Below are 503,590 nucleotides of genomic sequence, written 5' to 3' on the forward strand. Positions count from 1 at the left end.
AGTCCATAAAACAAATTGCAATACATGCAAACACTGAAATAATAAGTTCACATTTATTGTGTCTGTACCACATGCTAGACACTGTTCTAAATGACTTTCATTCATCTACTCTTACCATCATAGTATGAGATAGCTGAAATTATGATCCTTATTTTATAATAAAATATGTATAAGGTAGATCCATATGTACAGATATAGCCTTCTTGCATTTTTAAGTGCTTGGCTGCAGGGCCTCTGAAGTAAGGCTAGGGTAGGATTGGGGGAGTGTAGGTGACAAAAATCACATTTTTATTAGCATGAGGGTAGAGGGAGAAGGAAGAGGATAAAAGGAATCAAGTACAAGTTGGTAGAAGGAGACTAGACTTTGGGTAGTGAACACACAATAGATTATACAGATGTTGTATTACAAAGTTGTATACCTGAAATATATGTTATTAACCAATGCTTCCCCCAATAAATTTAATATAATTAATTAACATGAACTGATATCTGAAAGTAGAAAATAAATTATAAAAAGGGAACCTTGCAGGGAGGGGTTTTATGGTTTGTATTTTTGGTTTTTGCTTTATAGGTTTCAGGTCTCTGTCTAGAAAACTTTTCTTCTTCTTCCTACCTTCTTCACTAGACAACTCTGACTCATCTTTAGGGTCTCAGCTCAAAAGTCACTTCCTCAGCAAGATCTTTTCTGGCTACTTCCTAAACTGAATTAGACTCCCTGTTATTCTCACGGCACTCATTTTTTACCAGAGAGCTGATCATAATTTGCAATTGTGTACTTGTTTATTAGCCTAGTGTCTGCCTGCTTTCTGAGACTGTAAGCTCCAGAAAGGTGGGAACCACATCTATCCTGTTGGCCCCTCTACCATCAGTGCTCAAAGCCTAGTATCTAGTAGGCAGGCCCTGTATAAATGTGTGTTAAGTGACTAAATCAATGAAGACAGTCATCTTAACTCAGAGGCCTGTATCTTACAATTTTTCTCCTGCCTTCTTTATATCTGCTCTTGTCTAAGAATAGAGAAACTTCCAAAGCTGTGATTGGAATTTTTTGTTGTTAATCCTCACCCAAGGATATTTTTTCCATTGATTTTTAGAGATAGTGGAAGGGAGGCAGGGAGAGAGAGAAACATCCATGTGGGAGAGACACATGGATTGGTTGCCCCTGGCACGCACACCAATCAAGGCCAAGGGATAGAACCTTCAACCCAGGTACATGCCCTTGACCGGGAATCAAACCCTCAACCCTTCGGTGCACTAGCTGTTGCTCTAACACCTGATTGACACCAGCCAGGGCCTGGAATTTTATAACCTTTTTCCAAAAACAACTTTACTTCTTTTTTTAAAAAATTTATCTTTATTGTTGAATGCACTACGGGTGTCCCATTTTTCCCCCCAATTGACCCCTTCCACCTCACTCGCACCCCCTCCCCAGGCCTTCACCCCGTTATTGTCTGTGTGGATGGGTTATGCATATATGTATATAACCTCTTTGGTTAATCTCTTCCCACCCTCCACCCCCTTCCCTCGTCCCTCTGAAATATGATTGTCTGTTGCATGCATCAATATCTCTGGATCTATTTAGTTTGTCAGGTTCTTTTGTTCATTAGCTTCTTCTTAAAGAAGACCCTTCAACATTTCATGTAGTACTGGTCTGGTGGTGATGAACTCCTTTAGCTTTGCCTTATCTGTGAAGCTCTTTATCTGACCTTCAGTTCTAAATGATAGCTGTGCTGGGTAGAGTAATCTTGGTTGTAGGTTCTTGCTTTTCATCACTTTGGATATTTCTTGCCACTCCCTTCTGGCCTGCAAGGTTTCTGCTGAGAAATCAGCTGACAGTCATATGGGTGCTCCCTTGTAGGTAACTAACTGCATTTCTCTTGCTACTTTTAAGATTCTCTCTTTGTCTTTAACCTTTGGCATTTTAATTATGATGTGTCTTGGTGTAGGTCTCTTTGGGTTCCTCTTGTTTGGGACTCTCTGTGCTTCCTGGACTTGTAAGTCTATTTCTTTCCCCAGGTAGGGGAAGTTTTCTGTCATTATTTTTTCAAATAGGTTTTCAATTCCTTGGTCTCTTTCTGCCTCTTCTGGCACCCCAATAGTACGAATGTTGGGCCTCTTGAAGTTGTCCCAAGAGACTCCTTACACTGTCTTCATATTTCTGGACTCTTTTCTTTTTGCTGTTTTGACTGGGTGTTTTTTGCTTCCTCATGTTCCAAATTGCTGATATGATTCTCAGCGTCCTCTACTCTGCTGTTGATTCTTCATTTCAGTTCATGTAGCCTTCATTTCTGATAGGTATTTTATTATGCCTATCACTTGTTTTCGTAATAGTCTTACCAATCTCCTTGAGCATCATTATAACCATAATTCTGAACTCTGTATCTGTTAGCTTGCTTGGTTCTATTTCATTTAGTTCCTTTTTTGGATATTTCTTCTGTTCTTTCCTTTGCGGCATGTTTCTTTGCCTCCACATTTTGGCTGCTCCCAGGTGTTTGTTTCTGTGTGTTAGGTAGAGCTGCTATGTCTCCTGGAATTTGTAGAGTGGCTTTGTGTAGTAGATGTCCTGTAGGGTCCAGTGGCTCAGCCTACCCAGTTACCTGAGCTGGGCCTTCTAGGTGCTCCCCTGTGTGGGTTGTGTGCACTAGCCTGTTATAGTTGAGCCTTGGTTGCTGTTGGCGTCACTGGGAGGAATTGACGCCCAGGCCAATTGGCTGCGAGGACCAGCTGCAACTACAGCCAAAGAGCTGCTGTGCTGGAGACACCCCTATGGAGCAGGATTTACTTCAGTGGAGCTTTGGTGTTCACCAAGTACGCCCCTTGAGTGTGTCACTCGTGGATGTGGTAGGGTTGTAATCCAGCATGATCGAGTCTGAGCACCAGGTGCACTGTCTCTGGGGCCTCCCAGGAGGTGCAAAGTCAGCTTCTGCCAGTGCCTTGCCCAGGGCGACCTAGCATGAGCTACACAGCAAACCGTAGTTGGCTGCTACTTGTGCTGGGCTTGAGGTGTCCAGGAGAGGCCAAGCTATGAACCAATGCAGGCTGCCACTAGTGCCAGGCCTGGGGCCACTTATCAAGCCCTAGGGGCATGCTGCTGCTTGTTTGAGAGATTTTAGGGAAGTTCTAAGCATGAGGCTAGAGAGGCCACTTGCATAGAAAAGTCACTGGAAATGGCTTGGATGGGCCTTCAAGTAGGGAGGGGCGGGGTCTCCAGGATCATGGGGCGGGGCCAAAGGTGAGAGTCAGCTGCCGGAGATTCAAATATGGCGCCTGCCTGCCAGCTGTGTGGGGGGAGGGCTCGCCAAAGGAGCAATGGCCTCTGTTAGCTCTTCTGTCTGGGAGAAAGCTGCCCCTGCACCTCTCGCCCCAATTTCAGGCAGGTTAGTTCCTCCCCAAATGTCCCAAGTTCCTTTCAAGCTGCTGCCCGGCGCTGGGGCTCAGAGGGAGCGCGTCTGAGTGAGTCCGTGTGCGGGCCCTTTAAGAGGAGCTGCCTGGGGCTCCCGCAGCCTCTGTGCTCCTCAGCAACAGTTCTCACTGGTTTTTACAGCCCGAAGTTGTGGAGATTTCTCTTCTCATCCCTGGAACCCTGGTCTAGGGGGCCTGATGTGGGGCTGGGACCCCTCACTCCTCTGGGAAACCTCCACCACCAAGATGTCCCTCCCGGGTTTAAACCGCATCATGGGGTGTGGGCCTGCGGCCGAGTCTCCAGGATTCAGCCGCAATCCGTCCGCATCTCCGCCCCTCCTACCCGTCTGGGTGCTTCTTCAATTCCCTGGTTATAGAACTTCTGTTCAGCTAGATTTCAGGAGGCTCTGAGTGATGGTTGTTCTGTATTTTACTTGTAATTTTGATGTGGTTGTGGGAGGCGGCAGGTACAGCTGTTACCTACGCCACCATCTTGTTTCTCCCCTCTAGTCTCACAACTTCTAAAATCCAAAGCTCCTCTCAAAACATTGCTCCTAAATATCTACTGCCTCTGAAAGAGACTTGTGTTGTGTTATAGCATGCTTTGGCTATAAAAAAATCCAAAAAAGTTCTTACTGTCATTTTTCCCAAAAGACAAACAGATACAGAGTAAAGAAGTCATACTGCTAATCAATGTTTTAGAATTATTTTCTTGTTTACATATAGACCACATCTGTAATCACTAGGATGGCTGAAGGTGAGCTCTGTAAGGAAGGTGAAAAATCTTACTTGGTGTAGATTAAATTTTGCCCCATTACCCAATACTATAGGGACTGGTCCTTACCATAGTTATCGTCTGCTTTTTTTTTTTTTTTTTAATTAAAATGTGATCTGCCTCTTTTCTCACATAATTTTCTCATCTAGCCGACCTCCTTACCACTCCCATATCACAGGTTAATTACTATACTGTGTTACTTTTATACCTGATAGTTGTGTCTAGAGTTTACCCAACACTCTGAATTATAATTATTTGCTTCCTTGTTAGTCTCTCCCATTAGATCATGAGCTCTTTGAGGGCAGGGACCATGTCTTATTCATTACTTTCTTCAGAACCAACACAATATACAGTACACAGTAGGAGGTGCTCAATCAGTGATGAAAGAATGGGTTTGTCCTTTTCTAGCATCGACAAAGTCCAGTTCTTACCAAAGAATACCAAACAGGTTTGGTTACCTTGGATACTTAACTAGTTGTGAGAAACATTCAATGTAAGAGAGAGGTACCATCTAAATTACATTTTATTGCTTTCATTCACTTTGACTTGTGTGTGTTAAGGGGGAGGCCAGAGCCGACAGAACCTTATTTGAGCCAGTTTCCGTTTCCTCCCTTATAAAAGCTTTTGCTAAAGTTGCCAATGAGAAGCAGAAGTGACAGATTTGAGTTCCATCTTTTATTTCCCCAGTCTGACAACAGATAAAACCTGAAGGGCAAAAAGCAGAGGGAGAGACGAAGGGCTCAAGCCCACTGGGAAGGAGGAAGGGAGGAAGTTTGCTACAAATGCTAGTGGTCTGTGTCAAGTCCTGGTCAGAAGAGAGCTCTAGGTTTCAGAATTTGCCTCTTCCGGCCCCACTGTCCTTCAAGATGTCAGGAGAATGCCTCTGGGCTGGGCCTAATAGTGAGGCTCACCTTCCAGTTTCCCACACTGCCTCTGGCCATTTTTCTGCCTCCACAAAAGACACAAAATTAAACGTTTCAAAAGAATCACCATCACTTGGAATGGATGAGAGGAACAAATATGCACTTGTCCCTTCCCCCATATTTGCTGCCTAAGGCCTTTTTTTTTTTTTTTAATATATCTTTATTGATTTCAGAGAGAGGAAAGGAGACGGAGACAGAGAGACAGAAACTTCAATGATGAGAGAGTCATTGATTGAGCCTGCAACCCGCGCATGTGCCCTGACCAGGAATCAAACAACTGATCGCCTGGATTCCAGGTCGATCGATGCTCAACCGCTGAGCCATGCCCGGCTGGGCCTAAGGCCATTCTTAATTCACCTTCTCTACTGCAAGCCTCCTAGCTCTCCCAGGTCCTTTCCACCTGCCTCTGCCTTTTCATTGGGTGGTGGACCTCTGAGTAGTTGGGAGGAGGTGAGTCACAATCAAATCATGGCCCCAAACCAAATCTCTCAGCACTTAGTGAAGAAACAAACTTTAAAAATTATTTGAAAAGAAGAAAAAAAAATTATTTGAAAGAGGGTGGTGGGTGGAGGTGGAAGAGGGCATAGAGGGAATAAATGGTAATGGAAAAAATAAATCCTTAAAAATTTTATTTGAAAAAAATTTTTGGTTCTTCTTTGATGTAAAGATTGGGTATAATCATAGAATCCCAAGATAGTATGAGACTCAAATACCCCCTCATCTTATCAAAGCAAGCAGTCAATCACACTCCAGTTAAAAGTGCAAGGCTCTGTCTGCTTTTCCTGCCCTACATATCAGAAGGCATAAAACAAAAGATACATTTGCTTAAAAAATATATTGTGGGGTTTTTACTCATCCCCTTATTAGAAAGGAAGTCTGTAGCTAAGATTATTTCTTTCCCTCCTCCAATGTACACAGTGAGAAGTTTTCAGGCTATACTTTAATCACATCCAAAGAACTAAATATAGTTCTTGTTATTAGAAGTCTGCAGCATATCCAACCACCTGTTAAGCAACTAGCCACACACCTCCAATCAGCCTTCTCTCTCCAATGTCACCCCTCTGTGCAGCCAGAGAGGGGAGGGGCTCTACTCCAAACTGCCTTCTCATTCCAGCTTTTCATTTTATTTAATCAACATTTATTAATGCAAGTGCCAGGCAGAATGCCAGGCACTGGGGATCTAAAGATGAATAAGACCAGGTCCTTGACCTGAAGGAACTTACAACCTAATAGAGTGTATAGTAAACAATTTAACCTTTTGTTTTGATTTGGGTTTTTTTTTGTTTTTGTTTTGTTTTGTTTTGTTTTTTTTAAATATTGATTTCAGAGAGAGGAAAGGAGAGGGAGAGAGAGATAGAAACATCAATGATGAGAGAGTCATTGATCGAGCCCACAACCCGGGCATGTGCCCTGACCGGGAATCGAACCCTGATCACCTGGATCCTAAGTTGATGCTCAACCGATGAGCCACGCCCAGCCGGGCTGATTTGGTTTTTTTAATTGATTTTTTTTTTTTTAACCTTGCCCAAAGAAATGTTGGCCTTTGCCCTTGGCTCCTGGAAAGTAACCTCTATAATGGTTACATTAGAATGACTAGCCTAATAGTAGTGTTTTTGTTTACCTAGGGGTCTTTGGCCTCGCAAGAAGTCCAACAATGTGATTGGAGGGGAAGGGGACTTTGGATCACATGTTATCAGCTTGACCCCTGGAGGGGCTATAGATTAGGTCCACGATAAGGCCCCAATAAAAATGTTGACACCAAGGCTCAAGTGAGAGTTCCAGTACTCTGTATTGTCACACATAGTAACCAAGAAAGTGTAATGCTGTCCATGACTCCACTGGGAGAGGACAACTGGAAAATTCACATTTGTAACTTTCCTGGATTCTGCCCCATTTCTTCCCTTGCCTGTTTCCTTTCACTGTGATAAACTGTAACCGTGAGTATAATGGCTTTCAGTGAGTTCTATGAATCCTTCTGGTGAATTATCACACTTAAGGGTGGTCTTGGGGGTTATCCCTAATTTTCAATTAGTGTCAGAGTGAGGGTGGTCTTGTGGATCATCCCTAACTTTGGTTAATAGATATGTAGTAACATGGAGAGGGCACAAAGATGAGAATGGCTAATTCTGCCTGCAGAAGTAAAGGTTCAAATAGGTATCTGTTGGCCCTGGCTGGTGTGGCTCAGTTGGTTGGATGTCATCCATGCACTGAAAGGTTGCCGGTTCAATTCCCGGTTGGGGCATATGCTCGGGTTGCAGGCTTGATCCTCAATAGGGGGTGTGCGGGAGATGGCGAACCAATGTTTCCTTCTCACATCACCAATGTTTCTCTCCCTCTCCCTTCCTCTTTCTCTAAGAATCAATAAAAAATATTTTTTAAAAAAGTTATCTGTTGCCCGGCCTAGTGTGGCTCAGCGGTTGAGCATTGACCTAGGATCCAGGAGATGCTGGTTCGATTCCCGGCCCTGGCACATGCCCTAGTTGCGGGCTCAATCCCCAGTCGGGGGTGTGCAGGAGGCAGCAGATCAATGACTCTCTCTCATCACTGATGTTTCTGTCTTTCCCTCTCTTTTCCTCTCTCTGAAATCAATAAAAATATATATATTAGGGGAAAAAAAGTTATCTGTTGAATGGATTTTTTCGAAGTTGAGTAGGTATATTCACCAGGTGAATGCAATCAGAATATGGAGGGTTGGTTTATGGGAGGGTTGCCGGAGCCCGCCGGCAGAGTCGAACGGTCCTGAGGAAGGGGTGAGGATGGAGAAAAGACAGACACAAAAAAGATGGGATCAGGAGGACTGCAGCTCGTAACTGCAGCAGCCCCGAGTTTATTTTCTCAGCTCAATATATACAGGCACTGTTGATTGTGCTGAATAGCACCCTGCCCCGCATTTCTTCCTCTTGCCCGATACAAAGTAATTCCTCCAAGGCCCTAGGAATGCTTTTTCACAGTAAAGACCCTGCCTCCTGCAGGAGCTCAGACCTTGGTAACTATCTTTATCTCAGCTTCTAATGGGAACTTTTGGGGAGGATTGAGTCCTTGGCTTGGTATGTGGCTTAACTATCCCTTAACCCTCTCAGGCCGGGGGCCAGCTTCCTAATTAGCCTTTCTAGAATTTATGGCCGCAAGCTAAATTAGTATTGCTTTGGTGCCTCAAGGACTGGGTCAGGGAGCAGGAGAGCACATCTGCAGCTCACCCAGGCAGCTCCTCTGTGCCTGGGGCCACAGCGGCTCCCCACAGAGGGTGGAGTGTATGAAACAGATGTGTATGAGAACAATAAAGCAGCATCACTGGACAGGAGGCAGCAAAGGAGACAAGGTAATTTATGAGGCCAGACAGATACACTAAGGCCAGGTCACAAGGAAGTTTCCTAGCCAAGATGACTAATTGCTATTAGCAAGGACAGGATCCCAGAAAGAGCATGACTTGAAGGAGAAAGATAATGAGTTCAATTTGGGACATACTAAGTTTGAGGTGACTGGGAGATGACTGGGAGATGACTGGTAAGTAGTTAGACATATATACATGGCTAACAAAAAGAGAAGCATCAGCATGTACACTGCAGGTAAAGTCAGGTAAGAGAAAGCCTGGGAAATGTCCCTTAAATTTGGAAAACAGGAGACCACTGGTCCCTTGATGAGAGCACTTGAAGTGGTATGAACACAAATCAGATTTTGGTTGAGACATAAGTGAGAAGTTAACTAGTAGAGAAATAGTGGAGATTAACTGTTACTAGAGAGCCCCTGAGTGAGAGGGGGTTAGTTATCCTCTCCTCAGAGGAATTCAGACAAGTGACAGCAGTGTTGAAGCAAAGCAAGCAAATTTATTAAGGAAGCAAAGCAAGTGAATTTATTAAAATATGTGGCAGCCCTGGCTGGTGTTGCTGTTGATTGGATGTCATCCTGTGCACCAAAAGATTGCCAATTCAATTCCTAGTCAGGGCACATGCCCAGGTTGTGGACTTGATTCCTAGTGGGGGGGGCATACAGGAGGCAGCAGATCGATGTTTTGCTAATTTATATTTCTCCCCCCCTACCCCGCCCGCCTAAAAATCAATAAAGATGCCCTAGCTGATTTGGCTCAGTGGTTAGAGCATCAGCCCTTGGATTGCAGGGTCCCAGGTTTGATTTCAGCCAAGGGCGTGTACCTGGGTTGCAGGGTCAATCCCAGTGGGTGCGTGTGGGAGGCAGCCAATCAATGTGTCTCTCACATTGTTCCTCTCTCTCCCTCTCTCTTCTCTCTCTCCCCTTTCCACACTCTCTGAAAAGTAATGGTAAAAGTATCCTCTGGTGAGGATTAAAAATAATAAATAATCAATTAAAATATTTAAGAAAAAATACATGTGGCATAAAGCACAAGTGGGCAACTCAGTTAGTCTGAGCCTACCACCTGGTGAGGGCTCCAGGAGTTTTATATCCTCCCCCCTATAAGTTTCAAAGTCCCCTTCTACATAGTTGTGGCTTATCTCAGAATGTTTATACATGTATCTGGTCATCTTGTTTGGCAAGTCCTAGGATGGCTGACTTCTTTGTATAGTGGGTGACATAAACTCCCTCCTACCCATTTTGTTGTTGTTGTTATAATCCTGTTTATGTGAAATGTCCAGAATAGGCAAATCCATAAAGACAGAAAGTAGGTCAGGACTAAGAGGAGGGGGTTGGAGAGGAAGGGACAGGGGGGTAGGGTGTGACTGCTAAAGTGTACAGGTACATCTTTTTGGGGTGGTGAAAATGTTCTGGAATTAGTGGCAATGGTTGCAAAACTTTGTGTATATACTCAAAACTATTTAATTGTACACTTTAAGAGGGTAAATGCTATCTCGCAAAAAAGTTTATTTTTTTATTTTTTTAAATATATCTTTATTGATTTCAGAGAGAGGAAAGGAGAGGGAGAGAGAGAGATAGAAACATCAATGATGAGAGAGCCATTGATGGGCTGCAGCCCACAACCCAGGCATGTGCCCTGATTGGGAATTGAACCCTGACCGCCTGGATCCTAGGTAGACGCTCAACCGCTGAGCCACGCCCAGCTGGGCGCACAAAAAATTTTAAATGCCAAAGATAAAGAACAATGCTTTCCTGACAAAATGTTGGAATTTCTTTATTATTACTTATTAAGCACCAGCTTAATACTGCAGAAAATTTCAAATCACCCTTTGACAACTCATTCTCCCCCTGCCACAATTCTTGATAATGAACTTTTCAAGTAAAGACACGTTCTCTTCTTTCTTCTTTATAAAACTTTATGAATTAAAGGCAAAGAACTGTGTACATTTTGCTGTAAAATGCTACCCATGGCTGTGAAGACAGTGTCTACCCAGCTCTCTTTACTGTCCAGGTCCTGAAAGACTTTTGTTCATGAACTGTCTCTTCACAAAGCAAGTTCACTTGCTGGGTTTATCATTCTGAGGGTCAAAAACTTTCTCAAAAAGTCTCAGGCCAGTTTCTTGCCTCAGCTGCTGTAAATAGGCCCTCATCACCTCATTTTCCTGTCTGTGTGCAGGTTTGGCATAAATTGGGTTAAGTGGAAAATCAGGCTCTCTGAGTGGGGAAGTTAGTGATTCCCAGTGTATACATTTCTTTCTCACCTTGGCTTTTGGAATTGCACTTTTGGAGTTTCCTTTAGACACTCAGAAATGTAGAATTATGTATATCAAGTTTCTAGCAGCTTCATTCTTTTTTTGTTTTTATTTTTGTTTAAAATATTACAGATGTCCCTTTTTCTCCCCAATGACCCGTTCCACCCCGTCCCACCCTCCTCCCCAGTCCCTCACCACACCATTGTCCATGTTCTTGGGTTGTGCATATATGCATATAAATTATTTTGTTAATCTCCCCCCTCCACCTACCCACCCTCCTCCATCCCTCTGACATTCGTCAGTCCGATCCATGCTTCCATGTCATTGAACCTATTCTGTTCATCAGTTTATTAAGTTCTTTAGATTCCACGTATAAATGAGATCATGTGTTTGTCTTTCTCTGCCTGGCTTATTTCGCTTAGCATAACATTCTCCAGGTCCGTCCATACTGTCCCAAAGAGTTCGAGATCCTTCTTTACAGCTACCAGCTTCATTCTTAATTTCATAGATTTTGAAGAAGACATTTGGCCTTGAAATAATAGATGGCTTCATCCACAATATCTGTATCTTTTGTCTTCTAGGGATGGATCCTTTGAACTGACTTCTGATGGGCAACAGTGCCATTTTTCCGAGGAGTTTGGTGTCAGGGTCCATGAGAGAAGAGTAGTAAGCCTGCATCTTGATGGCTCCCAAGTTTCAACCCAATGAGGAGCATAAACTCCCTTTTTTCTTCCCTTCCCCTCCTCATGCTCTAGCAGCTGTCTTTCTAAGCAACACCATCCAAATGCTTTTGGGGTTTTGTTGTTTGTCCCCCAGACTTTATCTGTCCTTGGGTTTAGCTAGCACAAATGGCACTAATTGGATCTTTGTTTTCTATTTTCCCAGGCCAGGGTGATTTAAGCTAAGGAGGGTATAAACCATTTGCTCTCATGTCCTTGGTTGGGGAAGATAAGCTCTTGCAAGTCACAAGCTGGCTGCAAGCTGCTTAAAGTGTTTGGCCTTGTTTAATATTCTTGTCTCAGTTTCCCCATTCCACTTGTCCAGGAATTTTCCTAGCTTCTTACTATCCTGCTAAACCATTGCCAAATACAAGTAGATTTGACACCAACTCTTCCATGCAGGCATAAGAACCCAGCATGGCTTTTCGGAGCTAACATTAAAATAACCAAGACTACTTATTTTGCCTGGTCTTTTCTAGGTACTTAGGTTCCAGTGGCACTTGAGATGAAATAGGTGATCTCAACTAGTAGTCCCTTGCTAACTCATGCCAAGCTGGTCTTCCAGTCAAGGCAAGCAGGGCAGGGCCACACTGGGCAGTGGTATCAGGATTCTTTGGTTGCAAGCTCAGAAATTAGCTCTGCTACTTTAAACAAGATAGAATTTACTAGATGTTCACAGGTTTCATAGCAAGAAATACCCCCTTCCCCTCCATTGGGCAAAATGAATGAATGAATTACTGATCACTCCTTTCATTCCTCTGCTCAAGACACAAATTCTTGGTGAGAAGCATGTGATTGGCCCAAATTAGTCTTGAGCCTAATGCTTGGCTAAGGGAGATATTTCCCCAAATTACAGTCCAACCCATACTATATTACCTGGGGAAGAGATAATTCCACAAAAAAACACACCTGTGAGCTATTCATAAGGATGGCCAGAAAACTAATATCCAATCACAGTAACCTATAACAAAACCATCTTGCAACAGGTGGCATTTCACAAATAAATATGAGCAGGACATACATTCTATTCAGTAATTGATAATACTGGCTCCTCAGTTAAAAACAAAAGTGGCAGTCCTCTGAGATAAACCCTGCCAGCTACCATTCAACAGTATCAAGTTGCATATGGTGATACATTCGGCTGATATGTTCTTTGACTCTTGCATTTGTCCTCAAGAGAGTGTCCTTTGGGGAAATAGTCCTTCCAGACCTGATTATTTCTGGGCACAGTCCAGCCAAGTCTCACTGATACTAGCATGTGCTGCTCCTGAAATGTCACAGCTGACTGCCAAGAATACAGACTACAGCATTCAGAAGGTGATCAAACAAGACACGAAACATCTAGGCAGCCAAAAACATGATTCTTGGCAAGAGGAACACGAGGCTCCTATTGCAGAATTGACCCTACTGGAATTCAGGAAAGAGCTTATTGCTGTAGACATGCTGAAATCTGCAGCCAGCAGGAACATCACTGGGTGTGGGGGAGGAGGATTCTTCTCAGATTTGATGGTCTGCTTGAATGGCTCTCTAAGAGCCCAGCAGAAAGGCCAGGTCCACTGGTGTGCTGAATCTGTGGCATCAGGCTCTGCTCAACCACAAGTCCTGCTAGGATTTGTTCCCAGAATTAATCAACACAAAGGAAAAAATTGCATCTGACGTGCTCACACATCTGACCTGGATCCCTCTGAAATTTTGTCCACAGGATGCTTAGTGCTGCTGGAGTGGAATAGTAAATTCTTCTGTCCAGTAAATCCTAGAAAGGTGAAAAGCAGTGTGGGGAGATTACAGCCATGGGAAATGAGACACATTTCCTGAACACAGAGCAGACACCATCTTCCTTCCATTCCCACAGCTGCCAAAGAGCTCTAGTTCACAAATCTGAATGGATCTTGCTTGTTCAAAGCTCTTTATTGGCTCCAAAACTTCTGCATAATACAATCAGGTCCATCTCTCTCTAGCTTCCTCCCCCACCAATCCTACATTATGCTTCAGCCATGCTGAACCGACTTCAGGTCCAGAGTAAGTCCTGCTCTGCCCTGCAGGGTACAACTGTGTACCCTCCTGCCTCTGTGAAGAACTCCTAACCTCCCTGTCCGCAGAGCACATTTCTGTCCCTCCTCTGAGCCTCTGCCCAGCTCTGACCTTCTCTGTGAAACCTTCCTCTACTTTTCCAGCCCCCGAGGCTCTATGGGCCTTTCTGCACTACAGCAGTGATTTCACCATCTTGACTCACTCTATATGCAGGTGTATTTATTTTCTCACTGGTCCTATCTATCTACATAACCTACTCTATATCACAGAGGCCTAGCACAAGGCTTATCTTCTGGAAGGTGCTCAAATGTTTGTTGAAGTAGCAAATTAACACTATGTGCATTTTATCTCTGGCAATGTCTAAACCAAAGAAAATCACATTTGTCTTCTCAGAAGAGGGAAGAAATGAGCTTAGGCGGCTCCTCAGCGGGTGGGGGTGGTGGCCATAGCGGTTCCTCCTGGCCCTGTTAATGTCAGGGCCAGGCCCGGGGAGGATGGCACTCTAGAGCCTGGCCTCACCGGGATAGGGGCAGGAGGGGATGGGGTGGGGATCGGCTATGTCGGAGGTGACCTGGAGTCTGCTGCAGCGCTGGGATGCCAGTTTTAGAAGAGGTGCCGACTTCGACTCCTGGGGCCAGCTGGTGGACGCGATAGACGAGTATCAGATATTAGCAAGACATCTACAAAAAGAGGCCCAAGCTCAACACAATAATTCTGAATTCACAGAAGAATAAGAAAACCATAGGCAAAATTGCAACATGCTTGTAATTATGAAGTGCAGCTTTACAGTCCACACAGTCCCAATCCTAAAGAATATTCTTACCTATAGTAAAGAATTCCCGTTTGACGTTCAGCTTGTCCCCTTAAGAAGAATTTTAGAACCTGGCGAAGAAGAGAATTTAGAATTTGACAAAGATGAACAAGAAGGTGGTGCGGAGCAGGTTCTCCTGATTCCTTTCCTGCTAGAGTGCCCGGTACTTTATTACCAAGGTTGCCGTCAGAACCAGGAATGACGTCACTCACCATCAGAATTGAGAAAATCAGCCTGAAGGATGCTGGGCAGTGCATTGATCCCTACATCACAGTTAGTGTGAAGCATCTGAATGGCATAGATTTAACTCCTGTGCAAGACACTGCTGTGGCTTCAAGAAAAGAAGATATGTATGTTCATTTTAATGTGGACATTGAGTTCCAGAAGCATGTTGAAAAATTAACCAAAGGTGCAGCTATCTTCTTTGAATTTGAACACTACAAGCCCCCAAGAAGATTTACCAGTACCAAGTGTTTCACTTTCATGGAGATGGATGAAATCAAACCTGGGCCCATTGTAAGAGCTATAGCTATACAAGAAATCCACTGACTTTAAAGGAAATTGCAATTACTGTCCAAGAAACTACTTTATCTCCATCTACATCAAACTTTGCACAAGGAATGACCCTGACATGAGTAACCTGGAACTTCTGTAAATGTTACCGCTCACTAGAAACCATCGTAGCTCTGTGTAGAATACTCACCCTTCAACAGGCAGGAAGCCAGCCGTACCCGTGCCAGTGGGCCGGAGGGAGTCCATTGTGAAACTCTGGCACAGAACAGAATTCCATGTCCAGCACGTCACTGACATGTGAGACTCCTTCAGATACAGGTTTATTGTAGGTTTTGAAACATGTTTTTACTTTTCTATCGATTGTGCAATGAATAGTGTCTTTTCTAATTTACCACTACTGCCCTGCTTCCTGGAACACTTGTCGTGGGTAGGACGTGCTCATCTTCAAACTTCTTACAGCAATAAGAATGTACTAGAGTTTACACGTCTGTTCACTTCTGCTCCACTATGCTCTTTTGGTTTTTTAAGTTAATATCAAACTTTGGGCCAATGTGGGTAGGATCATATGAAACTGCTTTGGAGGGTTTGGACCAGTTGTGCTGTCCAAGAAGGAAATTTCTAGGCTGCTCCTCTGAAATGGCCTAAGTTCACCCCCATCTCCTCCTTTTCCTGCCTAGAGTGTGCCTTTGCCAGATCAGTACCTATATGGGAGTGTTCCCAGGTTGTAGCTGTGATTTTTCCAGAATGACCAGATTGTTCTGAATGGGAGTATGTTGTTAGTCATGTTATTCTTCCGGTAGTGATGTCGTGATTCTAGGGTTAGTGCAGAACCATCCAGAATAATTACAATATTTAGATGGGTTAGTAATGTCTCTTAAATCATGTAACCTAAAAATAATTTGAGTCCGATGCCAACATGATATGGCAGGAATACTGCTGTTTTTCTGAAAACTGATTGTGAAACCTGAAAATCTGCATCCTTCTTCTTACAACAACGAGTATGCAAAATTTGGAGATACTTTTATTTTTTACAAAGGTAGATAGGATTGCCATTTATTTCTATTTAGATATATCAACATTCACCCATATGGAAATACGCAGGTCATTTGCTTGTTATAATTTGACTATTTACATTACTTTTGACTTAATGGGGCATAAAACTTTCATGGTACAGGTGAGGGGGCTGTTGATACACAGAACGTTAAGATCCGGCGTGGGCTCTCTGCGGGTTAGACGTGCAGTCCACATATTTGATATCACTTTCAGTGACCAGTGCTAGCATGAGGGGAATGCAGGGCCAGCACTTGGCCTACTTTTTAACTAGTGTAATAACTCGTCATACTGTTCAATGTTTGCTTCTTAAAATAACCACAATTAAGTTGTCCTGCCCTTGCACTTCATGAGACCTAGTCTTTCAGCTGTCTGTTAGGTCATTCTGTTTACTGAGATGGGTGTCAGAAACTTTATGAGCCTAAATTCTCAACCAGATCTAGTCTTGTCTCTTGTCTTGATTAGATTAATTCGGAAACAGTGCAGTCCACAGTAGCTGGATGGGATGAGGAATTGCCTTAAATAACTGTTGTTCACTCAACTCTTACTTAGACTGTGAGTTGTCAGCCCCCCAGACTGTAAGCTCCTCAAGGGGCGAGAACCATGTTTTCTTATGTCATGTAAACTCTGAGGTGCTTGGTAGCACTCTACCCTGCGGAGCACTCACTACCTTTTGTTTGATGTCGCAGGCAAAACCTAAAAAAATTATCCCTCAAAAACCTAATATTAAAATGTAGCAAAACTGAAAAAAAAAAAAAAAAAAAGAAGAGGGAAGATATTCAAATACTAGGAACTGCAGTTCCTGGTAAGACCTTTTAGAAAATGATGTTAGCAACAGTAGCAACTGGAGAGTGAAATGGGCCAAGACTTGAACAGTCATGATTTAGGTAGCCAGCTTTGGGGGGTGGTTGGAGCTGAGGAAGCTTCAGGATTGTCTTAACATTTAAGAATCACAAGTTCTTGGCTTTTAAACCATGAAAGCAACCTTAATGAATGATACGTTTACATGGGTACCTGGGGAAAGATATACCTGTACACCTGTTAATAAAAAGTCCCTTAAAAAAAAAGAAAGAAAAAAGAATCACAAGTTTTTTTTTTAAGAATCACATATATTTACATTGTGGATCCAGGATACACTTTTTATAGGAGTTAAGCTGTTTCCAGCTAGAGTGGCTTTGGAAAGTCCACTCTAAAATGAAGTCACCTGTTGTCACTGTTTTCCTCCCCAACCTTCATTCTGGGACCAAGTCCCTTCCTGTGACTACCAAAGGAGGCTGCCTTCTTTAGTTTTCCATGAGGCTTCCAGGCTGGTCCGGGCTGTAGGGATTGCTTTTCAGCTTAGGGGTAGACAGGTGCTCCAGCTCATAGTGCCCGTTGTCAAAGGCCTTGTGTTTGAGTTTCTCTTTCATGCCCTCCTTCTGGCTCCTCTTGTGCTCAATAATCTGCTGGAGCTGGTGCCCAGCATACTCTGGCTTGGTGGTCAGCGGGCCCCCAGCTGGCACAGCCACACCAAGAATATCTGACACCATGTATGGGCGCAGCCAGCCCACCAGAGGAGTACTTCCAGGGCTGTAGTGGGTCTGCCTGTGGTAGAAGAGAAGTCCATCCACCTATAAGAAGGGAGATCAAGGATCAAAATTACTTCTGGGGCCACAGGTTTTCAGGAGAGCCTATACAAACAGGGTAGCTCTAGTGGTCCAAATCCTTTTTCTGGATCACTGGCCGAGGAAAGAGTTCTCATTTCTCACACATGCAATTTTTCTAAGTGAAGAAATGGCCTATAAAACTAAATTTTAGAAAATAAAAATGTAAATAGCACTTTCCTGTTTACAGGGTGCTTGCCTACCCACTACTTCACCCTCTTACCCACCACGAGGGTATTTTCAAGATGGGGCTGGTTCAAAGTTCTGGGGGCTTCCCTAAAGACACACAGTGAGTATGAAACAGAAATTCGACTTGAACCCAGGTCTTCTCTCCCCAAATCCCATACACTTCTACCATCCAGAAGTCTCACAGTGGGGTATATGTTCTGCACAAGGAACAAAGCAGGGGAATTAGACATGCCCCTATGAGATGCTGGACTGCTGAGCACAGGGAAAACTGACTATCAAGAAGCCAAGCTCACCAAGCCATTGGTGGCTGCCTAACCCTCCCCCTAAATTGTTGCAAGGTATGTTCTAGGAAACTCAGTTTTCCTCAATGAAAAGACATAGGAAAGTCCCAAATTTTCTTTCCTGGCAGTCAGTGACTCATCTCTAAAAAGCATTTACTATAACTTTACTTACAGTATAAGGGCTATAAATAGTGTTCTTACCACCTTCATTTTTCTTTAAAAAAAAAAAGTCTATATTGATTCCAGAGAGAGGAAAGGAGAGGGAGAGAGAGATAGAAACATCAATGATGAGAGAGTCATTGATCAGTTGCCTCCTGTATGCCCCATACTGGAGATCAACCCCGAAACACGGGCACTGGGAATTGAACCTCTATCTCCTGGATCATAGGTTGATGTTCAACCACTGAGCCATGCTGGCTGGCCACCACCTTCTTAACTGACTCCCAGTAATGAAGGCAACAGCCTTTGCCATTTTCTCATGTGGGACGCTATTATCCTTTCTGCAAAATTATATCTAGTTCAAACAAAGACTTGTGGGTAACTAGGCAGAATTTTAAAGGGTATGATGGGCAAAGGAAAGTTTGCTTGTTGAGCCTGGAGAGGATAACTGCAGGATTTAAGGATGACAAAACACTGCCCAAGACCGAGGAGCTGCTGGAGCTGTGAGACTTTCAACACTAAGACTGGGAAAGTCCAGGAAACAAACTGGAACGAGTTGGTCACCTGCCCTATTTCACTGCTCAGCAAGCACCAACATACTCAGGGATTGTTTGCTCTTCCCAGGAAGGAAGGATTAGGAGTTCACACCCCTGTGGTCTGTTAGTCACAGAAGCCCCTTTACTTTATAACCAGCCATGGCAGTCACACAAAGGGCCTGATTCTCAAGCTTACAGCAGGAAGGGACAAAGAACGATATAGGAATGAAAGCCTCACCCTGATCTGGGCCTCAGTTTCTCCATCTGTAAAATGGGGGAGTTAGATGAGCTGTCCTTTCTGGGCCCTCCCAGCTCTGGCATTTTGACTTATGTAGTACGGTGGAGCTGAGGCTCTGAAGGACAGTGAGTACATCCCTTCCCAGCAATCAGCTTTCAGCCCTTTTCTTTTTAAAAAAATTGATTTTAGAGAGCAGGGAGGGAGGAAGGTAGGGAGAGGGGGAGAGAGACAGGAAGAGAGAGAAAAACATCGATAGGTTGCCTCTGGCACACGCCCTGAACAGGAATTGAACCCGCCACCTTTTGGTGTACAGGACGACATTCCAACCAACCAACTGAGCCACACTGGCCAGGGCTCAGCCCTTTTCTGATGCTTTAACACAGCAAAGTCAGAACATATCTTAACCAAGTTCTCCTGTGTCCTGCAATCACATCAGAACAATAAAGACAATGGTTTTGTTACCTCAAAAGGGAAATCCATAGATAGCACCTTACACAGGCTCTCAGGGGTACAAGGAAAATTCTTTAGCCCCACAAATTTAAACTAAAATATAAATTAGAAAAAAGAATTAGTACATATTACAAATAATATTGTCCCAGTAATCAAAGAAGAAAAGTTTTCAGTCTCTTCTTTCCCAACCATCTCCCCTCCACCTACCTGCTAAATTACTAGGTCGGTGATTCTCAACCTAGCTTTATACAAGAGAATCATTTGGCGAACTCTTAAAAATTACTGATGCCCAGGCCCCACCCTGAGATTCTGACTGAAATGATCTGGGAGAGGCCCAGGCATTGATTTTAACATGTAGTCAGGATTGAGAACCTGTGCTAGGTTTAGGGATTGTCTGTTATCCTCCCAGTCCTCTGACAATTGCCTTTAATGAAGGACTAGTTAAACTTCTTTCACACCAGCAAAGGATTTTTAGACTGAAGCAGTGTAACAAAGTGCTTTGACTCCCAGCTCTGCCAATCATTTCATCTCTATATGCCTCCATTCTCCCATCTGTAAAATAGGATAATAAAAGTATCTACTTCATAGAGTTGTTGTGTGGATTCAATGAGATAATACATGTAGAACACTTAGAACAGCTCCCATGTTCCCTTTTCTCAAAGCACATTTTTCCAGGACCTTATTGATAACATCACTGGAAGTACTGACCCCGTTTATTGTCCTATAACTGTTACCCAATTGCCTTTAAAAATATTGTAAGCAATCCAGTCAACCACCAATCTGCAGGGATTAACTAATAAAATGTCCTCAAAATAGCTGTCATATATTTAATCATTGAATGGATAAGAAACACACTAGGACTATCATCCTGTACTGTGGGATCTTGGGGAAGGCAGTCCCCTCTCTGAGCCTATATCTCATCTGTAAAATGAGGGAACTGACTAGATGAGGTCACTCAGCCCAGATATAAGAGCAGAGATTATGAAAATGTTCATGAACCATGATTATCAACATCACTGGGGGAACTTAGAAATGCAAATTCTCAGGCTTTACCTTAGACCTACTGAATCAGAAATTCTGGGGCGGAAGCCTAGGAGTCTGTTTTACCAGGCCTCCCATTGCTGCTGATGCATGCTACAATTTGTTAAACATGGTACTAGAATTCTAAATACCTTATTAATAAAAGCAGTTATTAGCATTTTACACCAACCACTATTTATTGAGAGCCTACCATAAGTACCATGCTAGGAAGACGTGCATATTTTTATCATTTGGTTCTTAGAACAGCCCTGTAAAATATGTATTAATCCTATTATTCAGATGAAGAAACTAAGGCCAAGTGATATTTTTAACTTATCCTAGTAATTGTTAAAGCCAAAACTGGAATTCAGATCTGGATAACTGTTAAGTCTGTAATCTTCCCATTATGCTGTACTGTCTCAAAAATAATAATTTCATTCATAATGATTATATTTAATAGACCAAACTAAACCAACCCAAACCAATCCACGTAAAGAATCCTGCAACCCTAACCCCAGGTCTTACGGGATTGAGCTTGGTGTTCTCTCCCAGTCCTTCTTCTTCTGGTAACTTTGAATGCATCCAGTAGAATCGGAAATCAGTCTGTCACAGTGAAGGAAAAGAGAAAGATAAAATACAGCTCATCTCAAACTATAATAGGAACAAAAAGCCCCATTCTAAATAGCCACCTGATTTATGAAGACCTAAGCCCTTCTATCATTACCCTCATTTCCCTTAAATTACTGCCATTACTGTCAGGAAGAATTTATAAAATCTTTGAAGATCTTATTACTTTTGTAATAGCCTCTTATGCTTTCATTCTTTCTTGTCAGATGCATTTGGAGGAGCTTTCAGACACCTGAGTTATTTTTATTTTTATATTTTTAAAATATATCTTTATTGATTTCAGAGAGAGTAAAGGAGAGGGAGAGAGAGAGATAGAAACATCAATGATGAGAGAGTCATTGATCGAGCCCGCAACCCGGGCATGTGCCCTGACCAGAAATCGAACCCCGATCGCCTGGATCCCAGATCCACGCTCAATCGCTGAGCCACTCCCGGCTGGGCAGACACTTGAGCTTTTAAAGGTGCTGCTTTCTGGCCTGCAGCTTTCTAGGCAGGAACCCTTCGGGCAGGGGCCTTCTTGCCTACAATAGTCACTTTTTTTAAAAAAAAAGAATAGTTTACTGATTTTTAGAGAGACAGGGAGAGAAACATTGATGTGAGAAGCGCAACATCAATCGGCTGCCTCCTGCACGCCCCACCAGGGATGGAGCCTGCAACCCGGGCATGTGCCCTGACTGGAAATAGAAGCGGCAACCTTTACCAGCAGCTGAGGACACCCAACCAACTGAGCAATGCCAGCCAGTGCCAGTTATCACGTTTTTATTTTATTTTCTGTGTTCACTTGGCCAAGTGACATGTCTCTGAGCCTCAGACCTCTCACGTGTAAAATGGAGATAATGGTAATACATCTCACCAGCCAGTGCCAGTGAAACTTTTGCAGAAGCTGCTGTAGCTGCACCTTTAGCAGCAGGTGCTTTTTCAGGAGCTTACAGGAGAGCTGCCTTTTTCTTTTTCTAATCCTCACCTGAGAATATTTTTCCCATTGATTTTTAGAGTGGAAGGGAGGCAGGGGAAAGACAAAGACAAAGAGAGAGAAAGTGAGACATCGATTGGCTCCCTCCTGCATGCACCCCAAAGGAAATGTAGGCCACCCAGCCAACCTCCATGAAGAGCCTGAACACCATGTTGGTGGGGTTCAGCAAGGAAGAAGACCTGAAGATTTTTTTTTAAATATATATCTTTATTGATTTCAGAGAGGAAGGGAGAGGAAGAGAGATAGAAACATCAATGAGAGGCATTGATATGCTGCCTCCTGCATGCCCCCGACTGGAGATCGAGCCTGCAACCAGGCATGTGCCATGACTGGGAATCGAATTGAGATCTCCTGGATCATAGGTTGATGCTCAACCACTGAGCTATGCCGGCCAGGCAGATGATTTTTTTTTTTAATCCAGTATTATTATTAATAGCAGTAGACCCAATATTTATTATGGAAGAACTACTATGTGTCCAGCTCCAAGCTAAGAACTTTACAAACATAATCTTATTAATGCTCAACCATCCTGTGAGATGTATTACCATTATCTCCATTTTACACGTGAGAGGTCTGAGGCTCAGAGACATGTCACTTGGCCAAGTGAACACAAAAAATAATAAGGGACTGCCTGGCTGGTGTGGCTTGGTGGTTGAGCATCAATCCATGAACCAGGAGGTGACGTTTCCATTCCCAGTCAGGGCACATGCCAGAGTCACGAGCTTGATCCTCAGTAGGGGGTGGGCAGGAGGCAGCCGATGGATGATTCTCTCCTTTATCACTGATGTCTCTTTCTCTCTCTCCCCCTCTCCCTTCCTCTCTCTTAAATCAATAAAAACATATTTAAAAAAAAATACAAAGGGACCAGGGCTCTACAACTCCAAATCACATTAGGTCAACCTTGTTTTATTTTAATCCTAAGGATTAGGAACTATTATATAGTTATAACTTCCCATAAACTACTTGATTCTCTGAATCACTGATATGTACCTTACTGTACTTATGTCGTTTTCTTGCCCTACTTTAGCTTTCGGAAATTAAAAAACAACAACAGTCTTTTCTTTATAAGAACATAGGTGGTTTTAGTTACCAAATTCATGTATTGTAAATGCATGTTAGAAAATATCCTTAAACAGAATTACAGGAAAATATGTTCTAGACTGAATTTATGACTACTGAATTTTAGGTTTGGCTCTGCACTGGAGCAAGGTACTTAATATCTGTGGCTCTCAAATTCCGTATCTGTAAGATTAGAAATAAAAGTACTTACCTTATAGGGATGTTGTAAGGAATTCAATGACATAATGCTCAAAATTGCCTAGCAATGCACATCATGGAGAATACTGCTAAAATGAGGAGCATGTTAAGAGTTTCAAAGTACCACCACTGAGCAGATAAAGAAACCTAGCTTTGAGGAATGACTATGAAAAGAAACAGTCTATGGTGATAACTCATGATTCTCACACTTGGCCTGCATGAGGATCACCTGCAGGTTTGTTAAAACATAAACCAACCCCATAGTTTCTAATTCAGTAGGTCTGAGAACTTGCATTTCTTTACTTTTTATTCAACTAGAGTTGAAACTCCATATTATTTTATCTTAGTTTTGGTGTAGAGCATAGTGTATAGACATTTATATAAATTACAAAGTGATCCCCTTGATGTCTAGTACCCACCTGACACCATACGTAGTTATTACAAAATTATTGACTATATTCCCTCTGCTATACTTTCCATCCCTGTGACTATTTTGTAATGACCAATTTGTACTTCTTAATCCCTTCACGTTTTTAAGCCAGTCCCATAGCTCCCTTCAATCTGGCAACCATCACTTTGTTCTCTGTATCTGCGTCTGTTTCTGTGCTCTTTGATAACTTATATTGTTCTTTAGATTCCACATGTAAATGAAACCATATATTATTTATCTTTCCCTATCTGACTTATTTCACTTAGCATGTTACTTCCCAGGTCAATCCACGTTGTCACAAATACTAAGAATTCATTCTTTTTCATGACCAAGTAATATTGCCTAGTACATGTCTCACATCTTCTTTATCCAATACTCTACTTGGGTTGCTTGGTATCTTGGCTATTGTAAGTAGGAGTGTATATATCTTTTAGAATTAGTATTTTGGAGTTCTACCAATAAATACCCAGAGACAGAACTGCTGTATAATAAAATAGGTCTAGTTTAAATTATCTGAGTAATCTCCATGCTGTTTTCTATAGAGGCTGCATCAATTTGCAATACAACAAAAAGTTCACAAGTGTGCCTTTTTCCTCCACATCCTTATCAACACTTGTTGTTTGCTGATTTATTGATGATAGCCATTCTGACAGGCATGTGGTTATATCATTGTGGTTTTAATTAGCATTTCCCTGATGATTAATAACATTGAGCATCTTTTAATATTTCTACTGGTCGTCCACATGCTCTCTTTCTTTTCCTTTTAATGTATCTTTACTTTGAAAGTATTACAGATGTCCCCTTTTTTCCCCCACCAATCCTCTCCATCCTGCATCACCCCCCTTCCAGGCTTTCACCACACTATTGTTATGTGTCCACGGGTTATGCATATATGCATGAAAGTTCTTAGGTTAATCTCTACCCACCTTCTCCCTCCCCTCCCCTTCTCTCTGAGAGTCCTCAGTCTGTCCCATGCTTCTATGTCTCTAGATCTATTTTATTCATTGGTTTGTTTTGCTCATTAGGGATCCACATATGAGTGAAATCATGTAATACTTGTCCTTCTCTGACTGGCTTATTTCACTTAGCATAATACTCTTCAAGTACCTCCATGCTGTCTCAAAGGATAAGATATCCTTCTTTTTTACAGCTGCATCATATTCCATGGTGAAGATGTACCACAGCTTTTTTATCCACTCATCTACTGATGGGCACTTGGGCTGTTTCCAGAGCTTAGCTATTGTAAATTGTGCTGCTATGAATATAGGGGTGCATAAATTCTTTCTAGTGTTTCGGGTTTCTTAGGATCTAGTCCTAGAAGTGGGAATACTAGGTCAAATGGCAGTTCCATTTTTAATTTTTTGAGGAAACTCCATACTGTTTTCCATAATAGCTGTATACCAGCATTCCCACCAGCAGTGTATCTGAGAAGATACTTGATATGATTTAAATCTTCTTGACTTGTAGAGACTTGATTTGTGTCCTAACATGTAGTTTACATTCGAGAATGTTCCATGTGCACTTAAGAATATATATTCTGCAGCTCTGGGGTTAAAAGTTCTGTAAATGTCCATTAAGTCCATCTGATCTAGCATCATTTAGAGTTACTGTTTCCTTGTTGATTTTTTGTCTGGAAGTTCTCTCCAGTGAAGTCAGTGCAGTGTTAAAGCCCTCCATTATGACTGTATTGCTGTTGATCTCTCCCTTAAAGTCCTCCAGAAGTGTTTGAGGTTTTTTTTTCAGGCAGTGTGAGTCTTTTGTTCTGAGGTGGGTCTCTTGTAGATAGCACATATTTGGATCAGGTTTTCTTATCCATTCAGCTACCCTATGTCTGCTTGGAGCATTTGAAGCATTTACATTGAAGGTTATTATTAATAGGTACTTATCTATTGCGATGTTAATTCTTTATGCCTATGTTCTCTCTATTTCTACTTCTTATTACAGCAGTGCCTTTACTATTTTTTCAATGCTGATTTGGAGGTAAGAAACTCACTCCCTTTAGCCTTTTTTTGTCTGGGAAGCTCTTTATTTCACCATCTATTCTGAATGATAGGCCTGCTGGATAGAGTAGTCTTGGTTTCAGATCCTTGCTTTTCATTACCTTGAATACTTCATGCCATTCCTTTCTGGCCTGTAGAGTTTCTGATGAGAAGTCAGCTGACAGCCTTATGTGAGCTCCTTGTAGGTAAAAGATTACTTTTCTCTTGCTGCCTTTAAGAGTCTCTTTTTGTCTTGAATTCTTAGCATTTTAATTTGTGTCTGGGTGTGGGCCTCTTTGGGTTCTTTTTGCTTGGGAGTCTGTGCCTCCTGAACTTGTATGACTTTTTCCTTGGCCAGGTTAGGGAAGTTTTCTGCCATTATTTCTTCAAACAGGTTTTCTACCCCTTGGATACTTTCTTCCCCTTTGGGTATTCCCATGTGAATATTGTTACATTTCATGTTGTCCCACAGACCCCTTAGACTGTTCTCCTGTTAATTGTTTTTCTTTTTGGTTCTCTGATTGAATGATTTTTTCTATCCTGTGTTCTAATTCTCTGATTCGATCCTCAGCATCCACTAATCTGCTGTTTATTCCTTCCAAAGTATTCTTTATTTCTGCTAGGCCATTCTAAATTTCCTTCATAGTTTCCATCTTTCCTCAGCATCCTTACAAACAGTATTCTGAACTCTATTATCTGATAAACTGCTTATCTCTATTTCATTTAGCTCTTGTTTTGGAGACTTCTCTTGTTCTTTCATTTGGGGCTTGTTATTTTGTCTCCCCATTTGGGCTCCCTGTTTGGGTTTGTATCTATATATTAGGACTCCCAAGCATTTGGAGGGACTCTGGTGCAGGACCAATGTCAGATACTGTTTGTGACTGGCCCTGAGTACCCTTTTTGGAGCTATCATCACTCGACATCTTGTGGCTCCCTCTGCAGGGGTTAAGTGGGTTTGGAAAGGACCAAAGTCTGCTTTTCCAAGCCCTAGGTCCAGAAGCAAATCAGGCAAACTCAAAGCACCCAGAAGCTGATTGTTTTTCAGTCTCTTAACGAACCTCAGGCTGTAGAAACTCCACATGCTGGGGGTGAGGGCTTTTACAACAGGGTGGTGCAATTGCTTCCCCTGCAGGCAAAAGCTGCCTGGGTGGTGATGGTAAACATATGCCTGAGAAATATGTCCTCTGCACTATGAAGGAATTACTCAGTACAGGAATCCAGGTGGCTGCGACCCAAGGTCTGTCTCCATAGTCAACAACCCTGGATTCTCCTCACATAGCTTGATTTCACTCTGCCCTTTCTCTGCTGGAGCCCAAGGTGAGCAGCTGCACATGAAATTTTGTGTGTTGGCCCTTTAAGAGGGTGCCTGAATTTCTAGCCATCTCTTCCTGGCAGACAGAAACCCTGCTGCTTTCACAAGATGTTATGTGAACACCTTTTTCAGTTCTGGTATCTTGGTTGGGGAACCCAGCTTGTGGTTTAGACCTCAGAATTCTCAGTGGGAATCCCCCACAGCTGAGATATCCCTCTGGACTTTCAGCTCCTGTCTGTGGGAGCCTGGCCAACTCTCTTGAGCCTCTACACTTCCTACCAGTCCCTATGACTTTATGTCTGCTTTATGTCCTTGGTTATGAGGGTGCTCTCCAGCTAGTCTTCAGTTGATTATTCAGGATGACTTCTCTTTATTTTAGTTGTAATTCCAGTTTGGTCCTGGGAGAATGTCAGTGTAGCTTCCACTTAATCCTCTGCCATCTTGGAATCCCATATGTCCTCTTTGAAGATATGTCTATTTAGGTCCTCTCCCCATTTTTTAATTGGTTGTTTGACTTTTGGTGTTAAGGTGTATGAGTTCTTTATAAATTTGGGATATTAACCCCTTAATTGGATGTATCACGGGTGAATACATTCTCTCATTCAGTAGGTTGTCCTTTTGTTTTGTTGATGGTTTCCTTTGCTGTGCAAAAACTGTTTAGTTTGATGTAGTTGCATTTGTTTATTTTTTCTTGTTTACCTTGCCCAAGGAGATACATCAGGAAAAATATTACTACGAGCAATGTCAGAGTGTTTACTGCCTATGTTTCCTTTTAGGAGTTTTATGGTTTTTGGGTCTTGCATTTAAGTTCTTAATCCATTTTGAGTTTATTCTTGTCTATGCTTTAAGTGGTATAGTTTCATTTTTTTGCACATATCTGTCCAGTTTACCCAGTACCATTTAGTGAATACAGTGTGTCTTTATCCCATTTGATATTCTTGCCTCCTTTATCATAAATTAACTGACTATACAAGTTAGGTTTACTTCTGGGCTTTCTATTCTGTTCCATTGATCTATGAGTCTGTTTTTCTGCCAGTACCATGGCATTTTGATTACTATAACCTTGTAGTATAGTTTCTTATCAGGTAGCATGATACTTCCAACTCTGTTATTCCTTCTCAAGAATGCTGTGGCTATTTGTGGCCTTTTGTGGTTCCACATAAATTTAAAATTATTGCCCAGCCAGCATGACCTATGATCCAGGAGATCACTGTTCGATTCCCAGTCAGGGCACATGCCCAGGTTGCAGTCTTGATCCCTAGTAAGGGGAATGCAGGAGGCAGCCAATCAATGACTCATCATTGATGTTTCTCTCCCTCTCCCTTCCTCTCTCTGAAATCAATACATATTTAAATAAATAAATAAATAAGTAAATAAATAATAAATAAATAAATACATTTAGAATTATTTGCTCTACTTCTGTAAAAAGCGCCACTGTCATTTTGATACGGATTGCACAGAACCTATTGATTGCTTTAGACAGTATAGACATTTTAACGATGTTAATTCTTCCTATCCATAAGCACAGTATATGCTTCATTTGTACCTTCTTCAATTTATTTCTTCTATAGATTTTTGTTGGAATCATTAGAGTTCTCTCTATAGTAGCATGCCATCTACAAATAGTGAATTTACTTCATTTTTAAAATAAATTTTTGTCCTGTCCGGTGGGGCTGTTGGATATTGTCCTGTGCACTGAAAGGTTGCAGGCTCAATCCCTGGTAGGGGGTGCCCAGGAGGCAGCAGATCAATGTCTCACTCTCACATCAATGTTTCTCTCTCCCTTTCCCTCCCTCTCTAAAAACCAAAAAAAAATTTTTTTTTAAATTGTATTTCTCAACTATAGTTGACATACAATATTATATTAGTTTCAGATGGACCACAGTGATTATCTATATAACTTATGAAGTGGTCACCCTGATATGTTTAGTATCCATCCGATACCAGTTATTTCAATATTATCAACTAGATTCCTTATGTTGTACTCCACATCCCTGTGACTATTTTGTGCCAGTTTTTACTTCTTAATCCCCCAAATATTAATGCTTCATGAATTTGCATGTCATCCTTGCTCACAGGCCATGCTAATCTCTGTATCATTTCATTTTAGCACATGTGCTGCTGAAGTAAGCAACTGTACGTCTTTTCTATAAAGTTTAAAAATTTTTCAAATTGATTTTTGAGAGGGACAGAGAGAGAGAAACATAGACTTATGCATTAATTGGTTGATTCTTGTATGTGACCTTACCAGGGACCAAACCCACAACCTTGGTGTATCTAGACCGTACTCCAACAGACCTACCCGGCAGGTGCAAAAGCTTTACTTCTCCTTTTCCAATTTGCATACCTTTTATTTCATTTTCTTGTCTGATTGCTGGGGCTAGGAGCTCCAGTATTACGTTGAATAAAAGTGGTACAAATAGACATCTTTGTATTGTTCCTAATCTTAAAGAAAACACTTAGAGCTTTTCCCCATTGGGTATAATGTTAGTTGTGGGTTTGTCATACATGGCCTGTATTGTGTTGAGGTATGTTCCTTCTATTCCCACTTTGCTGAGACTTTTTATCATAAAAGGCTGCTGAATTTTGTCAAATGTCTTTTCTTTTTATTTACTGATTGCTTTTATAGAGAGAGTAAGGGAGAAAGACACAGATTGTCATTCCACTTATTTATGCATTCACTGATTGAATTCTTGTATATCCCCTAACCAGAGATTGAATCTGCAACATTGGGGTATCAGGCCAATACAAATTAACTGAGCTACCCAGCCAGGGCTCAAATGCTTTTCTTGCATCTACTAATATGATCGTATTTTTATCCTTCATTTTGTTTATGTGGTTATGTCTTGTTAATTGATTTGGAGATATTGAACCAACTTTGTTTCCTAGGAATAAAGCCCACTTGGTCATTAAAAATTCACTTGTGTGACATCCAGTCCAGAGCTTATGTCTGTTGAGAGATTTTGATTACTGATTCGATTTCAGTTGGTAGTAATTGGTCTGTTCAGATATTGTTTTTTCTTGATTAAGTCTTAGGAGATTGTATGTTTCTAGAACTTTATTCATTTCTTCTAGATTGGCTAATTTGTTGGAATAGAATTGTTTGTATATTTTCTTTTTTTTTAAATGTTTTGTTAATCAATTTTAGAGAGGAAAGGAGAAGGAAACAGAGAGAGAAACACTGATGAGAGAGACATCAGATGCCTCCTGCATGCCCTCCTACTGGGATTGAACCCAAAACTCAGGCATGTGTCCTGACTGGAGATCAAACAAGGGGCCTCTTGGTGCATGGGTCAATGCTCAACCACTGAGCCACACCAGCCAGGCTGTAGTTTCTTATAATCCTTTGTATTTCCATGGTGTCAGTTGTCACTTCTCTTTCATTTGATTTTATTTGGGTCCTTTCTTTTATTTATCTTTTTATCCTCACCCAGGGACATGTTATTTTTGATATAAGGGATGGGGAGAAACATCAAGCTTAGAGAAACATCGATCGGTTGCCTCCCTTACACTCCCTGAGACTGAACCTGCAACCTAGGTATGTCCCCTGACAGGGAATCAAACCTGTAACCTTTTGGTATATGGGATGATGCTCCAACCAACTGAGCCAGGGCTCTCCTACTGTTGATAAGCCTGGTTAAAGGATTATCCATCTTTTTTATCTTTTCAAAGAACCAGCCTTTGGATTTCCTTTTTTTTTTTTTTAAGACTTTTTTATTTCCACTTTCATCTTTATTAACTTCCGTCTACTCAATTTGGGCTGTTTGTTGTTTTTTCTAGCTTCTTTAATTGCAAAGTTAGATTGTCTGAGATTTTTCTTGTTTCCTGAGGTATGCTATATTGCAATGAACTTCTTGTTAGGACTGCTTTCACTGTGTCTCACTTTGGTTTGTTGTGTTTTCATTTTTCTCAAGATATCTTTTGATTTTTTCCTTGAGCTTACTGCTAACACATTCACTGTTTAGTTACATGTTATTTAGCCTCTGTGTGTGTCTGTGTTTTTGCTTTTTTCTTGTAAGACATTTGTAATTTCATACCATTGTGGTCGGAAAAGATGCTTGGTATGATTTCAATCTTCTTAAATTCAATAAGACCTGTTTTCTGGCCTAATGAATGTGCACTTAAAAAGAATGTATATTCTGCTGCTTTAGGTGAAATGCTTTAAAAATATCAATTAAATCCATCTAGTATGAAGTGTCACTGTTTCCTTGTTAATTTTCTTTTTCGGAAAATCAATCTATAGATTGCTTTGGATAAAGATGGATTGTTAAAGTCCCCTACTATGATTATAATTCTGTAGATCTCTCCCTTTATGTCTCTCCATATTTGCTTTATATTATAAAGCAGCATAGGTGCTTCTATATTGGGTGCATAAATGTTTACAAGGATTGTATCTTGTTGGTTTATCATTATAAAATGTCCTTCTTTGTATCTTATTACAGCGTTTGTTTTAAAATCTATTTTGTCTTGATGTAATTATTGCTACCTCAGCTTTTTTTTTTTTTTTTGCATTTACAAAAAAATATCTTTTTCCATTCCTTTACTTTCATTGTGTCTTTCAATCTGAAATAGGTCTCTTGTAGACAGCATATGTATTGGATTATTTTATTGTCCACTCATATACCTTATGTCTTTCTTTTTAAATCTTCACCTGAGGATATTTTTTCCATTGCTATTCAGACAGTGGAAGGGAGAGAAAGACAGAGAGAGAAGCATTGATGTGAGAGAGACACATCGATTAGTTGCTTCTCACACGTGCCCTGACTGCGGCTGGGGATCGAGCCTGCAACCCAGGTGTGTGCCCCTGGCTGGAATAAAACCCAGGACCCTTCAGTCTGCAGGCTGACGCTTTACAGGCTGGAGCTCCCTTGTAGGTAACTGCTTTTCTCTTGCTGATTTTAATATTCGTTGTCTTTAACCTTTGCCATTTTAAGTATAACGTGTCTTGGTGTTGGCTTCTTTGGGTTCATCTTGTTTGGGACTCTCTGCGCCTCCTGGACTTGTACGTTTATTTACTTCACCAGCTGAGGGAAGTTTTCGGTCATTATTTCTTCGAATAGGTTTGCAATCCCTTGCTCTCTCTCTCCTCCTTCCGATACTCCTATGATGCGAACATTATTCTTGATATTGTCCCAAAGACAGTATCATTTTTTAAAATGAAGATTTTAAAACAATTCTCATTTTTAAAATTCTATTTTCTTTTTGATATTCCAATTGGGTGTTTTCTGCTACCTTGTCTTCCAATCATTGATTCGATCCTCGGCTTCACCTATCTGCTACTGATTCCTTGTAGTGTATTCTTCATTTCAGTTATTGCATTCCTTATTTCTGACTGGTTCTTTTTTTTTGATTTCTATGTCCTTTTTTATGCTTACTATCTCTTTACTGATGTTCTAAGTTCCTTGATCATCCTTATATCCAGTGTTTTGAACTGTTATCTGGTAGACTGCTTACCTCCATTTTGTTTACTTGTCTCTCACTTTTCTCCTGTTCTTCCATTTGGAACATGATTCTTTGTCTCCTCATTTGGCTGTCTGTTTTTTTTTAAATCCTCACTCATGGATATTTTTTCCATTGGTTTTCAGAGAGAGTGGTGCAGGGGAGAGAGAGAGAGACAGACAGAGAGACAGAGAAAAACATCGATGTGAGAAAGACACATCAATTGGTTGCCTCTCGCATGCTCCCTGACCAGGGCTGGGGATCAAGCCTGCAGCTGTGGTACATGCCCTTGGCTGAATCGAACCTGGGACCCTGCAGTCCACAGGCCGACACTCTAACCCCTGACCCAAACTGGCTAGGGGTGTTTGTCTATGTATTAAATAGATCTGCTACATCTCTCATTCTTGGCAGAATGGCCTTATGTAGTAGGTGTCCCTGGCACCCAGTGGCTCAGTCTCCCTGATCACTTGAGGTGGGTGCTAGAGGAGTATCCTCTGTGTGCGTTGTGTGTGCCCTCCTTTTTTAATTGAGCCTTGATTGCTGTTGGCATGTCAGAGGGTAGGGTTAACCCTCAAGCTCACTGCCTGCGAGTACTGGCCATGACCACAGTGTACAACCTGCTGTGTAGGGGCTAACCCCCCAGAGTAGGATTCTACCGAGCAGGGTCTGGTGTGTGCCAAGACCATCCTTTGGGTGTGCTTCTTGTAGACCTAATTAGGTGATGCTATGTTGTCGTCTGAAGCCATCCACAAAGTGTGTTGGTTCTAGGGCCTCTTGGGAGGGCTTACTGTTCAGGACAAGTTCAGCCTCTGCCTGTGACCAACCCAGTGCTACCGGTAGCACCTACAAAGTCATCCACAGTTGCTAACTACCTGTGGTGTGCCTGGAGACACATGGAAGAGGCCACACTGTGAGGCCATTGCTGCTACCAGTACCAAGCCTAGGGCCACTCAGCTAAAGACTCTGGGCATCCAGAGGCCTAAGGTCTACTTCTGCCTGCTGGCTGATGGCAAGGGTCAGCTGCTGAGTTTCCAGTGGGCCCTGGCCAGTGTGACTCAGTGGTTAGAGTGCAGGCCGTGAACCGAAGGGTCGCACGTTAGATTTCCAGTCAAGGGCACATACCTTAGTTACAGGTTCGATCCCTGACCTTGGTCAGGGCTCAGGCAGGAGGCAAACAATCCATGTGTCTCTCTCACATCAATGTTTCTCTCTCTCTCTCCCCTCTCTCCCCCCCTCCCTCCCTTCCACTTTCTTTAAAAAATCAATGAAAAGCCTGGCCGGGTGTGGCTCAGCAGTTGAGCATCGACCTAGGACCCAGGAGACAGGGGTTCGATTCCCAGTCAGGACACATGCCCAGGTTGCAGGCTAGGCAGCCAATCAATGACTCTCTCATCATTGATGTTTCTATCTCTCTCTCTCTCTCCCCCTCCTTTCCTCTCTCTGAAATCAATAAAGATATATTTAAAAAAAAAATCAATGAAAAAAATATCCTCACATGAGGATTAACAAAACTAAAGAAAGAAAAAAAAGAGAGTCTCAAGTAGTACACCAGTTAGGTGAGGCAGGGTCTCAGGGAGTTACCAGGGTAGTGCAAGTGGTGTTCAGGTTAATGCAGATTCAAATTTTGTGTCAGTGCTGAGCCTGGAACCAGTCAGCAAAAGGAAGAGGGTACACTGATGCCAGCCACCACACACCTGGGGCCAGCAGACTTTTCAGGTTTTTAAAAAAAATATGGAATGCTTCATGAATTTGCATGTCATCCTTGCACAGGGTCCATGCTAATCTTCTCTGTATCATTCCAATTTTAGTGTATGTGGTGCTGAAGCAAGTTGGAGAGTTTTTAAAGAAAGGCTGAAGCCTGGGCCAAGACCAGCTGCCTGTTACTGGAAAAGCCTCTGGCAGTAGGAGAACTGGGTCAGGCAGGGTCCAGGGAGTCATCAGGGTAGAGTGAGTGGAGGTTACCAAGTTAATGCTGATTCAGATTTGGCCCTGTGGGATACGCACTCAATACAGGTACAATGCAGCTGTCTCTTCAGCCCTCACCCTGAAGTCACACAACAAAGTTTCTCCCCGTATGTCTCTGGCACCCCCCTGAGCCGCTGTCACTTCACTAGTGCCCAGGGTGAGTGCTTGAAAACAAGGGTCTGTGTATGGTCCCTTTAAGAGGACACCTGGGACCCTGACTGAGTTGGCTCAGTTGGGTGGAGCATCATCCTGTACACCAGAAGGTGGTGGGTTGGATTCTCAGTCTGGGTACATACCCAGGTTGTGGGTTCAATCCCCAGTCAGGGATTAAATGTGGGAGGCAACAGATCAATATTTCTTCCTTACATTCAGTATTTCTCTCTTACATCGATGTTTCTCTCTCCCTCCCTCTCTGAGATCAATTTTAAAAAGAGAATAAAAGAGGACATCCGGGTTTCCAGCAGCCTACAATCTCATTCAATGGACTGGACAGAATCCTCACTGATTTGTACAGCCAGATGTTATATGGACTCCCCTTCTTGGCACTGGTACCTAGGGCTGGTGTGACCAGTGTGGAGCTGCGACCCCTCATTCTTAAGGGGGGTAGCTGAGATATGTCTCCCAATTCACGGCTGTGGAGCCAGCCTTTTTTAGTCTCTGCCCCTCTTAACAGTATGAGGCTGGGACCCCTCACTTATCAACTTATCAGAGGTGGCCTCCATAGCTGAGATATCCCTCCCAATTCTCAACTGCCACATGTGGGTATAGGACTAGCCTGCTTTGCATCTTTGCACTCCTACCAGTCTCAAGGTAGCTGCTTCTTTATATCCTTAGTTATAGGACTTCGATTCAGCTCATTTTCTGTTGGTTCTCCAGGTTGACTATTCTATAATTTAGTTGCAATTTTGGTGTGGTCATGGGAGGAGGCAAGCACAGCGTTTACCTACTTCACCATCTTGAAGGTAACTCCTGAGAATTTGCATTTCTAACATTGAGCACCATTATGATGAACTTCTGAAAAGAAGTATAAAAAATCACAACTATAAAAGTGGAACAATGCTGGTGGCATACTGGGAACAAAAATAGAACCTGAGGGGCTAATCTCACCTCACCATGATGACTACTATAATCACTTATCAGAATCACCAATCTGAGCCCTGACTAGTGTGGCACAGTAGGTTGGGCGTTGTCCTGTGCACCAAAATGTTGCTAGTTTGATTCCTGGTTCAATTCCTAGTCAGGGCACATGCCCGGGTTGCAGGCTCGATCCCTGGTAGGGAGTGTGCAGGAGGCAGCCAATTGGTGTTTCACTCTCCCATCAATGTTTCTTCTCTCTCTTTCCCTTTCCCTTCTTCTCTAATAATCAAATTTTAAAAAGTCTTAAAAAAAAAAAAAAAAAGAAGTACCAAGCTGAGAAAAATACTGGGGGAAACAGAAACTTGAGGGGAGAATACTGGGGCCTCTCCTCACCTGGAAAATCTCCTTCTAGTTATTCCCCTCAGAAATTTGAGGCTTTGTGTTATAGCAAGGAGGCCCTGCCATTTTCAGGGTCAGGATGTGGTTTGTGAAGGAGTGCAGGTGGCAAAAGTCCACTGAACGATGTCTTACATTTCACCTTCTCTTTCTTGCTCAAAGGCATCCCCTTCACCCACAATCTTCTCTGACATTAATCCTCCCACACTCTGAGGGCAGGGGGCAGCTGCAGGTTCTACAAAGTCTCAGCCTACCCGTCTGTCCTGTTTCTCTCTTCCCCCCGCTCAAGAGTTTGCTATACTGTGCTCTCTTCAGCATCATATATGCTAAAACTGGAACGATACAGAGATTAGCATGGCCCCTATGCAAGGATGACATGCAAGTTTGTGAAGCATTCCATATTTAAAAAATAATAATATTCCACACTTCCCTTAGTTCCTCCTACTTTAAAAACACACACACAAAAAAACCCACTAATTTAAACACACTCAAAGATACAAGGAACAGAGAAAACAGAAGACACAAGGGGATTATTGTTCCTTACCTGACAGTCATAAAAAGGGTGTCCCCGCCAGCACATCACATCCAGAATGTAGTAGGTCTGCTTTGCCTCACTGTAAATGCAGTCCAAAATGGTGTAGTCTAGGACACAATGCAGAAAGTTGGTACAGGGTGCCCCTCCAATCAGGGTTCCATCCAACACAATCTAGGAAGCCCATCTTAGGGCTTGGGAACTGAGTCCCAAAATCCCTGGTACTTGCAGCAAGCACCAGCACTGAGGTATGAGAATTCAGTGAGGAAAGCATTCTTCATGAAGCAGCTAAAGGGGTAAACTGAGGTAGGTCAAGGCAACCCTTAAGCCAAGTGGAAATTCTGAACTTTTAGATAAATTGGGACATTTACCTACCTCAGAGAAGCTCAAGTTTGAAAGCAAGTAATCATCCATTTTAGTTTACAACTACTTTTTTTTTTTTTTTTTTAATATATCTTTATTGATTTCAGAGAGAGGAAAGGAGAGGGAGAGAGAGATAGAAACATCAATCATTGATCGGCTGCCTCCTGCACTCCCCTGACTGGAGATGGAGCCCGCAACCCGGGCATGTGCCCTGACCAGGAATCGAACCCCCATCTCCTGGATCCTAGGTTGATGCTCAACCGCTGAGCATGGCTACAACTACTTTTTGAGTTCCTATCATGGGCACTGTGTTCTGCGGGAAACATTAACAGTAAGTAGTCCCTGCCTTTAAAAATGTTACAATCTGCCCTGGCCAGCACTGCTCTGTGGTTAGAGCATCAGCCTGCCCACCAGAGGGTTGCAGGTTCAATCCCCAGCCCAGGTCTGGATGCATGTGGGCAGCAAACAATCAATGTGTCTCTCTCACATCAATTTTTCTCTCTCTCTCCCCCCCAACCCCTCCCTTCCATTCTCTCTAAAAAAAGAAAAAAATCATTGGAGAAAATATCCTTGGGTGAGGATTAACAAAAATAAATAAGTACAGGAAAGTTACAATACAGTTAAGGAGATAAAATGATCACAGAGGAGCCCTGGCCAGTTTTGCTCAGTGGTTAGAGCATCGGGTCTTGGGTTCCATTCCTGGCCAAGGGCAGGTACCTCGGTTGCAGGTTCGATCCCAGCTCTTGAAGGTGGGGCACATGCAGGAGTCAACCAATTGATGTGTCTCTCTCACATCGATGTCTGTCTGTCTGTCTCTCCCTCTCTCCTTTCCTCCCTCCCTCCCCTTCCTCTCTCTCTAAAAATAAAATCAATGGAAAAAAATATTCTCAAGTGAGGATTAACAAACAAAACAAAACAAACCCCACGTGATCACAAGGAAAAGAACCAAGAGCTGAACTATATAGTACAAACTAAGAATAGGAATCCCAGGAAAAAAGGGATTGGAGCAGCATAAAATGCTTCCTAGAAGACATGTGATATGAAGAGTTTTCTGGGATAAGAGAATTAAAACAGGGCAGAGGGGAGGTGGGAGGGCATTCCAGATTACTGACATGGCTTGAGAAAAGGCTCAGAGGCAGAATAAATTTGGTACATGAGGAAAGCAAGATGGCAAGCCAGCTGGACAGAGCTAAAGGTGGATATGGAGAGTAGGGGAAAGATACAAGGACAGGTGGCTATTCTAAAAACCAATAGAGAAGTGTGGGCTCAGTACTGAGGACATGAGGAGCCACCAAGGGAGCCTGAGCAGGCAGACAATAGCAGGGTTCAGCCCAGCTCTGCCACTTCGTCACTGAATTACCATGGGCAAGTTATTTAACCTCCAAGATCTTAATATCCCTAGCTAGGCTCAGGTGCGAGAGAGAAGCTAAGGTTAGGATAACGATAAAGGAGAAAAGGGAATTTGGCAGGGAAGTCCCAGCAGCATCTTACTGTACATTACACTAGGCATTCTGAGGGAACTTTCTCCAACAAACTGCAGCTGTCACCATGTAATGGCAGTTCATGGGAAAACATGTTGATTTAAATTCAAGGATTTTTTGCCCAGCAGGCCTCATTGGGCTGCGTCTACTCTGCAGCTGCAGAGGGCTGACAATGAAGGAGATGGCCTGAATTCAGTGGGCAGGACGCTGTCTGTGCACTTTTAAAGGTATGCTTTCAAAGTGGATCTTTAAAACAACTGACCAAGAAATATATACTACCTTTTACTGATTATAAAACTTAATAATTATAAACTTAAAAAACAGACAGTTTTATGTAGGTACCTTTTGCTGTTGTTGAGTTTTGCCTATTGCCCCCTGGCAGAAGCGAGGAAAACCTGTTGACACAGTAACCACTCTTGGTGTAGGCACTGGTAGAACCCTGTTTGGAAAGAAATGTACCATTCTCATTAGGCATCAGCTCTCCTCACCCTCTTGCCTCCACATTCTGCAGGGGTATCATCAGCCCAAAGATGGCTCTCAAAACATCTTCCTACAGGAAAGTGTTTCAATCCCCATGCCAGGCATAGCTGCTGCGGCACAAAAGGAATATGAAGTGCAAAGAATCCCTCTTGCTACAGACAAGGCTTGGTGTCATAAGAAGAGGGGGCAGCTACTCACCCTAGAGGCCACAATAAGTGCTCTTTTTCCAACAGGGCACACGACCACAATCCATTCCTGCCCCAAATCTGAAGGGACGTCAATTAACCACTCAGAAAGCATCAACTGGGAACACAAAATATGGTGTTAAATATCAATAGGGGTGTCCTGCTCCACTGTTTACAATGACAAAGAATCCACGTACTGTATTATATCTATAATGAAAACACAAGTTAAAGAATGAGGGGAGAAAACACTGACAGTGGGACCTCCACCCCACTTACTCTTAGCAGTCAACTTGTCTCCTGCTCAACTGATGGGATGGAGGCCACTCACCATGAACTTCAATTTCTCTCCTCACCTTCATTACCTGTATTCACACCCATTCTGACTACCTCACCCCCCGTACCTGGGTGATGGGACCCTCTTCCTTTCCTTACTTTGTCTACCCACCTACCATTACCATAATTATTATGTTCCAGGGGCTATACCTTAGAGAGAAATAAGGACCCTGAAATTGAGATGCTCTTAAACTAGGTCATTCTTTCCCAGACTGGTGACACAAATACTATACTAAAGGATGTTAGGAAATCTACCCCAAGAAAGGGGGGCGTTGTGGGAAAATGAATTTGAAAAGGTCAACTCTTCCTCTCATCACTCATAGTCCATCACATCTATACAGACTTAGGTCTATCAATTAATCCTTGCCACTGAATCTTTCCTCTCTCCTTCCCCTTAGCCCACAAAACACTTAACCCCTAATTTACATAAACAAAACAAAAATGAAAACCTTGTATCACTTTACATTTGTTAAGCTACTCTACTTTCTCCTTTTTTTCAAACTACTTCATATGGTTGCTTCCTTCCCACCTACTGACACCCTCAGTCCAAATATGCTACCCCACAGTCCTGCTAAAGGCCATCAGTGACCTCTATGTTACCAAGTGACTCTTCCCTTATTTCATCCTCCCGCTTTCACTCCCTGTTCAATGCTGCCAATCACATCCTCCTCCTTGATACATGTTCCCTTGTCCCTGTGACACAGTGGTACTGTTTTTCCCTTCAAATATTCCTTCACATACTCCCCCAAAACATGTAAATAATCTTTAGAAGTCTGTTTTAGGTCCTCCTTTTCTTTTCTCTTAGACACTGCCCCCTTGGGGGTGGATCTCATCTACTTCTGTAGCTTTGTCATTCAAAGAGGATGCCTCCCAACTGCCTTCTTTTTCATGTCCAGATTTCCTTCCTTTCCTCCAGGCATATATTTCAAGCTGGCCATTTGATATTTGTTTGTCCTCTCTGTACCTTAAGCTCAGTATATACAAAATGGAATTCACTGCCTTCTGTTGCCCAAGTACTTCCCAACCCTGAAACACGCACCCTTCCCCTTCTGCATTCTGTAATCCTGTTAACTGCATCATCACTATCTCTGCTACTGAATCTTAAACCCAAGGCATAATCAACATTCCCTTAAAAGAGTAGTAATATGACACTAAAAAGACAAGTGACAAAACAAAAAATAGGTAAATTAGACTACACAAAATTCAAAACTTCTGTGCTGCCAACAATACCATCAAGAAAGTGAAAAGAACCTAGTGGTATGACTTCAAGACAGAATGTGCCCTGTGCAGAGAGAAAGAAGTTCCCTTCCCAGAAGCTGGTCTACCTACATATTAGAAGTTAATCTCACTTTCTTACAGCAAAAAACATATTCTAGTTATTCCAGGAGTACAGGGGTTATTTCTGACCCATGGCTACCTTCCCCACAGCATAGCCTCCTGTAACACAGGCCCTTCAGTGCTGCTTGTTGAACAGAACTAAATTATACTGTCATAGGGGATGTTACCTGTGCTGTATTTGGGGCAGAGAAGAAAGATGGGAGTGTGTGCACCCCGGAACCATATTCTAAAGGTGGAAGAAGATTCTGAAGTGACAAGATACTTAGGTTATGGAAAGAAGTATACAACAGAAAGGTAGGACCCCCACTAGGACCCATACCTTGCCTTCTGGAATACCTGGACTGCCTAGAGCACTGGACAGTCTCCATGCCTGCTTCCCCTATGGTGCCACAAGCCACATTGGTTTTCTCTCTGGAATCAACAGGGCACTTAGCTAAATTTGTTACAATGACCTGTGATTTCATGCCTTCAGCCCCACATAGGCCAACTGGGTGGCATGGCATGGCTGCGCAGGCTCCTTATATTCAAGGGCAGCTATACTTCCCATCTTCTACCAACTGAATGTGAAGATTCAAGACTGACATCTTAGTCCTCTGCTTGGGGAAGACTAGACTACCAGTCTGGGAGGTGTGGTGGGGTAGTGCTGGGCTGAAGAGGTCTGATTCAGAATAGCTATGCAATGACTATTAAAGAAGTGACAAGTACATGGAGACTACTAGTACATCAGTAGTGAGCATGGGGTAATGGTTCCCAAACCCACTATTCAGTATCCAGCAGTGATCCCTGGTTAGCAAACGGCACTGTAAGCCATCTCTTCATCTGTAAACTTTCTGAACATCAGCATTTTCTTTGTAGTTCTCATTCCTTTTTTCTGCCTCCTCCTCCTCCTCTTTATGGCAACATATATTCCAGTGGGGTTTGAATGTATACTAAAGGGAATGGGACTAGCTGGGCCTAATCTCTGGCATACTCACTTGATTAGCATAGCGCTTTGGTAACTTCTTGCCAGTGTCAATGTCCATTTCTTCATCTTTCTTATCTTCTTCTTCCTCACTCTCCATCCCTGTCCAGTCATCTTCAGCCAGTCTTCTGGCATGATTCACATAATCCAGCCGCTTGCTGGAGAAAGAAAAGGCATAGAGACAGGTCTTTATGTCTTGTAGGAAGACACCCTACAATGTGACAGATGGATTCAATTCAAAGACTCCAAATTCAGAAGCACTTGGGGATTCTGATGGGAGTAAGAGATGACAGAATTTCCTCTATAAGGCTGAACTAGTGACCACCTCCTCACAAATCCTAAATAGGAAACCCACTCTGAACAAATATAGCCTTCCTCAGAGTTTCCTAAGACTGAGAAAAGTAAAATATTTAAAGGAATTTTCAAGGTTCACCAGCTAGAAAGGCTGACCTTACTCCCACCTCTACCCCAGGTGAGAGCTAAGACTTCTCTGCCTGGCAGGTATCTAGTCCAAAGGTCCCCAGGGACTGAAGAGAAGAATCACTTAGATGCAGTGAAAATATAAAACAAGGACAGCTTCTGGGGCTTTTCGCTTTAAACAGTTTTCTGAGGAGCAGCCAGGCCTTTCTCCAGCCCTAGTCTAATACTCAAAAACAAGTCAAGGGCATGTAACTCAGTTGCAGGCTTGATCCCCGGCCCAGGTCAGGCTTGTGCGGGAGGCAACAAATCAATGTGTCTCTCTTACATGGATGTTTCTCTCTCTGTCTCTCTCCTGCCCTTCCACTCTCTCTAAAAAAAGAAAAATATCCTCGGGTGAGGATTAATGAAACAAAAATCCCCAATCACTTAGTTTACAATTTAGTATCTTTTACTTCTTTGTTTCCCTTTATCTTTACCTTCCTCTTTTTAAAAAACTACATATCGTAGAAAGTTTGGGAAATGAGAAGGAAGAAAAATTACCTTTGGAACCTAATTGTCCCAAAGTGATTTACAGAGCAGCCCCAGCCTAATTGCTCAGTTGGTTAGAATGTCACCAAGTTGGTTAGACACAACAAGATTGCAGGTTTGATTCTCGGTCAGGGCACATACAAGAATCAAATAAGAGATCAAACCCTGAGGCAGTGATACCAACTCAGGTGGTTTCTTCTCAAACACATGTGTTCATGCACATGAAGGTGCATAGGAGAGAGAGCATATGCAAGCACAATGGTCTTTTACTTCAAGAATAAGGAAGAAACCCTAGCTGGTTTGGCTCAGTGGTTGGAGTGTCAGCCCATGGACTGAAGGGTCCCGGATTCGAATCCAGCCAAGGGCATATACCTTGGTTGTAGGCTCTATCCTCGGTCGAGCATCTGTGGGAGGCAACCAATTGATGTGTCTCTCACATCAACATTTCTCTCTGTCTCTCTCTCCCCCCGCCACCCCCCACCATGCTCTCTGAAAAGCAATGGAAAAATATCCTTGTATGAGAATTAAAAAAAAAAAAAAAGAATAAGGAAGAACTAGTGTACCTGTACATGTGCCAAAGGATGCATTTCTGTGGTTATTTCCAGAGCACTGTTTTAAGCACAAGAGAAGGAAACTACTCAGATACCAATCAGTAGGGGACTGCTTATATCATGAACTGTCCATTCAATGGAATACCTGGCACTTTATGAACTGATACAGAATCTCTACAAAAAACCAGTTAACTAAATGTGCAGAACAGTGTACTTACTGTATTCTGTTGAAGAAAGAAAAAAAAAGTCAACTGCCCATGTGGCTCAGCGGTTGAGCATCAACTGACCTATGATCCAGGAGATCACGGTTTGTGGTTCGATTCCTGGTCAAGGCACATACCTAGGTTGCAGACTCGATCCCCAGTGGGACATGCAGGAGGCAGCCCATCAATGACTCTCTCATCATTGATGTTTCTTTCTCTCTCCCTGAAATCAATAAAGATATATTTAAGAAGAAAAAAAAGGTCGCCCTGGCCAGCTGGCTCTGTTGGTTGGAGCATCACCATACACCAAAAGGTTATGGGTTTGACTCCCAGTCAGGGCACATACCTAGGTTAAGGGTTCAATCTCTGGTCAGGGCAGGTTTGGGAGGCAACCGGTTGATGTTTCTCCTCACATCAAAATGTCTCTCTCTCTTCATCTCTCTAAAATCAATAAAATACATAACCTCAGGTGATCACATAACCTCAGGTGATCACACACTTCCTCATATTGCATAGAATATCTTTGGAAGGATACACAAGAAACTATTAATATGAGAGAGGAAGTGAATGGGGAGGGGACAGAATTAGGAGGAAGACTTTTCACCAATTATTTTGCAATAGGTAATATATTCATTACATGTACGTGATCTGAGAAGGTAATCTGCAAGCAACCCAGAGGCCACTGGGAACCATATCTGCTAAATACACACAGTGATGCAGCACTGGGCAAAATGTAGATGGTACAGAAACTGTGTAGCAGTTAATAGCTCCTCTTGATTTTCAATTCCTTAATTTATTACCCAGAAGAGGTCCATGTTGCACTGAGAATAAAAGGACAGGCCCTGCCTTCAGAATAGCCCAGGCTCAAACATTCCTATCCTGCTCTCTTTCCCTTTGTGCTCATCTTGGCATTGAGAATTAGGTGTAAGGAAGGCATTTCCTCAGGTCCTCAGTGGAATTATTTGTCTGGAACTCCCAAGGGCTCCACAGAAACATTTGGGCTGCAGGCAGACAGGAAGACCACACCAATGCCAGGATTCAGAGTGTAAGAGAAGTTACAAAGGGAATATGGGGAGTGGAAATCTGGGCGTGACTTTCACAAGTCCATAAATTACAAACCTCAGTACTGCTGCCAGGAAAAAAAGAAAAATTTAACCAAATAACTGAACTTTTACTTTCAAACTTCCTCATCTTTTCCTAAGCTCTGGATGTAGAGGATGTTTACCTCTGTCAGGATTTATTCCTCCCAACCTCCTCAGCAAGATGATCAACCTGCAAAGGGTCTACTTTGAAGGGGGTTCTGTAGAGGCAAGCCTAGAGGTTCCTGAACAGTACACGATGCCCAGTCTAGAGAAAAAAACAGGGAGTAAAAGCATCCCTTACAATTTCTGCCGTTCCAGTAACTGCTGGCGTCGCTCACTCTGCTCCAAAGAACTGTACTTGGACTTGTACTGGGACAGGCGGGGGTGTGGGGCAGCTGTGCTATTCAGATCTTGAGACACAGAAAAGCTAGTAGCCAGGGCTTGACTCAGCTCTTCCATTTTCCCTACAAAGGAAAACATAAGAAAATGGTTGATTCATTTCATATTACCTCCTGTATACAGGCAGTTATAATATGATGACTACATTCCTAAAAAACCTTACTTAATCCAAAATCATAATGGTTTCCATGGGAAAAATGAGTTAAATGGTAAATGAGTTACAGGTGAGCAATTATTTCCTGCAGATATTTCAATAATGATCCTTCTGATAGCTCGGAGTGTATAGATATAAACTTAAACATTAGTCACTAAGCAATTTTACCTTGCGACTGAATCTAACCTTTGTTCTTTGTCATCCATTACCAGGGATCCTGTCATTAATTTCTTCTTACTATCACAGATAACCAATGATGTGATCAAGTACCTAATTTTTCCCTCAATAGTTCTAAATAGTCATTAACTTTCTGATGCAAATTTTACCCAATTGGTTGTTTAATTCTCTAATAAATGCCAACTCACATTAAGAAAATTTAGCTCCAGGAGAAATACTGGTTCTGGGGCCCTAGAGGAAGGGAAAAGAAGCCAAAAACCCAAACCTGGCAGTTATTTTCTCATTTTATACTTTGTTTTGTTTGGGGTGGGCATAAGAAAGTTTTCAGAACTACCTGTTTAGGACTCACTTGAAAAATGATTGCTAAGAAAAAGCAAAAGCAAAAAAAAAAAAAAAAAAAAAAAGCTAGAATGTGAAAGGCTATCTACCAGCTAATACCATGTGTTTTAGAAATGTGAGGGACTGCCCTAGCCTGTTTGGCTCAGTGGTTGGAGTGTTGGCCCAAGGAGTGAAGGGTCCTGGGTTTGATTCCAGCCAAGGGCATGTACATTATTTGCAGGTTCCAGCCCCAGCCCAGTTCAGGGCGCATGCGGGAGGCAACCAATTGATATGTCTCTCTCACATCAATGTTTCTCTCTCTCCCTTCCACTCTCTGAAAAGCAATGGAAAAAATATCCTCGGGTGAGGATCTGAAAAAAAAAGAATGAGCCCGGCCGGCCATGGCTCAGTGGTTGAGCGTGGGCCTCGGATCCAGATCACAGTCCGATTCCCAGTCAGGGGAGTGCAGGAGGCAGCCAATCAATGACTCTCTTATCATTGATGTTTCTATCTCTCTCTCTCTCCCTCTCCTTTCCTCTCTCTGAAATCAATAAAAAAATATTAAAAAAAGAAAAAAAAAAAAGAAAGTAGAAAGAGATGAATTCATACTTCACTCGCCTGTGAATAAAGGCATGAGGTGGCACAGGAGCTTATTCAAGAGTTAAAGGTGTGCCTAAGAAGGTAAGAAAACAGAAACATTCGAGAGAAATCTGACTCACACAGCTGGACTGGCCTAACCCTTTAGTTCTAGTGGCCACCACAGTGCTTAAAGTGCTTAAAGTTCACCTCAGGCCAGATGCCACTGCTCTGAGCACCAAAACCAATAGGTTCATTCCAGAGCCTCTGTAATTAAAAATACAACTTTATGGGCCTGTACTTGGCAATGAGCTACTTTCCATTGCATAGTTGAAGTCAGATTTTTTTTTCTTAATTTACAGCATTAATTTTAATTTGAAAGGAACTATAAAAAATTGTGGTTAAAAACTCATGATGTAAAATTTACCATTTTAACCATTTATAAGTGTATACAGTTCAGTAGTGTTAAGTACATTCACATTGTTGTACAAACAATTTCCAGACCTCTTTTCATCTTGCAAAATGTAGCCTCTATACCATTAAACAGGAATGGAACTCATTTTTACTTAAGATTAACATATTACCACTGTTGACTTGAGGCTTGTCTTAACACTTGTGGTGGCCATTTGTGGTTGAGGCTAGGTGAGATTACTTGGAATCCATAACGGTGTGCTATTTTCTGCACTTTTGTATAAGTCTGAACACTTCCATGATAAAATTTGTGGGTTTCTGCTATTCTGAGAAGCACAAAAATTCTTAATTGCAGCTTTGGATACTGGGGAGGCTCGCTGTACTGTTCTTGGCTGGCTTCTGCTCTTTGGACCCATTTCTCCAACGGTGCAGTCTTAAGTGGTTCTCACCTTAGCCCGGTGGTCTCATGGTCCAGCTGCGTCTGCCTCCTACTAACTCCCAAATTTCCAACTCATTCAGGACCCTACCCCGCGTTCCAGTGCCCCTTGCGTCTCCAGCCTCCCCATCCTCGTCCTCATCCTCCGAGACCCAAGCCATGCATCCCAGGCCCGACGGGGTCGAGGCCTTCTGGGCATCTCTTACCGAGCTTCTATCCGTCCCAGGCGACCGTTCTCCCCGCCACAACCACACACAGCCCTTCCCTAGTCAACTGGCGGTTAAGTCTTGCAAAATCCCTCCCTCCCCCACAAGTCCCTGAGGGTCTGGGCTGCACCACCGGGACAGGAGGACCGGAAGCGCGCCAACAGGGATAGCCTGGCTGGCCCCGCCCCTGCAGGGGAGGCCTCCGGGGACCCGGGAGGCGGAGACGGTCACGGGAAGAAGGTACAGGCACTGAGGGGCAGCTGAAGCCAGCGAGGCGAAGTCTCGGACCCAAGACTCACCCGGCCGCGGTAACACTTCCACGCGGCGCTGCCGCCGCCACGGGCCAGCCAATCAGTTGCCCCAGGATAGCCGGCCCGCCCCGCGGCCCCCACCGGCCGGCCCACTCGCCCTACTTGCGGTTTCCGGCCCTCCAGCCGCAGCGCTGTCTCCGCACGACGCTACTTCCGCTCCCAGCTGTTGGCGTTTTTCCGGTCAGCTCCGGCTACTCCTTGAGGTGATCGGGCCTGGCAGTGCCTTCGCCCGGAGCACAAGGTCCTGGGCTCCTCGCCCCCAAGTGAAGGGCCCCGACCTGTTCCTCGGCGTTCTGGGCCCTCCTGCCTTGGGTTGCGCTTCGCCCCGCTCAGAGCGCTCACGGCACTCCCATAGCCCGCCCCTCTCCGTGCTCGGTCGCTGAATGGCTCCCGGCTCCGCTCACACCCACTCTCGGTTTACGGCGCTACGCCGGAACTGGACTTCATTACATCATCTTTGCTCCGTTTGGGAGGCTCTTTTTCCTACTCGGTGGTGGACTCGGCAAAAGCGGGGACGGCTGGTGAGTGGTTTAAGTAGTAAGCATCAGGTACAAAGCACTCAGTAGACGTCTCTGAAGAATGACTGCCTTCAGGGGGTAGGGGAAGCACCCCAGATAGGAGAGCTAATCAAGCTGCAGTTCCGTGTGGGTCCAGGAACCAAGCGGTCACGGTTTGATTCCGGGACACTGCACCTGCCCAGGTTGCAGGCTCATCCCTAGTGGGGGTGTGCAGGAGGCAGCCCATCAATCATGTTCCTCTCTCATCGATATTTCTCTCTATCCCTCTCCCTTCCTTTCTTACTAAAAAATAAAACATTAAAAAATTAGGAATACCATTTATTGAATGCTTATATTGATCAGACACTGCCTCATAATTTAATCTGCAAAAAACAGGTAGAAACTGAAGCTTAGAGACGTTAAGTAACTTTCCTGTCACAACTTTTGAGCCAAATATTTGAATTTGCTGAATATTTAACCAAGAAATTAAATATTACTATCCTACAGAAAGGAAATATACAAAGTTGGCACATTTTGAGTCCAAGGTATGCACAAAAAAAGGGAGTTCTATGGAAAGTAACCTCACAGGGTGATCTGATAATAAATTCCTAACTGGGCAGGTCATTGTGGGTAGTTACGCCCCAGGCATATAACTTCTTTAGTGAAAGGTTTTAAACCAACCCTGTCCATTGTTCTTATGCATCTAGGTTAACACCCCTTTGAAATGACAGAAGTCATATCCCTTAAAGGGGGGGTGTTCCCTAAAGACATAATCTTATTAACTATCCTATAATCCAATCCCAGCCTTGTTCTCCAATCTTCCTTACATCCCCTTCTTAATTTCAAATGCATAAAAGAAGATCCAAACTGTTATTTTCAGTAGCAGTTGAGATCTTTCTCCCTGCATACGTGACCAGTTGGGCTAGAATAAACTCTTGCCCTAGCAGGTTTGCTCAGTGGTTAGAGCAGCGGCCTGTGGACTGCAGGGTCTCTGTTTGATTCAGGTCAAGGGTACATACCTTGGTTGCAGACTTGATCCCAGGCCCCAGTCCAGGGGTGTGTAGGAGGCAACCAATCGATGCCTCTCTCACATCGATGTTTCTCTCTCTCTCCCCCTTCCGCTTTCTTAAAAGCAATGGAAAAAATATCCTCAGGTGAGGATTAAAAAATTTAAAAAATAAACTCATAAAAATTCTCTGCAGGTTTGTATATTTCATACGTGGACAGGTATGGCAACAAAAGCACAAGCAACAGAATTAAAAATAAAGTGAGCTTCATGAAATTAAAGACTCTTTTACACCAAAGTACATTATCAAGAGTTAATACACAGAGAATAGAAGAAAATATTTGCAAATCAAATATCTAATAAAGGACTAATATCCAGGATATATAAAGGACTACAACTCAATAACAAAAAACAGTATAACAAAATGGGCACAGGACTTGAACAGATATTTACCCTAAGATGTACAAATGGCCAATAGCACTGAAAAGATGTTCAACATCACTAATCATTAGGGAAATGCAAACCAAAATCACAATAAGATACCACTTCACACCATTAGGATGGCTATTATTTTAAAAAAATAACATGTTGGTGAGGATGTGCAGAAATTGGAACGCTCATGCATTATTGGTGGAAATATAAAACAGTTCAGCCACTATAGAAAACAGTATGGTGGTTCCTCAAAAAATTAAACATAAAATTACCATATGATCCAGCAATATCACTTCTGAGTATACAGTTATGGATGAAAAAGGGGTTCTGTAATAACACTGACAAGTCTGTTAAGGGAAAGTAACCTCACAGAGTGATCTGATCACAAATTTCTAACTGGATAGGTAAGAAAGAGTAGGTAGTCACATTTCCAATCGCATTCTCGGGAGTGTTTGAGATCTTTTGGCTCAAATAAACTCTTGTAAAAATTCTCTATAGATTTGGAGGTTTCCTGTGTTAACACACTAAGTCCTCACTTAATTTATACAATAGGTTATAAACAATGCAGGGTTTAGGGACACCGAAGCCCACTCCATTTCACCCCCACTTCCTGTAAGCCTCCAAACCGAGAATCAAAATATTTTTTCACCCTGGCTGGTAGCTCAGTTGACTAGAGCATCATCCCAATGCACCAGGGTTGCAGGTTTGATCCCTGATCAGGATGTTATGGGAAAGAGGACCTGTCTCTTAGCGGGTCTCCCTAGAGCCGACCCATAGTGTGTGGGTTCTTGACTTCATGCAGGAAAAATTTCACAACCGTAGTCCAAGTGAATTTTATTTTATTTTTTTAAGAATTCTATTGATTTTTTAGAGAGAGAAGAAGGAGAGAGAGAAATATTGATATAAGAACAAAACATTGATAGGCAGACTCCTGCACGCCCAGACCAGAAATGGAACTGGCAACCCACTGGTGCATTGGACAATGCCTAACCAACTGAGCCACACCAGCCAGGGCACAGTCTAATAAATAAACATTAGAGGATGTATATTTATTTATTTATTTAAATATATCTTTATTGATTTCAGAGAAAGGAAGGGAGAGGGAGAGAGAAACCTCGATGATGAGAGTCATTAATTGGCTGCCCCTCTCCCCCGTACACCCCCTACAGGGCAGCCCAAAACCTGGGCATGTGCCAGATCAGGAATCAAACTGAGATCTGGATCGTAGGTGGATGCTCAACTGCTGAGCCATGCCAACCAGGCTAGAGTACATTTATTAAAGCTGGGTATAGTGAAACACGGGTCTAGGATAAGAAGAGAGGGACTAGGTGGGAAAATGAGCCTAGGCTGGGCTGTATTGCCTCACTAAGAAGTCACAGTAAAGAGGATCTTGGGGATAAGTTCTGAGGTTTAGCCAGGGATGAACTGCAGCTGCCCATTGCTGCTCTGGTTGCAAGCCTTGTGGGGTCCCTTAGAATTTAGGAGATGCATGCCTGTGCAATAAAAGGGGGGGGGGCACAGTAGTGCTCCTGGGAGGAAGATCACACTCTGGGACCTCCATTTTAGGGGTTTTAAAGGCTGGGCATTTAGGGAAGGCCTTAGAGTAGAATCTCAATAGAATATTCATCAGTTTTATGCTGATTTGCCAAAATGAAATTTATTCCCTTAACTTCACCTGTCCTTGGTGTGGTTGACAAATGGCATTAATTGGATTTCTGCTGTCTTATCTGCCTGAGTAGGGTGATTTAAGCTACTTACCCTCTGGTTGGGGAGGAAAAGTGCAAACTATTTACTTTTTTTTTTTTTTAATAAAATATATCTTTGTTGATTTCAGAGAGAGGAAAGAAGAGCGAGAGGGAGAAATAGAAATATCAACGATGAGAGAGTCATTGATCGAGCCCGCAACCCAGGCATGTGCCCTGACCGGGAATCGGACCCCAATTGCCTGGATCCTCGGTTGATATTCAACCACTGAGCCACGCCCCGCTGGGCCTATTTACTCTTAAGTGTCTTTGGTTTAGGGAAGATAAGATTTACTAGATGGCTGCAAACTGCTTTAAACAAGCAGTTTAAAAATGTAGTTTAACTATTTGTCTCAGTTTCCTTATTCCATTTGCCAAGGAATTTTCCTAGCTTCTTACTATTCTCTCATTGACACATACAAGAATCAACCAGTGAATGCATGAACAAGTTGATGTTTTTCTCTCTCTCTAAAATCAATAAATAAAAACAAAAATAAGTATTTTTAAACCCACAGTTGGTTGAATCCTGGATGTGAAACCCAGGAATATGAAGGGCCAATTATATATATATATGTTTTTTAGAGAGATAGCTAGAAACAAAGATGAGAGAGAAACATCAATTGGCTGCCTCCTGCAAGCCCCCTCCTGGGGAGGGGGCCTGAATCCCCTGGCATGTCCTGACCAGAAATTAAACCCATGACCTCTTAGTACATGGGTCAATGCTCGACCACTGAGCCACACCAGCCAGGGCTGAAGCAGTTATTAAGCACCCACTATATGTAAGACCTCATCCTGGGGCACATGGTGATGTTAAAAGACAAAATTAACTGAGTAAATTTGAAGATCTAATGGGTTTTGCTTTAGTAAATAATAAAAACCAGTGGCATTCCATCTAGCACTAGAAGGGCACTCCTGGGGGTTGTACAAAATGGAAGGCTTTTTTTATAGGAAGAAGATGGGGCAAGGGAGCTATCAGCAAAAGAAAAAAAAAAGGACTTTTTGTGGCCAGGGGTTTTTTCTTGTTTCCTCTATATGTGTTTTTGTTAATCTTCACCTAAGGGTATTTTTCCCCTTGATTTTTAGAGAGAGTGGAAGGGAGGGAGAGAGGGACAGAGGGAGAGAGAGAAAAAAAAACATTGACGTGAAAGGGACGCATCAACTGGTTGCCTCCCAAACGCAGGGATGGAGCCTGCAACCAGGTACATGCCCTTGACTGGGAAATAAAGCCATGACCCTATGGTATGCATGATGATGCTCTAATCACTGAGCACACGGGCTAGGACGTGTGTGTGTGTGTGTGTGTGTGTGTGTGTGTGTGTGTGTGTGTGTGTTTAATCATGCAGGTTGCATTTTCTTTCTATGGGGCATGGAGAGGGCCCATGTGACAGATCACCTTAATAGTGCTTGACCAGATTGGTTGATTAAAATTTAATTTCTGGGAGAGGTTGAAACTGCAATTAGATCAGTTATTAAATCTAGGTTTGTTATCTTGGGCTTTTAGCACAAGTGACACCATTTTGGGCCTGTGGTTTTCTCTTTACCAGTGGGGACATAGCTTGGTTCCCATCTTCCCTGAGACACCCTCTTGGGTAATCATACTCATGTCAGGCACCTTGAGAGTAATATTAAAATAACATGCAAATTAATTGTTGCTGGAGGTTGAGACAAATACAGTCTAGCCAAGTTGTCATAGTTATCCTAGCTAAGGCATCCTAGACCAATCAGCCTACCCTCAGATTTAAGAAACCTCAGTCAAGGTCAACAGAGCTAATAATCCAACACATTTAATCACAAAATCTGAAGTGAGCCCAGTAAAAACCTGATGTGCCCAGCCGACTTACAAACTCATGAGCTAAATATGTGCTTACTGTTTTAGCCCTGAGTTTTAGGATCGATTTTTTATACACCATTATTGATGCAATAGATAACTGAAACAGAAATTATAAGACCAGAGGTACATATGACTGAGTAGGTATGGAGCTGGGCATTGCCAAAGGCTCTAACCTAATTCCTGTGGAGATAAGAATGTCCAAACTTGCAGAGAAAAAATTTTTTAAACATTTTTAGAGAGGAAGGGAGAGGGAGAGAAAGAAAAACATCGATGTGAGAGTGGAACACCAATTGGTCACCTCTTGCATGCCCCTCACTGGGGATTGAGCCCCCAACCCAGACATGTGCCCTGACTGGGAATCAAACCAGCAACCCTTCAGTGCATAGGATGACACCCAACCAACTAAGCCACACCAACCAGGGCAGGTAATTTTTATAAGAGTTTGAGGGTAGCTTCCAATCAAATGGCAAAGTAGTTAAACACAGTACTGGCATCCTCCTAGGACCACATCAAAATTACAACTGACTATACAACCACCATCATTCAGAATCACCTGAAATCTAGCTGAACAGAAGTCCTATAACTAAGGATATATAGAAGAATCCATGTTGAGACTGGTAGGAGTATCAAAGACACGTAATAGGCTGGTCCCACAGGCATGCGTGACAGTTAAAAATCAGGAGTGAGTTGTCCTAGCCCCACACCAAGCCCCCCAGCCCAGGGTTCTAGTGCAGAGAAAAGAACTCTCCATAACTTCTGGCTATGAAAACCAGAGGAAATTATATGGCTGAGTGAGACAGAGAGCTGCTAGAGTCCTAGGCATTACTCTTAAAGGACCCACACATGGACTTGGACTCACTTGATCTGAGCTCCAGTGCTGAGGTGGCAGCTCAAAAGGTGCCAAGGACATATGGGAGGAACTGAATTATCTAGCTTCAGGGTGAGGGCTGGAGGGGCAACTTTCTCCCAGACTGAAGTGCTGGCAGAGGCCATTGTTCTTATGCTGAGCACCCCACCCTGCCCCGCAGGCACAGCCAGAGGCCATATCTGAGTCTCAATCAACCTGGCTAACACTGTTCACCCAACCCTGGTGATTCCCTGAAACCTGACTACAACCAATTTTCAGGCCCACCCAGCAGCAGTCAGCGGTTTTCCCACACTAATGGCTTGTCTTGGGCATGCTGTAGACTTTCCTAAAATCTCTCAAAGGTTAAAAAACCCAAAACAAGCAGCATCTGGCCTCAGTGTTACTTCATAGCTCTTGCTAAGTGGCCCCAGGCCTGGCACAATTGGCAGTTGGCCTTGGTTCACAGCTTGTCCTCTCTCAGGGAACTCCAAGCCCAGCATAAGTAGCAGCCATCTACAAATCTCTTTGTAGCTGATGTCAGGTGACCCCCCAGCAGGGAAGAGTTGGCAGTTGACCTTGGCCTGCACCTCCTGAGAGGTCCCAGAGGCAGTTAACCCAGTGGCTAACTTAGAACACACCGGAGCACCGTGCAACCATCTCCATGAGTGATACTCAAGGGGTGCCCTTAGTATATAAGAGATGTGCTAAAGTGGCTCTGAGCTCCACAGCTCTGAGAGCCAGCTGCATCCTTTCCCCTGCTGGATGTTTAAGGAGGACCACTTGCTGGAACACAGATGCCTGGAATCCGCGAAGACACAAGCAAAATATCTCGACCGGGTGCCAGTGATTGTGGAAAAAGTCTCAAGCTCTCAGATTGTTGACACTGGCAAATGGAAGTATCTGGTTCCATCTGACATCACTGTGGCTCAGTTCATGTGGATCATCAGGAAAAGAATCCAGCTTCCTTCTGAAAAGGCAGTCTTCCTGTTTGTGGATAAGACAGTCCCACAGTCCAGCCTAACTATGGGACAACTTTCCAAGAAGGAAAAAGATGACGATGGATTCTTGTATGTGGCCTATAGTGGAGAGAACACATTTGGCTTCTGAGGGCCAGTGCTTGGCTAGGTGCACTGTACCTGCTTGTGTATCTTATAAATAGTAGGCCGTTTTCAGTTATTATACCAGAATCTCTTCACATAGACCTATTGGTGCATTTGTAACTGGATTGATTTCTTAATATACTGGAAGATTTTGTTTCCTTAGACTAGTACATTATACAGTTAAAAAAAAAAAAAAGAGAGAACCACTAAAGTGAGTTCTGGACCTGCTAAAGTGAGTTCTGCTCCAAGGGGTCCTCCAGCAGATCCTCCTCTGTGCTCAGAGCCAGTCCTTTGCAGCCCACCCTCCTTCCAATTGACCTGCCAACAGCAATCAAAGGCTCAGCTACAACAGGAGGGTGCACATAGTCCACACCTAGGAGAGGGGGCGCAGCTGGAGTGCCCAGCTCAGGTGACTAGGGTAGCTGTGCCACTGGGCCCTACAGAACACACTACATAAGGTCACCCTACTAAGACTGAGAGACATAACAGCTCTATCTAATGCAAAGAAACAAACACAGAGAGGCAGCCATAATGAGGAGACAAAGAAACATGGCCCAAATGAAAGAACAGGAGAAATCTCTAGGAAAATAACTAAACAAAATGGAGACAAGCAATCTACCAGATGCAGAGATCAAAACATTGGTTATAAAGATTCTCAAGAAACTTAGTGAGAACTTCAATGGCATAAAAAAGGGGCATAGAAATCATAAAAAGGAAGAACACAAGCCCAGACAGTGTGGCTCAGTGACTGAGCATCAACCTATGATCCAGGAGATCTCAGTTCAATTCCCCATCAGGGCACATACCGGGGTTGTGGGCTTGATTCCCAGTGGGGGGCGTGCAGGAGGCAGCCAATCAAAGACTCTCTCATCATTGATGTTTCTGTCTCTCTCTCTCCCTCTCCCTTCCCTTCTCTGAAATCAGTAAAGACATATTAATAAAAATAAAAATAAAATAAGGATAGTTTAAGGGACCTATCAAATGTAACAAAATTTGCATCACGGGGATACCAGAAAGAGAAGCAAGAGATCAAAGAACTGAGAACCTATTTGAAGAAATAATGTATGAAAACTTCCCTAATCTGGCAAAGGAAATAGACGTACAAGTTCAGGAAGTGCAGAGTCCCAGACAAAATGATCTCAAAAAGGCCTATACCAAGACATACCATAATTAAAGTGGCAAAGTTTAAAGACAAAGAGAGAATCTTAAAAGCAGCAAGAGAAAAGCAGTTAGTTACCTACAGGGAAGCTCCCATAAGACTGTCAGCTGATTTCTCAACAGTTTTTGCTGGCCAGAAGAGATTAGCATGAAACATTCAGTGATGAAAAGCATGGACCTACAACCAATACTACTGTACCCGGAAAGGCTATCATTTAAAATTGAGAGATAAAGAGCTTCCCAGACAAGAAAGAGCTGCCCAGCCGGCATGACTCAGCAGTTGAGCATCAACCTATGATCCAGGAGATCGCAGTTCAATCCCCCGTCAGGGCACACGCCCTGGTTACCGGATGGATCCCCAGCAGGGGACAGCCAATCAATGACTCTCTCATCACTGAGGTTTCTATCTCTCTCTCCCTTTCCCTCCTTTTTCTGAAAGCAATAAAACATATTAAGAAAAAAAAAAGAAAGAAAAAGCTAAAATAGTTCATCACTGCCAAACCAATATTACAAAAAAATGTTAAAGGGTCTTCTTTAAGAAAAGAAAAAAGAATAAATAATATAAATAATAAAATGGCAATAAATACATGTCTATCAACAATTACTTTAAATGTAAATAATGCATTAAAAGACATAGGGGCCCGGCCGGGCGTGGCTCAGTGGTTAAGCGTCGACCTAGGATCCAGGTGATCAGGGTTCGATTCCCGGTCAGGGCACATGCCCGGGTTGCGGGCTGCAGCCGATCAATGACTCTCTCATCATTGATGTTTCTATCTCTCTCTCTCCCTCTCCCTTCCTCTCTCTGAAATCAATAAAGATATATTTAAAAAAAAAAAAAAGAATTGAAGTTTAAAAAAAAAGACGACATAGGGTGTTGTTGGGGGAGGGGTGGGTTGAGGTCCAAGAAGATATAGATAGGAAGGATAAATGATGATGGGGGAAAAAAAAAGAAAAAAAAAAGATGTAGGTGGCTGAATGCATAAAACAAGCCCCTTACATATGCTGCCTACAAGAGACTCAATTCATATGAAAAGACACACACAGACTGAAAGTAAAGGGATGGTAAAAGGTATTTCATGAAAATAGACATGGGGAAATAAGCTGGGGTAGCATGACTTATACCAGACAAAAAAGACTTCAAAACAAAGGCTATAATAACAAGAGACAGGGAAGAAACCATCAACTCCACTTCTGGGTTTTTATCAAAAGAAACCCAAAACACTAAATTGAAAAAACATGCATCCATATATTTGTGCCATAGCATTGGTTCCAATAGCCAGGATATGGAAGCAACCTGTGTATTAATAGATGAATGGATAAAGAAGTGGTACACATATACAATGGGATATGATGCAGCCACAAAAAGTAATAAAATCTTGCCATGTGCAACAATATAGATAGACCTAGTGGGAATTATGCTAAGTGAAATAAGTCAGACAGAGAAAAACATATACCATATGATTTCCCTTATATGTGGAATCTAAAAAAAACAAAATAAATGAACAAACAAAACAGAAACAGACTCTTAATATAGAGAACATTTTGAAAGTTGCCAGAGAGGTGGGAGTTGGAGGATGGATGAAAAAGGAAAGAAATTAAGAAGTACAAGTTGAGCACTAGGTGGTTTTTCTCAGTGGTTAGAGTATCGGCTCACAGACTGAAGGGTCCCAAGTTCGATTCCAGCCAAGGGCACATACCTCGGTTGGGAGCTCAGTCCTCGGCCCTGGTGGGGTCTCATGCAGGAGACAATTGGTCCATGTGTCTCTCTCACATCTCTCTCTCTCTCTCTCTCTCCCTCTCTCTCTCTCTCTCTCTCTCTCTCTCTCTCTCTCTCTCTCTCTCTCTCTCTCTCTCTCTCTCTCCCCCTTCCACTCTTTCTGAAAAGCAATGGAAAAAATATCCTTAGGTGAAAATTAAAAAAAACATATATATATAAATTGATAGTTACAGTCCTCAGCTCGGCAGCACATTTACTAAGGTTGGAACGATACAGAGAAGATTAGCATGGGGCAACCCTTTTTGGGACCCCGTGCGCAGGCTGAGAGCTTTGCTTTCTTTACACAATAAACCTTTATAGTCTTTCGCTTAAAAAAAAAAAAAAGATTAGCATCACCCCTGTGCAAGGATGACACCCAAATTCATGAAGCATTAAAAAAAAAAAATTGATAGTTACAAAATAGTCACGGGGATGTAAAGTACAGCATAGGGAATATAGTCAATAATATTGTTAAAACTATGTATGGTGTAATATTGTCAAAACAGGTAGGTATTAGATTTATTAGGGTAATCACTTAATAAGTTATATAAATACCTAATCATGGGGTTGTACACCTGAAGCTAATATGTCAACTATAATTGAGAAATAAATTATTTTTTAGAAAAAGAGTGTATTTGAGCCAAAATTGAGACATATGCTGGGGCAATAAGATCTCAAATGCTCCAGCCCTGGCTGCATAGCTCAGTTGATTAGAGCATCATCCTGATACCCCAAGGTTTCAGGTTCGATCCTCATTCAGGAATCAACCAATGCCTGCATGAATGGGTGGTGCAATGAACTGATGTTTGTGTGGGTTTTTTCTCTCTCTCCCCCTTCCTCTCTCTCTAAAAATCAATCAAAAATTTAAAAAAAATCTCAAAAGCTCTAGAGAAGGACAATTTTGCAGTTTCTTTCATGCATTTGAGATTAAGGCGGGACCATAAGGAAGATTAGTGGGAAAAAGCAAGGTGGGGATAGGATTACCTAATAGTTAACAAGATTATGTGTTCTCTCTTCAGTAGTCATGCCTGGAAGAGTATTCTGTTATTTCAAAAGTGTGTTAACCTAGATGCACAAAAACAATGGACTGGGCTGGCTTAAAAATCTTTCACATAGCCCGGCCAGGCATGGCTCAGCAGTTGAGCATCGATCGAGGATCCAGGTGATTGGGGTTTGATTCCCGGTCAGGGTACATGCCTGGGTTGCAGGCTTGATCCCCAGTTGGGGGTGTGCAGGAGGCAGCCGATCAATGACTCTCTCACCATTGATGTTTCTCTCTCTCTCTCTCCCTCCCCTTTCTTCTCTTTGAAATCAATAAAGATATATTTTAAAAAATCTTTCTCATAGGCCTGAGGTATGACTAACCACCAGGACCTGCCCAGTTAGGAGTTAATGATTTATTATAGCACCCCTTTTTCATCTTAGTAAATCTGAAGATCTAATTGGCTTTACTAAGAGATTCATGAATATGGCAGCATCCCATCTAGCAACTGGAAAGGCACTGGAGAGGTTGTACACATGGTAAGTTTTTTGTTTTTGTTTTTTAAATATGTCTTTATTGACTTTAGAGAGAGGAAGGGAGAGGGAGAGAGAGAGAAGCATCAATGATAAGATGGGAATCGAGCCTGTAGCCTGGGCATGTGCCCTGACCGGGAATCGAACTGCGATCTGCTGGATCCTAGGTTGGCGCTCAACCGCTGAGCCACGCCCGGCCGGGCCATGGAAAGTTTTTATAGGCAGAAGAGTGGGGCAAAGGAGCTATTAACAAAAGAAAGGATAAATTTTTTTTTAAGATGCATCTTTTTTTATGTATATGTCTTTTTTGATTTCAGAGAGAGGAAGGGAGAGGGAGAGAGAGAGATAGAAACAATGATAAGAGAAAGTCGTTGATCAGCTGCCTCCTCCATGCCCCTGACTGGGGATCAAGCCCACACCCCAGGCATGTGCCCTGAGTGGGAACTGAACAGAGATCTCCTGGATCCTATGTTGACACTCAATTGCTGAGCCATGCACAGCAGGGCAAAAGGATAATTTTTAGACCAGGACATCTTTTGTAGCAAGGCAATGGTAAGGGTTTTTATCATGTAGATTGCCTTTTCTTTCTATGGGGGTTGGAGGATAAAGAGGGCCACATGTAACAGATGACCTAATTTGTGTTGACCAGAAAATTCCAGACTGGTTGATTAAGATTATATTTCTGGGAGACATTGAAAGAACAATTAAGTCAGGTAGTAAATCTAAGTTTGGTAAGGTTTCTACTTATAAATTATGTGTTATTACTAAACAACTAGATAAGAGAATTTTAGTCTTTTTTTGTTATTTTTTTTACTAGAACTTTCATCTGAAGAAGAGTATGTGTTACAGATATGGATATTTCCCCTCACTTAAATAAAAAAAAAGTAAATTAGAAAAAAAGTATATAGGTTTAGTACCATGGGCTTTAGCACAAGGGACACCATATTTTGGGCCTGCAGTTTTCTCTTTAACACTATAGGCTGAGGTGAGGCCTGAGCTCTTCCCCTTCTGCTGGCTACTCCTCTGGCTTGCTTAGCCCCAAATGCTCAGCTGCTGGTAACTACTATGGTCACAGAGATTTTTACCTATACATAGCTCACATGAAAAATCCTTTGGAGGTCAAGGAGGGAAGCAGCAGGCCTCAGGCAGGCTCACTTTCATCCACAAGGCTCCCAGGTCTGTTTGGTTCTGTAATTTTGATTCTCCAAATCCAGCCAGAGTCGCTTGGACTTCACTAGACAATGAATCCATTAGGTTATATATGCTCATTAAAGGGCTTCCTAATTATCAGTGTGGGCACCTTCACTTTTGCTGAGCATGTGCTATGTCTTGAACAAAAGACAGAGGGAGGGAGAGAGACATCCTTGTCACCTGCCTCAGAACTCACCTCCTCCTCAGTATTAGGTGATGTTCCCAGAGGCTGGCAAGTGGTTTATCAAGGAGATGCCCTTCAGGAAAAACCTCCAAAGGGAAGAGGAAGCAGAAGAGGGAAGAGGGAAGAACAGAGCTAGGGTGTGGCCTCCCATAAGGTCTGGGCTCTGCTTGACCCAAGGGGACTCTGTATCCTGAAGCTGAGGAGCTCAGCCTTTTGTTCCTTGAACCAAGCAGTCATTGGCTGTGGTGAGTAGTGGTAGTGATGGGGATAACCTCTCAGGTGAAGAGGCTCAAATCAGCAGAGGCAATTTCTCAGAGAAGGGAAACAGCCAACACTCACAGCACCTGGTGGATGGATACCCTGGCTAGTAAAAAGTATTTGGGTAGGGTGCCAAGAGCATCAAATAGTCTCTAAAACAGATTGCAAATCCAATTACTTCTCTCCAGCACTACTGCCACCACCCTAATCAATGTCATTTTTTCATACTCAAAAGCCTCTCACCACCCCCTACACATCTATGCAGTCAGGTCCACCTCTAGTACAGTCTTTACAGAACAGCCAATGTGGTCCTCAAAACTTATTAGTCTTATTCAGTCACTCTCACGTTACTGGAAAGGGTACCTGGCCCTGAGTATGTATGCCTAGGGCCGGGTGGTAGTGTGTGGGTTTTTGATTTCATGCAGGAAAAGTTTCACAACATGAGTCCAGGTGAATTTTAGGGGACCTTTATTAAAGCAGGGAACAATGAAACAAAAGGCTGGGGAAATGAGCCTAAGCTGGTCTGCTTTGGCTCACTAAGAAGTCAGAGAAAAGGGGGCCTTGGGGACAGGTTCAGGGGGTTTGCCTGGGACAAACTGCTGCTGCCTATTGCTGCCCTGGTTTAGGAAAGATAGGATTTACTAGATGACTGCCCACTTCTATTTAACTGTCTCGGTTTCCCTATTCCACTTGTCCTGGCTTACTGGCCTGTCTCATTCCTCCCTCAGAGACTTCCATCCCTAAAATCTTTTAGGGGTGATGAAGGAGGATGGTCTGTCTTCAGTAATTGATTCCTGCTGACAAGGGCTATGGTCTCTACCTACATTGGGTAAGAAAGTCTCTCTGTGCCTGACCTCAGAGGGACAAGGGAATGGGATCAGAGATTGGAACAGAAAGACTATTGGTGAATTCATCCAAAGTGATACGCTGAAATCCCCAAAGCATCATCATCTTGATATAAAATTGTATCATTCCAGAAGCAGAAGTTGGTAGATTGCTTTTTTTCCATTGCTTTTTCTCTCTCAGAGACTGGGAGAGAGGGAGAGAAACATCCATGTGAGAGAGACACATCGACTGGTTGGACTGGTTGCCTTCCGCATGCGCCCCACCCAGGGCTGGGGATCAAGCCTGCAACCAAGGTATGGCACGTGGCGGGAGTCAAACCTGGGACCCTTTAGTCTGTAGGCCATCACTCTAATCACTGAGCCAAACAGGCTATGGCCAGATGGGCTTCTAAAGTGAGAACTATATTGTGTAAATAGGTATTTAATAAGGAGTATGCTTATGAAAACAGAAGAAAAAACAAAGGCTATGATCACAGCAAATTATAAATTAGTTTCTGAGTCTGTAAGACTGTCAGTCGACAAGGCGTAGTTTATTTTGCTGGAATAAAAGCCAGCAGTGGCAATCTGACAGATCCTCTTTATCTGCAGTTTAAATATCTCTGGTGATGTCATCAGATGCTCAGGTAAATTCTGTATGGTTGACACAGCATCAGTAGTTCTCAATAACTCCAAGTCAAAGGATTGGAGAAAAATAAAACATTAGCTTGGAGGGTTGAAGACTACCAGAAGAATTCAGGAACCAGTTCAGTTCACAGGTAAAAACAAAACTTTGAAGACGGCTAACTGTGCTAGAGTCCAATATCTATAATTGGACCTTGTGATTTCCACTGAAACACATTTTTTCTCCCTAAAATTACAGTCACTTTCATTAAAGAGACTATTAAGTCCTGTTTTAATTTGGCCCGATTATTTGCAGAAACACAACAAGAATAATGATTATATAGGCTTTTTCAAATCTGCTTTCCTGGAATTTCTCTCACAAAGAATCTTCGGATTGAGCTTTAGACAGCCCCTCAGGGCACAGAAGTCACACAGGAGACTTAATCAGAAAGCCCATTTGAGAGAGAGAAAGCTAGTTTGACCTGTGGACCTGTTTACCCAGTGCCGAGGATGGCCTTACCAATGACCAGGACATTAGCCAGATGCCCTAGGAATAAACTTAGCCTGCTCAGATAGGGGACTCAACTCCTTGCCAGTCAAACAAGCAGGAGAGAAAGGGTCCCTTTGGACGTCGGGATAATTGGGTCCTGACTCACCCAGGGGACAATCCTGTGGGCAGGTGACTGTGTCCAGAGGACAGGTTTACCTTCCATGTCAGCATTGATGAGATGCGTTTTAACAAAAGATTTAGTTCGCAGCTGACAGGTAGGTTTCCCCCACATCGACAAGGGTAAGAGTGAAGTATAGCACTTATAGCACTCTCCCATCTTCTACCCTTACAATCGCTACTTTGAAGATAAGCAGGAGCAACAAAATTTGGTAGAAACAATGACCTGTTCCCCTCCCCTGGCTCTTTGTAAACTTTGTAAAAGGTTTCCACCCGTAAAAATTCCAGGGAATAGTTAACCAAGAAGGTTAGTTAACGCTTATCTTAGTTTCTGTCTGCTGCTTCGCTAGTCCCCCACCTGCCCCCCTTAGCCAAATAGAATGTAGTTTTTGCCTTTATATTCTCCCTGTGAAGACTGTTTGGGGCCGTGAGTTTATTTAGGACAGGAGTCTGCTCGCAGTCACCGGCTAATAAATTTCCAAATGGTCAATTTGGTCTCTGTGTGAATTGATCTCTCGAAGGTCAGGTACAACAAGTGAAACAACTCCAAGTTCTAGAGTCATCAAATAATGTCACCAGAGACATATCAAGTTGGGGAAGCGGGGGCTAGAGCTTGACTAGGGTTTTTTCTTTACAAACTTAAAACTTTCACAAACCTTTTTACCCATTTTGAAATAACCATCATTAAAATAGCTCTGCTTCAATCTTGTAAAAATGTATCTCTATAGCTTATGCCTTCTGCTATTAAAACCACACAATTTCTTCCCAACTTAATTTGAAATTTTAACTCTTAGAAACCTTAGTTTCCAATGAGAACCAAAAAAGTAAACAACCAGCATTCCTTAGATTGACTTTTATTAATACATTTTATTTTATTTATTTATTTTTAAACATATCTTTATTGATTTCAGAGAAAGGAAAGAGGAGGGACAGAGAGAGATAGAAACATTAATGATGAGAGAGTCTTTGGTCAAGCCCGCAACTGGGCATGTGCCCTGACCAGGAATTGAACCCCGATCGCCTGGATCCTAGGTTGCCGCTCGACCGCTGAGCCACACCCGCCAGGGCTATTAATACATTATAAACACACTCTCTTTCAAGAAACACACCTTCAACAAAGCACAAGACATTCATCGACAGGTTCAAATCCACTTTACAGACTTTCAGCAATAAAGTCAAAAGCAGGCGAACCCAAGACTTGTCCAGCAATCAATGTTTCAGTATTTCACATTATTTCAAAATATCTATATATTCAATAGTTTTAATTAAAATTCACTAACTTAAGCCCTAGCTGGTTTGCTCAGTGGTTAGAGTGTTGGCCCGGCCCATGGACTTGAGTCCCAGGTTTGATTCCAGCCAAAGGGCACATACCTTGGTTGCAGGATTGATCCCCTGCCCTGGTGGGGGACTGTGTGGGAGGCAATCAACCGATGTTTCTCTTTCTCTCTCCCTTCTACTCTCTCTAAAAAGCAATAAAAAAAAAATCCTTGAGTGATGATTTAAAAAAAAAAAATCACTAATTTAAGGAATGGCTGAAATAAGTTAGATTGTTCTGCTCAGATGACTAGAGTTTTTCCCTTTTTGATAAGAATCACCTTCCAAAAATTTGTACATTATTTATTTATTTAAATATATCTTTATTGACTTCATAGAAAGGAAAGGAGAGGGATAGAGAGATAGAAACATCAATGATGAGAGTCATTGATCAGCTGCCTCCTGCACACCCCCGACGGGATTGAGCCCGCAACCCGGGCATGTGCCCTGACTGGGAATCGAACCCCGATCCCCTGGATCCTGGGTCCATGCTTAACCGCTGAGCTACGCCTGGCCGGGCCAAAAATTTTCGTTTTAAAAAATGGCCCAGACAAGAGTTCTTGGTAAAGACCAGATATTTGCATTTCAAAGGTCCTGGGACTTTGGTTTCATAAAGCCAATTATCTTTAGGCTGCCAGAGCTGAATAGGGGAGGTTTGGGAAAAGGTAAAAGGATTTGGTGGGCTTGAATTGCTTCTGGAGCCACACCTCTGGCCCTGTGAGGACTTAATTTGTGAAACAAGGGCAGTTTTTAATGTCACAATAATTGGTTTCTCGCCCAAATGTTGGCAAAGAACTGACTAATTTATTCATCCATTTTTGGAATGTTTTTTCTATTTGGGCACTTTTTTCTAGTTTATAGGCAGCACATAGCTTAGGTGGCCAGAGAGTCATAAAGGCTTGGATATATGAGACCTCTGTCCATTTCCCTTGGGAATGGTAAAACAGGTCTAGCTGCAAGATAGTATTAAAATTAATGGTGCCTCTGCCCACCTGGGCATGGCTCATTGGTTGAGCATTGACCTAGGGTCCAGGAGATCTCAGTTCGATTCCCGGTTAGAGCACAAGTCCGGGGTTGCGGGCTCGATCCCCAGTCCAGGGAGTGCAGGAGGCAGCTGATCAATGACTCTCTCATCATTGATGTTTCTCTCTCTCTCTCTCCCTCTCCCTTCCTCTCTCTGAAGTCAACAAAGATATATTTTAAACAAAGAAATAAATAAAATAAAATAAATGGTGCCTCCCTGGCCAGTTTGGCTCAGTGGTTAGAGCGTCAGCCTGAGAACTGAAGGGTCCTGGGTTCGATTCCAGCCAAGGGCACGTATCTCATTTGCAGGCTCAATCCCCAGCCCTGATCAGGGCTTGTGAGGAAGGCAACCAGTTGATATGTCTCTCTCACATGGATGTTTCTCTCCCTGAAAAGAGCAATAGAAAAAATATCCTCAGGTGAGGATTAATAATAAATAATAAAATTAATGGTGCCATTGGCTGGCTAAATTTCTCCACTCCCCACTTTATATTTGTTAGGTGGGCCAGGTACAGAAACTAGAATACAGAAACTCACCAGGGCAGGAAGCCCCAGATGCCTAGCAAGGGGCAAACCTGGGAAAACAAGAACTTTGTCCCCAGGGTAACCTATCCTCCCCTAGCATATGAGGTTTAGACCCCTGAGCATTCCTCCCTAAAGATAACATCTAGGCCTCACTTGTATTTCAGCTCCAGGCCCAGATAAGCAGCAAAACCAGACAAGTGGTGCCCAGTGACTGACTCAGGACTAGATAATGACCCCCTGCCCTGGCACAAACCAATCAGTGGAGACCAGGACCCTGAAAGAGCACACCTGGAAAGCTGATGAATATTCTATTGAGACACTGTGGAGAACTTCCCTCAGATTCCTGCCTGCAAGAAACAGATCAATATGGTCAGGACAAAGGACCCAGAGCGACCTCCATCCCTCTGAGAATGCAAAAGGAGAGCAATGGGCAGCAGCTTGTCCTGGGATTACCCCTGGGCTGTATGCAAGGCCCCCTTCTCTCTCTTGGATTTCTCAGTGAGCCAAAGCAGCCCAGCCTAGGTTCTTTCATTGCTTTTTCTATGCTTTCTTTTTTATTCCTCACCTGAGGCTATTTTTTCCATTGCTTTTTTTCAGAGTGGAAGGGGGAGAGAAACATCAGTGTCAATTGGTTGCCTCCCTCACAGGCTGACCTGAGCTGGGGATGGAGCTTGCAACCCAAGCACATGCCCTTGGCTGGAATTAAACCAGGGACTCCTGTCTGTGGGATGATACCCTAACCACTGAGCAAAACTGGCTAGGGCTCTGTGCTTTCTTGTTTCACTGTCCCAAGTATATTTTTGCTGCCATCATGGACCCAATACCCTTTGGCTCAGTGCTGTGTAGCCCTTCCCTTTGGATATCCCCATCCCCTTTTAATAAATTTAATTAGTCTTTATTCACCCATTCGAGATGGCTATTTAGCCTGCCTGCACACCATCTGAACCTTTCACTAACCACAGAGCCAAACTGGCTAGGCCCTTGCTAGTAATTTTAAGGTCATTATACAGCAGCTTTGGAAAGCTACTCTATGCTAGGATAGACTGTATAACAGTATTTTCATAACTTAGTTCTGTAATGTCTTTAACTTATAAGGAATTTACATAGTTTGCATTTGAATGACTTCAATATACTTTACTTCCTTTTCTATTTGGCCCAAAGAAGCACTAATAGGTCTTGAATATTGTCGCTGTGTTTTAGAAACCTGAAGTCAGTAAGACGAAACACATCAAGAATTAGAAGCAAGTAACTTGTGTGGAAGCAATGCAAAAAAGAAAACACTGGGTGGTTTGGCTACAGCATGATTAGTGCAGGGTGCATTAATTCTGATTTACAAAAATCTGAATTGTAACAAATTTTTTGATGTGCTATTTCAATTTTTAGTAGTAAATAAATGTGTGTATAAGGCATCTTATTAAAACTTGAGGCATATTTGAGCCCTTTAAAAAATAAAAACCCTGACACATCCTAAGTGTCAGCTGTGCTAATGCTGACTTTCTTAAATGGAGTATGATTCCAACTCCACCACTTACTGGCTGTGCAATTTGCGGTAATTTGACCCATTTCTGCCTCAGTTACATGACTTGAAAAGTAGAAAATACAGTAACTGGATTCCCTACTTCATAGGGGTATTGGATTAAATGGTTAAGATATGTAATGTGCTTAAAACCATGCTTGGCATATAGTAAAGCATTTGCTATTGTGATCCCCAGTGCCTTCTTCCCTTCATTTATCTTCAACGAGTGGTGCCTCACACCTGGGGAAGTCTTGGTATTCTATTATTGTCCTGGTAGAAGTCTTGTGTAAAACCAGGTGTCTCTCTACTCTAACTTCCAATTCACTCCCATTCCTAAGAACATCTATGTCTTCAGGAACCTCCTTGGCCACTTCTAACTTCTAGATGGCCAAGCTACCCATGTTAATTTCCTTAGGCAAACATCTCAGCCCTCTAATATAGCATTTCCTGGGGCTGGAATATCAACAGGAAAGAGCTCTGCATACACACTCCTTCTGAGGAAGGGTTTGGTAAAGCCCTATACAACACCCTGCAATCTTCACGTTATCACTGTTGCAGGACTCACCTAGAGGCAGGCAGCTGCTGATCCCTGACCCTGTTTCTTTTCTTTGGGTTCCTGAGCCGAGACCTACACATATGACCCTATGTGAGAAAACCAGACAGGCAAAAATTTGCACTTAGCAGTTGGACCATTTATTGGCATTAAAAAAGCATTCTTTTAAACTAGGGGCGGGATCCTGAACACTAAAGTCTCACCTCATTTTATGAAAACTTAAGACCAAACTTTCCATGGTTGTACACAGCTTAATCACCAACAGGAGCAAGAATTCGAGTTAGGTGGAGGGTGGGAATGGGCGCTAAGTTCTTGCTTTCACACTACAATGTTAAAAGTACAAGAATCTAACAATTCCCAGAGCAGCACAAAACCGCTTCCCATTGTTTCAAGGCAGCCATTTAATTATCTATAGTCCAAGGGCTAAGTCAATTTCGTGGAAAGGCTGTGAGCCTGGTCTGCACCTGAGGAGTCAAGTTCTTAAGAACCGACGACTGCCTGACACACTCTTGGGGAAAAGAGCCTTTACAGAATCTCCAGTATCAAGTCTCAGCTTCCCAATCTATGAAATGCAGCACTGGCGAAGGCGGCAGGGAGGAGCTGGGGAGGAAAGACAGCTACGCTTCCAGATCGAAGTCATCTCGCTCCTCGTTGTAATCCAGCACGTGCCGTTTGATCTTGGACGAGTCAACCCAGGTGACAAAGTCCTCCATGCTGCGTGTGACAAGGAAGGCGGGGTCGGTGACGACGTCGGGGCCCACGCGCACGTGCCCCTGCTCCACGAAGGCCACGGCGGCCTGGAGGTGCTGCGCCATGCGCAGTTTAAGGAGCACAGTGGGCAGGCGGCGGCGGCAGAAGGACGAGGCCGTGACGAAGTCGCAGAGTTCGAGAGAACTACGCGTGGGCACAAGGCCCAGGGCATACAGCTTGTCCAGCAGAGCGGAGGAGGCGCGCACGCGAAACGGGTCGCGCTCCGGCAGGTCGCGCAGGCGCCGCGCCAGCTCGCGCACAGAACGGCTCAACTGGTTGTAGCGCGTGTAGTCCTCGCGCCGCTGCAACCGATAACGCCGCAACACGCGCAGTTCGTGCAGGTTTTGGTCAGTGACCTCCCAGTTCAGAAAGTCTACCTGTTTCAACAGCTTCTGCTCGTGGAACTTAAGCTTCCGCACCATGATGGCGGGTGCCAGCTCTCTAGGACCCAAGGCTGAGTGAGTTCCGGGTTCTTTGCGACTTCCGCCTCCGCGCGCAAAGACCTGGCCGCCCTAGGGCAACTGGGCCAATGAAAGAGAGGCTCATGGCCACGCCCCTGGTTCCCACTGGTCAGAATGGGGCCACGCCCCCAAGTGTATGTAGCTTTTCTTCTCTTCCCCTCACGCGAGAGCCGAGTGCCCGGGGCTGGTGGGTGGGAGGGCGGGGCTGGAGGGGGAGGGCGGGGCTGGAGGGGGAGGGCGGGGCTGGAGGGGGAGGGCGGGGCTGGTGGAGGTTGGGCGGGGCTGGTGGAGGTTGGGCGGGGCTGTGTTAAATTGCCGGGAACTAGTCCTCTGGTATCGTAATCGTTTCCTCGCTTTAGAGTCTGCGTTTTCGTGACTCCCAGGATAGTCTCCCCTACAAGAGCTAAAGAGGTGAGTTGCGAGGAAGAGGGAAGACGGTGCTTGTGTGGTTGGGTTTACTAGTGCTAACTGACCGTTGGGTTCATTCCACTTTGTAGGGGGCCTTCCGGAGTCGGCCGACCCGTGGGCTGACCTGGTAGTCCCCACGGATCTCCAGAGCCAGGTTCTTCACTGGGCGGGCGGAAAGGTTTTTCCCTGCTAAATGGGGCTGGGCTGCAGGGAACCTCTGAAATACAGATTCTCCGGCCGCTTCCTGTACGCACAGAATCGGGATCTACACGGGAGCCGCCTGGTAATCTGCACTGTTGACAGGAATGCCACTGGATTCATAAAACCAAACAAGTTTGAGAAATTTGGATTGTACGTACAAGCGCCGAACCATCAGTGTGGACGCAAATGAATTTGCTTGACAGGGTGGATATCTGGTCACCTAGTATTTTTTAGAAATTTTAAATCTCACCCCAAGATATTTTTTCCATTGCTTTTCAGAGTGGAAAGGAGAGAGAGAGAGAGAGAGAGAGAGAGAGAGAGAGAGAGAGAGAGAGAGAGAGAGAAACATCTCTCACATCCTTTGGTTGCCTCAGGCACCCGCCCCAACTGGGGCTGGGGATGGAGCCTGCAGGAGGTAAGTGCCCTTAGCCAGAATCCAACCGGAGACCATACATTGCGCTGGCCAATGTTCTAACCACTAAGCAAACCGGCTAAGTTGGTCACCTAGTATTGAGTTAACAAAGTTAACCCTGTTTCAGCTAGTTATATCTGTAAGTTGTATCTGAGTGTAACCTGCAGGACTAACCTCTACATTTGCCCAAGCCTTGAAGCCACCTAGCTTCTTCCCTGATCATTTTGATGTGTGTTTTTTTGTTTGTTTTGTTTTGGTGTACCCTTTTCATTGTCTTTTAAGGTATAATACTTGATACATGAAAAATAATGTTATACATGTCACAAGTTATAAAGTACAATGAATACTTATAAACCCAACAGCCAGTTTAAGAAAATGTCACCCAGATCATTTCATCTACCTACTCTCCCAACAGAGGTAAAGGTATCTAGTCTCCTGAATCTTTAGTTTAAAAAACAGAAAAACAGTTTTATCATTATACATGCATTGCTATATATGCATCCTTCTTATATAAAGTGTAGTCTGCGGACCAGCAAGGGAGGTCATTGAAAATGCAGAATTTTATGCTGCATTCCTGACCTACAGAATCAGAATCTGCATTTAACAAGATCCCCAGGTAATTTGTACATACACCAACAGTTGAGAAGTGTTGCTTGGAAGAAATCACACCATATGGAGTTTATTATATGTAGCTGTAGTTTTTTGTGTTTTTTTTACTGCTACATAAGATTCCATTGTTTGGCTCTATCCAACTTGTTAATCTTTTTTCTGTTTGACAGTTTTGTTTTTTTTTGTGTTTTTTTTTTTTTAAATATATCTTTATTGATTTCAGAGAGAGGAAAGGAGAGGGAGAGGGAGAGAGAGAGAAACATCAATGATGAGAGAGTCATTGATCAGCTGCAGCCCGCAACGTGGGCATGTGCCCTGACCCGGAATCGAACCCCGATCGCCTGGATCCTAGGTCAATGCTCAACCGCTGAGCCACGCCTGGCCGGGCTGTTGGATATTTTTGGAGGGACTATTTTTTAGCAGTGCTGCAAGTAACATTCTTATATGTCTTCTGTTGCACATATGCAATAACTTCTAGTATGCATCTTGGAGCAGAATTGCTGAGTTTTAAAGTATGTGCATGTTCAACCTTACTAGATATTGCCAAATTGTTTTATTTTTTGTTACTTATTTTATTATTTGTTTATTTTGACTATGGGGGTATGTTTATTAAAGCTGGGGACAGTAAAACAAGGAAGGGCTTAGCATAGACAAGGGAACAGGAGAGTCTAGGCTGTCCTTCCTTAGTTCATTGGGAAGTCAGAAAAGGGGGCCTTAGATTCAGCTTCAGGGGGTTAGCCTGGGATGAGCTGCCCCTGGGGACCCTTAGAATTTAGGAGATGAGTGCCTATAGGGGAAGAAGTGAGGGAAGGAGAGGGGGAAGGAATGGCAGGGGCATGCTCCCCATAGGGAGAGCACACCTATATTGCCAAATTGTTTAACAAAAGGGTTGCACCAACTTATAGTCCTTTGGTAATGCATGGGAGCTCCCTTTGCTCTTTATTCTCGATTGTTAGTTTTTAAATTTTTTTGCCAGTTTGGGGAGTGTGTTGATAGTATTTCATTGTGATTTAAATTTTTCACTTCCCTGATGAATAATGGTTTCATATGTGTTTCCTCCTTTTGGAAATGCCTCTTCAAGTCTTACATTTTTCTTTTTTCTTTTCTTAAAAATATATCTTTTTTTTTTTTTTTTAATATATCTTTATTGATTTCAGAGAGAGGAAGGGAGAGGGAGAGAAACATCAGTGACGAGAGAGTCATTGATTGGCTGCCTCCTGCACGCCCCCTGCTGGGGATCGAGCCCAAAACCCAGGCATGTGCCCTGACCAGGAATCGAACCCCGATCGCCTGGGTCCTAGGTCAACGCTCAACCGCTGAGCCACGCCCGGCCGGGCTTAAAAATATATCTTTATTGATTTCGGAGAGAGGAAGGGAGAGAGAGAGATAGAAACATCAATGATGAGAAAATCATTGATCGGCTGCCTCCTGCACACCTCCTACTGGGGATCGAGCCTGCAACCTGGGCATATGCCCTGACTGGGAATTGAACCACCATCTCCTGCTCAACTACTAAGCCACTCCAGCTGGGCATGTTATATATTTTTCTATTGGATTCTGTGGTAAGTAGAATAATGACCCCCCCAAAGATGTCCACCCAGAACCTGTGAATATGTTACCTTATGTGACAAAGGGGATTTTGCAGACATGACTAAATTAACAATCTTAAAATGGTGAGATTATCCTGGGTTATCTGGGTGGGTCCCCTGTAATCACAAGGGTCCTTATTAGTGAAAGGAGGCAGAAGAGCCAGAAGAGATACTATAATGGAAGCAGAAGTCTAAGTGATGTGATTACTGGCTTTGAAGATGAAAGGGCCAGGAGCAGAGGAATATGGTCAGCCTCTAGTAAGCCCAAAAAAGCAAGAAAATAGATTTTTCTCTAGAGCCTCCGGAAAAAACACTGCTCTCATGACACCTTGATTTAAGCCCTGTGAGACCCAGTTTGGATTTTTGATCTCCAGTACTGTAAGATAATAAATTTTTGTTGTTTTAAGTCACTAAGTTTGTGCTAATTTGTTACAACAGCTGCAATAAAAAAAAAAAAACTCATATAGATTGCTTGCTTTTTTTCTAATTGATTTGAAGGTGTTCTTTATATATTCTGGATATTAATTCTTAACCAGTTATATATGGTACAAATATCTTCTCCCAGTTTGCACTTTATCTCCTCTTTTTATATTTCCCTAGCCTCATTCCCTTCCACCTCTTGCTCAGTATGTCTGCAGCAGGACTCTTGGCTAACTTCCTTCTCCCCAAACATGATAAATAAGTAAATTATATATGTCAGCAGGTGGTGTTATGAAACAAAACTTAGCAGGATTTAGGAGGGCTTGGGATGAGGATGGGCTGTAATTTTAAATAGGGCATATCAGGGTAAGTCTTATTGGAGTGATATTTTATAGGAGTTTAGCCTTGTATATATCTTGGGGAACAGCATTTCAGGAAGAGGAAACAGTCAGTGCAAATACCTTAAGACAGGAATGTGCCTGGCATGTCAGAGGAGTAATAGCCGTTTTGGCTGGAGCAGAGTGCTCTAGGCAGGGAGGAAAGGGGACTCAGATAAAGAAGCTTTTTGGCCCTTGTAAGAATTTTTTATGCCGAGTGAGATAAGGACACTGCAGGGTTTTGAGCAGAGGACTGACATTTAACTTAAAAGGATCACCCTGATGCTGTGTTGAGAACAGACTATCTGGAGGCAGAGGTGGAACCAGAGACCATTAGGAAACTGTTGCAGTGATCCAGGTGAGAAAGATAGTGGCTAGGACCAGCAGAGCAGCAGTGAGATGCTGATGAGAGGAGTCCCGGGATAATGAGGAGAGTCAAGGATGGCCCCAGTTTTTGGCCTGAGCAACTAGAAAAAAGTACTGATCACTTGAGATAAGGAAGGATGCCAAGTAGAACAGGTTTGGGGGATAAGATCAGAAATTCAATCTTGGCCATGCTGGGTTGGAGATGTCCACTAGAGATTGAAGGGTAGAAGTCAAGGAGAAAGATATGTGAATTTGGAGTTTTAGAGAAAGGGCTGGACTGGAGATAAAAAAATTTTTTTGGTGTTATTGAAGATGGATGGTGTTTGAAGCCATGAGTCTGGGTGAGACAAAGGAATGAACATGGATAGAAAAGACAAGAGGACCACAATACTGTAGTCACTCTAGTGTTAATTATTGGAAAGAAGAGGATGAATCGGTGGAGTAGAAGGAAACCAGGAGAATATGGTCTCCTTAAGGCAAGTGAAGAAAGTATGCAAGGGGAAGGAATGACCAACTGGGTCAAATGCTACTGATAGGTTGAGTAATAACCATTAAGTCACTGATGACCTTGATTAGTTTCAGTGGAGTGTGAAGGTGAAAGACTGACTAGAGAGGTTTAAAAAGAGAAAGGGTTTAATTGTAGGCAACTGGTGTAGATGCTGTTTTGATGAGTTTTGCTGCAAAGGAAAGCAGAGAAATGGGGCAGTAGCCTGTGGGGAAAGAGGAGTCAAGAATCTATTTTTTAATAAAGATGTGGGCTGCCCGGCCTGCGTGGCTCAGTGGTTGAGCATCGATGGTCAGGGTTCAATTCCCGGTCAGGGCACATGTCGGGGTTGTGGGCTTAATCCCCAGTAGGAGGCAGCCAATCAATGACTCATCATTGATGTTTCTCTCCCTCTCCCTTCCTCTCTCTGAAATCAATAAAAATATATTTAAAAGATGTGGGCTGATTTTCCCCTCAATATCCACAAATTGTTGATTGCCAACAATTGTTCCTGTCTGTTCTACCGCCACAGAATCCCAGATTTACTTCTCTACAGCCCATTACCCCTGCCCTGTCTTAGGCCCTCATCATCTCCTGCGTGCATTACTGTAGTAATGTCCAGTGTGTCTGCCACGCTGCCACTGACCAGGTCAGCCTGGAAACCACTGGCGAGGGTTCTCCCTTGCGGACTCCTTTCCTAAAGGAAAAAAGTTGAATGCCTGGATGGGGAAATGGATGCTGTTTCCTGTGCAGGATTCAGGGTCTCAGCAGGAGAGAACATACTCCACTTAAAATAATGTGAAGAGAACTTAATAAAGGAACTTTTCCCAAAGGAATGGGCAGAGTATAGGGAAACCACAAAGGTTAGTGGTTTCCTGAGATGTGTGACCAGAGGCTCTGTAACTCCTAGGCTTGAAAAGAGTCCATGGTAGGAAGGAAATGGAAGATACAAGTTCTGGAAACGTCTGGGAGGCTGAAGAGTGAGTTTTCTCTAAACCTGGAAATAAGGGTGGCTCCTGAAAGTTAGAAAAACCCACTCAGAACAAATATGAGAGTAAATCAAAGATGGTTGGTCTGTAAATGTGTGACTGAAGTGTTTGGGAATCAGGCCATCAGGGTGGTGGCTGGGGACCCATCAAGGGGCTGGGGCTGGACTAGGACCCTAGTTGTGTGAGCAGAAGTACCAATTGCATTAAATGAGCTAATAAAGGTAAAATGTTTACAACAGTGTCTTTAAGGAAGTAGTTGCTATTGTTAAAACCAGCTTGGAGAGAGGCTTTGTGAACAGAAGAGAGATCACAGAAAAGAGGCATCCCAAAGCAGCTGGAAGAAGCATGTATTTAGGCTCTGGTTCATAGAGATACTAGGCTAAACTGTTCCTTAGAATCAAGGCCTCCCATGTAGAGGGGGATAGGATTTCAAGGTTACTTGGTTAAGAGACTTGCCATACCATCCCCTTTTCCAATTCTGGGGGTTCCAGATTCACTGTGCTAACCTTCTGGTAACTGGGCTTCCCAAGGAGCAACCCAAACTGCTTTATTCTATATATGCAAAAATTCAGGTTTGCCTGACAGTTCTGTTTCTCTGCAAATTAATACTTGGGCTTTTGGGGTTTGTACAAAAGCCTTTTTTGGGTCAAATACCAACCCTGTACGGGGAATTGGATCTACTCACTGCACCAATGAATTTGAGTTTTGGACTTAGAGGCCTGAAAATCACCCTGAAAACAGCCAAAGGTGTCCATCTTTAGCAGTACTGCCTTCTGCCAGTTAATCTGCATCAAGTGGGAAGAGTGAGAATGAGAGGGAAGTAAATCCTAGCTTGAGGGGTAGGCATGGCTCCAGGGAATACCCAGGAAAGGGAGTAGGAGCTGAAACCTTTGCCTCACACCTCCTCCAGGAAGCCTTCCTTGATCCTTGTTCCATACAGGCTGGGATCTGTGCCCTCCCAAGCACATTTCATGGTACTGGTCTTATTGGGCAAGGAGCATCTGCCTACTTGTCCAGACACATCTGAGCCCCTGGAAGGTAAGGACAATGTCTTATTCATCTTTGTAGCCCAAGGACCTGGTACCGAATAATTACTTAGTTAATGTTTCCTTGAGTGCATGATTGAGTGAATGAGACAGAGACAGAATGGATGAACTGACAAGAGGGTCAACTGTACACCTTCCAGAGCAGGAGACTGGAATGCCTTGTGCTGGAGGCACAGTGCCTGGCAGTCAGTGCCCAAAGTGGGCTGACCAAGGGTCAAATGCTCCTTACCTCTTCCTGGAAGCCTACCCCAGACCACCCCTCTCTCCTCGGTGCCGCTGCCGCCAAAGACTGAACACCCGGTTCCCACCGCTGCACAAAGCAACACGGAACCCGGTGGTGTCTGGCCTTGTTTTTGTCGCTACAAGGTGTAGGGGCTTGTCTTTTTCCATGAAGGAAGTTTCCCAAGGCAGGGGTGCTCCTGGCTCTGCCTGGCTAAGGTACTAGAGCCCGCAGCGGCCAGTGTCCCAGGCGGCTCAGGCTTCTTCTAGGAGGGCGCTGCTGGCTCTGGGGGCCCCTCCAGAGAACAGTCCCCGGCTGCACCCAGCCCAGTCCCGCTGGGGCAGGGGTGGCGGGAGTATCTGCGGTTCTCCAAGCCCCCTTCCTCAATCTCCTTCCTCGGTCTCGGCTCTCGCGCCTTCCTTGCAGCCCCTCTCTTTGCAAACTTTTGGAGTTTTCCTCCACTGGCGTCACGGAAAAGGCAGGAGGGTGACCGGGGCCTAGGAGACAAGAAGGCAGCGGCGGCTGGCCAGGGAGAGCGCGGCGCTCAAGGCTCTCCGGGCGAGAGGTGCCTCCCCTCGAAGTCAGACCATCCCTGGAGGCTCAAGGTTCCAGGGGCGTCCCCTTTCTCAAGCAGCCCAGTCTCGGCGGCGGAGCTATCCAGGGGCTGGCGGGCCGGGAGGGCGGAGTCGGCGTTGGAGCCCCGGGCAGCGCGGAAGTGCAGGCCGTAGAGTTTGCCTGCTTTCCCTCCCTCCCCCGCGCTGTTCCCTCCTTCCCCCTGACGGACGCCACCTCCCGGAATAGCTTTCTTTTTTTTTGAGCTGGCTTCTTGCTGACGGGGTGTGGAGGGGCTGCGAGTGCTGGAGGAGGCGGGCTGGAAGCACGGAGGCCGGTCGGGCGCCATCTGCTCGCTGGAGCTCACTCTGCAAACTCCTGTTGAGCGTGTGCGTGCAGGTGGGGCGGGGGTCTGTACGCTGGCGCGGGGCGGCTTACCTTTGGATTGGGTTCTCGGACGCAATCGGGTCAGCTTCAGGCTCAGAAACTGCTGAGGAATTAGGCAAACAAAAGAGGCCACTCAGCTATTGGCCAGAAGTCGCTGAGAGCCAATTCGCTCCCTTCCCTCCTTGGGGTGGGGGCTGGCCACTTGGGTGGGGAGCGGGCTGCCGAACCGAGTTGGTGGCCCCCTGGACGGCACGGGTCGGAGAGTTGGTGGCCTGTTGTGTAAGCCTCAGTACGTGTTTTCCCGGCCTGACTGGTTGGGAAGCTGGACACATCCACTCTTGGACTCGATTCAGAAGGCTGCTGCTTTTTTCCTTGCTCCTTTTGGATTTTCTGGATTTTTGAAAACCCAGTGGCCCAGGAGGAAGGAGGAAGGAGCAGATCTGCTGAGGAATGTGAGAGAGGCTTCCTAGGCCTGAGGAACCAGAAGGAGCTGGGAGCCAGAGCTGCCAGGGTTCTGGAATGGTGGTTTCTGAGTGATACTCTTTTGTTTTAGAACCTTGTTCCAGTGGAAAGTGGAATTCTTGCCTTCTCAGATCTGATTTCTCTGAGTCACTTGACTTTTCTCCTGAGAGTGGGAGGAGGGAGAGACTCCCCTTCAGGGGCTGCCAAAGGTAGGGAAAAGACTATGGATATGAGGCCCCCCTGCCCCCAGACACGTGCGGGGAGTTGTGATAGAGAAATTTTGGGGCCATGGGCACAGCTTTGAAGAGAGGGCTGGACAGCATCTCTGGGTGCTGAGACTTGCCCTAGGGGCTGAGAAACTGAGCTGCTGGGTCAGGCCTTTGTTTGCTAGTACGGTGTTGGACATCCCAGTCCTGGGCAGGACCCTCTCCTCTTTCTCTACCACTGGCCCAGCCATGGCACTGAAAGGCCGAGCCCTCTATGACTTCCACAGTGAGAACAAGGAGGAAATCAACATCCAGCAGGGTGAGAACTTGATCATCTTCAGCGAGACCTCGCTGGATGGTTGGCTGCAGGGCCAGAACAGCCGCGGTGAGACAGGGCTCTTCCCCGCCTCTTATGTGGAGATCATCGGCTCTGGTACCAGCTTCAACCATGCTGACTACTCCAGCAGCCCTGCGGGCTCTCCAGGCACCCAGGTGAGCTTGTACAACAGCCCCAGTGTGCCCAATCCTGGGAGTGGTGGGGGCAGTGGCTTCCTCTCAAACCACGGCAGCTTCGAGGATGATGATGATGATGACTGGGATGACTGGGACGATGGATGCACAGTGGTAGAGGAGCCACGGGCTGGTGGGCTGGGCACCAATGGGCACCCCCCACTCAACCTCTCCTACCCTGGTGCCTACCCCAGCCAGCACATGGCCTTCCGACCCAAGCCACCCCTGGAGCGGCAGGACAGCCTGGCATCTGCCAAGCGAGGCAGTGTGGTGGGGCGCAACCTCAACCGTTTCTCGTGCTTTGTGCGCTCTGGAGTGGAAGCCTTCATCCTGGGTGATGTGCCCATGATGGCCAAGATCGCTGAGACATACTCCATTGAAATGGGCCCTCGTGGCCCTCAGTGGAAGGCCAACCCCCACCCATTTGCCTGCTCTGTGGAAGACCCCACTAAACAGACCAAATTCAAGGGCATCAAAAGCTACATCTCCTACAAGCTCACACCCACCCATGCTGGCTCCCCTGTCTACCGACGCTACAAGCACTTTGACTGGCTCTATAACCGACTGCTTCACAAATTCACTGTCATCTCTGTGCCCCACCTGCCAGAGAAGCAGGCCACAGGACGCTTCGAGGAGGATTTTATTGAGAAGCGGAAGCGGCGGCTCATCCTCTGGATGGACCACATGACCAGCCACCCCGTGTTGTCCCAGTATGAGGGCTTCCAGCATTTCCTCAGCTGCCTGGATGACAAGCAGTGGAAGATGGGCAAACGCCGGGCAGAGAAGGATGAGATGGTTGGTGCCAGCTTCCTCCTCACCTTCCAGATCCCCACAGAGCACCAGGACCTGCAGGATGTGGAGGACCGTGTGGACACTTTCAAGGCCTTCAGCAAGAAGATGGACGACAGCGTCCTGCAGCTCAGCACTGTAGCATTGGAGCTGGTGCGCAAGCATGTGGGGGGCTTCCGCAAAGAATTCCAGAAGCTGGGCAATGCCTTCCAAGCCATCAGTCATGCCTTCCAGATGGACCCCCCCTTTAGCTCTGAGGCTCTCAACAGTGCCATTTCTCACACGGGCCGTACTTATGAAGCTGTTGGTGAGATGTTTGCTGAGCAGCCCAAGAATGACCTCTTCCAGATGCTCGACACACTGTCTCTCTACCAGGGTTTGCTCTCCAACTTCCCCGACATCATCCACCTACAGAAAGGTAAGAGCCAGTGCAGCACCTAGGGAGACCCTCACTGAGTCTGCACTCTCCCGGACTTGGGGATGTTAGCATGGCCTGCACTGAATGGAATAGCTCATCTAGTCTTTCTGTCTCTGTCTTATTCATTCAGCAAGCGTGTTGAGCACCTACTAAGTGGCAGCTGCTATCCTAGGTGTAGGGATATTATTGTGAATAGGTCTGGTCCCTGTCCTCATGGAGCTCACTGTTTACCTTCTTGTTTTTTCCTTTCTTCAATCATTTCACCCCCCGTTTCTGTCTCATTCTCTCATTTACACATTATACACTGAGCCCTTCAAGGTATCAGACTGGGTTCTGGGAACACAGAGATGACCAGGACCTAGGCCTTGCCCTTGAGGAGCCCCTACGGATACAGACTCAAATAACCAGACTCAGATAACAAGCACAGTGTGTCCCATCTTCCCACTGCCTCAGAAGCTCACCATCCTTCAGACCCTGTTCTCACCACTGCATATCCTATCTGTGAGCTCCCAATCTGTGTAGGGGAGGGTTGTTGTCTCCATTCTGCAGATATAGAAGGTAGTATCCACAGAAGAGTGGTTGCACAGGGAGTCCATGGCCCAGCTGGGACTGTCTCTTCCTCCTGTGCCTCCCCAAGCACACATCTATGTTGATCACCTTTGAAACCTGGCTGTTTTTATTTCTCACAGCCCCTCCTCCGGGAGGAACGAGAGATGGGCCCATCTCTGCCCAGCCAGCGTGGCTCAGCAGTTGAGCATTGACCTGTGATCTAAGAGATCTCTGTTTGATTCCTGGTCAGGGCACATGCCTGGGTTGTGGGCTCAATCGCTAGTGGGGGCTGCAGGAGGCAGCTAATAATCACTCTCCCATCATTGATGTTTCTCTCCCTCAAAAAAAAAAAAAAAAAAAAAAGAAGATGGGTCCCTCTGTTACTGTAATTGACTCATCTCTGGTCACCCAGGAGTACCTGGGCTGGGCTGGGGAGGAACCAGAGGTCCAGGGGCACATGGCCCATCTAACTACCCCTTCCCAAGCTGGCTTGTCTTCTTGCCTGAGCAGTGAGTCCTGACCTGACCTATCGGGGTGACTGAATCCTGGGGACATCAGGCAGGGCGGATATCAAGAGAGAGGTGTGGTCCTCCCTGGGGCTGCTTGGTAACTCAGGAAGAACGTCTATAGGGCGTGGGGCTGGCTCCTTGGCCCTTAGGCCCTGAGGTAAGGCCTGGCTTGGTTGGGAGTTATCTTCTGGGTGGGGTCAGGAGTCAGGCCTCTGGATTGAGCCTGGGGGTCAACAAATGCCATCCTCCCCCCTACCTCAGTACCCTGGAGAGTCAGAGGTAAACAAGCCCCCCCCCCCCCCCCCCCCCCCCCCGCTCTCCTTACCAGGAGGTTGACTTCTAGAGCTTCTCTAGCTCCCAGCTTCCTTTTTCCCTTCACTTTCTCTTTTCTGTTCTCTGTGCTTTTCTCTCACCTCCCCATTTCTCTCCTCCTTCCCTCTTCTTTCAGCTTTAGGAGACATGAGGCCTGAGTTCTAGTCTTAGCTTTCCCCCCAATTTGCTCTGTGTCCCTGGAAAGTGCCTTCCTGTCTCTTGGGCCTTAGTTTCTGATCTATAAAAAAGGGAGGGTGGACTCAGTGAGCTCTTAGGCCTTCAAGGTGGGGGAGGGAGACTTATGGGGAGGGTCTGGTTGAGGACAGAGTGATGCCCGAGATCTAGCTCTGAGCTCCCAAACAGGGATAGGGCAGGGGAGGTGGCCTGGCTGGCTACTGGCCCTGGTTTGGAATGGAGCCACACCCACTGCTGCTTTAGGGCCTGGGAAATCTGGTTTAACCAGTTCTTTGTATGGGTGTTTCTACTGGGCAGCAGTGTGGGCAGTGGTGGGAGGGGGAAGCAGGAGCACAGTGATTAAATAGCTGTGCCCCCCACCCCTCCAATGCAGTGGCTGGGGACTTTCACCCAGGGCAGAGCTAGGGCAGGAAGGCAGCTCCATACCCAGGGCTCCCTGGCTTGCGCTGAAGTAGAAGGGAATGAAGCCAGACTAACCTTTCTGACCCTGGGGCAGGGAAACAGAGCTGAGAGAGGTCATTTCTGATTTTCCACTTGAGGTATTTCTTTTTTTTTGAGGTATTTCTAAGTTCGAGGGGCCAACAGTTCTCTGGGGTGATGTATTCAAGCTTAGGCAGAGGCCAACCCACCTTACCTCACCTGGAGGATCCTCTCCCCAATAAGCAAAGCCCATTGGGGCTTATTCTTCCTCCTTCTGGACTCTACTGCCATTCCTAGGCCTGTGTTCCAATGAGTTAGGGAGGGGGCTTGGAATCCAGCTGACACAGAATTGGGCAGGCTTCGGGGGCCCATAGCCTGTTGGAAGGAGGAGGGGTTCCATGTTTGCCCTGCAGTAGAGCCTTTTCTCAGAAGAAGGAGCAGGAAAATTGCGTCCCCCAGGGTTCTGTCCAGCTTGTCTGGACATCTGAAAGATGATGAGCCTGTGGGAGGGGCCATGGAAGGAAGGAAGTGGGAGGCCTAGACGGAATCAGGACACCAGGATTTAGACAGATATTGTCTCTGAGGTGATCTTGAGAGAGTTTTCTCCCCTCAGTGTTTACTTTAGTAAAATGGGAGATGGAGTCTGGTTGGTACTGAAATGAGGATCACTAGCCTGTCTGCCCACTAGCCCAGCCTCTGGACCTCAGTCCAAACCAGGGCAGTCTTGGGGGGAGTTAAGAGGGCCCTAATAATAGTTACCCAGGGACAACAAGGGGAAACAGTGACTGCCCTTACCTGAGAGCCAGGGCTCTGTCCTAAGACTCATCACACCCAAGCCAGGGAGGTTGGTCTGGTCCCCTCTATTTTACAGATGAGGTGCAGTGGGATGGTCAGCAGAGCAGGAATTGGAGCCCAAGTGTGTCTGACTTCATTGCCCAGGCAGTGTCCACTGTGCCTGACAGATGGGGGAAGGAGGGATGGCTGCTTGTCCTAGATGAGTTAGGAGGGGAAGGAAAAAGGAAGGAGGCTTGATGTTCTAGTGCTAACTTAGCTGCAATCCCTGATGTGCTAGAGGCAGGCTCAGGACCACAGAGCATGCACAGAGGGGCTCCTAGATTGGCCAAGGCCAACTGGTCTTTGCAGGCCAGGCACCTGCCTGGGGAACAGGTGGGTCCTCTGTTCTGGGCCTTCTCTCTACCACCCCTCCTAGGCTTCCATAAACAAAGAGAATCATTGCCATGAGCCACCACTAGCTGGTTCTTGCTGTGACTAAAAAGCAGTTTGCACACAATTGCACATAGTATCTTTAACTCTTACTTGGTCAGGTGTGGTCCTAAGTACTTTATACATATTAGTTCAATCAAACCTCAACTACAGTAGAGGGTAGATACTCTTCTTATCCTATTTTACAGATGTGGAAAATAAAGCTATGAGCAATTGTCAGCAGCATTGTATCTAGTCCAACCTGCCCCCTTTGATGTGAGGAGACCTGCAGACCAGGCAAGGGCAGTGGCTTGCTGGAGGTGACACAGTTGGGACCAGGACTCAGACCTCCTGTCCCCAACCTGGGGCAGATGGTAACAACCTCCAAGAAGTGGGGATAAGACTGATTAAGGATTATGCCTGGGACCATGGAGCTCTGAAACCACAACCCTCCTTTCCCTATTCCTAGGATCCAGCCTGCAGGACAATTACCAAGGCAGGAGGCTTCCCTGGGTCTTCAGCTCTCAGGTTGAGTCCAGAGTGGAATGTAGGGGGAATGCTGGACAGGCCTGAGCCCTGACTCCCTGCTGGTCTCTGGGCACTTCAGTATTAGCTGGTCCAGGCCCCAGATCTGAGTCATAGAGTGGACAGGTGACGGAGAACAGGGTGGGGCCTCTAGCTCCTTCTTGCCCCTGTGGCCTTTGTCCCCCATCCCTGGCTCCTTGCCTGTCTCTTTGTTTTTGGATACCTAGCAATTGCAATAGATTCATTTCTATTATTTGGGCCTCACTCTCATCAACAAAAGGGGCCTTTTCTTTCTCCAAGGCTAATGGGCAAGAAGAGCCCTCTTGAGTAGTTGGGATAGAACAGGAATGTGGCAGAAGGAGTGAGTGGGCTGGGAGCTGGTGATTTCAGAGTTCTTTTGAGTGCTGTGTGAGTAGCCCTGGAGACTGTCCAAGCTTGAGTCTGTGTGCCCCAAATGCCAGTATTAGCCAATAAGCTATGCATTTGTTTACTTATATGGGTGCTAAAGGGCCCCAGAGTTATTTCCAGGATATGGAGCCCTGGGCCTGGCATATAGTAAATGCTCAATAAATGTATATTGAATGCATCAAACAATTTGAGGGTAAAAAGAATACATTTTGAAGGCCCTTGAGAAGCTTCCTTAAAAAAGAAATGGGAAGTATGGATAATAAGCCTGTTATTTGTGTGTAGTGGATCCTTTTGAAGTACTCAGGAGTGTGCTTTCCTCGATGCCAACCCTTCCCATCTCCTTATTCTTCTTTGTACAGTGGATTCCCTACAGCTCTGTAGGAGTGAGTGCCAGGTACTGGCAAACTGCCTCCCCCACTCAGCAACTGCCCCTGCTGGCTTCAATGCAGAATTAGTCAAGTACCTATTAATTCAGAACTGGAATCCATTCACCAAATTTTTTGTTGATTCATTCAGATTCTTCCAAATTGAGTCACCTGCCAGGTTCATCTCCTGCCCTCCATCTGTCATCTGGTTATTACAATCGCCTCCTCTGGTCCCCTGGGAGCTAGAGTGAGGAGGGGCCAGGGTCTGTCTGTGGGGGAGACACACACAAAAGAAAACTCCAGGTGGCCTTTGAGGCTCTTGTTTTAGAATCAACAGTGTGATGGGGGTGGGAAGCATTGTTCCTGGGAGCACTGAGGGAGGCTCCTGGTGTACCTGATAGGAGGCATTGAATTATGCATAGGGTTCTAGGGGACAGAGAGGCGAAGTTAGGAAAGAGCAGAGTGAGTCTGATGAACATGAAGTCAGTGTGGAATGGGTGCAGTGACCAGCTCTCAGAGAGCCTCATGAATGAATGGGTGTGGATCTTGATCTGAAGACAGAAGGGAGCCAGGGAAAGCTTGGAACTCTGGGAGCCCAGCTTGGCTGCTCTTCAGGTGCTATGGAGAACCTCTCAGAGGCTGGGACTGAGGTGGGAGGCCCTTGGGGGCCTGTTGTAGTTGTCCAGTGAGGAACAGGTTGAATCAGCTCACTGGACATGTATCAGGATCTGCTGTCGGCTAGGCTTTGTTCTGTGTGCTAGAAATATTGAACTCACAGCCCATAGGGAGACAGTCAGAGAAACTGCAGGGTGGTAAGAGCTGTGGGAGAGGGAAACCCAGGGTACCTGAGAGCATTGGGAGGCACCTAATGCAGTGGGGGGTGCAGAGGAAGCTTTCTGGAGGAGGTAATGTCTGAGCTGAATTAGGATATCCTGGCTCTGGAATGTAGCTAGCAGAACTGTGACTGCTTGGGCGTGGGTTGCTCATGGTGCCATAGGTTTGGAGGGAAAATGGTGTATCTGGTTTAGGTGAGGGTTGGGGACATGCTGGTGGAGGACCCAGTACCTCGACCAGGGGTCTGGAGTTCCACAAGCAAGGCCTGAGTCGAGCTGATGAGGGTACTCTCTGCCCTTGAGGGTACTACTGGAGGGTTTAGGGAACAAACTGGGGAAACCAGAGCCCTAACCTCCCTTGTCTTCTGCTCTGCCTATGCCAGGCGCTTTTGCCAAGGTCAAGGAGAGCCAACGCATGAGTGATGAGGGCCGCATGGCTCAGGATGAAGCAGATGGCATTCGCAGGCGCTGCCGTGTGGTGGGCTTCGCCCTGCAGGCTGAAATGAACCACTTCCACCAGCGCCGTGAACTCGACTTCAAGCACATGATGCAGAGCTACCTGCGCCAGCAGATCCTCTTCTACCAGCGGGTAGGCCAGCAGCTGGAGAAGACGCTGCGCATGTACGACAACCTCTGACCTTGAGTACCTGGCCCCACCCCACCTTTGGCCTGGTCACTGCAGTATACTCTGGTTTATAGACCTCCTGCACCAGCAGTAGCTGGGGGTGGGCTCTGGAACAGTCATGGGTACGCCTGGGGAAGTCCACCCCTTAAGAGGTGGGGCACAGCAGGGACGAGAATGAGACCAGGAATCCTGCCGGCTGAGGCCTGGGCCACAGGTCGGGCAGTCACTTGAGGCCAGGCCAGAGTCTTAGCCAACTGTAGAGCCTCTAGCGCTTGTGCACCTGGCCACCGCCCCCTCATTCTCTCAGCAGATACTGGGGCCTTCTGGGGCCCTGGGTCAGATGCTGAATACCCAGGCTTGTGACACACCTGCCCTCAGGGTGTCCCCAGTCAAGGTGGGGATCAGACAGAAATAGATGGGGTAATGCAGAATGACCCATGGTAAACAAGGGTTTCCTGAAAGCTCATAGAGAGGACCACTCATTCTGCAGGTCAGGAAAGACTCCATAGAGTAGCTGACATTCCAGTGGTGTTTTGAAGAATGACAAGGACCTGCCAGATAGTAAAGGAAGAAAGTAGATGGGGAGGACATTTGGAAGAGAGGGACAGCATGGGCAAAGGTGTGGCGGCATCTCTCCTTCACCTTTTCCCCAAGCAAGTTTGCTACCCTACCTATGTGGGGAAGGATCTTCCTTGCTCCCAAGTCTCTGTCCCACCGCAGGGGGTTGCAGGCCAACAGCCTCCTGACTCCCTTCACCTGCTAAACCCCCAACACCCCTTGGTTAGGGGACCATGCAGCATCTTTTCCTTGGGCTCAAGGTGCTAAGACAAGTCACCAACTCCAGGGTCCTGGTTTTATCTTTCTGGAGGGGCCACCCAAAAGGTACCAGATATTTGAGTTCACCAGCAATAGCTCCTTACACTTCAGCAGGCTTAGACCCCAGTCTCCTAAGGCCCTTGGCAATATGAATCCCAGAATCCTTCCTGGTGCACAGTGGGAAACCCAGGGGGAAAAGATAGATTGGCTTACCCACCGCCCCAGGGACCCTGGGCCCACCCGCCATGGCCAGCCTCACTTTGATGCCCACCTGGGTCCTGGCCAGTTGTGCTGTCTCCCACCCATGTTTATGTCCTCAAGGGGGCTACTCATTCCTCCCAGGCCAGGGCATGGTCCAGCAGCAGGTTGGGTGGAACTGACAGGTGCCACTGCTAGCCCCTTCCAGGAGGTCATGGCCATTCCTGGCTGCTGCTGCTTGAGTATTTTTTCTTGTTTTCTTGATAAACTTTTTATAATTAAGATAACAAAAACATGACTTTTTAATTTAGATCTGAGAAGGGATAAGGGTGGGGGAAGGATAGAACCCTAGTTGTCCCTGCGGTCATGGTAGGTACAAAATTTGCCCCAGAACCTCAGTAGTTGGGGAGGGCTGTGCTGGTGGGAGGTGCTATCTAGGGATCTAGAGGTGGCCAAGAACCCCAGCTGGATGCACATCCTTCCCAGACGGTTCTCAATCTCATTTCATAAACAGTGGAGAACTGCCAGGGGTTTGGCTGTGCTGCTCTGATCTAGGGCTGAGGGTTGCATGAGAAAGGGATAGGAGACCATGTTCCAGGACAGTCTGACTGATGGGGTTCCTCTCCTTAGGGCGGCCCCAGTCCAGGGAAGGGGGTAGAGCTCAGAAACTGTGTCCTTTCTTAGGCAGTCCTGGGTTCCCAGCCATATGGTGGCTTCCATGTTGAAAACTGAGGAGGATGCCTCAGCCCTGCCCTTGGGGGTGCCCCAGGCAGGATGAACAGGAATCTTGAACAGGATGAAAAAGAGAAGTGTGGTGAAACCACTGTGTTCTTTCAGGGCAATGGGGACTTGGTGGAGGGAGGAGTGCCCTGGTCCAGGCATCCAGGGAGGCTTTGGCCGGGCCAGGGGCTAGGGTAAGTGAGATGAGAAAAGGGATGGCAGGTGCAGTGGGGGAGGGGGCAGCAAGGGCTCCCCATTCAGGGCAGAATGTCCTCAGAGGAACTTCTGGAATGGGCCCTTGACCCTGAGTCAAAATTAGGTCATATTTGGGACTTCCTGTGGAATTTTTCCCTCCCTCCTCCCTGCTCTCCTTCCTTCATATCCAGCCCCTCTGAGGACCTTCCCCCTTAATTTCTTCTCAGCTTTGACCTCTAGATAGCCTCCTGCAGAGAGCAATCTGACCACAGCAAGGGGGCTAGGAGTGGGTTGGGGGTGGGTGGCAACTTCTTGAGGCCAGTCTGGGTAGGGTAGGAATGCTCTTCTTAACCCACAGTGCCTGGAAAGTCCCCATTCATGCTTCTTACCCTGGGTCTGCCCTCTTGTGTCCCTTCCTTGTGTCCCTGTACCTCCTATTCTCAGGGTAAGGGAGTTGGCCTGACACCAGGTCAGCTTGGACCTAGGAGAAGAACCCGAAATATGAAGTCTTGGGATGGACTAGGCCTACTCCAGGCATCCTGAGGTCTCTAGGCTGAGATAGCGTGTCTGTGGTGGGACTGAGAATGTCATAGCCCCTCTCCCCGGTTTTTTCTTTTTTTTCTCTTTTTTTCTATCTATGTGTGGGATGGGGTGTTGGAATTTGAGATCTGTTGGGGCTAGCCAGAACCCTTTTCTGCAGGGGACTGGAGGAATGGTGTGGGGGAGTATCCTGGTACCTGACCTCAGTCACATGCCAGGCACATGTTCCAGACTGAGCTGGGCCCAGCTGTCTCCAGTTCCCTCCCTCATTTTGCTCTGAGGGAGATGAGAAACAAGGCTTCTCTTTCTGCCCTGGGCAACTATAAGGACCTGTGGGTGGGGGACCCCTGATACCCAGTCTTGGCCCAGACCACGAAAGGAGTCTATTTTGTGGCCACATGTGGGGTGTTGGGGAGGTAGGTGGTTCTCTTGAGAATCCTGCATCTTGCTGCCTCTTGGACAGAGGAGGAATGTGAACCACTGTGCCATGGCTGGAGCAGAGCCAGGCCTGGGGGAGACAGGTGGTCCTAAGCCCAGTTTCCTACCACCCCTCCATCCTATGGCACAGCCATACAGTCATCCACACATCCACTTGGTCCCAGACACTGTTACCCAATCCAAAGCAGATATAACCACACAGCCACGCAACTTCCCCACAGGCATGTATGCCACTCCTGGTCACATACACATGTATGTATGGTCATGTGCTCTCACAATTGCACTTCTATCCATGGTACCACACACTGTCACACATTCATGGCCATGTCCACAATTAGCCTTGTCCACATATGTCATCTGTTCACAGCGTCAGTCTCAGCTATGTCATCACTCAGAACCATACCACAGTCTCATACGCACAGTCACCCTCACACAGTGATACACACATACTGCTACAAAGTCACATGTGAACATAACAAAGGTGTCACACACAAGTAGCTGCACCTGTACTACCTTCTGGAGGAGTCAGCTGGGATCATCCATCGCCCAACACCACCACATTCAGTTCTTGATTGCACAGACAAGGAACTTGAGGTCTAGTGAGGGGTGGCAGCTGGCTGTATCACCCAGTGTGCCAGGGGATGCTTTGGGCCAGAGTTCAGCTCCTGGTATGCTCTGTGGCCTGGCCTTGTACACACCTGGCCCAGTCTCTAGGCTGCCTTTGAAGGCCTCTGGCTAAAGCCACCAAACAAAGCTCCAGGCATCTCCCATCTCTTGAGCCAGAGCTGAGGCTGCTGCATCCACAAGAGCCAGTATGCAGTGGGTAGAGCCCAGGCCTTGGGCTGGAGGAACATTCCTGCACCATCTCCCCAAACAAGTGAGAACTGGGCCCGCCCTGCCTGTCTGCCGCTGACTCAGACCTCCAGGAGCCAAGCCTGCTCGGCTCCCTGCCACCCCTCCGCAAACCTGCTTCCCCACCAATTCGGCCCCTGTACCTCTCTCCACTGGCCAGGGCAGAAAGAGTCAGTTAGCCGTAGCAAAAAGACCATGGGGAACAATAAAAATTCACCTCGCCAGAGAGAGCTCAGAAAGGCTGATTTTGAAATGCCTCTTCGGAGTTCTATGTAGCTTAACACAAATCTTTTTTCCTTGGGTTTTGTTTTGTCAAAGCCTAATGCAGTCCAGTCTGTTTAAAAAGCAGTGTCTCATGCAGCTGAGGCCTCCTTGGTCCGTACAGCAGCCTTGCTAGGCAACATTATTCCATTTCATGGGCAAGAGACCAAGACTTGGCCAGAGGGAGGCTAGGACCTGCCTGCCTAGGATCACAGGATGAGTCCGAGGCCTCTGGACTCGAACCCAGCTCTCTGGCTTTATTCCTTAAAGTCACATGAATTAACTCACTTAGGTTCAAAGGAAGAGGAGGTGGCAGATTTCCACTCCAGAAATGGGAAAGAATGGGAGATGGTGAACCCAGCTGCTGAAATGTGAAGGGGGTTGAGGGTGGGTGGGTCCCTACAGTCCCCAAGGATGAAGAGGCTGATGAGGGCATGGCACTGCAGCATCTGAGGTGACTCGGGGACTGCATAACAGATGAATGTGTGAGGAGCATCACTTCATTTTTCTATAACTGACCTGAATTCCTCTCTTGCTTTTTCATTCCCCCACATGGTAGAAAATTAATCTCAAATCAATATGGGGACCCTTTCTTTCCTGAGGGATGCATCTACGTTTTGGAGGTGGCACACTTGAATACCATAGGCAGGCTCTGGGCACTTTGAATTTTAAAGGTTGAATCCCACACCCTGTCACACAGTAAATTTTGCCTGCATTCCACATTAAAAGTCATTAATAGCCCTACTTGGTTTGGCTCAGTAGTTAGAGCATTGGCACGTGTACTGAAGGGTCTTGAGTTCGATTTCAGTCAAGGACACATACCTCGGTTGCAGGCTCGATCTCCCGCTCTGGTCAGGGCATGTGCGGGAGGCAACCAATCAATGTCTCTCTCTCACATCAATGTGTCTCTGTCTCTCTCCTACTCTCTAAAAAGCAATAGAAAAAATATCCTCAGGTGAGGACTGAAAAAAAGTCATTAATATATACCTATTTGGGTTAGGTTCATTACTACTTAATCTGTTGTCTTATAGATGTTTAATTAAACTTTATTAATTTTGATTTTTGTCTTTTTCTTTTCCTTCTTTTGCCTTTTCTCTAGTCATCTTCCCCTACTTCCTGCCTTCCCACCCCTTGCTCCTTTGATCCCCATTCCTTAGGCCTTTGGGTTTGGACTTTTCTCTGTTTTGGCACTTGGCCCCCTCAGTTGCCCCTGTACCTTGTGGGCCTCAAGGAACCTCAGGGGGGTGACATTGTTCCTTCTGTGACTTGTGGTCCTCTCTGGGGCTATGGTCATCAATCCACAGGTCCCACCTCACACTCAAGCACAAGGAGCTCTGGGGCCTGCTTAGAGGTACTGTGCAATCCTCTGTTATCTGAGATCTGGGGCTTCTACTGTCTCTCAGTGTAAGCAACACCATGGTGGACACTGGGTGGCCAGTATTTCATAACCACCCTATGTGCAAGGGACCAGGAAATGAGGCCCAGTGAGGCAGGCGCTAGAGCAACCAAGGCTGGTGTGAGAGTACCCACGCCTGGGCCACCTGTGCTGGGAGGCAAATGGCTGATGCTTGAGGTAGGACCTGGAGTTTGGCTAGAGCCTGTAGGTATCTGGAGTCTCTTCTGAGCTGACCCGGACCCCCTAGTTGCCATTGTGGCAGGAGGGCTCTGGGTAGGGGGAGTAGGAAGCTCCACTAGGCAATCCTGGTGCCCCACAGATGGCAACAAGTCCCTGGCTTCTTTCCCTCCTCTATCCAAAGGCTGAGCCCGAGTGTAAATCCTACCCTGCATGTACTTGTTTCAGGGATGTTTCTTAACTGCTCCATGCTTCCATGTGTCCATTTATAACAGGAGTTTCAGATGGTTTTTAGGAGGGTTATATGGGCAAAACTAGTTAGCTGGACAATGCTTATGCAAGTGCTCAGTAAGGAGCCACAGAGATTGCCACCCTCTGAGCAGAAACTTAGAGCAGGTCTCAAGCCAAGATTATGGGTGCTTCATTTCATCGGTGAGAAAACTGACTCAGTGTGCCCTTCAAGGCCACATACTGGGTAGATGGCAGGTCTGCGCCTGGGACCAGGCCCCCAACCACTCCCAGACTTTCAGCCTTGCCCCATGTTGCCACCTTGTCTCCTTGGGGGAGGACTCTTTGGGGCTTCCTGGCTGTCATAGTATTTGTCAGTCCAGGGCAGGAGGCATCCACTGGGCCACTGGCTGTTACATATTCCATTGCATACAAGATAGCATAGCCCAATACTTATGAGGCAGGCTCACACTTCAGAACTCCCTTGACAGATTCACTGGAGGACCTCAGGCAAGATCACCACTCAGTCTCAGTTTCCCCCAACATCATTCAAGTGATGGTTATCATGATTACACAGGGGCATGAGATCACGAGTGTGGGCATTGCCACTGTCCCAGGTGTACTTTGTCCTCAGTCACAGAGGTCAGTAAGGCAAGGGTGGACCTGAGTGCACAATAGCTACCATTGAGTAGCTACTATGTGCTGGGCATTGGGCTAAGGGTCTTCCGTGAATTATTGCCCACAACAGGTGAGAACTATTGCCAACCTTTTCCAGCAGATGAAGACTCAGAGGCACTGAGTCACCTGTGTGAGGTTGTGCAGATGCTCGATGGTGGATGAGGCTGAGGTCTGCCTGAGTGTGAAGCACTGCCTTTCCTGCTGCACGAGGCTGCCTGTCCATGGCTGGCAGGCTGGGCTGGGGGTGGGGGAAGAGAGAGGGCAGTCATCCTGCAGAGTGAATGCAGGGGTGCTGGGAACAGGGCAAGTGGTGGATATTAGGTGAACATGGTCATGGGCCTTTAAGTCAAGGTGAAAGAGCAGAGAGCTTGGTCCGCAGAGAGCATTGAGCAAATATTTGTTGGGTGATAATTTTCTGTAGGGCTTCAGGCTGGAGTGTAGGAGCAAGATCTGGTTATGGAGGAGGAGACTGGACAGGTGAGACCAAGTCAGGGAGCTGGAGTCAGGGGCCAGGCTCTGGTCTCTGAGAAGAATCTGTCAGGAGCCTCTTTGCTAAAGGAACCAGTATAGGAAGGAGAGTTGCTAGGGAAACATTGGGGTGGAGGTGTCCTGTGAGGGCTGAGGCCGAGGCTCTGACCCTGGGGCTTTGATATAGAAGAGGGTTGGGACAGGCAGAGGTCAGGTGGTGGTAAGGTCTTTGCCCGCCCCTGGTACCCTGGAATGTATGCATCCAGCTGTGTGGTGGCTGAGTGTGTCTGTGTGCACCTGTGCCTGAGTGTATAGGTCCCCATGGTGGTGCTCTATGCTTGCATTCCTGTGTTCCCCAGCCTGGAAGAGCTACCTCTCACCCCAGAGCTCAAGCCCAGCCTTGGAACCCCAGAGCTCATGCTCAGCTCCTCTCTTTTTCTCACACACCACATCTCATCCATGAGCAAACCTTTGTTAGATCCTCAAAAAGAGATCCCAAATGTGACCCATTTCATCATCTCCCTGCTTGGCCCAAGCCACAACCACACATGCCTAGACTATTACAGTAGCCCCCAAGTTGCCCTTCTGCTCTCTCTCCTGCTCTGTGACAGTCTAACAGGAGCCAGAGTGATCTTTTAAAACCACACTAAATCAAATTGTACCCCTTCCCCGCTTTCCATCTGCAGGGGTTCCTGCCATTTGTAGGATAGATTCCAAACTCCTACTACAGACAAGGCCTCTGTGATCTCAGCTTGGACACACAGCTCCAGGCCCACTGAACTGCTGGCTATTTCTCACATAGGCCAAGCTTTCTGTACCTCAGGGCCTTTGTACTTGCTGTCCCCTCTGTCTAGAATGTTTTTCTTCCCAGATGTCTGTGTGGTTCACACCTCAGTTAATTTAAGTCTTTGTTTACATGTTACCTCCTTGGAGAAGCCTTCTCTGACCAAAGAGTCTTTCTAGCCCTGGCTGGGTAGCTTAGTTTGGTAGAGCATCATCCTGATACGACTAGGTTGCTGTTGGATCCAGGTCAGGGCACATACAAGAATCAACCAACCACTCGGGTGGGAGTGGCCAGGTCTGCTGCCATGGGAGATTGGCGTGCCTGCCCCTGCTGTTCTGTGGCAGAGGTGACACATGAAGAAACCTCGCCCTAGGGGCAGCAGCGGCAGCTCCTGAGCTCCTGGATCGGGGAGAAATACGATGGGGACATGCTAGCCTGCCTGGGCGCTGGTGTTGGTGGTGCCCTCCAACCAGTGGACGTGCCTAGTACTCCGGCACCAGCCTCCAGAGCCTCTCTCTCCATGTGCCTGTGGGCTCGCTCACTTGCCAACCTGGACTCCAGGTTTGCTGCTCTGGACACACTTTCCTGGGCCACTGCCCTGGACTCCACTGGGGTGTCCACAGGACCAGTGTCCTCCTCAACCCCCTGATAGCCCTGAACATCCTCCTTGGTTCAGTGCGTGTCCTGGAGCCCTCTGACCTCTCTGTGCTTCCAGGCTGCTTCTAGCTTTCGTTGGCTCATCTGTTTCCTGCTGCAGAGTGAATGCTTTAAAATCAGGAAGGTTCTGCTTGAACCTGTGGTTTTCAGGGCAGATGGTTCTTAGAACTGCTTTTTCAGATAGAAGAGGATATTTCTGTTGGTGGTTTCTCTCTAAAATGGTAATTTAGTGACTACTTAACCTTTCTGACATCTTCCTATGTAAATTAGGGGAAGGTATCACTGTTGTATCTTCAGGTGAAGAAACCAAATTACAAACAGCTGAACTTCGATGTTCAGGTTAACACCACACATCAAGAATCCAGCCTGTCATCTAGTTTTCTTTTCCTTTCTCGATTTATTTTATTATTAAATAAGATATGTGTGCTCATTGTCAAAAAATTCAAACAGTATAGAAATTCAGAGTAAAAAGAGGAAATTCCTTTTTACCCTCCCACCAGTGTCCCTACTATGTTTCACTAAATTTTTGATCATATGATCTCCTAAAAGCAGTTCACATTGTTCAGTTCATTTTTGTATTAAAACTTGGGACTGCATTTCTTATGGTTTTGTTTTAAAAGCCATTTTCTTCTGGAAAAAGTATTACCAAACACCAGTGGATCAAAATATTTAAACAGGCAGTTGCTGGGTGTATCATTTCATTCTTGTGGTTTTTTTGGCCTCTTTGTGGACCACTAAGGACTTTGCTGCTATTTGAACACAGTGATATTGTTGTCATCTCACTACTCAGTGTTTTGTTCACTAGTTCTGGAGGAGCACCAGCAGAGATGAGGAAGGCTGCGTTTTAAAATTATTATTGTGATCTGCCTATTGCTTTTCGACAATGATGATTTGATGGCTAGAGTGGCTTACACAGCCATTGCCTTCTTAGGTGTAGCAGATCACAAGGGTGGAGTATTGTTACTAGTACTGGCTTTGTGTCAAAAAGTTGGTTTTCATACAGCTTCCAGAAAGCTCTCTATAGATGTTGGTGGAGCCAAATGTCTTCAAGCTTTATCCCATCTTATTTCTGTGCTTCTCTTGTGCTCATGCATCATTGTTCGTTCTGTGATAACTGAGAGTAAAATCGAGTCTTGGTTTTCTCTCATTATACCTTTCACAATGGTTATCTTTTTTGTCATGATCCTGGATTTCTATGTCGATACCATTTGTTCAGTCAAGATGGAAATTTCCAAATGTGCCTGCTAGGGACCCTTCGCCATTTTTATTAGTGCTCTACTTTTTGGAAATTTTTTGGATGCATCCAATAACAGACCAGCTTTGGGCTGTAAATGGAGCAGCACACCAGGAGAGCAATGAACGTGCCCTGTCTGGAGGAGTGATAGTGAGCTCTATGTTCTTCATTTTGTCTGCTAACATTTTATCATCTCCCTCTAGGAGAGGACAGAAAGGTACCTAATTGGATATTCTCCTGAAGGAACACCTCTTTATAACTTCATGGGTGATGCTTTTCAGCATAGCTCCCAATTGATCCCTAGGTTTATTAAGGAATCACTAAAAAAATTCTTGAGAATGACTCTAGGCAGATCTTTTACTTCTTGTGTTTGAATCTGCTTTTTACCTTTGTAGAATTATTTATGGCGTGTTTACCAATAGTCTGGCTCTGATTTCAGATGGATTTCACATGCTTTTTGACCGCTCTGCTTTGGTCATGGGACTTTGCTTCCCTAATGATTAGATGGAAAGCACCAGATTTTTTCTTATGGGTATGGCGGAATAGAAATTCTCTCTGGATTTATTAATGGCCTTTTTCTAATGTGAATAGCTTTCTTTGTGTTTATGGAGTCACTGGCTAGATTAATTGATCCTCCAGAATTAGACACACACATGTTAACACCAGTCTCAGTTGGGGGACTGATAGTAAACCTTATTGGTATCTGTGCCTTTAGCCATGCCCTTAACCATACCCCGCTTCTCAAGGAAGTTGTCACTGAACTGATTACATCCATTCACACTATATGCATGGACACAGTGACCATGGGCACTGTTACAGCCATGTATCTGCAAGTGGAGGCATGAATGCTAACAATGAGATACACACTTGACAGTATTGATATGATTGTATCCACAATTCTTATAGAGCAGTTTGGATGGTTCACTGCTGATCCTCTCTGTTCTATTTTTTTTTTTTTCTACATTAATATTTCTCAGTGTGGTTTCACTGATTAAATGCCTGATAGGTTCTACTACTATTTTTAAAAAATTTATCTTTATTGTTGAAAGTATTACAGATCTTCCCCCCCCCACTGACCCCTTCCACCCTGCACCTGAGACTGCCACCAGAATATGAAAAAGAATTACATCTTGCTTTAGAAATGATACAGAAAATTGAAGAATTAATATCATACCAGGACGCTCATTTTTGGCATCATTCTACCAGTATTGTGGCAGGAACAATTCATATACAGGTGACATCTGATGTGCTGGTACAGCAGGTTACAGGAATACTTAAAAATGCTGCAGTAAACAATTTAACAATTCAAGTGGAAAAAGAGGCATACTTTCAACATATGTCTGGCCTAAGTACTGGATTCCATGATGTCCTGGCTATGACAAAACAAATGGAGTCCATGAAATAGGATTAGGATAGTACTTACATCATGTGAGATAACTGGGAATTACTCCTGGAATATGAACAATGAAGATTAAATGGCTGCATAGTTAGAGTATTGCCAGAAGGAAGAAAATTGCACACAATTATACAGAAACGTTTGCTCATATTTGAAACAAAGTTTAAAGTTCCCTATTAGATCAAGGAATCTTTCTTAAAGGAAATTTAAGCATAGAATGAACCATTCATTGTTCAAGTAAAATCATCATTTGAATTATGTGTATAACAAGAATCTTGACATTTTAGTGAACACGATGTATCACATCATCTTTGAAAATGAACATATATAATGATGGAATTGAGTGAAGACCAACATTACTTCTGTTTACTTCCTGTTAGAAAACATCTCCATTGTAAATAATGTATCTACATGTTTATTACAGACTCAAATGAAATATTTTAGTCAATTTTTTGGCATAGGCCTAGGATAAAAAAAGAATGAAAGTTCTATATTTATGGATTTTCTGTATATAAAAGTAGTTTCTAATTATAACTTAAATCCATTAAGTAAAACCTGTATTCACACTTTAAATGTAAGGTAAATTACTTGAGAGAAACTTCAACCACTGATAGGAGACAAGTAGTGAGAACAGGGAAATATAACATTACAGTTTTTGATGTATTACAAAAACCAACCACTCTAAAATAATTTTTTAAACTTTTGATAAAAAAAAAGAATCAGCCAATGAATGCATGGATAAGTGGAACAACAAATTGATGTCTCTCCCCCCCCAATATCAATACCAATAAAAATTTTTTTCTAAAAGCAAAGAGTTCAGGTTGCGGGCTCATCCCTGGTCATGTAGGAGGCAGCTGATCGATGCTGTGCTCTTGTATTGATGTCTCTCTCTCTCTCTCTCCCTCCCTTCTCTCTAAAAATAAAAATATTTAAAAAACAACAAAGAGTTTTTCTAGTCTTAGTCTTCTGTCCCTGTACCCTGCCTTATTTCTCCTCATTTTACTTATTACCAACTCACAATTATATACACATATGTATTTAGCCTTTTATTATGGAAAGTTTCAAACATATATAGCAATAGAGAAATTAATTCAGTACAGTGGTTCCCCATGTGTCATACCTCAGCTTCAACAGTTATCAACCCTGGGCCGATAGTTTACTCCCCCACATCCCTTGCTTCCCACAGACTCCACATATCGCACAATCTCATATGCAAACACTTCAGTACAAAAGGGAGATTTTACATGTATCTGTTTGTTAGGAGGCAGCCTTCAGGGCAGTTGGTGTTTGTCTGTCCTTCTCACAACTGTGTCCCTAGTGCCTGCACAGTGCCTGGCTCATCACAGGTGACTTGGGATGTCTACTAGGCCATGTCTCAGGTGCAGGTTCTGGTTTGCACAGGCCCGCTGCTGTCAATGAGTTACATCTGCACATAACTGTGTGCACAGCTGCATGTGGGAGTCCAATGAGCATGTGTGCATGTGCATGTGTGCTGCTACAGCAGCTGGTATCTGGATGCATGCTTCTGCCCTGACGTCATCTCCCACCCCCCAGGACCTAGGACTTGCTCTCTTTTTCTCAGCAAGGCGTGGGTGTGAAAGGGTGAGGGGGTATGCACCAGTCCCTGTGCCACCCTCTGGAGGGCTGGGCTTGAGGCCAGGGTGGCCTGGAGAGCTTTTCCCTGTCCTCCGGCTATGCCATCCTAGCTGGCAGAGTGGGCAGCCTCCTTCCTCCCTGGCACTAAAGTTTAGCCCAGCATTGCTGGCATCAGCTGGGTGGGTTTGGGGTATGCATGTATGAAGGGTGACCAACTCTTAAGGCTCCCAGAATGACCCCTGGGTAGGTGAACAATTGAGTCCACTCAAATTGGGGCAACTGGGTACAGAGTTCTAGCCCAAGGTCTCAGCAGTACCCCCACCCCCATTTCTGCATCTTAAAAGAGCTAGCCCTGGAAGGTGGGCAGTAGTGGAAGAACATGCCTCCAGCCCAGCACCAGGTTTACCCCTGGAGGCGACTCCCTATCAGATCAAGCGTTCAACAGCTTCTTTCAGCCTGATCCTCAGAGCCCGTCTCCTCCAGGAAGCCTGTGTTCTGGCCCTCCCCGAGCCCATCTGTCCCATCGTCCCCTCTTCCTACAAGATAGGCCAGATGGTCCCAGCCCACCCCACCCCCAACCTCAGGGAGAGTCCTCTAAATGGGGTGGAGGTGGGGAAGGGGAAGTCAGAAAGGAGCTGCCAGCTTCTGCCTAGAGCTTGAATCCTTGCTGCATACCTCATTCTCCCTTCTAGAACCCACCAAAGGAGAGTACTTCAATGCCCTCTTTTCCAGATGGGGAATGCGTGCATTTGGCTTTCCAGGAGGACAGAATTTGTTGAACACCTTCTGTGTGCCAGGCACTGTGATGGCTGTAATAAATTATAATAATTACAACATCAACTTTGAACATTTGTTAAGCACAATATCCCAGACCCATATGCTAGGCAATTCAAAACCACCATTATAACAGCACTAATTATATGGTCAACATTTAATGAGCATTTCCTATGTGCCTGGTGCTATTCTAAGAACTTTGCCACAACAATAACCCTTTGACCAGTTGCTCTGTTTTGATAAGTCCTAACTCAGGCAGAGAAGTCGGAGCTGGACTGGGCCTCCAGCTAGCCACATCTCATGGATGCTGGTAGGGGTGGGAAATGGGGCAGAAATGAAGTCAGGAGATGGGGCTCTAGGCAGAAAGCAGGCATCAAGCTCCCCAGGCCTAGATCCATACTCTCTGGGGTCAATGATCCCACCTGAGTTAGAACAGGTAGGTGGACTTGCACAAGTTCATTGGGCAGACAGTTACCCCGCCTGCCCTCCCCCTCCTTCAGTTCATGGGTTCTTTCCCTAGACTCTGAGGTTCTCAGGGCAGATCATGGGGCAGAAGGCTGAAGTCCTGTGGTCTGGAATCTTCTTGGGGTTCACGGGTCCTGCCCCAGCTGCCTGTCTAGATGCCATGCCCACAAGGCAACCTCAGCAGGGGTGACTCAGAAGGGGACTTTCTGCCCCAAGTCATTACCTTCCAGGAGCGTCCAGGCACTGCCAGCTTCACGCATACGCCTGCTTGCTCAATGGCCCTTTAGAACAGGCTCCATCTTCCCCAACAAGACTCGAAAGGACTCCCCCACATGTCTGGTTCTTGGAAGTCTCTTACTCCAATGCTTCTCTAGGTGCCTGGAATCCCACTGCTGAGAGATGTGTCCTTGGTATCTATCTGGAGGGGCTCTGAGCCTTTGGGAAGTATACTGAGCTGTGACAGTCACTCCTCTAAGGTTAGGCCTCTGAGCCCTCCAGTTGCATTCAGGGTCCTCTGGGTGGGGTAGCAGTGGGGGCACCTTTGGCTCTACTGTGCTCCTTGCTCATGAAGGTTGGGTCAGGTGAGCCCTGCAGTGGTTAGGTCAGCTGGCACAGGAGTTCTGAGTAGGGGCTATAGGGCAGGAGGAGGCTAAGTGGGAGGGGGCTGTGGATTGTCTTCTCCTCCTGCCCCATTTAGTGAACTTTTATTCTATCTGTGGTGGGCTCTCATGCATGTTTTGATGTATCAGGAGCCCATGGCTTCTGAGTAATTAGACCTGGGGTGTCTGGGTGGGAGGGAGTCATGGGTGAGTATGGAGGGGGAGAGGAGTGAGCTCTGAGAGTCTGGGAGGGACAGATTAAGTCTGCTCCTTAGAAACTTATGGCCTGGGGTCAGGTCTGCCTGAGCCCTGAAAGGGATCTGGGAGCCAGAGCAGCAATTGGAAGGTCAGCCAGCACCCGTGGGAATGAGGGAAACCAGAGGAACCAGTAGCAACTTAAGAAAAGAGGTCTGGATGGGATTGGTGGTTAGAGACCTCTTGGCCTGTGGGAAGGGAATATATAGCAAAAGATGTTTACTGAACATCTACTATGCACTTAACCCTGGGTCAAGCTGAACACTGCCCTGAAGGAGAACACAGCATTGAACTATGTTTGCTATAAGGTATTGAGTACCTTCGCTCATACCAGGGCCTCAGCAACTTGGAAGGGGAGGGGAGTTGGTGCCAAAACCAGGCTGGGAGCCATGGCTGATATCTGTTCTGGGGGGCAGAAGGGACAGTTAGTGTGGCAGCCTCTCTTGCTTCCACCCTCTGTGGGACAGAGAGCTCTGGGAGGCCTAACCCCTCCTTCCTGACCAGGCCTGGGTGGTAGCCTGATAGGCAGCTTCTTCACCCTTCTCTGCTGGCCCCTGCTGTTCCCCCATGGGTGAGACCGATGCACTGACTAGTGACTTTGGCTAAATACCTCCCTTTATCCCTCACTCTGCATGTGGGACCCAGACAGGTGAGAAGGGGCCAGGGAGGAAAAGACCAGCGGGTTGCAGAAGGCAGGGTACAGGGGCTGCTGTACTTCCCAAGGACCAGTCTTTGGGAGGTTAAGTGTGGGAGTGGGCTGCTTCCTGGAGACCCTCCCTACTGGATCAGACCTGACTGTCAGCCTTGCTCTCCTCTGCTTCCCTCTGCCTCACTGGAGGCCCCTGCAGCAGGAACCCCCACATCAGAACCTTATCCCCCCAAATGTATGGGATATATGGGGACTTCGAAAGAGTGTAGGAAAGAAAGACAGCCCAGAGTTAGGTGCTTAGTAAATGTTCAGTAAACATCTATTGCCATTGGAGCGAAAGACAAAACCCTGGAACAGAGTCACGAGGTCTGACCTCCTTCCAGCTGGGTCATTGCCTTAGTGCAGGGATTTTCAACCGGTGTGCCATGACACACTAGTGCGCTGCAAGAATTTTTAAAAACATGCAATACCTGACTATTTAGTCAGGGACACTGACCTCTTTTCCCTTAGATTGTCAGTTTAAAAAATGACAACAGCCAACACAACAATAGCTGTCCGATGTGAATTAATCAAAGTTATACCTAGTACCGGGCCAGCATGGCTCCGTGGTTGAGCATCGACCTATGACCCAGGAGATCTCAATTCAATTCCCGGTCAGGGCACATGCCCTGGGCTGCAGGCTTGATCCCCAGTGTGGGGCGTGTAGGAGACAGCCGATCAATGACTCTCATCATTGACATTTCTGTCTCTCTCCCTCTCCCTTCCTCTCTCTGAAATCAATAAAGACATATTAAGAAAAAAAAAGTTATACCGGTTTTTGTCAGATCGACAAAAAATATTTTTGGTGTTGCACAGAATTTTAGTTTATGTGTGCCATGAGATGAAAAGGTTTGAAAATGGCTGCCTTTGTGTGATGTTGGCTTGGCCTCTCCCTCTCCTGGCTCAGTTTCCCCAGAGGTCGAGGGGGAGGACTTAGTGTCTTTTCAACTTTGCTGTTTGGTTGTGTTTCAAGTACCTGGGACCTTGTTCAAATGCAGAGCTCTGAGGTGTGCCTGAGATTCCTTGTTTCCAACAAGCTCCCAGGTGGTGTTGCTGGTCCATGGACCCTACTTTGAGCAGCAAAGACTTAGACAACTCAGTGAATTTGGGCCTTCAGGACTGGTCGCTTCAGCTCTTTGTGACCTCACCAGGCATCAGAAGGAAGCCTTGGGATTAGCTCCCACTTCCAGGCTCATAGAGTTGGCAGTCCCCAGGTTGGGAGCAGGGGAGCTCCTTCAGCCCTAAGCAAGGCTGTGTTCAGGTACAAAAGTCCCTTTTTGGCCACTGGTTGATTTAACCAAGGGCTGCTTCTGTCTTTAGGAGCTCTTAGGACCAATGAAATGTGAAAAAACACTGTACAATATACCAGTTATCCTAGTGTCCACGGGGCCCTCTGAGGAGCTGACACCCTTTATGAGGACAGCTGCTATCGGTTAAATACTGCACCTCATTGCACTGAGAATGGAAATATGATCAGAAGGTAAGTTGGGTGTGCTCGGCTTTAGCGGCTACATGGCTGCCCCTTCCAGGGAAAGGCCCAACACTCTAAAAAGACAAGGGCAGATAGAGCCAGTTGTCCTCTCACTCTGGGATTTCCCTCATTAGTCAGCTCACACCACTGAGTTAGGTCACACATCATGGTGTGGTAGTTACTCATTGGCAGGTGTGGGGATCTTCAGGAAGGACTGGGTGGATTCCTATTTGCATTTCCCATAGCAGTTTTGGCACAAAATATCCTTTCCAAAACCTGACTACATAGGATGATGTTAACTGGCCAGGAGCTTTGAAGAGAGGGGTCCTGTAGGTCTGGTTCCCATTCCTGCTCCACCTACTTGTCAGGGCTTACTCATATGTATGACTAGCAACAGGATGCCAACCAGAGAACTCTGGAGGGCTACCCAGGTACCTTCACCCCTTTGAAGTCTGGAATATTCAGGGCCCAGAGGAAGATGTCAGCAACCCTGGCAGTTCCCATTGTCAGCAGAGGTGGTGGTGGGGGAACATTTCTCCTGCTTTCTATTGGAGGGTGATGGTTCTAGCTCTGGGAGTTCCACAGCTGCCATAGCAACTCCATTTAAAGGGCCAGCTTCTAGCCCAGCCGACGTGGCTCAGGAGATCGAGGTTCGATTCCCAGTCAGGGCACATGCCCAGGCTTGATCCCCAGTGGGGGGTGTGCTGTAGGCAGCCAATCAATGACTCATCATTGATGCCTCTCTCTCTCCCACTCCCTCCCTCTCTCTGAAATAAATTTTATCAATTCAGATATATATAAAAGAATGCAAGTAATAAAAAAAATAATAAAGGGCCTGCTTACAGAATGAGGAGAGGGGCTCAAAAAGAGCCCCTTCTTTGGCACCTGAGAGATTACACCATTTAGTGTGGTGGGCGGGGCTTCCAAGCCCACCCAGAGATCTGTGCTTTTCTGGAACTCCCTACTCTGCTCCCCACATCCCCTCCACCACCACGCCTCCCACTGTGGAGCACTTCCCAGTTGTGCTGATGTCAGCTTGGGTCTCTGGATGGGCAAGGCATCTTGGCTCTTGGCTCAATGTGGCCAGCTCCTGGGACTGTGGGAAGGCCATAGGTAAGAGCACATATCTCCAAAGTTTGTGTGTGCATGTATGTATGATGTAGGCAGGTATTTATTTCTGTGTTGTGTGTCTGAAGATATGAAGGTGCAAGCTGTTTGTATAAGTGCACATTGTGTGTATGTATGAGAAAGAGGGTCAGAGGCTCCCAGACATTCCTGATCACTTGTATACAGGTTGACTTCTATCCACAATGACTAGGAATAGCTGGCTCCTTAACAGAAGGAGGGCATAAGCCTCAGGGGCATATCTGAAATCTGCAAGATCCTGACAGAGCTGCTGGCACAATTCCTTGGGTGCCAGCCCACTGTCCAACAGAGGCTTAGAGGAGCCAGAGTAGGCACTGGGGGCAGAGCAGGCCAGCCTGCAACAGAGAGGGTTGGGTCAGTCTTCTGGGGGAATTCCCAGCTGAGGCCAGATCCTGCCTGGAGGGATTACAGTTCCAGGGAAACTAGTTACTCTGGGTGGAGACTAGCCTGATATTGGGGCCTTGAGGATGCAGCCCTAGGCTTCTGGAGAGGCAGGGCAAAGCATGGGGTGTGGCATGGAGACACCCTTGGTAGAGCCCTGTGTGAGGCTGGCCTGGAGGGTGCTGAAGAAACCTAGAAGTTGGGCCAGGATTAGAGCTCTGGGTATGAAGGGATCTCTGTGGGGGTCCTCACCTATGGGCCCTGGCCACCCTCTAGGACAGGCTTTTCTCTGTGGCAATAAGAGCTGGCTGAGCCTAGGAGTCTGGCCTACTCTACTGATGCCTTGCTCTGTGTGACTCTTCCCCTCTCTCAGTCTCCCTGTGGTCCTCTGGGTCCCTTTTAGCAGTAACACACCAGGATTCCAGGTGCCCTACTGAGCCTTCTGAGAGAGTGAAGAGTATCTAGGCGGCTGGATGCTGGGATATAAAGGGCATCAGAGGGAAGGGTGGTCCAGGGGCAGCCAGTGGTAGGGACAGGATCTCCTCTCTTGCCCTGGTTTCTAGTTTAGATGTTACAGACGTTGAGGCACAGAAAAGATGTGACTCTGGTCCCCAAATACAGGTTAGCTGCCAAAGGCTGGCTGGGGCTCTCCACTCCCAATCTGCCTGTGCTCAGTTCCCCCCCCCCCCCCCCCCCCCCCCCCCCCCGCCCCAGAGCTTAGATACCACTCATGCTTCTTCTGAGGACTTCAACCTGGGGTATCACCTGGGACCTAGATTCTGTCTCCATTGCCCCCAACCCTGGGAAACCCTCCATAGGGAAAGGGCCAGAGCGTGGTGGCTCCTCAGCAACTCATAAGGGGCCTTCTGGAGACCCTGTCTCCAAACCCATCCCTAACCAAATAACAACCTCTGAGGCCACACACAGGAACAGCTTTCAGAATATTTGCCTCTTACTCTGTGTTTGAGGAGCACCCTTGGTTCTCTTGTTGGAAGGTTGGAGGCCAGCAGAAATCTTCCTTTGGAAAGTCTCAGAGCTGAGATCAGGTGCCTGCGGGTGACACTCTCTCAGCCTCCCCATCAGTACCAGGGCCCAGCCTTGGGGTCCCCATGTCCCCTTCAGTCTCCTCACTTTGCTGCTCCAACCTTTTGAGAGGTGGGTGGGGAGGAATAGGGCTGTGGAAGCCAAAACTCAGGCTAAGAAATCTAGGGCTGGACGCTGAACATCTCTTGGTTTCCTTTTTTGCTTTAAGCTCTTTGGAGAGGGCCTAGCCTATGTCTACTAAACCAAACGACTTTGGTCCCATCCCACAAAGAAGAGGCAGAGATCTGGAAGGCCTCAGGAGTGGAGGTCCAGGGATCCTGTGGCCTTGGCCGCCCTGCTGGCTGAGGCCCAGGGGAGTGCAGGCTGGTGTGGACAAGGGCCCATTTCAGTCAGACAAATAACACACAGCTATCCAGAATCTCTGAAGTACTGTTTATCCAGGCCCCATGGAGCCAAGTGTCCCCAACTGCCTGCCCTCCAGTTGTCAAGGGAGCACAGGCATTATAGTGCCCATGGCCTCAGACCCTGCATGCTCCCAGCCCAACCTGCTGCAAGGCCACAGACCCATGCTTGCTTAGCCCTCATTCTGCGGAGGTGGGAATGAACTGGCCTCAGACACTCCTCCATCCCGCACTGCCAGGGGCTCCATCAATCTGGGCTAGTTTAGGACCACGTTAACTTCCCTTGCAATCTCCCTTAAATAAACACATCCCCAGAGCGACCCACCCACCTTGCACTCTGAACATATTCTACTGGCTTATGCCTTCCAGAGGGTGGAGGGGCTCTCACTTCCTGCTCTCTGCTCCAGGGAATACCATGTTCCTAAAAGAGGAGGGGTAAAGTTTTTCTCTCAACAAGAGCAGGGGTAGAGACAAGGGGAGGCCTGACTTGGAGGGAACCCCGAGGAACCCGTCTGCTCTTCCGTTTCCTTTCTTTTCCTTGCCTTTAAGAGGGTTAGGGGTGACTTACCCAAGGTCACAGACCCAGGACCCAGAGTCCTGACCCATATAGGAGGTTACTCTGGTTTTGACAGCCTAAGCTAGCTCCAGGACAGGGGACTGACTCCCTGAGCCTGCTTCTGTCCTTGGCCCCTTATAGTTCTCCATGCATGGAGTGAGCTGGGGAGATCCCAGTTCTTGACTCTACTCTGTCCTGGACCCCTGGAACTTCCTTCCAGCACCCTCCGCCCTTGCTGTCCTCAAGTCTCTCTGGCTCTGGGGACACTCAGACAGCACCAGGGCATGGGAGCAATGGGGCCTGGACCTGAGCAAGCCTGTCCCTGTCCCTGGCCCATCAGTGTGTGGGCCCAAGACAGGCCTTATACCCAGTACTGGCCATTTTTGAGGGCGGGGTTGGATGTCCGGCAGAATTGCAGCAGCTCTGGGTCGGGATGGCCCCCTGGTGGGGGCCTCTGGCCAGGCACAGCTGTGAGTGGGATGGCCTGGCCAGGCTCCACCTTGCGGAAGGTCTCCGTGTCACCAGCCAGGCTGTTGCGGGGCTTGGCTGCCAGCACCTGGACATGGTGCTTGCCTGTCTTATTGCGTTTGCGGAGGTAGAAGAGAAGGGGCAAGATGAGTGCCAGGAGCAGGAGGACCAGGCACACAGGGATGATAACGCTGAACATGTTGTCCTCGAGGAAGCCCAGGAAGCCCCCTCTGGCCACAGTGGGCACAGGGCTGGAGGCTGCTGGTGCCGGCTCGCCAGTTGAGGGGCTGCTCTCTGGCCTCCCTGCTTCTGTCTGAGTAGCCTCAGGGAGACTGAGCAGGGCCACACTGTAGGGCTGGGCTGCATTATAAGGCTCAGTGGCAAAGTCCAGTGAGGCCACAGCAGGTGGGACACCTCTTGCCCACAGCTCCAGAGTGAGACTGTCACCTGCGGGGCCAGGGGACCTACCCTCTGGCCTGTCTACCTCCAGCCCAAGCCTTCCATCCTCAAGGTCCTGCTGTGTGAACTGCTCCACAGGCTGGCCGTCCCTGGGCACACGGATCACACGGCCATGCCGGGGTCCCACCAGGAGCCTGAAATAGGGCACACTGCCTGTGTGGTTGGCCAACTCACCTGCATCTAGGATGGTGGAGTCCAGGCGCAAGGTGGCACCCTGGGGCCATGGCCCACCTGCCCACACATGCAACAGAGCCCTCACAGTGATGTTCACTGTGGCTGATGTATTGGCACCCCTGGCCAGTGCCAGGATATTGAAGTGGTCGTGAGAAGAGGAGAAATTGGTGAAAGCAAAGACCACCTCACCCTGGTCTACCTGGCGCTGACTGAAGGCTGCAGCTGGCTGCCCACCCACTAGGAGATGCCCGTACTGGGGCCCCTGGATGAGCTGGTATGTGGCGTCTGGCTCCTCCCTGTCTGAAACCACCTGGAGCTGCTGCCGGCTCAGTGAGGAGTGCCCTAAGGCTTGGGGCACCTCTAGGGGTGCCCGCAGCTGCACCTCAATGGTGGATGGCAAGACGTCCACGGCCAGGGACATGGACAGGGGTGGACTGGCCCCATCAGACACGCTCAGCTGGAAGATGCCTGCCACACTGCTCCCATTGGCCACGAAGGCCAGCCGCCCTGCATCTACATCGGCTTGCGTGAAGCGACTCACAGGCTCCGTACTGGCCCCTGCCAGGCTCAGGAAGCCATTGTGGGGTGCTCGTTGCACCTTGAACTCGATCTGCTCAGGAGCCAAGTCTGGGTCCACCACGCTCAGCTGGGCCCGGGAGATTGAGGCCCGGGAGCCGCGGGTGAGCCGCAGTGGGATGGAAGCCTGTGGCCGAAGTGGCTGCTCATTCACATCTCGCACTGTGATGGTGAAGGCCTCTGACGTTTGGGGTCTCACCAAGGAGGCCCTCGCTGGTCCCTGGAGGTGGGCACGGAAGTGGAAGCCATCCGGCTGGGTACCCCCACCACCATGGGCGTACACCAGCTGCCCCGAGGCCAGCTGGGACTGCAGGAAGTGGGGCTGCCCAGCATGGAGGGGCTCCTCGGACAGCAGCAGCTGGCCCCAGGCAGGAAACTGTGTGATCCGGAACAGCACATCGTGCTCTAGGCGCTGGGACGATGAAACGCTTGCCAGGAGGTTGGAAGCGTCAAGATCAGCTCTGGTGATCTTGGCCCGCTGGCCTTTGGGGACCCAGAGACCTGGGGGTAAAACACAGGCTATGAAGGTCCAGTCCACTAGGGGAGAGCAGTGGACCCTCAGACCAGGGCCCCAAGGCAAGGTTTGCCTCCCCACTCAGACCAGATACCCCAGGATGGGGTTCATAGTTCCCAGGAGAAACAAGGATCATGTCTCCCCTCTAACTTCAAAGCCTCTCTATCTGCCCATCTTCCCTATAATATTCCAGGCCCTGGGGGCTGACCCTGGCCTTGTGTCCACTCCTCTCTGGGCCTTTCCCAGTGTCCCTCTAACTTTGCCAGCCTATCATGCTGTTTACCTTTGTTCCTCCAGAGGCGGCTGGGGCGTTGGGGACAGGCAGCCTCAAAAGATACAGTCACAGCAAGGGTGGTGGCCACATCGGGAGCAGGAGGTGAGGCCAGACGGAGTTTCAGGGTGTCATGGGCCTCCCAGAAGGGCTCAGCAGGCATCTTGTGCTCATATAGAACATTCCCGGCATTCACCTGTGGGAGACCCCCATGGTTGGGACGAGGCACAGTCCAGCCTGGGTGCCCGGCAGCCCCCTCCCAGGTTGGCACTGGGCACTCCTCCCCACCCCAGACCACCCCTGGATTATGGTGGTAGCCTCCCAGCCTCACTCTAGGCTCTCCCATTTCTGCCTGCCTCTGTATCTGTAACCTGTACTCTCCCTTACTGGCTTAGTGTGTCACCACTAGGCAGTCACGTGGCAATGAAGACCCAGGCTCTACAGCCAGAGGCTTGTGTCAAATCAGGTCTTTGCCAACTTGGGCTAATCTCTTCTTTGAGCCTCTGGGGAAAGCAATACTCTACCTGTTTCTCTCTCGACAGAAGTCCTTTCTCTTTGCACTGATCCCTGCGCCTTGCCTACTGAAGATACCACTTCTACCATCTCCCTTCTTTTTCCTATGGCATCAATTTCCCCCCAAATGGATCATTCCCATCATTATGCAACCATGTTATTCTTTCTTCCATCTTAAAGAAAAGCTTGACTTCACTTTTTCCACAAACATTTGCCACCTCTCCCTTGCTGTTCTTTATAGCAAAACTGCAAAAAGAATAACCCACACTCTCCCGATGCTGTCTTAAATGTACTCCACCTGGGCTTTGCTCCTGTTCTGGCCTGGGGCACCAGTGGCCTTCGTGTTGTTAGATCCAATGGTGGGTTGTCAGGACTCATCTTACCTGCTCAGCAGTGTATGCCACATGTGAGCACCCCTTCCTTTAATGCACCCTTGCTTCCAGGATGGCCTGCTGTCTTGGTTTTCTTCCTATCTCAGTAGTTGCTTCTTCACAGACTCTCTTGGTCCCTCTTCTTCTCCCCAACATCTATGACTCAGCCTTGAAATTCTTCTCCATCTGCAGGCAGGCGCCATGTGCTCTTTACTCAGTCCTCAATGCCAGCTATGTGACAACCTCCTTATGTGTATCTCCCACCTGGAGTGCTCTCTCTGGAACCCCAGCCTCTCATATACCTGTGTCCTTGGCAGCTCCTTGGAAATGTCTAGTGGGCATCTCAAACTCCACATCCACCATGCGGACTCCTTTTCGTCCTCGCACTGCGAAGACAGCAGCTCTGTTCTTCCAGTGGCTCAGGCCAAACTCTGGCATCATCTCAGATTTCCCTTCTTTTCCCATGCCCCGTCATAGCTGGCCTGGATTATGACAGTAGCCCTCCTAACTGTGGCCCAGTTTTGGCCCCTGCTCCCCTACCCCTATAGTTTGTTCTTAATACAAAAGCCAGATGAGACTTTTAAAAGTAAGGTTTTGTCACTCTTGCTCAGATAATGCAATAGCTTGCCATTTGACTATGGAGACCCCATTACCCCTTCTACCTCACCTCTGACCACTTGCCCTCAGCAAGTCCAGTCCAGCCAACCTACTGCTTGCTAGGGCTGCCTGCATGTTAAACACCAGGCACAGCCTTCATTTCCATAGAGAAATAAGTTTCTTCCTTGTTCTGATCCTAATGTGTCTTCTTGGCTTATCTTTTGTTTTCTCCTTTTATTTTTATTATTTATTATTTTTTAAACATATCTTTATTGATTTCAGAGAGAGGAAAGGAGGGGCAGAGAGAGAGATAGAAACATCAATGATGAGAGAGTCATTGATCAGCTGCCTAGCCCGGAACCCCGGGCATGTGCCCTGACTGGGAATCAAACCCCTATCTCCTGGATCCTAGGTCGATGCTCAACTGCTGAGCCATGCCCAGCTGGGCTGTTTTTTCCTTTTAGAAGACACAGAACTATTCCTCCTCTCAGAAAAATAGGACTTGTGCAATAGTCCTATTGGAAACTGATTGGTGCAGGAGACTTTAGGAGAGTAGGGTTGTGGTGACTGGGGAGCACAGCCCAGTTAAAGGGGTGGTGGCTTCTCAGCTGATTGCCCTAAGATGGAACACAGGCCTTTTAAAAAACTGGAAATTATTTTGTTGTTGTTGAAATCTCCCAAAGGTTGTATGTTGACCATTAATTTAAAAATATTGAATGCATTGTGCAGATCAGTTAAAACACATCTGTTGGCCAGAAGTGGCCTGCAAGGACAGACAGCTGTAACCTTTGGCCCAGGCTGAAGGGTGGGCAGGAAGGAATTGAAGACCCCTGGAAGTGGGGGTGGGAGGCTGAATGCCTGGGTACAGGAGCATCTTGGGTGGGAGGGGTCTGGTTGAGGGTAGGGCAAATCACAGGCAGGGTAGAGAGGGTCCCTGAGCTCTAGGAGCAAGAAATGTCCTCCAGGGAAAGAAACCTTGGACTAACAAAAAAGCACAATCCTGGCTTTGCCTCTTAGTAGCCATGTGCTCTGAATGAAGTAACCTGACTTCTGTGAGCCTCAGTTTCCTTATCTGCAAAATGGGGACACCTGTTCCCTGTCCCACCTAACTCAGAGTATTGTGGGGCAGTGGTGATGTCAGATACCACCAAGTCCTGCCCAACCCCCTTCCCCAAGGGTGGATGAGTCTCTCTATGCAGCCTACTCCCAGCTTCTCTGCATGGAGCTGCCAGCCCACCCCCCTGGTGGCCGTTCAACCTGGTCCTTCAGGTTACTGAGATGTGGGGAGAAGCACTGTAGGGTGGGGGCAGGGCTCTGAAGGCCTGGTCGATTCCCTCCCACTTTCTGGGCATCTGATGACAAAGGTTCTCAGGGACTCAGGGTGCATAACTGCTGCAGCCTCCAGCCTGCTGAATATTTCATTATAGGGAGGGGCAGGAAGGGTGCCATAGCAGAAGCCAGGGCTCCAAGAGAACAGAGAACCCAGGCCTAGTGGATGTTGGTTGATACGAAAGACCCAAGAAACCTTTCCCACCACCATTAAAGCCCCTCCTTTCCTGAGGTCTGAAAGCTCCCCACTTGCTCTGTCTTTGGGAGAACCAAGGCTGCCCTGGCACCTCCTGTGCTTAGAAGGGGTGCTAAGTGATGGCTGCTAGTACGGGTACAGTTAGCACAGAGCTCTGTGATTTTAGTAGCCTTGGAGTCTGAGTATTAACTGATAGTAGCCTCTGCTGTATTCCGGGACAGCCAAGCCCTGAAACTGCAGTGATGGACAGATGGCAGCTCCACTCCCTGCTGGACCTACTCAGCTGCCTTCTGTCCACTCACTGGCTCCCGGGACCTGTTCTGCTTCTTGCTGGCTCCTACCTCTGTCCACAGGTCCAATAGCTGCCTTCGTCTCAAACTCCATCCCTTGAACCACACACTGCCCCTCACCAAACACTGGGGTGTATTAGTTTCCCCCATTCATTGTACACTTTCTAGCCTCTAGGGTCCAACTGCATCTTCCTTCTGGAAGCCAAGTCCTAGGAACTGATCTCTGTTCTGAGCCCCTGTTGCCCTGACCTCCTGCATCCTTCTCTCCTACCATGGAACACTAAGTCCCATTTGCTGTATGGGCCTAGTGGCTCTTGGAGGGCAAGGCATGCCTGGCCTGGACCATAAGAGGCCCAGGGAATGTGCTGCCAACTATGCTGGACCTGGTACCCATGTCCATGTGTGTCCATGGCAGAGTGGGCCACCTGAGCTGTGGCTGTAGAGTTGGGCCCTTACCTCAGCCTGAGTGAAGTTCACCAGGGCCTCCCCAGTGCTGCCCTGCTGTGTGTGGAACAGCCGGCCAAGCTGGGGGCCCTGCACCACCCAATAGAGCAGGTGATGGGGGTCGGTGCCTGTGTTGGAGCTGGCACTCAGGCTCTGGCTGCTGAGTGGCTGGACAGACCCTGTGAGAAGCAAAAAGGGCCTGTCAGACTTAGACCATGGGCCAGGGCAAGACTTGTAACTGCTGGAGAGGCAGCATGACCCTGGTGTGCCACCCACACTTGGCAGACCCACCTGGGCAGACAGTTAGCGTCCGGCTGCCCTCCAGTGAAAGGAGCAGCTGCTTCTGGGCCATCACGTGGAAGAAGTGTCCAGGGGAAGTGTGCTTGCCATCAGAGAGGCTGAAGCGGAAGCCTCCATCCAAGGCTCCTGAGGGCAGATGTGGAGTTGATATCACTGGCCCATGCTGGTACCCGGTCCTAGGGTATCCCCACTTCAAAGCACCCACCTCTGTGTGAGAATAGCACAAGCCCACTGTCCAGCTGGGCCTGTGTGAAGCTGTGGACCTCGGTGCCCAGGGCCGCCTGCAGCACTACCCGTCCATTGCTGGGCTGCTCGATGGTGTAGACCAGGTCCTTGGGCTCTGAGTCGCCGTCTGTGCCCCTAAGGGCTGCCACAGGGATGGGCACAGTGGCCCCCTCCCACATCTGAGGACACAGGCCTGTGAATGTTCTGCCCCCACCAATGGCCATTCTGGGCTCCTCTGTACAAAGGGTCCTACCCCATTCACCTTTCCCTGTTACCCCAGGGCCCCTACCCCAGGCTCCCTGCTCCCATCTGCCCTAATTCTTACTATCCCTCAAGGACAGCTCATGTCCCTCTACCTCAGGAAGCTCCTAGCTCTTACCCCCACCCTAAGAACCCCCACCCCCAAACCTGACTGACAGCACTGCTTAATCTGGTTGTCTCACTGGCAGGGCAGGGGTCTCCCTCAGACTCTCCATAGTGAGTCTAGGCAGGGGCTGGACACACTATGGGAATAGTGATTTTTGCCTGCCCAGGATACTTAGAAATGGGCCCCCCTTCCAGGTGAGGGAGGGAGTGGGAGGCAGGGAGAGCTGGAGAGGCTGATGGCTGGCCACCATCCTGAAGCACTGAAGCAGCACTGGGATTAGGGCAGTTCACAAGCCCCAGTGGGTGGGTGAGGTGTGCCTGGATGCAGACTGCCCCTCCCTATGCTCAGAGTGAAGGGGAACCTCTCTCAGCCCTCCCACTTGCCAGCAGGGCAGGATCCCATTCCCAGAGTCCTGTTACACGTCTTGCTGAGTCAGTAACTTGTGAGCAGTATTGGGGAGAGGCTTCCATACCTGGAGAACTAAACCCTCTGGGATACCTGGGCTCCCTCCCCTAGCCCCAGGCTGCCTCTTCCAGAGCTCTAGGAGGGCCCCTATGAATGGAGGCTCCTGACATAAACACGGTGGATAGCACCACCTGGTAGCTGAGCTTCCCCCTGACAGCCCTTAGCCTATACCCTACCTTTTGCTGGCCTCCCTACCACTGGGCTGCTTCCCACAGACATATCCTAATCAACAAAAACGCCCAGTGCTCCTGTCATAACAGCCTGTCAAACCTCCTTTGAAGCCTCCCATGGCTCCTGCTGACCTGGAGTCTATACCCTGTCCGTGTGCTGTTTTGCTGGGTGGCCTTGGTCAAGCCACACCTTTCTGTTCCACCAATAACTACTTTTGAGACAGCAGAGAAGTTCTGTCACCTGTCTGGGCCTCAAATTCCACCTCTGCTGAATGGGGGAACATTGCTGTGGCCTGTGTATTGGGGCAGGGGCTTGGGGAGACAAGCTTTGAGTTTTACTTGCTGGGTATGGAAGTGGGGAGCTTAATGGCTCCCCATCTGGAGTCCACCCTCAAGGGCTTGAAAGAAACTTTCTTCATGAGTTCTGGTCCTAAGCCACAGAAAAACCCTTCTGTTGAGAGTGAGTCCAGGAAAGAGCAGGGCCAAGCGTGGCCATTCACAAGGCTGCCTACCATGCTTATAAGTGTCCAAGTACAAAGCCTCACACCTGTGTTCTATTTTCAGTGCAATAGCTCTTCCCTCTTCCCAACAACCTAGTGAGGCAATGTGGCAGTGTCCCTATTTTAAGGAGAAAAGTGAGGCTTAGAGAGGGGGAAGCTGTGTGTTTGGCCTTTCTCTGGGAGTGGGAGTAGGAGGTGGTCCTAGAATGCTCTCACCTGCAGGCCTGTGTTTGTGGTGAGGGCAGGGGGTTGGTCATTGACAGGCAGGATGGTGATGGTGAAGGCTACAGGATGGCTCTGGCGGTCCATCTCTGAGGCATTAGCCACTAGGATGAGGCTGTCCGTCCGTGTCTCACTCCCATCATGAACATAGTGGATCATCTGTTCTTCCACCTGTGGGCCAGCCCAGAGCTGCAGGTCAGGCTCAACACCCTTCATGCCCTGCCCTTGGGTGGGGAGGGATACTGAGTCCCTCTGTGCTTCAGTTTCTGCAGGTGGGGACAACCCTTTCTCCCAGAGTAAAGGAATGAAGGAGTGAAGGAAATGGGACAGTCCTTTATATCTGCCTGGTGAAGAAGGAATGAGGTAAAGTATCTGAAGCAAAAATACTCCTTAAAGGTGGGCTCCACGTCTCCTCTCTGCACACATCCCCAGTCTGGGCACCTCTAGGGCTAACCCATTCTGCCCCCAGAACTGGCCTGTACCCCTGGCACCTCCCTGATAGCGTACCTCTCTCCAGGAGAAGGTGGTGAGGGTCCTGTTTTGAGGGTCTTCCACTCTCCGCAGGACCCCGTGCCGGGGTGACTCTAACACCTGCAGGTCAAGGCCTGGAAGCCTGGGGAAGTAGGGCCCAGTGATGCGGAGCAGAGGAGGGGCCAGGGTGCAGGTGCCACCCTCGGGGACACTGAAGTTCTGTGCCTCCAGTGGAATGGTGGTCGGCAGCACCTCCAGCTCCATGTGGATACCCTCGAGGGGAGCACCCACGCCCGAGGCCACATTCAGGGAGAAGGTATCACTCCAGAACTCAGGGTGGGAATGTAGGTACAGGACTCTGCCCGCATTCACTGCCTCCTGAGAGAAGCTCTGCACGGGGTCCAGGCTGGGCGGCTCAGCTGCAGCGGTGGAGCGAGACATCACCAGGTAGCCAGCGCTGGGGGGGTTCGTCACTGAGAACACAATGTCTGCGGGCCGCACTGCCTCCTGGGCTGCCTGGTTAACAGAGGGTCACCGACTCACCACAGGCACACGGAGACCGTCATGGCCTCTGAGACACACTCTCAGAGATGTACACAATCACACATCCCCAGATTCAGTGACACAGACATATAATTTTACCAAACATTGAGGTCTAAACAGAGACTTAGAATCTTCTCACACGCGCACGCGCACGCACGCGCACGCACACGCACGCACAGGCTGCCCTGCCCCCACTATTGCCACTTTTCACCACCAGAGGGCGCTCCATCCTTCTTAAAGGCACAGACTCAAAGACACCATAGGCTCCGTGGAGCCTGCAGACCCACCCAAACCAAGGGCTGCTGGGTGCTCCCTCACCTGATCGTCCACCCCCAAATTCACATTCCTGATTCTGTGCCTTTGCCTGGACTGTTCCCTCTACCTGTAATATGGTTCCCCTCATTTCCTGCTATTGAAACCTAGACTCTTCAAAACCTGGCTCAAATGCTGCCTCCTCAGGGCAAAGACAGCCTGATGCCAGACATGCATAGTCACATCCTACCCCAAAGTCCAGGCAGCCAGAACCCCAAGGGGCTCAGAAATTGGCAGTGTAGGAGTGGCCTGAGATCACAAAGCAAGTCGGTAGGCCTGCTGGGAATCCTGTGGTTGCCCTGTGAGGTTCCTGGGGGGGTCAGCAGCTCTCTTCAAGCCATGAATCCTGGCCTGAGGTATGGGAAAAGAGCTGAGGACATGGGAGGCTGGGGGGCAGCTAGTCCTCAAAGTTTGTGTCCATGAAAATCCTCCAGACAACTTGTTACTAGAATACAGATTCTTAGGCTCAACTTCAGAGATTTCGGGACCTGGGTGGGGCCCGGGAATCTGCATGGTTTGCCAGAGCATGCACACATATGCACATGACATGTGGAGGCACACACAATGCATAGGCAGCTGTATGTACAACAAATTCCTCAGAAACTCTTGGGCACACAACATGCATGTACACAGGAGCATACTCAAGGCATGTACACATACCTGACCCAGAAGATACCACAGGCATACCCAAAACATCCAAGCATGCACAGCATGAAGGCCCATATTCTGCTCATCCCCCAGCCCTTTACCTCCAGCTGATCCCTTCTGATCTCAGCCATCTCCCCCTGGAAGACGTAGACTTTCTTGTGCTGGACCAGGTGCAGTGGGCCCAGTGGCCCCTCTAGGGCAATGGTCACTTGTAGGGTGGCATCTGTGTGCACAGGTCCTGCATCCACAGAGAAGGCCATGGTGTCACGGGGGCTGAGGCTGCCATTGTGGCTGTAGATGATGTCCCCATTCAGCAGGTCCTGCTGAAAAAAGGCTTTGGCTGGCTGGCCTGCCCGGAGCAGCTGCCCCCAGTGTGGGCCAGCTGTGACATGATAGTGGACCTCATCCCCACTGCGGATGTCTAGGTTGGTGTCTAGGTGGAGCACAGTTGTGTCAATGGTGCCCTGGCCTCCTTGAGGGACCACAAGGCTAGAGGCATTTGCTACACGGAGGAAGGGCTCCGAAGCCTGCACTTCAAGCAGTGCGGTGGCCTGGTGCTGCCCATCAGACACCTGCAGTTGGATCCAGCCTCTGTCAGCCCCTGAGTGCACGAATAGTACTCGCTTCTTCCTGAGGTCCTCCTGGGTGAAGCGGTAGATGGGCCGCATGGGCTCATCCACAGCCACAATACTGCCAAAGAGGAGGTCCTTGCGGGTCAGCACCAACTGGGCATCAGTAAAGCCAGAGTCGGCATCACTGAAGGCCACGTCATCTGTAGTGAGTAGTCGCCGCCCACCCCGAGCTACATGGAAGATGCGGCTGATGGTCTGCACGGGGGCATGGTCGTTCACGGGCTGGATGGCCACTCGGAAGACACCACGTACCTCCTCCCAGGTCATGCCACCGCTGCCCTCCCCCTGGCGGGTAGCCATAAATGGGATGTCATCTTCCGTGGTCTCAGAGTCATCATGCTGGTACACCAGCCGGCCATGTAGCAGGTCCTCATTGGTAAAGGATGTCACCATAGTGCTCTTGTCTTGTGCCCCCTGCCATGCCAACCTCCCATGGCGGGGCTGCTCCATGACCTCATAGAGATAGCTGGCACTGTTGAGACTCTTAACGAAGAGGTGATCAGCAGAGAGGATAGCCTCACCACCTTCAGGGACTGAGAGGAGAATGTTGGTGAGGACGGGAGCATCTGGGTCACCACCAATATGGATGGGGAAAGTGAAGAGTGGGGAGAAGTGTGGTGGAGCTGTGACACGGAAATGGAAGCCATCCTTGACCACCTCTGAGGCACGTGCTGTGGCCCCATAGGTCACCCGACCAGCTTTCAGGTCATCCTGGGTGAAGCCCTGACCTTCTGACAGCCTCGTGCCCTGGAGCCATAGATTACCCTTTCTAGGGGCCTGAACCACTTCATAGTGGAAAGTAGTGGGGCTTGGGCCTGCCTCCTCCAGGGCGGCCTCCAGATGGTCTGTGGTAAGGGCCTCCTGCCGGGTGTTTTGAGTGTGCAGTGGTTCCAGCCGTAGCAGCCACACGGTGGCTCTCTGGACTGTCACTGGGAAGGACAGATTGCTCAGGGTCTCCTGGCCTACTTGCACCTCCAGGGCCAGTTTCTCCACTGTGTCCTCAGCACGGTGTTCTGGGTCAGTGCTTAGGTATCGCACTCGGCCCTGTTCCACATCCCGCTGGTGGAAGGCCTGTGTGGCCCGCCATTCCGCACCCTCTGCCCCACCTGACCCCTGCTTCTGCAGCTCCCCGAACTGCAGGGCCCCAGTCACTCGGAATAGTACGCTTACATCCTGCCCTACAGCATTTGTTTCCACTGACAAGTTGGCAGGCAAGACCAGTGCAGCAGAGCCCTGGGCCAGGTGCAGCCCCGTGTTGTGGCGGATCTGAATGGCTGGCCGGACAGCCACCACCTTCAGTGTGGCCAGAGAGCTGGCCTGCAGCCCATCGCTGACCCTGAAGATGAGATCCTGGGCAGGCCCGCCACTGTGGACGTAGACAAGGCTGCCTGCCTCCAGCTCCCGGCAGGAGAACTCAGTTGCTGGCTCCCCAGGCTGGTCTCGGCGTTCCACAGGGCCACTGACCAGGAGCTGGAAGGTAAGGCCCTCGCAAGTGGAGTCTGGGTCATAGGCCTGGAAAACCTCAGGCCCCAGTGGCTTCTGTGTGTGTTCCAGGATCACCATGAGACTGCCTTGAGGGAAGATGATGCGGGGTGGGTCATTGACAGGGTTTATCTGGATGGGCAGAATGTAAGTTTGGCCCCTCCGAAGGCAGGAGGGCATGGGACCCTGAGCCGTCACTGACACTTCTAGCACCAGCTGGTCGAAGGTGTCCTCAGAGCCATTGTGGACAAAGCGGGCCTTGCGATTCACCACATCTAGGAGGGTGAACATTTTCCGAGTCTTCGCACCCGGAATGTCCAGCTCCAGCGTGCCGTGGCGCGGCCCCTGGCTCACACTGAACAGCACCTGGGATTTGCGTAGCTCAGCCTCCCTCAGGTCCAGGGTGGGCTGCACATGACGCCACTCAAGCCAGGCTGTGCCACCCTCTGCCACCACCAGGGGGCTGATGGTCAGCAGTTGGGTGAAGTTGTCAAAGATAGGAGGCAGTCCGGGTTCAGGCACACAGGGCTCAGGCAGCTCAATGGCTGGCCAAACTTCAGGTGCCAGGGTGGAAAAAACTTCATAGGGGCCATAATCCTCCTCCTCGTATTCATCTTCCTCAGGCCTGCAGCCAGCCACCATATTTCGAGTCAGCAAGGCTTCCCGGAGCCCCCACCTCTGGCCATTGATACTGAGGTCCTCCATGCAGCCCAGCAGGGAGACACTGACAGCCCCCGCTGCCAGGCCCAGGCGGTGTTCCCGAAGATGATGAGAGGCCTCTGCATCTAGCCCCCCAAGGAGGAGACTGCCGCTTGGCTCCAGGTAGCTGAGGACCCCACGGTTGGAAGTACGTGTTGGGTACTGGTCCACGGAAATTTCCAGCTGGTGAGCATCCATGTGGACACTGACCTCGTGGGGCTGCCCATTGGCCACAGGCATACTGTTGTGGAGCAACACAGTGCCCTGTCCTTTCTCAACCACAGCCCGCAGGTGGCCCTCAAAGATATCCAAGTAGATGAAGTCCCCATGCTGACCCCCTGCTTGGAAGGCCAGGGGTGCCTGCTGGCTCCTTGTGATGAGTGTAAACTCCAGGGTACCTTTATCCTTAGTGCTCCAGGGAGGGAAGGCAGCCAGTGAGTGGGGCCCAGAGAAGCCCAGGGCCACATCGTCACCAGCAGAAAACTCTTCAGCACAGCCCTCATGGACGTCTGAGGTCAGTGGCTGAAGGAGGCTGTGGCCATTGAGGGTGGCTTCATGGAGGCAACCTCTCAGAGGTCGGCTGGTTCCCTTCAGGTAGGGCAGGCCCAGGCTTCCAGTGCCCCCCACAAAGAGCCCATAGGGGACCTCCAGAGGGGCCCCTGGGACTGGGGCTGAGGTGTTGAGGAGCCCATCGACTGACAACCAGGCCCAGCCACCTGACATTGTCAGCCCTACCGTGTGGAGGATGGAGTCACTCAACATGATGTCAGACGGGGTCTGCAGCCTCAGCTCCTCTTGGCCTAGGACAAGTCTGACCTGAGGAGAGACGGGGAGTAGAGGAGGCAGCCCTGTGAATCTGTCACTTTTGCTGGAAAAGCATAATTGGTCCCAAGGATCACTTGGGGTCCTCAGAGTAGAGGGCCTAGGACAAGGTCTTCTTATGCCACCCCTCTCTCCTTCCTTCCATTTCTTTATTCATTTTCCATACACTCATGAGAGTGATTCCTATGAGGTCAGGACAGGCTCTGGGCTCTGATATGAGTCAGATGTTGTCCCTTTCTACAAATAACTGACATCTAGAGGATGCTCTCCTACACATTCAACCTAGATTTTAAAAATTCTTTCCCAGGGAGATTAAAGATGGCAGCGGACTGAGTGGAAGCTACACTGACATTCTCATGGGACCAAACTGGAATTACAACTAAAATAGAGAAAAACCATCCTGAATAATCAACTTCAACTGAAGACAAGCTGGAGAGTACCCTCATAACCAAGGAGGAAAAGTGGAGACCACATAAAGACTGTTAGGAAGTGCAGAGGCACAAGAGGGCTGACTGGGCTCCCACAGGCAGCAGCTGAAGGTCTGGAGGGACATTTCAGCTATGGGGGGAGGGGATCCCACTGAGGAATCTGGGGCCTAAACCCCAGCCTGGGCTTCCCAACCAAAAGCACCAGAACTGAGAAAGGTGCCCACATAACATATGGCTGTGAAAAGCAGCTGGGTTTCTATCTGCGAGATGGCTGTAACTGCAGGCACCATCTTAAAGAGCCAATACACAAAGTTTCGTGTGAGCCACTCACCTTGGGCGTCAGCCGAGGGAGGGCAGAGTGGACTGGAGCTGTGTGAGGAGAATCTAGGGTTATGGGCTCTAGAGATAGAGCTCAGGGGGTACCCTTCTGGACTCCTGTGCTGAGTCATTCCACCATACTGCAGAGGCAGACATTTACCTTCCAAGTATCTTTTGCCTGAGGGGGAAGCAATTGCCCCACCCTGCTGGAAACCCTTCACCCTACCTCATAGAGTTTCTACAGCCTGAAGCTCATTAAGAGAATCAGATTAATCAGCCTGCAGGCAGAGACAGACTTCAGAGTGCTTTGAAATCTTTGCCTGATCTGCTTCTGGACCCAGGCATTGGAAAAGCAGACTTTGGTAGGCATCTTGGTTGTGCCCAAATGCACCAAGCCCCAACAGAGGGGACCTCAAGCCATGGGTTGTTGGTAGCTCCAAACAGGGTACTCAAGGTCAGTCACAAACAGTGTCTGACATTGGCCTGCACCAGAGACCTTCCAAAAAGACTGAGAGTCCTAGCAGGCCTACCTAATACACAGAAGCAACCCAAAATATGCAGCCGAAATGAGGAGACAAAAAGCAAGCCCCAAATGCAAGATCAAGAGAAGTCTTCAGAACAAGAACTAAATGAAATGGAGATAGCAATCTAGCAGATATAGAGTTCGGGATACTGATTGTAAGAATGCTCAACAGCATGAAAAAAGATATGGAAACTATGAAGGAAATTGAGAATGACAAAGCAGAAATAAAGAATACATTGGAAGGAATAAACAGCAGATTAGAGGAAGCTGAGGATTGGATCAGTGAAATAAAAGAGGGTAGAAAAAATCACTCAGTCTGAGAACCAAAAAGAAAAAACAAAAAACAGGAGGACAGTCTAAGGGAGCTGTGGGACAACATGAAATGTAACAATATTCGCATCATTAGAGTATCAGAAAAGGTTGAAAGTAAGCAAGGGTTAGAGAAACTGTTTGAAGAAATAATGGCAGAAAACTTCCTTAACCTGGTCAAGGAAAAAGTCACACAAGTTCAGGAGGCACAGAGAGTCCCAAGCAAGAAGAATCCAAAGAGGCCCACACCAGACACATCATAATTAAAATGCCAAAAATTCAAGACAAAGAATCTTAAAGGCAGCAAGAGAAAAGCAATCTGTCACCTATAAGGGAGCTCCCATAAGGCTGTTAGCTGATTTCTCATCAGAAACTCTACAGGCCAGAAGGGAATGGCATGAAGTATTCAAGGTAATGAAAAGCAAGGATCTGAAAACAAGAACACTCTATCCAGCAAGGCTATCATTCAAAATAGGTGGTGAAATAAAGATCTTCCCAGACAAAAAAAGGCTAAAGGAGTTTATCACCACCAAACCAGCATTCCAGGAAATGTTAAAGGGACTGCTGTAATTAGAAGTAGAAATAGAAGCATTGTAAGAAATGTTAAAGGGACTGATGTAATAATAAGAAGAAAGAGAGAGAGAAACATAGACATAAAGAATTAAAATGGCAATAAATGAGGACCTATCAATAATAACCTTAAGGACTTTAAGGGAGAGAGCAACAGCAATACAGTTATAGTTGTGGACTTTAACTCCCCACTGACTTCACTGAATAGGTCTGCCAGATAAAAAGTCAACACTATCTAACCCTACAACTTAAAGAATTAGAATGCTCCCCTATGAAGGCATCTGGACAAGGGCTTTTGTTTGCTGGGAGTTTTTTTTATTTTATTACTGCTTCGATTTAATCAGTTGTTATTAGCCTATTCGGGTTTTCTGATTCTTCCTGATTCAGTTTTACATGATTTCACTCATATGTGGAATCTAATAAACAAAATAGGCTGAGGAACAAAATAGTTCCAGAGATATAGAAGCATAGAACAGGCTGATGAATCTCAGTGGGAAGGCAGGGGTGGGGGAATGGGTGGGGAGCAATTAATCAGAGAACTTATATGCATATATGCATAACCCATGGTCACAGACAATAGTGTGGTGAAGACCTGGGGGGGTGGATTGGATACAGGAGGGGAGGAGATCAATGGGGAAAAAAGGGGGGATATCTGTAATACTTTCAACAATGAAGATAAATTAAAAAAAAAAAATTCTCCACATCATCTGGCCAGGCATGGCTCAGCAGTTGAGCATCAACCTAGGATCCAGAAGATCTTGGTTTGATTCTCGGTTAGGGCACATGCCTGGGTTGCGGGCTTGATTCCTAGTCGAGGGTGTGCAGGAGGCAGCCGATCAACGATGACTCTCTCATCATTGATGTTTCTATCTCTATCTCCCTCTCCCTTCCGCTTTGAAATCAATAAAGACATATTAAAAAATAATAATAATAAATAAAGATATATTTTAAAAAATAAAAATAAAAATAAAATCCCCCCCTCTTTCCTTGGTTAAGAGGTGCCATAAAAATTACCTTGGAATACAAAAGATTCCATCATGGGCACCTGGGAACTCCCTGCTGAGGGCCCTGAGTGGGGCAGCTAGGCTCAATGTTTAGGGACGGGGAGCCCAATCAGAGGCTCTGTGTTGTGAAGGTTTAGTAAGAAAAGCTCCCTGACCTAAAGGGAGGGGAGATCCTTGGGAGAGAAGGACATGGTCTGTCTCCAGGGCATTGACACCAGAACTGACTCTAGTGCAGTGCTTTCATAACCAGATGGTAAAATGGTCTTGGCAGAGTAGGGCAACTGAAAGAGCAGAGCACTAAGAACCCAGACCTTAGGAGTCCAAGTATGAAGCACCTTTGTAGGGGTGTGGCCTTATTGCATCTCGCAGAGAGGAAGGGTATCAGGACCAAGCTGTAACAGGCTGTGTTCAACAGTGACACTTTATGGCAGTGAGTAGCAGATGGGCTGATGGATGATTAGGTCATAGTCTTCTCAGTGTGGTATGGAATCAGATGGCTTTCATTTAGACTAAGACCTTGGGTTCTCGAACTCTTCATGGTTAGGGAGAAGCCTCAAGGGAGAGAGCCGGAGGAATCCTTGCTAATTTAGCTTGTGGTGATTTGAAGAATGAAATGGAAAAGTGAGGAAGCTGTGGCAGTATTGTTGTTACCATCATCGACAGATATGATTGGTGCTATGCAGAGCCCAGGTGAGCAGTGGGGGTGGGAGGGATGTCCATGCTGAGACTTCAAGGTGAAGCTAGAGTTGGGCAGGTGCAGGGAGTGGGTGAGGCAGGTATAAGGCATGGAGTGAGAGAAGACCTGGCAGCAAGAGATCATAGATAACCAGGGAACTGAAAACCATCAGTGTGATCAGCACCCAAAGGCCAGCTAGAGTTGTGGTAAGAAGTGAGGTTGGAGAGCAGGAGGGCAGAGCCAGTTCATGAGGGACTCACAGCTTCTGGGATGCTGTTGTCCATCTCACAGTGGAGAACTTGAGACGCCAAGGTGAAAATGACTTGACAAGTTCACACAGCTGGTTAGGGGCCATTGAAAGCTAGAGTTCAGCAGGGAGATGTCACTGACCTCCAGGTGTCCAGAATAGAGCTGCAGGAGAAGATGGTCAGCTGGGCCTGCTGCCAGAAGAAGTAGGGCTTCAGTCTGGGATGTGGAGAACTGTAGCCGTAGGTCTATGTTCTTTAGAACTGTGGCCACAAGCACCTCCAGGTGGTTCTCACCGAAGAAGGAGGCTGTGTGAGAGAAGGAGTTTTGGTCAAGTCTCAGACCCTTGCCTGGAGGAGGACAGGTGCTACAGAGCGAATGTGTGGGCTGCGGGGAAGGATTTCATGCTGGCGCACCCTAATGGTTCTTCCATGTGGCTGTCCCATGGGCCTCAGCTGTATCCCAGCACCTGCAGGCACCAGAAGGTATCCAGCCTAGATTTTGCCTTTGAAGAAGGCCCAACCCTGCAATTTCAAGCAACTCAGGCCTCTTCCTCAGAGGTTTCTGGGGTCAGGGGCCTCTGCCAGCAATGGCTCTGCTCCCCTAGGCCCCAGCAGAATCTCCATCCTGGGTCTAGACCCTCCTTGGCCTAAAGGGAAACCATTACTGGCATGATCACCTGCCTGCTGGTTACAAATCCCAGGACTGGAGTTCCAGAAGAGCCACCTTTACACCCAACTGATCCTTGACCAAATCCTTTTCCTAAGTGCCCTTATACTTTGGCCACATTTTCCATGCTATGCCCCACCTCTGTGAGTTGGCTGGGGCCATGGCTAGGGCCTGGTGGTGTTATTGACAGACAGCCCACTCATCTTTGCTTTTCTCGTGGGCCATGCTCCCAACTACCTTTGGGGGTGGCAGAAGCAGCTTGTTTGGCCTGAGTCTACAGAGGAGCAAAGGTTCTAAGGCCAGATGGAGGCCAAATGCAGTGCGGGACCCCAAATGGGCCAAAACTTCCTGCATCACCGCATGTTGCACCTGCTGTAGAGCTATTAATGGTCCCTGGTGAGCAATCAGATCTGGTCCCATTGTTTTCACCATGGCCAGGGAGCCCAGGATGAGAACAGTTGACTTCTCCAAGGAAGGGTCTGAGGCTGAAGACAAGGCCTGGGAGGAGTTGAGAGTCTGCTGGACAGGCCAGTGGACCTCCCAAAGCAGTAGGGGTTTCACAGGGTTAGTGGTCACTGTTCAGGGTCCCTTTTGTCCCATACTGGGACACCTTCTTTTTTAAGTTGCCATCTCCTTCCAGGCAGTTTCCTCAAATTAGCCTCCCTTGACCTCCAACTTGCTGCCGCAATTTCTAGTCTGTTCCTTTGTGGAGATTAGGGCCAAAAATAACTCTGAGTCTGTCCCCCAGATGTCCAAGGCTAGGAGAAGCAGACAGTAAAGGGTGAAAAAGATGATTCATCCCTGTTTGGCTTCCCTTAAACCCCATGTGAGTGAATAAAGGCTGATGGCCTTGATAGGGATGACCTGGCACCAGCTACATACCTGCTGGTCCTTGGCCAACCTGAGCCAGCCAACAGGTGCCTGAAAAAATAGCCACTGGAGGAGTCTGAGGCATGTATGCCCTATGGGCAGCCAGAACCACTCAAGGGATGTCCAAGACAGATAATGCTTTTCCCCTTGGGCTGAACTTAAATCCCCCCTAGTCATCTCCTTTGCTGGCACTCATTGGAAACATCAGAGCCTTTGTTTGGGAAGCTAAAGGAATCAAATAAGAACTGCAAAACCATCTGAGCAACATGGCCCAGCAAGCCTAGTGGACCTCAGTGCTGGTAAGGTACAGGTCAGGGGACTGGCAGGTGGCAGGCACCTATGGAGAGACTTATCTGCAAGGACATTGATTCTTAAGAACAAAATGCAGCATACTACACTGAGGGCACTACAGCAGAGAGAGTGGAGCACAGGGTCCCTGAAGAACAGGGCCACCACCATGGTGGGCTAGAGCTCAGCAACTGGCAAGAGCTGATTGCAAATTTTTAGGGATTTTGTGAGCCAGGTGATGTTGCCCAGTGATAATATTTATACCATGGAAAGAGGCCAATACCACAAATCAGGGCTCCCTGTCTCCCAGAGAGCCCATTGCTAAACATTTATCTGCCTACCACCCACAGAAGGCCCATCTCTCTCCCCTGTGTGGGAAAGAGCCCGCATACCCATCCACATTCTCTTTTGCTAAAGGTGGATATAAACCTGCTGGGGCATGATCAAGGTCAGGGCTTTGGACTAAGCAGGAAGTAGATGGCCAGCTCTAACCAACTTGTCTGCAGTGCTGTCCCAGCAGGGGAGAGCAACAGCCAGTTTGGCCTGATTCTCCAGGCCCAAGTGGGAGGGCAGCAGGATGTAGGGGTACTTTCCAGAGGGCTGGATTCTGAATGGGCTCATTGAGGGGCTGGGCACTGCTATTTCCAGTGGGGCCAGGAGGGAAGGGCTCACACAAGCAGCCTTGTGCTGTGCTGGGTGTGTGCAGGCCAGGCAGACCCTCCACCCTTCCCCAACAGAGGCTTCTGAGGCCTTGCTGGCCAGGGTTTTGGAAACTATGACAGTCCTCCCCACCTCGCCACCCCTACTTTCTGTTCTCGGTCTTCTGCCCCTCTTACTGTCTCTGATGGGCTTTAGTTGCAAGAACTTAGAATCTCTGTCCTGGGAGGTGGGGGTGGGCATTGGAGAGGGGCTTTGAATGGATAGGAGGTACCGGATAAAGAAGTAATGAGCTAGAAGTCAATCCCTAAGGGCTTCCTGGGGGGGATAAAGGTGGTGTAGAGGAGCAGAGAGGGAGGGGAATGGGCAGCAAGGACAAGTGAGAGACTGGCAGGAATATATAGGCTCTGGAAAGTTGAAGACAGAGGAGTAGATAGAGGGAAAGGTAATATGACTAAGCTGGGCTTAGTGGCCTGATGGGGTGTTGGGTGGTGAGGGAGGAGAGGAGGCATTAGAACTGCCTAGAGACCTTCCCTTAAATCTCTTGAGTCAAGAAGACCCATGATTCATCAAAAGACCAGCTCAGGGCTGCAGTAGCTGGAGAAGAGCTCAGTGTAGGCCTCTGGGCCACCATTTTGTAAAATGAGCATTTCTTTCCAATCCTTCCTCCTCCTTCCTGTGGGTATTAGTCCTGGAGGTTCCTCTCCCAATCCAGAGATCTGTTCTCTAATATGGGTGTGCAGAGGGTTCATGTTGTGGGCTGCTAGGATGGTACCAAGCCTTCAGAATGGTGGGAACAGGATGCCCCACAGGGTCTGGGGGATAAGTGAAGGAGCAAGAAGAGTCCTACATGTATGGGTTTCTCTGCCTGGATGAAGGCATGTAGGTGAGTGTACAGGGCTATATAGATGTGCATTTGCATGTGTGTGCAAGGGTGTGGGTGGTTGCTGGGGGTGTGTTTTGGATTTACATAAGGCTATTTGTACGTGTGTGTGTGTGTGTGTGTGTGTGTGTGTGTGGCACAGAGCTGCCAGGACAGAGCAGCAATTTTGCCCAGGCCTGTCTTGCCTCTCAGTGCCCACCTGCCATGACTTGGCTGGGTCTGGCTCCATGAAAGGAACCTTGTGTTCCTGGAGGGTTCCTGCCCCTCCTGCTCGGCACTCATCCATCCAAGAGGTTTACTGAAGGTGGATAAGGCCCATAGCATCCCACCCTTCCTGCCCATGAACAGGGCACTGCTGTCTGGGTCCAGGACTGGGCAGCTCCATCCCTCTTCCTGAGACAAGGGCTGGGATCACAGAAAGAGCTTGTGTCTTTCCCTACCAAGCCCCTTCTCACATGGGGAGGTGAAGCCTAGACCAAGGGCCCCTGACAAGCCACCCTCTGGCAGGGCACAGGTTATGTGGGCATCTTCTGGCTCCCTGGGCAGACTCCTAGGATGTTTGTGAATGGGAACTTGGTCCCCACCCCTGGGGGACCCCAAACATGAGGCTTACTTCCATCATGATGCCCAAGTATCTGCCTGTCAACAGGCTCTTGGGACAAGGGGCAATGTATGCGTAATCAGGCTGTAGACCCATTCCCAGGCTAGGAGCAGGTCTAAAGCATGGGTGCCTTTCCAGGCTAGGGGCTGCTGCAGATCCTGCTCCTTCTGAGTCTTTAGAAACCCTGGAGCTAGCCAGACTGTCTGTCCCTAGCTCTGTTTCATCTCTCCTTGTCTCTGTCTTGGCTCTTCAGCCACCCTGCTGCCTGTCTCTGCCTCTGCTTTTCCTCGCCTCTCCCTGTTTTTGTCTTTGCCTTCCGTCTTCCCTCTGTCCCATCCTGGCTGTAACTGGGAGCATCACTCTTGCTCCAGAACAGTCGCAGTCTAGAGAGCCTGGCATGGGGCCTCTTGCCTCCTTAGCCCTGGGTCCCCACTTCCTGGGCAATGAGTTCCACAATATCAAAGTTCTCTGCAGCTTTGCCTGTAATAGGGGGACTTGGCTTCTACTTCTTAGAAAACCCGAGGCCCCAGAGGAGAAGCAATTTGACAGAGAGAAGCAGAAAGCCTGTAGTCCCGGCCCTGCCACCTGTCCAGGCACCCCCACCCTCACCCCACCCCTCCCTGGTCATTGATCCTTATGTTCATGCTCCTGCCACATTCCTGGTCTCCTGGGGGCAGCCAGGCGGCCCCACAGCCAGCATGCGTCATGGGCAGCAGCAGCATTCCTGGGTGTCTGCTGCTGCCTGACTTTATAAGGGAGAAAGTTTGGGAGCTGAGATCGCTGGGCAGGATGGCCGGTGGGGAGTGCCTGAGCCCACGGTCAAGTGTGAATGGTGGGAGACCTGGACATGTTGTCGAGGAGGGACTTATTGGTACTGAGACATAGCAGGAGCTGAGAGATGGATGGTGAGAGAAGGGAGAGCCTCATTCTTTGATTCATTCATTCACAAATACAATACTGGAGTGATGAGGATATAGAAGGAGAGCCAACCTGGGAAAGACAGAAAGCCTGAAAAAGATATTAAAACTGAGGATGGAAAATAAAGACTCTTCCTCCACAAAGACTGAACTCGGGGATCAGACTGAGGCCGAAGGGAGATGGAGGAGGAAATACCCAAGAGAGATGAAGGCAGGATATCGGCAGTGAGCCTACTGCTGTGGACAAGAGCGAGGAGGGTGAGGAGGGGACAGTTGGGGAGGGAGGGGTTCCTGCTCTAGTTGCAGCTGGACTCTTCCACCGTAGCCCCTTGTCACTAGGGGTGACAAATCCTGGTTCCAGATCAGGGTAGGCAGGGGTGAGGCTGAGACAGTCCCCCTGGGGAGTCTGAGGAACTGTGGGTGGGGTGTTCTGGGAAGGCCAAGGCAAAGTTCTCTGCAGCGTGAAGGGTCCTTTGTTTTCCCTCATGGATGAGTGTGTGAATGGCCCTGTGTGAGAGCAAGGATGGGCCAGGTGCCCTTTCTCTGCAGCTGGACCCTCCCTGAGGTCACCAGGCCCTCTGGACCTCAGGCCAGATCCCCAGCACTCTGCTGCCCAAGCCAGGGAACCTCTAAGGAGACTGGGGTAGGGTGGAAAATCCTCCTGATTTAGAACCTGGTGGGGCTGATGCTCCCTATGCTGCCCCCTCCTATTGCAGAACTGGGAGAGCAAATGTACTGGTATGAGGACTCAGTCCCACAGAGCAGCACCGATCCTAACCCTTGCACAGCGGGTAGCGGTGGGAATGAGTGTGGGACAAAGGAGGATTCGGTGTGGTAGGCCCAGCCCAGCTCTGAATACTAGACCATGAGTTTCCTGGCCAGCCATATCTGTCTACCTGGGCTCCTGGGCAAAGGAGAAGCTGTCACTGTGTCTATTCAGATGTCAGCTCCTCCCTCAGCATGTCCCAGAGTCCCTCCCATCCCCACAAGCTTCAAACCTCCACCCTCCCAAACTTTCACTTCCCCCATGCCTGTTACCTCCAAAGGTAACAAGGGGCAAAGTTACAGGGACAGATTTCAGGCAGACCAAAGGTATGACATAACCTGCCTGTGGTGGTGACATTGGGGTTGCAAGATCCAAGTTTGAGATGGCTCACTACGTGCCAGGGCTGGCTGCCTGAAAGATGCTCACACACCTGCAGACCCTCAGTGCTCACTATCTGTGTCCTTGATTCCAAATTGAGTCTATAAGCCAGGGCCATCCCAGCTCCCTCAAAGCATGCCCATAGGAATAACAGTAGATTAGCTCAAAGTCACAGGGAACTTAAAACAGCAGCCATTCCTGTTCTTCTCAGGAGACAACAGCTTGTCCTAGTAGAGTGTAGGAACACCAGGCTCCTGTGCTTGTGGGCAAACCCCCGTCTTTACATCTCAACACTGCCGAGACCTCAGCTGTGGTCACCATCCCTCCTCACTTTGAGAACCCTTCACCATAAGACTCACTCTCAGGGTATTTGACCTTGTGTTTGGCTGCCAGGCCAAGGAGGGCAAGGCAGGACAACGGGCTTCCTCAGCTATTGGCTGGGCCCTCACCCTGGTCACTGGCCTCAGCTAATGGTCTTCTAACCAAGCACCTGGAGGCCATCCATACCAAGGGGCATACACTGAGGAACATGCCCAATTTAGGGACCCCCTCTGGAAGGTGAGTGCCCCTGGAGAGGAAGCAGGGGACCAGTGGGGTAAGATGCTGAGCTTGGTCCACAGACACTGATGGGGCAGGGCTGGTGCCCTGGGCTCCTAGCCATGTGTCTCTACCCTGGGGCCACATGGGACACAGAGGAAGTGGGAGAGAAAATGAGAGGCTTTGCTGGAAGAAGCAACCCAGAGTCCACCCAGGCTGGAAGGCTGGGGCAGGAGGAAGCAGGGCCCTCATTGCTGTCTTTGTGGAAGCCTGCTGTTCTCCAACCCGGAGGCATGGAGGGGTGGAGCTTCTGTGACTTGGAGCAATTCTGAGAGGCTTTTCCTTGCCTTGTGATTCTCCTCCTTATACAGTGAGGATTTCTAGGCCCTCTTCCACATTCCCTTTCCCTTGGCTTTCCTGGCCCTGGAGGGAATATGGATCTCTCATCTCAGTTGACCAGGCTGAGGTAGGGGTTCTGGAGAGAAGAAAGAGTGAGAGAGCTTGCCTGGCATCAGGCCTGCCCAGCCCCTCACTCCCAACAGGTGAGAGAGCTCCCATTTTACGGGTGAGGAAAATGAGGCAAGGAGAGCAGTTACCTGTGCTGGGGCCTAAAGAGCAGCTGTGGAGTGGGATTAATCATCCCGTTGGTGTGGTTCCTGAGCCTGGTGCTGTGGGTATCAGGGTGGGGTATGCACACAGAAGGGGAGTGTGGGTCGCTATGTGTGACTTGGAAGTGGAGCATCTGCCTGGGTGTGAGAACTGGCCCCCTGCCTGGGGGAGACACACTTTTTCCCTTTCTGTCCTCAAGATTCCCTCTTTCAAGGTTGGGGGTGGTTGTGAGGGGAGAGAGTGAGGAAGGGGGGAGAGCATTTGTTTTCCATGCATTTGGCAGCTGGCCTCTCCCAGCATTGCTGGATAAGTTCTGGCTTTGAGGCTAATGGATCAAGGAGGGGCCTTATTTGGGCTGGCTGAGGATGGCACATTTCAGAAAATAGTGATAAATGAGACAGCCCTAAAGAAGGTCCCTCCCTGATCCACCAACCCATTGAGGTTTTAGAGGTCAGGGAAAAGGCTGGAGAGGTGGGAGGTTGGGTTCCACCCAGGGTGAGAAGCCTGCAGCCAGGAATCTGAGGGGCCATCCCCTCTATGGCAGAATCCCTTCTGCTCTGGGATGAGAAACTGCTGAGGGCAGGCTGCTGGAGTGGTGCCTCAGCGCTTCCCTGAGCCTGGCAGGCTGGGCTTGGAGACAGTGAGTATGTGAGCTGGGATGGGGGGACAGTGGAAGCCATGACTCTTGGTCTGGACAGAGGTCTGGACCAATTTGGCCTGGCTTGTGCTTAATAGGCTGTGTGCTTTGGAGAAGATACCACTATCTCTGCCTTAATTTTCCCATCTGAAATATAGGGAAGGGAGGTAGGATGACCCCACAGACAGAGGTCCCATGTCCTGGGGGAAGCAGAGGCTTGGGTCAAGGACACCCCCCACCAACACACACACACACACACACACACACACACTACACTCAGAGCCACATGCTGCCATACTCTCTCTGGCCTCAGTTTTCCCGTCTGTGAAAAGGGACCTGGGTGGGGAGACTGACACATACACCTGGGCCCTGGCCAGCTCAGCCCAGCCCAGCCCAGCAGGAACTGCTGGTAGAGAGGTGTGGTCACTACAGTGGGTACAGCAGAATACACCTCTGGCCTAAAGGACCACAGGCCTGGCCAGACGGGAAGTTCTTTAGGACCGGGCCAGGAGCCTGTGTCTAGTGCCCAGGGCACCTATCATCCAGGAGGACCATACACATGTGCTGACAGAGGAAGCATCAGCATCTAAGGGAATACAGAGATTAAATGGAGGTGGCATTTGGCCCATGTGAGGGATTTCCTATTGGCAGAGCTGACAGAAGACAGAACAGCAAGCTCCTTGGTGGCATGCTGACAGGAGAGTAGACCAGGTAACCTCAGTGTCCTTGCTAGTGGCCTCTGTGCTAACCAGGTGCCCCAGAGACCCTCAGACTGAGTTTCTCCCCAACAGGTCTGAATTCTCTTGGCATAGGTCCCTGCCTAGCATGCCCACTAACTCTGTAGACCCTTCTAGCCTGTCAGTAACTCCAAGCTGTACCCACCCTGCCACACTCCCTAGTCCATTTCTCTTTCCTGGCCTCTGGCACCACCTCTTTGCTGTGGTACCCATGTCTCTGTCTCTGGCACCAGCCAATGCCCCCTAGACAACTATACCAGGAACCCCCTAGGGCCCCCCAAACCCAAGCCCACCAGTCTTGAGCCAGAGTCACTGTTATCTCTACCCTAACATGCTCCCTATCCAGTGAAGGCCCCACCACCCACCCACTGCTGGGCATAAATCTAAAAGTTGCTTCTGACATTCTCTCTCCTACCTCCTCATGGACATCCATCCTACCCTTAAATTCTTCAAATTCATCTTCCCCTCTTGCTCCTCTGTACTATCCCACAAGGCAGATGGCCACCATCCCTTGCCTGGCTTAATGAATTTCCTGCCTCTTTCTGCTAATAGCAGCCATAGTTAACCTAAAATGAAAGTCACTCCATCACGGTTCTTTGCCTGGAAGCCTTTGATGGCTACCTATTGCCCCATGATCAAACCCCAACTCCCTAGTGCAGCACTGATGTGGGTACTGGGTGACCTTGCCCCTGCTCCACAGGCTCTCCTGTGCACCTTCCTTGAACACCATACGTGCCACCCTCACCAGACCTTGGGCTGTTTTCCATCCATACCTGTCAGGTCCCTACTCCCAGCCTCTGCTCAGGGCCTTCTACCTGGTGAGTTCATCTTTCTTTGTATTGGGGGTGCAGATACTCAACTGTGGCTTGGGGAGTTGTGTCACTGCCACCTCTTTCCATTAACACTGTGAGTTTTGGGACAAGACTGGCTACTTGGTGAAGGGAGATGGGAAGAACGGAGGGAGGGCCCAGCAGGGCCAGAAGGGCAGTGACATTCCCTAGTGGACTGCTGGCAAGGGCTGCACCTGGGGGACTGACTAGCTCTCCCCAGCCTTGTCTCATCTCCAGGCTTCTTTCAAGTTCCCCTCTGCCTGACAGGGCCCCAGTGCCCAGACGCAGGGGACTGGACACAATGTCCCCACCTTGCCCCAGCCAGGGAGTGCTTTTCTGGGCCTGTGGTAACAGTCTGCTGTTTTGTTTTTTTTTAAAAGAAAATAGAATCAGAGCCCCTATTTATAGCTGAAGGCTATAGCACAGACAGGAGATGGATGGGATTTGAGGCTCTGCAGGCTCCAATCGGGCTGGGAGGTGGGGCCTCCCAGGCCCCCTCCCCCCTTTCTCAGCTGCCAAGGAAGTGCCTGTGGGATCTTGACACTCCCTGGGACAGGATGTAGCTGTGCTTTGGGACATAGGAAGGAGGGGACTTGGGTGAGCGAAATGGAAACTTTCTGGACTGGTCCCTGGGGCCCAGAGTCCCTATGGAAATGGGTAGAGGTAGGTGTGTCATGTCTACTGGGCAGGCAGAGAAGGATCTGTGGAGGTGCCAGCTGCAGAGGGAGCACTAAGGACTTCACCAGGACTGGGTAAAGGAAGAACAGAGGAGGGCCAGAGAGATGGGGTTGACAGAAAGAGAGAGACAGGGAGGGGAGAGAGTTCTGCGGCCCGGTTGTTCCTGTATGTTGAAGGGACATAGAGCAAGGAAAGGTTTGAAGTGGGGGTTTCTGTCTGACAGAAAGTCTTCCTGGTGCTCTGGGCAGAGTGGTCAAAGTCTGAGTTGGATTCAGTGAAGAAAGGCAGGAATTAGGCATCTCTGTGGCCGTTACCTCAGAAAGCCAGGCCATGCTCACTCCTACCCCACAGGGTCCAGGGCCTGGAAACCTTCTGTTCCTGGCAATCTCAGGGTGGGAAGCCCAGACCAATTTGGAAGCAAAGAAATGCTGTGGCAACAGAGCTAATGCATATGGGATTTGTCACCAAGATCCCTGAAGGACTATTCTGGGCAAATTGGGCAGAGTAATGTCAGGACCACTGGGGACGGGTTTGGGCTCTGGATTGCTAGTGGGTGAGTTCCCCAGGCTTGTAGGTGTTACAAGCTGAGGCGCTAGCCTGAGCTCACACCTGCCAGCCTCTATTCTGACCCCTCCCTCAGTTGGATCACTGGGGGCTTCAGCCTGGGGTGTGTGTCATGGAGCCATAACCACACTGGTGACTCAGACAGTTAAAAAAAGAAATAGCTCCAAGCGGTGACTCAGCTGGCTCCAAGGGGCTGGGTGGGTCTAGCTGGTACAAGATGGGGTGGTCTGGGTTTATTTTTGGCAGGGTGGGGCTGCGTCAAGGGGTATAAGATGGGAACTTGGGATGGAGAGAAACTGCTACTCTCATTCTGGGAGAGTCCCAGGGCTCTGTGCCACAGAGGAAATCAGTTTCCCAATGCCAGGAGCTCTGGCAGGCTGGGCTGCCTCTCAGCCCTATCCCAGGCCCAGCCTACCTTGCTATGTGGCCCAGAACAAGCATCTGTCTCTCTCTGGACAGAAGCAGAATCCCCTGTCCTATTCCTAAGAGGCTTGAGCTCAGAATTTCAGAGTTAACCTTGGAGAATGAAGATCCTACATCTCCACACTGTATATGCTCCCCACCTCTTCATCACTTAGTAGCTGGCTTGATGATCAGATCGAATCAACTGTTGTGTTCAAGTAACCCTTATTTTACTTAATGGCCCCAAAGTGCAAGACTAGTGATGCTGGCAATTAGGCTATGCCAAAGAGGTGTGAAGTGCTTCCTTTAAGTGAAAATGTGTGTATGTATAAGCATACCTCGGAGATATTGAGGAATCCATACCATCACAATGAAGCAAACATTGCAATAAAGTGAGGCACATTAATTTTTTGGTTTCCCATTGCATATAACGGTTATGATTTTACTATACTGTGGTGTATTAACTGTACAATAACATTATGTCTAAAAAAACCAATATATATACTTTAATTAAAAATACTTTATTGCTGCCCTGACCGGTGTGGCTCAGTTGGTTGGAGTGTTGTCTGATGCACCAGAAGGTCGTGGGTTCAATCCCTGGTCAGGGCACATACCTAGGTTTTGGGTTCAATTCCTGGTCTGGGAGGTAACCAATTGATGTATTTCTCTCACTTCGATGTTTCTCTCTTTCTCTCTCTCTCTCCCTCCCTCATATCAATTAAAAAATACTTTATTGCTAAAAATGCTATCCACGATATGAAAAATGGCACCAATAGATTTGTTTGACACAGGGTTGCCACAAAACTTAACTTTGTAAAAAAATGCAATATCTGTGAAGCACAATAAAACTAGGTGTGCCTGTTTAGGAAAGAACATAGTATATATAGGGCTTGGTACTATCTGTGGTTTCAGGCATCCACTGGGGGTCTTGGAATGTATCCCCCACGGATAAGGGGGAATAACTGTACCTGTCCGTGGGGGGACTCAGCTGGGTTTCAGATGGGTGGCTGGAAGCATGTGGGCACCAGAGGCCCAGAAATAGAGCCTCAGCCAGCAGCTGGTGCCTGGATTTTATTAGCACACATCCGGGGAGATAGCTGGACTCTGCCCACAGGTCTGTTGAGAAGAGTTACCCCTATGAGGGTGAAGGCAGAAGATGCCCACACACTGCGATTTCAAGTTGGGGGTCCAGGCTGTGGCTAAATTCTTATCCAGAGTGTCCCTCCAGTGGCACTCCCCAGGCTGCTCATTTCCTGAAATTCACTTCCTCTCCCCTCTACCAACTCTGATCTCACACAAACTGGGACTCATCACCAACATCCCAATGGCTCCAAGCAGCCCGGGCCAGAGAGGGTCCCCACTCCCTCGGTCCGCATTTTGCTCCTCACTATGGAGCCACTGCTGCTTAATGAGTGGTAATGGCCCTTGGGGACTCTGGCAGCTGAGCCATCTCATGGCCTTGGACTTCTGCCCTTATCTCTGGAGGAGCTCCCCAAGGGATGGGCAGAGGGGGAGAAGACAGGTGGTTAGGCTCCCTGTCATGTAGGAGGTCCTCGTACCTGTCCTCTCTTTGTCCCCACTCACCTGCTTCCAGGACAGGTCTGAGTGTCATTTGGTCATTTGTTCAGTACGCGTTGATTGTATTGTACTCCGGCTCAATGATCTCCATCCAAGGGACTATTAGGATTTGGTGCTGGGCCGGGAGGGGCTATCCTGCTTCTTCTCAGCCCAGGGGTTCAGTCAGATGCAGACCCCCTCCTTTTCCCCTCCCGTTTTCTGAAGGGTCCTGGGCAGGCTGTCAGTGGCTGGCTGACAGCTCCCTTAGGAGCCTACCTACTCTTTTCTACATCACTTTGTCCCACACAGACCCCCTCACAGGGCCACCACATCCAGTCCTCCACCTTGAGAACCTTCTGAAACATTCCTAAGCAGGAGACCCCATTTTGCTGGGGCTGTCCCCATTCCAGAAGGAGATGGTAATAGAGTAACAGCAACCGCAGGAGCAGGTACCTACTCCAAGCAAAGGGCTTTCATCCTTGACAAACAGAGGAGGTAGGAATTATTTATCCATTTTAGAGAGGAGAAAACTGAGGCTTACAAAGGCCAAGTCACTTGCCTGAGGTCATGCATCCAGTGGTAGGGCTGGAATTAAATCCTAGACTCTCTTAACACTGTTCTTTACCGTCATGTTCCTGCCTCTGTCCTCCCCCAGCCCTGTATAGGTTCCCAGAGCTGAGGACTCACAGTTGGGAGAGGTGGAGACTGAGTCAGAACTGAGGGTGGAAGGGAGCTCAAAACACCCAAAAAAGGGTGATTTGTTCCTTCCCTGACCACAGTAGGAAGTGCTTGTATGTGTGTGTGGGTGTGCATTTGGGCCTGAGGCCTGCCTGGCTGGCCTAAAGCTGTAGGAGCTTGAGGCTTGTCCCAGCCACTGTATATGAGGGAAGGGGACAGGGAAGGGTTGGTGTCATGGGAATCAGCATCATGGGCCCGCTGATATTTATAGTTGCCCCCTCCTGAAATGTGGGTGGGGGAGGAGTTGCCCTTAGGTGGGAACGGAAGTTGGTCTCCTCTCCCAGTCCCCTTTATGTCCCCAGAGAGCAGTCTGGCTCAGGCCAGAGGCCCTGCTCTGGTGGTAGAGCTGGGGGCTGTGTCCTGAGTTGGGGGTTTCCACCAGGACTTCTGTCACAGGGGCTGAGCACTCTCTTTGCTAGGCTCTGAGCCAGGCTGCTGAGCAACACTGTGTGTGTGTGTGTGTGTGTGTGTGTGTGTGCGCGCACGCGCACGTGAGCGCGCATCTGGTCTCGCACACATGCTCCTACTGTGTTACACTGATGAAGGTCATGGACCAGGAGGCAGAGGCCAGATGAAGTTAGGGGAAGAAAAGCCTGTAACCTCATAGAGATGCAGGGCGGGGACCCAGAAGGAGGGCAGACCAGGCTGTGGGCCTCAGCAATCAATGGTTAGAAAGGCTCCTATAGGTGGTGGTGCTGGAACTGGACCTTGAAGGATGGGGAGAAAAAGGGAAGACCAATTGTAGGGAACAGGCTGGGCAAAGGTGGGAGGGTGTCAGGGTTTATGTATTATTATCTGATGTCCTAGTTCATCAGGCAGGCTGTGGGACACAGGATCACCTTTAATGTGGAGGCTGATATATTGAGGCAGGGGAAAAGGCCCAGTCCAGTCATGGTGCCTTTACAGGCAGGTGGCATCACAAGGCTCTTGCCTACTTGGATGCTTAGGAATGTCCCTTTTGGCTCTAGGAGGGGTAGGAGTGGAATGCTGGGGCAGGGGAGGCCAGGCCTCTAGGCCTGGCTGGGAGGAAGCTGGGACTGTGTTCTGTTCCTGCCTTCAGGCCCTCAGACTGTGTCTGCCTGGGGAAGAATAGCTTCCAGGGGTCCTTAAAAACAATCATGATTTGGATTCTCTGAAAACCAGGAAGTTATTCCTTGTATCTGACCTGAATCTCCTCTGCTCTCAGTATGTTTTAACTCAAAACAATTCATTGGTTTTCAAGTTTTAACTATTATTATTATTTTTTAGTCACAGAATACTTTATCAAAAATAAAGCCCCAATTTATAAATGTATGTTCAGCTGCTAAGCATGAATTAGGGTAGGCCATGCATCTCATATTTCCAGATATAAAGCCCTGAATGTAAAGCCCTGGGACACCTTGGGCACAGTCTGGAAATCCCTGGTTGGCTCAGTGATCTCCATGCCCCTTTGTGGGTTCAGTCCTGTGCACAGCAAGATAGTGGAGACCCCTAAGAAAAGCAGATGGGAGGTCTGCTCTCGGGGAGCTGATGGTTGTGTGGGCAAGATCACACCTGAAACAGGGTACAAGAACAAAGAGTAGAGAGGCCCAGTCCCTACTCTGCTAAGGACTTGCTGTGTGACTGTGAGAAAACAGTTGCCCCTCTCTTGGTCCTGGTTTCCCTGTGAACCATGGGGGGCTGGCCTGAGATGGGCAGTCTCTGAAGTAAGGTCTGGGAGGGAGGCAGTCTTGCTGACCCACCATGATAGTTAAGCTATGAGAGAGACACACACTGAAACAATTTAGCATGAACAGTGGTGGGAGGCCTGGCAGAGCCAGCTCCTTTGAAGGCTGAGAGCATGGCAGGGCATGGGCAGGAGCTGAGTGGGAGGAAGGAATGGTTGACAGGATAGGCACTGTCCAGAACATGGGTGAGCCATGCCACCAAGCCATGCTGCTGGCAGCCCCAGAGCCACTACCCGACATCTGAGACAAATGTGGCTTCCTTTGCCATTCCATCTGTTGGAGGAGGAGTGGGAGGCTTTCTTGAAGAGGATTTGCTTATGCTGTGAGAAAGTGGAGAGGATTTGGAAAGGTAGGGGGGTCAGAGGGGTGTGGGGAGACGGGAACAGATATCTGGAGACCTCAGGGAGATGTTTCTCCCCTGAAGACCTCTCTCTCTCCCCTGCTAGGGGCCTGAGCCCACTGGTGGGTGGCTGTCTGGGAGAGCCAGCTGTTGTTGGGGTGAATGAGAACACCATGGCCTGTGTGCCTAAAGAGTAACCTGAGGCCATTCCCTCCTGTTCTTTGAGATTCATTTCCTCAGCTGTGAAAGGGGAATGTTTCTTGACTTGTAGGGCTGTGAGGCTGCATGGCAATATGATTAGCTCTCCCACAGGGTATCTCTGGAGGTAGGAACCTTATTATAACATAGCTCCATCCTCTCCCCTGTTTGGAGCTATGGACTCTCCTGAGAATCAGGAAGAACTAGGACTCCCTACCTCAGAGAAAATCCAAGTACAAAAGTGTTCATACTAATTCAGTTCATTAAAAAATTACTCTTACACATTCAATAACAATGGTAATACAGTAGTTCTGAAACACAGCCGATGCTTGCACCTGGAGAAAGAGCATGCAGGCCCAGAAGGCTCTACAGAACTGGACATATGCTGGGGCAGGGGGCATGTTGGAAGCAAAAGGAGAGCTGGATGGGGCCAGAAATTGGGGGACAGGCAGTGAAGGAGCAGAGGGACCAGGGAGGGAGCAAGCTCAAGTCCCAGATCCAAAGGCCCCCTTTTTCATTTGTTCCTGGCACCAAGTAGGAGCTATAGCTCAGCATTAGCACCCCTGGCTCCATCTTGTCCTCACCTCCTTTCCCCCAGGCACCACCCAGCCGGGGTCTGTGAGATATGAGGCTTGGATTCCCAGGTAGGGAGGCAGCAGCCACCCTGGGTTCCTGGCAGCAGCCATGCACCCAGGTCTGTGAGGGCAGCTGGCTGTGTGCCGGGTTGTCTGTACTCATGTGTGAGCCCACATCTGTGTGCACCAGTGAGTGCGTACCTCAGGGTTATATCCAACTCTTCCTCGTCTGCCTGCCCCCTCCTGGGCAGCACGCCCAGTTCCCAGACTGAGCCTATACACTTCCTCTGAGAACTCCCCACATGCTCCACTCCCTCCTAGCCACCGCCAGTGGCTTGGCCCACCTGGCCTGGCCCCCTTCTGGGCCTCCTAGGCGGCTGCACTGAAAGGTCCTTCTTGTACTGCCAGGCAGGCAGGCAAACACTGGGAGGGAGGGCTCGGTTAGACTTGTTCTGAAACAGCTTTTCTAGAGTCCCAGAGGGCTGGGCTGAGGGCCCTAGCCCCTGCCCTGCCCCAGAGGCTCAGGATAGCATGTGCATGGCTCAGAGACTGTCTTTAACATCATTGGTCCCCCCAGACCATCCAACAGAGTCTGCCCTCATTCTATTCCTTGCACCTGGTCTCCCATGCTCTCTAAGACACCCCCATCCAGGTTACACAGGAGCCCTTCCTGCCAGGTACTCCTGCCTCAGTCCCACTTCAGCCCCTCACCTTCTACCTTTCAAAGTCAGCTATACCTGGCCAAGGAAGAGATGCAGGAGCCACTGGCCCTGCATGCTCTGTACTCACTCTGACCTCCAATTTTGCCACATCAGCTCAAACCCAGTCTTCCCCAATGCTTATCACTCTGCTGAGGGCCTCCCACAGTGCGCTGAAAGAGCTGGACCCCACACTTATCACTCACAGTCACAGTGACCCAAGCCTAGTCCCCACACAGGCAGAAACACCCTCAGAGCAGGACTGGAGGCTCTTCCCCAGGAGCTGGGCTTCTTTGTGGAACTTAGAACACTTTGCTTCCTCCCTGGGGCCTCAGTTTCCCTGTGTGTACAATTGGAAGGTTGGCCCAGATGCTGTCCAAGGGTGCTCGATTCTCAGGCCCCATTTCTTGGCTGCCTGATATGCCTCACTCTGGTACCTAGATCTTGAGGGCCTTTGGGTCCGGGGTATCCAGGGGTGGTGGGAGTGATGCCCTCCTCAGGCAGGGGCTGCCCCTATTGCAGAGACCAGGGCAGGGAGTTAACCAGGCATGGTGACAGAGATGGGTTTTTGGAGGGGAGCTCTGCCTGGGAGGGGAAAAGGACACCAGCTCACCCAATCCCTACCCAATTCCAAATTCTTCCTAAAGGCAGGGGTTGGCTTAACATTATAAAGCCCCACTGGCATCATGCCACTGCCCTCTCTAAAATCTTTCTTGGCTCCTCAACAGGGCATAGGCAGTAAGCTGCATTTTGTTATTTAAAAGTTTCTGTGCCCCAGTGCAATCACTTTTCCTGGCTTGTGCTCAAAATGTGCCTTTTAGCCAGGCTGCTGGCCTTCCTATCCCAACATCCCTCTGCTTATACCTGCCTCAGGGCCTTTGCTCACAGAGCCCCTTCCTGCAGTGCTGACCCTTTCACGTCCTCCAAGCCTTGGCTCAAGCATCACCCTCTGTCCCACCCCAGCTTGCCTCTGAATTTCTCTTCTCCATATTCTTTATCTGGATCTTTGCAGACACGATAGGAATTGCTGTTCGAGTTTTAATTTGCTTTTGTGCCTCCTGAATGAATCCAAGCTCAGTTTATAAATTCCTGTGCACTCATTGTCCAGCATGGTAACTGCACTTTGTTGATGCTGAGGAGGTTTTGAGAGGCTCTCTCAGTTGAAGCCAAGGAAGTGGTGGTGCTGGAAATTTTCCCTTGGCTGGAGGCTGGGGGGCTACATGAGTGGACCTCCCCAGTCATGTCAGATGCCCCCTTCCTATCTCTCTAGAGACCCAGCCCATCACCCAGGTCCTGAGACCTTGGAGGATGGGGTCCTTGGGAATGGGAGTAGCAAGCCTGGGGATCAAGCTCTCACTCACCCCAGTGTGTGTGGGCTCCTCCCCTGACTCACTTCCCTTCTAGTGGTCTGGGCCCCTATAAGGGAGACTCAAGCCCTTCCTCTGCTCAAAGTTGCTCTTGGGAATGGTCCTGAAAGCTGTAGGCTGAAGCACTGATTCATATACGGGTGGTAATGACTGATGGGTTCCGAGGCCACAATTCTTATGGCATAACTAGACCATTGCCTTAACTGAAGGAAGACTGAGGCAATGGTGGGATTTCTAGTATTGTGACTGAGAAGGGACATATCCTAGCAGGCTTCAGAAGGCAAACTGTCATTCAGTCTCTGCTGGAGTCAGCCACCAATGCCTGGGACAGGGAGGTGTGTCAGGGGTTGCCCAGGGGTGTCAGAGGGACAAGCTCCTGCTGGAGCACAGGATATAGAGGGGCACCAGCCCTGCCTCTAGGAGGCTGAAGGTGAGTGGTCCTGTCACCAATCAGGTCTTCTCAGTGAGGAGAGAGGAGAGAAAAAAAGACAGCAGTGGGGAGAGAAGGGCAGGAGGAAGGTGGTGATGAAGAAGCCAGACAGAAAATGCACCTGGGGACAAGGGGAGTAGAAGCAGGAGCAGAGCTGGGAGGCGGCTGGAGAAGGCCAAAGGAGGCTGGAGGAGGTGAAGGCTGAGAAGCCTGTGCTCCATGCCCCCAGCACAGGGTGGGGCAGGGTGGCTCCCTCCCCTTTTCTTGCTTTGCAGCACTCCCCATTCCTGGCTTGGGCCCCTGAGGCTGGGGCACTTCTCATCACTGGGTGTCCTTTGGGCACCACATGGTCACGCAAAGTCTGCTGGGCTCAGGGAGCTCAGGCAGCATTGAGGCAGCTCTACTAGGTATGGAGAACAATCCTGCATAGAGACATGCCCTAGGCAATCCCACTCTGGGGCCAAGCTCAGGAAACCAGAACCCATATAACCCTGAGATGGAAAGCATCTATCCCTGGTGGAGCTTCCAGAAACGCCAGCCTGTGGTGGCAGGAGCGCAGCTCCCTTGTTTCCTGGGGGCCACTTCTGGACCTTCCTGTCCCTTTGTCTATCTAAGGAACCCTCCATAGCTCCTGCCAGTCTGGGTTGGGGTCTCAGGCCCCTCACTCACCTGCAGATGCTGGTTCTGCCAACATAGCCAAGGTCAAAGCCAGGACCAGGGCAGGGGCTGGGGTTGGGCCCCGAGGACCTGCGTGCATTGCAGCGGGCTAGCAGCAGTACTTGAACACCAAAGTCTCCACTTGAGAAAACGCGGCTCTTCTGGTGCGGGCTGGGGCTGCAGAGTGCAAGCCGCCTACTTAACTCTAGGGGTGGAGCGGGAGCCCAACCGGCGCTCGGGTTTCAGGCCTGGGCTCCTCGCCTGAACCCCACCCCCAACAACCTTTTAAAGGGCCCCTGCTGGGCTGCTCCTCCTATGGAGGGGTGAGAGGACCCTTACAGCTCAGTCATACCCAGACCCCACCCTGAAGATTTGGGACAAAGTCCCAGAGGAGATCAGACCTACATGAGATGGGCTAGCCTACTTATTTCTCTCCCTTTTGCCCTTGCAAGGGTTGGGGGCAGGGTCCTCACTCCAAGCCTAGGAGGAAGGACCCCACCCCACATACTGCTTTTGGGCCTCTGCCTCTGAGGTTTCCTCAGGATTCCATTTGGGCGGAGAAGCATCAGCCTGAGGTTCTACTCCGGCTCTGTGCCCACTGGCATTGCAACCTTCACCTTCTCTGCCCGCAGGGCCTCAGTTTCCCAGTCTGTAGAGGAGGGTGTCCTACACTTACCGACAAGGCAGGAGAGATTCTCAATTCCAGGGTATCATTTGCCTCAGAATAACACTGCAAGGTAGGTAGAACCACCCCTTTCCCCATTTCATGGAGTAGGAAACTGGCTCAGAGCTGGAAGTTTTTTCAAGGCCCCCAGGTGCAGATTAGGTCCCCAACTATTTGGTACCAAAACTCCAGGCCCTCTGACTCCTGAATTTGGGTGTTTTCATCTTCCTGGGGCTGCCTCCTGGAAATCTGGCCCTGGATTTAGCTTCTGTCTAACAGCTTCAGGCTGGGGCCCTGTCCCTCTTGGCTCCCTCCCAGGCAACATAATCATCCTTGTCCCAGACAGGAGGAGAAAAGGCAGTATTATTGCAGAGCTTCCAGGGCCTAGAGGCTCTGCCTGCTCTCTGCTGGTCCCAGCATCAGCATTGCCTGGCCTTAGTTTTTATGTCCAGTGAATGGGTAGAAGAGCACCCCTGAAGTGCTCTCCCTTCTTCTATCAGAATCCTGTCACACCTGCCTGCTGAAGCGCATCCTCAACCCCATTTCAACAAGTACTCTCTCCCTAGCCTCTCCCCTTGACCAGTAACATTCTCACCATGTGTACAGCATTTCACAGTTTGCAACAAAATTAAGCCCCATTTGAGATGAAGAAACAGGCTTAGAGAGCTTGTGGGACGTGAGCAAGTCTACACAGCTGCGAAGAAGTGGAGCCAGGTCTTTGACCCCAAGCTCAGCACTCCTCCACCATGGTACAGTGTGATGGTGCCAGGTCTGTGAGGTGGTTGTTGTGAGCACTGGTCTTGAACCCAGCCCAGATTTCAAATTCCAGATTTTTTACTTAGCTATCCAAACCTGAGCAAGTTGCTTTGCCTTTCTTTGGCTCTGTTTCCTCATTCTTAAAATTGGGTTTTTGAGGATTAATTGCTTTAATGTACCTCAAGTGTCTAGCCCAGGACCTGGTATATAGCAAGTGCTCAACAAATGCTTGTCCTTTCTCCTTTTCTGTGGTCCTGCTGCACATCCTTCCATGTTTCAGTTTGTATACAGCTTCACACTCTTTACATCCCTTGAAGGAAAGCCCTGTCTTTGAAGACTGAACTTTCCTTTTCAGAAGCAACTGTATATGGTAGGTGCTCAATAAATGCTTTCTGGGGTTGACTAGGAAGCCAGGTGCTGTTCTGAGGGAATTTAGGCAAACCTAAGAAGTCCCATCTAGTTCATCCTAGAAGGCCTGGGGTGGGGCTGTGATAAGCTGGTCTCAGTGGCAATAAAGCCATTGATTCCACAACTTGTTCCTTCTTTTTCCTCCTCCCCAAGGTAGCAAGGCACCTGGTCCTTGTTAGGGGGTAATTACTGGCCAAGTGTGGGCCTGGGGCAGGGGGCAGGAGCTGCTGGGAAGACTGTGTTTGGAGAAATAGAGCTTTCATTTTAGGAATGAAAAAAGAAGGCTGGATATTTTTCTTTCGCTGCCTGGCTTATTTCACTTACCATAATATTCTCCAGGACCATCCATATTGTCCCAAAGGGTACGAGATTCTTCTTCTTTACAGCTGTGTAGTATTCCATGGTGTAAATATCCCACAGCTTTTTTATCCACTCATCTACTGATGGGTGCTTGGTCTGTTTCCAGATCTTAGCTATTGTAAACTGTGCTGCTATGAACATCGGGGTGCATATATCCTTTCTGATGAATGTTTCAGGATTCTTAGGATACATTCCTAGAAGTGGAATCACTGGGTCAAACGGCAGCTCCATTTTTAATTTTCTCGCTTATACGTGGAATCTAAAGAACTTAATAAACTGATGAGCAGAATAGATTCAATGACATGGAAGCATAGATGAGACTGGCTAATGTCAGAGGGATGGAGGGGGGCGGGTGGGTGGAGGGGGAGAGAGTAACCAAAGAATTTATGTGCATATATGCACAACCCAAGGACATGGACAATGGTGGGGAGAGGGACTGGGGAGGGGGAAGGAACGGGTGGGGGGGGGGAGGGAACGGGTCATTGGGGAGAAAAAGGGACATCTGTAATACTTTAAACAAACAAACAAACAAAAATAAAGCCATGATAAGGGACAGAGAAAAAAAAAAAGTTGGAAAAGGGCTTTGCTTTGCTGCTGCTTCTTTTGTTTTTTTTCATCCTGACTCGAGGATACTTTTTTCATTGCTTTTCAGAAAGAGTTGAAAGGACAGATAGAGAGAGAAATAGCGATGCGAAAGAGACACATTGATTGGTTGCTTCACACACACACACACGCACGCACGCACGCACGCACACTTCGACTGGGGCGGGGGATCAAGCCTGCAACAGAGGTATGTGCCCTTGGTCGGAACTGAACCCAGGACTATTCGGTCCGCAGTCTGAGGCTCTAACCACTGAGCCAAACCGGCCAGGGCAGGGCTTTGTTTCTTTATGAATAAAAAACTTAGGGGGAGATTTCCATCCAGCCCATCTTCCCATTCTTCCCTCTCTCCCTGTTCTGCCTTCTGCCCGATCCCTACCCATACAGACCTACAGCCACAGTTCAGGATGGAGTTAAGATTAGCTCAAAGTCTCCCCTGCCTTATTGCTAGCTAGGGGGAAAAACAGGCCTGCAAAAATAATGGCAACCCATGCTTGCTTCTCTGTTGGGCCTCCCAGTTTACAAAACATTCACCTGGTCCCTTGACAACCTTGGGAAGTGTGAGTGCTGGGTGACAGTGTTCCCTTTTCACTGATGAGAAAACTGAGGCTCTAATGGAAAAGTAATGCAGGGGCTCTGGCACACACTAGCCTGGCCTTTGTTCAGCCTGTAGCCCAGCATTTGAACCCCAGACCAGTGCTGAGTGGCATCATGCCAGGCACACTGGCAGAAAGTTGGGGCCCTGGGTTGCTTTTGAACTGGTCCCTGAGTACTTCCTACTGTCTCAGAGCAAAAGTCCTTGGACTGGGCAGTGCCTGCTGCATGTTCCTCATATGTCCTCTCCCCAGCCTCCTCAGCATGCCCCCTGAGACCCTGAAGCTCTGGTCCTGAGTAGAGCTGACCAGGGTCTCCCTGGCATCCTCAGGCCTTCTCCCTCTGCATTCTAACCTTTGCCATGACTTTCTCTGGCTTGGGTTGGGCAGGTGTCCTCAGTGATCATCTCTGACTGCTCCGGCCTCCATGGCTACATCTCAGCTTCCTCCAGGAAGTCCTTCCAGCCCTCTTCCCACCACTGACCTCCTTTTCCACAGACTCCCTGGAGCAGTGATGTCTGTACTCTCCTCTTGCCTAGCTGAGTCCCCTGCCCCCTTGATTGACTCCTTCCCAGCAAAGCCCAGGGCAGTGCCCCCAGTGCAGGAAGAGGGAGACTCAGAACACACTCAAAGAATAAAGCACTTTGCCCACAGCCCAGGGGTGGAGGAGGATTCCAAATTTTCTGAAGCTACAATGACCTGTGGTATGTGCTGCCTCAGTTTCCCCAAGAGATCTGCCTCCGGGAGAACAAAAAACATAGAGCCCAGCATTACTCCCTTCCCTGCCAGCAGAATTCAGCCAAGCATGCTGGTCAGGCTCTCCTGGTCACTCTTAACCTCAGTGCTCTGGGACTAAGGGTGCCTGCTCTGGCAGTGGCTGTTGCCTAGCCACCACCTGGCACTCTGAACGACTCTATGTTTTGTACCCTGATTGCCTGGGCCCCACACAAGGAGCCTGTGGCCAAAGCCAGCTTGCTGGTAAATGGTGGGTTGTTTGTGCCCTAAATGGGATGGTACCTGAGCAGGGGTGTGCTTCCACTACCCAGGTCCTGCCCTCAGGGAATTGGCCTTCTGCCATGAAGGACACAGAACCCAGGTTACTGCTGTGCAAGGGGACACAGGCTTTTGGCCCTGATTCTGTGCCCCTGTAGTCTCATGAGCAGGTTATGACCAGGGTCCTCTGCTAGGAGTGGTCTTGCTCCTACTCTAGGCTGAAGACATTGATGGAACTCCTTAAGTGTAGGGGCCAGGCACAGGAGGGGCGGGGCAACTATTCCCAACAATTACAAAATGCAGGAGCTGAAAACTTATGTTTGCTGCCCTTGGGAGCTGTCTGTGGACTGGAGACCAGTGGCAGGACTTTGCCCTGACCAGGGACAGGGTCTGAGCGATGCCCAAGCCCTTCTGGGCAGACATGCTGGGAGGGGAGAACCCTCTCAGAGCCTCTGTTGCCAGGAGCAGACACTCATCTTCCACACCATGTCCACAAAGGCTGTGGCTTCAGTGGCTATGACCAGCTGGCCATAGCTGACTCCCCTGGGGTTGCACTCTTTCTATATACTGGTTCATGTTGTTAACCCTGCTGTGACCCACTGGTGGACATTCGGCTACCTTCTGAGAGAGCCTCTGGGAGGGGGAACAAACAGTCCCCATTTGGATGGAAAATCTGTACACATATTTGCTTAGGGCCTAACACAGGGCAAGCACCTTTGGGGATTGGGGAGAGCTTCCCAAAAGGATGAGAAATAACTCCTTAGGACTGTGAATAAAGCTTCAATAGGCATTAGAGTTCATGGGTCTGAGTTGGTGGCTGGGCAGGGCAATGGAAAGAACGTGGGGTTAGGTGCCAGAAGTCTGGTTCTGCCAAGACTTTCTGTGTGGCCTCAGGTGAGCCACTTCACCTCTCGGCACCATTCCCCTCGTCTGTAAATTGTAGAACCACCATGATGCCTGTATGATGCTCTTTAACAGGTGCTAGGGCTTTATAAACTGTGAAGGGCAATGCCTGGTGGTTATGTTGATGGTAAGTGTTGATGCCAGAGTCCTGCTCTCTGCATGACTCCTGGGAGTTCCTTGAAGGAGAGGCAAGACTGACAACCAAGAGCCAGCTAGAGCCAGCTGACAGGGCTGCCTTTAGCCTGTGCGGGGCTTAGTGGGTATGCCACTCTACACAAGAACATAGAGCTTGGATTTCAGTCCTATTGGCTAAGTGTCCTTGTACAGTAAAAAACCTGTGGTAGCCACCTTCCAAGATGGCCCTCAGTGGTCCTCACCTTTTCTGGGATTCTTGCCCTTGTTTAGTCACCTACCACATTGAATAGGGCTGACCCGCATGGTCAATAGGGCATTGCAGAAATGATGGGGTATGACTTCCAAGGAGAGATTATAAAAGACATAGAAGGCCTGGCCGGCGTGGCTCAGCGGTTGTTCATTGATACGGGAGATCAAGGTTCGATTCCCAGTTAGGGCACATGCCCGGGTTGTGGGCTCAATCCCCAGTAGGGGGCGTGCAGGAGGCAGCTGATCAATGACTTCTCATCATTGATGTTTCTACCTCTCTCCCTCTGAAAATAATAAAGATACATTAAAAAGAAAAAAGACATAGAAGCTTCTTCTTTGCTCTCTTCTGACTGCTTTCTCTGGCGGAAGCCAGACACCATGACCTGGGGAGGGTTAAGCAGCCTGTGGAAGACCCATGTGGAGAGGAACTGAGTCCTCTTACCAGCATCCAGCATCAACTCACCATTCATGTGAGTGTGCCATCTTGAAAATGAATCTGCCAGCCCCAATCAAACTTTCAGATGACTGCAGCTTCTACTTGTCTCATCTTGACTGCCACATTCTGACCTGGAGCCAGAACCATCCAGCTAAGCTACTCCTAAATTTCTGACCCACAGAAATTACCTTAGGTTTTGAGGACAGTTTGTTATGCAGCAACAGATAACTGATACAAACCTGCCCAACTGTAAATGGTAGTCCAGTGAGCCAGACTGGAAATGTGTCTCAGACTCAGAAAGTAGGATTCTGCTCCCTTAAGGAGGACTGATGTTTCCTTGATCAATCAATGGATCGACTCATTCATTCATTTAACAATATTTCTCAAGCACTTACTCTATGTCAGGCACTATGCTGGGGGCTGGGGATGCAAGAGTAAATGACAGAAACCCTGCCTTTGGGAGCTAACAAACTCCCCAATGTCAGTTGGTGATTGTTGGATGTGGGGAGTAAGGACAAGTGAGATGTCTAGGGCAAGCTCAGTTTTCTAGCTTGGGCACTTGAATGGATGGTGACATTATTAATTGAGATAAATGGGTGGCAGGGGCATCTCATGAGAAAAGCTTTGGGCATGTTGATTTAGAGATGCTTGTGAGAAACCCAAGTGATACTGTGCAGGCTGACAGATATGTGGGTATAAATCTCCTAAAAAGGTCTGGGCCAGAGGCATATATCTGGGAATTTTCAGGGTACAGATAATGGGATTGAAGCAATAAGAGAAGATGAGACTACTCAGGCAAGAGGAGGGTGGTGGAAAATGACAGGAAGTCCCAGGACTGAACTCTGACACACCAACATTTTTCTCTCCTCACTTTTTTTGGATATAATTTCAGACTTACAGAAAAGTAGCAAGATTATAAATATTTCTCACACACCCTTCACCTAGATTTCCCAAATGTTAATATTTTAACACATTTTAAATTCTTTTCTATGTATATACATTTATTTTCCTGAACTATTTGAGAATAAGTTGCAGACATAATGCTCCTTTATCTTTAAATACTTCAGTGTGTATTTCCTAAGAACAAGTACCTTCTTTTTCATAATCAGAGTGCAGTGATCAAAACCAGGAAATTAACATTGGTACAATACTTTTAACTAGCCACAGACTTTTTTCCAATTTTGCCAACATTCCACAATAACATTCTTGATAGCAAAGCCAAATTCTGGTTCCTATGTTGCACTTGGTTGTTATATCTCTGGAGTTTCTATTAGTCTGGAAAAGTTCTTCAGTGTTTCTTTGTCTTTCATGACATTTCAGAAATGTTATTTTGTAAAGTGAATCTTGATCTGAGTTTATCTGGTTTCTTCATAATTAGGTTCAGGTTATTATCTTTGGTGGGAACAGCCCAGAAGAGATGCTGTGTCCTTTTCAGTGCACCCTCTCTGGAGGTACACAACATCTCTCTCTGTCCCATTGTGGATAATGTTAACTTAATGTCACTTGGTTGAGGTGGTGCCTGCCAGGATTCTCCGTGTAAAGCTACTGTTTTCCCTTTGCAATTAATAAGCATGTGCCAACACTGAAAGGTCAGGTTGAGGAAGAAGAGCCAGGAAGAAAGCTTGTGAAGGCACAGTGGGGACATGGGAGGAAGACCAGAACATCTTAGAACCAGGAGGAGGTGCTGCAAGGAGGTGTAGTCAGTCAGTTTGGTCCAGTGCTGCTAAGAGGTTAACTGGGTGGGGATGAAAGGTCCATTGGCCACATCTTCCACATGCAGGTCATAGCTGAGGTAGAGCGATGTGCCTGAAGCCAGCCTGTGGAGAGTCGAAGTGTGAAAGGAAGGCAAGAACAGACAACAGGGAAATGCAACTTTAAGGAAGTTTGTCTGTGGACTGGAGGAGCAGGATCCAGACAGTGATGGAGAGGTGTGTGGGGCCAGGGACATGTAATAGACAGAAGAATGTAGGGTATGTAGAGGGAGCTAGGAAGTGGCCAGATAAGGGGTTAAAGCAAAGAGAGGGGCCATGGAGAGCAAAATATTCTTGAGGAGGCAGAGGAGATGGGAGAAGTCTTAGAGGGTCCTTCCTAGCCCCAGAGGGAAGTGAGAGCAGGTGACGGTGGAAGCAGGTAGTTCCGATGGTGTGGCAAGGAGCAGCCTCTCTTTTCTTAGCTGAGGAGGAGGTGGATCAGGCGCTGGAGGGAGGGCCAGGCATGAAGAGTGGAATGAGCCATGCTTGAAATGATCTGTGAAAAGGGAGACAGCAAGCCAAACAGGGTGGAGATGGGCAGTTGGATGGCATGAAAGCAAATCCAGAGTTTAGGGGCCATGAGCTTTTATTTATTTACTTTTAAAAATATATCTTTATTGATTTCAGAGAGAGGAAGAGAGAGGGAGAGAGAGTTGAAACATCAATGATGAGAGAGTTGTCATTGATCGGCTGCCTCCTGCACGCCCCCAACTGGGGATCGAGCCCGCAACCCAGGCATGTGCCCTGAGCAAGTCAAACCGCGATCTCCTGGATCCAACTGCTGAGCCATGCCCTGCTGGGTGGGGACATAAGCTATCAGCTGCCTGGTGCAGGTGGACAAGTCAGACCTGGTGATTTACCAGGAAAAAAGTTGGACAAGGAGGGCAATGAAGGCAAGAGGGGACTGAAGGATGGGAAAGTGCAGGGTCAGTGACAGGTCTCAGTGATAGTAGACAGTTTGCAGGAGAGCACTAGAGTGAGCCAAGTGGAATGGTGGGCTGGTGTTCCAAAAGGAGGTCAGTGCCATGGAGGCAGGGAGAAGGCTGGGATGTGCTGGGGGAGGATGGCTGAGAGGGAGTGAGGGGAGGTATTTGGAGATGAGGAGGTCTGGGAACTGGGAGTCCAAAGGATTAGTGGGAGATCCCTGGGGAGGCCTAAGCACCAAGATAATGGCAGGAGTTGGGGAGGTGGCAAAGAAGGTCCCCCAGGTGTACAAGCTGGGACGGATGACAGCCCTGTGGAGATGAGGAGGGTGCTCTGGATGCTGGAACCCTGGAGGAGTGGTGCTTTTGACAGGGAGGAGACACTGCTTAATGGGCACTAAGGAGACAAGGGACCCTCTCTATCTTGGGCTCAGAGGGGCAGGGGTGTGGGAGACCGAACAGAAGCTTTGGAGAGGACCAAGGTCTGTCTCCAGGGATGAGCTAGGTCTCTGTGAAAGCTGGAGGGGAGGGAGCATTCAGAGCAGAAGCAGGAGTGTAGAGTGACTCAGTTTTTCCAAGAGAGCTGTGCTCAAGAATGACAGCCAGGAGCAGTGCAGGTGGTGTGGGTTGGGGGGAGTGTAAGGAAGGCTCCCTGGGTCTGAAATACCAGGAAACTCTCCCTAGACCAAGAAGGTGGAGCTCCCAGCCCCACATCTGGCCCCTATTGGCATGAGGAGACCATCAGGGCTCTGGCCCAGCAGGCTCACAGCTGACTCCAGGAAAAGCTGACTAGGATGGGGGTGTGGAGGCGGCAGTTCCCGTGGCCCCAGGCAAACTAAGGCTGGGCCAATGCCCGCTTTGCCAAACCTCAACCTCTCCAGAAATCAGAGGCTTGGCTACTCCATAGGTAATGTGAGGGGCATGGGCAGGTCTGCTTCTGTTGGGATGGGACCCTGTCGTCTGTGCTGAGCTTTTGGGTCCAACATCGGGCTTTTGGAATGCCCAGCATGCATGGCTGGTGTGCTCCAATGCTTTACTGCGCCTGCTGGTGGGAATGAGTGCACAGCATATTTTGGTTTCCATTAGATCAGAGGCTATGATCCAAAGAGAGCCCTGGGGTTTTGTCCTGGTTCTGTCTTTGCTACTGATGTAAGGGGAGAATTTGGGCAAGTCCTTCTTTTTTTTTGGCCCTCAGTTTCCCTGTACCGGGGCTGTGACAACACCCTCTCTAAAGCCAGCTGCCATCTGTTTCCAAAAAGGAAACCCCTCCTACCTGGTTTCCACCAAATCCAGTCTGAGCTATGAACTGGTGGGTGGGTGCAAGTAGGCCTCCGGGCCCCCCAAACTCTTGGGATTTTAGGGGTGAAGAGGTCTCCAGCATTTCCATGGCCCTGGGGCTCATATATCAATCACGTGCCCCCCCCCCCCCCCCCCCCCCCCGTGCTATTGGCCACAGGCACAGGAAGTGGCTTCTTAAGGCCTCAGCACCACCCCTCCATCCTCCTTTGTTTGTATCTCATTTCCTGCCTGAAACGCCAGCAGCAGGCAAGCAAGTATTCCTTGAGTTATACATAGGTTTCTTAGATACTGGCCTTGGAATAGGAGTCTGGGAAGCTATCAGACAGTTATACCTTGTGAAATAATTGGCTCGATCCTTTCCCAAGAAAACACAGACTTTGACAGATGGGAGGGCATAGGTGGGAACCTGGGGGGATATGTAGGAGGGGCAGGAAGTAAAAGGCCACCCTAGGGGTATGTGCAGGCTTCAGGAACACTGGACCCATGACCTACCCATTCTTTCTATTCCTTTTCCCAACTCTAGGGCACTCATCAGGAGTGAAGATCTGGCTCTGTCACTCCATCTCTTCCTTTTCCTTCTCTGACTCAGTGTCCTGGGGACCCTTCAGGCCATTTAGCCTGGTTGGGAGTAAAGTGCAGTGGGGTCGAGTTCTCAGGGTTCCACAACTGAGCTGCCAGTGTAGAATTTCTATGCCACAGTTCAGGCACCATGGCAACTGACAGAAATAAACACTGTGCTTCAGAGTCTAAGTTCTGCGGTGATGTCATCTCCAGCTCCTGTCTGCTGGGCCCTGTGGTAGGCTGTACCCTAGACTGTCTCAGCTGCTCAAGCTGGACTACTGTCTTCCTTCTCAGACCCTATGCCACCTCTGAAGTGGAGGAGAGTGGTGGACACAAGGGCTTGGGCGGGGCATTTGGAACAGGCCCCATACAAGCCCAGCTCCTTGCCTGCTGCTTAGAAGTCTCAGTAGCTGCTATTGCCCCTTCCTTGGCCCCAGCCATGAAACTGCCCAAGGGGTCCAGGAACTCTGTGTTCTATGGGCAGCACCCAGAGAAGAAGGTGCAGATGCCCTCACGGCAGGAGGTAAAGCAGACCCCTGTGGTCATGGCGATGATCAAAGGTGCGAGTAGACTCTGCACCCTGAGCTTGGGCCCATTCCTTTCTCTGCAGGGCTGCTGAAGGTGTCCCAGCCTTCCCACCCTGCCTCCTGCAGACTCTACTTGAAGTCCACAGAAGATGTATGCCTCCGAGCTGAACCTTGCAGGCAGTGATGAGCTGCTGGGAATTTTCAGGGGGAGGTGGGAGCATGAGGCATGGAGTGAAGCTAGCTTTGGAAAAAGGCTAGGGATTTATTGAAGCCTTTAACCCAGCTTTAGCTTTCCTTGCTTCCCTTGAATCTTACTCTCAAATGAAAGGAGAAATACTAATTTTTACTACATTATTAATGACTGATTATTGCTCTATTTAGGAGGTAGTTTAGTATGTGATTAAGTGTTTGGGCCCTGTTGGCTGATTGTCTCATAATTTTCATATTACCAGCTTGTGTGACTTTGGGCAAATTGATATTTTTAAGCCTCAGTTTTCTCATCTGTAAAATGGAAAAAATGGTGGTATCTATCTTATAGAGTTGTTGGGAGGCTTAACTGAAATAATCCATATAAAATGCTAAGTGTATTACTTGGCACAAAGTAAGTTCTCAGTTAATTATAGCTATTACCTTTCTTATTATGCATTGCCTGTCCAAGAGAAATTACATTTTATCTGGGAACACTGCCTTTCAGTCAAGGAAGCAGCTTAATGGTGGGATTTGTGATAGTGTGACATTAGTGGGAGCAAAGACCCCATTCCTCTCATGGCACACTGTATTTGGGGCTTCCTGCCTCTGATCTGGTGCGCCCAGCCCAGACTGAGCATTGCTCTGTCTCTCTCCACAGGTCCAGGGCCTGCCAAGTACCTGCGGCCATCCTGCACAGGCTACCTAGACCATGACAGCTCCATGTTCCAGGAGCCAGCCTGCACTCTGCATACTCGGCACTCAGAGAAACGTGAGTGCCCTCCATGCCCATCACCCCCTTGGGTGTAGGGTTATTATTATTGTATGTTTGGGGGTGGCAGTGAGAGGAAAGGAGTCATTATCTATAGTCACAGGCCCCTGGGAACCCAGGCCTGTCCTGAGCTGGACACCAAGGTGATCTGCTAGGTCCAGATGGATGTCAGCAGGGATGCCCAAGTGACCCACCCCTCTGAAGGCAACTCTGTGGGCATCTCCCAACTGGACCTCCTGAGGGAGCTTTAAAGGAATGCTTTCGCTGTCCAGCTGGCAGAGCAGGGTCTTCTTTCCGTCTGGTCATTGGCTGGGGCCTTGGGATGGCAGCCTCCAAGTTTTCCCAGGTGACTTAAAACCCCCTGGGAAGGTGGGAGCAGAGGGTCACAGAAGAGCTGGGACTGCAGGCCAAGGCCAGTGAGAGGAGAGGCTGGGCAGGGGTACCTATCTGGGGGTCTGAGATCTAGGGTTCCCGCTACCCCCCTTCCTTGGGTGACACACCTCAGCTGGGGACTCTCATGGCTAAGACTGGGCTCCCTTTTTATTGTTGACAGATGTTCACCATTCCCCCCACTTTGCCCCTTTGCACCTAGCCCCCGCCACTCTCCAGGCATTCACCACACTATTGTCTGTGTCCATGGGCTGTGCATATATGCATATACGTCCTTTGATTAATCTCTTCCTATCCCCCATGCCCCTCCCCTCAGAGGTCTGCCAGTCTGTTCCATGCATCCATGCCTCTGGACCTATTTTGTTTGTCATTTTATTTAGTTTGAGCTCCTTTTTACTGAAAATAGCCACCGTGCCTATTATGACCCCTTGGCACCAATTCCTGACCAGTGGACCAAGCTACTGTGCAGCTGTTATTTTGTCTGTTCCTCTGGACAAGTTCTTGAGAATGTTAAAAGCCCCGTTTTACAGATGAGGAGATACAAGTTCCCCAAACATCCAAGGGCCCAAGGAATTGAAAGGGAACCCTTAGCTCCTTTCTTGGGAAGGAGGGTCTCACCTGGGGATAGCCTAGGCTCACACTGGGGCAGCCTCTGGGGCTGACTGAGCTCTTTGGCTGCTTTTCAGGGATCATGGATATATGCAACCCTGGTCCTTGCTATTTCTTGAATCCTAAAATAACTCGGTTTGGAATGTCCAGCTGCCCGCAGACCCCCATGGAGGAGCGCATCTCTAATCTGTGTAAGATGGGATGAGGGTGGGGTTGGGAGGTTGAAGAATGGAGATTCACCCTTAGGACCTGAGCAGGGGCAAAGGATCATGACTACCCTCTCCAGGTGTATCTGTGGATGCTGGCATCTCCCTACAATGTCACATCAAGACACCAGTGTCACCAAGTCTGTGTCACAGTACTTAACGTCTTGAAGCCAGTGTTATACATATATGTTGCAGGATGATTGTTATGATAAAAGTGGGGCTCATACAGGGACAGCAATATTGCCATTTTAATTAGTTCATGGACTGTAGTGACTTCAGGATGCTTTCTTGGTGTTCTCATAGGAACAATGTCAGAATGTTGACAGCCCAAGGGTGACATTCTGATGACACTTGCGGTTTTTATATTATGACAATAGTGTCACATTCTGATGTCAGAATGGCCTGCCTAAGCCCCTCCCTTGCCCATAGTCCCATGTAGGGTTAGATGTGTCCCTGCCCAAAGCTAAGGTGGCTCTAGTGAAGTCACATCAGGCTAACTAAGGCCTTAGCTTCCTACCTTTGCCTACTTTCAGGCCTGAGCTCCACCCCAGCCTCCTGCCACTACTACGTGCAGAAGACCCATCCTCCTGGGGAACGCAGAGCTCCACAGTACACTTTCGGCTACCGGTGCCCATACAGAGCAGTGGACCCCAACCCAGCCCCCAACCACTACCATCAGCCACTCTTGCTGGGGCCCAACATCCCCATTAACCGAGCTGCTCCTTGCTATAGTTTGGCATCCGCAGACAAGAACTGGTTCTACAAGAAGAATGTGGCCGGAGGTCCTGGGCCAGCCATGCACGCCCGACCTGAGCCGTCTGTCTACCAGAACCGCAGCCCCATCTACAGCATGGCCAAGCGCTTTGCCTACCCGATGGACCACACACCTCAGCCTGGCCCAGGTTCTCATGACGTCCAGCAGGTCACAGTACACAAGCCCCGCACACCTGCTTTCACCATGGGCATCAAACACTCACCCTACCTATGCCCACTGGTCATTGACATTCACAACTGAGACCCCTCCTGGTGTACTCACCCACTTCTCCCCACAGAGGATATTTTCAGTATCAAAATGAGCAACTTACCAAGGTTTTGAGTAGCAGAGCTCATGCCTGCTGTGTTTAGCACACAGAAGGTATTAGATAAATATTTTTATATATTTATTTCTTCATTTTGCAAATGTTTATGACTGCTTCTTTTGGGTCCTGCCCTGGATGAGGGATGGGGATATTGGGAAGCATTACAGGGGCCCCTGTCTGGGGGTTCTGTTCTAGCTCACCAGGGGAGGCCATGTATTCTCAAGAAGCCTTGGGCAGAGGTTCCAGAGAACTGAGTTCTAGTTCTAACTCTGACGCTAACATGCTGTGTGGTCTTGTGCAGCTTCCACCCATCTCTGGGCCTTGGGGTTGCACTTTGTGCACTGAGGGTAGGGGTAGACCTGGAGGATGTCCAAGTTTCCTCTAGGTCTAGAACTGTGTGACTCTGATCCCTGACAATGCTCAGTACCTAGAGGGGAGCAGGGCAAGTGGGTGTGGGCAGAGGAAGGAGGGGTCATTCTGGTTGGGAAGGGGGAGAGGTGAGTTTTCCTGGGGGAGGGACCCAAGAGGACAAACAGAGACAGTGTATAAGAGGAAGGGTATGCCTGGTGGAGGTAAAGATAAGAGCAAAGGCAAGTAGATGAGACCAAGGGTGCAGGGCAGGCTCAGGGGTGCCTGGGGAGGCTCAGAAGGCAAGATCCTGGGCTACAGGAGGCTGGCTGATAATGGGACAAGATGGTGGTCAGCTTGGAGTCTACTCAGGGTTTGTCCTCAGTGCAGTGGGGCTAGATAAGATGTATTATTTTCAGAATTCTTTGGGCAGAGAGAGAAGGTTGGCAGGATGGGCAGAGCCTGAAGGCTGCAGTCAGCCTGAGGAGGAGGCAAAGGGGCTGAGCAGGCCGCTAGGAGGAGGGTCTGCATGTCGCATGCTGTCTTTGGAGAGTCACTTGTATGTCCCCAGCCTCAACAACTTAGCCCTGCAGTGCCCGTTAGAGGAGGAGCCACACACCAGCCAGGAGGGGGCAGTGTTGTTTTGCTCCTGAATCTAGGCCTCGCCCACCGCCCCACCCTTTCTGACTTGGCTTTTGGGCAGACAAGTGCCAGCTCTGGGGAGGCTAGGGTCTCTGGGGCTGGTATTTGTCTTTCCTTAACTCTTGGTATCTTTGATCTGACTTGCCCCATCTCTGGGACCAGCCCTTGTTCCAGCTCCCCTGGACGCAGGAGGTGTGTTGGGGACTTTTATCCCTGCTCTGCAGCCTGGGGCCAATTGCAGGAGTGAGGGTGGACTATGGAGGGAGAGGGGCTGAGGGGAAGAGGAGAGGAGAGGAGGCAAAATGTCCCCCAGACCCCATGGCTCAGGCAGAGTCACATTCTTCTGCATCCCTTGCCCTAAGAGCTGAGAGAGGCAGGAGAAAGGACCACTTAGAATGTTCTGTGTCTGCTGGCTCATCCCTGTGAATCTGCAAAATATTCAAGCTTTAATTGAAAATAAAAATTGAATTGAAGAACTAACTTTGGCCAGAAAGGAGCAGAGAACATCAGAATATCTTTGGAGTATTACACACACACACACACACACACACACACACACACACACACACACAGTATTTTTGAAAGGGGCTTGTAGTAAACACACAGGTCAGCCCTAGCCGGTTTGGTTCAGTGGTTAGAGTGTCAGCCCATGGACTGGAAGGTCCCAGGTTCGATTGGGGCAGGAGCAGGAGGCAATCACTCGATGTGAGGATGTGAGGATGTGAGGATGTGAGGATGTGAGGATGTGAGGATGTGAGGATGTGAGGATGTGAGGATATGTCTCTCTCACATCAATGTTTCCCTCTCCCTCTCTCTCTCTCTCTCTCTCTCTCCCCCTTCCACTCTCTCTGGAAAAGCAATGGAAAAAATATCCTTGGGTGAGGATAAAGAAAAAAAGAAAAAGAAAAAAAAAAGAAAACACACAGGTCATACCTGACTCTGGGCCTGAAGCCTTCCCCCAGTGCTCCATGCCTCCAAGCCTGGGTATTGTGTTTGTCCTGTCTTCCACACTCCTCAGCAAGCCTGGCCTAGGCAGGCTTGATAGGGAGTGAGTGAGCTTGGAGACCCATCTGTCTTGTAGCAGATTAGAAAGATGCCATTTTGCCCCCTATTGGGGATTGAGCCTGCAACCTGGACATGTGCCCCAACCAGGAATCAAACTGGTGACGTTTTGATGCCTAGCAAGACACTCAACCAACTGAGCCACACTGGCCAGGGTCCCACCTCTTTTAAACTACCCGAGGGGGTTCCAGCTTGACCTGGCAGGAAGCCTGGTCTTGTAGGACTTAAACCTTAGGCCTGGAGCCTGGCACATGATCATACAGACAAGATTGTTTCTTCATTTAACAAATATTAGCTGAGCTGCCCTATGCGAGGCTCTGGGTGCGCCTGGGTGTGCCAAAGGATGATAAAGGCATTCAGGAGTTCAGAGGCTGGCTTTCTGGGAGGATGAGAAGCAGCTCCCTCCAAACCTGAGCATACACTGGAGAGTGGGCGAAGCTCAAGGTATGGCAGTGTGCCTACCAGAGCTTCCTCCTTTCTTTCCAGGGGACTCACTCCATGGGTCACCTCTAATAGGGCTGGATGGTAAAACTAGTCACATGATCCTCCTGTACTCTAGCTGCAGGGCTGGTCTCTGTCACACTATTGTTCCTGGAGACACACTGAGGGCCAGTTGTCACTCTGGCTCACAGAAGCTGGGGGGATGGTGGCCCTGGGCCAGGAGCAAAAGTGGGGACCTGCCTTTAGGGAAACACTAACACACCACAGACAGGCACACAGTAAGGTTTGAGCACAAACATATGTCCTTTACCCACATATACACAGAGACAAGACAGACACTCCTTACTGCACATGCTTGCTTGTGTGTACACACATGTATGCACAGGTACCCACCTCCAGTACCAGACATGCTCAAACACAGGCCTTATACTACGCTCACAGGGAAAGACAGATATAGCACACACACTGCATGTGCACACACACACCACAGCTAAACATACCTGTTACAAACACACACACGCACTCCTTTCACCCCAGGCTCATTCACAGTCCAGTGCCCTGGAGAATCAAGTAGACAAACCAAGAGAATGCCTCCTCTTCTCTCTCTGCCAGAGAGGAGGTCAGAGGAGGATCTCTGTGATCAGGAAGGAGTTGGGGCCTGATTTCCAGGCCTGGGGTTAGAGTTGCCACTGGATGGCTCCTAACCCTCCAATCTAGGGTCCTACCTCTGGAAAAGGTAGGACCTTACTTGGCTGTGAGGCCCTGCCCACCAAGATAAGCCAGACCCAGCACTCAGAGATGCCCACCTGAGGGGATGCCCAAGGACAAGCTGACTAGAGTAGAAGCTCCTGCCACCTGCTCCTCCAGTTTTTCATCCTTGGTTGGGATGGGGGTGGAGTAGCTAGTTGGAGGGCATGTAGCCCTGGATTCCTGGTTGGGGTCAGCAGCTGCATCTCCAAGCTCACTGGAGGCAGAGAGTCCTGTTCCTTCCGGCTTCTCCTCTCTCCTCTCTCTCTCTCCACAGTCTCCCATCTGGCTCCTCTCCCTCCAAGTCTCTCTGCCTCCCTCTGACTTTCTTTTCTCCCCTCCTTTACTCTTCCTCTTATTCCCGTTTACCCCTCTGTCTTGTTTATCCTCTAGAATAAAGATCAACATTTAATTACTCCGCAAATAACAGAGCTGTTCTTGGAGGTCCTGACAAGAGGAGGACTGTGTGGGTGATGTGGCCTGTGGGTGGTGTGGCTCAGGGCACCCACAGTCTCACTGTCTACTGTTTGCTCTTCTTTTCTGGAGCTTTATTTTTTCCTAAGAGAGTGGAAGCATGTTACCCTTTAGTGGAGAAAGGGAGACAAAGAGAAAGAAAAAACTGTCATTGTAGTAAACAGCATGTTAGTGTAGAGTGGGGGCTTGGAAGGAGAGAGGAACTGAGAGAGTGGCAGGGACAGAGAAAGGGGATCTGAGAGATGGGGGAAAGGTGGGCCAGATGAGCAGGAGCCCCTGCCTCAGGGCCTGGGTGGGTGTGGGCACCAGGCAGGGCTTTGAGGGGGAGGAGACAAATGAAAGAGTTGATCTGGGATGGTAGAAAGGGCCCAAGGAGGGAGACCATTTTTCTTTGTCCCAGGCAGGGCCCAGGAGGGTGAGGGCCTCCAGGCCCTGGGATGCCAAGGTGAGTAAGATAGACAAATGTCTGTTCTTGTGGACTGTAAAAGCTACTGGAAATAAAATGGTGGCTTCGTGTGTTCAGCACTTGCCATGTGTAGGTACTTACATAAGCTGAGAGTCACAGGGGGTGGGTGAGCCGCCCAGTGATACACAGCCAGGGGTGGGGGCACCAGGGTTCCAGCTCAAATCTATCTGACTTCAATCTTTCTTTCACACTGCCTCCTCTAGGGGGTTGGGGCTGGGAAAGAAGGTTGGAGACGGTTCTGCCATGTCTAGTGTGTGACCTTGAACAAGTCCTCTGTTTTCTGGGCCTCAGTTTCCCCATCTGAAAAGTGGAGGGAATGCTGGTTGCTCTGTAAGGCTGTAGGAAGGATCAAATGCCTGGATGTTGGTGTTCACCCAGCTCTGGTTCCTTGGAGAACCAACTGAGGGTATGGGGGGCAGAGAACACACGGTGCTGGGGGAGGGACCGTCCAGTAGCAACCCCAGCCTCAGCAAGGGGACTCCAGCTCAACTCTCTTCTGCCTCCCAGTGGCAATATTTGGGTACTGCAGGAGATGAGTAGGGATGGAAATGCAAAAGGGTCAGAGCTAGAAGATGCCTCTAAGGGAGAATTGTCTGGTACTCTCTGACCCCATTTGGTAGATGGTCAGAGAGGGGAGGGACTTACTCTTAGGTCACTCAGAGTAGAAGCTTGGACTGGGATTCGCTTTCAGGGCAGGGTGCTTCCCTTCAGCTATGTCATCCTTGGGAAGCCCCCAAAGGGCCTCAGAGCAAGAGAGGTGGAGCTCTGAATCCTCGGCTTGAAGCCACCTTCTCCAGGGAGTCTTCCAGGGTTTCCTCCAGCAGGAAGTGACCTTACTCTTGCCCTGAAGCCCTACACATATCCTGCCCCTGTTCTTCCTGTTCCACCTCCCCTGAATAGCCTCCCCTCCCCTAAGCAAATCAGGTAACGGGGCCCCTTGAGATATTAGGGATGATGGATCATCTTCACTATGCAGGGAGCACCTGCCAGGGGCCCAACTCTGTTCCTGGACTTTACCTGTATTATATCACTTGAGCCTCATAACAACCACAGGAGGTTAGGGTAATTTTTGAGCCCCAAATTTTTGGGTGAGGAAATAGGCAGAGAGATTGTACTTTTTAGACACTAAGGGGTGGAGCAGGGATTCAAACTCAGGTCTACCCATTCTCTGGAGAGGGGCCTGCATTTGCAGATGAAAATTATTCCCATGGTCATATGACAATTAGCTATGATCAGACACTGAACTGACTGGTTTAGGGGTCTTGTGAGCTCAGATCTCAGCCACACCACTGTGCTGCTGTGTGACTTTGGGCAAGACCTCTTTCTGGACTTCTGGTTCCTCATTTGTGAAATATCTGCGTGTGTGTTATGGATTACCTCAGAGATCCATCTGGCTCTGGAATTTGGCATGTACAGCCTTGGCTTAGCCCTGGAATAGATCGTTCTGAAGGTGAATGGGAAGGGCAGATTTGGGAGGGCTGAGCTCTGGCCAGGGAGCTGGGCCCCTCAGGTGCATCTCCTGCTTCATGGTGCGGGGAGCTGGGAGGATCATGGGGAGGTGTGGGCTGTGAGGGCAGGAACACAGTCCAGATCAGGACAGGTATGGAGTGATGAGCTGGCCCTTGGGCCTGGGAGCCTTTTCCTCTGCTTCCTGTCATAGAAAGGGGTTTTTCTTGGAAGGAAACAGCCTCATCAATCAGTGGCAATGGGGGGCTGAAAGGCAGCCACTCTCTGCCAGCAAGGCTTGAGGGAGACTCATAACTTTCACTTGTGGCTGGGTTGTAAATTCCTGTGATTCATTCTCAGCCTCTTGGAGGACAGAGACATTCAGGCTCTGGAAATGCTGCTCTCCCTGGGCAGAATAGGTGGAGTAGCCTGTTGGTGGGACCTGGGGGGGCGGGGCTCAGGCAACCCCCTCCATAGGCTTCATGGAGGTGTAGTTGCTGAGGCCCTTAGGACACCTTAGCCCAGCCTGAGCCATCTTTGCTCAGATCTGGCTACCTCAGCTTTCAATCCCAGCCATTCCTGAGTCCCTGCCTGATCTGACCTGAATCACCCCAAGGATCACTTGTATGGACACTTTCTGTGTCCTCTGAGATTTTATGGGGCCTGTGGCCAAGAGGGACTGCCCACTTACCCCAACTTCTGCCACTCTATGTGACAGTCCATCTTGGTGATGATGAGGACAAGGTGGGAACCAAGGCCCAGTCTGGGCCCTAAACCCACTGCCTTTCAGGCAGGGCAGGCCTCAGAGACCCTTGGGCACAAGGCTGCAGTCATTCGTCAACTACTACCAGGACGTTTGTCATGTTTGGATGCCAGAATTTTGTTTTTTTTAAAAATCTTTATTGTTGAGAGTATTACAGATGTCCCTCCCTTTTCTCCCCCCATTATCCCCCCTCCACCCAGATCCTGCCCCTCCCCTAGGCCTTCACTATCCTATTGTCTGCGTCCATGGATTATTCATACATGTATGTAAGTTCTTTGGTTATCCTTTTCCTGCCCCCATCCCCCCTTCCCTCTGAGATTCTTCAGTCTGTTCCATGTTTTCATGCCTCTGGTTCTACTTATTCATCAGTTTATTTTATTCATTAGATTCTTTGTATGTTTATTTTGATTTTTAGATTCAATTGTTGATAGATATGTATTTATTGCCATTTTATTATTCATATTTTTGATCTATTTTTCTTCTTTTTAAAGATGATGCTTTAACATTTCATGTAGTGCTGGTCTGGTGGTGATGAACTCCTTTAGCTTTTTCTTATCTGTGAAGCTCTTTATTTGTTCTTCAACCCTAAATGATAGCTTTGCTGGGTAGAGCAATCTTGGTTGTAGGTTCTTGCTTTTCATCCCTTTGAATATTTCTTGCCACTCCCTTCTGGCCTGCAAGGTTTCTGTTGAGAAATCAGCTGACAGTCGTATGGGTGCTCCCTTGTAAGTAACTAACTGCTTTTCTCTTGCTACTTTTAAGATTCTCTCTTTGTCTTTAACCTCTGGCATTTTAATTATGATGTGTGTTGCTGTGGGCCTCTTTGGGTTCCTCTTGTTTGGGACTCTGTGCTTCCTGGACTTGTAAGCCTATTTCTTTCCCCAGGTAGGGGAAGTTTTCTGTCATTATTTTTTCAAATAGGTTTTCAATTTCTTGCTCCCTCTCTTCTCCTTCCAGCACCCCCACGATGCAATGTTGGTATGCTTGAAGTTGTCCCAGAGGCTCCTTACACTGTCTTCATATTTTTGGACTCTTTTTCTTTTTGCTGTTTTGATTGGGTGTTTTTTGCTTCCTCATATTGCAAATTGCTGATTTGATTCTCAGTGTCCTCTACTCTACTGTTGATTCCTTGTAAATTATTCTTCATTTCAGTTCGTGTAGCCTTCATTTCTGACTGTTCTTTATTATGTCATTGATGTTCTCACTAAGTTCCTTGAAGTTCTCAGTAAGATACTTGAGCATCCTTATAACCATTGCTTTGAATTCTGTATCTAGTAGTTTGTTTGCTTCCATTTCATTTAGTTCTTTTTCTGGAGGTTTCTTCTGTTCTTACATTTGTGATGTTTCTGTCTTCGCATTTTGGCTGCTTCCCAGTGTTTCTTTCTATGTACTAGGTAGATTTGCTATGTCTCCTTGAATTTGTAGAGTGGCTTTATATAGTAGGTGCCCTGTAGGGTCCAGTGGCTCAGCCTTCTCAGTCACCTGAGCTGGGCACTCTAGTACTCCCTTCTGGCCACACTAGGTGCACTGCAGTGTGGGCTGTGTGCACTGTCCTATTGTAATTGAGCCTTGATTGCTGTTGGCATCACTGGGAGGGATTGACCCTCAGGCCAATCAGCTGTGCAGACCAGCTATGACTACAGTGGAAGAGCTGATGTGCAGGAGTCAACCCTATGGAGCAGGATTTACTTTAGTGAGGCTTTGGTGTTCACTGAGTCTGCCCCTGAGTGTGTTGTTCGTGGATGTGGTAGGGTTGTAATCTGGCATGGTCTGAAGCTGACCACAGGGTGCCCTGGCTCTGGGGCCTCCTGGGAGGTGTAAAGTCTGCTACTTCTTGTGCCCTGCCCGGGGCCACCCTGCACGAGCTACAGAGCAATCTGCAGGTAGCTGTTACTTATGTTGGGCTTGGCGATGCCGAGAGTGACCAAGCTGTGAACCAAGGCAGGCTGCTGCTAGTGCTGGGCCTGAGGCCTCTTATCCAGAGAGGTAAAGCCTGCTGAGGCCAGCTGCTATTTGTTTTGAGAAATTTTAGAAAAGTCTGTACCCTGAGCCAGGGCATGCCATTCATATGGAAAGACCACTGCAAACAGCTTGGGTGGGGCTGAAAATTGGGTGGGGCGAGGTCTCAGGAGTCACCAGGGTCAGGCAAACAGTGTGAGCCAGGTTGATGGAAACTCAGATATGATGACTGCCTATTGGCACTGTGGCTCAGAGGTCTCAGCAAAGGAACTATGACCTCTGCCAGCACTTTTATGTGGGAAAAAGCTGCCCCCCAGTTCTTGCCCTGATTCCAGACAATTTAGTTCCTCTCTGTATGTCCCTGGATTCTTTCAAGCTGCTTCCCTCGTGCTGGAGCTCAGAGGGAGTAGGTCTGAGTAAGTCTGTGCTTGGGCCCTTGTAGAGGAACTGCCTGGGACTCCAGCAGCCTCCGTGTCACTCAGCCACAATCCCCACTGGTTTTTACAGCCTGAAATTATAGGGACTTCTCTTCCCGGCACTGGGACCCTGGGCTGAGGGGTCTGGTGTGGGACTGGGACCCCTTGCTCCCATGGACACCTCCACAGCCAAGATATCCCTCCTGATTAAAAAACGCCACAGGTGGGTGTTGGACCAGCCCGTCCTGTGTCTCCTACCAGTCTCAATGTGGCTGCTTTTTTAATTCTCTAGCTGTAGGACTTCCGTTCAGCCAGATTTCAGGTGGTTATGAATGATGATTGTTCTGTCATTTAGTTGTAATTTTGATGTGGTGTGGGAGGAGACAAACACTACGTTTACTTATGCCACCATCTTGGCCATCCTCTCTTTATATTAATGAGCAGATAGATTGGAACCATGAATGATCAACCTTTCTTATTTACTTAACATTTTTCTCTAAACTACCTCACTCTTAAAATTCAAATGAATGTTTTAGCCTTGTCTTAAGCAATATTTGTAAAATCAGGGGTCTGATGTGCTAAACACACACGTGAGAATAGATAATGAAAATAAATACATAGTTAAAATAGCAAATGCTATCAGTGTACTATCTAAAATAGTCTTGTTTCTCACCAATGATGCATATGTCATTCTTTAAGAAAAGTGGCTTTAGTCCTCTTCCTTTATTTTACAGACATGGAAACCAGAGAGGCACAGGAACTTGCCCAAGGTCACACAGTGCTGGAATTATCAGCCAGCTGACCCGACTCCCAGCCTAGTGCTGATTTTACAGAAGCATGCTCATTGTTTGTGGAGGGACTGGTGAGGATATGCAGGCCTCTCTGCTCCCAGAAACACAATGGATCCACAGAGGCCCTTTGGAGAGTATGCTCTAACACAGAGTACAGTGGGCTTCTTGCAGCAGAATTATGGGCAAGCAGGCAGGTATCCTGAGTCTTCTGGTGGGACTAGGCACAGCCCTGTGCTATGGCTGCCCTTCTTGGTGCCCATGGCTCCTGTAGGGCCTGAAGATTGGGAAGAGATAGGGAAAAGGGTCCCAGGTGAAGGGGAGAGAAGGGCTCAGGCAGCAGCCTTTCCTTGGTGAGCTGCTTACTGAGGTGATAATTAGAGGCACCAGCTCCCAAGCTGGTGAGGCAAGAGGCCTCATTAGTGAGCATCTTCCCTGCACCACTGCCACCTTCCCACTTTCAAGTTCCTGCCATCTGCACTGCCACTACTGCCACCATCATCACCCCAGAGACGAGGCACGATGGCTCTTGCTGGGGAGCCAGGAAGGAGGTGTGTATGTGTGCAAGGTGGTCAGAGTGTGTGTACACTGCACACACACCCATGTCCATGCACACACATGGCACATGAGCACACATACACACATACACCAGTGCACACATTGTGAGATGTGCATATCTATGTGTATACACATGCACACACATGCACGTATGCAGAACACAAACACTTGTCTATACCCAAACAGACTGGCATAGCAACATGTACTACCCAGACATGCTGTATAAGCACAGATTCAATACATAGCCATGTACACACAGAGTTGGATTTCGATGTGAAGACATACAGTTGCATGCATATAGGTGCACATGCAGAATGTAGACAAGCACCCACACCAAGAGACTCCTGCGTGCATTCACACACACAGCCTGATGTGTCTGCAGACCCAGGAGCACATGTGGAATTGTGCACAGCTGTGCCCACATTGGTGAACCTGAAGAAAGAGGCAGAAGTACACAGTGTGCCCTTTGTGTGCAGGAACACCTACATGGACAGGTCCATGCAACAGTGCACACAAGTGTTATGTTCCTGGAATCTCACAGGGCTCAAGGTACAAGGACTGGCTAATTCCTAGGGGAAGAGAGGAGACAGGAGCTGAGGACACATTTAATGAATTCTTATTATTCCTGTCAGAGGGAGCAAAGGAAGAATGGAGGGAGAGAGGGACAAGAGAGAGGGAGGGAGAAAGGGAGGCAGCTGGAGGGATGAAGGTGAAGAGGGGTTGGGAGCAGGTTGGGAAACCCTCAGGGCCTAGAGCATTAACCCTTTTAGTTCAGGGCAGGCCCAGGGACCCCATTACTCAGCCCAAATCCCAGTAGCAGATGGACTCTTCAAGGCAAGTGGTTGAACTGGTATAGAAATCCCCGTGCAGAGGTCCCTCTGCCTAGCTCTGGGGATGGAGGACTCACTGTCTTTCAGTTGTTTTCATTGAGTAAAAATCTGCCCCCAGAAACCTCCCACCCTCAGTTCCACTTCTTCTATGTGGGTTTATTGGCTCAGGGGCTGAAGACACTCTCCTTTCACAGGGCCAGGGTTGGGGGAGTCACAACTGCCCAAGGAGGCTCCCCTGGACACCAGGACAACTCCCCCCAACCCTGCCCTGATCTCATCCCTAAGGTAAAGTCAGGGTGACAGGGGTGGGCAAAAACAGGGACTCTGAGGGAGAGAAAGGATGTGAGCCAGGAGAGCAGGGAGATGGGGGTGCGTGGGAGTGATACAGAGAGACACAGGGACCAGGGATGAGAGAGATGCAGAGGCACTAAGAAAGAGTCAGAGAAAGATGTGAGAGAGATTGAGACTGAGCCGGTGAGAGCCAGACAGGCCCAGAGACAGAGGAGCTCTAGAGAGAAAGAGTCAAAGAGCCTGGATGAAGCAGATCTTATGTGAACAGATACAAAGAAAGATCTGGAGACTGGGATAGACAGTCCAACTCTGCCTCTTTCCCTGGTTAGGAGCGAGTTACCCCACTTGGGGGGATGGAGAAAGGAACCCTGGCCCAGAGAAGATTCTGTGTGACCCTTCCAGGGCCACTTAACCTCTGAGCCATGACTGCTGGTCTATAAAATGAGGGTGGGCTGACCCTGCTTCTTAGTGGGCCCTGAGACTCAAGGGGAAGCTGGCCTGGCCCTTTGTTCCCTCTACTTCCCCCAGGGCACATGCACCTGCAGATGACAGTGGGAGCTCTTCTGGGGGACCCACTTGGAAGCCCTGGAGTTGACAAACCAGGCGGCAGAGGAGTGTCTCAGTGGACCTGTGTAATGTTCTGTGACCACATGGCACTAAGAGATGGAGTGTTTACCCTAAATATTGAAAATGCATAAATATTCATTTTCAGGCACCAAGGCAGATATACAGAGTGAGGGGATGAGTCTTCAGTGGTAATTTACTGGCTTATGCTGGTGGTGGCAGGGGCACTTATGCTTAGCTGTCAGGAGACTTTTTGAAATGGCTTTATGACTGTCAGCTGCCACCTGAGTCCCTTCTCCTGAAGTGGCTCCTTGGAGATTGCTGCCTGTGCTGGGCCTGGGGCAAAGTGGTCATTCCTGGGCCTTCTCCATTCTGAGCTTTTGGGGTCTCTCCCACCTTCCTCTCCTCCAGCATCCCCTGGCTGAGCCCAGGTACACTTGAGTAGAATCGGAGGAGCTCCAATCCTCTTGTAAGCTGGGACACAGAACTGGGACACAGAAGCAACCCTAGGTGCCCTCAGGAGTCCACAAAAGGGGAACTGAGGCTCAGAGAGGAGAATCACATGGCCAATAGTAGCTTCAGCCCAGCATGTCCACAGCCTCCCACCCAGGAAGTTAAGCAGCAGGGTTCTTGCAGGAGGATGGGGCAGCAGCAGCTATGGCACCCCCCAGATTGGACACAGGGCTTGCCCCATGCTGGCTTATCTGACCCTTCTCTCTGGGCCAGCAAGTGGAGCCCTTGAGGCAACTCCCTGTCTCTCCTCCCAGAGCTGGGGCATGGGCTTGGGGCATCCTGATCCCTGTGGCCTGCACCCCTGAGCTGGGACACAGAGCCCACGGCTGTGTTCAGGGAGCCTCCTTCCCACAGCAGAGAAACCATACCTCCACGAGAGGGCACAGAGTGTTCTTTATGCTAGAGTCCTTCTGGGGTCCCTAAGCCTCCAATTGCCAGGAGGGTGGGATAGGGCTTCCCTGCTCAGAGTGAAGGCCCCCCTGTGCCAGAGAGAGCTGGACAGTCACCTGCCATAGGGGCTGCATGGAGAGTCTGTTTGTGGGAGTTGAAGGTGCTGAGTCAGCATCATGAACCTGCCAGGCACAGAGCAAGAGTGGGGCTGGGTCCAGATGAATGGGTGGGGGTCTGTGGAAGGAGGGCTGAGGCTGAGCCTGGGACCACAGCACTCTTCCTTCTGTTCCTTGCCTCCCCCTCATTTTTACCTCTTTACATCATTGTCATAGAGGACCTCCATAGAGGACCATGACAGGTGACACAGGCCTCAAGGCTGTGCCTTCCAGGCCCATCATGCTAGAAATACCAATAGGCTCAGGGGATACCCAAGTGCCTGAATTGATAGCCTGGCCAACCACTGGCTAATGTCAACTCTGGCTGGCTACTCTCACATTGACACGGGAAGTGAGAAATGCTGCAAAGACCAGTCACCTGGTCTACTGTTACCACACTCTCGTCTCAGTCCTGGTTCTGGTGACTAGAGTGGGGCATAGGCCAGAGTGGACTCTCTGGATTTGTTCCTGGGTGGTTTTTCTGATGGCTGTCAGCCCCACACACACCTCCTGTCTGTCCTTCTGTAATGCCAGGCGGAAGTCTGCAGACCATACTCCAGGTGCCCTTGCTTGCTGGCTCTCTCTCTGTTCAGCTCTTCTGAGAAGAGACACTAGCAGGTTCTGGCACATGAACAGGTGCCTCTTGGTTCCAGCGTCAGCAATGGTGGAACCTCCAAGGGCACAGCAGAGAGCACAGGCTGTGGCCTTAGGTCAGGGCCACAGAAACCTCCTCATGATCAGATCTGCCTCCTCCTCTCCATCCCTGTTTACCACCCCACGCAGTCTGGCCCTGGAGCTCCCAGGAGTCTCCTTAAAAAACTCCAAAAGCCCTTGCTCTTCATTCCTTCATGGGGAAGAGCCTCACTGGGCCTTGGAAATCTCTGTCTCTTCCCTGGAAAATACCTCGCTTTTTCCGTAAATGGACAGGTCTCACTAGATCCCAGCTCTCTGGGCAATGTGGACACACTCAGGCCTCCAGCTGCAGTTCCAACAGAGGCCTCACCGGTAGCTGCTTCCTAATGTCTCCTCTGCTCCTCCATCCCTTCTTGGGCTTCTTCAGCTTCCTGGGAGTTCTGGTGACCCTTAACTCTGGTTTGTATGTGGCTCCCAGTATGGCCCCAACTAGACACAAGCTCTGGGCTTCTGCCTCTGCCATGGACTGACCGATCACTTGGAAGGTCAAATTACATAGGGTACCAGTCTTGGCCGATGGTCAGACATTCATGCCTGCTCCAGGGCAACTCAAAGGAGCCACTGGGCCTGGGAGTGGGGCCGTTTACTTCTTTTTATTTATCTCATTTTTTAATTTTTCAGTTACAGTTGACATTGAGTATTATTTTATGTTAGTTTCAGGTGTACAACTTAGTGATTAGACATTTATATAATTTACAAAGTGATTCCTCCCCCCATATGTAGTTATTACAATATTATTTACTGTATTCCCTATGCTGTACTTTACATCCCTGTGAGTATTTTGTAACTATCAATTTGTATTTCTTAATCTCTTTACCTTTTTCATCCAGGCTGACCCTCCTACTTGTCAACCCTCAATCTGATTTCTGTATCTATGAATCTGTTTCTGTTTTGTTTGTCTGTCTATTTTCTTCTTTAGATCCCACATACAAGTGAAATCATATGCTAGTTGTCTTTTTTTTGTCTGAGTTATTTCACTTAGCATAATACCCTCTAGGTCCATTCATGTTCTCTCAAATGGTAAGATTTCATTTTTTTTATGGCAAAGTAATATTCCATTGTATATATGAACCACCACTTTTTTGTCCACTCATCTATTGATGGGTACTTGCATTGCTTCCATATCCTGGCTATTTGTAAATGATGTTGCAATGAATACAAGGGTTTATAGTTATTTTAGAATTAGTGTTTTGGATTTCTTTGAATAAATACCCAGAAGTGGAATTACTGGCTCAAAAGGTAGTTCTAGTTTTAATTTTTTGAGGAATCTCCATACTGTTTTCCATAGTGGCTGCACCAATTTGCAATCCCACCAACAGTGAATGAGGGTTCCCTTTTCCTCACATTCTTGCCAGCACTTGTTTTTAAAGAATTTATTGATGATAGCCATTTTGATAGGTGTGAGATGATAGCTCATTGTGGCTTTAATTTGCATTCCTCTGATGATTAGTGATGTTGAGCATCTTTTCATATGTCTATTGGCCATCTCTATGTCCTCTTTGGAGACGTGTCTATTTAGGTCCATTTTTAAATTGGATTGTTCGATTTTTGGTGTTAAGTTGTATGAGTTCTTTATAAATTTTGGATATTAACCCCTCATTCGATGTATTATTGGTGAATATGTTCTCCCATTCAGTAGGTCGTCTTTCATTTTGTTGGTTTTCTTTGCTGTGCAAAACCTCTTTAGTTTGATGTAGTCCTATTTGTTAATTTTTTCTTTTGTTTCCCTTCCCCAAGGAGATACATCAGAAAAAATATTACTAGCAGCAATGTCAGAGAGTTTATTGCCTATGTTTTTGGTTAGGAGTTTTATGGTTTCAGGTCTTACATTTAGGTCTTTAATCCATTTTGAGTTTACTCTTGTATATGGTGTAAGAAGGTCCTCTAGTTTCATTTTTTTTCTTGCCTCCTTTGTTATACATTAATTGACCATATAGGCGTGGGCGTATTTCTGGGCTTTCTATTCTGTTCCATTGATCTATGTGTTTGTTTTCATACCATTACCATGCTGTTTTGATTACTATAACCTTAGTATAGTATATAGTAGTATAGTTTGATATAAGGTAGCATATCAAAGGTGATACTTCCACCTTTGTTCTTTCTCAGGATTGCTGTGGCTACCTAGGGTCTTTTGTGGTCCCATATAAATTTTAGAATTATTTGTTCTAGTTCTGTGAAAAATGCCATTGGTATTTCAATAAGAATTGCATAGAATCTATAGGTTGTTTTAGGTAGTACGGACATTTTAACAATGTTAATTCTTTCTATCCATAAGCACTCTTCCATTTATTTGTATCTTCTTCAATTTCTTCAATGTCTCACAATTTTCTGAGTGCAGGTCTTTTACTTCCTTGGTTAAATTTATTCCTAGGTATTTTATTTTTTTGATGCAATTATAAACGAGATTATTTTCTTAATTTTCTTTCTGATAGTTTGTTATTGGTATATAAAATTGCAACCAATTTCTGAATATTAATTTTGTATCTTGCTAATTTTATGAATTCATTGATCAGTTCTAATAGTTTTTGGTGGAGTCTTTAGGGTTCTCTAGATATAGTATCATGCCATCTACAAATAAAGACAGTTTTACATCTTCCTTTTTAATTTGTATGCCTTTTATTTCTTCTTGTTTAATTGCTGTGGCTAAGACCTTCAGTACTATGTTGAATGAAAGTGGGCATCCTTGTTTTCTTCCTGATCTTAAGGAAAATGCTTTTAGCTTTTCCCCTTTGAATATGGTGTTAGCTGTGGGTTTGTCATATATGGTCTTTATTATGTTGAGGTATGTTCCCTTTATTCCCACTTTACTAAGAGTTTTTATTACAAATGTTTTATTAAAACATACATACAAGTTATTCCCAAAACATGTATATATACTTTAACAGCTGATAACTCAATTGATGTTTCTTTTTTAGCCAGACTAAATTTTGAACAAAGGGGATTCATCCTAAAATGCTACCGGAAGTTTGAAAAAGCAGCTGAAGTACCAACACTGCCTTATAATTATTCAAAGTGTGTATACATTTTTTGGGACACAAGGTGCCCACCCCCCCAAATGTACACATACTTTAACAGCTGATAACTCACTTAACTTCGGCTCCTTTTTAAGTTTAATGGATTTGAAATAATAGATGAAGCCAGACTATGCTTTGAACAAAGAAAACTTATAGGCTATACTTTTTTATGGGTATACATAAAAGATAAAGTTTACAGCACAAAACTGGCAACAGTTGATGAATTGAGGGCACACAACCAAATGAAACGATTCTTGATGTTTGTGATTCCATTGCTTCACGTTATCAGCAGTGCCTGGACCAGAATGGTCATCAGTTTGATAACAGGCGTTGACAAAAAAGTATTAATTGCTGTAGATTTTTTTGAATTTTGAAAATGAACTGTATGCTAATAAACACTGACTTTACAATCATTCAAAGTATGTATACATTTTGGGGGGACACCCTATATTTAACTTTATTATTGTCATTTAAAGTTTGATTTTATAGAACAAAAAACATCTTTAAGAGTTCTGTATCACTGGAATTTAAGCAGTAGAAATAGTGATAGCTTTGTAAGGTGTAAGTTATATACATTAAAATAACATAATTGGAGATTTTTAAAATATGAAAACTATACAAATAAAATAAATGGCAAAAGGACCTAATAGCAATATTTTATTATTGTGGATCATCAGTTACTTTAGGACCTAAACAAAAATTCTAAATATTCAGACTTCTTTCCCTGTGTTTCACATTTACCTATATTCTAAGTCAAGCTACTTGACCAAAAGTTCTGATTTAGGAAGGCATTTAGCTTTATAGCAAAAGTTTTTCCATCTACAGTTACCACCTTCAAAGGATTTGACAGTATAGTGCTGATGTAATCTGCTGGTTCCCTTTGGAAAAGTGTGCAAAAAATTATGTCAACTCCTTGTAAAGTCAAACAGGTACCAAAAATGGAGCAATTATGCACAGTTCAGTAAAGTATAATGCTAAGATTTCCCCATCTAAAAATTAATCAATGAAATAAAACATGAACTATAGCTGACATGGTTTCAGGAAACATACATTTGAGAATTACATTATTGTTCTTGTTTCATCTTTAGTCACGGACAGGAATTTTGTAAGCTATCATACTGTTTATTTTACATTGTGGATATTAGTAGTGAAAGAACTCAGATGGACTTATTCAGAATTGTTAATGGACTGTGGTCCCGACTCTCCCAACTTTTCAGGTACAACCATATTTTTGTCTGTATAAATCAATAGATCAAATGAACAAGAAACTTCTGACAGTGGCAGAAATGTCACTGTAGCTGTGATCTGTCTGATCACTGAACGGATTTCACCTTGGATAGCTTTCTGAGACTTTTCTCTGGGTGTACTGTCATCTCTGGCAGTCTTGTCATACTCAACATCCAACTGCCATCTTTCAAGGACCTTACCACTTTCAATATTTGAGATAACTATCACCAGTTTCTGAACTGAACACTTGTGTAACCAATCTTTTAATTGTTTCACTGCATTGTTTAGGTATTTTATAAGTTCAGGATCAGTAACTACAAGCAAGGTGAGTCCATATTTCTGCACCTGAGCAAAGGTTTCAGAAGGATATATGCCATGCTGATATAAAATGCTGTTGATGCCAAATGATGCCACAATTCCAGTGCTCCTATGCAGGGTGATGCCTTGCTCCCAGGAGAGCTGTCACATCAAGCGCACAGACATGGTGCATGCCTACTGCAGACAGAGATCACAAGGCTCTGCAACAGTTTTCTGATGCTGGTTTCAAGATAAAAACCTAAATTTTTCTTGTTTCTTGAGGTAGGCCTGTATTGCTATGAATTTCCTTCTTAGGACTGCTTTTGCTGTGTCCCATAGATTTTGGGTCATTGTGTTTTCATTTTCTTTTGATCTTTTTCCTTGGTCTCATTGTTAACCCATTAACTGTTTAGTAGCATGTTAGTTAGCCTCCATGTGTTTGTGTGTTTTTCAGTTTTTTTCCTATAATTGATTTCTAGTTTCATACTATTGTGATTGAAGAAGATGCTTGTTGATTTGAATCTTCTTAAATTTATTGAGACTTGTTTCGTGGCCTAACAGGTAGTCTATCCTGGAAAATGTTCCATGTGCACTTGAAAAGAATGTATATTCTGCTGCTTTGGGGTGAAATGCTCTAAAAATATCAATTAAATCCATCTGGTCTAATGGGTCATTTAAGGCCACTGTTTCCATTTTGATTTTCTGTCTGGGAGATCTATTCTTTGATGACAATGGGGTGTTAAAGTCCCCTACTATAATTGTATTACTGTCAATCTCTCCCTTTATGTTCATCAATATTTGCTTTATATATTTAGGTGCTCCTAAGTTGGGTGCATAAGTGTTTACAGGGGTTATATCCTCTTGTTGGATTGATCCCTTTATCATTATGAAATGTCCTTCTTTGTCTCTTATTATAGCCTTTGTTTTAAAGTCTATTTTGTCTCATATAAGTATTGTTACCCCAGCCTTTTTTTCCATTTTCATTTGTGTGAAATCTCTTTTTCCATCCCTTTACTTTCAGTCTGTGTGTCTTTTGATCTGAGGTGGGTCTGTTGTAGGCAGCGTATGTAAGGGTCTCGTTTTCTTATCCATTCAGCCACCATGTGTCTTGATTGGAGCATTTCATCCATTTACATTTAAAGTGATTATTAATAGGTATATAGTTATTGTAATTCTATTATACATATTTACGCTCCTCTTTTCTTTATTCTTAAAGAAGTTCCTTTAATATTTCTTATAATACTGGCTTGGTGGTGATGAACACCTTTAGCTTTTTCTTGTCCGGGGAGCTCTTTATCTCTCTTTCAATTTTATTGATATCCTTTCTGGGTAGAGTAATCTTGGTTGTAGGTACTTGCTTTTCGTCACTGTGAATATTCTGTGCCACTCCCTTCTGGCCTGCAAAGTTTCTGTTGAGAAATCAGCTCACAGTCTTATAGGAGCTCCCTTGTAGGTACTAACTGCTTTTCTCTTGCTACTTTTAAGATCTTCTCTTTGCCTTGGCCAGTGTAGCTCAGTTGGTTGGAGCATTGTCCCATACCAAAAGGTCATGGGTCCGATTCCTGGTCAGGGCACATACCCAGGTTGCAGGCTCAATCCCCCCTTGGGTGGGTACGTGAAGCAAGTGATTGATGTTTCTCTCTCACATATATATTCTCTCTCCCTCTCTCTCTCTCTCCCCCTCTTCCTCTCTCTGTCTCTCCCTCCCCCCTCCTTCCCCCTCTCTCTAAAATCAATAAAAACATATCTTTGGATGAGGATTAAAAAAAGATTCTCTCTTTGTCTCTAACATTTGACGTTTTAATTATGATGTGTCTTGGCGTGGGCCTCTTTGGGTTCATTGTGTTTGGGACATGCTGTGCTTCCAGGACTTGAATGTTTATTTCCTATACCAGGTTAGGGAAGTTTTTCGTCATTATTTTTTCAAATAGGTTTTCAATTTCTTGCTCTCCCTCTTCTCCTTCTAGCCTCCATGATGTAAATGTTAGTACGCTTGAAGTTGTCCCAGAGGCTCCTTACACTATCCTCATTTTTTTGGATTCTTTTTTTCTTTTTCTTTTCTGATTGGGTGTTTTCTTCTTATATTCCAAAGCACTGATTTGATTCTCTTCTTCATGTACTCTACTGTTGATTCCCTATGTTATTCTTCATTTCAGTTATTGCATTCTTCGCTCCTTTTTTTTTTTTTTTAAGAAGCCATTGCATGTTTATTATTCACAGTTAATCACTACCTACCAAATTCTATTCACCGTTAAAGGTTAAGTACATAAGTATTTTTATTTAAACACTGATTTTTAAAAAAATATATACACACAAAACTTAGTTCAGCAAGGCTTCACGATATACACCAATTCCAAAAGAAAACAATCATGTGGTCCAGGTGTAGAATGCCAGCTTCCTTGATCATCAGTGAGGAAAGGGGAAACTGTCAGGGAGGGAGGAGAGGCCGAGGTCTCCTGGGCAGCTGCCTCCTGGGCCCTGAGTCCGGCTCCATAACCAGAGTCCAGTGAGACTCCAACGACTGCTCCAGAACCCAAGGCCATCGCCAACTCCTGGTCTGGTTGTTTTGTGGGAAGGGGACTGGGTGGAGAAAGAGTTCACAGGCACATGGCTCCGAGGGACAAGAAGCTGACAGGAGATGGACAGAGCTCTTCAGTGGACTCGGGATTCCTAAATCTCCAGTCTTCCCTCTGCTCTCCCTGTTCATGGAGACATTTCCTTTTGGGGGCTGGGGTGGAGCAGCTATAAACACAGTGAGCTGTGAATGGAGACATGAAAACCACCCGGCTGCTTCTTGAATGCTGCCCTAAGGCTCACCTGGGAGGTTAGGTGGGGATACAAAAGATAAAAGGCATGAACAGACATCCTGGTTTTCAGAGCCAGGCAGAGGAAGGGAAGACTCATTTCTACGCAGTGCAGGAATGCGGTATATCCTGGTAGAGGGAGAGCGAGACAGTTTTAATTCCCCAGGCTTTCCTTGTTTGAAACTTGTTGGCTCCAGGGTTTGAGTCAGGGGGTCTCCGGGAGGCAGACAACACCTGAGTTGGCAAGGCCAAGGACGCTGACCCCTTCAGCCAGATGCAGTCCAGTGTGGGCAGAGCTGCAGCCAGTCCTCCTGCCCCAGCTGCTGGTCACACACTGCTCCCTGGGCAGTGATTCCAGACACCCGGGCTTCTGCTCCCTTCTACTCCGGGGGGCTCACAGCAACTTCTGCTCAGGACAGGCAGCAGGCCCATCCCCACTCCTGCTCACCACCTTCTCTACCCTGTTCCCTCCCCACCAAGGAGAAGTATTACACAGAGGAGGAGGCCAATGGGCAGAAGAGCTCTGGACTGTCCTTAACTTATTGTAAAACAAACCAAAGAGAAAACACCCTTCCTAAGCAACCCTTGAAATAAAGAAAGGCACCATGAAAACAACATGCTCGGTGACACCATTTGGGAGGGAAAACGACTTCGGAGAGAGACACAGGTTTTCAGTTTAGCTTTCTCAGGGAGTTATGAGGGCGGCGTTCCTTCCTTCCACTCCCCCCCTTCACCCCCCGTTTCCAACTTTGGGAAAATGCATGGGTGGGGGCTAGAGGGCAGAGTCTGACCAGCCCTCCCCCTCCGGCGGACTACAGAGAAAGGGCTCCCCCGCCACGCTCGTGTGTCCATGGAGAACCCAGCAATGGTTGTCTTTTCAGTCATTCCGGCTACAACAGACATTTCTGCATAGAGAAGATATCAGCGAACTCGGTTTCATTTCTTTTATTGGTATCAGCTAGAGCTATATGTGGCATTAAACGTTATGCATTGACAGACAGAAGAGAAAAAAGATGAAAAAGGACAAAGGAGGACTAGGAGCAGTGGTGAAAATTTGTAATAAAAACTCTTTTTCTTAATTTATAGGTAAGTTCTGGCATTGTTATATCCAACTTCACCTCCCACCCCCCGAAGTTCCAACCAAGTGAGAGGGTCACCGGGTGCACCTCCCACCCCCCGAAGTTCCAACCAAGTGAGAGGGTCACCGGGTGACCCAGCCAGGTGTTCGGAGCCCCCACACAGGCTGCTGTTAGAGGCAGCTTGAGGGTTTAATTCTTTTGTAGGTGTTTAAATTTTTCACTCTTTAAATAATCTCTTCTTGATTCTTAGACTTTCCGGTTCACAGGAGTGACATAATTGTGGGGAAACATGCCAGTCTACCCATGGCAAGCCCCTTTTCACCATCTGGGGTCTGAGTTACCATTGGCGTGGATAAAGTCTTCCTGATGGAACTGCAGCCCTCTGTCCTCCTGGGGATCAGGGTCAGAGAGGGACTGGACGGACATCGGCTGCTGGGGCACCTGCTCTATGTCCCCGAAGGATATCTGCTGATTTCTGGAGACAGACGTGGACCCTTGATAAGCTACTGGGTCATTCAAAGAACTGAACTTCACCACCCAGAGAAAGTATTTTCTGGCTCTGTCTCGGAGCACCTTGAAGTGCTGCACGTCATTCCCAGACTTGACAGAGGGAGAAATCCCCAGGAGCACTCTCACTCTGTCGGATAAGGAAGGCCCCCTCATGCTGCTGTTTGCTAAGCATTTCTTCTGCCTTGGCTCTGGGAATTTTGCCAAAAAACCACAGATGTGGTTTCATTTCTATGTAATTTTTGGGAATGAAACCATCTTTCCCGTTGAGTTCTGCCTTGTACCAGTTCTGATCACGTTCTTCATTCAAAACCTTGAGGATGCCCCCCCTTTGCCCCCCCTTTTGAAGCTCAGCTCGTCATCCGCAGTGGCTTTGAAGTCGTATTTGGCAATGGTTTCCTTTCTGAGCGCTGCTCAGTGCTCAGCAGCCGGAAACAGGGGGAAGGGAGACTTCCCTGCTGAAGCAACCCAGCACTCTGGTCTCAGCCTCGCCTCTCTTCTGGGACTGGCTCCTGCTCTCCGGGATACACAGTGCCATCTGTGGCGCAGCTACTCCGCTCCGCACCCGGCGGGACCCTCCGCGGTGGTGTGAGTGGCCGCCAGCCCAGCAGCTGCCCCGGGAGGGCAGTGCCTATTTCTGCACTGTTTCCACCACAACCTCCCCTGTCGCTGCCACAGCCGCTGCCGCCCCGAGCTCTCTCCTTCATTTCTGACTGATTCTTTTTTATGATTTCTATGTTCTTTTTCATGCTGTTGAAGTTCTCACTAAGTTTCTTGAAGTTCTCACTAACTTTCTTAAGCATACTTATAACCATTATTTTGAACCCTGTATCTGGTAATTTGCTTGCCTCTAGTAGTTTTCTTTCATTTAGTTCTTTTTCTGGAGATTGGAGATTTCTTCTGTTCTTTCATTTGGGACCTGTTTCTTTGTCTCCATCTTTTAGCTACTTCCCTCTGTTTGTTTCTCTGTACTAAGTAGAGCTGCTACATTTGCTGGACTTGGTAGAGTGGCCTTATGTAGTGGGTGTCCTGTAGGGCCCAGTGGCACAGCCTCTCTAGTCACCTGAATTGGGTACTCCAGGTGCTCCCCTGTGTAGACTGTGCACTGTCCTGTTGTAGTTGAGCCTTGATTGCTCTTGGTGTCACTGGGAAGGATTGGGTCCAGGCCGATCAGCTGTGAAGACCAGTTGCAACTATAGCAGAGGAGCTGCTGTGCAGGTGTTGACCCTATGGAACAGGACTTGTTTCAGTGGATTTGGTGCTTCCTGAGTTCACCCATTGAGTGTGTTGCTCGTGCAGGTGGTAGGATTATAATCTGATGTGGTCTGAAGCTGTCCACGGGGTGCACTGTCTCCAGGGACTCCCAGGAGGTGTAAAGTCAGCCACCACCTGTGCCCTGCCTGGGGCCACCCGGCAAGAGCTACAGAGCAATCTGCAGATGGCCGCTACTTATGCTGGGCCTGGAGTTGCTCAGGAGAGGCCAAGCTAAGGTAGGTTGCCACTAGTGCTAGGCCTGGGGCCACTATGCAAGACGTACAGGGTATGCAATGGCCAGATGCTGCTTGTTTGAGAGATTTTAGGAAAGTCTGAAGCATGAAGCAACCGAGGCCATTTGTATGGAAAAGCCACTGGAAATGGCTTTTGGTGGGCCTGCAAGTTGGGTGGGGTGGGGTCTCAGGGAATCACTGGGGGGGGGGGGTAAACAGGGTTAGCCAGGTTGATGGAGACTCAGATATGGCTCCTGCTTGCCAGCTCTGTGTGGGGAGGGATCAGAAAGGAACAGAGCCCTCGCTGGTGTGGCTCAGTCGTTAGAGCATCAACCTGAGCACCAAAAGGTCATGGGCTTGATTCCTGGTCAAGAGCATGTACCTGGGTTGCAGGTTCCATCCCCAGCCCCAGTCAGGATGAGTGTGGGAGGCAACCAATCAATGTGTCTCTCTTACATCAATGTTTCTCTCTCTCTCCCTCTTTCTTTTCCACTTGCTCTAAAAATCAATGGAAAAAATATCCTCGAGTGAGGATTGACACAAAAAAAAAGAAAAGAAAAGAAAAGAAAAGAAAAGAAAAGAAAAGAAAAGAAAAGAAAAGAGAAAGAAAAGGAAGAGTGACTTCTGCTAGCACTTCTGTTTGGGGGAAAGCTGCCCCTCCAGCTCTCAGCTCAATGTCAGACAACTCAGTTCCTCCTCATATGTTCCTGGTACCTTTTGAGTTGCTCTTCCAGTGCAGGAGCTTAGAGCAAGTGAGTTCAAGTAAGTTCATGCGTGGGCCCTTTAAGAGGCTGGGACTCCAGCTGCCCTCCATCTCGCTCAGTCACAATCCCCACTGGCTTTTATAGCCAGAAGTTGTGGGGACTTCTCTTCTGGCACTGGAACCCTGGGCTTGGGTCTTGGTATGGGGCTGGGACCTCTCACTCCACAGCCAAGATATTCCTCTTGATTTTTATCTGCCACATATAGGTGTGGGACCAGCCTATTCCACATCTCTGCCCCTCCTACCAATCTTGATGTCGCTTCTTCTTTATATCTTTAGTTGTAGGACTTCTGTTCAGCTAGAATTCAGGCAGTTCTGAATGATGGTTGTTCTGTAGTTTAGTTGTAATTTTGATATAGTTGTGGTAGGTTCCAAGTATGGCATTTACCTACACTACCATCTTGACCAGAACCACCTTATTGGTTCTTTTTTATGATTTCTATGTCATTTTTTATGCTTTTTTATACTTACTCTCTGTTGAAGTTCTCACTAAGTTTCTTGAACATCCTTTTAACCTGTGTTTTTAACTCTGTATCTGATAGATTGCTTGCCTCCATTTCATTTAGTTTTGTTTTTGGAGATTTTTCCTGTTTTTCATTTGGGACATGTTTGTCTCCTCATTATGACTGCCTCTCTGTGTTTGCTTCTATATACAGTTTTAGGTAGAGCTGCTACATCTCCCAGTTTTGGCAGAGTATCCTTACCTAGTAGGTGTCTTGGGGGGCCCAGTGGCGCAGTTTCCCTGATCACCTGCTCCTGGTGCTCCAGGAGTATCCTTTGTGTGGGTTGTTTGTGCACTTTTGTTGTAGCTGAGCCTTGATTGCTGTTGGCACATCAGTGGGTGGAGTTGATCCTCAGGCCAAATGGTTATGAGTATTGGCCATGACCGCAGTATATGAGCTGCTGTCTGTGGGCTGACCCCATGGAGAAAAATTTGCCCCAGCAGGCTCTGGTGCCTGCCAAGACCACCTTTTGGGTGTGGTGCTTGTGGAACTAATCAAGTGGTGCCCTGTTGCTCCGAAGCTGACCACTGTGTGTTGGTTCTGGGGCCTCTTGAGAGGGGCCCTGGTGCAGACCATGATCAGCCACTGCTTATAACCGGCCAGTGCTTCCTAGTAGGAGCTTCAAAGTGATTTGCAGTTGGTACCTGCCTATGCTGGGTCTGGAGGCCTGTGGGAAAAGTCACACTGCTGTGAACCATGGCCAGAAGCTACCAGTACAGGGCCTGGGGCTGCTCAGTAAAAGGCTCAGGGCACCTGAGATCTGCCTTGGCCTACCAGCTGCCTGTAAACCTCAGCCGCTGAAAGAGCTTTGGGTAGTACATGTATTGAATGAAGCAGGGTATCAGGGAGTCACCAGGGTGGTGTGAGTGGTATTCACCAGGGTAATGCAGATTCAGATATGGCCATGTTGGGGGAGGACACAACATAGGAAATATGATGCTTACCTCCTGGCTGTGCAGGAGGAGGGCTCAACACAGGGATATGGCTTTCCTTCCAACCTTGCCCTGAAGCCACACAACTCAGTTTCTCCATGTATGTCTCCAGCATCTCCAAGCTCCTATCCCTCTGCCAGAGCCCAGGGTGAGTGCCTGTGAGTGAGTGAATTTGTGTGCAGGTCCTTTAAGAGGATGCTTGGGACTCTAGTCACCTGCATCTCACCAGGATGAAAAGAACCCCTGCTGATTTCCACAGCCACATGTTGTGGGGGCTCCTCTTCCTGGCACTGTTGCTCCGTGCTGGGGAGCCTGATGTGAGGCTAGGACCCCTCGCTCTTCAGGAGTGGCCTCCATAGCTGAGATATCCCTCTAATTCTCTACTGCCACATGTGGGTGTAGGACAGCCTGCTTTGCATCTCTGCCCCTCCTACCAGTCTTGAGGTGGCTTCTTCTTTATATCATTAGTTATAGGATTTTTGTTCAGCTAGTCTTCAGATGATTATCCAGGTTGCTTGTTCTATAATTTAGTTGTAATTTTGATGTGGTCATGGGAGGAGGTGAACGTGGCATTTACCTACTTCACCATCTTGATTAGAACTCTCTTCCCTCAGGGTCATCTTCTTTAGAGCAGGGTGGGAATTGGGGCAGGGGGTCACTAGTGGCTGAGAGGCTACACTCACCCCATCCCCTCCACCCGGGCCTCAGCAATGCCTACTGTATACCAAGCACCATGTTGGGCTTAGGGGGGAAATAAAGATGAGTAAGACTGAGCCCCTGCTCTCAGGGGATTAGAGTCCCATGTAGGTGACAGTGTGTCCATACATGGGAAATACAAGGATATCAGAAGTTTGGGATGCACAGAGAAGGAAAAATTTAGCTCTGACTGAGAGGTTAGGAGTGCTTCAAAGAGAAGGGGTGATATTTGATCTGAGCCATGAAGTAGGATTTTAGCATATGGTTCTGTGCTGCTGGAAACACCTCCCTCTGTGTAGATGTAGATGGTACAACAGGAACAGTGGCTCTGCATGGGGGAGAGGGAGCAGACTACTAACCCACCTAACTTGGTGAGAGAGCCTAGAGCAGTGGGAGGTAACCAAGAGGGGGACAGGGCCGACTCCTGGAGGGCAAGTGCCTCTGACAAAGGGTTTGCTTCTTTTTATTCTTTTTTTCTTCTTTAATCCTCACTTGAGGACATGCTGAGAGAGGGAGAGAGAGAGAGATCAATGTGAGAGAGAAACACTGATTGTTTGCTTTTTTTTTTTTTTAAATTTATCTTTATTGTTGAGAGTATTACAGGTATACCATTTCCCCCCTCAACTGATCCCCTCCACTTCCCTCCCACCCCCTTCCCAGGCCTTCACCCCATTATTAACTGTGTCCATGGGTTATACATATAACTTCTTTGGTTAATCTCTTCCCACCCTTCACCCCCCTTCCTTCTTTCCTCTGAGATATGATCATCTGTTGCATGAGTGAATGTCTCTGGATCTATTTAGTTCATCAGATTCTTTTGTTCATTAGCTTCTTCTTAAAGAAGACCCTTCAATATTTCCTGTAGTGCTGGTTTGGTGGTGATGAACTCCTTTAGCTTTTCCTTGTCTGAGAAGCTCTTTATTTGACCTTCAATTCTAAATGCTAGCTTTGCTGGGTAGAGCAATCTTGGTTGTAGTTCCATGTTTTTCATCACTTTGGATATTTCTTGCCACTCCCTTCTGGCCTGCAAAGTTTCTGTTGAGAAATCAGCTGACAGTCGTATGGGTGCTCCCTTGTAAGTAACTAACTGCTTTTCTCTTGCTACTTTTAAGATTCTCTCTTTGTCTTTAACCTTTGGCATTTTAATTATGATGTGTGTTGCTGTGGGCCTCTTTGGGTTCCTCTTGTTTGGGACCCTCTGTGCTTCCTGGACTTGTAAGTGTATTTCTTTCCCCAGGTAGGGGAAGTTTTCTGTAATTATTTTTTCAAATAGGTTTTCAATTCCTTGGTCTCTTTTTTCCCCTTCTGGCACCCCAATAATACAAATGTTGGGCCTCTTGAAGTTGTCCCAGAGGCTCCTTATGCTATTTTCATATTTCTGGATTCTTTTTTCTTTTTGCTCTTCTGGTTGGGTGTTTTTTGTTTCCTCATGTTCCAAATTGCTGATTTGATTCTCAGCATCCTCTACTCTGCTGTTGATTCCCTGTAAATTATTCTTCAGTTTCAGTTCATTTCAAATTGGTACTTTATTATGTTATCGATTTTCTCAGTTATTTCCCTAACAGTATGCTTAAATATCCTTACACCAAAATTCTGAACTCTCTATCTGTTAGCTTGCTTGGATCTATTTCACTTAGTTCCTCTTCTAGAGATTTCTTCTGTTCTTTCCTTTGTATCATCTTTCTTTGCCTCCGCATTTTGGCTGCTTTCAGGTGTTTGTTTCTATGTAGTAGGTAGAGCTGCTATATCTCCTGGAATTGGTAGAGTGGCTTTGTGTAGTAGGTGTCCTGTAGGGACCAGTGGCTCAGCCTCCCCAGTCACCTGAGCTGGGCCTTCTAGGTGCTCCCCTGTGTGGGCTGTGTGCACTGTCCTGTTGTAGTTGAGCCTTGGTTGCTGTTGGCATCCCTGGGAGGAACTGACCCCCAGGCCAATCATCTGTGAGGACCAGCTGCAACTACAGTCAGAGAGCTGCTGTGCTGGAGACACCCTTATGGATCAGCATTTACTTCAGTGGAGCTTTGGTGTTCACCAAGTGCACCCCTTGAGTGTCACTCATGGATGTGGTAGGGTGGTAATCCAGTGTGGTTGAGTCTGATCATCAGGTGCACTGTCTGTGGGGCCTCCCAGGAGGTGCAAAGTCAGCCTCTGCCAGTGCCTTGCCCAGGGCCACCCAGCATGAGCTACACAGCAAACCGTAGCTGGCTGCTACTTGTGCTGGGCTTGGAGGTGTCCAGGAGAGGCCAAGCTATGAGCCAGTGCAGGCTGCCCCTAGTGCCAGGCCTGGGGCCACTTATTAGGCCGTATGGGGCCCGCTGCTGCTTGTTTGAAGGATTTTAGGGAAGTCCTAAGCATGAGGCTTGAGAGGCCACTTGCATAGAAAAGCCACTGGAAATGGCCTGGATGAGCTGCAGGTAGGGAGGGGCAGGGCCTCCAGGATCACAGGGCGGGGCCAACGGTGGGAGTCAGGCCCTGGCGGTTCAAATATGGCGCCTGCCTGCTGGCTGTGTGGGGGGAGGACTCTCCAAAGGAGCAAGGGCCTCTGCCAGCCCTTCTGCCTGGGAGAAAGTCGCCCTCCACCTCTCGCCCCGACTTCAAGCAGGTTAGTTCCTCCCCAAGTGTCCCAGGTCCTTTCAGGCTGCTGCCTGGCGCCGGGCTCAGAGGGAGTGGGTCCGAGTGAGTCCGTGTGCGGGCCCTTTGAGAGGAGCTGCTGGGGCTCCTGCAGCCTCCGCGACCCTCAAGGACAGTCCCCACTGGTTTCACAGCCCAGAGTTGTGGAGACATCTCTTCCTGGCCTGGAGCCCTGGGCTGGGGGCCTGCTGTGGGGCTGGGACCCCTCCCTCCTCTGGGAAACCTCTGCCTCTGAGAGTTTCAACCGCGGCACCGGGTGTGGGCCCGCAGCACGTCTTTGTCATTCAGCCCTGATCCGCCCGCATCTGCGCCCCTCCTACTGGTCTCGGTGCTTCTTCAGGTCCCTGGTTGTGGGGTTTCTGTTCAGCGATATTTCAGGAGGCTTAGAGTGATGGTGGTTCTGTATTTTAGTTGTAATTTTGATGTGGTTGCGGGAGGCAGAGGGTGCAGCTGTTACCTACGCTGCCATCTTGTTCCTCCGACTCCTGATTGTTTGCTTTCCTTACATGCCCTAACCAGGGATCAAACCAGCAACATTCAGGTGCACATGATGATGCTCAACCAACTGAGCCACTCTGGCTGAGCAAGGGTTTACTTCTTGTTTGGCAGGAAGTGAGGGTGGATACTGAGCGGGGAGGGAAGTCTGGGTGAGAGCAGAAAGGCCCAGAAGGAGGTGGGCAGTGGAGGTGACAGTGTCAGAAGGGCCTGTTTGGCTGAGCTGCTCTGTGTGTCTGTGGGTAAGGACAGCCAGCCCTCTGACCCTCCTGTTGGGCTCCCCACCTGCACTTAGAGCTGGATGGATACACAGTCCTACCCAAACCAATACCCCCAAGTACAACCTGATGTCAGAGCTAAAAATTAAAAAAAAAAAAAAAAATGTCTTTATTGATTTCAGAGAGAGGAAGGGAAAGGGAGAGAGAGAGATAGAAACATCAATGAGAGAGTCATTGATCGGCTGCCTCCTGCATGCCCCTCGCTGGGGATCAAGCCTGCAACCTGGGTATGTTCCCTTGCCAGGAATGGAATCGCGATCTCCTGGATCCTAGGTGAATACTCAACCACTGAGCCATGCGGCCAGGCCCAGCCACCCAGTCTTGATTATTCCTTCCACCTCCCATCCACTCTGCACCATCTTCTCTAACTCCGGCCTGATCCCCCTCCTTCAGTCTGTTCTCCACACAGTGAGCTCTTTGCCCCAATGTCCCTCCTGGCCTAAAACCCTTCAGTGGCTTCCACTGCCCTCCGAACGAAGCCAAGCTCCTGACCAGTGCCTGTAGGTCCCAGCCTCTCCTTTACCCCTCTTCTGCCCCCGTTCTTGTGCTCCAGCCACCCTGGGATGTTCAGCCTGTGGAATGGGTAGGTTACTGTGATGAGCCACATTTCCAGAACTACATTCAGTGGAGCAGTGGTAATGTCTCTCCAGAGTTAATGGATATGCCCTGAAAATGGGTTTCATGTGGAATTCTTTTGAGAAGCACTGCATATGCTCCACCTCCTGGAAATTCACAAGACACTTTGTTACATGTCAAAGGCTGGGACAAGTCTTGTAATAAAGAAGTCTATTTTGCTTTATTTAACCCAGAGATTCCCAGAGTGTTTGCTTATAAATAAGGACATCTGTGAACAGCTCTAGCAACTAGTTTCCCTGGACCACTGTTTAGAAAATGCTGGATGGGCCCTAAAGTGTAGCGCCCTGTCCTCTGGATCTGGGGTTCTAAGGCTGGCTCCCCCTGCATCAGGCGGCCCTCCCATGGGTATGTGGCAGACCAGGCATTGGGAAGCTGGGACCCACTTTTAAAGCCCGCTTCCACCTCCTGAATCAAGCATGGTTCCTGGATGTGTTTGTTGAAACTACACACATTCTTTTAAATTTTGACCTGGTTGTGAACATTTAAAACTTGGGATATTCCACAACAGATTTTTGAATTTTAAAGTTCTCTATCAAACTAAAAGCCCTATCAACATGCAGCATGCATATATCCCTCTGTGGAATTGAAGAATAGCATGAACCATTTACATGTAAAACAGATCACTATACTCCTGGTGCCTGCTCAACCCCTTAAAAACATTTGCGTTTCTGACCCCTGTCAAGGGGAGTGTGTGGCTCTTCTCAACAGAGTTCCTCTTCACTGGGGTGACCTATACCTGACCCACCCTTCTCCAGGGCTTTAACTTCTACTAAGGGCTGAGGTAGGTGGAGCTTCCAGAATGTTCCTCACAACCTATGAAGCACCAGGTACATTATGTAAGTCAAGTCAAGGAAGTCCACTAGTCCACCCTATCCTCTGCCCCCAGGCTCTCTTGAAGAATGAAGTGTGTTTGCAGAGAGGTGGGGTGATCCTTTCATGTCACCCGCCAGTGGTCTCAGCAGATCAGGAGACTTGAGGCAGCTGCTCAAGTCACCCTGGTAATTGGAACATGCCGGGTGTGAGAATCACTCTTTGCAAGAGCTAAAAGCTGAGAGCAGTGTGGGGCCAACCACACTGGCACTTTTCAGCCAGTATGCTGCTGTGGGGAGCCTGTTAAAAATAGCCTGGGCTGATGCTGGAACTTGTGTGTGTAGAGCAAGAGCAGAGTGGACTTTTTGGACACTTTTGACAATCCAATATGGAGTCACTCCAATTGTAGTGAGCAAGGAACATCCCTGAAAGGAGTCACTTACACAAGTTTTCGCAGTGCCAGGTTTATTAAGGGAGACCAATAGAGTTGCTTGCAGGTTACACACAAAGTGGGGGAGCTTACCTGGTAGAAGCAAGCAGAGTGAGCACTGGCATGAAGTCCCAGTTACTGGCAGCCTCAGCAGGTTAGAGGGGTGGGCATCGGTCTCAAGCCAGGCGGCTACAGTGAGGGCACTCATCTGGTGGAGTGGAGTCTGGCAGGGCTCTGAGTGTGGTATAGCCAAGCTTGAGTGTTAGGTGGTTGGTTGGGTGGTTGGAGCTCTGAGTTCTTTTTTTTTTTTTTTTTAATCCTCAAGTATATATTTTTTCCATTGCTTTTCAGAGAGTGGGAGAAAGAGAGAGATTGAGGGAGAGAGAGAGAGAGAGGGAAACATTGACATGAGAGAGACATATCAATTGCTTGCCTCCTGCACGCACCCTGACTGGGTCTAGGGATCAAGCCTGCAACCGAGGTATGTGCCCTTGTCCAGAATCAAACCCAGGACCCTTTAGTCCAAAGGCTGACACTCTAACCACTAAGCAAAACTGTCTAGGGTGGAGCTCCGTGTTCTTATAGCCCACAAGGGGTGGAGGTCCCACTCATTTCAGTATCTACATGGAATCCTTATCCAAGTGTCCAGACTTGTGATTTTGAGTGTTCTGGACCCCTCCTAAGGGTCTTCTTGTTACACCTCATTACCTGTTGTGACATAGCACTTGACACAGCTGTCATGGCTGACAATGACTCCATACTGGACTGTCGAAATTGTCCAAAAAGTCCCTTTTGCTCTTGCTCTGTACACTGGGAAAGTATGACTTGGGGGTAGCCAGGGTAACTTCTCCTGTGTGGGTGTTGCTTGCTGGGGCCCATAGGTGGGGTGAGGCTGGTGAAGGACATGGCCCTGCCCTGAGCAGACTGTGGGGGAGACAGAGCTCTGACTTGAAGGCCCCAGTCTGAGGGTGGGTAGGGGAGAGTTCCAGATCTGCCTCCTCCTGCTCCCACACTGTTAGGATAACAGGAATTGCCCATGTCTAGATGGGCTGAGGGAGGTCTATGGGGGCCTCTCCTGCTCAGCAGGACATTCCAGCCCTCTGGAATCCCAAAGTTCCCACCAAGAACCTTTATCAGGATGCCTGACTCCGGCCATCTCCTGCTTTCCCTGAACATGTCCTTATTCTTGGCCCATCCCCTTCTCAGCCTATTCAAACCCTCCCTCCCTGGAGGATCTCTCATGTATGTATTCTGTCCTTCAGGAAGCCCCTCTGATCCTTCTGCTCAAAGTACCAGCCCCTCCTTCAAGCTCATCCTTCCTGCCCTGCCATCCATGCCCCTGGGCTTCCCTTTCCCTACTGCAGCTCAAGATGCTGTGGTACCTTGAACAAGCCTTTGTCCCTCTCTGGGCCTCCATGAAATCAAGGTCTAGAGCTGGCTAGAATTATTTGCACACCCTACTGTGATGTCTCGTGTCACCAGGCCCCACACAGAGTCCTACACAGGGAGAATCTGAGACCTGGGCATGACTGCTGGTTCAGGTCCCTCTCAGATGACTGGGGATCCAGCCTCTGTTCACACGCCCTCACTGCCTCCTGAGGCAGCCCTACCCTGCTGACAGCCTCTTTCCCTGCATCTTCTTCAAGGTCCTGTCTCTGCCACAGTTCCCTGGGGATGATCTCCGGACTGGCCAGGGAGACAGTAAGGCCTGGTTGTTGAGGAAGCTGGGTGCTTGTGGATGGAAAGGTTTCCCTCTCCCATGCTTGCTCCTGAGATGTCACCAGCACAAAACCACCTTCTCTGCCCTGGGTAAGGATGACAGTGAGGGAGCAGTCTTTCTTTTACTCCTGAGGTGAGGGGCATGAGAAGGGCTGGGAACACGGAGCTGACCAGCTTTATCTGTCTGTAAAACCTGGGGTGAACCCTTTGGTGCCTGGGGAGCCTCACTTATCTCTCTGGGCAAATTCAGTATTGGACCAGACCAGGTCCAGGTTAGTAGTTGACACTCTGGGGACTCAAATCTCACTAACTAAGCAAGTTTCAACCACTTACTTAACCTTCCTATGCTTCAGTCCTTACATCTGTAAAATGGGGATGACAATAGAATGTCTCTCATAGGGCTGTTGTGAGGATTAAATGAGTGTATATGATATAATTAAATGAGGATTAAATGAGTACAGAGCCTAAAGTGTAGTGTTATATAAATGTTAATTATTACCAGGTCACAGGCTCTTTTGAGAATTCAATAAAACTTTTAGATCTTTTTTCAGAAGAAACCTGCACTCATACACCCATCTCAGTGCACAGTTTTTGGGGTTATCAACTCCCTGAAGCTCATTTGTGTAAGAAGACATGGCTGAGGCATTCTGACTCTAATGTGCTTCGTTGTTGCTGTTGTTGTTGAAATTTTGGGGTCAATTTGATATATGCAAATCGTTTTAAAAGTTCAAAGATAAATTACTGATCCCTTCCTTGCCCCCACCTCTGGGCCCAAGCTCCTACAGAGGCCATTTGCAACCATTTCCCCTGATATTCCTCTCCTTCTCCACACCCAAACTCGAGCTCCCTGAGCGGTGTTGACAGGGGTGGTGGAAGCCTTAGCTGTGAGCTTCAGTGCCTGCGATGAGGTGGCTGACTTGCTCCTGTTTCTTCCCCAGAGACTGGTCAGGCTTTGCCCCTCTGACTCACTGCCAGACTCGATTCCACCTTCTGAGTGGCGCTTGGGTCTACCAAGGAGCCTCCAACAATTCTCCCCCCTCCTCATCCCAGTTCAGATGCCCTAATTTGTTGCCTCAGCAGACCTCCTGCTTCCACCCTTGTCCCTCACTGGTAACCAGAGCAGCTTTCAAGTTGCAAATCCTACCAAATCTCTCCTTCTTAAAACTCCCCAATGGCTTCTCATTTTTAGCATCAAGGTTGAGGGGAAAAAGTTCTGTAAGACTCTTGATGCCCTGGGTACAGAAAAAGTAGAATTCTTCTTGGCAAATAATGACATCATCAAAGGGGGCTTGGGTAACTGTAGCCCAGGCGCCTGCAGTGCCCCTGGGGTTGAGGCAGAGAGGAGGAGATGGCTAGGGTGAAACCAGCTCATGCAAATTTATTGAAATGAGGCTTTGGGAGCAGAATTGACAAGCTGCCAAGAACAAAGACTCTAAAATGCTCCTGTGTCCCACCTTCCCAACCCTCTGGCTCCTGTTGATAGTTTTGGGGGGGGGGTGGCTAGAGGAGAGGCTGTCAGGAATGGAATCTCAGTGAATTAGGAAAAAGAACCCATGCTTTTTTCTTTTTTTTTCTTTTTTTTAATGTTTTTATTAATTTCAGAGAGAGGAAGGGAGAGGGAGAGAAATAGAAACATCAACGATGAGAATCATTGATAGGCTGCCTCCTGCACACCCTGTGCTGGGGATAGAGCCCGAAGCCCGGGCATATGCCCTGACCACGAAATTGAGCCATGACCTCCTGGTTCATAGGTCGATGCTCAATGACATGCTCTCATTTTTGGCCTCTGTAGGGCCACTTTAATAAATTAAATAATTTGTTTACAATGATAGTTTTGTTTACAATGACATGGTGAATAGTCAGAACTCAGAACTCAACCTGAGATCGAGAGCCTTAACAATATCTTCACCCATCTTGTGCTTCTCCCTTATGATATTCTCTAATTTTTCCTCAGAGGTAATTACTGAATTTTGTGTTTATTATTCCCTTGACTTTTATTATTTTATTTTATTTATTTTATTTTTTTAATCCTCATCAGAGGATATTTTTTTCCACTGCTTTTTAGGGAGAGTGGAAGGGAGAGAGAGAAACATCGATGTGAGAGAGACACATCGATTGGTTGCCTCCCACACATGCCCTGACTGGGGCTGAGGATCAAGCCTGGAACTGAGGTATGTGCCCCTTGGCCAGAATCGAACCTGAGACCCCTCAGTCTGTGGGCCTACGCTCTAACCACTGAGAAAAACTGGCTAGGGCTCCCTTGCCTTTTAAAATAAAATTTTATTACTGTATCAGGCAGGATAAACTAGTTAGATGCTGCAGTAACAATGAAGAACCTCAGTGGCTCAGCTCAACACAGATTTATCTCTCACTCCTGCCCACTGCACATTCGGCCGGACAGGTTGCAGTGGCCATCCTACGATGCTGCTATTCAACACTAACATCTTGGGTTTGCTTTGGCAGGGGAAGAGGAGAAGGACTCAAGCACCCGTTCTTAGATGTTCCTGGCCCAGAGTGACACTGAGCACTTTGGTGACCGTTCATTGGCTCAGGCTTTCCCGAGTTTCAGAAGGAAGTATACCTAGAAAGAATGAAGAGCGAGAGGACTTGCTGAGCTCTGGTGATGTTACCATAACCATGTATCTGTAGAGGCCTAAATAGTGTTTTTGATTTTACTTGTTGGTGAACTTTATAGACAGGGCATCATGTTATAAGTGATCTTTTGAGATTAACTTTTTCACTTCCATTATGTTGCTAAGATTCATCCACACATGGAGCTGTGGTTTCTCCTGTGTCATTGCCATCTAGTCCTTCACAGAATGCCTCTTCCCCATGTACCCATTTTCTTTTCATAGGGCATTTCAATTGTCTGACTTTTTTTTTTTTTTCCCATTATGAACACTGCCACTGTGAACAGTCTCTTCTTGAAATGTCACTTGGATTTCATCATCCCAAACTGCAGACTGAGCTACTCCCTGCTCAGAGAGTTCTGTGCAGCTCCTGCCTCAGCATTCACCGCCCCAGGGCCCAGGCATCCGGCTTCTCAGCAATGGAAGAAACCTTCCTGCCATTTGACAACCCCCTCCTTACCCCTCCCTTCACCCACTGGCGCCGGTAAACTAATGAGCAAGGATATTGCTCTTCTGTGTGCAGCAGCTCTGCTTCTCCAAGTGCTTACAATAGGAGGCAGGGCCATTTTACAGTTGAGGATAGCCTGTCAGTGGTCAGGACTTTTCTTCCTTTTTTCCAATGTGTATTAAGCTTCAGCTGCCTGTTGAACCACAGAATAACTCAATAAATTACAAAGTAGACAGCTCTGTATTTTCTCTGTGCACACTCTGTTGGGCTGGGACCACAAAGGGACCTGCCCTCAAGGTGCTCATGGTCTAGATGGAGAAACAGGGACTTAGATGCAGTATTGTATTTGCTGAAGTATAGGTTTGCAGGTGTGCACATCTCATTGTAATTTTACAAGGATTTAAAAAATCTAAGTATTTTTAGTCATATATTTCTATCTGTCTCTGTATGTATGTATGTATGTACGTATGTATTTATGAAATGTGATTGAATTTATGTAAATTCAGCATCCTCTATCTTGGAATAGAATAGGAAACCAGATCTTGATTGGTGGGTTAACATTTTTATAGATCATAAAGTTCCTAAGCTAATATTCTGTTTTCAGTTCTTCTAGTTGTGGCCACTTAAAAGTTTCCCTAGAGAGATGGGGTAGATATAGCTTTTAGTTGATCTTTTGATTTTCTCCAAGTCCTTATCTTTTTTCTCTCTGTTGCTGGTGGACCAAAATATCACTGCATTCTTGAGAAGTTAATATTGAGCTTGACCCTAATATTATAGCAATGCCTGCACTGTTTTTGAGCCATGGTTTACATTCACATAGAAAATGTGGAATGTAAGGAAGTTGCCCACATTCTGTTGCTGACCCGTGAAGTGGCTTGTTGCTATTGCTTTAATTAAGAATGCCTACAGGATGTGACACTGGAGTTTTTGCTATGACTTTATGATGTCTTGGGCTGCCCTCTCCAGCTCCTCATCAAGAAGGCATCATTATCTTATGCACCCCCAAATTCAGCACATGCCAACATGGGCACCTTCATGCGGGCATGATTTCCAGAGGAGGGTGGATCTAACTCTGCTTGTGTAGGAAGCACTGTCGGGGAGAATTCATAGGGAAGGTGGTACAACAGCAGAGTGTTGAAGAACCAGGTGGTGTTAGCCAGGAAGAGAAGGGGAAGCTGGAATTTCAGGCCAAAGGAACAGCATGTGCAAAGGCACAGAGACATGACAGGACATGGTGTCTATAAGAGACAGAAGGCAGTTTGCAGTGGCTAGGACAGAGGGACATTCAGGGAATGAGATATATGCTTGTGATGGCATTACCTGTACCTAGCAATACCTTTGGTTCTCCCCTTAGTCTAGGTCCATGCTCTCCAGAAGTTAGGGAAGGTGGCAGAGACCTTGCATGGCAGCACATGATGGATTTTTTTTTATTGCAGTAAAATACATATAACATGAATTTTAACTATTTTTTAAAATGTACATTCAGTGGCACTAAGTGCATTCACAATGTTGTGTAACTAGCATCACTATCTATTTCAATAAGTTTTTCATCTTCTCAAGCAGGAACTCTTTCCCATTAATAACTCCTCTTCTCCCATGATCCCTATATCCCCAGCCCCGGGCAACCACCATTCTGCTTTCTGTCTCTATGACTGCCTATTCTAGGTACTGCAAATCATACAATATTTGTCCTATTGTGTCTGGCTTATTTCACATAACATGATGATTTTAAGTTTCACCCATGTTGTAGCACATATCAGAATTTCATTTCTGTTTATTACTGAATAGTATTATCATGTGATGGGACTTTGACTTTTCTCTGGAAGCACTGGCATGCTGGGCAGTGTCACATACAATGACATTAGGTACCTGTTGCTTTGCATACTCTCTGGTCCAAGTGTGGGAGGAGGGTGGGACTTGCAGGAGATCTGTGGCAATGGTTCAGGAATGGAATTCTGACTCTTCCAGCCTGTTAGCCTCACTTTCCCCAGGAAGCTTTTCTTTTCCTTTGAAACCTTCAGGGCTCTTTCTGTCTTCTGAGTATCCACAGCTAAATTTCACAGTCTCTGCTGTCTGTTAACTTTTTGACAGGTGAGGACTTGCCCCAAGCACTCCAGGACCCTCAGTCCTGGTCCCTAGTTTCTCCTCCTTCTGTTCCCCCATGGCATAGCCAGTGCATGGCTAAGGCCTCAGTGGACATGAGTTGGGGCTCAGGAAGAAGAGTTACCCCCAGGCATCAATGGCAGGTGTGGTCCTGGAGAGTCAGTTTCTCTCATCCTGCCTCTCCTCTCTGTTGGTCCTTGGGCTGGGTCAGGCTGCATCCCTCCAGCCTACACCTCCATCTCCTAATGCCCCTGGCAGGTCTCATTTCCAGAGCTGGGGTTGAAGGAGACAGAACAAGCCCCAGGGGTGTTGATAATAGGGTTATAATCCAGTGGGATGAGGCTGAGCTCTCTGGAGTCTCATAGCATTTTTCTAGCCCTGGCCACTTTATTACCGTATTGCTGAGTGATGAGGCTCAGGGGAGCCGTGGTTCCAGCAGCCTCTCCCACTGTCACACAACTGCTTGCGATTGATCAAACTACAACTGGGCCGAGCAAATTCCTACTACTTCCTGTTCCCTGCCTCAGTTCTCCCCAGCCTCTTCCTCTCCAGCTCCTCAGGCTTCCCCTCCTGGCAGCAGAGATTGGGTCCCCATAGCTCAGTGGGCCTTGGGGGTGTGAGCTGCAGGCAGTTGATGCTGATTGAAGGGGCTGCAGACTTGGGCTTCAGACCAAGACTTCTTCATCCTCATCATGTAACCTTGGGTCTCAGTGTTCTCAGAACAATAAGAGGCTGGAGCACTTGTGCTCTGAGTTTTCTTTTGGCCCGGACTGCTCTGTGACTTAGTATTTTTTTAAGATCTCAAAGCAAATTGCATAGCATTTTCTTCCAAGATTGTGACAGTGTGAAGGAATTGGGGGGGACAGTGGTGACCCCAAGTGCTGAAACCTCAGGCAATAAGGGCATCCTTCTTTCTCCTCCAGGAAGTATGTAGCTAACCCTAGGCCAGTGGGCTGCTGACTTTCCTCAAAGCTGCCTAAGAGTCCAACCTATTAGGTCAGAGCTGTGGGGCAATCAGATGACATTTTTTTTTTTTTTAAAAAACACTTGATTAAATGTATTGAGGTGACAATGGTTAATATGCACATATAAGTTTCAGGTGTGGGTTTCTATGTTACATGATCTGTATATTGCTCTGTGTGCCCACCACCCAAAGTCATATCTTCTCCTGTCACCATATATTAAGATGCCCCCCCCCACTCCCTTTCCTCTGGCAACCACAAACACTGCTGTTTGTGTCCATGAGTTTCAGTTTTATATCCCACATGTGAGTGAAATCATATGGTTCTTAGCTTTTTCTGACTGACTTATTTCACTTAGCGTAATATTCTCAAGGTCCATCATGTTGTTACAAATGGCAGTATTTCATTCTTTCTTATGGCTGAGTAGTATTTCATTGTGTCTACGTACCACATCTTCTTTATCCAGTCCTCTATTGCAGAATACTTTGGCTGTTTCCATGTCTTGGCCACCATGAATAATGTTGCAATGGACATAGGGGTGCATATATCTTTGAGAGTACACGTTTTTGAGTTTTTTGGGTATATACCCAGAAGAGGGATTGCTGGGTTGTATGGTAGCTCTATTCTTAATTTTTTGAGGAATCGCCAGACTGCTTTCCATAGTGACAAGTCTACATTCTCACCAGCAGTGAATGAGGGTTCCCTTTTCTCCACAAACTCTCCAACACTTTTTATTGTTTGTCTTGTTGATAATAGCCACTCTAACAGGTGTGACGTGGTACCTCATTGTAGTTTTGATTTGTATTTCCCTAATTGCTAGTGAGGTCGAACATCTTTTCATATATCTATTGGCTGTTTGTATGTCTTCTTGGGAGAGATGTCTGTTCAGGTCCTCTGAACACTGTTTGATTGGGTTGTTTGTTTGGTGTTGAGTTTTATGAGTCCTTTATATATTTTGGAAATTAAACCTTTGTCGGAGCTACTGTTTGCAAATATCATCTCCCATCTGGTTGGCTGACTCTTTGTTTTGCTGTCAGTTTCTTTTGCTGTGCAGAAGCTTTTTAGTTTGATATAGTCCCATTCATTTATTTTTTGCCTTTGCTTCCCTTGCCTTTGGGGTCAAGTTCATAAAATGAAGGTCCATAAGTTTGGTACCTATGTCTTCTTCTATGTAACATTGTTTTGGGTCTCACATTTAGGTCTTTGATCCATTTTGAGTTAATTTTTGCACATGGGGACAAACTGTAACCAGTTTCATTCTTTGGCATGTGGCTTTCCAGTTTTCCCAGCACCATTTATTGAAGAGATTATCTTTACTCCATTGTGTGTTTCTGGCTTCTGTGTCGAAAATTATCTGCCCATTTACATGTGGTTTTATATCTGGGCTCTCTATTCTGTTCCACTGATCTGTGTGTCTGTTTCTGTTCCAATACCATGCTGTTTTGATTATCGTAGCTCTGTAGTATAATTTGAAGTCAGGTAGCTTGATACCTCCAGCTTCATTCTTTTTTCTCAGGATTGCTTTGTCCACTCTCACCACACTTATTCAACATAGTTCTGGGAACCCTAGCCAGAGCAATAGGCAAGAGAAAGAAATAAAAGGCATCCAAATTGGGAAGGAAGAAGTAAAACTCACTTTTTTGTGGATGACATGATTCTATATATAGAAAACCCTAAAGACCACCAAAAATTATCAGAAACAATAAACAAATACAGTAAAGTTGCAGGATACAAAATCAATTCAGATGACATTTTGACTCAATAAGCTCTCCCCATGAGAGAAAGGTGGCAGAGCAGAGAACCTAGTTGTCACTTCTAGCCCATCTCAGATTGCTGGATTTCTGCCATGCTCTAGAGCTCTCTGGGGAAGAGCATTTCACAGATGAGGGAATTTGCCAGTCTAGGGTTTTATAATCACCACATATTCTAGTGAGAAGTTGTCGGTGATTTATCTTTCTTGTAAGCCAGTGAAAATACTAACTAGAGAGCGGCTGTGCCTCATTTTAGAAAGATCCGAAGAACAATGATTTTCTTCACAATGACTTTTTTCTGCCCACTGGAAAATGCTGTCTCTGGTCTTATAAGTTTGCCAGCTCCTCCCTTCTATCTGCCGCCATGAGCCTCAAACAGCAGATGATGGAGACAGTGCTCTGGCCATCACACAGTTCTCCTGGTTTGAAGGTCTATCATGCTCCCCAAGGAAGAGGGAGGGGAGCCTGGACTGCTCTGCAGTGGCCCCAGGGGCCCTGGGGTTCTCTCACCTCTGGCATCTCAATGATATCACATACAGAAGAGTGATCTGAATTGGCCCTAGGAAGGAGACTTTAAGGAGGATGGGCTGGGGTGCCATGAGGAAAACTGGAGTGATGGGGGAAAGAAACATGGGTTCTATTTCTAGCTGTGTCACTAACCATTGCACAACTGTAGACAAGTCTCTGCCTCTCTGCTCTTCAGTGATAGCCCCACCCTCCCACTGTACTGGTGTTGAGAGGATACAAATGAAGTAGGAATTCTAAAGTATATGGCATAGAGTTTTACCCCCAACCCCTGGTCAAAACATTCAAACTTGTACCCAAAGCCCATCATCAAACCTCCTGAAAAAAAAAATCAGATATACAAGTTATAACTTTCAAAAATAGACAAAGTTAGAAGGAAGTTTTTATAACATGTAAAGATGCAGTTCTGCAGAGCAAATGGGATAGATGAAATAATTGGTTTGCTACACCTCTCTGCTGCTTTTTTTTTTTTTTTTTTTAAATACATCTTTATTGATTTCAGAGAGGAAGGGAGAGGGAGAGAGAGAAAATCATCAATGATGATAGCGTCATCATTGATCAGCTGCCTCCTGCATGCCCCAGACTGGGGATTGAGCCCGCAACCTGGGCATCGAGCCTGCAACCTGGGCATGTGCCCCGACCGGGAATTGAACCGTGATCTTCTGGAATCCTAGGTTGATGCTCAACTGCTGGGCCACGTGCAGCTAGGCCGCTGCTTTTCATTTCCTAATTTTACCATAGGCAGCCACCAGTTGGGTGCCTGCCTGGTTGGCCACTTCAGAGGGGTGGATTGCTTGGGGGCTGTGCAGAGGACACGGGCATGCTGGGATCAGGGGTGCCCCACGGACTCCAACCGGCTGCCTGGATGTACGTGCGCTATATCCAACCAGCACTGGGAGGGCTGAGGGATGTGGTTTCTCCAGGCATCCTGATGGTGAGTCCTGCAGCACCCCCCCAAATACCGTAGATAGTAAGGGAGCACCGGGTAGACTCCTCCACTGGCCAAGATGGTGCAGAGGGAGGTTCTTACACCAAATGTGCCAAAAGCTAGAAAAATGAATGGACAGGGCCTGAGTGTGATGAAAGGTAGCAAGATAATTGTATAGAAAAAAAGCTTCCCCTCCCTATCCCTGTAAGAACTGCAAGCTTGAGCAGGAAGGGGAGATGGTCTTTGAAATAGGAGTCCACCATTCTCCAAGGTCAAGTGGCACCTGAATAAAACTTCTTTCTTTTTGCACTAGCACCTGCCTCACGAGTTTGTCTTTCATTGCATCAGGCAGCTGAACTCACGTTTTTTGGTTACAGTATTTAGAGACCAAGACAGGACAATGTGGACCTTGGTAAGTCCCAAAGGGCCCAGGCTAGGGTCCCAGCTGCCTGTGGCAGGCCAACTCCAGAGCAGGACTGTGGGAATTTCCCAGCAGCTGCTGAGAACTTTTCTAGGGGAATTTCTTTGCACTCCTTCTCAAGGTGTCAGCCAACTGAAATGCTTGGCTAGTGAAAGAAAATGGGTTTCTGGGGAGCAGACAGACTCCAAGACTGGATAAGTCAAACTGGCATTCACACTGGGGGTCTTCTATCCCCAACACTCGGGCTTTGTGCCACTTGGGCTTTGTGCCACTTGGGTCCAGTTAGGACCATTGTGGTACTGGTTGGTAGGCTATCCCTGCCTCTTGGACTTCATGCCACTTGGACCTCATGCCACTTTGGGCTTTGTGCCCTTTGGGTCTGGTCAGGACTGTCGTGGTATCAGTTGGCAGGAAGTAAGATGCTAAAAGTTGCTTGTGAGTGCTTATTTGGAATAACGGAATTATGGACCCAAATTTTGTTCATATGTTCCCACTTTGTCTGGGGTCTTTCTATGGTTATGGTTTAGGGTTTGTATTTTCGTGCCATCAAGGGTTGTTCTGTTTTGACTCCTGAAGGAAGCCCACTGGGCTGAATTTTAGCAGATTGGTCCATGTACAGCTGTGATCCAGTGACCAATGAGTGGTTTTCTATTGTAACAGTGCTTGGCCTACGTATCTGTTAGACTATGGGGAAAATGGCCCCTAAATGGCTCCTTAAATTACTAACTACACAATCATACAATTGGAATCGTTTTGCCAACAGTCAGGGAAATGGGACAAAATCCCTTATGTCCAGATGTTTGTGTCTTTGTACAATAAGGATTTGATAAAGAAAGGGAACAGAGAATTGGCTTCAAAACCCCTCCCTGATGGTAAGACAGGAAGAGAAGAAAATGAGGAGATGAGTGTCCTTCATGCCCTGAACCCGGGGACCCAGGATTAGCAGCAGGAAGCTTTCTCTGTCAACACCCCTGCTGCTAGATATTCCTGAGACAGGGCCCAGAGGGGTGACAGCCACCCCTATATGATGAAGGAATAGTTTCCCCCTTGAAGACCCAGCAGGGCACCCATTCTGTTCCGGGAGCATCCCTATCCCGAGTAGGACAATTCCCTTTCAGGCAATGTCCTGTAGGGGGGATAAACCAGGAAGGCCAGCCTGCTGGCTACTATGGGCCCATACTCCATTTCCCACTCAGATTTACTGAATTGGAAGAATTCCAACCCTTCATATAGGGAGGGTCCTCAGAAAATGGAAGCTCTTATCGCATCCATTTTTGCCACTCACTATCCAAATTGGGCAGATGTACAGGTTCTCCTTAACATCCTGCTGATGACAGATGAAAGGCAGCTGGTTATAGACAAGGCTAGTGAAGAGGCTGGCTGCCTCCATCAAGATAATCCCAATGGGCCCTGGTCAGTTTTGCTCAGTGGTTAGAGCACTGGCTTGCGGACTGAAGGGTCCCAGGTTTGATTCTGGCCAAGGGCATGTAACTTGGTTGCAGGCTCGGTCCCCAGACCCAGTTGGGGTGCGTGCGGGAGGCAACCAATCAATGTGTCTCTCTCACATTGATGTTCTCTCTCTCTCCCTTCCACTCTCTAAGGATGGAAAAAAAATCCTCAGGTAAGGATTAAAAAAAAAAAGAGAATCCCAACAGGATCCCCAACCCAGCCAGGGCATTTCCCTTGACAGAGCCCAAATGGGACCTGAATAGTGGGGATCTAGCCTCCCTAGAACATTACAAAAGGTGCATATTGGAAGGACTTAGGAAAGGATGCCTAAACAAAAGAGCCTGAATGTGATACCGGCCATTCAAAAAAACAAACAAACAAAGATTCTTCTGAATTTTTAGAAAGGCTCTACCAGACCTATGGAAAGCACACCGATGCTGACCTACAGGCACATTCAGGTGGTAAACATGACTTTTATTGGGCAAAGTGCCCAGCTGAAGCTCCAGTGTTTAGACAGGGCATTGGGAATGAATCCCTCCCAGCTGGTGGACACAGCCTTTAAAGTTTACCATGCCCGGACGGCCTGTGGACTGAAGGGTCCTGGGTTTGATTCTGGCCAAGGGCACGTACCTGGGTTCCAGGCTCCATCCTGGCCCTGGTCAGGGCGCATGTGGGAGGCAACCAATCAATGTGTCTTTCTCACGTCAGTGTTCCTCTCTCTTGCTCTCTCTCTGAAAAGCAATGGAAAAAATATCCTCAGGTGAGGATTAAAAAAAAAATAATAATAAAAAATAAAGTTTACCATGCCTGGGAAACAAGGAAATTAAAGCAGGCCCCTGTTTTCTAAGAAACAGTTCAGGGAAACCAGAAGGAGAGGTGGGACCCAAAAGTAAAGGGAAAGACCTACTAGGTCTCAATCAACATGCTTATTGCAAAGAAGAAGGCCATTGAAGAAAGGACTGCCTGGAACTCAAAAATAAAAATAAAAAGGATATAAACCCTCACCAAAAAAATGTTAGAAAGGAATGACAAATCTGATCACGAGTGAGGAGGCCCAGGGGCTCCCCTAGACACTTCCCGATCTATTACTGTTTCCCCACAGGAGCCCTGGGTACAACTGACAGTGGGGAACAAGCTAACTGACTTCCTCGTAGATATGGAAACTACATACTCAGTGCTAAGTACAAAACTAACCAATAAAAATTCAGCTGTGGTGATGGTTACTGGAGTGACCAGACGATTACAAAAACAGGCGTTCCCTCAACTCTAGAATGCCAGCTTGGGGATCAAAAGCTTACGCATAGTTCTCTCTATACCAGACTGCCCCATTCCGTTGTTGGACCGAGATTTACTTTGTAAATAGCATGCACAAATAACTTTTTCCCCTGAGAAGCAGCAACTATGTTTAGGAGTCTCTTTGGAACATGCCCTCCAGCTGCAGGTGCTCCTGATTTGCCCAGAAGGACCCGGAGGTGAACTCTTCCCACCCGAGATCTACAAGCAGGTTGATCTAGCTGTTTGGGCTGATGGAACCCTGGGAAGGGTGGTTAACACCCAACCTGTAAAAATTAACCTAAAAGAAGGGTTGTGGATCCCAAGAAAGGAACAATACCCCCTTAAAAAGCAAGCTTTAGAGAAGAACTCAACCAGTATTGCAGAAATTCTTAAAATCAGGATTAATTTGGCAGTGCCAGTCTCTCTATAACATTCTCATTTTGCCAGTCAAAAGGCCTCACTCTGATGACCCCTGTTCACTTCGGAACTCTCCCAGAAGATAGGCAGGCACTGCATGCATGGAAACTACATGCATCTTGGAGACTCCAATCTACAGGAAGACTGAGAAAATGAACCACACAGTAAAGAAGGCCCTGGAGAAAATAAGCCAGGAAACACATTTGAAATGGGACCAGGCACTCCCTATTGCTTTGCTTCAGATTAGGGTAGTGCCCCTTTTGAAGTAGTTTATGGGAGACCCTTCCAAGTGTCTGTTTTAGAAGCACCCCCTTTAGATTTAGAATATGAATTAAAAATTAAACAATATGTACAACATTTAGGGAAAACACTAGCAACTTTGCACAAATTTGCTCATTGCCAGTCTATCTACCCATCTGACCAGCCCTTATACCATTCTAGCTGGGAGACTGAGTCTTACTAAAGACCTGGAAGACTCAGGGTCCTGAACAGCAGTTAGCCAAGCAATGGACCAGTCCCTTTGACATCCTGCTGACAATACACTCTTCCCTAAAGCTCATAGGAATCAGGCCTTGGATCCACCACACATGGATAAAGTGAGTGCTGCCTGAGGAAGACTGGGGTCTTGCTGCTGCTGTTGATATTGCAAGGAAAAGCTGGACCCGTACTCCTGAAGATTTAAAATTCCTCTTTTGGAAGAGAACAGCACCTCCCAAAGCTAAGTGACAATGTTACTTTTTATTTTATTATTTCTTTTTGACAATTGCTATGCTTTATGCTCAGGTTTGGAATGATAATGCCTTTGTCTGCATTTCCCAGATAGTGGCTTCCTTGGCAAACTTATCCTGTTGTTGGGTGTGCCACCCAAAGCCCTGCTCAGGATTAGATAATAGGGGTCCTTTAGTCTCTCCAGTTTCTGATTTCACAATTTCCCCTGCACTACTAGGCATATCCCTCACTAAACACTTGTCTACATAATAGGTCTCACTTTGGAAGCCCATCTGCACCATCTCCTGAAATATGAAGCAGTCTACCAGCTTTGCCTATTCAGCAGTGCCGTCCTCTAGACACCACGTTTGCTGCCTTCTGAAGACAGCAATCCTCCTCCCTGGCGCAAGGGCTCCCCTCCATTCTTGACCCCTTCTTCCTTTAGTAGATAGTGAGAATCTCTGGACCCGGGGATAGGTGAGACTAGGCCCCTTAACAGCAGGAAGAAACTGCAGAACCTCGATCCATTTTCCCTTGTAAGATTACAGGGGTCCAGAGTGGTTTTTTTGTTTGTTTTTCTTTAAAATATGTTTTTACTGATTTTAGAGAGAGAGAAAGGGAGAAGGTGAGAGGGAGAAACATTGATGTGAGAGAGAAACATTGATAGGTTGCTTCCTGTACACACCCCAACCAGGGACCAAACCCACAACCTAGGCATGTGACCTGATGAGGAGTTGAACTGGTAACCTTTCAGTGCATGCGGTGATGCTCAGCCAACCAAGCTGCACAGGCCAGGGCAAGGGTCCAGAGCTCTGAAGGGGGAAACTGTTACCATAGGCAGCCATCAGTCGGAGTGCGGGCCTGGTCACAGAGCATGAATTTAAAGAATCATCCTGACTGAAAGTCCACTGCTTTAGCTCTTAGGAACTTTAATGTTACTATAATGTTAGTGACTTGTTCTCTCCATGTCAAACAGCCATTGCTAAAGACCTTTGCATGTTGTGACATGGTGTCAGTTCCTGCCTGTTCTGGGCTCAGTAGGTTCAGTCCTATTTCAAGTCTAATCTCCGAGAGCCTGGAGTGTACTGGTGCTGCTCTGTCCTGCACCCCCATTGCTTAGGGCCAGCTCCATCTTGGAAAAATGGTATATAGCTTTCCCTTCACACTTCTGCAAGGTGGTTCATGCCCGCCTCTTTCACTGTCTTCCTTCTATTGGTCTCTGCAGTTCTCTTGTCAGCAGCTGCCCTGACCCTTTCCCTCCATCAGCTTCCCTTCCTGCCTCAGGCCTCTTTTCCGGAAGCAGGGCTTTGCTCACAGGGTACCCTGGCCATGGGGCTTGGGTTCGTAGAGAGCCTAGAAACCAGGAAATAGCATTCCTTGGCCAGAAACACGCTGCCGCTATCATTTATATATACAATTTTTAAAAACATAGGTGAATTTATAGTTGTTCTGTATCCCACAGTACATTATAAACATTTCCTCTTGTCATTGCAAGTTCTTTAATATCTTAAGGTCTTTACTCTCATTTACTTAGTCTTTCAATGTTATTTTCAGTTACTCATAATTAGAGGTAGCCTGATGGCATAAAGCTTTGCCCACACTTTAGATTGTATCTTTAAAAAAATTTTATTTAAAAAAATGTTTTAAAAATTTATTTTATTTTTGTTCAAAATATTACAGATGTCCCTTTTTCTCCCCAGTGACCCATTCCATCCCACCCCACCTCCCTCCCCAGTCCCTCTCCACACCATTGTCTGTGTCCTTGGGTTGTGCATAGATGCATATAAGTTCTTTGGTTAATCTCTCCCCCTCCACCCACCCACCCTCCTCCATTCCTCTGAGATTCATCAGTCTGATCCATGCTTCCATGTCATTGAATCATTTCTGTTCATCAGTTTATTAAGTTCTTTAGATTCCACATATAAGTGAGATCATGTGATGTTTGTCTTTCTCTGCCTGGCTTATTTCGCTTAGCATAATATTCTCCAGGTTCTTCCATACTGTCCCAAATAGTACAATATCTTTCTTCTTTATAGCTGCATAGTATTCCATGGTATAAATGTCCCACAGCTTTTTAACCCACTCATCTCCTGATGGGCACTTGGGCTGTTTCCAGATCTTAGTTATTGTAAATTGTGCTGCTATGAACATAGGAGTGCATATATTCTTCCTGATTGGTGTTTCAGGATTCTTAGGATATATTCCTAGGAGTGGAATCACTGGGTCAAACGGCAGCTCCATTTTTAATTATTTGAGGAACCTCCATACTGTTTTCCATAGTGGTTGCCCCAGTCTGCATTCCCACCAGCAGCGTACTAGGGTTCCCCTTTCTCCACATCTTCACCAGCACATGTCGTTTGTTGATTTGTTGATGGCAGCATTCCTACAAGTGTGAAGTGATACCTCATTGTGGTTTTAATTTGCATCTCTCTGATGATTAGTGACGTTGAGCATTCTCTCATATGTCTCTTGGCCATCTGTATGTCCTCTTTGGAGAAGTGTTTATTCAGGTCCTTTGCCCATTTTTTAGTTGGATTGTTTGTCTTCCTCTTGCTGAGTGTATGAGTTCTTTGTACACTTTGGAAATTAGCCCCTTATTAGATACATCCTTGGCAAATATGTTTCCATACTGTGGGGTTCTTTTGTATTTTGAGGCTGTTTTCTTTTACTGTGCAGAAGCTTTTCAGTTTGATGTAGTCCCATATGTTTATTTTTTCTTTTGTTTCTCTTGCCCTAGGAGATGTATCAGTGAAAATTCCACTATGTGGGATGTCTGTGACTTTACTGCCTATGTTTTCTTCCAGGATTTTTATAGTTTTGCGACTTACATTTAAGTCTTTTATCCATTTTGAGTTTATTTTTGTGTATGATGAAAGTTGGTGGTCTAGTTTCATTTTTTTGCACCTACTCGTCCAATTTTCCCAGCACCATTTATTGAAGGGGCTGTCTTTTCTCCATTGTATGCTCTTGCCTTTGTCAAATATTAACTGACCATAATGGCTTGGGTCTATTTCTGGGGTCTCTGTTCTGTTCCACTGGTCTATATGTCTGGTGTTGTACCAATACCAGGCTGTTTTGATAACAATGGCTTTGTAGTACAGTTTGATATCCGGTAAAGTGATCCCTCCCACCCTGTTCTTTCTTCTCAAGATAGCTGCAGCTATTTGGGGTCTTTTTTGGTTCCATATAAGTTTTCAAAATGTTTATTCTAGATCTGTGAAATATGCTGTTGTTATTTTAATAGGAATTGCATTGAATCTATAAATTGCTTTGGGTAGTATGGACATTTTAATGATATTAATTCTTCCAGTCCACGAGCATAGTATATTCTTCCACTTGTTTACATCTTCCTCTATTTCTTTTTTCAGTGTCTTGTAGTTTTCTGATTACAAGTCTTTTACATCCTTGGTTAAGTTTATTCCAGGTACCTTATTTTTTTAATTGCCATGGTAAATGGTATTGTTTTTTTAGTTTCTCTTTCTGAAAGTTCATTGTTGGTGTATAATGATGCCACCAATTTCTGGATGTTGATTTTATTTCCAGCTACCTTGCTGAATTCATTTATCAAATCTAGTAGTACTCTGATGGAGTCTTTAGGGTTTTCTATCTACAATATCATGTCATCTGCAAATAATGACAGTTTTACTTCCTCCTTTCCAATTTGGATACCTTTTATGTTTTCTTCCTGTCTGATGGCTGTGGCAAGGAAGATAGATGCTAAAATCCTCACTAAAATACTAGCAAACTGGATCCAGCAATACATTAAAAAGATCATACACCACGACCAAGTGGGATTTATTCTGAGGATGCAAGGCTGGTATAACATCTGCAAATCAATAAATGTGATACATCACATGAATAAAATGAAGGACAAAAATCATATGATCATATCAATAGATGCAGAAAAAGCATTTGACAAAATCCAGCACCCATTTCTGATAAAAACTCTCAGCAAAGTGGGAATAGAGGGATCATACCTCAACATAATAAAGGCCATATATGACAGACCTACAGCCAACATCATACTCAATGGGCAAAAACTAAAACCATTTTCCTTAAAAACAAGAACAAGACAGGGATGCCCATTTTCACCACTCTTAGATTGTATCTTTAGGAAAGATCCTACAAAATAATGACAAGGTAAACACTGGAGCCCTTGGCTGCTGATATCTATCTAGATCAGCCACTTGCACCCCGACGACGGTGGGAGTATACTGCCCTCACTCCCGGCCCCACCCACCACCAGCAGTTCCTAGTATGTTGTGAGCAGGGGAGGACCCCAATGATGTTTTAGACAGCAAGTGACTTTATTTCCTCTAGTCAAGAGTTCCTTGGTTACAAACTCTTTGGTTCCTTTAGGAAACTCCTGGTTGGGCCCCAGATACAGGCAGCAAAATGTTGAGAAACTAGAAGGCTTCTGACTTGTTAGGTCAAGTTCCTGAAATGCTATCAGATGTGAGGTTTGACAAACATAACAAAATGGCTTAGGGTGATAAGTAGTGAACATTTTTGTAGGTTCTTGCTTTACAGTTTGCTGAACTGTTTTCATGTACATTTTCATAATCCTTTATAAACTAAACTGCAAGCCAGATATCATTATTATCTACATTTTTCAGAGGAGATGGCTGAGGCTCAGAGACACTAGGGTAGTGCTTCTTAAAATGTAATGTGCATATAAGTTATTGGGGTCTTATTGAAACACAGATTCAGATTCAAGTGATTTAGGGTGGGGTACAAGATTTCTGGTTTCTAACAGATGATGAGGTGATGTCGATGCTGCTGGTCCAAAGACCTCACTTGAGAATGAGCGTGCCAGGAAGTTGGCCAGCTCCCACATGTCCTGAGTAACTGAGTAAGAACTCATGTTTGTCTGACCCCAATGTTTGAGCTCTGTATCTGCCATTCTCACCTGTAATTTTGCAATTCATCCACTTACCTTATAGGAGACCAGAGAGGGGGAGGCTTTAGCTAGAAGGACAGGAAGCTTTGTTTAGGGGAGGGGGCTGCTCTCACCAGGACCAACACCTCTTCCGGGCTTAATGAAGAAGAGAGGCATGGAGGGGGCTGTCTTGGGGGTAGTAAAGCACCATAGCAGGGCAGCCATCAGTGGGTCTGTTGGAAAAATTAATTTTAAGGATTAAAGAGGATTTTGTTTTTATTGTTAAATGACTAATTTATGTTTAAATGAATTTAAATGTGGTACATGGTATGCATTATTAATAACTGCTCCTTTATACTTTTTAGTCCCTTCATAATTGTTATATTAAAACACCACATGCACCCTGGCTGGTTTTGCTCAATGGTTAGAGCACTGGTCTGCACGCCAAAGGGTTGTGGGTTCGGTTCTCAGTCAAGGGCATGTACCTGGGTTTCGAGTTCACTCCTTGTACCCAGTCAGGGTGCATGCAGGAGGCAACCAATCGATGTGTCTCTCTCATATCAATGTTTCTCTCTTTCTCTCCTTTCCACTCTGTCTGAAAAGTATTAACAAAACAACAACAACAAAAAACACCACATGGGCCCTGGCTGGTTTGGTTCAGTGGTTAGAGCATCGGCCTGCACCCCTAAGGGTCTCAGGTTCGATTCCTGGTCAAGGGCATGTACCTGGGTTGCAGGTTCAATCCCTGGCCCCAGTCAGGGTGTGTATTGGAGGCAACCAATCAATGTGTGTCTCTCACATCAATGTTTCTCTCTCTCTCTTCCCCTCTCTAAAAATAAAATGAACAGGTTCTTGGGTAAGGATTAAAAAAAAATAAAATTAATCGAACACTCAAATTGATTTTCTTCCAGTCTGTTTGCTCTGCTGTGCAAGTCAAATGCCTGCCTCCCCACCCAGCCCAGTACATCAGCTTCATGCCAGGGCTGGGCAGCTTAGCCTGCTGCATGGGTCTCTGCGATAGGCCTGGGGAGCCACAGGTGCCTCGTTTCAGCCTTGGGAAATTGGGAAGGGTGGACCCAGCCAGGTCTCTGAGCCTGAGACTCAGTGCTGGGCTTGGAAATGGGACAGGCAGGAAGAGACATCACTCTGGTCCAAAGGAAACACCTGTGCTGAGCTGAGAGGCATAACCCTAGGGAACACGCCTGGGACCATCATTAAATGACATTACGAACCTGGATACATTTTTTCCATTCTCTGAACTCAGTTTCCCTATCTGTGGAATGGGGAGAGGCAGATGGAATAAGTCCCTCCTGGTTCTAGCGCTGGCCTTTGGCTGGACTGGCCTTCTCTGGGGTCTGACCACCTCCCCACACCCCTGCCCCAGCCAGCCAGAGGCCCTGAACTGCCACTTATCAGCTGTGCAGTGGTGGTGGGCAAGACACTTAACATCTCTGAGCCTCAATTTTCTCACGGATAAGATTAGAATGATAATATCAGTGCATGAAGAGCGATTAGCATGCAAGAGGTTTACTGGGATCAAAAGCCATAAGGGGAGGGACAGAGGGAGAAGCAAGATGGGGCAAGGGAGAAGGTGGGCTGTGATGGGTTGGGACTTTAGTGTTCTTTGCAGTGTTGTCCTGATTTGGAGCAAGAGGGTTAGGCCTTTATCCCCTGCTTTGACTAGCTACTGAATGCAGCTCCCCATAGAAGGGCAAGGTCTTGGGCAAGGCACACCTCTCTTCAGTGAGGGAAGGTACTCACCTGTAGCCTGGCAGTCTTAACATCCCCACCAGAGGGGAGTGTCCCACCTTGAAGGGGGCCTGCTCAGGGTGCCCTCTACACACTGCAATTGAGGGAGGCTGGTGTGAGGGTTCCCTGGAACAAGGTCATGAAGCCTGGTGGGGAGCAGCTCCCTGCAAACAGCAGTTACTCTGTTCAAAGGCCTTGGGGACTCTTTCTTTCCTACCTTTACACCAAGACACTCCCAAAGTCCTGCCTCTTAATTCTTAAGTATCTACCTTTGGACCCCTCCATCCCACTGCATCCTCTCACCTGAATGACCTCAACAGCCTTCCCTGTAGGCTCCACTCCCAGTTTCACTCCCCTCCAATCCATCCTTCCCACAGGGGCCAGAGGGAGTGTCCACAAATTCAGATCTGACTATCTACCTCCCCTTAAAACCCTTTGAAGTCCAGTCATCCTCCATGGCATTCAAAGGTCTTGGGTACTTAGCCTTGACACCCTGCCCTGCCAACTGTCCCCAGTACACCCTGCTCACCATCCTGCTACTCCCTCAACAGTGTGGGTGCTTTGTTATTTTTCTGTCTGTGCTCATGTAGTCCTCCCTCCCTCCCTCCCTCCCTCCCTCCCTCCCTCCCTCCCTCCCTCCCTCCCTCCCTCCCTCCCTCCCTCCCTCTTTCCTTTATTCCTCCCCCTCCTTTCCTATCTTCTTTCCCCTCCCTTCCCCTCTCTTCCCTCCCTCTTGCATTCAAACATCATCCATGTGATCAGCACATAGTCCCTGAATCCCTGCCATGGCCAGGCCTGGGCTGGTGGGTGCTGAGGACCCAGAGGTGACTCAGACCCAATTTGCCCCTACCAGTGCACTTCCTACTCCCTAGGCCCCCCTCCTGTGCCCAGTGAATTCCTATGTATCCTCTAAGGGCAGCAGCCATTCCATCACCTTTTTTTGGAGAGCTCCATCCATCTGATGCCAGCCCAGGTGACTTCAGCAGGCCCCCTCCTCTCCTCTGAGGCCAGGGCAGGCTCCTTGGGCTACTGATAATTAGCTCTGTGACCCTGCCAGCTTCCATCCCCCAACCCTGACACAGTGTCCACTCCAGGACCTGGAATCTTGGCATTTCTCTATGGATCTGACCATGTGCCTGTGTGCTCACAGCCTGTGAGTTCCCCGAGGAGCATGGCACAGGGCACACCCTCTGAGTGGGAGCTGAATGGTAGGTCTTTCCCCTGAGCTGTACACACTTCCAGGTGTACAAACTTCCCCTGCCCCACTGGCCTCCCAAACTATAAGTCCAGTCCTTCCTCCCAGTAATAGGCAGGGTAACCTTTCTGCCCAGACCCCCAACACCCACCACTCCTGCTGCCCCTGGCACCACCTCTTCCTGAGCCCCTGTTGTGTGACTCTGCTGGACTGTAGATCCCCAGTGTCCATACTGGCCATAAATCTGTGCCTCAGTTTCCTTATCTGTAAATGAAGATCATCCTTGTTCCTACTTCCCTGGGTTGTAGAGAGCCTTCACTAAGAAGGTACTTGTGATAGGCTTGTGGACAGGAAAGCACTTCCCCGTGTTATAGGCAGGTGTGATTACTGTAGAGAAAGCTGATGTGGAAGGACTGTGGATTGACCCAGGCCCTCTCAACAAGCTGGCCTGGCCCCTGCTCCATGGGCTGAAGGACCCTGGCTAGCCTGGGGACAACTCCTTCAGTGTCCTCCCAGCATTCTTAGGATGGATAGAACAGATAGTACAGGTCCTTGAAAAGATAGTACAGGTCCTGGCCAGTGTGCCTCAGTTGGCTGAGCATTGTCCCATGCACCAAAAGGTAGCCAGTTCAATTCCCAATGCCCGGGTTGTGGTTTCAACCGGAGGCAACTGATTGATGCATCTCTCTCACATAGATGTTTCTCTCTCTCCCCCTCCCCCCCCCAAAATCAATAAAAACATATTTTAAAAAAAGATAAGGCATGCTCAAAGGCAGCAATTGCAACTCAGAGGTCAGAAGAAAGCCTCCCACAAGAAGAGTGCAGTGCTGCCAGGGAGGGAGCGAGCTTTTTTCTGTAGCAGCCCCACCTCCTGCCCCACCGGACCCACTAGGGAGCCCTGAGGGGAGGGGAAGTGGCACCTTACAGAGTTCCCCTTCCCTGGACTTTCCCCAGGCAGCCTCAGATGAAGTAAGGGGACTTGTGGTGAATCAGGCCAGCCCCTTTTCTCTGGAGTCTATTTCCCCCCTGTAAATGGGGCTCATAAGGCTGTCTCTGCCTGGTGGCACGGTCAAGGGCAATGTAGTCCTATTGGGGAGGTGTGCTGTGTCCTTGAGGAGGAGCAACTGACTTAGATTTTCCAGGAGGAGGTTTTATAAGGTCAGCTGGTATGTTTATTTTCCCCAGCTGTGTTGACTTCAGGGTCCCAGAAGGAAGCTTGACAAGGGAGCAGTGTCCCTGATAGAGTAGCTTGAGGTTAAACCTAGAATTCCAGTTTCTTTCATCCTTTCTTTTGCCCAGGGAGATGGAAGGAGCAAAACATTATTCTCCTTTACAGATGGGAAAACCAAAGCCCCAAGGATCCAATTCAGCTCTTATAGGCCAGCAGGGACCCCCAGACATCTGATGGGGAGAGTGGTGAGTAAGGGCACAGGCCAGGTTGGGGTGGGGGATGGAGAGGTCTGAGAAAAGTAAGCTCAGGCATGGAGGAGGGATGGGAAAGCACTAGGCCTGCAGTAGGTCCCAAGCAGCCCCTCTCCCCACCTGCAGGGCTCTAGGCCCTGGAATCCAGCTGGGAAAGGGGTGGGGGCATAATTTTGACTGTTGAATCTTCTCCATTCCCTTGTTACAAGCTCTGGTCCTGGACCAACCAGAAATGGCAGAGAGGATTAGTCCAATCTTTGCTTACAGTTATGGGGAAAGGGGGTGGGAGATCGAGGGAGGAAGAGACAGATGCTGTTCAGAGTTGTTCAGCTAGAGTCTGAGTGGAGGCTGAGTCAATGTCTCCTGATCCCAGCACCATGCTGCCAAACCAGCCAAGTCGGAATCCCCAGCATGCTCTATCTTGTGCTAGGGCATGGGCATCAGAAGAAGGGGATAGAAGTGGTTCCTGGGTGTAGGGTGCCACGTGGCAGTCTGGGAAGCAGTGAGAGGAACAACGGGTCACCATCTTCTGCTTCAAACTTCCAGGGTCAGCTCAGAGCCACCAAACTAAATCCCTAACTCCTTGTGGTGCCCACAAGGACCTGTTGTTCTGGCCCCATGCCACCTGTAACCCCATCTCCAATTTCCTTTTTCTCCCATCTCTCACCGCAAGTCCTTTGCATGTGCTAGGCCTTCTCTCTGGAGCCCCCAACTTTTTCGTGCTAGGCCAAATGTCACATTCTGTAGGAAGCCTTTCCTGACTCCCAAGAACAGACCAGGCCTCGACCTAACAGCCCTATAGCTCTTCACAGTACTTGTCCCAGCTGTAATTTTACATTTCTTTGTATGATGGTTTGATTTCTGTCTGTTTCTTTCTCCAGACTTCTGATATGTGTTCTCCTCACCTGGCACACTGCCTGGCATGGACTAAGCCCTCAATAACTCTTCATGGAAAGAATGAAGAACAATGGCTCTTAGTTCAAATCCTGGAACTCCACACTGAACCTTGGTTCTCCCTCTCTGAAATGGGAATGATAATACCAGGATTGGTATGAGGATGATTCAATGAGTGAAAACTCCTGACACATAGTCAAGAGTAGAGAGGAAGAGGGAGAATGGAGTGGGCAGAGGGTAGTCAAGGAAGGCTTTTTAAGGATGAAAGGATTTAAGAGGTGAATAGATTGCGTGGAAGCCAAGTAGTGGTGGGGACAGGTGGAGAAAGACTTAGAGGTGGGGAGATGGGATGAAAGACAGCAAGGAGATAGCCTGGCTGGGTGGGGGAATTTTTTCTGAACCTTTTCAGCCTGACCCAGGAAGCTAGAGGTTTGCCCAAGAACAGACCAGGCCTCGACCTAATAGCTCTATAGCTCTTCACAGTACTTGTCCCAGCTGTAATTTTACATTTCTTTGTATGATGGCAGGAAGGAAATGCCCACTGCCTCCTGGGACTCCATGTGGGGAACTCAGCCTGGGCTAGACCTGGCTTGGTGACTGGATCTGGGACACTGCCAAGGTTTTCCCCACTGGCCTGTGGAGATGGCTGAAAATAGCACAGGGGCCCTGGGTGGGCATCTGCAAGGACATTGACCCAGCCCTTGTGGCAGGAAACAGCAAGCTCCCAGCTTGTGGTGAAGGAGCTCCTTCCTGGAGCTGCCCACACTGGCCTTGCTCCTGGCCTCAGGCCCCCAGCTTACACTGCTCTGGCAGGAGAGAGCAGTTCCTCCAAGTGGGCCTGTTCATTATTCATGCCTTGCTTCTCTGTAAAGCCTGCTGGAAGGCAGAGGTGGCAATAGCTACTGGTCATTAGCACAAGGGCAGGACACAAGGGGCTACAAATGGGACCTCCATACCTGCCTGGCTCTGTGCAGAACTGCTGGATAGAATGTCAAGGCCTGGGCCTGCTGAGGGGAAATAAATGACTTAGACTTATGGTCATTGCCTCTGTGTAGCACACAAGCTTGCCCCCATACTTGGGGAGGAACTTAAGGCTCAGAGAGGGCATGCCATTTACCTAAGGTTGCAAAGCAAAGCTGGGGGCATACATTCTCAAGCACAGACACAAAGGCTGTGTGGCTCCCAGAACAGAAGAGTGAGAGAAATGGATGGGGCATAGACTGGGGTTGTGGACTGCTTGGATGTCAAGGACTCTAGGGAAAGGCTGTTTGTCGCTGTTTTGCTTTCCTAGGGTCCACCTGGGAGCCCTGGGAAGACTCCTCAGGTGTGTTGAGCCAGAACAGTCAACAGCCATGAGCTCATCTCCCTAGAGGCCCCCAGAAAGTCTGGTAGGAAGGCAGAAGGAAAATGATCAGGCAAGGAAGGAACTGAAAAACAGTAAGGGACTTTGGGATGGGCCACAAAGCCAAACTCAAGTGTGGGGAAGGAAAAGGCCATTTGCTAAATACCTACTGTGTGCTGGGTCATTCCTGTGCATCATTCCTCATGAATCCTTCACCAACCCCCTTGGTGGCTGAGTGTTTTTATTTCCACTGTACAGAGGAGGACACTAAAGCTGGAATTGACATGGGGTATGCCTGACACCAAAGTCTGGAGTTTTTACAGAGCACCTTGGGTATGTGGGTGCCCAAGTCTGGCCCTCCTTGGACTCATACCCTGGTCACAGTGGAGTCTGGGTTTCTCCCACTTCCAGCTCTGGTCAGCAGGGGGAGGCTGTTCTGCATCTGGCTGCAGAAATGGGGAGCAGATGGAGAGAAGAGGAGGTCTCTTTCAAAAGCTCCTGGATTTGGGAAGCCCTTAGCTATACCTCTGTAATGGCTGAATGATGGGGAGGGCTTCTGCCTAGATCTGCTAAGTGGTAGTCCTGCTGCTGCCCCAAACAAAGTTGAATCTCCTCAACTCAAGGCTCTTATAGCTTCTCTTCCCCCCAATACACCCCACCTTCCTTATTTCCTACTTTCAGACCTTTGCACATGCTCTTCACTTGGCATGAAATGCCCTTTATGTTCCTTTCTGCCTGGTCAACTCTTACTCATCCTTCAATTCCTAGCTTCAATGTCACCTCCTGCAGAAGCTCTCCTGGACCTCCTCCATTCCCAAAAGTTCCATCATACCTCTTGCTGTCTCATTTTTTGAGGGCAGGAATGTGTCTAAATCATCTGTGTCTCCCCAGTACCTAGCACAGGGTGGGGCACATAATAGATGCTTAGTAAACAAATGGGGGTGGTGAATGAGGAAGATGAAATGCTCATGCACTTGCCCTATTCAGGATCAGGAGTCTAGGGGTGCACTTTAGTTCTTAGGGGTGTTACGAGGGCCCAGGGAGATCTCGGATGTGAAAGAGCTCTGCAAACTGTAGTGTTCTATCCCGGGTAGGTCCCTGTAACTCTTTGCCTTGTTCCACTGAGGAGGAGGATGGAGAAGGAAGGTTAAAGAATGAGGGGAGGGGCAGACCAAGCCTGGTGAGGGTGGGGTGATGGTGGCCCAGCTCTCAGAAGCAAGGAGTGGGTAGAATTCTGGGTGCTGAGGGCCTGCCTTGGGTCTCCCTCTCCTATGGGATCTAATACTATATCAGAGGTGGGCATGGTCTCAGAGATGATAGAAGCCAATGTCCTTCAAGGAAGTGTAAACTGAGGCCCAGAGAGAGCCAGGCATTTCCCCAAGGTCACACAGCAGGAGCAGGAAACCACCTTATGAGCTCTGTCCTCCCATCATGACAGGTGTCTTCACCCTGGTCTCAGATTCAGACATGTTTCCCTGATCCCTCCTCCCAGAGCCACGCAGCCCCATCGCCCATCCTGCAAGTCTCCCACACCACCAGCCAGCTCCTAGGCTTAGCCATCAACAAGCACTGAGCGCCCCCTGGATGGGGTGGTCTGGGCAGCTTCTGACCGCCGCTCTCCTTGACTCACCTCCAAGCGGGGAAGGCCGGGCTCAACGGCTGCGCACCACGGCCCGGGCTGCGTCACCACCCTGGCGGCGGGGAGGCCTTCCTTCTTGGTGCCCCAGGTGGGGAAGGTCGAACTGGTGCGCTATCCCTTTAAGCTCGAGCGAGATGGGGGTAGTTAGAGATAGCTGAGGCTACCACTGTACGTCGCAGGAGCTAGGAGTGGCGGAGGGAGAGGAGAGCTGAGCGGGTGGCGGGCCCGGGGCACCGAAATCCAGCGCCTCCGGGTCCTCTCGCCGCCCAGTGCGCGCTCAAACCCTGGGCCCGGCGAGCGGCAGGCGACACCCAATGTCATGCGGAGAATGTGAGAGGCGTAGGGCTGCGGGGAGCTGGGGGCGCTGGAGAGGCCGGCAGCAAGGTAGATAGGAGAGAACGGACTGGGATGGGCTGGTGGTAGGGCGGGGCAGGCGGGAGAAGGGAGAGGAGGCAAAGAAGGGGCGGCGACAGAAGAGGATGCGAGAAGGAGCGGGAGAGCACCGGGCTGCGGGCGGCGCAGGCCACTAAGGGGGAACCGGAGCATCTCGGTACGAGCCGCGCAGCCCGAGTTGGGAGCCCCGGCTGGGAGCGCAGCCATGACTTGGCGGGGCGTGGTAACGAAGCAGGGACGCCAGAGGGGCTACCTCAGGAAGCTGTAGGGGATCTGAAGTGGGGCCAGCACGGAAGGGGAGGGAGGTTCACTCTGCGGGGCCGCGGGCAGCGCTTCGGGATCCGGAGGGCCCGGGCACCGGGCCCTTGGGTGCGGCTGGGGGGTGCGCGCGCTCGTGAGCGCCCAGCGGGAGGGAGTGCGCGTTAGGGATTCTACGGGCATCATTGCGCGGAGAGCAGGAGGCATGAGCGGGCGCGCTGGGGAGCGCATGGGCCTTCCCGCGCACACGCACAAGCACACGCCGGGCGCGCACACACAGGCTGGGCACGCGCACACACACGCCGCGCGCACGCCCTCTCTGATCGTTCGTTGCCTTTGCCACAATCTCGGAGCTGAACCCTGCGGAGCGGGAACCGAGCCGGAGCGGGAAGCGGAGCGGAGGCGGGCTGGGGATGCGGCCCCGGAGGGGTGCAGAGCGTGGACTGCAAGCCCGCGACGGTGAGTGTGGCCAAGCCAGGACGCTGAGGGGAGGCCGGGATCCCCGGGCACCGGCCAGGAGGTGGGGTATCTACCCGCCGGTGGCGCCGCGTGCGCGGCCTCTCATTGGGTGGGAGCCTTGGGGCGCTGGTGCGAACAGGGTGTTTTGTGCGCGCCCGTGGGTGCGTGCACGCGCGGAGCCGGAGTGGGGCACCCACCGCGCTCCAGTTCGAGACTGCGCACCCTCCTGCTGCGCTGCCCCACCTAACCCTGGCTTGTAACCAAGAACCCCCGAGACTTGGAGCAACTTTGTGTATGCGGAGAGAGGATGGAGACGCTTTAATGGTAGCACTCAAGCCTTTCTTTTCTAAGGAGAGAGCGCGCGGGAGGAATGGGGCGGGGCGCGGGCTGTGCTGCCTGCTGGGCAGTGGGATGCCTCTCCACCGCCCATTCAACACAGCCTCCTGCTCTAGGGGACATACGTCCAGTCCCGCGGATCCACACTGGAGCCTCTCTGGTCGCCAGACTCCTGTGACCCTGCTAGGGTCCCGCGGGACTGCGAGACTACAGCTTCCAAGTCGGGGGGGGGGGGGGGGGGGTGAGGTCGTCTTTCCTGCCAGGCTAAGGACGCTGGGCTTGAGGTGGGGGAGTGGGGAGATTGCCCAGTGTGTTTATGTGTGTGTCTCCGCGCCTTCTGCTCAGAAGGATAGGCGGCTGGAAGAATGGAACTGCCGAAGGGTGCAGAGCTCCCTAGAGGCTGGGGTTTGGAAGGGATACCTCTAGGCCTTCTAGCCTGGTTCCCTGCCATCCCTGATTTGCTTTGAGCCATGCTCCAGCGTGCCTCACTCTGTGTGATGAGGTCGTGGTTGTGTTGTGCCCCCATCCCCATTCTCCAGTCTCTTCCCACACTCCTGTCCTGTGCTGGCTGCCTCAGGGAACTTCCTAGCCCCTTCCCTTACAAATGCCAGCTCTACTCCAGCAATAGAAGATGGGATGGGGAGATATGGTCCAGGATGGTGCCCCTGAGATGGAGGGAACCCTGTATTCCCAGGAGTGAGAAACTCAAGGAAGAGTGAGAGGTCGGCCCCTCTGAAGGCCATCTCCCTTTACCAAATCCCTGCTTTCAGGGCAGGTTCCTTCTCCTCTAGGAAGCCTTCTCCTGGATCCTTCTGTCTAGCTTGGGTTCTGGGTTGGAGCAGTTGGTTTCGCCAGTAGTCCTTGTCCCTATGCCCTCTTTCCTGCCGCTTAGTGTATGAGCCTGTGGGGTCAGAAGTCCTATTCTCAGCCTAGATGCTGCCTGGAGGGGTGTGCTGCTAGACCAGTCAGTATCTACCTGGGTCTCTGGAGTATCTTAATATATTGTGTGATCAGCTTTCAGGCTTAAACCTTACTTCCACTTCCATTTTCTCTCTGGAATCTCTCAGCCACCTTTTGAGAAGGCAGGGTCCATGGGCACACTTCCACTCCATTTCACAGAGGGATTTTGAGGCAAAGATGGAGCTAGGAGAACTCCAGTTTCAGGGCAACCCTTCCTTTGAAGGTATTCTTTAACCCTTGTCTTTGGTGAGGTAGGGAGGAGGCAAGGAAGGCACATGGCTCTCTTTACTGACTTAGCGTCAGGGCTCTGGGGGCTTGCTGCTGGAGTTCTCCCCATGGCAGCTATTCTGCTGTCTGTGACCAACAGCCTCCCCTGATGGGCAAGGAGGTGGGCACAGCCACTCTCAGCCTGATTCTCCCTGGCTTGACATCTGATACTTTTTGACCCCACCCTCATTAACCTTCTTAGATTTGGGGTCAGAATCTGCCAGGGCTGTACATAATGGTTTGAAAATCCTCAGCACTGGGATGTCAGTATCATTCTGGTGATCAGAGGAGTTTCCCCACCCCCAGTCTGGCCCTCTAGGCTAGGCCCTGGCATTGTCCTTGGACCCGGAACCCTTCCCACTCTCCTGAGATCTCCATTCTGTAGCTACAGAGCTCTCCCTCAAGGGAATGGTTTCCCCACAGAGGTCTGAATGTGCATTGGGGGGATGGGGGCCTGGTGGCTATTGAGACCACCTCCTTTCCAGGTGGTCCACCTGAGGCATAGGAGGCCAGAGTAGCTGTCAGCCCCAGTCAGGCCTCTGTGATTCTCCAGTCCTGATGGCAGCCCAGACTCATCTCCAGGGCCATTTAGGCCCTTGGAGGCCTCCTGTGGAGAGGTGGGGAGAGCTGTTACCCAGGAGTGACCAGAATTCTCCCTGGGACTGGGAGTGGGGTGGACCTGCTGGACCTTGTGGTAGCTCCCTCAACTTCTGCTAGCTTCACTCTTAGGCATCCTCTTGCTGGCTCCGTCTTTCTTAGCTGTTCCCTCCCTCCCTCCCTCCCTCCCTCCCTCCCTCCCTCCCTCCCTCCCTCCCTCCCTCCCTCCCTCCCTCCCTCCTCTCTATCCCTGTCCTCCCATCCTCTATGGGTCCCTGAGCCTCCTAAGTCTTGACCTCTGGTTGACACCCAGTGGCTGGAGCATGCCAGATGCCTGCTTGGCCCCACCCCTGCCATCAAGGCCTGTTTGATCCCCTGCCTTAATTCTTCTGTCCCCCCCCCTCCCCTAGCCCCAACCAACTCCAACAGGATGAGCCCTCCACTTGGAGTCTTAAGCCTTGGGGAGGGAGAGAGCAGGGTATCTCTTTGATCTCTGGCCTCTGCTGTCAAGAGTAAAAATCCCAGCCAGGTGCTCCCAGCCCCCACTTGCTCCCCCTTTAGGAAGACAGCCACTTGCCCCTCAAACATTTTGACTGGTAAGGGGTAGCCCCTTTAATTTCCCTCTCCAGCTGGGCCCTGACCCTGCTATGTTTATGTTTTAAATTATAAAAATATTACATTCTAACAAATTCAATGATAAGAAGTTATTGGGTGGGCTGGGCCTTTGGGTGACTTGAGAGAGGAAAGGTAACTGACCACTCCAGCCTCCTTTTGAGGGAAATGGGGACAGGCCACCCTGACGAATCACAGTCTCATCTATGGGCTTCCAGGGCCCAGACATCTGCCCCCAAGAACCACACCTTGAGGGAGGGAGTGGGCAAGGGGCTATTTCAGATGGATTGGAAGGACTGGTGCATTTTGACCTGCTCAGATGTTTCTGTCACTTGGTAGATGTTCAGTAAATATATTGAATAAATGAATGAATGTTGAATGTGAATGAATGAGGGCTTTCCAGGCAGGTGGCACAATACTAGTAAAGGCACAGAGGTGGGAAACAGTAGGCATGGGTGAAGGTGTTTGCAATGGAGTAGTTCATGCAGGGGCTCAGCAGGTGCAGAGCAGGTTGGCACAAGACAGAGGAGGACCTTGAGTGCCTGACTGAGTAGTGTGGGCTGATTCTGTTTTCAGGGGTTGCAGGGTGAAGTTCTAGAGGGATTCCATCACATTTGCAATTTAAACTGCTCCCTCTGGTGGTCATGGAAGGGGTTGGCTAGGAGGGCCGGAGACAGGGAGGTGGTTCTGAGGCTGCTATGGGAATCTAGTGGTGGTGAGGGCAACAGCAGGACAGGTGCCTTGCCTACCTTCACCATAATCACTAAGGGACTGTGCATGGTTCCCCACCTGATGGAGGATGGAGAGATTTGGCCTGGGTGGGAAGCCAGGTGGGGTGATGTAGGCCATCAGAATTGAGCAGGGTCTGGGGCATCACTATTCCCACCATCTGGGTATACAGAGGTGGCAGGTGTCCTGGAGTCATCAATATGGACCTTTAGTATGGGCCTCCCAGTGGCACAGTTGAACAAGTCCCTGTGGTCCCTTGGGCTTCAGTTTCTATGTCTGTAAAAAGGATAAGTTTATTTGTTTCTCTGGAGACCTGGAGTGACTTTTGGTGGAAGTTTGGGACCTCAGAAGTAGAATACAAAGGAAAGGGGTAGCGGGTCAGCACTGCTATTGGACAGAGGAAGAGTTTGAGACTCAGAGAGTGGCAGCGAGTGGCACAAAGTCTTAAAGCAAATTGGGGGCAGGGCATTCCAGCCTGGGTTTTTCTAGCTGTTACTGTAGCCTGCTGGGTAGGGATGGGGCAGTGGCTGGGGCCTCTGCAGAGGACATCCTCAGGCAGTTGCCTTGGCAGTCCAGCTGTCAGGGAGCATATGAGGCCACATGGTCACATTAGGGGAGGCGCAAGCCACTGAAAGAGAATCCCTAGCTGTCTGGCTCTACGTAGGCACTACTAGCCACCAAGGGTCAGGGTGGGAAGAAGCTAAAATGGAACCTTGGTGTCCAGGTTGGTTTGGACATGGAGGGCAGACCTTGGCAAGTGGCCCAGTTCTAGCATCCATCTGCCAGGGCAGCCAGACAGGTGTCTCCGTGCCCAGGACTGATCCAGTTAGCTCAATACCAGCTGTGCCAGCCACCCTCCCATACCTCACTCAGCTCTCATGGCCCTGTTGGGTCTACAATCCTTGGGGTGGCACAGCACATCTGATGCTGGGGTCCTGGGCCTCAGTGGAGTATGTGTATATGACATGTAGTCTCACCCTGAGCACTGATTCTGTAGCTCTGAGATTTGGGGGTATGGAAATGGGCCCTTTGAAACAGTCTGCTGTGATCAAAAGGACCTGAGCTTGGATGCCATCTGGAACTGGATTTGAATACTGGCTCAGCTACTTCTAAGCTAGGTGAGCTCAGGCAAGTCATTTCAATTTTCTGAGCTGTTTCCTCCTCTGTATCTGGAAGAATGGTACCTACCTTATAGGCGTGTCATTAGCATGCTTTGAAATAATACATGGAAAGCATGCACTAGCCTGATACACTGAAGAATCTCAGTAAATGTTAGCTTGGTTTGATCTCTGCTAGGAGAGGGAGGTGAGTCCTCTTGAAGTTTCAATGTACAGATTGAAGTAGAGAGAAGCCTTATTATTATTATTTTCCAGGACAAAATTTGTTTTATAACTTTTCTTAAGTTTTTACACTCCTTCCCTCGTGTAGTCCTCATGGCAGTTCTATAAAGTAGGCAGAGAGCCACCACTTCATTTCACAGGCACTGAAACTGGGATTTGACTCTCCAGAGTTGCACAGTGAGTTGGGCAACTGTCTCTCGACTCCTAGCCCAGGACTCTTGCTCCATGGGTATGCTTCCCAAACTTCGGGGGTGGAGGCCTATCTAGACCAGGCTTGGGAATTCCAGAGATTCCCTGAACAGCTCTGTCTCCATCACAGGGGCAGGGACAAGCTGTCACCGTGACAAGCAGCCAATCCCAGCTGGGGTGGTATGGGGAACTCTCAATGAGGCAGCATTTGCTGCATTTGTCTGGCTGCCCAGCACTGGATAGAGGTGGAGGGGGTGGTGCCAAGGAGTACAGGGGGGGTGGGCCTTTACCTCCTGGGCAGCCCTGGGCCATGCCAAGGCAAGCAGGGCTTAGCCTTCTGGGCAGGGTGGGGAGAGCACTGTGCGCCACCGCTGACCAGCCGGGTGACCTTGGCCATGCCACTGTTCCTCTTTGAGCCTTAGCTTCCTTTGTAAATTTGAGATAATTATCTCCCTGTCTACCTCCCAAGGCTGTTCTTGAGGCTCTACTATAAATATATATTTTTATACAAACATGATATTCTATAGCTCTGAGTCCAGGAGTTCCCAGTCCTCCATCTGGTGATCCTATAATCATTCAGTGATTCACTTGTTGGGCACTTCCTCTGGGCTGGCTTTGCTGGACAGAGACAAATAAGTCCAACCCTCAGCCCCTCTGCCCCCAGCAGTCTCCCTCCATGCTCCTCTGTGCCCCCAGGCTCCAGCCAAACACCAGTCACCCTCTCCACACATACTGTGGCTTTCACCCCCCAGGGCTTGTCTGTGCTCTCCCCTTCACCTGATCCCTTCCTCCATTTCTGTAGGTGTAGACCCCACCCACTTGTCAACATTCAGCCCAAATGCCATATTTAAACACCCCTCCCCTGTACCTCTAGCTGGAAGTACCTGCTCTTAGAACTCTGAGAGCGGCATATCTGCTTTACATTTAGCGAACATTAGCTCTGTACCTACACCGTTCAAGTCCTACTGTATGCAAGGCTTGTGACATAAGGCCTGGGAGTATCTTGGTGTCAGTGACCAGGCTTATCCACCTCAGGTACTTGGTCCATCCATGGACCTGGGGCCAGATGGACTGAGCAGGAGCATGTGGCGTGTACCTAAGGGCTCTTGTGGCTACTGCCACTTCCTCTTTCCCCTTGGGCCAGGACTGTAGGCTAGGCCCAGGACATCTCAGGCTTTTGTGCTGAGGTGCTCACCTGAGATATGGCCTTCCCCACCCCTGGAGGCTCCATCAGTCCAGGGCAGAGCCCAGTCTCTGGCCACACATCACTCTCCCTTATGAACTGCATGGCATTCAGCAGTTAGTGACTGATTACTTGGGGTACTGATAACTCTTCCATTATCAACCAGCAGAGGCAGGCCTGGCAGTGTTTGTGTGGGTCAGCTAGACCTGGCTGGGCCGTTGCAATCTTGGCTGTTTATTGCTGACCAGCAAGCCAATAAATAGGAGCCAGAGAAAAGGAGGTGCAGTCCACCCTCTCTTCAGATGCACTGCCAGGGTTGGGACTGAGGGATCGGGAGGAGGGGGAATTGGGGTAGGTAGGGAGCTTTTGCTCACTCTCACCTCCTTCTGTTCTCACCTTCCTTGTTCTGCATCTAGTCTCTCCTGGTCCTGGGTCTCAGCTTTCCCATTTGTTAAATGGGGATTTCAGCCTCTTTGTGGGGGAAATGCCTTTGAGTGAGATGGCCAGGCAGTCACTGACTTGTCATCGTTTCTGCTTAATGGGTAGGGGCATTCTGAGGCTCAGAGAAAATGGTGGCCGAATGAGGATGGAGCCAGCATTGCAGTCCCCAGCCCAGGGCTGCTCTGCAGGACAGGGAGATGGTGGGCAAGCGGGCGAGTAGTGCTAAGGCTTCTAAATATGGAGCTAGGACTCAGTGGAATCTATGAAAAAACGATTTCTAGGGAAACCACATAAAGGAGATGGCAGGGAGGATGTTTAACCTACTTAAGAGACACAGCTGCCTTTCAGGCCTACCAGGAGCATGGGACATTGTTTGTGGGGCTCCTGGCTCCAGAAACAGAGTTAGTTTATTAAAAAAATTTTCTTTTGTTAGGAAAATTTTTGAACATACGGAAAGGTAGAGAGAATTGTATAGGAAACTCCCATATACCCCTCACCTAGATTTAACAATTGTTGACATTTTGCTATATCTTTTTTTCTTGATCTATTTTAAAGTACATTATAGACATCATGGCATTTCACCCCTAAATATTTCAGCATCCATCTGTAAAAAATAAGAGAAAATGTCTGTCTAATCTTTAGTGATCACATATTTCTTTTCATTTTATCTTTGAGAGATTGAAAATGATGACAGATGAGGAGACTGAGGCTTGAGAGTTGGCCTGTCCTGTCCAAGGTCATGTAGCGGAGGGTTCGGGGAGGAGAGGTACGATCTAGGAGGTGGGCTACAGGTGTCAACCCAGGATTTATGCCCAGCCAACGTGGTTCAACAGTTGAGCATCAACCAGGAGATCGTGCTTTGATTCCAGTGAAGGCACATGCCAGAGTTTCGGGCTCAATCCCCAGTGGGGGGCGTGCAGGAGGCAGCCGATCAATGACTCTCTCATTGTTGATGTTTCTATCTCTCCCTCTCCGTTCCTCTTTCTGAAATCAATAAAGATATAATTAATAATAATAATAAATTTATCTTTATTGTTGAAAGTATTACAGATGTCCCCCTTTTTCTTTCCCCATTGACCCCCCTCCACCCTGCACCTGCCCCTCCCCGTCCCCCCAGGCCTTCACCACACTATTGTCTGTCTTTTAAGTTAATCGGCCTTTCTTTTATTTGCTTTGGGGATTAATCAGTAACTGCAGTGTCAGGAAAACCTAAAATAGCTTCTTGTGGTATCCAGGAAGGCAAGGGAGGGCTCGCCTGGTGGGAGGGCTTAGTATCCCAGTCTGGACACCCACAGGGTTTGAGGGAACTGGGGGTGTTAGGAGTTTAGGGCTGGGCCAGAGACTGTAGCCTCATTGTGTTCTGGGGTGACCTGTGACAGACGACCACCAGAGTTTGTGTTTGAATTTTTGGAGCCTTTATTAGCTGGCCAGTGGCTACAATTGCAGCATCTCACCCATGTAAGAGCCGAACTGCAGCCCCAACCCTTAGTTCTTTCCACATTTTATACTCAGTAACTACAAAGGCAACTACGGTAAAGGGGCTTCTAATAGTTTGATAATTTGTTAGGTTGTCAGCTTTTGTAACATGAAACAAGGGGGGGGACCTTTAGTAACATAAAAGGGATGATTTGAACACAATGTCTTACAATGAGTAATGGGGTATGCTTGACCTGAGCATGACAGGTTTGTTTTGTTTTTTGTTTTTTGTTTTCTATAGGAACTCAGGGGGAGCAGTAATTTTTGGGCTAGCTTGTTGGGCCTTGTCCTGTACAATAGGGATCTTTTTCTACTTTTACTGTTAGTTCCTTAGGTGTTCTTCTGGCCACGGTGGCCAGAACAATGATAGCCAGAACAATTGGTGGGAAGTGAGGCATGGAGAACTCTTGGGCCTGTGCAGAAAGGGGGGAGCTCCATGGCTGCCTCTAGCCTTCCTAGGGAGTGGTCTTTTACTCTCCTGCCCCACCATCTCCTCCCCGGGAGGCTTCACAGGACGGTGTCCTCTGCCAGCCTAGGGTCTCCCTGGTGCTTCCTTGTCTCCTTGGGATCCGGGTGATCCTGCCCCCCAGCACCCACACATGCTTGAGACTTCTTATTCTGCCCTTGTTGACTTGAGAGTACCTGTTGACTCTGGGGGTCACAGAGGTCATGGGTATAGAATTGGAGAATGTTGGAACTAGAAGGTGGCCTCAGAAATGATCTTATTCTTCTTGTAGTTTCAAGATAGGGAAACCAAGGCATACGGAGTGGCCAACCCTGTGTCAGGTCTCACATGAAAAGCATTGCAGAGCCTTGGCAATAAGTCAAGCGTCTGGCTTCTCAGTCCTAGGATCCCCTGCTTCTGAACCACCTGGGCTCCCCCAGTTGTAAAGGGAAGAGTGAGCCCAGCTGGGGAAGTGCTGTCAGTTATCCCTGAGGGCAAACCCCATTGATGTCCCCCCTCCCTCTCCCTGTGTGTGTGGATGGTCTGCCCTCCAGGGCTGGGACTGGCCTCCTGTGCTCCCATCTCTGCCCCCACAACAAAGGGAGCCTTGATTAGTGCCAGGCTTATGGTTGGGCTTGTCTCTCTAGGACAGGATGGGAGCACAGTGGGCGGGAGAGTCCTCTGTGAGAAAGGCAACCAGAGGAAAACAGGAGACAGACATCAAACACCTTTTGATCCCCAGTCTATGCCCTTGTCTGTGGCTCTGCCAGACCCTACACCAAGCCCGTGTATTCTCCACAGTTGGGAAAGGAGAAGAAAACACCCAACCTCAAATGAGTGACTCCATGGCACTGTGTGACTTGGAACATGTCACTACGGCTCCTGGTAAAATGAGGCAAGGAACAAGCCTCTTCTACTCTCAAGTGAGGCAGGGAGAACCTGGCAGGCCATGGGCTGTTAGCCCATCTGTTGGCTGGTCCTTCAGCTCCCTGCCCAGTGGGAAGTGGGTTGGGAAGGGTCACAGGAAAGAAGGCAGGCCCTCAATGCTGCTGGGAGAGGGAGAGAGCACTGTGCTTGAAGTTGAGGGGCCAGGTGGGACAGAAGTGCTCTGGCTGTGTGCTGGAACCCAGGCAGGGTGCTAGAAGAAGATTACCCTCAGTGGACAGATGAGGAAGCAGGCTCAGAAAGGCCATGCAGCTGGTTGGTGGTGGGAGTGGGATTTGATATCAGAACTGCCTCCTTTGCTTTCCAGACCTGGTGTCTGCTCTCAGCTGTCCCACTAACTGCCATTCCCCGAGCCTTGGGGCTTGCCTTTGTTCAATGGGACCAGGGGTGGGGATGGGGGTTGGCTGCTTAGGGTTGGGCTGCTGCCACAGGCTGGAGGGGAGACTGAGCCTTCAGTCACCTCCTCTACCTGGACTGGCAGGATCTAAAGGTTCTGAGTATGGCTGTTCTTGGAGGAATCCCTCGTAAGTCATGCAAAGTGAGAGGCTCCCTGGAGTGGTGCTGAGGGATTGGGCTTCTGTGTGTGTGTGCAAAGCCCTTCAGAGCCTCCTACTCTCCTTGCTTTTAGCTAGTGTGTGTCCTCTGTGCATTTATCCTGTGACTGCAAGGTGGTGTGGGAACCTGTGTGTATGTATATGGGTCATCCTGAGAGTCACATTTGAGGATTGAATATGAAGTAGGGCAGAGGTAAGTTTATTGAATACCTATTAAGTGTTAGTCACAGTGCCAGGTGCTTTACATGCATTACCTCATTTAATTCTAAAAACAACCCCATGATATGTACTATTACTATTCCCATTTAACAGATGAGGAAACTGAGGCTCAGACAGATTGAAGGACTTTTGAGATCACATAGCTAGTGAATGGAGAAGCTGACATTCCAACTTAGGAATGTCTGCTTCTAAAGGAGGCTGTGTCTTTTGTGCCCCAGACAGCGGGGGAGTCTGCTGCAGGTAGGAAAAAGAAAGTTAGGTTTCAAGAAGGTGCCAATGGTAGCTGCTCTGTATTTGGAGAGAAGAGGCCAAGGGTCAGGTGAAAGGTTTAGGTGAAGGAGGGTGGTTCAGCAGGAGAGGCCTGGCTGGAAGTCAGCGTCTGGCCTAGAGCTATGTGTCCTTGGCTCTGTCGTCTGCTCTGGATCTGTCTCCTCAAGCCTGCCTTATTCCCCGCTCAGAGGAGTGGTGCACCTTCCTCCTGGTCCCTGATCGGGCAAAGGCCTGGATGTGGTAATGAGTGAGCACAGTCAGGGCAGTGTGCCACATGGTGAGCATCAGGAGATGAGTCTGGAGAGAGGCCTTGGCTGTGCAGGCCTCAACTGCCAGCCTGTAGGGTGGATGCTCTCCAGATTTTGAGCAGGGCCAGTCTGCAGTTGGGAAGAATGGCTTGCTAGTAGCTGGGGGCTGCTTAGTGGGCCATGGATAGTGGGGAAGGGGTGAGAGAGCAGGGGGCATCTGGGGGCTTTTCCCCTCCTTGCCCAGAGCTCATATCCCTGCAGGCTGAGAGGGGCAGCTCATTTTCCTTGTCTCCCATTCTCCTCTCTCCCTTTTCCTGCCTCCGGAACATGGAGTGAGAGTGAGGAGCAGGGGGGGATCTCTGGCCCCTCCCAGGTCCCTTCCTTGGAGGCTGTAAATATTTTATCTCTGCTGTGTCTGCTGCTGAGAATTGCTACTTTTTACATCCTTTTTTCCTTTTGCTTGGTACAAACAAATGCTGGAAAAATTCTGTGCTGGGCACTAACTCTGCTGCTTCTGCTTGTGCTCAGAGACCCCTCCAAAACCTCTAATTGCTTTTAAGCTATGATAGTTGGCATAAGTAATTTTCTTCTTTGTATTTTTTTGACTCTTTCATTTTGAGTTCCTCCTCATTTCTTCTAAGTTTCTGGAAGAGAAATGAAGCAGAAAGACATGTGGGCAAGGAGGTAGGGCACTCTTGGACAGGGCATTTTGCCTTTTTGGGCCTCAGTTTCCCCATTTACAAGGTGGTTGTGTGTCCATTCCTTCGTTCAACAGACATTCCCCAAGTACATCAAGCAACTTGAGGGTGAGGACTGTCTCCATCTTTGCTGCTGCATCCTCAAGCACCCAGCACAGAGCCTGACACAGAGTAGGTGCTCAGTTAAGGTCAGATGACTGAATTGTTAGCTTTACTGTGAGCCAAGCACTGGGAATGCACAGAATGAATCAGATCAGCCCCTGGCCACGACAGCTCAGTGATGGGAGGGGAGCCACTACACAAACATAATTACTGTGTTACTGAGTCATAATACAGGTGGGTACTTGGTACTTAGGCGCACAGAGCAGGGAGGGCCAGGGGAGTCGGAAAAGCTTCAGTAGAGGAGAGCTTGGACTGCTTAATGAAGAGGGGGTAGGAGTTTAACAGGTGAAATGGGGCCAAGGAGGAGGGAATTCCAGATAGAAAGTAGCATGTGCAAATATCAGGAGAGCTGTGGGTGGGGTCAGGCCAGAAAGGGGAGGAGGTAAGGCTGCTCAGATGGGCCTGAGTTGCCTAGGAGAGCTTTGCATTGAGGTGGGGAGTTTAGACTTATTCCAAAGATAACAGGGAGCCCTGAAAGGTTTCTAAGTAGAGGACATGTGGGGATGATCCCTCTGTCTCCATAGTAGAGGGTGTGGGAGGGGGCATGCTGTCTTGGAGGCTGGTCTCAGGTAAGCTTGTGGGGTAAGGGAGGATGTGAGTTGGGACAGACAAGATGGGAGTGGGTGAATGACCCAAATCCTGGTGCTTATCTCATCTTGCACTGTGGCTCCAGGCCTTCCCTGGACCCTGGGGTGGGGATCCTCTTAAGGTGTATAGAACTTTACAGTGTGTAAAGTTTGCTCACCTCTGACCCTTAGTAGATCTTGGAAACAAGAGGTGGGGGAAGAGAAGACACAGCAGGGGACCATTCCCCAATGACAGGTATAGGCCAAGTTTGCCCCAGGGTCCCGCAGGCAGGTGGAGGTGGGGTGGGATTTGAATACAGGACTCAGGGCCTCTAACCAGCTGCCCCCATCACATCTGCTGTGCCCCTTCCACTCCCAGCTGTCTCTTCCCTTTACCTCCCCTTTGGAGCCCTGTTTGTAGAGTGTGTGGGACTTTTCAGAAACATTAATGATAGAAAATAAATTAGAATCTGAGAGGAATCATTGCTGGGCATTCTCAGAGGGGCTCCTCTGCCCTTGCATCTCTCGGCCATATTGAAGCTGGCAGCCAGACCAGAATACAAATGTATCTGGGCTAGCATTGCCCTTAATCTGTCAGGAAGCCCTCCCTGGTGAGACAGCACTCACCAGCAGCAAAGCTGTTTTGCAATGAGGCCTCAGCAGTGCTAGGCATCACTGACCAGGACTGAGTTCTCTAGGGTGGAGGCACAGTCCATGGCTGAGGATGGAGGGGGGGTGGATGGGGCCTTGCGCCCAGGTCCCTCTCCATCTCAAGCCCTCTGCTGGGGACACAGCTCTGAGGCTAGCGCCGGGTGGGGTCATGCATCCCTGCCCAATGGGGAAGGAGCACATATGAAACTGCCAGTGGTTTCTCAGGGTCTGAATTCCTCAAGTGGGTATTGAGGCACCTGTATGAACTTGACCCTCTTTGTCCTATCTCTTCCAGGATGCCTTCCTTTATCACTGCTCAGCTCATACTGGGTTTTCCATAGTTAAGCCTCTTGTGCCTCCTGGAACTGGGGTACAACAAACCTATCGCCTAAAGGGTGGGTAATGAGTGGAGCAGGCTGGGTGTGATGTAGTAGGGACCGGTGGGGACTGGCAATGTGGAGGCACAGGGTACCAGTTTGGGAGCCCTGCCATGGACACTTTCACTCCCAGCTCTGCTAAGTAGCCTTTGCTCCAGGGCCACCATTCCTATCTGTAAACCAACAGGGTGCTCCCTGAGGGCAGGCCCTGCTCTCTGCCCCTGCAACTTGTCTCCCAAAGACATGGGCATGGGCTGGGCACCAAATAGGCTTCTCATAAAGCATCAGAGGCTCTGGGGGCCTGAGGAATCACTCAGGGCAATCTTTTCACTTAGAGATGGGAAAACTGAGGCCCCCTGTTTTTTTTTGTGTGTGTGTTTTTTTTTAGACAACCAGCGTTTATTGATCACCCATCATGTGCCAAGCACCAGGATAAAGAGTCACCCACAGCCAAGAGGAAGGCTAGTAAATGAAGCAATTACAATATGGTATAGAAAATGGTAAGCCAGAGATATACAAAGATATTATGGGGGCCCTTCTATCACCTCCTCTTCCCATTTCTCTACCTTTCTCCAGCTCTGGCCTCAAGCTCCTGCCTTCACCTACTGCAGAGCCTCTGGGTTTCACTGTAGCTAAATAGTTAGATGCCCCCCTTGTCCTAGCATGACACAAGCCAACCATAAACTGAAAAGGAGCCATGGCAGCCTCTGGAGCAGGGACCACTCTAATAAGAAAGCACATAGGAGGGGAGAGAAGTTCACAAATGCACCATCAGTACTGGTGCTAAAAGTAAGGTTTGTGGAATGCCTAAATGAAGGATAGAATGAATAGATAAGTAATTGAATGTCAACTTTCAACCTTGAAGCAAAACTGAAATTTAGAGTTTCTCATACTTGTGCTTATTCCCCAGAAAGTCCTCTACAAAGACTATATATATATATATATATATATATATATATATATATATATATCTTTATTGATTTCAGAGAGAGGAAAGGAGAGGAAGAGAGAGAGATAGAAACATCAATGATGAGAAAGTCATTGATCGAGCCCACAACCCGGGCATGTGCCCTGACCGGGAATCGAACCCTGATCGCCTGGATCCTAGGTTGACGCTCAACCGCTGAGCCATGCCCGGCCGGGCTCTACAAAGATTTTTATTTTAAGAAATTAAAATTACTTAAAAGTTCACTAAGAATGTAACAATGCACTTGAATAAAAAAACTAGAGCTGCTGAGGGGAGTTTCAGAGCCAGGGCTCTAGGTCATTTAGGCAGGAGAAAGTCAGTGGCCACCCCCACTGGTGTTAGGGAGGAAGCTCCAAGTTCCAGGCCAGAGCCTTGTGAGGCAACTTGACTGTTGGGGAGACAGAGCTACAGAAGGTGCCAGGTTTGGGGCTTCTTACTTAACCAAACAGATGTACAATCCTTATCACTAGCTGGAAAGTTATATGTGAATCAACATTTCCATGTTTCCTACTTAAAAGAGAACTTCAGGGAAGCCTTTGGTGTCGCAAACAATTGCATTCTAACATGTCTGTTCTGTAAATGGAGATGTGCTGTAAACAGGACCAGAATCGGGAGGAAGAAAGTTGTCAGGGGCATATTTGAACAGCTTAAATGCCTTTCAAAGCTCCCTGATTCTCTGAGATAAACTGGCTGAAGCTTCTGACTTTGGGGTTCAGTCAGTGGGTGAGCTTGACATCATGGTCTGGCTTCATGCAATAGAAACGGAACATGTTGGCTGTTTCCGCTGCTCCAGGAAATCCCAGCTTCTCGTAAGCTTCCATGGTGATCCAAGGTGTAGTAATCTCCATCAGAGGCTTTCACTGCCTTCCATAAGGTGAAAAAGTTTTCAAAGTAAGCTGCCAAGCGGACACTAGTCATGGGAACACCAATGGACCAGAAATACTCCTCCACCTCTCCCTTCCCATCAAAGTGCTCAACTTCCAGCTTCCCACCAGCCAGGCGCTTGGCGTCCTCCAGGCCGCTCTACACCACGTGCTTCAGACCCAGGGGCTTGGCAATATCGGCCACCAGCTTTCCCTGACACACTTCTTTCTCTTTGCTGAGATGGTCCCAGAAGTTGGTCACCACAAATGCCCCATAGGCATCTTTTAAGGCGGCCTCCACTGATGCTGCGTCATTCAGGTCCCCTTTTCCCACCTCAGCGCCAAGGTCCTGGAGCACCAGTGCGTTTGATCGAGTCACATTCCTGGTCATTGCTCTCACAGCAAACTTTTTGCTCTCCAAAATGGCCCTGGCCACAGAGCCACCCTGGGCTCCTGTTGCTCCAAACACTGCAGTTACTTTCTTGCTGGTCATGTTACTGGACAAAGAAACAGTGGAGTAGCTGAACTTTCCTCAGAGCAGCAACAGCAGCTATAATAGTTCCTCCTCAAGCATGGGAGTTATAAGCGAAGTTTGACTACCTGAGGCCCCCTGTTTTGCTCTAAGCATACTATACATCTGTGCTCTTATAATCCCCACACAGGCATAGGAGTGCGGTTTTTTACCTCTGTTTTAGAGAGGAGGACACTGAGGCTCAGGGTAGCTGGATCCTGGGGGACACAGCAAGCCTGTGTTTGAATCAGTCTGTTGGAACCCCAGTGCCAGCCACCTCTTTCTGGCAGGATTAGGGGGCTGCAGAGGCATGCAGCATCACCTGAGGGGGTGAGGCACATTGGTGCCCAGAGTATAAGCCCAGCCAGGGGCAGGAGGCCTGGGATCTTGGCCCAGATCTGCTACTAACTCTCAGTGTGACCCAGGGCATAGGGCTCTCTCTGTACCTCGGTTTCTCCAGGCCAAACGGGGAGAGGCTCTGGAGGGGTTGAGACTTTGGGGAATTCACTGAGCTCATGTGGCCTTGGCCTGGCCGCCAGCCCTGCTCAGTGCTTCTCTCCAGTCCCTGGGCTCCCTTGATCCTAGTCCAGGCTCATAATGAAACCTCTCGCTCCTGTGCTCTCTGGAGTCACGGTCATGTGGGAGTTGGTGACTGCAGCACCCAAGCAGGCCCAGTTGGCAGTGTGGGGCAGCCAGGGAAGCCTGTCCTCTACCCCAGGAGGGAAGAGGGCCGCAGGTTACCACCAGGTAGGACTGCCCAAATGTAAGGACTGTGCACTCAGCCCTACAGCCCAGAACCTCACCGCTGCATGTCCCAGCGCTTCCTTTTGCACACTCAGAATGGATTCACAGGGATCACTTTGTGTAGCCCTGGCCTGTATGATGGGGAAACTGAGACCCAGAGAGTCTGAGAGTGAGACTCAGGGTTGCCACTCATTCACCCTGACTTCTGCCCCATCGAGCTTTGCTCTTACTTATCCCCACCAAAATGGCCCACCATCTTGGACAGCTATCTTCCCTTCTCAAGGCCAGTGTCTAGTCCCTGTTATTCCACAGGAATCCTGGCTGGGGCTTGGGGCTGCAGAACCTGTACTGACTCCTGCTCCCCAGTAGTCCCCTGATGTGCAGGCAGAATTTTCTCTCCTGGGGGATAGCCCTGTTCTTTCCCACACTGTTGTTCTGAATCTTTTTGGTCTGTAGGACCCTTGGGGAATGAAAGCCACAGAGTGTACCTGAAACAGGTACATGCCCTCCCCACCACGTGCATAAATTTACATCAGTGCTCAGAGACCTCCTAAGCCCCCCTCACTGGAGACCTGGGTTAGGAACTCCTGCTTTAATCATTTCCCAGGTGACATGGTTAATGTTACCTGTTGTGCTGACCTAGGACTGGAAGCTAAGCGTGTTCTTCCTGCTTTACTCTGTTGCCTTATGAAGGTCCCACTGTGCACCTGGCTGGGGGTCAAGTGCTATGATAATCCACCCATTCTTTCCACAAACTTTAGTTTTTGATGTCTCCTCTGTGCCAGGCTCTGAGTGCAGAAAAAAACAAGAACAAGACCCCTTCCCTTGGGAAGTCACACCTGTAGGCACTCAGAGCTTCAGGGTCAGGGCAGGACAAGAGATGACAAAGGGTAGGGATAGCAGAGGGGTTCCTGACCCAGCCTGGACAGAGAAGTGGGAGGTGGTCAGAAGAAACTTCTTGAAGGACACTGGGGACTGGACAGGGAGGGAGAGCATCCTCACAGAAGGAACAGCAAGTGCAAAGGCTTGGAGGCCTGTCTCTGTCAAGGAGGGCAGGCACCTTGTCTAACTGGAGGGTAGTATTAGGAAGTAGTGGGTCAGGCATGAGGCTAAGGACCTGTTGGGATTTGCCACCGTTCCTTGCCTGTCTTCAAGTCTGCTGGCTGCCCATATGCCCTAATACACACAGACATACCTCTCCCCTCCTGAGTCTCCTGTCCCTCAACACACACATACTACCTCTTTACTGTCCTTCCTAGAAATGACAACATACTCACACATTCTCTCCCCTGGATACAGACACACTTCCACACTCCACCTCCACAGGTCACCTCCACAGACCTACACGAACCCCCTCTCTCTGTGAACACTGACGGGCATACACCAGTCCCATTTTCTGGTACCTACCCTCTCTCTTTGCAGAGAGAAATACATCCCCAACTTCTCTGTTACTTTTTTCTCCTCTCTCTCCCACTTTTCTAGCACCAGAGCCCTGTAAGAGTTCAGAGCTGAGCCTCAAAGCCCCCTTCCATGTTATACTCACCCCTGAGCCTCAGCCTAGGGTTCCCCAAGACTGTGATATTCCAGTGTTTTCTGGACACCTAAGGAAACCTTCCATCCCAGTCCTGGAGAGCCAGAACCCTGCCAGGGGAGCCCTGGCTTTAGTTTCAGCCAGTCTAGACTGCCTATGTGACCTGGACAACCTCCTGCCATGGCCTTGGTTTGGGAGAGCTGCAGTGCAGCTCCACATTCACTAACATAAGGAGGTTCTTCAACTGGTGTTAGAGCCCTGGTGTCCTTGAGGGGTCCTGGGGGCTATGAGGTTGGGGGTAGGGCTGGACAGGCCTCTCCCCTTTCAACCATAACAGGGCTCCTTAGGTCTGCATTTATATTAGGGTCTGGGCAGGATTTAAAGGAAAAAACCCATTAACTCTTTATTGATTTTGAATGATTACAAAAGAAAATCCAAAAACATATTTGTAGGTAATGGAGACCATGAAAGCCCCCTTGCCCCTCTCCTAGGAGGTGATCACTGTAACATCTGGATATTGCCTTTTGGAGCATATACCAACAAATTGTTATTTATAAAGATGGGCTTATTCTGAAATAGTATTGTAGAGCTTGATTTTTTTCATATTGTTATACATAGAGGTGCCTCCTTCTGTCAAGTGGCTGCAGAGTGTTCCATAGCATGGATGTGCTGTATTTTATTTGAACAGTCTCTTACTGACAAATATTTAGGCCATTTCCAATTTCTTTTTTACTCTTACCAGTAATGCTGCTATGAACATTCTTGAATGTTTGTGTGTGAGTGCCTGTGCTGCCATTTCTGTAGGAGAAGCTCCTAGAAGTGGGATTACTAGGTTGTAGGGTGTGTGGGTTTAGAGTGTTATTCAGTATTGCCAAATTATCCTTCCAAAGGTTGAGCCAATTCTTCCTCCCTCCAATGGTCTGAGTCCTCATTTCCCCACATCCTTGTCAGCACTGGTTATTATTAATCAATTTAATTTTTCCCAGTTTGATGGGCAAAAAATGGTATTGTGTCATTTTCATTTTATTTCCCTTATTGCTAGTGAGGTAGAACATCTTTTCATACACTTACTGGCCAATTTAGTTCTTCCTCTGTGGGTTTCTAATTTGCTGCCAGTTTTTCTCTTCTTTTGTTTTTTTTCTTATTGATTTGTAGGGGATCTTTGTATATTAGTGACATTTTCTTTCAGTGTCTCACTTGCCCTTTAACTTCGTCTATAGTGTCTTTTTGCTATACAGGTGTTATATGCATTTATGTGGTCTGATTTATCAGATTCTCACTTTATGCCTTCTGGATTTAATGTCTGGCATAGAAAGGCTCCTCCCCCTGCATACAATTTCATTTCAAATAAGAATTTTATTGCTGAGCCTGGGTTTGCAAAGCCTGGGTTTGTAGGCTTCTCCTGGCAGCTGCAGCACTAACTCTGGGGGAGGAGGGCTGCCCCATCTGCTAATCCATTTTCATCTCTGCATCTCCCCCTCTTCTGGCTTGGGGTCGCAGTTGCTCTGTCTTTCTTTGGGCCTCTGTCTGTCCTTTGTGTTTTGCCCCTCCTTTCTATGTCTCTACTGTTTTCCATCCCCAGGTGGTTTCCCACTGGGCAGTGGTACTTACAAATGTGAGATGGCAGCTGTGGCAGCCCTCAGTGGGTTGGGATGGGATGGTGGTTGTCAGGGAGCGTCCCCCCGTCACCTTCCACCTGCCACCCTAGCCCCAAGTTACGTGGGCTGCCCAGGCAGGCCCTGGCCCAGTTTTCTCACAGAAACATTTCCTACCAGGAGTCTGAGAACATGATCATTGGAACATGAGCCAATCCAAGCTCCCCCACCAGGAAGTCTTCCCAGACAGCTGTTTCTACCACTTCCACAGCCCTGGACCTTTCTACCACTTCCACAGCCCTGGACCTGGCCCTCCCCTTTGGTCCTCACTTCCCTACCTCCCTCTAGTCCTGTCTCCTCAGCACTGAGCAACCTGGGGTCCACCTGCTACCTCTCAGGGTCTCATCTTCCACCTGTGCAAAATAGGTCCTGAGAGTCTGTACCAGCTGCTGGGAGCCACGGCCCATGTGGGATAGAGCAGAGCTGGTGGGTCTTCCAAGCCAGGCTCTGGAAGGTGTCCTCTTTTGCCCTCTCAGTACTAACCCCCCCCCCCCAAAAAAAAAAGCAATTAAAAAAACACTGCAGGAAAGAATTTGCAAGCAGCTGACAAAGAGATGGGGACTTGAGTTCTGTAGCGTGAGTTCTGTAGCGTGAAGACTGATGACTAGGGCTCCATTGTTCTCTGCCCTGCCCCAGGCCGAGGACAATGTCTGACTCACGGGAGGAAAGAATGAACGATGCAGGAAGGTGCTGAGCCTGGGGGAGGGGAGGGCAGTCATGGGCACTTTCCTCATGGTTCCTCATTTCTAGGGACTGGAGGTGCTAATGGGGGATACCTCCCATTACCTCCTGGAGGTGAGGCCTCCTTGTGCGGGCTGAGAGAGCAGTTGGGAGACAAGCCAGGAAAACCTGGAAGTCTCTTTGAAGCATGGCTCAGAAACACATAACTACTATTTTTGAAGTAAACTTCCCTGGGCTCCTGCAGCCCCCTGGACTTCTGTCCCAGCACCCTCCCTCTGACCATGATGGCCTTTCTTCTCTCTGAGCTTTAGGCAGGCAGAGTGATATCTCTACATCTCTTTATCCTAATCATCAAGTACAAAATGGAATAAAGGAAGGAAGGGATGAATGTATGGGAAGCTGAGGGTGTTGGGCCAAGAGTTCAGATCTGGGCAAAAGAAGACCTGGGTGCTGGGCTTGACTTTTTGGTTGACTTGTTGGAGTGTCCCCAGCCCTCATTGGGCCCCAGTTTCCACATCTGTACAATGGGCATGGACCTCTCAAGCTTTATGATACTGTGACTGTGTTGAGCAGAGTAGGCACGTGCGCTTCTCTCTTTCTCCCTCTCTCTCACACATACACACACTAACATTCCAGTACCATCCCCTTTGATCACAGTGTCACTGAATGCCTACTGGGTGCCAGCTCCACACAATAAAACCACTCTGGCAGTATCGTGTTGTAGCCGTGTCCCTGGAAGTCCCACACTCTTCAGGGCACGTAGTAGTTCTGTTGAACACACAGGCATCTGCTTTCTAGATCTCCCTGGATTCCACTCAGGGGGAAGGAGCCAGGAGGGCAAGTAGAAAGCTCTCACCTCTGCTGTGGTTTTCTTCACGCCCGGGACTCTGAGGCCTGTAGCTGGGACTTCATGTCCTTCCTGGAACTTGGCACACTAGAAGGCCTCGTGTCCAGGAGAGCTCCTGGCTCTATTTGTGTCTCCCTTGCCCAAAATCATTGTTATGCTCTGCCTGGGGTCCCATTTCTATAGCAATTCCTTTTGATGCTGTTGAGGAAGTGGGAACTCCAGGAAAATCTGAGGAGAAGGGAGCAGGAAATCCATTCATTATCTTGCAATATGGCAGCTGGGGGCTTGGAGTGGTGCTGTGGGGATGGCTTCCTCTGCTGGCTCAGGTAGAACTAGACTCGCCAGCCAAGTGGTTGGCAATCCTGCCAGGACAGGGCTGCCTGGTTGGCCTGGGCCTGGTTAGCTTGTGCCTGTCTACCAGGAGCCAACTTGGGCTATCACCAAGGACACTGCCTAGCTAGGCTGGTCTGGAGGACCCAGGCCTGAGGAACTGCCCAGGCTCTAGCTACCCTTCTGTCCTCGGTTGGTACCATTGAGTCCTGTCCTGTACTCCAGAATCAGTAGCCATTAGGAAGCACCCCTGTGGCCTGCTGGCAGCGGGGGGAATAGTTTGGGGCTGTGAACTGTGGGCTAGGCAGGCCCTCTTATACTGGGTCCACACTGCTTTGTGGCTCTGTTGTCAGGTTGGGAAGGCCAAGGGAGGCCCTAGAACCTGCTCAGTGCCTATGTCTCTACTTCCTTCTTGGAGGAGAAGATTGCAATTCGTGAAACACGGAGACCCTTGCCTCCGAAGAATCCCTCCATCTTCACCTATCATGTACCTAGAAATTCCACCATTTGCACATTAGTCATTATAGAATGTTGATTTTGGAAGGGAGTCAGAGGCCTTTGCCATCTTCTGCCCACATTATGGCAACTGTCTCCGAGCTCCATCCATCCTATCTGGAAGGCCTTGCAAATCCCCCTGGGGACCTAGACCTGTGCTGGATGTGCCATGTGGTGAATGAGGCTGGCCTGGCCTTCTGGGGAGAGAGGGAGCTGCTCATTCTCTTGAGGGCTGCTGGGAGCCAGGCTTGGGTTAGATGTCATCTTTCCGTGGTTGCCTTTCACCTCATCTGGGCACCACCCGCACTCGTCTCTGCTTAGTTCTTGTCTGTGCAGTGACTGCCACTTAAAGGTGGATTACTTGGCACTCCCCAAGACATATATCCATGAAATCACAGCTGTGATGTGCCTGTCAAATTTTTTTTATTTTATTACACAGAAAAATAAACACATACATGTGGAACTAAAAGTTTACACAATCCCACTGGCATGTGCCCACACTTTGAGAAATCCTGATTGGATTGGAACTTCTTGGCAATAACTCAGAAGGGGATTTGGGTCTTTGTCAAAGGTTTACAAAGATTGTCAGAGGTTGAAGAAACTGAGGCTCAGATGGGGAAGTTTTGCCCAGGGCTGCACAGCCAGCAAGTGGGAGACTTTCAGCCTGATGCCTGTGGCCTTTCAGCCTGGGATGTTGCCAAGGAGACAGGACTCCCTAGTGTCCTCTCCATTCACAGGGGGGTGGGAGTGGGTGGGGGTGGGGGTGGGGGGGGTGTCCCTAGTTACCCTTGTAGAATGTGTGGTGAAGGAATAAACCATAAACTGGAAGAGGCTTGAGAAGGAAGAGGTGAGGGTGGGGGTGGGAGCTGCAGGCATCCTTGGGAACTGGGAGGCTGAGGCTCAGGCACCTGGTAGGCATTCCCGGTGCTCTATCTGCTCCCTCTCAAGGGCCAGTCCCTGAGGGTCTGCTTCCTGAGGCAGGGCTGGGAAGGAAGGTGGGCCCTGGTGGTGGTTGGATACCTCCTGTGTGCCAGGTCACAAGTCCCTTCTCTCTTTTTATCTTCCTAGCAGCCCTGGCAGGAAGAATGGTATCCCCATTTTATGAATAAGTGAGGCTCAGAGACTTGACTTTCCCAAGGTCACAGAGCCAGTGGGTGGGGAAGCATATTCAAATCCCCTTGGCCTGGGGTCAGAAATCCAGCATTCCCAGAGCCCTACCTTCCCCAGCTGGTGGCATTAGTGTGTGTGTGTGTGTGTGTGTGAGTGTCAGTGAGTGAGAGCACATGTGATACGTGTTAGTGCAAAAGTGTGAGTGTGTCAGCAAGAGGGAGCATGTGTGTGTATGTTTGAGAGAGAGATGTATGAGTGATTATTGTATGTATGTGTGAGAGAGATGTATGAGTGTTCATTGTATGTGTGTGTGTGTGAGAGAGATGTATGAGTGTTTATTGTGTGTGTCTGTGAGAGAGATGTATGAGTGTTTATTGTGTGTGTGTGGGATGTATGAATGTTTTGTGTATGTGTATGTGTGTGAGAAAGATGTATGAGTGTTTATTGTGTGTGTGAGAGAGATGTATGAATGTTTAGTGTGTGTAAGAGTGTTTTGTGTATGTGTATGTGTGTGTGAGGGAAAGATGTGTGAGTGTTTTGTGTGTGTGTGTGTGTGTGTGAGAGAGAGAGAGAGATGAGTGTTTATTGCTCATCCGGGTGGGATCAGACCAACTGTATGCATGGCACCCAGTGTTCCCCAGAATTGCCCCCTGCTGCCCTGTTTCAGCTGACAACTCATCTCTTTCTCCCACAGCTTCCTGTGCCCACAGGCCCTGAGACTCTGGTGCCCATGGGCAAAGAGGGCAACTGAGTAAAGCCCAGGCTAACCCTCAGCCCAGTTGCACTCCCCAAATGCCTGCCCAACCTGAGGTAAGAAACCACTCTGGGACACTCTGCAGAGTGGGGTCCCAAAGGGAGAGGCTGTAGGGAAGCCATTCAGGGGCTGTCTTTCTGGGGGTGCCTACCTCTCTCCCTCGCCACGAAGTCCAGTCTAGGAGGTTTGATGGTATAGTGCCACTTCCCACTAGCCCTTGCTATAGGAGGGCTCTGGAAGCCAGCTCAGAAGCCTGGAACATTCTTCTGAGTAATAAGGTTTCATGGACATGTCAGCTAATGGGTTCCTGTGCGGTGTGGGAGGTCTCTAATGGTGAGCTGAAGGACTCTGTCCTTGGTTGTGTAACATTGTTCACAAAATGTGTGCATGACTCCAGGTTAGGAGGAAGTGGAAACAGGTGAACTGAGACAATCAGGGTCTAAGAAACTGTTAAGCTAGCTCTGGCCCGGCCGGACGTGGCTCAGCGGTTGAGCCATCGGGGTTTGATTCCCGGTCAGGGTACATGCCCGGGTTGCGGGTTCAATGCCCAGTTGGGGGCGTGCAGGAGGCAGCCAATCAACGACTCTCTCATCATTGATGTTTCTATCTCTCTCTCTCCCTCCCCTTTGCTCTCTCTGAAATCAATAAAGATATATTAAAATAAAATAAAAAAAAGAAGTTGGCTCTGATGTGTGGGGTTTAACGAGGTTCCTAGCAATTCTCAGTGTGTGGGTCCAGACACTGTCCAGGTAAGATGAAGCACAGCCCCATGTGTGTATGAGTGACAAGCACTGGCAGCCAGGTGACTTTGGCTATGTGTGAGCAGAGCAAATGGCCTCTTGGACTGTATCATGAGGAGCAGGACAACCAGAATGTGGGAGTGACAGGCCCTCCCACTCCATGTCCCATGTGAGAGAATGTGGAGAAACTGCATCAAGTCCCAAAGAGGTGGGAAGTGGGGAAGGAATGGGAACCGGGTTGCTGCCTGGCTTGACCCCTGGCTTGCTTGTGACCTTGGACAAGTGACCTCTACCCTTTATCCAGGGCAATCCCCTGTCCTGACAGACCTCTGTGACCCATGAGAGGGCTACAGAGAAATTTGCTAAATAGAAGGAATGCTGGGGAAAGGCTTGGGGAGCAGGCTGGACAGGAATGTGCTCCCCGTTTTTCAGGTAAAGAAGACCCAGCAGCTCAGCAGAGCAGCAGGCCTCCAACCCTCTTCCTCAAGGATGGGGTGACAGTTTCAGTAGGTGTGGCTGAGGCTCAGCTGACACTGTCCTGTCAACCAGGAAGCTGGTGGGGGTGTGGCAGGGGGTTTCCTTCCTAGGCATTAGGCCTTGCTTTGAAGTCCAGTTATCTTCAACAGAATATTCCTGCTAATCAGTCAGTCCTGGGTGGAAGGAGCAACTAATTAGCCTCTCCATTTTAACCTGTAATTGCTGCTGGGAGATAGAGAGAGGATGCCATCAAGTTTGTTTCTAAGGTGGCCAGGGTGATGTGAGGACCTGGGGCGGGGGAGTCAGGGAGACAGGGCGGCCTGGCCCTGCCCCCACCCTCAACAGGAGCCACAGCAGCCTCCCCACTACCCAGGAGGATGGCACTGTGGAAGCTCAGCGGGCAGGGAGCCAGAGGGGAAGCTAACTCAGAATGGAGGCTGTTCTCAGCTGGGAAATGAGAGGGGCGGGGGAGTGGATGAAGGGATGCCTGGGCTGAGACTTAAAGGCTGTAGGATTATTTTAAAATGTTCTGTTTTTCTGACTATTAAAGAAGTGTGTGTTCTGTATAGAAAATGTGAGTGCTTGGGTGCTTTCCCGTCATTCTTTTACAAAATATATTTTTATAACATAATTGGGATCAAACTGTACTTACTGTTTTCTAACCTGCCTTTTGCACTTAATACTATAGCAAGATCATTTTCCCATCATTAAATACTCTTCTGTAATGTGATTTTTAAATGGCAGTGTAATGTTTCAGCCTGTGTGAGCCACAGCATGTTTAACCAATTCTCTGTTGTATATTTTGATCGTTTCCAATGGTGTATCATTATAAATACTCCCTGGGTCCATCAGGATCTTCTGATTCAGAGTCACTGTGGGAACCCAGAAATCTGGATGATTCACAAGCTCCACAGTTCTGATCATCTGCTGGGCCAACCCAGACTCACACTTGGAGAGTACAGCTGTACTTGCGCACCTGAAGGGATGGGGACTCACACTCTCCAGGGTAGCCCAGACCCTGGAGGTAGCTCTGATTTGGATAAAACCATGCATGACTTGTGCTGACTGAGCTGAACCTGCCTGCCTGCCACCTCCATGGAGGTCTAGGCTCCACATGGGACAGAGACCATACTTGGCACTTGGGAACTCTCCTTTCTTACTCCCAGGGACCAGTGGGGGGTTGGGGGCTGGCAGGTGGTGAGAACTCAGGCAATGTCTGTGGCTTGACGGATGGAGGATTTGCCTCCTTCCACCTCTGCCTGCCTGGAGCAACTCTCTATGCTAAGGGTGTGGCTGTGGCCACATCAGCCAGCCCTCTGTGTGTCAATCCAGCCATCACCATGTGTGTTGAGGGCTGTGGCCTTGTCAGAGCATATCTCATCCATTGTCTCACTTCATCCTTATCACAGCCATGTGAAAGGTGGATGCTGTTGTCCTCCAGCAAGCATTTATTGAGCATCTACTGTGTGCCAAGCAGTGGGATGATGGGAACAAGTCAAGGTTTAGAGAGGAGCAGGGGCTTGTCACATGACCACTGAAGGCCTGAGTTAGCGCTGAAACCTAAGTCTGCAGGTGTATTAGTTTGCTAGGTCTGATGTAACAAAGTATTATAAACTGGATGGCTTAAACAGAAACCTATTGTCTTATAGTTCTAGAGGCTTGAAATCTGAGATCAAGGTGTCCTCTGGTTCCTTCTGAAGGCTGTGAAAGAGGATCTGTGCCAGGTTTCTCTCTTGAGCTTGTAGATGGCCATCTTCCTCTGTGCCCCCCAAGATGTTCTCCCTGTGTGCTAGTCTGTGTCCAAATTTCCTCTTCTATAAAGACAAGCCATATTGGATTAAGGGCCCACCCTATACCAATATGACATCATCCTAATTAACTAATCATATCTGCAATGGCCCAATTTCCAGATAAGCTCACATTCTGAGGCAACAGGGGTTAGAACTTCAACATACAAATTTTGGGTAGGGGGGCACACAATTCAACTCCTCATAGCTAGACTTGGGATTTCCACAGCTGTGCACTGGTGGTGGGGAGCATCTCATGTCTCAAGGTGTGCAAGGGGGAAGGTGAGGCTGCCTAACTTGTCAGGGATCTAGAGGAGATTACTATGTCAGGGCCATGACTAGGGCTCTCGGAGGTCTGTTTTAGCCAGGATGTTAGTCCAGGCCCAGGAACAGTCTCATTCTTGTACACTAGTGGAAGGCAGGTATGGATGATCAGTCTGGGAGGAGGAATTTCCGGGGCTCTGTACCCTCAGCTGGGTGACCTGGGGCAATTGCTTTCAATCCTGGACCTCAGTCTACCTAACTGTGAATTTGGAGTATCCTGCCTGCCTGTGAGAGAATGAATAGGAAGGTTTTGCTTTTGTTTATTTTCATATATTCAGCCTGCACACATTTATTCAGTGTGGCTGTCTGCTGGGCCCTGTGCTATTCCCAGGGACACAGAGATGAGATACTCATGGCCCTGCCCCGCAAGACATGTATAGGCCATGGGTGGGACAGGAAGATGAAGGCAGCACTCAAGGTTATGCCTGTTCTAGGGCCAGACTACGTGGATTCAGTCCTAGCTCTGCCTCTTGCTAGTGATGTGAATTTAGGCCATTTCCTTAAGCTCACTGGACCTCAGTCTCTTCATCAGTAAATTGTGAATAAAAATAGCATCTACCTTGTGTGGATTAAGTAGGTTGGTGCATGTAAAAGGCTTATAGCAGTGTCGGGTACATAGTAAATGCTTAATTTGAAACTGGACACAATGGGTCTGGGCTGCCTGTCACTACTTCAGCCAATTAAGCAGAGACAAGGTTGAATCAAATATGAGCATTTATTCCATTTTTGCCGGAAAATGGGAGAGCAGTGGGATTTGTCCACATAAAATCTGCTTCCCTTATTACCTGTCCTTCCCGTATTACCTGGCTGCTTATATAGGGCTGCATGCAAGAGAGAAGTGGGGGGGTGGGGGGGTGGCTGCAGGATCTGTGGTCCTTGTGTCTCCTTCCAAGATCTTGAAGTCCAGTAACAAGGTAGTTAATTTTCAATGGTGTTAACACCCAGTTCTGCCAGTTCCTGAGACCTGAGGATAGTCAGCATTCCTGAGGTAAACTCCCAGAGGGGGTCAGGCTCCAGGAACAGCAATCAAATCAAAGCGCATCCGGTACTTTGTCTGTTCTTGAGATGCATTTTCTTTTCTGAGCAATGGACCCATCCAGGCCCCAAGGTGTCTCATCTTTACAGCACTGGTTTTCTTCTTGTAGCACATCTTCCAGTTTCCCGGGAACTGTAGGAAAACTTCTTATCTATAGTTAGTAAGGTAAATAGTCATTAAACAACTATGGTCCTATTCCTATTAGATGCCCTCCCCCTTTCGTAATCACAGTTAACAGAGTATGATCAACATCTCTGCCCCGAACAAATAAATATAATTCTAAGTTATCAGCTATAGGACGGTATGAAAGAGGGCAGAGTGTGAAGCTGTGCATAGTGTTAAGTAGGCTGTACAGTCCCTACCCTGTCTGGGTGCCCTGCCATCCTATTAACCCTTTAGCCATCTGCCAGCCTTTGCTCCTAGGGCACTTTGGGTATGGGCTAGTAAGGGAGATATGGAACAGGCGACCCAAAGGGAGAGGTTAGAGGCCTTCTCACAGTCATGGGTAGGAGTTTGGGGGTCTGTGCAGGTGGGGTGGGGCGGGGTACCTGCCACTCATGCCTCTGCCCCCTGGGGAAGGGGTGCCTAGTTGCCAGGTGCTTTGCTTTGTTAACCTTTGTGTTTAGTTGGCAGGTTTTGGGGGAGAGGAGATGGTGAGGAGGCAAAATTAAAATATCTCTTTGAGAAGTTGACAACTTCCCAATTAAAGGATTCTTATTTGTGAGATGCCTTAGAGGCCTTTTCTATTCAAGAGGCTCTTGTGAATAATAACAGGGCTTGAGCTGGGGATTGGAGCCTGAGCTGCAGTCAGAGGGGGTGGGGCGCTGAAGATGTCCCCAGGGCCTTGAGAACTACAGCTGTGTGGTGGGATGGGGCAAAGCTGCAGCTCCTTTCTGCACAGCAGTGGGGGTGAGGAGGTGGACACTGTCATGGGGAGGGCAAAGAGAGGTGAGTGTTCTCACCCCCACTCCCCACAGCCCTTAGTTTCTTTTGGCCCCAGCCTGAATTGCATACACAGGTGCCCTTCACCAGGAACCCATTGTCTTCCACAGCCCACCCTCTGCTCTTCCATTCAGGCCTGGACAGAGTTGGGAGGAGGCTGATGACAGTCCGTATGATAGATGTGGCCTGGACTTTGGGCTCAGGAGCAGCCAGTTTGGATGTGGAGTAGTGTCCTCTTGGCTTCTGAAACCTTAGGCTTCCTGGTACCCATGCCATGGCTGCTGCTCTGACCCAGCTGTCCAGGTGACATCCTGGGTGTGATACTGTTGATGTTTGGTGGGGTGTCCATTTGCATTTTAGCCTGGTATCCCCACTCAGTGCTGCCAAGCTATTTTCCTGGGAGACCAGGTCTTTTCTGCTTGGGGCTGCGTGTCCCAAGAGAGGTATATCCTCAGATCTTGCTGGGGTAAACCAGCCTAGTGTAGCTGAGTGCCTAGAATGTGGAGGTAGTTATTACCTGAACCCTACTTACAGATGAGGGGCAGAGAGAGGCTCAGTGAAGTGATCCCTGAACACAGAGGGTTTTTGCTAAAAGGTATGTCTCTTCCCATGTCATGTCCCCCGAGGCCTTCCTGTTAACCTAGCAGAGAGGAGCAGGAGGGGACATTGACCAATGCCTTCCACTCAGTGTGCAGTCCAGCCTTTACCCTAGGCCCCACAGGGTCTGCCCCGAGGAATTGCCAAGGTCATTTGAGGAGACCTTGCCACATTCCAGGCTGTGGTGTTGAGGAACCTGAGATGTTCACCTTACAGAAAGAGCACGCGGTACTCAGAGGCTTGGGGTTCAGGAGGTTTATTTTACACTGGCGGGCCCAGAGGAGTCCAAGTCCAAAGTCTGAGCCCAGAGCACAATCGGGCAAGGAGTTATATACTGTACTTGCTTCTGCCTATGTGGCAGCTAGACCTTGCTTAGGGTGGGGAAAAGCCCTTTCTGGTTTGGCGCACGTGGGAACTTAGCAGGATGGCAATAGGGGAATCCCCGGAGGGGAACTGTTGGCCATTTTAGACCGAGTTTTCCCCTATCAGTGGCTCTGCTGTGCAGGTGGAGGGTGGGCCACCGGGGAGGGCAAGGTGGGTCCTGCAGACCCTGTGAGGCAGGTGTCCTGAACATGTGTTCTGACCAGGCTGGGAGCTGAGAGACTTGGTATTTAGGTTCCAGTCTTGCCACTTACTGTCTGTGGCAACTGACCTTATCTCTCGGGACCTCAGTTTACTTCTGTGGGGTACAGACAGCAGTGGAGCTGAGGTGGTCACATGGAATAGTGTGTGTGGACTGCAGGGCTGGTGGCTCATGTATGAGGACTGTGGATTTGGTAGGGATGGCTCACATCCTAGCACTGCCACTGGGCAAGTACTTCACTTCTCTTAACCACTGTTAGGATTTGGCTGGTGATGCAGGCTGCCAAAGAATTCACAACTAAAAGAAGAGATACAGAGACGAAGTTTATTTTACTTTCCAAGACTGGAAAGGGCCGGTGCATTGCTAATCAATACAACGGCAAGAAACAAAGGGCAGCTTCCCCTTTTAAGGTGTGGCTTTTGCTAAGTAACAAGGATGGGAGGGGGATTTTGGGGTGAAGCTGAGCAGATACCAGGGGATCTCTTGAAAAGTTACAGTTTGTTTGCTTTCCTGGAAACAGTTGGGCAGATGGCCCAGGGAGGTGTCTTATCAGTATTTTTCCCAAGCCTGTAAAACATGCTTTTAGAGCAAAAGTGATGAAGAGTTCAAAGGAGGCTTGTTTGAAGGGGGGCAGGGAAGGGAACTTTCTACTAATTAAAGACTCCTTGGTATGAATTATCCCTGAGTTGTGAAAACAGCAGGTAGGAAGGGGATGCAAAAATGTAGCTTATCTTGTCCACAATTTGAACAGAGAAGCTAGCAATCTTGGGGTTTAATTTCCAGATGCTTCTCATAAATTGTGGAAGGCCACAGCAAGGAAAAACAGAGCCCTTTTCCTGTCCTTACAACTTCTTTATTCCCATCTTGCACAATGATCATAGTGATACCTATCTCACGGAGGTGTGCACTCCAGTGGTGTGTACTCAGTCAGTGGGAGACCTCTATGCTCATTCCCCTGAATCATTTAATGAGCCCATCCTTCCTGAATACCCAGTGGACTTTGCCTGGGCTTGGTGGCCACAAAATGAGTAGGTGATATGGCCTCTGGGTAGCAACCTGAAGTTAGAGGGGCCAATGAGAAATGTTGTGAGCCCCAGAAAAGGAAGGATATAAGGGCTGGTGATGTTAGGGAGGGCTTTCTGGAGGAGGCTGGACTTTAGTATTCAGGAAGATCAGGAAGAGGGTAGGGCAGGTTGGAGTGTGGAGAGGGCAAGCCTGGTTGGGAATCGTGTGAGCAAAGACCAGGCAGAAGGATCAAGCACAGCGTAGGGTGTGAGCTCCTGAGAATAGGCAGTGGGTGAGTTGGGTGTGGGAGAGCAGGTGCAGTCAGAGCCCAGTGAGGTCCCAGCCTTGGAGCCCTGGTGGGGGTGGGGGACTAAGAGTTGGGAGCAGACAGCTGTCTCCTGACATAGTGAAATGGGACAATGAATGGGTCCGGGCTGCCAGTCACTACTTGATCTAATTAAGCAGGGACAGGGTTGAATTGCATATGAGCATTTTTCTTTTCCAATATTGCTGGAAGTATGGGAAAGCAGCAGGTCATCCACAAAAATCTGCTCTGCCTCCGCATAAACCAGCTGCTTACATTGGGTAGTAGTACAAAGGTTACATGGGGAAGTAGCAAAAGCAATAAGAATGGGAAAAATGGTTACAGATTACAGGCAATGTGGGCTGGGGGTTGCTAATGGCCAGTGCCTCTGGGACTCCATTGTTTTGGCAACAAGGTTGTTAATCTTTCCACGATGATAGGCAGTTCTCCCATAAGGAGAATAGACCAGATTTCGATGTTAACTCCTAGGTTCTGGGGCATACAACTCCCAGCGAGGTCAGAATGTGCTTTCTTTAATCAGAACAAAACAATCATGGTTAACAGAGCATGATTAATATTTCTTATAACTGTAGAAACATAGTTCCCACTATTCTATTTCTCCCTCCCTCCCCTAACAGCAGGACAGGGGACAGCAAACATGTAGCCTGGATCCCAGCACAGAGCCTGATATGGGGCCTGTGAGGAGGGGTGGGGGTTTAGTGTAGGGTCCATGGACAGGACTCCCCAGGCCCTGGGGCCTTGGGTAGGAGGTATGAAGGCCTGATGCAAGGCCTGGGAGGAGACTGGTGGCAGCTCTCCAAACTGGCAAGAAGGGCCTGTGTGGAGGCTTTGGCTGGAGTTGGGGGTCAACCTGAGAGTAGTCTCTAAGCCTGGATTAAGGATCCAGGCGGTCTAGCTTCTCAAGGGCCAAGAGACAGAGAAGTAGGAAGGATCTGTGGTGGATTGGGAGGGCTGGGAGACTCATGCTCACGCAATACCCACTGTTTGAGGCCCTGACTCAAACTTGCTATAACTTGGCTTGCACAGCAGCCCCAAATGGGGGCAGCACTTAGTCTCAACCTAAGAAGTTAAAAATTAGGCTCAGAGAGGCTAATCATCCACTCTCTGTGGGTCATATTCCAAACCTGAACTTGAAGCTTCTTGCCTTTATGGGGGCCCCACATTATTCCCCAAGGCTGTGGTTTTTATTTATTTTTTAAAATTTATCTTTATCATTGAAAGTATTACAGATGTTTCCCTTTTTCCTTCCATTGACTCCCTCTTCCCCACTCCTCCCCCTCCCCAGGCTTTCACTGCACTATTGTCTGTGACCATGGGTTATGCATATATGCATATAAGTTCTTTGGTTAGTTTCTCCCCCCTCCTTCCCTCTGGATCTATTTTGTTTGTCAGTTCCTTTTGTTTATTAGATTCCACATATAAGTGAGATCATGTGATATTTGTCTCTCTCTTACTGGCTTATTTCACTTAGCACAATACTCTCCAGGTCCCTCCATGTTGTCTCAAAGGGCAAGAGATCCTTTTTTATAGCTGCATAGTATTCCATTGTGTAAATGTACCACAGGTTTTTGATCCACTCATCTACTGATGGGCACTTGGGCTGTGTCCAGATCTTAGTTATTGTAAATAATGCTGCTATGAACATAGGGGTGCGTATTTTCTTTCTGATTGGTACATATTTTCTTTCTGATTGGTGCTTCAAGCTTCTTAGAATATATTTCTAGAAGTGGAATGACTAGGTTAAATGGCAGTTCCATTTTTAATTTTTTGAGGAAACTCAACACTCTTTTGTATAGTGGTTGTATTCCCACCAGCAGTGTACTAGGGTTCCTTATTCTCTACATTCTCGCCAGCACTTGTTTGTTCATTTACTGATGGTAGCCATTCTGGCAGGTGTGAGGTGGTACCTCATTGTTGTTTTAATTTATGTCTCTCTGATGATTAGTGACTTTGAGTATTTTTTTCATATGTCTCTAGGCCACCTGTATGTCCTCTGTGGAGAAGTGTCTATTTAGGTCCTCTGCCCATTTTTTGATTGGATTGTTTGTCTTCCTTTTGTTGAGTTGTATGAGTACTTTATATATTTTGGAAATTAACCCAGATGTATTATTGGCAAATATGTTCTCCCATACAGTGGATTCCCTTTTATGTTGATGCTGTCTCCTTTTGCTGTGTAGAAGCTTTTTATGTAGTACCATTTAAAAATTTTTTTCCTTTGTTTTTCTTGCTCTAGACATATCCGTGAAACTTCTGCTACATGAGATGTCTGATATTTTGCTGCCTATGTTTTCTTCAAGGATTTTTATGTTTTCATGACTTACATTTAAATCTTTTATCCATTTTGAGTTTATTCTTGTGTATGGTGTAAGTTGGTGGTCTAGTTTCATTTTTTTTCATGTACCTGTTCAATTATCCCAACACCATTTATTGAAGAGACTGTCTTTACTCCATTGTATGCTCTTGCCTCCTTTATTAAATATTAATTGAGCGTAATGGCTTGAGTCGATTTCTCGGTTCTCTGTTCTGTTCCATTGATCTATATGCCTGTTCTTGTGCCATTACTTCATATCTCTATCTCTTTTTTCAGTCATCTGTAGTTTTTCCAAGTACAGGTCTTTTACCTCCTTGGTTAAGTTTATTCCTAAGTATCTTAGTTTTTTGTTACAATGGTAAATGGAATTGTTCTCTTAGTTTCTCCTTCTGAGAGTTCATTATTGGTGTGTAAAAATGCAGTCGATTTCTGGGTGGTAATTTTGTATCCTACTACCTTACCGAATTCATTGATTAAATCTAGAAATTTTTTGGTGGATTCTTTAAGGTTTTTTATGTACAATATCATGGCATCTGCAAATAATGACAGTTTTACATCCTCCTTTCCAATTTGGATGCCTTCTATTTTTTCTTCTTGTTTGATGGCTGTGGCTAGGAATTCCAGTACTATGTTGAATAAGAGTGGTGAAAGTGGATAACCCTGTCTTGTTCCTGTTCTTAGGGGAAATGCTTTGTTCAGGTTGTCCAGCTTATTGGCATATAGTTCTTCATAGTATTTTCTTACAATTCTTCATATTTCTGTTGGGTCAGTTGTTACTTTCTCTTTCGTTTCTAATTTTGTTTATTTGGGTCCTCTCTCTTTGTTTCTTGATGAGTCTGGCTAAAGGTTTATCAATCTTGTTTATCTTTTCAAAGAACCAGCTCTTGGTTTCATTGATCTTTTTTATTGTATTTTTAGTCTCTGTGTCATATATTTCCACTCTGATTTTTATTATTTCCTTCGTTCTACTTACTCCTGTCCTTTCTTGTTGTTCTCTTTCTAATTCTTTAAGTTGTAGGGTTAGGTAGTTTATTAGAAGTTTTTTTTTAATCCTTACCTGAGGATATTTTTTCCATTGCGTTTTCAGAGAGGAGGAGGGAGGGAGGGAGAGAGAGAGAGGGAAATGTGAGAGAGACACATAGATTAGTTGTCTCCTGCTTGTGCCCTGACCTGGGCCAAGAATTGAGCCTGCAACTGAGGTACATGCCCTTGACTGGAATTGAACCTGAGACCCTTCAAGTCTGCGGGCCAACACTCTAACCACTGAGCAAAACTGGCTAGGGCAAATTTTTCTTGTTTTTTGAGGTAGGCCTGTAGTGCTATGAACTTCCCTCTCAGGACTACCTTTGCTGTGTATCATAGATTTTGGGTTGTTGTGTGTTCATTTTCATTTGTTTCCAGGAAGTTTTAAATTTTTTCCTTGATCTCATTGGTAACCCATTCATTGTTCAATAACAAGTTATTTAGCCTTCATGTGTTTGGATGTTTTTTAGCATTTTTATTGTAGCTGATTTCTAGTTTCAAGCCATTGTGATCTGGGAAGATGCCTGATATGATTTCAGTCTTCTTGAATGTGTAGAAACTTATTTTTTATCCTAATATGTAGTCTATCTTTCAGAATGTTTCATGTGCACTTGAGAAGAATATATATTCTGCAGCTTTGGGGTGGAATGTTCTTAAGTGTCAATGAAATCCATTTGATCTAGTGTGTCATTTAGGGTTGCTATTTCCTTGTTGATTTTTTGTTTAGAAGATCTATCCAGTGATATCAGTGGTGTGTTGAGATCCCCTACTCTGAATGTACTTCTGTCAATCTCTACTTTAAAGTCCTCCAGTAGTATTTTTATATATTTTGGTGCTCCTATATTGGGTGTATATATGTTTACCAGGGTTATATCCTCTTGTTGTATGGATCCCTTTAGTAATGTGAAGTGGCCTTCATTGTCTCTTGTTATGGCCTTCGTTTTGAAGTCTCTTTTGTCAGATATGAGTATTACTACCCTAGTTTTTTTTTCATTAGCAGTTGCATGGAAAATTATTTCCATCCTTTCACTTTCATCCTGTGTGAGTCTTTTGTTCTGAGGTGGGTCTCTTGTAGACAGCATATATTTGGGTCATGTTTTCTTATCCATTCAGCTACCCTATGTCTTTTGATTGGAGTATTTAAGCCATTTATATTTAAGGTTATTATCGATAGGTACTTATTTGTTACCATTTTTATTCTTTATGCATGTGTTCTTCTCTGTGTATATATTTCTTCTTACAACAGTACATTTAGCATTTCTTCCAAGACTGGTTTGGTGGTAGTCAACTCCTTTAGCCTTTTTTGTCTGTGAAGCTCTTTATTTCACCTTCCATTTTGAATGATAGTCTTGCTGGATAGTGTAGTCTTGGATTCAGTCCCTTGCTTTTCATTACTTTGTACTTCATGTCACTCCCTTTTGGCCTGAAGTGTTTCTATTGATAAATCAGCTGACAGTCTAATGGAAGCTCCCTTATAAGTAACTTTCTGTTCTCTCTTGCAGCCTTTAAGATTCTTTCTTTGTCTTTAACTTTTGCCATTTTAATTATGATGTATCTTAGTGTGCGTCTTTTTAGGTTCATCTTGATTGGGACTCTCTGTGTTACTTGGACTTGTGTGACTTTCTTCTTCACCAGGTCAGGGAAGTCTTCTGTCATCATTTCTTCAAACAGGTTTAATATTCCTTGCTCAGATTCTTCTCCTTCTGTTACCCATATCATGTGGATGTTGTTATGTTTCATGTTGTCCCAAAGCTCCCTTAAACTCTCCTCCTGCTTTAAATTATTTTTTCCAATTTCTGTTCTGAATGGGTGTTTTATCCTACCTTGTCTTCTAATATGCTGATTCAGCCTTCTGCTTCTTCTAGTCTACTGTTGATTGCTTCCAGGGTGTTCTTCATTTCAGCTATTTCATTCTTCATTTCTGATTGATTCTTATTCATGGTTTCTACCTTTTTTTTCATGCTGGTGTAGTTCTCATTAAGTTGCATATAGTTCTCATTAAGTTACTTGTAGTTCTCACTAAGTTGTTTGAGCACCGTTATAACTATTACTTTGCATGATTTATCTGACAAATGCTTGAGTCCATTTCATTTACTTTCTTTTCTGGTGATTCCTCCTTTTCTTTCATTTGGGGGTTGTTTATTTGTCTTCCCATTTTCACCATTCCTTTGTATTTGTTTCTATGTATTAGATCAAACTGCTAAGATTCCCAGCCTTTGTGGGGTACCCTTATGTAGTAAGTGTTTTTTGGGACCCACTGATACAGTCTCTTAGCTCTCCTGAGCTGCGTGATTTAGGAATGTCCCTTGTGGGAGTTATTTGGGCTCTCCTGTTTTAATTGATTCTTGAATTTTGTTGTCCCATTTGTGGATGGTGTCTCTCAGGCTGGCTGACTGTGAGGCTCACCTCCGACCACGTCGTGTGAGCTGTTGTGCAGGTGCTGACATAATAGAACAAAATACAACAAAATGAAACAAAACAAAAACATATACAAGACCCCTACAGCAACAACAAAAGCAACCACAAAAAAGAGAGAATTAGGAAAGAAACAAGAGAATAAGAATGATGGAAAAAAGAAAGAGAAAAAAATATGAGGAGAAAAAAAGGGGAAGAAAAAGGAATATGACAGGGCAGAGATGAAATAAAGAAAATAAGGATAGCCTGGCCGGGCATGGCTCAGCGGTTGAGCATCGATCTAGGATCCAGGCAATTGGGGTTCGATTCCCGGTCAGGGCACATGCCCGGGTTGCTGGCTTGATCCCCAGTCAGGGGCCTGTAGGAGGCAGCTGATCAATGACGCCCATTATTGATGTTTCTCTTTCTCTCTCTCCCTCTCCTTTCTTCTCTTTGAAATCAATGAAGATATATTAAAAAAAAAAAAAAAGAAAGAAAATAAGGATAAAAAAATAGGGGAAGGAAAACAGTATACAAGAAAAGAGGAAGAAAACAATTTAAAAGGAAAATAGAGGCAAAAGCAAAGAGACCCAAAATAAGAAAAGGAAATGAGGAAGCAGGTGAAAGAAGAAAAGGGAAAAAAATAGAGTAAGCAAAGGGAAGAGATAAAGTACATACATGAAAGGAAAAATAGAGACTAAAATAATAAGTCAATAAAGAAATTTAAAGAAGATAAAGAAAAAAAAGGGGTGGAGGGCGTGAAGTGGCATTCATCTCAGCAGTTTAGTGCCTCCTGGGAGCTCCCTTTGGATCCTGCTTTTCTGATGGCTGCGGTTGACTGTTTTGTCTGTCAATTCTGGGCTTCCCTGGAGGTACATATGTGCTAACCGCTGTCAGAAACTGTTCTCCTTTGGTTCTCAGCAACCTGTTTGAAGCTTTAAGTGATCCAGTTTGTGTCTATCTCCACAGGACTTGGCTGTGCGCAGGAGAGGCCAAGCTGCACTCAAAGGCAGGTTTGTTAGTAGCAGGGGGCCCAGGGAGAGGTGAGCAAACTTCCCCAGGTTTCCTGGGTTCTGCCTCCCCTGCCCCTTCTCCTGCCAGTCAGCTGTCAATATTAATCACTCAAAAGTCTGTGTCTGGAAGGGCTTTAGGCTGAACCCCGAGTATAGACCTCTGAGTTTCCTGTGAGGGGGAGGTGCTGTTCAGATTTCAGGGAAAGTTATGGGTATGTTTCCGGGTCCCAGAGCTACTCCTCTGAGAGTATCTCAGAATATTTCCCTGCTCTCTGCTGGGCACAGATTCTCGTATGCTGTCCAGTGGGATCAGCTGGATACCAGGAGTTTCTATCAGCTCTCCTTTGAGGGGGGGAAGCACCAGTCAGCTTCCCAGGATAATGGGATGTACAGCCTCACCCCCAAGCCAGTCACTGACATGCTCCCTGTGACTGTTCAAACCCTTAGGCTTTGTCTCCTCTGCAAAGGTTGAGATGCAGGGTGTGGCAGGCAGGGCTCCTGAGGCTGGGGTGAGTTGTATCACCTAGGGCGGGTTTTTCCTTTTCCTGAGCTGTGGCTTCTGGGAGGGGATAGAGACTCTCAGGAAAAATGGCTTTTTCGGTTTGTGGGGGTACAACCGAATGCAAGACTCCCAGCTGCTGCTATTCCACATCTCTCCCCAATGCTTCCCACCCCAGCTTCTCCTTAGGCACCTCGAGTCTGCACTGCCCTCCATCAAAGCCTCAGGTGAGTAGCTGCAAACAAAAATCCTGTGCTCTGGCCCGGCCGGGCATGGCTCAGCGGTTAAGCGTAGAGCTAGGATTTAGGTGATCAGGGTTCGATTCCCGGTCAGGGCACATGCCCGGGTTGCGGGCTGCAGCTGATCAGTGACTCTCTCATCATTGATGTTTCTATCTCTCTCTCTCCCTCTCCTTTCCTCTCTCTGAAATCAATAAAGATATATTTAAAAAAAAAAATCCTGTGCTCTGGATTTAAAAAAACAACAAAAAAACACCCACAACTGAGGCTTGCCCAGCTGGGCGTGGCTCAGCAGTTGAGCATTGACCTAGGTTCCAGGAGATCGCTGTTCAGTTCCTGGTCAGGGCACATACCTGGGTTGCAGGCTCACATGCAGGGGGCAGCAAATCAACGATGACTCTCTCATCATTGATGTTTCTCTCCCTCTCTCTCCCTCTCTTTTCTCTCTGAAATCAATAAAGATATATGAAAACAAAACAAAAAAACTGAGGCCTTACCTCTGACTGGCTCCAGTCTTCCCAGTGGTCAGTACCCCTATGCCTTTCACTGCAGGATGTTACATGGGCCACTTTTTTGGGCTCTGCTCTGGCGCTCTGGGCTGTGGAGCGCAGCCTGGGTTCCGGGCATCGATCTTCTCAGGAGAATAGCCCTCCTGTAGCTGAGAGATCTCTCTTCACTTTGGGCCTGTGGGCCCGTGGAAGTTGGGTCAGACCCTCTTGCAACCTCTCCTTTTCTACCAGTCTCCAGGTGTTTTCTGTCCTTCCTTGATATGTCTCCTCCTCAGCTGGACCTCAGTTGGTAATACTGGGTGAATGTTCTCCAATTTAGTTTTATTTCCAGTTGGCCCTTGGAGGAGGTGCAGGAAAGGTCTGCCTGTTCTGCAGTCATCTTCTCCCCTCCTCAAATAAACTTTTTCCAGGGCTGTGGTTTTTAGAGGTGATGACCTCACAGAATTCCATGGTCTCCTCAGTAGAGGGACACCCAAATATGCAGTCTTCCTTGGCTTTGTCTTTCTTGGGGAGGCCATCAAGGGGAGAGAATTGGATTAGAGTTGGTGGTAGGGGAAGTAGGGAGCCTGGTGGGAGGGGGTGCAGGGCCTGGAGGAGAGAGGTCATGGCTGGGGTGGCTGTGGGATGGTGAGAAATGAATGATGGAGAGATGCTGGAGATTGGCTTTGGAGTGGGAAGGCTGAGAGTCCAGGTCAGGAAGGTCATTTTGGCTTGAGCTACAAGATACATGGTGGCACTGTTGTCTGAAATGGGAATCTGGGCCAGGTAGAAGTGTGACAATCCTTGTTTAGACTTGCTCAGTGTGAGGTGTCAAGGAACCATTCATTCGGGACCTCCTATGTATCTGTAGACATTTTCAAGACGTCTTCTCACATCTGGTCACACTGCCTCCAAGGTCAAAGGCTTTACCCTAACGTGTTGGGTCATCTCATTGCTAAGTTCATTTTTCATGTGAAGAAACTAGGGCCTCACTTCCATCCCCAAACTGCATACAGTCTCTCTCTGACCTTTAGCATCTGGAGCAGGGAGCAAGAACTTGAGTGGCACTTGATAAGGTGGTGGCAGAAAAACTTGGAGAGCTCAGGTACCATCTCCTGCTGACACCTGGTATATGTGTGCTGCCCCCCCCATCCTTGGCCTCAAGCCCATTAACAGAGAAATAAATTAACAAGTATTCAACCCACCACATGTTCCTTCTGTTCTGTATAATAGAGCATAGGAACATGATTTTCCCCTGGAGCAAATTGCTACAGCTAAACCTGCTCCTCCAAAAACTGCTTGAAATTCTGGAAAGTTTGTTGATTTCGGGTCCTTTCCCTTTCTGCCTCCTGTCCCCAAACCCCAGGCTGCTTCCCTCTGCCTTTCCTGTGCTTGGTCTCAGAGGAGCCAGATTGTCACAGAGAAAGGGGAGGGATCTGGGAGGCAGCAACTCAGACTAGGGGTACAGAGGGTAAGGGGCTTTTGGTGTGCTGAGCATGAATTAAATGCCCAGGATTGACAGAATGGACCTATGGCTTCCCATGGAGGCTGCCACAGACATGCTCTGTGACCTCAGGCAAGTCACTGCCCCTTCTGGGCTTTAGTATACCCCTGGCAAAGTAGGGCTGACCATGCCCACCATCCCATGTGAATGCACCTTGTAGTACACAGAGTACTGTGTAAGTGTGAACCACCTCCTTTTGAGGACACTGTGTACAGGGAATGGGGTACCTCCCTTACCTCACCACAGGCTTTTCTGTAGAGCCTTTGGACTCAGGGACTATGGCCTTGCTTCTAAATCCTCTAGGGCATGTCTAATTTTCTTAAAGCAAATTAATTTAAATTCACTTTAATTAAACATGTCATTAAAATGTACATTTATTTATAGACCTTTTCTCTCTCTTCATATTCTGATCATTTCTGTCACTCAGAGCCCAGGTTTCCACTTGCAGGCAGCCCTCTTAGGGGTGGTATCTTGGGTTGGGGGGAGGCCTTTGCACATTGACTCTGGCTGGCTCGGGCCAGGCTGTTACCTTTTTTTTTTTTTTTTTTTTTCTTAACATATCTTTATTGACTTCAGAGAGAGGAAAGGAGAGGGAGAGAGAGAGATAGAAACATTAATGATGAGAGAGTCACTGATCAGCTGCAGCCCGCAACCCGGGCATGTGCCCTGACTGGGAATCGAACCCCGATCTCCTGGATCCTAGGTCAATGCTCAACCTCTGAGCCACGCCTGGCCGGCAGGTTGTTACCTTTAGTGAAGGCAGAAGAGGGAAGCTGGAATCTGGTGCTAAGGAGCCATAAAATTCTAACCTTTTCCCCTGTCCGAGGGGTCTGTTGTACTTTGTGGAAGATCTAACCATCAACCCTGCAACTGCCTCTCTGCTCCTCACAGAGGAGACAAACCCCAAAGAAACTGCTGAGGCTTTGTAGACTGCATTAAGGGTAGACCTTGGCTGGGGCCGACTGTGTGGTTACAGGTCCAGCCAGCCAAGATCTGGCCTGTCTTCAGCCTTAGGACTGCCCAACATCTTTTCTCCTCCAGGAAGCTCTCCTTGACTTGTCATTTTCTTAGTTCACTTGGCTGCCATAACAAAAACCCATAGACTGGTTGGCTTAATCAACAGCAGTTCTAGAGGCTGGAAGTCTGAGATCAGGGTGCCAGCATGGTTGGGTTCTGGTGACAACTCTCTTCCTGGCTTGCAGATGGCCACCTTCTTGCTGTGTGCTCATATGACAGAGATTTCTGGTGTCTCTTTTTAAAAGAGCACTGATCGTATCAGATTAGGACTTCACCCCTATGACTTCATCTAATCTTAATTATTTCCTTAAAATACAGTCATAATGGAGGATAGGGCTTCAATACATGGACTTTGGGAGACCCAGTTTGGTCCATAGTGCCATATCTACGCTCCTGTCCCCTGGCTAAAACCATTGGCTTTAATTTTCCCCAAGTCTCCTCCCAGCACAGTCCTGGGTATACTTGGGGCTCTAAAATGACACCCTGGCTTGAACTGCTTCCTGGCTGAGGCCACAATTTGAGGGAATTTCCAAGTCCTTTTCTCGGCATGTGGTAGGTGGGCCACATACCCTAACCTCTCCCCAGGTCTAGTCTGCTTGTTGGTGTCACATCCTCTCCAGTGGTCCACCATTGCCCATGGGGAAAAGTCCAACCCCCTTGGTATGCTCTCTAAGGCCCTTTGAACCTTAGCCCCTGCTCAACCTATTCATTCTCACCTCCTGCCCCCTCCATTGTCCCAAGAACATGTCTTACTATTTTGTTTCCTGTTTTTGTACTTATTGTTTCTTCTGCCAAGTATGAAGTTGTCTCCTCACCCAGCCATTGAACTCTTACTTACCCTGCAAAGTCCTCCTCAGCATGGCCTTCCCCAACTCCTTGGGCTGAGTTGGTCCCTCCCTTCTTTGAACGCCAGTGGCACTCTGGGCTTCCCTGCCGCAGTACTTAATACCCTGGATGGTCCTTGTCAGGGGCTGTGTCTGGTTTACCGCTGGGTTCAGGTACTTCCTCAATGCCTGGCTCCATAATTATCTGTAGAGTGAATAGGATGGATGAGTATTTATTGAGCACCTACTAGTCCAGGCATAGTTTTTGTACCTGGGAGGCTGTCATTATGGAGCTTACATTCTGGTAGAGGAGACAGACTTAAATGAGATGCATTAGCAAAATACGTACTGTGTAGTGATAATATCAAGGGGAAAAATATCAAGGAAGTGGGAAAGGAAATGTTGGGTAGGGGTGTCTTACTGAGAAGGTAACTTTTTAAAAAATTTTTTTAAATATATCTTTATTGATTTCAGAGAGAGGAAAGGAGAGAGAGAGAGAGAAATAGAAACATCAATGATGAAAGAATCATGGATCAGCTGCCTCCTGCACACCCCTAACCGAGGATTGAGCCCGCAAACCAGGCATGTGCCCTGACTGGGAATCGAACCCCAATTGCCTGGATCCTAGGTTGATGCTCAACTGCTGAGCCATGCCCGGCCGGGTGAGAAGGTAACTTTTAGGTAAAGACCTGGAGGAGGTGAGGAAGCCATGTGGATACCTGGGGAGAGGGCCCTCAGGTGGGAGCATGCCTTGCCTGTGTGAAGAACAGGGAGGCCAGAGGGCAGGAGGAGATGTGGGGTGGTGGTGGAAATTGATGTCAGAGAGTAAATGAGGCCAGAACTTGCAGACCATTGTAAAGACTTTGGCTTTTGCTTTGAGTGAGACGGGAGTCACTGCAGGGTTTTGACAGAGTGACATATATGACTTGGGTTTTAAGGGTCCCACTGGCTGTGGTATTGAGGAGACTGGGAGGCAGGAGCAGAAACTGGAAGTCTAGGGAGGAGGCTGTTGCCATAATCTAGGAGAGAGGGTGGTGGCTTGAACAGGGTAACAGCCACCGACAAGGACCACCCAAGTGTTAAGCACTGTGGCAGGGAAACCCAGAGTGCCATTCGCATTCAAAGAAGGGAGGGACCAACTCAGCCTAAGGAGTTGGGGAAGGCCATGCTGAAGAGGGCTTTTCAGGATAAGTAGGCGTTCACTGGCTAGATGAGGAGACATACCTGGTGGCAAGAAGTGATAAGATTTTAGATAGATTATGAAGATTAAACCAACAAGGCATGATGATGGTGGGTCTGCTGTGAGAGTGGGAGAAAGAGAGGAGGTCAGAGTTGATCCCACAGTGTTTTTGGCAATTGGGCTGATGGGGGTTCCACCACCTGAAATAGGGAAGCCACCAGGGTTAGGCTTGAGGTAAAATGAGGCACTCAGCTGTGAACAAGTGAAGTTTGATGTGCCTGTGTTGTCCAGGAGGGGGTAGTTGGTGACTGTGTCAGGGTTAGTAATGGCTCCCAAAGATGTCCATGTTCTAATCCCTGAAACCTGTGAAAGTTACCTTTCATGGAATATATCTTTGCAGATATGATGAAGTCAAGGATCTTGGGGTGATTATTCTGGATGGTCTGCGTAGGCCCCAAATGCCATCACTAGTGTTGTTGTAAGGGGGGGGCAAAGGGAGATTTAACTACAGAGAAGAGAAGGTGATGAGACCAGGGAGGCAGAAATGAGAGTGATGGGGCCACAAGCCAAGGAATGCCGGCAGTCACCAGAAGCTGGAAGAGGCAAGGGAGACATTGTCCCTTAGAGCCTCCAAAGGGAACCAGCTCTTCTAGTACCTTGATTTTGGCCTAGTGAAACCAATTTCAGAGTTCTGGCCCCCAGAACAGTGAGAGAATAAATTTCTGTTGTTTTAAGTCACCAAGTTTGTGATAATTTGTTGCAGTAGCCACAGAAAACTAATACAATTGTAACAGGCCTGGTAAGAGAGTGAGTGAAGCACCTTCAATGTCATGGGGCCATGGGGTATGAGGTCAGAATGCTCCCAATGATGGGATCAAACCTCCACTATGATGATAGCAGTACCAGTAATAACAATGCCCCATATCCACTTGCCTGGTACTTGATAGTTGACTCAGTCTTGACTGTTTGCTCCTTATAATCCCCCTATGATTAAGCCTGCCAGTCGGGGAAGGCTGGGGTGAACACCTGCAATGAGTCAGGCCCAGTGCCTGGGCTTTTTGCCTCTAGTTAGCTCAGTGATAAAGGCCATCTATGCATGGGCTGAGTCTTCCAAGGCAGTGGGAACATCTCGCCTGACCAGGCTAGAAGGTTGCTTTGAGCAGAGCCCTTAAGAGCTGGGCTCTGCGCTAGCCTGCCTGGCTTTGATCCTGGCTTTTCCATTTTCAAGCTGTGTGGCCCTGGCTATGCCTCAGTGTCTTGTCTGTAAAGTGGGTATATTAGTAGTAGTAGTGCTGTCCTCATGGAGTCATCACAGAGTTTAAATTATTACATATAAAATGCTTAGAACACATCAGAACACATCTTAACCCTCAGGCCATTGGGGGCCAGGATGTGGTGGAAGGAACTTTGCAGTCCATGGTTATTGGTTTGAATCCCAGCTCCCCAACAGATCAGCTGTGCCATCTTAGAGGCTGGGTTTTCTCCTTTTAACACCAGACGCCTGCAGGCTGTAGGGAGGATTTGATATCTGATATGTAAAGAGCCTGTTATGTTGGGCCCCCCAAGTTGGGGGCTCAGCGAGGGTCAGCTCCCTGTTCTCCTTCCTGTCAAAGCCCTGGGCAGCCACCTCTACTGTAGGCAGATTCTGTCTTAGGGTCTGAAGGGCAGCAGTGGGTGCGTGGGCGAGGGTTGGGCTGGGGACTCTCCAGTGGCTCTGGGAATGCCAGGGAGGGTGATCAGGGCAGCCAGAGTGCACTCTTAAGGCACCATTAACACACTGTGGCTTTGTGTCTGTGGTTTCGTTGGCTTCAGCAGCAGCAATTTATTCAGGCCTGTTGGAATCTACAGGGAAGAAGTGATATTTACAGCCCAAATCTCTGTTCTCATAAAGGGAAGTATGGGGAGGGAAAGGAAAGGAGGGAGAAACTAGACTTTTTGATAATGTCATAAATGAGTGTATCTGTCATGAATGAGTGTGTCTGCCTGGGACGGCAGTGATGGTGGCCACCACAGGCTGACAGATGTGTACATTGTAATATGGGCCCATGGTGGCGGTAGTGAGGACATGGGAGGGATGGATGGGCTGTAACTCACCAAGCCTGGGTCTTGGGACAGCTGGCTATGCTAATGAGGGAATGGCTGGGATGCTGATGGAGTGATGAGGGCTTAGAACAGGACATGTTGGGGGACAGTGGGGTGCCTGCTGGCCAGGGTTTTGGGGAGGCCCTCTGGCCTCTGGCCCAGAGACAACTTCAAAGACAGAACAAGCTGGTAAGGAGATATTTTCAGAGTTGAAGCCTACTCGCACAATGTTGTTCCAGGCTAGAGAGGCACAGACATAGGGCAGAGTGCTGCAGAGCCTTGGCTCAGGCTGTGGAGGCTATATCACAAGGAACAGAGTCTCGTGTGAAGGAGGAGATGACTGGGGAGGCTCAGTTATGCCTAGTGTGCAGGGTCCTATCCAGGGCTGAGTATGATGAGCCCACATGAGCCTCTGGGGCAAGGGCTTTACCTAAATTGTCTCATTTCAGAGAGCATGAGGAACTATCCTTAAGCCATCCAGACAGTTTGGGCCCCCAGCTTGTGCCCCCACCTAGGTCCACAGGGACACTAATGGGAAGTGGAAGGCAAGAAGGGACTGGAACCTACAACCAGGAAAATGGCAGGCTCGGGGGCTATACTTGCTGTCCAGAAATCTCTGAGGGGCCAGACCCTCCCTTGCCCCAAACCCTGGTTTACAATGGGTACTAATTACCCTGGGACAGAACCAAGTCAAGGAAGGGAGATCCCAATTAGAGCTCAGATGGAGAGGCTGCTTTGGTGGTGAGCTTGCTGTCATCAGAAGTATGCAAGTAGGAGCTTGGTGGCCAAGGAGACTGGAGAGGGAATTCCTGATGGAGAGAGGGGTGGGTTTGGGGCCTGTCCTTCTAGGCTTGAGGTGTCCTTCTAGGCTTGAGTTCTAGGAGCTAAGGCGGACCATGACATGAGCTGTGTGGCTTTGTTCCTCTCACAACACTCACTGCCCCTGAGCCTCAGGCCCAGGAGATGAGAGACCTGGGTTCTAGTGCCAGCTTGGCCTGACTTGCTGTGTGACTCTAGCTGGAGCCCTTGGCCTCTCTGAGGTGGAAGTAAGGAACACGGTGGTTGTAGGTAGGGAGCTTCTGTGACAGAACCTTAGGGCCTGATGCCGGGTGGCAACTCCAGCTCCTCTTGACCACTTTCCTCTGCAGACAATTGGACTCAAGTAAAGGGGGAGGCTAGAAATCTGGGAATACCCATTGATGATCCCTGTGACCAGGATCAGGGCTCAGCTTGGGGTCAGGAAGCTTCTTTTCATCTGCTGTGAGTGGCAGTCAGCCCTGTGACCTATTGGCCTGCTGCTGTCGTTGTCACTTGCCTGAACCAGGTGGGCAGGGGAACTGTGTGTGTGATAGGCACTTATGCCATGCTCACACATGCAGAATGGCCAGATTGCATATGTGAGCAAGTGTGTGGACGTGTGTGCATTGAATGTTGGGGGTTGGAACAGGGAAGGATGCCTCGCAACCTGTGGTGTCCAGGGGTATGTGGGTGGAATTGGATGGGGGCTGTTCCTTGATTCTGAGGTGGAATCTAAACTAGAAGGTACTTGAGGGGCAATGGGCCCTGAGTGAGGTGAGCAAGGGGCTGGAGGGCTGGTCTGGGGACAGTGGGCATCGGGAAGGGGATAAAGTCCTGTCAGGCACGGTCAGTGCCAGATCAGCATTGCACGTGAGTAAAGGCCCACACTTCCCTGCTCACTTGAGGAGCCAAGAAAACTTTATGGGAAAGTGAGACCTCCTCCCTGTACACTCTCGCTACCCCCCTAAACTGATACTTTGTAGCCTCCAACTCCCTTACCCATTCTCCCCAGAGAGAACTTAGGCTGGCCTGCAGCCCCCAGAGGGTCTGGCCAGGCAGGGATCAGAGCGTGAGCCTCCCACCTTCGGAGCAGCTTAGGAAGGTGGCAGGTAGGGTGAGGCTCCCCACTGTTGTTCTGGTGGTCAGAGCTCAGGAGGGTTGGGAGCCCTCCCAGAACTCATGACCCCTTTGTAGCATGAAAGTGTGGGATTAAGGATGGGTATTGTTTGTGAGGGCTGGCAGGAGCCTGAGGGGTGCTCTCAGGATTTAAAAGGGGGTGGGTTAGGCAGAGACCCCTGAGTTTGCAGGACAGATGGAGACCTCTGAGTTCAGGGAAGGGTAGCTGCTCTTGGGTAGGTTCCCAGGACGAGGGCTTTGGAGGAGAGCTCTACTCCAGGCGGCAACTTTTTGAGGCTGGCTGGGCCCAAGTGAGTTTCCAGGGCTGTGAAGTGGGGCCAAGAGCCCATATTTTTAAAACCCCACCTCTTCCCAGCTGTGTGACCCCAGGTGAGAGCCTTTATCTCGGGTATCATTGTACAGTAATAGCTCCCATCTCATTGGGCCACTGTGCTGAAAAGTGCTGAAGGCTAGACAGTCACCTGTTTCTTCCTGCGCAGATCTGGGGCTGGAGTCTGGCTGGGGCACGTGGGCTTCCAGGGTGCTGTGTTGGTGGGGATGGGGCTCGGTTTGGCCTATCTCTGTTCAGATCTTACCTACTATCTGTCACTTAACATTACTGTGATTAGCCTCCTCATCTGTAAGGAACACAGAGAGGAATGACCTTGTGGGGCTCTGTGTCAAGATAGAGTCAGTTCAGTCAAGCCCTGTACATAGTAGGAGCTCATTAAATGTTGGTCATTGTTATATCAGAATTGAAAGTGCTTAGAACTCCAGGCTTCCCCCTTTCCCACTAGCCTGTCCTCCCAGGGACAGAGCATCCAGGTCTCCAGTGTCCTCAGCAGTCACACAGGTAGCTCCATGGCTCAGATTAGAGGCTGAGGCTTTGAGGGAGAGCGCAAGTGCAGACACTGAGGCTCTGAAAGCAAATGTTCAGAGGTGGTAGACTGGGGGATGGTAGGAGGGAGAGACTGAAGCCCACTGTCTCGCCTCCAGCCCCCAGAACCAAGGCTGGATCCTGCTGATTAGCACTGCAAGGAGCCAGGCTAAGGCACTCTTCCCAGTCTGCTCTTAGAAACATCATTACAGTGATTTTTTGGCTTCTGGGGGCAGCTGGAGTTTGAGATACTTTTTAGGCTCTTTTTCTGTCCACAAGGATTTTCAGACCTGCTCACTCTTGCCTCTTTTGGAGAAGGAAGAAAATGTGTTAATGGACCCTTTTCTGCAGCTGAGGAGGACAATTTATGATAGATGACAAACTTCATTTTAATGAGAAGCAAATCTCACTTTACTTTAAACTACAGATTTTCCCTCCTGGTCTCTGGATTTTGGGCATTGAAAGTGGAAATTGAAGTGTCAAGTGGGGAGCATCTAGGGGCAGATGGACTGCTCAGGGAGGCCTGGATAGAGACCTTCCCTCAGCCCCACCATTTCGCCTTTTAGGGGAGTACATATGGCCTCCATTTATGGATGAAGAAATGAGGTCAAGAGAGTTAAAAGGCTTGTCCCAAACTGCTCTGGAATTTTAGGGGTTGGTGAGAGACATTTGAACCTGAACTCCTGACACCAGACTTCATGCTCTCACTACTCTATTTCACTGCCTGACCCACAGGGTACCAGAGTCAAGCCAGAGTGGGACTGTTTACTCAGGTCACTCCCAGGCACAGCAGGTTAGAGAAGCCCGGCAGAGTTTCCTAGCCACTGACCAGCCCTGGCCCCAGAGCATCTGTAGTCACACTGACCCAGGAGGAGGGCTGCAGGGTTTCTCTTTCTGCATGGAGGATGCTATTTAAGTGGTGTTTGTTTCAGGCTTGGAGGTGGGGTCCACAGGGGTGGTAGGTGTCCTACTTTTCTAGTGGCCTCTGACTTGGAGGGTGGCTACTCTGAGGATTCTAACATCAGACTTGGAGCCTGGCTGGAGGAGGATGATTCAATTCATGGAACAGAGAGAAACTCAAGGCCACAGAGGGCAGGTGGCCTGCCCAATCCCCCACAGCTTTTCGGGGCCAGGGCTGAGATGGGAGCAGGTGCAATGTCCCCAGGATGCTGAGCCGAGCCCAGAATTTTCATTACATCTGTGGAATGGCCCCAATAGCACCCTGTTCCCTTGCAAGCAGATGGCTGGCAGTGGCTTCTGGGGTCCCTGCCAGCCCCTTTCCTCTCTTGGCCACACCCCAGTCTTCTGTCCTAGCTTCTGGGACCCTGAGACCAAGCCCTATCTGTCCCTCCTCAGGGATCTCCATGAACACTTGGAGCTCTTGTTTGCAGAGCTTGGAGAGGTCTGGGAGGGCAGGACCAGAGTAGGGGCTTCCTCCCTACCCTCTGAAAACTCTGTGGAGAATCCTAGGACTGAAAAATCATGGCTCTCAGACCTTTGGTTTTCTAGATCAGTGGCATCTATTACATACCTCCAGCCTGGGGCAGTGTGAAATGTGAGGACATGAGGGCTGTGGGCTCAGGACACAGTGACTTGAGTTCGTACACCGGCATCAGACCCCAGCCTATTTCGCATCACTGAGACCTTGGGCAGGTCCTGCTGGGGTGGTGGAGGGTGTGAATCCCATGCTGGGTGATGTTGCACATGGAGTTGGTTCCCCAAAATGGTTGCAGGTGCAAAATTCCCAGAATTGTGGGATTTTAGAATCATAGACTTTTGGAGGTCCAGGTTCTCTAATGTCACGGAGGTTGGAAGGAACCCCTGAGCCCTTGACCCAGCCCCCACTCTAGAGGGAGATTGCTCCTCCCCCCAGGGCTGTGATGCTCTCATCTCTCCTCTGTTTGGCCTCATCCTTTCTCTGACCCTGTCTCATCATACTGGGTGCCTGTGGGTGAAGAGATGTGTCTGGGGTGGAGTGGGGTTCAGTTTTCTGTGTGATGAGCCCAGAGAAGGTCGAAGTCATCTTTTGAGGGCCTGAAGATGGGGACCCGCTCACCCCTTTGGGGCCCAGCCCCTGACTTGCCCAGGCAGGGGTGGAAAGTGACAGGTGTCTGGGCACTCTATTTGGCCCTGGAAGGCAGCTTGCCAGGCCATGCTGGGAGTTCCAGCCTCCTGTGTCCCTGGCCCTGAATGGCTAAGCCCCACTCTGGCTGGTCCAGGGCTAAGGAAGGGCCTGCTAACTCTGCTGAGTTGAGAAGGATGAATTATTCTTGGAAAAGGGCCCCTGGGTCTGGTGTTGGAATCTACCCTTCCTAGTGTGTGGGTGAGTCCCTTTGCCTCTCAGAGCCTCACTTTTCCTGTCTATAAATGGCAGCACTTAGTAGGTTCTCTCCCTGGAGGGAAAACATTGGTTTTGGGCCTGCCTCTCTGGGGGTGAGCCTGGGAAGAGGCCCCATGGGGTCTCCTACTCCAGTTGAAAGCACCATAGGTTATTTGTTTCTTGGGACTCAGGCCCCAAGTCGTATGTTCCTCCCATCCTGGGAACACCCATCTCAGGTGGCCTCTGGGAAGAACCCAGCTTCCCAGCCTGGCCTACTTGACTTACATCCTAGCCCCACCATCTACCACAGTGTGACTGCAAGAAAATCACTAAATCTCTCTGGGCCTCAGTTTCTCCATCTGGAAAATGGGGCAGATCAGGGCCTCAGAATTTAACAAGCATATGCATAACACATTTAACACAGTGAGTAGCTAAGGAAAGGCAGGTCGCATGTGAGGTGCCTGGCACGTAGGAGGTGTTGGGTGATGGTAGCTATTTCAGGCCTCCGTGCCCCTTCTTCTCAGGGATAGTTTTTGCTCATGGTGTGGATTGGGGGTAGGGCACAAGGGGAGTGGATGAGAATTGTCTAGCACTGTCGGGTATGCATCATCATCTACCAGGAGTGGGTGGGTGACCGAGGAGCTGGCTTTCTTCCCTCATTCTCTCTCTATGGCAACCCCCTGGCCTCCATCCTGGGATCTAGTTGGCTTTGACATTGCCCAGCCCAACCTGGGGTATAGCAGTGTGTGTGAGAGATTCTTCCCATGGGAATTTGCCTCTTTGCCCCCTCGCCAACAAACAAATCTCTTAGAGCACCTGCTTTGTGCTAGGGGAGGAAAGAGAGAGGCCCAAATCATGGGTGACTGAGAGGTCATGGAAGGATCCTTGAAAGAGCAGCCTCAGGAGGACTTGAAATGGGTTACCTGGGTAGGAGAAAGAAGAACCCTCTAGGCAGGAGGCCCAGCAAGAGCAAAGGCCTGGAGGTAGGAATGGGCCAAGTGGGGTTTTCTCCTGTCCATGAGCGCTTGGCAGATTTCTACTCACCCCAAGACTGGGCTTCCGCATGGTCCCCCTGGACGTCTTTGCTGATTTAGTGGCAGCTGATGGGGGCTTTCCTCTCTGGGCTCCTCCCTGCCATGGACAGCTTCCTCTCTTCCAGTCAGAATAGTGCTAAGTGGTCATCGGCTTCTGATTCAGCTCTGAGACCCTGAGCCTGGTCTGGGTCTGGCTGCAGCCAGGACTACATGCTAGGGCCCATAAATTGTCCCCGAAAACAGTGGGAACAATGGAAGGCTCTGGAGAAGGGAGGCCTGAATGAAAGCAGGGTTTATGGAGGAAGGACAGGGCAGGAAGACACCTGCAGTGACAGGACTACAGCAAGCAGAGAGAAATAAATCCCTGGCAGAGGGACCCTGCACTTATACCCTGTTGCCCCACCCTTCCTCCCATGGCTGCAGAACCTCATCCGATCTGAGTGAGGAATGAATTGAGAGAGTGTAGATCACCCTGGCAAGGTGGGCATCAGTGTCCATTAAAGGTTGAACTGTGAATTTCTCTCTCCTGCTGTCTTTTGACAAGCCTGGCCCCAGATGTGATAGGTGGGGAACAAAGAAGGTGAGGCAGGACAGAGCTGGGGGGAGAGACCTTTATGTTCCTGCTCCCCACCACCTGGTCCTCTCCTCCCTCTCCAAGCCCAGACATTCAGACACTTGTGTCACTGTCAGTGTCCCAGCCCACTCACCCCTTAGTGTCCCTGTGAAGAAATCAGAGCTCTGCTTCCACAGACCTGGTTCCCTTTCCTCAGGGCTCTTCCCACAACTTGTATTTGTTGCTTTATTTGCTTAATATGCAGCTGCCTTGTTCACAGCCCTGTCCCCAGTGCCCAGGACAGAGGAGGGACTCAATAACTATTTGTTAAATGAAAGCAAGAAAAACTCAGTAGGCTGCTGGCTTGGGCAGACCCCCATCCCTGGGGAGCCCCCGACCAGGGAGCAGAGGAAGAGGAAGAGGAAGCTGAGTGCCTCCCTGCCTGCCCAGAGGAGCTGCTTCTGTCCCTTGGAGGGAGGGGAAGGGGCCCAGGTGTGGAAACCTAGCAGGAGTGGAGGTGGGAGCTGGTCAGGAGGCTGGGGTGCTGGTGGGTAAGGGTGCATGGGACGATGAACATTTACAGGTTACGGCAGGGGAGGAGGGTATTTAGGGCTAGAAATGGCCACAGTGGGGTGGGGATGGGATGGCGTGGGCAGGCACTGGTGTTGCTTTGTCATAAACCCTAGTCTTCTGTCCTTACCTGGGCCTTTTGCCACTCCTTTGGAGCATACTCTTTTTTGTGGATTGTTTCTGTGTTTACTTTCCTACTTCTAATACAGTAACTGGCTTATACGGTTACTCCTTGATTTTTCAGTTTCAGGTATTACCTAGTGACTTTTACTATAGAAGCTGAGGATTTAGCTCCATTTGGACCACCATCCCCTTCTTTCACCCCACTCACCACATTTTTCCTTGGCTGAGCCTCCCAGCTGAGCCAGGTAGAATACTCTGACTACTTTTCCTTTCTTGACAGCTCTGTTTTCTCTGGAGTTACTAATTGTCTTTTTCAGGTGTGGGGTTGGGGATGGGGGTTAGCTGTTTTTTTTAAATACCTATCACTAATTCAGTTCCTAACCCTCGCCTAGTTGGATGAATCTTCTCTGGACATATCTATCAACTGGAAGAGCTTCTCTTCAGTCTTCTGGAAGAACTCTCTCCCTGAGCTTTCCAACCTGCTCATTTTGGTTTCTTTCTTTCTTTTTTAAATTTATCTTTATTGTGGAAAGTATTACAGATGTCTTCTTTTTCCCCCCATTGATCCCCTCCACCCCGCATCCACCCCACCCCCAAGCCTTCCCCATACCAATGTCTGTGTCCATAGGTTATGCATATAAGCATATAAATTCTTTGATTAATCTCTCCCCACCCACTTCCCCTCCCTTGCCTTCCCTCTGAGATTCCTCAGTCTGATCTATCCTTCTATATCTCTGGATCTATTTTGATCATCAGTTTATTTTGCTCATTATATTCCACATATCATGTGAGATCATGTGGTATTTATCTTTCTCTGATGCTTATTTCACTTAGCATAATACTCTCCAGTTCCACCCATGCTGTCCCAAAGGGTAAGAGATATTTTTTATAGCTGCATAGTATTCCATGGTGTAAGTGTCCCACAGCTTTTTAATCCACTCATCTACTGATGGGCACTTGGGCTGTTTCCAGATCTTAGCTATTGTAAACTGTGCTGCTATGAACATAGGGGTGCATAAGTTCTTAGTGATTGGTGTTTCAGGATTCTTAAGATATATTCCTAGGAGTGGGATCAGTGGGTCAAATGGCAGTTCTATTTTTAATTTTTTGAGGAATCTCCAGACTATTTTCCACAGTGGCTGCACCAGTCTGCATTCCCACCAGCAGTGTACTAGGGTGCCCTTTTCAATACATCCTTGCCAGCACTTGTCATTTGTTGATTTGTTGGTGGTAGCCGTACTGACAGGTGTGAATCAATATCTCATTGTGGTTTTAATTTGCATCTCTCTGATGATTGGTGACTTTGAGCATTTTTTCACATGTCTCTTGGCCATCCGTATGTCCTCTTTGGAGAAGTGTCTGTTTAGGTCCTTTGCCCATTTTTAAATTGTATTGCTTGTCTTCCTTTTGTTAAGTTGTATGAGTTCTTTATATATTTTGGATATTAACCCCTTATCAGATGTGTCATTGGAAAATATGTTCTCGCATACAGTGAGCTCCCTTTTTGTTTTGTTGATGGTTTCTTTTGCTGTGCAGAAGCTTTTTATTTTGATGTAGTACCATTTGTTTATTTACTCTTTTGTTTTTCTTGCCCTAGGAGATGTATCGGAAAACATATTGCTACGAGATGTCTGAGATTTTGCTGCCTACGTTTTCTTCTAGGATTTTTATGGTTTCATGTCTTACATTTAAGTCTTGCATCCATTTTGAGTTTATTCTTGTGTATGGTGTAAGTTGGTGGTCTAGTTTCATTTTTTTTGCATGTACCTGTTCAGTTTTCCTAGCACCATTTATTGAAGAGACTGTCTTTACTCCATTGTATGTTCTTACCTCGTTTGTCAAATATTAATTGAGCATCATGGCATGGGTCAATTTCTGGGTTCCCTGTTCTGTTCCACTGATGTATATGTCTGTTCTTCTGCTAGTACCAGGCTGTTTTGATTACAGTGGCTTTGTAGTATAACTCGATATCTGGTATTGTGATCTTTTCAACTTTGTTCTTCTTTCTCAAGATTGCCATGGCTATTCAGGGTCTTTTTTGGTTCCATATAAATTTTTGAAGTGTTTGTACTAGATCTGTGAAATATGCTCTTGGTATTTTAATAGGAATTGCATTGAAGTTATAGACTGCTTTGGGTAGTATGGACATTTTAATGCTGTTAATTCTTCCAATCCATGAACACAGCATATTCTTCCACTTGTTTATATCTTCCTCTATTTCTTTTTTCACTGTCCTATAGTTTTCAGATTACAGGTCTTTTACCTCCTTGGTTAAGTTTATTCCTAAGTATCTTAATTGTTTTGTCACAGTGGTAAATGGGATTGTTTTCTTAGTTCCTCTTTCTGAGAGTTCATTATTGGCGTATAAAAATGCCGTTGATTTCTGGGTGGTAATTTTGTATCCTGCTACCCTGCCAAATTCATTGATTAAATCTAGTAGTACTTTGATGGAGTCTTTCGGGTTTTCTATGTACAATATCATGTCATCTGCAAATAATGACAGTTTTATATCCTCTCAAATTTGGATGCCTTTTATGTTTTCTTCCTGTCTGATTGCTGTGGTGAGGACTTCTAGTACTATGTTGAATAAGAGTGATGAAAGTAGATACCCTTGTCTTGCTCCTGTTCTTAGAGGAAATGGTTTTAGTTTTTGCCCACTGAGTATGATGTTGGCTGTAGGTTTGTCATGTGGCCTTTATTATGTTGAGGTATGATCCCTCTATTTCCACTCTGCTGAGAGTTTTTATAAAAAATCGGTGTTGAATTTTGTGGAATCCTTTTTCTGCGACTATTGATATGATCATGTGATTTTTGTTTTTCAGTTTGTTTGTGTGATGTATCACGTTTATTGATTTGGGAATATTGTACCAGCCTTGCATCCTTGGAATAAATCCCACTTGGTCATGGTGTATGATATTTTTAAAGTATTGTTGGATTTAATATTTTGTTGAGGATTTTATCATCTATGTTCATCAGAGATATTGGCCTGTAATTCTCTTTCTTTGTAGTGTCTTTATCTGGTTTTGGAATTAGGATAATGTTGGCCTTATAAAAAGAGCTTAGAAGTGTTCCTTCCTGTTGGATTTTTTGGAATAGTTTGAGGAGGATAGGTGTTAGTTCTTTTTTGAATGTTTTGTAAAACTCCCCTGTGAAACAGTCCAGACCAGGGCTTTTGTGTGCTGAAATTTTTTTGACTACTGCTTCAGCGTCATCAGTAGTTATCGGCCTATTCAGGTTTTCTCACTCTTCCTGATTGAGTTTTGGAAGGTTGTAGTTTTGTAGGAATTTGTCCGTTTCATCCAGGTTGTCCAGCTTGGTGGCATACATTTGTTCATAGTATTTTCTTACAATTCGTATTTCTGTTGCGTCAGTTGTTACTTCACCTCTTTCATTTCTCATTTTGTTTATTTGGGTCTCTCTCTTTGTTTCTTGATGAGTCTGGCTAAAGGTTCATCAATCTTGTTTATCTTTTCAAAGAACCAGCTCTTGGTTTCATTGATCTTTTTTATTGTATTTTTAGTCTCCATGTCATATATTTCCACTCTGATCTTTACTATTCCCTTCCTTGTACTTACTCGTGGGCTTTTCTTCTTGTTCTCTTTCTAATTCTTTAAGTTATAGGGTTAGAGAGTTTATTAGAAGTTTTTCCTGTTTTTTAAGGTAGGCCTGTAGTGCTATGAATTTCCCTTTCAGGACTGCTTTCATTGTGTCCCATAAATTTGGGGTCGTTGTGAGTTCATTTACATTTGTTTCCCAGAAGATTTTTCTTTCTCTCTTGATCTCTTTGGTAACCCATTCATTGTTTGATAACATACTATTTAGCCTCCATGTGTTTTAATGTTTTTTAGTGTTTTTATTGTAGTTGATTCCTAATTTCATGCCATTGTGGTCTGAGAAGATACTTGATATGATTTCAGTCTTCTTGAACTTGTAGAGACTTGTTTTGTGGCCCAACATGTGGTCTGTCTTTGAGAATGTTTCATGGGCACTTGAGAAGAATGTATATTCTGTATCTTTGGTGTGGAATGTTCTGTAAATGTCAAATAAATCCATCTGATCTAGTGTGTCACTTAGGGTCACTGTTTCCTTGTTGATTCTTTGTCTGGAAGACCCATCCATTGAAGTTAGTGGGGTGTTAATGTCCCCTACTATGACTGTATTGCTGTCGATCTCTCCCTTAAAGTCCTGCAGAAGTTTTTTAATAAATTTAGGTGCTCCTATATTGGGTGCACATATGTTTATCAGGGTTATATCTTTGTGTTGGGTCAATCCCTTTAGTATTATGTAGTGACCTTTCTTGTCTTTTATTATGGCTTTCATTTGGAAGTCTATTTTGTCAGATATGAGTTGCTACTGCAGGTTTTTTTTTCATTTCCTTTTGCATGGAAAATTTTTTTCCATCCCTTCACTCTCATCCTATGTGAGTCTTTTGTTTTGAGGTGGGTCTCTTGTAGACAGCATACATTTGGGTCATATTTTCTTATTCATTCAGCCACCCTGTGTCTTTTTATTGGAATATTTAATCCATCTACATTTTAGATTATTATTGATAGATACTTACGTTTTGCCATTTTAATTTTTATGCCTATGTTTCTCTGTATATATATTTCTACTTCTACTTACAGGAGTGACTTTAACATTACCTGCAATGATGGTTTGGTGGTGATCAATTCCGTTAGCCTTTATTTTTTGTCTGGGAAGCTCTTTATATCACTATCTATTTTGAATGATAGCCTTCTAGCCTGTAGAGTTTCTGATGAGAAGTCATCCGAGAGCCTTATGGGAGCTCCTTTGTAGGTAACAGATTGCTTTTCTCTTGCTGCCTTTAAGATTCTCTCTTTGTCTTGAATTTTTGGCACTTTATTTATGATGTGTCTGGGTGTGGGCCTCTTTGGATTCTTCTTGCTTGGGCCTCTCTATGCCTCCTGAACATGTGTGACTTTTTCCTTGACCAGGTTAGGGAAGTTTTTCTGCCATTATTTCTTCAAACAAATTCTCTATCCATTTCTTTTTCTCTTTCCCTTCTGTCATTCCTATGATGTGAATATTGTTACGTTTCTTGTTGTCCCACAGCTCCCTTAGACTGTCCTGTTTTTTGTTTTTTTTTTTTAAACATATCTTTATTGATTTCAAAGAGAGGAAAGGAGAGGGAGAGAGAGAGAGAGAAACATCAATGATGAGAGAGTCATTGATCGGCTGCCTAGCCTGCAACCCGGGCATGTGCCCTGACTGGGAATCGAACCTCGATCACCTGGATCCTAGGTCGATGCTCAGCTGCTGAGCCACGCCCGGCTGGGCTGTCCTGTCCTTTAATTGTTTTTTCTTTTTGGATCTCTGATTGAGTGATTTTTTTTTTTACTCTGTCTTCTAGTTCACTGATCCGATCCTCAGCTTCCTCTAATCTGTTTATTCCTTCCTTTGTATTCTTTATTTTTGCTGTCATCCTTCATAGTTTCCATGTCTTTTTCATGCTGTTAAGCATCCTTACAATCAGTATTCTGAATTCTATATCTGATAGATTGATTATCTATATTTCATTTAGCTTCTTTTCTGGAGACTTCTCTTGTTCTTTCATTTGCGTCTTGTTTTTTGTCTCCCCATTTTGGCTGCCTGTTTGGGTTTGTTTCTCTGTATTAGGTAGATTGCTTGGCTTTTCAGCCTTTTTGGAGGGTCTCTGGTGCTGGCCAATATCAGATGTTGTTTGTGACTGGCTTTGAGTACCCTGTTTGGAGCTATCAGCAACCTAGGGCTTGAAGTTCCCTCTCCTGGGTCCAGGTGCATTTGGACAGAACCAAGATGCACACACAGTCTGCTTTTCCAAGGCCCTGGTCCAGAAGCAGATCAGGCAAAGACTCAAAAGCACTTGAGGTCCTCCTCTTCCTGCAGGCTGATTAATTTGATTCTCCTAATGAGCCTCAGGCTATAGGAACTCCATGGTGTAGGGTGAGAGGTTTTCTAATAGGGTGGGGCAATCCCCCCCTCCCTGGAAAAGCTGCTTAGAAGGTAAATGTCTGCCTTAGAAAGATGTCCTCTGCCATATGGGAGAATGACTCAGCACAGGAATCCAGATGAGTGCCCTCTGAGCACTGTCTCCAGTGCCCACAATCCTAAATTCTCCTCACACAGCTCTAGTCCACTCTGCCCTCCCTCTGTCAGAACCCAAAGTGGGTGGCTGCACATGAATCTTTGTGTGTTGGCCTTTTAAGAGGGTGCTTGCATTTCCAGCCATCTCTCCCTGGCAGACAGAAACCCCAGTGTTTTTCACAGCCAGATCTTATGTGAGCACCTTTCTCAGTTCTGATGCTCGTGGCTGGGAAGCCCAGCTTGTATTTAGGCCCCAGAGTTCTCAGTGGGAACCCCCCACATCTGAGATATCTCTCCGGACCTTCAGCTGCTGCCTCTGGGAGCCCAGCCAGCCCTGTTGAGCCTCGGCACTTCCTACCAGTCTCTATGCAGTCTCCACTTTTCGTCCTTGGATATGAGGATGCTCTCCAGCTAGTCTTCAGTTGCAGTTGATTATTTAGGATGGCTTTTCTATATTTTAGTTGTAATTCCAGTTTGGTCCTGGGAGATTGTCCCAGTTCTGTTTCTTTAAAGGCCTGCTGTCCAGAGGCTCTCAAGGATGGCCCCCTTCCATCACTTGGTGCCCCATCCTCTCTTTCTTCAACTCCTCAACTTTCCTGTTGGTGGTCTGCCTGCGCTGGTTCACTGGGGAGCCCTGATGGCAGAGCCTTCTGGAGCTGAGCAGGAGAGGAAGGCTGGGTCAAGACCTCAAATCCAACATATAAACTTTCTCCTGCTTCTTCCATTTTCAGTATAGTCCTCACTCTCCATCAGGTCTGGTGTCTACCAATCTGCTTGATCCTCCCCAGAGGAAATCCCACAAAACTCCAGTCTTCTTTGGGCATAGCTGAAGATGGAAGCTCCTTGGGGTCTATCTGCTTCTTACACAGCATTTCAACAAGCCCTTTATTCCCATGTCCAGGGATACCTGTTGCCATCAGGTACTGAGCATTTGGTGGGTTCTTCCACGCAATAGAAACTGGACTTGGGACTCTGCTTTCTTAGCTCTACCAAATCAATTACGACTCACCTGTCTGCTTTCCAACTTCCAAAATAATGTTGCTGTTTCCTTTTCTTCCATTCTTTGACTTTGTGGATTTATAGAAAAGAGTGAAGGTGAGTGCTGAGGTTAATCTGTCCATCTGTGTTGATCCATTCTCCTGCTGGTGGACACTTGCAGTGTTTCGCTTTTCACTCTTACAAACAAGGGTGCTGCCAGCCTTATCTATCCTCTGTGTGTATAGGTGGGGAGAGGGTCTCTTGGCCTGGAATGGTGGTAGTAGGGTATGTGTATCTTCAGCTTTACAGGCCAAATTGTTTCTCTAAATGCTTGTGGCAAGTTCTACTTCCACCACCAACACTGGCATGATGACTTTTTACATGTCTGCTGTCTTAATGGGCACAGAATTGTATCTCATAGTTTTACTTGGCGTATCCAAGAACTCTGCTGCACTGAGGCAAGTCTTATCATGTGTTTGTGGCTCTTCAGGACTCCTCATCCGCCAGTTGCCTGTTCTTATTCTTTGCTTTTTACAAAATGTGGATGAGTTTTTTATTATTGATTTGCAGAATTCTTTACATAGCCTGGAAACAATTTTTTTGTCAGCTACATATACTGCAGATATATTCTTCTGATCTGTCTATGGCTTCTGTTTTCCCTTTGTGATGGCTTTATTTTAAATTATAACAAATTGATGATTTTAAATTGTAACAAAGTCAAATTTTTCTCTTTTATGACTGGTGCTTTTTATAGTTTGTTGGGAATGAGCTCTTCACTTAGAAAAGTTGTCCTTATTTGCCCTTGGAATGGTCAGCGAGTTGACAGCCATCCAGGTGCACAAATGGTGGGCATGCCTGCAGTGGGAGCAGGGATCAATAAGGGAGTAAGGCAATTAATGAAGAACTGAAATGCAGACAGTGCTCAAGGTTTCAGAGTACTTTAGGGGAAAATGCTGTATGCCATTTAAAAGGCCCCTTTCTTTATTCTCCTTTGGGGAATGGAGGTCTCTTGATGTGGACCTGTCACCACAGGTGACTGATTCCAGCTCAGCTCCCTCCTTGGCCACTGGCCTGTGAGTTGAGAAGTCTCCAGGGAGGTGGTTAATTAGTGTCCAGGGGAGGTGAGAAGGATCAAGCCACCTTTTCCCATGGTGGGGCCACTTGTGGTGTCGTTGCTGGCAATGGAGTGTTTGTGCCTCTAAAAGTTTGCTGCTTGGGGAAGTGGGGGGAGCTTGGGGGTCACAGAGCAGGGATTCTGCTGCTTACCAGCTCAATGATCTTGAGCAGGGTTTAGACCTCCCTGAGCCTCTCTATCCTCCAGGACAGAATGGGAATGATGCTTGCTAATCCGGCCTTAGGGAACTGGGAGGGTGAGTGAGATGATGCAGGTAAAATGTACCTGAAGCTGAAAAGGTTTTCTTAGGTGGAAGGCCTGTTTCCTACCATGGGGGAGGGGGTGGGCTAAGCACCCAGGTGCATGGCCTAGGTGTAGGCTGCACAGGTAGACCCTCAGGGTTGGTTCAATGAGGGGCAGAAAAAGCCTGGGGGTGGGGTGGGGCTGGGACCTTTCACCTTTATTTTCTTGTAAAAGGTCTTAGTTGAGAAATCCTGACTTGACCCAGTGAGTGGGAAGAGTGAACTGTCCACTCTCTGCCTGGAGAGTGGGTAGGGAAGTGGGGGTGCGGGAGATGCTAAAGTTGGGCACGTTAAGGACCATCCCTCTTCCAGCCTCTGCTGACCTGTGTCACCTGCCTCTCCTCTTCCCCACACCTCACCCAGCCCTCCCACCTCCTGGCTTGGCTGGGCCTGAGGGGTTAATTTGCCACCTGACCAAGGCTGGCGTGACTGCATGCAAATCCATACACTTTTATAAACTGCTTAATTAGGTGAATGTTAGTGAGACGTTAATTACTGTTGTGCCTACGTATCCCATAGAAACGGAGATTATGTGTCTCTTCCAACATCCTGTCTTAATTATAACTTGTGCTTAATCCTGCAGCTTTTGCCAACCAGGCCAAGGCAGGATGGAGTGAGGCTGCCTGCCTGGCAGGTGGGGATGGGTGGGCACCTCCCTTTCTGGGTGTTCTTCCATGCCCCATCACCTTTGGTCCTCCATTTGTTCCAGAGACACCTGTTAAGTACCTAATATGTGCCAGGCAAGGTGTTGAAGCTGGCATTAAGGTAACAGAGAACAGTGAGACCCAGGTGCATCTCTCAGGGAGCTCCCAGCCCTGTGAGGAGGTAGATTTGTAAGTAGATGATATAGTGAAGGCCCCTGGGGCAGAGGTAGAGGTGTCCAGGGCTGCTTAGCAGGATCAGTGGTCCAGTGGAGGAATTGGTGCATCTCTTGAGGGGTGGGTCAGGGAAGGCTTTTTAGAAGAGGGGGGCCTATGGACTGAGTGCCAGAAGTAGAAAGGTATTCATGAGACAGGGAAGAGACCCAAGTTTGAGTGGGGGGACCTGCTTGGCAAAGACCTGGTGGTTGGAGCCTTGTCCATTGTGTAGCTTCTCTCATGTGTAGCTTCCCTCATGTGGCTCTCCCACTCTAGTCCTGTTTTCCCAGTCTCCAATGCAGACCTCCTGGTTATGAAGCATAGGGGGTTGGGAGGCTCCATGCAGGGAAACCTTGTGCAGGTATCTGCTCCTATCAGGGTCTCACTCACTCCATCTGTATCCTGAGGGCCTGGTCAGGAATTGATGTGGGCCTGTGGTGAGTGGGGTCCTAACTCAGAGAAGAAGGTGTTCAGGGTAGGCTTCCTGGATAAGGCTTGCCCAAGGCCTGCTTCTCTGGAGCTATGAGAATGTATCTTGCCCTTGCACTTGGGTCTTGGGCATAAGATGTGCTTGGCTGGTGTGCGCCATGGCCCTACATTCCATCCAGTCCTGACCAACAAGCCAAGGTCCTAAAGACTAGCCTACATCTACTGTCTTCATGTCACTGCCCTTCAGCCTGCTCTGCCTTCACCCAGCCAGCAAGGGCCACCCAGTGCCACCTTAGCCCTCTCCTTGAGGTCTTCTACCCCCAGTACCAGGAAGCCTCTGGATGTTCTGGCATAGCCAAGCCTGTCCAGGTGACTTCAAGGCTGGATCATCAAGTTCTAGGACTCAAAAGACCCAACAGAGTGTAAAGCCCCATTTTACAGATGGGGGATTTGAGACCAAGGAGGGTCAAGGTCTAGGGTCACATAGCCAGCAGTTAGTAGCACAGCACAGCCTAGGACCAGGTCTCAGGTAGCCCATGGGCCTTTTCTTGGGGGAATAAGGGAAATGGAAGCAGGGGCCTGCTCCCTGAACAATGCATAGCCAGGTCTCACTATATTACTCACATCCACTTATAGATGGGAAACCTGAGGCTTAAAGAGGCCATGTGCCAGGGATGGAACTTTAGGGATTGGGCATGTGGCAGGGACTCAGTGAGCTCCTTTATGTCATCTCCTTTGGTACCACCCCCCTGGAGGGAATTCTTGGGCATAGGGGCTACAGGTAGCTAGTGAGGGGGCTTGGCTTCATGCCTCTGGGGCCAGGAAATTGCCCAGGCTCCCCCAGCCCTTCGTGCCCTTCCTTCAGCCAAAATCTCTCCTTCCAGCACTTAGTTGTGGTGGGAGATTATTTACCTGGACTGTCCTATACCTGGCCTGGGCTACATAAATGGCATTTTTAGAGTCTAGATATCTTAACTGCAAAGAGCACAATCATAGTGGAAAAAGCTTTTGCTCATTGTGTCTATTTGCACAATTACAACTCAACCTTTTAAACTGGTTATTACATCCCCACATATGATAACAGAGAACGTCTGTCCCAGTTCCTGCGCTATTGGCAAGAATGATAGGACAATCTTTAATCATGTGTGGTGTTGTGTTTGGACTAGGCTGCTGTGGCCTGGTCCCTCACAGTTGGGTGGTAGGTTCCCAGCACTGTCCCACCCCATGCACTGGAGCAAATGTTTGGTTTAATAGTGTAGTGTGAACTAAAAATAGGTGCATGTTAATAACAGCAGCAAAATACAACCTTTTACAATAAATTCTGTGTTTTGCATGGTCCTGGATTGCATTCCCAGAATGGGTCTAGCTGTGAGTCCTGTTACCCCCATTTTTTCCTGTGCTCCAGGCAGGGCATAAGGGGCTAGAGACAGACTGAGAAATTTGGAACCTCAGCACTGAAAGCCCTTGGGTCTCCAACTCAAATGCCCCAGGGACCAGGCTTGGAGTAGGAATGAGTGAAGCAGACTGGGTGGGGACTCTGGGGACCTGGAGGGCCACTGTCAGCTCCAGCTGATTATCATCACGTGGAAATGCTGACCTTGTGTGACTGGATCCCATTTTTCTAAGAGAAAGCAGAAATCCAGATTTCTGTGTGATTCACATATGTTGGCAACCAATTCTTATCTTTTATTTATTTATTTATTTATTTAAAAAAAAAATCTTTATTGATCTCAGAGAGAGGAAAGGAGAGGGAGAGAGAGATAGAAACATCAATGATGAGTCATTGATCAGCTGCAGCCCACAACCCAGGCATGTGCCCTGACCGGGAATCGAACCCAGATCGCCTGGATCCTAGGTCGCGACGCTCAACCGCTGAGCCATGCCCGGCTGGGCCAATTCTTATCTTTTAAAAACCACTGAGCAGGCCAAACAAAACATTCTGTTGCCCAGTTTGCAACCCCGGTTACAGATAGGCCTGAGGCCCAGTGGGGGTTGGGGTCACAAAGTGGGCCTGGGACACCCTCTTGTGGCTGGCTCACTTGCCTCTTTGACCTTCTCTGTATCCAACCTGGGCTATTCACTGTTCCCCTCCTCTGCCCTAGCGGTGCCCTCCACCCCCATGGGAAAGGAGTCTTCAGTGTGCTTGAGTGACAGCACGGAAACAGGCTGCTACAGGGAAGCAAATGAGTCACAGTGAAACAGGTGTGAGTCACCTCCACGCTCCCATTTGAGGAGGAAAAATAACTGCCTCCTTAGAATTGTCACCCAGGCTCGCTTGGGGAGAGAGGGGGCCTCTGAGACTTGGCAGTCCCTTTCTGGGATGTGGCTGCACTCCAGGCCTCATTGGGGATGGGTATTAGCTGGCACCAGGTGGCATCCTGGTTACGGAGTGTGACTCTGATGCCAGCCTTCCTAAGGGTGTGGCCGGGGAGAGAATTTGTTCAGTTATGACTTTAAAAAATAACACAGGAACTTTTTAGTAAAATGGCTACATTACCAATCAAGACATTTTAATAGGACACTCAATTAGAGCAAGATTTACAGAGATGCAGATGCCCCCTCATAAGTTGGCACCTTTTGTCTCAGTCACTGCTTCAACCATCATTGGTTAGTGGGGTCTTCTGTTCTAACTGGGTGTGAGATGAAAGCTGTTCTCAGCTTCCCAGTGCCTCTGAAATTAGGGGAGGGATACCGAGGGATGCTTGTTGAGCATTTACTATGTGTCAGGCACTGGGCTTAGTGTTTCCATATATGGCCTCACTCAATTTTCACAACCACCATGTGAGCTGAAGTTGGTGTCTCCTTTTTTTCAGATCTGAGAGCAACTTGGTCATAGCTGCTGCCCAGGTCCGCCTGGACTGAGTTGGCTCTGCCAGGGTGGGGATTAGCAAGCCTTTCAAGACCCTTTCCATCCTCGCAGTTGCCCTCCAGTCTTCGATCTGGGCAGGGCCCTTCCAGCCTGTACTTCACCTCCACACCACCCTACTTCTGAACGCAAGGGTGCTGGGAGCATCCAGGGGCTTGTAACTTCAGCTCAGAAGCAGGCCCATGAAGGGAGGGGAGCTGTGGGAAACATGATGTGTGCATGTGTGGGGGCATTTTGCTTACACAGGTCACATGCCCACCCAGGGGTGCCTGCTACTTTTCTGCCCTGCTGTCATATACTTTTCAGTGCCTCAGAGAAGGCCCTGATTTTATTTCTTACTCATGGAGGGTGTGGTGGTTTGGTTTCAGCCTACAGCAAAGAGAAATCTTGCTGCCACGGTCAGAGCCTTGTGGGTTTTCTATGGGCTGAGCACAGCATAACCCACCTTGGGACACTTCAGACAGGCCTAGGCTGAAGTGGCGATGAGCAGTCGGGAGCTTTGGATCAGACTGGCCTCACCCGAGTACTCCTTCCCTCTCCTCCTGGCATTCCTGATGACAGTCACACTGCCATTGCCTGGGCACTTTTTCTGTGCCAAGTGCAGTGCTAGGGGCTTTTTCATGGTCAGCGGTCCATCTGATCCTCCCAAGAACCCTATGGGTAGGTACTCTCATCACCATTTTTCAGATGAGGAAACTGAGGTGCAGAGTGGGTAAGCAACCTGCCAAGGCTACAGAGCAAGTGGGAAAGCAGGGATTTGAGTCCTGGCATCTAGCCCCAGAGGCTATGCTCTTACAGAGCTCTAAGCTTGGCTGCTCCCCTGGCCTGAATTTCAGCCTTGCCTCCTTTGTGAAGCACACCCTGACTGTCTAGTCTGCTCTGACCTCCCCCAGGTATAGCTGTCTCTCCCTCAAAGGTGGCTGTCTTGGCCATTCTTGAAGACTCTCTGCAGCAGGGCCCAGCCCTGCTTCTCCCCAGTTTCCCCAGACCAGATGGATGGACCACAGGGGTGAGGATATACCCAGAAGAGGAAAAAAGAATCCAGTTCTGGGAGCTGGCAGGACCTGAGCAGTGTCTAGTTTGCTTAAGCCTCTGCTCTACAGACCAGGGAATGGAGACTGGACAGGAAGGGCTTCGCAGGTGTGCAGGTAGCTGTGAAGCAGGATTCTGCTCTCTGGTTCAGTGCTTGCTCTTCTCCATCCACCTGTTGCACTGGTTTTATTTTAGAGCCGGGGCCAGGATGAATGGTAAGGGGGAGGCCAGAAGGAATCCCAGCCTGGATCCCTTTTCCTCTTCGTTGCCTCTGCCCCTGACATCCTGCAGGCATGTACGTTTTCAACTTCCCTCCCATGCTTCACCTTCCCACCATTAAAAATAAATAAAAAAATTGGGAGTCGGGAGGAGCAAACTGTTGACTTGAATGTTTAAATTAGCCTCACTTTGAGCAAAGCTGGGTGTCAGGATAAATCCATCCTTACAGCATTATGTACTTTTTCCTGAGTGAGAAGTTGGTAAATAAATGAAGGTTCTTCATATATTATTATGGCTTGATAGCCAGGGCAGGGAGAGGTGACCCACAGTGATTAATAAGCAGGTCTTGGCTAACAAGCTGAAGGTTGGGCTTCTTACCAAGGGCCCCCAGGGTGAGGGCTGAGCTGCAGGTTCTGGGCAATTCCAGCCAGTCCTTTCTTATGGGAGGCCTATAGCTGTCCTTCTCCTCTTCACCCTTCTATCTGTCCCTAAGGGTAGCCTCCTGCTCCTCGCTGCCTCTCTTTACTGTCTCTACACCCTCTGTTCTCTCCTCTGGGGACTTGAAGTGACATCTCTGCAGCTCAGGGTCCCCTGAAGACCCTTTGTTCTTAGAGGAATGGAAGACCTCACTGAGGACACCCTGCAGGAAAACACCATGAGACCCTAATACTTACATGGCATTATTTGATCAAAAGCATCTTTATTTGGTCTTCACAGTATCCCCATTGACTGATGAGGAAACAGACACAAAGATGGAAAGTGACTCCCATAAGGCCCATTGGGCGGACCCTTCACTTTTGTGGTATTCCTACCCCCACCTCAGTTTTGGTCTGGCTGACTGGACCCCTCTCCCCTGGAGTCAACCCCCATGCATTATTCAACCCTCTTCCCAGCTTGGGAGAGTGGAGCTAGAATCTAAGCCTGGGAAGGAGTCCCATTGTCTCACAAGGCTGTTTCATAACCATTCTTGTTCTGGGGGTTCAAACCTCCTGTCCTGTCAGACCAGTTAGCACTGCTAGAAGGACTGCCCAAGATGACTTGTGTCAAAGACATAGTCTCAAACATCAAACCAAGATGATTCCTGGGAATCAGGGAGACCTCCTGGAAGAGGTGACCCTGAGACAGGGACATTTGTGGAGGAGGAAAAGAGGGGGGTGGCTTGGCCGAGGAGGAAGGCAGCAGAGCCCTGAGCATTAAACCTTGCCCAAGGATGGTAGGACTCCACCTCAGGCTTGGGTTCCTAACCCGCTGCCCTAGACTGTAGGGGCTCTGGTATGGATGGGGAGGCAGGCACAGCAGAAGTGGGGCCCATTCCCCACAGGTGTTCTCCAAGGTGTCCCTGAGGGCTGGGTGTATGTGCATGATGAATATGTGTGAGCAGTGGAGTGCTGGGTGTGCTGCACAAACATGGAGGTATCTAGTGCCAAGTTGGACGTATAGGTTGGAATAGGAGAGTACAGGGTCATTCCTTTAAAGTAGCACTTTTGCAGCTGTCTTTCAAGTTAGTGTGCTGACATAAGTGTTCTTAAGAATATGGAGAAAATGTGTAGAAGGTATACAAGAAAGCTGGACAGTTAGGCACCCCGATGAAGGGAAATAGTCCCAACCAGGGTGCTGACCCTGGCCACCACCTCGGTTTGGCCTTCCCTTCATGGCATGTGTGTCTGTTTATGGATGTGTGGTTGTCATTGTGTAACTACGAGTGTGTGTCACTATGTATTTCATGTGATTATGTTTGTGAAAATGCACATGACTGTGTCATTGTGTTAGTGCCGTATATGTGTGTGACTGTCTTTGCAAGTGTGGGTGTCAAAGTTTCTGAGCCCTTTCGGCCCCGTGTTGTTCCTCATGGATTCCATGAGACTGTGGACTCCGTGACTGTAAAACACTGTCACCACACAAGATCTCTACGCAGAGATCAGGACCCTTCAGGGAAGACAGTCAGCTCAGTTGGACAGTGTCTGCCTGGGGCTTGCCCCGTCCCTTCTTCATGTACATGGACTTGTATGCCCCTTGTAGTTGAGTCTTTGCCTTCCCAACCCTGGCCCAGACTGGTTCAGAACCCTCCTGCAAGCCTTTACTCGGCCATACTGTGGAAACAGGATGCGGACGAGACCTGCTCCTAGCCCTGGAAAAGGCCCCAGTCTCACCCATTAGACAGGATGAGGAACTTGGCAACAGTAGTGTTAAACCATATACCACTTTGGGACAATCAGAGAAGGCTTCCTGGAGGAGACAGGGCTGGCAGGCTTTGGCAGATTGAAAGGGAATTTAGCTTTGCATAGGCGAGGAAGGAGGGCAGTCTAGGTGGAGGAAACATCAAGGGCAAAAATGTTTGGCATCAGGAAAGAGGCAGGAATGTGGTGGAGGAGATAGGGAGGAAGCCAGCAAGTTGGGCACAGGGTACTTACAAAGAAGAGCTAGAGAAGTAGGCAGCAGATGCCTGGCACATAGTAGATGCTTGGTGAATATTTATGACATGAAACCAGGGGTCCAGTTATGGAGTTTTCTATGTGTCCTTGGGGAAGGTGTTAAATGGAAAGTCTAACTATAGCATAGTTAATGATAACAGCTCCATTTGTTGAGCACCTACAGTGTAGGCAGCACTGTTAACCAAGCATATTACTGTTTCACATTTTCCAAGGGTTTTACTATTTCACCTTCCAGATAAGGAAATGGAGGCTCAGGGAAGTAGTGACTTGCTCAAGGTGACAGCACAAATAAATGTGGTACTACGATTTGATTCCAGGTTGGTCCTCAAAGCCTGTATCCCTCTCCTTACTTCTGTGCTTCAGTTTCCCCATCTATACTATGAGTGCCTAGAGGAGATGACCTCAGATTTGGCCAATCTCTGTGAGTTTGAAGAGTGCTTTGCTTTGGAGCTAGAGCCTGCTGATCCCTCTTGACCATAATTCTGAGCCAGGTCTTTAGAAAATCTTCTCCTTCCCATTTAGATTCCTTGGGCCTCTGGCACCAAAGCCAGCATGGGATCTGACTTGGTGCGGGGAATAGGGCCAGACTAAAAGCCCTTGGGAGGAGGGGTGTCTCCATGTTCTTGAAGGGGATTGAGTGGCCAAGTAAGGTCCTAGGAGGGTCCTGGCCCAGAGGGAGCATTTGTGTTTGTTTGTGGCCATCTGGTCTCCTTTCCTACAGTCTTGGCTGGCAGAGGGAGAAGCTACACCCTACATGTGCACAGCCCTGGCCAGATCTGAATGCTTCTCACCCATACTGCCTGCCTTGAGCTTCACAGCCACGTTGGGAGCTGGAGACCACAGGCACCTTTTTACAGGTGAAGAAACTGTTTCATGGAAGCTTGAGAGTTTCCTAAGATCCCCAGTGACTGAGGGCAGAGTTGGGGCTAGGCTGTCTCTGTGCACCTGACTGCCCCTGACCTGGCCCTCTAATAGAGGGACTGAGAGGGCAGCCCTGACCTCTGAGGGGGGTTGCCTGATGCAGGGTCTGGGTCCAAAGGGACCCCTCTGTAGTCTCTTTCTCCCCAGAGACTCTCCCCCAGGACACCCAACAGGTGCCCATGCAGGGACTGCCACCCTTCAAGTACCCTGGAACCAGCTGTGCTGTGCTGGGCAGAACATTGTGCAGCGCTGTTCTAAAGAGGTGGGCATGCCTAATGAATTAATTAATGTTGGCACAGCACTTGGAGATCTCAGGCTGAGAGGTGCTCAATACATGCAAATCAGAGTGGTTATTATTACCCATAATTACAGAGTTTCTGCTGGAGAAATTATTCAGAAGTAAATGGTGGCTGGGCCAGCACAGAGCCCTGCCAAGATCTGCTTCTCAATAGCAGTGGAACCTATCTTCCTTCCCTCCCTTCCTCCTTTTCTCTTGCCTCTCTTTCATCTCTCTTTACCTTTCTCCTTCCCCCCATCCCTCCCTGCTCCTACTTTTTCTCCTGGCTCTGGGCTTGTTGCCTGTACTTCCACAGCAAATGCCTTCTTTGTTTCATCTCATGAAGACAGGCACCTGGCACAGTTTGAAGAAGGAGGTGATTAGGCAGTAGCTTCTCACACTCTGGAAATGAGAAGGATCCAGGAACTCAGTCTTATTTTCCTCTTCCTTTAAATGGGTCCATAAAGGGTTCCTGTGCCTCCTCAGGTGTGGGGAGGACCAAGTGTGGCAGTCTGGGAGGCAATCTGGGCAGGGAGACTCCATGCCTGTGAGGCTCAGGTATGCATTGTTTACACAAACATTGCATTGTGTGTACTTGTGTGTGCATGCTTGGTGTGTCTGTGCTTCCAGCCCCCACCTCCATTAGACTGTGTTCTCAGTGTGGCTCTTGGTTCTTGGCCAGACTCTTGGTTCCCCAGTGACTGAGGCTGAACCTTCTCCACCAGTCTGAGCACACGGGTCCCACAGCAACAGTCCCCAGCAGTACTCAGAACAAGAAATTCAAATAAATTGCCTCTCTCAGCTGTACCTTCCTTCTCTGCCTCAGCCTCCAGTCCTATGTCTCCACTGCTTTGTTCATTTTTTGTGCCCACCAGCCCCAGAAAGTCACTCCTAGGTTCAGCACCATGAACAGCGCCTAGCTCAGCTTTGAGCCACTGTCTCCTCCCAGCTGAACACAGCCTCAGAGGTCATTCTTACTCAAGCCCTGTCTTGTCAAATGGCCAAGACAATGCCAATTACTTATCCAAGAGCACACACAAGCTTAGCTTTATAGCTGACTACAACCCAGGTCTCCCCAGGCTAGTGTGTTCTCCATTGCAACACACAGAGGCTTTAGAAGGACTTTCTAATGCTCAGTCAACATTTTTCAAGCACCTACTATGTGTCTGTCTCTATATTAAGCTCATTGATGGAGGAGCCAGATACCTGTTCTGCCTGGCATGGCAGTCACAACAGAACCATATGCTTGATTTTGTCGGGCCTATGAGAAGTGCTCCAGAGAAATGAGGCAGAGCAGGTCCCTGTAGTATGGAACAATCAGGAAGGCTCCTTGAAAGAAGTGGCACGAAGCCTGGAGAGGCAGCAAGGTGGGGAAACAGCATGGTCACTGAAGATGAGGCTGGCATGAGCCCATCCAATAAGCTTAGGGTAGCTGATGAGTCTGGGAAGGTAGGCAGTACTCCTGCTGAGGGTCTGGTCTCTGGGGAGGTTACAAAGGAAGGCTGACTGTTACTGTGGACAGGGCAGGATTTCCATTCAGCTCTCCAGTGCTGCAGCTTGGTCTGCTACCGGGATCCCACTCCCTACCTCTCCTGCCCTCCTTTCTTTGCCTGGGGTTAGCTGATTTCATCTGAAAGTGATAATAAGCATAGGTTGTCTCTGGGTCTTTTGTGCCATCCAACATGGCTCCTTTCTCTCCCCCTGCCTTTGTCAGAAAGATGGGGCAGAGCCCTAAAGCTCTGGGTTAGAACAGGCCTCTTGCTGCCCACAGAATTGTGCTGCTTTTGGCAGCTGCCTGAACTGGTTTGCTGAACACCGTGCGGCTGTTTTTGGCTTCAGATAATGAAGTAATGTCCTTGTTGAGGAAAGGATGAAGTACCTGCTAATTAGCTGCCTACTTTGAGGACAAAAAACTTTCCTGATGGGCTCCGGGGGCTGGCTGAGTGTGGGAGCTCTGCGGGGAGCCAGTGAGGTAGGCAGCCCACCTTGAAGGCAGCAGTGGGAGGATGAGAGGGGCTGAGCAGTCAGTCACGGCCTTCAGAGGAAGCTTTCCAGGAACCATCTTCTTGGCCCCGTGCCCTGCAGAAGGGCCTTCATGGTTCAGGAAAAGCATGGAGCAAGGAAAGGCCTTAGATAAGACAGATTTGGGTTCTGTCTTCAGTTCTGCCGCTAGCAGGTTTTGTGACCTTGAGCAAGTTGCTTCTGACCTCTCTGGGTTTCATCCCTATGAAGAATGGGGCATGGTCCCATCTGGCATGTGAGAGGGTGGCTGTTCAGCTTGAGTGACATAATGGAGTAGAGTCTTGATGCCCAAAAAGGACTTAGGAAAGGTTGGTGGCTTCGAGATTCACCAGTTGGGGCCATGCTCTTACCTTGGTATTGTCTCAGACCTTGTTCATCTTGGGTACATGTGCCTTGCCTAATGGCCATCTGACCCCTTAGAAAGATGTAGTCTTTTTGTTCCACCTCTCCCAGGGTTCAGGAGGCAGTAGGTCCAGTTGAATGGCTGGAGTCAAAGGCTAGGGCTTTTGAGCCCTGCTCCCTTATAGCTCAGGGTCTGGGGCTAGGGTCTTCCCAGGGCCCCATGGGAAGGGGCTGAAGATAGGCCAAGTGAGCAGAGAGGGAGCTGGGGTGGAGAGGCCCAAAGCATTGCCCCCTTTCAGGAAGCCCTCCAAGGATCAGCTGGAGACATTCCTTCGCTATGTGGCCCCCTCCTCATAGACTCTCACTGTGCTCCTCGCAGGCACCCCCTACACTCTATTATTACAGGTCTTATAATCCTTCCTATTCCTCTGAGGCTTCTTCTAACTTCTCTCATAGCCATAACTCTGACTCCACAGGTGAGGTGGATAATCGCAGCAGCAGTAGTTGTAGTATTAATGGTAATCATAAGACAGCTGACCCTTATTGAGTACTTACTGTTTGTAGGCACATTTCAAAGCACTGTACATGTATTCACTCCTGTGCTGTATGTAGACAGGGTTAGGTGTTCCATTTTACAGAGAAGGAAGTTGAGGCCTGAGGGGAGAAGGGATGTCTCGTGGGCATAGCATGAGAAGTGGCAGAGCCTGGCTCACACCAGCTCAGGCCAGTGTAGGCTGACCATCATGAATGACTTGCCACTCTGCACCTGCCTCTTCCCCTGCACACAGAGAGGTGGTGGGATGTGTTTGCACCCTTGAGGAGCTCACAATTTGAAGAATCTCCCCCATACACCCTCTCCACGCATCCCTGTCCCACCTGATCTCCTCCTGGCCTGACAGGTGGCATCTGCGTCTTTCCTGTCACCTGCCCCAAACTCTGGCTTCGAGCTTTCTTCTCTGGAGTGGGCTCCAGAAGGGGAGAGGCTCGAGGCACGTTGGCTGATGTATTGCTAGCACTTACCCAGCCCTGGCATATAGTAGGTGTTCAACTAATGCTTGTTTAATGGATTAAATGAGACCATGTATGTTAAGTACCTGGCACTCAAAAAATATTTATTGTTTAAAAATGTTCTCTGGGTGGAATAAAGGAGGTGATGGTGTCAAGTGCCTGGCTTGTAGCTGGCTCAGCACGTGGGAATAGCAGCAGCAGCAGCAGATTCTGTTCTTCTGGGAAGGGATGCGTGGATGAACTGGAAGCAGGGCCAGTGAGTCAGGGGAGAGGTGAGAGAGGGGCAGGCACTGGAACTCTGAAGAAGAGGTGGCAGCTGGGAGGAGGCGGGTTAGCAGCTGGGGCCCTGACACCCACTCTGTGTGGAGCTGAGGATGGGAGCGCGTGTGTGCACACATGTGGGCGGGTGTGTGTGTAAAACAAATAACTGGAAAATGAATTTAATTATAAGGCACTTTTAATAGCTATTTATATTTAATCCTGCTAATTCTGTGTCTTGTGTAGCCAAACTGTAATTCTGTTCTTTTCACTCACTTGCTAGTGAGAGTGGAGAGAGAGGAGATGGAGACAGCCCCATAGGAAGTGAAAAGCACCTCCCATCCTGGGGTTGGCCTAAGCCAGCTGTTGATCCTAAGGGCAGCAAGGAAGGTGCTATTGGCAAGGCTGTCTCAAGGGGATCTGAGAATGGCCCCAGCTCTGTCTACAGGGCAGTTCATCTGCTGGTGGTTACTCAGTGCTTGGAGACAGCTCAGCCTGAATCAGGCACATCCAGTTTCAAATCCAAGTTAAGCCAGTGCCTTAACCTCAGAGAGGTTCACTCTCTCCATCTGTTAAGTAGGCATAATATAACCCTCCCCAGGGTTTTGGGGAGGATTAAATTATAGAGAGTGAGCCTGTCCATAGCTGGTGCTTATTAAATGCATGTTCCTCCCCAACTGCCCCCAAGCTGGCTACTTCTGGATGCTCCCAGATAGCCCTCAGAGAGAAGGTGATTGATTAACTCAATGGCAAATAAGTGACTGGGGTCCTGCCCCTTTTTTCAGTTGACCCCTTGATAATGGCTGGGGACTTGGGGGTACGAGGTGGGTTGACGGTAGTCTTGTACCAGGACCCCAGAAGTGCTGGAACAGCCTCTCTGGGCAGCACTGAGGAGTCCTACAGAGCAACTATGGGAGGGGTGAAGAGGAGATATTCCTAAGTAGGGACCCCAGACCCTTTCTGGCATAGGTGCATCGTAAATGGTAGCTTTGCAGGAGGAAGTTCAGGAGTTAGAGACCCCTGTTCCAGACTCTGCTCTGCTGTGGAGACTCTGGGCAAGCCAGCAGCGCCTCTGCTTTCTCATCTGGGCTTTCAGACGAGAGTGTGGGAGACTGAGTGTGAGCAATGAGGAGCTCTGGTTGTGGAGGGGTGCTCACTGGGGCCCTGCCGAGGGAGGTGGCATTGTGCTTGTTTCCTGGCAGTGCTTCCTGTGGTCAGGCTGAATGCAGGGGCCTTAGAGTAGTCCTGGAGTGGTCAGGCAGTTGATGCTGCGCCCAGACCTCCCGCCAGGACCACGAAGGGGACATGACTGTGTACTGGAGCAGGGACTCAGTCTTTCTTCATCCATTGCTTCTCCTGTGCTCTCCTGATTCTGCTCCCTGTGCCTGAGCTCTCCTTGGTGGCAGCCACCTTAGGGCTTTGACTCTGCAGGAAGTCACGGTGGATGGCTGCATCCAGAGGCAGATGCCCCTGAGCTGGGCTCTGCTGGATTTCTTCCAGACCTTCTCTCTTCACTTCTGCAGTGATGTTGCAAAGTGGTGTTACTTTTGCCATTTGACAGATGAGAAACTGAGGCCCAGAAAGGTTAGGGGACATGATTAGAATTTGGGTCATCTTACTCCATAGCGATGGGGGTGGGGGTGTGTGTCCAGAGGGTAGGATTGTGTGCAAAGGCCTGCCTCATTAGGAAAGCTAGGGTATCTAGTCTGAGGAGGGTTCCTGAGTCCTGGTTTTCATATGCCTGAGGCCCAGGAAAGCTTTGCCCTGAGACCCTGCAGGGCTGATGGTGGTGACCAGCCACTCATCCTGTCAGAGCAAGGCTCAAGGAGGCAGCTGCAGCCCCTGTCTGGATATGTGGAAGGAGAGAGCTTGGCTCTGGGCACAGCTGCACCTTGGTTCAAATCCTGCCTCTGCCTCCCATTGGCTGAGTGATCTCTGGCCAGCCACTTGGCCTCTGAGCCTCAGTGTCACTACCAAAATCTGGCACATAGTAGGTGCTCAGTGTTACCCACTTTCCTCCTCCCCCCACCCACTTTCCTCCTCCCTCCTCCCACTTTCTCTGCTGATGTATGGAGGTGGATAATGACTGAGGGTAGATTTCTCTCTGGGATATTTTCACTTTATTAGGAGACTTTAATACCTCTGAACCCCAAATGATCAATGTTTCCCTCTAATGGTGACATTTCAGGCATAGTGGCAGCTGTGAGGAGATGCTGGGGTGGGGGCTTGCCTGGTTCCTGTGTTGTGTGCAGCCCTGTTCTCTGGCCCTTCTCCCACCCACCTCCCCCAAGGCTCCCTCTGCTCTGTTCATGGAAGGTCAGCATCTCATCAATTTGAGGGATTTGTTTTGAGCTTCCTCACTCATCAGCTTGGTAAAAAGCTGGGCCTGGGAATTGGCCAGAGCTCTGGTGCAGGCAGGACCAGCCTGACCACTCTTCTAGGAAGTTAGGGGTCCCTGGGCAGAGAGTAATTAACAGGCACACAGAGGGAGCAATTAACCAGAGGGAGGGGACATCGGGGTCCGGTTTTTGGGAGGAGTGTCCAGGGATGGGTCTTACCTAGTTATTAATGCAGACCCCAGGACCTATCTGTGTTCCCACTCTGACTTGTCATGTCCCCTCATCCACTTTGTCCTACCAGAAGTGCCCCTGAGCTTGGGGTACCTGCCATGGCGTGGCCATGTTGTCAGGAGTAAAGAGGGGTACAGAGGGACAGAAGGATCTGGGATTGGTGCTTTGGAAGAGCAATCCTGGCCTGGGGATGAGGGTGGTCAGCAACTCTTCTTGAGGACTCAGCAGAGCTTGAAGGCAGGGAGGATTTGGAAAGGTCTCTGGAGAGTGTTCCACCTGAGGGAGAGCCACGTGGGCTGAGGCTGGAGGCCCCGGCTCTAAGTCCAGGATTTCCAGTTGGCTCCCTGTATGATCTTGGGTAAGTCCCTGCTCTTTCTGGACCTCAGTTTTCCCACCTGTACAATGGAAATTTTGGTCTAGAACAGCTAATTTCTTGACCTCTCTGTACCCTCCTTCCCTGATCCTAAGAAAGTTTGGGGAAGGGGCTGAGCCTGAGGGGGGGGGGCTGTGGTGGTCCCAGAGCACAAGGAGCTGGAGAGAGATGGGAGGCAGATGTATGTGTTGTCACCGCTGCAGTTGGCACATTTATTAAGTATCTCTAAGATGGATCCACCAACCCATCCCACCTCACCCCCAGTTTACCTGGCCCTTGAGCCTCGGAATTTATTTCTTCCTAATGGCGTCATCCCTCATATTAGCTTTGCTTCCAGCAGTTGCGCCAGGCTCTTGCCTGAGTCTCCTACAGGATGGGGTGCCTTGTTATTCTCCAGGCAGGGCTCCCCTCCCTCTAGCCGTATTCATGCACCTGACTGTCCTTTACCCATGTGGCATAGGGCAGTTCTGCCTTCTAGTCCTCAGTCAGGTCTCAGCCAGACTGCAGTTTCAGAGTGCTCTAAGGAGTGCTGGGGCAAACGGGGCTGACTTCTTGGAGGAGGTGGCAGTACTGGTTTGGACCTGAAAAATTAGCTGGGCAGGAATTAGATGTATGTTGAGAAGAGTAGGTGCTTTCAGCATTGAGGTTATGGGGAGGATGTGAGACCATGGAACAAAGTGGAGGAGGCGCCTCACTCACACCCACATTTCTTATGGAGGGCATACAAGCAGTGCTTGTCAACCAAGTGACAGATCCTGTCCCTACTTCTTATACTCTCCTGTTCTTTCAGGCTTAGATGCTCTACATCCTTCTTAGGTGGTTCAGGAACCATAAGGTGACCCCCACATTGACCTCCATGCCTATATTACCCCCATATCCATCCCTGTTACAGGCTGTAGTGTATGGCAAGTTCTTTCCCCAGTCAGCCGAGTGACCTTGAACAAGCCACTTCGTCTTTCTGAGCCTTAATCCTTAGAGGGATCTTCAGGTTTCACTGCAGAGAGAGCATCTGACGTGGCCTCCAGAGAGAGAGTAGGAATTCAGTGAGCAGAGACAGGTAGGGTGGTAGTGATTCTAGATTGTAGTGGTCCGTCTGTGCTGGGGACTGCTTCTTGACCACAACGTAGCAGTTAAGGGCTCAGGCTGTGGAGCCGGGCTGCCCTGTTGTGAATCCTGGCTGCACCATTTACAAGCTGCGTGATCTTGTGCAGTGCACTAAACCTCTCTGTCTCCAAGAAAAGGATACAGATAGTATCTTCCTCATAGTATTATTGTATTGATTAAATGAGTTTATACATGTAAAGTTCTAGATCAATGCTGAATACATAGTCATTGTTTCAGAAAAGTCAGCTGCTATTGTTACTCTGACTAAGGCTCAGAGATACTAAGAGACTTGCCTGTGGATACACAACTTGTGATGAAGGTTCAGGATCTAGGCCAATGCCTGTTTAATTCCAAAACTCTGTTCTTAACTCTGTTCGGGGATTTCCAGTGTCGGACAGAGGAACTTGATGCCCAACCAAAATGGAAGCCCCCCGAGGAGGTGCCGGATCAGGTTCTGCTCACCATGTGTTCTTTTCCTATCCTTTCTGTGGGCAGAACTTTGTCCCGCTCACTCACTGAGGAAAGCCAGGGCCTGGCTTACGGAGGTGCTCAAGAGATACTTGTTGATTATCTCACTGGGGGGCCACCCAGCTGCTCCCAGGGATTTCCTGCACTCCCTGCATGAGCCCCTTTCACCTCCCAGCCCCCTATTTCCATGCTCCTCTCCCCAGGAGCAGGCCTCAGTGTGGGGGATTTTGTTCTGCTCTATCCCCCACCCCGAATTACAGCAAATCTTCAGCCTCCCTTCATTCCTCCGTCCTCCCCACTTGCTCAGTAAGATGAGAATGACTCCTGAAATTAATGTCTTTATATCTGTTTTTATATTGAACTATAATTTGACTGTCTAAATGTTACCAGGGAGATGGGGAGACTTGGTTCTTGTCTTCTTGAGGGAAAGATTTCAATCAAGAGACAAAGTGTAGAAAAGAAAGTAAGAATTTATTGACCACAGCAAAAATATACTTAGGACAATGAAACAAGGAAGAGATTAGAAGCAGCAGCAGGAGAACCTAGGCTGGGCTGCTTTGGTTCACTGGGAAGTCAGAGAAAAGGGAGGCTTGGAGACAGGTTTGGGGACCTTGGAGACAGGGGGTAAGCCTGGGACTAGCTGACACTGCCCATTGCTTACCTGGTTGCATGTCTCTTGGGGTCTTCTTGGAGGGATGAAGATGGTGCTGGCATGCTCCTTTAGGGTTGGGGAGAGAGTGTGAGCACTAGGTCCTTTGTCCTGAGTGTATTTATCTCTTTCTTGCAGGTGGAAATCTTAGGGGAGGTCTCAGGGGAGTGTCTCAATAGAATATTCATCAGTTTTCCACGTGTGCTCTTTCAGGGTCATGGTCTCCACTGATTGGTCAGTGCCAGGACAGGGGGTCATTTGTCAATGTAGCTGGTCCTGAGGCAGCATGGCATCACTTGTCTAGTTTTGCTGCTTTTCTGTGCCTGGAGCTGAAATATAACTGAGGCCTACATATTATCTTTAGGCAGGAAATGCTCAGGGGGTCTAAACCAGATGACTACTAGCTATATGAAAAGTTAGGAGGTCCCAACAGCATGACCAGTGATATGCTAGGGGAGAATAGGTTACCCTGGGGGTTGAAGTTCTTGTTTTTTTGAGTTTTGCCCCTTGCTAGGCATCTGGGGCTTTCTACCCTGCTGAATTGCTGTACCTGGTTCATTGTTTTTGCTCTGCTCATGTCTTCCTAACTACTTATATAACATTCCCCTAGAAGGATTTTGGCTCTGAATTCTTTCAGAGAGAAGAGGCACAGGGTCTCTTCTGTAGCTTCTTTCTGCTGAAAGGGGCGACATTTTCCTTCAGAGCCAAGAGATCCTTGTGCTCTGTCAGAGGGACGATGAGACCTGGGCACAAAAAAAGGTTGTTATGGTGTCTAAGGGTGGTATTTTCTGAGTATAAGTAGGGCTTGTAACCTGGTGGAGACAAACTGTGTTACAAATCTCAGTATTATTGAGGCAAAAGCTAGAATGACAAGAATTATGACAAATGGTCTGATAAAAGGAAAAAGTTCCAGTTCTTAAAAATTCAAATCAAACATTGACAGAAAAATGAAACATTGGTTTGGAGGGCTATAGTCAAATATGTAAGAAAACTAGAAAAATTCAGGATGTAGTTTAGCTCATGGGTGAAAAATAAGACTTTGAAGATAATGAACTGAAATAGACTGACATTTACAATTGTGTATATGGAATATATTGAAACACAATTTTCCCCCTAAAATCACCCTCATTTTTATCAAAGGGCCACATTAAGACCAATTTATTTACTTTATTAGGTTTAGTTTCAGTTTGGCCTAATTATTTGCATGAATACAACAGGAATAGCAATTGATCATATAGGCTTTTCAAAATCTGCTTTGCTGGAATCTCATGATTGAGCTTTAATTAGCCTCTCAGGGCAAAGAAGCTGAGCCACACAGTTGCTATTTGGCTCTGCCTGCAATAACTATAGACTTGGGTGAATTCCTCAAGTTCTTGAGGTCCAAAATGTCTTGAGTTTCTTTCCTTGCCATCTTTCAGGAAAGCAGCCTTCGTCCCTTAGCTGGAAAGACTGCCATGAACCACTGACCAAGCAAGGTACCAGGCTATTTTTTGCAAGTGGCTTTTGATTGTCTTCAATTAGTTTTGAGAAGGCTTTTTGGCATGTCTCTCTTGATTATGGCATTCCAGTCATAGACTTGGTTAATAAAACCACAGTTGGAACCTGATTTTTATGTGTAGAGAACAGGTTCTTATTGGATTTATGAAAACAAATATATTGTAATGAAAATATTCACTCATTGAGAGTTGGCAAATTCTGGAGGGATTAGGTAGGGAGAAAAATATAAATGCCTCAATATTGTTTATGAGGATATAATTTACTAAATTGCTTTAGGGAAATAAAAACAAGCTTAACCAAAAAGTAAGTAACCGGCATTCCTTAGATTGACATTCACAAACACTTTTATTATTTTTTTAATTTAATTTAATTTAATTTTATTTTATTTTATTTATTTTATTTTATTTTATTTATTTTATTTTATTTTATTTTATTATTTTATTTTATATTTTATTTTATTATTTTATATTTTATTTTATTTTATTATTATTTTATTTTAATTTTAATTTTTAAAAATATATCTTTATTGATTTCAGAGAGAGGAAAGGAGAGGGGGAGAGAGAGAGACAGAAACATCAATGATGAGAGAGTCATTGATCGAGCCCACAACCTGGGCATGTGCCCTGACTGGGAATCGAACCCGGATTGACTGGATCCCAGTCGACACTCAACCGCTGAGCCAGGCCTGGCTGGGCTTTATTTTAGTTTTTTAAATTTATCTTTATTGTTGAGAGTATTACAGGTCTCCCATTTTTCCCCCCAATTGACCTCCTCTACTTCGCTCCCACCCCCTCCCCAGGCCTTCACCCCATTATTGACTGTGTCCATGGGTTATGCATATATGCATATAACTTCTTTGGTTAATCTCTTCCCACCCTTCACCACCCTTCCTTCTTTCCTCTGAGATATGATCATCTGTTGCATGAGTCAATGTCTCTGGATCTATTTAGTTCATCAGATTCTTCTGTTCATTAGCTTCTTCTTAAAGAAGACCCTTCAACTTTTCCTGTAGTGCTCGTCTGGTGGTGAAGAACTCCTTTAGCTTTTTCTTATCTGTGAAGCTTTTTATCTGACCTTCAATTCTAAATGCTAGCTTTGCTGGGTAGAGCAATCTTGGTTATAGTTCCATGTTTTTCATCACTTTGAATATTTCTTGACACTCCCTTCTGGCCTGCAACATTTCTGTTGAGAAATTAGCTGACAGTCGTATGAGTGCTCCCTTGTAGGTAACTAACTGCTTTTCTCTTGCTGCTTTTAAGATTCTCTCTGTCTTTAACCTTTGGCATTTTAATTATGATGTGTGTTGCTGTGGGCCTCTTTGGGTTCCTCTTGTTTGGGACCCTCTGTGCTTCCTGGACTTGTAAGTCTATTTCTTTCCCCAGGTAGGGGAAGTTTTCTGTGATTATTTTTTTCAAATAGGTTTTCAATTTCTTGGTCTCTTTCTTCCCCTTCTGGCATCCCAATAATACGAATGTTGGGCCTCTTGAAGTTGTCCCAGAGGCTCCTTACACTGTCTTCATATTTCTGGATTCTTTTTTCTTTTTGCTCTTCTGGTTGGGTGTTTTTTGTTTCCTCATGTTCCAAATTGCTGATTTGATTCTCAGCGTCCTCTACTCTGCTGTTGATTCCCTGTAAATTATTCTTCATTTCAGTTCCTGTAGCCTTCATTTCAAATTGGTACTTTATTATATTATCGATTTTCTCAGTTATTTCCCTAATAGTCTGCCTAAACATCCTTATAAACAAAATTCTGAAGTCTGTATCTGTTAGCTTGCTTGGATCTCTTTCATTTAGTTCCTCTTCTAGTGATTTCTTCTATTCTTTCCTTTGTGACATCTTTCTTTGCCTCCGCATTTTGGCTGCTTCCAGGTGTTTGTTTCTATGTATTAGGTAGAGCTGCTATGTCTCCTGGAATTTATAGAGTGGCTTTGTGTAGTAGGTGTCCTGTAGGGTCCAGTGGCTCAGCCTCCCCAGTCACTTGAGCTGGGCCTTCTAGGTGCTCCCCTGTGGGCTGTGTGCACTGTCCTGTTGTAGTTGAGCCTTGGTTGCTCTTGGCATCACTGGGAGGAATTCACCCCCCGGCCAATCATCTGTGAGGACCAGCTGCAACTACAGCCAAGGAGCTGCTGTGCTGGAGACACCCCTATGGAGCAGGATTTACCTCAGTGGAGCTTTGGTGTTCACCAACTGCGCCCCTTGAGCGTGTCACTCGTGGATGTGTTAAGGTTGTAATCCAGCGTGGTCAAGTCTGAGCACCAGGTGCACTGTCTCTGGGGCCTCCCGGGAGGTGCAAAGTCAGCCTCTGCCAGTGCCTTGCCCAGGGCCACCCAGCATGAGCTACACAGCAAACCGTTGTTGGCTGCTACTTGTGCTGGGCTTGGAGGTGTCCAGGAGAGGCCAAGCTATGACCCAGTGCAGACTGCCTCTAGTGCCAGGCCTGGGGCCACTTATCAAGCCCTACGGGGCCCGCTGTTGCTTGTTTGAGAGATTTTAGGAAAGTCCTAAGTATGAGGCTCGAGAGGCCACTTGCATAGAAAAGCCACTGGAAAAGGCCTGGATGAGCCTACAGGTAGGGAGGGGCAGGGCCTTCGGGAATCACATGGCGGGGCCAAAGGTGTAAGTCAGGTGCTGGCGATTCAAATATGGCTCCTTCCTGCGGGCCGTGTGCGGGGAAGGCTCACCAAAGGAGCAAGGGCCTCTGCCAGCTCTTCTGCCTGGGAGGAAGCTGCCCCTCCACCTCATACCCTGATTTCAGGCAAGTTAGTTCCTCCCCAAGTGTCCCAGGTTCCTTTCAAGCTGCTGCCCGGCACTGGGCTCAGAGACAGCGTGTCTGAGTGAGTCATGCTCAGGCCCTTTAAGAGGAGCTGCTGGGGCTCCCGCAGCCTCAGTGACCTTCAGAGACAGTCCCCACTGGTTTCACAGCCTGGAGTTGTGGGGACTTCTCTTCCCGGCCCTGGAGCCCTGGGCTGGGGGCCTGCTGTGGGTCTGGGACCCCTCGCTCCTCCAGGAAACCCCCGCCGCCGAGATTCCCTCCCGGGTTTAAACCGTGGCACCAGGCATAGGCCCGTGGCTGTGTCTCCAGGATTTAGCCCCGATCCACCCGCGTCTCCGCCCCTCCTACCGGTCTCGGTGCTTCTTCAGTTCCTTGGTTGTAGGGCTTCTGTTCAGCCAGATTTCAGGAGGCTCTGAGTGATGGTGATTCTGTATTTTAGTTCTAGTTTTGATGTGGCTGTGGGAGGAGACAGGTACAGCTGCTACCTACGCTGTCATCTTGTTTCTCCCTCTGTCCTTTAATTCACGAACACATTTTAAACACACTCTCACTTTCAAGAAACAGCCTCCAAAAAGCACAAGACATTCATCAGCTCCAAATTCACTTTACAGACTTTTTGCAGAAAAAGCCAAAAGCAGGTGAACTTAAGACTTGTCTAGGAATCAGTGTTTAACAGCTGAAATGAGTTAATTGATCTACTCAAATGGCTAAGGTTTTTTTTTTTCTTTTAATAAGGATTACCTTACAGAAACTTGCATTTTAAAAGATCGCCCAGATAGTTTTTTTTAAGAACACCAGGTATTTGTATCTCAAAGGTACAAGGAAAGAAATGCAAGCTTCTCCTAGAAGGACCTTGGTTTAATAAAGCCAGTTATCTATAAGCATTTTTAGCCGAACAGGGGAGGTTTTGGCGAAGGTAAAAGGATTTAGTGGGCTTTGAATTCTTTCTGGAGCCACTCCTCTGGCCTTATGAAGACTTCATTTGTGAAACAAGGACAGTTTTCTAATACCTCAGCAATTGGCTTGCCACCCAAATGTTGGCAACAGACTTACAAATTCACTTAGTCATTTTTAGAATGTTTCTTTCCATTTGGATACATTTTCTAGTTTATAGACAGCAGATAGCTTAGGGTAGCCTCTGAGAGCCATAAAGACTTGGATATATGGAACCTCTGTCCTAGCTGCAAGATAGTATTGTTCCATAACCTTTCCTAGTTGGAAGAGAACGGGCTCTGATTTAAAGTCAGATATTGATTAAACATTTCTGCCACTTGTACAGAAGCTTTACTCTGAAGGAGGAGGCAACTTAAGTTGGGTGTAGTTAGAAACAAATAAAGTAGCCCCAGTATCTACAAAGGCCTTAGTCGCTTCCCTTCTTATAATAATTTTAACTTCTCTCAAACTGTTGAGGAGGGGAAACACCCTTAGAGCAATTCTGTGCTTGTTCTGGTTTCTTTAAATCCCATTGCTGTTTACAATTCTTTTTAAGGTGACCTGGCTTTCTACAATAGAAACAGACTCCTTTATGGTTTCCTAGCACACCGTATTTAGCAATTCTGTTGCCTTGCTCTCAGAAACCAGTAGGTGTGTGTATGGGGAGGGGGCGCGGATTTTGTTGGCCTTTAGGCAGTGTTATGAGATAGGGTTTTGTTTGGCTATAATGCAGCCAAGGTAGTCAATTTACATTTCTGGAGGAGATCCTCCTGTTCTCATAATAGGAAAATGGACATAAGGAATGTCTGACCATTTTCCCTGTTGCTTGCAGAAAGATCCAATTGAAGGATGGTATTTGATTAATTCTCCCGTTTTGAGGCCATGACTCCCCATTGAAGAGCTTATATTGTGGCCAGGCCAAATTACAATAGAAAATAAGTCTTTTCTTTTTTAAGGTCTGGGGTCAAATTGTGCCCAGTTAGCCAAGATACAGGCCAGGAACTCCCATCTGGCATAAAAGGTTGATTCCTCCATCTGGAGGTTAGGAATTAGAGAGCTCAGCATCCCAGTGTCAGTTCTGGAGCCTGGGGTCCCAGCACTCAAGGGTTGGAATCTGACATCTCAGGGGTCTAGCAGAGATGAAACCATGTAATCTGACTATAATCTCAGAGGATGGGAAGTGAAACCTTACCGGGTGATGGGTGTCTCCGCAGACCTGGTTAGGGTGAGATATGCGTAGGAATCTGGGAGCAAGCAAGTCTGCTTGACCAGGGCAAAGGAGCAGAAAAGGAAAATACAGCTAGTGAGTCCAAAGGATATAACAGGGTGAAGGGGTTTTATAGATAGAGAGTTTTGCTAAAAGGTTCTTAATGTAAATAAGGTGGTAGTCTGTAAATGGAAGGATTAGTGGTTTCAGGTAAATTTAGGGTGCCCTTTACCTCCTAGGTGTCTTGTATCTTGGACTTCTGCATAATATCTTGTGGTCTGTGTCTCTTGTTCCTTTGATAATGTCTATGCTATTTCTGCTGAACCCCTCTAGGATCCACTTGGACAAGGTTGACCCCTGCTCTGAGAGTTCTTACACTGTCCAGATTGTGGGAATGCTATGCCTGCCATAATCCATGATACTGTAGAAATTCTACCAGGGTACTACCCTCTAAGTGCTGTAAAGGCTTGACTCTGTTAAACCCTGAGAGATTTTGTAGGTGATAGACAAAAAGATTTACCCAGTAGGTCTGGCTGGAAGAAGACAGATAGATTTCCCATTTTAGAGTTGGCCCATGAATATTATCTGCCCAGACCCTTTGGGGTTCCATACAACATAAATGCCTAAATAGGTGTGGAAGGCCTCCAGGGCTGAGTAGAAAAGTAGGTAATAAGGACCCTGGGGTTATTCCAAAATATGCCTGATAGTTACAAATTAGGCATCTCTCCTATTCCTTCTATAGTCAGCTTGTTCCGAATATTGAGAAAAGGATTTTAAAATTATGAGGTCAGAAATTAGTAATCTAGTAAAGGTGGAGTAAAAGGTTCCAATTTCCCAGGTAGCCTGTATCTACTGGATGTGCTTTAGTGGGCTCCACTAGGAGGATCTAAAAAGCCAGATGGAGAGCTTTAGTATTAAATCCTCAATTCTTTCCTGCAAAGAGTTGGGCATAAACCATCTCCAGATATAGGGTATCAGGTGCCAATTTAAAGAGTTAGGCCAGTGATGGTCCCTACAATGTAGAAAGGCACAGGTAAGGAGAGGAGGTTCTATTTTCTGTCCTAGAAAACAATTCCTGTCTAATTGAGTTCCTGTACAGTTTTGAACCCAGGGACAAATGCAACAATGTCCCTGGATACAATAGTAGCAAAGAGGTAAGTAGGTCAAGCTATCCAGTTGGGCAGGTGAGGTGTAACAATGCATGGATGCTAGGATTTTGTGCCAAGAATGAAGGTGCAGGGGAGTCATGACTGGGAGCAGAATTCTTGGGGATCAATGTCTGTGTCTCTTGTTCCTTTGATAATGTCTATGCTATTTCTGCTGAACCCCTCTAGGATCCACTTGGACAAGGTTGACCCCTGCTCTGAGAGTTCTTACACTGTCCAGATTGTGGGAATGCTATGCCTGCCATAATCCATGATACTGTAGAAATTCTACCAGGGTACTACCCTCTAAGTGCTGTAAAGGCTTGACTCTGTTAAACCCTGAGAGATTTTGTAGGTGATAGACAAAAAGATTTACCCAGTAGGTCTGGCTGGAAGAAGACAGATAGATTTCCCATTTTAGAGTTGGCCCATGAATATTATCTGCCCAGACCCTTTGGGGTTCCATACAACATAAATGCCTAAATAGGTGTGGAAGGCCTCCAGGGCTGAGTAGAAAAGTAGGTAATAAGGACCCTGGGGTTATTCCAAAATATGCCTGATAGTTACAAATTAGGCATCTCTCCTATTCCTTCTATAGTCAGCTTGTTCCGAATATTGAGAAAAGGATTTTAAAATTATGAGGTCAGAAATTAGTAATCTAGTAAAGGTGGAGTAAAAGGTTCCAATTTCCCAGGTAGCCTGTATCTACTGGATGTGCTTTAGTGGGCTCCACTAGGAGGATCTAAAAAGCCAGATGGAGAGCTTTAGTATTAAATCCTCAATTCTTTCCTGCAAAGAGTTGGGCATAAACCATCTCCAGATATAGGGTATCAGGTGCCAATTTAAAGAGTTAGGCCAGTGATGGTCCCTACAATGTAGAAAGGCACAGGTAAGGAGAGGAGGTTCTATTTTCTGTCCTAGAAAACAATTCCTGTCTAATTGAGTTCCTGTACAGTTTTGAACCCAGGGACAAATGCAACAATGTCCCTGGATACAATAGTAGCAAAGAGGTAAGTAGGTCAAGCTATCCAGTTGGGCAGGTGAGGTGTAACAATGCATGGATGCTAGGATTTTGTGCCAAGAATGAAGGTGCAGGGGAGTCATGACTGGGAGCAGAATTCTTGGGGATCAATGTGGTGGGTCAGAGTGTGCTACTTGTGGAGGAGACTCCCAGAGGCAGTGAAGCCTCATGGTCATCCTCGCTCCCTTTACATGTCTTGGTTTCTCTGACTGGCTGTCTAAGACAACCATGAGGACCCCGAGTGTTGGACAGCCAAACCTTATATGCACCCCCCTAGATGAGTCAAAGTTTATTTACAGTTGTATTCTGGAGTCCCTGTGAGGCTCTTGCACTTCACAAGGGAAACCTTCTGACATCTCCACAATGATCCTCAGTCACCTGAGAGTCTCTGTTTGCACAGACTGGAGGGAAGATGTGCCTTGTATCTTCGGTGCCAGGTGCTCATAGTTATTTTAGTTTTCCGCTTGCAGGCAGTCATCCCCTTTCCACCTAGAATTATTGCCTCGCCCTCTGATCCTGGACAAGAAGGGAAAGTAAAGGAGCCTTTATGGCACCAAATATATGTTACCGGGGAGACGAGATGGGAAGACAATGAGGAGACCTTGGTTCTTATCTTCTTGAGGTAAAGATTTCAATCAAGAGACAAAGTGTAGAAAAGAAAGCAAGAATTTATTGACTGCAACAAAAATATACTTAGGACAGTGAAACAAGGAAGGGAATAGAAGCAGCAGCAGGAGAACCTAGGCTAGGCTGCTTTGGTTCACTGGGAAGTCAAAGAAAAGGAGGAAAAAGGGGCCTTGGAGACAGGTTCGGGGACCTTGGAGACAGGCTCAGGGGGTAAGCCTGGGATGAGCTGCCACTGCCCATTGCTCCCTTGGTGCAAGTCTCTTGGGGTCTCTTCAGAGGGAAGGAGGAAGGAGATGGTGCTGGGGTGCTCCCCTGGGTGGGAGAGAGCACATCTGGACATTCATTTTCAGGGGTTTTAAAGTCTAGGCATTTAGGGGAGTTATTAGGGGCAGATTAGTAGAATATTCATGAGCTTTATGCTGAAGTACCAAAAATGAGATTTGTTCTTAAGTTGTCTGTCCTCGGGTGTGGTTGGCCAATGGCTCTAATTATATTTCTCCATGAGTAGAGTGATTTAAGCTATTTACCCTCAGGTTGGGGAAGAGAAATGCAAGCCTTTTACTCTTAAGTGTCCTTGGTTTAGGGAAGATAGAATTTACTAGGTGGCTGCAAACTGCTGTTTAACTGTCTTAGTTTCCCTATTCCACTTGTCCTGGAATTTTCCTAGCTTTTACTATGCTATAACATAAAGGTCTTAGAGGAGAGAGAAAGGAGAATCACCCTCACCCTGTGCCCAGAGTTGATTCTGTTTTCAGAGAGAATAGGACCAACCCCACCAACCCTATTTAGACTAGAGTTCCATAGGAAGGGCATGGGCACAGGCCTGAGGCCAGGAAGCCTTACCCCCAGGAATCTTTGCCCTCTCAGCCCCTCAGCTGTCTTTCATTGAGGAGGTTGTGGGGCCCTGGTGCTCTCCCCCACCTCTGCCCCTGGGCTCCCCACAGGCCCACTTGCACTATCCTGTGGGCCCTGTGTGAAGGTGTGCTAAAGGCAGATGTGACTGATGGAGGGAAGGAGCCAAGAGAGAAGGGGGTTGCACAAATCCCCCAGCAAGAACCCCCCCAACAGGGGAGGCTGGCAGGGGGGATGGGAGGATGGAGGTTAGTTAGGAGGGCCAAGGCAGCAAGGAGGCTGGAGAGCTTGCCCCCATCCTTCTTTGCCCTTTCAGCCAACTGCTCATCTCTCTACCCCCTTAGGCAGTAGGCAGGGTGTTTGTGTACCACTGCCTCATGCTTTCTTGTGAACATCCTGGGGTCCTGTGGAAATGAGCTGTTGAGGAGGGCAGAACCCTGTGTCTGGGACTACACTCAGCCCCAGATTTCTTATACCCACAGCTACTCTCTGCTCACCTGCAGTTTGGCCTTGCCCTTTCCTCCAGTCTGCCACAGGTAAACCAACTGTGTGTCCACTTACCTCCAAGCAGCGTTGGAATTTGGAATTTTGTTCTCCTGATTGGTGCCTCATGAGTTCAGCTCTCTGATGGGCTAAATAAAATTTATGATTTTGCAGATCATCCAGCTTTATCACTGTTAGGCCAGGAGCAATGCTCTCTGTGGCTTCTTCCAAGTCTTGGTTTCCTCTCTGTAAAGGGGGATGCTGATCCCCTCTCAGGGAGCTACTAGGATGATAGGTGAGCTGCATCCCCCCCCTCCCCCAGGTGGTGGCTCAGCTAGGCTCTGTATGCCTTGACTGCCCCCAGAGGCCTGGGGAGGAAGTGCATTGACAGGGTGGGGCCGTTCTGACTGGGCTGGTGTGGTTTGTTTGGGGTGAGGGGTGGAGGTATCTTCTCACCCTCAGAGGCTCCACCCATGCCCATGGCAGTTTCTCTAGCATGGTCTAAGCTGGGCTTGGGGGGCTTAGTAGAAGGGTCAGTTAGTTCCCGTGGAGCAGCTCCTCTGCCCAGCCCCTTATTTTGCCAGTAACTGACTGAAGGCCCCACTCCTGTGCTTGGATCTGCCCATGAGCTCCTGGGCACAGAGAGGGCTACCCAGCATTTCCATCTGCCTCACATTCAAAGCTCTACCCACTGGGTGTAGCCCAAGCTCCCTTCTGCCCCTCTACCCTAGCAGACTCTCTCCCCTCCTCTGAGCGTCGATTTCTTCCCCCACTTCTCTCTTGTTCAGCAGAGGTCTTGGGGAGCCTTGTGTTGGGACATTCTGGGTCCCTGGTTTTGTTTTTTGTTTTTTGTTTTAAAATATATCTTTATTGATTTCAGAGAGAGGAAAGGAGAGGGAGAGAGAGAGAGGTAGAAACATCAATGATGAGAGGGTCATTGATTGGCTGCAGCCCACAACCCGGGTATGTGCCCTGACCGGGAATCGAACCCCGATTGCCTGGATCCTAGGTCGATGCTCAACCGCTGAGCCACGCCCGGCCGGGCTGGGTCCCTGGTTTGTATGGGGACTAGGGCTTAGGCCCACAGCAGTGGGGCAGGGCTGGTTACGCTGAGCCTCCTATACCTCGAACTGTCCCGGACATTACACAACCCGCAGCCCCAGGGGCCACAGCAGGGAAGCTGAGGCTGGAAACCACTTGACTGCAGAATCACAAAGTTAGGCTGGGTCTTTCTGTTTCTTAATGGCAGTGGTGGACCCTGGGGAGAGCAGCTGGCCATAGTATAGTCTGTAGGGCCACCTTGGTGGCCATGCCCCATGTCTGGGATGGGGGCTGCTGGGGTCTAGGCTGAGGACTCCAGGAAGGCCTTCCTAGGCAAGAGCCCTTAGCCTCTGCTGTGTCTTCAACCCAAGGGGCTGGGCTGGGATAGGTCCCCAGGACCCAAAAGTGGAGGACTGAAAACCTGAGACTGGTCAGGGCAGGTTCCAGAAGTTTCCCAGCACAACCTCTCAGGACAATACAGTGGGTGGGGAAGGGGTTGGTTCTTTCAAAGCTCAGGCTTGAGTGAGCTGACTTATGTTCCCAGGAGCCCAGCCAGGTCAGAAGCCCGGGGGGCCACAGAAGCAAATCTGGGGAGACACTTCTGGGCCTTGCCTGGAACTTGCCCTGCCTGAATGTGATTCCTGGCCCAACAACCTCTCCTTTTTGGAAAACCACTTCAGGTGTCTCTGGCCTCCTAGCCCAGATTTGTGCTTTTGCTCCAGGCTCCGACCTCTCCACTGGTCACATGGTATGGTAGCTGCCTGATTCCTGGTCCATGAGCTTTTCTTGGGGGCATGGGAGGGTTCTGATGGATAATGACTGCTTAAGGGCATGAGGGAGGCTGCTGCCACTTTTGGACCATATCCTTCCTGTCACTGTTGTCTGGCTGCATAGCCTAGTGGAAGCAGCTGCTCTCTGTGATCCTCAGTTTACCCCTCTCCCACTGGACTTCTTGGGGGCTGCAGGTCAGAGATCAGCCTAGGCAGGCCTCAGTCTTTGGGTGCTGACCTCCTCAGGCCTTTTCTGGGCCTCTCTCTCTGCTGCTCTGGCCCCCTCCCCCACTTTCTCCAAATCCTTATTTATTCAGAGTCCTGATCCACCTCTTCAGGAAGCCCGCCCTGATGCCTCAGTCCTCACAGAACTGAGTCTAAACCTTCTGATGGTGTCTCCAGTTGCTTCCTTCTCCTTTGCACACACTCCTGGCTCTGTATGGGGCTTCAGCTATACAGAGATCGCTCAGCATGACCTGTGTGGGCAAGGGACCTGTAATACCCAGCGGTAGTCCGAGTGGTCCATTGTGTGGTGGGGAGGAGCGCAGTGATATGGGAGCCCAGAGGGAGCAGCACCCCCTGCCCCAGGGCCATTAAGAGAGATTTGTGTTGCACCTTGTAGGAGAGGCTGGGGATGAGGGGTTCTTTGGGGACAGAGACCAGGCTAGGAAGGGCCTTGAATGCCAGGTAAGGAACCATGAGGTCTGGCCTCCCTTGGCAGGCAGAAAACACTGAGGAGAGCCCCCAATTGGGTGGCATGATCCTGAGAGTAGACCTTCCCATAATACCTGGAGACTTCTACCCATACCTTATTCCCTGTTACCTTCTCCTTGTCCTCTGATCTCTGTTCCAAGGACACTCCTTAACCACTGTCTATGCTCTCAGGGCACCCTGACCATCATCTCAGTGTGCCTCCCCCCCTCCCCCCCGTGTGATCATTGATGCCAACCAGGTTTTAAGGCCACTGAGGTAGTAATCAGAAGGGTTTGGTTGTCCCCTTCATCTCCCAGCCCAGTTCCTCGTACAGAGTAGGTGCTTAATAATGTTGATGGTGTGCATGCGAGGGCACAAAGCCCATGAGCACCAGGCTGGAGGGTCTGCCAGGATGGGGGAGGGGGAGGAATTGGGAGGCATGGACTTCCAGTGAGGTGAGGGCAAAGCCTGGGTCTCAGTTAGAGCTGTGCTCCCTTTGTGTGTCATTAGGCTGCTCTTTAAAGAGCCTTTTGCTGGAACAAAAGCCATCTCTGGCAGTGCCTTAGAGGGTGGGCTGCCTCCGTTGCTCCCTTCAGAAATGCCTTGAACAGTTGGACTGAGCCAGCTTGTCACCCCCAGGCTGGCTGGTGACTCTGGGGAGTGGGGGCAGCCACAGGGGCCATGGGAGGCAGGGCTGTTGCGGATCCAGCCCTGTCCTCAGTGGAATTATTTTTAAAACCTGCAAGAGAAAGGGGGTATTTTTAACCTTTGTTCTATCAGAGCATCCCAAGGGAAAAAGAAGGGAGAAGGAGGCAAATGGAGAGTTGGGAGAGGTGTGTGAGCAGGGCAAGGCTTCCAGGGGAGGAGGAGCAGCCTCAGAGAGCCCTGAGGACAAGCTCTTTTGTCCCCAGCCCTTTTAAATTTTTTAAAAGCTCCAAATAGCGAGAGGGACAGTGGAGTTCATCATATCGAGTTATCTCCTCCATTTCAGGCAAAGATCAATCTTCCGAGTCTTGCAGCTCCATGTGGGGAGGGAAAGAAAGAAAATGGGAGGTGAAGGAAAAAACTCCCTGACCAATTTCCGTGGCTAACATGATTACTTGGCTGTCTGGCAGCAGCGTCAGCTGCTGGCAGGCATCCTGGTCCCCTTCCAGTTATGCTCAGTTGCTGGCTGCCCCGCAAGCCCTCTCCTGATTATAATAGGTTGGCAGGTGTGAGAGCTCCAAACCCCCCGAGGCGGGGCTGCTGGGCCTGGCATCCTGGGAAGCCTTGTGCCCCACTGTACTTCAAGGTGCAGCCTGTGCTCCAGCTGGCCTTGTCTCAGCCTTATGCCCACCTCCCTGCCTTTGCTCAGAGGGTCCTGCCCTGCTGTGTGTGCCTCTGGCTACCTCCCACTTCTTCATATGGGAAATAGTTTGTGCAGGGAACAGGAGCACTTTGGAGCCAGAGAGAAATGGCTCTGCCTGTTCGTTCGTTCGTTTGTTTGTTCATTCATTCACGCATTCGCACATTTATTCATGCATGCATTCACTCATTCAACAAATATTTACTGAGCATTTCCTATGTGCTGAGCACTGCGTATGGTATAGGGGTGGACATGGAGTCAACAAGGTGGATATCGTTCCTCCCTATCTTCTACAGTTTCTGTTAAGATGAGGAGACACATAGGAGAGGAAGACAAAAATAAATAAGAAGATAATGTCAGGTGGGGGTAAATACTGTGAAAAATGGAGGAGATTGTGGTGCATGGGGGCTTTTCACCTAGGGTGACCAGGGCAGATGAAGGAGGTCCCATTTGAACAGAATGGTAGGAAAGTTGGGGAAGAGCATTGGGAGCAGAAGGAGCAGCAAGGACAGAGACCCTGAGACTGGCCAGCATGCGGTACAAGGTGATTTCTGAGCAGTGAGCAGGCTTGAAGAGTCTGGACTTAATTTTCTATCCATGGGAACCCCTTGCTTATGGCAGGATAGTTACAGGATCTGACTGTACCACTGGCTGGCTGTTGTGGTAGTTTGGGGCCAGGTGGGAGCAGGGAGCCTGTGAGGCAGTAGGCTGCTGCTATAGTAATCCAGGCCAGCACTGATGAAGGAGGGAGCGAGAAGCCTTGTGGGGGAGCAGGCAGGTGCTGGGTGGTTGGTTGGGGGTTTGTGGGGAGAACCGTCAGATTTTGCTGATGGCTTGCTTAGGTGTGGGTTGTGAAAGAGAGGAGTCAAGGCCAAGGGAGATAAAATTTTGGGTATAAAAATGAAGAGTTCTATTTTGGACGGGTCTGTTAGATGAGCTAGTGGAGATGAAAGATAGGCCTCTTGGACACATGCAGCTGGGAGACCAAGCCAAGGACTGTGCAGATGGGAGAGAAAAGAGATTCTGGGGAGCCCTGAGGAAGAGGTGGAGTAAAAGTGGAGGAAGGCATGGGAGGAAAACTAGGAGAGGCTGAATACTAGTAATCCAGAGATAAAGGGAAAGTCAGAGAATGACCACTGATTTTGACAAAACTGTGGTTTCTGGGAACCTTGATAAAAGCAGTACAGTGGGCTGGTGGGAATGGAAGCCCAACTGGAGAGAGAGTGTGGGAGAATGGAAGGTGAGGGTAGGGAGACTGAGATGCTTAGTCTCTTGAGTTTTTTTGTAAAAGGGAGCAGAAACATGGAAGAAGGGCTTGTGGGATGGAGGAATCTCCCTCTCCCCTCCCCCAATATTGAGGCATATTGATATGCATTTTAGTAGCTGTGTGAACTTGGGCAAGTAGTTTAACCTCGCTGAGCCTTAGTTCCACATCTGCAAAATGGAGATGTTTTTGGATCTGGCACATAGTACATGCTCAGTAAATGGGAGTTTTTCTTAAGTAGGTGTTCCTTGGGGAAATGAGCAGCCAGGCATTGGCACAGATACTATTGGAGAACAATTTGGTAGTATCAACTACCCTTCAGAAACACTTGTACATGTGCGCAAAGAGGCAGGGTCTTTATTCCCAGCAGTGTTTGAAATTAAAATTGGAAACCCCTAAGCACCATCCTCAAGGGTCTGGTTAAGTAGGGTCAGGCTGCAGCTTGCATGGAGTTCCTCAGGGTGGCACTCTGCTGAGCACACAGACACTGTCACACCAGTGGCCCAACCACTCCCTGGCTGGGTATTCTTGGACATGTTACTGACCACTACTCTGCACTTCAGTTTTCTCATCTACAAAATTAAGTGAACAATAGGAACTTGTGCAAATTAATTGGAGTAATACATAAAGCACTCAACCTAGTATCTGGCACATAGTAGGTGCTCAGTGACTACAAGCAGCGATTATTGTTATCTTTATGTACAGACAGGGAAAGGTCTCCAAAATCTCTTGCTAAGTGAGGAACGCAGTTATGTACAAGCACAGAGGCTATGCTCCCTCGTGTATAACCCCATGTGTGTTTATATGTACACATATGTGCACTTCTCTGCATGTGTGTGCAAATGCACAGTGAAAGTTTCACACCAAACAGGCAGTGAGGACCTCTGGAGATGTAGGGAGTGACTGTTTATGCTACATTAAACATATCTATATTTGCAGCTCTTAGAGAAAGCTTTCATGTTTTACTTGTATAATAATGAGTTTAATATATAAAATGGTAATTTATGTCCTCATTTCTTCCAGGAAGCCTTCCATGATTGCACCAGTCCAAACCCACTTCTGTCAGATCTCCTTAGTGGTTAGAAGCCACATTTTGTACTGTGGCAGCTTTGAGTCAAATGTGCTTGTGTGTGTGTGTGTGTGTGTGTGTGTGTGTGTGTGGTCTCCTCAGCCTATGGACTCCTTTTTTAAAAATTGATTTGAGAGAGAGGAAGGGGGAGAGAGAGAGAGAGAGAGAGAGAAAGAGAGAAACATTGACTTGTTGTTTCGCTTATTTATGCATTCATTGGTTGATTCTTGTATATGCCCTGACTAGGGAATCAAACCCACAACCTTGGCTTATCAGGACCTTGCTCTATAACCAACTGAGCTACCTGGCCAGGGCCAGCGTATGAATTTCTTGAGGGTGTAGGCTATGTGCACTTTTCAGGCTGGACACATCTAGGCCAGCAGTTTTCAAAGTGTGGCCTTCAAATGGCAGCATCAGCACCACTTGGGAGCTTGTTGGAAATTAGGTTCTCAGGCCCCAACCTGGTCCTGCTGAATCAGAAACTCTGGGTGTGGGCCTGGCAAGCTGTGTTTTCACAAGCCCTCATTGACTCTGATATTCCACAGGTACTAATGGGAAATCAAGGTGCAGTGAGGGGAAGGGCAGGTTCAGGATTATGGGGAGAGTCCTTGACAAAGCTGAGATGATTCAGGTCAAGGTCCCAGTCAGAAGTGAAGGAGAGGGCCACCACATCTGACCCTGGAAGGGAGGATCCGAGGTTCATTGCTGTATGTCCCAGGCCGGAGAGCCTGAAGGTGTGGATAGGTGGGGCTACTGCCCTCTCCGGTGTGCATCCCTTCAGGGGCCACATGGAGCTGTGAGCCTGTGGCAGGGAGACTACCAGGTAACTGTCCCTCCTGTGTGGCCCTTGCCCAGTTTTACAGAAAGTGCATTCTTGACACTGTGGAGTGAGTCTGGCATTCTTGGGCTGCCCAGGAGCTTGCAGAGGATAGGGCCCAGGTTTCCTCTTGCTCTATCTGTCCCAGGGCTATGGGTAGAGGCTTGGGTGAGGTTGATTGCAGGACAGGTCCTGTGGGCCAGGAGTCTGCAGGCCCCATCTGTCACTCTACCACTTTCCCACTGTCTGGATTAATGGATGAAGTAGGGACTGGGAATCTATGTGCTGTTTTCCTCTGCTCGGTGCTCTCTCTGCTGCCCCGTTTGCCTCTTCCATCTCCTGGAGCCCACCTTTGCTCTCCCTCAGCCAAGGACCTGTATGTATAGGGGAGGAGAGGCTCTGTTGTGTTGCAGGGCAAAGAAGGGGGTAAGGTTTGGGGACAGCTTTCAGGAGAAAAGAAGGAGGGTAGCTTTTTGCTGTGATAGGTTCAGGGTGCTTGGGGCCTCTGGCTGTTGGGGTCCTGGAGGTACCTGGCTCAAGCACCGGCCAGGAATGAGGCTTGGGCATCCTGGAGGTCTCTCATTAAGGAGGGGGAATGGCTGTGGTCACTTAGGTAAGGTGGCCCTGCCTGTGGAGGTAGGCCAGCACATGGTTGAAGCTGCAGGTGCTTTGGGTGGTCAGGCTTTGGCCAAAGGGTCCTGGTTGTGCACTGTGATGACTAAGAATTTGGGAGACATGATTCCTGTGCCTGGGAACATGGTTCAATGAGGGCCTGCAGGGATAAACCCCAGCAGGTCTTGGGAGCGGACACTTTTCCATCCCCCAGCTTCCTGAGTCTCCTCAGACTTCAGTTCTAAGGCAGATTTGCTGAGTGGATGATTTCTGGGAGGGCTTCAGCTTTAACTTGGTGTCAGGGGGCCCAAGTGTGTCTGCTGAGTCAGCCTGCTGAGCGAGCATAGGGGTGTGACATCAGAAGGTGGCTAGTTTCCCCTAGGCCTTCCATAGCAGCAGCTGGTGGGAGGGGTGAGGGTGGGGCTACCCTCCTCCACCCTCAAATTGCAAAGCAGGAAGTAACTGAGATGGAGCTGGAGTTCTTGCTTCACCCCTGTCTGCATGACCCACTCGCCTGCATCTCCTTCTTTGTAAAAGGGACTCCTCAGAGGGCATCCTTCTGGATGTTGTGTTGTATGGAGAAGGCCTAGTATAGACCCTGGCACACAGTTGGTGCTCAATGAATGTTAAACTGCACATCAGTTATTTTGCTGCATGGACTGAGTTCTACATGTGCAAAGCCCTGGGCCAGGCATGGGTTAGGACTGGTTACTGCGAAGTGTATGCCAGATTCTCAGGAACAGAGAGGAGCAGCCCTCAGCAGCTCAGACGTTTTTGCACAGGCCATCACAGCCTTCCTGCCATTCTAGCTAGGAGAAACTGTGCCCAGTAGACTCAATCCAGGTAGACTGCCTAGAGGAAGATTGTTAATAATTATTAATTGGATGTGGTTGGTCATCTCTTTTAAGTGCACAGGAAACCTTTTTCACAGTTTAATTAGCTCATTAATTTTAACAACAGCCCATGAAAGAGAGCAGTTTGTTTCCTTCCTAGAGGTGGGGACAGACCCTGGTGGCTGAGGTAGGATTCAGCCCAGGTCCCCTCTCCAGGCCCCACAGTCTACAAATCACTCCCCACTACCCTGCACATTGCTTCTCAGTTTGGGGCCACCCATGGAGAGGGACACAGTTGGAGGCCATTCCCTTGGCCCCTGGTGAGGCACCCAGGACCTGGGTTCTGTCCTCCAAGAAGCCATTGTATGTGGAGTGGGAGCTGGAGGCTGCATCAAGTCAGTGGGAATACCGGTCTGGACCAGGCCACAGGGCTGCGAAATGAAGCCACTGCTAGGTTCTTTCTCTGGGACACATTGATCCTTCTTGACATGACCCATTTCCCTCTCTTCCTGCTGCATACTGACAGCCCCTCTGCTCAGAGTTTGTTCCCTTGTAGAAGCTAATCCACAGTAACTGTCCTCAGCTGCCCTTCCTAGCTTACTACCATCCCTTGGTTGACTGAATGTGCCCCAGACCCATTTGGTTCAGCAAGGAAAAGCTCCAGGTGCTGTCCCAGACTCTGTGGGGCTAAGAAGTGTGGGGTGTCTGCTGCACTCCGGGAAGTCTTGGAAACAGTCCAGAGGATGGGCAGGCAACTCAGGGAGCCGAAAGATGTAGGATTTAGCAGCAGGGATGCTGTTCCCTGGCAGAACTGGAAAGGGGCAGGTTCTAATCCACGAGGCTGGCTGTAGCAGCCTGAAAGGATGTCACCCAGCACACTTGCATACAGCACCTGATGATGTTGATTACTTATGACTCATGGGACAAAGCTGCCATCTTTGGAATAGAAGAAACCTGTGCTGGATCAGAGCCTTGTGTGTTGGGGGTTAGGGAACTTGTGGGGAGGCACTATGCAAATCTAGGAGACCCTGTTATAGCAACACCATCATGGAGGGCAGAACGAGGAGCCTCAGGTTGCACCAGGGTTCTGTGTGCAGTTGGGCATGCCTGGGTCATATCAGCCTTCTGCCTTAGGTGAAGCCATATGTGGGCACCAAGGGGTTGACACTCATCTGAGGGCATCACCCAGCACAGCCAAGGAGGCCGGAGAAAGGCTTGCCTGGGTTGGTGGGTTTGCCATACACCCCCTTTCTATCATCACTGCCAGAGTTCACTGACTTTCCCTGGGGTCTGAGATGCTTACCCAAGCTGGGACTTCATCATGGGGATGCAGAGATTAGATGAGATGATACACAAGAAACCTTTAAATGTGCCCTGGCCAGAGAGACCTGTCGAGGGTTGCCAGGGTTGGTTGCTGGGTACTCTCATGGATGGGGTGGGTAGCAGAGCAGGGCAGGCCAAAGCCAGCGCTATTTGAATCTCTGTACTCTAGCCTATAGTTGTAGTGAGGGAGACAGCTCCAGCTTCCTTTTTGCTGCCTTCCTCAGGGGGTCAGTTATGGAGGGCTGCCAGGGGCACTGTGGGGCCTCAGGCTGGAAAGAGCTTGTCTTTGTCTTGGTGACTGGTGCTCTCAGCTACCAGGGTGGAGGTGGGCACAGAGGTGAAATCTCTGAGTTGGGAGCAAACAGGGTGGTTGCTTTAATGAGGCGCAGGGAGGCAGCAGTGGTAATGCTGGGTCTGGGTCTAAAGGCCTGACAGGCAGAGGTGAGGGGAAGGGAGGAGAGAGGGCAGGAGAAGGAACTGGCATGTGTCACATGCCAGGGGCCCAGCATGTGTTCTTCATATAGGTAACATCATTTGTTCCTCATATAGGAGAGGGGTGTTAACTAGCCCTGTTTCCACATTAAAAATGGAGGCCAATATAAGAGAAGGTGAGTTGACCCGTCACAGAAGAGGCAGAGCTGGGATTGAATGCACATGTCCTCTAGCCTGCTGGAGGATGGTGACAGTGGAGGGCACCAGGAACGGGTAGGGCTCTAGCTCTGGGCTCTAGCTGTTTGAGGCATTAGTCATGCATGGTCCAGGATGTGTGTGCATGTCCATGTGTGACTATGTGCTGATGCCCCCTCCCCACTTCAGCAGAAAGCCCTCTGGGCAACTAGGATGGTAGAACAGCTCTTTACCACCTCCTATAGTCCTGGCACCTGAGGGTAGCTCCCACGTTGGAGCCTGTTCTTCTGCACATGCCTCTCATGACTCTGCCTAGCCCTTCCTCCAGCCTGCCTGCCAGGAAAGAGGAGTCCCCAGGGCTGGAAAGTGCCCCAGGATAATAAAAATAATTAGTGGCTAAGACATTGTATGCCAAGCATGGGTAAGTGACAGTTCTTCTATTATTCCCATTCTGCTGCTGAGGAAATTGAGGCCAGAGGGGTGTGGTGACCTGCCCAAGGCCACACCGTTAGGCAGTTGAAGGGCAGGATTCTGACCCTGGTGGTGTGGAGGGCTGATGGGTCCAGCTCTGATTTGCTCAGTGGGCAGTCCCTGGAGAGCCCCTCAGGGGCTGAGGAGTCAGGATCCTGCCTAAGCCCTTCTGTTGGGCCAGGCAATTTCTTACTGTCCTATGTTATGGATGTGGAAGCCAAGGCTCAGAAGGGGCTCAGGCCATCCTGGTGCCAAAGCCTGGCTTTTATCCTGCACCCTGTTACCTCAGAATGTTTGCTGACTTCCTTTGCCCGCTCATTCCCCCATTGCTACTCGGGGAATAAATGTACCTTGCTCTACCCTGCAGGCCTGATGCCTGCTCATGCAGCTGGAGGGTTGGGGAGAGCCTGGGTCAGTCCAGACATCAAATAACAGAGAGGCAGGATTAGCCCCTGCACAGGTGGGTGGGTGTAGGGACTGGGCTCTCGTCTCATGACTGCGTCTCATGACTGGGATGTCATGTTGAGCCTCCCACCTTCATGTCCTCTCCTCCACCTGAGGCAGTATGAATAGTTGTTAAGAACCTTCGCACTGGCATCAGACAGCCTGGTGTGAATCCCAGTTCTAGTACTTATCAGCTGTATGACCTTAGACATATTACTTAACTCTCTGTGTCTGTTTTCTCACCTGGAAAAGGAAGAAGGACAGTAGAACCTACTCGCAGTGCTGTTAGAGGAGTAACTGGAATGCTCATGTACTGCACCAAGAGTGATGCCTGGCACATAGTAGGTACTCAATAAATTCCAGACACAGTTGCTAGGGTTGTTATTAGCAGGACTGTGGAATGTTCTAGAATGAGAGCAGGACCCTTCCAGCTCCTGAGTATAACTAGAGGCCAGAGTCAAGTGGACAGGACTGGAGCCTTTTTCAACCTGCCCCCTGCCTGCCCCTACTCCCCTTCTCCAGACCCCAGACCCTGAGTTTTTCATTACCTGGGGAGGAGCCATGTGTGGGGATTTTATTTTTTGGCTTTATTTTTGTTCCATTTTACATGTTAACTATTTATACCCACCTTATTCCATCAAGTATTCATGAGGGCTTCAAGCATACGTGTAATACTGAGATAGACTTAGTTCAGGGCTGGGAAATAGGATGCAATGGAAGAAAAAGCTCAGGGCCTTGACCAACACAGGACTTGATGTTGGGCTCAATATTTGTGCCTGTTCTTCCTGGTGGTCAGAATGAAGAGGGAAACATCAGTTATGAGATTCACACAGTCCTCAGGAGCAGAGCAGCATGAGGGCCCCAAGGAGTGGTTCCCCAGGAGGAGGGGTCTTAGGGGAATAGGATATGAAGGCTTCCACTCTTGTCAGGTTGGATCAGAGCAACTCCTGCTCTCCTGCCCCACCCACCCCTTGCCAGTCAGGACAGTGGGTTCACTGGATTCACACTGCAGCCTGGTAGTGGGGACAGATACCTGGAGTCCTTGGTTAGAGCTGGATGGGAACCCTGCAGATGGTTCAGTGTCATCCCATTGTTTTCATTTGGCACCTGGGCTCAGGGAGGCAGAGATTGGTGAGTAGTGAAGTGGGTACCAGAGCTGGGCTGATCCTTCTAGGACCACCCCCCAGAGGTAGAGTCTGGTTCAAAAGGCTCCTCATATACCATCTCTCAACCCTTTCATTTTACAGGTGAGGAAACTGAGGCCTGGGGGAAATTTGAGTACCTACTGTGTGCCAGGTATTTTAAAGCCATCACCCACTTCTTTCTTACTATGCCATGTGGGTGTACAAGAGGAAGCTGAGCTCAGCAGGGCTGAGTAACTTGCTCAGAGCTGCATGGCTGGGAAGTTGAGGAGCCAAGCTTGAACCCAGGCCTGTCTAGCCTCAGGAAACAGGAGGAGATGTGTGGTTCTCCCTCCTCAAGATCTTGACTGGCTAAAGTGGGGGCTGTATCTGTCCAATTCCTGCACCCCACAGAAGCTCAGGATTTGGGGAATGGAGGTCAGATCTGGGTAAGGGAGGCTGGCCAACTTCAGGAAGGAAGACCCTCTCTGCACAGGGTGATGCTGGGGCACAGGGCAAGGACTGTTTGGCTAGCATGTGTGGGGTGGGCTCTGGGCCACAACCCCTGATGTTTGTGTCCCCACCCCCAGCTCTGGTTTCTCTTGTCCGTCTGGGCCTGCACGCCTGCAGGGCAGGGTCTGAGGTCAGCTCTGCCCAGTCTGCTTCTCTCCTCAAGAACTCTCAATGTTTTCTCACTGCCTGAGCCCTGGCTCCAGCTCCCTGTGCCTGGCCTTCCAGCTCTCAACCCAGAGCCTAGCTCAGTCCTTGGGACTCCCCTGCACCCCTTCTCATGACCTAACTCTGCAGGTACCAACCTTAGCCCTCCCCACCCCTCCCCACTGGTTCCTGAGCTACTCGGGGCAGTATAGAGTGACCTACCTCTCCCAGTGCCTCCTGAACTCTTGGGGATGTGGGGGCTCTGTAAAGCCTTGCAGGTAAGGAGGATAAAAGAGAATGGACATTCAGCAATAGCAGGGGATGGGTCTCCCTTAGAACCTTGCCAGGTCCAAACCTCAGAACAGCCACGTGAAGTAGGACACCAACAACATACCAACAGCAAACTCGGCTGATGCTTCCATAGTGTCTACTGCATGCCAGGTACTATTTCAGGCATTTTACAAATCTTTTTTTAATCCTCACCACAGCCTATGAGGTAGTTTCTACAGAAGAAAACGTTGAAGCAGAGACGTCAAGTAACTTGCCCAAAGTAACACAGTCCATAAGTAGCCAAGTCGAGATTTGAAGCCAGGCAGTCTGGATTCAATAGAAAGAAAAGGGGCCCACCTATTATATCTCCATCACTTTGCAAGCATTAGGCATATGCTGTCTCTTTGGCTTGTGAGGGAGTAGTGTGACACCTATATTATAGATGAAGAAATAGGGGCTCAAAGAGGAGGAGGCCTGTCCAAGGTCATACATCTGGGAGGAGGTGGACGAGGTGGGCTTCCTATTAGTTCCATCTGACTCCAGCTGCCTTAGATGCTGGAGGAGGGGCAGGAGTGAGGTGATGAGACATCTGTCCCAGGTGTGGTCATCACTTGGGGCCCAGCCCTCAGCAGGAACAGGGCAAGTTCTGCGGCCTGGGACTCAAACAGACCCTGGTGCAGCCCATCTGCCCTGGGCTCGTGGACACATGGTATGGCTGTGAAAAATGGGCTCCTGGTAGGCTGAGTATTAATCACATTGCCAGGTTTTGGGAGAGGCAGCTGACTGAAATGCCTGCACTGGGGCTGGACAGGGAGGTGAGGAGGCAGCTGGCAGTTGGTTGGAGTGGGAGCCCAGTCTGAAGAAGGAGATATAGCTTGACCTGGGATCCTACCTGAAGCTTAGTTTGAAGGGTCCCCTCTTTTTGCCCCATCTGTATGTCTTCTTTGGAGAAATGTCTATTCAAGTCCTTTGCTCATTTTTTGACTAGATTATTTGTTTTTTGGTATTGAGTTGTAGGAATTCTTTATATATTCTGGATATTAGTCCCTTATCAGATATATGGTTTGCAAATATTTTCTACCATTCCATAAGCTGCCTTTTCACTCTGTTAATTGTTTCAGTTTGATATATTACCATTCATAGATTTTTGCTTTTGTTGCCTCTGCTTTTGGTGTCATATCCAAGAAACCACTGCCAAATCCATTGTCATGAAGTTTTCCCCATTTTCTTTGAGGAGTTTTATAGTTTCGGGTCTTTAACTTTTTTGTGTGGTGTAAGATAAGGGTCCAGCTTCATTCATTTGCATGTGGATATTCAGAAACTGAACATAGGCTATAGCAACTGCAAGCTTATTGGTTCTTGGGCAATGTCTATATATCCAGGTCCACTGAGAGTAGGACCCACATCCTTTCCTCCTGGGGCATGGCTGTTGCCCTGGTGCCAAGTCCTTTTTCTCCCTTTGGGTGCTGCTGCCCCCAGGGCAGGGCCTGCATTCCCACTTGGGTCTTGTGAACCAACTTCAGGGTTGCAGGCTTCTGCCCCACCTGTCTCCAGGGCTTCTGGGTGGGGCGAGGAGCTCTTTGATGGAGTAGACATGTGTGTCTAGTGTTAGTCTACTGAACAGGTCTCAGGCAGGACCAAAGAGTCAAGACTGGTCATTGGTCTGTGGGAGGAAGGTCACCAGTGAGGCACCCCTAAGCCTCTGGCCATATCCTGCCCCAGTTTTCTTCTAGTGACTTAGATGATGATGCAGAGTCCACATTTGCCAGTGAGAGGCAGTTCTCACCTTGGGTGGTCAGCTAATGGAATTCCTTGGCTAAAACCCACCACCACCTGGAATTTTATACCTGGAAAACTGAAGGTCTACACTTAGGCACAAAAGCTCAGTGGCCAGGGGATGGGCATAGTAGGAGGACTGGGCAGCTTCTGCCACCCCCCCAACCCCTGGCAGTGCTGAGCTGGAGCCAGCTCACATACCTCTCTCTCTTGAGTCCATTGGCTCATGTTCAGGAAATTTTTGACCTGCTTGTTCAATACAGGTGTCTCAGATATCCTGTCTTTTCCAGGTCTGGCAGATGCAGGCTTCACCTCCGATGGGGCTGCCTGTGAAGCCAGGGGGTTAACAGCCTCTGCCACTAGGTTTCTTTGTTACTCAAGAAGGCGTTTCCCCTCCCTGGGCCTCAGTTTCTCCATCTGTAAAATAACTGTTATTTCCTTCTTGTGGGGGAATTTTGAGGGTTAAACAAGATGATGGGTCTGAGTCCCTCTCTGGGGAGTCAGTCATGCTGTTATTATTACCTCTCTGGGCAGGGCTTATTGGTTGCTCTAGGACCCCTCAAACACCCCTGAAACTTGGGTCAGTGCAGGTAGTCATCAGCAACATGTGTCTGGCTCTATGTGCACACATATGTGTGCTGGAGTGAGGGGGTGCCTAGAGGAAGCTGCTGGAGCTGAGCAGACACTGTGGCAATTGGGCAAGAGGAAGAGCCCTGCCTCTCTCAGCTCAGGCTCCAGGGGCAGTGAAGGGGAGGAGCCCCGGTGAGGGGTTTGTGCCCACTATATATAGTGACTCAGACAGACACACCCAGCTATTTCTGTGTTCTTCCTCCTACTGCGGCGGGAGAGGGGAAAGAAAGTAGTCCATCTAAAAATATAGCCTGGGAAAATATCCCAGTGCCTGAGCCTCAGCCCGAATGATCTGTCTCGTTTTCTCGCCTCCCGCCTCTGTACCCTGACTTACCTCACAGCCGCCTCCACTCCTTTTGGAATCTTCTGGATGTTGCCTCCTCCCCCACTTGTACCACCTTCCCCTGGTGCCCTTTTCATGGGGCTGGCATCTTCCTGCCCCCATTTCACAGGTGAGGAAACTGAAGCCTGGAGAGGGCCTGCCTCAGTGGGCCCGTAGGCTCCTGGACTTCTGGCATTGCCCCTCTGTATGCTCAGAGCCTCCCTGCCACACTGGGCCTTGGACTCAGGTGGGTTTAGGGCTTGGCGCTGCACTCACTTGCTGCAGTATCTTCCTTCTGAGCCTTAGTTTCCTCAGCTACACAGGATAAATGAAACCATTACCTGGTAGGTGGTGATGAGGGTGGAAGGTGAGGTGCAGGTAAAGCTGGTGACATGGGGCCAGGCACTTCAAAAACACTCAGTAAGTCAGTCCCTATCACTGTTGTTATTATTATCTTCATCTTTGTCCTGGCAGTGAGTCCCTGAGGCCAGGGTCCTCTAAGCCCCATTTCCTGAGGCTTTGCTCAGTACAGTGTTGTTTAAAAAACGAATTTTCCCTTGGGAGCTTCCTGAGAACAGGTCTGAATCCTGGTACCCAGTATGAGGGCAGCCTGCCCACCACAGCCTTCAGGAGGTAAAAACTTTGCTGAGGAAGGCAGGTCCAATCTAAGGGTGAGTGAGCACCTACTTCAGGCCAGGCTTCCACTATACGGGAAGGTGGAGTGGAATGGGCTATTGCCATCCCCACTTTAACACTGGGTTCCTGGAGAGCAGAGAGGGAAAGCCATGGTCCCTGAGTCACACAGCTAGAATGGTGGACCTGGAACAGAGGTCACCTGAATTCTCTGGACTCCCAAGTCTCTGGGTTACAGGAACCCCTCAACTGCCTGCCTCCCCTTCTGTGGACTACAGGAACCTCTCAGGGCCTCCTCACCAAATGCTCCTTCCTGGTGCTTTTTGGTGTCTTGCTGCCACCTGTCTCTGAACCTGGCCATGCAAGGGATCTGAGGGGTCCAAGCCTTCTGAGGCTGGGAGTGTGTGCCCCTGGATTTAGTAAGCACCCAGTGGGTGCCTGTGTGATGGTTCAGTATGAAAATGTCAACCTACACCAGAGTGGGGAGACTAGTTTATTGAAGCCTACATTTCCATCAGTGAACATCAACTCATGACCAGACTTGTTTCCTCCATACCCACCCACACCCCACACTAATGGTATTTTGACACTGTATACTTTTATCCATAAATGTTTGTCTAAAAGGTAAGAACCCTTTAAAAAAAATAACCATGATGCCATTACCACACCTTAAAAGTCAAATGTTACTTGGCACTTGGTATTTATTACCTGATTCACTCTTCAAAATAGACCTCAGGCCTAGCCGGGCGTGGCTCAGCGGTTGAGCGTTGACCTAAGATCCAAGAGATCGGGGTTCGATTCCCGGTCATGGCACATGCCCGGGTTGTGGGCTGCAGCCGATCAATGACTCTCTCATCATTGATGTTTCTATCTCTCTCCCTCTCCTTTCCTCTCTCTGAAATGAATAAAAAAATATATTTAAAAAAAAAAAAAAATAGACCTCAGGTGGGAGTTAGCATTGCCATTTTATAGATGAGGAAATTGGAAGCCCAGAGTTTAGTCACTGGCCTGAGGTCACACAGCTAATAAGTGGCCGAGAAGGGATTTGAACCTGTGCCACTTTCCTCTTTCCTTTGCCACTCCCTAAGGGTTGCCAAGTCTTGTGGCCTCAGCAGGGCTCTGGACATCTTTTATTGGGAAGTGTCTGGGGTACAGCCAGAGGCTCAGCACAAGTGTGTGATTAGAGACAGGCTGCACTGGGCCCAGGAATGAGCTGTCTCCTCTGGCCAGCTCTGAGTTTTACCGGGCATTAACAAGCCATTTAAAAAGCGCTGACAAGACACTTTGCGGCTCCTAGTTAAGATGTACTAAAAAATAAGCACCTTCTCAGGGAGGAAACTGAAGCCTGTCGGGGTGAAATATGCCTACAGTGTCACCTATGCACATGAATCATCCTAAAAGCCCTGGTGAGGGGAGCAGTGAGTGCCCAGCTTCACCCTCCCTGGGTGATCTTGAGAGAAGCAGGGACTTGGTGAGCAGGTCAGCATCTCAAGCCCTGCAGGGGAAGGAGGAGGCATGCCTGAAGCTTTGGGGGGGGGGGGTGTTAGATTTCAGGGTGGAGTGGAGTGGAGCATGTAGTTATCTGCTCCAGGCTGCCCGTTTCACAGGTGGAGACACTGAGGCCCAGAAGGGGAATGAAAGGCCCAAGGTCACACATCCAGAGACCTGTCCCCCGCAGTCCAAGGGGACACTGTACCCACAGGGGGTACTCCTATATTTCTCTTCTCCCTCCTCACTCCACCTTAAGGCAGACATAGTTAGGACCTGGGCAGTCCCAGAGTCTGCGCTGGTTCACTGGACCCTTAGGCATCTCCTGCTTATTTCTGGGCCTTAGTGGGGAGAGTCATGATGCCCAGATGGGACTAGGGGAGTGGAGTATTTCAGTGCTTGTTGGATGTTCCCTCACTTCCTCCTTGGAAGGCCCCAGCACACACGGGCTATGGCAGTCTCCTGGAGGGTGCAGGGCTGGGTCTCCCTCTTTTCTCTCTTCCTTCTTTCCTTCCACAAATATTTCTTAAGTACTTACCTCCAGCCAAACACTGTGATGGGCACTGGGGATACATCGGTGAACAAACAAAAATTACAGTCTAATGATGAAACAAACCAACAAAAATGAAATCTCTGGCTGCTTCATGGAGCTTACAGTTGATTAGAAGAGACTGAAGCTCCATAAAGAAGGCAGCCATGCCGTAAAAGGCTCCTGTGTACATACCGCCCTGGTGGCTATCCATTTCCTGAGAGGGGATCAGCTAGGTCAGGGAGTTTGAGGAGGGCTTCCCTGAGGAGGTGACACCTGAGCTGAGTGCTGCAGGATAAATGGATGGGCTGAGAGGGTGGGAGGTGGTAGCTGGAGGGATGGGACAGCAGACAGAGGGAATGGCATGTACAGCTGCTCTGTGACAGAGCTCAGAACATAAAGAAAACCCGGTGTGGCTGGAGTGGAGCATGCTTAGGGAGGTGTAGTGGGAGGTGAAGTGGGCTGGGCCAGGCCTCCATGCAGGCCATGAGGGCTTTAAGCTGCGATGGGGAGGGTCATACACTTAGATTTGTGGTATGGATAGACTTCTGGCTGTTACGTGGGAGGATGGTCTGAAGTTGAGTCAGGAGTGGAGTGGGGTGGTAGTTAGGGGTGAATGTGAGCATCCTGGTGGGAATGGCTGGTGTGCTGAACCAGGGTGCTGATCCAGGTGCAAACTGGCTAGCTGTCTGCCATCATTATTCCCCCTGGGTCTGCTGACCCAGGAAAGTCTCGCAGGTGTCCAGGAGGGACAGCGCTCTGGGACTCATTATCCTGTGAGAGGTGGAGGGCTAAGGGGATGAGGGGGGTGTCTTTGTGAGATGGGTGCCCTTCCTTCTTTAGGAGGCAGGGAAGCCAGGCATGGTCGTTCCTTCTCTGAAGTGCAACTCAAGAAGCATCTCGGGTGTGAGAGCATGAGCACACCCCATCTACCTTGTCACACTCTGAGATCTAACTCAGGGAGGATCCTGGTGCCCTGAGAGGGGAAGGAGTGAGAAAGAAAAAAAGGCTTGCTTTGCTTAATTATGATTGATGATGACAGCTTGCATCTTTAGCCTGAAAAGTATCTATGGGGTAAGGACTGCTTTTCTCAATCGAGATAATTATGTTAATTAAAATGCTTTCTTTATAGCAGTTCTGATTAATAAAAACAGTTTCATTGCTCTCTTTAAACACTCTAACCTTCTGTTGCATGGGTAAGGAAGCCTCTTCTCAGCAATTTATGGCTCTTCATGCAGATTTCAAGAGGCGACCTGCTGTCGGGTGGCCTGGTGGCAGGCAGTTTGCTTACACACGTGGGGATGGACACGGAGAGGGGACAGGTGAGTGGGCCTGGCAGATGACTGGACAGGCCGTCACGGTGGGGATGGAATGGGGCGCTGCAGTGCTGCTGAGTCTTCTGGAGAATAAAAATACCACTTCTTTTTCTAATTGCTGTTTACTTCCCCTGGAAAACATGGGGATAATTAATGAGCTCCCAATTAAGAAAATTGCATGTGGGAGAAAGAGGTGCCTGGACCAGAGTGGTTCTAGAATGAAGCAAGCTGGAGGACTCCCCACCCTGGCCTTGGTGGGCTAGGTGGGGACAGTGGGAAGGAGGGCATTGCTAGGGGGTAAAAAGTGGGGGGCTTAATAAAGTGGAGGTGGTTGTTGATATGCCTGGATGAGAGATGGAGTGAGGGAGGGACTGGGTAGGGGAAGGCAGGTAGGAAGGGGAGGAAGGGGTGATTCCTGTCTCCCACTCCCAGGGAAACTGAGCTGGGAGGAGTGAGAGTGGGGCCTTGATGGCAGGAATATGAGTCTGGGCCTGGCTCCTCCACACCTGATGCCCTTTGTTACTGACACAGCCTCGTGGTCTCAGCCTCGATTCCTCGTCTCTGTCTGGGTCAGAGATCCCGAACAGTGGCTCAGAGGTAGAATCTGCCCCATGGAGGTGTTTGTGTGTGATTGTGTGTGTGTGTGTGAGAGAGAGGGTGTGTGTCTGTACGGGTGAGAGTGAGTATGTGGGCAAGTACGTGTAAGTACATGTGTGTATAAGAGTGTTTATTGGCTGATTATGTGTTTGTGAGTGTGTTTATGTGTGATATGAGTGTATTTGTGCATTTATGTGTGCCTGTGAATGTGTGAACATGAATGTGTATGTGTTTCAGCCTGAGTGTGTGGATCATGTATGTGTGTGAGAGTGTATATATTCTAACCACAGAATGTGGTAAAAATCTCAGCCCACAGATTTTGGAAATATTGGGTGTTTCCCATCAAAATCAGGCTTTCTGATGTATTTTGAAAAATCAGAAGCCCAGGACCCTCCACCTGCCAGGAGCCCTGGGTGGGCAGAACGGCAGCTGTTCTCACCAAACCCCCTCCCTTCCCCATCTCCAGTACAGCCTCACCTGGAGGTGTCAAGCCTTCATCTCAGAAAGAACTGATGGCGTTCTTGCACCCTGTGACTCTGTGGTCAGCTAAGGCCTGTGAGGGTTGAGGGGGTGGTCTTGTATGGAGATGGATGTTTAGGTCCCCCAAAAGGGGGAAATATCTCAGCTGATCACCATGCTTTTCTCCTGAGAGGATTGAGTGTAGATGAGGTCACAGAGGCCTCAAGTACAAGTGTCCCAGGTGCTGGAGGGACACTTTGTGGGCTTCCTCACTCCATTCACATTCTGCCATCCCAGTCCTAGGAGCTGCTCAGCCCAGTCATGGTCACAGCCCAAGGGGATCAAAGCTGGGGGCTGACTCTCTCAAGGAGGCTGTGAGGACAGGGTTACAGGAGATGGCACAGCAGTGAGACCCTAGCATGGAGAGCTGACTGCTACCTCCTCTTTGAGACCACAGCAATCTGCCATACACCCTCTCCCCTGGTCATTGTCACTGCTCCCCTCTGGCTATACTCCCATGTACTGAGAGCTTTGGCTCCAATTCTGCTTATGCCAACCCACATCCCACCTGCCAGACACAGTCTGGAGCCTTGTCTATCTTCCCTATCCCCTCTAATTGCAGCCCAGTCCTGGCCTCTCTTGCTGCCCAAAAAAGAAATAAGCTGAGGAGTTTTTTTTTAATACGCTGCCTGGTTGTAAAAGAGGCTGTTGCAATCTGGGAGGCCCCAATAGTCCACAGAATATGTGGAGCAAGAGGGTCAGGGGCTTTTCCAAGGTCATATAGCCTGAAGCCATGGTCTGGGGAAGGGACAGAGCCCAGGCCCCACGACTCAAGGGGGTTATAAGGGTGGCCATGGCCAAGGGACTGGACTAAGTCTGAGGGGTTCCCATTGCCAGAAGAAGAAAAATGCTAGAGGCTCTCTAGACCCCTGGACCTCTTGTGAGAACCCTGCACACTAACTTCTGGCCTCCATCTTTGGGGCCTGATTTTGGAGTCCAGAGGCTTGCTTGTGCACATGTGCCTGGGCACTCACACGTGTGTGTGTGACAATGTATACACTCATATGTTACCAGGTGTACATATACATGTGTAGACGTGTGCTCATGTGGGATGTGCCTGTACATGTGTACAAATGTTGACACATGTACATGCATACATGGGTATATGCATACATGTGGTTGCACATGTGTACATGTATATGTGGAGTGCTCCTATGTATACACATCATGGGCATGGGTGTATGTACATGTGGCTGTTTAACACGTGTGTCTGGGATGCTGCACCCCAGTACTTCTACCCCTGCATGTTCACATGTGTGTCTTCCCATGTAGGTCTGTGTGTGCTGCTGAGGGAGCTGGCAAGGCCCTTCCTTAGGCCCTGGAACAGGGTAGCTCTCTAGGCCGATGGTGACAAGTCAGAAATGTGAGCTCTGGCCCATGCTGGGAGCCGGCCGTCTTTTGGGAGGGATGGCACTGTCTCTCTAGATGCCAGCCAGTATCCTTTAAGAAGCAGGCCTCAGATCCTACTCCCAGCACACTGGGCTCTCAGCCCTTGTATGGAGAGAGCATGAGTTGTATAACCTTCCCTGTGACTCCACTGCCCAGATGTGTCAAGGACAGGGCAGGGACATCGTTGTCCACTCCCCTCTGCGGCCCAGCTGGGGGCGAGCCCATCCTCATGTGGCAGAACCAAATTCCAGATGTACAGTGGGGTCTGAGCAATGCTGAGGAGGGCCTTGGACGAGGGGCCTGTCTACTGGGACTTCCTCCTCTGTGAAGCAGCAGTCTGGGCCTGCCCAGAAGGAGCTGCCCTGGCCTGATCCCAGGCCTGCCCCTTCGTCTCCCCACCAACACAGCTGCTAAGGTAGAAGTCAGCTAAGCCCCCCATCTCCCTCCCCTCCTACCCCCTCTCCCCCATTATCTGACAGGCTCTTGGGCTGAGCTTATGACCCTCTGCCAAGAGGGAATAGAGTTTTCAAAGACAGGGCAATTCCCACTGCTAAGACATGGAGTGCTAATGGAGGGGTTTCAGGCACTGTGAGTGATACTGGGCACCACTTCTGGGCAGGAACACCCCCTCACTTCAGTAGACACAGTTTGCTCCTAGATAGGCCAGCTGGGACCTGGGCCTGCCACCCCCACCTCAGCCTGCTGAGGGGGCTGCCTCCTCTCACTTCCACTATATTTACGTGTCTGTTTTATGACTTCAATTTTTAATGCCTATGCTCTTTGAAGACACTTAATGCTTTCGAGTGGAACATTTCCTTCCAGGACCTGAGCACAGATTGAGGACAGAGCAATAAATCAACTAATAACTGGAACCTCGTTTTCTGCTCCATAGCAGAGAGTTAACCCTTGCCTTGCTGCATTCCTCTGGCGCAGGGTGTCAGTGAGGGGGCCCCGTGAGCTGGTAGCTGAGCCAGGGCCCTGCTGCTCTCTGCTCAGACTTTTCCTGTTGCTTCTCTCTTCTCCTGGGTTCCTCTCCTCCATGCCTTTGTTTCCCTTTTTTCCTTCTTTTTTTCTCTTCATCTCTATTTATTTATGTCCTGCTCAAAGCAAGTAGGAATAGAGGAGATGTCTAGAATTGGGGGTTGTGGAGGGGACCCTGGGATAGTGTGAGAAAACATTTGCTGGGAACTTCCTACTCGTGGGTGCTGGCCTAGTTCTGCCCTGCCTTTCTATGTGACTGAAGGAGAATGTCCAATCTTCTCTGAACCTCCACATCACCACCTATGCAAAGGGGTCTTACCACATGGGCAGACCTGGATTTGATTTTTACATCTGGCATGGACTTGACAGCAGAAGTGGGCAGTGCTTGAGTTTTCCCACTTCCTCCCTGCCCATGGTGGCTTGGGGAGGGGAGAGATGAGAGACTTACAGGCCATGGGACTGGTGGTGATAGCTCAATATCTCTTCTTTCCTTTGTATGCATAAGTCTGCATGTGTTAACTAATGCCTGTGTGTGTGTGCATGTGTGTGTGTGTGTGTATTTCTGCATGTGTCTTAGCCTCCAGGGTCATGAAGCACCACTACTGTTAACTTAGGATGGCTCCTGACCCTCTGTAGGACTTGTGAAAGGGCCCACAGTGGGGAACCACATCTGCATTGAGAGGCTGAGTGGTGCAGGTTGAGGTTAGGAGCACAGACTCTGGGACCACTCGCTTCGGTGAGTGGCAAATCTGGCTTTGCCGTTTACTGCATGTGACCTTGGATAAGTCACTTAACCTCTTTGAGCCTCAGTTTCCCACCTGTAAAATAGAGATGAGAATAGTGCCTCCCTCCTAACTTTGTTGTACAGACTAGATGAGTTAGTTGCCTATAAGGTGCCTGGTACATGTAAATGCAGTGTGAATGTTTGCTGTCATTATTATAAGACACACACAGTCATGCACAGCATGATCTCCTGCCCCAACTCACTTGACCATGAGATACCAGAGATGCACCTGGTGTGTTCCATAACTTTCAAGTGAGGAGGAGCCTAGTGTCCATTAGAGCAGCCAGGGGTAGCTTCCTGGAGGAGGTGGCATCAGATAGAGAGGAGGGTGGACCTGGGAACCTACTGGGGAAGGACAGAAAGGATATTTGGAGTGTGCCAAGGCCCAGATGGAAGTGTTTACATTGATTTAGAAGGAAGCAGAGAGGGTAATGTTTAGTAGGCACCTACTGCATGCAGACATCTTGTATATGTTATCTCTCTGTGGAGATGTGGAATCTGCATCTGAACACATATGTGACTTGCTCAGTGTCACCCAAGCTGTCAATAGCAGAGGTGGGATTTGAACTTGTGTGTGTTTCACACTGAAGCTCTATTCCACTCATGGCTCAAGTCCAAGCACTGCAAAGCTGGAGAAGGGCAGCCAGTTCAACCCCTTCCCCACAATGCCCTACTCTGCCAGGACAACTCTGGTGATGGAGCTGATTACCTTTCAGGACAGTTCATGACATTTTTGTATGATTCCACTCATTCTAACAGTGATATTCAGAGTAAGCCCAAATCTGGCTTCCATAACTCACCCCTCATCTACTCCATACCCCCTTAGATACACCCTGTCCATGTGGGTCCACCGGCTTCCTGCTGGGCCCACACTGAGTAAGCTACACTATTTCTTCTTAGTGCCCCACTGATGTATGAAAGGAATGGAAAGTACCTCACACTGAGCACCTGCAGTGTGCTGGACACAAGGTGTAGCATACTATTTCCCACATGTGACCACAGCCACCCTATAGAACAGGCTGGGCCAAACTCTAGTGCCTAGCCCTGAAGTGCAGGGTCCTGTCAGCCAGGTCATTCACTGGCACCCAAGATAATCTGTAATAGTATTCTGCCCCAAGTATTTGGCTTCCAGAGTATTTATTTATTTATTAATTCTCATCCAAGGATATGTGTATTGATTTTTAGAGAAATATGTGCATTGATTTTGAGAGAGAGAGAGAAACATTGATTGGTTGCCTCCCATACTCTCCCTGACCAGGGATCGAACCTGCAGTCTTTTGGTGTATGGGACCACACTCCAATCAACTGAGCAACCCGGCCAGGGCGGGGTATTTAAACAGATGACTCTCCTAGGTTATAATTTGACCACATTATGGTTGATGTCTTCTTGGGGCCATAAAACAGCAAACTTTTACCGTTGGAAGCAGCTCCCAGCAAGATGGAGGAAAACTATCATGTTGTCTAAGTCATCTGGGTATCAGTTACTGTTTGGGGGAAAGTGCAGTGTGTGGGTTTATAGACATGTGCACCCTCCCTCGTGCACAGGTGAGCCAGCCTTGTCAGGTGGCAGAGAACACACTGCTGGGCGAGGAGATAAGGGGGGGCTGGCCCATTCACTCAGCAAGCATTATTGAGCGCCTGCTACGCACCAGGTGCTGACTGGTGGGTAAGACAGACACTGACAAAATAAAGGCTAACAGAGAATTTGAAATTGCTAATGATGTAGTGATGGGGAGGAATGGGGACGCCTATGAGATGAAGCCCAGGCCTCTTTCAGGTGAGGAAGCACCTGTGGGAGGGCCCTGTGTGGGGAGGAGGAGGCTGTGTAACAGGGTAGGAAGCCCTATGTGAGGACATTTGCATGAAATTCTGGGGCTGTGGTAGGGGAGCTGAGATGTTTCTCAGGTGGCAGTGACCAGCTACTGATGGGTTAAATAGGAGGGTGTCTGGTCTACTTTGTGCTTTTTAAAGATCTCTCTGGATGGTGCTGGAGATAAGGCAGAAGTGATGGAGGCTTGGGCCAGAATGGTAACCATGAGTATGGAGAGAGGCAGATGACTGCAGACCTGCCATGGAGGCTGAAACTGGAGGTGGGTGTGGGACACGAAGTAAGCAAGGAGGACTGCTCATTTCCTGACTTGAGATGGAAGACCATGGAGGCTGAGGATGGGGATCAGACAGGAGTTTGTTCTTGACTGCCTCCTGGAGCAGAGATGTCCATTATAAGTTGGGTTTACAAGCCTGGAGCTCAGGGAGGGGACTGAGCAAGAGATGGAGACGCAGGAGCCAGAAGCTGTAGGTGGTGTTTGTAGACATCATGCAGATTGCCCAGGAAGAGGTATGGATAGAGAAGAGAGAGGACCAAGGCCTGGACCCTGGGCTCACCAACATGGAGAGCTGATGGGGGAGAAAAGCCAGCACAGGAGGCTAACAGGGCACATTCAAGGAGAGCGAGGAAAGCCAGGATGGTGTGGCATCTCAGAAGCAGAGAGAGGGTTCCAAAAGGAAGGGCCAAGTTACCATAGTCACTGCTGTGAGGGGGTGGGGAGATGTCCATTGCATTTGACAACATGGAGGTCATGGGGGCTGGGATGAGAGAAAGTGTTGTGAAGGGGTGGACAGAATCCAGTTTAAAATGGGCTGAGGAGAGGAAATAGAGAAAGGGTATCATTCACTCTTCCTGGAAATTCTGTGTAGAGGAGAAGAGAAATGAAGTGGTGGCCGGAGGGGGAGAGTCACAGGAAATTTCTGAGGGATGTATAGGCATGTCCTGGACCCCTACCCAGCTGTCCTCAGTGGGAATGTCTTATGTAACTTTAGGACAAGATCAGACCAGGTCACAATCCACATAGATATAATCCACAGACCTTATTCAGATTTCCCAGTTATACATGCACTCATGTGTGTGTATGTGTGTGCGTGTGTGTGTGTGCATGTGCTTGTGCAGTTCTGTGTAATTAATTGTGTCACATATGTAGTTTTATGTAACCACCACCACAAACAAGGCACAGAACTGTTCCATCACCATGAGGTTCCCTGTGCTACCATGTACCCCTCCCACATTGGCCCTCCCTCCAGCTACCACCCCTTTGTCCTATATCTCTAGTTTTGTTATTTAGTGAGTGTTATATAAGTGGAATCATACAGTGTACAACCTTCTGAGATTGAACATTTTTTAATGCAGCATAATTAAGGGAGAAGATTTTTAAAGGACAGGAGATGCCAGGACATGATTGTTTGTTGGTGGGAAGGCTAAGGGATCCAGTAGAGAGGGCAAGAGGGGTGATGCTGAAAGTCAGCATAGTGGTGGGAGCCAACTCCTGGACCAGGGGAGATGGGTTCAGAGTCCAAGAGTCACACCTAACCTTTGACATGCAGCGTGACCCCTTCTTAGGGAGGAAGCGGGGACATGGGCAGAGCAAGTGGGCTTCTAGAATATGCAGGGGGCAGATGAGGAGGTTGACATTCCTCATTGAGAATGGATGGAGGTCTTAGTTGAGAGTGATGACTCGGAAATGGGAGGTATGAGGAGAGCAGATAAGGGGAGACATTGTCATCTTGGGAGATCAGGAAAGTGAGCTGGCTGGTGACATGAACTGGGACTGCTCATGCCTTAAGCTCACGGAAGACACAGCTGCCCTGGCAGGCTCATTTTCTCCAACAATATTTGACTTCCCAGTTGGGTATCAAGAGGGTGCTGGTTGGGTTCATCTATGTTGGGGTTTCATGAAAGTATTGCCAATGGAGAGGGGGAGTCAAGGCATTTGAGGGGTTAATTACACTGATGGACTGTGGAGCCCAAGCTAGGAAAAGGGAGAAGTAATGGAGAGAGAAAGGTGTGAAGTCTTCATTTAGGTGAAAGAATTGTGGCAAGAGGGCTGAGGTGTGGCACCAGAGGGCTGGACTGGGCTGGGGGGCCTGACCTGGAACTGTGGTAGAGATGAGAGTCAGGCCGGGGGGCCTGGGATAGAGGCCGGGGGGAATGGGAACCACAGGTCACTGGAGTCTGAAGGTCAGGGAATGGAGAGCCCCAGTGCTGGTCATCCCTAGCATGGTGAAGTCACCTAGAGGATGACAAGGGCTGATGTGCAGAGGGAGCCGTGAGTCATATGTGGGCAAGGGGAAGTGACGAGGAAGAGGTGCTCTCCCTGTGCCTCCCAGAGTGCTGAGGGAGGCCAGAATCTATCAGTCTTTACTAGACTGACACATAGGTCACACAGACACTGTTCCTATCCCTATACCACAGTCTCATAGGAGACAGGGCAAAATGATGTGCAAAGGTGGTAACATTAAACAGTGGAATATAGGTCAAGGAACAACTGCTGAAGGCAACAGGGATTTGGGGCTGGAAGATCTCAAAGGAGGAAAAGAAGGTCCGGTGACTGTGGTGGCGAAGGAGGAACAAGGTTGGAGATTTGTTTTGAAGGGTGATGTGTTTATTGAAGGGAGGGTAGAGGGCCATTCCAGGAGAAAGGTGCAGAGCCATGTGAGCGAAGTCCCAGAGAGGGGTTATTGGGGTGTCCACTAGACCAACAGAGGTGGGAAGGCCAGGTGTGCAGGCTAGTTCCTGAGATGTTTCAGTCTTCTCTGTGAGAGGTGAACCAGATGCCCCTAAGGCTTGTGAACAGACACCAACAATGGGAAATTGGCCAGTGGATTCCCTGTCCCCCAATGTGCTAAAGCTGCCAATTGCTGAGGCAAAGGGGCCTGCAAGCTGTTTTGGGGGTAGGGTATTGGCCACAGGGTGTGATTGACCAGTTCACCTGTGACCTTGAGTAAGTCAGCTCTGCAAAATGGAGCTACCCCAGCCACCCCTTGCTCCCTCCCAGGTGGGCTGTGTGAGGTGTCACAGCCCTGTGCAGTCTTCTTCAGTGAAACAGGAGTCAGCACCAGAGTGATGGTGAAGGCTTTAGCTCCCTGGCAGAGATGCCCAGCAAAAACCCAAGGTGCGTCAGAAGGCAGAATTTTGGGAAAACATTTGATTTAGAGAACAAGGTTTTGGCATCAAGCTGAGATCAGAGAACAGAGGCAGCCTCCCAGGCCATGAAACTGAGTGCTGTAAACCTCATTAATCCGATGCTTCTGTGTTCAAAGTGGCACCTAATTAGAAGGAACAGCGACTCTACAGGCTGGGCAGCCAGGCAAGTCACACCAGGTGACTTCAAAGTCTGCTCCTCTCTCATGCCTGGGTTTCATGGTACCAATTAATCAGTGTTTAGGGTCAGGCTGCCCGACTGGGGCCTCTGAACAGTTCTCCAGTTCGTGGGGCAGATGGGTAGAGTTGAGTGCCAGGCTCAGGTGGGGATGAGGGACAGCCTCCCAGGCCCAGATGCCTGGAAGGAGCTGGAGGAGGCGGAGGAACTTCCTCTCTCCCTCATCCACACTCTCTCATCCCTTCCTTTCCTTCCAGGTCAAGCTGCTCTTGAGGGGGCCCCAGGAGAGGGCCCAGAATCCCCAACCAGAGGTCACACTTGGTCTGGCATCTCATTGCATGGACTCTGGGTCCCCAAGATAAGGGTCCTGCCATCTCCTGTTTCCCCCCCCCCCACTTCCCACTGTGCTAAGCACTCTGCACACAGTAGCATTTATCTCTCTTAGCTGAATGCTGTCTGAGAGGCTGGTGACTGCACCAGGACACAAATAACAGAGGCCATCGTTGCTGCTTGGAAGCTTTAGGTTAGAGTTGGGAAGCCTTTAGGCAATGATGTCACTTTCAGCCTGGAATAGCTGGGTCTGTGGACTGTTGGGGTTTTTTTTTGCCTTTCAGGACATTGAACTGCAGTTGAGTCTAGAGACAGGGAAGACACAGCGGTAAGACTCACGAGAGTGAGCCTGAAAGAGCCCCAGACTAGTGGTTGGGATTCCAGGATTCCAGGCCTGCCACTGGCACTGACTTGTGCTGAATGACAAGCCTGTCCTCTCCAGCTCTCTGGACTGCATATAGCGAGGTCAGGTGGAAGACTTAAGTGTGAACCTGTATTGGCAGCTGTTGAGAGTCCTGGGGGGAAGGGGACACTCCTGGCTTTGCATGCATACCTCCGTAGGTGGAGTGCTCACCAATTGTAGAGACTGCTGTTTTTTATTGCTGAATAGTTGCAGTTGTTTGAATGGTCATTGTATTAATTTCTTAGGTTTCCATAACAAATTACCACAAACCTGGCAGAATAAAACAACAGCAATTTGTTTTATCACAGTTCTAGAGGCTGGAAGCCTGAAATCTAGGTATTGGTAGGGCTGTGCTCTCTCTGAAGTTCTGAGGGAGGAACTTTTTATCTTCCCACTTCTGGTGGTTCTGGTGATTCTTTTGCACTCCTTACCTTGTATGCGTCACTCCAATCTCTACCTTCATTGTCACAGGGCGTTCTTCCATGTTTGTCCACATTTCCCTTTTCTTATAAAGACACCAGTCATTGGATTAAAACTCACCCTAATCCAGTATGACCTTAGGCTAACTAATTACATCTGCAAGTACTAATCACCCTGTTTCCAAATAAAGTCACATTCTGAGGTTCCAGGTGGACATGAATTTGGGGGACACAGTTCAACTCAGTACATTCATTTTCCTCCTCCTGAGACCAGACTTCCACCCTGTGTCTTTGTCCCCATGGGTCCTCCCGGCCAGCGCCATCTCTGTCAGCCTCTGATGCCCCAAAGGGTTCCAGCGTCCTCTTGCCCTCATGTCCTTTTCAGGGATGCCTGCTAGTTTTGGAGAAATTTTTCTACCTCCCAGGGTTTGGTGTCGGTCCTCCTGCTCTTCTTCCCTTTAGACATGGAACTCCCATTACTTCACTCCAGTACTCAACCTAGGTCCCACCGATTACCAGCCATCTTAATGTAGAACACTATAAACCCCTTCAACTCATTATAGGAAATTTCTTTTGAATGGCTTTTAAAAACCATCTCATTACACAGGAAGAACTGTAATTATCTTGCACAAGAAGGAGGTTCTGGATGAGCTGGTGCCTAGCACTCTAAAGACGACGGGACAGGGTTCACCTTCGCTGGTTTGCCCAGTATGGCTGAGCTCCTCCTTTCCCCCATTTAATTATCTCTGGCCCCTTTCCTTCTGGGATCTGGGCACTCTTGTCTCTGTTGGTAGACCCAAGAGGTCAGACCCTCCACAGAGGAGAGCAGCCAAGCACTGGGCTCTGATGGCCAGAGCCTCCCCCAACCATTCTCAGGGACTGTCCAGCCCAAGCTTGTCCTCCTGGAGGCTGGTGGAGCTTGCCCAGTGGTCCCAGAAAAATCATAGCTTGTGGGACCCTGGAGGTCAATAGGTCCAGCTTCTGCCTTCAGTCACTTGCCCTGTCCTCCTCCTAAGCAGCCTCCTGAGAAGGGACCCCAACCCAGCTTCCTGGGATCAAGGTTTCTCTCCAACCTTTCAGAATGTTTCCTTTGTATGTGGCAAAAACCTGGGCTGCTCCAGGCCTGACCTGATCTTAAGCTCCCCTTTTCCTGGCTTTGCAACCTTGGGCAGGTCATGTGATCTTTCTGAGCTAAGCTTTCTCACCTGCAGAATGGTCAGGATTGTTTCTGCTTCAAGGGTCATGGTGAGCATGGGCTGTGGCCACAAGTGTGGGATGCCTGGCCTTGGGTGTATACTGGGAAGTGAGTACTTCTTCCCTTTCCCTTGGAGTGGCTGCCCTTGGGGGCTTCTTTCTCTCCTCTCTCTGCATAGTGCTGGACCAAATGGCCACTTGGGTGATGTGAAGAATGGTTCCCCAGTATCCCTTAGTGACCCTGAGTGGGTGTGGCTCCCCTCCCCACATCCAGAGCCCAGGGGGTTGTGTGTGTGTATGTGTATGTGTATGTGTATGTGTATGTGTATGTGTATGTGTATGTGTATGTGTATGTGTATGTGTGAGGTAGTAACAGGGATCACTGCTTCCCTTTTTTTGGTCCCTGTCCCAGCCGTGGGCACTGCTGGGGCCACTCCTCAAGTCTTGCCCTCCCCTGAGGTCACCAACATATGGGGGAGCTGTGGTGGGAGGGGGAGAGAGACCACCAGGGTATCCCTTACTGGAAATACCCCCCTATGCTACTTTTTTTGCCACCCTGACCTTTTTAGTTTTCAGTGTTCTGATGGGCTCCCAGCACGCCTTTTTTCCCTACTGGCTAGTTAGGTAGGCCACGATTAGGGGATGATGGCATGTGGAAATGTCAGTGACATCCTCAGAGCATGGCAAAGTGGCTCCCTCAGGAGATGGGGCTGCTGAGACAGTAATAAGACAGCTATGGGGATAGACCAGTTCCCTCTCCCACAGGCCTGGTGACAGAAGTTGGGAGTGTCTGAGGAAGCCCCAGAGTAGACAGGGCAACTGAGGTTCCTCCCAGACCGTCCCTGCCACCATAGCCTCCTCTGGCCTTTGTCAGCACACTGTATCTCAGTGCAACACTCTTTGGGATGTCTGTCTCCAACATCCTTGAGCCCTCCTTGTTTGGTTCAGGTGCCCCTACTGTGTGTTCCCCAGCCCCTGGACTGGCATCACAGAATTCTCCTCCCTCCTGGGTCATCTCTCCCAGGAGTCACACAGGAAACTGTGCTGGGCTCTGTCACCCTGGTGCCCGCATTGCGCAAACAGTGCCTGGTGCAGATTTGTTCAGTGATTGAATGATAGAAGGATTGGACCTCATGGCTAGATCTCCTTCATCAGACCATGACTCCTAGAGGCAGGGACCTTGTATGCCTCAAAGACTGAGGCTCATCTGAGGGTACAAGGTGTCTCCTCCTCCTCCATGAAGTCTGCCCCCCTGGCCTGGCAGGGGATAGCCACAGGCTGGATAAAAAGTTGGAGGTCCTAGGCTCTCACTACACACATGGCCATGGTTTGCCACCAGCACTCCAATCACCAGGTCTCCATCCTTTGTTCCAGAGGTACTCGCCTTCATCTGAGGAAACTGTGATGGGAACAGAGTCCTGCTTCTATAAGAGCTCCATTGACTGGGAATGCTTCGCATAAGAGGTGGAACTAGATCAGGGTGAAATTTGGATAGAGGTGTTGAGGAACAGAGGAAACAGCTTTGGCAGAGATGTAAAGGTGTGATTGGATGTCTGTAGCCTGCTGTCAGGAACATGAGAATCTGGGTTTCTGGGAGAGACCCATATGGGAGAAAGTTCAGCGGGGAGCAGTCAAGCTGGTAGATGCTGAGGACCATAAATGCCAGGGGATGGATGCCATCTGGCTCCCTGTAGCACTTCTAGGAGAAGTCATAGTGGTTCAGTTCCAAGATTCGAATCCATGAACCCTGTGTATGAGACCCAACCCTTCCCAGCCACTCCCCACTCCTGAGGTCAAATTGTCCTGACTGTGGCCCACTGCAGGGGGTATACCCAACAAAAGCCTGACCTGCCAGAGCCCAGGACTGAGTTGGGCACAGTCAGAGGGGTAAGCTAGGAGTTTTCTTCTCTCTTTTCTGGAGCATCAGAAGGGGTGCTGCAGGCATGGGCACTGGCCAGGCAAGCACAGCTGTGCTTATTTGGCTGTCTGTGCCCAGCAAGGCCTCTTCTGAAACTCCAGATATGGCTTCTGGGACTGGCTGGGGAAGCAGGGAGGGTAGATTCTTTGTTTTGCTCCTAAGTGGTCAACTTCAGGGAGGATTCCTATTTATTGAGCACCTACTATGTTCCAGGAACTGGGAATACAGTGCTGAGTTGGATGGGGAACAGAGTGGAGGAAGAATAACAGGGCTCCCAGGTTTTTGTCCTGCACAGCTGGGCCAGTGGTGGAGACCTTCACAGAGGCAGAGTACTAGAGGAGAGGAGAAGGCTTGGGGGAAGATGAGGGCCCTGTGAGGTGTTTTCAGGTCATCCCAGGGGAGATGGCAAGGATGTCAGAACCTTAATGGTCACAGTTAGATGACTGACATGTTATTATCCCCATTGTACAGATTAAGAATCTGAAAGACCACACTGGTAGTACTCAGAGCCAGGATATGAACACAGAACCATCACCTCTAAAGGTGAACCCTACATTTGTCTAGTCTTGTGTTTGAGAAGATCAGGGCTTTACCTGAAAGGATGAATCATGAGCGACAGGTCTTCTCCCAGGGCAACGTCTTCATTCAGTTGCAGAGTACCTCTCAGTATCATCTCCATTGCCCTTGGCCATGAGGCCTCAGCTACACTGGGGAGGGTGGGGCAGCTCAGCTCTGTGTGGCCCCATTATGCCAGGGAAGATCTAGAAAAGTTCTTCAATTGTTCACCCTGAGAAGAGATCTAAAATTAACCACGATTTGGGACTTTTTGAGGGCAGAGGAGCCAGGGCAGTATGGCTTCCTGAGACTCTGCCACCTTCTGCTGCCTTCCTGGATGTGGGAGGAACCTTGGGGCTTGTCTGACCCCCCCATCCACTGCTGACTGGGTGGGGCACTGAGAGGAGGAAACCTTCTGGCAGTTAGAGGTCTGGGTAGAAAAAGCACAGGACCAGGATGTGAGTTCTGGGGCTGCCATTCACCCCTAGTGACCTCAGTGTCCTGACCTGAAACAATGAGCTCAGTGAATGAGTGAGGCCTGAAGCCCTTTCCCTCAGGCAGTCCAGAATCTCCACCTTCCAAGGTCAGAAGGGAAAAACACACAAGGGCTTGGGTTGTAGAGTTATGGTCAGAGGACCTAGAAATGTGGCCAGAGTGATGGAACTAGGGCTGGAATGTATATGGGCATTTTCAGGCAGAAGCAGTGGCATAGCATGAAGGTGCGGAGAGGGTATGAGTAGGAGGAGCGAGGGGCTGGGGGCCACACGCTGAGTTCACAGACTCCCACACCTTCGCTGCCAGGGACGAGCCAGTTCATGTGATGGAAAATGAGCCCAGCAGCTATTCTACAAAGAGGTGGGAGCTCTTCTTAGAGCAAACTACAACACTGTCTCTGGTGGAGACTGGCTACAGTGGCTGGTGGACTGGGTCATGGCTCAGTGTGTCACCAGGGTCAAGCATGTGTGACAGGGATCAGAGTTCCTTATGTGACCAGGGCAAGTGCTCCAGAAACAGGACTCAGTGTGTGAGTAGGTTTGGGGCTCAGTGTGTGACTAGTCAGGGCTCAGTGTGAGCAGGGTCAAGGGCCAGTGAGTGAGCCTTGCGTGTGGGTGAAGGTGACCCTCTGAAAGACAGAAAGGGGGAAACTTCAGCTATAGCCACACTCAACATCAGTGTTTTAAACACTAGGAGGGCTAAACAGAGCTGCCACTACAGCCACTGTGTAACCTCTGACGTTGCTGCCTCTGATCTGGCTCTGGAAGATTCCCTTATCCAACCCCATGTTTGTTCCACTCACCGAGGCTCAAGAGTGGCCACTTGGAGTGATGCTAAAACACTGAGCAACTTGCAGACCTTGGCCATTGGCCACACCCACCTCCCCTACCACCCTGCCTGCAGCTGGCCCAAGGCACAGACCCCAGTCAAACCTGCCCTAGCCAGTCTAGCAGAAGAGAGTCTAGAGGAGCGGGAAGGCTCAGCCTCAGCCTTGTCTATCTTGGCACAAAGAGCTCCCACAGAGCCTACCACAGAGCAAGTGCCCCAAATGCTTTAGATATTATTGTTAATGGTAATAGTCATAAAAGGAAGAGAAAAAGGAGGAGGAGGAGGAGTACAGATCTGTTTTACAGTACAGCAAGGTGAGGAGTTGAAAAGCCACCACCTCCATGAAGTACCCAGGCTCTGCCTCTTCTCCCAGAGTGGCTCTTCCTTCTTTTTGACTTATTTCAGTGTCTCTCCAATGCTGTAGCTTAGTCAGGGCCTGGCATATAGTGGGGTGAATTCTGAGGTGGGATGGGTGTGGGTTGGAGAGGCAGCTCACATGACTGTGAGTGCTCTTTGGGGACCTAGGGAGGCCTCTCTGCCCAGGGACCCTCCATGTGGGTGCACCCCACCCCCAGCCCTCATTCCCCTCCACTGGCTTCCCTGCTGGTCTGCTAAATTATTGAGGAGTGCTAATGTGTGTGGTGGGAGCAGGGCCTCTGCCACCTGCCCTGATGACCTTGGCCTCTTTTTCGTTCTCATGCCTGCTCCCTGGGGTGTCTGCCTTGTCCTCCTTTCTTATAGCCCCTTCCCCACTGGGTCCAGTGGGCAGAATTCTAACTGCCTCACATTGCTACTAGCTGGTTAGCATTTAAACTTAGGTCAGTAAAAGTAAATTGAGCAAAAGTGTGTGCGAGGCACTGGGGACTCCAAGAGGCTCTGCCACCAGGGAGGGGCAGGGACAGTCATCTGTGTGCACCTACTGTGTGTCAAGCACTGGTAATGCTTTCCCAACCTGACCTCCTGAAAGATGGGGGCCTCCCCAGTTTACTGATGGGAAGAGTAGAGTCCAGGGAAGTGAGGAGCCTGCTGGTGAATGGTGGGTGTGGGCCAATGGCCTTGAGGCTTGCCTTTCAGACAGGGAACTGTAGGGGAGCCAGTGGAGGAGAGCTGGCCCAGGAGGCTCTTGTCAGTAGCAGTGAGAGTATGAAGGGCAGCCTCAGGCCACTGCATGGGGCACCTGCTAGGTCATGGGGCCTGCTCCTCTCTGCTGGGTGTCCCTGCCCTCTGCCTCTCCCCTAGCTCAGCCCTGCTATTCTCCTGTCCCTCCAGCCACCTTAGGGGCCCCAGCCTAGCTCTGGGTCCTCCTACTGTGCCCACACTGACTTCTGTCACGCTCTGAGCCTGCTGCATGCCTCCCCCTTTCCTCAGATGGGCCTGATGGTTCTGCCTGCCCACAGAGGATACCCAACCCTTCACCATCAACTTGCCTCCCTCCACCTCACACTTCCTCTCTGGCTTTCCATCTGTCTTGGGGGGAAGAGGTGCTTTCACTCCAGTCATATCACCCCTGTCCCCACTATGACCCAGCCCTAGTGTCAGGCATTCCCTTTCCACAGCTCTTATTTGGCTTCTGCACCCACCGCTCCCCTTTTCTGGAGAATATCTGGGTCTCCCAAGCCAGTGGCCATTTCCGGTCATCCCTGCAGTCTTTTAGACTACAGCAGAGGCCCCACTCCACCTCTCACTAATAGAGACTGATTGACAGCAGCCCTGGATTCCCACTGGGTATAGCCCCAAGTGGCTGTGAAACTTTTTGGGTCTCAGTTTCCCTTTCTGTTGAGTGGGCCAGAACAATGCCTGGAATATAGTGGGCATTCAACAAATTCTTGGTCTGCCCACCACACCTGAGCATTATGCAGATCAAAGTGGATTTTAAAATATGTTTTTAGTGATTTCAGAGAGAGGGAGAGGGAGAGATAGAAACATCAATGATGAGAGAGAGTCATCGATTGGCTGCCTCCTGCACGGTCCCCCACTAGGGATCGAGCCCACAACCCGTGCATGTACCCTGACCAGGATTGAACTGTGACCTCCTGGTTCATCGATCAACGCTCAATCACTGAGCCATGCCAGCCGGGCTCAAAATGGATTTTAAAGGGCTTTGCAAAGTTTGACAGTGCTGTTCAGCCATGAGCATCCTTAGTGCTCAGCTGTATATTGCTGCTATCGGTGTTATAATCACTGCCCTCACTGCAGATTCTGCCTCCTAAATACCTCTTGCATCTGCCCCTCCTCACCATCCCTTTACCCACCTCAGGCCCCATCAGCTCTCTGCTGGCCACTGCCTCAGTCCTCACTTGGTTCACCATCTTAGGTCTTTTCCTGTGTACCCATTCTCCACTGGTGGCAGCCAGAATGAATGGGACCCTGTCACATTTAAAACCCTTCAGCCTCCCATGGCTGATAAGAACAGACACCTCAGCCCAGCATACAGGCCCTCCTCTTCAGCCCATTTTTCATGTCCCTGGGCCTTGAGACCTCCTGCCCCCTCTCCAGTGCTTTCAAACCCAACTCCCTTTTCGTTTGAGACTCTCTCAAAGATCCCTTCCCTGGAAGCCCTCCTTGACCCCAAACTTTGTATTGGATGCCCCCACCCTATTCTCACAGCTCCTTGGGCTTCCCTCACACAGTCCCTGAGTGGTGATCTCTTATCTCCCTCTGTGCCTCCCCCCCACCCCTTGTCCTACTAGTAACTAGACTGTGAACACCCTGATGCAGAATCTTGGGCATTTTTGTTCCTTTAGTTCACAAAAAGCGTTACAGAGCATTTACTGAATGACTGAGTGAGTCAATCAAAAAACAATCTACCCCCCTCTCCCAGGCTGTGGAGACTCTGGGCTAGACCTTTGGACTGACATTGAGGAGTGGGCAGCACAGCATGCCTCCACCTGCCCTGGGTGGCCTTCCTTTCTGAGTGTCCTGCTGGACTGTAGGCACTGTCCTGGAATTGTCCCCAGCACAGCCTTCCTGGCCCAGCCTCATGCCTGCAGTATCAGTGGCTGCACCTGCAGTGGGGGATCCTGAGCTGTCCCAGGGCTTTACTATAGGCCGAGGGTGTCACAGGAGTCTGAGAGGCAGAGACTAGGGTCTGCAGAACCTCCCCACCTAGCCATTCCCGGTCAGTCCCCCCCCCTCCCCCTGCTACAGCATTTTGGCCCATGGCCCCCCTCCCAACAGGTCCACCCTGCCCCTCTTGTCCTAGCCTGGCCTGAACACCTCCAGTGCCTCAGCACTGAGCCAGGAACCCAGCACTGAGTCCACCTCTACACTCTGACTTGACTTGACCTCAGCCCTGCCCTGTGCCCTGGCAGTCCTGCAGATGTTCTGGGTACCACCTGCTCTCTGTTCTGAGATTTCTAGCTTTCTGGTCCAGCTTCACTGGTGCTGACCAACTTCCCATGAGTGTTACCCTTCAGTGAACCAAGCTCATACCTGCTCCTGGTTTCCACCAGCCCCTGCCTCCAAGCCTGCAGCTCTGGGCATCTCTGTGTATCAGTCCTGAGTGTGGGAGAGGCTTAGGGAGGATGGAAAGAAGGAAATGCTGCCCTGTTCAGAGGGAACCTCTAAGCCTGAAATACCTACCTGCACACAGCCACCAGAGACTGGGAGAGCCGGGAAGGTGGGGTTCTGCTGTAGGAGATACCCATGGGTGGTAGTCAGGGAGAGATTCCTGGCGGAGATGGTGGTGTCCCATGGGGGACAGTGAGGACGAGGAGGAGGGGACAAAGAGGATGAAGTCCTTATCAGAAGGGAGAGCAGCACAAGCAAAATTGTCCAGAGTGCCCACTCTGCTGGCCTCTGGGCCAGCTTCATTCCCTCCCACAGAACAGCACCCGGGTGGGTGTTATCAGCTCCATCTAACAGACAGGGAAATGGAGGTTCAAAGAGGCTCAGGGACTCACCCATGCTCACCCACTGTCACAGAGGCATTGTCAGGCCTCCACCTCAGGTCTGGCCTCTCCATAGGCTCCTAAGTGGAGGGAGTGAGGAAGACTCTGGGGAAGAGGGCTGGAGGCTGGCATCTGCCACAAACCAAGCATCAAAAAGCTTCTAACTGGCTTTCAGGGAGAGGGTGTGGGAAGATGAGGGGTGGCTTTCTGAGTTGATCCTGTCCCCTCCTTAGGCTCTCCTGTTGTTTCCTCCCCCTGTGGGAGAGCCCTCACTATGAGAGGTTCCTGTCCTTCGCCCCTTCCTTGGAAAGGCCGGCAGTTTGCCTTTTCAGAGGATAATTCCCCATTATACAGAGAGATTTAGTCTAATAGAAGCCGACAGATCATTCAGGGCAGTAATGTACTCCAGCTTCAGGTGTTTAGTTTTCATGGCCTGAACTCCAAATTAAATGCTCCCTGCCAGTGCCTTGCCTGTGCCCTCCCTGCCTGTAACCATGCCTGCAAAGATGGAGTAGATTTCCCCCTCTCTCCTTCTCAACCCTTCATTTGTGGGTTCCTCCTCCCTCCTTTCTCTCTCTTTCTTTAAAAAAAAAAAAAAAAAAGTCTTCTTAAATATTCAGTTGAGAGGCTGTTGCTTAAACCCTGGGAACAGGCCCATTGTGCTCGCTGCCAGCAGGCATTGAACACCTGGCTGGCCCCAAACACTCTCTCAGCCACATGGCTGGGCGGTTTGCTGCACCTGGTGAGCAATCTGGGCGGCTAGACCTTCTAACCAGGCATGGGCAGATAGAGGCTGGACAGATGGCAGCAGAGGTAGCACTTTGATGACCTTTCATTGATCAAGAGAGCAGCTTCTGGAGCTGCTTCCTCCTGGCCCCTGGAGGGTACACTTGTCAGTTCATCTGTTTCTGCTGCTCTCTGTCTTATCTTTGTCTTGCCTTCTCAACCCTTTCTCTGCTCCCCTTCTTTGCCCTCCTTTCATCTGCTCACCAGGCTGCCTATTTGAACTGCTTTGTACTTCTGGGCAGACAGCAGGGAACATGGGAAAACACTGGGTATTTGGAATCAGCCAATCCTGGGTTCAAATCCTGACTCCAGGACTTATAAGCTGTTTCTGTTTAATATTTTGAATTTGGGCAAGTTCCTTAATCTCTCTGAGACTTCATTCCCTCACCTGTAAAATAAGATGCTGCATCCTGTGGGTTCAGTGTCTAATGTGGTGAAGAATGGTGCTGGGAGTGGCAGCTTGCCCTGCCTTGGTGAACCCAGTGTCCCCTGGGGAGACCCTACCATCTAATGCTCCAACCTCTCCTGCCTTCTCTCTGCTCCTCTGGCCTGGAAAGGGAAGGGAGGTCAGGAGGGGTGCTTGGCAAGGTGGGCTCTGGATCCCCCTGGTCACAAGCTGCCTGTGTAGGTGTGAGGGAAAGAATGAGGCTAAGTGGGAGGGACCCTTCTCCTTGAGTTCATTCCCTGGATAAAGCTTAGTGTCTGGTTCTAGGTCTGGCTTGAAGGAACCAGCTTTTAAAGGGCTGAGGCAAGACTACCAGGGAAAAAAGGAGAGTGGGTAGAGAAGCAGTGCCTTTGTAACCTGAGAGGAGGAGCCTTCCAGGCTAGGACTCTACTCCCAGGTTTCTGAAGGATGGGCAAAGAGCCTCTAACCTTTATGGATGGGATGGATGGGGAGTCTTGGAAGCTGGATGGAAGCCTAGGTTGGAGTGGGGGAGATTCCTGCTCCTTCCAGGGCAGGGAATAGCAGGATGACCATTGGGAATACAGGAGGGGAAGGTCCCTAGGTGTGGGAATATAGAGAGAATCTGGGGCTGATGAGCTGTGGGACCTTGGGCTGATCCCATTCCCTCGCTGGTCCTCAGTTTCTTCATCTGCTAAATGGAGTTAATTATCCTGCCCTATCTGCCTCATGGGTTGGGCAGAAGATCTAGTTAGAGAATAGATGGGAATGTCCTGTGATCTATCATAGTGTAATAATAGTAACTATCATCCTGAGCATTACCTTGCTTTCCCTTCACTCTTTGTAACACCCACTTTGATCCACGAAATCTAGCTCTAATTCACATGTTGACAAAATTGAAGAAACTCACAGCTGAAAGCAATTTCCCTTTGTATTTAATGCAGACACCACCCAATATACATTGCAAACATGGTCCCCACACCTCTGCTTGAATACTCCCAGGGACAATGAGCTCACTACTCCTAATGCTAAAAAAAAGATTTGTTTTCCTAAAGTCTTTTCTCACTGGGCCTGACTCTGCTTTCTGGGCCCATAAATGCCAAGTGTCTTTGCCAAGGATCTGAACTCCCCAGGGGACATGAGTTCCAGGCCTACCTCTTCCTGACAAGGCCCCTGTGAGCAGACTCATTTTATCAAAGACCTTTTGGACAGATACACTAATGACTGGGCATGGCTGTCTGGAGGTGGTTGTACCACCTCCAGAGCTGAAGTGGCTCACCCAGCCCCAGGGTCTCCTGGCCACCAGGCTCCCTTGCCACTTTGTGCAGCTGGCTCTGGGAACTACTTTCACCCATGTTTTACTCTGTCTTGTCCACTTTGGCCCATTCCTAGAGCAAGTAGAGGGCTTTGTACAGCAGAGTCTGCCTCCTTAATTGACCCCTCGCCAGGCCGGACCTACCTTCAAGGTTCCACCCTAGTCTTTGCCAAAAAAGTTGATTATCACTGGCATTGGCTCAGCCCTGCCACTGACAGTGAGAACCCACCCAGGGAGCCGGTCTGACCCACTCTGGACATGGTTATTTAGCTAACCACTGAGCAATCCAGCCCAGTTTTCTGTCTCATCCATAGGATGTCATGAGTGCATGGTCATCCTTTTTTCTTTTTTTGCAATTGATTATTTTCCAATCAGCAAACAGTCCCAATTTATGGCTTTCTTCCTTTTTTATGCAACAACTGTCCTCCAGAAAAAGCAACAAGTCTGCCCTGGCCAGGTGGCTTGGTTGGAGCATTGTCCCACACACCAAAAGGTTGCAGGTTTGATTCCCAGTCAGGGCACATACCTAGTTTGCAAGTTTGATCCCTGGTTGGGTTGTGTGGTACGTACAGAAAGCAACCAATTGATGTTTCTTTCATATCAGTGTTCCTCTCTCTGTCTCTCTTTCTCAATCTCTCTCTCTTTCTCTCTTCCTCTCTCTATAAAAAGCATATCCTTGGGTGAGGATTAAAAAATAATAAAAAAAAAGGAAAGTAATCTTACTAAGTTTAAATTCATAATTGGAAATTCTTCTTTTAATGTCTCCAGGCTTGATTGGGGGAGGGGCTGGAAGCTATACCTTTCTTCTTCCCTTCCAGTCTATTCCCATAGCCAGAGAAGGCACAGAAGCCCAGCTCTCTAGCATAGCTGCTGTAGTCAGTTTCACCTTCAGTTGACTCCTCATGCTGAACTTGTCTTTAGGGTTCTTTGTAGCCCACTGGAGCATCAGAGTCTACATTCATGTCACACTTGATGATGGACATGGCCTTGTCAGGCTTGGTCTCATCATTCACAGTTCATAGATCTTCTTGTTGTAGTTTGCCTTTCCCCAGTAGTCAGACAGGCAAAGTTTCTCAATGCATTTTCTAATACTACTTTGGGGTTGGTTATGTCCAGGAAGTCAGGGCTCTGAGGCTGAAATTTGGAGTTCATGGCCACTTGAAGATTGACACTCTCCACCTGAACCAGGCCCCCTCTTTCATCAGCAAATCCTGTATCATCCAGTGTGGAAGGTAATAGATACCTTCTTCAGTCACAAATTCTAGTACACCGCAGTGCGTCTTGCCGTCTGAGTTCTTGGTTAGTTTAAACAGCATGGGGTACTGTTGAGTTGGCTGAGTTGATTGAGGGCTGAGGGTGGCATAATTATCTTCCTGCCTTTCTTCACATCTGACCTGCCATTAGGCCCCATGAGCATGGACATGGAGATGCAGCTCTACTACATGGAGAAGCATTTCTGGAAGACCCAGGGAATCGGGCTGTCAAACATGTTGAAAGAGAACATGATGGCACCTCTGCCTCACAGATGCCATTAGGTCTAGGGAATGACGTGTCATCCTTTTTGAGCAGCCAAGAGGGGAGGTGTGGTTATCTGGCATGAACTCCTCAAACTCCCTATTGTCTTTCCTGGTGTTCTATGTAGAATGGACATGAAACTCACTAGTCTAAGCCCAAATTGACTTCCTCTTTTTAAAACAAAAGGGGAAGGATGCCAATATTTGTAAATGCCAGTTCTTCACATATATAATCTCACTGGATCTTCATCACAACTTTGTGTGGGAGGATTGTGGTTACCACTCTGCAGATGAGGGGACTGAGCTTTGGGAGGTGAAATAACTTACCCAGGGTCCCAGAGCTAGCAAGGGACAGAGCCAGGACTCAAACCTTGGATGGTCTTATCCTCAATCTCATGCTTTTCCCAGATGCTACCCCTCACCCCAGCCCCCATGCTTCCTCCTATAATTTCTCACAGGTTCAGCCAGCATATGCTGGGCCATGCTCTGTGCCAGCCCTTCTGCTGCCTTCCTGTCCAGCCCTGCTCTGTCTTTTGGACAATCTTGTTTCCTGCCAGCTAGAGTTTGGTGCTCAATCTTTGCTCCTCCCTAAAACCACACACTGGGGCAGGGAACAGAGCATGGGTTTGGGGGAAGAAAGATGCCCCCCAGGGGATGAGAGACTTTGAGGGGGGAGTGACAGTCTTCATGGGTGGCTCATCTGCTGTGATATTTTAGTAGTTATGTAATATTTAGTAGTTGTGTTTGATTTGGGGGGTCTGGTGTAAAAGCAGTGCATATCTGCGGTAGAAAATCTAGGAGTCACCCTCAATGTCTTTAACTTACCCCACCCTCACATCCAGCACATTAGCCAACTGCTGTTACTTCTGCTACAATTTACATGCTGAATCTGGCTAGTCCCTCCCTCACCCTGGCCAAGCCTCATCTCCTTGTCCTTGAGCAACTGCAATAGCCAACCCACTGGTCCCCAGCTCCCTTTCAATCCAGGCTCTACTCAGCAGCCCCAAGGAACTTCACAATGAAGAAATCATAGCAGGTCCATGTTAAAACCCTCTAGTGTCTTTTCATTGCACTTGGGATGAAATCCAAAGCCCTTTGCCCTCAGGGCCCAACCTCTCTCTGCAGCTTCATTTGCCACAGTTGCCCCCATCTCTGCCCACCTCAGAAACACCAGCTCTTTCCTACCTCTGCTCTTTACCCACTTCTTCCGCTCTAGGCATGACGAAATTTCTTACCGTATAGGTATCATTTCAAACGTGACCTCTACAGAAAGGCCTTCTCTGATCCCCCAGCTGGAGTAACCCCCTAGCCCTGCCTAAGTACTCAGTGTGTCACATTATAAGGTTTAATGATTTTTTTTTCTTGTAAGAATTGATTTTTAAAATTTATTTAAATTTTTTATTGTTGGCACTATTGCAGATGTACCCCATTTGTCCACCTCCACCCAGCCCCCAACCCCCCTCCCTTGGCCCTCACCACACTATTGTCTGTCTATGGGCTATGCATTCCTTCACCTCCCTTTATTCAGTCCCCCCCATCCCGCTCCCCTCTGACATCTGTCAGTCTGTTCCTTGTATCCATGCCTCTGGTTCTATTTTGATTATCAGTTATTTTGTTCATTAGATTCCACATATAAGTGAGATCATATGGTATTTGGCTTGCTCTGACTGGCTTATTTTGCTTAGCATAATAATCTCCATGTCCATCCATGCTGTCCCTGAGGGTAAGAGTTCCTTCTTTTTTACAGCTTTAATTGTACTTATCACTGTCTGGAATTATCTTTGTTATTCATTTGCTTATTATCTGTATCTCTCTCCCCATGAGAACACCACATTTGTCTGTCTTGTACTCCACTGAATCTTCATTACCCGTAATACACCTAGCATATATTGCTCAATAAGTATTTGATGACAATGAAAAATAACACAGAAACATGTAAAGGAGAAATACAGCATCATACAATTGTGGATATAGTAGCAGTTAATAATGCAGTGTCTGTGTGTGTGTGTGTGTGTGTGTGTGTATGTGTGTGTAAGCTGGGAATCACCTGTCCTTTTAATGATAGGCTTGGGGTGCCCGGGCCTGAAGCACTGGATGCATGGGAGACACACACATGTGGTCATATGCACACATATGCATGTGTACACACACATGCATGTGTACACACACTTTTCCTTATTCAATGGCAGTGTGACCTCTGGTGAGGTCTTTTATCTTTTTGGGCCTCATTTGTTCCACCTGTGGAATGGAGCAGCCTGGACTGGAGGCAGAGGCCTGGATGCCATGGCCTCTTGCGGTTAGCCCTTGCCGGTGGGAGGAGTACACAGACAACTGTCTTATTGCGCTGTGCTGAAGGAGGCAGGAGCTGTTTATTGAAGTCCACCTCCACACAGGACTACCCCACCCTGTCCTCTGAGATGAGGACCTCACCCAGGCAGGGGGTAGTGGGGGAGGGGGGCAGGAAATTGATAGAAAAGCCTGGAGACATGTGATTTGCTGCTGGGAGGTAGATTACCATTGCAGTAAGTGGCCTGTTGGATGCATCTGTAGCTTTAATTTAATGTTTTTATTTTTGTGTGTGCTTGGTTTTTAAAAAAATCTTCAGTACATTTATTTTATTTTTTGAACTTTTTTCTTTCAATTGCTACAAAAAGAATTTCCATGAAATTAAAAAGGGGAAACACACACATCTGTGTTTCCACCACCCCAAGGCAACAACTGTTCCCTCCCTAACCCTTGATCTTTTCCTGTGAGAACGACTCTAGAACCTTGCACAACATGTGGGAAGTACAAGTGGCCCTGGACCTCAGGCAAGTTACTTTATATCTCTGTGCCTCAGATTCCTTACCAAAAAAATAAGGACCTAATAATTGCACCCTCTTTCTGTTGTGTAGATTATGAGATAACATAAAGCACTTAGAAAGGTACCTGACACTTAGTATGTATTTGTTAAATAAGATGAGTAAATGGGTAGAAAGGACAGGGCATCCATAATGCCCTCATTCTGGTACAAAGAGGCTGCTGTGAGATCTGTCCTTAGAGTTAGCAAGCAAGAGTTCAAGCCCCAGCTCTGTCCTTACTACCCATGTAACCAGGGGTAGGTATGTGGCTTCCCTGAGCCTCAGCTCCTCCATCTGTAGAATGATTATATAATCTGAACCCCATGATACTGCAGTGCATCCAGTGGTAATGGATGTGAGTGGGCTCAATGAGCATGGAGCCCTGTACACCATGGCAGCGCAGCCCCCACCCTCATCTGTTTTCTCAGTTTTCTCCCTCAATATTGTTAGGTAAACATTGCTACATGTTGCTTACCTATCTCCACCTTTATCATTTTTAATGGCTGTGTAACATGCCATCAAGCAGAACTGTCATGATGCACTTTGTCATCTCTATTGTGGAATGTTTAGGCAGCTTCCAGCATCTTGCTATTATAAATAACCCTGCAGTGAACAGCTCTGTGCCTCAGGAGCACTTCCCCTCAAATGGATGATTTCTGTAGGCAACCTCAGGGGCATTCATTGAGGGTGCTTTGCTGGGTGGATAAGGGAAAGGCCAGCAGCAGTGGCTGGGAGAAGGAGGTCCCTTCAGAGGTAGTCGGATACACTGTCACAGAAGCAGCAGCACGGGTAGAGGGGCAACAAGACCCTCAGCGTGACAGTGCTAAGCATGATGGGAAAAGTAGAGCATCTGGCATGGTAGTGCTGTGCATGATGGGAAGAGCAGGGCATCTAGTGTGACAGTGCTGAGCATGATGGGAAGAGCAGGGCATCTAGTGTGACAGTGCTGAGCACGATGGGAGGAGGAGGGCTTTGGTGTGACAGTGCTGAGCATGATGGGAGGAGCAGGACATCTAGTGTGACAGTGCTGTGCATGATGGGAGAACATGAGGCCACTATGGGAAGTACAGAGTTGGTGCTGTGGAGAGTTGGGGCTAGGAGGTAGAATAACTAGGTTCTAGGTTCGTCTTTACCACGTACTTGCTACGTGACCTTGGGCAAATTCCTTCCCCTCTCTAGATCTGTTTTCTCCACATATTGTGGCCAGGGACTGGGCAAGAGTTGTTCCAGAGCTGTGCTATCCATTATGGTAGCCACTAGTCACATGTGGCTATTTTGATTTAAAAGTAAATTAATAAAATAAAATAATTTTTTTGGTCACGCTATCTACATTTTATTTAGTTTTTAAATATATCTTTATTGATTTCAGAGAGAGGAAAGGAGGGGGAGAGAGATAGATAGAAACATCAATGATGAGAGAGTCATTGATCGGCCGCCTCCTGCACGCCCCTGACTGGGGACCGAGCCTGCAAACCCGGGCATGTGCCCTGACCAGGAATTGAACCCCAATCGCCTGGATCCTAGGTCGAAGCTCAACTGCTGAGCCACACCCAGCTGGGCGCTATCCACATTTTAATATCCAGTTGTAGCTAGTCGCTACCACATTGAGCAGCACAGGCATAGAACATTCCATCATTGCAGAACGCTCTATTTGACTGGGCCTGTCTAGAGACATTTCTGGAAAGCCAGTCAGCCTTACTGTGTTGTGATTCGTGATCTGTCATCATACTTCATATGGCCAAGAAAAAGGTGAACAGCCCTTAGCTCAGAGGACTCTAAGGACCTAAAGAGGCTAAGTGACTTTTCAAATGCCAGGACTCTGGAAGTATCCTGAGTCTAAAAAAGCTACACACTGTTTCTCTCTGCAAAGTTTCCAGCTTGGCCTCAGAGAGAAACTGGGGAAGAGGTTGGGCCCTGCTAGGGGTGGCCACCACCCAGGGATGGTGCCCAAGGAAGATGGCCTGAAGGCAGAGTAGGTGGTCTCCTGTTTCCTCAGATGGGAAGGTCCTTAGAGGTGCTACATGGCTCTCTGCTCATGCCTGAAACACCACTATCTGTTTCCTTGGGTTAAACATTATCCTCTCTAGGATTCTTTTAGAAGTCTAGACTAGAGATCAAAGAAGATGGCTGCCTCACTCACCTTGCCCCGCTCTGGCTGCCTCAGGCCCTTGGCCTAGTTCTGCGCACTCACTGAGAGAGGAACTGTGAGAAATGAGTCTATAGCACTTGAGGGTGAAGCTTTTCCACCCCTTCCCCGCCACCAAACACACACACTCTGGCAATAGCACATGGATTCCAGCTGTACCTGCCCCCAACCTTCTCTTCTCTTTAGAGGGCAGACGTTTGCCGATGCTCTTCTGCAGCCTGGAGATTCTCCGGGGGAGGGGCCTGGGGGAAGGGGCAGTAAACAGGAAAATAAGATGTGAGGTGTGAGGAAATGAAGACAAACTTGACTGACTATGGTCTCTCCTTTGTCAAGGTGTGGCCACCATCTGCCCTACCCCGTGTCCAAACGCCCCTCTTTCCTCCAAATGAATCATACTGTTCACTCTTGCTTCTGTTTTCTAGGGATCCAAAGGTCATGTTCTGTCTTCCCTGAGCCTGTGGGGCCACACAGCCTCCCACCAGCATTCCAGCACTCTGGCCCTGTTCAGCCCCTGGACCACCTCCCAAGCTTCCTTCTCATCCCAGCCTGGGTCAAGGGGACTCCTCAAGCTTCAGGACTCAGTAGGGCACAGTAGCAGTCATGGTAGGTGGCATCTGTATTCTGCCCACTCCCTGGTTCCTTGGGATACCTGAGCCTTCTTGGTCCCTGGAACAAGAAGGATATCTTTATGAACACTGTCTGTCAGGATCCCCTTGGTTGCAAATAATAAAAAAACTATTTCAGTAAAATGGTCAGCTCATGTAACCAGTGTCCAGAGGCAGGACTTCAGGCGGGGTTTGATCCAGTGGCTCAGACAATGCGACCAGCATCTGGTCTCTGTATTCCTCTGCTCTTCTTCCTTGGTGATGGCTCTGCTCCTAGTGACATTTAACAAGATATGGCACAAGATGCCTGCCAGCAATTTCTGAGGCAACTTGTTTCCAGGTTTAAATCTGGGGGTTGGGGCAGAGACAAAATCTGCTTTCCTGATTTTGTCTCAACCCAAACCCCAGATTTAAACCTGGAGTTGATCTCTTGTGCCCTACTGGAAAGATTTGGATCATCTTAATCCTTTAACTGGGTCCACAGGGCTTGGAAACACTATGGACTGGGGGCCATCCTCCCCCAACTGTATGACCAGGAATGAGGGGAAGGTGTTTCCTAAAGGAAGTTTATGGTCCTACTGGCAGGGAGGAGATGCCTCCAACTGGGGGAGGCAAATAAATAATCGTTATAGATAGAGTCCGCCTCATGCTCTATTTCAATGCCCAGTTTAGGATTCTCCTCCAGGAAGCTTCTGCTGACTGCTTCAGCCAGTGATTATCTCCTTTAGTCTATCCTTTAGCTCCACCCTTTTTACAGATGGAAAGACCAAAGCTCAGTGCTCATTTTCTCATGAATACTCTATTGGTTATTGCATCAGTGCCAAAGTGAACTGCTTTCTTTGCCTTGGCGGCTAGGAAACTCAGCTGGCTTGTGGCCAATTTCTGATAAGTACTGAGGATGCTCTGGCATGCAGTTGCTCAATAATCTTGCCTCTGGCTTTATCGTCTGCTCGCTCATTTTTTTTCTTGTTCCATTTTCTTCTCTTACTTTTTGGCTTGTGCTGTTCTCAGCAACATCAAACTCTTTTAGAAAAAGGTGGGTATAAATAACCAAGAGTGGTTGTAAATGAAGCATTCAGTACCAACTATAGCCAAATGCTAGGCCTTCCCCTTCCTAGGGGCAGCTGAGCTGGGGGCTCTCCCCCAAGCCCAGGGTCAAATCTTTCCCCAGGGAGACACCAAAGCCTGATCATGGTGGCCCCAAGACAGTGGCCACCCTGTCCTCCACAGGTAGTGAATGGCATTGTTCTGCTTCCTACCTGCTTTTCTCTCCCCTCCCCTCCCCTCCCCATCTTATCAGGAGCTAATAGAAGAGGCTGGGAAACCCAGTCCTCTGATAATTAAATTTTCTTAATGGATATTCAAGTGGAGTAATGAGAAGTTTAATGCAGTAATTAGATTTTTCTTTAATTAATTAAAATAAGAATCATGTGTCTTGCCAGCATTACCTTGACTCTGTGCATGAGAGTAGCAGGCAGAGACAGTGGGGAGCTTGTCTGGGTGGGTGGAGGCTGAGGCGTGGTACAACCTTTTGCCCTGGCACTGCCATTCTCAGAATTAAGCCCAGATCTGATGCCCACTCAGGCCAACCTCTGATTCGGCTCCCATTTCTGAGCCCTGTGAGTGCCAGGCCTGAGCTAGACCCAGGATGGAGGTTTCAGAGGAGGGTCAGGTAAGGGTGGCTTAAAGCAAAGAGCACTAAGAAAGGATTTCAGGCACTGTGACAGGAGGAGGCAATTGGGTGGCACATCTCATTGCCATATGCCAGCTGACACCTTCACCTGCATGCTCAGCTAGACCTGGGTTTACCTCCATTGATACTAGATTAGCTGGGCTAATGGAGTGGAGGCAATGGAGTAGATAATAGAAAAACCTGAGGTAACCCACAAACTACTTCTCCTTGTCTTGGGAATGCATCCATGCCACAAGGCTGACCCCTTCCTGTGATTCTGAAGGCCAGTTAGGAATGCAGGAATGCACTTCCCACCTGAGCCACCTCTGCTGTGATTCGGGCAAAGTGAATGTGAGGCTCCCAGCATAGTTATCTGGAGTGGAACACAGGATAGGCCTTGTCAGGGTGAGTATAGTGGTGACCCCAAAGACAGGCCCTGATACCCCAGAGGCAGGATATATTGTTTTCAAAGCAATGGGTAAGACTGGAGAGATTCCTGAGCTTTGGGGAAAAGGGGAGCAGAAAACTTCCTTCACTGAGGCCTAATCTCAGTTCCACCCTGAGTCTAGCATTGTCACAGATATGTCAACAGAGAAACGGTGTCTGGGTAGGAGGGGTGAATGGCCCTCTTTTTCCATTCCCACTGCCAGCTCTACTGCGTGTGGTCAGGACTCCTGTGCCAGGCCCCAAACTCTGGAATGGATGAGATGAATCAGACATTGTCGCTGCCCACAGGGCTGGTGGGGGAGGTGATAAGCAAACAGGGAATGTCAGCCTAGTGATCAGAGTTGAGGTGCAGAAGACCCAGAGGGCTGAGAGACTGTGGGCTTGCATTTAGGGCCTTCCTCTGGCACCAGGTGGGAGGGGAGGTGCTGGAGGCAGTCCAGTGAGGAGGTTGAGAGTGGGTCTCTGGGTCTCAATGAGGTGACAGATGAGGTGGATGGCACCCATGGAGGGGTGGGGGTCTAGGGTAAATGATTTTCCCCCCAAGTACTGGCCGTGACTCCCCCAAGTCACCCTCAGCTCCTGGTCAACCTAAAGACTCACCTATGTGGTTTGATGGTATGCCAGCACTGGGCTGAAAATATTACCTTATAAGAAAGGTGTTTTTTTCTCCATTTCATAGAAGAGGAAATGGAGATGTGAGGGACTTGCCTGACGCTACTCGCCTGTAGCAACCTGGTGGAGCATGTTTTTCAGGGAGCCACCCCTGTCTCCTCAGGTGTGCCCCCAGATGTGTCCATCCCCCATCCCTGGGTTCCAGGGGCTGCAAACCACTGTCTCATTCAGTCTTCTCAAAAGTCTGAGAAGGCACATTATTTTCTGCAATTGAGGGAACCAAGGTCAGGAACTAGGCCACAGTCACATAGCTAATTGCTAAGAGGGACTGCCCGACAAGCTGAGATTGTCAGGATTGCCTCCTCCTTGCCTGCGAGCAGTTCCCCCTCCAAGGGCTTCCAGCAACCTCCCCCAGTCCACTGCTGCTTCCCTACTTGCCTTGTGCTCCAGCCAAAACCAGTGACTCCTCCCCAACACTCCCCACACATTCCACTTCCAGGCCTTTGCTCAAGCTGTTCCAGCTCTCTGGAGCTCCCTTTCCCAACTCCATCTGCCAGCATCCTCCTCATCTTTCTAGGCTGGCCCAAATGTCACTTCCATTTCTTAAAAATTTTTCAATGACAGTTCACATTTAATATTATTCTATTAGTTTCAGATGTATAGCATAGTGGTTAGAAAATCATGTACTTCACAAAATGTTTCAAGTACCCACCTCGCCCCACACATAGTTATTACGATATTATCGACTATATTTCCTATGCTGTAATCTATATCTCTGTGATCATTCTTTTACTATCAATTTGTACTTCTTAATCCCTTTACCTGTTTCACCCAGACCCCAGTGCCCTTCGCCTCTGACAACTGTCAGTCTGTTCTCTGTATCTATGAGTCTGTTTCTATTTTGTTGGTTTATTTCATTCTTTAGATATTTTATTCTTTTTTCACATGTAAGTGAAATCTTTCTATGTCTTCCTTATTTCACTTAGCATAAGACCCTCTAGGTCCATCCATGCTGTCACAAAAGATAAGATTTCCTTTTTTTTTTATGGCTGAGTAGTTATTCCATTGTATATATGTACCACAGCTTTTTTATCCACTCATCTATTGAGTGGCACTTGGGTTGCTTCCATATCTTGGCTATTGTAAATAATGCTACAGTGAACACAGGGGTGCATATATTCTTTCAAATTAGTGTTTTAGTTTTTTTTTGAATATATTGCCAGAAGTGGAATCTCTGGGTCATAAGGCAATTCCATTTTTAATTTTTTTGAGGAACCTTCATACTGTTTTCTATAGTAGTGGCACCAATTTGCATTCCCACCAATAGTCAAATGCCAGTTCCTTCATGGAGACCCTATCTGCCCTCCGATTGGGAGCCATGCCTCCTGAGCACCATCCTACAGCTCTTTGCCTGTCCCCTCTCTTAGGCTCCCGTCCTCCCTTTGACTTTGCAGCTGCCTGGAGGGCAGAGTCATCTCCTGGCCCCTGACTTCCTGGCCACTTAACCCTAGGGCCTAGCACACAGTAGGTATGCAGAAGATCTCTTAGGGTCCTTGCCTTTCAAGGGCTGCACCCCCACAAACCCATCCTTTTCCTCAGCAGTCCTGGGTCAGCTGGCCCTACCCTTTCCTCCACCACAGTCCTCTGAGGAGACCAGCCTCTTACTTTAAATCCTTGCTAGATAGAGGTGAGGGCTGGCTTCTGGTCCCAGCAGAGCACCCTGTGCATGCTCCCCACCTGCTCAGGTTCTAGGGGCAGAAACAAGGCAAACCCCTTTGAACTTACAGACAGGTCTTGAAGCTTGGCAAGTACAGGTGTCAGGGCAATCCAGCCCGGTGTGCTGAGCACTGATGGAGGGCTGCATGGGCACTCTGCCTGACTTCATTTACCGGCTCTGCAGATTACTGACTATGTGACTTTGACCAAGTCATGTAACCTCTCTGTGCCTCAGTTTACTCATCTGTTAAATGAGGTGATAACAAACCTTCCTAGGGTTGCTATGAGGATTGAATAAGTCAATACACATACACATGGTGTGCTCTCTGAATGTTGGCTGTTATCATTGCTGCAGGAGGGAGTGTGAAGGCAGTGTGTGGGAGATGTTCATGGAGACTTTTTAGAAGGTGAGGACACATCAGCAACAACTTGAAATACAAGGCACAGAAGATAGGAAAGGACATCTGGGAAGAGGGGACCATGTAGACAAAGGCCCAGGGGCAGTTTGGGGGACAGGCAAGGGAGCTGGACATGTGTAGACTTAGGGTAAGAATGGAATGAGGGGTGACCACAGGCTGGTGGCACACAGAGCTGGGTCCTGAGGGACCTTGGGTGCCACACTGAGGAGTTTGGACTTGGTTCTGTGGCCTGCAAGGGGCCATAGGATGGGGTATTTCTTTCTTTTTTTATTTTTTTGCTATAAAAGCAATATTTGCTCATGAGAAAATATTGAAACTATATATATAGAAATGTGTCTTATTAAGTAAAAAAGTTCTCTCTTTGCCCTTAAATCTCGTTCTGCCAAGGTCCCACTGTTGTTAGTCAGGTGTACATCCTTCCAGAACTTTGTCTTTGCCTTTAGAAGCATATTTTATTTAAAAAAAGAAATGGAATTATATTATGCACATTGTCCCACAACTTCCATTTTTCACTTGGCATTGTATTTGTGGGCATCTGCCAGTGTCATGGCATATAGATCTACTGTACTTTTTAAAAATTGTTGCCTAATATTCCATTGTTTAGATGTAGTGTAATTTATGTAACTAGTCCTGGGTTGATGGATATTTAGGTTGTCTTCTATTTTTCACTTTTGCAAATAATGCTTCAGTAAATGGCCTTGTATGTTTGTCTTGCTGATATCTCTTCCTATGGGAGAGATTTCTAGATGTGGGATTGCCAGGGCGAGGGTTTGCTTATTAAATTTTGGTAGGTACTGCCACATTGCTCTTCCAAAAGGCTGGGCTATTTGAGGCTCCCACCCTTCAGTGAACATTATCATACTTAAAAAAAATTTTTTTCTTTATTATTCAAAGTATTACAGGTGTCCCATTCCCCCCCCCCCTTGGCCCCCTCCACCCTACTCCCGCCCCCTCCCTAGGCCTTCACCCCATTATTGTCTGTGTCCATAGGTTATGCATATATGCATATAAGTTCTTTGATTAATCTTCTCCCACCCTCCACCCCCCTTCCCTCTTCCCTCTGAAATATGGCAGTCTGTTACATGCTTCAACGTCTCTGGGTCTATTTTGTTTTGTCAGTTTATTTTTTTCATTAGCTTCTTCTTAAAGAAGACCCTTCAACATTTCATGTAATACTGGTTTAGTGGTGATGAACTTCTTTAGCTTTTTCTTATCTGTGAAGCTCTTTATCTGACCTTCAGTTCTAAATGATAGCTTTGCTGGATAGAGTAATCTTGGTTGTAGGTCCTTGCTTTTCATCACTTTGGATATTTCTTGCCACTCCCTTCTGACCTGCAAGGTTTCTTTTGAGAAATCAGCTGACAGTCGTATGAGTGCTCCCTTGCAGGTAACTAACTGTTTTCTCTTGCTGCTTTTAAGATTTTCTTTTTGTCTTTAACCTTTGGCATTTTAATTATGATGTGTCTTGGTGTGGCTCTGTTTGAGTTCACCTTGTTTGGGACTGTCTGTGCTTCCTGGATTTATAAGTCTATTTCTTTCCAAAGGTAGGGGAAGTTTTCTGTAATTATTTTTCCAAATAGATTTTCAATTTCTTTCTCTCTCTCTTCTCCTTCTGGCATCCATACGATGCGAATGTTGGTATATGCTTGAAGTTGTCCCAGAGACTCCTTACACTATCTTTATATTTTTGGGTTGTTTTTTCTTTTTGCTGTTTAGATTGGGTGTTTTTTGCTTCCTCATGTTCCAAATTGCTGATTTGATTCTTGGCGTCCTCTACTCTACTGTTTATTCCCTGTAAATTATTCTTCATTTCAGTTAGTGTATGCTTCATTTCTGACTGGTCCTTTTTTTATGTAGTTAATGATCTCCCTAATTTCCTTAAAATTCTCACTAAAATCCTTAAACTTCTCATTAAGTTTTTTGAGCATCCTTATAATCATTGTTTTGAACTCTGTACCTAGTAGTTTTCTTGCTTCCATTTCATTTAGTTCTTTTTCTGAAAATTTCTTCTGTTCTTTCCTTTGTGACATGTTTCTTTGCCTCCACATTTTGGCTGTTTCCTGGTGTTTGTTTCTATGTATTGGGTAGAGCTGCTATATCTCCTGGGATTTGTAGTGACTTTGTGTAGTAGATGTCCTGTAGGGTCCAGTGGCTCAGCCTCCCCAGTCACCTGAGCTGGGCCTTCTAGGTGCTCCCCTGTGTGGGCTGTGTGCACTGTCCTGTTATAGTTGAGCCTTGGTTGCTGTTGGCATCACTGGGAGGAATTGACCCCCAGGCCAGTGGGCTCTGAGGACCAGCTGCAACTACAGCCAAAGAGTTGCTGTGCTGGAGACACACTTATGGATCAGGATTTACTTCAGTGGGGCTTTGCTGTTCATCAAGTCCACCCCTTAAGTGTGTCACTCATGGATATGGTAGGGTTGTAAACCGACTTGGTCGAAGCTGATCACCAGGTGCACTGTTTCTGGGGCCTCCAGGGAGGTGCAAAGTCAGCCTGTGCCAGTGCCTTGCCCAGGGCCACCCAGCATGAGCTACACAGCAATCTGTAGATGGCTTCTACTTGTGTTGGGCTTGGAGGTGTCCAGGAGAGGCCAATCTATGAACCAAATGCAGGCTGCCACTAGTGTCAGGCCTGGGGACACTTATTGAGAGATATAGGGGCAAGCTGAGGCCATGTGCTGCTTGTTTGAGAAAATTTAGGAAAGCCCTAAGCCTGAGACAAGAGAGCCGCTTGCATAGAAAAGCCACTGGAAATGGCTTGGATGAGCCTGCCAGTCGGGAGGGGCAGGGTCTCTAGGAATCGCCAGGGTGGGTGAAAGGTGTTGATGGAGATTCAGATATGGTGCCTGCCTGCCGGCTCTGTGGTGGGAGGTCTCATCAAAGGAGCAATAGCCTCTGCGAGCTATTCTATCTGGGAGGAAGCTGATTCTAGGCAAGTTAGATCCTCCATGAATGTCCCAGGTTCCTTTCAAGCTGCTGCCCAGTGCTGGAGCTAGAGGGAGTGAGTCTGAGTAAGTCCGTGCACTGGCCCCTTAAGAGGAACTGCCTGGGACTCCAGTAACCTCTATTTCACTCAGGCACAAACCCTGCTGGTTTTTACAGCTCGAGGTTGTGGGGACTTCTCTTCCCGGCCCTGGAACCCTAGGCTGGGGGTCCTGATGTGGTGCTGGGACCCCTCGCTCCTCTGGGGAACCTCCACAGCCAAGATATTCCTCCCGATTTTAAACCGCGGCTCCTGGGTGTGGGACCAGTTCGTTCCAAGATTCTGGCACCAATCTGCCCTGTGTCTCTGCCCCTCCTAGCAGTCTTGCTGTGTTTCTTCTTTAATTCCCTAGTTGTAGAACTTCTGTCCAGCTAGATATCAGGTGGTTCTGAATGATGGTTTTTCTATATTTAAGTTGTAATTTTGATGTGGCTGTGGGAGGCGGCGGGTACCACAGTTCTCTTTGCTGCCATCTTGTTGTCTCCTAAACACTTTTTAATTTTTGACTGTCCAGGAAAACATCTCACTGTGGTTTCATCCCTCACTTTCCTTTTCCCCAGCGAGGCTGAGCATTTTTTCATGCAGCTACTGGCCACTAGTATTTCCTCTTTTGTGAATCGACTGTTCATATCCTATTTTTCTTTTATTTTTGCCTTTTTCTTATTGTTATAAAGGAGCTTTTAGTGTATTAGGAATTTTAAAACTTCTGTCTGTTATGTATGTTGGAAGTATTTTCCCTAGTCTGCCATGTCTTTTTAACTATGTTTATGGAATCTTTGGCCATATAGAAGCTTTAGTTTTTTATTCAGTGAAATCTGTCAGTCTTTTCCTCGGGGCTTCTGAATTTCACATCTCGATCTCCCAGGCTTCCTGGAAGGATTTTAAGCAGAAAGGGAATGAGGTCAGATTTGCAACTGGAAAAGGTCATCTGATTCCCACTGTGTGGAGGGTGAGGGGAGGGGGTGACTGCAAGCCAGAGGACAGGAGGCAGCTGAGAGCTTTGTTCTGGGGTGGGTTGGGGGAGAATTTGGGAGGTGAGTTTGAGAAATAGTTAGGAATTGGCTGTCCATGGTGATGGGATGTGAGGGTAAGAGAAGGAAAGAGAAAGGACTCTGAAGTGATGCCTGGGTGTTTGGATGGGGACAGCGGAGCTGATGCCATCACCACCCTGAGTTGGGTGCAGGACTAGGGAGGGAAATGCATGGAGTTGCACATGAGTGCTTTGTCAGGGATATGTGTACACATGGGCATATGCATGCAGACATGTACATGCTTAGAAGTTCTGGAGATTGGCATGTCTATTCTCTGGCTCCGTGATGGGTGAAGGTCTACTTTTTGTGGAGTTTCTGTTCTCTACCAAGTACTGAACTAGTGCATGTACACACTACAATCTCTACTATCACATGAAGTATGTTTTACAGGTAAGGAACCAAACTCAGGTGAAGTAACTTGCTCAAAGTCACAGAACTATTAAATGACAGAAAGCACTTTTTTCACCAAGTTGGATCTGACCACCCACAGACAGAATTCCCACCAATGGCACTGAGGAGCCTTTCATTCATTTCTAACCTGACCAACCCAGTTTTATCAGGGACTCTTAGAATGAGTGCTGGAGCCAGACTGCCCGGGTTTGAAATGCAGCCCATTCCTTACAAGGCAAGTTTTCCACCACCCAGTGCCTCAGTTTGTTCATCTTGAAAATGGAGACAATAACAGTACCCACCTCATAGGACTTTGGTGGGAATTCATTGTGTTAGTGCATGTGAAGTGCTTACCCAGTGAGGTCCAAGTGTCTGTGGTGATTGTGATGATGACGCCGCCACCTATCTGTGTCTCTTTGCCTTTCCTGTCCCCCCCCATTCTCTCTCCACTTGTCACCTCACTCCTATGCCAACTCTTTCTCAAGTCCCTGTAGTAACTTATTTCAACATTTGCATTTGGACCTATGTCGTATGTTTTCAGCCCCCAAACCCACAACAGACAGTGAATTAAAGCCCAATCAGTCAGCAAAATCCATTCAGGGGAAATGATCCACCTTGCTCTCAGGAATCTCTACTCCCCCCCCCGCACCCCCCCCCCCCCCCCAGCATTTCTAGTCAGAATTTTCCACGAACTGGCATGTTCATCCTGACATTGCTCAGGCCTCTGAGAACCAGACCATAATGTTCAAATCTAAAACCCCTTCCTCCCTGAGTGGGGATGCTCAAGTGTACTTTAGCCATAAGCCAGCACTAGATCCCTAACCCCAGGACGGGTAATTCTCTGCATCATTGGCTGGAAACTTTCCCATAGAAAATAAAAGTGGAAGGCACATCTAAGCAAATCCTCTGGTCATGAAGGTGGGTGCAAGGTGTCCAAACTGGGTTAAAGCTTCAGGTCTGCACCCAGTTTACATTTTCTCTTATGCCAAATAAATCTCACTGAAATCACTAAACTCACCATATGGAATTCTCATCATTAAACTCCCAAGTAAATAAATTCTTGTGGCAAAAAATGGAGCAGTTTTTGCCAGTTTCTTTGTAGTATTTTATTTACAGTTGCACTGTATCAATCACACCCTTTTATTTATTTATTTATTTATTTATTTATTTATTTATTTATTTATTTTTTAAATACATTTTTCTTTTATTGATTTCAGAGAGAGGAAGGAAGAAGGAGAGAGAGAGAGAGAGAAACATCAATGATGAGAGAGAATCATCAATTGGCTGCCTCCTGCACAAGCCCTCTCTGGGTGTCGAGCCTTCAACCCAAGCATGTGCTTTGACCAGGAATTGAACCATGATCTCCAGGTTCAGAGCCAACGCTCAACTACTGAGCCACACAGGCTGGGCCATACCCTTTTATTTTTAACCAAAAGGATAGCAGAACTTGCTTCAGTCCTTCCCAGGGAATTGTAGGCAACCTACCCCAAAGCCTCTGAGAGAGGATTCTTTATGACTGCTCTTTTGGGAGCCCTGGTCCCCAGGTCTGCATGTCCCACCAAGCTAGCCTTTGTCTTAGGGTCTTCTTTAATTTAAACAACCTCCACCCCTGCCTTCAACCCAAGTTCCCTCCCCCAGCATACCCAGTACGCCTACAGGGTGCCTTGCAGTGCCACAGTTTCCAGCTACCCTGGCCAACACTCAAAACATAGAAGTATTGACATCAGCATCCCATGCTCATATACAAGGAACTCCTCTGGTTTGCCCTCACAGTAGAAGAGCCTTTCTAATGGCCTCAAAGAAGCTGCACTGCACCCATTTTGGATTTAGGGGGAGGAATGTATTCCAGGGCAGCCAAATTTTACTTCATGGATAAAGGGAGAAGTGGCAGGGGCGTTAATAGATGTGAAAGCTTTCCCTATAAGTTGCCTGCCTGCCAGCACTCGTTCTTATCTTGAGGGGCTGCCTCTTCTCCCTGTTTCCTGTATTGTCCCACAGGAGCACACAACATTCAAGGTGATAATTGCCACAGTAAAGTGTCAATAAGTTCACAATATAAACCCATAATTAAGCTTGCAGCTTGTGGTCATTTGTGGCTCCAAAGCTCTGTCAGTTTTCCTCCCCTACCCCACCAGGTATCCACCCAGGTCTGATGAATTGGGGGATCTCAGGGCCTTCCTGAGAACTGGCCCCAGACCTGGTTTAGGGATAAAGTTCTGAAGACACCCCAGCCTTGGTTCTAAAGTCAAGTTCAAGCTCTTGAATGTGGGTCAAGGCCCCAACTGTCATGGAGATGCTTCCACTTGCCTCAGCTAAAACCTCCCTTCTCCAGGTTGGGATTGTGTTGCTAGTGGATCCTGCTGCAGGGCCTGGAACCTTCCCTTTTCCTTGAAAATAGTGAATTCTTCATCTTGGGGATTGAGATTATTCCATCACCTCTTGAATCCTAGTTATTTAGGAGCTCCCAAATGGAGCTTAGTTCTTGTACACAGAAAGTCATCTGACATGTTATAGCAAGGTCATATGCTCCCAAATGGCAAGTATGTGTGTAGTAGGGTAGTAAGGTTGTGCTACGCTGAGATCTCTTTGAACTCAGTGATTTAAAGAAACAAAGATCCCCTTCTTTCTTCCTTTAGCATATGAACTCACATTACATATCCAATGTGGGAAGTGCGGAGCGTGGCTGACTCTGGTCAGGGGATTGACAGACGCTTCATCATCCTGTAGCCGCCCCATCTGGAACATGTGGCCTCCTTCAGTCACTGTTGCAAAGAAGAGGAAATGGTAGAATCACACACTGGCCCTTAAATGCTTTGGCCAAGCAATGACACACATCATTTTTGTTCACAGCTCATTGACCATATGGCCTCAACTAACTGTAAGGGGGCTGAGGAAATGTGGGGGACATTGTGCTGAGTAAGGAGGGTGTGGAGGAAATGTGCCCAGATATTCAATGAGTAATAAAATTCTCCTTGATATGGGGGATGAAACTCAAGCAACGGTTTCAGAAGAGCCAAGGCTATGACTTCTTGTTCATTGTCTCCACCTGGGGTGCCTGAGGCCAGAGAGGCCCAGAGTGCCTGGGAGGGTATGGTGGGAAAAGCTCTGAGGAAGTCCCTATAAACAAGCAAGGCCCATGGAAGACCCAGACCCTCCACTCACTGGGCTCGAAGTTTGACTAAACCTCTCCCCTCTTATCCCATTGATCTCTTTAAATTTCAACACCATCTTATAATTGAATTTTTCAGGAGAAGCTGGATTGAGAGGGAGAATGAATTCAGTTTTGAAGGAGAAAATCCAGAGGAGACATCCAGAAGCCACTGTGTCTTTATTCCATTCTGGTGCTATAACAAAATCCCAAAGACTGGGTGGCTTATAAACAACAGAGGTTTGTTTCTTACAATTCTGGAGGCTGGAAGTCCAAGATCAAGGTTCCGGAAGGTTTGGTGTCTAGTGAGGGCCTACTTTCTGGTTTGTAGATGGCTGTCTTTTCATGATATCCTCACATGGTGCAAGGGCAAAGTAATCTCTCTGGGGTCTCTTTTATAAGGTCACCTATCCCATTCTTGAGGTCTCCAGCCTCATGTCCTAATCACCTTCCCAAAGTCCATCTCCAAATACTACTACATTGGTGATTAGGTTTCAACCTATGAATTTGGGGGGACACAAACATTCAGCCTGTGGCATGCTGAATATGATAGCCTCAAGCACAAGAGAGCACCTTCTCCAGGAGATAAAGAGCTGTAAATTGTTGGCTTTCTTCCATGTTTTTATTCCTCAGCAAATGTGGTTGCTATGGACCATGTAATGTACTGATTACAACTGCAGAGTCTGACTCCAGAACAGTGGGATTGAAGCTTGGCTTGGCCCCTTATTAGTTATGTGACCTTGAGTCAAGTTACTTCTTTCTGCCTTGGTTTTCTCCTCTTTAAAATGGGGATTAGCATCTGTCTCTTAGGGTAGTTGTGAAGATTGAGTTAATATTTTTAAAGCACTCAGAACAGTGCTGGGCACATGATAAGGGCTCTATGAATGTTAGCTGTCACAACTACCACTATCATCGTCATTGTCATCATCATCATCATTGTCATCACCATCCAGATAATGTTTTAGATCTCAAGGTCCCTGCTCTCGCTTATGATGGGGGGGATGGAAAATAAACAGATAAATAATTCAATTAAGATGACAATTTCAGATAGTGATGCTACTAAAACAATAAATCAGGCTCATGAAAAATCATTCATCCATTAGTCAGTAGGGAAATGCAAATTAATACCACAATGGATACCACTTCATAGCTATTACATTGACTTTTACAGAATTGACAATATCAAGTGCTGGTGAGGATACAGAGCAAATGGACCCCTCATATGTTGCTGGTGGGAACGCAAAATGGTAGAGTCATTTTGGAAAACAGTTTGGCAGTTTCTTATAAAGTTACAAAGATGCATACTATGTAACCCAGCAATCCTACTTAGGTACCCTAGAGAAATAACTTATGTTCAGACAAAAACCTGTATGTGAATATTTATGGTGGCTTTATTCATAACCTCCCCGAACAGCAAACAGCCCAAGTGTTCTTCAGCTAGTGAACGGATAAACAACTGAATACCACTCAACAATAAAAAGAAGAATGAAATTCTGATACGTAAACAACACAAGTAAATCTCAAATGCATAATATGCTAAGTAAACAAAGCCATATCAAAAAGCCACGTATAGATGATTCCATTTATATCACATTCTGGAAAAGGCAAAACTATAGCGAAGAAAACAGATGAGTGGTTGTTAGGGGCTAGGGGTGTGGGGAGTTGGCTGCAAAGGGACAGCACATGGAGATTTTTTAGGGTGATAGAATTGTTCTATATCTTGATCATGATAGTGGTTACATGGCTGTATGCAGCTATCAAAACTAATAGAACTGCACAAAAAAGGGTAAATTTTTACTGTAGGTAAATTATGCTCAATTAATCTGACTGGGTAAAAAACTCACTGTGGGATTGTTGAGACAGGGAAAACCAAATGAATCAGTCAGTCAGGGTGTGTGGCACAGCTAAGGAGGGGCTCCTACACACAGTATAGTAGTCAGAGAAGGCTTTCTGAGGAGGTGCCTTGAGCTGAACCTTGGTGAGGAGAAGGAGCCAGGCCTATGAGGATCCAGAGGAGGGTATATCAGGCAGAGAGCGAGCAGCAAGGTGGCCCATGTGGCTAGAGCTGGGTGGGGGAGGAGGAGAGGGTGGGAGACAGCTCAGGGGCTTTTACTCTCCTCTGGGCATATATAAAGGAAACACTGATGTGGGTGTGATGCCCTAGGGAGGAGGGAGAAGGGCAGGACAGAAAATGGCAGCTTGTGACCATGTGTAGGAGTGATGGAGGGGTGCAATATCCCAAGGAGAGGCTGGGGCAGGAGGACTCGCACAGGGTAGTGGGGTCCTTCGGGACCTTGCTGAGACTATTGCTGCTGGTGGTGGGGCATAAGCCAGACATCCTGGGTTGAGGGGTGCTGGAGATGAGGACATATAAGTGAAGCTTACAGGGGACAGACTTGGTGGGAAGCAGTGGGAATCTCAGAGAGAATGGGATGGAGCTGCTCATTTGTGTGTGTGTGTGTGTATATATGTATGTATATGTGTGTGCATGTGTGCATGCATGTGTCAGTATGTATATATGCATGTGTTTAGGCATTGTATATGTGTGTATACGTGTATGTGTATATGTGTGTGCATGTGTGTATGTGTGTATATGCATGTGTGTACACATTGTGAACACAACTTACAGAATGGGATTGACCTATGGAAGACAGTGCAATATGGGGAGAAGTGGGATCTTGGACAGGGCCTTGAATGCCTGGCCAGAGAGCTCACTCAAGGGGCTTGGGGAGGGCAGGGAGGATAGCTCCATGAGGCCCATCTCCAAGATGGGAGGCAATGTGGAGCCCCGCTGGGCTGGGAAACTGGGATCTGTCTTGGGGAACCCGTGCTGAGGTGAGCCCACCTGGAATAGTAGAAGCCCCATTTTTGCCCACACTAATCTTCCTGCTCCTTCCCCACAGTGCATGCTTGGACCACAATGGACAGGCTGCTGCTCCCTGGGCCCCCAGAGGCTGGTGTGTTTGCCTTCTGGCAGCATCTGACTCAGGTAGGGGGAGAGCAGGGTGGGCTCACCTGCCTCATGCCTCTGTGCCAGGTGGGAGAGCCCTGGGAGTGAGAATGGAATGAGCCCTTGCCAGGGGCAATAGTGTGTGGGACACAGTAGAGTCTCCTGGAGAGGAGCTCCTGGACCTCTGAGAAAGTGGGCCACCTTAGCAGCTATCTGTCCTCACCAGGCTACCTCCCAAGGCCCTGAGAGGCCAGCCCTAGGACACATAATTCCTCTAGCGTCTGTTCTCTCACATGTTCACTCTCTGCAATTTGTTCAGGACTTTTATACACATACCTGCTAAGTACTTTGGCTGGGAGGTGTTGTATCTGTGGGGTTCCCCTTGCGATCACTCTGGCTTTTTTCTGCCAGAGTCACTGTACTCACCTTGTGTGGATGTTTCCATAAGTGATGGCTCTTTGACTATGGAAGGTCCTACTCTCTGGGGGACACCCCCCCAGGGCAGAGGTTCTCCTTCCAATGCCAGGCACGGCCCAGCTCACCTTTCCACTTGGTGTTTCTCTGCTGCTCCTGGACACCTCAGATAATGCTTTTTGCTTAGGGCCAAGTGCCCCAAGGGCTGGGATGGGCTGTGGGCTAGGTTTGTGAGAAAAAATACAGAATCTCCAGTTAAATTGGAAATTCAGACAGATAACAAATCATTTTTTTTAGTACAAGTATACCCCAAATACTGCACAGGGACATACAATTTTATTTGCTAAATCTTGCAACTCTAGTGGGGGTTGATGCCCCAGTCCTCTCCTCCTCTGGTCAGTCCTCCCTGCTGGGCCCACCTTGGCCCCCTCAGATCAGCGGCCTCCAGTGCCTATGACAGGTATCCTGCAGCCAGGGGTGGCCAAGGTTGCTCAGGCCGCAATGAGTGGCCATTTCCTGATCTCCCAGGTCCCACAAGCCATTTCTGCTAGAGGCTGGGGCAGTAGTCCTGGCTGTTGAGAGTGATCTCAGAGGCCTATCTTCCCCTGTCTGGCTCTATCAGCAGAGTCCAGGCTGAGGAGGTTATGGAACAGGGTCAGCTGGGACTTTGTACCTGTGAACAGAGCTGTGAGACAGGCTTGGAGCTGTGAAAGGACTCAGGTATAGAAAATTGTTTCATGAGATTAGAACCCAGAGTGATTAGGGGTATGGAGGTAGCAATGGAGGTAACAGGGAACAGGCAGGGTTGGATAATGGAAGGCTTAGTGTCCTGCTTCTGCATCCTCAACATTGGAGAGACATGTGAAGTGTTTTCTCGGTAAGCTGAGTTACGTTTCTGACTGTTAAGGTAACATTTTCTTTATATGTTATTCTCTACTTACCTAACAAGCCGGGAATATTTCAAGCATGCAGCTCCAGTTCTTCTCATAATCTCTTCCTTCCCAGGGCTAACATTGCTAACTAGTTTGATAGATACCCTTCCAGACTTTTTTCTATGCACTTATAAACATATTTAAAAAGGAAAAGCATGGTCTCATGCTAGTTATACTGCTCTGTCACTTGATTTTTTTACTTTCTAATATTGCGTGGCTCATTCCAGAGTTCTTCACTATCCTTTTACGCCCATTGATTGGATGGCCTTTAAAATATGTATCAATTATTAATCCTGTTGGTTGCTGTTTAGATGGTTTCTGGTGTTTGGCTATTTAGAAAACTCACTCAGGGAATCTCCCAGTTCGTATATATGAGTGCACTTCTGTTCTGGGCCCTTCAGGAATGTTTCTGGTAGTGGACTGCCTGGGTCAGAGAGCATGCACATTACAAGATTTAATCTGTGTGGCCAGATCAGCCTCCAGAAGGCTGTGCCAACTTACCATGCACAAGAGACCTCTTCCCCTTACCCTCACCAACCATGGGCATTATCAGTCACTGAAATCCCTGCCAATCTGATAGGTAAACTGATTTTATTTTCCATTCCTTTGACTACTAATGAGCTTGAACATATTTGCGTGTGCTTGCTGGCCATTTACTTTCTTCATTTGTGAATTTTGCCAGTTCATGTCATGTCCTCAGCTTATTTTTCTATTCATCTGTCTATTCATTCAGTAAGCATTTATTGAGCACCTATTATATGTTGGGCACTGTTTTGGTTAGGGACCTAACAGTGAACAAAACTGACAAAAAATACCTGCTCCATGGAACTTATAGTGTAGTGGAGGAGAGACAGCCAAGGAAAAACAGATAAGTGAAATATAGTGTGTGTATGAGTGTTAGTTAAGTACTGAGGAGAAAAAAATAAAGCAGGGGAGAGATTAGAAGTGTTAGGCAACTTGGATATGGTTGTCAGCCAGGCCTTACTGGGAGGTGGCAGTTCGTATATATGAGTGCACTTGTGTTCTGGGCCCTTCAGGAAATAAAGACCTGTGGGAAGTGAAAGAATGAGTTATGTGGATATCTGAGACCCTGAGTCAGGAGCAGGCCTGGTCTGTTCAGGGCTCAGTGAGAAGGCTAAAACAGGGTGAGTGAGGAGAGAATGGTAGGTACAGCCAGGGAGGAATCAAGAGTCAGGTATGCAGGGCCTTGTGGGTCACCTAAGGACTTGGCTTTTCCTTAGGATGAAACAGGGAGCCATGGAAGTTTCTGATTAGTGACATGACATGATCTGAATTTCATTTTAGCCACGTCATTCTGGCTGCTGTGAAGGGGGCCAGAGTGGAAAAAGGGAGATCAATCAGTAGGCAGTTGCAATGATCCAGGGAAGGGATGGTGGGGGCTTGGACTAGGGGGTCTTAATGGAGGGAGGGAGAAGTGGATAGATTCTAGGTGCATGTTCACGGTAGAGCTAATAGGATTAGCTGACAAATTGCATGAGGTGGTAAGTGTGAGAGAGAGGGAACTAAAGATTATGTCTTAGTTATCTTGGGCTGCCATAACCAAATACCATAGACTGTGATTGGCTTAAACAACACACTTTTATTTCTCACACTTCTGGACACTGGGAAGTCCAAGATCAAGGTGCTGGTAGATTCAATTTTTGGCGAGGACCCTCTGTTTGGCTTGCTTGTTCTCACAAGATCTCTTCTTTGTGTGCAGGTAGAAAGAGAGCTCTGGTATCTCTCCTTCTTAAAGGATACTCATCCCATCACAAGGACCCCACATCATGATCTCTTCTAACCCTAATTACTTCTCAAAGTCCTCATCTCCGAATACCATTATATTACAGTGAGGACTTTAACATACAAGTTTTGGGGAAACAAACATTCAGTCCATAACAATGATTCCAGTGGTTTTGGCCCAAATAGCTAGAAGGATGGGGTTGCCAACAACAGAGACAGAGCAGACAATAGGAAGCAGTATGTTTGGAGTGGGGAAACTGCACTGTGGACAGGGCTGGCCACAGAATGTGTGGGGCCCAGCGCAAAATGAAAATGGGTGGCCCTCCATTTAAAAAAATTATTAACAATTTCCAAGTGGTGCTCTGGCCGGGTGGCTTGGTTGGTTGGAGCATCATCCCACACACCAAAAGGGTGCTGGTTTGATCCCCAGTCAGGGTGGGTACAGGAGGCAGCCAATTGGTGTTTCTCTCTCACATCGATCTTTTTCTCGCCTTCTCTCCCTCTCCCTCTCCCTCTGTCTCTAAAAATCAATAAAAACGTGTCCTTGGGTAAGGATTTAAAAAAAAGAATTTCCAAGTGGTGACAGTAGTGCATTATACCAAGCCTGAGGCCCTCCTGACTGTGAGGCCCCTGTGTGACTGCCCTGGCTGTGGACTGTAAGGTTGACCTGCCAGTAGGCATCCACAGACAAATGTAGAGTTGACAGTTGAATAAATAAGGCTGGACTCTCGGGGATAGGTCTGGGCTAGAGATATAAATTTGGGGTCATTAATATAAAGATAGTATTTAAAACTGTGAGATTGGATGAGCATCAAAGTAGTAAGAATAGAGAGAAAAGAAAAGAAGGATCAAAGACTCAGGCCTGGGGCCTCCTTCAGGTATAAGTTGGGGAGCTGAGGAGGAATCGAAAAGGTGACTGAGTAGGAGCAACCAGTGAGGTACAGGAGAACCAAACAAGTGTGGTGTCCTGGAAGCCAATGGCAGGATGTGTTTCAAGTGTGAGGTCAAGTTAAGATATAGACTGAGCATTGATCATGCATTAGCCCTGAGGAAATCATAGGCTACCTTGGTTTCAGTGATGGGGAGTGGTATGTATGTGAAGTGCATCTTATTGACTTGCAAGAGAAAATTGATTTATAAGAGGGTAAGGGATTTAACCCTTTGTCTGTCATATGTTGCAAATATTTTTTCATAGTTTTATGGTTGTTGATGTGTTTTTTTACATTTAAGTTTATGGCGTTTTTTTTTGTGTGTGTTTTTTAACCCCTTTAAAGTTTAAAATTGTCCTGTGGTCAGGTCTGTCACTCTTTTCCACTGCAAAGTTCTGAAAATGTTGTCTTACATTGTTTTCTAGTTGTTTATGATATTTAATAATCTTTGAATCTCTGTTCATCCAGAATGTTTTTATGTGTGTGGTTTGAGGCAGGGATCTAAGTGTTTTTACCCCAAATGACCAGCTGTTTTGACCCTGTTTATTGAGTAAGCCATTTTCCCCCTGCTTCTCTGAAGCTTCATTTCCATCACCTACTCAGCGTCCCCATAGTCCCTTATCTGTCCAGGCCTTGGCGATTGATTCCATTGATCTTTGCCTTGGGAGAGATTTCAGAAGTGGAGAGAATGGATAGACTTGGTGATTGATTGAGGGTAGAGTGTGAGGAGGTGGGAAAGCTGACATAGTTACCTTCAATGAGGGATAGGGAAGAGGTTAGGGACTTTGGGAGCTCTCCGAGTATGGAGGGCTTTGTTATAATTCTGCAAGGTCGGTATTCTATATACCCATTTGCAGACAAAAGAACTGAGGTTTAGAGAGGTAGGTGGAGCTGAGACTGGAAGGCAGCTCTCTGGGCTCCAAAACCTGCATTCTGTTGACCCCAGGTGAAGGGGGAGGGAAAGGGGAAGGGGGGTTCCAGGAAGGCCAGAAGGGCTCCAGGACAAAATACCCCCAAACCCTACTCTGCCATTTGACTGGGCCTTGAAGGTTATCCCATTTCTAAAAGCAACCTGTTAAAACCAAAATGCTCCTAGTGGTAGGGAATCATACTTTTAAGTTTATAGCTAACATCTTAATTATCAGTTAACATCTCTGTAGGGCTTAGTTGACAGCCAGCTGAGGACACTGAATGGGGACCAGCGTGATATGAAGGGGAAGAGCAGGTTTCCAGCAATTCACTGCATTTTTGGGACACTTAAGAAAGTGAGGTAGGTGGAACTGGTTCTGTTTGTGTGTTTGTGTGTGTGTGTGTGTGTGTGTGTGTATTGGGAGGGGTGAGGGGCAGCAGCTTCTCTGCAGAAACCAATGGCTGGGCTCATAGACACTGCTGGGGCCTGGTATGAGGAGGCTTATCACATTCCTAGTCTTGGTCTTGAGAAGATCAGAAATCAGTCACCCATGAGCCACCTTGGGACAGCTGTCAGCAGTCACTCAGGCTGGAACCTATCTCTGACACCCACAGACTGGATCTGTCACCAGCTCTGAGGATTAGTAGGAGCAGAGACTAAGTTGTCCCTAGAACCTCCTTTAGTTCTTAGAGGGCTGGTATACTCTGTCAGGGCCAGGGCTCAGCGTGTGAGCAGGGCCAGGGCTCAGCATGTGAACAGGGTCAGGGCTCAGTGTGTGAGCAGGGGCATGGGTTCAGTGTGCAAGCAGGTCAGGGCTTACTGTGTGAGTAGGGTCAGGGCTCAATGTGTGGCCAGGTTCAAGGTTCAATGTTTGAATAGGATCTGGGCTTGCTGTAGGACAAGGGTCAGGGCCCATTCTGTAACCAGGATCAGGAGGGTCTGACCCTAGAAGTCACCTAAATGGGTGGTTGAACTTCTTAGGCTGAAGGAAGACATAGCAAGAGGCCAAGATAGTACCAGGCTACTTCCTACCCCATTGGTTCATAAGGACAGGGCAGTAGAAAGGAGATGTGACTGCTTGTCCAAAGCTGACATTTTTCTCCAAGAGGGCCTTCCTCCTTCAGTCTGTACAGGGGGACTACTTTGTATATTTGGGGGATATCATGTGTCTAAAAAGGTAACCGACTGTCCAATCGCTTCATCACTGTGTTGGACTCCGACTTAGCCTTCCTGGGACCCTGGGGCTAAAAGCAGCCTCTCCTTCATCTCCCCTTTCTCCCTATCTTTCCCCTCCTCTTCCCTATACTCCTTTCCTTCTCCCCCCACCTCTCTCTTCCCCTCCCCTCCCATCAGCCAACCCTGGCCTTGCACCCAGCTGCTGGCAGTGAGACACCCAGACACCCCTTCAGCTCAGTGCTGGCCCAGGTTCTGAGTGACCTGCAATCAAGCACACCCTTCAGCTCTTCCCTCATTCTCACCAGCACATCCTCCCAAATGCACTGCCAGGGCTCAGCTGGGAAGGGAGCGTGAGGGAAGGGGCAGGTAGTGGCCAAGTGAAAATTCTGGGAGGGGAGGAGCTGAGCTGGTGCACAGGATCAATCTGAGAGTGCTCCAGGAAGGGGACCTACATGAGCAAAGGCCTGGGTCTCTGGAGGTGCTGGGGGTGAGGCCTGTCAGTGTTGGGGATAGGCTGGGAGGTGTGAAGGGTCATATGGAGGAGACCTCCATGGCCAGCTGAAGACTTTAGAATTTATTCCTAGTAGTTTCCAAATTCTTTTTTTTCTTCAGTTCAGACTATCATAGTGGAAAATGGACTCAGTCACTTATTCAGCAAATACTTACTGGGCACCTAGCCTTCTAGACCAGAGGCACAGTTGATAACCAAATAGAAACTAGTTCCCTGCCCTTTGGAAGCTGACAGCCAGGGAGGCCATGGCTGAAGAAGTAAAGGGCCTTACCATGCCATCTGCTTCTTCTGTCTGATGGCTCCCAGGGCATCTCAACACACACAGGGACTCAAGGGTCTGGTTCCAGAAACCTGCTTTCCTTGAGGGACCTGAAGGACAAGCTGAAAGAAAGGATTCCTTTCTGCTGATGAAAGGTTCTGGGACGGAGGAAGGTGGAGACAAAGGAAGAGACAGAAGGCCTCTCAGGAGACCCCCCCCCACCCTATGGCTCACCCAGTAGGGCAGAGGAAGGGGATGGGGTCCTCCCAGGCATAGTGGCCAACTGTCCCATCTTGTCCAGAACTGTCCCAGTTTCAGCAGCTCTCAGTTCCAGGATGGTTGGTCACTCTACCTAAAAGTCTTTTCTATACCTGAGGCTCCCTGATCAGCTTCTGCCTCGGCCAACCCAGAGCATCCATTCAAGTGTTCTGGGCCTGAGAAACTGGATGTTTTTTTGGTGCTAGCCATGTCTGGGGATTGTGGGAAGCCACTGTGATTCCCTGGGGTTGTGCTGAATAAGGAGTGAGGGGCATGGGCCGTGCTGCTGTGGGTGAGCTGCCTTCAGAGCCCCAAGGGGACTGAGGTCAGATCCATCAGGTGGACTTGATTCTGAGGGCTGTCAGGGGATCTGAAGGACCTTGAGGCAGGAAGCAGCAGCAGAGGTGCCTGCACTTTTGTGTCCACCTGCCTCTGTCCAGCAGAGGCTGGACTCCGAGCTCGTCTCAGCTCTGCCTCTAGCTTGCCAGGTGACCCTAGGACATGCGACCTTGAACCTGGGCCTCAGTGGCCTTGCTTGAGATACGGCTGTGACTCTGGACCAGAGCCTTCTGAGGGAGGTTTTGCAAAGCAGGAAATGTGGCCTGGGGTAATATGCTGTGGTGGTCACTGCTATGGTTCAGGTACGTGACCTTGGGGTGCCAGCTCTGGGGGCCATGGAGGGCCCTCAGGTAGGGCTGACTCTACTTTCTTGGAGGTAGATGTATGTATGAGCTAGACATTGAAAACTGGTGACTCCGACCAGGAATGTGGCTTGTGAGTGTGTTTTGTTTCATTTAAAACAATTTGTGTTTTTGTAAATTGAGATATAATTCACATACTATAAAACTCACCGTTTTAAAGTGTACAGTTCAGTCTTCTTTAGTGTATTCACAAGATTGTACAACCATCATCACTAATTCCAGAATACTAGATCACTTTTAAAGGAAACCCTATTCTTATTAGCAGTCACTCCTCTTTCTCCATCTCCTAGCCCCTGGCAATCACTAATCTTCCTTTCTCTATGGATTTACCTTTCTGGACAGTTTATGTAAATTGAATCATACAATATGTGGCCTTTGTGTCTGGCTTCTTTACTTTAGCATAATATGTTTGGTATTTATCCATGTTATACCATGGATCAGTATTTCATTCTTTGTTATGGCCTAATAATATTCCATTTTATTGATATGCCACGTTTTGTTTATCCGTTCATTCATGAACATGTGGACTGTTTATATTTTGTGGCAATTATGAATAATACCACTATAAACATTTGTGTAGTGCTCTTTGTGGTTTATCCCAGGAGTGGGATCACTAGGCCATAAAGTGACTTGGTGTTAACACTTTAGGGCATATGTTCTCCACTTCTCAAGTTGCCCCCATTCACTCACTGTCATTTCCTCTCTTGCCCCTATAGGCATCTAAGTTTTCAGCCCTTGATTGTGGACCGGTGATGGAGGGAAGCATAAAGGGCTGTCAGAGCCAGGGAAGGCTCCTGACCTAGGGAGGTTGTTCTGGAGGGCTTATTGAAGGAGATACCATCTGAGCTTAGCTTATGCCCAATGGACATTTTCTAGGGCAAAAGGAGTGAGGGAGAGTGCTCCTGGTGGGAGGCAAAACAGGGAGGTATGAACCCCCTCCCCTTTCTCCACTCTGGTGGGCAAGCCCTATGAGGGGATGGGGCTCCAGGGACCAGCCGAGATGGCCTCTGTCCCTTCCTCTGGTGCTTGCCTTCTCTCTATCTTGGTCTCCTTTGTTTTTTCCTCAGAGAACTGTAAACAGCTTGATGGTTTGGAGAGAGGGAATATGAGGGAGTGAGATAGCCAGTGGTTTTAAGCCCCTGCAGAGAGAACCCGAGGTGAGTGGACAAAAGGGTGGGTGACTTTGGCCCTTCCTCAGCTGGGGACAGTCCGAGGATCTAAGGCAGAAGTGACCCTGAGCCAGGACACTCTGTGTCCCAAAATGGCATCTGATTTTCCCTCTCTCAGGGGCAGGTGAGAGGTAGATGGGCCCCACCAGGTTGGACCAGGCCCGTGGCAGAGGCAGAAGGAGGACCCAGACCAGGAGCTGCACACAGCCTCCTGCTTTCTGCTCCACAATCTAATGGGTAATTAAACCCTGACATGCACACAGGAGAAGAAGGGATTTTCTGTGAAGAAAAATCTCCTGTGAAATATTCAAGCCCCCCAGGGCTCCACTTTCTAGCCTCCTCATTGGTGCTACTTGGCTTAGTTATGGCTTCAGAGGCCACATGTGCCTGGGAGGCCACATGGGCTTTAGTTCCTTCTCAACAAGGAGAGGTTTCCATGGTCCATGCTTGGCTTTTGTCCTCAGGTGCTGTGTTTGTGCATGCATGTGTGCTGGCCTGTTTCCAGCCTGTACACATTCATTTATGGACTTGGCTGTGTGTGTGATCTCAGTATGTGTGTTCTATGTTACTGTGACTGTGATATTCCCAGCAGCTCACACAGCTGTCTGGGCTGTTTCTCACTGTGCTTCTCCACTGTGCTCTGTTTCTCTGATTCTGGGGTGTTGCCTATGAGACCCTCTCAGTGGCTAAAGGGCCACCCTGTGTGTGAGTTCCACCTGTGACTAGCACAGCATGCAGGATTTTGGATGTGGGTTGAAGGCCTTGAATCCCAAGTCCCAGGGATACCAGATGGCAGCTGCACATTTGAGTCAAGCTTTGCCTTTCTTCTGTCTGACTTTAGTGTTTGTTTGAGTCCCACCAAGTTCTGAGTGCTTGGTGGGGGCCAGGAGGGTGGGGAAGGTATTTGCTTCTGAGAGTTGATTGAGCTGGGACATGTGAGTCCCTTTGTTAGTGCCACCTAGCCCCTCAGCTGCCCCACCTGTCTCCTCTAGCCCACAAAGCCCCTATATTTGCACTGAGATCACTCTCCTAAAGCTTGCTTTTGTACTTCACCCACTCCTCCACATTGTGCAAGGTAGGCAAGGCTGGAATTATTGTACACATTTGGCAATTGAGGAAACTGAGGTCTAGAGAGGCAGAGACAAGCTTGAAGTCACTTAGTGAGCCAGGGCTTTCCACAAGATCACCAGCTCCCCCTCCTGGAGCATGGACACCTTGCGCTCAGCCCCACCCTGGACCCTGGGAGGAGGAGACCCTGCTCAGAGGGAACAAGCTGCGGTTTCAAGAATGAATCCTGCTGGAGGTGCTCCCTTCTCCAAATGGAGTGTTTCTCCCGTGTAGTCACTATTCATTGTTCTGGAGAGATGTCGCCAAATCAACAGTCAGGGAATTTACAGGAGGCAATAATATTGATGTCCATCACTGATATTTCCTTACTGTGGCTCTAATGAGCAGTTCTTCCACAGCTGAGGCTTGATATGGCAGTCAAATGGAGGAGCTCTGGCTTATTAATGTCAGACCATTAATGTCACACTGACAAGGCTGATGGGGGGGTGACTTTAGGTAGGGAGAAGGAGATGCCGGGGTGGGGGCTGAGCAGAAGGTCCACAGCCTCCACTCCTGCACCAGGCACTTGCTTTCCCTGAGCACAGCCCACTGAGTGCTCCTTATCCCATATATTCCAAGAGACTTCACTTCCCAGGTGGCCTCCTTTACCCTACGGGCCCTTGCTCCTCCTTGTTCTGCCACAATAGCTTGGATTAAAGAGCGGCCTCCATACCCCTGGGAAAGCCTACAGGCATCAGCCTGAGGCCCTACCATCAGGTAGCCAGAGGTAGGAGAGAAGCTCCTTAGCCCCCTGCCCTTCTTCTCCAGCTGGAAGAATGCCTCCACCCCGAGCTCTGCCACATTCAGATCTGAACACCTCTGCTGGTGCTGGCCTCCACAGGTCACTGCACATGTCCCCTCATCCATGTACTGGTTCAAACAGAAGGGCTAAGACAAGCACTTCCAGACCCCTGGGAACATCCTTACCATCTGCTTCAGGCTTCCCCCTTCCCTCCCCTCCAAGGGAGTTCTTGGGTTTGTATTTCCCCATCCCCATTGCAACCGTATTGCTTACCTTGGTGTTCCTCTGCCCAAATCTCTAGCTCCTTTGGTTCCCTGAGCAGAGGAAGCCAAGTCAACCATCATCTGGAGGGGCTGAGTTACCCAGCCCTTGTTGCCAGCCTGTCTGTTGCTGCATGCCTGGTCGAGGGCTGCTCCAAACTACTGATAAAACAAACAATAGTGGCAGCTCTTGTTTCTTGAGTCATTTTTCTGTGCCAGCTTCTGATAAAAGGACCTTACAAGCATTTGATACTCAGCAACACTACGGGGTAAATACACTTATACTCATTTTATAGATGAGGAAAACTGAGATGCAAGAAAATTAATTTGGCTGCCCAAGGTCACAAGGCTGCTAAGTGGTGGCCATGTGAACCAGGGCATGTAACTCTGCTGAGCTGCCACCCTCATCTGTCTCTAGCTGTAGTCCATCAGGTCATTTTTTGCACCTACTTCTCTCTTCCATGAGCTCCCAGGGCAGGTAGGGGCCATGTTTTTCTGGGTCCCCTAGCCCCAGCCCAGGGCTGGCCCCATAGCAGGTGCTCATAATCAGGAACTGAGGGAGTGGGGGCAGCCACACACTGTCTGAGCTCTGCATCCCGCAGGTGGTCCCCTGCTGTGGTTCTCAGTGTATTCCTGTTATCACCAGAGCACTGCCCACCCTCTGCTGACAGAAGTCTCACCCACTCTATGCCTCTCTGGTGGTGTTTGCTGAATGAGGGAGCAGCATCTGCCTGCAGGGCTCCCTGAGACAGAGAGACACAGCCTTGCCTGCAGAGCTGCCCCTCCAAGGAGACCTTCGAAACTTGAGTCTTCACTTGTGCTGGGATTTGGCAAGGATGTCCACACATTCACATCACTTATTCATTCATTCATTTGTTCGTCCATTCAACAAACACCTGATGGATGCTGTGTGCTCAGTGCCAGGCCCTGTGGAGGGTCTTAAACATGCTGAGCTGATCAGCCATGCCCTGAGAGAGCCCACAGCCTTATCTGGACAACAGCATAACCGGATCTGAGCAGTGCAGAATAAAACAGGCCCAGTGGCAGTACCAAAGCATCACATGTGTGTGGGCGGGTGGGGGAGGAAGGTGGCACAGAGGAGGAAATGTGAATGGTTCATTAAGGAGAAGGAGGCATTTTTAGGCTGACAGAGAGGAAGGGCACCACAGGCAAAGGGAACAGCCTGTTCAAAGGCTCTGAGTCTGAGAGGGCAGGTCAGAGTCAGGAAGAGGCAGAGCTCAGTTATGAAATACCCAGGTGGGTGGGCTCAGTTTCAGAGACAGGGGCAGGGTAGCTGTGGGAGTTTTTAAGAGGATAGGTGCCCCACCTTCTGCAGATACTGAGAACCACTGGAGGGGTCTATGAGGACAATCCCTAAAGTCCAGGCTTCTACAAATGGCCACAGTCCAAGGCATGTGGCAGGAAGGCTCACACTTCTTTCCTCCCCAGTGTAGGGTGAGGTGTGGGCAGGTCAGTGTCTGTGGGGCAGGGGGTTGATCTCCAGCACGGGGACTGAGCCAGCTGTGAAGTAGTGTGTGAGGGCAAAGATACCCTGACTATGCCGGAAGGCTCTTTGGGCTTAGGAACTAGATGCTCTGGGCTGCGCTAGCCTGGAGGGCACCTGTGACTGAAGCTGCATCCACCTGTGTCATGCCCCCAGCCATCAGAGCTCCCATACTTACAGGTTTCTGTGCGTGTGTCATATGTGTCCAGCTGTTTCTCCATGTGTCTGCAAGAACATGTACCTGGGAGTACAATTATGCATTCATATGTGTGCTGGTTATGCTGGCAGCCCCACAGGACACAACCTTTTTCTCCTACCAGAGCCAGAAAACTCCCAAATTTGCCTCTGCCCAGCCTGGGCGCATCTATGCCTTGCCCCTCACAAGGCCTTCCTCTGAGTCCTGAGCTCTGGCCTCCTGAGGACAGGCACTGTGGATGGAGGTAGACATCAAGCGGACAGCTTGGGCCAAGAAGTGCCATCCAGCTCTTTTTTGTGCTCACTCCCTCCCCACCCATCCCTAAGTGCCTGCCATGGGATCCTGACAGGTAGATACCCTCCCTCTGCTGTTTGTACAACCCCTATGATCGGGAGCTCACTGCCTCCCAGAGAAGCAGCAGGGGGACCTGTGGGAAGCTACCCAGAAACGAGAGCTCAGGAAGGCAAAGAGTGGGATCTGGGCTTAGCCCTGAACACTCAGGGCCTGGGGCTGTCCCCCAACAGCCAGGGCTGGGGCTTTAGATCCTGGCAGCAAGGTCAAGCCAGAGGGTTCACCTTGTTGTCAAGAATATATTTCAGCTATTAGTGACAGCAGCAAGGAATTGGGGAGGATTTCTCTCATTTCCCAAAGCTTTCAGCAAGCCTCCTCCTTGCCAGGGCTGGACACACACACACACACACACACACACACACAGTTCCTGTGTGGCTGATAGAGAGGGAGAGAAATCAGGGGCAGTCACCCAGGGAGGGCTCCATGGCATCTCCCCACCTTTCCTACCAGATGCTCAGTGTTGCAAACTTGGGCTGTGGTCTGAAGGCCAAGGCCAGCTTCAGTCTGCTGGAGGTGCCCTGCAGTGCGACCTGGTCCCTCCCTGGGCCTCTCTGTCCAGAAAACTTCAGGCCAGGCCCTTGGAACCACAGGTCATTTTTGCCATACTCTGCTGATTGCATGGGAGGTGGCAGAAGTTCCCTCATCTCCCGCTGAATCCTCCAGCTTCATCCCCTGGGCTTTGGAGATGAGGGAAGGAGTTTTTTGGGGATCTGGGGCCATGTAATAGCAACCCCATGCAGAGAATGCAGACACATAGGATGGACCCCTCGTGGTGGAATTTTAGGCAATATGGCAGGGGCTGGGGGCTGGGTAGGAGGCCTCAGGAGTGGGAAGGGGTTTTGAGATAAGGTGGGCAGAGAAGAAGCTCAAGATATTACTGCCATTTCAGGGTGGAGCTGGCAGTAGGGACTCAACTAAGTTAACCCCATGTTCAGACAGGACCCAAGTCCACGGCGGGAGCCTCCCCTTAGGGAGACATTCACTGGATTGGGTGACAGGGAGGTGATAAGGTTTCCTATTTAGCTGGGAAAACTGGGGAATTACCATGATTTAAGTCACTCAGAGACACTGGAAGCCTCCTCCTACCTCCACCCAGGGTGACACCAAAGCCACTTCTTTTAGTGCCCTCAGCACATAGTTCTCAGGTCACCGAGGAAATCTCTCCTTCCTTCCACCAGGGCATGACCTAGGGTCCTCAGTGTCTGCCTAAGAATGTCTATTGAGTGAAAAGATAGAAAACTGATTTACTTTAAGCTAGGTATAAGGAAGGACTCCCTAATGCCAGAGGGGCAGCCTTAGCCTCAGGACTTGGTACACATGGAGGTGAGACAGATTGTCAAAAGGGCTATCAGGTAGAGTGGGGTGACCCCAGGCATCCCCAGCTTTCCCCAGAGGCCAGTTCCTTCCTGCCAAGTGTGGGGAGGCACTGGTTGCCTGCCTCCTGGGATTTCAGTCTTATCTAGGCTGATCTGTGCTCTATCCCCAGAGCCCGCTGGGATGCCTGTCTTTTTCAAGCATAGAGTGTGTGTGTCCTATGTGGGGTTGGCTTTTGAAATATTGGTGTCACTTGTGTGTATGTGTTTGACATACCTGTGCTACTTAGAAGAGGTTAAAGGGATATTTTTTTAGGCCATGGAGAGGGTGGCTGGAGGAGCAGCCATTTATGGAGCGGAGACTCCGTGGCCGGGCATTCAGGGAAACATTGGTGAGGAGAGCTGGTCCTCGATCTTGAGGCCTGGCTGTGAGAGGGATGAAGGAGGGTCAGGGAAGGCCTTGAAGAGGGGGTGGAGGTGAGGCAGGGTCATGGTCTCTTCAGATTGGCCGCAGAGCTGGGCTGAGTCTCCCTTCTCAGACTGGGGTTCTTGTGACTCCTGGACAACCCACTTCCTCCTTGACAACCTGTGGAAAGGAGTTTTCTGCCTCCTTTTTCTCAAGGTCGCGAGCCAGCCCCATCCACCCTCCATTCTGACCAACCTGGTACATCCTTCCCCCACTTGCTCCAGCCTCAGCCAGGAAGCTGCAACCCCATACTTAGGCCCCTTGGGCAGGAACTGGGGCAGCTGGAGCTCCTGCTGGGAGGAGCAGAGCTGCCCGCATGCCATCCCTCTGCTAACCTGACTGACTCAGCACACAGACTCCAAAGGCTAGGAGCACATGCACACTCACACTTACACATTCTCCGTGATCAATAGTCAAGGAACTAGAAAAGATATAATTCAGTCTGTCAGCTGGTTATTAGTTATTGTGCTAGAAGTAGCTCTTGCTCCACTCTCCCTCCCCTCCAACCTTCTCTGACCTCCTTTCAGAGGGCCATGCAGGACCCCTGGCTGGAAGGAGAGCTGAGCCCGGTACACTGGGCAGTGTCCAGGGCAGGAATGGACCATGAAGATTGGGGCAGCCCTGGTGAGTGTGGCTCAGTTAGTTTGAGCATTATCCCACACGCTGAAAGGTCACAGGTTCTATTTCCAGTCAGGGCACTGGGTTCTATTTCCAGCTGGGTTGTGGGTTCAATCTCCAGCCTCTGTTGGGGTCTGTGCAGGAGGCAACTGGTCAGTGTTTCTCATATTGATGTTTCTCTCTCTCTTTCTGTCCCCCCCCCCCAAAAAAAAAAAAAAGAAAATGTCCTTAGGTGAGGATTTAAAAAAAAAGATTGGGGAAGAATCTGAGATGACCTCTCCCCGCCAAGAGCCACTTGCCCTTGATGATCTGCAAGATCCTCTGGGCCAGCATAGCCATTGTGCAGACAGGAAACCAAAGCCCAGTGAAATAGAGGCCTGTGCTGTATGGTGAGGGCCACCGTGTCCCAGCTTGCACAGCCTCCTCTGGGAAGGGCAGGATGAAAAAGGGAGCAGAGGGCGGGGAAGTCAGTGGGCCAAGTAGTGAGGGACCTAGGTGGTGTGAGAATGTGACCAACTGTTCACCCAGCAAACAGTGTCTAAGTCCCTAGGCCAGAGAAGGTCCTGTTTTAGCCCTGCCCTCAGAGATGTGGCTCAGGGGGGAATAGACTATGTCTCATTTGGAATCTCATATGGCCTGGCAAGGTAGACACTTTTATCCCCATTTCATAGATGTGCAAACCGAGTCCCAAAGGGAGGCTTTTCCAAGGCATATGGATAGGGCAGGACAGTGCCTGCCCATAGGAGACACATACCTGCTCCTGGTGAGGGTGGTCTCCCCACAACTCAACACTCTCAGCAAGGCAGAGCTGGGACTAACGCCTCTGAGAGAGGCAGATGCTTATCTTTAGGACTTCAGACTTCCTTGTTTGTTCCCTGTGCTAGCCAAGAATTTCTTCTGCAAGTCTGACCACTGACGCACATGCTTTAACTTTCCCACCATTCTTGTGGGATCTTGTCAGTCCAAAGGCCCCCAACTACAGCCCACCTTTGCCCAGCATTGCCATCTGAAGGGCTTCATTTTCCACTCTTTGCCCATTACGCCCCCCCCCCCCCTCGTCCCTATCTCTGTAGTCTCTCCCTGCAGTGCTCAGCATGGCGGTGAGTGGGCATTCAGGCTCAGGGACAGCTCAGGTCATTTCCTTCCTCCCTGCTGGCTGTCTTAGGAAGGGGCTATGCTCCAGGCAGATGTCTAATCCCTGCCTCTGTGGGTTTCCCTGCTCCCAAACCAGAAACCTGGTTCGGTTGAGAACTAGGGCAGACTCTCAAGCCCTTGAAGGCTTTTCACCCCTCCCTCTCCACCTTCTCCACCCAGGCTGGGAAGACCTGGGTATCACCCTGAAATTCAATGCTCAGAGGCCCGGGTCTTGCTTATCACACCCCACACAACAAAGCTCCAAATTTATCTTCATCTCAAGAGAAGCTGACCTCAGATCAGGATGACCAGAAAAGCAGGGTGGTTTTTTTTAACTAATTCATAGTGAGGTATGAGTGATTGGTAGCAATTTATCCTGACTATGGTATTTGGATTTGAACAGAGGGGCATTATAGCAATAATATTAATAATAATAACAATAATAATTACTACCTCAGTTTTTACTGTGTGTCAGGCACTATTAACACTGTACCTATATTAAGTTATTTAATTAATACGCTACCCCAAATGAGTTTCTAATTGGTAGGAAGATAAGAGAAGAATGTTGAGGAGCAGGAGGAGAGTGAGGGAGCAGGAGGCAAACCTCTCCCTCCATCCCAGCTCCCACTTGGGACAGAGTTCAAATTGTTTGCACTGCAAACCATGTCAGGCATTTGCTTGGAGAGGGCAAGGGAAGCTCTGCTTTTCCCTGGGGGCTCACAGTTAGCTCTCCCATGAGATGCCTGAGAGCGTACTGTTCCAGGCTAGGCAGCCTCCCCCCAGGATCTCAGAGCACCCCTTAGAAAGTCTGTTGGTGCAGAGGGTTATTACACAGGCCCCCTAAGGAGTCAAAGCCAGCATCTTCCATGGTCTCTGAATCTGTCCAAGTCTCCTGTGGCTGAGCAGCTGCCTGGCCCTCTGGCATACCCCTGACTCTACTACAGGCTGGACATACTCCAGACCCTTGTCTGTGAGTTTGATTTAATGTGAGTCTCAGATGAACCTTATAGGGTGAGTGGAGATGAAACCAGGAGGCTCAGAGAGGAGGAAAATTACTGTGCTGAGCCCTCCTGTTTAGAAGGATGGCCTAATGAACTCCTGAGTGAGGGGTGAGGAAGGGCTTATTGCTTTCTGACAGGGACTCTCACCACTTTAAGCACACAAATATGAGATAATGGTGGCATTTCAGATCCCACCCCATTCTCTCTCCCCTAGGCAGTCTCCTGGTTGCCCCAGGCACTCCCTGTTGGAGGAGGCTGAGCAGCTGCTCCTAGGTGGTCCCACAAACCCACCCCAGCCTCTCCTAACCTGCCAGCTTTCAAGGTCTGGCTGCCTGGTAACCGAGTAATTGATCTAGGAGAATTCTTTTATAAATCTCCTAACCGTGGCCAGCTTTTCCCATAGAGCCAGTCACCACACCCCACAGCCCATTTCATCCAGCCTACCCTGGTAATGACCTCTCACCCATCCCTCCTGGGAAGGTATTGGCCACTCCCTATTTCTTCCCCCACCCCCTAGCAGAGCCCCAGTGACTCTAACTCAGAAGTAACATGGTTCTGAACTGACCTCAACCACCAACTGCTGTGTGGTCTCAAGCAAACCACTTCCCTCTCTGAGCCTCTGTCTCCACACCTGGGAAGTGGATCTAATCAGAGGGCCTTGAAGATACAGTGTGACAAAGTATGGGAACTGGCAGGGTGCCCACTGTGATGAGGGCTCCTATGAGACACATGCTTGGGGGTCCTCAGGGTGGAGGAGCCCAGGGTAGGGCATGATTACCTGCCTTTCTTAGCAAGTCAGGGAAGACTTCTCAGAGGAGGTGGCATTTATGCTGGGCCCTGTGGGATGACCAGAGTTACTCACATTTGGGGGTGAGGACAGTGGTGGATGGCATTCTGGGAATGGCAAGAAGAGACCCCACATGGAGGCATGACAAGCTGGGGGCCTTAGGGTTTCTTGCTTACCCATCTGACTACACTAAGCCCCTGCTTATTCCCGGCAGTGTCTCCTTGATGCCCTTGGGCTAAAGTCCCCACTTCCTGGGAAGCTTTGGAGGCCTGGCAAGATCTAGTCCTTTCCACCTTCTCCAAGCACCCGAGCCACTGCCCTACTCTAGGCCTCCAGCCTTGATGAATTTTCTAAATTCTCTACAGGCTGTAACATTTGCACTTCCTAATTTGCTCTGACCACAATAAAATTTGACTCTGTGGCCAAATAAAACTCCTACTCCCATTCAGGGCCCACCAGACCCTATGTGATGTGCCTCCCACCTCCCCTCACAGGCCACCCCTCTCTCAGGGTCCCAGACCTGCGCATTAAATCTTCATGTTTGGGACTCAGCCAAAATGTACCCAAATTGAAGTCCAGGTAATTTCCAGGGTGCAGACATTTGAGTGCTCAAATCAGGATAATCCCAGACACATCAGGGTGATTGGTCAACCTAATTTCCCCCCAGCCCCTATAGCAAGGCCTGCCTGTTTTCTTGTCTTCACCACACTATTAGAAGACCAGTTTGTCCGTGTTTTTTCTTGTTGATTGGCTGTCTCCACTACCAGCCTCCAGCTGCCAGACAGCAGGGCCTGTACTGCCTGTTCAGCTCTGAATCCTGCATGCCCAGAGGCAGTGTTGGCACCAGAACATGCTCAGTCAGTGTTTGTTGAATGAGTGAATGAGGGGCAGGGACTCAGACCTGTGCAAGCCTCTCCTCTCTGGCTTCAGTTTCCCATCTATACCATGAGGTGGGCTCTGGGTGTCCAGGGAAGGCTCTCCCAGCCCCAGTATCCCCAAATGCAGCAAGTTGGAGAGGAGGGACCCCAGCTTAGTGAGGTGGCCTGGCAACAAGGAGGGGGAAGCATGGTTAGGGGAGAGCAATGTCATAGCCCTCACCTTCCTAGACACCCCACTATCATATCACAGCCATTATTGGGCCAGACCCAGGGTTGGGGGTATTCAGAATGATGGCACCAACTGCCAAGCCCCACTCCTCTCCCACGCCTGAGAAACAGATGGCCCAAGCTTGGGCGGGCGGTAGAGATGGGGACTGGCATTTGTGTATGTGTGTGGTTTTTAAAAAATCTGACACATTTTTGTCACATCTTGATGCGTCAGAACAGTAAAGGAGGCGGGAGTGTGAAGAACGTTTTAACTTGCAACTTTGTAACAGTTCCAGTTTCTCTGGGCCTCCTCCCCCTCCCTCAAGACTCTTGGGAGGAACCTCAAAGCCTATCTCTTCCTGAATCCTTGCTCCCCACCTCCCACCCCACATCCCTCCATCCATCCATCCATCCATCCATCCATCCATCCATCCACCCATCCTACTTTCCATCCATCCTTCCTTCCAGTCAGCTGAGAGGAGAAAGAATCAGGGGAAGCAGCTCAAGACTGTAAGAGGACCCTGGGCAGGGAGGCAAGTCGCCTGTTTCTGGGCTTAACTTGACCCTAGACTTGCTATGTGACCTTGTGCAGTTACTGACCCTCTTTGGGCCTCATCCATGTGCTCCTAAGGCCCACCCCTTAGGAGTTCCCTGACTCTAACGCTTATAGAAATGTCTGCGAAGAGGGACTAGAAATGGGGAGAATACAGGAGGGATTAAATAGGAAAGTTTGGGGTTCAGAGTATCCAGGGGGAACGACCCCAGTGTGTCCGAGAGATCCACATTCATGAAGCCAGACTAAGTGGGTCCCAACCTTCATTCCCATCAGGTTTGCAGCTTGGGTTACACTCCCCACCCCTCCATACTCAGCTCCCACTGTACCTAGCCTACCTGGGTAGTTCTTTGAAGGTGATCCAGGGCTGGCTGAGGTCTGGGACAGCTGCTCCAGGCTCAGGTGGGGTGAGGAGGAGCCAGGCAAGACCAGGTACCTAGATGTTTCTCCACTGCCCTGCTGTGCTTGTCAGTCCTGCAGGGCCCTGGGAGAGGAAGCAGAGTGGGTGCCAGGCCTTAGGAGATTTGCTTATCAGCTACCAGACCTGCTGTTCCCAGGTCTGCTTGGCACTAGCTTCCATTTCATTAGTCTTGGAAATGCCAACTGGTCTGGAAAACCAGGAGTCCACACAGCAGTCTGGTATGAGCTGCCCTGGGCATGGGGAGCGGTTAGGGACATGAAGGGGCAGTGCCCTGGGGCGGCTCAGCTGTGACAAGGGCCCAAGCCTTGCTTCCTCATTCCACAGCTCAGAGACCAGGGCTGCCGGGTACCAGTGCTGTGGTTTGGGATGGAGTGGGGCAGATAGTTGGTGCTCTGCTGCCAGGGGCAAAGGAACCAACCCCAGGTCTATTCTGTTGCCTGCATCCCTCCACACTTAACAGAACTCCCAACATTCAGGTCATGCTTTGGCGGTGGCAGGGGGGGGGGGGCCAAAGGCAGAGGGAAGGAGTAGGCAGAAGGAGCCCCCTTTCTGATTTGACCAGCTCACTCTGCTCTGCCTTCAGGAGCTGAAAACAGTTCAAAAACTGTACCAGATCACTGCTCACCACAGAAAGTCTCCTACTCAGTGCTGAGGCAACTCCTAGATATCACCCCCACCTCCCTGCACCCTGGGTAGGACTTAGGACAGCTGCCCCCTCCAAAAAATCCCTGCAGGAGGTGGTCTCATTTGCTCAGGAGGGTGAGCTCTTGGCTGGGGAAGCCAAATAAACCAACATCACCTGTTGCAGCCTGGGCCTAGGACCCCAGGGCACAGCCGAGTCAGTGCCATGGGAATCTCACCATATGGGTGCAGGGTGTCTGTGATGGGTGGTGGTAGGGGGGCTGGGGTTGCCATGAGAACTGGAATGCTGGCATTTCCTCTTTTGGGGAGGCTGAACCATACTTCACAGGTGGTGTAGACTTCTAAGTCCCATTTCTCTGTGTTTTTTAGGGAAGGAAAAGGACAGGGGAAGGGGGCAGAAAAACACAAGGAAGGAGAGAAAGACAGGGAGCCGCAGTAGCAGTGGTAGCTCTCTGTTGATCAGGGGTCTGTGTGCCCCAGAGCTTAGAGCAGGGTCAAAGCAGGGCCTGATGTCCCCTCTCACCCTTGTCCAGAACTTGGGTAAACCTTTTCTTAAAATACACAACCCTGTGCCCTGCCTGAGTTTTCAGGTCAACTCTTTAGTTCCTTCCTTTAGTGTCCACCCTGAGGAGAGACATTGGGGCAGAGAAAGCAGAAGACTCAGGCCCTGAGTCCTAGGGCCTCAGTCAGGGGCACATGTCCATTCTTATCTGAGTGTATCACAGAGTCCTTTAGTAGCCTGGCAGCAGACCAACCCATAGCCGGAGCAGATGTGGAAGGCTGTGTTGAGGGAGAAGAGGGAACAGTACAGGGGTGGGAGGTGGGAGGTGAGCTTGGGAGGGTGTGGGGGAACTGAAATGGAAGGACTATTTTCACCCATCCATTTGGAGAGGGAGTGGGGGGTGAATATGCTGAGAATACAGGCTTTAGGGTGGATAGGCCTGGTGTGAATCCAGCTTCATCTTTGGTACCTCTGGCAAATGAACCTCCTTGAATCCCAGTTTCCTCTTCTGTAAGTGGGGTTGACAGCACCTCCCTTGCAGGTTTCCTGTTATGCACACTGTGGAGGGGCTAGAGCTACCACTGGTGTGATGTTCAGGACATGGTCCCCAGCATTAGCTGGGGACATAGGGATGAGTTTATGTGGTCCTGAGCCTGGAGTGTCCACCTGAGCAAAGGTGTGGAGGAACCCAGCACAGCCATGTTCTGGGTAAGCAGCATTGTAGGGAGGAGCTATCCTGACAAGGAAAGAGAGTAGGATGGCAGGAAGAAGGCAGTGGTGGCAACTAGTGAGCTTGGGTCTGGGGGCAGAATGAATCCTGGCCCATTCAGGCTTTAGGCAGGCCAAGGCCATGTGGGCAGCTCTAAGGCAGAACTGCCATCTCCATTGAATTTCACTCATCCCAGAAGCTTTGCCTGTTCTTCTTGGGAAATCTCCTCCAGAAACTTGGAAAATAGGGCTACTAAGCAAGGAGACTTGCACTGTGACACCAATTCTACCAGCACTTCCTGACATGTGATCCTGGGAAAGCCCTGCTCTCTGGAGTGCCATTTCCTGACTGTAAACGGGGTTTTAGACTGTCCTTCCCTCCTTTGGGGCTGAGGAGGGTCCGGCAAACAGTGGAGCAAGCTTCCTTTAGCATGTGTCTAGAGAAAACAGAGGAGGGAAGGCTGACTCTATTCCCAGTGAGCAGGTAGGGAGGCAGGGGTGGAGAGTGGGGCTATTGCACTCTGGTTGTCACCTCCAATGATAATGGAGGCCATGTGTCAAGTCCTGTGTGTCAAGATCTTCATATCTTGCTTCACTCTTACAATAACTAGGGAAGTAGTATCATTCCCACTTACACCTGAGAAGACAGGCTCAGAGAAAAAGAGTAACTTGCCCTGCTAGAGGAACAGAGGCAGGACTAGAACATGGGTCTGCCTAGCTCTGGAACCTTGTTTCATAACCCCTCTAAGGCCTCTCTCTGACTTCCTCCAGCTCCCACAGACTGAAGGCCTCAGTCCAGCCTCTTCAGTGAGCCATTGTGTGTGTGTGTGTGTGTGTGGGGGGGGGGGTGTTGCAGAGACTCTGTGCTCAGCAAAGAGTGGAGAACAGGGAGAAATAGATGCTGAGCACCAGGCTCTAATCCCCACTGGCTGCAATGGCCCATAGCCAGCCAGCCCAGAGACACAGGACCCCAGCTTAGGAATCAGGTTGTGTGAGACTTTGAACTTGGCTAATTATTCACTCTGGTTTCAGCCTGAACCTCTCTGAGCCTCCATTTCCTCAGAAAACAGGGAATGGAGTGGCCCTGTATCAGTCAGACTAGATAGGTTTTGCTGCTATAACAAACTACCTTAAACATCTCAGAGATTTAAAACTGCTTAGGTGCATTTGTCTGGCCTTGATGCAAAGGGAGAGGTAAAAAATGAGGGTCTGTTCCTTATTGTCACTCAGAACCCCAGGCTGAAGGAGCCGCCACCATCTCAATATATGTAGCCATAATAAAGCTCCCTCATGTAAGTGACACAGGTAACTTTCACTAATAGTTCATTGGCCAAAGCAAGTCACATGGCCATGCCCAACTTCAAAGGGGAAAGGGAAGTGCATTTCCTCACCATGTGCCTGAAAGGAAGAAAACTGGGATCTTAGCAAACCAAAAATTGGGATCTTAGCAGGCACCTGCCCACAAGCTTACCATGTGCTAAAGGGAATGGGGGCCCTGGCACACAGAAGATACCCAGTAAATCTTAGCTCTCATCCCCTTCACTCCCAGCTCCTAGGAGATCCAGTCCCCCTTTCCTTTCTGGCTATCTCCCCCAATGGGTCATCACCTTGGTGAGACAATCCTCACCTTGAAGATGAAGGCCTTTGCTTCTGGGACAGATAGAGGTTGTATCTTCCCCAGGGGCACACAGCATGGTGGCAGCAGAGCCAGAAAAAACAGACAGACATCCTCACTCCCAGATGAGCACCCTCCAACCCAGTGCCTCTTTTAACAAATGAAAAAAAAGGAGCAGAGACCAATAGTAGTACCTTCACTTTATTAAGGGTTTCATAAGACCCAGATCAAATTTCATCTGCAATCAACCAGGAAATTCAGTTCTGTTCCACAAATGTTCCACTGGACACCAAGAAGGCCTAGGTGAGTGTGGGTGGCCCACCAGGCCGGGGACCCTCCTCTCAGCATCTTCCCCCATCCCTCAGGAAGATGCAGTGCTCCCTGCCTGTAGGCCACAGGTCTGCCCTAGAGTCCAAGATGAGTTCCAAGTCCTGTCGGGGGATGGGACAGTGGGCAGGGAAAGCAACTTAAGCTTGAGTTCACAGATACAAAAGGCTGTGTCACCTTGAACAAGTCTCTTTCCCTCTTTTGCCCTCAGTCTCCCCCAATTAAGGGATTGGCCTAGGTTCTCATCCTCGTTTCTGACATCAGGGTTCTGAGAGCTTCTTTACCAACCAGCATTTCCCTGTCCCTCAGTGCACTCACTAGGCTGATCAGACTCTGCCCTCCCCCAAAATAGCTCACAGTCAGAGGAAGAGACAGGTACCAGAAAAGACCCAGTGGTGTGACAGAGGCACTCTCTTCAAGGAGGCTCTTTGATTATCAGCCATGGAACAAACCAGACAGACTGAGCCTAATTTCCTGCCCTGTCCTTCCTGATCCTGCCTTTGACCACCACTGGACTAGAGAAATCCAGGAGGACTTCCTGGTGAAGGAGGAATTAGAGTTGGACCCTAAACCACTTAGCTGGGCAAGGAACGGGAGCAGTTTCCAGGTTGAGAACAGCAGGAGCAATGGCTTGGAGGCAGCGTGCCTCTGGAGTGAAGTGAGTGACAAATGTCACCTGGAGGATGTATGTATTGACAGGGGGAAGCATGATTTTCATGTTCTAGCAAATCTCTCCCTCCCTCTCCCTCTCTCCCCCTCCCCAGCTGCAGCCACAGGTAAGAGATGTTGGAGGTTTTCAGGAATACAGAAGATGTGTCAGCCAAAATTGTATAATGCAGAGAAAGGCTGCTGCTGCAAGGCCCAGGGAGGCTCTGAGTCCCCTAGGACTGTGGTAAGGGACCCCCTTATACCCAGTTAATTGATAATAGCAATAAGAATAGTAGTAACTCTTTTTGACTCTTTACCATTAATGGATCACTTTGGATTTGTCATCAATCTTCACAATGGCCCTGTGAGTGGTACTCTGTCCCACTGATTCCCTGATTCACAGAGAAGGCAAAAGATTTGCCCAAAGCTGATGGGTTTATGACATGTGCTTACACTGTTTGATTCCATGGTGTATTTGTACCCACTTTTTGGGAGTCACAGGGACCTTCATCAGGGGACATTTCCCTGGTGCATAGATGGGGCAGGGTTCTGACATAATTGGGAAATGAATTCTAGGTTTTCGTTCTGTGGCTTTCCTTGACTTCTCGTGTTTGAAAGGTCTTCCAAGGCCACCCTTGCTGAGCCCAGAGTGTTGGAGGGCCTGGTCAACCCCAGAGACCCCAATCTCCCAAGCCCCAAATTACTGCAGAGCCTCTCTCCCTTGAAATAAGACTATGGTAAAAGTACCAGTTTGCTACGTGAAGCTGTTTGGATGTGACTTCCAGCACTTGAAACTGTGAGGCTCGCTCAATTGCTTATGAAATCAGACCATGACTTAAAGCCTAAACACCTAGGAACAGTGTGGTACTTTCTAGGTAAAAATGGATGGTTATCAGTCACTACTTGATACAAATTTGAGCTTTTGTCATTGGCCTTAAGAAGGAACTATTCCCACCAAGACAGTGAATAAGGTTCCCTTTTCTCCACCCTTGTGCACTGTTGGTGGGAATGCAGATTGGTGCAGCCACTGTAGAAAGCAGCATGGAGTTACCTCCAAAAATCAAAAATGGAACTGCCTTAAGACCCAGCGATTCTACTTCTGGGAGTATATCCAAAGAAACCCGAAATACAAATTCAGAAGAATATATGCACCACTCTGTTCATTGCAGTGTTATTTACAATAGCCAAGATTTAGAAGCAGCCCAAGTAGATGAGTGGGTAAAAAAGCTGTGGTACATTCACACAATGGAATACTACTTGGCTGTAAAAAAAGAAGGAAATCTTACCTTTGCAACAGCATGGATGGACCTGGAGAACATTATGCTGAGTAAAATAAGCCAGTTAGAGAAAGACAAGTACCATATGATTTCACTCATATGTGGAATATAACAAACAAAATAAAATAACAAAATATAAACAGACTCAGAGAACAAATTGATAGCTGCCAGAAGGGAGGGAGGTTGTAGGGCTGGGCCAAAAAGGTAAAAGGATTAAGAAAAAAAAAAAGACACTCATAGACACAGACAACAGCATGGTAATGACCAGAGGGGGAGGGGGGCAGGTGGAGGAGGTAGAAGAGGGTAAAGGGGGGATAAATGGTGATGGAAAGAGACTTGACTTGAGGTGGTAAACAGAAATATATAGATGACCGTATTATAGGATTGTACACCCGAACCTATATAATTTTATTAACCAATGTCGCCCCGATAAATCCAATTAAAAAACTATATATATATATATATAATTTTACCAGGTTTAGGTTTACCACTTTTTCCATGTTTGGGTTTCCAGAAGCTCTGGGTGTGCCCTGGGCCACAGGATGCTAAGATTCCTCTGTGAAAAGAGAGCGGCTTTCTCATTAGCAATTTTAGGTCATGTTGGTTTCTTCAGCAACTTAGCTCTTTCAGTACAGCCTACAAATTATCAGCTGCCTTCTTAGAGCTTCATTTATTCAGGCATCTTTCATTTACTCAAAAAATATTTCCCGAACATCAGGCACTAGGGACATGCAGTGAAGGAGGCAGTGAGCTCCCAACTCCCCTCTCACAAATGGAGGACTCTCTCTTCCCCCCAATTTAATTTTCCATCAAAAGTGGCCTCTCTGTATGTACCCAGATGCATGAATCTGCCGTGACTCCTTTTTCCAGTTAGGTTTTTCCTTCTCCACATGCCTCTCCTGCTTGACCCCTGCCTTTGACTCAGCCTCTAAAACACCTGCTTGCCCCCCATTAGCACAAGCTCAGGATTGGCTGAGGAGAGCCACCAGCTTCCATACCATGCCCTGTTTACTCCAGCACCCATATCCTCCCACTGCTTACCCCCTCTCCCAATCCTGTGTTAGCCATGCATGACCTCCTCATTCTGTGACCACCCTGCAGGACTCCCTTGCTGCCTCAGACAGCCCTTTGCCCCTGCCCCCCCCACCCTCACCCTATCCCTGTCTTGAGACTTCTCCATCTTCAGATGTAGCTCCCAATCCCAACTTGTCTTGGCCCCACCACTAAGAAACTCCAGTCTGTCCTCCTCCCATTGTGGTGGCTCCCAGAATAGGAGGCACTGGATGCCCAGGACAAGGGTACTAGACTGGGCCCAGCCCTGGCCTCTGGAGTCTGCTGGGTGACTCACCCTTCTCAGCCCAGACAAAACTTTGGGGTCTAGTCTGCCCTCTGCTGGATGCCCAGGGTTGCTATGGTGACCCTCTGCCTGTTTTCCCTGCGTGGAGACAATTGAAAAATAACAGCAAAGACTGTTTTATTCTGTGTCCCACCTGGGAGCCATTTAAGCCTCTCGACTCCTTTTGACATGTAATAATTTTTTTCACTTTAAGATTATCCTGAAATTTAACTTCCTCCTCTTCTCTCTCAATACAAACCTCTATGGCAGAGTCGCTGAGAGCCTTGAGTCTTAAAAACATATACATGCACATGTATGCACATGCTGTGCACTTGCTTACATACCACAGGAACATCAGATTGGCCTCCTTGGTGCTTGTCAATAGACAGCAAAGCCGCAGGGACCAGTCCTCCTCCTCCCCCCCCCCCCATTGCACCATACTTTGCAGTTTGCAAAGCCTTTTGATGTCCAATCTCATGTGGGAACCACATGGTGGTATTGCCAACCCTTCCGTTTTTCACGTAAGACAAGCTTGGGATTTTAGGTGCATTGACCTGTGTCTCCTGGTGTCTGGGGCTGGAACAAAGGCTTCATGACTTTAGTTCTATTTTTCCACGGTTGACCCCTTGAGATGATAGGATCCCCAGTCTTTCCTCCTCCCCATTTTCCCCCTGGCAGCGCATTACTCGCCCAATCATAGCAGTGTTGGGAACTGCTGACTCAGAGGGGCAGCCTGTGGGAGTCCAGCCTGGGTAGAAGGTCCAGCTGGCCACACTGGATGTCCAAATCTAATTCTCCTCAGGAGTCCCTTGGTTTCTGTCCTCTAGCTAGAGCCTTCCCCAGCTACCTCTGGACCCCAGCTGACCAGCTTCTCTGCCCTGAACCAGCAGCCACAATTCCCTACTCCCAGCTGCTTTCTATACTCTGTCCATTCACAGTCCTTCTCTCCTTCCCCCATGTGCCCCTTGGCCTTTGCCCTCCCTGTGCTTGAGTAGAACTGGCCTTATTCCTTCTCCATTGTGGTTTCTTCCATTTCTGATGGTCAGCTCCATATTACAGATTCCTATGAGTATTTGCCTCAAACCTTACATTTATAGTAAACACGTGCATTGCCACTGACCACACACTTGCATTTCCATCAACCAGACATATTTTTTATAAAGTCCTCTGTCTCACCAAACACAGCACAGGCATCACCACCCACCATGTTTACTTTGAATTTATGAACATTTACACAGGCTACAAATTAGCTTGGAACATCCCACTGACCTGAACTTGTGTGCTGCTATTAAAACACATTTTTACAATGTCAGCCAAGGAGGACTCTGGGTTTGCAGATATTACAAGGGCTGTCCTGCAGTGCAACCCCATCCCATCCAGCTGACCGCCCTCAGCTCGCAGGTTTGAAGTTCATTCTTTGGATGTATCTTAGAGGCACTTATTGAAGTTTGGACTTGGGGGCACACAGATGAAGATCTGCAATAACACATGCAGAGCTGAGAGCCTCCCAGCCTCACAGGGAGTGTGTGTGTGCAGGATTTCTGGGGCCACTGGCATGTGTAACAGCAGGTTTGAGGCCTAGGCTTGGGTTCCTATTGTTCCCGCCTTGAGTCCTCTGACATCAGGGAGCAGACGGGGGTCCCAGACGGGGCCTGCCTGAAGTCTCCAGCTCTGGAGAAAGGGGTGAGCAAGGAGTAGTCCTTAGGAAGGGGGCATGGGTGACTCAGCATGGTCCTGGGGAGGGCCTTGACCCCACTTCATTTGTTCCTATCCAGGGCTTGGCCTGCCCAGTCTTTTCCTTTCTTAGCAGGGTCTCTCTGTAGCCATTGGCCTTGGAGTTAGGTTGAGGTCAGGTTCAGGCCTATGTTAGAACTGCAGCCAACAGCCTGATAATGAGAATGTAGACAAATGTGGGTTCAAATCTTGGTTCTCCCACTTTACAGAGAGCTGGAGGTGGGGAGGTGGGCTGCTGCTAGAGTGGCCGTGTGCATGGTTGCATGGACATTGCAGCTCTATGTGATCAGCTGTGTGGCCTTGGGCTAGTGACTTCCCTTCTTTGAGCCTCAGTTTTTCCCTCTAAAATAATGCATCTGCTTGTAGGTTCATTGTGTTTGAAGTGTCTGGCCCAGTGGCTAGCATGCAGCCAAGTGCTCCTTAAATGCTAGCGGTATGGTTAATGTTAATATTGTAACTATAATTGTATCTGGGTGATCTTGGGGCTCAGTTTCCTCTTCTGTAAAATGGGGTTATGATGCTACTGAGGGCACTGAAGTTCTCCCCTTCCCACCTTCTCCCCCAGCTGCCATCCCACTGCCCTGTCTTCCTAGATACCCCAGAGACAGCGAGGAAAAAAGGAGGCAGGGAAATAAATATCTCACTGTCCATCTGTTAGCAAAAGTGGTGTCAGGTTTCATCGAGGTGGGGAATCTGCAAAGTAGTCAAAAAATATTCCTCTGTGACTCCAGCAGCCCAGCTGTTCTCTTTCAGGAAAAGTGCTGAGGGCTGAAAATAAAATAAAGGAACAATGATATAAAGACACAAAGAAAGAAGGAAGAGAGGGGAGGAAGGGAAGAGCAAACCAGACAAGGAAGAGAGAGAGACAGGCATGGGGCAGAGCAGCAGAGAGTGGGCCAAGGTTTTGTCAGGGCCTTTCCAGCTTCCTGGTATAGCATTCAGCAAGGCTGCCCTTGACCAGCACCTTCTCTGAGTTGCCAGCCACTGCATGTCCACTTGAACCCAGGTTTAAAGGCAGCGCCATCTGTGATTGTTAAAGTTGCTGTTGTATCTGTGAATCTTCCTGCTCAATATCAGGGAGGCCCCCTGGCCCTTGGCCTTTTAGAAATGGTAGCATTTCAGTTGGGGAGGGAGACCTTGAAGAGGAATTTCCAGGCTCCTGCTTGGCCTCTGACCATATTCTGACTCTGTCCCCATGATGGGCAGTTGTGGCCACTCCATGGGCCTTGTATAGACCCCACTCTGTCCAGCCTCTGCACCTTTGCACCTGCTGTTCCTTCCTCCTAGAATGTCTGTCCCCCTCTCTGTATGGTAGGATCCTACCATTCCTGCAAGATTGCCTCTTCCAGGGAGACGCCTGGGATTCCCTCCCAACCTCTGGGGTTCATCTCTCTTCCCTTCCTGCTCTGATCACTACCTGGTGTCAGACCCTCTTTTGATCTGGGCCTGCTTCTCCCCCTGGCCTGTGCCCTGGCAGATGGGCCAGAGTCATGTCAGATCTGGCTTCCTAGTGCCTTCTGTCAGGGGCAGGACATCTCAGGGGCCATCGCAGGGTCAAGTTTGAGATCCTCTGGGGGCCTCAGGTTCTCAGCAGTCCACCCACCCATCTCTAGATTCCTACTAGGGAGGCCACTAGGGAAGCTGCCCTCCCTGCTTCAGAATCAGTGCCTGTCAAATAGAGCAGCGAGTTCTAAGTCCCAGACCATATAGCCACCTAGCCTGGAGCCCTCCTCGTGCCTCTGCACTCTTCAGCTAGAGTGTACCCTGGAGGCTGGTCCCAGCTTTGTCACTTACTTCTTTATGACCTTGGGTAAGGTGCTGTGCTTCTCTGTCCCTGTTTTGTCACCTGTAAAATAGGGATACTAACAGAACCTTCATCATAGGAGTTCTTGAGTATGAAACAAGTTTTCGGCCTAGATTATAGAAAGTCCTGGTGCCTGGCTCAGAGTAAATGCTCAGCAAGAGTTAGACATTTTAATTTTTTCCCAGGATCTGTGGCAGGGCCTGCCTTCTTCTGGGCCCAGTTTAGAGGAGCATACCGTCCCTGGCTGTCAGCTAATCCCAGCCCAGTCACTTATGGGGACAGAGGTGCCTCAGAGGCCCAGTGGAGGAAATCTTTCATGCTGTCATTTCAGGCCATGAGAATGGAGATGGGAGAATATCACCCAGGCTCAGCCTGGGGAGATATGTCTGGGCCAGGGCCTGGCCCTACCACTTCTCCCTGAATGTGGCTTTATGCTTTGCCACTGCTGCTCCCAGGAGGGAGGACTGGCTAGCATCTACTTCAGCTCTCTTGGAAGTGGAGAAACCCCAGGTTCCTGCCATGCTGCTCCTGCTCATAGATTTGTGACCTATATTTGGGGCACAAAGAGGAAGGAAGAAAAACTTGGCTCTTCAGATGAATTGTGAGCCACAGCCTGGTCTCCCCCCCGTTTCTCCCCCACCCCAGTCAGCTCTCTCAGTTGCCATGACAGCAGGGAGCTGGGAAGCAGAACTCCTTCTGGGGACAGAACCATAGTGTGCCAGCATGTGTGCCCATGGTGGGCAGTGCATACCCAGGTCTTCCTGCAGGCTGCCGTGTGGTGGAGTGGGGGTGGGAGCTGTGTTTGGGTGGGGGCACACTCCCCTGACATGCAGCTCCAGCACAAGCAGGAACAATCAGCCCCTGTACTGACTGGAAGCTGTAGCTGTGTCTGCCCCCATCACACCCACACCTGGCTTATGCAGAAGACCCTTTTTTCTTTTTCTTTTAATATGTCTTTATTGATTCCAGAGAGAGGAAAGGAGAGGGAGAGAGAGAGACAGAAACATCAATGATGAGAGAGTCATTGATCGGCTGCCTCCTGCACGCCCCAGACTGGGGATCGAGCCCGCAACCCGGGCATGTGCCCTGACCGGGAATCGAACCCCGATCACCTGGATCCTAGGTCGACACTCAACCGCTGAGCCAGGCCCGGCCGGGCTGCAGAAGACCCTTTACCACCCTTCTCATGCCGCTGGCCCATACATGCAGCAGGCAATGTAGGCAGTGCCGTTCCAACTTGTAGACAGGGAAACAGGCCTGCTCATGCACTTGCCCATTCACTGGACTCACCCTGGACCGCCACCTAGGCTGAGGCTCTTCCGGGGCCTCCTGGCACCCCTGGGCAGTGTAAGTGTCTGAGGACCATCTGGGATCTTATGCTCCTGGGCTGTCTCCTTTTCCACGCCTGAGTAAAGCTGGCTAATGTCCACCACAAAGGAAGAATTATCGGTAAGGTGTTTAACTGCTTCTATATTCTTCAGTTCAGAACTAACTGCTGACTTAAGGAAAGGCTGCCAGCCTTTCTAAAGTGAGTCTGGAGTCAGCTCTTTAGTGGGACCAGTAAGATGTGTGTGAGTACAAAGTGAGTGCAGGCCTGTAACTAAGGGCTGCTTGTGTTACAGACCAACCTGCCTGCATTTGTTCGTGACGCTTCTCACACTTTAGATGTCGCTGGCATTTATCTTAGCCATGAGATGTGCAGGAACCCCCCTCCCCCAGCTTGTTAACTAATGTGAGACTGGCGCTGCCAAGTTCTAAGGTGGAGAGAAAGCTGGGCACTGGGAGAAGGAGTGGTGATGACATCTACCCCTCAGCCTGCCACTTGGGCTGTTCTAGGGAGAAATGGTGATAAGTGGGCCTCAAGGTCAGCCTTCCATTTCCCCTTATTCTCCCCACCCCACTGTGTGCCCTAGGGGTCCTCCTGACCTCTGCTTCCTGAGCTGTGGTGTATGAAATCTTTGCAAGATGGCTGGCCAGGGCTGCCTCCTCCCGGACCCCCCTCTGCTCTCTGATTTGGGGAGTGACTGGGTGGTCTTGACCCTGCTCTCTTTGGGGAAGGATGAAGGCTCCTGGACAAGCCAGTCCCGGTGTGTGTGTGTGTGTGTGTGTGTGTGTGTGTGTGTGTGTGTAGTGTCTGCATGTGCAGAGGGGTCCATGAGTTTGTGAGTCACTAGGAAATTTCTGGAGGGCACACCAGGCCCTCTCCCTACTTGCCTGATGAGCCATCATGGTAGTGTAGGTGTTATGGCTTGTTTTCATGCCCCAGCAGGTGATGTGAACACTGGAGTGTATGTGTCCATGTTTTGGTTCGAGAGTGTGGGGCCTTCCCATTGTCCGGCACCTTCCAAATCTCTCCACATTGGGTTGCCAGCCTGAGCCATATCATTTATCCAATGGAGAGGAATCCTCTATCCAACCCTAAACCCCTGTGACTGTAACCAGAGCCAGACCTTGCTGCTGGTCCTAGCTTTACCAGGACAAGTCACCTCCCCTTTCTGAGCTTTAGTTTTTTCACCTGTGAAATGGGCACAGCAGCCCCTACTGCACATGTTGCTGGAGGGATTGAGGGAGCCAGCCCAGCGCTATATTCATCAGCTTTAGGAGTGGCCACTGGGAAGTCAGCTAGGGCTCAGCCTGCCCCGGCTCAGCCCGGTTCTGGGGCTTATTTCCTCTCATCTCAGGTTCATGTGCTGGTTCTCTCTTACCCTCCTGGTGTCACTCACACTTCCACCAACACCAGCCTCATTTCCCAAGTAACAGAAATGCCTCAAGCAGGTGGGGGGCCCAGAAGGAGCAGGTAGATGCTTAGGTCTGCCCTTGGGGCCCCTGGAATGAGGGCACCTCCTCACCTAACTGCCCTCCAGGTTCTGGTCAGCCAGTTATGGGGCTAGGCTTCCAGAAGAATGTGGGCAGAGAAGGGGCAGAGAGAGGAATGGCACTGCCCAGATACATACCACAGATGCTGCTCTTGTCCAGTACAGCCAGGAAGTCCTAAATGGGGCCTTCGGTTTTCTGACTGTGGTGAGAAGCCTTGGAGAATGGGGGAGATGCAGAAAAATCCTGCTCAGGAAGCTTAACTCTGACACACACAACAGAGATGACACCTCGTGTTTAACAGTAATACGCATGCCACACATATGCCATACAACACAATTATATTTTAAAAAACACTAACACAACAAACTGGATACATACACAAAGCAGACACTGCTGTACTAACTAGACTCTTCCACAGAGGTCACTGTCTTGAGGGCTGACCATGTGCTGGGCCCTTGACCCAGTCTCCTGAATGGATTATGTCACTTAATCCTCATGACCTTTTAGAGTAGGGAAGGGACTTGCCCAAGTGCTCTGCCCAGAGGGGTCCATATTCCAGAAGGTTCTCCCACTCATCACACCCACCCATTTTCCTGTTTGCAGCTATATCGTCCCTCTATCCAGTCCCACAGTAGAGGGAGATGAGGTAGGAGGGCAAAAAGCCCAAGCATCCTGCCTGGGGGTGGCACCAGACTCTCAGGAAGGATGCCCTGGTTTCCTGTATCCCTACCTGAGATTTCCTCTTGGCTTGCTGTCTCTGGGCCAGAGTCGTGGCTCCTCTCTGAATGTAAACACTAAACCATGGAGCTTTGGGTGGGTTATCTTCTGTACCTCCTCCTTTCTGACTGCCATGCTTGGGGTGGCACACCCAAGAATGGCAGGAAAGGGGATCTAGGACCACATAACCAGAAGAGGCCCTGCAGAAGCTACTGGCCTTCCTTCCCTGTGTGCCACTTTCCATACGCCTCACCAGCCTCTCTTCCCTTGGTGCATCCTGACTATTGCTGATGTTCCCAGTAGTCCTTATCAAGACCTGACTTAGTGAAGGGGGAAAGAGGGCCTTCCTTACCTTTGAGGGTTGCCACAACCCCCAGTCCTACCCCCAGGGCCCTGCTCTTCTACCTGGATCAACCCAGGTAGCCTTCCTGCACCCTATTCTTTCTTAGCCACCAGCACCATTCAGGGGACCTGGTCAGGTCCACCTCTCTCTCCCCTGACCCTTTGAGAGAAGGAAAGTCAGCCAGAGAGATGGAGGGGAGAGGGAGAGGGAGAGGGAGAGGGAGAGGGAGAGGGAGAGGGAGAGGGAGAGGGAGAGGGAGAGGGAGAGGGAGAGGGAGGGGAGGGGGAGAGGGAGAGGGAGAGGGAGAGGGAGAGGGAGAGGGAGAGGGAGAGGGAGAGGGAGAGGGAGAGGGAGAGGGAGAGGGAGAGGGAGAGGGAGAGGGAGAGGGAGAGGGAGGGGAGGGGAGAGGAAGAGGGAGAGGGAGAGGGAGAGGGAGAGGGAGAGGGAGAGGGAGAGGGAGAGGGAGAGGGAGAGGGAGAGGGAGAGAGGGGGAGGGAGAGAGAGAGAGAGAGAGAGAGCGAGAGAGAGCATTGAGGGGACAGGGAGGGGCTGATGCTGATTTGTGAGAGCCATTGGGGGCTGTGTCCTGACCTGACCAGCCCACCCCCAAAAGTGAGCACCCCTCCCAGTTCTCTGTAGCAGCCAGGGGCCATACCACTGCACCTTCTGCTCCCCCATTCAGTTTGGTGCAGACTTTGAAACCAAACAGACACCTTTCAGCTCCCCCACATATGACCTATGTGATCCTGGGCAAAGATGGCCTTAGGGCTCAAAATGAGCACCCAGTCCCAAGAGCTGTCCCTTGAAGATGCCACCATCCCTCTCTGATCAGGCTACCTGCATGTCACTGCAGCACCTGCTGCCAGCTGCCCCTCACCCACTGGGCAGATGCCAGACAGGCATGTGCCAATGGCTGGGAGTTCTCATGCAGCAAGAGAACTCCTGAGAACACCACACTACACTGGCTGTCACAACATGATGCTGAGCATCAATCCTAATGTTATAATCTCCCCCACCTCCTCCTGGGGCTGAGTTCAGCTGGTATGGGGAAAGGTAGGAGGCGTAGGCTACAGGCCTCAGCTCTGACTTGCTATGTGGCCTTGGGCAACTGCAATGCCTCTCTGTGCATCTGCAAAACAGGCCATAGTGGGACAGACCAAGGCTGCACAGATAAGATAAAGGGGTGCAGAGAAAAACCCCGGAGGAGAGCCCCAGACCAAAGTGTAGCTGGTAAGAACTTTCAGGATGCTCTTCTTTCTTCTGGGAGAAGGAAACCACTGACAGAACCTAATGCTCTCCTGAGGGTATTTTAGGACAGGGGAGAGGAGCCTGTCTGCTACCCAAAGCCCAAGTGATGGGCCCAGCCCTGCTCCCTGTGTGCCCTTTGGAGGGTTATGGAGGGTGATCCGATTGCTTTTCCAGGGCCAGGTTGAGGTGAGGGTCCTTGCCAGAGCTGAGCACAGCAGGGGCACCCAAGTGCCCAAATCAGGCTCCATCTGAGATACTACAGACCCCCAGTTTTAGAGACAGTGGGATTCAAGCTCTTCACTGTCAAGGAGCCAAAATGCCAGCATTCCCAGCCATCATTCCTACCTCTCCCCACTCCCCATAAGCCTCTCTGTGTTGGCAGCTCTGGCCCTAGAGCCCTGCCTTCATCTTTCTTCTCTGCTCCCTGGGGGTGGGGGCACTATGTGTATGGTGGAGCCTGGGCTGGGCCAAGCACTGGCAGGTGGAGACCTTCCCTTCCTCAGCTGTTCTTCCCTTCCTACTAATGTCCTGTACTCAGGCCTTAATGGAGCATAAACAGGGCTTGGCAGAGGGAAGTCTCATTAGGCCTGATCTACTTTGGAGCCCTGTGAGATTGGGGTAGATGAAAGAAGGAGAGGGAGTGCCCGTCTGTACACCAGGAATATCACCTCCATGTGCTCCTTGGGCCCTCTCCACACTCCTTCCAGTAGGCATGACTAGCCCCAGGTAGTGTGAATGGAAAGCAACTGAGAGAGGGTGAGTGGCATGCCCAAGGTCACATGGCCAGCAAGAGGCTTCCCTGGGATGTGCCTCCTGTGTATCTGGCTGCAGTGTCCAGTTCTTTCCAGCACCCCAGCCTGCCTCAGCACGTCAAACTGGACAGGACCTCAGAGTTCTTCAGGCCCCCCTAGTGTCCTCTGCAGCAGGTCTGTCCAGCATCACAGTGCTTGCACATCATAGTGATGAGCTCACAGCCTGGTTTGCTCTTTATGTCTGTGGACCTCCTCTCTCTCCCACCACTCCCTGACTCCACAGTGGGTCAGGAGAGTGGGCAGGGAGTGGGGCAGCCAGAGCTCAGCCTCTCTCCACACCCACCCCTCATCCATCTCCCTCTGCAATCATGGAGGGTGTGGGTGAGCCCATGCAATACCAGGTGCTGACTGCTCCTTCGTTAGTCATGGGCTAATAAGTTGTGTATGGGTTGTGACATCACACCTTTCTTCTTTATAACTCCTATAATTTATAGTCATATTAGTGAACAGGCAGCTGCCCTGGGTCCCAGCCAGACAGAAGGGTGATGCAGCTGGGCGCCTCTGCTGACATTTACTTTCTCCCACCATCAGTTATTAAGGAGCTCTCCTTCGTTTTTGTACATAATTACATGCACTATTATGTTTCAAATTCCCCTGCTCTTAATCCCTTTGGAGATATCCCAGCCTGCCTAATAGGGCTGCGCTGGCCTGGGGACCTAGCTTGCTAGAGAACACAGCACGCAGACATTCTACCAGGGAGAAAGATGCTGGCAGCCTCGGCCCCACCCCAGTCAGCTGAGCTGGAACCACCCTCGGGCCAGTTGCCTCTCCCCACCAACCCTGGGACAGGCCTTTGCACCTGCTGTTTTCTCTGCTCAGAGCACCATGCCCGACCATACAGCTGGTTGACTCCTACTCACTGTTTGGATTTCAGCTCAGCCATTGTCACCTTTTCCACATCCTGGTTATCTATCATGACTCCCCAGTGCCTGCCCTATGTGTGCATGACCCTCAATGCTTTCCTCACCTCAGCCTGGATCATGCTGCATTGAACCTTCACGCTAGACCATGGCTATCAAGGGCACAGAGAAAACTGTAGTGTTCATTGAGTGAATGAATGGGTAAACGGGGATGGAGGAATGCCTCCTCCTGCCTCATCACTAGCGAGCCCACTGAAGCCCCAGTCCCCACCCCCTCCTCCAGGAAACCGTTCCTGACTGCTGTAGCCACACACATCTCCCTTTCCTCCCAACTACTCCAGACCCTCTTGCTCTGGGCTGGCGTCCCCAGAGTGCAGCAAGGCCTGGACCCTCCATCTGTGCCCCCAACACAAAACAGAGGGCAGGTCAAGATAGAGGGAGGGAAAATACTAACAATCTCAGCTCTGCTGTGTGACCTGGGGAAGTTGCTCACCCTCCCTGATCCTTTTTCCTCATTGGTTAGAAGGGGATAATAACAGTTCCTACTTTACTGGGTTGTGGTTGAGGCTTATTTGAGATAATTTATAAAAGCACCTAATACAGGGTCCAGTATGTTGTGGGTGCTCCAGCAATATTCCTTTACCTTAACCATTGTCTGTGAACTGAATCAAGGTAAAATTGAACTGAATTGTGTTGAATTGAATAACCTTTTAGTTCATGCCTTCTCTTGTCCATACCTTTTTGTTTTTAGTCTCCCCTACTATGTAGCTTGCTCCAGGCTTGGCTCATGGGGGGCCTCTGCAAATATTTCAGATTGATTTATACAGACTTTCCCAGCATCTGGATCCACACCTATGAAGGGGGGAGGGGGCAAGTCTCTCCTGTTCTACAGAAGAGTATACCGAGGCCAGGGAGGTAATGTGGCCTCCCTGAGTTAGTGGCAAATTGAGGAATCAAGCCCTGGCCTCCCACTGGGCTTGAAAGCCCAGGAATATCTCCCTGTAGACCTGTGCTTCTATTTCTTCCTCTGTAAGAAAATATAATAATTGAATGGACCCCATGCAGTTGCTGAAAGGATTAAATGAGTAAGAACTACTATGCCTGTTCATGGTGAGCACTTCAGAGCGTAGGGTTTGGAATAGGCCCAACTCTACTACCTCCCCTTCGTCTATCCCCAGAGGTAATACTAATGCTGGTCATTGTCATGCATGTTTTTATACTTTTTCTACATATGTAGGTATCCATACACAGTCTAGGGTTTGTTTTTAAACCTATGTAATTGGTACCATCTTATACATGTCTTGGTTTTTTTCATCAATATTGTGTTTGTGGGGTGACCCACACTGATGCAGGTAGCTCCAGCATATCTGTTTTCAGTGCTGCGTAGTATTCCACTGTGTGTTTGTGCCACACTCTGTTCATGGCTTCCAGTTCCTCACTATGACAAACACTGTCCCTGTGAGTGTTCCTGTACTTGTCTTCCATAGATGTATCTCTCCTGGTTGTATACCTAGGAGGGAGTTGTTGGGTCATAGTATGTATATCTTCAACTTTACTGGATAAGTACCCAGTTGCTGTGTCATTTCTCACCCTGGCTGGAAGCAGGTAGTTGGCCTGCATTGTCTTGATGCCCCAGTCCTATTGGAAGAAAGGAGTTTTTATGCCCATTTTACAGATGGAGCAGGTATTAGTTATTGATTGCTTCATAACAAATCACCCCAAAACTCAGGGGCTTAAAAGAACAAATATTTATTATCTTACAGTTTCTGTGGGTCAGGAACCCAGGTGAGGCTTAGCTGGGTGCCTCTGGCTCAAGGTCTCTCACCAGGTTGCAATTTCAAGGCTGGACTTGGGGAGGGTCTGCATCCAAGCTTCTCATGTGGCTATTGGAAAGTCTCAGTTCCTTGTGAGGTGTTAGTTAGAGACATCAGTTCCTTTGCATGCAGGCTTCTTAACAGAGCAGCTATGAACATGGCAGCTGGCCTCTGTCATAGTGAACAAGCAAGTAACAGAGAGAGGGCACCCAAGATGGAAGCCACAGTCTTTTTGTAACCTGATCTCAGAAGTGGCATCGTATCACTTGTGCCATAAATGAGTCAATTGGTCCAACCCACACTCAAGGGTTGGTGATTGCATGCAGGGGGGTGGAAGGGGTGAATACAAGAAGGCAGGGACTATCCAGGGCCATCTTAGAGGCTGCCTATCACAGGGCAGCGGAGGCTCAGAGAGGTGAAGTGACTTGCCTAGGGTCACACAGGTTAGAGAGAGAGCCAGGACTGGAACTCAAGACTGCTTGGCCCTGAGGCTGGACACCTTCTGAGCTGCCACACTGCCTTTGACTTAAGTTAATAATAGGTTCTGACTTAAGTTAATGAACAAGTCTCCTGCACAACAGAACTCAGGATGAGCACTTAATAAATGGATTTGCTAATCGTGCTGCCTGTTTGCAAACATTAGCTCAAGTTCCCCTGACATGATCCATGGGGACAGCTGAGCCCAGGCTCTTAGGAGAAGTTTCTCTGCCAAGCCTGGAGCCCAGATTCTCAAAGAGCTAGGGAGGAGTCCCTTCACAAAAACTGTCCTTTGTGTTTGCTTTTTTGTTTTGCTCTCAATTTAATTATTTGGGTGGTGTGTATGTAATGGAATGCACACTTCCCTGTGTTCTAAGGAGAGCTAACTGCAAGGTCAGGAATTTCAGGTATTTCCCAGAGGGACTTCAGGGTGGGCAGGGCTAACAAGCCCCTTCACTGACTGGTCCCAGACAAATTTCCTGCTTCTCAGCTACTATGGATGCAGCAACCAGGCTCAGTAGGGCTGTGTGGACAGGCTGAGCAGGGGTCAACCCTGGCACCTTGTCTCTTAACAGGGATTCTGCCTTGGGGCTCCCAGAGCCTTTTGACCTCCCCTGGTTCTTAGTGCAATTCCAAGTAGTGGGGGCTGCTGCCTACATTGCTTCTAGATAAGTGAATGTCACTGATGGCTGGGATATTTCCAATGGAGATGTGGGTGACCAAGGCCCTGAGATGAGGGGAAGTGGGACTTGAAGATTCACGAGTACCCCTGGCCCCCATGTCCTGGCCCCTTCCGCAGGGAAATCCATTGATCTTTTCTGATTAATGGATTTCAGTCGACTTTAATTTGTACACATCATACCCTCTGGAATCAGGGCTCTGAGCTGTCTGTGGAAACAGGAGGCAACACAAGATCAGTCCCTGCCTTCAGGGTTTTCCTGATTCTCAAAGGATGAAGAACTTGGTCGAGGCCTCTCCTAGTGGGAATGCTGCGGGGCCTTTATGAGGAGGGCCTGCAGGCTCAGGGGCAGACAGCAACCATAACAATAAGTATAACAACCATGAAAATACCTGCATTTTTCCAGAACTTACTGTGTGCCAGGCCCAGCATCAAGTACTGGATATATATTAAGTCATGAGATGCTCACGCCAACCCTGTGAAATGGGTTCTACTAATATTCTCGTCTTACAGAGGAGGAAACTGAGGCTCTGAGAGTGCCCAAGGACACAAAGGCCAGCTCAGAGCAGGAGACTGAGGTGCTTAGAGCAGGCTTCAGGAAAAAGAGGGCCACATAGAACCCTGATTTTGAAGAGGAGGAAGGGAAAGGATGTGAGATAGTGGGTCTAGGGTCTGAGAAAGCTGTCCATGTCAAGACATGCCAGTAGTGGAAACTGCCAGGAAAGAGGGTGCCCCAAGGAAGTAAGGGTGGGCTTTCCACACCCTGCCCTTGGAGTCTTGGCCTCAGCCTATACCTATATGGATGTCCTTTCATGTCGACCAGCACATTGCCACATCCAGTTGGACCAGCCACTGTGCAAAGATGTCCCCTTTAGCTGAGCCCCAGTGGTCCTCCCTGTGCCCCATGCAGGATGTGGAGGACAAGGAACTGAGGTGTACCTAGATGAGTGACCTTGAATAAGACCTTCTCCCTTTTAGGTTCCTTGGCCCGACCCTCTGTAATGTGCATGGTGGGACCCTGGTATTTCTGAGTCCCTTCTGTCTCTTGGGGAGGGGGTTAAGAAGGGGCAGGATGGCCCTAACCCTAGCCACAGCTCCAGACCCACCTCCTAGAGGGGACTTTCCTGCCACCCCCTCAGGTGTCCCCCATCCCTTGCCCCCTCCATAGCTGCACCAGCACGGGGCTCTGGCCTATGGATTTTCTGCCATTTCCTGATCCACTTGACTCTAGCCTGAGTCTCTGAGACTTCATTATACCAGTGGCCTCAGACACCCTAGCATGGAGGGCTGCAAGAGCTGTGGGTGAGTACAGGACTTCTGCTGTGGCTTCCAGGAGCCTGTTCTGAGCACCTCAGTCTCCTGCTCTGAGCTGGCCTTTGTGTCCTTGGACACCTCTCTAAAATGGCTGGGGCAGCCCTATCAGCATAGCTTAGTGGTTGAGCTTTGACCTATGAACCAGGAGGTCACCGTGTGATTCCCAGTCAGGGTACATGCCCAGATTTTAGAGCTGTCATTAATTTCAAGTGCCTTCAGAAACAATAATTATTTTAGGGGGCGTGCAGGAGCCAGCCAATCAATGACTCACCATTGATGTTTCTATCTCTCCCTCTCCCTTCCTCTCTCTGAAATCAACAAAAACTTTTTTTTTTTTAAATGGCTGGGGCAGTGAAGTCATTGCTGAGACCTCTAATTAGCAAGAAAAACAGCCAGGAGCCCAGGAATGACCATGAGTCCCTAGAAGGCTGAAACTCCAGAAGCCACTCAGGGTCATTCAAGGAGCCTCCACTTGAGGCCTCATCCCACTCTCCCCAGTGTCTAAGCAGGGCCACAGAGACCTGTGATTAGAGACTCCCAAGCCAACACCTCATTGCATGGCTGGGGAAACTTTGAGCATAGGCAATGACCCTCTCAAGGTCACACAGCAAGTTAATAAGAGAGCTCAGAATCAAATTTATGACATAGAGTGGGACATGGGCACTTCCAGCCTGATGCAGGATCCAACCCATTCCCCCAATCTTGCTCCATGCCCAGTGCTGCTTGCCCAGTCCCCACCCATCTCCTGGACTCCTGGTCTTCATTTTTCTTGCTAATTAGAAGTCTCTGCAGTGACTCCACTGCCCCAGCCATTTTAGAGCTGTCATTAATTTCAAGTGCCTTCAGAAATAATAATTATTTAAAAATCCCACAAGCTGCTGGGATGCAAGCAGGCAAGGCCAGCAAAGAACAGGCATACAGTCAGGCCTGTGTGTGCCACTCATTCCCTCCTGTGCTCTCAGTGGACCCAGCCTCACCTGCATCCTCAGCTCCCCCAGAGTAGGGGAGTGCAGGGCTTGGGCTGTGAGGCACACAGAGCTTCAAAACCCAGATCTCCTCTTGCACAGAGAGTGAACCTGAGCAAGTCAGCAATCCTCTCAGAGCCTCAGTTTTTTCATCTGTACAATGGGGATAGCAGTACCAATCTTGAAGTGACAAAAAGTATATAAGGTATAGTTCAGAGCCTAGTTTACCACAGGGGTGGAGTAAATGTTAGAGGGCCCTATTCCCTCCTCCAGAGTTCCCTGGCAAACCCATTCTAGCTTCTCTGCTCTACTGTGAGCATTCAGACTGCAGTGGGCTGGCTCTTTCTCCCAGCCATCAGCTCTTGATTGGGAGTTGCTGAGTTTGCACCCCAAAGCCAGGATCTGCTTTATGCCCACCCATATAATATGTTGTCTCAGGCCTATCATTGGGAGCTCCTAGTCTAAGGACAGAGAGGGAGGAGGCTGGAGCCTTGTCTCTAAGGCCATTTCAGTCTGGAGAGAGGAGACAGAAATAGAAGAGAACAGTCTTAGTTTTGGTCTTGAAGCACTGGTGGAGACACTGAGAGGGCATGCCAAACAGGTGGACCAGTAAGGACAAAGGCCGGGAGTGTGGGTAAACATTCTTCAGTTGCAGCTCATGAGTATCCTTCCTTGGTTAATGTCAGTTAAGACCTCGACTGGGCCACTCCCATGTGTCCCCATGGCCCTGGGCCCCCTGAGAGGTTGGGGACCACCCTCAGGACAGGAGTGGAGAGATACCTGTTCCGCAGCTCATACAGAGGCTCTCACTGGGTGAGGGCACAGTAACAGGCCTCCCTTTTACGGCATCTCTGATGACAAGGCCAGGAGCCTGCACTCTTACCAGGAGGCTGGACCCTCAAAAAGGCCTTTTCTCCAAGTTCTTCCCCCAAAGCCTTCCCCTTCCCATTATTTCACTTAAGATGGGGGATGCTGGGATAGGTCATTTCTTTTGGAGAAACTAGGAATGTAGAACTAAGGCTGCAGGGCCGTTCCTCCCAGACACAGCTCTGATATCACCCCTGAAAGGATCATTTTGGGCCCCAGAAGACCCTCACCCGGGACGCCAACTTCTTCAGCTTGCATCGGGGGCTGGGTGGGGGCATGGTCACTCCCCCATTTCTCTGCCTAGATTACTGAGGCAGGGAACAGGTGAGTCGGGGGCGGAGATAGTCCAAGGCCGAGCTGTGCCTGCGTCAGACGCTACACCAGAAATAACCCCCGCCCCCGGCCCCACCCCCACCCCGGCGAGTCTGCTGTGCTCACGCCTTCACTGTGGAGCTAGAGCGGGTCTATTCCTGCCCGCTGGTGGGAGGCGGCGGCGTGGAAGGCGGGTAACTCACAAATAGCCAGGGCGGGCGAGCCAGGATCCTGGTTTGGGGTTCAAGCAGCACATAGTTGAGGGACCAGGGAGGCGCCGTTGCTGGGCTCTTGAAGGGAGGAGGACTCAAGTGCCACTTCTCTTCCCCTCCCACCTCTAAGTCCCCCTGCCAAGCCTGCCCCCTAAGGGTTTTCTCAGCTCTGGAAGGAGATTCAAATTCTCTTTCCAGGCGTATTACCAGCTGTGTGAACACTGGCAAGTCAAGTGATCTGAGTTTGGGATTCCTTGTCTGTGTCACAAGAACAGCGTCTCCTCCCAGGATTGATGGAGGGTGAATGTAGAGGGCACAGCATTGGCTTCTGCTAGGAGGGGGGCTCCAGCCAGCTTAGGATGAGGATGGACACAGACATAGAAGACAGGAGATGGTTCTCCAAGCAGGGCTGGCCCTACCTGTGGTGTGGCAGTGAGACTGAGAGGTACCCAGAATCTGTTTATCTGAAACAAAAGGTCTGTGCAGCACACCTTTTGGGCTGCGTGTGTGAGGCTGAACCAGTGGAGAAGCAAGATTGTGCTGGGGCTGGGGGGAGACTGGTGGCTTCATCCTGCCAGCCAGGTTATCTGCAATGAATGTCAGGCATGCTTCTTGGGAAGGGGTGACAGGGAGACACTGGGAGCAGAATCCCAGGGTCTGTCTTGAGACAGAGGCCTTGGGCCAATCTGCTCCCCCCAGCCTCAGCTTCTTTTCTGCCTGCCAGAACCCCTACTCCTGTGGGCCCAAGGTGTCAGGAGCACTAGTGTGCTAAAGGAATGCACTCTCAGCTGTGGAGAAGGGACGAGTGCCAGCATTAGTGGTTATCCTAATCAAACTAGCTTAGTGTTAAAGTGCTTCTGGCTTCAAGGAGATGCAAGGCAGTGTACAGTGGAAGGAGGTAAGGTCCCAAGGGTCTTAGCCCACTCTGCATGCTTTGCCAAAACACCCCCACCAGCCGATTCTCTGTATCTGCTGGTCAAGGAGGATCTGTATGTCTGAGGAGAGGTCCCATTCCTTGGTCCCATCTGAGTATGTGGCCCCAGCCAGTAGCCCCTGGACCTTTGGGGTGCAAGAAAAGGGGCCACCAAGCCCAGACCGAGGCTCTACGCTGTCCTCTGCTGGTTGCTGGATGCAGTGTCCGTGGCCAGAGTCGGACGGAGGGGGCTGCTGCCCTCTGCTGGACAGGAAGCCAGGCTGGGCTGGGACCCGGTTTTGCAAATGGCGGGGGGGGGGGGGGGGGGGGGGGGGAAACGGACGGACACGGACGACCAAGACCTGGTTTGGGGTAAAGCCACTGAGCCGATGCGCATTCTTCGCCCTCCCACGGAGCTTCCTGGTCTACCTGCCTGACCACCTAGGCCGCCAGCCTGTGGGGCTTCCAGCGTTTCGCAGACATTTCTGAGAAGGAGGCAAAGGCTCAGGACAGAGGGCTCTGGGGCTGACCCTTCCCACCCTGTCATCCAAACCACCTTGACCAGGTGGGGGAGCTTTGTCTACTTGGCTAGCTGGAACCCGGGAGCGAATGTCCGTTCACGCGGCAGTGTGCAGTGATCCTAGTTAACACGTGTGAGCACACTCAGGTTCACATGCACACGCCTATGGCCACCGAAGAGGGTGTGCACACACAAGAGGGTCGTGTTGGCCAGTGATTCGCTCGGAGCCTGGACTCGAAGGGACTCGCCATGTGCAGGGCTGGACACCTGGGCGCCAGTTCCCGCGCGAGACGGGCGCGCCCCTCGCCAGTTTCGCCGCTCCATGGGTGCAGAGCGGTGGTTAGGGCGCTGTCCCTTCCCCGCCCCCTTCGGCAAAGGAGACGAGCCCCCCACCTCACCTCCCCCTTCCTTGGTTGTGCGGCCGCGCCTTCTCCTCCCCCTCCCGGCTCCTGCCGCTCACTCGCTGCCTCCCTCCCTCGGCAGCCCCCTCCCTCGCAAGCTCGCTCCTCGCGTTCCCTCCCCGCGCCGCGGCAGAGCGCGGATCCGGGACGGGAGCCGGCGCGGGAGCCGGAGCGGGCTGGTGGCGGCGGCGGCGGCGGGTCCCGGCCCGGGAGCGTGCGGAGTCCCCACCCGCGCCGCTCTGGTGCCTCTCCTGACGCAGGGCTCCGAGCAGCATGCGCGGCCGCTGCCCGGGGGCCTCAGCCCTGGCTCTGGCCCTGCAACGGAGCGCTCCCAGCCTCGACCCCGGCCCCAGCGGCAGTGGCAACGGTGGCGCCAGGCCGGCTCCGGACGCAAAACCAGGTTCGTAGAATCGGTATAGCACATCCTGAGCTTGCCCGCCCCTCCGCCGGCCGGGTCTGCGGCCTCCTGCCTACCCACTACGGGGCCGGCCCGGCCCTGTCTTTGGCTCCGGCTGGGCTCCTGCCCGGGTGGGGCGGAGAGGCCGACGGGCAGCTCCGCGAAGGCGCACGAACGGACCTGCAGAGGTATGGGCCGAGGAGGAGGAGACAGAGGAGGGGGCTGGGCAGGGGCTGTGGTCCGACCTGGGAGACATGCCATTGGTGACCGAACTGAGCGGACGGATAGCGTGCCAGCTGCAGGTGAGCCCGGCGGCCACAGCCCAGCCCCATGCGGGATGCTCCATGCTGGCAGCCTCGCGGCAAATGCCCCCTGCGGGCCGCCGTGGGCGCCCCGGGGGCTGCGGAGCACCCCAGTGCTACCCAGAACCCCCCCTTTGGGAGTCACAGATCTGACCCTCTTCAAGCCTCAGAAATGAAGATTCTTCCTTCCCCATTCCTCCACCCCAACAAATTCCAAGTTGGCTGGCTGGGACCCCGGAGCTGGGGAGGGATCCTCACCAGCGTCCCAGTCCTGCTCATCCTCCTTCCCCCTTCTCATTCTGAGCACCTTTCACCCTAAAGGGTACATCCCTGCTCAGAGGGCTGGGTGGCTGCCTTCTCCATAGACCCCAGATGCCCCCAGGCACCAGAGCCAGCACCAAGCAATCCCAGGCTGGTGGATGCAAATCAGGGACCAGTTTTCTCCACTAGCTTCAACCTAGGGGCCAGCTCCCTCCCCTCACTGGAGGCAACCCCAGTGGTGAGCAGGAAAGGGGAAATGGTGGGTAGGGGGAGTGGAGGAGAGGGAGTTGGGTCTGTGGAGAACCCAAGAACCCATTAGGGTCCTCCCTTTTGTCTGCGTTTAGCCCTGGTTTCTCACCTCCTCCTGCCCCACTTTTTATTCTGAGGCAGAGTGGGTGGATGTGGGAACCAGGTGAGAAGGAGGAGGTAAGAAGGGAGTCTCCAACTCTTTTTCCTCCCCTGCCCCCAAGGGTGGCCAAGGGACCCCAGGAGATGTACCTAGGTGGCTCCCATTTTGAGGAAGGGCGGGGCCAGGCTCAGTGGGCAGTCCTTCCCAGTTCTTGCTCTGGGTCCCTAAACCCGTCCCCATCCAGCCAGCAGCATCTCCTCTTTGTTCTCAGAGCTCCTGGGGTGGGGGTGGGGAAGAAGGAATATCTTGGAGGATAGAAACAGCTCTGCCCTGGTGCGCTGGGAAGGCAGGAGGCCCTGAAATGGGGGACAAGCCGTTTCCCTGCCAGCCCAGCCCTCCCTCAGTTCTCTGCTTGGCTTGGATTGCCAGAGGGCATGCAGCCCAGCATGGCCCCTGGGCTTTGGACTCTGGGCTCTGGGCTCAGGGCTCAGGGCTCAGCCCTCAGCCCTACTGGTTATTATGCTAACTGCTCCAGCACTGGTGCCTCCCATGCCCAGGGAGCTATGAGCCTGGGGCTTCCCCTCATCCAGTGCGAAGTGCTGGTGAGGGAAGAAAGGGTTAGCTGCCCTTTGTTCCTTTGTGGGCCAGATGGCTCTCAGAGTCCTCACACCTCTGGGAAGATGCCAGCACCTGGTCTGCTGGGGCAGCTTGCTTAGCTTTCCTGCTTTCTCCCCATGGCCTGAGGCAGGAGAGAGAGAAAGGTGGCAGAAGGGATAGGCCAAAAACTCCTTGGAATCCAGATAGAAACTTCAGGCAGCACCCAGCTGCCCCTCCTGGAAGGAGTTTTAGCAAATGCCAGGGCAGCCCTCTGTTGTGTTCTTCTTGTCTTGGCCCCCCCTCCCCCACCCTCTGCCTATTTAAGTATGAGGTGGGCTTGGTCAAGGCTGCAGTGCACCTAGGGCCTGGAGTTAGAGCCCGTCCTGAATCTGAGGGGCCCAGGTATCATGCATGGCTTGTGGGCTGCGGGTCCCTGTGTGGCTGGAGGGAGGTTAGAGAGACCACTCTACCCCTTGTACTAGTCCTCTTTGATCAATGCTCAGCTCCTCCATCCCCTGCCTCTGAATACTCATTTTTCTAAAACCTAGATACTGTTTTCTAAAACCTAGAATTCCAGAGGGACACACACACCCTCTCATGAAGGTGGGTGTTCGCCATAAAATCAGATAGGATCCCTGGTACCAGTGATGGTGCTGCTTTCCAGGCGCCTACCCAAGCAAATGGCTGGAAGATGACAGTTAAAAGCTGTTGAGAAGTGAAGTTGTGTGGAGATTTGTGCAGAGGTCCTGTGAAGGCATCAGGCAGTGTCAGATGGAGAGTGAGGAAGTGGGTCATGTGGGGCTAGGGAAGGGTGTGGAAGGGGATTCAGGAGGAGATGGTGGTTTCAGTCAGAGCCGGTTTCCTGGCCAAGGTCTCTTGGTCTCTGTCCTGTATGTGGCACATCTGTGGAAGGATGGTGGCCTTCCAGCCCCAAGGTCCTCCACCTCTCTATGTCTCTCTGTTCTGTTCCCACCAGTAAGTCCCTCTGCATATCCCCCCATCACCTGGCTTGATCCAGCATCCATACCCAGAGGCTCTCTCCTTTCCTTTCTTTCTCCTGGCCTCTCCTCTAGGAAACCTCCCCAACTGCTCCAAGTCACCGATTCTCCTTCAGGCACCCACAGCATAGAACCACATTAGATTGCACCTAGTATCATACTAGCCCATTCATGCATGCATTTATTCTACACATCCTGGGTGAGCTGCCTGCTTGATTCCAGGTTAGGCCCTCCCATGGCTCCTGTGGATTTCCTGGGAAATCCTGTGCCTGTCCCTTGAGCTCTCCTGCCTGGCCTCTGAAATAAGGAGGACACTGGGAGGCACCAAGGAACAGCTGTTGGCTGCTGGCAGAGACTACGTGGAGGGGACATAGTGTCCTCAGCCTGTATAGATGGACAGAGCTGGGTAACATCAAGGATGCGCCAGGCAGGGATTGAGATGAACCAAGGCAGGGTGCTCTCACAAAGACACTAGAGAAGGATGAGATTTGTTCCTGGGGACAGAGACAGTCAGGAAGAGAGACTGGGTGGGTCCTGAGGTTGTAGCAGACATTGCAGAGACACAAAAAGCAAAGTATTCCAGAATCAGAGACAGTTCTTTGGAGAAAGTGTGTGGGAGGGCAAGTTCATTTCCAAATGCAATCGAGGCATTCTTGATGCTGACCTTTGTTTCTGTGTTGAATTAATGAGTGAATGAGTATCCTCAGGTGCTATGGGCCTGGTAGAGCTGTGCTGACAACAGTCTCCTCCTCATGTGTGTTCAGTTCTTTCCAGGTTACTTTATAGTGAAGTTGCTGAGGGTCGACCCTGGAGCCAGATACCCAAGTTTAAATCTCATCTCCATACTGCCTGGCTCTGTGACTTTGGGCAAGTTTCTTCATCTCTCTAGGCTTCAATTTCCTTATTGATAAAGTGAGGATATTAGCAGTGTTTACCTCTAGGATCATCATGAGGATTAAGTATGTTAATATATGCGAGGCATTTAGAACAATACCTGGTACACAGTAAGCTCTCAAGAAGTACTGGCTACTCACAGTTTCTATCAGTGAGGTGCTCTCAGTCTTAGCCTTGCAAGTGGTACAGAGATTTGATTGTATAGCTAGAAAACAAAGCCACAGGGGTGGAATACCTTGCTTTAAGTCCCTGCTAACAAGCATGGGCCATGCTCAGGCTAGAATAGCCTCTGCTCTGGGGCTCTTGTGCACTGTTCTGGGTGTGGCCTGCTAATTAACCAGTGTATGTAGTATTAGTAATAACAGTGCAATGAACACTGTGACCCTGCTCTCCAATCTGAATGCTAGCACTTCAGTAACAAGGTACGTCTTCCCATGTGCTTCTTCTCACCTCATCTATTGGCCTCTTTCTCTGAAGCAACCACTACCCTACATTATCTATTTAGCATTTCCTTGCCTTTTTAAAATCATATCTTTTGATACATAGAAATTGTTCAGTTTTAGTTATTTTTGAACTTTGTAAAAAGCACATGAAACTATACACAGTCCTCTGGAATTTGCTTTTTTCTTCAACATCATATTCTTAAGCTTCATCTCTATTGTTGCAAATAGTAGTAGATGTTCATTCATTTCCACTGATGCACAGTGGTCTGTCATTTGGACACAACACAGTGTATTTTCTGTTGATGGGCATTTGGGTTGTTTTCCTTTTTTGCTCTTACAAACAGTGCTGCTGTGAACCTGCCTGTCCTGTCTCCTAAGGAATAGCATCTCTGGGCCACAGAGCTAGGAGCAGAATTGCTGGGCTGGGGGGCACATTTGCAGTTACCTTTATTAGAAAACATGCCAAAATTGATTGGACCCTTTATGCATCCCCAGCAGGAGGTGATGTCCTGTTGCTCTGCACCCTCACCAGCACTCCTATGCTCAGGTGTCTCCATTGTTACTGATTGGATGAGTGTAAAACAGTAAACACTATGGCCTTGATTTGCGTTTCTGGAATTCAAGGTTTCTGGTCTATGGGGTTGAGATGGGCAGTAGCCAGTGTATAACACGTGTTCACTACGTGATTGTCCCCTTTGCACCTCAGTTTTCCCTGTTGTGGGCATGTTATCTGTACAACCCTTGCTCTGGAGGATGGGCAAGAACAGTCAGGGAGGATTCCCTGGTGAAGTGGGAATGGTGGAGGGGCAAGGAGAGCCTGAGTCCCTGTGCATTTAGAGTAAAAGGAACCCCAGTGATTCTGTGTTTACCCCAGGATGGGCAGGGGTGGTCCTAGCTTGGGAGGTAGAGGGAGCCTGTGCTTCATTATTTCAATAATGCAAAGGGCCCTGAAAACCAGGTCTCTACACCCAGGCACAGCATAGGGCTTCACATTGGTGAGTGCTCAATAAGAATTTGGTGACTTGGGGAACGAATAGGATGGGACAAACATATATTTTCTTCTTCCTTCATCCCCACTTCCTTGGGGAGTCCTCCTTGATTGCTCTTAACATTGAGTGACTGAGGGGTGGTTGAGCAAGCTGGCTCCTGGGCATTTTCAAGGCTTTCCATGAGGCCCTCAAGTCCCCTGCCAACTCTCAGGGGCTGAGAAGCCCAGTGCTGGCAAGGTAATTTGGAGTGGCTTCCTCTGCCAGCCTGGTGCCTTTCCCTGCCTGGACAGGGGCCCCGGGATCTGGTTAGAGAGGAGTGGTGGGGTTGGTAGAATAATTATGCCTATTTCATGTGACACCCAAATTGATTGCTGCCAGGGTGACATTACCAGGGCATTGTTCCTCGTCTCCAACCTCTTATTACATGTTATTAGCTTGTACAGTATGTGTGTTTTTCTATTTTTTCCCATTTCAAGGAATTAATCTCTCTGCCACCTCCTCTGCTTCCGCCTGCAGAGAACCTGCTGGTCGCTCCAGGAAACCTGGCCAGCAGCCTTCCCCTGCCTGGCCCAGCACAGGGGCTGCAAGTGCACTTGAGGGGCTGACCATCTCAAATCCCTTTACTTTGATGCAAGATGAGGGTATCTCAGAGCTAAGAGGGGTGCTGAAGTATAGATCCCGGCAGAACAGTCTTCCTGCAGTGTCCTTGATCCATGGTCTCTGCTTGTATACCTCTTATGACAGGCTGCTCAGTCACTGTTTACCAAGGCAGATCTTCCATCTTGAGCCATCTGATCTTCCATTTGATTCCTCACACCAAACAGAATGGGCCTCCCCTGTGACTTTGCCCATGGGTCTTGGCTCTGCTCTTTGGGCCTGCACTGGACTCTTTACATCCTCTGCCTTGGGACACTCCTTAGAGATCTGCAGATGTACTATTGCCCTCCCCCAAATCTGGGCTTCTCAGAAACAGGTAGCTGGGTGATGACACTGATTGTATCTGAGCAGAACACAGCACCTATATGTATCTGCCCAGAGGGGTTAATTGCCTCTTGGTACTGAGTTCAGTATACCAGGTTGGAAAAATGGACTTAGGCAAGGGGTTGGCCAAGATTCAGTTGAACAGAGAGGGCTTTGAACAGTCAGTGCCAGGAGAAGGGCAAGAGATTTTATTTATAGTTAGCCTGTCCGTGCTATAAATAACTCACTGGGTCTTGGTCTGTGATGTATTGGGGGATTGTTTTTAAATCTTTTTCCCTTTTTGAGGCAGAAATAACCCATGACATTGGGGAGAGAAGGTAGCTGTAGTCAGGAGGCAGAGGTTCTTCCTAGGCCCCAGCCCTGAGATGCTGTGGGACCTTGGACAGGTCCCTGATGCTTGTGGTGCTCCATTTCCTCACCTGTGTGATGATGGTCTCTAGAGTTATACCTCTGAGTCAGACAAGCCCAGTGACCTTGGGCAGGTGAGCTAACAGCTCGGAACCTCAGTTTTCTCATCAGTAAAATGGGATTAATGGTACCTCCCTGACAGGGTATGTGGTGAGGGTTGGTGGGGTCACTCTACAAAGCACTGAGTGTATGTGCTCCATATAAAAGTATCTTTCCTCCCCTCTCCTTGAACTCTGCTGCCAGCCTGTGAAGGCAGTGGGAACTCTGCCACTTCCTCTTCTGAATGAGTAGTTTAGGGCCCAAGATATAAAAGCATTTGCTCATGATTATGCAGCACAGCAGGCCCTTGAACCTGAATCTGGGAGAGGCAGTATGCAAGAGTGGTCAGGGAAACCTTGGGTCAAACTGCCTCAGGCCTAATCCCAGCTCTGCCACTTATCACTGTGTAATTCGGGACAAATTGTATTCTGTGCCTCAGTTCTCTAATCTGTAAAAATGGGGATAATGTACCAACCTAATAGGATTATAAACATGTTCATGTTTGAGTTTGTATCATGCTACATCTGCGACCTTAAGCAAGTTACAGAACTGCTTTGTGCTTCTGTTTTTTACCATCTGCAAAGTGGGGGGTAATAACAGGACCTATCTCAATGCGTTGTGATAGGATTAAGTGAATTTTATATGTAAAGTACTTAGAATTATGTCTGGCACACCAGGGCTTTCCAGTCATCATCTTCACTGTATTTATTCAGTCTCTGGCCTTCAAATCTCATGCTAATTTCACTATCCCTTCAGACCCCTCCCTCAGCTTCCTCTTCCTTGTGCTGGGTCTCTGAGGCTATGACCTCTCCCCTCTCCCAAGTTCAAGGCCTTATGGCCCTTCCAGGTGGGATTGGCAGTTCCAGGACTCCAAAGACAGAGTTGTTTCCAGGTGAAGGAGCCCTGAGGGCTGGGCCAGCTGGGAGGGGGTTCCAGAAGGCCCCAGGAACATGTGAGGGGATCAGTGGATGATTGGAGCTGGGGTAGGGGTTTCTACCAGGCACCTCCCAAGCAAGGGGTCACTGACCTACGCAGGGGGTGGGGCCGGAGGCTGCAAGGGCACTTTCTGCCCCTTAGAGCCTGGATTGAGATCTCAGACCCGGAGAGAGATGGGAAGGGAAATATGGGGATGCAGGACCTGGGTTTTCCTTGAGCCCTTGTAAGTCACCACATGGGCACTTGCATATCCCTCTTCAATTCTGGGACATCTCCAATCCAAGTAGGGGTGCCATTCACTCAGGTGTGTCCCACAGACAGCAAGGAAGCCCTCCTAGAACCAGTGGCCCCTCCTATCTTCCCCAGGCTGGCTCCCAGCTTCCTGGCTGGTCTATCACCTCAGAACCACCTTGGGAAGTGGCAGGCAAGGCCCAGAATGGTCCAGGACTCATTCAAGGTTACATAGCAGGGCAGGGGTGCACTGGCTGTAGCCAAGGCCTGGGACTTATAAGCCTAGAACCCTTTGCTCACCCAGAAGTGACCTCCTCTAGGCCTTGCCCCATTCCTGCTTCTCACCAAGCCAGCCATTCCTCGAGGGCAGAGCCTATATATAGAAGCCTTTAAACACTAATACTTTGACAATTAAAATTCATAATTTATCTCGCAAATGGCCTGGCTGGAAGGCTGGTACCTCCTAAGATGGGCTGTGCTCTGGTGGGATGATCCATGTGGCAGGCAGGGGTATTTCTTAAGTACAGGGGACCAGGTGATGCCCAGGGCCACACAGGAGCAGCTGTAGCAGCCAGGGGAGCCTGGTGGCTCAGTCAGCACCCTCCAGCCCAGCCCGAACTAAGAGACCGGATGAGCACCTTTGGGAAAGGATTGACTTTCCAAGTGCACCTAAGAGATGGAGCTGGTTACTCTGGGCCAGGGAGGATAGGGAATATCGGGAGGAGGGGCAGCAGGCATACACACACTAGCCACACTCACACACACACCCTGGGGGGACCAACTCTGCCAGAACCAAGAGAAAAAAGAAATAAGGAATTGGGATTAAAGATGGCGGCAGACTAAGTGGAAAATACACTGACACTCTCCTGGGACCAAACTGGAATTACAACTAAAATATAGAAAAACCATCCTGAATAATCAACTGCAACTGAAGACAAGCTGGAGAGCATCCTCATAACCAAGGAGGAAAAGCAGAGACCGCAGAGAGACTGGTAGGAAGTGTGGAGATGCGAGAGGGCTGGCTGGGCTCCCACAGCAGCCACTGAAGGTCTAGATGGATATCTCAGCTGTGGAGGATTCCCACTGAGGACTCTGGGGTCTAAACCCCAGGCTGGGCTTCCCAGCCAAGAGCACCAGAACTGAAAAAGGTGCCCACATAACATCTGGCCGTGAAAAACAGCTGGGTTTCTATCAGCCAAGGAGAGATGGCTGGAAATGCAGGCACCCTCTTAAAGAGCCAGTGCACAAAGTTTAGTGTGCAACTACACACCTTGAGCTCTAGCAGAGGGAGGGCAGAGTGGACTGGAGCTGTGTGAGGAGAATCTAGTTTGTGGGCTCTGGAGATAGAGCTCAGAGGGTACCCCTCTGGATTCCTGTGCTGAGTCATTACCCCATACTGCAGAGGACATCTTTCTCAAGCAGACGTTATGCTGCTTTTACCTTGGGGGGTGGGGTGGGAAGCAATTGCCCCACCCTGCTGGAAAACCTCTCGCTATACCGCTATACCGGGTGAAGTTTCTACAGCCTGAGGCTCCTTAAGAGACTGATGACAATCAGCAGCCCCACCCTGTGGTGTTTCTACAGTGTGGGACTCATTAAGAGAAGCAGGTTAATCAGCCTGTAGGCAGATGCAGACTTCAGAGTGCTTTGAATCTTTGCCTGATCTGCTTCTGGAGACCAGGCCTTGGAAAAGCAGACTTTGGTGTGCATCTTGGTCCTGTCCAACTTCACCCAGCCCCAGCAGAGGAGACCTCAAGCTGAGGGTTGTTGATAGTTCCAAACAGGGTACTCAGGGCCAGTCACAAATTGCATCTGACATTGGCGTGTACCAGAGACCCTCCAAAAAGACTGAGAGTCCTAGCAGATCTACCTAATACATAGAAACAAACCTGAACAGGCAGCCAAAATGGGGAGACAAAAAAACAAGCCCCAAATGCAAAAACAAGAGAAGCCTCCAGAAAAAGAGTTAAATGAAATGGAGATAAGCAATCTATCAGATATAGAGTTCAGGATACTGATTGTAAGGATGTTCAACAGCATGAAAAAAGATAGAGAAACTATAAAGGAAATGAAGAATAACATAGCAGAAATAAAGAATACATTGCAAGTGATAAACAGCAGATTAGAGGAAGCTGAGGATCGGATCAGCAAATTAGAAAACAGGTAGAAAAAATCAGATCCAAAAAGAAAAGACAATTAAACAGGAGGACAGTTTAAGGGAGCTGTGGGACAACACGAAACATAACAATATTCATATTATAGGAATTCCAAAAGGAAAAGAGAAAAAGTAAGGGATAGAGAATTTGTTTGAAGAAATAATGGCAGAAAACTTCCCTAACCTGGTCAAGGAAAAAGTCACACAAGTCCAAGAGGCACAGAGAGTCCCAAGCAAGAAGAATCCGAAGAGGCCCACACCCAGACACATCATAATTAAAATGCCAAAAATTCAAGACAAAGAATCTTAAAGGCAGCAAGAGAAAAGCAATCTGTTACCTACAAAGGAGCTCCCATAAGGCTGTCAGCTGACTTCTCATCAGAAACTCTACAGGCCAGAAGGGAACGGCATGAAGTATTCAAGGTAACGCAAAACAAGGATCTGAAACCAAGACTACTCTATCCAACAAGGCTTTCATTCAAAATAGACGGTGAAATAAAAAGTGACCCAGGCAAAAAAAAGGTAAAGGAGTTTATCACCACCAAACCAGCATTGCAGGAAATGTTAAAGGAACTGCTGTAATTAGAAGCAGAAATAGAGAGAGAGAAACATAGGGATAAAGAATTAAAATGGCAATAGATAAGTATCTATCAATAATAACCTTAAATGTAAAACAAGTCTCTACAAGTTCAAGAAGATGATCAAGCATCTGAGATCATAATGGCATGAAATTAAAAATCAACTACAGTAAAAACACTCAAAAACATTCAAACACATGGAGACTGAGTAACATGTTATTAAACAATGAATGGTTTACCAATAAGAACAAGAAAGAAATAAAAAACTTCTTGGAAACAAATGAAAGTGAACACACAACAACCCAAAATCTGTGGGACACAGCGAAAGCAGTCTTAAGAGGGAAGTTTATAGCACTACAAGCCTACCTCAAAAAGCAAAAAAAAAATTTTAGTAAACTATCTAACCCCACAACTTAAAGAATTAGAAAGCTCTCCTGTGAGGCCATCCTGACCAGGGCTTTTTGCTGGTAGTATTTTTATTGCTACTTTGATTTCATCAGTTGTTATTAGCCTATTCAGGTTTTCTGATTCTTCCTTATTCAGTTTTATATGGTCTCACTCATGTGGAATCTAGTAGACTGGGTAACAAAGTAGATCCAGAGACATAGAAGCATGGAATAGACTGATGAATCTCAGTGGGAAGGCAGGGGTGGGGGAGTGGGTGGGGAGAGATTAATCAAAGAATTTATATACATATACACATTACCCAGGGACACAGACAATAGTGTGGTGAGGGGGGGGTGGGCGGGTGGAAGGGATCAATGGGGAAAAAAGGGGTATCTGTAATACTTTCAACAATAAAGATAAATTTAAAAAAAGAAAAGGAATTATACATGACCTCAATTCTCTCCCAGGTGGGTGGTCTCCTTGTGGGGGATAGCTGGAGGAGGAAGAAAAGGAAGGAAGAGAAAGAGGGATGGCTGAGGCAGGCAGATCAGAAGACAAGTGACGCTGCCAGCCTGACTGCTCTTTTGCTGGAGTCTAACCTGGAAGCTGACCTCTCTCATGGTCCCCTGTGCACACATCCCCTCCCCAGGACTGAGCAGCTCACACCTTAGACCATTATTAGCCATTCATACCTCAGCAGGGATTAGCCCTAGAAAGCCAGTATGGAATGTTCTGGCCCTCTCAGGATTTGGGGTGGGAGAGATCAAGGAGTCTCTGGCTGCTCTCATAGGACCAGGTCAGTCAGTCCACTTCACACACCTTTGTTCTCACTGTTCCTCTGTAGAAATACCCTATTGTTACCCCTTACTTGGCCTTTGGAAATGTGTTTGTAGTTCAATGTGAGCTCACATGACACCTCCTCCATGAAGCCTCTGTAAAGAGCCTCAGCTAGGGCCAGGGCTGCTCTGGGAGCTGTCTCAGCAGTTTGATGGGTTATTAAGATGGCCTAGGGGTGCTGAGCTGTGTAAGCCCTAGCCCTGCCCTGGGGAACACAGTGGGAGTAGGAGGCTGCTGAAGCTCCAAACAAAGGAAGAAGGGAGAGAGGTAAACACGCCAGCAGTGCTCCGCAGAGGGGACATCTTCCTGGGGGCTTGAGAAGAGCTGTGTGGGGGAAGAGACCTGTGAGCTGGACTCTGAAGGCCAGGTGGGAGATCTCCAGGCACAGGTGTGACCACTACAGTGGGAGAAAGGCCCATTGAGGTTTTTTTTAAAACAGGCTTCGCCCCACCCTTCCTCCACCCCATTCCTGGCCCCATGGCCACGGCTGCCTGTGAGCCGGTACACTTTCTACTAACACACTTCATCATTTCATGAAATGGATCCAGCTGCTTTATGCTCTGGAGCTGGAGGCAAAGAAGGGACTTCAGACAGGCAGGGAGTTGGGGACAGAGCAAGTCACTAGGACTCTGCCTCCATTCTTTGGTGACCCAGCTGAGTCCCTTCACCCTTCTGAGTAATCAAACCTGCTTTTTGGGGTGATAGTGAGGACTGGGTGTGTCAATAGGCCAGGGCTTTCTATAGGCAATATGAGCAGGAGCTCAGAAAATGGTAGTTGAGTTGGCAGGACAAGCTCTCACTCTGTCTTTCCCCCACTCCTGCCACCCGCCCCCAGCCCCAGCTACCCATCTTTCTCCTCTGCTTTCTCTGCCTCTCTCTTCCTCTCTCTTTCTCTCCTGTTTGCCTACTGTGTGTCTTTCTCTTTCTGTCACCTTCCCCCTCTCCTGCATCCTGGTCATTTCTTGGTGGCAGAGCTGGACAGGGCCCTAGGCTGTCTTTTAGGAGCCTTCAGCCTCCCTTGCCAGGTCTGCCATCCTTCTCATCAATTGTCACTCCTTCCTCTTGCAGACCCAGTCATAGGAACTTAGGGTTTTGGGTCAAGATGATATCTTGCATACCTGCCTTATTTTCCACGCTGAACATCCAGAGGTCCTGGCATCCCCAAGGCCCCAGTGATGGCAATAGCACCTTTCATGTCTGTGTGTGCTGGGGATCCCTATGGTTCCTGAGTGACACTGAGTGGGAACATCATGAAATATTTATACTGGAAACCTAAAATAACTAAACCTTCTACCCCACGCTGCAGCTGACCCCAAATTAGGTGAGATTCTAGCATAGACAATGCCCCAGGCATGGGAGAAGGGTATGGTGGGAAAACACTGAAAAAATTCTGTGTTCAGCATACCACTTTTGGATAGTTGGGGAAAGGCTTTTGTCAGGTTTGAGGGAGCCAGGGTGTTTACTTGCAGCTACCTAAGGACTAGTGCCTTTCTTCAGCCCCTATGCCCCCCTGACATGCCTGCCCACCTGGTCTGGCTTGTGTGTCAGAAAGAATCCCCACTTTACACCAGGCAGCTCTTGGGGCAGGCAACCGGGCCAGAAAGAGCAGAGTTGTACTGCCTCACTAACTTTGTGGCCTAGACCTAAAGCAAATGAATTCCCTTTTGGAAGCGTCATTTATTCTCATCTGTAAAATGGATAAGAAATACTTCTTTTGAATGCTGGTGTGAGTATTTCTGAGACAGTGTATAAAGCCCCAAACCTGACCTGTAGCATGTGCTCTGCAGATGTTAGTCCATTTTATAAGAGCAGGTGTCTGACTGGCTTGTGAGGGCTGGGCCTCTAGATGCTGCCAAATGAGGTCCAAGCCCACCCACAGGTGATCCCGTGCCCCTTTTGTCTCCACCAGTTGCCCTTTCCTACCCTGAACCCTAGAGGAGATAGCCACAATGTGAGTGCCCTCAAACAGATCCTTCAAGCCCCAGTTGAACTGCAGTTGGCCTGAGCCCCTACTCATCTTAATCCCCCAGCCATATTTAAGGATGTTGACTTTCCAGCTGAAGAAAGTACAGTTGCTATTGTGGGCTTTCTCTGGGACCCTGGAATCCAGCCTCTCAGTGCACAGCGGGGGAAATATGTCAGGGAGGACAGACAATGCCCCTGGCCACACAGTGGAGTGGCTGGTGTGGGGAACAGCTGAGCCAGGCCATATCTGCCCTGGGACATGAGTGGGGGTGCGATGGGGGCAGCACAAGTCTATTGGGGGTGATAGGCAGCCCTGGTGCTGTGGGACTGGGAGGACTCAGGCTGCTGTGGGGTCTGAGCATTGTGTCCTAGCATGGCTCCTCTGCCTGCCTACCTGCATGCCTTCAGTGTTTATTTCCTTTGTATTTATTGGTCCAATCTTTAAACTCTTGCCCTGTGGGAAGCCCTTCAGGGGACAAGGATCCAAAATAAAACACTGATTAAAATGCATAAAACACTTCACCTTGGGAATTGCAGGAGTAACCTGCAGGAGGATTAATGGTGCCAGTTTTGGTGGCCCCTCAGACATGACCCTGCCAGCATCCTTAGGTGACAGGAACCTCATGGGTATGCTGTGCTCCTGCTCTGTCAGCTCTGGCAAGTACCTTAGCCTCTCCAGGCCTCAGTTTCCCCACCTTTCAAGACAGCCACATGTAAAAGGTGAGGGGTGAGGCAGTTCAGGGAATTTGCCCTTCTGGAGCTGTCCTGGTCCTGTGGAGCATGGCCTGTTGCTCTGTGGGTCTAACTGCCAGGCCCGAGGGTGGCAGTCACATGGCAATCCTGACCAGCTTTTCTATCAACATATTTGGATTCCCCAGGTCTCTCATTACTCAGCTGCCTGCTTCAGAGTCAGCCTCATCAAAGGAACTTCAACCCCTGTAAAACTCAGGTATACACACTTCTGTTCAACTGGAGTCTGTATGTGCCACTACATTGGCCCATAGGCACCTCAACCTCTAGCAGCTGAGATGACCCATGACTCTTGGACCCAGAATTAAACACATGGAACAGGTGAAGGGCCAAGTGCTAAGGCTTTGGAGCATAGTTTCTTTCTTTGCTCACATCACCAGAGAGCTCTCACCTTTAGTAATTATTCAGGATTTTGTGACATTCTTTCCTGACTGACATGCCTTTTTTAGTTCTATCTTTTTATCATTTCATTGCCTAACTTTTCTTTTGATTGGCTCAAGTAATTTTTAGAATAATGTGTGCTATACATCAGTTACATAATATCACTACTAATAAAAGTAAGGTGTTGGCAAGAAATGATTTCTGACTGGGTAGGTCAAGGATGCTTCATGGAGGAGATGGCCTTTGGGGTGGAAGATCACAAAGGCTACTGGGCAGGAGGCTGGGAGAGTTCTCCAAACAAAGATGGCTTCAAGGCAGAAATGTGAGAACAAGGCCGGAATTCCTGGGTGACATCATTGGACAGAGTGTTGGGAAAGGAGGTGATGGATAAGTTGAGGCAAGGTAGTAAAGGCTTCAAATACGAGATTCCTGCCTGTGTGAGGGGCTTACCAACATCTCAGGTGGCCTGTGCCCTTGCTAACCCTCTCTTATTCTTCAGCCCCCTCTACAACAGCCCCCATCTTGCCCACCAACCCCGCCCCTGGCTGGGTGCTAAAAGTCCTCTTTACCTCTCCAGGTCCCCAGCCTCACATCAGTGCTGGCCTCAGCTGCCTGCCCAATTACTTATTGATCGCCTGCCAGGATGTTTGCTTTTCTGCTGGGTCATTGGAGTGCGTGTGACTGTGGGTGGGAAAGGACAAACCACAGAAGAATCTAGAGAGAGTATGAGAGGGGCTGAAGGGAAGAGGGTGGACAAAGCCCTTGGGGATAACAAAACCTTGCAATTCTATAACATGCCAGTGACAGCTAGAGCCCTTTCTGGTTAATCAGTCATTTAGTTGATCTACAACCAGGGAGCACCTGTCAGTCCTGGGAGACAACTGGAGCATTGGAAAGTATGTGGCTCCATTGGAGTCTTACAGACCAGAGTTCTGATCTGACATCCCTCTTTACGGGCTGGGTATCTTTGGACAACCCCCGCCTCGCCCTTACCAAGCCCCACTTGCCTTAAGGGTTGAAGTGTGGATGACAAGAACTGTGGCCTTCAAAGTGGAGACTGTGCACAGGTGTCGGGAGAAGCTGGAAGGGGTGGGAGAAGGGCCTGAGCTGGGGCAGGGAGGTGGGCCTTCCCAGACTGGGCTTCCCGTTCCTGTTGTGAGTACCCGTCAGGGCCATGATGTGGGGTATGTGGACAGGCAGCAGAGCCCCAGGGTGCCAGGTTGGGGTGGGATGGATCTTTACCCCACCAGCGTGGGAGGGCTGCAGCTTGGCTCCCAGAAGCCATCTTGTCTACCCCCTGGAGTTTGGAGAAGTCCAGACTAGCCCTCCCAGTCCCCTCCTTACCTTGCTGGGCCAATTTTTCATGTTGTGGAACAGAGGAGGGAAGGAGGAAATGGGGAGACCTTCTGGGTACAAATGTGAGCAAATGGCCTCTGAACACAGACTGGGAAACACCTGTAGCCGGTGCTCAAGCTAGGCCCTGGCACTATCGCCTATGTCACCATCACCTAACTCCTGCATGTTCCTCAGGGCCCAGATATGACAAGCCTCACATCGTCAGAGCTGCAGTGTGGACCGGCCCCTCCAGGCTGCCCATGCCATCCTGGGCTTTGGGGATCTGACTGCCTCCCTCAGACTAGCAGCTGCACAAAACTTGACACTAGGATGAAGGTGATTGGAATCCCAAGAGGCAGAGCAATGAAGGCTATGGGAGTCTTTAGAGGGGAGCATACTTCCTACTTGGGATCAGAAAAAGCTTCTCAGGGCAGTGGATGTGAAATTAGGCCGAGAAGGTGAGGTTTCAAACAGGCAGGGGAATGATATTCCAGGAGGACAGAACTGCTTGAGCCAAAGCCAGGAAAACTCAGTCCTTGTGTTCTGCACTTAGGAGCCCGAGTGGGTTACTGTGGGGACCCAGAAGAATGGGAAAGTTGGAGAGACATTACTGGGAGGCACGAGGGTCCTGGTTTTCTGGGTGGAAGTGCCCTCCACTGATCTAGAAACCCCACTGGGGAGCAGGTTTGTGAACACTGACAGGTACCACTGGGTTTGCTGATTGCACGGACTCAGGCTGTGGGCTCAGCTGCATTTCTATGAGAAGGGGGCCATGGTGTCTGCACCTAGGGTAGCTGAGGCTAAAGGCTGTGAGGTGGGTCCCCAGTAGCCTCAGAAGCCCTTGCCTGCAAGCTAGGGACCAGATATGTTCCTCTGCAGACTGTTCCCAGAGGCCTCAGCCTTGAGCCCCTTTTGCCCCTCTGAGAGCCCCAAGGATAACTCAGCAGGTCTAACTTTATGCCTAATGAGCACCAGGGGAAGCAGTGGCTCAGGATGCAGGGGGCAGGGGCTGCATGGTGCACACCTAGAGTCACACTGCCTATAAAACATAAAGGAGGTGGGTGTAATCTGGGGGGGCCAATACCAGGCTGCTCTGAGGTGGCCTTTTCCTTCCCATGAACCCCCTCGACCCTAGAGATGCTGGGAAGGTCCTTCAGGAGGATTCTGGGCAGAGTAAGCAGCAAGGAGGAAGCAGCATAGGGTGGCATGACCCCCCCACCCTCCTGCTGGGCATCTGCACCTCACTGTGGAGTCCCAGGCAGGTGTCATATACCACTCTGGCCCCTCACCTTTCTGTCTGTGTCAGGGACATTCCTTTTCTTTTTCTTTTTTTCTGAGGATATTCTTTCCATTCATTTTAGAGTGGAAGGAAGGGAGTGGGAGGGAGAGAGAAACATCAATGTGAGAGAGACACATCGATTGGCTCCTTCCGCATGTGCTCCCACCAGGGCTGGGAATCAAACCTGTGACCCCTTGGTGTGTAGGCTGCCACACTAACCACTGAGAAAACCGGCCAGGCCTGTATCAAGGACATTCTGATGGGGCAGGAGGGCAGGGGGCACCCAGAGGGCTGAGGGTGGGGTCCAGCCAAATGTTACCTCTAACCATCCCCTCTGTCCTGTGCTTGTTCCTGGCTCTAGGTAAGCAAGAGGATGCTGACAGGGAGTGAGAGGAGCATGCCCAGCCCCCTCCTGACCTGCTGGCAGCCCATCCTCCTGCTGGTGCTGGGCTCGGTGCTGTCAGGCTCAGCCACAGGCTGCCCACCCCGCTGCGAGTGCTCTGCACAGGACCGTGCGGTGCTCTGCCACCGCAAGCGCTTTGTGGCCGTGCCCGAAGGCATCCCCACTGAGACCCGCCTGCTGGACCTGGGCAAGAACCGCATCAAAACGCTCAACCAGGATGAGTTTGCCAGTTTCCCACACCTGGAGGAGCTGGAGCTCAATGAGAACATTGTGAGCACTGTGGAGCCTGGCACCTTCAATAACCTCTTCAACCTCCGAACGCTGGGGCTCCGCAGCAACCGTCTGAAGCTCATCCCCCTGGGCGTCTTCACTGGCCTCAGCAACCTAACCAAGCTGGACATCAGCGAGAATAAGATTGTCATCCTGCTGGACTACATGTTCCAGGACCTGTACAACCTAAAGTCGCTGGAAGTGGGCGACAACGACCTCGTCTACATCTCCCACCGAGCCTTCAGCGGCCTCAACAGCCTGGAGCAGCTGACACTGGAGAAATGCAATCTGACTTCCATCCCCACGGAGGCACTGTCCCACCTGCATGGTCTCATTGTCCTGAGGCTCCGGCACCTCAACATCAATGCCATCCGGGACTATTCCTTCAAGAGGTTGTACAGGCTCAAGGTCTTGGAGATCTCTCACTGGCCGTACTTGGACACCATGACACCCAACTGCCTCTATGGTCTCAATCTGACATCCCTATCCATCACGCACTGCAATCTGACTGCTGTGCCCTACCTGGCTGTGCGCCACCTGGTCTATCTACGCTTCCTCAATCTCTCCTACAACCCCATCAGCACCATCGAGGGTTCCATGTTGCATGAGCTGCTACGACTGCAGGAGATCCAGCTGGTGGGTGGGCAGCTGGCTGTGGTGGAGCCCTATGCCTTTCGTGGCCTCAACTACCTGCGTGTGCTCAATGTCTCTGGCAACCAGCTGACCACACTGGAGGAGTCCGCCTTCCACTCAGTGGGCAACCTGGAGACGCTCATCCTGGACTCCAACCCACTGGCCTGCGACTGCCGTCTCCTATGGGTATTCCGGCGCCGCTGGCGGCTCAACTTCAACCGGCAGCAACCCACGTGTGCCACACCTGAGTTTGTCCAGGGCAAGGAGTTCAAGGACTTCCCCGACGTGCTCCTGCCCAACTACTTCACTTGCCGCCGTGCCCGCATCCGGGACCGCAAGGCCCAACAGGTGTTTGTGGATGAGGGCCACACGGTCCAGTTTGTGTGCCGGGCAGATGGTGACCCGCCACCCGCCATCCTCTGGCTATCACCCCGCAAGCACCTGGTCTCTGCCAAGAGCAATGGGCGGCTCACAGTCTTCCCTGATGGCACACTGGAGGTGCGCTACGCCCAGGTACAGGACAACGGCACGTACCTGTGCATTGCAGCCAATGCAGGTGGCAATGACTCCATGCCCGCCCACCTGCATGTGCGCAGCTACTCACCTGACTGGCCCCATCACCCCAACAAGACCTTCGCCTTCATCTCCAACCAGCCAGGTGAGGGGGAGGCCAACAGCACCCGAGCCACTGTGCCTTTCCCCTTCGACATCAAGACCCTCATTATTGCCACCACCATGGGCTTCATCTCCTTCCTGGGTGTTGTACTTTTCTGCCTGGTGCTTCTGTTCCTCTGGAGCCGGGGTAAGGGCAACACAAAGCATAACATAGAGATTGAGTACGTGCCACGCAAGTCAGACACAGGCATCAGTTCCACCGATGCGCCCCGGAAGTTCAACATGAAGATGATATGAGCATGGGCAGGCTCCCTCCCTGGTCCTTTGCCACCCCTCCCTGCCCCTACTCCTGTGTCTGGCTGCCCCACTGGCCCTCACCACCTCCCCTCTCTCTACCAGGACCTCAGAAGTCTGGGGAATCCGCTGCACAGGGGCACATACAGACAGACTGGAGTCGGAAGCTGACAGACAGACACACAGCAGTCAATAATTCAGTTTAAAAAGTTACGAACTTCTGTAACTTGGGTTTCAATAATTATGGATTTTTATGAAAACTTGAAATAATAAAAAGAGAAAAAAACTATTTCCTATAGCTAGTCGGAATGCAGACTTTTGACGTCCTGATTGCTCCAGGGCCTTCTTCCAACTCAGTTTCTTGTTTTTCCCCTCTTCCTCCTTTCTCTTCTCTTCCCCTGTGGGGAGGGATCACTCAGGAAAACAGGAAAAGAGGTTCCAGCCCCACCTGCCCACCCTGCCTCGTCAGCCTAAAGGAGCAGGCAGAGGGCTGGCTGTTTGCTGGGAGCAGGTGGAGGGGACAGGGCCGCCCCATGAGGGCGGGCCTGTGCTGAGCTGCCAAGGGTCAGGGGCCTGGTTGGGTGTGGCTGATACTGTGGACAGGGGTTGTCCTCCTGGAGGACAGCATAGTCAGCTGAGAGAGCCAGGGACTGGAGGCAGGGACGAGGCCTAACTTCTGGTCCCAGCTGTGCCACTGACTTGCCATGGGGCCACAAACAGGTCACTGACCCTCTCTGGGCCTCAGTCTCCACGTCTGTACAGATGGAAGAGTTGCTCCCTGTCCTGCCTACCTCACAGGGCTGTTGTGAGGAATTGATGAGCTGTATGTGAAACATTTTGTAACCTGTAAAGTGCTGTGCACACACGTGGGTGACTGTTCTCATTCTAGTCATTATTATCTCATGGTGGGGGGTGGGCTTCCTGAAGGGATCTCCGTGGGGTTAGGTTGGGGTTGAGCGGGGAGAGGGCCTGCTCATGCTCAGGGACTTCCAGAAGCGCCTGCCAGGGCAGTGGCCAAAAACATCAGCTAGATGAACTAGGCTTTAGACCCACAGGGATGTCCCAAGGCCCATGAGCATCACGGCTTCAGCCACCTCTGTTCTGGGGTCCTCCCAGGCAGAATACCCCTGTAGCTTTGGTTTAGACCTATCCAGGGATTGGGAACATCAGCTCTTGGCACAAGCATTTATCGAGTGCCTGCTATATGTCACTTCCCATGTAGAGTGCCCAGTTTTGAGGGCTGGGGAAGGCAGTTCTGGGGCTCACTTTTGGATTGCTCAGACCCAAGTCACCATCCCAGCTTTGCTCCATCTTCCACAGGGCCCTATCCTGGGCTGTGAAGTATTCTGGATTGGGATCCACCAGCACATGAGCTGACCAGGAAGGTCAGATGTGGCCCTGCCCACTCACACCAAACCTAGACACTCCAAACTCAGCTCTGAAAAGGGATGCTCTGGATGATAGAAGTGCAAAGAGCCAGACAGATCACCTTGTCACATGATTATACATCTTTGAAGTTTGAGGTCATGCTAAAAGCCCTGCCTGACTTTCTGTTCTAACACTTACTAGCTGTTTGGGGTTGTTATTTACCCTCTTGGACCTCAGTCTTCCCATCTGTAACATATAAAGGTGGTCTTGCTACTTTGGATAGTTAGGAGGTTAAACGAGGGAGCCCAGGCACATTTGTTGGTTGGTGGGGTGCCTTGCATTCAGGAAGCCTTCGACCAAAGTGGTGCTGATGATTGCTGTTGTGTCCAATCCTGGTACAGATGTGAAGACTAAGGATCAGAGAGGCTAATAGTGTATACAGTTAAACAGCTACTAAGTGGCAGGACCAGAGCCTGGAATTCCAGACTCCCAGAGATGCAGACTTCTAAGCCTGGCTTGAGGCTTCTCAGAGCCAAGCCTGGTGAACCCCACCTGGTAGGAGACCACTTTCGGAAGCACAGGGACAGGGAGAGGATTCCTTGGGCATGGGGGGTGGTCTGTATGTAAAGAGGCCAGTGGAATGCAAAGCTCAAGAACCCAACAGACCTGTCCACCTCTGGAGAGACCAGAGCATAGTCTTTCCATTGCCAGCCCTGGACACCCTGGTCATCAAGAGGCAGCCGTGGTTTGTTCCTTAGCCCTCTGGGATGCCTGGGTCTGTGTGACTTCACAGGGTTCTGGTAAGAGCAGGTGATTTGTGGCACCAAATTATTCCTGCCTCCTGAGGGAATTGGACCCCTGAGGATAATCTGGGACTAAGAATTGTGAGGTTTTCAGATAGGGGAGAGAGTCGGTTTGGGGGGACATGAGTGTCTAGGGTCAGAGTGCTGGGTTGGCTGAAGCAAGAGAGCCTGAGGATTGGGCAGAGCCCAAGCTGGGAGCTAGGTGGCCTGGGTTTCAGTACTGACCTTTCCTAGCTGTGGGACCTTCGTCCATAGCAGAGGGTAATGAACTCACATGCTAAAAGCCCTGCCAAATAAATAAGGGGGAATAGCCTGGAAAGTCAGGCTGGAGAGGTTACTTTCTCCATGGCCTGACAGCCTCTGAAGGGGAAAGGAGGAGCAGAAACCATCCCACGGCTGCCCCTGCCCTGGCACACACACAGCTGGGAGTCTGAACCCAGAGGTGATTGGGAAGGGAGGGCAAAGCCTTCCTGGGCCACCCACATTCCACACAGTCCCAGTGGCCTCACTCTGCCTCAGACCCAGTAGGGTTGTGGAGTCAGCATGTCCTGCAAACTTCAAGATCTTTAGGGAGCTCCTGCTCTGCTTGCCTTTCAGCCTGGGTCTATGTTACTGGAGGAAAGGCAAGATACCAAATCCTGACAGTTTAGCCTGCTTTCCAGGAGATCAAGACCAGAGGCAGCCTCCAGGCCCGTTCTTCCATGAGACAGCATGCCTTTAAGAGAAAAGATGATAAGGCTGGGATCCTACCCTGGACAAGCAAGTGGACCTGGCTAAGGATGTCACCCAACAGGGTGAGTATTAGAGGCAGTAGCAAGTACCAGCATAAGCCTTGGTTTATCCCCTCAAAAGGAGACTCTGAGACTCAGAGAAAGGGAATAACCTGCCTAGCGTCACACAGCATAGTGAACAGGGAGTTAGACAGAACTTGGTTCAAATCCTACCTTGGGTGTGGCACCTGTTTGCTGTGCAATAATGACCACTGCTATCAGCATGCCATTATTCTGGACAAGCAAGGGAGTGGTGGTTGATTTCAGGAACTGGCAGGGTAAGGGACTGTATGGGGAACACAGTGGGTGATCCCAAAGAGCTGGAATGGGGTGAGGTAGGAACCAAACCAGGTCGTGCCCCCTATTTTGCCACTAAAGGCCTTGGGGCTGAGGGAAAGATGGGAGCTGACTAGGCCATTACTCCTGCCCAGGACAGAGAGATGGCCATGCCCTGTGGCTCTGTGTGTGTTTGGAGGGATGGAGGTCTTGGAGAGTAAGGGAGAAAGGGTGAGAGGAGCAGTGCAGACCTCTCGTTGGTATTAGGAGTTTAGGGGACCTTGAGCCTTTTAGAGTCTGAAGTCAGGGCTCACGGGGTACAAGGAACAGGGCAGCAAAGACCAGCTAGAGTTAAGTGATTTATTGGGGCCCCCACAGAACCTGCTTCCATGATCTATCACTTTTCCTGCTTCTATCCCCAATTGGTGTCCTTTGATGACATGACAGCCTGGCTGAAAGTCACCCCCGGCTCCCATTCCAAAAGCCCAGCTCCAGCCTTCTTCACTGTTGGGCTTGCTAAAATCTCTGATCTCTTTATTCCTATTCTCCAGAGGGGAAAAAAAAATCTGGCCACCTGTCAGCCAATGGATATCGGTTATCTCAAAGACAGGTGCTCATTCCCTTGTCCAATCAGCTGAGGCCAAGGAACGTGACATTATCCAAGCCAAGTTTGGGCGAAAATGGGGCAGAAAGGACAAAAGGACTATTATAGTTATCTGTTGCTGCATGGCAACCACCCCAAATTTAATGGTTTAAAACAACAGCAATCATTTATTTATTCTCAGTTTTACCATCTGGGCAGGGCTTGGTAAAGACAGCTAATCTCTGCTCTGCATGGTGTTAATTAAGGAGATTTGACTGGGGCTGAAAGATCCAGGTCTTCTGGTCACGTCTGTCACCTCAGCTGGGGAGGCTAGAAGGGCTGGAGGCCAGCTGGCTTTTCTATTGTCCACATGGTCTCCCCAGCAGGATAGCTGGACTTCTTTATGGTGGCTCTGCACTCCAAGATAGCAAAATGTAAGTGCCAGGTCTTAAGCCTAGGCCAGGAAGTCCCTTAGCTTCATATTCACTGCATTCAATTGGTCAAGGCAAGTCATAGTCACCCATCTAGATTCAAGAGGGGGACAGACCAGCTCCTAGGGAGAGGAGCTACGAAGTTACATGGGCAAAGGGCTTGCAGGATGTAAGGGCCATTGCAACCACCCTCCACAGGGACTCCTATGTTGCCTGGTCCTTTCAGAACCACTCACTGGTGCATAGGCCTCCATAGTTTACTCAGGAGTAGGGGACTTGAAAGTGACAGTGGCTGGCTTAAGGATGGATCTACAGCTACCAAGTAAAGAGCCAGGACTTGAAACCAAGTTTGCTGCCCCTGGTACAGTGTCCTTTCGAGCAGAAACAGGAGTTCTGTGTGTGTGTGTGTGGGGGGCACCAGGGGTAATATAGCAAAAATAATAATAGCTATTGCCTTTCAAGGGCTGAGCCAGGCATGAGGCCAGACACTTTACCTATGTTCTCTTACTGAATCCTACTACAAGGAGGTTCTCATGCTCCCTTTTGGGTGAGAACACCGAGATTCAGGAAGAAGTAACTGCCTTGGGTTCACCACCAGGTAGTGATGAAGTCTGAATTCACACTCAGAACACCAGTATTTCATGGCAGAAGGAGCACCAGATTTGTCCCCTCACTCTAAGCCACTCCAGATTCAGGCTTCCCGTCTGTAAAGTGGACACAGTCTCATTACCTCCTGTGACCTCCTTCCTTTGTGGAATGGAATGAGCTGGTGGTGGAGAGTGTGCTGTGGCAGGGGTGAGTGAACACTTGGGTCAGGGTGGGTTGGGGTCATGATCAAAGCTTCTGCCAGTCAGCTCCCTGCTCCTAGTTCCCAATCTATCTGGCATCCCTGTGGGACCCTGGGATTGGAGTGCGATACACAAGGCCCAGCTGCCTGTTCTGAGGACCTGGCAGTCTGGCCCTGGTATCTGCTGGGCAACTGGGGACTACTGGGCAGGAATCTGAGAACAGTAGCCACAGAATGTGACCCTGACTCTGATTGCCTGAGGGAGATGACTGCTCAGCCAGTAACGAGATGTACAGCTTCCCCATAAACCTATTATGGCTCACCCTGTACCCTCAGCCCAGGCCCTGTCATCATGCCAGGTGACTGCTGGTGTCTGGGAAGGCTAGGCTGGGGCTTTAGGGGGCTGTGGAGACTGAGGGATGCCTCAGGGTCTCAGCCTCAACCCCACTCCTCTCCCAGTTCCTTCACACCCCAGCCCTCATGCCAGCTTATGCCCTGGATATAACTCCAACAGAGACCAGGGCCTGGCTCTCCTGGTACTTCCTACCAGCTCCACCCCCAAACCCCCACTTCCTCTCTGGGCTGAGACACTGACTTAAATCCTGGTGATGGAACAGCAGGTTGTTCAGAAGTGGAGGAAGAGCAAGCTGGGGAAAGAGAAAGCAAACAAAAGGACTGGTGGGCACCCTCCTTGACCCACCCTTCACAGTTCCCAGTGTTCACAGCATGACTGTCTCTGTTTTGATGATGAAGAACACAAATCTCAGAGAAGCTAAGCCATTGTGCAAGGTTGCACAGCAGAGTTGCAACACCTTGGAAAGCACAGAATGCTCAATTTATGCTCCCACTTTGCAGATGAGGAAACAGATTCAGAGAGAGGAAGTGGCAGGTCCAAGGTCACAAAATGAGTGAGTCAGTGGTAACCCCAGCTCTGCCTCAGCTAAACTGTGGGGTGGTGACAGGGAGGTAACCGCTGTGGTGTCCAGAAAACTTTTCAAACCCCAGAGGAGGGACCCACTGGAGGCCCTAACTTTGCTCTCTGACTAGCAGACATTTACGTAGCTTCTTAAAAAATATGGCATCATAAAAAGAAGAGACACAGGCACAGTAAAGCCTTGTCCTCTCCACTGCCTGCGAGCCCCAGAGCCTCTTTCAGGACACTCCAAGGGCACAGGGAGCAGACATGGGTGGGAAGGGGTTATGGAAGCCCCTCAGCAATATCCAGAGCCTGGGTGGAGTGAAGCTTTCCAAGTATCTGTCTCTGCTGGCCTCTGTTCAGTGCCCAGCCCCAGGAGGTGGGGACACTTCATTGTGTGACCTTGCACCAGTCCCTGAACATTTCCAGGCTGACTCTTCCCAAGGGCTTGAGAGAAGTTTGTACCAACTGAGTCTCTCCATTCCCATTCAGCTTCAGGGTTCACCCAGACTTCATTGGTGTCTTCTCTCTCACTTCCCTGCCCCCACACTGTTGCTGAAGTGAAGCAGAGTTATGGCCTCTCCAGCAGATGAGATTTACTGCCTGCCTTTTACTTGGGCCTATAAATGCCCTCACCGTGCTTGGTACTGACTGTGCTGTCACCTGGAACAGAGGCCTATCTGTCTTCCCTCAGCCCTGGCCTCACCAGACCACCTTTTGCCTATCTACCTCCACCTTTCGCAGGTGCTGCTCAATCTGGAGCCAGGACAGCCAAAGCCCCCAGAGACCCAGCCAGCAGAGCAGCCCCCTCCCCACACACACATCCTGGAGTTCCCCTTTCTGACGTCTTCTTCTGTCTTCCTTGGGGAGCCTGCCAGTCTTTTACCACTTGGCATGAATCCCTGCCCCTCTGCTTCACGTTTCCTCTCTGTACAGCTGGGGTAGGATCACATTGGCTCAAAGAGCTCAGCTAGGCAAGGTAGCCCATGAAGAGTGGGACACGAACCACTGCCTTGTGGTGGGTCCGGGGGAAGGGGGGCACTGGCAGGGAAAGAGGACTGGTGGAAGGCCCTACAGCCAGAGGCGCAGAGCAGGACTGCCTGACTGTGGGCTAGCACCTGGATGGCCAGGAGCCAAGAGAACAGTTGTTCCCTTTCTCCTGCAGGGTAGCTGGAAGGGACAGGGATACTGCAAGGTTGATAGGCCCCTGTAGTTGCCCAGAGGCAGAAGGGGCTGCTCGAAGTCTGGGTGAATGGGAGAATTGTTCTGTGGTGTGGCAAAGAGCTATAGAGGCCAGGTTCCCAGGTCCCAGCTGGGCCTTCCAGCTGGCCTCCAGCTCTCCCCCATGAAAAAGAGTTTTCCAAACACATTGTAGGAAGGGGAGCATGGGGTGGGGATGTCCATAAGGGAATAATCCCATAGCTGTGGAGCCCAGTGTCCCACAGGCAGTTGGAAGCTAAAGGAAGGTTACCATTCACGTAGAGAGAAGAGATCAAAGGTTTTTCAAGGGTCCTTAGGCCCTCAGCTCCAGTTCCCCTGGCTTAGGATGAGGAAAATCTACTTTGAATCCCTGTCCTTGAAATCTCCCCTGTGTCAGGGACAGAATTCCCTCCCTGTTGGCTCTCAGTGTTCCTGTGGGAGGGAGGGCTATTGTACATGTGGGGAACTGGGGAAGCTAAAGCAGGTGTTCTGTAGAGCACTATCCAGCCAATGCAGAGCTATGGTGAGCGCCTGAGCATGAGAGGGACACATCTCAGACTCTAAGGAGGAAAGGTTTGAGGTGTGGGAGCAGAGGAGGCAAAGGCTGAATATGTACACCTCTCTGCTTACACATGCACACCTACTCCAGTGGGCACACATGTGCACATGGAAGAGCTCACATTTGTACAGCCTCACACATTCTCCCACAAACATGCAACAATTCATGTGTCAATACACAGCCTTTTCATGCACCCATGCAAGCAAACTCTATCAGCGTACACCCAGCTGTTCATATTGGTACACCACGCTCTCACCCATGCATACACACTAAAACACAGAGCCCAGAACAGCCCCCCATGCCATCCCACCCTCCACAGCACACAGAGTTAAGGATACATCCACTCACAACCAAGCTCCTGCCATGTGGGTCCTCCCAGAGGTTCATGACCCCTCCCATCCTGTGGCCTCCTTCCTGGGTTTACAGCATGACCAGGCCAGCCCTGTGCGCAGTGCTCACTCACCCTGGGCTCACACACACATGAGCCCAGCGCTCGAGTGCACACACTGACAACAGCCTTGCTCCTGCCCACACTGGCCAATGAGAGCAGGCTTCCCAGTGATGTCTCCTAGGTGACCCAGTGATCAATCAAGCTACTGGCAGGGAGGGGCGGAAGAGGGGAGTGGCCAAGAAGACCTTCTTCCCGCCTCCCACACTTGTGTCCCCCTGGGCCCTTCCTTAGTCCTTACAGGGTCAGAAGGCAGAGCTAGGCTCAGGGCAGGAGTGGTAAGTGTGACCCAGAGACAACAGGTGAACACCTCAACCAAAGATGCCTGTGTGACCTACCTGACAGGTATGTGAAGAAACCTGACTCAAAGGTTCCCTCTATAATCAACCTGGTCCCCTTTCTCCAGAGGATTCTGAAGAGCTTGCATTGACCTCCTTTCTTTTCTTTAAATGGAAGATCCTTTCCCTCCAGACTTCCCCACATGTTCTTCCCTCTGCTTTGAATGCCCCCTACTCTCCTCTTTCCCTACCATTCACACTCACACACACACACACACATGCTCACTTCTTTTCTTCTGGCAACCTTCAGCTCATGATATATGTCACTTCTCCAAATAGTCTTTTCCTCATCACCACTGCCCCTCTCCCCACCCCCCAATTCTGAATCAATCCCCTGGTTTAGGGACTGCCAAGAATGGGGCTACTATGCAAGACCATACCTTTAGTATTTGAATCACATTGAAAGACAAAACATGCCAACAGGTGAGACTGGTCAAAGGGGCCAAGTGTAGGGGTTTAAGAGCATGGGATCTGGAACTAGATGACTGGGGTCTAAATCCTGTCTCTGCTATGTACCAGCTGTATGATTTTGGGTAACTTGCCCATGTAATATGCGAAGATTAAATTAGATCATGCCTGCAAAGATTTGGAGCAGTGTCTGGTATGAAGCAAGTAACGAATAAATGTTTGCTTCTACTATTATTATTATTATGGCCTCTCCATTATATGTATATAACACCACTTTCCTCACACAGTTTCCAGCCCCCAATCTTCATTCAGAACAATCATGGGGCCCTGGACCAGGTGACACACAGGTAGTCAGCAACAGAGGGTTTGTCCCTGACACACAGCCAAACCCGTTCCAATACCAGATACCCTGTCCAAGAAGTAGACTTGTCCCATCAGAAATTAAGAGCCCATGGTGACAACCAATTATAATTGTCTTATTCTATTGAATGGACAAGCTTATCTGTCTCTTTCTTTAGGAACATTAAAAGCAAGCAGGGCCTGATTTCTAACAGGCCCTGCAGTGAGGTTCTGCAGGCCTTTCTCATTCTCTGGCTCATGGCCCACCTACTGCCAACTCTGGGTGGAGCCTATGGTTCTCAGCCTTGGAGACAGCCACCACCATTCATTTCACCTGCTCCTGCTAGAAGAGGGGGTTGTTCACTGCCAGACAGCAGGGTCTCAACCACAGCAAGGGACTTTGCTCAGGGTCTTCTTGCTATTCTCATCCACACTCAGTTTGTAGGTTTACATTTCTCCAGTCACTTATGCCTGCAGCCATTCTGAAATCTTACTTCTGCTTTGTCTTCTGGTTCAGAGCCTAGCCCAGATCAGCTATTACTCTTTGGTACTGGCCAATCAGTTTCCTGTCCCTGAGTTTCACTTTCCCAATCTATAAAATGGAATAATAGTTCTTGCTCTGGAACACTCCCTCCCTTCCTGGCTCCCTCCTGCCCACATATTCATTCACCCTCAGTAGGCACTGGGCCAGGCACCAGGGAATTACAAGGAACAAGAGTAACAAAGTTCCTGCCCTCTCAGAGCTTAGAATCTGGTGGGGGAGACAGACTCTAAGCAGCCGATCGCTCAAATCATACACATTTAAAATTGTGATCAGAGGTGAGGACCAGGCATTTTGAGAAATTACATGGGATAGGTAGAGCGGGCTCTGTGACCCACAAAGCACTCTGTAGCCTATATAACAACAGTGAGGGTGAGGAGAGTAACCAAAGCTCTCCACTTGATTTCAACAGTGTGGGGTGCTGCCTGGGTAATGGGATTTTCAAGAGTCCCCGAGGTGATTCAAATATGCAGCCAAGATACCTGGCTTCCTGGTGACTGAGTCCATGCTGCAGGTGTCATTCATCCCTCTAGATTAGTCTCATTTCAGGCCAGGTGAAGCATTCACCCTCCATGGGGGTGATTTCCTAGCCAACTCCAAGATAAGATAAGGTCAGAATAGTGACTCCCAGGCTTGGTGCAGCCATACTGAATCTGAATGTCTGGGGCAGAGCTCTGCTGACTCTTATCACTGAGAAAGCTGGGGACATTGGGCTAAATGATAATTTTACCCACTATCCATGCACCTAACATACAATCATGGGGGAAATCAGCCCAAGTGCAATGGACACTTCCATGTAACAAAGGGAAAAGTAGAAATAAGCTTTCAGCCCAGCACTGCACAACTGTTATTAATAAAGGCCAAGTGGTCCCTTTGGAGAGAAGTAGGCAATAGGAACAGTTCTGACACCCCTGATCTTTGTGCTTAAAGAACAGAGTAGACATCAGTTGCTCTGTTTGCTTTGTGTGAGGTGTTGCCCACCCCCAACCATGTGGTATGACTAGGGATGCTGTCTTCTTATGGAACCCACCACCCTAGACAGTCCATTCTAGGGGAGGGCACCTGACCCAAGTTGGGCCAATCCATACCCACATATCCTTGCTGCTGTGAGTGAACAAGAAATTGGCACATGCCCAAGGGCAGCTAATCAGTACCCTTCCTAGTATGTTTGAACATGAAACCAGAGAATATCAACATCAGTTTTTCTCTGCAGTTGGGGCTTGAAAAGTCAACCTGGGAGTTCCCAGGAGCCATGTTTCTAGTTTGCAGAGGATGCAGGGAAGGGCATAGGTGAGCTATGGGAAGTGTTCCTGATTCTGCTTTTTTTTCTGGTTCCTGAGCCTGGCTCTCAGTGAGCCTCAGGTCTGGGTCCCAACAACTAAGAGCACAGCATAGTGAGTAACTTTGGCTCCATATACCATGGGACACTAATTCCATACTTTATCTGAGGGTCTTTTCTTATTACCTCAGCCTTAGGGTCAGTTTCTGTCTTAGGCCAGTGTCAGTGAATTTCTGCCCTTTTCCAAAAAAGTATCCTTTGAATGTAAGGTTACAGAGAAATTTGAAGAAACACAATTGCAAAATGAACTGCCAGGCTTTCCTGTCCCAAACTGAAAACGATCTGTCAATGTCTGTCTCTACCAGGAGCTAGAATGTCTCTCATCTTTGCTCTCCTCTGCATATCTGTTTCATTCTCCTTCTCACCTCTGCCAACCAAGGTTCTCCCTCACCTATCAATATGCACTTAGCTGAGCTTGACCACCCCAAGATGGCAGCCCCTGCCCAGGCCAGCATAACCATGAATCTCAGTTCTCTGCACCAACCCTAATCTCTGTGCCCTGATTTCAAATTCCCGTGAGACACACTGATTGGCCAAGTTTTAATCAGGTGACCTCAACCTGGCCTAATCAGCTGGGGCTTGAGGACCCACCATTGTTTACCAGATTCTGGACACCATCATTGGAACTCAGGGACAGGAAGGAGATTACTTTTGGATAAACTCAACTGAAGCTGCATGTTCTCCATAAGGGCTTGTTCCTCAGCCAGTCAAGAAGGGAAAGTGGGAATCTTAACCAGGGGATTGGCTGATTCTGTTAGCAGGGCCTAGTAGCTGATAAGAAGGAACAGGCAGAGTGCCTTCACCCTAACCCCGTCGCGTCCCCTGTCCCCCCCGCCCCGCTGCTGAAGCAGCAGCTGTAGAACTCCTTTGCATTCTGTCCAGATATTTCCAGTAAATAAACATTGACATTCTCGATATCATGTTAATTTCACAGGCAGCTGCTCTGCTGACAGTTTCCACACTCTGCCAATGTTTCTTGTCTGTTTTATACTCTCAGGCTTCCTGACTACAGGCAAAAACAAATGGCTCCAAAAGCCCTGGTGAAGTGACAGGGAACAGCACGGATGCCTCTGTTGGGGAAAAACAACTCTCTTCAGGATCCTAAAGTCAACCAGGGCAAAGACCAGCCACAGGGCTTAGTATCCACTAGTGGAACCTTAGTCAGGCCTTTCTACCTTTCTGGGCCACAGTTGTAAAGTGTGGAATAGAACATTTGTGAAGTGGAGTTAATATTCAGCATTGTTTCTTGGGAACCTACATTAAGAATTTGGATCAACTCAGGGAGCTCCAATCCAAGTGATGGCTGTTGCCTGGCTTTGACCTTCAGCATAACTCTAGAGACATTCAAGCACAAACTTGTGCCCATTGTGCACATGGGAAAGCTGAGGTCTAAGGCAGGGCAGTGATGAGCTCAGTGTCAGTGGGGGACAGAAGCAGAAACAAGGCAAGAACTCAGGTTCTGGCTCTGGCTGCTTTGACAGCTGTCATCCACATAAGCTAGGGCCCTAGGACCACAGAGATGGCAGGGCCAGAGATCCCTGCCTTGTCCCAAGCCCAGACCCTTGGAGCATTTGGGCTTCTTTTGGATATGCATAGTCATAAGGTTTCATGCATATGCATGATAATTCCTATCACAGGTTGAGTTGAGGCAGCACTTCCAGGTTAGGGTCTTCCTGTGCTCTAAGACCCTCCCTGTCAGCCTGTGTTCCTATGCCTCTTATGGGCAGCCCACCAATGCCCCACCTTACCCCACACCGGCCCATACTCAGAGTTAAAGGGGGACCCCCTTCTGGTTACCGGGCCGACTTTCTTCTTTCTCCAGCTGCTGCTGTTGCTACATCTGCACCTTTCCTCCAGGTGGGAAGAAAAACTTGAATCAGCTGGGCTGGTATTGCCACACACAACCCCACTGCATCCCCAAAGCCTAGGTTGGACCCCAAGAGGAACTGGGCTGAGGTTAGGTAACAACTGACTGCAGTGATCGCCCATCTCCTTGTCTGCTATCTATTCTGTGAATGAAGGCTTTGCTAGCTGGGAAGGACATCTGGCAGGCACTGCAGCCCAAAGGTGTCACGGGGGCAGGAGGTTGTCCAGGGAGACTCAAATGGCCATCTTCTCTGGAGGCAGGGCTCTGGAGTCCCCACATGGCAGCTCACATGCCTGCTTCTGCTCAATAAAGACTTGTTAATGGAGTAAAATGAATTAAAGTCACTAATGCTGTTATTAGAGGCAGGCAGATGTTGCCACCTGCCCTCAGGCCTAGCCCTCTGTCTGGGGAACTTGGGCAAGGCCTTGACACCTCTGAGCCTCAGGGACTCACCTGTAAAATGCGCCCCCTCTTAGATGGCTTGACCAAATGCCCAAGCTCCTGAGGCCAGTATTTAAGGCCACCTGACCTGGCACCTCTCTAGTTCCACAGCACCCCCCCACCAACACACACACACATACACACAGATTCATGTACTCACACATACACACCGATTCATGTACTCACACACACACACACACACACACAGAGATTCAGGTACTCATACACACACACACAGATTCATATACTCACACACACACACAAAGATTCATGTACACACACATACACACAGATTCAAGTACTGACACACACACAGATTCATGTACTCACACACACAGATTCAAGTACTCACACACACACAGATTCATGTACCCCCCCCCCACAGATTCATGTACTCACACACAGCAGAACGCGCTATTCCCTTACACACAAAGCACCAAATTGTCTCCAGCCTTGCACGTGCTATTCCTTCTGACTAGAAATCCAACTCTGCTTTCTCCCTAGTCCTGCTCCAGACTGCTAAACTCCTGAGCAGCCTTCAAAACCCAGTACCAGTTACCACCTCTGGGAAGGCTTCCCTATCCATCCCCCTCCCTAGGCTGTGTACCAGAGAAGGGAGAGGTCTAGAAAGCTTCTACTTGTTTCATGTGTCCAAGGGCTTCCCTATCCATCCCCCTCCCCAGGCTGGGTGAGGTGGTCTCTTTTTCTGGGGCCACCTAAGGGAATGATCCATAAGGGAATCAACCATAAGGGAGGTTATGTTTTGGATAAATTTAAAAGAAACCTCACTTTCCCCATGAGAAATTGCCCAGGAGTGCTGTTTTTCAGCAAGTCAAGAAGAAACAGAGGTCTGGGTCAGGGATACAGTGTCCCACCTTCAACAGCAGTGTAGTTGTCTATTTAAGGTGTGTCTGTCTCTCCCAGGGCTTGGCACACAGCAGATGCTTCCCCCAGGTGGGTTTCCAGACCAGGCAGTCAGGAAGTAGTTCCAGGTGCTTCCTCCAGTGGACTTCAGCAAGCAGCAAGGACACATGCTTCCTCCAGCCCCTTCCCCAACCACTCTGCAGTCTCTGATCAGCACCTTCAGAATCACTTAATTTTTATAGATTTTTCCTCCTTACGTACAACTCATGTAACAAATAACAAGTAAATGAGGGAATGAAAGAGGGAGGGAGGGCTTGAAAGCTGCCAGTCTCTTGCTGCTACATCCCAAGAACTCTGAGCCAGGACAAAGGTGGTCAGGTGGGCGGGCAGAGAAAGGGGAAGGAGGTCTCAGGCTGGAGTATGGCTCTCACACTGGTACTCAGTGATCCCCCATTTCCCTAGCTCTAAGATGTGCTGCACTGGGGTCTCTTCAGGCCAGAGACCTTGGACACATGAAACAAGCAGAGGCTATCTGGACCACTCCGCTCTCTGGTACCTAGTGAGAGGATTGTCTCCTAAACGAAGATAATCAATTAAAGCTGCCCTTTATTAAAGGCCCTCTGTGTGCCAGGCACTCTCCTCCACCACTGCTCCTATGCTACAGCAGCTCTTACCCTAAGCTACCCTTCAGAGGGGAAAACTGAGGCCCAGGAAGATGAAATGTTTCCTTGCTAGAATTTGGGTTGGATTTCAAAGTCTGTACTTTCCTGAAAACATACCGCCTCCCACATGAACAAGCCCACCAAGGTGGGTGAATTCTGCCTACCTTCCTTGCATCCAAGGCTTTTGGCAGCAGAAATGGACAATGGTGGCTTTGACCTCTGAAAAGGTAGGAGGAGGCAGCATACTGCCTAAGTGTGTCATTCCTGTCCCCATCCCCAACCCATGGGCCCCATGTTTAGTTGTGTAGTGAGGTACATGGGAAAAGGTACATTTCTGCTCTTGGTAGCAGCCAGGCCAGCTGAGGGACAGCATCCAGGGTAGAAACAAAAGGCAGTCAGTCATGTAAGATTTGGCAACACCATTCATTCGTTCATTCATTCGTTCGTTCATTCATTCATTCATTCACTCATTCATTCATTCATTTTTCAAATATCTATTGAATACCTACTGTATGCCTGGCAGTGCTCCTACTGTTGTAGGCATTGGGGACACAGTGAAGAGCAAAACTGACAAAAGTTCCTTCCTTTGTCAGTCTTATAGTACAGTGTAAACATTTTTTGTAAAGGGCTAGAAGTTAATATTTTATGCTTTGTGGGCCACACACAACCTCTGTTGCCTATTTGTCTTTATTTTGTTACAACCCCTTAAGAACTTAATTCTTAGTTCATGAGCTGCACAAAAACAGGCTGCTGGCCACAATTTGCCAATACTAGGTGTAGAGCATCACTGTCCAATAGAAATTTAATGTGAGTCACAGGAGTAATTTAAAAATTTTAGTAGTTACATTTAGAAAGTAAATTGAAATGGGTGAAATTAATTTTAATAATATAGTTTATTTAAGCCAATATAGCCATAAAATAATCACTTCAACATATAATCAATAAATATATTTTAAAATCCTAACCTGAGGATATGTTTTATTGATTTTTAGAGAGAGAGGAAGTGAGAGAGAGAAACATTGATCGGTTGCCTCCTGTACCCCAACAGGGGATTGAACCCGCAATCTTTTGGTGTATAGGAGGGCTCTCCAACCAACTGAGCTATGGCCAGGGCTATAAGCAACATTTTTAAATTAATGAGCTATTTTACTTTCCTTTTTTCATAGTAAGTTTTCAAAATCTGATGGGTATTTTATATTTACAGCAGATCTCAATTCAGGCTAGCAACATTTAAAGTGGCCAAACAGCCACATGTGACTAGTGGCCACCATATTGAACAGCACAGGTCTAGTGGGAGAAACAGACGATAAACAAGGTAAGTAAGTAAAATATGCTAAATATTTTAAGGTGATAGTGCTGCGGAGGAAAATAAAGCAGGGAGGGGGTATAGGGGATGTTGGTTAGGAGTCCCAGGAGGCAGTCTGCTTATCAGTGCACAAGAACTGAGGAAGGTCATCATGTGCAACTCTTACCCAGGGCAGCGGATGCCCCTTGGCAGATGGCAGTTCAGCTGGTACTTACTCACTACCGTAATGGAGAGTTCACTGCCTGTCCAAACAGCCTGTTTCTCCTAGCAGGGTCTTTGATTTCACTCTACGTTCCTTCCTGACTTTGCACCCTCAGTGATATTTTTTTCCTTAAATTTTTTTAAAATTACAGTTGACATTTAATATTATATTAGTTTCAGGTGTATAGCATAGTGGTTAGACATTCATATGGCTTACAAAGTGATCCCCCGATAAGTCTAGTATCCATCTGACATTGTACATAGTTAGTACAATATTATTGACTCTGTTCCATATGCTGTACTTTACATCCCCGTGACTATTCTGTAACAACCAATTTATACTTCTTAATCCCTTCATCTATTTCACCCACCCATCCTCAAACCCTCCCCTCTGGCAACCATCAGTCTGTTTTCTGTATCTATGAGTTTGTTTCTATTTTTTGTTGATTTATTTTGTATTTTATTTTATTTTTTTATTTTATTTTTAAAAATTTTATATCTTTATTGATTTCAGAGAGAAAGGGAGGGGGAGAGAGAGAAATAGAAACATTAATGATGAGAGAGTCATTGATCTGCTGCCTCCTGCACGCCCCCTACTGTGGATCAAGCCTGCAACCCCTGGCACGTGCCCTGACCGGGAATCGAACCTCGATTTCCTGGATCCTAGGTCAATGCTCAACCGCTGAGCCACCCCCGGCAGGGCTATTTTGTATTTTATATCCCACATATAAGTGAAATCACATAGTACTTGTCTTTCTCTGACTTATTTCACTTAGCATAATCCCCTCTAGGTCCATCCATGCTGTCGCAAATGGTAAGATTTCATTCTTTTTTATGGCCAAGTAATGTATTTTATCCAGTCACCTATTGATGGGCACTTGGGTTGCTTCCGTATCCTGGCTATTGTAAATAATGCTGCAATGAACATAGGAGTACATATACAGGAATGGGCAAAAGTAGGTTTATAACTGTTCATCTGGAAAAAGACATGCAGGTTATGATTATTACAATAGCACAGTGCTATTGTGACATTCTTTAGAGTTAATAAAGCTATTTTAATAATCATAACCTGCATTTCTTTTTCATTACAAACAACTGTGAACCTACTTTTGTCCACCCCTGTATTCTTTCAAATTAGTGTTTTGGGTTTCTTCAAATATATACTCAGAAATGGAATTGCTAGGTCATAAGGCAGTTCCATTTTTAATTTTTTTAGGAACTTCCGTACTGTTTTCCATAGTGGCTGTACCATTCATTCTCACCAACAGTGCATGAGGATTCCCTTTACTCCACATCACCAACAATTTGTAATTATTGGTGATAGCCATTCTGACAGGTGTGAGGTGATATCTCATGTGGTTTTAATTTGCATTTCTCTGATGATTAGTAACATTGAGCATCTTTTCATATGTCTATCGGCCATCTGTATGTCCTCTTTGAAGTAGGTCCTCTGCCCACTTTTTAATTGGATTGTTTGGGAGGGTTTTGGTTTTGAGTTACGTGGATTCTTTATACATTTTGAATATTAACCCCTTATCAGATGTGTCTTTGGTGAATATTTTCTTCCATTCAGTAGGTTGTCTTTTTCTTTTGTTGATGATTTCACTTGCTGTGCAAACCTTTTTTAGTTTGATGTAGTCACATTTGTTTATCCTTTCTTTCGTTTCTCTTGCCTGAGAAAATATGTTAGAAAAAAACATTTCTAAGAAAAATGTCCAAGATTTTACTGCCTATGTTTTCTTCTAGGAGTTTTATGGTTTTGAGTCTGATATTTAAGTCTTTAATTTATTTTGAGTTTATTCTTATGTATGGTGTAAGAAGGTGGTCTAGTTTCATTTTTTTGCATGTATCTGTCCAATTTTCCTAACACAATTTATTGAATAGACTGTCTTTACCTCATTGTATGTTCTTCCTTCCTTTGTCATATATTAATTGACCATATAAGCGTGGGTTTATTTCTGGGCTTTCTATTTTGTTCCATTGACCTGTGTCTGTTTTCATGCTAGTACCATGATGTTTTGATTACAATAGCCTTGTAGTATAGCTTGATATCAGGTAGCATGATACCTTCAACTTTGTTCTTCTTTCTAAAAATTGCTGTGGCTATTTGGGGTCTTTTGTGGTTCCATATAAATTTTAGGATTATTTGTTCTAGTACTGTGAAAAACACCATTTGTATTTTGATAAGAATTTCACTGAATCTATAGATTGCTTTGCGTAGTATGAACATTTTTAACAATGTTAATCCTTCATATCTATGAGCACAATATATGCCTCCATTTATTTGTATCTTTTTCAATTTCTTTCTTCAGTGTCTTACAATTTTTCAAATATAGGTCTTTTACCTTCTTGGCAAGATTTATTCCTGTGGTTGTTTGTTGTTGTTGTTTTTGGTGTGTGTGTGTTTTATGCAATGGTAAATTGGTTTGTTTTCTTAGTTTCTCCTTCTGTTAGTTCATTATTGATGTATAAAAGTACAACCACCAATTTCTGAACTTTTTTTTATATCCTGCTATTTTACTGAATTCATTGACCAGTTCTAGTAGTTTTTTGGTGGAATCCTTAGGGTTTTCTCTATATAGTATCACGTCATCTACAAATAATGGTAGTTTTACTGCTTCCTTTTCAATTTGGATGCCTTTTATTTCTTCTTCTTATCTGACTGCTGTGGCTAGGACTTCCAGTACTATGTTGAATAAGAGTGGTGAAAGTAGACATCCCTATCTTGTTCCTGATCTTAAGGAAAATGCTTTTAGCTTTTCCCTATTGAGTATGATGTTGACTGATGGGTTTGTCATATATGGCCTTTATTATGTTGAAATATGTTCCTTCTATTACTTTACTGAGAGTTTTTATCATAAATGAATGTTAGATATTGTCAAATGCTTTTTTCCTGCATCTATTAATGATCATATGATTTTTATCCTTCATTTGTTTATGTGGTGTATCACGTTAATTGATTTGCAGGACTAAATCCCACTTAATCATGATGTCTGACCTTTTTAATGTAATGCTGAACTTGGTTCGCTAATTTTTGTTGAAGATTTTTGCATCTATGTCCATCAGGGATATTGGCTTATAATTTCCTTTCTTTGTAGTGTCTTTATCTGGTTTTGGAATCAGGATAATGCTGACCTTGTGAAATGAGCTTGAGAGTCTTCCCTTCTCTTGAAATTTTTGAAATAGTTTGAGAAAGGCAGGTGTTAATCCTTCTTTGAATGTTTGGTAAAGTTCACCTGTGAAGCCATCTGGTCCAGCACTTCTGTATGCTGAATTTTTTTTTTATTACTGCTTTGATTTTGTTAGTTGTAATCAGCCTGTTCAAATTTTCTATTTCTTCTTGACTCAGTCTTAGAAGATTGTGTTTTTTAGGAATTTATCCATTTCTTCCAGATCATCTAATTTGTTGTAATATAATTGTTTTTAGTATTTTCTTATAATCCTTTATATTTCTATGGTATAGTTGTTACTTCTTCCCTTTCATATCTGATTTTATTTATTTTGGTTTGTTCACTCTTTTTTTTTTGATGAGTCTAGTTAAAGCTTTATCAGTCTTGTTTATCTTTGCAAAGAACTTTCTCTTGATTTTATTGATTCTTTGTAATTTTTATAGTCTCTTTTGTTTATTTCTGCTATGATCTTTATTAATTTTTTCCCTTCTACTAATTTGGGGCTTTGTTGGTTGTTATTTTCTAGTTCCTTCAGATATAAGGTTAGGTTGTTTATTTGAGATATTTCTTGTTTCTTGACATAGACCTGTATTGCTATGAATTTCCCTCTTAGGACTGTTTTTTCTGTGTTTCATAGATTTTGGGTTGTTGTGTTCTCATTTTCATTTGTCTCATGGTAATTAAAAAAAATTTTTTTTAATTGATTTTAGAGAGAGAGAGAAAGAGGGAGAGAAAGAAATAGAAACATCAATGATGAGAGAATCATTGATCGACTACCTCCTGCATGCCCCTTGCTGGGGATCAAGCCCATAACCCAGGAATCGAACCACGGTCTCCTGGATCATGGGTCGATGCTCAACTGCTGAGCTATGCTGGCTGGGCTCATGGTAATTTTTTATTTCTTCCTTAATCTCTTTGGTAACTCATTCATTGTTTAGTAACATGTTGTTTGGCCTCCGGGTGTTTGAATGTTTTTCAGTTTTTTATTATAGTTGATTTCTAGTTTCATACTATTTTGGTCAGAGATGATGCTTGATATGATTTCACTCTTTTTGAATTTATTAAGACTTCTTTTGTGTCCTAATATGTGCTCTGTCTTTGAGAATGTTCCATGTACACTTGAGAAGAATGTATATTCTGCTGATATGGGATGAAATGGGATGTAAGTATCAATTAAATCCAAACAATCTAGTGTGTTAAATTTTCTGTTGCCTTGTGGATTTTCTGTCTGAAAGAGTTATCCTTGATGTCAGTGGGGTGTTAAAATCCCTTACTACAACTGTATTGCTGTCGATCTCTCCCTTAATGTCCACCAATATTTTCTTTATATATTTAGGTGCTTCTGTATTGGGTACACATATGTTTACAAGGGTTATATATTCTTGTAGGATCAATTCCTTTAGTATTATGTAGTGACCATTTTTATCTCTTTTATGGCCTTTGTTTTGAAGTCTAAGTTGTCTGATATAAGTATTGCTATTGGCAGCTTTTTTACAATTTCCATTTGCTTGAAATACATTTTTTCATCCCTTTATTTTCATTCTGTGTGTATCTTCTGTTTTGAGGTGAGTCTCTTATAGACAGTATATATATATATATATATATATATATATATATATATATATATATATACACACACACACACACACACACACACACACACACACACACACGGGTCTCGTTTTCTTCTCCATTCAGCTACCCTATGTCTTTTGATTGGAATATTTAATCCATTTATATTTTAGGTTATTATTGATAGGTATTTATTTATTACCATTTTATTCTTTATATTTATATTTCTTTCTCTCTTGATTTCTTTTTTCTTTCTTTAACATTTCTTGCTATGTTGATTTGGTGGTAATGAACTCCTTCAGCTTTTTTCTTTCTTTCTTTTTTTTTGGCCTGGGAAGCTCTTTATTTTGTCTTCTATTTTAAATGATAGCCTTGCTAGACAGAATAGTCTTGGTTGTAGGTCTTTGCTTTTCATCACTTTCATCACTTTAACTATTTTATGCCAATCCCTTCTGGCCTGAAGTTTTTCTGTAGAGATGTCAGCTGACAGCCTTATGGGAGTTTTTTTGTAGGTAACTAATTGCTTTTCTGTTGCCGATTTTAAGATTTTCTCTTCATTGTCAATCTTTGGCATTTTAATTATGATGTGTCTTGGTGTGGGCCTCTTTGGATTCATCTTGTTTGGAATTCTCTGTTCTTCCTGAACTTGTGTAACTTTTTCATTCACCAGGTTAGGAAACTTTTGAGCCATTATTTCTTCAAAGAGGTTCTCTATCCTTTGCTCACTGTCTTCTCCTTCTGGTATCTCTATAATGTGGATGTTTCTATGCTTGATGTTATCCCAGAGGTCCCTTAGACTGTCCTTATTTTTTTAAATTTTCTTTTCTTTTCTTTTTGATACTCTGCTTGGGTGTTTATTGTTATTTTATTCTCTAATTACTGATTCAGTCCTCTGCTTCATCTAACCTGCTGTTGATTCCTTCTAGTGTATTCATCATTTCAGATACTGTATTCTTCACTTTTGACTGGTTATTTTTTATGGTTTCTATGTCCTTTTTAATGCTTAATATCTCTTTATTTAAGTTCTCACTGAGATCATTCATTCTTCCCCTAAGGTCCTCGAGCATCCTTATAACCATTGTTTTAAACTCTGCATCTGGTATTTTGGTAGCTTCCATTTTATTGAATTGTTTTTCTGGGGATTTCTCTTATTCTTTCATTTGGGGCATATTTCTTTGTCTCTTCATTTTATCTGTGTATTAGGTAGATCTGCTATGACTCCCGAAGTTGTTGTGATTGCTTTATGATGAAGGTGTCTTGTTGGGCTCAATGGCTCAATATTCCAGATCACCTAAGCTCCATGCTCCAGAAATGTTTCTTGTGGGTTATGTGCACCCTCCTATTGTAGCTGAGTCTTCAATGCTGCTGGCCCTTTCATGGGTGAAGTTATCCCTTCAGGCTGGTTGACTATAAGGGTAAAACTTGATCATTGTGTATGAGACACTGTGCTGGGGCTGTCACTGAGGCAGAGTTGTTCCCAGCAGGGTCTGGTGCCTGCAGGAATCTCCCTTTGGGTGTGCTGCCTGTGTGTCTAGTTGGGTCGAGCTCTAGTGTGGTCTGAAGCCCACCACTGGTTGTGTTGGTTCTGGGTCCACTTGGGCAAGGTCTAGGTATAAGTCGATGTCAGAAGTTAAGTGTAATCTGCCTTGGGCTACCTGTCTGTACCTACCACACTGTTCACTGTTTGTGGCTGTGTCTACTGGGCCTGCATGTGTGTGGGAAGGGTCAATAAGGGTTGGTTTCTTCCAGCTTAGAGCTGAGGGCAGATCTGTAAAAGGACGGAGGCTCCCTGTGGTCTGCCTTCAGGTGGACCAGCTACTCTGCCTCCCCTGAGGTTGCCTGGTCTTTCTCCAGAGTCTTTCAAAGAAAGACTGTAGAATGGGCCCAGGCTGGCCACAAACCACAGAGTATTCCACAGGTTGTGAGCTCAGTAAGGCAGGGCAACTGGGGTTGGGAGGATAGGGCTAGTGGGTCCCCTACTTGGTGGTCACTCAGTCAGGTGCTCAATGAGAAGAAAGTGGCCCCTACTTTAAGAGCCAAACCCCTCAGTCTCTGCTATATTCTCTAACTCTAGTTCCCCCAGGAGGGGTGTGCTGCAGTTTCAGTTGGGTGAGCCAGCCATCCCCTCTGAGGAGCAAGTTCAGAAGCCCAGTGCTCATGGGGACAAATCAAAGTCTCCCATTGGAGGTGATGCTGGCCCAACTCACAGGAGGGAGCTAAGCACTTCATCCCTGTCCCAGACAATAGCCTCCAAGGGACTCACACTTTGAATGTCCCAGCTCTGGGCTGTTTTTCATTCTCCCTGTGGAACTGAGCCCAGCACAGAAGGGTATCCAGGACTTGGATGGGCTGATCCAAAGTCTCCCATTGCGGGTGGTGCCTGCAAGCCCATAGGAGAGGAACAGGCACTCCTATCCTTTCCTGGGGGAGCGCAGGCTGAGCTGGCAGGGGAGATAAAAGTACCCTTTCCCCTGTGATGTAACCATACACCCCAGCACCTGCCCACCTTGCTCCTGAACAAAAGCTTCCTTGGGAGACATGTTTGAAGAGTCCCAGCTCTGTGCAGCACTTGAGTCCCTCTGCTGGTTGAACTAAGCAAGATGGGGCCTGCCAAGTAGTTCAGTGGTAGGAGGATGGGTGCCAGCTGTGTGCTTGAGGTGAGGGAGACCAGCCCTTTTTCCAAAGCCACACAGTTTAGTCACTGAGTATTCATCAAGAACCTCTCTAGAAAAAGAGGGGTCCCAAAGTCACTGCTGGGTGTAGCCAGCAGACCGCCTCCACAGGACCCAAGTATGACAGAGTGTTCTAACCAGCAGTGCACTCCCCAGGCTGGTGCTGTAACAATAAGAGTGCCGGTCCCTGGGAAGGTGGTGTCTGGCTCATCCAGACAGACCAAATCCACCAGATGCTATGCAGGCTCTTCTTCCTGCCTCTGTTGTTCTGGGATGGGGATCCCTGAACGGGGCTGAGACCTCATGCTTCTTGGGAAAGGGAGCTTTGCAACCATGATATCCCTCCAACTTTTTAGCCACCACACCTGGGTTCAGGGGCTAGCCTTTCTGTGCCTCTGCCCTTCTTACCAGTCTTTATGTGGCTTCTTCTGTAAATCCTTGATATAATATTTCACTTCAGCTAGCCTTCAGTTGGTTATTCAGGTTGATTGCTTTCTAATTTAGCTGTAAATCTGGTTAGGGGCCTGGAGCAGGTGAGTGTAGCTTCCACCTACTCTGCAGCCATCTTGGAATCCCTTCCTCATTTCTTCAAATAGGTTCTCAATTCCTTACTCTCTCTCTTCTCTTTCTGGTAACCCTATGATGTGGGTGTTGATATGCTTGATATTCCAGAGGTCCTTTAAACTATTCTCATTTTTAAAAATTATTTTCTTTTTGCTGCTCTGATTGGGTGTTTTCTGCTAACTTGTCTTCCAAATCAGTGATTTAATCCTCTGCTTCATTTAATTTTTTTATTCCTTCCAATGTATTCTTCATTTCAGATATTGTATTCTTCATTTCTGACTAGCCCTTTTTATGGTTTCTATGTCTTTTTTTATGCTGTTGAGTTCTCACCAAGTTTCTTGAGCATCCTTATAACCATTGTTTTGAACTATGTATCTGGTAGCTTGGTTGTCTCCATTTTCTTTATTTCTTTTCTGGAGATTTTTACTGTTCATTGAATATCCTTATAACCAGATACAGTGTTTTGAATTCTGTATCTGATAAATTGCTTGCCTCTGTTTTTTAGTTCTTTTTCTGGAGTTTTGTCCTGTTCTTTCATTTGAGACATGCTTCTTTGTATCCTCATTTTGGCTGCCTTCCTGTGTTTGTTTGTTTCTATGTATTAAGTAGATGTGCTACATTTCACAGTTTTAGCAGAGTGGCTTTATATAGTTGGTGTTCTGTGGAGTCCAGTGGTGCAGACTCCTTAGTCCCCTGAGCTGTGTACTCTAGGGGTGTCCCTTGTGTGGGTTGTGTGTGCCCTCCCTTTGTAGTTGATCCTTGATTGCTGTTGGCACATCAGTGGGTGGGATTGAAGCTCAGGCTGCCTGACTGTGAGGACTGGCTGTTACTACAGCAGACAAGCTGTTGTGTAGATGCAAACCTCATGGAGTGAGATTCACTGTAGTGGGGCTCTGTTACCTCTTGAGTACCTCCTTTGGGTGTGTCATTTGTGGAGCTAATGAGGAGGTACTGTGGTGTGGTCTGAAGCTGGCCACTTGTTGAATAGTATTATATTTGGGCACTTCTCAATGTGAAGTTGTAGTGAGCCTGGCAGACAAAGCAGAGTAGGTTTCCATTCTACCCAGGGCCTTCCATAAAGTAGTACCCTATGCAGGGAGATGCCAGATCAGGAGATCCATGTTCAAGTGACAAATCTGCCTCTGACTTTGGGTGTGACCTTGAAAAGGTCATGGGACTTCTCTGTACCTGACCAGGGTTTTAGAGTGGTGGGTAGATGGGAGGAATGCTGGCACATGTAGCAGGGAACTGAGTCAAGCACTGTGTGTTTAAAGGCTGTCTGCTGCCCTTCTCTTTCAGGCAGTAGGGAGAGATCCTAGCCTCTATGAGAGTGGGAGGCAGGAAAAAAAGCAGGATTGAAATTCCATCAGGTGTTCCCAGAACCTGCTCCTTGGAGCCCCCATGCCTTTGTTTTATTTAATCAATATGCAATTAAATTGAAATCTCGGCTTAAGAATTTCCAGTGGTATTGAGGCCAGGCTTTCTGAGGAGCCGGCAGAGTGGAGGCTCCTGGGTCTGCCAGCTATTAACCCCTCACCAGCCTAGACTGCCCCACCCTCCTTGGCCTCAAGGTCACCTTTCTCAACCAGCCAGACCAGAGTGGGACTCCCATCTCCCACTTAGCTTACTGGGAGAGATGGCAGGACATCAGAAGGGCAAGAGATGTAGGGGGAACTCACACAGCTGGATAGGAGCCAAAAGGGATCAACCTGGGCAGGAGACTGAGTGGCCTAAGTGCCAAGTAGAGGCAGATGTACACCCTGGATGTCCTCTGTCCTTCTGGTCCTTCCTGGATGTGGACATCCTGGGTGACACCAGTCAGGAATCCAGGAGCAGAGCCTGCACACCACATTGGGACTCTGACCATGAGAGAGGGGCCTGGGCCCAGGGAAAACAACTAAGACAGCAAGGGTAGGCAGGCAGCAGTGGTCTGGCCTGACCACGTTGATCTTCTCTAGTCAAAACTCCATTGGAGATGCCAGAACAGCTTTGGAACCCTGGAATAATGTTTCAAAAAGGGTGATATCATCTTGCTTGGGGCGTAGGAGGTGCTCAGCATGCTCATTCTGAATCCTAATCTTTGCCACAGGGACGAAGTGCAAGTACATGAGCTGGAGAATGGCTAGAATAGAAGCCCAGCTGTGACAATGACCCTGCTCAAAATGACCAGTCCAGGTTAAACTGGCCTAGCCTGGACCACAGTTGTTCTGGGCAGGCCCACCTTTCTTGATTGGACCACAAGACAACTGCACTGGGGCCAAAACAAACCTTTTTCCTAGATACATCCCTATAGGGCACTCCCCTCTGTGCCTACCTCCCTTCTAGTTTGTGCCAACATTTAAGGGTGATCCACTATTAGAGAAAGAGTGAATTGAAATGAAAAAGAAGGCTAAGAGCCCAGCCTGGAGGTCAGGGCACATGCCCAGGTTGCAAGCTCCATCCTCAGTAAGGGGCATGAGGGAGGCAGCCGATCAGTGTTGATGTTTCTATCTTTCTCTCCCTCTCCCTTCCTCTCTCTCTAAAAAAGATCAATAAAGACATATATATATATTTTTTTTTAAAAAAAGAGAAAAGGCTAAGAAAATGTGACAGGAGGCTGGCTGTGGGGGTAGGGGGTGGAGGTGGTGGTGACCATCATGATTATTAAAGTATTTCTTAGCCTCCCCCCTCAAGTCCTGCAAGCCTCATACCAAAGCTTTCTCCCCCACTCTCAGGATCCTCACCTTAGAAGAGGTGGCAAAATCTATTGTCCCTCTGTAGCAAAGGGGCAGTGGGAAGATTCAACCCCTGCTTCCTGATTCAGCTCTACCCTGCATGGCACCCCATCTCCCAGCTCTTACCCCTTGGTTTACCTCCCCTCACCAGAACAGAATAGGGGGAGGGTCAAGAGAGCAGGGTTGGTCAGTGGAGGCGTTGCTCAGAGCCATAGGGCCTTAGCGTATCAGTATCAGTATCAGTATCAGTATCAGTATCAGTATCAGTATCAGAATCAGTATCAGTATCTGGGGAGGTGCCGGGTAGTGCATAGTTAAAATCAAGCTTTCGCCTTAGCTCAGAGATTCCCAAACTGCAGTCATTCAGATTCCACCCCACAACTTTTGCTGAATCTTTATACTACCATATTATTCTCCTAATATTTTTTAAGCTAACTTACCTTTTTAGTTAGATAAGTTTATTTTAAAAGAAACATTTCTATAAGTAACTTAGGACATTCAGTCTCGTATTCACAAATGGAATGTAAGTGTAAAACCAAATACAATCAAAAAAATAAAACCACATTCTAAAATATTAACTAGACACAGAAGCCAGGAGTCCTTGAGTTTGAGGCCTGTCATTTGGGGTGTAAGGGGAGGAGGTTTGCAAGAGTTAGAGGTGTTGAAGGCACACCATTACCAAACAGTGTTTCCTGATGCCTTCTGAATGTAATTAAAAGCAGATAACCTTCTTATTAAGTAACAATTTCATGACATGATGACTTGGCCATGTATGACACAATCATCTCCTTACCTGCAATCTTTACTGGTGCTTCTTCATTAGTTCATGTGGCCCTTACTCACCAAGGCAATTGCAGGCTGCCTGTTTCTACCCTGGCCTCATTTCACCACAGGGGCCAGACTGATTTGTTAGAACCCAAGTCAGGTCCTGTTTCTTTTTTTCTTCTTTTTCTTTATTGTTGAAAGTATCACAGAAGTCCCTCCCTTTTCCCCTCATGATCCCCTCCACCCTCTGCCCAGGGCTTGCATGGCTTCCACCTCATTCAGAGTTCAAGCCAGTCCTTACCATGACTGTGTGAACCACATTACTCCTCTAACCCTTTCCTTTAATATTGCCCAGCCCCTCCACCTCAGTCACACCACCACCCTAGAGCACTTGCTGTTTCTTCTGCCTGATTTGCTTTTCCCTATATCCCTCCTTCCTCACCTTTTCCATATCTTACTTAAACGTTACCTCCTCAGTGAAGCCCTCCCTGGCAACCAAAAATTGCAGGTCTACCACCACCACTGTTGACACTTTCTGTTCTCTTTCCCTGATCTGTTTTTCACCTTGACATTTATTAATAGTTAACAGACATATACTTTATTTGTTTATCCAGTTTATTGACTGTGTCCCCACTAAATCCCTTCATGAGGGCATGAAGGACTTTCGTCTGTTTTGTTTACTGTTGTATCCTCAGTTCCTAGAAAGTACTAAGTTTATGTTGAATGAAACAGGGAATCTTATTCCCTCATCAACCATGAAAAGCAAATGTCACTATCATTATGCTCATTTGCAGATGAGAAAACTAAAGCCACGTTTATAAGCCAATAAGTAGCAGAGTTGGGATTTGAAGACAGACTTCAAACCTTGTGCTCTTTCCAAAATGGCATTTAGTTCAGGCCCCTCATGTTATACTTAGAGTGATTAAAGCTCCTACCCAGGGTCAACCAACTTAAAAGTAGGACAGGCGTGGCGGGAGGACTTGAGCCTCTGGTTCTACATCTAAAAGACTACAGATTGAACGTGGAGCTGCCTTCCTGGGTAGCAAGCCTGTGTCCCTTTAGCCTTCCTCATGCTCTCCCCTCACCTCAGCAGCTCCTTCCTGCAGGCCCCAGCTTTCTCTCCCAACTTGCCCTTCATATCCTGCACACCTGGATCCACCTCCTCAAGAATCTTGGCCCTTGGAGGGGGGTGGCACTGGCAGGTCCCAAGACCACCTTGTCACAGGGCTAGAAGGCTTCCTTCTGACAGAAAGGTCTCCACTGAAATAGCAAAGGAGAGTGACATCAGTGCTTCAAAATCATTGTTCCCGTGATTCACATCTTCTCATCGCAGCAGCAGCAGGAAGCAGTGTCCCTGTGCTGGTAAGGGGAAGGTGTTCTGGCTCATCCCAGCCAGATCCTTCTGGAAGTGACCAAGCTCTGATCCTGAGCCCCCAGTGCATGGCCAGCAGCTTCATTCACTCAAAGAGCCAGTTCTGATCATCTTCTGGGTGTCAGACTTGTGCCAGGTCCCAGTCCCCACCCTCCCAGGACTCATAGTCTAATGGGGGACAGAGGAGAGAACCTGCAGCCTGGTTAGTGCTCTGATGTGGAAGCCAGAGGAACCCCCACCAGGTTGAAAACTGGGTCCTGAGGGAAACAGGGAGCCCTGCAGGAAAGGGTAAGATCAGAACACAAGCTTTGCTTTTGTAGGTCATAAAATGTCATCTTTACCCCCAGGGATTCAGTTCCAACTGGCACTTACTGCATGCATGACTGTCTCAGGCTGGGTGCCCCCAGAAGCAGACACTGAGACAAAGATCTGAGTGAAAATATTTTATTTGGAAAATGATCCCAGGAAGTACTGGGAGAGGAGAGGGGAAGTGAGATGGGATTTAGTCCTCTTGGGGACCTCTAAGGGACCAAATAGAGCACACCTCAGACTTGTTCTAGGGTGCGGTGAGGAGCTGGAGTATTTACCCACCCCACTCCCTTCAGTTGAGGTGCTCCCAGGAGTGATAGCTCCTGGCATTGCTGGGGTAACCCACTTGTGGGCCAAACTAGCTCCTGGGCAAAGACTTTCAGATGTTTGTGTGGGAAGCTGTAGGGTTGGCCTGTGTGGGAAGAAAGGAGCATGGGCAAGGCCTCATGGCCTCTGCAACACAGGGCATTTTGGAAAGTCACATAACTTCTGAGTCTTAATCTCCTCACCCACAGAATGAGCGCAATGCCAACTCCCCTCTAGGGTTATCTTGAACTTTAAGTGAGATAATAGTAGCTCAGTGCCTAGCACATAGTAGGCACTCAATAAAGGTTTGCTTTCTTTTTTGGCAACATTGTTTATTGTCCAAAGGCCATTTCTGAGCTGTAAGGTCCTTCATGACTGCCTCAGACACAGTTCCTACGCAAGCCCCAGGCCCATGAACAGAGGCAAGAGTGATTATTCTTCAGAAGGCCAAAGTCACTCTGATGACTATCTGGCTGCAGTCAAGGACATTACTAGGACTGACAGCCACAGGAGGTGTGGCCCCTCCTGTGTCTCTCTTCCATTAGCTTTGCACCACTGGACCTACATGGGCAGACAAGCCTCAGGGCACTGCCCAGGAGCCTGGGGCTTACAGAGAACAGGCCCTGCCCCCCTTCCCATCCTGGACCCTGATTGTCAGGGAGGCTCAGGGCCAGGACCCAGAAGGCCAAATGGAAGGGAGATGGATGTGCAGGACACTGAGCAATCCTGGGCCCTAATCCCACAAGAAGCTGAGGGCATTATGGTAGATCTGTGTAGGGTCAGTGCCTCCTCACCATTGGGAAACTGGCTGTGAGTGAGAGGAGAGGCTTCATGGAGTGGGAGCCTATCGCCAGTCCTTGTGGTTCTATTTTACTTCCCCTCCCCAACCTCCTTTTCCCCATCAGCCTGGAGGAGGGCAGGGACTCTAGACTTCTGGCCCTGGGGACCTTGAGGAAAGGGTCAGTTTAGGCAGCTTCCTCTCCTGCCCTCAAGGCTGCCCTACCAGCTCAGATGGAGGCTCAGATGTCATTTGAAAGGAGGAGAAGGACAGGATTCTGTAAATGTTAGAGAGGTAAACAACTTCCTGGATTCTGGCCAAGAGAAGTGGGGGCAGGACTGGAGAAGGGAAGCAAAAGGGGGTCTCTTCTGTCACCACCTTATTCATATCAGAGATGCAGGCCCCTGTAATTGTCCCAGGAACCCCAGAGAGGCCAGTGTTAGTGCTCCATTTTGTGGATGGGGAAATGAATCAGAGCAAGGCTGTGTCTGCCCTCAGCTGCATTCAGGATTTGCCTCCTTGCAGTGGTACAGTGGGCACCAGTGGGTTAATGGATTGGTCTTTCAGAACTGTTGATACTGAGGATTCCTGGCTGCCTGGGGCAACCTTAGAACAGAATCTACACAACACCTACCAGAACGGTGACAGTTCCTCCAACAATCACAGTTGCTCTGACCTTTCGGTTCAGAAAGCCCTGACCTCTCCCCAAAGTGAATGCCCAACTGGATGTATCTCTCCACCTCCGTCCCCATGGCCGGCTTCCACCCACATCCCTGAATGAGGAAACTCACCGCACTGGGTAGGTGTGCAGAACTTTCCTACACTTTGAGGCATATCTGTGTGCCCAGAGCCTCCCTGGCATGCACCCCTTTAAATACTGTGCCCACAGACAACAGTATGGTGATTGCTGTGGGGGGAAGAGGTGAGAGGAAGTAGAAGAAGGTAAAGGGGGATAAATGGTAATGGAAGGAGACTTGACTTGGGGTGGTGAACACACAATGCAATATATAGATGATGTGTTGTAGAATTGTACACTTGAAACCTGCATAATTTTATTAACCAATGTCACCTAAATAAATTCAAATAAATAAATAAATAAATAAATAAATAAATAAATAAATAAATAATACTGTGCCCAGCCACAGAGGGAACCTCCATAGGGTATTATGGGGAAAGAAAGGTGTAAGGGCAGACTGCTGAGCTAAAGACAAAGGCCTTGTCAGGGCCCAGGGAATGGCCCATGCTTCTCCTTCCACTCTTACCCATAGTGGAGAGAGTGGTCAGCATCGTTCTAAACCCAGGTAAGAGGGGCTTCTGTCCTGAGCCCTGCATTTTAAAGGTTCTGCTCGTCCTTGGACTCTCTGTTATGAAGGGCTTTTCCCCTGGGCCAACCCTTCTGTGGAAATACTCTGCCACTAATACTTAGGCCGCACTCAAGGCCTGAGGGGTGTCGAAGAGGCTGTATGCAAGGGTTAGGGTATGGATAGAGTGTGGTCTTGCATGCAGGGTATCTGTGCCCATGTTTGTGAGCATGGGCCTTTTCAGGGTGAGCCAGAGCCAGGAACAGAAGGAGAGAGGAGGAGCAGTCCAGGAACCAGGACTGGAGCTTAGGGGCCAGCTCTTCCCAACAATTCTAGATTTAAATCCAATCTTTCAGGTTTCTGTGAAGGTATATTCATCAAAGTAGGAGCCTAAAACATATTTTTTGTTGCTGTAATCCTCACCTGAGGATATTTTTTTCCATTGCTTTTCAGAAAGAGTGGAAGGGAGTTGGGGGAAGGAGGGCAGAGAGAGAGAGAGAAGGAAAAGAGATTAACATTGATGTGAGAGAGACACATCGACTGGTTTCCTCCCACATGCAACCCCACTGGGGGTGGGGAGGGAACCCACAACCCAGGTACGTGCCCTTGATTGAGAATAGAACCTGAGACCCTTTGGTGTGCAGGCTGACTCTCTAACCACTTAGCCACACTAGCCAAGGCAAAAACATGTTTTATTTAACTCTTTGTTAGCTTGATTTATAATTAAAATATCTAGATGTATGGTATATGGGCTTCCTCTTGTGCCATTGCCCCAGACCCTACAAATGTTAGGGGTGGGCCTCAGAGAGGCATCTGTCTGTCATGTGCCGCAAAGCAGTCACCTCCACCAGGTGACACGACTACTGACACAGATGTGAGCAGGCACCAGACAATGGAATCTCTTGGCTGGTAGAGTTTTGAGATCAGTAGTCAAGTCCAGAAGGCAAAGTTGAGGCTTAGAGGATGCCAGGGACTTGTTAATAATATACATAAAGTCAGTGCGCATGCATGTGTGTGTGTAAGTGCAGGGTGCTCTGCACATCAGGATGGTGCATGCACATAGGGGGATGTGGGTGAACACAGTGTAGGCACTGGTGGGTTGCTGGGATTTCTTCTCCACATTTTTTCTGCACCAGGGAAGATCCATCATCTCCTTTTCCTGTAATGATATTGCCCTGGGTCAAATTTTTATTGGATTTTACAAAATTATTTCACATACAACATTCTCTGGGGGCCCTGCTGGAGCAGGTGATGGCAGAAGATGGTGGGGAATGTGGGGCTGGGGAGCTAATATAAGAAGAGAGAACACCAAATGGATTTAGAAAAAGGTTGAGTCAAAAAGTATTTGATCTGCTGCAGAAATGACAGGCAGCTGGGGCAGAGGGGCAGAGGGGCAGAGGGGCAGAGGGGCAGAGGGGCAGAGGGGCAGAGGGGCAGAGGGGCAGAGGGGCAGAGGGGCAGAAGGGCAGAGGGAGAGGTACAGTTGGACCTCTAACGTCGCATCTTGGGAAGCTGCAAGTGGGACATTGCTGTGGGCCAGCCATGGGGGTCCGGGGATGTCAGATGGCCTGAGACTATGCAGGGACCTTATAGGAGACAGAGAAGATGGGTCCACAGGCTGCTGGAACGGAGTACAGTGCTCACATACCCCTCCCTGCACCTTCTTCAGCCCAAGGCTCTGGCCTGTTGCTGCCAGGACCCCAAGGCCAAAGCAAAGCGAGCCTTCAGATGGAGTAGCCCAGGGCAGGCCTATGGCAGCCCCTCCCTGCTACAGTGGCTACACTGAGGTACCTGTGGGACATGGGTTCCAACTAGCTTGGCTTTGATACCTGCTGACTGAATGACACTGAGGAAGTCATTTAACCTCTTGAGCCTCAGTTTTCTCACTATATGAGGAAGAGGAGTGTTGGGAGAATTCAAGGAGATGACTAATGGAGAGGGCTGGCACAGGTGGATGCCCATACATGGCAGCTGCCATATATGTATATATTTTTTTAGAAAACCGAGTACTGTGGGAAAAATTTATTAGTCTGTAGAGATTGGTTTTAATAAAATATTGACTACTTGTTACAATAAATTACCAAGATTTTCATTGCAACAGTATTTTCCCACAGGCATCAAAATCTGGAAACAATATGTCTTTCTCAAATTGTCATTTAGTGTTTTTTATCCCAACCCTCAAAACACAGACGTAGGTTTTTGAATATTGACAAGCCATTTACGGAAGTCATAAGACACAGCTATTCATAAACATTACACAAGCTGCGATGGAGGTACCTGGGCAAACACCACCAACATTTATAGAAAAAGGTGCTGGTTTAAATGTGTAAGTACTAACATGAGCCACATAAACATACTATTTATGTCTTTCCAAAACCAAAACGGGGAAAACCTTATCGCCATTTTGCCGAACACCACACAACTAAAAATCCTGCACAAAGGGTCATGAATCCAATGTACATATCACAGAATTAAAACTCCAGTAAGCAACTGAGCTACTCATTGAAGTAAATTAAAAAAATCAAACTTCTTTAACATATCAATGCTATTTTAAAAGCGTCATCAGAACAAAGATTTAATTATAAACTGGCCTGGATTGCATCCTGCAAAGAAAATTTCACTTAGTACCAAAGGAGAATCTGTCGGCAAACATCTTAGGAAAGCTGTGGAATCATGCTCTTTATTTTTCTTGAAGAAATTCACCAGGATGGATACCTGTAATGGCCCAGTGGTTCTAGAAATTCTACATATCAATTAATTCAGTAATTGATAGGAGCATTTAAGCAAAAAGATCAAAAGTAGACCTTGCTCTAACATATAGTAGATAGGTGGATTTTTAAAAATCACATGATAAATGTAAATCATAAAATCAAGTATACTTATAAAGGTACACCAGTTTTATGTTACATAGAAAACTATAGACTGCAAATTGTGCATACTTAACATAACATTTTATCTGGAAAAGCCAATGAGTGAGATTTCTTGTAAATACTTACACCATGATACAAAACAAATATGTGCAAACCGCAAGGCCCCTAAAATAGTAAAGAGTTTATATACAGAAAGATGTCACTATCTGATCAAATATGACATTTCCCAGAGTTTATAACACAGAACAATAACCTCCACAGGCCTCCATGTCCTTCTTCCCTGTGTGAGAGTTTGATTCCCTTTTTCTGGTTCTCACTTTCCCACAGTCCAGGCATAAAAGGTACACCATCACAGGTTTTTGCATTTGCCTCTATAAATAACATGGAATGTTTTTGTGCAAATTTCAGGCCTCTGTTTCTATCAACTTCATGATTTTCCTTATCAATTTTATTTCCAACTAGCATGTTTACTATGTCATTTCTCATACAGTATGTTTCCAATTCATTTAAACCAATTATCCAGTTTAACAAAGGTGTCTCTTCTTGTGACATCATAAACTAATATAACACCCTGTGCACCTCTATAATAGCTGGGAGTTAATGTTCTGAACCTCTCTTGACCATCAGTATCCCATATTGCAAGTTTAGCCTTATTTCCATCCACTGAATTTGGTTTCACTTTAAAGTCAACACCTATTGTTGCTGCAAGTTCTGGATCAAAAGTATCACCTGCGAACCTCAAGAGCAGGCTAGGCTTGTCCGTGCCGCCCTTGCTAATGACGAGGATCCTCATCCGTCCAACCCTTGCCACCTCTCAGCCCAGCTGCCCCTGTCTGGCTCTCAACACTTCACCAAGAACTGGCCATGCATTCACACTGTTCTGGGGCTGCCATCTTCTTTCAACAGCTGCCATTTTTATCACTCTTGTAATTTAGTCATTCTTGTTTCCTTTTATAAATTTCCATTAGATCTACCCTCTGCCAGGCACTGGGGATAGACCAGTGAAAAGTGCCTGACCTTGTGGAGCTTACATTATATAAGGGAGACCAACACCAAAGAAAATAAGAAAGTAAAATAAATTATATTTTACGTGGTGATAGGTGCTATGGGAAAAATTAAGCAAGAACTGGGCTTTCTGAGAATGGGGTGCAATTCAAACAAATGGTCAGGAAGGCCTTATTGAGAATGTGACCCTTGAGTCTAGATGTAAAAGAGGCAAGAGAGTGAGCTAGAGTGAGCTAGAAGATTCTGAGATGGAGGGAACAGTAAGTGCAAAGGCCCTGAGGTGGGGCATGCCTGGCATGTAGGAGGGACATCAGAGGCCAGCTTGGTGGAAGCAGAGTGGGTGGGGAGGAGGAGTGAGGGGAGAGTGGAAAACATGAGGTCTGAGAGGGGATGGGGATGAATTTAGATCATGTAGGCTGTGAGGGCTTTGTCTTTCCTCTGAGTGTGACAGGAGCCATTACAGGGCCATCCTTCTCCCTGACGAATGCTGGAGAAGTGAATGGGAGGTTTGCCATCTCTTTCCCTGCCCCAGTGAGCTGACCTTGTGCTCCCCTCACAAGACAGGATAGATGGGCCAGAGTCGTTGACATCTCAGAAAGTCCCCTGGAGACAGCTGCAGCCTATGACTGAGAAGGATGGGGCTGGGGGAAACTGAGCGGAATCTCAGGCCCTGGCCCCAGCCCCTCTGCAAACCCTTCTGCCTCTGGCCATCACCTCAGGCCACAGTGGCCGTGTCTTCCTTCCTTGGGTTCCAGCCCTCTCCTGCCCTCCAAGTCCCAGGCACCCAGCCTATCGACTCCAACCATGGTTTCTCTTTGGACAATCTCAACAAGAACAGGAATGAAATTAATTTAATCTGTGAGAATAAGCACCTACAAAGATGAACAGAGCTGGACAGACCCAGTTGAGAGCCCCAGGACAGCAGGAAGCACCCAAGACCAGGAGGAAAACATAACCCTCTAGGATCTAGGACCAGCCAAGGGCAGAGGCTGGAGACACAGTACATGGTCCTTCCAAATCAACCTCCTTCCTCTGAGCACCCATACTGGGCCAGGTGCAGCACCAAGCCTAGGGACACAGTCAAGACCAACTGAGTCCAAGGTCACAGTGCCAGCTAGAGGAGAAAGAGGAGCTAGTATGCAGCCCCTGCTCCACTTGCTAAGCCCTGCACCCTGGTGTGGGACTGTGTCTGCCTCGAGGAAAGATGTCTCTTTCTAATTCATACAAAAGCACTCTATGGACTAGAAGTGACCTTACCTTAGTGCCCGTACCTGATACCATTGTAATTAACCTAGTTATTAATAACAGGAAAAGAGGAAAGGGAAGGCCAAATATTATTGGCATGTCATTTGGGCAGCTTCACCAGGAAGCTAAAGCTTTACACTCTCCAGGGAGCCAATGGTCTATTCCCTGCAGGTCGCTGGGGGAAGGGACCGGACAGGGAGGAGAATAGACACATGCTTAGCAAAGTTGTGGTGATGTTGGGAATGTACTTGCTTGTCAGTCACACCTGGGAACAGGTCATTGGCCAGAATGGGCATGACCACTGCAAGGGCATGAAATTTGGGATATTTCCCCTGAACAAAGGAACTCGCTGTCTTGTGCTCTTGTGCTCTTGGTTCCTCTTATGCTCTTGGGAATCTTATTGCTCAGGGTGCACTCAGGGTCATGTGGACCTCCACCCACAATAGACTGATGGACTGTAACTAGCCTGATGCTGAACTGGACTAGGTTGCAACATGAAACAGAAACTCTGGACACTGACTTTGCTTTTAGCTTTTCTGAAACCCCAGCTACACTTCTATGACTGAAATGGGACTTTAGAAATCCAAGGATGTAATTCCATGCAAATAAAAATCACTCGTCCTCCCATGCAAGTCTCAGAAAATTCTTTTTCTCGAGATATTATAAGGACCCAAGTGGGGAAGAGCACACCACAATTTCTCTGATAACACACCAAGGTGCTCCCTATGCAGTATTGACAGAACCAAGGCAGGACAGGATAGGCACAGGGATACTATGCGACAGATCAGTAAAGAAAAAATCAGTGCTCACAGTTTAGTCACAGGCATCAGGCCAGGAATGCCAGAGGAGCTAGCCCAAACTGAATATCCTCAAGAAGGCACTGGAAGTAGCCAGGTGAACACTGGGAGGGTGAGGAGGAGTAGGGGGGTGGTATCCAGGGAACAGCCATGACAAGGGTCTAGAGGCAGGAGGAAGCATGGTTTAGACAATGGCAAATAGCTTGAGCAAAGGGGCTTGCAGGGGAGTGGAAGAGGAGGCAGGGGAGCTAGGGAGCTTTGGAGCAGGTTCTAAGCAGGATCTTATGAGGGAATCAGATTTGCCTTTTAGTGCAGCGTCTCTGGCTCCAGTGCAGAGGTTGAATTAGAGAAGTCAAGTGGACCAGTGAGGCATCCAGGAGAAAGATGGGGTGCCCGAGTGGGGTGAGAGTGGGGGCATGGTATGAGAAGCATCCGGAGGAGCCAGGCTTAGCTAGGCAGATGAGGTCAGGATGCTGCAGGCCAGGGACTAGAAGGAGAACGTTCAGTGGCAGAGCAGATCTAAGGGAAGAGGTCTGTTCATTCCCACCAGCCGAAGGTCAGGGAACAAGGTTTATATCCAGGCGTTCTCATACCAAAGACCTAAGCTTCCTCTTTCCACTGCTGCCTGCTGCTTTCTACCCATTCCCTCCATATCTTTGCTAATCCCCCCACTTACCCACCCAAGTGCCCAAATAGGAAGCCCTAGGAAGTTCACAAACAGAAAGCCCTAGAGAAAGAGCAACAGAAAAGCTTTGCCAAGTCAAGTTATTTTTACTGAGTGCCCAGATATTTTTTTAAAAAATACAAAGCCCACAGGGATGCATACCTTCTAGGGTCTCACTAAACCCAGCCTGGCTGGCCCGAATATTTGCCGTGTTGCCAAGGTAACCACCAGTTGGTTCTGTAAGCTGGCATCTATGGAACCAAAGATTAGGAAGATTCAGACAGCTATTCAGGGCCTGGAATCAGAAACCATTGGTGAAGTCAAGAAGCACCCCAAATATCTCCTATGTGGGGCATGATGATCCTCCTGAAGCTGCCCCCAAGAGACAGGAGGTGTGAGATGGAATTAGTGGCATCCTGGGGAGGCACATACAGGCCACAAACAAGCTCAGTGGCTCAGGCTGTACAGCATGGCTGGGGAGGCTGGCTAGGCCTGCAGGTCCTGGCCTCTCACTTCCTCTCTTGCTCTGGGCAGCTACCCTGGGCACCCATAGGGTGTATTGGCTATTTTTATGAGGATCTGCCCACCCTATGTCCAGGGAAAACTTGGGGCAGAAACAAGCATAGACGGAAAAAGAGAGGCAATCCCGGTGCAGTGAAATTGAAGAGGCTCTGGGGGGATGCACCCCTCCCCCCCCCCCACATTCCTGTCAGCTGGCCCACCAGCAATTCCACCATTAGGAATATACGAATTCCCTCAGAGTTTGGAAATACACTGGAAGGGCAGGACAACTTAATGCAGGGCAGCAATCCCAACTGCAATAGCCCAGACCCACACAGAATCCAGCCTCTGTTCACACACCCTGAGGAATGCAGAGCTCACCACCTCAAGAAGCAGTTTGTCATCTTGGACACCACAGTGACTGGTAGAAGATCCCAGGGAAAGGCTGGGACTGAGTGAGGCTATGATAATCTTGTGGGGGTGAAAAAAATATTAACACTGTTCCTCCCACCTTCTAAATTCTTCTGGCTAGGCTTATTATCAAATTAATGGAGACAAATTAACTGGGAAAAATTAAGTTTTTAATACATGCACTTGGAGAATTCACATAGGCATGAAAATTGCAAGCACAGTGAGGCAACATTGGGTATATAAGACATTTTATGGGTGAAGGAGAAAGGCGGGGAATGGGGTACTAGATTTTAGAAGTGAGAATGGGTGATTTATAGGTAGTTGAAAAAGAGTGGAATATACATGACAGGCAAATTCTTGTTAGATCACTCAGAAACAATGGGATAGATGGGTTATCTATCTAACAGGAGCTGGCCTGTGGCCCTCCTATTTACCATATTTATTTTATTTTTAATGTAATAATTATTACATTTTATTTTTATTTTTTTTAACTTTATCTTTATTGTTGAAAATATTACAGATGTTCCCTTTTTTCCCCATTAACCTCTTCCACCACCCCCACCAACTTCTTGCCCCAGGCCTTCACTACACTATTGTCTGTGTCCATGGGTTATGTATATATGCATATAAATTCTTTGGTTAATCTCTTCCCAACCACCCACCCACCCCCACTGCCCCTCTGAGATTCGTCAGTCTGTTCCATGTTTCTATGTCACTGAAACTATTTTGTTCATCAGTTTATTAAGTTCTTTAGATTCCACACAAAAGTGAGACCATGTGATATTTGTCTTTCTCTGCCTGGCTTATTTTGCTTAGCATAATTTTCTCCAGGTCCATCCATACTGTCCCAAAGGGCATGAGATCCTTCTTCTTTACAGCTTCATAGTATTCCATGGTGTAAATGTCCCACAGATTTTTTATCCACTCATCTACTGATGGGCACTTGGGCTGTTTCCAGATCTTAGCTATTATAAATTGCCCTGCTATGAACATAAGGGTGCATAAGTTCTTTCTGATTAGTGTTTCAGCATTCTGAAGATATATTTCTAGATGTGGGATCATGGGGTCAAAAGGAAACTCCATTTTTAATTTTTTGAGGAACCTCCATACTGTTTTCCATAGTGGTTGCCCCAGTCTGCACTCCCACCAGCAGTTCATCAGGGCTCCCCTTTCTCCACATCCTCACCAGAACGTGTCATTTGTTGATTTGTTGATGGCAGCCATTCTTACAGGTGTGAAGTGATACCTCATTGTGGTTTTAATTTTTATCTTTCTAATGATTAGCAATGTTGAGCATTTTTTCAAATGTCTCTTGGCCATCCATATGTCCTCTTTGGAGAAGTATCTACTCAGGTCCTTTGCCCATTTTTTAATTGGATTGTTTGTCTTCCTCCTGCTGAGTGTATGAGTTCTTTGTACACTTTGGAAATTAGCACCTTATCAGATGTATCCTTGGCAAATATGTTCTCCCAGACCGTGGGGTTCCTTTGTATTTTGAGGCTGTTTTCCTTTGATGTGCAGATTTTTAGTTTGATATAGTCCCATTTGTTTATTTTTTCTTTTGTTTCTCTTGCCCTAGGAGATGTATCAGTGAAAATTCCACTACGTGAGATGTCTGTGACTTTACTGCCTATGTTTTCTTCCAGGATTTTTATGGTTTCATGACTTATGTTTAAGTCTTTTACCCATTTTGAATTTATTCTTGTGTATGGAGTAAGTTGGTGATCTAATTTTGTTTTTTTGCAGGTAGCTGTCCAATTTTCCCAGCACCATTTATTGAAAACACTGTCTTTACTCCATATTATGCTCTTAACTCCTTTGTCAAATATTAATTGACCATAACAGCTTGGGTCCATTTCTGGGATCTCTGTTCTGTTTCATTGATCTGTATGTCTCTTGTTGTACCAATACCAGGCTGTTTTGATTACAGTGGCTTTTTAGTATAGTTTCATATCTGGTAAAGTGATCCCTCAAATTCTGTTCTTCTTTCTCAAGATGGCTGTGGCTATTCAGGGTCCTTTTTGGGTCCATATAAATTTTTGGAATATTTGCTCTAGCTCTGTGAAATATGCTGTGGGTGTTTTAATAGGAATTGCATTGAATCTATAGATTGCTTTGACTAGTATGGACATTTTAATAATATTAATTCTTCCAATCCATGAGCATGGTGTATTCTTCCACTTGTTTATATCTCCTCTATTTCTTTTTTCAGTGTCCTGTAGTTTTCCGAGTATAGGCCTTTTGCATCCTTGGTTAAGTTTATTCCCAGGTATCTTATTTTTTTAGTTGCAATGGTAAATGGTATTGTTTTTTTAAGTTTCTCTTTCTGAGAGATTATTGTTGGTGTATAAAAATGCCATAGCGTTTTGGTTGTTAATTTTGTATCCAGCTATCTTGTCGAATTCATTTATCAAATCTAGTGATACTTTGATGGAGTCTTTAGGGTTTTCTATGTACAATATCATGTTATCTGTGAATAGTGAGTTTTATTTCCTCCTTTCCAATTTGGATGCCTTTTATGTTTTCTTCCTGTCTGATGGTTGTGGCAAGGGCTTCCAGCACTTTGTTGAATAATAGTAGCGAAAGCAGACAACCCTGTCTTATTCCTGTTTTTAAGAGAAATGGTTTTAGTTTTTGACCATTGACTATGACGTTGGCTCTAGGTTTATGATATATGGCCTTTATTATGTTGAGGTATAATTCCTCTATTCCCACTTTGCTAAGAGGTTTTATCAAAAATGGGTGCTGGATTTTGTCGAATGCTTTTTCTGCATCTATTGATATGATCATATGGTTTTTGTCTTCATTTTGTTTATATGATTTATCACATTTATTGATTTGTGAGTATTATACCAGCCTTGAATCCCTGGGATAATTCCCACTCGGTTGTGGTGTATGATCTTTTTAATGTATTGCTGAATCCAGTTTGCTAGTATTTTAGTGAGGATTTTAGCATCTATGTTCATCAGGGATATTGGCCTGTAATTTTCTTTCTTTGTAGTGTCTTTATTTGGTTTTGGGATTAGGATAATGCTGGCCTCATACAAAGAGCTTGAGAGTCTTCCCTTCTTTTGAATTTTCTGGAAGAGTTTGAGAAGAGGTCTTAGTTCTTCTTTGAATGTTTGGTAAAACTCATCTGGAAATCCATCTGACCCAGGACTTTTGTTTGCTGGTAGATTTTTGATGACTGCTTCAGTATCATTAGTTGTTATCAGCCTATTCAGGTTTTCTGATTCTTCCTGATTCAGCTTTGGGAGATTGTATGTTTCTAGGAGTTTGTCCATTTCACCCACGTTGTCTGGTTTGTTGGCATATAGCTGCACATAGTATTTTCTCACAATCTTTTGTATTTCTGTTGGGTCAGTTGTTATATCGCCTCTTTCATTTCTGATTTTATTTATTAGGGTCCTCTCTCTTTGTTTCTTGGTAAGTCTGGCTAAAGGTGCATCAATCTTGTTTATCTTTTCAAAGAACCAGCTCTTGGTGTCATTGCTTGTTTTTATTGTATTTTTAGTTTCTATGTGATTTATTTCCACCCTGGTCTTTACTATTTCCTTCCTCCTACTTAACTTGGGCTTTTCTTGTTGTTCTCTAAGTCTTTAAGTGGTAGGGTTAGATAATTTATTAGAAGTTTTTCTTGTTTTTTGAGGAGACCTGTACTGCTATGAATTTCCCTCTCAGGACTGCTTTCATTGTGTCCCATAGATTTGGAGTCCCATTTTCATTTTTTTCCAAGAGGTTTTTAATAGCTTTCTTAAACTCTTTGGTAACCCATTCTTTGTTTAATAGCATGTTATTTAGCTTCCATGTGTTTGAATGTTTTTTAGCAGTTTTATTGCAGTTGACTTCTAATTTCATGCCATTGTGATCTGAGAAGATGCTTGGTATGATTTCAATCTTTTTGAACTTGTAAGACTTGCTTTGTGTCCTAACATGTTGTCTATTTTTGCAAATGTCCCACGTGCACTTGAGAAGAATGTATATTCTGTATCTTTGGGGTGGAATGTTCTGTAAATGTTAATTAACTCCACTTGATCTAATGTATCATTTAGGATTGCTGTGTCCTTTTTGATTTTTTGTATAGAAGATCCATCCAGTGATGTCAGTGGGATGTTAAAGTCTCCTACTATCATTGTATTGCTGTTGATCTCTCCCTTAAAGTCTTCCAGAAGTTTTTAAAATATATTTTGAAGATTCTATATTGAATGCATATGTATTTATCAGAGTTATATCCTCTTTTGGATCGATCCCTTTAGAATTATGTAGTGACCATAATTGTCTCTCATTATGGTCTTTATTTTAAAGTCTATTTGGGCCGATATGAGTATTGCTACCTCAGATTTTTCTCCATGGAAATTTTTTTCTATCCCTTCACTGTCATCCTGTGTGAGTCCTTTGTTCTGAGGTGGGTCTCTTATAGGCAGCATAAATATCAGTCATGTTTTCTTACCCATTTGTCTTTTTAGTAGAGCATTTATTCCATTTACATTTAAGATTATTACTGATAGCTACTTATTTATTGCCATTCTTTCTTTATATCTGTGTTCCTTTCTTTCTCTATATTTCTTCTTCTTCCACCAGCCCCTTTAGCATTTCTTGTAATGCTGGTTTGGTAGTAATGAACTCCGTTAGCCTTTTTCTATCTGTGAAGCTCTTTATTTCATCATCTTTTTTGTTTGCTTGTTTGTTTGTTTAAAATATTACAGATGTCCCTTTTTCTCCCCAATGACCCACTCTACCCTATCCCATTCCCCTCCCCTGTCCCTCTCCCCACCATTGTCAATGTCCTTGGGTTGTGCATATATGCATATAAATTCTTTGGTTAATCTCTCCCCCTCCACCCACCTGCCCTCCTCCATCCCTCTGACATTTGTCATTCTGATCTATGCTTCCATGTCATTGAATCTATTCTGTTCATCAGTTAATTATGACCTTTAGATTCCACATATAAGCCAGATCATGTGATGTTTGTTTTTCTCTGCCTGGCTTATTTCACTTAGCATAATATTCTCCAGGTCCATCCACACAGTCCCAAAGGATATGAGACCCCTCTTCTTTACAGCTGCATAGTATCCCATGGTGTATATTTCCCACAGATTTTTTTATCCACTCATCTACTGATGGACACGGGTTATTCAGAGATCTTAGCTATTGTAAATTGTCCTGCTATGAACATAGGGGTGCATATATTCTTTTTGATGAATGTTTCAGGATTCTTAGGATATATTCCTAGAAGTGGGATCACTGGGTCAAAAGGTAGTTCCATTTTTAATTTTTTGAGGAAACTCCATACTGTTTTCCATAATGGTTACCCCAGTCTGCAATTTCACCAGCAGTGTACTAGGGTTCCCCTTTTTAAACAACCTCGCCAGCACGTGTAATTTGTTGATTTGTTGATAGTAGCCATTCTTACAGGTGAGAAGTGATACCTAATTGTGGTTTTAATTTGCATCTCTCTGATGATTAACAACATTGAGCATTTTCTCATGTGTCTCTTGGCCATCTGTATGTCCTCTTTGGAGAAGTGTCTATTCAGGTCCTTTGCCCATTTCTTATTTGGGTTGTATTCCTCCTGTTGAGTAGTATGAGTTATTTGTACACTTTGGAAATTAGCCCCTTATCAGATACATCATTGGCAAATATGTTTTCCCATACTGTGGGGTTCCTCTGTATTTTGAGGCTGTTTTGCTGTGCAGAAGCTTTTCAGTTTGATGTAATCCCATATATTTATTTTTTCTTTTGTTTCTTTTGCCCTAGGAGATGTATCAGTGAAAATTCCACTACATGAGATGTCTATGGCTTTACTACCGGTGTTTTCTTCCAGGATTTTTATAGTTTCGTGACTTCCTTTTAAGTATTTTATCCATTTTGAGTTTATTTTTGTGTATGGTGAAAGTTGGTGATCTAGTTTCATTTTTTGCATGCATCTATCCAATTTTCCCAGCACCACTTATTGAAGAGACTGTCTTTACTCCATTCTATGCTCTTGCCTTCTTTGTCAAATATTAACTGACCATAATGGTGTGGGTCTGTTTCTGGGGTCTCTGTTCTGTTCCATTGATCTATATGTCTGGTCGTGTACCAATACCAGGCTGTTTTGATTACAATGGCTCTGTATTACAGTTTGAAGTCCAGTAATGTGATCCCTCCAACTCTGTTCTTTTTGCTCAAGATGGCTGCAGCTATTTGGGGTCTTTTTTGGTTCCACATAAATTTTTGAAATGTTTGTTGCAGATGTGTGAAATATGCTGTTGGTATTTTAATAAGAATTGCACTGAATCTATAAATTGCTTTGGGTAGTATGGACATTTTAATGATATTAATTCTTCCAATCCATAAGCATGTTATTTTATTCCTCTTGTTTAAATCTTCCTCTATTTCTTTTTTCAGTGTCCCGTAGTTTTCAAAGTATAGGTCTTTTATATCCTTGGTTAAGTTTATTCCTAGGTATCTTATTTTTTTAGTTGCAATGGTAAATGGTATTGCTTTTTTAGTTTTTCTCTCTGAAAGTTTACTGTTGGTGTATAAGAATGCCATTGATTTTAGGATGTTGATTTTGTATCCAGCTACCTTGCCGAATTCATTTATCAAATCTAGTAGTACTTTGATGGAGTCTTCAGGGTTTTCTATGTACAGTATCATGTCATCTGCAAATAATGAATTTTACTTCCTCCTTTCCAATTTGGATGCCTTTTATGTTTTCTTCCTGTCTGATGGCTGTGGCAAGGACTTCCAGTACTATGTTGAATAAGAGTGGTGAAAGTGGACATCCTTGTGTTGTTCCTGTTTTTAATGGAAATAGTTTTAGTTTTTGACCATTGAGTATGATGTTGGCTATAGGTTTGTTATATATGGCCTTTATTATGTTGAGGTATGATCCCTCTATTCCCACTTTGCTGAGAGTTTTTATCCAAAATGGGTGCTGGATTTTGTCTAATGCTTTTTCTGCATCTATTGATATGATCATATGATTTTTGTCCTTCGTTTTGTTTATGTGATGTATTACATTTATTGACTTGCAAATGTTGTACCAGACTTGCATCCCCAGAATAAATCCCACTTGGTCGTGGCATATGATCTTTTTAATGTATTGCTGGATCCGGCTTGCTAGTATTTTAGTGAGGATTTTAGCATGTATGTTCATCAAGGATATTAGCCTGTAATTTTCTTTCTTTGTAGTGTCTTTATCTGGTTTTGGGATTAGGATGATGTTGCCCTAATAAAAAGAGTTTGGGTGTTTTTCCTCCTCTTGAATTTTCTGGAATAGTTTGAATAGAATAGGTGTTAATTCTTCTTTGAATGTTTGGTAAAACCAGCCTGGAAATCCATCTGGTCCAGGACTTTTGTTTGCTAGGAGTTTTTTGATTACTACTTCAATTTCATTTGTTGTTATCAGCCTATTCAGGTTTTCTGCTTCTTCTTGATTCAGCTTTGGAAGGTTGTATGCTTCTAGGAATTTGTCCATTTCACCCATGTTGTCCAATTTATTGGCATATAGTTGCTCGTAGTATTTTCTTACAATCCTTTGCATTTCTGTTGTGTCGGTTGTTACATCGTCTCTTTCATTTTTTTATTTTATTTATTTGGGTCCTCTCTCTTTGTTTCTTTTTCTTGTTTTTTTTTTTTTTTAATATATCTTTATTGATTTCAGAGAGAGGAAGGAAGAGGGAGAGAGAGAGATAGAAACATCAGTGATGAGAGAGTCATTGATCGGCTGCAGCCCGCAACTTGGGCATGTGCCCTGACCGGGAGTTGAACCCCGATCTCCTGGATCCTAGGTCGATGCCCAACCGCTGAGCCCCACCCCGCCTGGCTCTCTTTGTTTCTTAGTGAGTCTGGCTAAAGGTGCATCAATCTTATTCACCTTTTCAAAGAACCAGTTCTCGGTTTCATTGATTTTTTGTATTGTTTTTTAGTCTCTATATCATTAATTTCTGCTCTGATTTTTATTATTTCCTTTCTTCTACTTCCTTGGGGCTTTTCTTGCTGTTCTCATTCTAGTTCTTTCAGTTGTTGTGTTAGATAGTTCATTAGATGTTTTTCTTGTTTTTTGAGATAGGCCTGTAATGCTGTGAATTTTCCTCTCAGGGCTGCTTTTGCCGTGTCCCATAGATTTTGGGTTGTTCTCTGTTCATTTTTGTTGCTTTCCATGAAGTGTTTGCTTTCTTCCTTGATCCATTGGTAACCCATTCATTGTTTAATAACATGCTATTTAGCCTCCATGTGTTTGAATATTTTTGAGTTTTTTAATAGTGGTTGATTTCTAGTTTCATGGCATTGTGATCCGAGAAGATGCTTGATATGATTTCAATCTTCTTGTTTTCACAGAGATTTGCCTTGTGCCTGAACATGTGATTATTTTTGAGAATGTTCCATGTGCACTTGAGAGGAATGTGTATTCTGCTGATTTGGCATGAAATGTTCTGTAAATGTCAATTAAATTCATTAGATCTAGTGAGTCACTTAAGGTCTGTGTTTCCTTGTTGATTTTTTGTCTTGATGATCTGTCCAATGCTGACAGTGGGGTGTTAAAGTCCCCCACTATGATTGTGTTGCTATCAATCTCCCCCTTAAAGTCTCCGAAGCAATTTTTTATATGTTTAGGTGCTCCTATATTTGGTGCATAAATGTTTTAAGGGTTATTTCCTCCTGTTGGATTGATCCCTTTAGTATTATGTAGTGACCATCTTTGTCTCTCATTATTGTCTTTATTTTGAAGTCTATTTTGTCAGAAATCAGAATTGCTACTCCAGGTTTCTTTTTCTTTCCATTTGCATGGAATATTTTACTCCATCCCTTCACTTTTAGCCTGTGTGAGTCTTTTGCTCTCAGGTGGATGTCTTGTAGACAGCATGTATCTGGATCCTATTTTCTTATCCATTCAGTTACTCTATGTCTCTTGATTGGACCATTTATTCTGCTTACATTTAAGGTTACTATTGATATAAACTTATTTACTGCCATTTTTCCTCTTTATGCTGATGTACTTTTTTCTCACTATTCTTTCTTTTTCTTAAAGCAGTCCTTTTAGCATTTCTTGTAATGTTGGTTTGGTGGTACTGAACTCCTTTAATTTTTTTTTCTGGGAAGCTCTTTATTTCACCTTCAATTTTAAATGATAGTCTTGCTAGATAAAGCATTCTTGGTTGCATGTTCTTGCTTTTCATTACTTTGAAAACTTCATGGCACTCCCTTCTGGCCTGAAGAATTTTTGTTGAGAAATCAGCTGTTAGCCTTATGGTGGTTCCCTTGTAGGTCACCTCTTGTCTCTCTCTTGCAACCCTTAATATTTTCTCTTTGTGCTTGACATTTGCCATTTTAATTATGATATTTCTTGCAGTGGGTCTCTTTGGGTCCCTCTTTTGGAACCCTCTGTGCTTCCTGAACTTGTGTGGCTTTCTCACTTGTCAGCATAAGGAAGTTTTCTGTCATTATTTCCTCCACCGAGTTCTCTATCCCTTGCTCTCTTTCTTCCCCCTCTGGTACTCTTATAATGTGAATATTCACCATCTATTTTGAATGATAGCCTTGCTGGATAGAGTATTCTTGGGTCCAGTCCCTTATTTTTCATTACTTTGAATACTTAATGCCACTCCTTTGTTGCCTGAAGTGTTTCTATAGAGAAATCAGCTGTCAGTCTAAGGGGAGTTCCCTTGTAGTTAACTTTCTCTCTTTTGCTGCTTTTAAGATTCTTTCTTTATCTTTAATGTTTGCCATCTTAATTATGATGTGTCTAGGCTTGGGTCTTTTGGGGTTCATTTTGATTGGGACTCTCTGTGTTTCCTGAACTGAGTAACTTTTTCCTTCACCAGGTTAGGGAAATTTTCTGTCATTATTTCTTCAAACATGTTTTCTCATCCTTGCTTGGATTCTTCTCCTTCTTTAACTCCTATGATGTGGATGTTGTTACATTTCATGTTGTCCCAAAGTTCCCTTAAACTGTATTTCTGCTTTTTAATTTTTTTTCTAATTGCTGCTCTGATTGGGTGTTTTTTTCTACCCTATCTTCTAATTCACTGATTCTGTCCTTAGCTTCTTCTAATCTTATGTTGATTTCTTCCAGTGTATTCTTTATTTCAGATATGTTATTCTTCATTTCCAATTGATTCTTATGCAGGCTTTTGAAGTTTCTCTTTAAGTTGCTTGAACATCCTTATAATCATTATTTTGAATTCTGTATCTGATAAATTGCTTGCTTCTATTTCATCTAATTCTTTTTCTTGCAATTTCTTTTCTTTCATTTGGGTGTTGTTTCTTTGTCTCTCCATTTTATTGTGCTGGTTTTCCCAGTGTACCAGGTCAATGAACAGGGATTCATTTCTGGTAGTGCATTGCCCCTGGTCCATTAGCCAGGTCCTGATGGCAGACCTATTTGTTTGGTTGGCATTGGGTCACAACAGCAGCATCAAGTGCAGCACATCATGGCTGTAGGCCAGGTAGGCAAGCAATCCAGTCTCTCTGTGTCAAAGAGTCTAGAAGGCCGGCAGGAAGGCCTGGCAGATCTTGTCGTGGAGGTGAGGTAGGTGTGGAGGCTGTGAACACCATGTCAATGCAGCACAGAGGGTAGACAGGCTAGCAGGATAGATGTGAGTCCCTCGTCAAGGGGTTGGGCCCTGCTGGCAGGCAGGCCTCACCACCTCATCAAGGAAGCACAACAGGCAGGCAGGCAGGCAGGCACAGTGCATTCCACTCAGGCAGCAGGCCATCAGGTCAGCTGTGTATCCCTGTTAATGGTGTGTGTGCCTGTTAAGGAGATAGGCATGCAGGCTGGCTGTAGGCACCCCTTCAGGAGGGCGCTGCTGTCAAGGAAGCAGGCAAGTCAGCCATGTGACCCGTCATGGAGGCAGACAAGCAGGCAGGCAGAGCATCAGTGAGACTCCCCTCAAGTTTTCAGTCAAGTTGGCAATGGGTGCTGTTGGCAGGGAGGCCACAGGCCAGCTGTGCGACCCTGTCAGTGAGGCATGTAGGTCAGCTGTGGGCGCCATGTCAGGGTGGTGGTATGCCTGTCAGTGACCTCTGGGCACTGAGTTGGGCTGCTCCCCGCAGACTCTTCCCCAGGAAGATCCTGGGGATCCTCCAAAATGGTGTGCTCTCCACTCTCTATCTGAAATAAATGCCCAGCTGAGCAGTGCTGCAGTGGTGGCACTCCTCTGCCACAAGTTTCTGCACCTCCAAGGAGCTCCCACACTGACTAACTGATGCCTCCCACACACCCACTCACACTCTCTGCCTCTGTCAGATCCTCTTGGCCACCATCTTGAAACTCCTACCTCATTTAATTTAATTTAGGCCAAGTTGAACACCCTAAGATCTCCTTCCTGAATCAGGTTTATCTGTCTGAATCTCTTGGGCAGGGAATGGGGTAGAGTCAAAACATTCTGAATCTTATTTCTTAATAAACAACTTAAAAGCAATATCCCAAAAAGGCAGCTTCAGGATGACAACATTATGGTTCCCTTCGATACCAAGTAGGTTTCCTTCCTGCCATGGGAATATTGACTGTTGAAATGGGGTCCTTCCATGGAGTTGCAAGAAAAGCATTTTGGAGACCCACATATGGGATGAAATGTAGTGTTAAGACTTATTGGAATAGAAATAAAAGACTGTCCCCAGGTTCCCAGTGTCTCATCTCCATCTGCCCTGCTGTAGAAGAAGTCCAGCCTTGTCTTCACCAAGCCCAGAAGTAGGGCCACAGCCCAGAAATTCTGTGCACTTCAGCCAGCTCTGCCGTTGCTCCACCCAGTACCCAGGCTCTGACTTGGAGCCCACTTGGAGCCCCTGCAGCTGCCCAGCACTTGGAAACCATTGTTGGGGCCTGGACTTGGGCCCCATGCAGCTGCTAGGCCTGCATGGCTGTGAGGCATAGAGAACATTCCAATGAATGAGGCAAACAAAGGTGTGTTACCGCAGGGAGAGGACTTGGTTAAGCTTTGATTATATTACCTCCAGCTTGGGAAGGACCAGGACTTCTTTCAAACTAACCAATTAATTTCCCAACCCTTGGTGAGCTCCTGCAGGGCCCTCCCCCTAACCAATCCATTTCCTGGACCTTCTAGGCTTCTGTATCCTTTATCCAATCCAATCCTTTCCCCAGGGTAAGCACCTCCCCTTTATGGTCACCATTTTGGCTTCTACTGCAGACACCTTAGCAGAGGAATTTCCCCTTTATTGTTTTATCTCTCCCTGGGTAATCCTGACTAATGACCAGTAATTATCCTTCCTGCCCACTTTGGGGTTTAGGTCCCAGGTCCCAAGGGTGGAGGATGCAGCTGTCCCTGGGAGCCTATGAATGCTGCAACTTTTTAGTGAAGCAAGATTATTGTCTGATTCATCTTCTTAGTTTATTATGCTTAATGTTTAATTCCCTTTGCTCCCTTCCTTTATTAATATTAACTAGCTACCTACACTAACAGGAGCTCCTGAAACCTCTGAGGAGAACTTGATGTCCACTCTCTGGGAAACCAGTATGACAATGTGCAAAAGTCAGGCCTCTGTCTGTGTATCCCCATAGGGAGCAGAGGCTAGCTCAGTCCATTATGAGCTCCAAATCCAGCACCCTGCACTGGGAACCCATCAGGGATGTGTTTCTCTGAGCCTGTTTCCTCATCTGGAAAGTGGGTATGACACCAGTGTTACAGGGATCCTGGTGAGGAAGCAATGGCTAATGAAGCCCCTGGCAGGAACTTTGCAACAAGAGGTGAAGTGCTTGTCCCCTTTCGTTCCCTGCTGAACCCTGCTCTGACCCAAACATGCTCTGTTTCCTGTGCAGTGGAAAGCTTTCTCTTAGCTCTGCCTCAATATGCTTCATTCCTTTCACTCCTTCTAGTTAAAATACTCCACTGGTAGTTGGCATTAACTGGCTCACTCAGTCCTGGGCAGCTGTATTCCACCAGCCTTCACTGCACAGCTAAGGCCTATTCTCCACCCCTGAAGACCCAGCTCCCTCCTCCATTTTCCATCACACATTCAGTCCACCCAGGTCTGCTAGGGCTGCAGCCTCCCCTGCCCCCACTCCTCCTTGGCAGTGAGGACAGGGCTCTGGCTTAGAGGACACTTTCTCAAGCCTTATCTTCTATAATCTTATTTGACCCTCCCTATATTTCTGGTTGCATGGGTCCATTGTACAGATGGTGGGACTGATGTACAGAAAGAGGAAGGGACATAGTAAAATACAAAAACCCAAGTCTTCAAGGTTCAAATCCCACTGTTTTTTGCTGGTTGTATCACTTTGAGCGAGTGGTTTAACTGCTTTGGGTCTCAGGACCCTCATTTGTAAAACAGAGAGGAAGCTGCTGATGATAATTATATCTTTTCATGAGTTGTTGAGGATTCAATGAGTAAAAACAGCCCATTGCCTGACTCATCATGAGTGTTTGGCAAGTGCTGGCTCTTCCTTAGGACAAAGTCCTCATGAGGAGGAGACTGGGCTCTGCCAGACCCTGGCAAAGCTGACAGGATCCTCCCTGCTGTGCAGCAGAGAATGTGGGCAGGGCTGGGAGCTCCAGGCCTGAACTACAGCCTTCATTTTGGCCCAGCCAGCGCAGGGACCTGTGTGAGCAGGGAAAGTGCTGAGCATGGGAGGAGGACTCAGCAGTCCTGGCCTAGGAATGGAGTGATGGACTGTAGTTGATGAGGGATCATGTTAAATTGAAGGTTTCTCTGTCTATAATTACTCTCTTCCTCTCAGCCTTCCTAGGTCTAAAGGGCCAGTGCTCACTTAGTATTTGTTGAAAGGAAATCCAGGGTCTTCTTTGCCTAGCTCCTATCAGACCTAAATGACAGTGCCTGCTGTTCCTTACCCAGATGGCCACTGCAGTTCCTTCTGCTCCACAATGCTCATTGTCTTTGTTTTTCAGAGTCCAGGTGGCTCAGGGCTCTGCAGCCCTGATGTCATGGCTTTCCTGCCAAGTGCTCAGGTATCAGTGGGGCTGGATTAAAATCCTGCCCAAGTACTACCTTAGATCACAAAGGGAAAGAAATTCACAGCACCAGGTATCCTCACTGTTCTCCTTATCCATAGCCTCAGCTAGTCCTCACAAACCTCTCCTTCCCAATCTCCAGCTCCCTGCACTTCAGGTTGGCATCCACATCCACAGAAAGCACAACTTACCCAGCTGGAGTCAGCCTGCCCAGTACCCTCACCTCCTTGTCTTTTGGGAAGGGTCCCTGATTTTCCTGGGAGGAACCTCCTCCTATAGTGGGGCTGTCTCTTCCCGAGTCCCAAGTGGCATGTGACCTGCACCTTGCCAATGAGAGGGCCACATTTTCTGATCACTGTGATTGGTTCAGCTTTGGGTGCATGGTCCAAGTTAAACCAGTAAGACTGCATTGTAGACCTAAGTCTGAAACTGGTGGGGAAAAGCTCTGATTTTCCTGAACTTGGAACTGGTAGCATATAACACTGGAGCTTCCAGGGGCCATGACAGTAAAGGAGCTGGTTTAGGGTAACACCAAGGAAAACAAAGCAGAGACAGTGTCCTCATTATAGTATTTGAGTCTCTAGATCTAACTGCGTCTGAAGTCCATATGTCCTTGGATTTCTCAGTTACATTAGATAATCAATCCTCTTTCTCTCTCTCCCTCCCCTCTCTCTCTCTCTTTTCCTTTTGCTTAAGCCAATTGGAGTTGAGTTAGTGTCATTTGTACTCCAAAGAAACTTGTCTAATCCAAGAATAAAAATGTTGAAAAGGCAAGGACAGAGCTCTGTGGCATAGCTATAGGAACATCCACTTGGACTGTGAGTAACCTATGAATCAGTTCTCTTGGGGACAGCTGTTTGATTAGTCAGTCATAGCTGTTGTCGAGCTTTGGGGCACCATCTGGGCCTCACCAACATCAGGTGCAAAGCCTTGCAGGAACCCAGATATAAACTGCACCCTAGTGCCCTGTCAGGCAAAAGAATTTGGTCACTTTGACCTGACTCATTCTTAGTGAACCGCCTAGAGCTTTCTCAGGATCCTCAAAGCTCCTTTATGAAGGCCTGTTGGATGGATGAACCAGGACCAATGTCAAACTCACAGGCAACTACACTCAGCAGCTGCTGAGGGGCTCTCTCTGGGGACTCAAGCAAGCTTGGGAGGCCCACCCTCCAGCTTTGGAAAGATGGACAGAGGCAGCAGGATCTGACAGGCCAGACTCAGAGAAAAGGGAAGCAGGCGGGGGAATGGGCAGGAGAAGAAAGCGTTAGATCAAAGCTCATAAAATCACAGCAAATTGAACTGCCCAAGATAAGCACTGGCTGCTTCCTAAATTATGCAGATTTGTGCAAATTTTATGCGAATTATTCACACAAAGGTGGCAGGGGACACTTGCTGACAGCCTGGCTCTGGAACCTTCTTGTCAGTCAGCCTCAACCTCCTTCAGGGAATGGAAGTGCTGTCACCCACTGGGCAGCAAGAAGGGAGGGACTAGGTCTACCTTATCTCAACTTCCTGCCACCTTTCCCTCTGGGGACTCTCCCCAAGGTCAGAGCCCCCAATCAACCCTCCACAACTGGCTTTTGCCCTGGACTGCCAGCTCAGAGACAGCCACTGACAGCTGGGCCTTTTTGGTCACCTGGTCCAGCCATCCTCTTCCCATTGTACAGGTGAGGAAATAAAAGTCCAGACCAGGAAAGAGACTTTGAGAAGCTGTTGATTGACTGTCTGATCCACCCACCCACCACCTCCCAAAAGGTTGAACTTCTGCATCTTCAAAGTAGGTGGCCAACCACTTACTTCCTACCTACCTTCAGGCCCCAAATATTGTTCTTAATCATCACTGTACCTCGATTCCACCTGGTCTCTGGGATGGGGTCAGTTATCACAGAATTTGGGGTAAAAACCTGCAAAGTTTGGCCAAAGTTTGGTGGGGTGCTAGAGTCCAGGGAATAGATAATCCAGCAATTTATAAATCTGTGCTGGACTCCTGTTCCCTGAGAAGTGGATCGTCCTTTGTGACTGCCACCTGGACTGACACAGCTCCTCCATCTTCTCATGGCCTTCCCATCCTCTAACCATATTGATGAAAATATCACAAAAATTACTCATCTTTGCTGAGCAGTTGCTTTGGGCCAGACATCATTATAAACTGTTGGGACCCTCATAATAGCCCTCTGGGTTAGAATCTATTATTATTCTTATTTCATAGACAAGGGGACTGTGGCACAGAGATGCAAAGTCAGCTGTTCATGGTAGCATATCCAGTAAGTAATGAGTGGGGAGGGTTACCCAGGAGGGTATGGTACCAGAGCAAGGAGACTTGCACAGTGCAGTCTCCCTCCACTTCCATCAGAAGGCCGTTTGCCCTCATTATGTGATGCTAAAGCTGTCTGCTAATGTCAGGGTCTCATTCATTGATGGATCCAGGCCTCAGGGCTGCTTCCTTCCCTGAACTTCTGCAGCCCCAGAGTCTAAACCCTGTGACTTGGCCTGGAATTTGTCCACCAGGCCTAGCAAAAACTCTCTGAGGACAGGGTAGGATCTTTGCCTGTCCCTCGTTGGAAGACTTCCCCAGTGTGGACCAGCACAGAGCTCTGCCACTGTATCACCAGGGCAGCAGAAGCGTTCAGCACCCAATACATGAAGCCCCAGCTCTCCATGGTAGATGTATCCTTGCTGCAAGTTCCACTAGAGTTAAAAAGAGAGATAAAGTTATCCTTGTATCAGCCTTCACTTCTTTCAGCACCTCCTGCTCCCCAAGATAGGGACCAGCTCTCCTGTTCTTTGTCCCATAGAGCCCAGGGACCCTTGGAGAATATCCCTAGCTGGACCTCCCAGAATGCCTTGCTGTCTCCTGGGACTGGAAGGGGAGTCCAACTGGAGGTGTTGAGAGGCCTTAAGGAGGTTCACTTCCAACCCCCAGATGTAGATTGGATGCTGAGTAAGGTGGAGATTCTAATTAGGGCCCCACCCTTCTTCCCTTATACCAGGAACCCTCTGGAGATTGTGCTTTAGTTCACAGAGGTGGGACCTCTTCTGGAGTAGCAGATGCTTTTGAGAATCTGAAGAAAGCCCTAATCTTGCCTTAACACAGAGGGGGTTGAAGGGAAAAGCAAAGAAGGCCTTGGCTTAGCAACCATAGTCAATTGGGTGCTGTCCATTCTGCTAACCTTTTAACACCAAATCTGGTTTCAGTGCCACTAGTCTGGGCATACCTGAGCCTTGCCTGACTCTCCCAATGCCTGTCGAAATCCCAGGGCCTGCTTCTGGCTTAACCAGGTGACCCCTGGATGGGATGAGCTCGGGCTAACCCCATAGTGACAACCTCCTCTCCTGGGTGAGGCCTCTAGTCCATCAGTCACCACTGACACCTCACCTGATAGGTCCATGGTGGCAGGAGGCTATGGGGTTCCAAACTTGGTATCATCAAGCAGGGGACCAAAAGGCCAAATGGAGGCAACCAGGGAAGATGGAAGGATAGGTTGTGCAGTCAGGCAGAGTGGCTATGTGACCTGGAGCAAGCCATCTCACCTGAGCTACAGTATCTGTAGACAGAATTATTGTTACCATGCAGGATTGAAGCAAAATAGTATCCAAATCCCCTAGCACAGCACCTGGCACACAGTAAGCACTCAGAGAAAGTGGGTGCCCAACTCCTTACCCTGGCTTGTGACCTCAAGTGGTACACTCATCAAGTCCCAGGCAAGCCCTAAACTCCCCTCTGACTATTCTGGTTTGCAGCCACCAGTGAGTGACGTCTCCATTCCCAGCTCCAGCCACAAAGACTCTGTTTCCCCCTCTGGGGAGAAAGGGAGTAGTGGGAGACATGGTGTGAGATGAGGAGCAGCATTATTAACCTCACCATGCCTGAGATGCCACCACACGTATATCCACCCTTAGGCCCAGCATTCTGCTTTACCCACAGGAGAAAGCATGCCTTTGGCCCTTCCCACTAAAAGCCATTGTGGGTCAAACACTTTCCTTTGGCCAGGTGATCCCTGTGCATCTGGGGATTGAGGAGAGGTCTGAGCTAGGACAGGAGAGCAGGATCATCAAGGGTATTTCCAGAATCACTGTAACAGAAAAAATTGAAGACAACCGGAATGCCCATCGAGAAGGGGATTACTAAAAGCACTAAGGCCCAACCTTTGTAAGAGATACCTGGATGCATTTAAAAGGAGTTAGGCAGATCTACATATAATAACATGAAAATGAGACAGGATAGAAAAAGTTAGGGAAAACTCCTGACAAGTGGAATGAGGAAGTAGGAGCGGATATCTCAGGTCTATAAGTGTCCTCTCATCAGAGCCCCCCCCATCCACATATGATCAAAGAGAAAACAGTTTATGGTGGGAAATTCCGCGGGGTCACAGAAGTCAACAACAACAAGGACTAACTAAAACCAGATCATTCTAAGATGGAAGAAAAATTGACCAGAGGCCCACCCCAAAGCTTATTATACCATCATTATAATGAAAACTGACAAGTAGAAGGCGGGGCTGAGGGTGGGGTGGGGTGAAGGCCATGACACTTCCAAAACAGGCCATGTTACGGACAAAGCCCCTCCTAACCAGAAGGCAGAGACTGAATTTGGAGCCACAAAGTTCAGAAAAAACTGACCTTTGGAAACACATAAAATCCCAAGAACTGGCTAACCCAGTGCACACCCCACTTGCAAGTTTGCCTGTGTCCACTCAGATGTGTACTTTTGCTTCTTTCACAGCGGTGCCCTGTGAGACTTACAACTAGGGAAGCAGCAGACAGCCCCACCCCTGATTTTGTCTCCAGGAACCTGCGTCCTAGCCTATTTCTCTTTCTACTTGAATAAAACTTGCTTTCGCTCTTACTCCGTCTTGTTCTTGAATTCTTTCCTAAGCAAGTCAAGAGCCTGGTGGTTCTGGAATGTGCCTAAGCAGGTCCAGCTCCGGCACGAAACTGGTACAGTGACAACATGACCCTCTAAACTTATGGGTGAAAAGTAATTTCCAGAATAAGATATGTCAAGTAGGATCCTATTTATGTTATCATCTGCATACATGTAGATATTTTGTGTGTAAATGTAATATATGGGGAAAAATATGCCTGTTACATATCAAACTTAACGGTGGTGAACAGTGCAAGGTGTTCGGTAGAGAGAGGAAAACTCCTGTGTGATATGCTGGTACATTGTTCAAGTTTTTGTGGTAAAAATGTAGTCCTGAACTCATATTACTTGAATATGTTTAAGTATTTTAAGATCATAAGACCACAAAATTAAATATACATATACACATTCACAAACACACACACATTTCAAAAAGCTAGATAGGGGTCAGGACACCCCACCCCAGCTTCCATTCTGGCTGCATACACACACACCCTCTGCCCCCAGCAGACCCAGCTCCCCTACCCACCCCATCACAGCCAAGCTCATTAGCTCTCTGTGCTGCCCTTGTTTTTGACCTCAGGATTGTGGAAATGTCAGCTCTGTTTTTACAACTTCCCATTAGCCATGCTCTCAACGATAATCAGATTTGAACCCCAGCAGCTTTGCAAAGCTGCTACCTCCGCCCCCCAGTCTCTACGTGAAGACTCCATCAAGCAGTGGTATATTCAGATGAGGCCCCAGGGTTCTGGCCCCTTTGGTCCCATGAAAACAGCCATTTCCAGGATAATGGAGCCTTGATTTTGTTATAATATGAAGAAGAAAGAGCCTAAACCCATTTTTTCCTGTATCTGGGGATATTTTATGGTGCCATAAAGAAGGAAGAGAAGACCTGGCCCTGCACTCAGATGCCCCAGCCTGGGAAGCCTTGGCATGTCCTCTTGCGCACTGAGCAGCAATGGAACTCAGTGATTAGCCCAAGTTCTCATTTTCCAGATCAGGTAACTGAGGCTCGGGGTGGGGGTGGACTTGCAACCCCCCCCAGTGTGTCTTCTGAGTCTCCGCAGACACCTGCCACCTGAGGCCGCCTCTGCATCCTCCTCTGTGGGCCTCACGGCAGAGCAGCTGAGAGCCACCAACAAGAAGCTGACATGGCAGGAGCAGCCAGGCCCACAGGCCCTGGGCACAGCAGTAGTGCATGCTTCTCGATGGTGGCCCAGGGAAAACGTTCTGGTTAATCAAGCCAAATTCCATGAAAGCTACAACTTCAGACTGAGAAAATCCATCAGTGTTTTATAAATATTTGAAAGTGCCTTATGGATTATCACTGGGTGATGGTTGCAGCTCTGGGCCCGAGGTGGGGCAGGGACATACAGCATGGCCCATACTGTACCACGAAAGCCCCCAAATCATTTTATCATCCATTCAGAAGCTGCTTATTTGTATGTACAGATGAAACTCTGAAAGAGCACACAGGAAACTAAAAGCAGACCTCACAGAGCAGAGAGCAGGAGGGGAGATTTTTACTCTATACTGTTATATTTTTTTGGTATTTAAACCATGTGAAGATATGACCGTTTCACAATAATATATATAAACTTGAAGCTGCTCCTGGGGCCACAGTCTCCCAAGTCCTATTAGGTTCAGTAGAGAAGCTGGGAATGTAGAAAGGTAGACCCTGCCTGGGGACGACTAGCCAGGGTGAGGAGAGCCTGCTGTTCACACTAGATTCTCTAACAGCTCTCAGCTTGACACTACTTAGCTCCTGTCTCTCTGGGCTTGCATGCTTGGGAAGGCACAGGGTTCAGTGTGTATGTTGCTGTTAAGTGACCTTGTATGTTTTAGGAAGAGGCTCTCCACACTGCAGCTGTGGAGCAATGCAGGGTTGTGCAAGTGCATTTGTGGCAGATAGGGTACTGGGGCTGCTTCTGGATTTCCTGTCCCCCAACCATGCCACTGCTCTGATCATCAGTGGCCAAGAGCTACTTGCCTCAGCCTCAACTATGCAACAAAGCATTAGAGCAGACAGGCCCTCAGGGTTCATCCAGTCTCCCTCTTACCCTGTTTTATGGATGACAAACTGAGGCCCTGAATGGAGAGAGCTGATCAGCATCAAAGGACTTGTCAGTGGCCGGCTAGACCTAGAATCTAGACCATTTATAGTGTATAAGTCAAATTTCATTCAACAATCTATGACAAGGCCTCCCTTAGGCAGGTGTCCTTGGTTATGAGAAGGTCACTTGATCTGCAGCCTCTCCTTCCCAGAGTTCTGCCAAGAGGCAAGGAGGCAGGAGCCAGACCCTGTCCAGGGTGCCCAGGATCAAGCTAGGTGTTGCTGAAGTGCACCTCTCCCTCAGCAAACCCAGGCCAGTGCACTTGCACAACCCTGAGTTGCTCCACTTGTCTCAGAGTACAAGCAGTCTTAGGACCCTCTGGCCTCTGCCCCCAGCATAGCCCACCAGCCTGACAGAGACAAGGGGCAACCTCACCTCTTCTAGAACAGCTAGTGGTCAGTCTGAGGCATCCAGAGAAGACCTGTGGCCCAACCTTAGGACAGTGGGTACAATTCCAGCTGCAGAAGCATGAGGACAGAAGAGTCTTGCCATGGAGAAAGGGGGAGATACATAGGAATTTGCTGGGGAAGGAGACTGAGTTGGGCCTTAGGAGGTTACTACTTACACTGCAGCTGTGGGTCCAGCCCCTCCTCTCATGCTCTTGCACCTGTATGTGCACATGCATGTGCACACACATGTTCAAGCCCATGCAACACAATGAGCACATGTGTGCATGTTTGTGCATACGTTGTATGCACTCAGCTATACTCAGGAACATAGAAAATAAGTGCACATGAGCAAACATATCCCCCCCACACAGGTGGACAAGCACGGAGCACAGTGGAGCTTGGCACTAGAAGGGACAGGAGTTAGGCCAAATGGCCAGGCAGGACCTCCAATCAGCACCTCATGGGATTCTTGAGTCCTCAGAAAGGGAGCCTGGGACTCTGGCAAACCAGGGCCTCCTGCCTCTCAACTCAAGGTCACCCCCTATCCCGTTTCTCAAGAGGAGAGGAGAGGGTTAAGCAAGGGGCCTAGCATCCTTGCCTTCAGTAAAACTCACATGCTCATACACCTTTCCACTCCACACTGTGGAGTGTGGGCTTAGCCAGAGTCAGAGGGCCTCCTTTGTAAATTGTACTGTGTTGATTAGTTCCAGCAGCCCAGGCCTGCTGCCCCAGCCCAACATCCCACCTACCTTCTGTGTCTTCTGTCCTCCCCACCCAGCCCACTGTCTTCTCTTCTTCACTTCCTGCTCTCACTCCTATCAACCTTCAGCTAGCCCATCTCTGGGGTGAGCTCCACGGATTCCCCTGGGTTCCCATCTGCAATGTGGAGAACCCCCAATCCACTCACCTACAAACCTTGCAGGCCAGAAACACTTGGCTTTGAGCAGGTCCCAAGGGTGGTATGGGGTGGAGAGAACTGCTTTTGATGCAACTGGGCTGATGCTTGACATTTCTTGTGGTTTTATCTTCTCAAAAAATTGTGGTTGGGACTTTCATTCTTATTTTATTATCATTAGATGGAGGGGCATTTGGTTACAGAGACACATGTCCAAATGCCTTCCCTTCTCACTTCTCTCTCTCTCTCTCCCTAGGCAAGCTTGTCCATCCCATGGCCTTAAGTGCCATCTCTATGTACCTCAGACACATGCCTCAAACTTGCCCCCCCTGCAGTCTCCCCATCTCGGGAAATGGGCCTTCATTCACCAGCCCATCTTGACTCCTTCTCCACTCTGGAAATCCAGGTTCAGTCTGCCTTTGTGGTTCCCCTTCCCCCTTTCCTTTCTCCCTGTCCACATCACCAGAGTCCTTTCCCAAGCCTAGTGAGTTCTCTCACTAGGACAACTGCAACAGCCTCCTCTGGCTGCTTATATCCTTCTCACTTCTCTGCAAGTCTCCCTCAGCCAGGCCAGGTGATCTTTCAAAACCATAAATTCAGACCTCATTCCCTGCTTCCTTAGAATCTTATAACCCTTCCCAACTCACTAAGGTGGCCTACCGCCCCTACATGGTCTCTTTGGGCCGGTTCACATCACACTCCCCCCAGCTTCCTGTTCACTAGTACACTGGCTTTCCTGCCTCAGGGTCTTTGCCCATCCTTATCCCTCCACCTGTACTACTTTACTCCCCACTCTGCACCCAGAAAACTCCCACTTCCAGGCCTCAACTCAAATAGGTTTTTCCTTTCCCCTAACAGAAGTCTTTCCTGCACCCCAAATAGAAACATCTCACTCCCCTTTCTCCTCTCCCACTTCACACTGTTGGTTTTTTTTCCTTTAGAGCACTGATCCTAGCTTGCTATCATTATACATGTAAACATTATGTCTGTCTCTTACTCCAGACAAGAAAGACCCATGTCTGGATTTTTTCACCATTACAGCACAGTGCCTGACACAAAGTATGTGCTAAAGAAACACATGTTGAATGAATGAATGAATGAATGAATGAATGGTGAGCTGGTGGTTAGAACCTCCTTAGTAAGGGAGAAAGGAAAGTGGGCACCCCACAGAGGAAGGGAGGCAGGACAGGGAAGTAGCCTGGATCTTCACAAACAAGGACCTGGCCCAGTTCCGGATTAGAGCTGCTTTAAGAGGCCCATCCCGTGGCCTTGTAGGGACTGGAAAAGGCTGGCTTGTGGGTCCCAGGCCTTGATGTGAGTTAGCGCATTGGTGGGAGAGTGATGTGTGCGCAGGTTGTTGCATGGGAATTTGTATCCCTGCCAACTTTTATTTCAGGCCTTGTTTATTTTTCCTTAAAACACAGTTGCTATGCCAAGAGTCATATCCGAATTAGCTGCAAGTGTATAATTTTATAGCTATTAACCGAGTATTTCTGTGACATGGGTAGAAAGAGGGAACTATAAATAAACAGTAGCAAAGGAGGTTTAGCAAGGAGACCTCTGAGCTCTGTGTTTCAGTCCCATTCCTTCCCTGTTCCCATTCCCAACTCCACCCACTCCAACTCACATCAGGCCCAGGGACTGGGGCCTTGGATGCTCAAGGA

The 503,590-nt window shown here is 48.2% G+C and overlaps 6 protein-coding genes, 1 long non-coding RNA gene and 9 pseudogenes across 42 annotated transcripts; 6 read left to right on the forward strand and 10 right to left on the reverse strand.

Annotated features, from left to right (window-relative positions):
• Positions 1-10,424: 10,424 nt before the first annotated feature.
• Positions 10,425-11,354, reverse strand: LOC308566706 (actin-related protein 2/3 complex subunit 3-like; annotated as a pseudogene). The gene is made up of 2 exons: positions 11,162-11,354; positions 10,425-10,765 (listed from the first exon to the last, which is right to left on the reverse strand). The product of its transcript is annotated as an actin-related protein 2/3 complex subunit 3-like (transcript).
• Positions 11,355-13,983: 2,629 nt separating this feature from the next.
• On the forward strand, positions 13,984-15,324 carry LOC308568287 (axin interactor, dorsalization-associated protein pseudogene; annotated as a pseudogene). The gene has a single exon. The product of its transcript is annotated as an axin interactor, dorsalization-associated protein pseudogene (transcript).
• A 143-nt stretch (positions 15,325-15,467) lies between these two features.
• On the reverse strand, positions 15,468-48,012 carry SNUPN (snurportin 1). 9 transcript variants are annotated; one of them, XM_081160952.1, is made up of 10 exons: positions 47,319-48,012; positions 44,530-44,692; positions 42,956-43,001; positions 41,458-41,602; positions 38,826-38,930; positions 38,490-38,586; positions 36,316-36,413; positions 20,842-20,919; positions 19,309-19,389; positions 15,468-17,410 (listed from the first exon to the last, which is right to left on the reverse strand). In XM_081160952.1, the coding sequence occupies exons 3-10, from the start codon at positions 42,961-42,963 to the stop codon at positions 17,084-17,086; spliced, it is 939 nt and encodes a 312-aa protein (XP_081017078.1). In that variant the 5' UTR covers positions 42,964-43,001; positions 44,530-44,692; positions 47,319-48,012; the 3' UTR covers positions 15,468-17,083. The 9 variants fall into 9 exon arrangements, with proteins under 9 accessions (XP_081017078.1, XP_081017075.1, XP_081017073.1 ...); XM_081160949.1 differs by lacking the exon at positions 42,956-43,001 and adding an exon at positions 45,147-45,189; XM_081160947.1 differs by lacking the exon at positions 42,956-43,001 and adding an exon at positions 45,147-45,189 and having other exon boundaries at positions 47,205-48,012.
• Positions 48,013-54,333: 6,321 nt separating this feature from the next.
• LOC308559053 (gamma-aminobutyric acid receptor-associated protein-like 2 pseudogene) lies at positions 54,334-54,678 on the forward strand (annotated as a pseudogene). The gene has a single exon. The product of its transcript is annotated as a gamma-aminobutyric acid receptor-associated protein-like 2 pseudogene (transcript).
• A 13,199-nt stretch (positions 54,679-67,877) lies between these two features.
• Positions 67,878-68,999, reverse strand: IMP3 (IMP U3 small nucleolar ribonucleoprotein 3). Its single transcript, XM_081161043.1, has one exon. The coding sequence runs from the start codon at positions 68,946-68,948 to the stop codon at positions 68,394-68,396; it is 555 nt and encodes a 184-aa protein (XP_081017169.1). The 5' UTR covers positions 68,949-68,999; the 3' UTR covers positions 67,878-68,393.
• Positions 69,000-69,291: 292 nt separating this feature from the next.
• On the forward strand, positions 69,292-89,335 carry SNX33 (sorting nexin 33). Of its 2 annotated transcripts, XM_081138919.1 has the most exons (4): positions 69,292-69,398; positions 75,783-75,880; positions 77,601-79,432; positions 85,135-89,335. In XM_081138919.1, the coding sequence occupies exons 3-4, from the start codon at positions 77,965-77,967 to the stop codon at positions 85,386-85,388; spliced, it is 1,722 nt and encodes a 573-aa protein (XP_080995045.1). In that variant the 5' UTR covers positions 69,292-69,398; positions 75,783-75,880; positions 77,601-77,964; the 3' UTR covers positions 85,389-89,335. The 2 variants fall into 2 exon arrangements, with proteins under 2 accessions (XP_080995045.1, XP_080995046.1); XM_081138920.1 differs by lacking the exons at positions 69,292-69,398; positions 75,783-75,880 and adding an exon at positions 76,921-77,059.
• A 4,982-nt stretch (positions 89,336-94,317) lies between these two features.
• Positions 94,318-96,118, forward strand: LOC308568872 (proton-coupled zinc antiporter SLC30A5 pseudogene; annotated as a pseudogene). Its single transcript has one exon. The product of its transcript is annotated as a proton-coupled zinc antiporter SLC30A5 pseudogene (transcript).
• Positions 96,119-105,246: 9,128 nt separating this feature from the next.
• On the reverse strand, positions 105,247-143,399 carry CSPG4 (chondroitin sulfate proteoglycan 4). Of its 3 annotated transcripts, XM_081138947.1 has the most exons (10): positions 143,226-143,399; positions 124,069-124,232; positions 116,317-119,844; positions 114,749-115,228; positions 114,236-114,412; positions 112,498-112,696; positions 112,284-112,418; positions 112,005-112,171; positions 108,265-108,448; positions 105,247-107,968 (listed from the first exon to the last, which is right to left on the reverse strand). In XM_081138947.1, the coding sequence occupies exons 1-10, from the start codon at positions 143,311-143,313 to the stop codon at positions 106,152-106,154; spliced, it is 6,939 nt and encodes a 2,312-aa protein (XP_080995073.1). In that variant the 5' UTR covers positions 143,314-143,399; the 3' UTR covers positions 105,247-106,151. The 3 variants fall into 3 exon arrangements, with proteins under 3 accessions (XP_080995073.1, XP_080995074.1, XP_080995075.1); XM_081138948.1 differs by lacking the exons at positions 124,069-124,232; positions 143,226-143,399 and adding an exon at positions 123,939-124,055; XM_081138949.1 differs by lacking the exons at positions 124,069-124,232; positions 143,226-143,399 and adding an exon at positions 123,338-123,922.
• A 10,593-nt stretch (positions 143,400-153,992) lies between these two features.
• On the forward strand, positions 153,993-157,707 carry CIMAP1C (ciliary microtubule associated protein 1C; the record flags this gene model as incomplete). The annotated part of the gene is made up of 4 exons (XM_081162217.1): positions 153,993-154,404; positions 155,219-155,329; positions 156,406-156,519; positions 157,068-157,707. The coding sequence occupies 4 exons, from the start codon at positions 153,993-153,995 to the stop codon at positions 157,547-157,549; spliced, it is 1,119 nt and encodes a 372-aa protein (XP_081018343.1). The 3' UTR covers positions 157,550-157,707.
• A 17,550-nt stretch (positions 157,708-175,257) lies between these two features.
• Positions 175,258-178,240, reverse strand: LOC308568988 (mitotic spindle assembly checkpoint protein MAD2A pseudogene; annotated as a pseudogene). The gene is made up of 2 exons: positions 178,124-178,240; positions 175,258-175,859 (listed from the first exon to the last, which is right to left on the reverse strand). The product of its transcript is annotated as a mitotic spindle assembly checkpoint protein MAD2A pseudogene (transcript).
• A 1,586-nt stretch (positions 178,241-179,826) lies between these two features.
• On the reverse strand, positions 179,827-182,388 carry LOC308569059 (growth factor receptor-bound protein 2 pseudogene; annotated as a pseudogene). Its single transcript has 2 exons — positions 182,289-182,388; positions 179,827-180,497 (listed from the first exon to the last, which is right to left on the reverse strand). The product of its transcript is annotated as a growth factor receptor-bound protein 2 pseudogene (transcript).
• Positions 182,389-207,806: 25,418 nt separating this feature from the next.
• LOC308548763 lies at positions 207,807-218,493 on the reverse strand. Its single transcript, XR_013997665.1, has 3 exons — positions 218,193-218,493; positions 210,018-210,193; positions 207,807-208,907 (listed from the first exon to the last, which is right to left on the reverse strand). It is a non-coding gene; the product is annotated as an uncharacterized lncRNA (long non-coding RNA).
• LINGO1 (leucine rich repeat and Ig domain containing 1) lies at positions 218,374-441,147 on the forward strand. 16 transcript variants are annotated; one of them, XM_081120679.1, is made up of 6 exons: positions 218,386-218,585; positions 219,206-219,311; positions 232,965-233,076; positions 243,005-243,120; positions 358,621-358,801; positions 438,429-441,147. In XM_081120679.1, exons 5-6 carry the CDS (start codon positions 358,799-358,801, stop codon positions 440,283-440,285), a joined length of 1,860 nt encoding a protein of 619 aa, XP_080976805.1. In that variant the 5' UTR covers positions 218,386-218,585; positions 219,206-219,311; positions 232,965-233,076; positions 243,005-243,120; positions 358,621-358,798; the 3' UTR covers positions 440,286-441,147. The 16 variants fall into 16 exon arrangements, with proteins under 16 accessions (XP_080976799.1, XP_080976805.1, XP_080976807.1 ...); XM_081120667.1 differs by lacking the exon at positions 218,386-218,585 and adding an exon at positions 374,125-374,210 and having other exon boundaries at positions 218,673-219,311; XM_081120681.1 differs by lacking the exons at positions 218,386-218,585; positions 219,206-219,311 and adding an exon at positions 218,669-218,751.
• LOC308563190 (nmrA-like family domain-containing protein 1 pseudogene) lies at positions 234,279-234,899 on the reverse strand (annotated as a pseudogene). Its single transcript has one exon. The product of its transcript is annotated as a nmrA-like family domain-containing protein 1 pseudogene (transcript).
• LOC308563194 (ubiquitin recognition factor in ER-associated degradation protein 1 pseudogene) lies at positions 352,088-353,202 on the reverse strand (annotated as a pseudogene). The gene is made up of 2 exons: positions 352,414-353,202; positions 352,088-352,147 (listed from the first exon to the last, which is right to left on the reverse strand). The product of its transcript is annotated as a ubiquitin recognition factor in ER-associated degradation protein 1 pseudogene (transcript).
• A 34,208-nt stretch (positions 441,148-475,355) lies between the features above and the next one.
• Positions 475,356-475,915, reverse strand: LOC308569132 (ras-related protein Rab-18 pseudogene; annotated as a pseudogene). Its single transcript has one exon. The product of its transcript is annotated as a ras-related protein Rab-18 pseudogene (transcript).
• Positions 475,916-503,590: the final 27,675 nt, after the last annotated feature.

This window comes from Miniopterus schreibersii, assembly GCF_964146895.1.
Source record: "Miniopterus schreibersii genome assembly, chromosome: 1".
NCBI classification, from domain to species: Eukaryota; Metazoa; Chordata; class Mammalia; order Chiroptera; family Miniopteridae; genus Miniopterus; species Miniopterus schreibersii.

What these genes read in the sequence shown, in the direction of transcription:
- IMP3 (XM_081161043.1), bottom strand. Translation starts at nt 68,948, where the DNA reads ATGGTGCGGAAGCTTAAGTTCCACGAGCAGAAGCTGTTGAAACAGGTA.
- CSPG4 (XM_081138947.1), bottom strand. Translation starts at nt 143,313, where the DNA reads ATGCACGCAGGTCCTCGGGGCCCAACCCCAGCCCCTGCCCTGGTCCTG. An exon ending in TGTGCTATTCTCACACAGAG is followed by an intron (nt 112,419 to 112,497) that starts GTGGGTGCTTTG and finishes ATCTGCCCTCAG; the next exon opens with GAGCCTTGGATGGAGGCTTC. An exon ending in CCGCCTCTGGAGGAACAAAG is followed by an intron (nt 107,969 to 108,264) that starts GTAAACAGCATG and finishes TTTTACCCCCAG; the next exon opens with GTCTCTGGGTCCCCAAAGGC.
- LINGO1 (XM_081120667.1), top strand. An exon ending in AGGGCACAGTAGCAGTCATG is followed by an intron (nt 358,802 to 374,124) that starts GTAGGTGGCATC and finishes CCTTCCCCACAG; the next exon opens with TGCATGCTTGGACCACAATG. An exon ending in TCTGGCAGCATCTGACTCAG is followed by an intron (nt 374,211 to 438,428) that starts GTAGGGGGAGAG and finishes TCCTGGCTCTAG; the next exon opens with GTAAGCAAGAGGATGCTGAC.
- SNUPN (XM_081160948.1), bottom strand. Translation starts at nt 44,687, where the DNA reads ATGGAAGAGCTGAGTCAAGCCCTGGCTACTAGCTTTTCTGTGTCTCAA. An exon ending in AAACTCAACAACAGCAAAAG is followed by an intron (nt 36,414 to 38,489) that starts GTACCTACATAA and finishes ATTGTGTCCTAG; the next exon opens with ACTACACCATTTTGGACTGC. An exon ending in ACCCTTTTTATGACTGTCAG is followed by an intron (nt 20,920 to 36,315) that starts GTAAGGAACAAT and finishes TCACTGTGACAG; the next exon opens with ACTGATTTCCGATTCTACTG.
- SNX33 (XM_081138919.1), top strand. Translation starts at nt 77,965, where the DNA reads ATGGCACTGAAAGGCCGAGCCCTCTATGACTTCCACAGTGAGAACAAG. An exon ending in CATCATCCACCTACAGAAAG is followed by an intron (nt 79,433 to 85,134) that starts GTAAGAGCCAGT and finishes TGCCTATGCCAG; the next exon opens with GCGCTTTTGCCAAGGTCAAG.